A 543,618-nucleotide genomic window follows, 5' to 3' on the forward strand; every position below is an offset into this window, starting at 1 on the left:
TTGCATTTGCTGTTCCCTCTGCCAAGAATGCTCTTCCCTCCGGATATCTGCATGGTTTGTGCCCTTATTTCCTTCAGGTCTTTACTGAAAAGCACCTTCTCTGAGAAGTCTTCCTTGGCCTCTCCTAGCTAAAAGGGCAACCTCATTGTCATTCACAATTCCAATGTTCTTCCCCTGCTTTATTTTTCCTCTTGACTCCTAATTGCATCTAATGTACTGTATGAATGTTGATTCATTTCCCACCCCCCCCTTCCCTCTGGTAAGAGAGGGAAAGAGCACTTGTCTGTTTTTTTTTTTTTTAAAAAAAAAACAATTTATTGAAGGGGCATCAGTTGGTAAGAGCATGAGACTCTTGGTCTTGGGCTTATGAGCTGGAGCCCCACGCTGGGTGTAGGGCTAATTTTATTTTATTTTTAAAGATTTTATTTATTCATGAGAGACACACAGAGAGAGAGGCAGAGACATAGGCAGAGGGAGAAGCAGGCTCCATGCAGGGAGCCTGATGTGGGACTCGATCCCAGGACCCCAGGATCACAACCTGAGCCAAAGGCAGATGCTCAACTGCTGAGCCACCCAGGTGTCCCTGTAGGGCTTATTTTAAATACATATGTATTTAGGGATCCCTGGGTGGCTCAGCGGTTTAGCGCCTGCCTTTGGCCTAGGGCACGATCCTGGAATCCCGGGATAGAGTCCCATGCCAGGCTCCCGGCATAGGGCCTGCTTCTTCCTCTGCCTGTGTCTCTGCCGCTCTCTCTCTCTCTCTGTGTGTGTGTCTATCATGGATAAATAAATGAAATCTAATAAATAAATGCATATGTATTTAAATACATAAATATTTGTGTTTATTAAGATTTTGTTTTTGAGAGAAAGCAGAGTGAGACAGAGTACACAAATGGGGAGGGAAAGGGAGAAGCAGACTTTTCCCTTGAGCAGGGAGCCTGAGGCAGGGCTTGATCCCAGGACCCCGGGATCATGACCTGAGCTGAAGGCAGATGCTTAACCAACTGAGCCACCCAGGCACCCCTAAATATAAATATTTTTTAAAAATTTATTGAAATGAATTCATATGGCATAAAATTGACCATTTTATTAATTCTTATTTATTCTTTTTTTTTTAAAGATTTTATTTATTTATTCATGATAGTCACACAGAGAGACAGAGAGGCAGAGACACAGGCAGAGGGAGAAGCAGGCTCCACGCAGGGAGCCCGACGTGGGACTCGATCCCGGGTCTCCAGGATCGCGCCCCAGGCCAATGGCAGGCGCCAAACTGCTGCGCCACCCAGGGATCCCAATTCTTATTTATTCTTAAAAGATTTTTTTTTTTGAAAAAAATAAAATATTTTTTTGGGGGGAAGATCAGAGGAAGAGGGAGACTCCCAGGCAGACTCTGTGCTCATCACAGAGCCCTATGCAGGACTGGATCCCACTACCCTGAGATCATGACCCTGAGCAGAAACCTAGAGTTGGACGCTTAACCAACTGTGCCACCCAGTCTCCCTTAAATATTTTATTTTTAAGTTATCTCTATACCCAACATAGGACTGGAACTTACAACCCCAAGATTAAGGGTCATGTGCTCTACCAACCAAGTCGGCCAGGCACCCCAGAACTCTATTCCTTAATTATGGCTGAGTTATATTCCATTTTATGGATGCACCATATTTTATTTATCTATTCTTCCATCGATGGACACTTGGGTTGCTTTCACCTTTTGGTTACTGGGAATATTGCTACTATGAACATGTATGGACTTATCTGTCTTTTTAACCTTTATCCCTCATGCCTGGGACAGAGTCATGCTTGATAAATGCTGTTGGAAAGAATGACTGGAGAAAACGAAGGCATTGGACTCAGAGGGATGGGGTAGGGCATCACACACCTGCAAGAGGTGATGGCTGAGTGAGGCCTTGGAGGAGGAGCCTTCAAGTGAACCACACGTGTCATGCCGAGGCCCAGAGCATGGTGCACCATGGGAGCAGAGGGCAGCCAGGTGGCTGAAGCTGAGGGAGTGGGGACAGAACCCCATGCATGAGGAGCTGGAGGGGTGGGCAGAGTCCAGGTCATGCAGGACCCTGTCATTCACAGGGAGGAGGTGGATCTGCTTCTGAGGCAGTGGAGAGCCACGGAAAGACTCTGAGCAAGAGAGTGCCATGACTTAGTTTGCCTTAAGTTTTGCCAGGATTCCCTCAGTGGAAGATGGATTCCATGGGAGCAGAGGTCAGAGGGGCAGATGGCAGACCAGAGATAAGGCCACTGGAGCTGTCCTAGTGAGAGCTGAGAGTTGATGGTGGCCTGGGATGGGGAAGTGGTGGCAAGGATAGAGAAGTGACATACTCAGACGTGGTCTGGAGGTAAAATCATCAGGACTGGTAACAGCAGCCACAACTCACTTCTGGTTCTCAAATTCCCCTTTCCAGACCTTCTAAATCACGGCCTTTTCTCCAGCCCTCTGCAGGTCTGAGCCACAAAGATGCTCAGCTATTCATAGCAGCCAAAGGTGGGAATGATAGGATATTCCTCAGTGGATGAAAAGATAAACCAAATGTAGCGTAACTGTACAGTGAAATATGAATCAGGGCAGCCCTGGTGGCACAGTGGTTTAGCGCTGCCTGCAGCCCAGGGTGTGATCCTGGGGACCCGGGATCGAGTCCCGTGTCAGGCTTCCTGCATGGAGCCTGTTTCTCCCTCTGCCTGTGTCTCTGCCTCTCTCTCTGAATAAATTAAAAAAAAAATCTTAAAAAAAAAGAATACCTACTTAAAAAAAAAGAAATATGCATCAGCCATAGAGAAATAAAGTACTGATAAACACTGTAAGGTAGATGGACATTGAAAGCACTGCTCCAAGTGAAAGAAGCCAGGCACCAAAGGCCACATACTATGATCCCACTTCTATGAAATATCCAGAATAGACAAATCCATAGCAATAGAAAGTAGAGGCAACCTACTGAATAGGAGAAGATATTCGCAAATGATATATTCAATAAGGGGTTAATATCCAAAATATATAAAGAACTCCTGCAGGAACAACACCCCAAAACAAGTAACCCAATTAAAATAGGTAGAAGACATAAGTAGACATTTTCCCAAAGAAGACATGCAGATCGCCAATAGACACATGAAAAGATGCTCAACATCACCCATCACCAGGGAAATACAAATTAAAACCACAATGAGGTAACACCTCACACCCATAAGAATAGTTAGAATTAAAAAACAAAACAAAACAAGAAATAACACATGTTGGTGAGGATGTGGAGAAAAAGGAACCCTGCTGATGGTGGAGAGGTAAATTGGTGCAACCATTGTGGAAAATAGTGTGGAGATGCCTCAAAAACTTAAAAATAGAAATACCATATGATCCAGTAATCCCACTGCTGGGCACTTACCCAAAGAAAACAAAAACACTAATTTGAAATGATATATGCAACCCTGTGTTTATTGCAGGATTACTTATAATAGCTAATATATGGAAACAACTCAAGTGTCCCCATAGATGAATGGATAAAGATGTGCTGGGCAGCCCGGGGGGCTCAGTGGTTTAGTGCCACCTTCAGCCCAGGGCCTGATCCTGGAGACCCGGGATCAAGTCCCACGTCAGGCTCCCTGCATGGAGCCTGCTTCTCCCTCTGCCTGTGTCTCTGCCTCCTCTCTCTCTCTCTCTCTCTGTCTCTCATGAATAAATAAATGAATAAATAAATAAATAAATAAATAAATAATAAATAAATAAATAAATAAACAAACTTAAAAAAAAAGATGTGCTGTACATACACAATGGAATATTAGTCATAAAAAAGAATGAAATCTTGCCATTTGCAGCAACATGGATGGGCCTAGAGGGTATAGTGCTAAGTGAAATAAGTCAGAGAAAGATGAATATCACATAATTTCACTTATATGTGGAATCTAAAAAACAAAGCAAATGAACAAACAACAACAAAGACCAGAAACACCCACAAATACAGAGAACAGACTGGTGGTTGCCAGTGAGAAGGAGAGTGGATATGGGGAAAATGGGGAAAGAGAGTGGAAGGTACAGGCTTCTAGTTATGGAAGCCTGGTCACAGGGATGGAAAGGACAGCAAAGGGAATACAGTCAATAATACATAATAGTGTTGCACAGTGATAGATGGTGGCTATGCTTGTGGTGAACAGAGCAGTACAGAGTTCTCAAATCACTATGTTGTACACCTGAAACTAATGTAACATTATGTGTCAACTGTACTTCCATGGAAAAAAAGAAAGTAGATTGGTGGTTGCCAGGGGCTGGGAGGAGGGGAGGATGGGGAGTGCTTGCTAATGGATATGGGATTTTACTTTGGAGTCACAGGAATGTTCTGAAACTAGATAGTGTTGGTGATTATACATCATGAATGTACTAAATGTCACTGAATTGTTTCTTTTGTGCTGATGACTTTTAAAAAAATTATTTTAGAGAGAGTGCGTGTGCGCGAGCAGGGAAGGGCAGAGGGAGAAAGACTGAAGTGGGGTTCAATCCCACAACAGGCGAGATCATGACCTGAGCCAAAACCAAGAGCTGGACGCTTAACTGACTGAGCCACCCAGGGGCCCCTGTACTGGTGACTTTTTAAAGTTGGGAGCTGTATCTTTTTTCTTTTCTTTCTTTCTTTTCAGCTTTATCGAGGTATAATTGACAAAGAAAATATATTTAAAACATACATCGTGATGATTTTATACATATATAAGTATTGTGAAGGTTCCGCTCCCTTGGTTAACACATTCATTAATGTGTTTTAGTCTTTCTTTCTTTCTTTCTTTCTTTCTTTCTTTCTTTCTTTCTTTTTTTTGGTGGGAGCATTTAAGTTCTACTCTATTTCTTTATTTCTTTATTTTTATTTGCGTTTATTCTATGCGGAATTTACTCCTGGGCCGTAAGTTTTTTTTCTTCACTTTCTTCTGGGGTATCTTTTTCTTTTGTGCAACCTCCTCTTCTGGTTTAGGAACAATCTGCTCTTTTTCAGTAAGAATCATCTAGATGTGGCAGGAAGAGCTCATGTGTGGGTTAATCCAGCCATGAGCCCTCTAAATTCTATGTCATATCTTGAGGGCTTTGTTCACCTGGATGTGCTTAATGACCAGAGAATCTACATTTATTATTATTATTTCTTTTAAGATTTTATTTATTTATTTATTCATGAAAGACACAGAGAGAGAGGCAGAGGCAGAGACACAGGCAGAGGGAGAAGCAGGCTCCATGCAGGGAGCCTGATGTGGGACTCGATCCCGGGACTCCAGGATCACGCCCTGGGCCAAAGGCAGGTGCTAAACCGCTGAGCCACCCAGGGATTCCTGAGAATCTACATTTAAACCCTTAAGTTCAGTATTACTCTCTGCATTTTTAAGCATGTGCAGTAAAAATTCAGCACTCTTCTTGGGGCACCGACCCTGTGTCCAGCCCCACTGTTTGGCCTGCGCACACCTACCAACTCCACGATTGTAGCAACAGAATGGCACACACTGCTTCTGCAAAGTGACATCTTTCAGGTACGTGGTGGCTTTTCGGATATGCATACCCTTGATGGCCTGGGCAGTTTCATGCATGTTCTTAAAGTGAACACGAAGATTTGAACCTCTCAACTCGCATGATTTTGTAGGGTTTTCTGGGTCCAGCGAGTAGGGAACCATTTTCGGAGTTTACGTCAGGCCGCTCAGGGGGAAGAGCAATTTCTACTTTCTTTAAATTATACAAACCGTGTTATCAACCAGTCACCATGCTATATGTTATGTTTACTTTAAAATGGTTAATTTTGGGGGTGCCTAGCTGGCTCAGTTGGTGGAGCATGCAACTCTCGATCTCGGGTTGTGAGTTCAAGCCCCACACTGGGTGTACAGATTACTCAAAAAATAAACATTTAAACAATAAATAGGACAGTCCCGATGGCTCAGCGGTTTAGCGCCGCCTTCAGCCCAGCGATCCTGGAGACCCGGGATCGGGTCCCACGTCAGGCTCCCTGAATGGAGCCTGCTTCTCCCTCTGCCTGTGTCTCTGCCTCTCTCTCTCTCTTCTCTCCCATGAATAAATAAATAAAATATTTTAAAAAATAGTTGATTGCTTAAACACAATATGAATATCCAAATTAAAAAAATAAATAAAATGATTAATTTCTTGTTATGTGAATTTCACCTCAATTAAAATTAAAATAAATAATAAGGAATTTTTTTTAAAAGGATGTCAGGGCGCTTTCTGATTTCTGCCTCTTTCACCCATGCCAAACCTCAATTGCAGTATGAGGGGTTCTGAGAGTCAAGGTTCATAGATCTCTGGGGAGATTTTCCCCACATCAGACCCAGAAGCCTTTGTGCTTGGCATTTTCCTTATCTGGTGTCTACATTTGTGGAAATTCCAGCTAGCCTCTCCTGGTTGAAGAATTATGTTAGCATCAGGTATAGGCAGATTCAGGTGCTCAGCCACTATTAGATACCACGAGGTATCTGTCTCCATGTTGTGGGTCTTGGCCCTACTCTCCTCTGTGCTTGCTTCACTATCAGACATGCTCTAGAATACAACCACTCCTCTCCACCCCATGGCTTCTGCTTTGCTCTAAGCCACCACCATCACTTGCTTAGATTACTATAAGAGCATCCTCCCTGGTCTCCCGCTTCTACTCTTCTCTCTATAGTCCAACCTCCTCATAGCAGCCAGAGACCATGTTGAACCTAAGATAGACCGTGTTCCTCTCGTGTTCTCAAAACCCTCTCATGGCTCCCCATTCTTCTAACGGTAAAAGTGAAATCTTTCTTATGATCCACAAGGCCCCAAACAACCTGGCTTTACCAATACTCTCTGACCTCATTTCCTACTATTCTTCCACTTGCCCACTTGGCTGCAGCTCCACTGGGCCTGTTCCCTGTTATTCAAACATGCTTGGGATGGTCCTATCTCAGGGCCTTTGCACTTGCTGTTTCCTCTGCCTGGGACAAGCTTCTCTGGGATATCTACACGGCTCTCTCTCTCATTTCATTCAGGTTTCTTCTCAGAGAGACTGTTTCTGACCACCTTGTCTAAAATCTCACTCCCATTCTTTCTGCCCGATTGCCATGGCTGGTTGTCTTCCTAGCAGAAATCACTTCGGAACCCAGTTGTTGACTGATTCAGGAGCAGTGCCTGGCACACAGCCGGTGCTTAGTAAGAGGCTGTAGAATGAATACATCTACATGTTCCTCTCATCTTCAGGCCAGGACCGGACGATGACTAGTTCTGGAGGGTGGCAGCAAGAGCAGGAAATAAATAAAGGTCCAGGGAGTTAGAACCCTGTTATTTTGGGTGGAGCAAGAAGAATAGCTGTTCCTGTGTGCTGAAAGCACCTACTGTGTGCCATGAACTTTATTTACAATGACTGTATCTTCCAGGTGAGGAAACAGAGGTCTAGAGAAGTGAAGTGGCTTCTCAAAGGCCCGCAGGGATCAAACGACTTCAGTGGGACCCGAACCCACACCTCCCCAGTTCCAGGACTTTCCCTCTTCACTGGGACAGCGGGTAGGGTTGCCAGGCACCCTGTGCATATAACACAGTCCTCTACTGACTTTGTCAAAAACGCCCCCAACGTGCTGCATTCATTTTTTCCCCAATAAAGTACACATTTTCAGCAGAGTTGTTTTTCAGATTTAGCTAGGAGTTAAATTTGCTAAATCTGGCAATGCTAGTCAGGGAGGATTTCCCATTTCCCACTCCAGGCCTAAGGCTGCAGCGACTGCTAGCGCGTTGGGTCTCACCGCCCTAGGCCTCTTGCCTGGGTTAAGTAAGGCACCTGGGATTGGGGAATTAGACGCGGTCCCTTTAAGAGTGGTTTCGGGGACGGGCCAATGGGGGCGTGTCGAACCGCGGGGGCGTGCCGAGTCGGGGCTGGCCAATCCGGGGGCGGGCCGAACGCGGGGTCGGGCCCGACGCGGGTGGGCTGGGAAGGGTTAAAGGGGCCCGCCCGCGGGTCGCGGACCGTCCGGCTGCCCCCGCCTCCTTCCGTCCGAGCGCAGCTCTCCCGCGGCTGCGCCGGCCGGGCCGCCCCGGAGACAAAGCGCCGCCGCCGCCGCCGCCGCCGAGTGGGTCCCGGGCCATGGCCGGGCCGTCCCGGGCGCCGCGCCTCCCTGGGCTGCGCGGAGAGGTAAGGCCCGGCGGGGTTGGGGGGAATCTGCGGGCGGCTCTGCTAGGGGACGCGAGCCCGGGCTCGGGCCGTCGTGGGCCTCGGGGTCCCGGGCTGCGGGACCTCTGCTGGGGACAGCTGCTCGTCCGCGACAGCGCGCTACCGGCCAGTACGCGTTAGGGGTCCCGGCTGCTGGCCGAGCTTGGCCCACGACGCCCCCGCGGGGGACCGCCGCCGCCCGCGAACTCCGGCCCCTGCGTTCTGCCGCGGAGCACCTCGTCTGCGGCTCTGGCCGCCCTTAGACACAAAAAAGGGGCGGAGGGCAGCTAGGGGCAGTGCCAGACCTGGAGAACCAGCCTCTGCCGCGAGCCGCGAGCCTCGAAGGCAGCCGCGAGCCTGGGGCGAGGGTCCTGGAGTCCCCATGGCCCCTGCTGCAGAGGCGCTCTGGGAGTTCTCAGCACGTTTTTCCGCCTGTACCTGCCACACCCTATTCTCCACCCCCCTCCGCCCCCGGTGACCACTGTTAGGGGACACTTGTGGCAGCTGGATGGTCTCAGCACCTGCGGTCCGGCTTCTTGAATTGAATGCCACAATGCCATGCCTCAGTTTCTCCAGTCCTGGGTTCCTGGCCAGCTGTGTCTCTGGAGACCTTGAGCTAATTATTTGCCTTTTGGACAGCTGCTTTCCTGAATGCTCACTGCCTGCTAAACATTTTGCAGAATGGATTTATTCAACCCTTCCTAGAGGGATAGATGTTTGTTACTTACCTAATTATTTATTTTTTTTAAAAAAGATTTTATTTATTTGAGAGAGGGAGAGGGAGAACGAACAAGCAGGGGGAATGGCAGGCAGAGGGAGAAGGAGAAGCAGGCTTCCCGTGGGGCAGGGAGCCCCATGCAGGACTCCATCCAGGCCCCTGGGATCATGACCTGAGCTGAAGGCAGATGCCTGAGCCACCCAGGTGCCCCAGAGGAATGGATATTAATATTCTCATTTTATAGAGGAGGCTCGCCCCGACTCACAGCGGCAGTGATTTTGGTGCCTTTCCCATAATATGCCAGTGGGTTTTCCTCATTGAACCCACTCCACAGCCCACCTGACAGATGAGGAAACAGGCTGGGAAAGGTGAAGTGACATTCTTAAGGTGGAGGGCAGAACCTGGCCCTGGGACTGGAGGGAGACCAGGCTCCCTCCCGCTTCCTGCCTGGTCAAAGGCTGTTGGATCAACAGCAGTACCCACAGTGGACTCTGAACTTCTTGGAAAACAGCATGAGTGTGAGGAGATAAATGGGTGATCAGGCCCTCCCAGAGGCGGGAGCCCGCACCCCTGCTGCTTCCTACCCTCCCCTTTTTTTGCTGGATGGGAGGAGGCAAGGGCCATGGGCAGAGTGGGTTCTGTGCTGGATGGTGACTTGGGCTAAGCTGGCCCCATTTGGGCAGTAGGGGAAGAGGGGTGCTGAGCATGAGGGAAATTGCTCTTCATTGGGCCTTAATGGGGTGGAGACCCCAAGACCAGCCCCTTTGTGCTGGTTGCCTGGAGCATGTGACTCTGGGCACAGCATTGTGCCTTTGGGCAAGTTACTTAACCTCTCTGTCTCCATTTTCCAGTCTGTGAATGCTGGTTTATGAATAGATCCCTTCTTACGGGGCTGTTGAGAGATTTCAGAAGATAACTGTCTGATTCATTCTACAGGTATTTGAGCACCAACTACATGCCAGGCCCTGGAATTCAGGCAAAAAAACCCTGCCCTTGTAGAGTAGGCAAAGATGACCCAGGTAATTTCAGATTGGGGTGTAGGAGAATGATTGGGGTGGGGGATCTCTTGCATACAGGGTGGTCAGGGACTGCTTCCCTGAGGAGGTGATGGTTAAGCTGAAACTGAAGGATGAGGAGTCAGCGATGTGAAGAAAGAAGGGCATTCCAGGCAGGCAGAACAGCCAGGGCAAAGGCTGGTGTGTGTGTGTTTGAGGAACAGCAAGGAGGCCAGGGTGGCTGGAGCTGAATGAGCAAGGGGGAAAGAGACAGGGGAAGGGCACTTGGAGGCCTGGGGAAGACTAAATGCTCGAACAAGTAGGGAGTCATGGAAGGGTTCATAGTAGAGGAGGGGTATGGTTGGACTTACCTTAACAGGATCCCTCTGAGGGGAATGGATTGTAGTGGGACCAGGGGAGGGGCCAAGGAGGGAGCTTGGCTCTTCAGGGACGGGGAAGGGGCAAGGGTGGAGGCAGGGAGAGTCTGAGGAGGCTACTGCATCTGTCTAGGCGAGCAACGATAGGGACCTAGGATGGGGAGGTGGTAGACGGCAGAGATATTAGGCCACTGATTTGGAAGAGGTGGTGATGGAGGAATCAGCTGGGCTTGATGAATGAGGGGGGGGTGCGGGAGGAGAAGGCAGAGCCATTTGCTGAGAGAGTGCTGAGGGGAGCATCTGGCAAGGCCGAGAAGAGTATCAATACTACCACTGCTGAGTGTATACCGTGTGCCTGGCACGATGCTCAGCACCTTCTATAGAGTCACTGTGTCATCATCACAACACCCTGACATAGGTGCTATTATGATCCCATTTTACAGATGTGGAAACAGAGGCCCAGAGAAGCTTAAAGCTTGCCCGGGGTCACACAACCTGGACACTACAGAGCTGACATTTGAACCCAGAGAAGAGCAAGCCGACAGCAGACTGGGCAGAGGGCAGGGAGGCAAGCAGTGGCCTGAGAGGTAGGAGGGAGATGGGGCCAAGTAGGGTGGGTGGTTCCTGTGAGAAATGGAGCCAGGGTCCACATACAGTTGTTGGGGTGTAGGGAGAACTCATGAGTCCTGTTTTGCAGACAGAGAAACTGAGGCTCAGAGCAGGGCAGCCTATGTCTGAAGTCACTCAGTTCAGGTAGGCAGAGCAGGGATTAAACACCCACCACCCTGAGCCTTCAGCCCTGAGCTTTCTCTCTGACGTTGGCCCCACTGCTAGGTCAAGACAGGCTGATTTCAGCTACCAAATCATAGCTCATGTTGCCTCTTCCAGGAAGCCTTCCTTGACTGCTCAGGCAAGTTAGATGAGGTAGATTCAGTAGGGAGCAGTTGTTCCCCTCTGCTCTGGGTCAGGATGCCTGGCTTGGCAGATGCTCTCAGGAGAGTCACCAGCCATATGTCATTCCTCCAGGCCCTGTGGAAGGCACCACGTGGCTGGGGAATGAGCATTAATTGAGTACCTTCTGCAATCCAAGGACTTTACATCCTTTGCCTCTTAAAAATATAGCTACTGTCCTATGCAGAGTGGGGCTGTAAAGCCTGAACAAAGTGGCCATGAAGAACTCTAAAGGGAGGTATGGCTAAGTTGGGGGCCCATGTTCCACCTCCCAGTTAGTCTCGTCTGGCCAATGTTGCCCCCATCACGTTCTCCTTGGGGGAAGGTGGATAAAAATCACTGGGCCAAGTGTATAGAGTTAGATTGCTCTGCTTTAAGTGAGCACCTGATGCTGTCCCCACCCCCTTCCTATAAGTGTGGGCCAAACCCTGGGCCTTTTATCTGGGTCACTTCATAACAGTCTTTTCTTCTCCTTCCCTTCCCCCTCTGCTCTGGCCTCACCAACCTCCTGGTTGGTCCTCAAGCACAGCGGCAGGTTCCTATCTCAGGGCCTTTGCACTTGCTGTCCCCTCTGGTATGTGCCTGGAGCTCCCTCCCTCACCTCCTTCAGGTCTCTGCGCAGATGTTACTTTCTCAGTACACCTTTTTCTGACTCCCATTAAAATCAAACACTCCTTTTGTCCCTAATACCCCCGGCCCCTTCCCTGTATTATATTTTCTACAGCACTGCAGACCACCTGGCAGATACATTTTATGTTTGTTAATTGTCTGCCCCCTTCACCTGCCACTAGCACGTCAGCACCACAAGGCCAGCGACCCTCTCTGTCTTGTCTACTGCTGTATTCCCACTGCCTGGAGCAGTACTCAGTACATGTAGGTGCTTAATGAATGACCAATGAAGTCCCCACAGCCTTCCAAAATAAGTTCTGTTCACATCCCCGTTTCATGGATAGGCAAATCAAAGCTGAGTTATAAAAGCAGAGCTGGGACCTGGAAGGGACCACAGAAAGATAGCTGGTCTGGTTTCTGGGGATGATGAAAGCATCCATGCCTGAAATGAGGCCTGGGTTTGAATTTCAGTTCTGCCCGACTTGCTTTGTGACCTTCTGCCAGTGACTAGCCTCTCTGTCCTTTGTTACCCCATCTGTCAAATGGGGTGGTGCTAGGCCCTGCCAGTTGAGGTCTGCTGCGAGATTAAAGGAGTTAATGCATAGAAGATGCTTGGCACGCAGTGGTCACGCTCGGCCTTACTCCGGGGAGGCTCCTGGCGCCAGTCAGACCTGGGTTGGGGCCCCGGCTCTGACCCTGAAGGGCTGTGTGAGCTTGGGCAGCCCGCTGCTGCTCCGGGAGCCTCAGTTTCCCTACCTGTGCGAGAGGAGCGTTGAGGGCTGTGGTGGCCGAGGGTGGCAGGGAGGTTACGGCGAGGCCGGGGGGGCGGGGGGCGCCTGGTGGCGGCGGCCGAGTGAGTCACCGCTGTCCTGGTCGGGTGGGGGACAGGCCCCGGCGGCGCGGCCATGAAGCTGAACGAGCGCAGCCTGGCCTTCTACGCCACCTGCGACACCCCGGTGGACAACTCGGGCTTCCTGTACAAGAAGGGCGGCCGGCACGCGGCCTACCACCGCCGCTGGTTCGTGCTGCGCGGCAACATGCTCTTCTACTTCGAGGACCGGGCCAGCCGCGAGCCCGTGGGCGTCATCATCCTGGAGGGCTGCACCGTGGAGCTGGTCGAGGCCGCCGAGGAGTTCGCCTTCGCCGTGCGCTTCGCGGGGGCCCGGGCGCGCACCTACGTGCTGGCCGCCGAGAACCAGGCTGCCATGGAGGGCTGGGTGAAGGCGCTGTCGCGGGCCAGCTTCGACTACCTGCGGCTCGTGGTGCGCGAGCTGGAGCAGCAGCTGGCGGCCGTGCGGGCCGGGGACTGTGCGCCGCCGCCGCGCCGGCCCCCGGCGCTCGCGCCCAAGGAGAACGGCTGCGCCTGCGCCGTGTGGAGCGCCGAGCCCCCCGCGCCGGGGCCCGGCCCCGCCCCCGCGCCAGGCCCCGCCCCCGCGCCCGCGCCCGCCGGCGCTGCCTCCCGCTCCAGGCCCGGCCCCCCGCCGCCCCTGCCCCCCCGGCGGCGGGTCTCGGAACCCAACGGGCCTCTGCACGCCGCCTCCTTTGTCCGGCTCCACCAGCAGTACGGGCAGGAGGTGCGGGCGCTCAGGAGCCGGTGGCTCAGGAGCCGGGCCCAGCCCTGAGGCCCCGCGGGCGGAGACCTCAGCCCCAGGCCTCGTGCTGACAGGCCCCGCCCTGGGAGGCCAGGGGCCCGGCCCTGAGGAACCCTGCTCGGGGCCAGCCAGCCGATGCCGGGAGCCGAGGGGTGCTTCAGGACTGGGGGATCCGCAGGGGGCCGCATGCCTGATCCTAAGGAGCACCCAGGGGCGCGGTCTGCCCCAGGCCTGGTGTCCAGGGCACTCCCGCCCCAGCCCCGCCAGAGTCACCTGGCAAAGGCCTGTTGCTGGTAATAGGCCCTGCTGGGGTGACCGGGACCTCGTGAGACTCTGTGACCTAAAAGGCAGTGCTGGGGAGCCCCGGTCCTGGCGGCCTGGACTGGACCTGGTCAGAGAGAAGCCTTGGCCCTGTCACACCACACCCGGGTTTGACCTCCTTTTGCTCCAGGGCCTGGCTCCAGGTGTCCTGCCTGGCGCCAGAAGCAGGTGCAGAAAGTGGCACAGGCGCAGATTTTAATGCCTGACCGGTGTGGTGAGATTGCCTGCTTCCAAGGGCTCTTGGCTTGCAGTGGGGCTGAGGCAGGACTTTGCCCTGGGCCTCAGCCAGGCCTTGAGGCGGTATTCCTGGTGCAGCAGTGGCCCTCCAGTTTGGGCCATGTCTTTGTCCCTTTGGGGGTTCTCACGTGCCCTCCTGACACTCTCTAACCGCCGCATATTTAGCCTCCTCCTCCTGGAGGGGTCTTCTGCCCCAGCCTAGTGTAGAGCCTCTCAGGGGCCGGCCTGATCTTGTCCAGTCCTGAGCTGGGCAGCCGTGGCCTGAGCTGGCTTTCCAGCAGGCTCCCTAGGGATCGGTGGCTGTGAGCGACTCACCACCCAGAAAGGGTCTGGGTGCTGATCTGGTACTACAGAGAAACAGCTGCCAAGCTGTGTGTTTGGCTTCTGGAACCCTCTCACTCTGTCACTGCCCCAGCCCACCTCTGCTCCTGATACTCTGGCGGGGAGACCAGGTCTTATTTTGCTTCGAGATCGCCTGCTGTTTTACTGTACTTACCACAGTGGCCATTCTTCATCCACGGAGAATCTCGGGGGTGGGGCTGGGGCACCCCTGGCCCACAAGCTGGGTTATGTTTACAGTCCTCAGTGCCCCACACTGGGGATCACCTGAGGACACGTACGCCCCAAACTGTATTTCCCCAGAGGGTCCCTCTCGGTGACAGTCAGACTTGGCCCTGAGGCCCCTTCCTGCTGTTTTTGGAGGCCCTGGAGCTTGGGGAAGAATGGGGGGTGTCTGTGTCTACAATCACCAGCTCACTGCTGGCTCAGTTGACTGGGGCTTCAGTTTTAATTTAATTTTTAATACTTAGGGTATTTTATCCCCGCTAGCAACAGAGCTTGGTGTTTTCACTGCTTTTGTTTCTTGTTAGCTGGTGGGAGGGCTTGGCTGAGGGTTTTGGGGGCAGTTGGAACTGCCCCCAAGGAGAAGGCCAGGAGCCAAAGGCACCTCAAGAATCTCACCTGGTTCTCCACCTTCTCCCCAGCAAGTCCTGTTCTCCTGACAGGTGCCTCTGGGGGTCTTTGTACGCTTCCCATCCCCCTCCTTTCCAGGTCCTCAGTGGAGGGGGTGGGGATGGCTGCTCTTGTCCTTAGGCTCCGGGTCTCCAGGGAGGTTAGGAGCTGCCCAGAGCCCATCTCCTGGCCAGACCCAGCTGGTGGAATGAGGGGTTGGCCCCTATTCTGGTACAGGTTTACAAGCTCTATAAAGGTACAGTGCCTACCACTGGCCCCCCTTCTCCACACCCCCCCCCCCCGATAAAAAGCACAAGATGGGGTCAGGCTGCCTCCAGAGTTGGGTGGGGACAGAGACATCAGGCAGCCTGGGAGGGAAATATAAAGGCGAAAATAAAAGATTTATCAAGTTATGACTGATTGTGTCATTTCTTCCTCCATCAGAATCCTTCATGGATTTGTCTAGCAGGGCAGGCCCTACAGAAGTGGCTGGTGTATGTTGGGTGCCCATGGCTGATGCTCTGCCAACCACATCTCAACCTCATGGCAGATGCCAGCTCCATTTTACAGACGAGGGAATGAGATTCATGTTAAGAAATCTAAGTTCACACAGCTGAGCCTCTAGAATCCTATGGAAGAAGGGCAGAGCCTTCCAGGAGGGTAAGGGGGAGGAGGGTATGGAGTTGCAAAGTTCCTTTTCAGAAGTGAGAGGAGGCAGGGGGCAAGTGAGGATTGATTGATTGATTTTTTATTTTAAAGATTTTATCCATTTATTCATCAGAGACACAGAGAGAGAGGCAGAGACACAGGCAGAGGGAGAAGCAGGCTCCACGCAGGGAGCCCGACGTGGGACTCGATCCTGGGTCTCCAGGATCACGCCCTGGGCCAAAAGCAGGTGTCAAACCAATAAGTCACCCAGGTGTCCCTGATTGATTTTTTTAAAGATTTTATTCGGGGCAGCCCCGGTGGCTCAGCGGTTTAGCACTGCCTTCGGCCCAGGGCCTGATCCTGGAGACCCAGGATCGAGTCCCATGTCAGGCTCCCTGTGTGGAGCCTGCTTCTCCCTCTGCCTCTCTCTCTCTCTCTGTCATGAATAAATAAATAAAGTCTTTAAAAAAAAAAGATTTTATTTATTCATGAGAGAGGCAGAGACATAGGCAGAGGGAGAAGCAGGCTCCCTGTAGGGAAGCCGATGTGGGACTTGATCCCAGGGTCCTGGGATCACACCCTGAGCCAAAGGCAGATGCTCAACCACTGAGCCACCCAGGCGTCCCGTGAAAAGTGAGGATTTAAAAGTTAACTGTGGGGCAGCCCGGTGGCGCAGCGGTTTAGCGCTGCCTGCAGCCCAGGGCGTGATCCTGGAGACCCTGGATCGAGTCCCACGTCAGGCTCCCTGCATGGAGCCTGCTTCTCCCTCTGCCTGTGTCTCTGCCTCTCTCCTCTCTGTGTCTCTATGAATAAATAAATAAATAAATAATCTTAAAAAAAAAAAAGTTAACTGTGGGCTGAAGACCTGACAGTTGGGAGGAATGTCGGCGATAGCAAACAGAAGAGTTAAACCTGCCTCTTTTCACAGATCAGTTTATGGTGGCTGCCTGGGGCCCTGGAGTGAGGAGCATTCTAGCATTAGTGCTGGTTCAGAGGGAAAGAACCGAGAAGTGTTTAGCGATGTCTGCCATGAGCACAGGGTGGCTGGTGGTGATGCTCATGCTGTGTATCTTAGACTCATGGAGCCTATTTGCTGGGCTAATGGGGGATTCACAGATGGGAAGGGGCTGGCCCAAGGTCACCCAACATGATGGACTAGGCCCGAGGTCCTCCTAACGTAGATTCAGAACTTGAGTCACATGTCTCCCTTGCCAGTCTGGAAAAATTGTGCACATTCAGGAAAAGATGGCTTAGGAGGAGCAACCTACAGTCCTCAGTCCGCAGAATCAAGTTCAAGAATAAGAAATGAAAAATACCAAGGTCAGGGAATCATGCTGCTGTGAGCAGCCAGTGTGTGCTGAGTAATGACTCCTTCCCCTCCTGGGACCATGGCTGACATGGGAGCTGGGGAAGTGGTTCCCCACACGGAATGAATCAGGGTGCTCCCTGTGGTATTTGTGACCACAACCTCCGCAGGGTCTGGGGTATAGGATGGGGGAAGTAGCAGGAGAGACAGCCTCAAGAGGGAGGGTCACAAAGGGTGCTGTCGCCTGCCAGGCTTTTTAGGGTTGGACTGTTTCCTTGCAACATCTGAAAGGGGGAGGGGAGACAAGTTGGTCAGTACCCAAGTGCTGTGCACCCACCTGCTAATAATATGTCAGTGTTTCCTTTGACTGAAGGGGGATGTTTGGGGCACGTGTCTAACAATGACTAAAACATCCCAGAAGCATGACAAAGTAGGGGAAATTGTCCTTACCCAAACACTCTTTGGGGGATATCGTATATATTCAGATGGATATTCTGAGAAGCAACTTGGGGTAGGGGTGAGAACCTCAAGGAGGGCCACCAGGCCAGAAACTATGGGCTGTGCCCATGGTTGCCCACATCCATCTTCCTAAATGGTTAGTTGTGCTGCTCCCATTTGACTTTCAGGGATCAGCTAAACTTTAGCTCCTAAAGAATGGCTGTGTGGCTGAATTTCAGCCAAAGAGATGTGAGTATACGGGTCTTCTTGATTCTAAAAAGAGACACAGGGCAGCCTGGGTGGCTCAGTGGTTTAGCGCCGCCTTCAGTCCAGGGTGTGATCCTGGAGACCCCGGATTGAGTCCCACATCGGGCTCCCTGCATGGAGCCTGCTTCTCCCTCTGCCTGTGTCTCTGCCTCTCTCTCTGTGTCTCTCATGAATAAATAAATAAAATCTTTAAAAAAATAAAAAATAAAATAAAAAGAGACACAATGAGGAGCTCTTCAATGTTCTCTGGTGGTAAGTTATGTCTGATGCCTAAAGCTGTAGCAGCCGTTTTGTGATCATGAAGTAGGCTGCGCTAAGGAAAATATGCCCGCTGGGTTTTGCACACACTTAAAGATATCCTTGAGCTGATGAATCTAAGGATATCTTGTTATTTGAAGTAATAAATGTCTTTGTTTAAAGCTTTGAGAGGGGGACGCCTGGGTGGCTCAGCAGTTGAGCGTCTGCTTTAGGCCCAGGGCATGATCCCGGAGTTCTGGGATCAAGTCCCACATTGGGCTCCTACAGGGAGCCTGCTTCTCCTCCCTTTGTCTATGTCCCTGTCTCTCTTTGTATCTCTCATAAATAAATAAATAAAATCTTAAAAAAAAATAAAGCTTTGAGAGGGATGTTTTTGTTATTTGCAGCCAGAGGCTTCCTAAGGGTAAGTTCAAGTGATTTGTAGCTGTTTCCTCGAAGGAGCATGGCCCTAGGGTACCAAATGTAGGGCTCTTGTCAGCTCAGTGGGGAGAAGGTTAGTGCTGGATGATATTCCCTGGGACGTCCTTTCCTTGGAAGACTTCCATCTCTTGGGAGCGAAAAAATACTGAAAGAATAGCACCCACCTTCTATGTTCTAAGCGGGGCTCTTTTGTCTCAACTATCCACACCCCCCAACTCCTCCCCAGATACCTTACCTGACCTTACACAAACTTAGTTATGGAAAAGTTTCTGCTCCTTGTCCCAATTTCTAAAATTGCTCCTCCTTGTGGGTACCAGGTCCGCCTCAGGTGCATCCCCCAGGGCTTAGCACTGAGACGCCAATCACTGCCTCCCCTCCCCTCTGAGCTCACTCCATTCTTCCCTCCTGACTGGTTGCCTGGCAGGTGTTGGTCCTCAGACACAAGCTGAGCCAGGCAGTGTCCCGAGAAGTTGGATTTGGAAGGAGCAGGCTCAGGTGTGAGGGCTGCCTGTGAGAGAGACTGGTGCCCCAATGTCCGGCTGAACCCTCCTGCCTTTGGGTTTCACGGATCACCTCTGGATCTTCCCAATGAACTGTCCACACATCTTTAAGTGAATCAAAATTTCTCTCAACCCAGCCGTTCCCGACTATGCCAAGACACCCAGGGAATGCTTGTTCTGCGTGCCTGTGCTCTTCTGTTCCACCAGCATCCTTCTGAGGGGCCTGGCCCACCCACTGGGGCCAACAAAACAAAATGAAATTAGGACTGCCTCCCATTTACTGACACCTATGATGTCTAGTCACTTGGAGAGGGGCGGAGGGATGGCTTAAAAATGCAGATTCCTGGGTTCTGGCTCCCGGAAGTCTGGGTCAGTAGGTAACAGGGATTTTAGGGCCACAGCTTAGGAAATGCTCATTTAATCTTCAAAGAGACTTCTAAGGCAGTGTGGTAGCCAGCCCCCATGAGGGCCCCTGATGATCCTTGCCTCCTGGGGTCCCTGCCTCTGGGCTATCCCCTCCCACCCTGAATCACGGCAGAACTGCGTGGCCAAGAAAATACTGTGGGAGTGCCAGTGAGGCTTCCAAATCTGGGTCCCAGAAGGCCGCGCAGCGTCTGCCTTGCTCACTGTTGGCTGCCATGTGGTGGGGATGCTGGAGCAGCCCTTCCAGAGGAACTGAAACCCTCAGCCAACAAGCCAGTACCAGCTCAACAGTCTCATGGGAGTGCACCATTTTGGAGGCAGATTTTCCAGACCCAGAACAGCCTTCGGAAGACTGCAGCCCAGCTGGCGGCTCAGTGGTAACCCTCGTGAGGGATCCAGGAGCCAGAACCACCCAGTTACACCACTCCCAAATTCCTGGCCCAAGAGATTGAGAGGTAAATGTTTACCCTTTTAAACCACTAGGTTTTGGGGTTATTTGTTAGGTGTTAAGAGACAACAACACAGGTAGATACTATTATGATCTTGTCCATTTTACAGGTAAGGAAACTGAATCTCATTGAAGGACTCTAGATTGCCTGATAGTGGAGGAGAGTCAAACCCAGGCCAGGCCAAGTCCAAAGCCAGTGCTTTTAACAACTACACCCTGGAGGGCTGGAGAAGGTCATGAGACCAAGACTTACCCCTTCATTGTGGCAGATGGGGAAATGGACTTGGGGGTGAGGAGTCACCTTGACTAAGGTCACTCAAGGTGGTGTCCCTGCTCCATCCCTACTGCTCTTGAGTTTGCAGGAGTGACTTCAGCCTCCAGGGTGCCTGCAAGGGCAGACCAGATCCTAGAGCAACATACACCCTGTGCCGTTAGCTATGGAGAGCCTGGACTTTAGAATGATCTCAAGAATAGCCTCCCTGGGACAGCCCTGGTGGCGCACGGGTTTGGCGCCGCCTGCAGCCCAGGGTGTGATCCTGGGATCGGGTCCCACGTCAGGCCTGCTTCTCTCTCTGCCTCTCTCTCTTTCTCTGTGTCTCTCATGAATAAATAAATAAAATCTTAAAAAAAAAAAAAAAAAAAAAAAGAGAATAGCCACCCTGGCAGGCCCTGGCCAATCAGCCAGGTGAGGTCTGTTTTTTTCACTCACCAGTAGGTGATGGGAGGTAGGGCTACTGGCCCAATGCAGGAGCTTAACTAGGAGCCAAAGGAGGGCAGGGGTAGGAAGCAAGGACCATCGAGGCCTGAGGGTCAGGGCCTATGGTGGGGGTGGGCCCTGCTGCTCCCCTCTGGCTTGCATCTCTCCAGGCAGATGGAACCTCCTAACCTCCTAAGGTGCAAGTTTGACCATAGCAACTCCCTCTCACACCCTCTATGGCTTCCAGTACCCTCAGGAGAAAAGCCTATTTCCCACCATGTCCCAACGGGCTTCAGCATCTGACCCTCATCCTTCTACTTCCTTCCACTCCCACCTCAAATTCCAGCCTTCTTTGGACCTGTTTCCCCATGTTCTTGTCCCTGCTTCTCCCCAGCTCCTATAGTATTTCAGGTGTCAGCTGCAATGTCCTTTCCTCCAGGAAGCCTTCCTGGACTCCACTACTTATACTCTCGTGGTTCCCCATGTTCCTGCCACTGAGTCACTGAGCACACGTAGGCACTCAATAAATACTTATTACCTGGACAGTCACCAAATTTCCCCCAACTCAACTCTCTGCTCTCCCCCGATTGAAAATTACTACCTCTCACCCTCCTCCAAGTCCTTCCCTGCCTTCTCGTTCCTTTCTGGTCTTACCATTCCCCACTCGCCTGTGCTCCCTAGTTCAGAATTCCACATTTCTGTGTTTTTACCGCATTTTCCACTCCAGATGAGCAGCAACTGCAGACAATGTCAACACAAAGACGATGGTCCAGGATGGAGCTTTATTTCCCGGAGGCTGGGGGCACCTGTTTCCGCAGGTTCTCGGGTGGCTTGTGTGTGTGTTCGATGTGGCTTCCCTACTCCTGCCCCACTTACACCAGGGAGCCATATCCCAGGGGTTTCTGCCTTCTGTTTTTCCAGAGCTGTGAACTGAGGGCCCAAAGGGTCAGTCCTTGGCTCTGCTTCATCTGAGTCCTTAAAACCGCCTTAAGGGAAGGTGCCATCCCCACCTCGTCCACACAGCTTGGAAAAGTGAGGTGGCACAGAGCAGTACAGCCTTTTACCCAAGGTGCTATGGCTCCAAGTGGAGCCAGGGTTGAAACCAGGTGCTCTGGCCCCTCGCCTTAAGCTCTGGACTCTCCTTCTTCTCCTCTCCAACTCTGAGCGAACCCCTAAGGGCTAGCTCAGGACCTCTACAGGGCCATTTTGACCTTGGCCTCCTGGACGCCCCCCTCCCTGCACCGATGGAGTGATCAGGCACCCCAAGGGGCCAACCTGCCGGCTTTGTAGTAATTAGTTATTCCAATGAATTTAATTAATCCCTTAATTCCCACTTTAAGGACATGCAGAAGGTTTCCCGGCAGAGAGAAAAGGTCTGTCTTGGGATAGCATGTGGCCTTGGCTCATGGATGAGTAATGCCACCCCAGGGGCTCTCCGGACATTATTGGTCAGGGAAAAAACCCTCCAACAGCTTGAAGCACAGACTCACCATCACGGCTTGGAAGAACCCAAGCCCTGCTCATGATAACAATAGGTAATGTAGAGTCGTGATGTGCCATACACTGTCTTATGTGCCACACACTGTCTTACGTATTTTATGTGCATGACGATTCCTCATACTCACCTGAGCTGGCTGCTGTGAGACCCCTATTTCTCAGACGGGGAAAACCAAGGCCTGGGTTAAACAGCATGGGAAGAGGCAATGAATGCTCTGTTGGTTACTAGGAAGCCCCTCTTAGCATTTTCCTTTCTTCTTCTTTTTTTTTTTTTCAGATTTTATTTATTTATTCATGAGAAACACACAGAGAGAAGCAGAGACATAGGCAGAGGGAGAAGCAGGCTCCATGCAGGGAGGCTCAATGCAGGACTCGATCCCAGAACTTTAGATCACACCCTGAGTGGAAGGCAGATGCCCAACCTCCGAGCCACCCAGGTATCCCAGCATTTTCTTATCAGGAGGCTGAGCACACCTGTTCCTCACGCCACTGAGGTGTGGGCAGGGCATGATCTCAGCCCCAGACCTTAACTTGCTCTGGATTCCAAAAAATGGATTCCCATCCTTCCATTTTCTTTTGCTGGAGCCCATAGCACAATTGCGAACAGAGATGTCATAGGACCTAGGCAGGTGGCACAGGTGAGGACTGAGGGTGATCACAGCCAAGTGTCCTGTCTCAAGGGGGGAGCTGCTGTCACATTGGAACGTGGGCCAGATCTTATGTGTTTTTTTTATTCATTTTTTAAAAGATTTTATTTCTTTATTCATGAGAGACCAGAGAGAGAGAGAGAGAGAGAGAGAGAGAGAGAGAGAGGAGGGCAGAGACACAGGCAGAGGGAGAAGCAGGCTCCATGCAGGAAGCCCGATGTGGGACTCGATCCCGGGACTCCAGGATCATGCCCTGGGCCAAAGGCAGACGTTAAACCGCTGAGCCACCCAGGGATCCCCCCGATCTTATGGTTTTTAAGAGAAACTGGTAATTGCGATTTTTATGTGATGTGCCCCCATATTTTAATGGTGGCAAACTAATTTAAAAAGCCAGGTTTTCAAAAAAATGTTTTGTAAAACATCTCTGAGGGCCAGATTGGACCCCTAATTGACATCCCCAGCTCCAGAACAAAGCAAGCAGGACACCTAGACATTATTATACAATTCTGTATTGAGCGACGCGTTTACAGAACGTGTTCTTTTTAAAATTTTAAACAAAGTTCATCAATCTCTCATAGAAATGATTTTGTGGATTTTTGTTTTGCTTTTACCGTTACAGGACGTGAACCTGACAAAGTTGTTCATGGGTCTGCTAGCTTTAAGTACAACAGGATTTCCATGTTCAAAAGACTATATACTAAGTGCTTAATCAAATCCCGTCACACAAAAGCCAGATTTAGTCCTCTAAGATTTGTAGTCTGCGGGTGAGCCTGCATTTCAGTGTTGTGGGGGTTTCAACAGTAGAAAGTGGTGTATTCCCTCACAGTTGTCTTAATTGCAATAGGGCGGTGGTGGCTAAAAGATGTTTCATTTGTTCCAGATTTGATTACTCTGAAAATTGGTCACTGTTTCCTATTGTCAAAATATAAAAATACCTTCATCTGGATAAAAATGTATACAGTGGAAAACTCTTCAATGCATAGCCTGGATGTATGGAAAAGGATGTTTTCCTGCAAGGTTTGTGTTGTTCTTCATGGACTGTGGAGACTGCAGCCTGGCCTGGGTGCATGAGAGTTGAGATTTCTGGAACAGCTCTCAACTGTCCCCTTCTGGTCACTGGATTTTGCTGGCCTGGTTTCAAAATGCTTGCTGCATCCTTGAAACCCATCAGCCATCTCCCCCTGGCACTGGATTGGCACTGATTATGGCCCTATTTTCATTGTCATTCCGGATTCAGCTGGGGAGTCACCAATTCAGCCTTCCCGCAGAGAGTTTGAAAAAGGAAAAAGAAATAATAACAGGAAAGAGAGTAAAAAACCAACATGGTGGCTGTTCCATCCAAACTGGGAACTCTCCCACCAGAAACCCTGACAACGAAGATTCTAGAAGAAGGGCTTCTCTGAGTTGGGGGGATTGAGTCTTTGCTTCCCAAAAGGTTGTGTGTTGGAAGGCAGGAGGGTAGATTTAGAGACTGGGATACAGTGGTCCTGCTGCGGTGAACTCAACATTTTCTCTTTGTTCTGTGTGGACTTGGGAGTTGCAGGTGCCTTCCAGAAATAGCACCTGTGTCAACTTGAGAAAGGAGATGGCAAGAAGGGTAGTTGGGGTCACTAGTTGGAGGAATCTACTTTTTGGTGCCAGGTGCTCATGGGATGACCAAAGCTGTTATTTTCTTAAAACATAGGGAGGGGAAGATGGTGGCTGCAGTCCTGCTCTGGAAAGCCAGTGGGGAAACTTCCTGTGCGGTGGCCATGATTCAGGTTGGGGATCGGGGTCACCCTGGCTCAAGCGCTGCCCTCCAATCACCTGACCCCTTGCCTGGCTTCCCAGAAGATCCAGAAACACATCTTGTCTACAGATGGACAGGCTGTGTGTCCAACGTCCGTGGCCCACAGGTTTCTGACTAGAGGGAGTGGAAGCAGTTTGTTTTGTACCATGTCACATCTCGGGTAGGATGGTCGGCTACAGCCCACATCTCTACAACATTTACAATGGCACGGGACGTTCTGTGTTATCAAGGTTGCAAAACAGACCACCAGAATGAAACACATCCTCAACGGCATCGAGGTTTTCATTTAGAGTCTTTTGGACTTTCTCTTTTCAGCACGGTTTCTGGAAGGGCAGTAGCAATGTGCTGTGTCTCACAGACAGATATGGAAAAAAAAAAAACTGTAGTTCAAGGGTTATCTAAATTTTGGTCAGTCTTATAGTGTTTTGTGATGGCTTTGAACAATTGTCTTCTTTTAATCTCATCTAGTGGCAAGAACGACACAACTTCAGTGTATACTTCGCAACAGTTGTGACAGCATCCTGATTTTATAACTCTCTGTAATATCAAAACAGCATTGGCTGGGAATAAATTCCAAAGGATCCTTTATTAAAATATCTAAAAGAGGTCTATAAATATTTATTTTTCTAAAAGAGTTTGGAGTTTCCAGGTGAAAATGTGGTGCCACATCGCTTCTGCCTCCTGCAGAGAGGCCAGGGTGGAGAAGAGGGTGCTCTGTGGGGTAGGGGGTGCCAAAAAGAGGAGGCAGTGGCACTTGCCCCACCTGTTCACTCACAACGTCATAGAACTAGGATTACAACAAAAACGTAAACTGCATAACACTGCTGTCTGCATGTTGATGGTTGAGTTCCTTCCTTCCCCCACCCCGTCTGTTTGCGAGAGTGAGTGGGAGACGGGGAGCTGGCCACCTGGTATGCCCCTTGCCCTCGTGCCCCTGCCTTCAGAACTCCCACTCCAGGGCCTCCTCCCGGTTGGCAGCCCTCTCCAGCCGGTAGATGATGCTGTTCAGGTTGGCCATCTTCTCATGTCGCCGCTGCAGGTTGGAGTTCACCTTGGCGCTGGGGTGCAAAGCCCCAGCTGTGTCGGTGGTGGGGCTGGCACTCGGCACTTTGGCAGGAGGGGCGCCGGGTGGGGACGGGGAGATGGGGGCTGAGGAGGAGGGGACAGGTGACACAGACATCATGAGGCCTGGGGAGGAGGCAGCCGAGGGGGAGTTCAGGGACACTTCCAGGCTACAGCGCGAGGATTCTGAGACAGACTTAAAACTTAGAGGGTCTGGGTGGAGTCGCTCCCCGCCCTCACTCTCCTGGGGGAGCTGTAGTGAGGGGCAGTCTGAAGAGGTCCCACCTGGAAGGAGGAGCCCTGGGACCACTTTAGGGAGTTGGTCATTACCCGGACCGTCAGGATGTGCCTCTTTGGGGGAACCTTGGCCTTTGTCTGGCTCCCCTGAGTCCTGGAGCTGGTTGCCCGCTTCTTCTTCTGCATCCTCCTCAGTATGTTCCTGCTTGATCCTCACCTGGGCCTTGTCCTGGGTGGTTGGGGATGTGATGCTCTCCTCGGAGCCTTCCTGAAGCTCCAGTTCCTTCACAGTAGGCTTCTGGTCCTCAGCCTCAGAATTGGGGCTCTGCGGGGTAGGGTCTGGGTGGGAGTGGCCTGGTGGCAAGACGCCAGGACCCCCGCTGGGGTCAATGTCTGGTTCATCTTGGGTCCCCTCCACCAACATCTCCCGGCGCATTCGGGACCTGGGGCAGAGATGGTGGTGAGTGGGGGAAGGGGTGCTGGATGGGAGACGTGGGGAACCCAGGACTCAATCCAAACAAGTGGCATTTTGACCCCACCCACTTCCCTGGGGGCATCTTCCTATGCAGCATCTTAGTAAGCCCTGTCAACAACCCTACTAGTGGGTTCTATCATTATTCCTACTTCACACAGGAGGAAACAAGTCTCAGAGATGTTGAGTGACTTGCTCCAAGTCATACAGCCAATAAGTAGCAGAGTCAGGGCTCGAACTCTCAGGATTGTTGGATTCTAGAGTTGAGGACCTAGACTTGCGCTGTCCAGCACAGTAGCCACTGACCACATGTAGCTCCTGAGCACTTGAAATGTGACTAGTCTGAATTGAGATGTGCTGTACAGGTTAAAATACACACTGGATTTTGAAGGCTTAATAAAAAAAATTTAAACAGTCTCATTAATAAAGTTTTTATATTGATCACACACCAAAATGGTTACATTAGGCTAAATATACTATTACAATTAATTTCATGTATTTTTAAAAAGATTTTATTCATTCATTCATGAGACACAGACATAGGCAGAGGGAGAAGCAGGCTCCCCACAGGAAGCCTGACGTAGGACTCGATCCCAGGACCCTGGGATAATGATCTGAGCTAAAGGCAACCCAGGCGCCCCTATTTCTGTTTTTTCTTAACGTGGCTATTAGAAAATTTTATTTTATTTTATAAAAGACTTTATTTATTCATAGAGACACACAGAGAGAGAGAGAGGCAGAGACACAGGCAGAGAGAGAAGCAGGCACCATGCAGAGAGCCTGACATGGGACTTGATCCAGGGTCTCCAGGATCATGCCCTGGGCTGCAGGCGGCGCTAAACCACTGTGCCACCGGGGCTGCCCTATTAGAAAATTTTAAATCACATGTGGATTGCATTATATTTCTTTTGGATAGGACCAGTCTAGAGCATTTCTTGAAGTCAAACTCAGATGTGGTTTGTGGAAACAACTCTCTGCTTCTTTCCTGTGGGGACTCTTAGACATCAGCCCAGAAGGGGAAACTGAGGTGTGAAACATGACTTGTTCAGGTCACCAGAGCACACACAGGCAGAGCTGGGAGCAGAACCTGGGAAGCCTAAATTTCAGTCTAGACCCCCAGTAGTCACTCTCTCTTCATATCAACTGTCATTGCCAGCGGCAACGTAGTCTCACACATATTTTAGAGCAGGACAAGCCAGGATTGGGACTAACCCCACTAATTATTTTCCTAACAGCAAATGAAGTCCAGAAGTCAAATGACTCGTCCGAGGCCATACAACAAAAGGGCTTCCTCAGTTACCTGCTGTAGCCCTCTGCCCATTTATATTAATAATAAAGGATGCCATTGATATATAATATTAACAATTATAAATCATAAACATCATAATAATGGGTGCTCTTCATGTGTCAGGCACCAGGTCAAGTGCCTTTTGCAGATTATTTCATTTATTTTTCCTAATAACTTTAGGAAAAGGATATTAGTCTCATTCCTATAGATTTAGGAGACAAGACTCAGAAAGACACAAAGGATTGCTATGATCACAGGGCATGTGATTGGGCTGGGAAGCCAATTATCTGGCTATACTCTCTTGCTTCCCTGGTTCCATGTCCAGGTTGGGGATGGGGTCCTACCCCAGTATCCTGGGCCTAGAAGGACTCTGAGGGGTCATCTGGTTCACTCTCCAGCCCCTCTACACAGGTGGCCTTAGACCACCTTCCAGGGGACTTCACCTTCACCCTTGGTCTCCTCTAGAAGAGGGAAGAGCTGCTGGGACCAGGGACAGCCCTAGTGGGTTCTACCGAGGCAGGATTGAAGGGGGATTTAGGATGGCTCAATGTCTGAAGTTCCATCATTAGATTGTCCAAACTGTAGAGTAAATATGAGGCTAATAGTTATTCACATCATAGTACAAATCAGTCTTTTTTTAAAAAAAATTCTTGACTCCTGAATCTATAGCAGGGTCTTGCTGGTAATTTATTTATTTATTTATTTATTTTTTAAGATTTTATTTTTTTATTTGAGAGAGAGAGAGAGAGCAAGTGAGCAAGCGGGGGGAGGAGCAGATAAGACAATATCCATCAGACTCTACTTTGAGCACAGAACCTGGCCTGACATGGGGCTCGATCCCGCAACCCTGAGATCATGACCTGAGCTGAAACCAAGAGTTGGACGCCTAACCAACTGAGCCACCCAGGCGCTTCTCCCTGGTAACTTATTCTTAAAACATCCTGTTGTTCCCCTTTCCCAGAGTTCACTGCAATTTGTAATGATACATTAATATGAGCGCTCACTTAATAGTGACCTTCCCTGCAGGTCTGTAAGAGATGTTAAGGGCAAGGACTTTGTCCTGTTCTCTTCTGTGCATGGTTCAGAGTAGATCTTCAATAAACATTTACCAAATGAAATAATATATTCTTCTATAACTCTTTGAAACCAGTTTCTTTCTTTTGGGAGTCGAATTCTCTCTGCTCCTCGGTGCAAACTCCTAGTCATCCTTCAGAACCCCGCTCAAATGCCACCTCTTCTGTAAAGTCTTCCCTGGACAGAATTCCCTTTTCCCTAGCCCTTCTTCCCCAATTGTTTTATAACAATTATGTTGTAGTCAAATGATCTGGTTCATAGTTTTAAGCTCTCTAAGGGCAAGGATGATGGGTTTGAACCCTTGTTATCTCCAGATCTTGGATCATTGGGCATACATAACTATTTGTTGAATGAACATGTTGGGATAAAAATGGAGTGCTCAGTTCCTGTGGAGGACAGGAAGGGAGAGGACATCTCTACATCCCCGAGGAGGGGAAGGAGGATGTGAGGATTTGAGGACCTATGTCAGTTGCTGTTTGGAAGGCCCTGAGTCTGAGCCAGAGCATAAGCAATATTTAACAATATATTTATGCCTTAAGTCTTTTCTTCTGATCCCTGATTCAGCATTGTGGGCTAAGTATTAGATCCCTTATTTGCCGGGATGCCTGGGTGGCTCAGGGGTTGAGCGTCTGCCTTTGGCTCAGTTCAGGTTCCCTGCAGGGAACCTGCTTCTCTCTCTATTTATGTGTCTATCTCCCTCTCTCTCTGTGTCTCTCATAAATAGATGAATACAATCTTAAAAAAAAAAAAAAGATTCCTTATCGGTCTATCTATAAAATAGGGATGAGACTCAGAGAAGTATAGTGACTTGCCCAAGAACACACAGCCAAGGTGGGACTGAACTCAGGTCTTTGGGGTGCCTAAGCCTGGGCTGTGTAGAGAGGAGGTTCCAAATGTTCCACTTTTCCAGGCTCCCTTGGGGTGCAAGAGACCTTCTTTCTGTCCCTGGGACATGTGGACAGACTCTCTCTGGCACCACATGGACACCAGTGACCTTTCCTGCTCAGGATGTTTAGTGGGGAGGAGCAGAGGGGAGGCTCAGAGATGGTTCCGGGAATCCCATCAAGCCTTCTCCACAGGGCTCTCAGCTGAACCCAGGGAGCCTCTCTGCAATCTCCTTGGGCACTGCTGAAACCAGTCAATAACTCCAGCCAGCTCCGAGACTGGACTCCCAGGAAGTCCAGCCACTGTAGGCCAATGACCCCAAGACTAGGGACTGGTGAGTGGGAGGCAGCCACAGAAATAGGAATCACCCACTCCTCCAGGGGCTGCTAGAGGGATTTCTTTTGGCCTCGGAAGTGGGAGAGGCCAAGAATCCCAAATGCCATTCCTTGTCCCTTCATAGACGCAGACACAAACTGGGTGAATAATTAAGATAGTGACAACAATATCATCACCTACTCCATGCCAGTATGTTATGTAAATATGGTGGCCCACTGAATCCTCAGGACAACTCTAGGAAGCAGATCCCACTATGGGTCCCATTTGATAGGTCAGAAGACTAAGACTCAGGGCGGTGAGGTGATGTGCTCAGGTGCTCACAGCTGGGAATAGCGGAGCTGGGTTTATACCCAGGTTTGCCTGGATTCTGAATCTAAACACCTAGGCAATAGGTCTCCTCACCTCCCTCCCAGAGGCCCTGTGGTGGGGACCCAACCCCCTCCCCGTGGACACGGCCCCGAACGCACCTGTAGTTGTGGAACCAGTTGATGACGGTGTTGGTCTTCAGGTTGAGCTGGAAGGAGAGGAGCTCAATGGTCTGCTGGGAGGGGTAGGGCTCCAGCTGGTAGGCCTTCTTGAGCGCCTCCTTCTCCTCGGGCGCCAGCACCACTCGGGGCTTCTTGATTTGTAGGAGGCTCAGGTCCTGGGGCTGCAGGCAGGGGCTGGGGCACTCAGAGCGGGTGGCGGGAGACTCGCTGTCAGAGCCGGTGCTGATGAGGCCGTACCTACGCTTGAGGTAGGCTGGGGAGGGTTGGGGAGGAAGCACTGAGTGGGGCCGAGCAGAGACCCGTCACCTAGGGGTGGCTCCGGGGGACCCGCTGCTAGCCTCAAAGTCTCATTCTTTTCTCCCTCCTTGATCTGCTTCCACATCCTCCCAAACCCTCCACTGGGACGCCCGTCTGCCCACACCTGCCTCTGAATTCCCGGCGTTAGCCCCCAGATGTTAAGCATGCAGACAGCTTAGCTGGACCCTCACACACAGGAAGTGCCCAGCATCGGGTGCTATTCAGTGTTGTCTTGGTTGACACAAGTGTCGCTGAAGTTCACTACAGTCTTGCAGGCGAGGGACATTAAACGATTCCTGTAACTGCATGATATGCATCTCAACCCCAAACCACCAAAATGTGGGGAAAAGAAGCCCATTTTCAGAATGGAGGCTGTAATTTAATCCTCTCAGCAATGCCCTGAGACTCTTCAGATGAAGGAGAATGAAGCATTGAGAGGGAGTAAACTTGCCCAAGGTCACAGAGCCAGGGAGTGGTGGGCCAAGTTCTCAACTGCAGAGAACTTCTGCCAACAGCTCGTGTGCCCTTCCTGGCCTGGCTTGGCCCTGGTCCCCCACTGGAAACTGCCTTGGTGCCCTGGGTGACAGTTTCTCTGTTCCTTGTATCTCCTCTCCCAACCCTGAGCTTTTTAAAATCCCTTCAGCACAGCACAGCACAGGCTTGAGCACAAAGCAGGTGCTCCATGCCTGCTCATGTTTTCAGGGCTATAATACTGGATGAGGGAAGAATCCGCAATCTCCTTGCCCACTCCCAGGAGGGAGGATTCCTGTTTGCTGGGCCACTTTTGTGCTTCATTGTGTAGAATCTGGGTAACAGGCAAAGGGGGATGAGAGAGAGAGAGAGAGAGAGAGAGAGAGAGAGAGAGAAAGAGAGAGAGACACAACACACCTTCTGGGGAATATACAGCTGGGGTGGGCAAAAAGATTTTGAAGCAGCTACGGGTGTATGGAAGGAGGCTGAGAGGTGGGGTACTGGGGTTTTCATGGGAGAAACCGTAAATGTTTTAGTTGCTTTCAATTATATTCTGGGGGATTGCTGTTTTCTGGCAGCCCCGCAGCAGACTGAGATGGGATTACTGAGACCTGGCTTTATTTGGGTTGCAACTAGATATGGTTCCAATGGAAAAACCTGAAGCCATCCCCAGAATACCCAGCGCTCACCTTTCTTCTCCAGCTTCTTCATGTCCCTCAGCTTCTCCACATTATGGGGGTCATTGAGCCACAGCTGCATGCGTACAAAGGGCTCCCGTCCCTTCAGGCTCAGCTTGTGCCAGGGTTTGGGGCGGGACAGCAGGTCAGACACGGAGCCCTGTGTCAGCCCCAGGATGCTCTCCCCAAACAGCCGCTGCCCTAGGGATAGGGGAGGGCAACCTGTTACCTCAGGCTGGGCAGAGTGTACCCAGGAGAGACAAAAAAGAGGAGAACGCAGGCCATCTCCACTCTGGGGGAAGGACCATACACATGGGAGAACCCACACCCAGCATGAACCTGGAGGGGACCTTTCTGCAAAATAGGAGGTTGGAGTTAGGTGATGCCGCAGCTATCAACAAAAATGCTTTCATAATTAAGGTTTCCATCACTCCGAGAAGATCCCTGAGCATGTCTGAAAACTTCATGTGTACAAATTAGTATCATCTCATTAGAGAGTGATTTGACAAATTCTATCAAGATTTAGGTGTGCATATCCTCTGATCCAGCAATTCTCCTGCCTGGGATTTATTTTCCACTTGTATTTGCTCAAAGGCACAAAGATGCATACCGACAGTTTTGGAAGCAGTAGGAAATTTGAAATAGCAAAATGTCCATCAATTGGGTAAAAAAATGTGGGGCATCCTTGGCCTGAAACACTTTGCCACAGGGAAAAAGACTGCAGGTGGCCTAATCATTTTTAAAGCAAATTATAGGACAGCATGTATGTAAATTCATCTACATAGGAAAAAATTAAGAAATCAGGTATACATATATTCTTGTGTTTTCAGAAAGTATCAAAGATATATAAAAACTGTGAAGTGTGATGGGGGCTTGGCGGAATTCTACTTTTTAGCTTTTCTGTACTATTTGGTATTTTAAAATAATGAACATGTCTTATTTTTAGAACAGAAACTGCAGTGAAGAATTTGGGGTTTGTGTGCATCCCTTTGGGAGAGGGGCTTGACTGGCAATGGAGACTCAGAGAAGTCTGTGACCCACAGAGTGAAAGAGTTCTAGAACAGGTTTCTCCTGTGTCCCCAGAGGGGAGGGACCTCAGCACTGGGTCAGGATTGTGCTAGAGTCTCATTGTCACTGTGGCCTGAGGACTTCAGGTCATATCAGACCTGCACTCACACCATTTGTCCTATTTTAGGGACCCATGTCCGACCTGGATGCCTTCCAGAGGGTCCTGGATGCCCCTGCAGGCTGGACTCTGGGTCCCAGGATCTCACGGTGGGCACTCTGCTCAAGGCAAGGAAGAGCCAACCAGGGTGGGAGGCAGCATCCCTGATTCCCGCCATCCTGTACCTAGGTTGTTGTCCGTGAGGACCTCTTTGACTCTCTTGGTGATGGAGTATGTGTCCAGCTCGGGGGACATGGCCACAATCTCCTGGATGCCCCCTGTGGTCTGGCTGCCCGAGTACATCTTCCCCCCAAGCGAGGAGCTGGAGCGTCCCTCTGGCTGCTGGTTTTCCTTGCTGCCTTCCAGTGCCAGGATCAAGGGCTCCTGGGAGCTCCTCTCCGGCTCTGTGGGGCTAGGCGGTGGGGACGGCGATGACCTCGGTTCCGTGGGACTGGCTGTGGGCCACAGAGAGACAGACAAGGCAGTTACTGCCATTTGGAACAGACACACATGGTTAGGGTTCTTGTTTGTTAGAGCCATGTGTGGGCAACAGCCCATTTTGCAACCACCATAGGAATATCTTAGGCAGGGACCATCCCAGATGCAAAAACTAGCAGATGAAAGTTTGATGAAGAGTAGGGTATTTACATGGTCTCAAAGTATTCCCCTATAAGATACCTATTAATTACAATAAGGTACTTATAATTACAAAGGAAAAAATATTAACACTACAGTATAGCTACTTAGCAGATATTACCTTAACCAAATGATCAAAGTTAACATCACCAATTAAAGGACAAATCAACAACTGGTGCCTCCTGATGCAATGTACTGAGAAGGACACAGCATCACTTCTGTGATACTCCTGCCCAAAGTGCATTGTTTGAACCTAATCACACAGAAACATCAGACAAAGCCAAATTGAGACAGTTGGTAGTATAACTGGCTTCTGGGCTTTAAAAATGTCAAAATTGGAAAACAGAGAGGCAGAAGAATGTTCAAATTGGGAGACTAAAGAGACATGACAATGAAACACAAGGGTTCCTGAATCTGATTCTGGACAGGGAGAAACAGAATTTTATAAAGGATGGGGCACCTGGCTGGCTCTGCTGGTGAAGCATGCGAGTCTTGATCTTGGGGTCATGAGTTCAAGACCCACATCGGGCACAGAGTTTACTTGAAAAAAAATTATACAAAGAATATTATTCAGATAACCAAAGAAACTTGAATATAGATAGTAGGCTACATCAATGATATTGTATCATTGTCAGCTTTCTCATTCTTGGAAAATACTTGTTGAAGTATTTGGGGTAAAGGGATATGATGTTGTCAACTAACATCTCAAATGGTCAAGAGAGAAAGAGCATAAATGTGGCAAAATCAGCAATTGCTGAGTCTGTGTGTGGAGTACAGGGAGTCCTGTTCTATCATTTCAACTCTTCAATTAGTTAGAATTGCTTCAAAAAATGAAAAGTTACAAAAAATAATTTAGAAACCCTCTATAAACTTGACCGCCAGAGATTAAATGAAATATGGTGATTCCCCAAAGCAATTAAAAATAATATAATGAAAAGATGTCCACATAAGAGAAGTTCTGGGGATCTAATGTACAGCATGACTATGGTGAACAATTCGCCATTATAGACTTGACACTTGCATATGAGCATAGAACTTTACTATTCCCAACAGAACAAAATGGTAATTATGTGAGGTGAAGGATGTGTTAATCAGTCTTGTTGTGGTAAACATTTTGCAGTATATAAGCATATCAAATCCTCACATTGTATGCTCTAAACTTATACGACGTTAGTATGTCAAATGTATCTCAATAAAGCTGTAAAAAGAAAAATATGTCCATTCTACACTGGCATATTTATTTATTTATTTTTTTAAAAAATAATTTTTATTTATTTATGATAGTCACAGAGAGATAGAGAGAGGCAGAGAGAGAAGCAGGCTCCATGCACGGGGAGCCCGACGTGGGATTCGATCCCAGGTCTTCAGGATCGCGCCCTGGGCCAAAGGCAGGCACTAAACCGCTACGCCACCCAGGGATCCCTACACTGGCATATTTAAAAAGTGAGTTTATAAGCCACAGTTTTCCTTTGTCAAAAGCCATTTGGGGGCAGCCCGGGTGGCTCAGCGATTTAGCGCCACCTTCAGCCCAGGGTGTGTTCCTGGAGGCCTGGGATCAAGTCCCGCATCCAGCTCCCTGCATGGAGCCTGCTTCTGCCTGTGTCTGTGCCTCTCTCTCTCTCCCCGTGTGTCTCTCATGAATAAATAAATAAAATCTTAAAAAAAAAAAAAAGCCATTTGGAAGACATGTTGGGTAGGATGACCTCGCCAAACCCCTAGTCCCTGAATCTGTTAAATGGGGCCACAGAGCTTGTAGCACCATGCCTGCACCAACCCTCTTCAGTGCTATCAAGAGGACTCCATGAGATAAAGCAGGTCACCTCCTGAGGAGTCAGCCATCCACTGGGGTTTCCAGCATGAACTAAGCCTCTCCACTATGCCAGGAGGTGCGATCATGGTGGAGGACTGAAGAATCCCAGTGCTGGTCCGCAAGGTACCTTCCAGCAAATTAGAAACAATACCTCTTCTTTAAGACGTTTGGCTGCTGCCTGCTGGGAATTTAAGTATAGAAATATGATGTATGTATGATGGCTAGGAAGTGAAAAGAGCCCCACAACCATCTTCTGTGGCTTTGATTCCAGAAAGGACATCCTGAGCCTCTGCTCTGGATGGGTGCTCCAGAACCTTAAATGGCTTCTTATTGACCCTTGCACAAGAAATGTGCCCTCCTGTCCCAGTGTTTAAGGCTCTGGACTCTCTTGTAAGAGTCAACCCCACAGACTTGGAGCTACTTTGACAGCTCTAATCACCAACCCCCCCCCCCAAAAAAAAACCCTCCATGGCTCTTCTAAGCCCCTTATGAACGCCTTATGCATCCTTTGAGACCTAGTCCCAAATGTCCCTTCCCAGAGATGCAGCTTTAAGGTGTAACAGCACCCTGACTACACTGTTACACTTCACTATCATTTCTCTGTCAGATCTCACCCTTACTAGATGATGACAATGATAATGATGATGATAATAATAAAGCTTCCTTTTATTGTGTACTTATTACATGCCCAGCATAGTGTTATGTGACCTCAAGTGACCTTCACAACATCTCTAGGAGGTAGCTACCATGTCATCCCATTTTATAGAGGAGGAAACTGAGGCTCAGAGCTGTTAGGCAGTGTGTCCAAGGTGTCACAGGGACTAGTGGCAAGCTGAGGTCTGCTTATATCTCACATTGTCCTCTCATCCACCACAAGCCCCTGCAAGGCCGGGACAACACATTCGTCATAGGTGGGTTCTAGAGCTTGGAGAGGAAGGAGGTACTGGGCAGAAGACTGTTGAGTGAATAAATTTTGGTCAGGATCACTGTGTACCTTTGCAAGGTGCAAAGTGAAGCCTTAAAGTTCTGAGCAGTGGCATCATGGCGCTGTGGGGCTGGCAGCCCACATCTGGCATGAAGTCACTGCTATTCCTTGTTGCCCCTAAACTGGGCTGATCCTGGTTATCCAAGTGGCATCCATGTGATGCTGGAGCTGACACGTCTCCCCATCACTGTCACCAACAGACACACAATGCTGGTGGGGAAGGGCCAGCCTGGGAATGCAAGAGACTGTTTTGAGAGTCCATCCATCACTGGCACGGAAGAGGAGCATCTCCTTCCTAGGGCCAGATTTCCAAATAGAGAGTGAGCAGGATGAGGAGATGGAGGGAAAACCTAGAAGATGACTCTGAAATCAGAAGCCTCTAGGCAGAATGCTGGCCTTTTCTGACAACTCAGACTTTGAGGACCACTTCTTCTTTTTCTTTTTTTTTTTTTTAAAGATTTTATTTATTCATGAGACACACACACACACACACACACACACACACAGACACACACACAGACAGAGAGAGAGAGAGAGAGAGAGAGAGAGAGAGAGGCAGAGACACAGGCAGAGGGAGAAGCAGACTCCCTGCAAGGAGTCCGATGCGGGACTCAATCCCGGATCCCAGATCAGGCCCTGAGCCGAAGGCAGACGCTCAACCTCTGAGCCACCCGTGCGTCCTCCGAGGACTACTTCTGACAAAACTGTTGGAAGATTCACAAATTAACTCTATCAGGAGGAACACTCTAATAATAAAGGAGGTTGGACATGAATAGTCAGGTTGGCTGGGGCTTGAGCAAGGGCATGGGGCAGGGATATTGGTGGGGCAGAGCGGGGAGAGCAGGGCAACCAACTGGTCTGTCTGCCCAGGACTCTGCTGGTTGTAGCTTAGAAAGTCCCATGTCCTGGGCAAAAAGAACAGCTAGTCATGACGGAGACAGCAAGGGAGACATGGAAGGAGAGAGATGGAATGACAGAGGAACACAGAGTAGAGCCAGGCACAGAGTGGGAGAGAGGGGCAGGGAAAAAAGGAGATGGGGGGAGAGGGAATGGGACAGACCAGTAAGAAAGGCAGCCAGAAAGACAAGGGAGGGAGAGAGAAAAGACAGTGACAATGGTGGGGGAGACTCGAGGGAAGTCAGAGATCACGTGGGGGGAGCCAGAAAATTCTGAGGATCGAGCCTCAGACACAAGTGGCTGCAGTACCCATGTGACTACTGGGGGCAGTGCTGAAGAGTCGGTTATTTGAACCATCCCCTGATGGCAGGTGGGCGGGAGGCCACGCTTTGGAAGTCTCCCCTGGCATCCAGCTCGTCCCCAATCCCCCAGGCCATGGACAAAACGGGGGCTGGAACAGGTCCATACTCAATCCCACGGCCACACTATGTGGGACTTTGGGCAATGGATCCCTCTCCTGCTAGGCTGAGGACAGGTGGTGGCTGTGGGGGTCTTGGTTGGATCAGCCACCCTCCACTCAAGCCAGCAGCCACTGCGCACATCTCTGCCTCCATGAACATTGGCCCTGGCCTCCTGGTCTGAAGGGAGGCCGGGGGCGGGGGGCAGGGAACAAAGTGTCCATGTTCACTGGACCTCATTCCCTTCCTAATCTGTGAAGGATCCTTCCTCCTAGCCTTTGCTTGTGCTGTTTCTTCCACCAGGCACACAGCTCTTGATGGTTTTTGCCTAACTCTATCCCTACACAACAAAGACACTGTAAAAAATCCAAACAACTGGACACTGGGGAAATGCAAATCAGAACTGCAAGGAGATGCCAATTCACACCTACTGGGATGGGGACGGTCAATGGCAGAGAATAGCAGGTGTTGGGGAGGATGTAAAGAAATAGGAACCCCTCCCCCCCTTACTGCCCAGGATGTAGAATGGTGCAGTCACTATGGAAAACAGTTTGGAAGTTCCTTAGTAAGTTAAACATATAATTATCATCTCACCCAGCAATTCTACCCTGAGGTATATATCAAAGGAATCAAAAACAGGTGTTCGGAAACACGTATGAGTGTTCACTGCAGCATTATCCACAATAGCCAAAAGGTGGTCTATCCACACAAGGAAATATTATTTGGCCACAAAAAGGAATGAAATACTGAGACATGAGCTACAACATGGATGAGACTTGCAAACATGATGCTCAGTGAAAGAAGCCAGACACAAAAGGCCACATATTGTAGGATTCCATTGATAGAAAATGTTCAGAAGAGGCAAATCCATACAGACAGGTAGCATGTTGGTGGTCACAGGGCCTGGGGCAGGGCAGGGGCGGGGAGTGGGCATGACTGATTAATGAATACAGGTTCCTTTTGGGGTGATGAGAATCTTCTGGAACTGGAGAGAGGTGGGGGTTGCACAAAGTTGTGAATATACTGGGGCACCTGGATGGCTCAGTGGTTGAGCGTCTGCCTTTGCCTCAGGCCGTGATCCAGGGATCTTAGGATGGAGTTCCATACTGGGATCCCATCAGGGAGCCTGCTTCTCCCTCTGCCTAGGTCTCTGTCTCTCTCTGTGTCTCTCATGAATAAATAAATAAAATCTTAAAAAGAAAAAAGTTGTGAATGTATTAAATGCCACTGAATTGCACACTTTAAAAGTGGTTCAAATGGTAAATTTTATGTAGTGTAAATTTTACCACCATAAAAGAATTAATTACAATATGATACAACACAAGGATGGGAACTCTTTCACAGGTACGGGCTCTGGGGTAGGCACTCCTATGAGCCCTAATGGCTAAAAACCTTGCGTCCTGGCTCTGCCACTAACTGGCCGGTGACCTTGGGCAAATCACTGCACTTCTCAGACTCTTGATTTCTTCTGTGAAGTGGGAATGACAGAGTCCCTCCAGTCAAGACTGATGTGAGGATTAAAGAGGAAGATACTGCAAGTGCTCACTCAGCCTTGTCTGTGACAAATGGCAGCTGTCATTAGAATGGTTACATTAGTCCTTACAACAGCCTGATGGAGAAGAGTTTCTCAATTAAAATTTTTAATTATAAAATATTACACAGTATAGAAATATACTGAAAAGGAAACACAAATTCTCCTTCCCTTCCTCAGGTCCATGCCCTTAATAGATGTTAACACTCCCTTATTTGCTTCAAATCTCTGTTTGTTTTAAAGACAAAGATAGAGACAGCCAGAGTGTCCCCTCCCAGTCTCTTCCTGGTCCCTTCCCCCAGGGAACCCCCCTCTTCCCAGGGCGGTGAGTGGTGGCTCTTTTTGACCTTTTTTTTTTTTTTTTTCCCCAACCAAAGCTCAATGCCCAACATGGGGCTTGAGCTCATGACCCTGAGATCAACAGTCTCATGCTCTACCAATTGAGCTAGCCGAGTGCCTCTCTTTTTGACATTTTAATGCTCAGGCCTGTAGCCAGTGCTACAACAATGTGCTGCCTTGTCTTATGGGCATGAACTTCTAAAATAAACACCGTCACCTGGGATGCTTTTGTTGTCTGGCATTATGTTTCTGGCAGTATTCTTGATACCTGCACTTCACCCAGAATCCGACTGACCTGCCCACTGGTCTTTGTTGGGTCGGGGTGGGGGTGGGGGGAACTTGGGCTTCCTAGAGTCCCTCCCCTGACTCTATCTGTCCACCTTTGTTCTGTGACTCTGGACAACTCTCTGAGCCTCAGTTTCCTCACTCAGGCAAGGTTCTGACCCCACCCTGCCTGTGCATCGTTAATGGATGGATAAAGGCCCAGATCTCTGGGCCAAGGACTCTGAGGCTGCATGGAGCCGGATTGCAGGGAAGACGAGATCAATCAGCGATTCAGGTGAGGAGAGGTGAGGGGATCAGAGGGTGTGGCTCCGCTTGCAAAGTATTTTCTCCACTTGCTCTAGGCCCTCTGGCACCATCTAGAGGTTAAAACCACCAACAGAGGGCATCCTGCTAGTTGAAGGATGAAAGGTGGGGCAGGGAGACCATCTAGGAGCACACTGCAGTCTTCCAGAGAGAAATAACGGCAGCTGGGAATGGCAGTTCTGGGGGCTGGCAGCACCGGAGGGGCCCAACCACACTCACCCTGGGAGGCGCTGGGCTGCTGGCTGATGGCCTGGCCGAGCTGGTCTGAGAGCCACAGCTGCATGCGGATGAAGGGCTCTCGCCCCTTCTGCGTCAGCTTGCTCCACGGCTTCGGCCGGGACAGCATGTCGCTCACACTGCCCTGTGACAGGCCCAGCACCTGGGGATGGGCGGAGCAGGAAGGGTAGGGAGGTAGGCTCCTGGGACACTGGCCATCCCTTCCCTCCCTCTCCACAAGACCCTTCGGGACCACTGTTCACTCTGATTCTCTGGGAGACCAGGGCTGCCTTGATTTGTTTTTTCATTTCCCAGGTGCCTGCTGTGTGCCTATGTTACGCCCACCATCGGCAGTACCCCTCCAGATATCCCTACATGCAAGAATCCTTCCTGACTTTAAGACCCCTCAAGTGCCCCCTCCTCCAGGAAGTCTTCCTGTGTCTTCCACTTAGGTCACTCTTATCCTCAGCTCACCCAACCCTCTGCCTGCTCCTATGCTATGGGTAGAGTTGCTGTTAAAAACTACTTAATCACTGGAACTGCAGGGCACCACTGGCTGGGCTGAGCCTTATCCCTTTCATGGCTGGGCCACTGGGAGGAATGGAGGGTTCTGTCGGTAAGGTGAGTGTTCACTGCTTGAACAACCAAAGGACTGAATGCCAGCCCTGCCCATGGCTCCTTTCCCACAGGATGCAGGGCAGGTAGTTGCAGGAAAAAGGGTTTGGGGTCATGCAGACCTGGGTCTGAATCCTGCTTTTACCTTGTTCCTGTTCATACACACAACCCTCTTTCCAAACCATAAATACTGGGGGCTGGGTCCTCACGTGGTCTCCCCCCAGGTCCCATGGGCCCCATGGCACCTGAGCTTCTTGGGAGTGGGCCCTACTATCTTCACCTTCTCCCCAAAGATCCTCTGGCAGATTCCATTCTTGGCTAGCTTCTCCTTGACCTGGCGTGTCAGCTCCAGGGTGTCCACTTCCCGGTACATGTAAAGCTCATACTGTTCGGGGGTCAGGGGTGGCACGGTGGGCTTCAGTGTGCGGGGCACATATGCTGGGTAGTAGGCCAGCCGCCCGCCGCTGCCTGCCTCGGGGATGCCCCCTTCAGACTTCAGCTCACCCACCCTGGAGGGCTCCTCCTCGCCCCCTGCTGCTTCGTCCTCAGGGGCTGTGGGGGCCTCATCCCCACGGGGCCAGGCCCTCCCATTGGGCTGTCCAGAGTAGCTGGAGGAGGAAGAGGAGAGGGAGGGTGAGACGGAGGCATAGGGGCGGCTGAGCAGGCCACGGTCTGAGGCCCAGTGGTGGTCGAAGTAGCCGGCATCTCCGATCTCCGACTTGACCTTCCGGATGATGCTCTGCACAAAGGCTGCAGGGGACAGGACTGTGAGGGACGTCTGTGTGGCGCTGCTGCTGGTTCCCCCGCCACCACCACCGCTGCTGTCCTCCTGCTTGACGTAGGCTGGGGCCCCATTCTGGCTCACAGCAGCCAGCGAGGGCCGCTCTGGGGGTGAGGGAGGCACCGAGCGGCCCCGGGGGCCTGCCTCCATCTCCAGCAGGGCCTGCTGTTGTGCCTGCATCTCACGGCGTGCTTGCTCCAGAATGTTCTTGATGGCATCTTCTGAGGTGCTGGCGGGGGCTGTGCCATTGGTGATGCTGAGAGGGGCTGTGGAGTTCTTGGACTCACCTGTTGGGAAGGTGATAGGGTGGCCAGAGGCCCAGAGTCAGGGCATGGTTTGAAGGGCAAAGATGTACACAGCATCACTAATAAGCACACTTTGGAGATACTGTGAAGATATCACAATAAAGCCAGTTAAATGAATTTAATCTCTCTCCCAAAGGCAACCATATGAAATATTCTCATGTATCTCCTCCTGGTCTGCTTTCTAACTTCATGATGGGGTGATCATACTTGATGTGGGAGTGTAGCCTGGTTCATCCACTCATCAACATGAATATTTTTTCCTCATGATTAAAAGTTCCATCTTTCATGGTTGCCTATGCCATTGAAGGGATATTCTCTGCTTTATTTTACTTGATCCCCCACTGTTGAACACTTAGGTTATTTCTAGCTTATCACTATTGTGAACAGCAATAAAGGAATAGCTTGTATGTAAGTCTTTGTCCCCATCCTGGATATTTCCTTCAATTCTGAGGGCAGACCTCTCGAGTTAGCCACCAGTCATGTTCATTTCCACCCTGGGGGACTGCTAGTTGCTCTCTGCTTAGCATTCACTCTTGTCAGGGGCACAGAGCAATAACCCAGGCATTTTTTCTTTTGCTACCTCTTCATAGACCCCTGGCTGGCCCACTCTGCTGTGATGTTGCCTATCTATTATCTATCTATCTATCTATCTATCTATCTATCTATCTATCTATCATCTATCTATCCAGATTATTTTAAGAGAGAGAGAGAGAGAGAGAAAGAAAGGGGGGGGAGAGAGAGAGAGAGAGAGAGAAAGAAAAGAAAGGGGGAGAGAGAGAGAGCGAGCCTGTGCACGGTCAGGAGGGGCAGAGGAAGAGGAAGAGAAGTATAAGCAGGCTCCTTGCCTAGCACAAAGCCTGACTTGGGGCTTGATTTCACTACCTTGAGATCATGACCTGAGCCAAAATCAAGTCAGACACTTAACTGATTGAGCCATCAAGGCACCCCTGATATTGCTTTTTTAATTTTTCTGCTATCTTGTTTTTGACCTCAGCCCCACTACTGTGGGAGAGCACTGTGCAAGGAGTTGGAGACCTGGGTTCTCCCTTGGTTTCTGTGTAACTGTGAGCATGTCTCCCCCTCTCTGCTCTCAACTGTCCTGTTCATTTAGTGGGAGAGTTTAATAGGTCTGTTTCTCATGGTTCTTTTTACTCCAATATCACGTCTCATCCACAGTATGTCCAACACGTAGTAGATCCTTACCCAAAGTTTACTGAACGATTGCCTTTCTTGCTACAGAAGATTAACAAGAAAGAAATTAAGGTGTACACAATAGGGCCTCAGTGGATTATTTGGGTGAGGCAGTGTAGGCTCCTTGCAAGGTGAGCTGCTTCTGCCCCTCCCAGGGATGGCGCAGGAGGGAGGGCCCTTGGGAAACGTTTGGCTCCCAGCACCAATCAGAGGCTTGGGAATCGGGACATTTGCTCTGAGTTGCCACCAGGAGGCAGCAGATACCACAAAGTCAGGGTGTGGAAGCCAGCATCAGGTTCAAAGTCAGCAAGTCTGTCAAGCTGCACTGTGATGGGTACAGGGATGTGACTAGGTCCTTGGCTGCAAAAAGTCCTCAGACTGGTAGGAGGGACAGACGTATCAGCAGAGGCACTGGTAACATGAACAAATATAACAACAGGGACAAAAATAATGATGATGTTAACCATAATGATAGCTCAATTTTCAGGGGCATCTTCTACATGCCAAGCCCCCAGGCTTGTCAGGCCTGATTTCATTTGATCTTCACACAACCTTAAGAAAGGAGTATTGATATTGTGCCTATTTTAAATATGAGAAAATGGAGGCACAGAGAGGCTATGTAACTTGCCCAATGTCACAAAGCTAATAAATGGCAGAGCCAAAATTTACAGCTAGGCCACTCTGGTTCCAATGCACCAAGCAATGTAGGTGATTATGGGGAATCCAAGGAGGGTTAGCATCTAATCCATCTGGATGAGGGTGGGGGGTTTTCTAGATGAGGTGACTTCCGACTTGTTTAGTATGAGCAGTAGGCCCGGGGTGAGGATGGCATCAGGGGCACTGGGAACAGCATGAGAATGGACATGGCTATAAGCAGTTCACTCGAGAAGCCTGTAGGCCTTCTTGAGGAGTTGGGATTTTTATCTTGAGGGCAATGGGGAGCTGTGGAAGGATTCTGAGTACTGACATGACCATATGTGTGCTCTAATAAGAGTCCTCCAGCCTGGGTGGGGAATGGGCTGTAGTGGGACCTAGAATGTCAGTGGCAAGGCCAGTAAAGAGGCTGATGCAACAGTCCTAGCAAGTGATGATGACGGCAGTCAAGGATAGCCTCTCGTGCCACCTGGGCATCTGGCACCATCTGACAGGTTCCCAGCCCTGAGTTGGTAGGTTTGGGGAGGGACTGAGGGGCAGGGGAAGGCAGTGAGTTCCACCTCAGACACGCTGAGTCTGAGATGCCAGTAGGAGACCCTGAGGACATGTCTAGCCAGTGGTTTGCTTAGGGCTCTGGAATTCTGGAGAGAAGTGTGGCCTGGAGAGGAGTGTTTTGGGCATTGATGGAACTTCCAGGAGTGGACTAACTCATTTAGGGAAGGGTAGGAAAGTCCAAGGGCCTGGGGGAACCCTTTGTTTGATGGGCTGAGGAAAAAAGTACACTATGGTTGGCTAAATAAGGGTTTCCCAACCGTCTCCACATCCTTAGGCCAGGAGTAGGTTACTTCGCATGGCAAAGAGGACTCTGCAGATGTGATTAAGTTAAGGATCTTGAGATGACAGACAATCCTGGGTTATGTGGGTGGGCCCCACATCATCACAAGGCTGGTGAGAGGAATACAGGAGGATCACAGACAAGTGAGGAAGCTCTAGTGATGTTGGCCCTGAGGCAGGGAATGTGGGTGCCTCTAGAGGCTGGGAAAGGTAAGGAAAGGGACTCTGGTCTGGAGCCTCCAGAAGGAACGCAGCCCCCACTGACACCTGGCCTCTAGCCCAGTGAGGCTGACTGCGGACCTGTGACTCTCAGAACTGTAAGATAATGAATTTGTGTTGCTTTTAGCCACTGAGCTTGTGGCTGAACAGCAGCACTACGAGGCTAATGCAGGGCCCCTGGCAAAGTGTAGAAGGTAGAGTCTGGGGATAGGAGGAAGCCAGAAGAACAGGGTCTCCTTGGAAACTATAAGTGGAAGTGCAGGAAGGAGGGTGAGGCTTAGGCCTCTATGCGTGACAGAGTTCCTGTGTGATTACTGATCCCTGCGTCTCCCTCAAAGTCGAAGATATCCAGACAATCCAGACCAGGGCTGCAGCAGTATAGCTGGGCTGTCCCACATGGCTGTCACTTGTCACCATGCAATGTGGCTGGTAAGGCTGAAAACCTGAAGCTGTTATTTTATTTAGCTTTAAGTAATTTGAGTAGACAGTCACACATGGCTGTGGCTCCTATGCTAACAGGGATCTGGTGCTTCCCAGGCTTCACTTGGTTGCAGGTTGGTTGGCAAAGAGGTTCTGACCTGCTTGAAATCCCTGCTGTGGTAGACAAAGGCAGATGAAGGCTCATCTTCTGCTCAGGCAAGGTCCCGGAGGCCTCAGGCCTTGCCTGCTGCAGTGACACTCACCCCCCTTCTGGGACTCGATCTCCTTCTTGGCCTGTTCCAGGATGCTCTTGATGGCGTCATCTGAGCCTGTCTCTGGTGTGCGGATTCTTGGGGTGATACTGCCTGGGGAGGCAAGGGGGCATTTGTTGTGGGGGCCTGCATGCTGGGGGGTCAGTCCCTGGAGCTGGGTAGGGTGAAGGGCTGGTCCCCTCCTCCCTCAGGGGCTCCAGGGCCAGGGCCAGGAGAGTGAGGGCCAGACCACCACTTAGCCAGTCTGTGTGACAAAGTGGATCTACAAATGATTCTGGCTTGAACCAATAATAACAATACAATGGTTCTAACTATGATGGCCGCCACCACAGCTAACGGTTCTCAAGCAGTTACTACGTTCCAGGGGCCATGCTGAGTGATTTATACTCATTTAACTCTCACAGGAGGCTGACAGATGGGGATAGATGGGAAAACTGAGACACAGAAACTGAAGTCAGTTGCTCCAGGTCACCCACTGAGTGAATGGCAGAGCTGGAACTCAAATTCAGGTGTGTTTGTGAGGTCAAAGCTTGGGCCATTCATAAGGGATCCCCTAGAAAATCAAGTCTGGCAAGGTTGGCAGGAAGCAGGCCATTTCACAGAAGGGTGGACTGAGGTTTGGAGGTCCTCAGGAAGCACCTGCCTGCCAGGGTGGCCCCTGGGCACAGGCTTTTCCCAGAATGATTGGCCTGAGCTGTCCCATTAGGGCCAGGTATGGAGCAACGGGTAGCCGCGGGCCCCAGGAAGGAGGGAACAAGGATATATTTCCTTGTTTTACAGAAAGGAAAACCGAAGCACAGGGAGGCAAAGTCACTTGCCCCAGGTGACACAGCTGTGAGGTGGCAGTGTCTGGCTCTGACCTCCTGCACCTTGGGATGGGCCCTCACCTCGCTGCCGCACCTGGATGGTCCTTAGGGCCAGCACGTTCTGCTCATCCGACAGGAACTGCTTCATCTTGATGAAGGGCTCCTTGCCCTTCACTGTGAGCTTGCGCCAGGGCTTGGGCCGGGCCAGGATCTCACTGACTGAGCCCTGGGACAGCCCCAGCACATAGTGGCCAAACACCCGCTGCCCGATGTTATGTTTGAGCAGCTGCTCCTTCACCTGGAATGCAATCTCTGCCGTGTCCAGCTGCTCCTCCTCGGCTCCGGCCCCCGTCCCGGCTGTGCTGCTCCCGCCCCCCTCCACTGGCTCTGGGGCCCCAGGTGGCTCAGGGCCAGGAGCTGGGGTGGCAGGGGCTGTGGGGGGCTTGGTGCCGTAGAAGGCTGGGGGGAACACCAGCAGGCCTGTCTCTCCCTTGAAGGTGGCGGGGGGCATCATGTGCTTGGACAGCAGTGCGTCCCCTGCCAATCTGTCCCCAGAAGCCAAGCTGGGGAAGGGGGACAGTGAAAAAGTCCTTGGGCCATCGGGGCCCAGTCCAGGGCCCAAGAGGGGCTGCCCAGGGCTGGGGGACAGGGGGTCTTCGGGCCCTGGTGGTGGCGGAAGCTGCGGAGGGGATGGGTAGGACTGCTCCGTGCCCAGAGAGTCCTTGATGGAATCGTCCTCCGAAGGGTCCTCCTCTAGAACCAGACAGATGGAAGAAGAGAGGAGAGAAAGAAGCAGATGTGACGGGGAGAGAAAGAAATATCAGAGAAACAGAGATAGGGAGACAGAGAGGCAGAGACAGAATGAGAGGCAGAAAGAGACAGAGGGATGAAGAAACAGAAGGGGGGAGGCAGAGAGATGGGGAGAGACAGAAGACACACACATGGAGAGAAATTCAGGAACGGAAAGGGGGAGGAGAGGGCAGGGGGTACAGGGAGAGAGGTGCTACGGGTGCCCCACGGCACAAAGACCTTCCCTTCTAATTCACAAACCCCTACCAGGGCAGGCCTGGCCCACACGCCAGCTCCAGGGAGCCCTCCCTCCTATGGTGAGAACAGCCACTGAGCCCCTGTTACGTGCTAGCGCCTGGCCCCAGGGTGGGGAGTTTGGACCGACGCCAACTGTAGCAGGATGCTCACTCCTGGCCCCTTGCTCACCTTGCCACTCTCCTCTTCCCCCATGCCCTGCCTGTTTGCATTCCCCATGTGAACAGCACCCACAAAGTGGATTCATTATTTCCCTACTTTACAGATGAGGAAACAGAGGCAGCACAGAAAGTATGCGCTGGGGCCACACAGCTATAAGGTCATGGAGCCACTGTGTGGGGAGGAGGGCTGAGCCACTGAGAACGTGATCTGGGGCGAGAGCACGGTCTGCAGGTCATTACCAGCAGTCCTGCTATGGGGGGGGGGGGCAGTGTGAATGCCCTCCTTGTGTCCTGTCACTTCTGATGCTCACCAGGGCTTGGGGATGAGTGGAGCCTTTTGGGGAGGAGGGGTGGTCTTAGGAGGGCCTGAGTGAGCCGTGTGGGCTAGGTATGTATGAACACTGCCAGTTGGCCTAGCTATGGAGAGCACCCAGCTCGGGGCCACTACACAGCAGCTGCTCAATAAGTGTGTACCCCTTTTCTGCATCTCTCCTACCCACATGGGAGGCAGTGGTCTGCAGGCATAAAGAAGGCCAGAAGCCCATGGGTAGGCCCATCCCTATCCCTCGGCCCCAGGAGCATCCCATCTTCCCTACCAGGGCTGGGCAGGAGGCCAGGCTTCTCCAGAAGGAATTTCTGCGCGGGGAAGAAGGTCTCCTTTGCCATGAGCAGTGTGTCTTCAGGCTTGGCCATGCCCTGAGGAGACAAAAAGCGGGGCTGAGAGGGCTCCCAAGGGCACCCTGCACTGTGGGACACAGTGGCGGGGACACTCACCTGGGGGAGGCTGCAGGTGCTGGAGGCCAACTTCATGGCTTTCAAGATGCTGCCAGAGAAAGTGGAGAGAGTTGGAGGCCAGCCAAACTCCCAGGGCTTGGGGAGAGGTATTGAGAGTACTCCCTCTAGCTCCTCGTCCCTGACTGGGAACAACTGGCCACCCATGGACCCTACAGAACACTGGACTCTCAGTACAACAACAGCCCTCAATGAGCAGGCCAGTGAGCTGGTTTCAGTGACACCGTGGGGTGCTGTGTTCAGCAATCCCCACACTGGCTGGCCTGAGCTAATCTGATGAGAGCACCACCCCTCGCCAGTTCCCACACGGACCCCGAGCCGCCCTGCACGTTCTCCTCTAGGTGGCTCTGAGTGGCAAAGGACCAAGCATGCTTAAATTCTCATACTGAAGCTGCCATGAAGGAGAGACAAGGGGACAAAGGAGACAAAGTGGGGTGCAGTGGGAGGGGGAAGATCATGAACTTGGTCCAGGGCCCCTCCTCGCCCTTGCCAAGGAAGAAGGCTGGGGGTTGTGGAGCCCCGCTCTGCATGGTACCTCAGCTCTGTTTTAATCTCTTCATAGTCAGACTGTGCCTGGAGCTTCTCTTCCAGCTTCTAGAGGAGAAGACAAAGATGGGTTTAGGCTGGTCCATACTCTTCTGCATGGGGATGCCCCTTCTGTCTCCTGTCCGTATACCTCCTCTCCCAAGACCTACTTCTATGGCCTCAGACTTGGCCGTGAGTTGTCGCTCTAGGTCTGCGATCTGGTTGGCGGATGTCTCCTCTAGCTCCTGCAGAGAGTTCTGGAGGTGCTGTACATCCTTCAGTAGCCGCAGGATCTCCCGATCCTTGGAGGCTAGGGCAGCTTCAAGCCGGGGGCCCGAGCACAGTGCGAAGTTCACCTTATCCTGAGGACAAAGTGGGGCTTTGAGGGACTAAGAGGTGTGGGGCAGGGGGCTGTAGGGCTGGCTTCCTCACCCCTGAATCCCAGACAAAGTGGGAAATCCATCGGTGGCACAAACTCCCCCCACCCTGTGTTGGGCTCCCCAGAGTCACTCAGCTGCTCCTTATAGACTCTGGCTTTCCTCCTCCTATCTCTGGGCCTTTGCTTGGGCCAGTCCTACCAGCATGGATGCCTTCCCTCTGGTATTAAAACCGAGGGGGAGTGGGCAGGGAAGGTTTTCTGGAGGAAGATGTGTCTAAGAACTGTGATCAAGTTCAAGAATAAGTTAGTGATTTTGAAGATTGCTTGGCAGCAACCCTCTGGATGTCCTCCAAGCAGAGAATAGATGAGCAGGCTGTGGTATATCCACAAAATGGAACATGATACAGCACTGAAAATGGATAACACACAGCTATTAACACAGCATGGACCATTCTCTCAGAATATGAAGTGAAAAAAGCCAGATACCAAAATGTGTGTGTGTGATCCAATTAAGATCGGATACAAAAACAGGCAAAAGCTGGTTGTGCTGTTACAAGTCAGAAGAGCAGTTCCCCTTGGGGAGTGGTACCCAGATGGGGACATGAGGGGGCATTCTGGGCGCTGGGAACATTCTACCTGTTGATCTGGATGCTGGTCATGGCATCTCTGAAAAGTTCAACATGCTGTGCACTCATGGTACACACATTTTTCCTTATATAAACTTCAATAAAGCATTTGTTAAAAGAGGACAAAAAAAGGGAGACAGTCCTGTGAGGAAGCAGTGGGGACTGGATTCCTGGCAGAGGGAACATCACAGATAAAGGTTTAGGTTTCTAAACTGGGCACAGGTCCTATCCCAGAGAGATGTTTCCACTCCATTCCAGGCAGACCCTCAGGATTAGATCCAAGACCCTGTAGCCACAGGCCATACTACTGGTGGTTCCTTTCTCCTAATTTGCCCCCAGCCCCAAGCCCCTTGGCTTCTCCAGGTTTTAGGGAATGGCCTCTTTGTCCCGGATGCAGATGTTGTTGATGTTTGAGAGGACCTGAAGTCAGGCTGGTCCTGAGCACAGTTACAGATGAATCTAAGAAGGATCACGAAAAACAAAACAGAGCAGAAAACAGCTTGCCACTACCAACACTAGCTATTCTTCCAGGGAGATAAATGCCAATTAAAACAGGAAGCGGATGCCATTAACACATTAAATTAATTAGCATCGAGCGCCACTGTTGTGCTCAGAACCCGACCCCCCCCCCCCAGCAAAATTCCCTGTGGCTGATTAGCACAGGCATTTGCTGGGTTCCACGGGGGTTAATTAAGAACCACTGGCAAATCCTTTCTGGGGCGAATTCACGAACTCTCTTGCCCTCAGCCTGTCTCGTGCTCACTCTTTGTGTTGTGCAGACATCCAGTCACACGGGCATACACACACACTGCCTTCTGGGACACAGGCACAGGGGGACACAGCTATAGACAGCACACACGGAGACATGTAACTGCTGGAATACTCGTGCTGACATGCAGACACAGAGAAACACCCAGGCATCAAAGAGAGATATGGACATGCCACGGTGACACACAGACATGTATGTGCTCAGAGATCACATGCGACTTGGGCAAAAACACCTCAGATGCATCCAAGCCACACTCCTGTTGCTAACGGCAGCATCAGGCATTCACTGAGTGTAGACTATAAGCCAAGCACCATCTTAGGTGATTTACATGTAATTCTCCCAACAGCCCTATAAGGTAGGTCTGACTTGTACAAGTGAGGAAACTGAGGCACAGTTAGATTAAGGATATAGTTATTTGCCCCAAGGCCACAAACAGACATACACATTCATAGTAACACATGTCCACAGAGACATAATCCAATGTTGAAACAGAAAAGACAGATACAGGCGCACTGGCCAATGTTTCAGGGTGTTAGGTGACGTAAAAGTTATGCTGGCCACTTCAACTGTGTGGGTGGAGATTGCCAATCACCCTGGAGCAGACCTGTGGTAAGGAATCCGGAATCTAACCTCTTGGTATGCAGAGATCTGGAAAGAAGGTGGACCAGTTTATGTAAGGAACCCCAAACTTTCTGGGAGAGAAGCAATAAAGACTGTTTCTCTTCTTTCCTCTTATTATTATTATTTTTTAAAGTAGGCAACATGCCCTATGTAGGCCTTGAACTCATGACTGTGAGATCAAGAGTCACGTGTTCTACAGACTGAGCCAGCCAGGTGCCTGGCAATGAAGACTCTTAACACAGGACAGAAGGGTCTGGCTGGGGTGGCTCTGACTGAAATCCCTCTGACCCCAGGACCCCAAAGGGGCAACCAATCAGGAGGAAAAAGAAAGATGCACTGAGCAGGCTGATATTCTAGACTGATATTCTAGACTGGTGCCTGGTAGCGTGTGGCTGTTCGGGAGAACCCACTGGAATCACTTTGGCATGTTTTGGGAACCAGCGGCTGATGGGAGTGTCAATCTCCAATCTTGGTCAAGTAGTCCTACTGTGAGTTGTGGGAATGGAGAACCAGTGGTTAATGTCGACACCTGGTGGCAACCACCAAAACTGCTGTCCTATTGCTCAAACTTACCCTCCCACCCAGCTTGCCAGGCATCTGGCAATGGAAATGGTCCTTTCTGGCCTGAGTAAGTTGCTGGCATTCTTGGACAATTTGGGGTAAAGGAAGATGCTGGACTTCCTATTAATCACATATGGAAGCTTGATCTTGCAAAGAGTTGTGGCTGTATTTTGAACTTCAGCTGGCAAAGCAAGTCATAGTAATTACAGTTAACTAAGCATTGACCTTGGCAATTAAGATGCTATGTCCACTGTATCTACACAGATTCATGTGCATAATTTCACACAGATGCACATGACTGATCCACAAAACGTCATCTATATATTCATACTCACCAACATGGCTTTTCCCAAACTTTCCCTCTGGCTCCCCCACCATCCTTACCCCACTGGGTCCCTGTGGGGAGCAGCAGGCCAGGCGGATAGAGCTGTTGACAGAGGCCAGTTGTTCCCGAAGACTTTCTACCTCCCGCTGGGCAGCCTCAGCGCGCTGGGGAGGAGAGTCGAGGCAGGAGCAGTTAAGAAGTGAGCAGGGTCACTCTGGATCCCACCCTAGCCTTTGCTATTGCCCTGCACAACTTAGGCGGGGCTGGGTGTTTGTCTCTAGCTCCCATGCCACCTACTGCCACATGGATGGAGCATCTGCAGAGGTGGCTTGCCAGCCCATGAGCTGGGGCAGGCCCCGGGCAAGGCACTTCCTCTCCCTGGGTTTCAGTTTTCCTCTTGTGAAATGGGGGCAATGAAATACATCTAAATCAGAATGCTAGTTTACTGAACTGGGTCTATGGTGGATCTTAACTCCTCAAAAATTTCTAAGAAAAAGGTCTGAAAGGAAGCTTCCAAATGTCAACAATGTAGAAGGCTTGTGGCTTTAGAGAGAAATCTGTACTTTGTCACTCCCTGTTTTTTTGTTTTTTTGTGACCTTGGGCAAGCTCAACCTCAGTTTCCCTGTTTGTAAAATGGGATGATAGAAGTAACTACCTCATAGAGTTGTTGTCATAATAATTATGGTTACCTTTCATGCTGACCTTGGTAATCAAGAGGCTATGCCTACCATATGCACATGGAGACCCACGCACACCCATGTTCACATTTTGTTAATTTATTTAGTTGATTTGTTTATTTGTTTACTTACTGGTTATCCTGTGTATCCTGCCTTGTGACAGAAATGGGTCAGGTCAATTTTGTTTTGGAAAAGGTTTTGGGTGTGTGTGATTGTAAAGAAATACTTTTGTTTCTGCAGTTTGGGCTTTCTGAGCAAATCTGACTGAAACAGGACTGGGCTAAATGACAAGCCTGGAGGTCAGTTTCTGACATTAGCCTGTGAGAACTGCAGATTTTCCTCTCTGAAGGTATGTGTTTACATTTCCATGGGGGGAAGAGACCCAGACCATGGACACGTCCCCTGGGTTGTAAAGCTGGGTTTAAAGCTACTAGAAAGTTACTAGTCTTATCTTCCCCTCGGAGAGAAGTATTTGCATTCCACATGCTAAAAAAACCAGGATCCTCGCCCTTCTGTTCATCGTGACACTAGGGAGATAGTTTTCTCCCTCTCTCAGAAAGTCCTTCTATATAACCACCCAGATTCACACATGGGGGTTCCAGTACAAGCTCTGAGGCATGCGGGATGATATCTGATCCTCACCCCTGGGTAAAAGCTGAGGCAAACTGGCAGGGCTATTACTATGTAAGTAATAACACTGCTCTGCTCTGCTCCAGGATCCTCTTGTTCACATTCCGGACAATATTAATACAGATTTAAAAAACCCTAATTTGGGCAGCCCGGGTGGCTCAGTGGTTTAGCGCCACCTTCAGCTCAGGGTGTGATCCTTGGGCCCTGGGATCGAGTCCCGCGTCGGGCTCCCTGCATGGAGCCTGTGTCTGCCTCTCTCTCTCTCTCTCTGTCTTTCATGAATAAATAAATAAAATCTTTAAAAAAATAAAAATAAAAAACCCTAATATTATGACATTTATTTTCTTCTCCATACTTTCTATAATGAGGTTTTACTTTTATACTCAGAAAAGATAAACATTAAAAGAAACTGTTTCCTATCCAAACTACTCTAAGATTTCTTTTCTCAAGCCTATTTGACTGGCAAAGATCTGAAAATTTGACGATACACGGTTGTTAGTGAGGTTGCAGGGAAACAGGTCCTCTCTTAACTGGCTGCAGGGAGTGTAAATCAGGCAGTTTGCCCACATCTGTCAACTAAAAATGCACAGATTCTCAGCTCAGTAATTCCACTTTTAAAAATTTACCCTATTTATTGGCTCAGGTATGTCTGAAAGAGTGTGCACGGGAGTTCACTGGGGGATTGATGATGAGGGTAAGAGATTGGAAACATCATCATCTTCACCAGTAGGGGACTGGTTAGGCCATGGGTGGGCAAACTGCAGCCTGAGGCCTGTTTTGTAGATCAAGTTTTTCTGGAACACAGTCATATCTATTCGCTTGCATACTGTCTATGCTTCAACGGCAAAGTTGAAGAGCTGTGGCAGAGACCTACAAAGCTGGAAATATTTACTCTGCCCCTTTACAGAAAATCTGCCACCCCTCGGTTAGATGACAGTGTGTCCATGTAGTGCAATACCACACAGCTGTAAAACAAATGGGACTTTTATACAGATTTGGAACAAGTTCTAAGATATACGTGGGGAAAAAATAAGGTTCAGGAGGGTGGGCATCGTATAGTATAGTTTCTGTTTTAGAAAGGTATAAAAATTGAGAAGAAAGAGAAATTAAGGAGTCAATCCCATTTACAATTGCACCCAAAACCATAAGATACCTAGGAATAAACCTAACCAAAGAGGCAAAAGATCTGTACTCAGAAAACTATAGAACACTCATGAAAGAAACTGAGGAAGACACGAGAAATGGAAAAACATGGTTCCATGCTCATGGATTGGAAGAACAAATATTGTTAAAATGTCTATGCTACCCAAAGCAATCCATACATTCAATGCAATTCCCATCAAAATACCATCAACTTTTTTCACAGAGCTAGAACAAATAATCTTAAAATTTGTATGGAATCTGAAAAGATCCTGAATAGCCAAAAGAATGTTGAAAAAGAAAACCAAACTGGTGGCATCACAATCCCAGAATTCAAGCTCTATTATAAAGCTGGAATCATCAAGACAGTATGGTACTGGCACTAAAACAGACACATAGATCAATGGAACAGAACAGAGAACCCAGAAATGGGTTCTGGACTAATCCTCAACTAATCCTTGACAAAGCAGGAAAGAATATCCAATGGAAAAAAGACAGTCTCTTCAACAAATGGTGTTGGGGAACATTGGACAGCCACATGCAGAGGAATGAAATTGGAGCATTTTCTTACACAAAAATAAACTTAAAATGGATGAAAGACCTAAATGTGAGACAGGAATCCATTAAGATCGTAGAGGAGAACACAGACAGCAACCTCTCTGACCTTGGCCACAGCAACTTCTTGCTAGACACGTCTTCAAAGATAAGGGAAACAAAGGCAAAAATGAACTATTGGTACTTCATTAAGGTAAAAGCTTTTGCACAGCAAAGGAAACAGTCGACAAAACCAAAGGACAACTGACAGAATGGGAGAAGATGTTTGCAAATGACACGTCAGACAAAGGACTAGTCTCCAAAACTTATTAAGAACTTATCAAACTCAACACCCAAAGAATAATCCAATCAAGAAATGGGCAGAAGACATGAACAGACATTTTTCCAAAGAAGACATACAAATGGCCAACAGAAACATGAAAAAATGTTCAACACCACTTGTCAAGAGAAATACAACCACATCAAATCAAAACCACAATGAGATACCACCTCCCACTGGTCACAGTGGCTAAAATTAACAACTCAGGATATGACAGATGTTGGCAAGGATGTGAATAAAGGGGAACCCTCTTACACTGCTGGTGGAAATGCAAGCTGATGCAGCCACTCTGGAAAATGTGGAGGTTCCTCAGAAAGTTAAAAATAGAGCTACTCTATAACCCAGCAATTGCACTACTAGGTATTTATCTAAAAGCTACAGACATAGTGATCCTTAGGAGTACCTATATCCCAGTGTTTATAGCAGCAGTGTCCACAACAAACTATGGAAAGAGCCCAGTTGTCCATCGATAGATGAATGTATAAAGAAGATGTGGTATATATACAATGGAATACTACTGAGCCATCAAAAGAATGAAATTTTGCCATTTGCAACGACATGGATGGAACTAGAGGGTATTATGCTAAGTGAAATATGTCAGTCAGAGAAAGACAATTATCATGATCTCACTCATATGTGGAATTTAAGACACAAAACAGAGGATCATAGGGGAAGAGAGGAAAAAATAAAACAAGCTGAAACCAGAGAGGGAGACAAACCATATAAGACTCTTAATCTACAGGAAACAACCTGAGCGTTGCTGGAGGGGAGGGAGGTGGGGGAACGGGGTAACTGGGTGATGGACATTAAAGAGGGCAGGTAATGTAATGAGCACTGGGTGTTATATAAGACTGATGAATCACTGATGTCTACCTCTGAAACCAATAATACATTATATATTGACTGAATTTAAATAAAATTAAAAAACTACCCCCTAGAAACTGAGGGTAAAGGCCAGATTTCTTTTTGGGCAAAATTAACTTCTTTACTACACAGTGGGTTATGCATATCCATATTTATCATATTAGAAATTAAAACAGACAAATTGTTAAAAATACTTAATAGTTCATTTTAAAAAATAATAAGCTTATTACATGTTAACATACGTGTAATTCACGAGCTTGTGAGTAGATGTCTAGAAGGAGACCCTAGACACAGGTGAGAGAGGCTGGGAAGTGGAGTTGGGGAAGGAGTCAGGAGTTTCCTAAGTATGAACATTTTTGAGTTCTGAACTATGTAAATGGATTATGTATTTAAAAAATTACCCTAAAAATGCTGCTCTTTACCCTGCCCTTATGCCTGCACAGCCATGCTTCTGGGCCCTTCCTCCAAAGAAGGGCTCCTGGGCTTTAGAACTCAGCTGCCAGGTGTACTACTCCAGGGAAATGACCCCTTGTGGTCACACTGCTGGCCCCTCTTGGCCATGTCCCTGGCTGCTGGCATTGCAGGGAGGTTGGTGTGGATAGAGATGTGTTGGGCCCTTGAGACTCCAGACCCTATCCCATGGCCACACTTCACCTCCTTTCAGACTTTTGCCAGCTTTACCCACCAGCCGGCAGTACATTTGAGGCCTTCAGAAGGCAGGGTGAAAATGGGGACTTGTGGAAGCTAATGGGCTTTTGAGAACTTGGGCTGGAACTAGAAGCGGGGGACACTAGGAACTGTGGGATCTGCCCAGTGCTGAGCTGGTGTGGCTGGGATCAAGGGAAGAGGCTGCAGGAGACCTGGTGGGCTGGGGAGGGAAGGAAAGCAGTGGGGGCTCATCCCTTGTCATGGCCTCAGGCTCTGTGGAACACGTTTCCTCACTCAGTCGGCTTGGGAGAGACCCACTTCCCAGCTTGGCCTGTGGGCTGGGCTCACCAGTCACCGCTCTGTGGCCTTCCTCCTGGCCTTTACCGAGGCTGTCCCCTGGCCTGGAATGCCATCCCTCTGCATTTTCAATCTATTCGCAGGTGTCAGCAACCTGGCTTTCCCTCTATGACGTCTTCCCTGACCCTCGAGTCTGGCTCGGGGTCCCAGACACTCCCCAGTGCCAGCACTCAGCATGGCACATGGTTCAGTATGGACTGGGTTGAGTCCCTCCCCCCAGCCCAAGACACCCCCCCCCCCCCGCCCCCTGCCCTGGACTGGCTGAGCGCTGGCGCACATCTTCTCACCTGATTAGCTTTCTCCAAGTTGGTCATGATCAAACCGACTTCATCCGCCCTGAGACAGAAAGATAACACCCTGAGAGGGGTGAGGGGCAGCCTCTGGGCCCCTGCCTATCCAGATCACCCCAGCCTCTACCTGGACCTCAGGGTCTTGGAGGCTAAGGAGGCTGCCCTCTACCCTTTCCACCGGAGAGAAACCAGGCTGGGCATAGAAGAATCCAGGCTGCAGGGAAGTGGGACAGATGCCTGAGCACCACACCCCTTCCAGGCAGCCTGGCCTGCTGCCTTCTCCAGGGGTCCGTTCTCTTTAGCTGCCCAGAGCTACACCTCCCAGCTGTGCCTTCTACCGGGAATGTCTTTCAGGAGAACAGGACTCTGAGCTTTAAAACCTAGCTCCCAGGACGCCTGGGTGGCTCAGCGGTTGAGCGTCAGGGCATGACCCCGGGATCTGGAATCAAGTCCCACATCGGGCTCCCTGCAATGGAGCCTGCTTCTCCCTCTGCCTGTATCTCTGCCTCTCTCTGTGTGTCTCTCATGAATAAATAAGTAAAATCTTAAAAAAAAAAAAAAAAAAAAAACAACCCAGCTCCCAAGTGCCCTTCCAGGAGGCTTCTCTCAACTACCCCCATGGTGATCATTTACTTATTTTGCTGCTTCCCTAGCCTCCAGACTGCCAGCACACAGGGGGGCCAGGACAGGCCTTATCTACCTCGGTCGCCCCTCTGCTGAGCGTGGGCTGGGGGACATGGGAGGCCTGCGAGGAGTTTGGTGACTATAAGCTGCACACATGCTTTTAGGCATGTTCGGGGCTTTCTTTCATGTAAGCTATTCCCCCTGCCCACAGCACCCAACCCGGCATTCTTCACATAGCCACCTCCTGCTCTCCTGCTCATCTTTACATTGCATTCTGAAGGTCACCTCCTCAGGGAAGTCCTCTGTGATTACCCTGGATGACAGGACCCACCCTCCCTGTTATTTTCTTTTGCTGCCCCTGGTTCTTCCTTTCTTAGCATTCAGCAGGTGCCCAGAACAGTGTCAAGCACACAGTAAGTGCTCAATAGTATCGGTGAAGGAATGAATTTATCACTGAACATCAGTTGTCTGTCTCTTCTCCTGGACTGAGGACAGGGCCATGTTCTAACATTTCTTCCAGGGACCTAACACAGCACTGGGCAAAAAGTAGGTGCTAAGTAAGTGTTTGTGGAATAAATGAGGTCTTAAAGCCATGTTGAGTCCAGAGTAGTTTAAGTGAATGACACTCAGCCCCCGAGGGTTGGACTGTGGAGTGGTGGTGGAGACAGTTCTAGGAAGTTGGGGTAAGGCCCCTGCCCAACAGACCCTACTCAGCCACAACCCAGAATGTCATTTATAGTCTGTGGTGTATGAATGGCACAGCAAATGACCAGTGAACAGCTGTGTGCCAATGGGGGTGGGGAGCACTGGATGCTTAATGAAACAGGCACTTCAGGCAGTGAGTTGAAGGGAGAAGAGCCAGAAAGAGAAGGTGTATTTGGCAGGGTCAGAAGGAAGAGACCTACCTGGTGGGGTCAGAGGGAGGAGGCATGTCTGGGAGGGTCAGAGTGAGAAGGCATACCTCAGCAGGGTGTTCACTTACTTGGATGCTGCTTCCTCATCATATTTCCGCCGCAGTTCCAGCAGCTCTGTCTGTGTGGCCTTTAACGCTGGGAAGAAGTAAAGCACCAGGATGAAGCCCCCCACCCCACCACCTCCCCCAAGAACCCACTCCTGCAGGGCTCAGAAGGCAGAATTAGGTTCAAGATAGTATGGGAAGACCTTTCTTTTGGTTAGAACCAGTGACAGGTAGAGTTTCCTGCCCATGGAAGGGCTTCAAGCTGGTTGGAGGGCGGACAAGATGGCCCTCTAAGAGTCTATGAAGCTCAGAAGACCCAGGCAAGTGGTAGGGTCGGTCTGTCCCGCTGGCCTTGGGTATGAACTGCCCACACCCTTAGGGCACTACAGGACCTGGGTGAGGCCATCCATCCATGAGCTCACCACCCCGAGGTCCAGAATTGGCAAGTGAGGAGGACAAGGAGCAGCAATGAAGTCAACAGTGATATGTATAATAAATGACAAATTTCACATAAAAGTCCAGATTTCTAATTTCTCCAAGGAAATTGAAGACTTGGTGACACTGGCCCATAAGGCATTGGCTGGCTGGAGCTCAGCAGTGGCCATCTCTTTAGTCAAGGCCTAGGTTGTCCAGTTTGCTCCAGACCCCACCCTTCTCTACTGCCTTCCTTAACCTGGCTGGTTTGGTTGTGTGTCTGGCCCCTACAGGCACTGTGTTTGCCACTTCTGTTTTACTTCTATTTCTCAAATCCTCTCTCCACAGCACCATGGCCTCCGGGGACTAGGCTCAGACCCCCACTGGGTAATGTTGATCTTTCTTCTTCCTCCTCAAACTCCCCCCTTGCCATCCTGATTCTAGAATACTCAGCTGAGCCTGTGATCATAGTGTCACTGTCCTCTCCCACTCCTCCGCCTGGTCTGACAGGCTGAGGAGCTGCATGGGACAGGGAACATGTGCCAGATACATACCTGAATGTAGGACTTTGATCTTTTCCTCTGCCTCCCCCAGTCTGGCTGCCAAAGTGATCTGTACTTCTTGAAGACCCCTGCAGAGAGACCGGGGCTGCTCACACTGGCTCTGCATGCGCCCACGTGCAGTGGCGTTGCCTGGGTCCTGGAGTCAGCGCTCCTGGCTTCCTACTCCCTCACCTGCTCCCTGTAATCTGCACCTCTGCCTTTTTAACCAGTTCTAAACATGAAATTCAGGCATTTGGCTGCCTTGCTCTTTTGCTGTGTGGACCTATATTAGCCAGTGACCTTGCCTCTGGGCATCAGTTTCCTCATCTATAAAATAAGGTTTCTGCTGGGGTTTGCCTCCACAGGTGTTGTGAAACATCTTCAGCATGATGCCTGGTACCTAGTGCTCCCCCAGTACCATTAGTTACTATTCTTGTCCCCAGGGAGGCATTCCCCCCACCCCCATCTTTGTGTCAGTTGTTTGGGATAGTCATCCAGCCCACTGCAGCCTAGAGCTTAGGTGTGATGCAAGTGTCTCAGCAGAGAAAAAGGGGCTCCAGCTAGACTGGGGGAGAATTTATACAAATCCTGGGCCTTGTGTTTGGCTCAGAGACTCTAGGGAAGGAGCCCTTTTACCTCTGATCCTACACCCTATCTCTTCCCCTCACTCACACCACTCTAGCCACACTCAATTCCCTGCTGGTCAAATGTTTCTACCTCACCAGACATGTTTCTACCTCAGGGCCTTTGCAATGGCTGTCCTCTCTGCCTATAAGCCCTCCCCCTATATCTCTAAGTTTCACTCTCTCACCTCCTTAGGGCTTGGCTCACCTCAGTGAGGCCTCTCCTTATACCCTTTTTAAAACTTCAGCCTTAATCTCATTCCCACCCCTGCTTTATTTTCCTTCACAACCCTTATCATCATGTAGCAGACTATTCACGTTATTTATCTTGTTTAATTGTGTCTTCCTCATGAGAAAATAAACTCCAGGAGGGCAAGGAGGTTTGTCCATTTGTTCACTGCTGTGTCCCTAGAACAATGCTTGGCACACAGCAGTGGCTACATAAATACATGGAACAAATGAATAAAGAAGTAAGTGAATGAAAGGATAAATGTAATGAGCACCAGGAAACTGTCCTAGAAATGCCCCAAGAATCCGGTTTATAATAATCCAGGCATTGTTACTCCCACATCAGCTCTAAGGACAACCATTTACTGACATACACTCCTCCCAGTGAGTTCTGAGCTAAGCTCATATATTCATTCTTATGGTAGATTAGGAGTTGATATCATCTGTGCACTGATCAGGCTCCAGGACCCAGTGTTTCAGCCACACGCTAATCTTGGGATTGCTGTGAGTAGATGGGGTTAACATCTACAATCAGTTGACATTAAGTAAAGAAGAATAATCTCCATAATGTGTGTGGGCCTTGTCTAATCAGTTGCAGGTCTTAAGAATAAAACCGAGAAGAAGAAATTCTGCCTCAAGACTGCAGCACTGACTCCTGCCTGACAGCTTCCAGCCTGCTGGCTGGCTCTACCAATTCAGACTTGTCAGCCCCAATTGTGTGAACTAGGTCCTTAAAATACGTGTCTTAAGTAAAATAAAAAATCCTTTTCATTTTATTTCTCTGGGGAACCCTGACCAATACACCACCGTTAGCCCCATTTTCCAGCTGGGAAAACTGAAGCTCAGACAGGTGATGTGACCTGCCCAGGGCTGGCCACTGAGTTGCTGAGGTGTGGCTGGAAACCAGGCCTGCATTTCTATCTCCAACCTGCACTAGATTTTCTGAAGGTCCCACCACCTCCCAGCCAGGTGAGGCAGCAGGGGCCCGCCTGTTCCACCCCACTCACTTTTGTTTCTCCGCCTCATTTCTCTGCAGCAAAGTTTCTGTCAGGAGGGCTTTGCTGGGAATGCCCGGGAGGCGGCTCCCCTCGGTCAGCGTGGGCCCTGCCGGAGACGTCCCCTCTCTCTGCTCTAGAGGGAGAAAAAGAGGGAAAACCACCTATCGCTGGAAGTGGCGTGGCAGCCAGAGCTGCCTTCTACAAACCGGATGGATTGGTAGTGCTGGGACAAGAATTCATTTCCCAAACTCAGGAGGTAGAGAGAGGGCATCTGGAGAGACCTGCCATCACCACTGTCAGTTGGGTTGTTGCGTAGGAGCAGGGGGGCGTGTGTGAACAAGCATCAAGTTCCCATGGTGCCAGCCTCAGGCAGCATGCCCAGGGGCTGCCTTTGCCCTCTGGGATCTGCTTCTGCCTCCTCAGCCTTTTTACTTTTTTAAGAGTCATGGCAAAATATACATAAAAGCATACAATTCAGCGACATTTAGTACATTCACAGTATTGTGCCACTGTTAGCACTAACTCCAGAACACTGTCACAACCCCAAAAGGAAGCCCGTCCGACACTCCTTCCCCACCCCCACCCCCCAAATCCTTGGCAACCACTAAGTCTGCATGTTCTGGATATTTCGTATCGTTGAAATCATACATAATAGATGTCCCTTTGTGTCTGGCTTCTTTCACTTAGCAAAATGTTTTTGAAGTTCATTCAAGTTGTAACATGGATCAGACCGTCACTTGTTTTTATAGTTAAGTAATATTCCATTTCATGGCTATGCCACATTTTGTCTTCCCATTCATCTGTTGACAGTTGTCTTGATTGTTTCCACCTTTGGCTGTTGTGGACAGTACTACTGGGAACCTTTGTGTACGTTTTTGTTTGAGTACCTGCTCTCAGCTCTCCGGGGTAGATAGCCTGGAGTGAAATTGCTAGGTCATGGGCTAACTGCAGGTTTTAACTCCCCTCCCCGTAGGTGATGGCATACGCTCAGATGCTCAGTCACAGCTCACCTTACCTCCAGGGCCCTGAGGCAGGGCCCACATCAGGTCCACTTTTGCAAGCCTGTGGTGGCTCCTTCAGGGGATCAGTGTGTGTGCCTTTGGCACTCAATTTGTCATGGGGAGAAAAGGTGCTCAGGGACCAGCCATCGAAGGTGAATGGCTCAAGAATTCAAAAATCTGGGTTCCCGACCTTGGGTCTGACTGACTTGGTTAAGTTCTGTGCTGGTTGTTAAGGTCCTGTAGTGAGCCTGGCACAGCAGGGTGACTGCAGGGCTGGGCAGTCTGCAGAGTCCCTTGAGGGCCTGGCAGAGTGTTCAGGGCCTGGCTCATTCTCACACACACACAGACACACACATGCGCTGGGAAGGTTCCAGGGGCTGAGGCCACAGCAGCGAACAAACAAACAAAGTTTGACCATCAAGATACCCAGCAACAAGTATCCTCACAGAGAGACACAGCCCAGGTCCAAGGTCAAGACCCTTGGTTTGAATCCCTGCTCGGCTGCCTGCTACCTCTGAGATTCAGTTTCCCTGTTTGTAAAATGGGGCCAGTGACACCTCAGAAGGTTTATACGAGGAGACAGTGGGATACAGTGTGAAAGGCACATGGCACAGAGCAATGCTCTGAAGATGCGATTCCCACAACCACTATTATTGTGATAGAGGGAAGTTCAAACCCTAAAGGGATCTCAGAGGCTTCACAGAGCCATCTATATATAAGTTGGTTTGTCAGGGAGGCTGGAAGGGCATTCTGGGTATAGGAACCAAGCTGGCAGTATCAACATAAATCTTCCCCAGAAGACTGCCCAGGACCAGGCATAGACTAGGTACTCTCTAGGCACCAGGAGGGAAGGAGGGACCTGTGAAATGGGGAGTGGGCCAGAGCAGTCAAACTTTGATTTGGCAGGCCTCAGCCCATTATCTCCATGACTCCAGGAGGTAGACCAGGGGTCTGCACCAATATGATAGCCCTTAGGCCAAATTTGGCCCACCACTTGTTTTGTCTATAAAGTTTTATTGGAACACAGTCACACCCACTCACTTACCTATGTTCTATGGCTTTTTTCCACACAAAGTTGAGTAGCTATGATAGGAAATGTGTGGCCTGCAAAGCCTGAAATATTTACTCTCTGGCCCTTTACGAAAAAAAAAAAAGATTATCTTGCTGACCTTTGAGGTAAATCTCCACCTTAATTCCTTAGGCAAGTATCTCTTCCCCTCTTCTCTGCTTAATTCTCCCCCCACCCCCCAAGCCTTTCTTACCATCTGAAATACCATATATTTAACATTTATTGGTGACAGTCAGCCTTTCCTTCTAGAAGGTCAGGGATTTTTATGTTTTGTCCCTGACAATGTCACCAATGCGTATGACAGTGCCTGGCTCAATGAACACCCAAGAGCTTTCGCATGCGTATTTGCTCTTCCCCATGGAGACCTGCTACCTTACCTGCCAAAGGTAACCACCATGCTGAATTTTGTTCATCATTCTCTTGCTTTTAAACATTTTTATCATATGTATATCTGAACTATATTTTTAGCTCTCCCAGTTTCTTGACTTGCCTCATTTGATGCTGAGACAGTGCTGTGTTCACCACATCTGTTTCCCTCCCCTCTTGGGCATATAGTCAGGCTACCCTTCCCAGGCTCCTTTGCAGCCAGGTGTGGCCATATGATTGAGTTTTGGTGAATGGTATGTGGCTGGAAGTGATGTGTGCTGCTTCTAAGCCTGGACCCATAAACCTCAATATCCCCCACATTTTTTCTCTGCCTGTTGGCCAGTTTCAACAGTCACTGTCACACTGCATGTCATGTGCCCAAAATGGCAGGATTGCCACAGCTTGGGTGCGTAAGTGACTGCAGGGAGCATGCCCTGCAACTTCCCACTCCTTAAATATATTAAGCTTCTGGGATTTGGGGTTGGTTTGTTTCAGTAGTGGTGTACCATAACCCGTCCTACATCTAAAATGATAAAGTCGAGTTCCTTACCCCCACCTCTCCAAAGGTGGCCAAGATTGGCTGCTAGAGATCCACAGCACATTTGTTTACTACAGATGTCCTGCGAAGGCCTTATAAGTACCTTTGGGGCCAAGGAGCTCGGGGTGCCTCTTCCAGGAAGTGTGGATGTCTCGCCGCGGCTGCCCGCTGGGGTCGAAGCTGGAGGGCTGCAGTCTGTCGTCTAGGCTGCGCGTCGCTTCAAACACAGGCACGGGGTCTGCACACACAGAGACAGGAGCACAAGAGCGGTGGGGGCCCTAGGTGCTGAGGGCTGCCAGGCTGAGGCTGCAGGGCCTGGTGGGTCCCTCCGCAGGGGCTGGAGGGAATCATTCACAAGAGCCTTCTAGAGTTGCTCTGATGGCTTAGAGAGCAACATGGAATTTCTGCTTTATGAGGGAACAGCCTTCTTTAGGAACCCGTTCAGGGGAGCATGTGCCATCCCCATGGGTGTGGATGTCTTGCCTACCCAGGAATAATAATCACAATAATAACTGTCACAATAATGGCATTTTCTGGATTCTATGGTGCCATCTGTGGTAGCCATGAGACTGTGTCTTGTATGTCTCCAACCATAGGAGGTGTCACTAAACAAAGACCTTGCTTTGAAATCCACTGCTCCGAGGCCAGCCAGCCCCTGGCCTTCCCAGACAGGCCTGCAGGCAGTAGCTGGGGAAGTGACAGACTCCCGAGGGACACAGGACTGCTCTAAGGACCAATGACGTCCCCAAGGCCTCCCCAGCACTCTACAGATGGCCCAGACTAAGCCGTCTGGATGCTTCTACCAGTTCCTTGCCTCTCATTCCTCTGAGGTCTCTCCCACCCCGCTCCGTATTTTCCTTGCCCCATGTTTCCTCAGTTCTATGTATCTAATCCTCCTTGGGGTGCTTCTCAATGGACCTGGACGAACACCCCGTCATTTGCTATGTGGGTGGTCAATTTTTAAAAAAATATTTTATTTATTTATTTGAGAGAGAGAATATGAGGGAGAAGCAGACTCCCCACTGAGCAGGGAGCCCGACGTGGGGCTCGATCCGAGGACCCTGGGATCATGATCTGATCTAAAGGCAGATGTTCAACCAACTGAGCCACCGAGGCGCCCCCATGTGTGGCTGATTAGATAATGGCTTTTCTGGGGGTGAAATACATTCCTGGATGTAAGATACCCCCCAATTTCTCAACAGCTAAAAGATGAGGAATGTGAAGGTCCTTCCACCTGGAATTCTGTCCCCCCTCCCCATCATCTAGTAAGTGCTTCCTCTTCCTTCAGATCTAGATTCCGGCAGTTCTTCCCGGTGACTTTCCCCAACTCTCCACCATGGGCAGGTACTAAGGACACCTGGATGATGCCAGAGGTTGGTATGACCTCTTCTAGGTTACAAAGCTGCTCACTGGAATGGGTTCTATCCCCTGGAGGCTGGCTTGGATTCAATTCCTTTTCAGAGAAGAGGAAACCAGCTCAGAGAAGCCAAGTGATTTACTGAAGGCTGGAGGTGAGGTTCAGGTCTGGATCTCTTTCTCACATGCCACAAAGGCTTCCTGTCCCAGAGGTGTAGACACTTTCACCCCAGCAGCCCAGGTGGGTGTTCATGGGGGCCCCGGAAAGCCAGGGCCTCCTTGCTCAAGACTAAGGGCTCTGGGTCTGTCTGGTCCACAGTCCTTTCAAATGCACTGGAGCCCTCTCTCTTGCTGGTCCCTCTCCTGGAGTCTCTTGCCACCATCCACTTGGTGACTGTGGTCTGCTGGGGGACAGATGGATTGAGAGCATGGATCTTGGGTCCTGGTCTAATCTATACTTGCTTTTCAGGATTGCTGTGTGACTCTGGCAAGCAACTCTACCTCTCTGTACCTAACCATAAAAGTACCAACCTCAGAGGTCTGGGATGAGGATCCACACACAAAAAGTGCCTGGCATTTGGTCACCTTGGAACAAATGGAAGCCCAGGCTATTCCTTTCGAGCTCCAGTCCCTGGCTCTCTCTGAGTTCCTCAAAGGCACCTTCCTACCCTGGAGCCTTTGTATGGGCAAGAGCCACTGCCAGGAACACCCTGTCCTCTCTTCTAACTTCTTTAGCTAGTTAATGCTTAATCATCTTTCATATTGCAACTCAAATGCCACTTCTTCCAGGAAGCCTGCCTTGACTAGCCAGTCATTCCTCTGATTTGGGTCTCCCAGCTGCTGGCACCTTTCCTTTACAGCACTCATTGTACTTAGAATTTTCATTGATTGGCAAGTCTACCTAATTAACACCCACTGGACTGCAAACTCCACAAGGCAGGGCTGGGATTGCATCTGTTTTTGCTCCCCATCGACCCTTTGGGGGTGAATGAAGTTCTACATACAACCTGATGCAATAAACATCTGCTGATGGAAGAAATGGGCCAGTGCCTACATACACAGGAGCCTTCAGGTCCGGCTGGAACAAGGTCGCCTCTGCGTTTTATCCCTCTCCTCCTGTCTGTTTGTTTAGGTGGTGGGAGGCTCTGACAATGGGCGTTTGTGCCGAGGTAAGCAGGTGCACGGGAACGCTGCCGTCTTTCCTCTGTCAGCACTCCCCCCACGCCCCGTCATTAGGCAGGGCCTGCTCAGCAGGGTATGCCATTATGTCTCCCCGGGCTGATGTAATTATACATTGACATAATTAACCCAGCAAGCGCATTAGGCAGGCCAGCTAAAAATTCATCTATAATTATTTGTTGTGTGCATGCTAATGAGTCCATCTGCACTGCCTTTGTACAACACGGACAAATTAATTTACAAGTCTGGATTTTTTAATAAGTTCAAGGAAACGCTTCCTATTGTGTCCTGGTTTTTCAGAAAGGAAGAGAAAGGCCACGAGCACTTGCTGGGGTCAGGGAAGTTAGATAAACATGGGAGGGTGCAGCTTGGAGTGGGCCATGGAGGGCTCATTCTGGTTCCAAGGAGGTGGAAAAGATCCAGCTCATGGCTTCGGGACTGGCTGGCCAAGAGCCCATCTAAGCCAAATGATTACACTTGGGTGATAAAGGGTATCATCCATCCCAGTTCCAGGGACTGATGCTTCGCTCTGCTCTGAGCCTTGTGGGCTACTCCTTGCTGCCCAGTGCACTCTGGCTAGGGGGAGCTGCCCTCAGGTGGGCCTCTGGAGAGGCTGAAGGAGCAGGGCTGGCTGGATCCCCCGCTTGATACATGTTCAGTGACACCAAGCCTCCCGTTTTATGCCTTGGTTTAATGGCACAGGATAGAACATAGTGGTTAAACTCACAGAAGCTGAAGCCCAGGTCTGGATCCAAATGCTAAGGAGCCATGAGCCTCGTTTTCCTGCTAATACAGTGGGAGAAGTACAATTGTTTCTAATTCCCAGGAATTATTATTGGGAAGCTTATTGGAAAATAGGGCCGAGTGTGTAGAGTGTGGTTGTGATACCTGGATGAGAGAAGGTAGATAGAGATTTGCACGGTGCTGGGTGCATAGCTGGGATTGGGAAGTGTGATAAGGCTGCCATCACCTGAGGGGGCAGCATACCTGGTCTTGTGGTGACCTGGAGTCCAGCTCTCTGCTTGGTGATGATCTGTGCTGTCTTGGGACCAGATATGGTCTCATATATTCTCATCAGTCCCCAGGAGATCCAGAATCCAATAATCCTGCCTTGAACTCTGGGACCCAAATATTCCAGCATGGAACATCCTCTTGGAGAGGGGCTTAGAAGGTCCAACACTCCCTACCTCAGGGCACAGAGGGGGAAAAGTGGGGTCTTGTGACTTCCCTGAAGTCTATTAATAAGTTGGCGAGACAGGTCCCTGGGCCTCTTCTTCCCATATTTCCTTCCTGGTTCCCTGATTTGAGGGAGAAAGCGGCAGGTATTCAGGTAACTTGGCCAAAGTCAGGCTGTGACAAAATCTAACAACTAAAGCACTTTACCTGAGTTAGGATTCCTACCATCTTCACCACAGCAGTATGAGGTAGGTACTGTTGTGTTCCTATTTTATAGGTGGGGAAACTGAGGCATAAGGAGAAGAATGAAGTCATTTACCCAAGGTGAGGCCCGGGAAGGTCAATGTTGCTATTCTCCATCTTCCAGACAAGAAAATGAAGGCCCAGAGAAGAGATGCCATGTGCCGAAGGTCATCTACTCAAAAGTGGCAGAGGTGGGATTCGAACATAGGGTGCCAGGTGATTCTTTGCAGGAAGCCAAGCTGCCTAGTGGCAGGGCATAGGAATTTTTTACTATTAGGCCAGAAGCATGAGACTGACGGTTCTGTTCTTGGCCTTGCTGTTGGCTTGCTGTGCGGCTTTAGACAAAGCACTAGACCTCTCTGGGCTCTTGGTCCAAATTCCTATTACATGTATATCAACACTGGATGTCAGTAAGATAGGGCTGGAGTCCTGCCAAAGTGAGTGTTTTTGGCCCTCGGCCTATCCCTTAGAGCTGGGATGTTTGGCAGAAAAATTATATTAAACACCTTCACAGGTTAGCTTGACACAAGAGGTGCGAATGTTGTGAATTCCTAAACCACCCTCAGACAAAGGGAGAGGAGGCTGGGCTGGGAGGGTCAATTCCCTGCTGTGACGTCTACAGAGAAAGTTGCTCAAGCTCTGTGTGTCCCTGTTTCTCCATCAGTAAAATGGGCACAATGGGACATACTGCATGGGTGGTACAGGGAGTCCATGGGCATGCTGAGCCTCATAACGGTTCCTGGCACCCAGCAGACTCTGAGTGAGTGTGACCCTTATGGCTATGACTTGTGGCAAGCCATGGAAACCTCCTGCAAGAAGCCAGTGGCACACCACGTGCTTCCCATGTAGGGTAGTGTCAGCTCAGAGGCCATGCTTGCCTGGGGCTGCTCCTAGCCCAACTTAGCATGGTAGAGGTTGTAGAGCTGGGCCATTCCTGATGACGCGGGACAAAGCAACCCCCGTATCATGGGCTGAACTGTGTCTCTCCAAATGCATGTGTGAAAGCCTGAAGCCCCTGATGTGGTTGTGTTTGGAAACAGGGCCTCTGAAGAGGTAATTAAGGTGAAGTGAGGACACAGGTTAAGGTTCTAATCCCATAGGACCAGTGTCCTTCTATGAGGAGGAAGACACCACAGCTCGCTCTCTCCCTGCCCGTGCACAGAGGAAAGGCCACGCGAAGACAGCACAGGCAGCCATCTGCAAGCTGGGTGGAGAGTTCTCATCAGAAACCAGCCCTGCTGGCACCTTGGTCTTGGACTTCAAACTCCACCACTATGAGAAAGACATTTCTTATGTGTAGGCCACCTGGTCTGTGGTATTGTTAGAACAGCCTGAGCAGCCTGGGACACTTTGCTCGGGTATGTCACCCTCGCAGGGACTTTCTCAGAGCCGCACTGAAGTCTGAGGGTCCTCCCACCAAAGATTCTTCCTCCCCTCACCTCTAGGCTCGGACCAGCATTGTCATCTAAAGGCTCTCCCTGCCTCTTCCTCTCCCTCTCCTTCATCCTTCATGGGCATTTCTCCCAAAAAACCTGTTGCTTGTCTAATACCATCTTGGCATCTGTCTTGGCTTCCATAGGACCAAAACCAACACGACTCCTCTTTCTCCTCTTGGACTCAGTTTTCCCATCTGTAAAATGGGGACAGCCATAGTGTCTCCCCTTGGAGCTGCTACTAGGATCCAGAATCTGTGGATGTGAAACCCATGGTGTGGTGCTGGCACTTTCTAGTGGAGTCTGGAGTGGGCAGAGCTCACAGGGGGCCTACAAATCCATGTACAGGCTTCGCTCAGCACGTTTGTTGAACACCTGTGGGGCCACGGTGGTGCCTTGTCTGTGTGGAACTGACATCCCAGTCAGGTGATACAGATGATACGGGATTTGTCCTAAGGGCAGTGGGAAGTGCCTTGTTCTATTTTGCCTTTTGCAAAGGCTCTTCAGGTTGTTGTGTGAAAAATGAGCTGTAGAGGGAGCCAGAGGGGAGGCTACTGGGGCTGTCCAAGCAAGCGCTGGGGGGTCAGGGAGGTAGCAGAAGCGGAGACAGTGCTCAGATTGCAGAGGAGACCCGAAGAACTGATGGGGCATGGTGTCCTAAGGTGAATAGTGTTCCCCCAAATTCAGTCCACCCAGAACTTTGGAACTTGATCATATTTAGATACAGGGTCTTTGCAGAAGATCAAGTTAAGATGAGGTAAACCAGATTGGGGTTGACTCATCCAATGACTGGTGTCCTTACGAGAAAAGGAGATGGCACAGAGAGACACACAGAGAGGTCCCTGCAAAGATGGAGGTGGAGATTCAAGTGATGTGTCTGCCACAAAGGATGGCTGGCCACCCCCAGAGGTGGGAGAAAGTACTGGAACAGTTCTCCCTTGGAGTTTCCAGAAGGAACCGACTCTGCCAACACTTCGATTTTGGACTTCCGGCCTGAACTGAGAAACTGAGAAAATAAATTTCTATGGTTTCAAACTACCTAGTTTATGGTAATTTGATATGGCAGCCTCAGAAAACTAATACACCATATTCTGGAGGACACGAGTCCACAGCTCTATTGACAGAGCTGTGCTTTCCCCCATTCGCTCCACGCCTTCCTCTTAGCTTCTGGTGTTGCTGGCAATCCTTGGTGTTCCTTGGCCTGTAGTTTCTTGGCTTTGGCTTTATTATCATATGGACTTCTCTGTGTGTCTCTCTCCTCTTCTTCTAAGGACACCAGCATACTGAATTAGGGCCCACCTGATGACTTTTTATCCTGATCAAATCTGTAAAGATCCTCTTTCTAGGGGGATCCCCGGATGGCTAAGTGGTTTGGTGCCTGCCTTTGGCCCAGGGCGTGGCCCTGGAGTCTCAGGATCAAGTCCCACATCGGGCTAGCCTGTTTCTCCCTCTGCCTGTGTCCCTGCCTCTCTCTCTCTCTCTCTGAATGAATAAATAAAATCTTTTTTTTTTTTTTAAAGACCCTCTTTCTAAATAAGGATACCAGAGGTTAGGACATTCATGGGTACCAGAGATTAGGACCTCCATATATCTTTCTGGGGCACACAATTCAAACCATACCATGTGATAACTGTGTGGATACCAACTGTGAGAGAGGCAGGGCTGAGGAGCTGCCAAGACTCCAAGTCCCACAGGAACAAAGTCCTCACTCAAGTCTAATTTACTTTCCTCCTGCTGCACCCATCTCACCTGGCATCCAGGCAACAGGCCTGTTGTGTGAGAGAAAGCAACAGGTCCTGGGCTCTCACTCTCCTGCATTTTTTTCCTCTGCAACTACTGAGGCATCAGGCCATGTGTTGAGTAGGGTCCCTGCTCTGAAAAGTACATAGCAATGATGGTCTCTTACTTCCCCAGGCATTTTCAACCCTTTATTTCCTCCCTGTTGGCGCAGTGTGGGAATTCTTAGATTTTACAGTATGTGGGAAACCCATTTCTTCTCACTTCCCCTATTTGGGAGAAATCCATGGAGCCCTGAGCTACATTGCCAGGGGCCAAGTTAGGGAGGAACAACATTACTAGCATCCAGACCACTGGAAGATTTGCCAAATCACATGTAGGTAAAATGTTCGGCTGTGGTGGCTGGCAAATCCAAGTGTTTCTTGCTTACTTTGGCCAACAGCATTATTTGATCCATCAGCTAAATGTCACTGGCTGCTCTTACAAATACAAATTGAAAGAGAGAGAAGTGACAACAGATCTTTAAAATGTTTGGAAGAGGTTTTGCAGAGAACCTGACAGTCACAGGGACGGGGGGCATCTTGTGTAGTTCTTTAGGCTTCCCTTTCCCTGTGGGGCCCTGCTCTGGCCTTTCACATAGTAGGTGCTCAGTAAACATGGATCATGTTAAGCTTCTAAGTCTGATCATTTCTTACAGCAATAATAGGAAGCAAATACAGACCCTCATACTGTCATTTATTCATCAGTACCCTTTTACTGAGCACCTACTATGTGCCAGACACCATTACTTCAGCTGCCAAATATTTTCTGAGCATCTGCTGTGTGCCAGGGAGATGAAGGTAGAGGCCTCAGAGGTAGAGCAGTGAAAAGGAATTTCTGCCTTCCTGGGGTTGACATTCTAGAGAGGAGAGATGGATAAAGGACAAATAAACAAAGGGCAGTAAGGGGGTAAGGAAGAAGAAGAACACAGGGTCAGGGCAGAGAGTGTGTGGTGGTGGTGGTGGGGGGGTGGAATGCTGCTACTGGAGGCAGGCTGGTCAAGGAAAGCTTCTTGGAGGAGGTGACATTGGAACAGAGCCTTGAAGGACACGAGGGAGCCAGTAGGGGGAGAGAGAGAAGAATCTAGACATAGGTAGCACCAGGAGGAACAGCCCCCATCAGACCAAGAAACAGTGGTGGACCCTTGTGGCCAGCTGCCCACCACCTGCCCCAGTTACTGTCCCCAAAACACAACTTGGCTCAATCTTCACAATCGACCTATTTTACAGATGAGAATGTGGGGCTGAAAGAGGCTGGCAATGTCTGGGCAATTCTGGTGCCAGCTTCACCTCCCTTCCCTATAGGCTGGTCTGGGTGCTGCTGCTGAGGGGGAAGTTGGGTTCAGAGCAGGCTCTGGCCCTCTAAACACTAGTTTTTGGTCTTCATTCTCAAAACTCCAGCTACCATCAATCCTGGAGCAGGTGGGGCACCCACATCTGGGAAGCTAGGGCATGGGATAGATAAGACTCTCATCCAGTGTCCTGAGCCAAAAGCTCCGGGGAACTTACATTTTTTCACTCCCACCCCAACATACGCATAATACTCTGCATATATTCACATCTCATTTTATCATCAAAACAATTAAATCATGTGAGAGATGGTTATAGCCCCATCTTCCAGATGAGAAAACTGAGGCCTGGCAAAGGAAAGCCATTTGTTCAAGGTCACCAACCTAGAAAAAGGCAGACCTGGTTTGAACCCAGTATAGCCCAAATGCCAGACCCTGGCATACTCACTTCACAACTTCTGCTGTATCCACCTGCCCCTAAAAGATTACCAACTTGACATTTGTCCTTACATGACTTCACTTAAAAATATTTTAAAGGAATATTTTGTTACATTATTGTAAACAGATAATTGGGATCCTGTATCATAAATAGAAGGTGCTTTAAATCATAAAAATAGGGGGCACCTGGATGGCTCAGTTGGTTAAATATCTGCTTTTGGCTCAGGTCATGATCTTGGGGTCCTGGGATCGAGCCCTACTTGGGGCTCCCTGCTCAGCGGGAAGTCTGCTTCTTCCTCTCCCTCTGCCCTCTCCCCTCCCTTGTGCTCTCTCTCAAATAAATAAATAAAATCTTTAAAAACCCCATAAAAATAAACACAAAGAGGGGATGCGTGGCTGGCTCAGTTGGAAAAGCATGCAACTCTGGACCTCGGGGTTGCGAGTTCAAGCCCCATGTTTGGTGAAAATTAATGTTATTAAATTTTAGTTAGACTCTGTTGCTACCCAAAAAACTGTAAGCTTGAGGCTGGCTGGCTCTCCCTTGGCTAAAAAGGGAGACTCACAGGTATTCTATAGGTGTTTAAGATACTCTAGCTCCTTCCTGAAACTTTATCTAGAAGTAAATGGAAAGAGGACACCTGGCACACAATGTGTTCCAAGTTTCAGTGTTGTGCCAGGTAGAGCGAGGCTGTTTCCTATGTCAGGTGCCCCCCCCCTTGGGGGAAAATGCTGGGTTCCACCAAGCCCCCACTCTCCAAAGTGACCCATGTCCCCCACTCTGGTGTCTGGCAAGCCTCCTATCCTGCTGTTAGGAGTAGTGACACAGAACATCCCTACAACTCCTCGTCCGGAGCCGGGGAGCCCGCGGCTGGGCTGGGCACAGCACTTCCACCGGAGACCTTTCAGCCAAGACACACAGCTGCCCAGGGCTGTGAACAGCTGCCCAGGGCTGTGAACAGCTGCCCAGGGCTGTGAGCAGGACTCCTCGCTTCACTCCTGACAGTCAGTATGCAGAGGAGGGCAGTGGCAGTGGGAATCAAATGGCCTTAGATCCAACCCGAATGAAAAAGCCCCAAACGGGATCCCACATCAGAAATGTTTGACGACAGCCAATCTTTTGGATTAATCAAGTACGCTGGCAGACACGGAAGATCTAACATGAACCGTCCGAGGTGGCAGGTACTGACGGGAGTGCAGGGAGGGGAAGAGTGTCAAGAAGCAGAGTGCCTTTGTCTTACAGCCATCAACCTGCTCTTTATGCATAAACTGCTTAATAAAATGACTAATTCATTTTGGTTACATTGGATCTAACCCCTTAGAGAGTACTGCCAACGGAAATGTAATATATTAATACCGCGCCAGGCTTTACAAAGGCCCTGTCTGAGGAGCCGGGTAAAACATTATCTATTCCATCTTCCACCACTAGCTGATGCTGTTGGTGTTTTTTCAGAAAGTATCTATGGGGTTGGGGCGGGGAGCCGGGGAGCTAGGAAAAGCTGTCTCATTCCTCCCACTGTGTCCATCTGAAGGAAAGTGGCATTCAGAGCTTTTTTAGGAAAGCTAGAGCCGTGAAGGCTGTCCGAGAGGCTGTTTAGAAACACATATATGCAGAAGTATGCGTGCGCCCCTCCAAAATATCTTTGAGACAGAAGCCTTCTCCCATCTGGGCCCAGGCTCCGGGCGCCTGCATGGGTGGGAGGCTCGGGCTATTGACAGCATCATCGAGACTAACTCTGATCTTTTAATCTTAACTTTTTGATAGCAGATGGGGTGTGGGGCCCTTACACACAGCGTGAGCCATGTGTCCGCCCACCCGCTCTTCTCTCCATTGCCAGGGCCGGCTGCTCTGGGGGTATTCTGGCTTCAGTAGAGGCAGAGGGGCCGGAGAAGGTCTTCCTTCTTGGCACGGGATGGTGGTGGCACTACAACAACACCAACATAGCTGCAGTGACTATTTGCTGAGCACTTACTAGGTGCTAGACACTCAGAAGGACTTTTCCATCCTTCACCATGATCACTCCTTTCAGAGGTACCAGAAGGTAAGTGTGCTTTTCCAGAACAGGAAACAGGCTGAGAGGTAGAACCAGTCACTCAGTCACCCAGCCAGGGAGCACCAGAACCAGGATTCAAAGTCATGTCCATTTTAGTAAAAATAAAGTTCCCATATACTGAGTTTCACAGAAAGTTCCAGGCAGGCAGGGACAGTGTGTGTGTGTGTTTGTTTGTTTGTTTTTGTTTTTTTTGCACCCACCTCCGCCCAGTAACAGTGTGTTTTGCTAAAATTCATGCTCCTGGTGGTGAGCGGAGCATTCGGAGGACAGGAGTTGCTCAGTATTTGTCTAATGAATTGCATGGGGATACTACTCCATACCAAGCACCATGCTAAATGTTCTCCATTCTCACTGAATCCACCCGATTGATTTATAATTAGGTAAGATTATCATCCTATTTTAGAAATGGAGAAACTGAGAAGCGGCAAAGTGAAGTATGATATGGGAAGGCACAATGGCAGAAGGGGGACTTGCCCTACTCTGTTGGAGGGTCTTTTGGCCTGGAGTCCTGCTAGTGTTCCTTCCAGCTTCACTCTGCTCCCTGAATTTCAAGCTCTGTGACCGTTTCCCCTCAACCAAAGTACCAGGCTTTGGAGCCCTGGGCCGGGAGAAGGAGGAGTTCTTGGCTAGTGGGGGTTAACTAGTTTCTCTTCTGGGTAACACACCTGCATTTCATTTCAGCCAAGGGCCCATCTTCTTAGTCTAGAACCTCTCAACTGGCAACAAAGCCCCTCAGATGTTTGTCATTCTTTTTGGAAGCCCAACCTCCCATGGTTTTGTCCAATTCCTTGTAATTTTTAAATTAAGCCTGCATATAGGTTAGGGGCCGGGGGTCAAGATTCAGGCTTTACCATCTCTCTGCTGTGTGACCTTGGGCAAGTGACTTGATCTCTCTGAGCCTATATTTTCTCAGCTGCACAGAAGGACAGCTTGTCTACCATCAAGGGAGCTGTGGGGATCATGAACTCATTTCTGGGAAAGGGCCAAGTGCACTGCCTGTCACACGAGAAGCACCCCCACAAACAGCCCCACGAGGATGGTGGCTTATGCTTTAGAACCAAGTACAAAGGCTGCCTTCTCTGAAGCACCCCCTCTGGCTGTCTAGCCTTGGAGTCCTTTTTCTGCTCGGTGTTCTGGCCATCTGTCTTTGGGTCATGTTGTCCTTGCCGGATGCAGAGTCTCTGAGGGCAGAGGAAGGCTCAAGCTTGCCTTCCCATGGGGCTCAGCACTAAGCAGGTGCTCAGAATGAACTGATGAAAAGTCACCATTAACATGCCTGCCTTTCCTTCTAAAAAGCAACAGCTGTGCATTGAGCAACTACTGGGTACCAGCATCGTGTCAGATGCTTTCATTTAATCTTCCTCCAGCCCTTAGCCACCACGATTAGTGAAAATGAGACAAATGGCTGCAGTGAGAGAGCACTTCTGGTAGGTAAGGGTCAATGGTGGGGTAATACCTTCTAAAGTTAACTACCGTCTTTGGGAAAATCTGGCCTTGTTTCCTACAGGATCAACTAAGCAGAGGCATATTCAGGGAGAAAGGGACGGAAGTGAGAGCAAACAGAAACCCGAGTTTCTCACCACACTAAAACCCTCTTTTCTGTATTTGTGAAGGTGGCTTATCCACTAGATGGCAGTAGAACTAGTCATTTGGGACAAACGCAAAGCTAAATGCTTAACCTCCCTCACTACTTCCATCAACATATACTTAAGATGGTTCAAAGATTCATATTTTTAAAAACTAGGGTCACAAAGTACTAAAAAGCCCCTATAACTTTCAAGAAATAAGGGGTTTTAAAAAATATGACATGAAATCCAGAAGCCATGAAAAGCCAAGTTTTGTTAAGAATTCCTACTTTCTGCAAATATTTTTTGAATGCTTGCTGTGTACCATATACAAGAGACATTATAAACAAAAGGCAAACTAGGGGAGAAGATATGAGACATGTTTACCAGGACAAAGGTTATTCCTAAAATACAATGTCTATAAATCAATAAGAAAGTGATCTCTTTGACAGAAAAAATGGGCTACAGACACGTGAACCAGGGATTCACAAAAGAATATGAATAGTTCATAACATATGGAAAGATATTTAGTGTAACAATGAGTACAAAATAAATCAACAAGGAGAAAAAAAATTCTTATTCTTTCTAATCACTGATCCTAGGTTTGGGGCCAATGCATGGCTACAATCTGTTTTCCTTCCCAAGGTTTTTTCCTTGTCCTCAGAACTACAGTACAGTACCAATAAGCTGTTTATTCCTGAGCACCCTAAATGCCCAATGTTGGAGAAGGGGTCCAGCAAATTATAGCATAGTCACACAAGAGACCATTATACACGATGAACCAAAGTTACTCAGGATTTTTAATCACACAGGGAAATACGTACGCTCATGTTGGGTAAAAGGAAGGATGATTCAAAATGGCACAAGCAGAATGAACCACCGTTTTGAAAACGTACATAGGGAAAAGATCAGAAAGAAAAACAGTGTTCCCACTGCTTCTCTGGCAGAGTTTTCCCTCCTTCTTTTCACTTTTCTGTATTTTCTGAAGTTGGCAGCATGCATATGTGACTTTTATAATTGGGGAGAAAAAAATTAAGACCCGACACACCGTAAAGTATTTTCCTATTCCAGACTCAGTAACCCTGTTGCCTAAACTGCTCATCACCCCATGTCCTCGATAACTGACAGAACCTTGTAAGATCAACAGCAAACACTTGTGATCCATGTAACTTATACTCTGATGTCAGCTTTGCGGTGGGGTGCTGGTTATTAGACCCTGCCAAGTGCTTTTGCACCTAGTTTAGTGAATCTTCATGTCAAATGATGAGTACATTCTATTCTTATACCTCTGCTAAAGACATAGAAATCAGAGCTCAGAGAGGTTGGAGCCCTTGCCCAAGGTCACACAGCTCAAAACCACCAAACGGAGAGTCCTACCCCACTGGGTCTGACTCTGCAGCTCGAGCACCTAAGCTGACCAGCCTTGCCTCCTGAAAGAAGAAGCAAGGAGAGTAATGCCTGTCGGGAGTTGTCATCTCTTGCACTGGATTTTTAAAAACCAAAATAAAGCAGAAAAAACGTTTTGGGGGCACTCACCTCTCTTCTTATCTCTTCAGCAGTGCTCCTCTGCCTGCCCTCTCACTTGCTCTCTCCTTGTTTCCTTTTCTTCTTTTCTTTCTTTCTTTCTTTCTTTCTTTCTTTCTTTCTTTCTTTCTTTCTTTCTATTTCTTCTCTCTCTCTTTCTTTTTTCCCCTTTTACTTTTAACTAATCACTCAGTTAACAAGTTAGCTTTGTGAAGCTTGGGTCGGTACCTAGTGACTGTGAGCGCGATAAAGAAATCAGCCGCCACCGATACCAGAAGTCAGAAAGGTTTAAATCAAATCATCCTCCACAACAATGACATTAATTATGCTTTTAACACGTTTTACTGCTTTTTTTTCTCACTTCACGCCACATCTGTGTGAACAATATCCAAAAGATTTACGGTTTTCTTTCGTAATTACAGACATACAGGCTGCACACTTATCAAAATACTTGCTGAGCAATCACGCCATATCGCATTCTCTGCCAAAGATTTGTGTTGGCAGCAGTCATTCAAAACAAAAATGTTGAATCAGGACTTGTGTGGCTTTGGAGGGGGGTGGAAAGTATTTCGACAAATAATTTGCCTGTCAAGAAATATAAAAACAGGAGAGTGTGCATCCTAGCAAATTTTTCAGGAGTGTTATTTTCCTGGAGGGGGTTGGAGCAGAGCGTGTGTGTCCGGGGGGTGGGGGTGGGGGGACAGTGCGCAAGGAAGCTCTGAGCACCAAAAACACATCTGACATTTGGTTCTTGTGTCTGAGGATAAAATTTAATGAGAACAAAAATATGTCTTCCTAATTCCCCTAAGAAATCATTAAAACATTTTGTTATTCTTAAATGTCTCGAAAATGAATTAGAGCCCCTAAAGGGGCCGTTCGAAGGGTATGTCTTCATCAGTTAAGGCTCCTTGTTCTCCAACTCAGTGACAGCTAGGGACGTACGTCTCCCCCGCCTTGCCATTTCTGGGGAGCAGAGCTGGAAAATCAGACGCGTGGAGTCAGCACCAGACTTGGAATGACCCTTTGGGGAGAGGGGCAGGAGGGCATGAGGACCTTCTGGAAAGCTCTGTACCAGTCTTGGGAACTCTCACAGACGGTGGCTGGAACGCTGGCCCTGGTAGTGAGTTAACGGCCCTATCTCCATAAAGATGAAGGTTTCACAGTGAAGCCCAGAATGAATGACTCTCCCTAGCAGGAGCAGGAACCTCTTCTCACCCTCAAGCACTAGGCTTGCTGGAACTCCCCTAGGTTTGCCACAAGCAGTGATTACTCCAGCGATGATCTAGCCACCTCTGCCACAGTAATGCGAGCTCCCTGAGGGCTGGGCTTGTGTCTGCTGTTTGCAGGCTTATGGCTAGGTTCTCAGTGTCTAGCAAGTGCCAGGCATACAGCAGGCACTTAATAAATGCTATCTGAGTAAATAAACATATGACACGCAGAGGGCTCCAGTTCAAAGAGCACATTTTCATTCAAATAACCCTTCCCCTTCTGCATCTGAGTCTTATTTCTAATTCATTCAACAATTATTAGGTGCTTACTGTGTACCAGGTTCTGGGTATCCAAATTCAGTATGACTCAGTCCCAGGCTTAGAGAATTTCACTTCTAGGGAAGCCAGACACATACATGAAGACGAAAGTAGCTCAGTATCCAATTTATACAAGAAGAGGCTGAGGCTTAGGAGGTAAATTAGTTCATCTGCAGTCACCCAGGGAGTAAGTGGTCCAAGTAGGATTCTAGCCTGAGTGGAACCCTGCCCCTGGAAACGCAAGCCAGGTTCAGTGCTGCCCCCTGGTGCTACAAGGGATGTACACTGGGTCCAGAGGAGGATCCTTGTGTGGGGACTCCTAGGAGACATCTTTGGGGTCTCTTATGGGTTACTCTCCAATGTCATTTGTTGCTGAGCCTGTGGGTCCTTAAGGATTGAAAAATGATAGTAAATAAGAGGGCTTATTTTACTAATTTTTTTTTCCCAGATGCCTCTGATGAGAGTAGAGACATAAGCAAAGTACCTGCCAGGAGCGGGACCTCTCAGCCACATGCCTGGTGTGGTCCTCAGTGAGGCTGACAACAGGCAGGGCTGCAGACATGGCCATCTCTGCCTCATGCCCAGGGCCATGTTCTCATGCTGGGCATAGAGCCCCAAGGGCTGTACTGTCTGACCCCAGTCATTCTCACTGCCAAAACATCCTCACTGAGGAGACCCACACAGCATGCTGCCCTCTTGGGAGTGAGGAACCAGTGGGCAGGATCAGGGCAAAGAGGATGGAGTCTGCATACTCCTCCTCAGTGGGCTGAATGGTGGCCCCCAAACAGATATGTCCTAATGCCTGGAGCCTGTGAATGTGACCTTATTTGGGAAAAGGGTCTTTGCAGATGTAATTAAGTTAAGGATTTTTATTTTTATTTTTATTTTTTTTTAATTTTTTAATTTTTATTTATTTATGATAGTCAGAGAGAGAGAGAGAGAGGCAGAGACACAGGCGGAGGGAGAAGCAGGCTCCATGCACCGGGAGCCTGATGTGGGATTCGATCCTGGGTCTCCAGGATCGCGCCCTGGGCCAAAGGCAGGCGCCAAACCGCTGTGCCACCCAGGGATCCCATGTTAAGGATTTTTAGAGAAGATCATCCTGGATTATCTGGGTGGGCCGTACATTCAATGACTAGTGCCCTTTTAAGAGAAAAAAGCTTTGGAGATTTGGAACCCAGACATATGGAGGAAGGGCCATGCAAAGACAGAGGCAAAGATGCGGGTGATGTGGCCACAAGGCAAGGAACACCTGGAGCCACAAGAAGCTGGAAGGTGTAAGGAAGGACCCTCCCCTCGAGTTTTCAGAGGGAGCACAGCCCTGTAGATATCTCAGTTTCAGATTTCTGGCCTCCAGAACTCTGAGACAATAAATGTCTGTTGTTTGAAGTCCCCAGTCTGTGGTAACTTGTTACAGGAGCTCCAGGAATAAACAAGGTCTCCTCTGTGCAGCCAAGTTGTGGCACAGAGCAGACGCTCTGGATGTATATGTTCAATGTGCTGAGACATGAGCCCCCAGTGCTCCTGGCTGTGAGACCTCAGGTGTCAGACTTGACCTCTGGGTATGCCAGTGAAGGGGACTGGGGGGCCTGTCCTCCCAGGGCTGTAACACGCAGAGGGTAGAACCACCTTTACACCAGGGGAGTGCTTTTTAAACTGACATGTTCACAGAGCTCGGGGAGCTTGCCTCTTCCAGTTCCTGGTGGCCTCAGGCATTCCTTGGCTTGTGGCCACATCACTTCAACCGGTGCCTGTCTTCACATGGTCTTCCCTGGGTCTATGTCCTCTCTTCTTCTTACAAGGACACTAGTCATTGGATTTAGGGTCCACCCTGCATCTGGATGGTCTCATCTCGAGATCCTTTAGTAATTACATCTGCAAAGACTCTGCATATTCCAATTCATATTCCAAGGTGCACGGTGGACAAACATTTTGGGAGAACACAATTCAAGCCACTCTGTTTGTTCAAGACAGATGGAATGAGGGAATTGCCCACCCACAAACACAAAGATTCCACAAACGACTCGACATGGAGTAGAAATGATGTTGACTTCTCCATGGCCTGGCTTAGCTGGGATTTCATTTTCTTCTTCATAAGCCCCCAGCCTCAATCATCCAATAGCACTGATTCCTGCGGCTGTGTGGAAGGGCCCAGAAAGGACTGGGAGGCTGCCTAGGTGGAGGGAGTTCGCACAGAGGGTCCCTTCCCAGCCCTACCACTGTTAAATAAATCACTTACACCTCTCTGGGCTCCTTTTCTTTTTGATTCAAAAAATGAGAAGGTGGCAGAGGATGGGCCATTTTGGAAAAGGGAAACTTTTTTACAGAAATGAATCTACATATCTTAGGTGTACAGCTGAATGTACAGTTTGAATGTTTTCAAACTGTATAATCCACACCAAGATCAAGAAACAGCATCTCCGGCCCCCCGAGGTCCCTCCTGGGAACTACTGCCCCCTCCAAGAGAAACCACTGTCTTGACTTCTAGCAGTACAGGTTAATTTTTTTTTTTTTTTAGTCAAGGTGAAATTCTTAGAACCTATAATTTATCATTTTAAAGCGAACAGTTCAGTGGGAGCTGACACATTCATGAAGTTGTGCAACCACCACCTCTATCTAGTTCCAGAGCATTTTTATCCCCCCAAAAGGAGATCCTGCACCCATTAGCAGTCACTGCCCCCCGGTCCTGCCCCAGCCCCGGGTAACCACCAATCTGATATGTCTTTTTAGATTTGCCTAGTTTGGACATTCCATATAAGTGGAATCTTACACTATGTGACCTCTGTGTCTGGCTTCTTTCACTCCGCATCGTGTTTTTGAGGCACATCCATGTTGTAGCAGGTTCAGTGCATCATATTCCATTATACCATATTTTCTTTATTCATCCACTGATGGACATTTGGGTTGTTTTCCCCTTTTGGGCATTGTGAATAGTGCTGGCAGATTATTTTTGCCTGTCTTCATATTTTATGTAAACAGAGTCACATAAGGATGTGTTCTTCTGGGTTGAGGTTACCTATGCCATGTTGGGGAAACATTTGAAAGTTTTCCTCCAGCACCCTCAGCTGGCAGAGAGCACTGGGCACCATCTGTCCTTTGTGGCAATGGGATGGGGGTTCTGGCAGACAAGACACTTGGCTCCCCAAGAAGGTCCAGGTGGGAGATCTTGCCTGGAGCCCCCCAAAGCTCTCTGGCTAACACTGGAAGGTGGTGGGGGAGGATAGAGGAACTGTGTGGGGACATGTTACATAAGACCGGGTGTGGACCCTCTCACCCCTCAACAACTCCCACCTGTGGAGGGCCCAGCCTTGCCCAAGGGTCTTGGCTTGTCCCTAGATCCCACTGAGGGGAGACCCCTGTTTGACGACCTAACAGCTGGCTGTTCCTTGTTGTTAATTATTCAATTATGGAATCCAAATGTATCTTACCTGGTGCTTCAATTAATTGCTTGTAAACACTCAGGAAAGCTGCCTCGGCCTCCTGACTTCTCTTACTAAGGGCCACCACCTTCGAAGACAAGAGAGAGAGAGTCATATGTAACCATGGTGTCTGAGTCTACAAAGCAATATGCTCATTTTTGATGTGTGCAAACATGGGATGGGAAGGGGAAATGAAGGTCAGAAGTATGGAGTTAGAAAGTCCAAGTTCAATTCCTGGCTCCACCATATGTGTGGCCTTGGGTATGTCATTGGCCCTCTCTGATCCTTAGTTTCCTCATCTGGAAAATGGAGGAAAAACAACCTACCTCCTGGGCCTCTTAAGGGGGCTGAATGAAGCTGCATGTAAATGCTTAGCACAGCGCCTGACACAGAGTAGGTTGCTAGCAGCTATTATTTTTGTTGTTGTTATTTAAAGTGTAATTCTAGAGATCCAAATAGGACACATGCTCTGGGGGAAAGTGAGATACGTCTGGGGAAGATTCCTTGCCACTGAAAATTAAAACAGAAATTGTTCAAGCTCTCATGAGATGTCAAACAGCTCAACCAATGACTGATGGAAACATAAATGGCTGGATAATCCCATGGTGAGGAGCTACCTTCATGCATTTGTTCTCTTGCTCACAGAGTTCTTCATTCTGTCAGTGACATTCCATAACATGAGTTTGGGCAAGACATTTCTAGGGCTCAGCACCATCTTGTCCCTCTCTGCCCCTGGCTACGAATTCTGAGCTCTGGCCTCACAGCTGCCTTGATGCTGGCTGCTGGTAGCCAGTCCCTCTGGCATAGTCCTGGGCCTCCCCTACATATGGCTGGAGTGAGCTCCTGGTACCCACAGGCCACTGTCTCTACATCTTCAAGAACACTCTGGGCGGGGTATCTCACTTTGGACTAGAACATCTTTATCTTCCCTGACAGAGATAGATAGACCTCTCCCTCTGGTGCCAACTTCTTCAGTGATGAATCTACTGGGAGTATCTACTTGTAAATCTCCCTCTTTCAAAACCAGGCTTTTCTTACCAATCCCAGTGATGCCTTTTGGGGGAGCGTCTGTTATCAAATTCCTTCCCTTGATGTGAGCTCTATGAGTGTACTGTCTGGTGCACAGAAGGTGTTCAACACAATCTGTTGAATGAAACAAATCTAGGTGGGTTGCCCCAACTCTAGGTCCTGTTTGTGACACCATCCTAGAGAAATGACAGTGGCCAATTCTGAGACAGTTCATTTGTAGAAGTGGCCAGCTAAGGCACAAGCTGGAGCCAGGCCACTTGGGTTCAAATCCCAGCTCCACAACTTACTATCTTTGTGTCCTTCAGCAGACAGATCACTTCAATCCCTGTGCCTCTACTTCCCCTCTGTAAAGTGTGAATAAAAACATCACACTCACCCTTGCTGGAGGATCAAATGATTTAACACATGTATATAGCACTTCATAAAACTCATGGGATGCATTATGCCCCAATATATGTCACCTCTTGGTATGACTGACCCCTTCCGTCTTGCCTATTATGAGGACAGGTTTTGTCCAGTGCTGGGTGATAAACCTCAGCTGTGCTTATCTGGTGTCCTACGAAGACCACCTGAGAAAGGCTCTGCCTTCACACATAGTACTGCACACTGGGAAGAAGAATTTGAAAACCACAGTAGTTTCTCTACGGCTTCCAAGACGGCAGCCACAAATCACATGTGGCTACTGAGCGTGTGAAACGTGGCAAGCACAAATCGAGATGTGCTGGTGAGTGCAAAATACACATAAGGTTTCAAAGCCTTAGTACAAGAAAAAAGAACATACAATAGCTCATCAGCATTTTTTGTTATCGATTACATGTTGAAGTGATAACATTTTGGATATGCTAGGTCAAATAGAATCTTTTATTAAAATTCATACCTGTTTCCTTTTACTTGTTTTTTAATGTAGGTACTACAATCTGTAAAAGCTCATCCATGCATCACATTATATTTCTATTGGACAGCACAGCTTGAAGGTTTTATAAAGTCCACAGAGAATTCGTTATTTAAGAGAGGTGGAGGAAAATGTATGGTGGATGTTGAGCAAATTATTTTGTAAAGGTCAGCTACAAAAGTTCCTTAAGCTGTCTTATTATTCTGAGAATAGTCTCTGGTCTTTTAAATCCCAGAATGAATAATAGTCTCTCATTCACTCAACAAACATTTCCTGAGCACCTGCTATGTGCTCTGTGGGCTGAGAACTTCTAGATGAATAATGCAGACTCGAACCCTGCCCTTGTGGGACTCTCAGTCCAGTGGGAAGATCAACATCAAAGCAGATTCTCCAGGTAACTCATCAATTACAAGTGCTAAATGCTTTGAAGAAAAAGTGCAAGCGGGCCTTGAGAGAGTGTAAGTGGAGGGAGGCTTACCCATTTTGGTGGGTGGAACATTAGGAACTGTCTCTTGGAGAAGGAAAAGGCAATGGTGTACAGAAAGAATGTTCCAGAATCTAGGGAAGGGAAAAATCACCAAGTGTAGGTAGATTTTTGTTCTTGCTGAGATGGACAAGACACAGTTCCTGTTCTGGGGAGTCAGAGCTGAATGGGAGACACAGCTACGTCCAAGATGAACCATAATATAGGAGGAGGTGATGCAAACACTAGAGTGTCTAGAGTAATGTGAGGAGGGAGCAATTAATTCAGGGTTTGGGAGGGCATCCTTGATGGGCCAATAATAATAATAATAATAATAATAATAATAATAAAAATAAAATATTATTATTCAGCATTTACCATGTCCCAGATAATCTTACCATCCATGGTCATCTCTCTCCACGGATACACCAATCACTGAAGGTCACTGCTTTCATTATTCTCATTACACAGGTGAGGAAACTGAGGTTTGATGATACTGAATAACTTGCCAAATGTTACCCAGTAAATAAATGGCAGAGTGGGATTCATACCAGGTCTGGGGGTTCAAATTCCTGCTCTGATCCCCTTTCTCCTAGATAGAAAAACCATCCTCGTCAGTGGAGATAGTTGCTTGGACCCCATGTGATGCCTCATGACATCATCTATGGCTGTACCAGGTCATGGGCTGCTGTGTTGCTGATCTGGAGCCCAGGAAAAACCATGAGAAATGAAAGCAATTCACCTCCTGATCCCTAGATGGAAAATTATCAAAAATCAGCCAGCAAAGTCTGAATGCTTCATTTTACAGTCATTTATGCTGAGCACGTGTGGTGGATGGTGTTTGGTAAAAGGCATAAGAGTGTTCCATTGACTTGGGGTGCCTGGGTGGCTCAGTGGGTTAAGTGCCCGACTCTTGGTTTCAGCTGAGGTCATGATCTCAATATCATGGGACTGAGCCCCATGTCCGGCTCTGTACTCTGTTCAGAGTCTGCTTTGGATTCTTTCTCCTTCCCACTCCCTCTAGCTCACACTCTCTCAAATAAATAAAATCTTAAAAAAAAAAAAAAGAATATTCGACTGATTCTAAAAAGGAACTCTGGGCAGGGGAGGGGCAAGTATCAGAAGATTCCTTTAATGCTTCCCTGTCCCTGCCTATAGTACATTCTGCTTTCTACTCACGGTGCTTATCAATTGGTAAGGGAGTGTTGTTTATCTGTGTGACTGTCTCCTTATGATATTGGTCTGCCTATGAGAGCTACAGTGTCCAATATGGTAGCCACTAGCACATGTGGTCATTGAGCACTTGAATGACTATTCCAAATTCAGATGGGCTGTAAGTGTAAAATATGGGATTTTTAAGGATGTAAAATCCTTAGGATGAAAAAAGGGTTATGAAATATCTCAGTAATTTAAAAAAAATGTTTATGAGAGAGAGAGAGAGAGAGAGAGAGAGAGAGAGAGAAGCAGACTCCCTGCTCAGCAGGTAGCGCTACTCAGGGCTCAATTCCAGGACCCTGAGATCATGATCCAGCCAAAGGCAGATGCTTAATCGACTGAGCCACCCAGGCCCAGGTGCCCCCCCTCAGTAATTTTTAATCTAGATTATATGTTAAAATGATAACACTGTGGTCATATTGGGTTCAGTAAAATATATTATTAAAATTAAATTCACCTGTTTCTTTTTACTTTTTAATGTAGCTATTAGAAAAATTTAAATTACACATGTGGCTTGCATTGTATTCCTAATGGATAGTGTTGGTCTAAATCAGGGATTGGCAAACTGTGGTCCTTAGGCGAAATCTGGACCTTCATTTGTTTGTGTAAATAAAGTTTTATTGGAATACAGCTGCAGTCATTCTTATACTTACTGTCTATGGCTGCTTTGATGCTATAATGGCCAAGTTGCATAGTTGTGACAAAGACTCTGGCTCAGTCAGTATAGCATGCAACTCCTGATCTCAGGGTCATGAGTTTGAGCCCCAACTTGGGGGTAGAGGTTGCTTAAAATAAAATAGGGGCACTTGGGTGGCTCAGTCAGTTAAACGTGTGATTCTGTTTTGGCTCAGGTCATAATTTCAGGGTCATGAGACAGAGCTCCACGTTGGGCTCCACACTCAGCACACAGTCTGCTTGGGGGTTCTCTCCCCCGGCCCTCCCCTCTGCTCACATGCTGTCTCTCTCTAAATCTCTGAAATGAATCAATAAATCTTAATAAAACAAAATAAAAAATATTTATTTTCTGACCCTTTACACAAAAAGTTTGCTGATCCCTGCTTTCAAGACTCATCTAATGGCTAGACAATATTTTCAAAAGCAGAGATAAAAACACATCCTAGAATGGCTCTCAGTTTTAATCAGTTCATGTTTAGAGCTTTCCACAGTAAATATGACTTGGAGACAGGGAGCCATGTGGATGCCCTGCCTTGTTCAATTTTGTTTTATTTTATTTTTTAAAAAATATTTATTTATTTATTATTTATGATAGACATAGAGAGAGGCAGAGACACAGGAGGAGGGAGAAGCAGGCTCCATGCCAGGAGCCCAACGCGGGACTCGATCCTGGGACTCCAGGATTGTGCCCTGGGCCAAAGGCAGGTGCTAAACCACTGAGCCACCCAGGGATCCCCTCAATCTTGTTTTAGAACAATGACCCTGTCTGTTTCTAGAAGGCCAGGCCAAAAATCCTTAATGGCATCAGAGTCCAATCTGGTGATGAGCCTAATGTCATTAAGCATCTCTTGGCCTCAGTTTTTTCATCCATCAAGTGGGAAGAATACTCTGCTTAAGAAGCTGCTGGGGAGGAATGGGCCACCATGTGGCAAAGAGTCCCACAGAAGTTGGCAAAAAGCTTTCTAACAAAGCAATTAATTCTTCTTCCAACCACACAGAATGTCTTTTCCAAAGTCTGCAAATTTAGTGCATTTTACCCACGTGCCCAGACAGGTGAGCTTGGCACAAATAAAAGGCCATGTGTCTGTGCTTCACGGCTGGGCCCTACCACACAGAAGGGCGGGAGACAGTGTCCAGAATGACAGATTTGGCTTGTGACAGGCAGATCTTTGAAGGCCATCTGGGGAAAGAGGAGGTGGCGGCCAGCTACAGACACCAAGAAGGTCACCATCAGAAATAGCTCAGCGTCTGATGGAGCACGTGGCATTTACACCACCCGCTGTAATATGAGGGGTGAAAATGTGTTTGGTCCCCCCGAGTATGAAAATAACAGGTGCAGAACCAGTTAAGTCAGGGAGAGGCAAAAGCCTGTTCTAGCCACTTAGCTCTGGTCTGTCAAGTGGTTAAAAGTGGCAAATTTGGGGGCCTCCTAAGGCTGAGCTTCCATGAGCTGTCCGAACTCCTGGTGACAATATCTACTGGCTATTGACATACTTCTCTGTTCAAGCTCTTTACAAAGAATGGCCAGAGCTTCTGGAAACTGAACCCTTATTCAGCGCTCAGTGCCTTATCTTCGGTTTCTCCCCCAATTCTCAGATGTGAGCGCTGTTTCCCATTCTACAAAGGAAGAAACTGAGGTTCAGGGAGGCCAAATCACTTGGCCAACGGAGAGAACCAGTTAGTGGCAGAGGCGACCCAGAATCTTCTCATTCCTGGGCTCAGGCTTACAACCAGAAACCAGTGCTTCCCAAAGCATGTTGCATGGTCCCTGTGCCATGAAAAGGAGGACCTGTGATCAAGTCTGCACATGCTTCCCATGATATGTACAAAATATATCAACATAATGGACGCTTGGACAAGAGCTGTAGGAAAAAGTCCCCTTCAACTCAGTTTAGCCCAGTGTTTTCCCAAATGCATTTAGGCCACAGAACTTTTTTGCTTCAGAGAATAAACCTGGAAACTAGGGTTCCGTGAAACACACTGTAAGAACAGCTTTTCTTTACCACTGGGTTCTGGGCTCCGGGGGGGCGGTGGGCATAGTGGTTTCTGGGAGACAGGGCTGGGTGTGTCTGATGTGGTAGGATTCTAAAAGAAACTGAAGACATGGGTAATTGAGAGGAGGTAGGTGCTCTGAAGGTCTCAGGATCAGGACCTCTGAAGAGGATGCAGAGGGAGTGAGATCTGGGGAGAAAAGAAATCAGCTCAGGATGGCAAGGGGTGGGAGGTGGGGTGCCCTTTAATGCTCTCTGAGGCCTGGTTCTCCCTCTGGAGGCCTGGTGTGCAGATCTGAGGGGATGCATGGGGAGCACAGTGGGGCAGGAGGGATGGGTAGAAACACATGTAAGTAGCATGAATAGAGATACAGGAGGAAGATGGCATGGAGTGCAAGGGGATGCAGAGAGCTATGGTGTTCATGGTTACTGAGGGGAGACAAGCAGGGAATAAGGGGGTCAGCATAAAGGGGGAGCAGGAACAGTGGGGGTGCATGGAGAATGAGGGGGGCAGGAAGAAACCCAGCAGCTGTGAATGGGAGAGCAAGGTGCTCACCCTGGGGGCTGCTCAGGGGCTAGGGAGGTCTGCTGCCCAGGTTCAGGGCCGTGCTGGGGAGGGGGACTAAAGAACAGATAAGGAAGGAGATAAATTCCTGATTCAGGACAAGGTGAAAGCTAAAGGTGGGGAAGGCTGTGGGGGACAGTTAGCCGAGAGAGGAGCAAACTCAGGGGGACACACTCAAGAACTGTCTACAATCAGCTGAAGATCTTTCTGGCCATTGTGTTGAGGGGAACAGATGCATTCTGAGCTGCAGATTTTCCAGAGGTAGGGGTGGACCAGGGGTGAGAGGAGGGTGGAAATTTTAAGGAGGCTCAGTCTTAGAAAGCTCTAAGTTCCCAAAATGGGTTACCTTATGAGATACTGAGCTCCCCATCGGGAGAGGCATTGAAATACGTAACTGTGAGGCTGTAAAGGGACTCAGGGAGACCTGCATATGGGGGTTTGGCAAGACTACCCACAAGACTTACATGCGATTCTAAGATGAGTCTGTGTGACAGATCCCTTTTATTGGTAGTGATATTCTGATTTTTTATCACTTGTGAAATAGGATAACATTTGTCCTGCTGGGCTGGTATAGGAACTGTTATCATTAGTAATAACAGTGACTACTGAGCACTAACTCTGTGTCAGGCACTGTGTTAAGTGTTGGACATTACCTCCTTTAATCCTCCTAACTCTGAGGAGGTAGTAATACTGCCCATTTAGTAGATGAAGATATTGAGGCATGGGAGGGAGAAGGCCATACGATGTGGGAGCTGGAATGCAGATTCAGCTTAGCTGGATTCTGAAGCCCAGGCTTCTAATTCCCGCTTGGGACTGACTCTAGTGGGAGGTTTGTGGAAGCAGCTGGAATATGTGGGAGAGCTGGAGATCTAGATGGTCAGGGGACTGGGCACCAGGAGAAGCCAAGCACCTGAGTCTTCAGCAGAACCTGACTTCCCCTGCCTTACAAAGTGTTTGCTAGGAGCTCCATTCCTGGGTTGAGTGCTAACACTCTCTCTTATAAATCATTGATGTGGCTGAGCAAATGAAAATTACAATTTAATGTAGGGGCTTAAATAAAAAATAAGAGTTTGACTCTTACTTTTGTTGGCTATTGTTGATCTGGGCTCTAGGCTCCTACTCAGGCAGGGCAGAAAGGCTGAGACCCTCGCTGGCCTTTTGAGGTCTTGGGGGGCATTCCCTGGAGGATCATGGGGGTCCCAGAAAGACCTCATCCTAGCAGCTCAGAAGCCAGCAACAGACATCTCTAGATCTCGACAGGATGGAACAGATTAATGCCTCTGGCCACCTGTTATTATTTTGAATCCTCAGGTGTAAATCCCTAATTCAAATTGGCCTCTGAGACCGCCCCCCCCTTCTAGGGCTGCAGGTCCAGCTTCTAGATTCTCCCCTCAATGCCTCAGCCTGCAACAGTGATAGACATGGGCAGAAGCTCAGTAATTACAACAATAATACGTAGTGTTTACTGAGCACCTACTATGTGTATGCCCAAGGGGCATCATCCCACTCCTTCCCCAAGTCCCTCAAACACATATTGAGTACTTTATGCACATTAATTCACTTGTTCCTTGCGCAACTTCCATGAGGTGGTGTTACAGACTGAAATGTTTTTCTCTGAATTTGTATGTTGAAGCCCTAACCTCTAATGTGACTGTATTTGGTGATACAGCCTTTAAAGAGATATTTAAAATTAAATGATAACAGGGCAGCCCTGGTGGTGCATCAGTTTGGTGCCGCCTGCAGCCTGGGGCGTGATCCTGGAGACCCGGGATCGAGTCCCGCATCGGGCTCCCTGCATGGAGTCTGCTTCCCCCTCTCCCTGTGTCTCTGCCTCTCTCTCTCTCTGTGTCTATGAATAAATAAATAAAATCTTAAAAAAATTAAATTAAATGATAACAAAATGGAGGGTCCCTAATCCTATAGGATTAATAACCCTTTTTTAAGATTATATTTTTTTATATAATCTCTACCCCTAATGTGGAGCTTGAACTCATGACCCTGAGATCAAGAGTCACATGCTCTATTGACTGAGCCAGCCAGGCACCCCAGGACTAATATTCTTATAGGAGGAGGAGGAGTCCCAGGGATGCAGGAGCACAGAGGAACATAGTGAGAAGGCAGCTGTCTACAAGCCAATGAGAAAGAGAGCTCTCACCAGAAACCAATCCTGCCAGCACCATGATCTTAGACTTCCTGCCTCTAGGACTGTGAGAAAATAAAATTCTGTTGTTTCAGACACCCAGTCTGTGGTATTCTGTTACCCTCATCTGACTAAGACACGTGGGCTCTATGGTTATTACCATTTTAAAGACGAGAAAACCGAGGCACAAAGAGTTTATAAAGCAGCCAGTTATTCAGGAAGGTATAGGGTTTGGGCAGTATGCCTTCTTGAGGACTAAAATATTATTTAGATAGGGGGCAGAAAGAAGCCAGCAGGATGGCTGGAGATGGACAAATGCTTGTTGATGGGGACCATGTGACAGATGCCAAAAGGGGAAAGCAACTGTTTGATAGCAGAGACTTGAGATTTTAGAAACCAGGTCTCTTCCAGTAGGTTATACTTTTAGCCCCAGCTGGTTTCCACTGAATGCACTGGGCAGGGGTGAGGGGTGAGTCATGCAGGCATCCTTTCCCTGAGGAGTCATTCCTAGACTTGTCCAGCTCCAGAAGCCACCTTCCCAACCCAGGGTTTGTCAGCTTAGGTTTGAGCCCCACCGTGGGAGAGTGGGTCTGTTTGTTCATTGCTGTGTCCCCTTCATGTGACCTTATGCACTGCAGGTACTCAAAAATGAACCTCAGTGTTTATGTGTCATCCTTGGGGTCATGTGATTCTGAAGCTGGAGAGAAACTGGTGGAAGTGGGAGTTCTCCCTATTGAACATCTCTTAAAGACAGGGGCTCGTCTAGGCACTGGGCATTCAGCACCAAGCAGGACTGAATCAAACCTGTACTCTCGTGGATCTGACGCTCTAAAGTAGAGGCAGACAATAAAACAAATCTTACTATAGAATGTGTGAAAGTGACCAAAGTGTAAAGGAGGAAAATAAAGCAGGGAAAGGGACAGGAGTGTGGGGCAGGGTGTGTGCTGCCTAGCAGGGCCAGGGAAGGCCTTGGGACTAAGTTGTGCAGTGAGTATATGGGGGAACAGTATTCTAGGCAGTGAGAACAGGAGGTGCAAAGGCCCTGGGGCAGACGTGTGTTTGGCTTGTTTGACTAACAGTGAAGAGGCCAGTGTAGTGGGAGAAGGTGAGTGAAGGAGAAGAGATGGAGAAGGGCAGGGGATGGAACTGTGCAGGCCACTATGAAGACTTGGGACTTTTTCCTCCAATGGGGATGAGAAGTCATGAGAGGGTTTTGAGTATAGAAAGAGACATGATCTGACAACTGTTTTAATAGGACCCCTTTGGCTGTTGCGTGGAAAATGGATGGAAACTGCCTGGGGTAGAAGCAGGAAGACCAGGGAGGTGGCTGCTGTAACAGTCTGGGTAAGCAAGGACAGCATCCCAGTGCAGGGTGCTGGCAGTGGAAGTGGGAGAAATGCTTGGGTCTGGATGGATTTGAATTTGAGCCATAGGATTCGTTCCTCAGGAACACAGAGGCAATGTGGGGGCATTGAGAGGTAGAGGAGAATCAGGGAGACTCCACAGTTTGGGGCACGAACAACTGGATGATCTCAAACAGCCCCTGCTATGATTTTTCCCCCTTCCTTCGCAGCCCAGCACAGGACAGATCAGGAGTAGGCACTAAAACAACACTGGCTGAATGAACAAATGAATGAATGAGATAAGGAGGGACTTTAGAAGGTTCTCTGAGCTAATCTTTACAAACTACAAACTTAAATAAAACCTCTCATCAAGAAGGATGATGGAGGATAATGCCCTCCGAGTAGCCCAAACTAAGCTGTGGTCTCAGAGACTCTGGTAGGTCTCTTGCAGGCTATCAGATGGCATAACCGAGGAGCCTCCAGTGGGAGGGGACAGATGCCAGGATGTGCCCCAGAGGACCCTGGCAGTTGTCTTAGGGAAGCCAACAGCAGGGTGGGAAAGCTAGCAGGAGAAGCTAGACCTGGGAGTGAGCAGATGTGGGTTCTGGTTTCAGCCAGGGCCTTGCTTCCCTACTCATGTTTGAGAAAGGCCACATCTCCTGTCTGAGCCTCAGTCTCCCCATCTGTAAAGTAAAGGTGCTGGCCTTAGGTTCCCGTCCTACTTTGTTGTGCAATGGCTCTAATTCACCTAGGCAGACAGAAAGACAGACACTTTCCTCCCCACATCCTGATTCCCACCCCCCTGGTATTTTGATCAAAGGCTGTGCGAGGCTTAGGAGCCCACCCAGGCTCTGACTGAGGGTGGGTCTGCTAGGAGAGGATGAGGCAGGGGAGAAAAACACTGTGCAATTTTATTCTAATATTTGTAATTATTCCCAGGCTAAAAATAAGGCACAGAGGAAAGTGTTTTCAAACGTCGGCATTAATGAACACTTTTTATCCAACATAATACAGGCCCCCCAATGCATTTGATGTCAGGCTCTCTGAGATCTCGTGAGCAGCGCCCCACGCCGAGCTGGCTTTCATGGCTTGGAAGCAGTGCAAAAATGAAATGTCCCACAAGTGCAGGCTGGCAGGCTTGCTATTAGCAAGAGTATAATCATCAATTACGTCCAATCACAAACTACTGATTTTATAATTATCAAATGAAGTTCTAACTTCTCACCTCTGCTCAGTGGCAACTAATATAATCTCTCAGTTCAAAAAGGAAGCTTTTTTTCTTTTTCCTTTTCCTCTGGAGCTCTCTCTCTCCTGGGGAAAAGAATTTCCAGGCCTCCACGTAAGACTGCATTTAAATTGCTTGTCACTCAAAACAAAGGCGAACCACTCATTTGTAATTCACCAGCCACCTGAACAGACTGCCTGTTTTCCTTTAAGCATCCATGCACTGAAGCACAAAGATCATTTTTCTATTGTTAAAATTGTATAAGCCAGGGCTTTTTTTAGCATCGAATACACAATTTCACTTCTCTTCCGAGGGCTCCCAGCATAAAAGGGACAGGAGGCTTTCTTTAGTGCCTTACAAATAAATTTCGCTTTGGGGTATTAAAAAAATCAACTATATGCTCATATAATAAGCCACAAAGCTTATTATCAAGGCCGTATAAATATATGAGGGCAGGACAGAAGTTATATTTTTTGTCCTGCCCGGGGTGTGGCCAGTGGATGAAGCCGGATGATTGAAATTCATTCTCACGGGTGCTGGAAGCATCTGTGTCCAATTTCCTCTTTTTGGGAGCTGCCGATACCACAAATGTGGCTCTGTGTTGATTGGCATTTGGCCGGCAGGCTATGAAAGCAGAAACAACCCAGGGGTGGGTGCCCCCATTCACCCTTACTGTTCTAGCCAAAGGCAGGCTCCAGCTGTGTGTCTGACTTGCTGGCTACCTCACCCCAGAGGGACAGGCCATGGATGACTGTCATGGAGTCCCTGCATGTAACTGACTTCTTGAGGCTCAGCCTTTGACGCCAGACTTGCTTTGCTAACAGCTTAGTTTTTCTGCCTGATTATAATCATAATACTTCCAATTTTAATCTAGAGCTTTTTATAATTTACAAAGACCTTTCACAGAAATTAGTGCATCTGAGCCTCCACACACTGCCAGGGATGGCCCTGGACAGGCAGGATGGTTGTTCGAGAGGCCCAGAGAGGCTGATACCGTGGCTCCAAGTCACAAAGAAAGGGCTGAAGTGGGTGTAAATGGGGTGTCTGGACTCAGAGCCAGCTGTGTGGCAGCGAATTTGGGGCTGGAATTTGTGCAACTCCCAACCTGAAGTGGGAAAGTAGCTTCCATTTTGGATAAATTAGAACAGAATCCAGTTCACCTCTAAAATGTTCCCTTCTTGCGCCTGAGTGCTACACTTCCTGACTGGGAGAGTAAAAAATGGGGTTCCTGCCAGCCCACCAGAAGTTATTCATAAGCTACAGCCGGTCTTTCTCAGCAGTAGCCGTGGGGACGAACAAAGATTTAAAATAACAGTGAAACTATTCTGTGTGATGGTGGATACGCGTTATGCCATTTGTCAAAACCCATAGAATTACAGCACGAAGAGTGACCCCTGATGTAAAGGATAGACTTCAGTTAATAATAAGGTATCAATGCTGGTTTAGCAATTATAACAAGATGTTAGAAGAAACAGGCTGGGGTGAGAGAAGTGGGAGTACCCCAGAGCTCTGTACTTTCTGCTCAAATTCTCTCTGAACCTAACTAAAACCACTCTAAAAAGGTCTACTAATTACAAAAAAAAAAAAAAAAAAAAAAAAAGAAAGAAAGAAAGAAAGAAAGAAAGACAGTAGTATAAAGCAGTTAGTATGTGCCAGGCACTGCTGAGTGTTTAACTCATTTAATCTGTACAGTAGCTCTATGAGGTCAGTATCATTATCTTTCTGGTTTTATCGGTGGGGAAAACAAGACATCAGAGAGGTGAAGTAGTTTGCCCAAAGTCACACAGCAAGTAGCAAAACTAGGATTTACACCCTGGGCTCCAGAGCCTTTGCCTTTAACTGTGAGAGTAAGGGGGTTATCACTGCGTCCTCACTCAAAGGCTGTCCCCTTCCCCAGAGGATACAGCTATGTGTGAGCATCCCAGCATGCTCACAGGTGTCACAAAGTGCATGAAACTAGGGGTAATGAACAGTGGGGTTCAGGGCCAGATGCACCCCAAAGACATATTTTCTTGGATTCTCCAGTGTTTTAAAAATATTTGAGCCATCAAAATTCATCAAGTTACACACTTAAGATTTGCGCATTTTACCGTATGTAAATTACACCTCCATAAAGTACTGTGAGCATGAAAATATGTGCATATATATTGAGCCAGCATTTAAAAACCAGAAGAGATCCAAATTGCTGGCTTCTCTCGGAAAAATCAGAGGATCTGGCTACCCTAGGCCCACGTTTCCACTGACAACCATCTCCAGGAGCCAACTAGCTGTTTCCTGTTGAGAAAGGCTGGGGCTCTGCAATTCACCCCAGCCTCCTGTGCTCCCGTAGTACAGGTGTGGGCCTATCTGGGCCACCAAGAGCACCAGCGTTTTCTCTCTGTCCTACACAGACACCTCTTTCCCCTTGCTTTGTCTTCACCAGATTCCTCTTAAGTTCTATCAGCTTCCTATCTCCTCCCTGCCCACTTCAAATGGTCATTTTGCAGTTCTGAGAAAAAACCGGAGTGAGGAGCAGTGTGTCCCATACTGGTCCTACTTCGCTTCCAGGCAGCCCCATGTAGCCAGTAAACTGCCTTTCCAAACTGCAACAAGATCTTTGTGTGAGCCTTCCACGGAATATGTACAGAATGCTTAGGCCCTCCCACTCAAGTCCACCAGGGCTCAAAGAAAAGAGGCCATCTAGAGCTTCTGGATGATTCTACCCTCCTGGTGGTAACTCGTAGGCCAAGTTGAGAAGGACCTAGCAGGGCTTGGCATTCTGTATGTTCTGGTGGGAGTGGTGAAATCAAGTGGGCCCTGGAGAGAGACGGGGGAGTTCACAAGTGAGGAGGAGGGAAGAGCAAGGTGGTGCAAGCAGCAGAGGCTTAATAAAAGCCTGTGGCTTCGGGCACCTGGGTGGCTCAGTGGTTGAGCCTCTGCCTTTGGCTCAGGTCGTGATCCCAGGGTCCTGGGATTGAGTCCCCCATCGGGCTCCCCATAGGGAGCCTATTTCTCCCTCTGCCTATGTCTCTGCCTCTCTCTCTGTGTCTCTCATAATTAAAATCTTTTAAAAAAGCCCTCAAAACCCTCACCCCCCCAAAAAAAACAAAGCCTGTGGCTCCAAGGAAGGGCCAGAGAGCACACAGGCTTGGGAGGCAAGGTGGAGTGACTGGGGTCTGAAGCCTGCATCCCTGGTGGGGTGACTCTGAGGAAGTCACTGAGCTCTGAGAGTCTCAGCCTTCATAACTGTAAAATGGGTAGAGTGATATGAAGAACTGCTGGGGAATCTAATCAATCAAAGAAGTAAAGCAGCTGGCACAGTGCTCGCCTAGCTAGTTAGTGAATGTGCATGGGGTAGATGAATGAACATCCGTTTTTGACCTCTCTGTCCCTTTCTCTACCTAGAGACCAGCTTGGGTGTGGAGACATCAACAGTTAAAAGATACACTTTGTTCACTCTTAATACAGAATGAAGACGGCCAACTCAGAGATAGTTCTTGGGATTTCCAGGCAAAGGGTTCCAATGGTGTTAGAAGTTGGCACTTTCCATAGGGAATGTGGGAGGTGGAAGCTCCTGGAACATGAAGGCTGGAGCCAAATTGCTGGTGCAGGCAGGGGGTCAGGGATGCCAAGAACCACCCCAACCTGCCCCTCTGAAACACAACCAGCACCCTCTGAAATGCAGAGCAGTCCGGGGGTCAGTGTACAGCCTCAAACGACAGTTGCTGCCTCCTGGGCTGGCTTGATGACCCTGACCTGGCCCCTGAGCTCCCACTGCCCCATGCTCAATCAACCATGTACCGTGGCATCCTTGCCCCTGGAGGGAGGACTACAGGGATCCCAGGTGGCTGCGAAAGGGGAGACTGTGGAAGTTCTCCAAAATGCCAGCTCAGAAGAGCAGAGTTAAAAGAACATGTATGCCCTTTATGGAGAAACGGCCACCCAAATGTCACGAAGCGCCACCCTGCCCAGGCTTTTAAATATAGCAGTGTCCTTTCTGGATGTCTTGAGGAGTGTGACTTGAGACAGGCCCACGAGAGCCTCAGCTGGACACTCAGGGCACCACTCTGTCTGCTGCCCCATTTGTGCAGCTGGGGCCACACTGTAACTTCCAGTCGTGGTTCTCAGCTGCCACTCAGCTTCATGAAATAGGCTGATTCCATTCCCAGTCCCCCTCACTTCTTTGTGGCTCTGGGCAGCTGAGCCTTTGTTTCCACATCTCAGGGGTATGGTAAGGGTTGCAGGTGAAACGCATTAAAATTGCTTAGCTCACAGGCTGGCAAACAGACAATGCTTAGTAGATGTTGATTCTACTGCTATTAATTATTATGATCTTCAGTGTGTCATATTATGACACTATGCACTATGCGGAGATAAGCCCCAGCCCCGGCTGATGGGTCCTAGAGTAAGAGAGACAGAAAAGGAAAAGGAAAAGGGCAGAAAGCAAGCAGCATTTTGGAGAGAGTCAAGGAGGGAGTGGTTTGTGCTGTCGGGCACTGCTGAGAGGAGGGCTTCAAGGAGGAAGCACTGGCTCACAAAGGTAGAGCAGGTCGAGCAGCTCACTGATCTCCAGAGGAGGGAGAAGTGTTGTGTGTCAAGGTGGGAGGTGAGAAACAGCCTGGTGTAATCAGATGATACTCACTGCCCTTCCCTCCAAGTGTCAAGTTGCAAACAGGGGGTCCGTGGTCCAAATCCCTCACATACTTGGTTTTGTTCAGGTTTAAAAACAGTTCATTCTTAGGTGACATTTAAAAATCAGGATATTTTTACATAAAATTTGAGATTTCTAGCTTGTCTGGAAAAACTAGAAAATGCAGCCACAGTAGGCTTACACTTCTGAACAGCGAGACCATAAAACACCGCCCCCACGAAAGAATAGCGACTACTTATTGAGTACTTAAAGTGTGCCAGATGCTGTTCTTAGTGCTTTACACACATACCCACAAAGTCTAAAAATCCTCCTAAAGCCATATAGGGTAGGTGCAGTGATGTGCTAGCAAAGGTTTAATAATCAGTTATCTGCTAGGGAAAAAAAAAAAAGGCCCTGCTTGGTAGTGTTTGCTAATTTCTGTGGCATAAATATTCCCACCATGGCAGATTTCAAGCTACTTTACTGACCAAAGGAGTGCACTGTATGATGAGCCTCTCCAACACATCAGTGGTAGGTGAAGTTATCATTTCTTGTCCCTAGATGAGGAAACAGAGGCACACAGAGGACAAGAGACTTGCCCAAAGTCACACAGCTAGGAGAGTGGGCAGAGCAGGGATTTGGAGAAAGGCAACCTGACTTCCAAGCTGGTGCTTTCATTCTCCATTACGCACCACAAGACCAGACCTCTCTAGTCTGCTCGAGCTGGGCACAGGCCACTCCTTAGGTGGCACACAGAGCCCAGGCTTGCCTCATTCTCCACTCCTGTCACCTTAGCTGTGCCTGCATTGCTCATCCAGCTCACCTGCAGGGCCCCTGCGTCCCTGCTTATCTCCCTGCTTTGGGGTGTGAAATGGCACCCCGCCCCCAGCTTCTCCCCCTACTCTACTGGGAACATCATCAGGTACCTGGACACAAACAGAAGGCACCTGGCGTGGTGGATGACCAGCTTCTTTTCCTCTATCCCAACTCCGGCCCCTAGCACAAAATGCCAGTGCAAACCTTTTAGTTCAAATGCTCTCTCCATTGTTTCGCTCATTCTCTCTTTGCCAGGAGCACTAACAACATCAATTTAATGGAAGCAATTTTTCTGTTCCCCTCTTTGCCTCCCACTACCCCATATGACAAAACTTCGAAACATCATGATTCATAGGGGGAAAAATAGAAAAACAGTTCACCTTAGGTTAGAAATGCGAAAGTTGCTGTAATCCCCTGTACTCTGTTGGGAGAAGGTGCTTCCATTTATCAGGGGAAGGGGGCTCAGATGGGGAACCCCATCTTCTTTGCTGTTTTCTCAAAGACAGGCAGCCCTTGCAAAGCCCCCAACAACTCTCATCCTCCCAGCTGAGAGCCCAGGATGGCAGCAAATGAGGAAAAGGCTTATGTTTGGTGGGAAACGTGGAAATAATCAAGTGAGAGTAGATTCATGTAAATAATTTAATTACCTTGCACAGCTATGAAATCTCTTGGTTTCCGCTTCCATTATTAATGATGAATGTTAACTATCAGAGGACATTGGCTGAGGTTTCCTGACATACTGGGGGAAGGGCTTTAGGTGTCCCCAGGCAGTCATACCAGGCTTGTCACTGATCAAACTGGTCCCTGCCTCCAGCTGGCCCCTACCCCCATCCTGGGATTGACTGGGAGGTACATTATGCACCTTGTGATGGAAGCACCCAGGACTACGTATGAACAGGCTTATCAAAAACATAGAACCTGAATGTAATCAAGTCTCTAGTCCAACTGCCCATGCACAGCAAACACAGGGGAAAGAGGAGCAAATTAGATCACACCATGAAGACACAATCAGAAAAATCTCAGCTGGAGGTGAGGGGACTTCTCAAGGTCCCACAGCTAGTGGTTCAGCTGGGATGTGAATCCAAGCCCTGAGCACAGCACTCTCCTGAGACCATAGGAAGGGCTAGGACAAGTGAGCTGGGCTTCCCAGAGGGTGGATCAGGGAATCAGAAGAGCCCAGAAGAGACAAGGGCACTTCTGCTACAAGGGGCAAGGTCCCTCATCCTGTTCTCTCTCTAGGCCAGTCTCAAATTCAAACCCCTGAGATAATGAGGATCGCTGGCCTTGGTTGAGACCAGTGTTGGACACTGGTGCAATGAATTGTGATCAGGGGAAGGTCTTCAGGAAAAATGGTCCAGTGACTTCCACATGTGAGTAGCCAGTAAAAGGTGGGGGATGGAAAGCAGAAGTATTGTGACCAACTTGTCCCACTTTGCCTGAGGCTTTCTCGGTTTTAGCCTAAAAAGCTTTGCATCTCAAGACGGTCCCAGCTTTACAGCCCCATAGTTCTGCATTCTAGACCAACCAGGACAGTTGGGTTGCCATCCTTACGAGGCACATCAACCAATCCCAATGTGTGGGCCCGTTAGGAGTCCTGATACGGCCCAAAACAAAATTTAAAACATGGAGGAGCCAAACAGGGACACTGAAGCACTGCCTGGATATTAGGAGATAGTAAGACTACTGTTAAGAAACAAGCAACCATGTGTGGTAGGCATGTTAACTAGACTTAATCGTGGTGCTCACTTAGCAAGAGAGGCACATAGCACACCTGAAACTAATACAAAGCTGCATGTCACTTATGTCTCTCAACAAACTCTAAGTATCTGCAGGAACTGGACTGACTCCAGTACGTGAAGGGGTAAGAGGAGAGAGAGGTAGGCAGTGGGGAGCACAAATGGATGGAACTGCTAAGGGGGTGGAAGAGGCCCCATGGCCGGCTTGCTGGTCTATGATCTTTCTTCTTCCCCTGAGATGGGCCACAGCCACTGTTCTGTACTAAGGCATCTTCCTGCCCACAACTAACTGCACCAGGGGCTGACACTGGTCTCAAGCTAGGTTAATGACCATCATCCCTGGAGTCTGAATTTGAGACTGGTTGATTTTGATTTGTCTGGGTTGTTAGCTTCAGAGACTGTGAGGTGAAGCCAGACGCTCAGATGGCTGTTATGGGGGCCACCTTCTATCTATCATGTGTGAGAAAGTTGGCCTAGGGAGAGGGCAGGATGAGGGATCTCACCCCTTGCAGAAGTACCCTGCTCGCTTCTGGGCTCTTCCGGTTCCTCATTCACCTTCTGGGAAGTCCAGGTGCGTTTTCTCTGGCACCCTCCTATGGTCTCAGGAGAGTGCTGTGCTCACATGCTTGGTTTCAAACCCCAGCCCCACCACTCGCTGAGGAACTTTGGGCAAGTCACCTCAATTTGGTGAGGCTCAGTTTCTTCAGTAAAATGGGGGAGAATGCCAATTCTTCCTTCATGGGACTGCTATGAGGATTAAATGGCACAACTGTGTATCTGACGTACATATCTGATGCCCTATAAATATCATCACAGCTAACCCAGTAATAAATTCTTTTTTGTGGAGGCTAGCTTGAGTGGATGTTTATTTTTTGCAATCCAAGGTTTTCTCTTAAAACGGGCCTCCACTGACACCTCCCACTCCAAGGCTTGGGTGGGGCTGGGGTTCTCCTTCCTTTCCCTCCCTCACGAAGGCCTGGGACAGAACCTAGACTGAGACAGAACACAGACGGAGGTACTGGATTGCTCCTGAAGGCCCAGGAAGTCTCGGTGTTGCCATTCCCCCACCCTACTCATTACAAAAAGCAACAGGCGAGGCAAACAGATGGCAGAGATGGCTTTTTTCCTCTCCTCCTAAATAACAAGGTGAAAAAAAAAAAAGGAAAGGAGATGAACAGATTTCTACCATCTAGATCAAAGAGAAATGGCCATTTTCACGGATAAGCTTCACTTAGATACTGTCCCTGTGCCCAGGCATGTGATCTCCTGGGGTGGGACTGGGAAGGGTCTGGCTTGCTATTGCCTATCGATGTATCATTAATTTCTTTTTGTTTCCTCCTATGGTGTACATCCGACTCAAGGTGAGAGAACGCAACTGGGCTGCGACTTCTCAGATTGATAGATTGCATTTCTGTGCTGGGTCCGTTTCATGCTTGGTGACTTTGCAGCAAAGCAATTATCACTGTGGAATGCATAATGGCCTAATTAATAACTAATGTCAGGTTGGCCTGTGAGCCATGATTATACCTTGGCAAGCTAACTTTTTTTTTTTTGTTTAAACATTCCAAGAGAAAAATATTATTATAATTGACTGGTTAAATTGTCAAAGTGTCCCTACCTTGTGGACACGGGGTACAGTAGGAAGCACATAAAGCCTGGAATAAAGAGAGGTGTTCTGCTGCCAACTGGCTAAGTAACCTTGCTCAGCATCTCAGTATCTCTGCACTTGAGTGTCTGCACCTGTAAATAGAGCCACTTTTCTGGAACCGAGTGGGATACTTCTGTGTATATATTTTTTATATATATGCTATATTCCCCAACGAATGGAACACAGTAGATGCTTAATGAATAATGGTTAAAGTAAAGGACTTTGGAGCCAGACTGCCTGGGTGCAATCCTGTTTCTGCCCCTATGAGCTGTGTGACCTTACCTAACTTTTCTGTGTTTCATTAATCTCATTTGTAAAATTTTGAAAATAACATCTGCCATAGGGTGGTCATAAGGAATAATGAATTGGTATCTGTAAAGTACTTAGAATGCTGCCTGGAACATGAAAACCACCATATCCATGTTTGCCAATATTACTATATGTCAACATTTATGTAATACATATTTATGCAGCACCCATTGTGTGTCAGGCTCTGTGTGGGACCTAGGAACACAGTAGTCTACAAAGTGCTCCCTCTTTCCTTTGGTTAAGTGGGAGGGACGAGCATTATTTGAATAATTAGACAAATATATAATTGTAAACTATGCTAAATATTGTGAAGGATGTCATGAGTTTATCTAACAGGGAAGCTTGATTAAATTTGGGAGGTCCCAGAACCTCTCTTGAGAAAGTGACATTTGAACAGCAATCTGAAAGACGTGTAGGCATTAGGTTAGTGGTTCTCAGCAATTGTGACCTTCAGGGGACGCTGTCTGGAGACACTTTTGGCTGTCCAGCTGAGAGAGGTACTTCTGGCATCTAGTGGGTGGAGGCCAGGGATGCTACTCAACATCCTACAATGCACTGGAGGGCACTCACAACACAGAATTGTCTGGTCTAAAATGTCAAATGTGTTGAGGTTGAAAACCCCTGCATCAAGGTGACAAAATCAGTGGAGAGAGCATCAAGCAGAGGTAAGAGGAGGTGCAAAGGCTCTGAGGTAGGGAGAGCATATGTTCAAGAAAGTGCATAAAGGATGCAAAGAGAGAAGGCTGGGGGGCAGAAGGCCTCATTGGTCAGAGGTCTGGATTTCATTTCAGGTTCCAGTGGAAGTAACTAGAGAATTTTAAGTAGAGAGGCATGCCATGTCTGCCTTCTGAAGAGCTCACCTGGGCTGCTGGCAGAGAGCACTGGATAAATTAATTTGGAAAACAATGGGGCTGGATTCCGTGCTACCTAATTTTCAGGAGAGGCAAAGATGTCAAAAATCCCATCCCTGCCCATTGAAAGAGCCTCGTCCAGAGGGGATGGCAAAAAGGCCCAAGGGACACAGGTGAAGACAGGGACCTGGAGGACCAGGAAGTCTCACAGTCAAGGTCACATTTGGGTGGAGCCTTGAAGGACAAGCAGGGATTTGCTGGGAGCTTATGGAGGAAAAGCATTCTGGGAGAAGGGAACAGAATGTGCAAAGGCTCAGAAACTCCGTACAATAGGTCTCTGTCCAAGATAACTTGGGAGTCAAGCTGTCTGGAGATGGGGATGAACACAATGACCTTTCTGTCTTGGATTTTGGAAAGTTTTTGCTGTTTTTAGAAGGCAATGTGTTTCTTTGGCAATTATTTGTTATTTATCTTTGTAATTATTACAGGAAAGAAAATTAAAGCAGAGAGAGATTTTAAAAATCTTTTTAAGACTCAAAGATGCTAGGCAAGTGCAGATCAGGATTTGAATCCAGGTCTCACACAATTAAGTAGAACATAAAATAAATAAAATCTTGTGGGCATTTCTCTTGAACCAATGTCAATCAGGCTGCAGCCTCTAACTGTTTGGCTTCTTTGAGATTCTGTCCCAGTCTCATTTCAGGGTATGGGGTTAAGAGCTGGGCCTGCCACCCCTTAGGGCCCAAAGTAGGGTCTCTCAGGCAAATAAATGGCAGCTCCTGGGATGTTCACTTAATCTCCTAGCTGTTTGGCCTTCATGCTTCAGTTTGCTCATCTCTACAATAGGCACAAAAAAAACCCATATCCCAGAAGGTTGCAGCAATGATGTTAAAGGCCAGCACTTATAGAGGATCTAGAAGAATGCCTGGCATATACTGAGCACATAGGAGGGTTTGGGTGTGGCTATTACTATTAGTAATAGTATTAGTAATAGTATCCTCAGAGCATGCAGTGTGAGGAACCTGCTGGTTCAGCATCTGCCCTTTCTTAACCTAGTTTTTGGTTTGACTCAAGAGGAAAAACGATGGTGATAAGAGGGACCGTTCCTTGAACACCTACTATGTGCTAGGTATAATCTTATGGAATTCTCCAACAATAACCCTATTAGGGAGGGACAATATTATCCTTGTTTTCCAGATGGAGATAAGGCTCAGTGAGGGCAGGTAACCTGCTCAAGGTTAAATAGCTGCTGAGAGGCAGGGTGTCCAAACCCACTGGGATTGCTTTCCCGAAACCAGCTATGCCTCTGCCTCTTCTACTAGTGGTGCCATGCCCTGTTGCCCTCTGGAGCCTGAGACCCAGGCCCTGTGTCCCCCTGTACTACATCAAGTCTGGGCCCCACTTCCAAGCTCTTCATACTAGCCTTGTCTTTGTCATCCTCTGATGCCGCCACAGGCCAGGTCACCATTATTGCTGTATGTCTCAAATGCTCCAGCTTTTGACTCGAGTCAACCTTCTCCACCCCACATACCTCCAGAGGAGTCTTTCCAGAGAAGGCTTCTGGTGCTGCTGTCCTCATACACCAAAAGAGACTCTGGGCACTTCCTCTGCTCATGAGACTAAGCGCAGGGTTAGCCTGGCACTCAGGGCTCCTCTGTTGTAACCGAATGTCTTTCCTAGCCTCATCCTCTCCTCCAATCCCCATGGATTGTAGCTCCAAGGAGGTTTAGGGCACTGCCCACTAAACAGCCACTGAGGAATAATTATTCTTCATTTTAAGCTTTCTGTGTGCTATACAGTTAGCTAAGCACTCCACACCCACGACCATCATTTAATCCTCATGACAAACCTGTACTGTAGTCACCAATTTATTGATGAGGAAACTAAAGCCTGGAACAAGGGGAAGTGACAGGCTTGAGAAAACGTCTCCAGTGATCAAACTGGGGCTCGAACCTGGGTCTGCCTGGTGCTGAGGCCTGGACTTTACCACCACACCTCATTCCCTTCTCTGTGTTCTACGCTATTCATCTTCCTAACCTGAGTGCAACTTCACCTCCTCTGGGCAGTCTTCCCTATTGCCTGCCTACAACATAATCACTTCCTCCATGGCAGATAGGACATTTTCCTCACTTTTGCTTTCTTTTCTAGTGGACTGTCAGTGTGGGCTCCTGAGAGGTGGCGTGGCCTTCTTGTTGGACAGAGTTCATTTCTTCCATTAGCCAGCCCAGCCCAGAGCAGGATACATAGTAGGAGCTTCATAACACCTGCCAAATTGTTAAAATCCTTCTTTGCTCTTGGCTTTGCTGCCCCCACCCTGGATTTGGCAGACCCTTGAATTCCATTTCTTATTCATCTGTCCAAAATGTACCAGTCCTACTGTGTACAAAGCTCTGTGTTCTGGGCTCCATCCTGTTCCCCAACAGCTAATGAGAGAGGTGCTTCTTGAAGCAGGTAGTCCACAGAGCAGCAGACAAGGTTATGCATTCACATAATCCTGAGTTTTTCTCCCCTTCTTGAGCACACAATGTTAGACTATATTTTCAATCTCCTTTGAAATTGGACATGGCCTTGTAGTTGAGTTCTGGTCAAGGGAATGTGGGCAAAAATGATGTGGCCAATTCCAGGTATGGACCTTGAGAACCTCCCAAGAGATCCACCATGTTTTCTTTCCCCCCTGTATCAACCAAATGAAGGGACACAGTGGAGGGCAGAGCCAGAGGACAGGACATGCCTGGGTTCCTGAATGACTGCAGTGAACAGTCTCCTCCCCCATCAACCAGCACTAGATTGAGATGTGGGAAGTAAACTCCAGCTGTGTTCAAAATTGCTACAGGAATGAGCCTACTAGGACTCATGCTGACACACATGGGTTCAAATCCCAGCTCTTCTCATTGGTGGTTGGGTAATCTTGATGTCTCAACCTTTCTGAGTCTCAGTTTCCACCTTATAAAAGAAACACAATCATCTCTATTTTAGAATTCCCTAGAATATGCCACAACATCTCAGATGTCAGACAACCAGCCTTGAGTGTGGCACGCAGGAAGTGCTCAAGAAATGGCAATATCCTCCTGCCCTCTGGCTCCACCTCTGTCTCTCAGGGCAAGGTCTCTGCTTGGTCCTGAGATACAGGATTGGGCTAATCTTAATCTTTGCTGGTCCCCACTAATATTTGGTTTTATGTATTTTAATTGTTATTATTTTGTGCTTGTGTTGGGAATAATTTTATTATAGAGAGTTTTTAAACCTCAGGGAAGAAATAAATTTAAGACCTTCGTCTGCTGCAGTATGGGCTCCAGGGCCAGGAGGAAGGGGAGGCTTTAGGAAGTGGCCTTTGGAGGCAATGGGTACCAGAGGGTGAGCCTGGCTCAAGGTGATGGTGTGCTTGGCAGGGTGGATCTGGGCATGGACAGAGCCCAGGGCATAGATAAGGCCTGGGGCCTTGGGATACCTCTCTCTCTGGCTTTTAGCTCCTGTAAGTCTCACTTCCCTCTCACCTCGGGGCATTTGCACATACTGTTCCTTTTACCTAGAATGTCATTCTGCCCTTCCTAGGATTTTAGCCAAATTCTAATGTTCCTACTCTTGCTTCAGTGCATTGGTCATTTTCTCCTGGAAGCCCTCCCTGACATCCCAGGATGCTCTCATAGATGCATGAAACTCCTGGTCACAGTCCCTATTGCAGATGGTAATTATACTATATTTACTTGCTGTGTGAATGTATATGTCTGTCTTTCCCCAGAAGGTCACCTCTGGGAGAGAAGAGACTGTCTCATTTGCACCTGTGCCTAGAACAGTGCCTGGCACACAGAAGGTGTTCTTGCAAATATATGCTGAGTAAATAAATGAATAAATCAATTCAATCTCTTCTACTCCATGTACACCTAAAAGCAGGGATCAGCAAACTTCTCCAGTAAAGGGCCAGATGGTAAATATTTTTGGTTTTGCAGGCCATACAGGTTCTGCTGCAACTACTGAACTCTGCTGTCAGGATAGGAAAGCAGCCATAGATGACACATAAATGAATGAGCATGGCTGTGTTCTTATAAAACTTTATGTATAAAAACAGGCTTTGGCCCATTGTTTGCTGATCTTTGTTCTAAAGATCCCTCTTTGCCCTGTGTAACTCTGGTCTTATTTGGTACAAGGATTACTTTGGGTGGTATGGTGGGGGCTGACCTGTAGCAGCTTGCAAAGGCCAGTTGTTAAATTTTCAGGAATTTTGCAAGCTGGCTGTTAAACACAGCCATTATTAAAAATTAAATCAAATGAACCTATAATTATAATAAATAATTTATATTAAAAATGAATGGATGAATCTTAAGGACATTATGCTGAATGAAATTAGCCAGCCACATAGAGACAACAACTATATGATTCCACTTATATGAATTACTCAGAGAAGCCAAAGGGAGACTCAGAAGTAGTTGCCAGGGGTGGGGAAGGGAGAATTCTTGTTTAATGGGTACAGAGTTTTAGTTTGGGAAGATGAAAAAAGTTCTGGAAATGGATGGTGGTGAAGGTTGTTGCACAACAGTGTCACTGAACTTACACTTAAAAATGGTTAAGATGGTAAATTGTAAATTGTGTATTTTACCACAAAATTAAAAAAAATAAAAGTAAATACATATTCAGCACTCATTACTTCCTAATTATTAGATTACATTTCACTACTCTCTGTGCTTTGAGCTTACTCACATCTATTATGTCTGTATGGTGAAATGCCATGTGCATCTCTTTCCAACTCCATGCTGGAAGAATTTATACCATGGAAAGTGGGAGATGATACAAATCAGTCGTTACCCCCTCACCTGTTGTTCAGCATTGGCCAGCATGCTGCTGGTTATTCCTTGTGTCTGTCCCCTCCACTAGATGGTGAGCTTCTTGGGCAGAGCTCCTCAAACCTTTAAAATCACCAGCAGAAGCTTTAAAATCCTGATGCCCAAACCTCATGCCAGACCAAGAATGTCAGCCACTCTGGGGTGAGACCCAGATTTTGGTGTGTGTGTGTGTGTGTGTGTGTTTAAGATTTTATTTATCCATTCATGAGAGACATAGACTGAGAGAAGCAGGGACACAGGCAGAGGGAGAAGCAGGCTCCTTGCAGGGAGCCCAATGTGGGACTCAATCCCGGGACCCTAGGACTACACCCTGGGCCGAAGGCAGGTGCCAAACTGCTGAGCCACCCAGGGATCCCCTTGGTGTTTTTGTTTTTGTTTTTTAAGTCCTCAGGAGATTCCTCTGGGCAGCCAGGGTTGAAAGCCAGTGGGCTGGTCTAAGGTTGAACATCTCAAATTTCAACATGCCTATAAATCACAAGAGAATCTTGTTCAACTAGAGATTCTGATTCAGGAGATTTTTTTTTTTTTTTTTTAATTCAGGAGATCTAAAGGAGGCGGGGGAGGCTGAGAATGCCTTTCTACTAAACTTCCAGGTTATGTGGACACTGCTGGCTGGCCAATGGACCACACTTTCAGTAGCACAGCCTTAGAAGGAAGGATGCTGCCGATCAGATAGAGGGAAAGGTTTTCTTTCTGCTTAGTGACCATGTGGCAGTCTATCTGTCTTTCCCTCCTACCCGCTCCCATCAACACAGTGGGAGTTATAAGAACCACTTTACAGAGCAGGAGACTGTGGCTGGTGAGGTGACCTGCCCAAGGTCACACAGCCAAGGAGCAGTGGTGGGGCTTGGACCTGGTTTCTTAAGACCCCAAATCCAGTGTCTTTGCCTGGCTGCCTGACTGAGGCCATTCTGGGTATGGGGGTTGGTTGGACCTGAAACTGCATCCAGGCCTTTCCTTTTTCTGGCTGTGTGACTGCAGTTGGGTTTCTTACCCTCTCTGGGCCTCAGGGAGAGGTTGGCTGTGATACTGCATGCTTGCAGGCCTCTTGAGGGGCTCACCTCATGGAGGATACCCACATCCAAGAAGGTTCATTCTCCAGTACCTAAACTTAAGGATGACACTTCAGGGGCCCTGCCCTGGCAACAACCGTAGGGGGTCATGCAATTCAGCCCTCTTGGCTGTATCAGAGGGAAGGCAAGAGTGGGACCATTCTGGGTGCAACTGCATTTTGCCTTGGCAGCATTCAGCACGTCCATAATTAGTTAATATGCTGCTGAAAGATTTCAGAATCAGAATCAGAATCATTCCCACAATCATGGTCAGTGCTTAGCCTCTGACATGGCTCCCAGCCTTCTTTGCACTAATTGTTGCTTTTCTGTCTATAACTCATTTGATCCTCACACTTTCCTTATAAGGTAGGGGCTATTATGAGTCCCATTTACAGATGAAGAAATCAAGGCCCACAGAAAGAAAAATAACTTGTCCCAGTTATTAGGTCACACAATTAGTAAGTAGTACAGCAGGGATTTGAACCCAGGCTGTCTGGCTCCAGAACTGCTCCTAACCACTGTACTATACTGCCCTTCAAATAATTTATGCACAAGAGGCAAATGTGCCATGTTCCCAGATGAACTCTGAGCTCCCAAGGGACAAAGGCCCTGTCTCTTGTTCCCTGCTGTGTCCCTAGGGCCCCAAACAGGGTCTGCCCATAGTAGAGACTCAAGAAATTAGTTTCTGAATGAGGAAACGAGTAGATTGGTTTAATCTCTCCCATCCCACATCCTGGCCACATGGAAGTCAATCATAGCCATGATTGTCAGTGGCACTAAGGGATGTATGTCTATTTGTCTTTCCACTAGGCTATGAGTGCCATGAAGACACGGACAGAATCTGGGGTGCTCACTGCCATATCCCTAGAGACTGGCACACACCCTCGTAAACAGCAGGTGCTAAATAAATGTCTGCTGTAGAGTGAAGGTTTCAGTGGAACTGAAAAGGGAACAGGGATGTGCATATGTGTTCTAAGGGAGCTGGCTGGAGAGCAACAACACGATGGTCCTGCCTCTGGGAGGTTTACCCAACATTAAGCTCTTTATCTGCATAGATCCTCCTAGCCTCCCTGGAGGCGAGGACTATTACCATCCCTATTTTATAGCCAGGGAAACTGAGGTTCACCGAAAACCCTGCCAAAGGACAGAGCTGGGATTTGAACCCAGGTCTGTGCAACTCTTGGCTTATATCATGTCTACTCCACCAAGGGCTCCTGATGACTAAGTAATTTGTGTTCACCTTCTCACTGTCAGCGCTTGGCACAGTTCCTGGCACACAGCAGGTGCTCAACTAGTGTTTGAACATGAATGAATACTGATGCTCACCACCTCAGCTCCAGCATGAGGTGGTGAACATCTTGTATCATCCTTGGTCCATAATAGATGCTCAGCAAACATCTACTGATGGATGCATGAGTGACAGTGTGAATGGCCACACATCCCATGCTGGCATTGTGGGCTAGCTATTGCAGTAGCTTCGGTTTTGCTCCCTGCCACCCCCAGGCAGACATGAGTGCTAAGAGACACTTGGCTGACAGCGCCATAAGATGGATGTGCACCCAGTGGCCTCACCTCCCCACCGACTGGCCCTGCATGGCCTTCCATAATGCAGTCCATTAAAAGGCTTGTAAATTTTCATACACGAAGCCTACCATGGCGTCAGCATAGACTAATTGTTGTTAAATGTGCAAGAATGTTACCGCCACGCCGCTGGAGCGATCACTCTTCCCAGCCCGGCCCAGACGCCGACCCATTCCTCTGCAGGCGGAAAGCTTACAACGTTCGCACAAGGCCAAAAAGCAATTCGTGTCAAAAAGATCAATAATATAAAAATAAAGCATGAGAATTCTAGTTAAAGGGAATGTCATATAAATATGTGGTTCACGTCCATGATTCCAAGATTAAAAAAAATCAATCAATATCGTTCTTTAGATGATGTTATTTCTAATGAGAAATACCCGGAACAACTGCAAATAACTGCTTAACTGGGGGGAAAAAAGCATTAATAATTTACTTTATAAGGCATATGATACCGAATGAAAGAGGATCGCTGCTGGTTCTTAATTTGGTTGTAATGCAGCATGACAGGTTCAATGACGCTTTGGTGGGTTCTTAGTATTAAATTCAGAAAGATGTTCAGCTAGTTCTAAGTTTTACCCCAAGCTGGGCAGAGTAAAGCCAAAGGGGCAAGCCTCGTTACGGGAGCCGGGAGACCTGCACCATCAAGGTTATTAAGTCATCAAAGAGGAGAGAGTAAGGAATGCGTATGCACATGTGCAAGCCGGAGGCAGTGGGAGGGAAAGAAGTCCTTCTCATTGTATCTTGCAAGTGACACCCTGTTTACTGGGCAATCAGTATGTGCCAAGTTCTGGGCTGGATGTGCAGGCCTGGGTTTGAATCCAGCTCCCTTTATGGGTCGGGCTTCCCTGGTGGGTACTATCTGAAAAAGCTCAGTGAGGTCACATCTGAAAGGCATGCATCTGGCTGAGCGATGAGGTCCTCCCCAGCCCAAACCACCTGCAAGTCTCCAAGTCTAGACCTCAATCTAGAATCTACATCTTCAGTGCTTCCTGCACCCCCAGGCCTCTGTTCAGTCCTTCAAACTGAGGTTTGCATCTCCCACCCTCTGCCCTGTTGGTGAAGAGCTGTGTGAGCTTAGGCAAGCAGCTAATCTTTCTGAGTCCCAATTGCTCACCTGTAGGCGGGAACAATACTGGCAGCACCTCTCTCACTATGCTGCTCAGAGGTAGTGATGCGTGTGAGGCTTTGCTAAAGGCTCAATAAACTTTGCTGGCTGCTGAGCTTCAGTGACCTCACCTGAGAAATGGGTGAGATCAGAAGCCTACTCATGAGGCTTGTCGGAAGATAAACATGATAAGCCAAGTCTCAGCTCATCTACTTGGAATGCTGACATATGTTCAAGGAGCACACCTAGTGCTGGGCTTTGGTTTCTGGGGCTTTTCAAGTACCGACTCAATTAACTGTCACATCAATCAACCTCATAAGATTGGATGCTATTATTATCTCCACTTAAAAAACAAGAAAACTGAGGCCCAGAGAGGTTAAGTGGCTTGCCCAGGGTCACAGCCAGGAATTAGAGAGCTAGGATGCAAGCCAGTGCCAACCTGACTCCAGAGTCCACGCTTGCCCCCAGTGCTTGTCTTTTCCAGGGAGTTCTGCTGGTCAGCAAAGCCATTTCTTCCTGGTCTTACTGGCTGGACAGGACTACACACACCTAATGTCAGTTACAAAGCCTCACTTACAAAGGATGGTCAAGCCAGTGCTGGGAGCTTCTGAGAAAGGGTAGTTTGGGGAGCAACAGAATTATGAGAAAGATAGCTGGAAGAGTAAATAATGTAAAGGCAAAAAAAGGGGGGGGCTTTAATTAAATTTTAGCTCAAAGGGAAGAACAGGAGTCCTGTGGGTACATGCAGAATAAGAGGTGAGCACAGGGACCAAATCACAACATGGCATGCAGGTCTGGCTGTAGGACTGTGGCCCGGGCAGGAATAGACATGTCTGTCTCAGGTGATCTGGACCATGAGGAAACCCTCTATGTCTTTCTCAGGCAGCTCAGCTGCAGGAACACAGACTGACCTCCTCAGAATCTTGTCCTGGGTTAGGAACTCCTTCCCTACCCATGACTGCCTGGGAAGGAAACAAGGATACTCAGTATTTGGGGCTGGAACAGATGGTATAGAAGCCAATGAGGACTTCAGGTTTTGGGTACTGAATGGAGGTGGTGAGCAGGGGCTCAGATAAAGGGTTCAAGGGGGTACAGTCTCCTCCTCTCAGTCATCTCTGAAAGGCCAGGCACACCCTACCCCATGCCATCTGATTAGCAGTTGGAGGGATCCTATTGAAACCTGAGTCTGACCTGGTCTGCTCTAAATTTTCCTACGGCTTCCACCTAATTTGGAGTCACAGCCCATGTCCTTGAAGCAGCTGGAAGGCCTGAATGATCTGGCACCTGTGAAGATGACTTATGCTAAGTGTCATGCTGGAGGAGTGTAAGGGCTGTGCTGTGAAAGGTGGCAGGGGTGGGGAAATTGGTCAGGGAGGACTTCCTTATCCCCTGAGGATCTGACACTCAAAACGAGGCAAAGAGAACAGCAAATACAAACACTCTGAGGCAAGGACAAGTGAGGCTGTCTGCTGGCTGAGGAGAGAGGCAGGGCAGGATCCAGATAGTGGTGGGGCCCCCTGGCCTGGGGGGTCTTCCCTAAGGGCTTTCATCATCCCACCACCCTCCTGAACCTGCATCTAAGCCTCCTCACTTCTCTCCCACCCCAGGTACGGACCTGGGCACTGGATGGGTGTTGGCTATGTCCTCTGTGAGCCCTGGTTTCCTCATATGTAAAAGGGGGTAATCATAGAACTCTCCCTAATAGAGGTATTATGGAAAACACAGGACATAACCATTAGGAAGTGTGAAGCATATAGTAGATGTGAAAGAAAAATAACTTTGAAGACTTCTCTAACAAAGGCATGGCCCACCTTTAGTGCCAAGTCTGGCTGCTTACTGACAATAATGGGCAATGAGGCTTAGTGTCACCCAGACCAGGAGGTGGCCCTGTGGACATCCTGGCCCAGGTCTGATCAACGACAAGATCCTGGCAGGCAGATGTGGGCAAAAGTAGGGGATTTCCAGCTGTCTGCCCATCTGAAAGTAAGGACTCAGGATAGACAGTGAAGGGTACCTTTGGCTGGGTGGGGCCTGCAAGGAAGGGTCTGGAGGGCATCAAACTATAGCAGGTTGTTATGTCTTACATCTTTAACCATTGTGGCATCCTGAAATCCATATGAATCAAGTGTCCCCATCCCACTTTATAGATGGCACAGTAGACAATATCTGACTGGACTACAGTTATCTGTATCTATTTGTCAGTTGATTGGCTGAATCATCAACTCACCCAATAAACATCCCCTGAGGTGGAGCTGTCAGGTTGGAGGGCACAGTGCTCTGCTTTGCCACCCAGATGACCTGCAGGAGAGGCAGTGAGACTCCATCTTTTGCTTTCTTGCAAGTTTCTATTTCAATTTACTCTGTTCCTCCATAAACAGAACTTCCACGGAGTCTGCTCTAGACTCCCTTTAGCCATTGTGGCTTGTCTCAGAGTTGTGCCTCAATCCCCTCAGAAGAAACAAAGGAGAAGAGACAAAATCTTCCAAACTGTAGATGCTCCTCACTTGGGCATCTGCAGGGAAACACCAGGCACACGTGTCTTCCATGGGCCCTGGCTTCTGCTCCAGGAGCACCTGGCATTCTCCCTCTGAAGTGGGGCATGAGGGAGGGCTACACGCTCCAGGAATGGGAGCCTAAGAACTTGGTGCTGAGAGAAAATGTTCTGAGAAGGCTGAAGTCTGCTAAAAAGCTGAGGGAGGGGACCTGAGGATGGAGGAAAAGGGAGAAGAAGGTGAAAGAGAGTAGGGGAAAGAGAGGGGAAAGAACTGGCAAATCCTGCAAATCCTGGCTATTCTGGTGATCTATTGCTGTGTAATCAGTTGCCCCAAAATGGAGTGGCCCAAAGCAATTACTTCTTATTATCTCTCATGCTTCTGTGGGTTGATGGGGCTCAGCCGGGCAGTTCTCTTGTCATTTCTTAGGCAGTCACAGCCAGGTGGCAGCTATGACTGCAGTCACCTGATGGCTTGACTGGGCTGGATGGCCAGGATGGCTCCTTGACTTGTGTTTGGTGCCTTGGTGCTCCCAGCCCCTCTCCTCCATATGGAGTCTCATCCTCCAGGACCCATCCATACAGGTTGGGCTTCTCACAGCAGGGTGGTCTCAGGGTACTCACACTTCTTACATGAAGGTTGCGCTGGAAGAGGCAGGAGACAGAACCGCCCGTCTGTTGAAGGCTTTCATCTGGTACTGGCGGAGGGTCACTTCTACCACATTCTACTGGCTGGAGTGGACACTGGCCCAGATTCAAAGAATGGAGACACAAGCTCCATTTCTTGATGGGGGAATGCCAGACACAATGCAGTTATGCAGGGGATGAGAGGTATTGTGTGGCCACAGTGGGGATGGGTGTGAATGTGACACTCAGCAAAGCAGCAAAAGCTCTGGGAGCAACCAAGAGGCCTCCTATGAGCTCTTGACATGAGTGGACATTATTTCAATCACAGGGACTGGACTCCTAGTTACATTCCTTAAGGGCACGGATGGTATCACCATCCTTGGACCTTCCATAGCTTTTACCTGGAGCCTGGCACATAGTAGATGCTCCACAAGTATTTGTTAAGTGGCCCTGCAAGGCACCAAGTAGAAAGGAGGCCTTTCTGGGGCTGGCACAAATACTTGACCTCCCCCACATCAAGAGGCATCTAGTAGACTACCAGGTTGTGACCTTCACTATGTCCAGCAACTAGAACACCACCTGGTATGCGGTAGGGCTTCTGTAAGTTTGTTGATTGAATAAGTGATTGCAGGGATTCAACAGATGATGAGTATGTCTCTCATAAGGGGCACCTTGGTCTCCTCTCTAAGCTCCTATAAGGTAGTCATGCCGCACAAACTCCCTTGAACCCTGAGAGGACACTGAGAGGACAGAGAAAGACCATCTTGGCTCCATGCCACCAAAGACAGCTACCATGATGAAAACAAATGACTGGCCAGTCACTTGATAGATGATCTCACTGAACCTCATGCTATGACGAAACAGTGGCTCAGAGACATGAAGTCACCTGCCAAAGTCACATAAGCCTGTCAGTGTTTGGGTGGGACTCAGACCCTGGGTGTCAGACCCTGGGTGGTCAGAGGAGGCATCAGCCCCTTTGGTTTCCAACCTGCAGTGTGTTCTGACTCAGCCAAAGGGTTTTCTATCATGCAGGCCACATCCTCTTCCTGGTGGAAGAAGAAGGAAGCAGAGAGAAAAAAAATATTCTTGCTATGGCCCTGCTGTCTTGTCTTCGTGACTGGGCCAGTACACACACTCCTTAGAAAAGTTTCACCTCTGGTTTAGCATCATAAAACTTTTAATTTAGATGTTTTCATCTCTCTCTCCAAGTAAAAATAAGTTTAAAATAATGACTGTAATAAATGAAGGTAATTAATTGTAGTTTGTTCCTTTACTGTCTAGTCAGCTTAATTTTACCTTTTCAACTAATAATGAGAAAATAATTTTTGTGCTTGGAGGGTTAATGATATGTAACTGCGAGAGCTGCTAATTGCATGTTGCAATCCATCCATCAACAACCCCATCTGTGCGACTTGATTATGTTTGCTAAATTATTGCTTTGAATTATCTTTCATAAAGCAACTTTTGTAATTAGCGGGGCTTTCGTCTTGCTCTTTTCTCTGCGCGCAAGGATATTCAAACTTTGGCCATTTCAAGCTGTCTCCATTAAGCCACCTTCTCTGGTTGTCTTTGTTTCCCTGAGCAGGGGGAATCAAGACTGTCCTTTAAGCAATCAAGGCGGAGAGAAAAACCTTCCTTGATTCACAGCAGGGCAAATTCACTTCCTCTCCACACCCCTCCCACCAGGACAGACTCGAGCGCGTGCATGTACGCGTGCGTGTGCACGTGTGTGCGCACGCACACACACACACACACACACACACACAAGAAGAAGAGAAACAAAAAAAAGGCCCACCCATATATAGAATGAGAAGATAAAAAGGATGCCCAGATTCTTTATATACCAGAGCTGGTGGAGTGAAATTAAGGAATGAACTTGAACGTGTTATATTTCAACAAGAGGCCCACACTGGGGAAGAAGGAATGACGGGTACGATATTCAGCCCTGGCGTTTTATGGGCTACTTTATGTGACTTAAGACGGTGTTTGCCTCAGGGAATATTCCTCGGAGGTGATTAATGCCCACTTGGGAATCTTCAGCTCTGAGCCCGAGCCTGGTGGATTGCGAGAGGGAAGTGGCATAAAGGATGAACCCTCATTAAAAAAATTAAAATGAAAATCAAATTTGGATTATAAACGGCTTGTGCGTGAGCAGTTTGTTCTGGATGAAGAAGATGCTTTTTATTAACACCTTTCTTTGGTAGCGTTTCTCCCCAGAGGCACAGGGAGGGACATGGCGGCCTCGATGGATTAGTCAATAGATCATGAAGAAAGCAGGGGTTTCAGGAATAAAACTCCAGACAAATGTAGTGTTTTTGGTACATTAAAGGGATGATGGAAAGCCCCCTTAAGAAAATTGACGAAGTTCTTTGGAGATCCTCAGCTATTAAAACACTGTGAATTCAACATGCCACATGGATTTGGAAATGAAAACTTAGCTTCATCTTCCCTTTCCGACCCACTAAAACTTTCTCTCCCTTGGTGAGTTACTGAGTACCCCCTGTGTGCCAGGCACTGTGTCAACTGCCTCCACCCTTAGTTCTTTGAATCCTTACTGGTAACTTCATTTGCCAGAGAAGGAAAGCTGCATGCAGCTTAGAGAGGTTAAGGAACCTCTCCCCAGCCACCCAGCTAGGCAGGCAGCAGGGCTGAGACTCAGGCCATGTCTTAGTCTGATGTGCACATGCTTTCTGCACACTGCACTGGGATATTCTGTGGACCATCACTCAAATATAATGTTGAACTCTTTCTCCTATTGAAAAAATGATGTAAGTCACACCTGTTCCCTTCAGGGATAGAAAGCCCCCTTCTTTTGGAGAAAAGCCTTGAACATCTACTTAGGAAAGAGGCAGATTCCAGCCCAAGCATAGCAGAGGCCAAATAAACCTGTACTGGAGGAGACTGATAACAGGAATAATAAAATAACCAGGACTTATAAGGCAACATTCTAAGCACTCTATGGGTATGACGTTGTTCTTCCTCAGTCACGATTCTATGAAGGTTTACTTATTACTCAGTTTTATAAATAAGGAGGTAAAGGCATAGAGAGGTTAAGGAACTTGCCTAAGATCAAACAGTGAGGAACTGGCAGAGGCAGGATTCAAACCCAGGTTGGCTCCAGAGTCTATTCTTTTTTTTTTTTTTTTTTCAGAGTCTGTTCTTTAACACTTGGAAGCTCTCTGTGTGCCAGGCACTAGGTTAAACTCCTTCCTTGGATTATTTCTCAGTCCTTAAAACAACACAAAAAGACCAGGAGGGTCTTTATTTCCTTAAACAGATAGGGAAACTGAGGCTCTAAGTTGCTAAGACAAGCCCAGTCCATATTGTCCAAGCAAGGAAACAGCTGAGAAAGTGACGCTTGGCATCTGTCTTTGGGCTGGGCAGAGGGATCAGCTGCCTGAGAGGGCTTGTATACTGAGAACCCCTCATGGGACCATTGTGCAGATGGGAGCCTCTTTTTTAAAACCACAAAGCCATGACAACAAATTCCCAACATTATTGGTCTTTCTGGTTTGTTTCCTGGCCACCCACCCCTCCACTACCCCTTTCAGTTCAGGCACCTCACAACCAAATGAATCAATACCGGATGGCCCTATAAATAAATAAGCACATCAGTCAACTCAGTAATAAAATGAAGGGATGAAAAATATGGAAATCAGTGACATTTGTGTAAATCCAGTTATTGCTTATGTTAATATTGCCTCATGCGCTTATGCGGTTCCAAAGAGACAGATTTAAAGTAATGTGGCGCTTGGCGGACAACAGATGTAAAATGCATCTCCACCAGAGTGCTCGGAGAAGGGCCAATCCCTCCAAGGTCCTGCCTGAATCCAGGGGAGACAGAGAAGAGCCTCCCCACCCCTAGAAGATGGAACATTTGACAAAAGTCTTCCCCTTCCACCACCCTGCCTCAGCAGACCTCCATTCTCTTCCTAGCCTGCCTCCCTTGCCAGCAGGACCAGTGGACATTATCAGAATCCTGGTCACAAAGTCAAGCCAAGAGGAGAAATGGGAGAGGTTCAGCCCCATGACAGGGCTCCAGGAAGGCAAGAGAAACAACTGGCTGGAGACAGCTCAGCTGCTGCCCAAGGACACAGGGCCTGATGGGTTTTCAGGAAAAACATGAACAGTGTCAATTTTATACTCAGATGATGGGTCAGTAAATTTTAGGATGGGCTGGTAAGTGGCCTTATCTGCAAGATTGCCTTAGAGAATCAAAGCAGAGCAGAAGGCCTGGGAGAGCAAAGGTCACCAAGTTCAAACCTCTTAATTTTAAAAATGGGAAACCAAGCCTGTAGGTAAGGTGGTTTGTTCAAATACATATATAGCAAAGCTGGTGTATGGGCTGGACAGAGTCTAGGGAGAGGGAGATTTTTTTGGGATCAGACACTGGAATCTCATCAAACAGAACAGAGAACCCATCCTCATCACATCACTATTGGCTGATCTGGAAAAAATAGGGTAGAGTTTGCAATGGGGATAGGCAGGTTTCTCCCAAGCTTCTAGAGGCTGCTAACCCCCTGTGGCAACTCCAGGTGGGATAGGAGAGAGAACCAGGGAATGTTTTTGTGACATGCCAGGGCCTTGGGTCTTACCTCAGCTTGGAAGCTTTTTAATACAGGAGCCACCATCTCTCTGATTTCCTGAAAAAGAGATCAGCGAAGAGTTCACCCAGTGCCAGGTGGGATGCACCTGTTGTCCCCCCAGCTAGCTTTTCCCAAATGTGTCCCATGGGACGGGTACTCCATGGGATTTCACTAGGGTTTCTCCTATATACACCTACACACACACACACACACACACACACACACACACACACACGATGCCAGCCTAATCAGCCTGGGAAATAAAGTCCAACATCAAGTGTCTTCCCTGCAGGACTTTTTGGAGCCTTTACTATAATGCACTTTGGGGATTTCTGGAAGAGGGAGGAAGGAAGGAGTGTTTCCCAAATAGATCTGATCACGGAATACTCTTTTAGGCAAAGTACTCAAGCAACTGGTGGTGCATCATGTGACCCTTGCTGAAGAGGTGCCTTGACTCTCCACACAGCACCAGTCACCAAAGTCCCTTCATGAAAACCTTCTGTCCTTCAACCATTTGCTCAGGGATGACTCCTTCAGGTGGCCACCTCTGTCTGCTTTCCCATCCAACTGCCCCTCTTTAGCAAACACTCCATTTTGCATTTTATTTATTTTTTATTTTTTAAAAAAGATTTATTTATTTATTCATGATAGACATAGAGAGAGAGAGAGAGAGAGAGAGGCAGAGACACAGGCAGAGGGAGAAGCAGGCTCCACGCACCGGGAGCCCAACGTGGGACTCGATCCCGGGTCTCCAGGATCGCACCCTGGGCCAAAGGCAGGCGCCAAACCGCTGCGCCACCCAGGGATCCCCCATTTTGCATTTTAGCAACATCACTTCCATACTTGTCTCTCCTTCCTCTCCAGAAGGTGCCATGAGTGGTGCCCAGCTCAGAGGAGGGGTTCTGAAATGTTTGATGAATTCTGTGGCAGTGGGCTATCTTCAGAAGGGAGCCTCCTATTTCTGGACCCTAGTTTCCTGCCTTTCACAAGGGCTCCCCTGGTTGGCTCCTATGAGTTATCCCCAGCACACAAGACAGAGGTCTTTTAGAACCTAGTGTCACCAAGATTCCACCCTAAATGCTTCAGTTTCCTCTGAGACCCCTTGGTGACCCCATAAGTGCTGTTTGTCAGGGCCCATGAGAAACCCCTGTAGAAGGAGGAGTTGAGGGGGGCTCAAGAGTGTGGGGAGAGAAGGGACAGTAGAGAGAAGCTGGAAAGGAAGACATGGGCACAAGAATACATATGTTCAGGTAAAGAAAAAAATCCCTTAATTATGAGATAATGTTGTTCTTCTGTCCCTGAAAATGATCCCTCTTCTGGGTCCTGGGTATCCCTCCTGATTTGTGTCCCCTAGGACTCCTTGGAGAGACATAGGGAATGCATGTGAATCTAGTGGATTTGATCACAAGGAACTATGGGTACATGGGCTGAGCCATGGAAAAGGAAATTTGTGAAAACCTAGGTCCCAGCTTGTGAACTCAAACGCCCACAGAGGCCAGGGTTGGGAGCGGGTTGTGGACATGATGAAGGCAGGCAGGGAGGTCCCATGGCAATATTGGGAGAACCCAAGCACCATGTAATGGATGTAGCAGCTGCTCAGCTCCAGTTGGTGACTGCCATGTAGGCATGGAACCTCTGTGTGACCAGATCTACTAAAGAGTCGCAAAAGATATTGGAAATCTGGGGTTTTGGGTAAGATCTTCTGAAATGCTAAATGTTGGTAACTTACTGTAAAACTTGAAAGACTTTGCCGACCAAATAAAACATATGAGTAGGTTAAACTTCTGGTCCAGGTTCAGGAAATGTTAGTACCAAGAAGGGGCCTCAGAAACCATCTCCTTAGTCCCCTGATTTTCCAAGGTCCTGAGAAGGGCTGGCTTGCTCAAGTCAGGCAGTGAATGAGTGGCTCAGCTGGAATTTGAATGCAGGTCAACAGACAACCCACATAAGTTGTATGCACAATCCCATACTCAAGAGGATTCAAATCTGAGGGCCAAGGTTGAGAGGTGGGTGGCAGGGCTTTGGGCCAATACTGACCATTTCTAGAAGCCCCTTGTCCTGTGTGCTTTATCCCTGGGGGAGAAGCTGAGCATAGGCACCAGCGGGAGGTGATTTGGGCACCAGCCAGATGATGTTCTTAAATAAAACCTTGGCATGACTCTCCCAATCAGGAGAGACTAGTTCCAAAAATGAGAATTTTCAGAGGCGCGACTATAATAGGAATGGAAACTTATTCCTCCTAATTACATAATTGCATAATTATGCAGTATTAAAATTATGTAAGCCGAACTCAGAGGCTGAAAACCTGGCCTGGATTTCCCTCATCACCTGAGGGCTCCCATGTGACCTGGGGAGAAGGATGAGATGGAGGGTCTGTGATGACCAAAGAGGGCATGTAGAGCTGGGAAGATGTAGGGCTGCTTCATCTTTGCTTCCCACAGAATGGAGAGTCAGAGGCAAAGCTTTTGGTACCCTCTCTCTGGGCAGAGAATCAGTTTAAATACCAAACCATTCTCTGTTCTAAGAAGGAAGCAAAGGATGCTCAGCATCACCTATGCCTTCTTAGTGCTGGGACTCAAGCCCAGGACTTGACTTGGCCTTTCTGAAGCTGCCATGTGGGAGACACTTGGATCTGGGATTCTTACTTCTCCAAGGGCACCCTCCCTCAGCTCTCAAACCTAAGATCCCTTCCATACTTGCTCCATGGGCAAGTGCTAGCTATAGTCCACTTCCCTCTTTTGCTTTAAAGAACTGAAGATATTTATGACTTGTGGAGGATTTCATAGCTAGAAGACCTGACCCTTATATGCTCATGTAGCCTGATTCCTGGGTGGGCCTGACTCTTCTCCACCTTTCTGTGGTCCCCTCCTCCATCAGAAAGATGGCAACAGGACCCCTGGGTGATTCTAACAGGTAGAGTGGAATCAGCATCTCCAGGTCTGATACTTCCAGAATGCCAGACACTACCTCACCCTCCTCTAAGATCCAGGCCACTTGAGTAGATTAGGACAGAGAGGTCAGCTATTAACCTCTGCTGACCAGAGAAGCATAGTTGGCTTTGGGAATAGTCAGGGACTCCATTTCCCATAGTGGCTCTGATGTGTCACATCCTTGATAACATCATATGGAATCAGAAGGCTTTATTTTTCTTATTTGTGTTTATCCATCTTTTTTTTTTTTTTTTAATCTGAGCAGCAACAGGGGGCCTGATAGAAAAAGTAAAGGAATTAATACATTCGTCCCTGTAAAGAACAAAAACATGTCCATTCTAGTCAGTTCCCCTGGGGGCCCTTACGTTGCAGGGGGTGGGGGTGGTTTAGGGGGTGGGACTAGTCATTATCTGGACCATCCTTAGGGCCAGCTGGGAAAGACAGACCTGGCAGCTGGAGTTGCAAGGCAAGAGGTGAAGGGAAAGAATGTGATCTGTTTATGGCAGTGGGAGGCAGTTTCAGAGGAGACTGAGGGAAAGCCCAGAGAAGGTGGGGGAAGCCTATAGATGTCCTCTCCCAGGCACCAATAGAAAAGCAAAATAAAATCAAGAAATCTAGATAAACTGTCTTTGCTGTCAAGGCCCAGCATTTGACTAGACATGATATGGGGCAAAATGGATGTTTTAGGGAGCACTCAGAAACAATGACTTCAATGGAGAAGCGTCCTGCCCTCACTTTAGATAGCACCACTGAGTACCACTATACCAAGGAACACCCAAAGGTTGGGGGCTGTAATTTCTCTTTGTGGCTAATTAGCTTCTTTTCTTGTTAGTCACTTAATGTCTACTTCCAAAATATAGTCTGAACAGAGAAAAATCTGCATTCCTACTGAGTTAATTCTATAACAGCAAATATACTGTACCTCAGGTACATTTTTCTTAAATTCCCGGCGGAGTTCAATTAAATGTTTATGAGAATGTTCACTCTCCTCCTGCCGTGCAGACAGCTCGGAAGCGACGGAATTAAGCTCCTTCTGAAACAATAAAAAAAAAAAAAAAAGAAAGAAAGAGAGAGAGAGAAAAGAAAAAGATTTTTTCCCCTTCCTCTTCCTTTTTAATCATCATACAAAACAGCATTCAGAACAAGTTTTCTTAACTTACAAAGCTGAGAAAAGACAGGATATTGACTCCTGGCACAAATGAATAATTTACAAAACTGGGGATGCAACTGAAAAAAATCCAGGACAGCTTTTTTTTTGCTCCTCAGAAGATCAATAATTTCCCATAAAGTTGGGTGGAGTTGTTTTTTCAATCTCTCCCCCAACCCTCTGCCCCACCTCTTAAATTTCCAAAGGAGTGATGGCATAAGCTTGTCAGTAACTGTAGAAAACATCTCCAAACCGTGTCAAAATAGTAAAGTGCGGCATATTGTATGGGCATATTATAGTGTAAGAAAGTGCTGTCGACAGCTTTCATATATCAGAGGTGGGAACTGTTCCAACTATGACTTACTTACACTTAAGGGTTCATAAATACGCCTTTTAAGATATAGATGGCTTTTTAATTTCAGTAGATTTTGGAAAAATGAAGGTGCCAATAAGAAGCAAGCTGACCTTTTGTGTATCCTGCAGTAAATCATTTAGGGTTCACTTCAAGTATAAGAAATATTTCACCAAAGGCTCCTGGATTCAGAAGAAATGGATTGGAAGGTGCTTTGCCTGCTTATGTGCAATGAAGGCCGAGACCAGGTTTTTACAGGACACACCGTTGAGGGGAAGAAAGAGAGTGAGGTACTGGGGGAGGCATATACATCACAGACAGTGTCTGCTGGTCGTATATGTATATTTGATCACCCCTTTCTCAGCTTTCTTTGCTTTAATGGTAGTAGTCTCACAGGGGGAGTACAATTCACCATGAGTTGTCATGGGTTTCATTTGCATAATTCAAGAAATGCTCTGTTTATGTGGTCTGCTGCTTTCTTGCACCATCCTGAGATGGGCTTTTTTTCTGGACCATAACTCGAGAAGCATTTCTGTATATATCACCCGATTATATTTGCAGCAATCAAGCCCCATAATTTCCTAAATCCGGTGATGCAATAAATTTCTGCAATCAGATTTATTAAAAACACACACGCAGATGCAAGAGTGTATTTCTAGGGTGAACTCTTTAATCTAACATATGTATGATGAGGCCCGGCACCGTGTTGAAAGACCCCATTTGTCATCGCTAATACGCATTCATCTTGCACACACAATGAAACACTTTTACCATTAGATAATGAAATAAAAGTACTATTAACCCGCTGCAAATCCTTTTCCCTGTAAGAGACGAAATGCATGGTAATTGTCTTATATCATGTCTGAGTCGGTAAATCTGCTCTATAGCAGTTCACCATAGCACCATAAACCTCATACCCATCAGAGGCTGGAGAGCCTACCCTAAGCCCAGCATAAGTGTTTCTGCCTATGGTGCCTTAGGGAGAAATTGGCAAGGGATTTTCTATTTCTGGAGAAATGTCTAACCTCTTTGGAGAGCCATGGGACTAGGAGAGAAGGTCAAGGAAAAAAAGCAGTGATTAAAATAGAGGGGCAAGGGAATCAGAAATGCGGTGCTCTCCAAGGTGCTGAAGTCACTTCTATGCCACAGCACTAGGTACACTAACTCGAAGGTGCAGGGTCTTCCTGTACAAATGCTCCATGGAATTTTAAGCCAGATGAAGAAGAAGGTATCATTAGAGAGGAGAGACAGAAACAGAAACAGTTTCTGACAGTCCATCAAAGTGACAGAAGAAAAAAGGGAGACTTTTGATTATCATATAAAAATAATCATAGTTTCCAGCAAAGATGCTACAATCAACCTCAACCAAAATATTGAGTGGCTAGGAAGAGGTCTGCAGCAAAAGGACTGATCAAAGGTAGATAACACCAGACCAGGTGGTGCAGCCAGTTGGACAGAACCTCACTTGGCAGGAGAGAAGAACTGGAGTGTCATGGTCAATGTGAGTTGTGATAGAATGCTCACAGTTTTCCTAAGTTTTTCTCAACAGTCTTGAAGATAAACATGTGATTTTTACATTGCTGCAGAATAAGCAGAACTGGGACTTGGGTTGACATCACTTGGTTTTGGATTATCATGTATCTGACATTATGTTATAATCTCTGGGACACTGCCCCTCTCCATACCACAGCAACCAATATCTTTGGCTGGTGCTGAATCTGGACCTGGACTCCTCAGTTAAAACATCAAACCCAGGCTCTGAGGGGAAATTTCACAGTAGGGTAAGTATCCAACTACTTGATGTACATACCAGACAATTATTCTGTGTGCCTGCACTGGGTCCCTTCACAAGAACCTCCCAGGGTGCTGGTGCGTATAAATCTGTCTACTGCATTCATGTTGCCAACACAGCAGAGGTGACACCAGGCCAGGGAATATTGACAGACTCCCAGCCCCAGGCCTAACATAAGCCCAGCTCATGGTGTCTTTCTTTCCTGTTGAGCCCTAGAAGAGCAAACAGTGTCCATGTTCTTCTCAACTTTGCCTACTTCTAATGCTCATCCTTCAACCCTGATTCCTGCCACATTTCTATGGTAATCTCACTAATAACAACATCATCAATAACAATAATACTACATAATAATAATAATTACCATTCATTGGGTGCTTACATGTATCAGGCACCATGTTAGCATGGTGCTCCTTACATACATCATCTTATGAAATAAGCACTTAAATGTGTCTGTTAGGTGATGCAAGAAGGGACTGAGAAATAAATTACAGTCAGTTTTAATAATTCAGACATGGATTAACCTCTTAGTGGATAATAAAGGCAAAATTGTAATGCCTAGCACTTCATAGGACTTCTGCTCCACTTTCCCACTAGCTAGGGAATATTTAGGGAGCTTGTTTTAAATGCTATAATTATATAAACCATCAAGCATAGTACCAAGTGATCAATAAATGTTGGCTGATATTATTCTGCTATTTAGATAAACTAAGTGCTCTGAAAACATCTAACTAAATCAGTGATTCTAAGAGTTCTGGATTTTACAGGTCAATAAAAATATCACCAAAAAAAGGAGAGTAGGGAGAGCAACACAGTATGGCCAAGTTTTACTGCATCAAAGAGAAACATTAAAAACCACTCCCTTTCACCCTAAAAGATAGGGCATTTGAACATTAACAAAGCAAAAAAGGTGATAATAGAATCAACAAGTCTTTAAAATACATGTGAGATGCCTGGGTGGCTTAGTCAATTGGGCATCCGACTTTTGATCTCAGCTCAGGTCTTGATCTCAGATTTAAGAGTTCAGGTTTAGTGTTGGGTTCCATACTAGGCGTGGAGCCTACTTTAAATAAATAAATAAATAAGAAAGAAGAAAGAGAAAGAAAGAAAGAAAGAAAGAAAGAAAGAAAGAAAGAAAGAAAGAAAGAGAGAAAGAAAAAACACTTAAAAAAGCTCCCAGAACTATATCTATTTTGAAGCAACGAAAAAAACTCTCACAAACATAAACCAGCACTGGTCTGAAGCTGAGTTTTAGAAATGAGTGTCTGAGCCACTACACACATGCATAGCTAGCAGGGCCTCTCCTTTGATGATCAAGCAGAACTCAGTTCCTCTCCCACCCTGGCCCTCAGCCCCCAGCCCTAGGGGAGCCATGATTAACACAGCCCCAGACTTTGGACCAGGCCCAGGCCGGGAGGAGACTCATCTGATTAACCTGCCATCAGCAGCAGACAGACAGCCCGGAGCCCGGCGCAGACCATTCAAATAATGATCATCATAAACAGCCCATTTGCAACTAAAAAGAAATAATTTTAATGAGCTTGAAGCAGATGATGGATGCAGCTGAGGCTCAGGCCAATGCACAGAGAAAAGGAAGCTGGGATTGAGCTGCACCCAGGACCAGGAGCAGCAGGAAGAATCTGGGGTGGGGTGGAAGGTCTCTTCTGGGGAAGATGGGATCTATAGCCCTGCTGCTTCCCCACCTTAAATGCCAACTGCCCAGGGAATGCCCCTAACTCTGAGAGGGTCTGCTGTTAGTGTGTGGGGCAATCTTGAGACCTAGGATCTCCAAGGCACTCAGAGTCTCGGCATCTATGAACCAGAAGGAAACTGTGGGGTTGTCCAGTCCGTCATGTCCAAACTTCAACCACACATACCCCTCTGGCATGCATTTTGCCATATGGATAGTCCACATGAATTACTATTTAACATTTATTTTTAATTGGACTCTTATTTCTATCTTTTTAATTGAGACATGTTTAAGTTCAATTTTAAGACTGAATTTTTACATCTTTGCAACCATTGCCCAGATCAAGATATAGAGTTCATATTCCTAGCACTTTAGAAGGCTCCCTTGTACCTCTTTGTGAGTACATCCTAAAGGTAGCCATTATTCTGATCCTAGCATCGCAGATTAAGTTTGCCTATTCTTGACCTTCATAATGACTCCCCCTTATTTTTAACCTAAATAAGTATTTTTAAAGCAAACTTTTTTATCATTAGAGAATCCTAGGTCATAAACAGATGGCAGCCATTGAAATAAACTACAATGAAAACAAAGCCTTGCTGTTTGTCTTTGGTATAAAAGGAGGTCAGTTACCAAGTGCTGGAGAGGTGTTAAAGGTAGTGTTAGCATCATCCAGACTTTCCTCTTATTAGAAGGAGAAGAAATGGAAGGGTACTGAAAAGGATTAAGTATTCCTCCTGGCATGAGTTGATCCCTCTAAAGCCAGGTCAATTAGCTGCTTACAATCATCTCACGTCCATTGGTCAATGTCCCACACTTCAACAAAAATTAAGTCAATTTTATTCTGCCATTTTAAAGATGAGGAAACTGAAACACAGTCTAGACTGCTAAAGTTACACAAGTGTTTAAGAGGTTGGATTTCCTGAGGGAGAAAGGTGGTTTTAGGTGGGGAGGAAAACTTATCTCCAGGGAGGCAGGCTGAACATTCTCAGTTAAACCGTGTCTCCCAAGCAGAAGGGAAAGAGAATCTTACGAGAATACTTGCTTTTGAAATTTAACACCTGATCCTAAAGTGTCAACTACGTATAAAATTTTGGGCTACATGCTATGTTCTCACAGGAGGAAAAACATCAGACACAACCTGAGTTGTGTACATGTATGTCGGTCCCCATCATATGTTCATACTCTTCTCAGCTCCCAAGACAACCCCACACTCATACATGTCCCCCAAAAAGACATCTTCTAAAAAGAATGCAGTTATTGTTGGGGTTTGGGGACTAAGGAAGTGAGGACCTTAGGTGTTACTGGGTCCCTGTCAGATGGTCCCTCCCATCTTCGTTTCTCCTCCTTTCTTTCCCAGCCAGACTAGATTCCTTGAGGTTTCCAAATGCACCAGGGTCTCCCAACTGTATGGCTCTAGACTTCATTCCCTCAGTCCAGGTGATTCCATTCTTTCTTTGTAACTGATCTTACTCATCCTTTTGTCTCAGCTTCAATGTCCCCTCTTCCAGAAAGGCTTCATAGACCCTCCCTTCCAAGTCCAGGCATCTCCTTTGTGTTCCTCCTAATCCTTTCTGATATTTTTCCTATCAGAAAAGGTATGATAAAACAATATCAGATTTTATTTTTTAAAGCTCTAGAACCTTGTCTTCAAATGAAATCTTACACAGAAAGAAGTTCCCTATAGAAAACAAGAGCTCATAGCTAATGTTTCTGAGTTCCTATTAGTATATTTATGCTAATATCATGGAGTATACTAAGTACTGTTTTATACATTATCTCCTATAAGGATATGTGGCTGAAGTGATGGTTGAGATTCCAGGCTAGGCATGGAAAACCAGTATGAGCAGTGGGTATGACTTCTAATATAGTCACCAACTCCTCCAAACACACACACATGGAACTCTGCTTTCTCTTTACTGTAGACAGATCCAACCAGAGATGTTGTGCCCTCATCCATCTACTCACCTGTCCATCCATCCATCCATCCATCCATCCATATTTCCAGTGTGCCAGACATTAGATAAGGGGGAGGGCAACAATGAATTAGATATAGTCTGTATCCTTTAAGAGTTCATAAACCAAAGTAGACAAGCTAGGGCATAAATAATTCTGGTAAAAGGGGACATAGGCCAACTTGTTGAGACATCATCTCCAGTGTGTGCTTAGAGGAATGAAACCCTAATATATCTTCTGTATTGCCTCTGAGGGGGTATGGAAATGGAAGGGGCAAGGGAGGGGTAGAGTTTTACCTACCTCTTGTAATGAAATCACTGTGTGGTTCCAACTTGGGCAGGGGCTGCCAGTACCCAGTAAGGTGTAAACTATGATGGAAGCCCTGTATCCCACATCCATCCAATCACCCATCCATTTATCCACTCATCCATAATTAATCCATCCAATTAATCATCCATCCATCTAGCCATCCATCCACCCCCATCTATCCAACTAATTACTAGAGCCACAATTCTGTGCGAAGTACAGTGCCAGGTACTGGTATACAAAAATCACCAAACACAGTCTCTGTTCTTGAAGAGTTCACAGTGTAGTGGAGAAGACAGGTTGGTTCCAACACTGTGTGCCTAAATATGATAAGAGAAGTATAAAGAAAGTACAATGGGAACACAGAGAGCAAGGTGACTTCCTGTGACTGGGGGGAAGGGTCACCAAGATGAGAACATTTGACCTGGGTCCAGAAGGATATGTGTGTCAGACAGAAGCTAAGCGTCCCAGGCAGATTGATCCCAGTTAACAAATTATTACAATAACCCCCTAACTGGTCTCCCTGTTCCTGTGTTTAGTTTTATTCTCCTTCACATGTGTCATATCAAATACACTATGTACTTCACTTATTTTATTTGTGATAATGAAAATTCCATGATAACAAGACAGATTTTATGGTCCTTTCTTCCATATTATATATTCCCTGCCTAGAAAAGTTCCTGATACATAGCATGCACTCTAGAAATGTTTGTTGGTGAAATGAATGACTGACTGAATGAATGAATGAATGAAAGAATGCTAGGTATCAGAAGCTCTGAAAGAGCCTGGTTTGTCTGGGAAACAATGATATAATTTAGAGCCCACAGACCTGCATGCAAACTCTGGCTTTGAATTCACTAGTGGTGTAACCTTGGACAAATGACTCAACCTTAATTTCTATGTCTGTAAAATGGGAATAAAAATTTGTACCCATAGGGTTATTATAAAGATCCCTTGAGAATCAGATTCCAAGTAGGTAAAGTAACTGGCACAATGTCTAGGATCTTCACTGTTCACACTCTCCAATGGAGTGTCAGTTCCTTAAGCTAAGGATTTTGCCTATCTTGTTCACCGCTGCAGCTGGGGGTTTTAGCTCAGTGCCAGGTGCGTAGTAGGCACTCAATCAACATTTGTGAATGAATGACTCTTAGCAGATATAAGCATGAGAAGTCCTTTGTAGCAGAAGCAAGGTGGGACCCTCTCTGTGCACGCCAAAGGTTTCATTCTGCATCTTCAGTCCATGGAGCCATTCAAGGCTTGACCATCAGAGTCTCGGGCAAACACTGAGGAGAAGGGTTTCACGAGATGCCATGGGGCATGGTGGGAGTGGCACCTGCAGAGGGGCCCCTGAAGCCAGCTCCAGGAGGAGGCTGCAGGATGACCCGGGATGGAAGGCCCATGCCAGCCTGCCATGAACAAGATGGATGGCTCCGCAGCCCGTCGAGATGGATAACTGAGCCGCAGCTGAGAGACAGCCTGGTTACCAGAGCCATCCATCACTCTCCACACCGTATGTAAATTTCAGATGCCAAGATGTATCGGGCCAATTATCTGAGGCAGGAGCAAGGGGTGGTGCTAAGAGAAAAAGTTACCTGCCAAGCTAGCTTTACTACATTCCATCAGCTGGGCTGGGGTGACAGACAGTTCACATTCGGGTCAAAGAGCCCATTAAGGGGAACGTGGCCAAACCTCGAGGCCTGGGTGTATGGGTGAGGTTGCCAACACTTCTTAGCAAACTCCCAGTGCAGTGATAACAATAATATGATAACTGCCCCATAGAGGGCTTACTATACATATACTAGGTCCATGCTAACTGGCACACAAAAGTTCATTTAAATTCTTCCAACAGTGCTTGCACGCAGCAGATTCTCTAGAAACATCTGTTGGGGGAGCAAACGAATGGTCTGTGATGCAGGTGTCATTTTACACATAGTACCTGCAGAGAGACAAAGCCACTCATCCAAGGTCATATGGCTGGGAAGTGGCATCATGGGGACTTGAACTTATGTCTTTCTGGATTCTTTCCTCCAGATGCTGACATGGCAAACTTTCTCTGACCTGTCTGTCCTCAACAAGGACTCATGTGACTTGAAGACCAGGAGCATGGCTGGGCCTAATCATTCTGTCTGTCCATCTGTTTGTCCGTCGATCGATCGATCCATCCATCCACTTACACTCACCTGTTATTTAAGCACCTACAATGTTGCCTGGAACAAACCAGACCCAGATCCTGCCCTCACAGAGCCACAGGTCACGGGTCACAAAGGCAACACAATTACAACTGTAGTCCATCAGGCCCTCTTAGCAGGCCTCACAGCTCTGGCTTCCAGAAAATCCAGGTGGTAATTGGCTTCTCATTGGAGGCAGGCCAAGAACTGACATTTGGCAGGCAGTATGGGTTCAAGTTCGGATGTTCTTGCTTACTGGCTCTGAGACCTTGGGCAGACCACTGGCTTCTCTGCTGCTAAGCTTCACTGCTGTTAAAAGGACTCACAGCATCCACTCCCTCTTGGTGGTACAGGCAGGATGAGAGGCTTGTGGTTGGCACAGGCTCCAGGCTGCAGGAAGTGCCTGGAAGGGCTGGGTGCTCAAGGGCCTAGGGTGTTGCTTGAGCTGGAGCCAATGCCAATGCTAAGGCCTCAAGGGAATGGCAACTTTCCATGCCCTGATGCTGGGCTGAGGCCCAGAGCTGGGGTGGGGACACTGTTTTCATCAGCAAATTCTGTCAGCTGGATCTAACCATTTCTCTTTTTCTCTACTGTCATTGCCTGCCTGGGTGACTGTAGGAGCCTCCTTACTGGGCTCCCTGTCACCCTCATTCCCTTCCCCATCTAGAAGTCACAGGGTTGCTGCTAAACTTGTATATCCTGTTCCTCCTCTGCTCAAAACTCTTCCATGCTCGCACTGACTGGGAGCCAAGACCAAAGCACTCACTGCAACATCACAGCTTCACGTGATTCATCTCTAGCCTCACTTCCTTCTATTTCTGTTTTGCTCACTCTCCTCCAGCCACATGGGGCCCTTGCTGACTCCTGAACACATCAAGCACATTCCTGCCAGAGGGTCTTTGTACTAGCTGTTCCTTCTGCCCAAAATGCTGGGTTTTTGTTTGTTTGTTTGTTTGTTTGTTTGTTTCAGAATTCCACATGGATCTTTCCTTTGCCTCCTTTAGCCTGGGCTCTTACATCACCTTCTCACAGGGGTCTGATTCACTATCCTATTCAAAATAATAAGCACCTCCTTCCTACTTCACCAGTCCCTCTTTCTGCTTACTTTTCTCCAAGGCGCTTGTTATCAGCACATTTATGAGGGTGCTTCTCTTATTTGTTTACCATCTGTTTCCACTGCCCACCCCCTCCAATGTCAGATCCAGAAGGACACAAACTTTGTCTGTTTGGGTCACTGATGTGTCCCCAATGCTCGGCTTATAGTAAGCGCTCAATACTGTTGAGTAAATGAATGTATAAATAAATGAGCAAATGAAAAGTGGGATGGCCAACGCTGGGCCCCAATCTCCTTCCCCCTGTACTTGCCCCCACTCGGTGCTTCGCCCCACCTTCAGGGCTCCACCACAGCCCTAAACATCAGGCAGGAAAACAAGCCAGCTCTTGCAGCAGGCAGGACCTGGAGGTGGCTGTCCTTAAGAGAGGATGCCAATCAAACACCTAATTATCTCGCCACGAACTGGGAGCCACATCCGATCACTTCCTCCTGCCCTTGATTGCTGCTTTATATTCGGGAGTTCTCAGAATGCAAAACCTCACAGCACCAGGAAAATAAAGTAGTCCTCACTCTGGTGGGTGTCAGGTGAGGAGCCAGGGGTCCCTGGTGCTCCTCTCTTAGGGCCAACACATCTGGTCCAGCTGGGCGAGTTGGTCAGGCAGCTGCCCTCTGTGTGCTTCACCCACCTCTGTTAAGAAGGGGGAATCAGGGGATCCCTGGGTGGTGCAGCGGTTTGGCGCCTGCCTTTGGCCCAGGGCACGATCCTGGAGACCTGGGATCAAATCCCACATTGGGCTCCCGGTGCTTGGAGCCTGCTTCTCCCTCTGCCTATGTCTCTGCCTCTCTCTCTCTCTCTCTCTGTGTGACTATCATAAATAAATAAAAATAAAAAAAAAGAAGGGGGAATCATATCAAGTAATCATTCATTCATTCACTCATTCATTTAATCAAAGGTTCACTGAGCACCTACTAAATGCCAGGCACTTCCTAGGGGCCACAGTGGTGATTATTCATCACATCACAGGAACTAAGTGCTTATTATATGGTGTTGCTTTTCATGTCTTGGTTCATCTCATCTCTGACAGCTGGGGAAAACAAGTCTTAAAGAGATGATGTCACTCATCACAGTCAGGCAAAAGCAAAGCTGGGCCTTAAATCTGAAACTCTCTTCTCCAAACCAGGGCACTACTTCTAAAATCTGTACCATTTTCAATATCTTTTCTTAAATTCATTTTTCTGAGCAGCCTATCCTTTGAAGTGGGGGTGGACTGGGTGTGTAAGAAAGTCTCTCCCTCCTTTTTACGCACCAGTCCATCTCAGAAAGCTCTGGAAAAATTCACTAATGTACAGGGCTAAGGTGATGACTGGTGTACAACCCAGGTGGAGAAGGAAGTATTGATGGAGAGCCTGCTGTGTGCAAGATAGGGTTTTAGGAGCCTCGAGTAGCTCAGTGGTGGAAGATGAAGGCACGCAAAAGCACAGGAGTCCGAAGAGAAGTGTGTGGGGAGAAAGCTGTAGCAATAGAATATGGGTGCTGGCATCTGAGGAGGAAGACCCGTGGGCCAAGGTGTGGAGGGTGGAAAACCCAGGCTCTGCTGTGGAGTGAATGACTGCCTGGAAGCATATTAGGGACTCCTGGAAATTAGGGTCAGAAAGCCATGAGATTAAGGCAAAAGTAATTGGAAGCCAGAGAAAGCTGTTCAAGCAGAGAAGGGCACTTGCTTCAGGCAACTCTGGAAAGCCACACTGGCAGGAGAATGAGCCTGGAAGCCAGGAGAGCAGATACACTGACTACTGCCACCTGCCAGGGAGGTGAGGGTGAGTGGGGGCAACAGGTAAGAGAACGAGGCGATGAGTGTCAGGACTTCCTGGAAAGGAATTGATGCCACTGGGCAACTGGGAGGTTGAAGGCAAGACAGAGAGAGAGGGCTCTCAAATGGAGGCAACTGGGCACGGTCACACACGACTCATACTCGGAATCCCGGGCCTGCACTGGCTTGGCCCTTAATTTGCTGGTTGACTTTGGCAAGTGCGACCTCCCACTGCCCCACTGTTTAACTGGTTAAATAAAAGCAAGATATCTCGAGGGGTTACTGGGAGGATATGAAGAAATTTATGGATGCAATTTCTTCCTAAACAAATGGGAGGAATTAGTGTTAGTAAATGTCTAGTGGAGTCTAGTTTTGTAAGTGTGAAGATGGAAACATTTTCAAAGAAGAGTATTTTGTAGGGGTGGTAAGGGGGAAGAGGGAGCCAGAGTTCAAAGTAAATGCCCCCCTCACCCTGTTCTGTGGGTGTACCTGACTCCCAGGGACATCCCTGAAGACCAGCCCTAATTTGGCTGCATTCCATATACTGTGGCTATTCTTTTTACGATTGAAAGGTATTTATTTATTGAGATGCCACCTCCAGGAAGGAGGTCCTGATTGAAGGGGGGCTGCCTAGGCAGGATTACCTGAGGGTTCCTGCAAGACTCCTCTACTATTCAGATGACCCCACAACTCAATCTCCTATCTGAGACTGCCCTGACACCTCAATAAGCAACCTAACTAGCTGTTTCCTGTACAGGGTTCCAGTCTTATGTCCACACCAAGGTGCGTAGGGTACTAATGCACAATTCTATTTCCAGAGTGGAAAGAACAAAAGGGGTGGAAGAAGAAAACAACTTTTTTTTGGGAATCGTCTCTTTTTATCTACCCATATTTTATTAAAATGTTTATTATCAACATTAATGTGAAATTCCCAGCAAGGTGGCTTTAATTACCTGAAACGGACCAGGGACTCCCTTTCATCCCCTACTGCTTTCCCAGTGCTCTAAGTAAAGTGATGGACAGGGAAGCCCATATGAGGCAGGCACTGATCTGATGAGGAAAGTTCTAAGATGAAACTCAGACCCTTACCACAAGATGGGGTGTCCTGCTCTTTCCCCAAACCACAAAAGCCATTTTCCAAAAACAATACTGATAAGACCCTTCTCTCCAAATGTTCTCTCCCCATTCCAGAAAGGCCTTTTATCTCTGTACTATGAGACATAACAAAATTTCCCCCTACCAACAGACACACAGTCTATACAGAATTGGGTTTTACTGTATTTATTGAGGAAACAGAATGACAGACTGGTCTGACCTAGACTAGGGACTGTGGACATCCTTTCTCTTCTCCTCACTCATCTTGTCTATTTTCTTTTTCTAGAGTGCCTAGAGAGGCCCCAGGACACACAAAGATTTTCCCACTGTTGGGCCTAGATGAAGACTTAGGAGTGTGGGCTGGGTTTGAATCCTGATTCTGCTAGTCTCTAGCTGGAAAAGCCTAATGCCAGAGCCCCAACTTCTTGATCTATAAAATGAGGATGCTCCTGCTTTGTGAGCATCATTTGAGCTGGAGGGATGGGGGATGGACATCAAGTCGAGCAACCCAGAAGTAAGAGTACCAAGGAGCAATGTAGAGCACTGGGCTTGCAGTAGCCATTCAGCCCTGGGTTCAAATCTTGCCTGCTGCACTTGTTAGCTCTGACCTGGGCAAGTCACTGCACTTCTCTGAGCCTCAGTTTCCCCACCTGTAGCATGAAGAGAATAAAAATACTGAATGAATCCCAGCCAAGTACCTTAAATATCTCTAACTTGTCCAGAAATAATAACCACCCCCTCTGCCGCCTTCATCCAAGCTGCCACCATCCCTCGCTTGGACTATTTCTGGGGCCTCCTTCCTTCTCTCCCTGCTCTCACTCTTACCTGCTACAAACCCATTTCCATGTAGCAGCTGGAGTGAGCTGTTCAAACGTGAATCAGTTCTTGCCTCTCCCTGGCTTGAAACTCTTCCATAATTTATTTGCCATGGGCTTAGATTAGAATCCAGACTCTCCTCACTGGGGACTACAGGGTCCAGCCAATGCTCAAGGTCCTGGCTTTATGAGGGGGGCTATCTCTCCCTCAATTCTAGACACTTTGAGTTTTCCAATGCACCAGCCTCTCCCCCACCTCAGGCAATTGCAAAAGCCTGTTCCCTTTATTTGCAATCCCTTCCCCTCCCCACAACTCCTGTATCTTGTCAGTGGGATCCTCCCTGCCTCTACTCCCCCAAATTTCAGAGAGATCACCCCTTCCTTGCTCCTTTTTCACAGAGTATTCATCATCTTTTGCAAAGATAAGCTTATTTGCATATTCCAGCATCAGCCTCCTCTCTAAGACTAAAAGCTCCAGGAGGGCGGGGATTTAGCGTGTCTTGTTTTCTAGTCTCAGCATCTAGGCCTGTGCCTGGCATATAGCAAAGCTTAATGGGCATTTCTTTCTTTTTTTAATAAAGATTTTAAAGTAATCTCTATGCCCAATGTGGTGCTTGAACCCAACCTCAAGACAAAGAGTTGCATACATGCTCCGTCAACTGAGCCAGCCAGATGCCCCTAAGACCGATCTATCTATCTATCTATCTATCTATCTATCTAGTCTTTCTTCTTTCTTTCTTCCTTTCTTTCTTTCTTTCTTTCTTTCTTTTCTTTCTTTCTTTCTTTCTTTCTTTCTTTCTTTCTTTCTTTCTTTCTTTCTTTCTTTCTTTCCTAAGATTTTATTAATTGATTTTATTTGAGAAAGAGCAGACTAGCATGAGCAGGGGGTGGGGGGAGACAGAGGGGAAGGGAGAGGAAGAGAGAAAGAAATCCCCAATGGACTCTGCTCAGAACCCACCTTGGGGCTTGATCTCACCACTCTAAGGCCATGACCTGAACTAAAACCAAGAATTGGATGCTTAACCAACTGAGCCACCCAGGTGCCCCACTCCTAGACATTTCTTGAATGAGTATTTCCCTCACTGAGTTTCCTTGTGCTTCAAATGAATATAACACATATGAAAGGGCTCTGATAACTACAAAATGTTTCACACAAATAAAACAAAAACAACAATTCCATAAGAGTGGAAAGAACTTACTTTGGGACCTAGAGGCAGGAAAGGAAGAGCAAGAAGAATTAGGAGGAAAAGGCAAAGCAAAGCAAGGCAGGGAGAAAATTCAGGATTAATGAGATAGAACTAGTGGGTTCCCCCAGACAAACCTGTGGGGCTGGTGGTAGGAGGTGGGTTTGGCCTGGCAGAGAGACAAGCTCTCTCAGGTGATTTCAGACCAGCCTGCACTGCAGTCGTGTTCCTGCTGAGTTGATGGGAAAGCCATTTCTGCTCTCACACAAAACAGACCACTGCTGGCACTGAACCTGGTATGTTGTCTAGCCAAACTTTCTGACGTTCTTTCAGGTTCAGGAGAACAGATTTTGCCATCCCAAGATATGCCTCTTTGGCTTATCAATTATTTTAGGCTGATTATTTTAAAGAAACTGAAGACACGAGAGAAGCTCTAAAACTGGGTAGAAATTACCCTTTTGTAAGAGATATTTAGACTTATAAGGGAAATCTCTATTTGTAAGGGTGTCTCCCTTTCAGTACCAGGAAGAGGGGGAAAACTCTCCATCTCTAGAAACTGTTATCAGTGGAGAAGGCAGAAACTGAAATCTGTAGAACAAGCTCATCTACTTTACTGAATCACCTCTTATAAGAGATCCTCCCCTCCCTGAATCTTTTGTCTTTAGCTGAAAATGGTATCTAAGGTGATGGCTTTGGCCATTCAGGGAGTTACTCAGTATTCTAGGGTCTTTCCCATGTATAAAGGACACGTAGAAGTTATTAAACCCTTGATTGTTTTTTCCCTGTTAATCTGTCTCATGTCAATTTGATTCTTGTATCAGCCAGAAGTCTTGAAAGGTAAAAGAAAATTTTTCTCCTCAACACAAGGAACTCTCATACTGCTTACATTCTGCTCACTTACAAGCCAATGGCATTCATTCACTCATGAAACATGCACTTGAGCACCTACTCTGTGCTAGGTACAAGGTCACTCACTGCCTGTGTGGTACTAACAATGTAGCATCTTAGCTTTTATGTATGAGGATGTGAAGTCAGGACTTACATGACATTTATATAGGCCTGGGGACCAGGTTGAATAACAAAAAAATAAAGACAACAATAACAGAAACTGATTTTCTTCTGCATGTACTCAGTGATAGACACTGTGCTAGGGGATTTATATTCATTCTTTGAGTCTTATAATAGTCCTTCAAAAATGATGTTAACACTCCTATTTTTCAAATGAGGGAACTGAAGTTAGGTCACAGACTTGGTTTAAAGCTACAGGGCTGGGATTTGAACCTTGGTTCTTCTGGTTCTAAGGACCATCTATGCTCTTTTCCTGACCCCATAGTATACCTTGACCAAAATCCCCAGAGCAACTTCTGGGGCTGGAAAGTACTTTCCTCTCCATTCTGAGGCACTAAGTACTATCTAGACATGTTATTCCAGGATGGATGCAGACCTATAAACCCTGAGGCCCATGCTTATCCCAGCTATCTGTGATTACAAGAGCTGAACTCAGACATTTCTCATAAAGATTCATCAAGAACCTAAAACATATTGAGCAATGGCCTTGAATTTCCAGAACTGTACTGTCTAATATGGTAGTCATTTGCTTCTTGTGATGATTTAAATTCAGTACATCTAAAGTAATTTTTTTTTTTTAGAAAATCAGTTTCTTTTTTTTCCTTTTTTAATTTTTAAGATTTTATTTATCTATTTATTCATGAAAGACACAGAGAGAGAGAGGCAGAGACACAGGCAGAGGGAGAAGCAGGCTCCATGCAGGGAGCCCGATGCGGTACTCGATCCCGGGACTCCAGGATCACGCCCCGGGCCAAAGGCAGGCGCCAAACCGCTGAGCCACCCAGGGATTCCCCATCCAAAGTAATTTAGGTGAAATACAATTACAAATTCAATTCCTCAGTTCCACAAGTTAAATTTCAAGGGCTCAATAACCACCAGTGCTAGTGGCTACCATATTGGACAGTTCAGTAATACATATTTACATTATCATAGAAAGTTCTATTGTACAGTGTTGCTTTAGAACATCTAAGATGTGTGGTTTTGTCCTATGCATTCCATGCTCCCTGCCTACCATTCATCTCTTCAAGTTGCAACAGCTCCCAGAATTCTCAGGTCAAAATGACTGAAATCAGGGACCAAAAATACATACTCAAATCTCAAGAAGACAGAACTAAATGCTGGTGAAGATGTGGAGCAACTGGAATGCCCAAATAGTGCTGGTGGGAATGCATGGTCCAGCCACTTTGGAAGTCAATTTGGCAGTTTTTAAAAAAATTAAATATAAATCAGTCTTATGGCCCAGTAATTGCACTCCTCTACTCAAGAATTGAAAATATATGTTCACATAAAGACTAGTACATGCAAATTCACGGCAGTACTACTCACAATAGCCAAAAAGTGGAAACAGAACAGCTATCACCTGATGATGAATAAACAAAATGTGGTCTACAATGGAATATTATTTAATAATAGAAAAGAACAAAATACTCATACCTGTAATAACACGGATCAACATTGGAAACATAATATGAAGTGAAAGAAGCTGATAGAAAAGACTACATATTGTATGATCCTATTTTATGGAATGGCTAGAAAAGGCAAATCTATAGACACAGAGAGTAGATTCTTTGTCCTGGGGCTAGCAGGGGAATCAAGAAGTCATTTTAAGAAAAGAAAAGAAAAAAAAAAAAGAAGTCACTGTAAGGGCACAGACATTTTGGGGGAAATAGAAATGTTCTAAAACTGGATTGTGGTGATGGTTGCACAACTCTACAAGTACTAAAAGCCACTGAAATGTGCCATGTACAATAGGTGAATTTTACTGTATGTAAACCATACCTCAATAAAGCTGTCTTTAAAAACTCAAAAGAAATCAGAAATAGGTAGGGAAAGCTATGTTTAGCTGCCACTTATAATCATAAAACTCATGGGAGCTTTCTTTTTGGAGCCCCTCTTCATCTTTGAACTGGACCATCATGACACTGACAGATATGGACAAGTCACTGGGTGTCAGGCTCTGTGGTCAGCATTTTACCTGAAGTGGTTACTAGTATACCCATATCATAGCAAAACTGAGGGCTCAGAGAAGGTACTACCCTGGCTCAAGGACACAGAGTGTGGCACAACCAGGGTTCAAAATCGTGTCTGTCTTGCCTCTCAAAGTCCAAAGGATGTAGCATCCAGTTCTCTCAGCAATGCTGGTGGGAGCTCAGAAGAACAAATTCCATTCTGTGCCCTTGAAACCTTGAGCAGGTGGCTGGTTTCCCTCCCTCATGTTACCTGACACCTTGCCAGGTGGCCAGGACCCATGGGGTCAGTTTCAGATGATTTTTATTCTAAAGCAATGTTTTGTGCATTTCTTTCTTTCTTTTTTTTCCCTAGGGGTTTATAAACTCTGTCTTTTCTGTATCAGGTTGAAACTTAGAATACAGGTTGTCAGCCAACATGCCAGGCATTTTTCTAAAAATAACCCAAATTGGTTAAGCCATTTTTAAGCGATGGAACAGTCAGGAGAGGGGGGAAAAAGTTGTTGGGCAGGAGGAGGAGGGAGGAATTTTAAAGGTGATTTCAGAGGCTTTTTTGGAACAGCTTCAAACTTAATATAAAAAAAGTCTTGTCTGAGTAAGAGGAACATGGATCAGTGGCTGCAGATGCTGGCCACGGGATGCTATGTGGTTTTCTTGGGCGCTCTGGGCCTCAGCCTGGCTCCTCAGGGTGGGCATTTCCCTGTGTATTATTCTCCAGAATACCCCAGGTAGAACGTTAGGACAGAGAAGTAGGGGGGAGGGTAGAAGTGGGGAGAGGAATGGGGCAGAGAAGAGGACTGTCTTCAGGAGTTGGAAGGACATGGGAAGAGGGGATCCCAAAGGGCACAATCAAGGCTGGAGTTTGCTGCTCCCTCTTGGGCAAGACCACCTATGTGCTGAGGGTCTCATCCTGTTAATGTTAAGTCAAACTTGCATCTGAATGTACATTCATTCCAATGTGCTAACCAGTTCTCAGCAGAACTCAAGGGAGGCAGGGGCCTGGCAGGTGGTATTAAGGAATCAAGGGGTAGGAAGGGCATGGCAAATGAGACAAGTGTCTCTGTGAAAGCGGCCAGTGATACTCAGCTCTGGCTAGTGCCACATGGGATTGTGGGCCCAGTAGGGTGGGAGAGTCTGAATCTGCAGAAGAGCCCGAATCTAGATTTTTAATTTGAAAATCTCCCGATTTTTAATTTTTGGCAACAAATTCAGAAAAAATCTTAACAATGCAGTTGGTGCCAAACAAAACAGATTTACTGGGGGATTTGGACCTTGGCCTGCCAGTTTGCAAACTCTGGTCTAGCCTGTTAATTACATGGGATGGAGAGAATAATAACAATGATGACTTATGTTCACAGTGTGCTTAGGATGTCCCTGGCCCTGTGCTAAAAAAACAAAACAAAACAGGGAGATAGGCTCTGTTATTTCCCTTTTAAAGAGGAGTACATGGAGGCACAGAAAGGTTAAGTCATTTACCCAAGGTTGCTCAACTGAGGTGTCAGGGCTGGACTCAGGCCAGGAGTCTGGCTCTGGAGCCTTGCTTTATTTTTTTATTTTTTTAAAGATTTTATTTATTTATTCATGAGAGACACACACACACACACACACAGAGAGAGAGAGAGAGAGAGAGAGAGAGAGAGAGAGAAGCAGAGACACAGGCAGAGGGAGAAACAGGCTCCATGCAGGGAGCCTGACGTGGGACTTGATCCCGGGACTCCAGGATCATGCCCTGGGCTGAAGGCAGGCGCTAAACCGCTGAGCCACCCAGGGATCCCTTAGAGCCTTGCTTTAACTAAAAGGTGATTGCAAGCTACGTGGCCATTGGTGTGACATGTCCACACTGTCCTGTAAGATCAGAGACCCCCGGAGATGAAGGGGTCCTTAACACTGTCCAGATTCATCACCCACACTTTTTATCAGCCCAAAGAAGTTGGGGAGGAGCCCAAGGGTGAGAGCAGCATGTGGAATGTGGGTTTATTTCACTGTCTACTCCATCTTGGCTGCTCAGGGCCCAGATGACCCTAGCAGGTGGTCAGGAAGATCAATGCAGCTTTTCAGATGGGTGTCTCCAGTTTGTGCATGCTGCCCACAAACCAGCTTCCCTCCCATCCTACCATTCTATGGAGGTAGGGGGCGGAGGCTAAGCCACAGGGTGGGGCTGACCACTAACTCTGTCCTCTAGCCAACATGAGGTCCCCAGGCTGGCTCACCACCCCCACACCTCCAGTTCCTTCCTCCCAGGATCCCAAACAAGGAGTGGGTTCACAGCAAAACGCTCATTACTATTTCCATCCTGCTTTTTTTTTTTTCTAGCAGATGTGCGGCCATTACAATAGCAGGAAGAAAATAGAAAGAAATTTCAGAATTTGTTCTCCAAAGATATTCAAATTAGTTAATCAAGGGGCTTATTATTGCTTCTCTTCTCCCCCCACCCAGCTATCCATGAGGATAATTGATCAGCTGCTAATAACTGATTATACTTCACAAGTGTTTTCTTATACCCATTACCAGCGTGTTTAAAGACATTTTGTAAAGTTCTAATTATCCCAAATTGTTCCACTGTAGAAAACACCTTTGGAACAGTTTGTCGTTGGCCATGCCAGGGATGCCGTGCTGGGTCAAAGCGTATTTGGAGGTAATGATGTGCAGCCTGGAGAATCCCATACCCTTCCTCCTCTCCTGGACTTCTGCATCCCTCCTCCCTTCCTCCAATCCATTCTCACAGGGTGCTAGGATGCTGGCCCCCAACCATCATCCCTTAAAGACAGGCCAGCTCCAAACTCCTTCCCACATACATTCATTCACTCACTTACTCACTGTTTCATTCACTCACTCTTTGTCTTCACTCATTCATTTTTTTCATTTAACACAGTAGTTCTCAAACTTTTGTTGTCTCAGGACCTGCACCAGTGCTGGAAGGTCACGAGATTGCCCCAAAGAAGGGGGTGATGCTGGTCCTGGAATGTGAATTCTTCACATTCCCCAGGTGAAGAGGGGAAGCACATGTTGTTCCTTACAGGCAGAAGGAGCAGCAAATCCAAGAGCCCAGAGGTGAGGCAAGGCACAGCAGATTTCAGCAAGTGAGAAGAGAGAGATGGCAGTGAGCGTGCCTGAGCATCATAACAACACAGTAATAAAAAGGACAATAAATAACAGAAGGTGGCTACATATGTCCACTGTGGACTGGATACCTTCTTAGCTTCCATGTATTATGTCATGTTGCCCCCCCGCAACAGCCCCACTAGTTAAGCACCACCCTTACCCCTACTGTATGGCTGGGGAAACTAGCTCAGACAAAGCAGCAGTTGCCCAGCACTTGCCCAAAACTGGAAATGTTCAAACCTGCACAGGCTGGCTTCAGAGACTGCAGGCCGGGCTTCTCTGCTGTTTGTTCTTGAGGGTGCTACGGGGCAGGAGAAACAAGGCCCTTGGTTCCTAGAAGCAGGGTTCCTCGTAAATCTGTGACACCAGACTCTCCCTGACAGCACTGCAGGGGCAGGAAGTGAAGGCAGTGAGCAGTCAGCAAGAGAAGTTGGTAGGACTGAGTGTAAGGAGCGTCTAAGTAGTAGCATGGGGAGAAACCCTGGAGGGTGTAGGGTCCAACCACAGGATTCATGCACATGCCAGACTAAACGCCAGGCACCAGGCTGTGGGGGACGGGGGCAGAGCACATGCAAGGCTGAAGGCTCTTAAGCAGATCGAGAGTTAAATCAGGCTCACGAGGACATGCACATGGAGACACACACAGCCTGCCTGCCTCTCTTTTGCCTTGATTCCTCCAGGCTATGGGGCTGAGATCTACCACCGTCAGAGGTGCATCTTTGCAAAGATACAAATGGTCAGATGATTGGCTTACAGTGCCAGGCAATTCTAGGGATGCTAAAAAAAAATATTGAACTAATCTAGTGGCCAAAAAACATCAGAGGTAGAAGGCATCAGATATCAAAGGAATATAAGTGTTAAGTGGACCTTGGTTTGAGCAGCTGGGGCACAGTGGGGGTAGTAGAGGAGCATCTACCATGAATGTGGGGAGAGGCCCTCCCTTTGGAAGGTCAGTGATAGGAGTGTGAGTGTGTAAATGAGCAGGCAGCTGATAGGACGCATAGCAGACCCTAACTTGCTTACGTTGGACAAAGTGGGAATGTGTCCCCATTCTCTGCAAGTCCTGAGTGGTAACTGCTGAATTAAAAAGAACAGATAAAATAAGACTGCAAAGGAAAGGCCACAGAGTGGGAAAAGGTATGTGCATTTTACCTAATAAAGGACTGAGTCCAGAATCAGAACTTCCTAAAACTTCATTAAGAGAGAGATGACATAATAGAAAAATGGGCAAGACACTTGAATTAGCACCTCCCAAAAGAGGAGATTCTAACAGCTATGAGCACATGAGAAGATGCTCAGTCTCATTAGTCATCAGGGAAATGCAAATTTATTTATTTATTTATTTATTTATTTTTTTAAATCCTTGGCTTTTCCGACGCGTTTGTTCCTCATGCCTGAGAGCATCTTTAGAGGTGTAATGAAATTTCTACTGGGGATTTCTTTTTTTTTTTTTTTTTTTTTATTTATGATAGTCAGAGAGAGAGAGGCAGAGACACAGGCAGAGGGAAAAGCAGGCTCCATGCACCGGGAGCCCGATGTGGGATTCGATCCCGGGTCTCCAGGATCACGCCCTGGGCCAAAGGCAGGCGCCAAACCGCTGCGCCACCCAGGGATCCCGGAAATGCAAATTTAAACCACAATGAGAGACCTCTACATATACACCAGAATGGCTAAAATGAAAGACAGATAATATTGAATGTCAACGAGAATGTGGGGCCGTGGGAACTCTCATACATGGTGGAGGTATCAACTGTTATCTGGAAAAACAACTTGGCAGGGTCTGCTAAAGCTAAACATGCCACTCTATGGCCCAGCAATTCCACTCCTGGGTACACACCTCAGAAAAATATGTTCACCAAAATAGAGCCTTGCTATTTGAAGTATGGTCATGGACCAGAAGCATGGCTTTAATGAGAACTTGTGACAAATGCAAAGACTCAGGACCCCTCCAGACCTACTACATTGGGGTCTTTATCTCAGATCTAGATCACTAGTTGATTCATGAGTACATTAAAGTTTGAGAAGTGCTGGTCTGGAACATTCATAGAAGCACTATTCATAACAGCCCCAAACTGGAAACAATCCAAATGCCTATTAACAATAGAATGTATAAATAAATGTGAAATATATATTTACCCAGTGGAATACTACAGCCATAAGCATCAATGAACTACAAAGACAGACAACAGTATTGATAAATCCTACAAATGTAAAGCAAAAGAAGCCAGATGCAGAAGATCACACAGTGTATGATTCTATTTATATAAGGTATGAAAATTGGCACAATGAATTTGTGTAGTTAGAAGCCAGGATAGTGGTTATATGGGGGCAATGACAGGAAGGGGTACAAGAGATGCTTTCTGGTGGCTGGGAATGTTCTGTTTCTTGATCTCAGTGCTGGTTCCATGAATGTGTTCAGTTGTGGCAATTTGTCCAGCTATATGCTTATGATTTGTACACTTCTCTGAATGATTGTTCTGGAGGATGGAGGGTCAAGAGGAGAGAGGACCAGCTTTTTTTTTCTGTCCAAAATACTCTGGAATCTGCCCACTCTTGCTATGTCAACTGTCACCAAGCCCTAACCATTGCTTGCCTAGACCTGTATAGTAGCCAGTCAGGGACTTCCCGTTGCCTCTCCCTCCCAACATTCAGTTCCACCACAGCACTCAAGGGTGCTTTCACAAACATGAATCAGATCCCACCACTCCCAGGCTGAAAATTCTGCAGTGATTTCCCACTGCTTCTGGGGCTGATGTCCCAGATTCTGCCCAGGGCCAGTGAGCACATTGTGATTGGGCCCTGCCACCTCTCTGTCCTCATGCCTCCTGCTCTATGATCCAGCCACTCTGACTTTCATTGGCCAAATATCTGATTACCTCAGGGCCTTTGCAACTGCTGTTGCCGGTCCTTGCCTGGACCTCTCTTCCCCTAAATTTTCCTATAGCTGTTCCTTCAGACCATCCTTGACCATCAGAACTAAATGATCTTAGCCCCAGGTAGCTTCCTTCATAGCACTCCTGATATGCCTCTACTTCCTTTGCTCAACATCAATGGCAGGGTCCATGTCTGTCTGATTCAATGTTGTGTCCTGGCCTGTAATGGCACCTAGCACACACAATGCCTGTCTCCTTGGGCAGAAGGCAAAGAGCTGGCCCTCCCTCCCACTGGCTCACCCTCCATACTCCAAAATCCTCTTCCCACCATTTCTCACCTGCTCTTTATTTCTTTTTTTTTTTAAGAGTTTATTTATTTATTCATGAGAGACACAGAGAGAGAAAGAAAGGCAGAGACACACGCAGAGTGAGAAGCAGGCTCCATGCAGGCAGCCAGATGTGGGACTCGATCCTGGGACTCCAGGATCACACCCTGAGCGAAGGCGGTGCTAAATCGCTGAGCCACCTGGGCTGCCCATGCTCTTTATTTCTGATGTTGTGGATGCTTTGTGTTAGTAACCTATTTACTGAGGTAGAACATCCCTTTAGAAAAATGCATGTAGCAGGTGCTCAATAAATACTTGCTGAAGGAACAAGGCAGGAAGTGGGCTCAAGCCCAAAAGACATATTTACAAAGCATTCATAAGCACCTCCTGACATGCAGTTGTCATTGATTTTAATGGCTATGCCACAGTTTGGTTGGTCTACTGTTAAGGTTTTGAAAATATGTCCTTGGGGGACATAAGAAAATGAGACAGAAAGGCCAAGTTTAAAAACAGAGTGACTCAGGGAAAAATATCTAATCAATGGCTTTTAGGTTGTGGGGTGACTGGCAGCTGTGCCTGCCTCAGGCTCTGTGCAACCTGGTGCCCTTAGCTGACTTGAGCTTTGCTGTGGGAAGGTGGGGGGAGCCATATGGCCAAGGGGTGGGGTTTCAGTGAAGGTCCTTGGGGGTCACCTGGGCCTCCAGAGAAGGACTAGAAATGGCTATCAGGGGCCCCAGCCCCACTAAGGGCTCTGGCCTGGGAGTGATTAGCTGTATTACAGGGTAGGACAATACTGTCTATAAATAATTTGTTCTCTTTCTCTGGTTAGCAAGTTTCATTAGAAAGTGTGGCATGGGTAAGATCTTTTAATATGTTCTTTGAGAAATCTTGCCTCAACTTTGAGGGTGAGGAGGATGCAAGAGACTCCGGAAGCTCTTCATTAAAAACATAGAAAGGAATATTTCTTTCTTTCTTTTTTTTTTTTAAAAAAGATTTTATTTATTTATTCATAGAGGCAGAGACACAGGCAGAGGGAGAAGCAGGCATCATACAGAGAGCCTGACGTGGGACTCGATCCAGGGTCTCCAGGATCACGCCCTGGGCTGCAGGCGGCGCTAAACCGCTGTGCCACCGGGGCTGCCCGGAATATTTCTTGAACTCTCCGTTGTACAGTGCAAGGTTTTCCCACAGGTTGTCTTATATACTGACCACTTACTGTGTGCAAAGCCCTGAGGTAAAGGCTTACCATACATGATGCCATTCATGGTTATTAACCCCATTTCAAAGATGCATAAACTGAGGCTTAGAAAGGCTCACTGTAGTGCCAGGAATGGGCAGAATAGGAGGCTGAACCCAGACCTGAGTATGCCCAGAGCCACAATGCCAGTGCCTCTCCTGCCCACCTGCCTCATGGGATGCTGTGCAAATGGGCTGTAATTCCCTCACGGCAGGCCGCTGTCAAGACCACTGGGACTAATTTGAAGGGGCTCCCATGGGTGAGAGGTAGGATGATTTCAGCATTAAGAAGGAAATTGCAATGGATCGAATCTATCAAAAGAGGTTTAAATCTAGGAGTTCGTAATAACACAAAATAAAAACCTTCCCTGGTCACTTCGGGGGATGCTGGAGAACCAAGTCATTGCTTTGAATCTGGTAAATAAAAGGAAAGAATCAAGCTTACATCTTGCCTTTATTGTGCAAACTGCACCCCTGGGTGACTAAAGAGCAGAGAAAGAGAAGTTTCTCTCATTAGATACATTTCAGCTAAATAACAGTAAGGAATAACAGAATTAGACCATCGCTGTCTAGCACCTCCTGAGGAGACCTGAGTTACCCTGTCAAATCCTAACAACGCTCACACATTCCACCAAACACATACTGATAGCCTACTCGGGGCCAGATGCTGTTCCAGGCACTTTCCACATTAGCTCATTTAATCCTCACAACTCTATAAGGTGTTATTATTCTCCCCATTTCACACAAAAGGAAACTAAAGCAAGACAGGTCAATCCACTTGCCTAAGACCACACAGCAAGTAAGTGACAGTACTGGGATGTGAAACCCAGGTAGCCTGGCTCCAGCACCCAAGCATTTACCTACAACCTTTTACCCCACTTTGAACAGATGCAAAGATCAGCGGCATTGTGGTCAGAAGTTTGGGCACCAGGGAAGTATGTGGCCAAAGCCCTCAGACAGGCCTATGGTTGTAGCCAGCAGGAAGGCTTCCAGGAGACAAGGCACCTGCTAGGTGGGTGTGACTCTACCCATTTTGCAGTCTCAGTCAAAGAAGCCTCAGCAAGTGGTGTGACTTACAAAAAGTCTTATCACTCTTGCCACTGTTACCCCCGCCTACAGGATGTATGTTTGCAGCTGAGGCTGGTGGTGAAGAAGCAGGCCAATCCTCAGTCACTTGAAGAGGGGGCTATGGAAGACATTTCCAGCCAGGGCCCAGTGTGGACAGACTTTATGTAGAAGACTTGTTGACTGATGCCTTAGATGAACCACCCAGCCAGTCTCAGACAGAGCCAACTCTGGGCACCACTGACCTGAGCTGTCTGGGGGAAAGAGCCTTTCACTGAGAGGGAACAGCATGTGCAAAGGTGCTGGTCCTGGTATAGGTTTCAGAGAATCCTGCTGGCCGTTGCCTAATATAGATTTCTAGCCATGGGTACCATGGAGCAGGAAGCACAGATAATGTTATCAAAAGTATAACACACATGAATACCTGGGTAGCTGAGGCTCTGTGCCTGGTGTGTTCCTAGCACTTGTGCATATTAATGCATGTATAGCGTCAGTGACCCTCTCAAGTATACGCGAGTACCATCTCCACTTTATAGAGTAGAAGGCAAGGGTGCTCAAGGTCACACAGCTGGCAGAAACTGGAGCTGGGAGACAAATCCAGAGACTTTGGCTCAAGATTCCATTCCCCACTCTTACTCTGCACAGCCATGGGGCTCACTCCGTGGAGCTGCCCTCTGTCTCCGAGTGACCATGTGTGGGTATGGCTAGAATATGCTCAGTTCACTTTGCACAGGCCCTTCCCTCTGTCTGGAATGCTTCCTTCCCCATTCTCTGCCTCACTAATTCATGCTCTGGGTCTCAGCTTAAGTGTCACTGCTTCTGGGAAGCCCTGCCACTGCTCGGGCTTGCTGAAACCTCTTTCAGACAACAGCACCTTGTCCTCCCCTTGTATCTGCATCTAGGTCCCCAACTGGAATGTCCATCCGCTGAAGGCAGGACCTGGATCTTTCACCTTCCCTTTTATCCCCAGCACTCAGCCCAGTGAATGTAGACAGTCCCCTTAAGTGTTACCTGCCTCGGTCCTTTGTGGTGACAACCACAGCTACCCTCAGCAGATATAGCAGGGGAAAGAGAAGAGAGGATGAGAGAGAAGACAGAGAAAGACTGAGAAAAGGAAGGAGAGGAGGGGAAGCTCCCGCCCTGGGGCAGTGGGAGTGAAAAAGAAATTCAGAGGGAGAGAGAAGGGGGCACAAGAGAGATGGGGGTGGGGGGAGACAGAGATTGAGAAAGAAAGGGAGAAAAAGAGATATAGGGAGAGCTCGTGAGGGTGACAGGGGGAGAGAGAAACCACGGCCCAACTGCCCCTTCATGGCAGGCAGCAGCCAGGCGGGCAGTGACTGGTCAAGCCCCCACCCTGTCCCTCATCTGGGCTGAGCGGGTAACGAGGCCTCATTTCAGGCACTGTGAGCACCACGAGCTGGGCCTCTGGAGGGAGATCCAGGCTTCGCTCAGTATTGTGTGTATATGTGGGGTGGGGGTGGGGGGTTCCCTGAGGGGCTCAGGAAGCCCCCTTCCTCCTCAGTACCCTGTCCTGGAGGCCAGGGCTGGTCCTGCCACAGAGGGCTCCAGGCCCAGCATTGTCATAAACAGAGCCTCTGTTCAGCCGAGGCTGGTAACAATACCCACGAATAACCGCCGATGGCACAGACCAGGTTAGTGGTTCACACGCACAATCACACCTACACCTGTCACCTACACCCCTTAATGTCACCATTTTACAGATGAGAAAACTGAGGCCTAGAGAGTTTCTACTGCTTATTTCGGGCCTATATTTTCTCCTAAGTCTAAGAATCCAGGTTTTTCCATCATACTAGTTTCTTTAAGTAGTAAAATTTTACCCCGCTGAAGTAATACATGCATATGATATAAACTGTGAAAGCACAGCCAGGCTTAACATTCAACAGTCTTCTACCTCCAGAGAAGCCCACCATTATTCTGTGTCCTTTCAAATATATTGTATTCATATTCAAGCATAAGGAAGCAACGGCTTCCTCTCTTTGGTTTACTCAGATACAAACATGCTACATGTCATGTCCACAACGTGTGGAACTCATCTTGCCTGCTCCTTTCATCAGTACATAAGTAGCAACTGTCTTCCTTTTTACAGCCACAGAGTACTCTTCCCTGGGGAGTTATCTTATTTTATGCAGCCAGTCCCTCACTCATGGACACTTAGGTTATTTCTGGGCTCTGCCCCTGTTGTACAGAAATAACGTATTGAGATAGTCATCTCGGTGCCCCCGTGAAGGTGTGTCAGAGGGTAAGTTCTTACATAGAGGAGGGCCAGGTCACAGGGCAGGCATATTTGTGAATGTGATCAAGACTGCTAGCTTGCCCTCTGAAGGGACTGCATTGATTGTCCTCCCACCGACCACATGAGGGATTGCCTCTTCCTATAGCTATGCTGAGATGACTAGCCACACTTTTATCATAGGGTCAGGACAGCAGGGATGTGACAGGGAAAATGAAGAAGACATGCACATTGGGAGTGTGTCCAGAAGAGGGTGACAAGGAAGATGTCGAATGTGTCAGGGATTTGCTCTGTGATTGCACAGAAGCTACTTGACACCTCTATCCCTGGCCTGGAATTCTTACTGAGCCAAATGAGCTTGTTACTCACAAATGTCCGTGCTGGGTATTCCTGAATGTCCTAGACTAGTGATCATCGCCACCAAACAGCACGTGCCAAGGCACAGTGTCGGGGCTGACATGGATCACCTAACTTCATCCTCACAGTCACCTTGACGGGGAGGTTGTATTATCAGCCCTGTTTGCATATTGGGAAAGTGAAGCCCAGAAAGGTTCAACTGCTTGCCCAAGGTCACACAGAGCCGAGAATGTGATGAAGCTTTGAACCAAGGTCTACCTGACTTCAGAGTTCAAGCTCTTAACCACTGTGATATCCCTGTCAGAGGCTATCTGGCTCCCAGCCAGGTGACCAATGAGCTATCCCTGTCTCCTGAGAGCCCGTTATTGTTCTTTCCTATTGCTGACCTCTCAACTTTGAGATTTCTTGGCATGGGAACTTCCTGATGACCTCAAACCTATTCCTCTAACTGAACGGACTGGAGCTTGGGCATAGCTCTGTGCCCATGAGGACAAAGTAGAAGCTGTTCCCAGGAGTCCTGGAGGCCAAACACCACACCTGCTCATGGAGGTCACTGAAATTTCTGTATTTCTGGTTGCTTTTTCCCCCAGAAATATGGTCTATCCAGGAGCCCAACTGAGTCCCCACTGGAGGTACGTGCATCATTCATTTATTCATTCATTCATTAGCTATTTATTGACGTTTTCCACCGGGACTGAGAGCCTAGACTCCAGAAGCCAACCTGAACTTGACTTTCAGCCTCACCATTTCTTAGCTGTGCAATCTTGGGCAAGCCACTCAATGCCTGTGAACCTCAGTTTCTGCATCTATCAACAAGTGTAATTATTACCAACTTCCTAAAGGAACTGGACAACTTGAAGAAAGAAGCTGCATCTGCAAGTCCTTGGCACAGGATCTCGGTCAGTTGGTGGTAAACAAAGAGCAGGTGTCATTATGGTTATTACTGAACAAGATTGTCCCCTTTCCTGCAGTTGGGGAGCTTAGAGTTACCTTTACCAGCTCCCCTGAACATTCTCAAAGAGGCATTTGAACATCTGCTTCTGGGAAGGTTCAGGGCCTTTCCCTTGCTCACTTTTGCCATGGAGATCAAGGTCAGCCTTCCAATTCCTGCAGGAATTCCTTGGCTGACCCCACAGCCCAAACTGCCACCTCCTCCTTCTCCATCCTCCACTGTGAACTTTCTAAAATTAGCTGGCACTTGCCAATTCCAAGCAGAGTTCACTCCTGGGAACTGAGAGGCCTTGGCACTGTCACTTGTGCCTTTTTCCCCATCCCATCATGTAACAAATCGTCAGTCTTGGTCACCCCATGGCGGTCTCAGGTTTATAGTTGTTCCACCATCGAGGACGCTGGGACTAATGGCTTTGAGATGAGAGATCAACTGGAGAGCGCCAAGATGATGGATGCTCCTGCCCAACACCAGCCTGCTGGCCGCTGGGCCACATGTAAAAGGGAATGCCTAATTTGTTCACACCCACAATTATCTGGAGCCCGCCTTCAGGTATGATTGAGTGAGGAAGGGGTCCCAAGTACGGTCTCTGTTAGGAGGAATTAATTATTTCAAGTGGTGCCAACCTTTGAGCTCGGTTGCTTGGATAACCTTCCCCTTCTCATTGAAGGGGATGCATCCCCTGCTTAGATCCTGCCCCATGTGGACAGAAACAGAACTAAAAACATCGGCATTCTGGAGGGCTTTGGAGATTGCTTTTTATACCCCACCCTGCCCTGAAACACTTTTTGCATCAAGCCTTCACGCTGTACACTTTTAAACAGATGTAACCCCCCACGAATCTAACTCCCCCCCCCCGAGATTATGCACACCCCATCAGAGATAATCCAATGAGCCAGTGGGCCACTGCACCCCTGCTGAATTACAAGGATTTCTCCTGCCAACCAAATATTTCATCCAGCTGTAGATATCATGAGGAAATGGCAAACAAAGAGAGAGATTTAATAACTGGAAATAAGACTAAGGATACAGATAGTTTAATTTTTTTTTGTATTGCATCTAATTGCAATCAACAGTAGACATCTGACACAGTGACAGCCTCAGCAAAATTGCTGCTGAGAGAACAGAATCTTTGTCTAAAAATAATCAGACATTCTGTGCACCACTGTTTGTTATAACGGTAATCGATGCTGGAGGCTTTGAATTCCATCAATTTATAGATCTGCGCCAGCCTGCCTGGCGATGGGGCGCGGTGCACTGGGGCCCTCGCCGGCGCGGGCAGTGCTGGGGCCGGTGTGTGATTAAGATAAGCCCCGATTCCTTTCATACATTCCTTATCAGGGTCTAATTCTCCAGCAGGTAGAGATGTTCACAACAGTTAAAGATTAGTGCAGCTTCTCAGACGCCAAATTTGAGGGTATTGATCAATAAATCAAATCAGGCCAATCAATGGCCCAATCAGGAGAGTCTAGCCAGTGCATTATTACCGGCGCCTCCAAGCCAAGGCTTTTCATGGGTTTCATCAAAACAGCCTCACCTTGGCTTCCCGCCAGCTGCTGGCTTGCCTAATAGACTCCACAGCCGAGAGGGGCTCCTGCCCAGCGGAAGAGCAATAAATTTCTCATCAAACAGCCGATGGAGAAACAAGATGAACATCTGTTTTGCTGCAATGAAACTCCTGTGTTCTTCAGAATGCGCAAACCGCCTCTGACAGACCACCCCAAAGGCGGCTTCCCTGGCACACGGCGGCCCCATGGAATATTCCGCCGGTTATTTCAATCAGGTAATTTAAGGAGACTTTTGCAGTCTTCTCTCTGCAGCTATCGGAGCTCTGCAAAGGCTGTTCCGGCACAGTCGATAATAAATGCCATCCTGGGACCCTGCAGTATGAAGGCAATTTTATGATGCCCATTATGTGGCAATGTAACTTCATTAAAAGCTGTTTATTCCCCCTAAGCATTTTAAGCACTTTGCCTCACCCATAAAGGAGGAGCCGGGAGGTTACTTTTACAGAAAGGGTTCTAGGCCGTATTTCTTTCCTCAATAACATGGAGGAGCCTCGCCCACTGGCATTCTCACTTCAAGGAGTTGAAGCAGCCCCAGGATCTAGGAAGGCTGGTTGAAGACTCAGTTTTCCCCAGGACTGAGGTATGCAGGGGCTGAGAGGTCCAGGAAAGGAGAGGTGTGAGAGGCCTCAATCCCATCAGACCTTTGTTCTGGGTCCTGCAAGACAGGGATAGAGAAAGTTCTGGAATATGCCAGCCAAAGGCAGCATTTTCCAAACTGGGGGTCCCTTGGACCATTCCTTTCGCTCTTCCATGTTGACACTAATCCAAAGAAATTATTACTTGGCCTGTTGTGACAGCCCAAATTCTCTTTTGCAGAAATAGCTGGCAGCTGAAAGATCATTTTATAGCCCAAGATCTGAATGTCACATGTCAAGGCTTCTTTGGCAGAGGTCTGCAGACTCCAGGGATGAGAGAATCAATTCTCAAGGGACCACAAGATTTGTTTCTCTCCCTTTAAAAAGATCTGTTCCTGTCAAGAGCTGGAGAAGCGATGTAGTGGAAGATTGCATTTTGGCCTCCGTGAAAGCAGAAGAGGGGAAAGGAGGGGGAGTGTATGCTTCTGCAATGGTGAGCAGCCTGCGAGTACCAGAAAGATCGAGGACATGGCGGTTCAATTCTGTGTCTCAGCTTCCCCATCTGCCAAGTGGAGCCAATGATACCCACCTCTGGGGTCTGCTGTGGTGCACAAAGGCCCTGGCTCAGTGAGTGATCATGCGGCTCCCTCAGGATCTCCTTCATTTGGATGAGCTCAATGTCCCAGGGGAGGGAGAACACTGACTCAGAGGGTCATGGCCAGTGGGTGGCAGGCTGTGAGGCTGGAATTTTGTGTGAAGGCAGTGGGGCACATGGGAGGGTCTAGAAGATGGAGCATACATGGTGGAGGGGAATAGCTGGGGAGGCATGTCCAATGCGGTGGGATTTAGAACCAGGATAAAAACCATGGGCCCCCTGAAGATCAACCACATGATATGTGCAGCTACAAGAAACAGAGTAGTAACAATACTAGTAACAGTGGTAACAGTCAAAGGCAATGCTATCAGCCCAAACTCTGTGCCAGCCACTGTTCTCCAGGTGTATAATTATTATCCCCATTTTGCAGATTAGCAAACTGAGGGATCAAAGAGATAAACTTAGTTTTCCCAGGTCACAAGGCTAGTAAGCATAATTAATCAACACTTACTGAGTGCCAGAAACCGCTGCCTGACCTGTACACCTTATATGCCTTCTCTTGATTTACCTTTGTAACACCCCTCCCGGGGAGGGGGTGGTTATTGCTATTACCACCATTTTACAGGTGAGGAAACTGAGGCTTAGAAAGAGAAAGTGATTTAAGCAGGTCAGTAGGGGTGGAGTTAGGACAGGAACACATTCTACAGCCCTTGAAGTCTTTGGGGGCTGTTTCCTGGCCTCCTGGGGGCCTTGACAGACAGGAAGGGGAAGAGAGGAGTTCAGGAGTTCACTGGCCTGTGTGAGACTCTCAGGTTCCACTATTACGAGGCATCTGGAGAAGCATCCTCAAGGGCTTTGCCTGGCCTCCCTCTTAGTCTTCCCTGGCTTTGTGCTGAACACCGACCCCCTTGTGTCTGTGCCTGACTCAGAGCCTGGGCTCTTCCTTGAGCCTGGTAAATGCCCACCATTTTCCAGTGAGCTCCAAGATGCCACTTCTTCAGGAATGTTCCCCTGGGGCTCCACAGCCCCTGCATTTTCTAATCAGAACCCTCAGCACAGGCATAAATAATTCAACGTTGTTACAAGCGACCATATCATAAATATCTGTCTCTTCCACTGAACCCGATGTTGTTCACCTCTGTATACTCAGCCACACAGTAGGTGCTTAAGAAATATTTGTTAAATGATCAAAGTGGGGACCCCTGCCCTTTCAGTGTCTCCCAAGGCAATGGGTTCATATGTGGCAGAAGTATAGGGTGCCTATGAAAAGAATCCAGGAACATGTTGAGTCTCCAGTGGCCCTCCCCCTTCCCAGATGTGTACTCTTCAAATTCAGACCCAGTACTAAGCCATGTTCCCTGTGGGGAGAGGGGTAGCTAAATCTGTAGTTTTGTAGAAAAGAGAAAGAAAGAAAGAAAGAAAGAAAGAAAGAAAGAAAGAAAGAAAGAAAGAAAGAAAGAAAGAAAGAAAGAAAGAAAGAAAGAAAGAAAGAAAGAAAGACAAAGAAAGAAAGAAAGAAAGAAAGAAAGAAAGAAAGAAAGAAAGAAAGATGAAGAAGAAAGAAAAAGAAAAAGGTTAAGGAGAGGCGACAGGATCCTGTGTCCACAACAGAGCCAGGAAAGTTGTGAAACAAAGATGACCCAGTCAGAGGACCAGACTTGTCAAACCAAGAGCAAATTATAATCCAGCCATACCATGGGGCTGTCTGCCAAAAATACAGATCTGTGAAGGGGTATCTCATACAGAGAGGCCACAGTATATTAGATTTATCATATATTCCAGCCAAGATGTGCTGCTGAGATTTCGGGGCAAGATTTATTACCCTGGCTAGTTTTTAAAATGAAAGTGAAAAGAGGATATTCTGGCAAAACTGCAGGTTGTTAATGGGGTGAGAATCACATAAAATGGATCATTTTCGAATCTCCTCGTATGCACAGATAGACCTTTTCAAAAAACCCTGGAGTTTTTGGAAAAAAGATGCTCAATCTGGGCAGCCCCGGTGGCTCAGCGGTTTAGTGCCACCTTCAGCTCAGGGCCTGATCCTGGAGACCTGGGATCGAGTCCCACATCAGGCTCCCTGCATGGAGCCTGCTTCTCCCTCTGCCTGTGTCTCTGCCTCTCTCTTTCTGTATGTGTCTTTCCTGAATAAATAGATAAAATCTTTAGGAAAAAAAAAAAAAGATGCTCAATCCAATGTTTTCACGTTGGCTTCCTGGTTGACCCTAAGTGAATTATTCATTCCTTCGATGTGTGTTTCTTATTTGCAAACAACAGTAATAATAACACAAAATAGAAGCTCTAATTTATTGGCTGGTTACTATATGCTGGACACTTCACAGGGGTCACTTCTTTGAATTGGCAACAACACTTTAAGACAGGCTGTTTTTATCCCCATTACACAGATGAGAAACTGAGGTTCAGAGGGGTGTAGTCAGTTAGTGGCAAAGCAAGAGCCCTAACCCAGATCTGGAGCCAGCTGTACTCAGAAACTATCACTGACCTCCTGCTCTGAAAAGTTAGCTTTGCCTGTTCAGATGAAAGCTTTTAGGATAAACTCAGACATCATCGTTCCTGTTCTCAAAATGGAGATTCCAACAAGGAAGGCCCAGCCACCTTCCAGTCCTGGTGGTATCTGCCTTTTGCAGAGACAGCTGCAGAAAAAAAATTGGGGGGGGGGTGATTTTATTTTGGTTTCTCCTGATGTTTGCTTTTGGGTTTTCAGGATCTTGTCAGATTCAGCTTGTGCCAGGTAAAAGTGGGCTCTGCTCCCAGCAGGCACCAAAAACATTTCAGAGGCATAAGCCACAGGAATATGGACATGCCAGAGGAGAAAGAAAAATAAGGATGTGAAAGCCTCCCAGGTGAGGTGTCATGTCTGGCTAAAGGGCTCCAGGATGGGGAGAACCAGAAACTCTAGAACAATGGTTCTCAATTCGGGTGGGGGGGGGGGATTTGCCCTCTTAGGCACATCTGGCAAGATCTAGAGATACTTTTAAATTGTCACAATTTGGCAGTACTGCTGGCATCTAGTGGGTAAAGGCCAGAGATATCGCTAACCATTGGACAATGCACAGTACAGCTCCCATAACAAAGAATTATATGGTCTAAAATGTCAGTAATGTGTGGGGCTGAAAAACCCAGATCTACAAGGAGCTGGGAAGACACCTGCCCTGGAGTAAAGAAGACTCAGAGAAGGAGGTTATCTTTGCATATTTGAGAAAAAGGAGAGGAGCTGGATCTGTGTGGGCAGAGGAAGTGACAATAAACAGGTTTCAGGTCACCAATAGGAAGACAGCCCTGATAAATGATTAAGTGAGTTTCCGGTCCTCAAAGGTTTCCCAGCATAAAGTGGTCAACTCTTGGGCTGTATGGAAGGGAAATCAAACCTGGTAGAGGAAGCTGGATGAAATGACCTTTCTTTTTCCATTCAAACCTGACACTGGATAAAGTTCCCAGGAGAACAGCAATGAAGTTTGAGGTTCCTTTCAAGAACCTTTCATCGATGATCTCATTTAACCCTGACGGAGGCCCGAAGAGGTAAATCACCCGTCTGAGCTTTGTGAGCTCAGTAAGAGGGGGAGTTAGGGTTCAAAACCTGTGCCTGTCTGGTTTCAAAACTCATTAGGAAGATTCCTCAAATGCAACAACTGTCTTTGCACTCTGAAAGCACAGTGACTACCCCAGGGCCAAGCACCCACCCAACCTGCCACTGCCTTGATTTAGCATCAGTCAGAAACTCTGGACCCAACATTTGAGACCTAAGTTCAACAGTTCAGCCCTCTCCCATGTTAAGGACACAAAAACAAGTTCCCTAAATGGCCCAACCCCCTGCTTATTTTTTTTAAACAAAAATACTGCAACCAGCAGTGAAAAGACATTGTCCCAAGTGCACACTTTAATTGATGTCCCCAACCATTCAGGAACATGGATGAAAGAAGACTCGCTTTATTAATAGGGCGTCATGCTAATTAGCACAATTTATTGTCAGGGAGGCTGCCCCTGCCTTCTGCAAATGTTACAAGTATGGACAAAAAACTTTTGTCGCGAACTCAACACGGTATTGCCGTGTGACCAAGACTACTAAGCCAGTCACAAAGAGGGGAAAAGCACGGGGCTCAAAGAGGCCAATCTGAGGCACTGGATTTCACTCAATACATTTATGACATTACTTGATCATTTCCCACTGATAAGAATGACCCGAATTTAAATGTCGGCTGCTTCTGCACGAAAATACACATTTCTTGCCACTTTGAGGAAGTCTCCCTAATGACTGGGAAGCTCTGCAGAAAAGTGGGAAAAGCTCTGCACAAGTGTGGGGGTGGGGGAGCCGGGGAGGAAAACCTTAAATGTTTAATATTCAATAAATGTGTCAATTTTACATACAGAGGCAAATGGGTCTTTATTGAGGAATTGGTAAATTTCCTCCGAGAAAAGTAAGTGCATTTTAGCCTTCAAGGAGTCCCAGCTGAATAGAAATGGAATGTGATTTGTGATAAAACTCAGCTGCTCTATAAAAGACGTTAAATAAATGTTGCTGTTTCACCAGGGATATACAAAATTGATTGCATTATAGACTGATTCTAAGATGCTGCATCCCTGTACGGCCCCCTCATCAGTTTCCGTGTGTATGTGGGAAGCTGCTCTCAGAGACAATTTAGACTATGTTGCAACTTCTATTCCACATGCTGCTGCAGAATTTTCTAGAAATGCGACATTTCCCCTGCATGCTTTGTTTTACGTTGAACCTTATGAAACTGCTGGTATTTGACCATTTTTTATTTAAAAAAAAAAAACCCTGACAATTTCTTCTATATCTTCTTAAGGTTTCTGGTGGACTGACCTGTCATCTTGGGTAAAACCCTGGATACTACTGAGGGAAATTTGATCACTGTGGGTGGAAGTGTCACAGCAACTTTTATCTGCTTGCCAGAGGGCATTCTGGACCTGGGTGAGAATCTTGCTTCTCTTTCAGTCCAGCTGGATGAGCCAGGGAGCATCGCCTGCCCTTTGTAAACCTCAATTTGCCCCATTTACAAAACGGGTTGAATTCCACCTTTTGCTCAGGGTACATGGAAAATCAAATGAGGTAACAGATAGGGCATTAGCTAGTAGACTGTCAAATGTTCATAACCTGCTGATTATTTTTTTAAAAGACTGATTGATTTGAGAGAGAGGGAGAGAGAGAGAATGAGATCAAACTTGAGCATGGGGGATTGGGGGTAAAGAGAATCTCAAGCAGACTCCCCACTGAGCATGGAGTCTGACGTGGAGCTCGATCTCACAACCCTGAGATCATGACCCGAGCCAAAATAAAGAGTCGGATCTTTACCAACTGAGCCATCCAGGTGTCCCCACAACCTACTAATTGTTATAAAGTTTTTGTTGTATATCCAACCAGTGGGCTGCAGGTGTGCTATATGAGGCAGATATGACACACATAACCCCTGTCCTCAAGGAACTCATAAGGTTAGTGTCAACATATGACTTCTTTAGGTAAGAAATTAGGTTTCAAGGATTGATGGGTGATCCAAACTGATCAAGAAGGCTTTCCAGAAAGGGAGTGGCTAGACTCAAACACTCTCAGACATGTCCATGCTTTCTACGCTCACTGATACCAGAGGGTCTAGCCACCTTCAATTCCTGGCTGGATGCCTGCATAGCCAGCCTCCTCATGAGGTCCCTGGCTTAATGCCAGCCACTCTTCCACCATCCCATTCCTGCCTTAACAGCCAGAGAGAGTATTTCACGATACAAACTGGATGGTGACACTTCCCTGCTTAAAACCTCTCCTGGTTTCCCATCCAATTTCAAATAAATCCAAACTTTCCAGGTCAGCCTTCAAGGCCTGTGGGGCCAGGACCCTGTACTCTCCTGCAATGCATCTCCCTCACAGTCCTCTTCACTTTACTTCTACCATTCTGCCCCTTATTCTGAGACTGGAAACTGCAAAACAGCCGCAGGGCCTTTGTATCCATAGTTCCCACTACCTGGATGCCCTCTCTTTCTAGTCGTTTGCCCAGTTTGGTGGTTCCCAAAGTATAATCCTTAGACCAGCAGCAGCAGTGTTACCTGTGAACTTCTTAGAAATGTAAATTCTTAGATGAGCTCCAGATTTGATGAATCAGAAACTCTGGGGTTAATGCCCAGCAATCTTTTAAACCAGTCCTCCAGGTGACTGTGATGCCCACTCAAGTCTGAGCATCACTGGCCTAGCTCAGTCCATCCTCTGTGTGTCAAGCTTCAGCTTAGACATTACTTTCATAAGAACTGCACCCCAAGATAAGGTCAAGTTCTTACTGTCATGGGCCCCTACTCATTGATCATTTCTATGAAGCACTACTATATTGTAACTGTGATATAAGAGTCAACTGTTTGATGTCCATGTCTCTTCATAGCTAGACTTGGAGCTCCATGAGGACAGGTACCCATGTGCCCCAGTACCTAATTGTGCCTGGCAGAGAGGAGCAGCCCAGTAACTAGGTGTTGGATGAGCATATAAATGAATGCATGAAGGAACAAACGAAGGAGTCCTGGAAGAATGACAGATGTTCATAAAGAAAAGAAGCCTAGGAATCCTATTGTCTATCCACCAATCCAGAGAACACCCCCCCATCCCCATCTGATCTTCTAAATATCACCCCAGTCAAATCACGAGCCAATTATGGTAGTGCCTGGAAGTGACCATCAAATTAGAAAGAAGGAAAAAAAAAAAGAACACAACGGAGAGGAGATTTCCCATCCAGCGGATGAATAGTACAGTGGCTAAACTGGAACACTTCCCACCTCCCCCAAGAACCGCAAACCTCTCTCTCTTTCCCTGACAGAGACTGGCTGTACAGAAAGCTTCCAAATGAAACCTGGAGACTGACAAAATTGTAAGCAGGAAGTGTGCCTGTCAGCTTGGAAGATCCCAGTCCCACAGTCGTCTGGATCTGCAGGCTGAGAGCTGGAGTCCGTACTAAGCCCCAAGTTTACTGGAAGCTTCTTGATGCTCCATGGCAGTTTGTTCTGCTCTCTTGGAGCTAAAGCTAGAAGAGAAATCACTTCCTTTCCTATAACTCAGAGCAATTACATTCTCTTACCGTGGACATCTGGCTTGCTGCTGTTCTCCTTACTTATGTTTTCCAAATGCTATCAGTTCTGGGAAGATCAATTATTACTGAAAAGTCGAGAAACGCTCACCGGTTATTTGCATTGATTTGGCTGACAAGACACAGGTTCCTTATGAACTACGGATGTCTATGAAGAGGACAGGGAGGCGAAAAACTCGAGAATCTGGGACAGCTCAGGCTTCAGAGCCTCTACCAGCTCAAGGGACCAGAAGAAGAAGAAGGGTTTACCCAGGATGGGGACACTGAGCCACCCTCCCTGAGCCCCCCAAACAAAGCCATATCCATCAAGACAAATGGGTAGCCGGTGTCGGCCAGCGCTGCAAGCAGCCACGACGATATAATTGGCCTGTTACCGCATCATCTTTAATCAATAGGATCCGGAGTTTCCACGGCTTGTACAGCCCAAATCTCCCTGGCAGCCAAGAACCAGCGGGTTGTTAAAAGGCCCGATAGTTCTGCCTCGCTAATGGGTGGCTTGTTCCCTCAACCCTGCTGATTTTTTAAATAAACCTAAATTCCAATAATTGTTTAATGTTTATTTTTATTTAGTTCTGGTTCAGATGCTCTGCGTCTCTCTGACAGAAATTGATATCTGGCTCATGGTGAGCTTTATTAAAACACACACACACAGATACAAACACACACACACGCATATGCCACATACCCACTGGGAAGTGGTTTACTTATCTGGTTATTTATCTAGCTGAGGTGGAGACCCACAAATCTAGAAAAGGAGATGGACAAAAGGACAAATTTGCCAAGCTCTGCTTTCTCTTGGGCTCCTTCCCTGCTCATCTTTCACCAGGGAGCCCTGTTCTGCACTTGAGACATCCACAAAGGTGATATCTGGCCTCTAGCTGTGGCCTGTGTTGCTGAGAACATCTCTGACTTCTTCAGTGTCGCTGTGGCCACATGCTCGGAGGGCTCACCAGAGAGGGCACCATGTACCATTCCCGTACATGTTCAATATAAACAGGATGTGAAACCCCCTCACCCCCCAGCCACCTGTGTGTACAAGGGACATGGTCGGAAGCTTCCCTGCACACTGAGGAAACCAAGAGGCCAAAGGTCTCTAACCACTTGCACTGGGCTGGAGAGAGCCCTCCCACCCTTATACAAGCCCCTCTCATCTTTCCATCTGGCATGTCTCAGAAGAGCCAAGGCGAGTCTGAGCTTAAAGGCAAGGTTTTTCAGTGTTTTCTCAGTCCTTTTTTTGCTGCTTGTATTGCAGGCTTATGCCATGCCTTTCATCGTAAGAGGTTCACACATTCGTTCACTGAATCACTGTAAACTGATGGCCTGAAAATCAGGCTTATCAAACTGCAGACTTTCCTTCCCCACACCGTGTATTCTGTCCATCAAACTGGGGGCTGTCCTGACTTTGCCATCTTCTTCACTCCCAGGTCGAACTAGCCATTGAGACCTGTGATGTCCACTATGGATTGGGGGGAGAGCCAGCACCTGGCCCCTCCTCCTGATGCCAACACCACCTGCTGGTTCACACCCATGAGGCTTCACCAGGGCTGCTGTGAAACCTCTTGCTGGCCTTCCTGCCATCTTTCCCCCTCCTCCACTGTGATCCCCAGACCTGCACTGGAGTCACTAATCCCAGACACAGGCCTGATCTCATCACTTCTGATTCTTCCCAGGACCTCCTCCTGCTTCCTGGGAGATGCCCAAAGTACTCCCATGGCATTTGCGCTCCTTTCCATTCTTGTCCCTTCCATCTGAGCCTAACACATCTGCCACAGGTCAAGGACCCAGCCACTAAAGAGGGACAATCTGCTGCAATTTACATCTTTCTAACAAACAAAATGTAATAGGAAATAGTGTTAAAGTACCTCTTTTCATTGGAAAAAGAGAAGATTAGAATTACCAGGAAGTTTCTGCGGTGATCACGTACAGAGGAGTGTTGAAAAGAACCCAGGTCCAGGGATCAGAAGAGCTGGGTCTACAACAGCTGCAACCACTTAAGAGCTATATGTCCTGGACAAGTCACCCCACCTGTGATCCTGATGGTGGCTGTCATGTGACTAATAATCTCATCTTGGGAGGCTTGGGCCCTAAGCTCAGATTCAATCGGTCACCACTGTGGGGGGGCTGTTATTGTTCGCATCCTAGTTCTTGGAGGGGGTCACCTCAATTTCTCCCCCCCCCCCCCCACTAATATATCCCTTCCACTGAGGTACTCAAGTGTCCCTGTCTGTACCTCGAGTTCACTTCCATATACAGCAAGCCACCACAGACCATCTCTAGCGGGCCCTGTTTTCCTTGGAGGGCCCATGGGCCATTCTGCGCTCCTTCTCTGCCCTCTGGACCATGCTGTCCTGCCACAGCCAGAGCAGCAAAACCAGGCTTCTGTGCAGGCCCACATTCTAATAATTGTCCCAATTCATACGGCATGTACTCAGGATCTATTATCAGCTAATGAGTAAATAATATTCTGTTCTAAATCCAAAAGTGCTATTACATACCAGAGGGGGACTAATGGGTGTTTTAAGACCCCTTTAATCACATATTAACGTGCCGCGAAGCAGGCTGCGGAGTCCATATGCTAACCGCCCTGCGACTGAAGAGGCTTCTTCCCTTTAAGCAAAGAACAAAGTGGAGGAAGAGAACAAGCCCTCCTCCTTGGGTCTGTCTGGCTGCCAGGCCAGGCCTGGGGCTGGAGGAATCTCCCCCAAAGCTGCTTTGCTGAGTTAGAAGGATACTGTCAAAGCTTCTCCCCTTTTCGGGGTTACAGGGAGAGGGAACAGGGCTAGTATCCTCTGGCTGCCATAACAAAGTACTACCAATTGGGAGCTTAAAACAACAGAAATGTATTCGCTCACAGTTCTGGAGGCTAGAAGTCTGAAATCAAGATGTTGGCAGGGCTGTGCTCCCTCTGAGGGCTCTAGGAGAGGAAGCCGCCTTGCTCCTTCCAGCCTCTGGTGGCTGCTTGTCTTTGGCTTTGCTTGGCTTGTGGCTGTATCCCTCCCATCTCCGCCCCCGTTGTCACAGGGTCTTCTCCCTGTGTGTCCTCTCCTCACACATGGGTCATTGGATTCTGGGCCCATTCTAATGAGGCATGATCCCATCTTAATTATAGCTGCAAAGACTCTTTCCAAATAACGTCATATTCTCAGGTTCTGGATCAATGAGAACTTTTGAGGGACACTATTTCACAGAGTATAGGGGTGAGGGTTGGAGTTTTGGGGGCGGGGGGAAGAGGCTCAGATATGGAGCCTTAATTTTGAGTGACTGTAACACAGAGTTCCTGCCATTTTGCCCTCCCCTGTCCCTGACCACCACTGAACATTCCAGAAAAGTTCAAGCACCCAATCCAAATTCCTCCCACCGATCCATCGTGTCATATTAGCAACTTAGTTTCTTATTAGCCATTTCCCATCGAATCACATTAATATTTGTTTTCCCTAATACAACGCAGGAGTCTTCTCAGATTAGCAACTTTCTCATCACATTAGTGGAAACAACTACTAATACAATACAATCTGAATATGACACAGTCTGCTGGAGAATTGCTAACACAATCCGACTCCCCTCTGCCTTGGTAAAGGAATGTTGTCCTGTTGTTGAGTAATGTGGGGGACACGCTGAGACAATCAGTCCCCGGTGAGCAGAGCCACACAGGGTGCCCTGGACAGACGGGATGAGATTTGGATGTAGGAGGTCTCTCTTGGAAGGAACCGATTTAGGGGTTTCTCCTGTTCCCAAACACTCCCTTCTCCCATGAGGAACATTCTGGTTCTTCTCCTCAATATCCAAGCAACCTTGGAATCTGCAGCCAAAGAGAGACAGGTAGAGAGAGGGATCCATTATACATTCCACAACCTAGTTCTCCGAAGCACTAACTTTATTGGTGTGACAAGGCAAGGCTGGCATTGCCAAGGTTAATTCATCAAGGATGTGTGGACATAGCAAAGCTAGGATGATGTGAGGAGCCAGCAAACCAGGCTGTTGTGCTGACAAGGCTGCTGGAGGCGGGAGTGATGACACTGAGCTGGTGACAGGCTCTCATAAAGTGGTTTAAGGAAAACCCTGCTTGAGCCTGCTCAAGCTAGTTTGGGTTCATATCTATCACTGCCATGTCCTAGCTGTGTAATTTAATATCTCAGTGCCTCAGTTTCCTCCTCTGTAAAATGGGGCAGGATGACAGGGCCTGCCTGTGAAGAAGTTGTTATGAGTCAATGAGATATGAATAGAAAATACTTAAAAGCTTGCATAGCACCCGGCATTGATAAATCAGGAATGGTGATGATTGCGAATTTCAAAGCAAGTCAAGTTCAACCACATGTTCTGAGTGAGCTCTGGAGTAGGCACTGCAGAAAAACAAAAAGTTGAGTCTCCTGTGGAGACATGATGAAGAACCAGGGGGAGGGGTCATACCATAAGAAGTCCTCAAGCCAAACCAGGGAATCTGAACTTCAGCTTCGGGGAAATTGGGAGCTGTGGAAGTAAAAGGCCTCAAGTTTTAGTAGAGTTGAGGGAATGCAGGCCTGTGGGGACAGAAGACGGTGGTTCTCTTGCTGCCAAACCACCTGTCATCTTACTGGCTCCTTAAGTCCTGGCAGAGAGAGAAGCTGAGGGAAGGCAAGAGATGGAGAGAGATAGAGGCAGGGAGAACAGCAAAGAAGCTGAGTGTGGGCTTCTCTGTGGCAGCGCTTGCTTTCCTGCTCTCTCTGCCAGCCTGTCTGGGAGACTGGCAGGGCCCCCAGCCCACTTTCAACTACCCCAGGCAAGGTTGCCGAATAATTCTCACTGCCTCCAAACGGCGCTCCACGTGGCAGCCAAGAGCATGCTGCCAAGAGGCAAGTGGCCAAGATTCCCTTCCAACAGAGACATCCCCTTGCCAATCAGAACTCGGCCTGCACACATCTAGTAAAATCAGACTGTTTGCTGTCAGCCAAGCAGATGACACGATCAGGACTTCTTGACCCTGCCCACTGCCTGTCCCCATCCCTAAAAACCTACTAGCAAGGAGAAAGGTCCATACGCCAAAGACCCAAGCACCTGCCCCCTTCACATTTAATCTCCAGGATCCGTCTGCTGCAATCACAGCCTCTGGAGTCAAAATGTACAAGTTCAAAGCCCGGCCCCTCCCAATTGAGCAGCTATGCAACCTGCGGCAAATCACCTTACCTCTCTGAGCCCCATTTGTGTCCACACAATGGGGTTCCTAACAGTTCCTGCCTCACAGAGTTGTTAGGTGGATTACATGAAATCATATATGAAAAGTGCTTTCCCAACAGCTGGCATTTAGTCCATGCTCAATCAACGTTCACTTGGGGGTAGCTCCAAGATACTTCATCTATCTGGAACTCAGCTAACAATCTCAGCTATCTAGAATGGGGCTACCAACCACAGGATTTGCAGAAAAGGCCTCCAAGCAGTTAAAACAAATGGCAGAGCCAACACATGGCAGGTCTCATCATGAAAACTACTTCATATAATACCAGTAATATCATGGTCCTATAATTAATATAATAGTAATACAGTACTCAGTAACCACTACTACAAAGCTTTGGGCATGGCAATTTGAATACATCTTATCATTTAACCAGTGGTGTGCTGGTAAATGCTTAACAATCAGTTCTCTGAAAGAAAAGGTGGAGTTCCAATGTATATCATTTCTGTGGTATAAACTCTCCCCACCATGGTCACCTTCTAGCTTCCACTGTGATGTCACAGTACACCTGGGGATGGGAAGGAAGCTAACAGCCCTTTCTTGTCAGCCAGCTCTGATCACCACTGCAATTAACTGACTCCACGTTCCTGTAAGATCAGTGCTATCTTAGCTCCACTTTCTAGACCAGGATAGCAAGGCTCAGGGACAGAGATTCCATCACCTGAGACTGCACAGTGAGCAAGCTGCAGCAGCACTAGGATCCGAATCCAGGTCTGTGTGGATTTCAAAGTTCCTGCTCTCTACACTTGGCCCAGTCCCCAGCCCTCGTTAGCACAACAATACTGATTCTTTGGTAAAGACAGGTGGTAGTGTGTATTCTCCCTCCCAAACCCGTGCCCACTTATGTTCAAACTAGAGGCCACTTTCCTGGACAGGTCTCTCTGGTCTGGTTCTGCAGACCCTCCTGCTGTCCCACCTGCCACGCCACAACCCTCCTCCCCAGCCATAACTTCCCCACCCCAGAGACTCAGGCATCTTTATAAGAGTTTTGAAAAGTCATCTATATCTCATCAGGATTTCAGTTGATAAAAGAGGATCGGGAAAAAGAAATCATATCATATATATATCGTGAGCTAGATACCACTGATGTGCTTTTAATGCTTCCATAGAGTTAGCAAGCCTATAATAAGAGACTGAAAAAGGGAGGGACAAGGAATCACAAAATATCACTTTAGTTTCATTTTACTTTTAGTAAGTGAAGCTGGGCACCTTTCTAGTGGGGGCAGTTTTCTCAAACCATTGTGTGGAAATGTCAGATTCTACTTACCGGACCAGTGGTGTGTCTGGGCCAAAGGGTGGAAGCTAGCCTGTTTCCTAATGAAACAGTTGATAGGCCCACATCCCCCATGTCCTCACCTCCATAAATAGTCCCTCAAGACATAGGGGCCATGTCTGCAGCATCTGCATATCCTCTCCACTTCTCAAATTTTAATGTGCACAAGAATCACCCAAGATCTTGTGGAAATGCAGATTCTGACTCCAGAGGTCCAGTGTGGGGCCAAGTCTCTGCATTTCTAAACAGGCATTCAGGTGATGGCAATGCCACCAGTCCATGGTGGACCACACCGTAAGTAGCTAAAGTCTAAATCCCAAACACTCAATCCCTAAGTTGCTTATGGGCCCCCTAACATTTCTGTGTCTCAAGGTTTTATAAATCCCTGAAGCAATTCTAGCTTGACTCCTAATCACAAACACCTCAGAGTTAGCCCCAAATCCTGTGGGTCTCTCACAGTCACTTTCTGTGACTGCCTCATCTTGTACTCACTCCTACTCAACAAATACCAAGTGCCCACTCAAGACCAGGCCTATGCTGGTGCTAGGAATACGGAAAGACCCAATCCCTGCCAGATGGTCTCCTTTATTTGTCAGGAAAACGCCTTAGTCTGTGAGCTCTGTTTCCAGGTAGTAATAACAGCAGACACTTAGGTAGTACTTAGCATGTGTGAGGGACTGTTCCAAGCACTTTATAAACATTAATTCTTTTAGTGCAGTAGGTCCAGTGATTAACTTCATTTTACAGGAGAGGACTGAGGTCCATTGAAATGAAGTCACCTACCTGCTAAAAATTATGCAACCTTGAGAATGAAACTATTTAAACCCCCACAGGGAAAGGAAGTTATATATTTGGGACAAAAATATATTCTTGAGTAGTATCATGAATTTGACCGTGGCAGGCAAGTGGGTAGGCAGTTAGTTATACCTGACTGGGACAGTGAAACATGAAGGGAGAAGGCTTATATAATTCAGGATTCTTGGTTGTAAGCAGCAGAATCCCAACTCGAAGTAGCTCAAGCATAAAAGGGAAACTGTTGTTCACATATCTGAACAACGCAGGAGTAGCTTCAGGCATGGCTAGATCCGACAGCTCAAACAAGATTGGCAGGGTTTGACTTCTCTCTCTTGGCTCTGTTTCCCTCTGAGCTGTCCTCCTTTTCTCTCACCATGGTTGGCTTCCTTAGTAATTTGGGGAACATAGCTGCTGGCAGCCCCAGGGTCACATTCTTCCAGAGGAAAAAGGACTTTCCTCCCCGTCATGTTCATATATAAGCCACAGGGAAGTTTTATTGGAACACATTCACATCCATGCAATGTACATATTGTCCATGGTTGCTTTCCTGTTACAATGACAGAGAGGAGTAGTTGGAACAGAAACCATGTGGCCCATAATAAAGCGTAAATGTTTACTATCTGCCCATTTCCAGAAAAACCTATTTTAGGCTGCAATAACAACAACAACGCTTAGCTAACAAACTGAGTACACAGTATATACCAGATACAGTTCTAGGCATTTGTTCGTTTCCTAAAACAATGCATTGAGGTGGGAAAACTAAAACCTGAAGAGGTTAGGAGTAGTCAAGCTCAAGGTCAGGCAGCCAGTAAGCAGGAAAGCTGGGTTTTGAGTTCAACAGCATGACCCCAAATCTCATACTCTTAACAGCTCTGCTAATCGAACAAGGGTCTTCTGGAAGCTTCAGTAAGTAGGTTTTTCTAAATCAGGGTGTGATTTTCCAACGACTAGTTCAAGAAACACATACACACACATACACACACAGAGGGATGTGTATTTTCTCAAGTATAAATGCTAAAACAAATGGTGAATCCCACACAGCGCTCCCACTGCTTGTGAGCTATTTAGCGCTGCCCCATCAGTGCTCTTATGGAAAGAACTGTCCCAAGGAACCACTGGGGTTTCCCAGTGGGCAGAATGGCCTGAATCCCCAGGAGCTGGCTGAGACTTCGTGTCCCAGAAGTAGGGGCTTTAATAACACTTGAGTCCAACATGAGCGGCAGCCTTTGCTCACTGAGGGCTCCAGGTGGGAACTCCAGAGATAAACCCACCTATTTTGAGATGGGGTCTCACCAGGTCCCACCACAGAATTCTGAGGAGCCCATGGACCTCTGATATTTCTCAGTAATTTATAAAGCCCTGCCCAGGAAGCTTCTGGCATAGCCCCAAGGAATGAGTCTCCTCTCCTGCCCTCAGAGGGTCATCGGGAGGCTTTGGACTGTGGGGATGGAGACCTTTACTGACAGTGGAGGGAAGCATGGCTTGCAAAGTCTTGGGTTCAAATTCTGGTGTTGAACTTAGCAGCTGTGGGACACTGAGCTACAGCTACAGAAGTGTTTCCTCTTTCTGAGCCTCACTTTAACTTTCTGTAAAATGGGTGCAATGGTAACATCCCCTGCCCTCAGATGCCAGCCCACTGACGGGTATCTGTGACTTTAAGAGATAACTTACACCAAGCATTTGGCACAGCATTTGAACAGGTTTTGCAGTCAGACTGGCTTACTTTCAAACCTTATCTATACTACACTGTTGTGTAACCACTACTTTGCTGGGCCTCAGTTTCCTGATCTGTATAATGGAATCAATGGAGAACTTGCCTTTTGGGGTTGCTGTAAGGATTAACTCAGCTTATGGGTGGTTAGGACTGATATAGTAAAATGCTTAGCACTTACTTATTTATATCAGATGGGTAATGTGCCGAGGTTATAACAAGATCTGAGGGAGGCACATATTACACAAATGCAAAAACACCCAATCATCACACTTATGAACTACAAAAGGATCAGTTTTAGCTTTCAAGGTCTACCTTCAACCAAGGTATGCAAGAAATGATTGTCTTAACAATACAATGTACCTTTACTTTCTGAGCTAAGGGTAATGTGAACTAGCCTCTGGGAAGCCTGTCCCAGTCCCTGGGGAGGTGATCCAGTGCCCCAGGGCCCTGATGATGGGGGAGCCAGCCCTGCAAAAACCCTAGCTCCTCCACACAGCTCTCTGCTACTGAGGTTTGGGGCCAGGTCCCTAGAGCAGACATCCTTCTAATGGTTTTCTTGGATCAGTGCCCCCAGGGCTGTGCTAAGATAACTGATAGGGGGGCCTTCAGTGCTCTGCTAAGGGCCTCAGAGCCAGGGAAAGGTGGTCTGCCCGGTCCCTAGATGGGGCCAAGTCGTCTAGGGGCCCGGCCCAGGTCTCTTATGTCTAGCCCACTGGACTCTGAGTGCCAATGGCACATCCTCTGTAGACATGATAATCCCTCTGGGAGGCCATCTCAGATCTCCCATGGCCAAGAGGGAACCCTGTACTCCTGCTTGCTCCCTACTCTTTCTCCCAGCATCTTCCCCATCTCAAGAAAAGGTGGTACACATCCATCCAGATGCTCAGGCCAGGAGCCTGGAAGGCATTTCCAATTCACTCCATTCTGTCACATTACATCATCCATCAGTGAGCCCCATCAGCTCCACGTTTAGTGAAGCCCAAACTGCTCACCACCCCTAACCAGCCTCCTCCTGGCTACCTGCTTACCTTCATAATGCTGTTTCAGAGTGATCCCCCAAAATGCTGTCAGATGGCATTACTTCTCTTTGTACCCTGTTGTCAGTTCTTTGGGTACTAAGTCAAAAACCCAGAGCCCCTATGTAGCTAAGGAGGCCTATATAGCCAGCTGTAGCCTTGTTCTCCCCCTGCACCTCCAACCCTCAATGGCTCTGGTTACACAAGCTCTGAGATCTGCAGCAACCCTCCCTGAAACAAGCCACACACTCGTGCACATGCAGACACACACACACAAACCCAGACACGCAGATATTCACAGAGGTAAAGAAGCACACACCCAGACACAGAGATAAAAACACATGCACGCAGACATATCCCACACTACCCAGACACTGAATCACACCTCACACCAAGACACACACACCTCTTTCCTTATATCTCATGATCCATTTAATAACTCCCTTCTCCTGATACTCTACCATTGGACATTGTAGATTTGCTTTGTAGGATCACAATTTGTGATTCTTTTATCCTATTAGTTTAAGTGCTTCTCACTGGACTCCCCAGACCCCCTCTGAGACTGTTTATGCTAGAGAGACCATTTTTCTTTTGTTTACACACTCAGCATACAGTAGGCACTTTATAAGTATTGAAGGAAGGAGTAATCCCCTAATCTCTTTTCTATTTTATTTTTTTTAATATTTTATTTGTTTATTCATGAGACACAGAGAGAGAGAGAGAGAGACAGAGACACAGGCAGAGGGAGAAGCATACTCCATGAAGGAAGCCTGATGTGGGACTTGATCCTGGGGCTCCAGGATCACTCCCTGAGCTAAAGGCAGATACTCAACTGCTGAGCCACCCAGGCGGTCCCTCTCTTCTATTTTAATAAGGGGGCTGCACTTGTATGCTTGTCTATAGGCTCAAGTGTCCTGGAAAAACAGACAAATGTGGAGCAGCCAAAAGGGGGCTAGAATTTCGGGAGACTTACCATTCACTCTATGCACATGTTTGATGTCTCAACTTAAAACATTATACGTATACTGTTTATAGAATAATGTATCTTTGAAAATTAATACTTTAAAATAGGATACTCGGCAGTTCTCCAAGCTGGCCCAGCATCCTGGCTGGAAAGGCCAGGCTAGGGTCCCAGGTGGGTGTTGTCAATGTTTTTTCTGGTAGGAGTAAAAGGTCCAGACCTGTATGGCTCTCCCAGGCCTAAGGGGAAGGAGCTGGGGTGGAGGCCTCACGTGGGTCCCATTTCCTGTGCCCTCTATCTTCATGGCCAGCCTGTGTGCCAATGAAGGAAACTAAGTTTGTCCAGGGTCAGCTCTGAGAATCGAGGGCATAAGGACAGAGACTGCAGTTTGACAATTTTTCCTAGACTCTTCACAGGAATGAATGTGGAAGAGATTGGCCTATAATCACAAAGTTTGTCCTCATACCGTTTCTTTTAAATAGAAACTTATAGGGGATTCCTGGGTGGCTCAGCAGTTTAGCGCCTGTCTTTGGCCCAGGGCGTGATCCTGGAGTCCTGGAGTCCTGGGATCAAGTCACGCATCGGCTCCCAGCATGAAGCCTGCTTCTCCCTCTGCCTGTGTCTCTGCCTCTCTCTTTCTCTCTCTCTCTCATAGATAGATAGATTGATTGATTGATAGATAGAAAGTTACATATAACACATATAGCCCTGTTCAATATCATTATCTCACAATATTTCCCTTACCCTGAAGGATTGACAAATTTCTTGTAATGAGATTATGGGTCTCCCAGACCTCAGTCTTGCCACATCATTGTGTGAGTGCTCCAGGCTTTTAAAGTGGCTCTTCCCTCCCAAAGTCTAGTTCTCTGCCCAATGCCAAGCTGACTTTTCACCTTGCCCAATCACATGACAACTATCTCCAAGTGTATGATCTTCTTAGAGAAGACAGGTTTATAAAAGAAGAAGGATCAGGAGGAAGGAGTAGGGGAGGAAGAAGAGGAGGAGGAGAAGAAGAACACTGCTGAGTCCTTCCTATTTGTAGGGTGGAGAGAACAGAGGATTGTCTCTGATTCTCTGTTTTCACCTGAGAGAATGAAACACTGTTTTCCTATTAACCTGTTCCACTGATGTTTGTCTGTCTAGCCTCTTTTCTTTGAACCTCCTTGATTGTGTCTCTTTGGAATCATGTTGATCCTTGGCACACCTCTACAGGGATTTGGTCTTTTGACGGTCCCATCTGCCTGACTGATTTCTGGACAATCTCAGGTTGAGACAATGTGGTACCTTACCCCCCTGCCCCAGTCTCCCACAGTGTCTGCACGGACAGCCAGTGAATATTTCCCTTCAAATGCACCTCCTGGAATATCTGTTAGTTGTTACCTGTTACTAAAGCCACAAATTACTACCCCTGAGTAGCCCTTTCATCCTCTCCAGCTCCCTTCACCAGCTAAAAATGACTTAAAGGGTAGAGATGGCAAATATATAGCATTTAAGTGGCCACGGCCACCTTGCATGCCAGTGGCAGACATTACTAATGGATTGCTCGCTCCTACCCTGCAATCCAATTACTGATGAATTCAGTCATCTGGATCTCTACAGTAGAGCTTGAATCGAATCAACTGCTGCCCATCCTCCATCATCCACCATTCCTTGCTCAGCTCAGACACCTAAACAAACCTTGAATCTGACCTTCTAGCTTCCCCCTCTGCCTCCTTTCTCCAAGTGACTTAAAAAAAAAAAAAAGCTTTGACTTTTTAAACATAACCATCCTGGTGCATCCTGGTGCCTCCCTACTGAAAATCCTCCCATGGTTTCCCATTGCAATTAGAATAGGATAACAACTCTCTCCTATGCTCAAGTCCTGAATGACCTGGCCTTATTGGTATCTACTGTCAGCTTCTTCCAGCTGGAATGTGAATTCCTTTTGGGGAGGGATTTTAGCTGTCCAGCTTGAGGCAGTGACCCTAGTGCCTAGAGCAGTGCCTAGCACATCAAATGTTTATAGACAATGGGACTCTTTTGCTGATCCAGAATGTGGTCTAAGAATCCTTCTCCATGTGACATTCCAGGAAGCTACTGCTGAACCGTCAAAGTTCGCATGCAAGATGCAACCTATATTCAAAGCTTATCTGGGCAAGTCTACCCAACTGCAATTATTTGGGAATTTGGCAATGTATAAATAAATCATGTCCAGCCCTCCTGACCAGCTTAGTTGTTTTCATTATACATACAGGGAAATTTAATCCTTTATTCTTTGTAGTGGAAAATGGTATGGTGAGGCTAAGTTTTGGGCCCAAAAGGGCTGCTGATGGGATCCCTCAGCTTGGGTGTCTGATGATAGGCACCTTGCCAAGTCTGTGAGGAACTTCATCTATGTTAAGACCAATGCATCAGTGAGGCTGTACTGTAGAGAAAGATGCTCAGGTAAGTCAGGCCATGTGCTGCTACCTCCTTAGGATATTATCCTTCACAATTGGTTGAGTCACCATGATGGCTGCAAACAGGTTCTCAAAAATCTAACCTTTTGGAAGGTTAGATTTAGGAGCCCCTGGGTGGCTCAGCCCCTGGGTGCCTTCGGCTCAGGTCATGATCCTGGAGTCCCAGGACTGAGACCTATGTCAGGCTCCCTGCTTAGCGAGAAATCTGATTGTTCCCCCACCCCTCACCTTGCTTGTACTCTTTCTCTCTCTTTCTCTCAAATAAATAAATAAAACTTCTGGAAGGCACAGGAGTCCCAGAACTAGAGGAACCATTAGGAAGCAGAGGAAAAACATTCCAAAACAGGGAGCCATGATTGGGGTGAGTTCTGGTTTCCCTGCCCAGGGACATTGTGGAGCAAAAGGTGAACATTTCTGGTATTTCTGCCAGGTTTCTTGGGGAACGGGGATGCTGGCAGGAGGAAAAGTGGATGGAGGGAGAGAAGAGTAATTAGTGCTATTAATTACATCTCAACCACAGCCTGCGTTTCTGCCCCGGGATTAAAGAAACATTCATTTGGAACGACTATTAAGGTCTTAAATTCAATGCTTCACAAATCAAGGCAGTGGAATGAAAATTCTTTCTCTGTAGGGACCAGGAGGCAGAGAGCAGAGAATTTTCTATCCAGGTTGCTGCAGCCCAGCTGGAAAAGCCCAGGCTTGTGAGCCAGGGTGGAAGACGGTTCGCTTGTTATTGTTGTTGGCGGGGCTTTTTTTTTCCCCCCTAAAGCTGCTTCAGGCGGGGACGTGTTCCAAATGTATAATCTAATATGCTATAAAAGTCTCTAATGTGATTATACTTTTATATCATATTAGAGAAAATGAATACTAATTCAATACCAAACGCTAATTCGGTAGAACCCCAAATTGCTGAGAAGCTGCAAAATATTTACTGGGCTGAACTCTCCATGGCTGATGCCTGAGAGTCATGCTGGTTTTAGGAGTTGCTACATCCACTTTGTGAGTTGGGCAGTCAGAGATGCTGGGGTCTGCTGGAGTCTGCTATCTCCCCTATGGTGGACAGATGCTGGAGTGGTTCCCCCAGGGAACATACATTCTGCCCCCTTAAGGGGGCACTTCTTGATGCTCAGAAGAATTTTTCAAAACATAAAGAATGCAATCCATTTGGATTTTTAAATTAAGCATGTTGTTCGACAGGACAGCATTGGCAGATGGGAGACAGGCTGCCTCTAAATCCGAGTCAAGGTTGGGAACAGCTTCTCAGAAGGAAGACTGCCAAGAATTGTGTCCGATGAACTTACATTAATGGCCAACATTTACTGGGCATTACCTATGGGGCAGGCACTGTTAAACGCTTTCCTTCCATTCATTCATTCAACCCTCAAGAGGGCCCTATGTAATTGTAACCTTTTTTATGCCCATTTGACAGAGGAAGAAAATGGGGGTTCAGAGAGATGAAGTGACTGGGCTAAGATCTAAGAGTGGGGATGCCAGCCAGGCTCTCTGGCTCCAGAGCTGCATTCTTCATTACTCACTCTATTGCTTCTAGGTAAGGAGTCAAGCCACCTGAACAGACAATTACACTTTACCTGCATTATCTCAATGCTACTCTCCCAGCAACTCTTGGATTGACTGATTATTAATCCCAGGTGAGAAAACTGAGGTTCATAAAAGTGACCTAACTTGCTCAATGTCACAAACTATGAAGGAAGCATCGGAGCCTGGACTCAAACTCAAGGCTGGCAAGGTCCAAAGCCAGGGACCACTTTACTACACACCTTCCAAATTCCCACAACCAAGGCTATAATCCTCAAAAGATTCCCCCTACCTTTCTCTACCCAAAGGGCTGTTCAACAGCCCCTCTCACACCAGTCTCTCTATATCCCGAATGCTGGGGGATGTGGGATATAGGATCCCACTTCTGACCTGGGAGTCCATGAAGGACAGTTGGGGTCAGTATCCAAAACAACTCTCATTCCTTGAAATCTCTTTTGTGGGATGCCAGGCTCCGCGTTGCTCTCACACCTCCATCTCTTGGGTACACTGTCCCATTTTATTATCAAACATCACCCACATTTCCCCATCCTGGCCAGCCACATCCAGAAATGCAGGGCCAGAATTACGACGTGTCGGCTCACCTTCATAAATAATATTTTGCAATTTCCTCGTCCGGGGGCATGGATAAATTATTCTTCTGCGCCAAGGTTACAATGATCAAAAAGGTGTCCTGGCTGGCCTTCCTCAAGAGTAGGGATAAAAAGGAGGCTCTGATTACATCGAGGCGCCAGGCGGGGGGGCGGGGGGGGGGCGGGAAGCCCCAGGTCCTGGGCTTCTGCTTTGTGGCTACACAACAATCAGATATCTGAAAATGCATGAACTCTGATTTTAAGGTCCTGCTGGAGAAGGAATTGACATGACAAGCAATCTGACTTTCACATCATTCATAGGGGTTGACAGAAAGCCTTCTGATTAGAGCACAGTTAGCACTGTTTCCTTGTTCTCTTCCCTGAGAACCCCCATCCACCCTGCCACACACACATACATACATGCATGCGCACTCTCGCTCTCTACACAGTGTTATGGACTGAATTGTGTCCTCCAAAATTCCTATGTTGGAGTCTTCACCCTCACTACTTCAGAATGTGATCTTAGTTGGATATTTGGAGACAGGGTCTTTACAGAGGCAATCAAGTTAAAATGAGGTCTCTATTCCAATATGACCGGTGTCCTTATAAAAGGGGGGAAATCTGGACATTAGACATGCATAGAAGGAGAACTGCCAAGGAGAGAGCCCTCAGAAGAACCCACTGCTGCTGACACTTTGATCTCAAACTCCAGAACTGCAAGAAAATAAATTTTTGTTATTGAAGCCACTTGGTCTGTGGTGCTGAGTGGCCTAAGCAAGTGAGTGCAGTGAGACATATTGGAAAAAATCCAGAACCAACATACCAAGTGGATCCCAATGGAAGACAGTCATTGATATACCTGAGGCTAATTTGTGTTCTTAATTATATACCTGCTTATGGTCTCTCTGTTCCTACTAGAATAGAAGCTTCATGAGGGCAGGAGTATCTGTCCACTATATCCCCAGAAGCTAGAACAGTGCCTGGATGGATGAATTTACTGAACAGGTGAGTGAGTGAATAAATGAACAAATGCCAGAAAGAATGAGTTTTTCTTTCACACACTGCAATTTGGAAGAATGCATCCTTCTACCTGGAAGGATGGCAGGCAGAGATACCTCTTAAAACAGAATTCAGCAGCCCACCCCAGCAAGAATATCCCTATACCTTGGGCTGCTTCATGGGATGCAGAGAATAAAAAGCAAAAGAGGGTTTTGTCCCCAGCTCTGACAAGCTGCCTACCGCCCACTCTTCCACTGCCATTTCTTTAGGTGCTTAGTAAATATTAAATGAAAAAAATGAAACAAATGGCAATAGAAAGCCCAATTCTTGATAACCACTTAGAAATGGCCAATGAGAGAGCCAGGCAAGATCCATGAGCACCTGATGACGAGAGCAGGCCTGGCCAGCCTTCTGTGACATCTCAGCCAACTAAGAGATCTCCCTGCCCTCCGAGGGAAGGCTTATAATACTAGACCCTGGCCAGCCTTCTGTGACATCTCAGCCAACTAAGAGATCCCCCTGCCCTCCGAGGGAAGGCTTATAATACTAGACCCTGGCCAGCCTTCTGTGACATCTCAGCCAACTAAGAGATCTCCCTGCCCTCTGAGGGAAGGCCTATAATACCAGACCCGTCTCTGGCTGGCCGTCAGCATTGAGGGCTTGTGACAGCACAGCCTACCCTTCCCCACACACATTTATGACAGCCCCCCACCCAGTCTTAGCAAGATAGCACTATGCTACAGCTTCCCCCTCTGCCGCCTGCTCTCCATGCATCCAGTAGGCGCCCAATTCTCACTGCCCTCCCAAATCCGGACGAAACTGCGAATTCTCCCTGTCAGTGCTGTATATCACTTTGAGATATATACCATATTAGCAGAAAGAACTGAATTATATTGCATTCATGATGCAATTAAACACTTCACTAGGAATCAATGTAAAACTGATGAGGCCTGAAAGTAGTGCATATGGCTTAGAACATTATAAAACATTACCTTCACTCAAATCCTTTTCAGTAGCAATTTAAATCTTCTTACAGTTACTGCTGCCAATGGTAAACCATCTACTGATTCATAACAGTGCATGGTAACGAATGAATTTTTTTAAAAATTTATTCAACTACTAAATTACCCATGAAACCGGAATAGCTGACAGGAGTAATCTGAATTATTATTAGCTCTGCAAGTATTCTGCATTAGCCAATTTAAAACCACGGTTCTCAGGCAGGAACCAGTTAGTACAGCCAGAGTGTTAAATGACTGCAATAGTTCTTCATTTTACTGCTGCTTACATTTAAAGGTCAAGAGATAAAAATTACATATGACTCCAAACATAGGAAGGGTGTTTATCTTTTTCTACGAATTGGGTCAGTTGTAAACTTCAAAAAACAAAAACATCTGAGATGCAATTGTACAAACTCAAAAAGGCCTTTGGAATATCAGAAATCAGAAAGTTGAGGCTGAGGGTGTTTCTTCTCCCTTCTCTATCACCGAAAAAAAAAAAAAAAAGATGACATGCCCCTACTTCTTTGTGGTCCTGAAACTTGCTCCCCCTCTCCAAAGTCTAGTCCCTGTTTTTCCTCTCTGATCTCCACATGCCCCCAAGCTTCTCTCAGTGCTTGGGCAGCTCTGGAAGGATTTCAAAACCACAGAGAAAGAAGTCACAGGAATGGAAGCTCCCTCTCCACCAGGAAGTCACTTGGTCCTGCCGTCTACCTCCCACCTGGAGTGGTAGTAAAACTGCATATTCCAGGGCCCAACTCCTCTAACTGCCTTCCTGTCGACACCCACCGCCTGTTGGTCTCCCCCCCACCCCCACTTCAAAAGCCCAAAGGAAAAACCAAAGCAGAAGTAAGAAGCGACTTTCTTCAGGAGTCCAATATTATCAATGCGTGACCAAACAAGGACCATGAAGCACAAACCCTGCTTCTTTCCATGGCTGAGGCCAGTTGGGCACGTGAGTTTTGAACTCTGCAGAAGGAAGAGAAGAGCTGGGCAAATTCAAGGCATGGTTCTTCTTCTTCTTCTTCTTCTTCTTCTTCTTCTTCTTCTTCTTCTTCTTCTTCTTCTTCTTCTTCTTCTTCTTCTTCTTCTTCTTCTTCTTCTTCTTCTTCTTCTTCTTTTTAATTTCCTTTCTTTGGGGGCTTGGGGCAAGTTTTTTCCCCTTTAGTCATCAAGTGACTACACGCTCATTAGAAAAAAATTCAAATGACAAAGAAGCACACAAAGAAGAAAGTTTGACAGCCTGGTCTTTCCACTCTGACTTGGTTGTCAGTCCTGATTTAGCACCTACTATGTGCCAGAGTGCTGGAAATAGAGATGTGAACAAAACCACTGGGACACACTGGGGCCCACCCTCCTGGGCTTTTCTCTACATGTGAACGAACATGTACATTCATAGGCAGAATGTTTCTCAAAAATGGGATCCTATTCTACCACCTTCTTTATTCAACTAATAAAGCATCCTGACATCTTTAATTGAAAGGCTACAATTCCACTATGTGTGTGGACCACATACCTACACAGACCTGCATGGATGTTTTTTCGCTAAGATGAACCATCTTACAAATGAACACTGTTCAAGCTACAAGTAAGGGTGGGCCCAGCCTTATGCCAAAAGGGATGTTTTCAAGCTGTCTGGGCATTTTAAGTGTGAGGGGATCTGGGCAGTGGGGACTTTCTTGTGGAAAAATCTTTTCAATAGGCAAAGAAAGCATCTGTGCCTCCCTCCCCCAGCCTGCCCCAATAATCTTTTGTGCATGATCTGATTTCCATCCATTTGTGTGACTTTAAAATATGGGCTTTTGCAAGCTTGTGAGCAGCAACAACTTGCAGGCCAGCGAATCTCCCTTGGTGAGGGCAATAGCAACTGTTCCATATCCCCTAGGCTGCCAGGAGGCCCTGTTAAACCAGTACGTCTAAGTGGGAGTGATATTGCCCCCTGGGGGACATCTGGTAATGTCTGGAGACATTTCTGGCCATCTCACTTTGAGGAGTGGGAAGTGTGAGTTATTGGCATCTAGTGGAGGGAGACCAGGGATGCTACTAAACAATCAACAATGCTTGGGATGGCCTCTCACAACAAAAGATTATCCAACCCAAAATGCCAATAGTGTCAAGTTCAACCTTGCTTTAGTCAAAGTCTGGGGAAGTCTAGAGTGGTATGGTTGAAAGACTGGGTTTTGGACAGATGGACGTGTGTTCAAGACCCAGTTCAGCCATTTGCTAGCTGTGTGACCTTGGACAAATGTATTAACCTCTCTGAATCTCAGTACTGTTAATGTCTTTAACTACTTATTAACAGTATCTACATAGGATTATCAGGAGGATTTCGCGAGATAATTTGTGTCAAGTATGCAGCACAGCATCATTTATTATCACTAGTATCATCAGTAGTAGCAGCAGTAATGAAAGCAGTAGTATTTTTATTATGGTAAAATATGCGTAACATAAAATTTACTATTTCAACCATTTTTAAGTGCATAGTTGAATGGCATTAGTTGTGCACCCATCACCACCAGTCACCTCTAGGACTTTTTATCTTGCAACACTAAAATTGTGTACCCATAAAACACTAACTCCCCAGTCCCTGGCAACCACCATTTTACTTTCTGCCTCTGTGAACTTGACTACTCTGGGTATCAATCATACAGTATGTTATAGCAGAATCATACAGTACCTGTCCTTTTATGACTGGCTTATTTCACTTAGCTTAAGGTCTTAAAGATCCATATTACAGCATGTGTCACAACTGCTTTCCTTTTGAAAGCTGAATAATATTCCATTGTATGAAAAGACCACAATTGTTTATCCACTTATCTGTTAATGGACACTTGGGTGGCTTCTACCTTTTAGCTATTGTAAATAATGCTGCTGTGAATGTGGGTGTAGAAGTATCTGTTCAAATCCCTGCTTTCAATTATTTTGGATATATACCCAGAAGGGGAATTGCTGGACTATATGGTAATTCTATTTATAATGTTTGAGGAGCTGCCATACTGTTTTCCACAACAGCTGCACCAAATATACTGGAAGTATTTTTAGGGACAGGCCAAGGGCCAGGTCCTGGATGGAGAATCTCCCCTTATCAGTCAGTTCATGTGTCTGGGGATCTGGACCACCCAAAAGTCTCACTTAGCAAGCCCTGTGGGATAGATCACCTTCCTGGACATGTCTACCCGAGTCTTTTCCACCTTTGGCTGCAGTATCTCAGGGGTCTGCTCTAGGCCAGAAGCTGTAGCCTTCCCCTCCTCTGCCAGGTGATCCTCACAACAGCTTTGCAAGCACTCAGCTCCAAGGGCGCACATCATCCATTTTTATCAAACCTGGTTCTATGTGATCTAGCAGTTGGAGCCCCCAGACTCTAAGACCTGGATCCTGGAGACTCTCCCTCCAGGAGAATGAGAGGGCTTCGGGCTTCTGTTTAGCCCCTCACTCCACATCTGGTGTATCAGGGAGGAGGGGGCTTCCCTGGGAAGAGAGTGCACTCTCTGGACACTTTTTGGGGACAGAGACAGTGAGAATGGATCATGGGGACATAAATCTCAGCCGTTTCTGTGCTGGTCTCATCTGGCCACCCTCCTAGGGGAGCAGAATGCCAGTCTGGGAATCAGACAGATCTGGGTTCAAATTCCAGCTCTGTGAGCACCTATAAAATGGTTGTTACACCTGAGCACTCTGTAGATAATATCCTATAGTTCACCTCATTTATAATTATCATATCAGCCTTGGGACATCAGAGTTATTATCAACCTCCATTTTACAAAAGAGGAAACTGAGGCTCAGAGGACTGAAGCAATTCTATCAAAGTTGCACAGAACTTAGTGGTGGAACTGGGATTCAATCCCAGGAGATCTCAGTCAAAACTCTGACCATTGGGCAGCCCCGGTGGCTCACCGGTTTAGCGCCGCCTTCAGCCCAGGGCATGATCCTGGAGACCCGGGATCGAGTCCCACGTCGGGCTCCCTGCATGGAGCCTGCTTCTCCCTCTGCCTGTGTCTCTGCCTCTGTGTGTGTGTGTATGTGTGTCTCTCTCATGAATAAATAAATAAAATCTTTAAAAAAACCCCACAAAACTCTGACCATTATACTAGACTGCCATGTAGCACTGGACTTGTTACTGACCCTGATTCTGTTTATTTTTTATGTAAAATGGGATAAAGAGATAATTAAGCACTACACATTGCCCACCCCACACCCGAAAGCTATTCCAACCCCTTTCTCCCTTATCATGTGGATTTGTTTGCTAGGGCTGCCACAACAAAGTACCACAGTCTGTGTAGCTTTAAATAACAGAAAATTATTTCCTCACAATTCTGGAGGATGGAAGCTTTAGATCAAGGTGTTGGCAGGTTGGCTTCTTCTGAGGCCTCTCTCTTTGGCTTGTAGATAGCTGTCTTTCCTCATATGGTCTTTCCTCTGAACATGTACGTCTTGTCCTAATCGCCTCTTCTTACAAGGACACCAGTCATAATGGATTAGGGTTCACCCCAATGACCTTATTTTAACAGAACTACCTTTCAAGGTAAAGGTAATTACCCATCTCCAAATATAGTCACATTCTGAAGTACTGGGGGTTAGGACTCCAACCTATGAATTTTGAGGGGATATAATTCAACCATCATACCACCTTCTACTAGGATGGAAAAGCTACAAGGTCTAATTTCCCAGCCTCTCGTGCAGCTATGTGTGGCCAGAGAGAGTCCTGGACAATGAGATGAAGATTAGATGTCCCGGAGAGGGCTTCACTTCCTGGCCTAAAAGGTAAAGTCCTTACTGGAAGAAAACCTTTTGCCCTCTGTTCCTTTGGCCTTACCTTTTTCTCCTTCTTGGCCTGCAAACATGAGACCGGAAGGAGAAGCCACCATCTTGCAGCTATAAAGATGGAGGCCAAGATGGCAGAATGGAAAGACAGAGGGTCACCTATCTGTAAACTTTGTCATTTGAGAAAAACAAACTCTCAAGCTGTCCTGTGGTTCATGAGTGGATAAATAAACAGCTGTTGTACTCAGGCAATGGAATGTTGTTCAGTGTTAAAGAGAAATAAGCTATCAAGCCATGTAAAGACACGGAGGAACCTAAATGGGATATTATCAAGTAAAAGAAGCCAATCTGAAAAGCTTGCATACTGTACAGTGCCAACTATAGCACATTCTGGGAAAGGCAAAACCATGGAGATGGTAAATAGATCAGGGGTTGCCAGGGGTTAGGAAGAGGGAAGATAAACAGGTAGATCCCAGAAGATTTTTAGGGCAGTGAAAATATTCTATATGATATTCTAATGGTAGACACATGCCATTATACATTTGTCCAAATACACAGAATATACAACACCAAAAGTGAACCTGACGGAAACTGGATTTGGGGTGATGATGTGCCAACACAGGTTCATCAACTGTAACAAATGTACCACTCTGGTGAGGAGTGCTGATGTGGGGGGACTACACATATGTGGGGGCAGAAGTTACATGGGAACTCTCTGTACTTCCTGCTCAACTTTTCTGTGAATCTCATTTGGAACTGCTCCAAAAATAAAATTTCTTTTTTTTTTTTTTTAAATTTTATTTTATTTATTTATGATAGGCACACAGTGAGAGAGAGAGAGAGAGAGGCAGAGACATAGGCAGAGGGAGAAGCAGGCTCCATGCACCGGGAGCCTGACGTGGGATTCGATCCCGAGTCTCCAGGATCGCGCCCTGGGCCAAAGGCAGGCGCCAAACCGCTGTGCCACCCAGGGATCCCCAAAAATAAAATTTCTTAAACACACACACACACACACACACACACACACACACACACCAGTAAATTTAAGGCACCACTGGCTGAATTTCCAGTTATTTGCAGCTGAGTGCATTACCAATAAGAATAGTCCTTCAAGGATGTATCATGATCCGACGAGAGGGATCATAAGGCAATACAGGTACGAGGTGGTGGCAGATTCACTGTGAATCACACAGCTGGAGAGGCGTGAGCTCAGTGAAGGTGGGTTGGTCAGGCGAAGACCTCTTGGAAGCAGCAGCTATGCTAGAGCAGAGCCTTGAATGCCAAGTCAATTTGGACAAACAGCCTCCCTCAGGGATGTCAGGCAGGAACCAACGAGACTCAAAAAGGTTGTAAACAATAACTAGTCAGTCAGCCCACAGCCGGACTGAATGAAACCTCCAAGAAGAGGAATTGTGGGAGATTATGATAGGGGAGGAAACTAAGAGAGTATTCTGTGTACACACACCCTATACCATACACGCTGGGATGGCGGGTGCTGGACAGCTGCTTAGCACATGTGTGCACATTGATGGAGAAGACATCAGGCACCAAGGCTTCTGGAAGAAGAAGTAGGCTCCAACTTGCAAAGGAGGCATTGTCTCTTTAAGTGAGCATAACACTGTATCATCCTTTCTCTTCCTATTTTGGGTTTTATTAGCAAAGCAGTACAATGTTTATACTAGTGGGTATTACATTTGCCAGAACAATTACAGTATGACAAATGGTACATCAATGTAATCCATCAACCTCACCAAGACAGGAATCCTTTACTCGGGACTGCCATTAATTCTGCGCTCTTGTCTCTGGGGTCCTGGGCCCGCGTAGCCATGACAACGTGGATGACGCCTGGTGTGAATGCTAGGCCTCTGAGAAGGACTGGCACCCTCTTGGTGCACTGGAATTTAACCTCTGACACCCGCGTATTAGTCTACTCAGAGCAAGACATTAGAGTGTGGGGCTGGAAAAACTCACGGCACTTGGAGGGAGGAAGGGTTTTTTTTTTTTTTTCCTTCATCATGGCGCTGTGCCTCATAAGTGAAGAGGGATACACACCTATGGGTAGTGTGGCCCGTCTGTCACTGGTTGCTGGATAGCAGCTCCAAAGCCAGAAGCAAATCAGGCAGAGATATGTCAAGCCTCACTAGTGATGGCAGCTTTTAAGGAAAGGGAATAGGGACTCACAATACAAAGACACTGAGCATTTGGGGAAGGGAAGAATGGAAAGTCATTTTTTTTTATTTATACAGAAAGCCTCAGAGATTCTGAAAAAGCAAACACCTCTCTAGGCACATAGAGGAAGGAGGATCTGATGCACAAAGACCCAGATCTCCTCTGACTGGTCTCCATCTACCCTCTACCTCTACCTCTCCCAGCTGCAGCTTCTCAGAGCAGCTAAATCCTGATGGTTACACATGCCCTCAGACACGACTGCAGCCATCAGCTGCAAATTCACCAGGAGTTTCAGAGTTCCTCAATTCATCCCAACCGGCAAATTATAAGCCGGGCGCAGCTTTATAAAATATGAAACAGCCGCTGTCAGTTTTTCCATCAGTTCTACATATTTTGCTGTTAACAAAAAGAACCGATAACCACTTCTCATAAGGAAAAACAGGAATAAAATCAAAGGGCCCTAATGGAGACAATCTCCAAAGTGCAACAACACAAGCCCATTTCTTTTCTTTTCTTTTTTTTTCTTCCTTCCCTGACAAATCAATCTGGCCATGGTCCAAGGATACAGGCAGACAGACGGAGCTACCTCACCTGTTTTATTAAGCCATTACCAGAATCATTTTATTCCCATTTATAATGTTCAATACATGGTCTGAAGACTTTTCTAATATAGTAATTAGATGGAACACTAGATAGATGGATTAAATTGGGACAATATTTTATGCCATTGTACATTGCTTTACAATGTTCTGCCTGGCTTCTGAGATACCAAAGTGTAAGCATGTATATACAAATATATCCCTTTTATTCTAGATGGGAAGGCTGTACTTTGCATGTGGCTCATCTCAGCATGAGACTTCCCATTTGGAAATCTGATGGAAATTTATGAATCCATGATAGAACTCGCCAGGAAATCCATCCTACATTCTGTCCCCCTGCCCCCAAGCAAAGGTTGCCTAAGCATTACCACTGTTGTCATGGTCGCTGCAGCCAACATTTACTGGGTGCTTACTATATACAGGCATGGAGCTGAAACCTTGACATTTATCAGGAGGTCACATAACTTGGGGCGCACAGGAGCCCAGGCTTTGAAACTGCCCAGAGCTGGGACTTTGCTACTTACTTGCTATGTGATTTGAAATGTTACTTTATCTTTCTGAGCCTCAGTTTTCCCCACCTGAAACATGGGGATAACACAGGTACCCATCTCACAGGACTGTTCTTAGATGTTTAGATATTTAGATGATGCTTAGCAGAAGGCTAGACAGAGAGCAAGTACTCAGTAAATATTTTTATTGTCCTCTCATTTAGCCTAAAAAGATGACATCATGCCTCTTTGTGGAGAAGGAAAACACTTAATCCGGGTTACCAAACAAGCGGCAGGCACAGGTATCTGTGCCCAGGAGCTTGCTCACTTAATAAAACATTGTCTCCACTGAGGGGCACCTGGCTGGCTCAGTTGGTAGAGCATGAGACTTTTGATCTCGGGGTCAGGAATTCAAGCCCCACGTTTGGCATGGGGTCTACTTAAAAAAAAAAAAAAAAGATGGTCTCCTTTGAAGACAGAAGGAGGGACACTTCTACCAAGAAGTGTGTGTAGTGTGTGTTGTGGGGGGATGTTAAACTGAGCCCCTAATTTGTACCCAAGATACAGGTTTAAATTATAATATTAATTCTAAGGGTCTAAGAAGTCAAGGCTTGATGACCAACAAAGATCTCCTTTCACATACTATCTCCTCTCATCTCTTGAGATGATTAAAAAAAAAAAGAAGAAACTAGAGAAATGTGTCCTTCAGGTGTCACCTGATCTCACTCACTCCTCAGGCACTATACCTAGGTAGGAAAATTGAGCCATGGACCAGTCCAGCAGCCTGAAACATCAGAAAAGATACAATGCCACTTTACTGAGAATAATGCTGAAGCTCAGAGAGGTGGTGTAACCTACCCAAGGTCACACAGCTTTTGAGGTCACACCAGAGATCTCTGAAGCCCTAGAGTCCCAGCCAAGGTATGACATGGGAGTACAGATCTTTGTGATTCCAATTATGAAAAAAAAAACACTCCAATACTGCCCTCCTTGTTCCCCTAACTTCAGACTACCTCAGCCTGAGGCCATATTTAGGGGTAGCATTTTTTTCTGGTTTTGTCAATAAATAGAGAACATCAACTGGATGAAACTTATTAATATGAAAGACGAGGATGCACCCAGCCCCAAAACTGGTTGGTAGCAGACTACTTCTTTTTTGTTTTTTTAATATTTTATTTATTTATTTGAGAGAGACAGAGACAGTGACAGAGTATAAGTGGGGAGGAGAAAGAGAAGAGGCTTGATCAAGCCTCTAACACAGGGTTTGATCTGAGGACCCCAGAATCATGACCTGAGCTGAAGGCAGACGCCCAACCAACTGAGCCACCCAGGTGCCCCAGTAGCTCACTATTTCTAAATACCTGCCTTCACCATGGCCAGGAAAATAAAATTACCCTCTGTATACATTTTTCTGTATCAAGAGGGAGTTCTCAATTTGACAGGCTTTATTATACTTTTTTTTTTTTTTTAAAAAAAAGAAAAACCTTGGGGCACCTGGGTGGCTCAGTGGTTGAGCATCTGCCTCTGGCTCAGGTTGTGATTCCAGGGTCCTAAGATTGAGTCCCCATATCAGGGTCCCTGCGGAGAACCTGCTTCTCCCTCTACCTATCTATGTCTTTGCCTCTCTTGGTGTATCTCTCATGAATAAATAAAATCTTCAAAAAAAGAGAGAAAAAAATAAAAACTTCAATAAAACTCCAAAAATCTCTTTGCTGCCAGCTCAATCTACAGTATTGATGGAAAAATGAAACTTGCCTCCATGTCAACTGTCCCCCATTAACAAAATCCTGGACTTGCTGTTCTTGCTCCTCTGCCCAGGAAATCTGGCCCCTCTAAAGCCATTCATGGGTGCTTGGAAAGTTGTTAAGTGGATTTCCAGCTCATCCCAAGTCTTGGGCTGCCTTTGAAAGCACAGATGACAGAGAACATCTTAACACTGGAAAATTTTCTATAAGGAGCAAGGTGAAGGGGGAGGAGCTGATCCAAAACAGGATGAAAAGGACAGGGAAGTTACTGGAAATGCCAAATACTGACATTTACTCTGGACATGGCCCCATGACCACCTCACTGCTTCTCCCAACTGCTCTGTTCATATCTCCATTTTACATATAAGAAAATGGAGGCTCAGAGAAGTCAAGTGATAATTAAGGTCACAGAGCTGATTCAAGGCAGAGTCGGGATTTGAATATAAGTCTTCTCTGATTTTAACATCTAGGACCTGTAACTATGAACAACCCTTTAGTAGAATGAAGGTGGGCCCACACCTTTTAACACCATAGGCAGTTTCTTAGAGGAAACCTTTCTTTTGAAATTTTATCCTATTTGAAATGACCTTGGGAAGCTGAGCACTGTGGAAGGAATGGATGAGGCTGTGCAATGCATATATAGCCATCCTTTTGTTCATCCACTTTGTGAAATAGATTTTCTTATATCAGGTTTTCTTTGCCACAATACAAAAGTCTCCCAAGGAAGGAAAAGCAATTGGCTGGTCTGAGATGAGGTGGGGAAATAGATCAGATAAAACCAGGAACTCCCAATGCCATAAGAAGAGTACCCTCTGAGGATCCAGGAGGCTTTGCTCTAGTACAGAGCTTGAAAAGCAACAATTTTAGTAACCATGACCTCAACAGCCAGCATTTCTGAACATAAGCCTATCCTGAACCAGCTGTCCTGGGGCTCCTTTCCTGGATTGTTGGGACTCCCATGGAGTGGAATTTAACTGCCCAGAGACCCATTATATGGACTGTTCCTTGCTAAGTCTGACTTTGGTGTTTCTTGATATAGCCAGACCTCAGTTCCTTAGAGAAATATCCATGGTGACGAATATTATTTTATCTATCCCACCATATAAACCCTTTTGACTGTCAGTGGCAGGAGGGAATGTTATGATTGTTTAGATGAGCAAACTAAGGACCAGAGATGAAGGGTGACTTGCCCAGAGTCACACAGCAAGTGAAGGTTATACTTCTCCAAAATGAGCACTGACCTTTTCATCTGGAGGGTTCCCAGGGGTATGAGGAGATTCCTGCATCTCAGGAGGAGCTCCATCGTCCACCTAGCCCTCCAACTCTAGAAGTTGTCCTTGACTATCCTTCTCTCCTCTCTATATCTATCATTAAAACCTCAATATCTGCTTCCTAGACATCTCTTGAATCTACCCCTCTGCCCCCGGTACATACCACTCTTTTTTCTGCTCCCCAAGCCCTGTCTACTCTCTTGCCAAGCATACTTGGTCCACTCAGACCAACAGGATCCTTCTCATCTCTGAAGAGAGCCTCTAGTTGACAAGAAGGAATATCATATCCACAGTTTTTCCTGATTCTAGCAAACAACCCGAAGAAGTGGGGCCTATCTTATCCTCACGTGTCCCAGGCAGTTCAGGGAGGCTGACAACCTGCTGGAGATCACAGATTACTGGAGATGGGACCTGAGTCTGGATTGGGCTGTCCTGGGTTGGATGCTCTAGAAGCAAAACCTGAGGTGGGGATTTGTATGGAGGGAAGGCACTCAGAAGGAGGGAGTGAGGGAAGCAGGTTGGGGCAGGGCAGAAGTTGGGCAGAGGTGGGTTCAACAAGAGTCTAGTCTCAACCTGATCCCACGGGGAGCTCTGGAGGGTGAATGGAACCATAGGGCCGTCCTGCCTTGAAGGAAGGGACCAGGTTGTTGGCCCCCTGAATCCATGAGTCAGCCCCCAGAGTGGGGTGCAATGGGACACCTCTGAGCAAGAAGCTCTTGGAGGTTGAGAATACCCTGGAAAGGGGAACAGTGGGGAGCTGTTCTTAGCCAACTCACAATAGCTGGCAGCACTAGCTGGTAAAGGAAGCTGGGTGGGAGGGGCACCATCAGCGTCCCCCACAGATCTATGGCTCTCCTGCTTCCAGCCGAGAGGGGCGGCAGGGTTGGAGACTCCTTGCCTAACGCAAAGCCAAACTATAGCAGTCCATCTCTTTGGAAGGAGCCCCTGGGGACTTCTGTGGGGAACTGAAGTTCAGAAAGGTTAAGCAGTCTGATGAAGGCCACACAGTTTTTTATCCCATTTACCACGGAGCCATGACCCTCTGTAATAATGAAGGGCTGACAAGCAGTCTCTCAGTTGCTCTCCCCATTCCCCTGCCCCTGCCTGTTTCTCTCTCCCTACCCCCACGTGGCTGCGCCTTCTCTTGCCCACTCCCCAGGCTCCCCAGCGCCTGCCTGGGTGCTGGATAGCAACAGTGACACCTTGTCAAACAGGCTTTTGATAAATGCAAATCTCTCTTAATTTGAATTTAATTATCAATGAAGTGAGCGGCTCCCAGATCGCTTCTCCCCATCAGAAACTGGCAGATACATCTGTGCACAGAGCGAGACTGGCATCTGCTGGTCCTCATGCCAAGCCCCTCCTGCCAGCCAGCCTGCCTGGCTATGACCACTATTAGGGGGACGTGGTGGGGTGGGGAAGGGCAGGGGTACAGGAGTTCCGACAGCTGGAGCTCCAACCTCTGCAGCTTTCCACAGCCCAGACTCGAGCTTTTCATACAATGCCCAGGGAGGTTAAGACACTTGTCTAAAACCTCACAGCAGGGAGGGACCCAGGTGATCTGATTGTTTTGTATCGTGGCCAAAGCATGTTCCACTGGCTGGTGGTTCCACATCTCATTCCTGTCCTGGTCTCATAATCATTCCCAAAGACTGGAGAGAGGGTGCCAATCAACACTTATTTTATGTCAAGCACTACACTGCACCTTTATTCACACTCGTTCATTCCATTCATGCAAAGCAGCCCTAGGGGTGCCATGACAATTTCGACATACAGATATGGAAACAGAGAAGGTGGGTGCCAGCACAGGGTCTCTCAGCCATCAGCACAGAACCTGGGCTCTAATCATGTCATGTGCATGTAACTGCCATGTGGCGTAGGCTGAAAGCACAAGGGGATGGTGGTTCTGAGGAGAGCAACTCACACTGTGGTCAAGAGCCTAAAAGCAGAATCTACTCCTTAAAAATTATACCTCATTCAAGGGGTGATTGGAATGGCTCAGTTGGTTGAGCAGACATCTACCCTTGGCTCAGGTCATGATACTGGGGTTCTGGGATCGAGCCCCACATCAGGCTCCCTGCTCAACAGAGAGCCTGCTTCTCCCTCTGCCCCCTTGTCACTCCACTCATTTTCTCTCTCTCTCATAAATAAATAAAATCTTAAAAAATAAAAATCATACCTCATTCAAAACAATACAAACAGCTGCACCTATACTGTGGTATGCCTCAACATCTTACAGAGATGAGCTCACTGACTCCTGTTAGCAGCCCCATTTTACAGATGAGGAAACAGAGGTGCCCAAAAGTTCAACAATTTTTAAAGCCAGACAAAAAAATACAAATTTCTATACACAAACTAGGAAACCCAGACGAATAAAAAATAATGATCACTCAAAATACCACCACCACCATATGAGTATAACAACTTCTCTGAGGTTTTCAGGATATTAAAAAAAAAAAAAAAAAAAAAAAGTAGAAGGGGTCAATTGGATAAATGAGACCGGAACAGCAGGATGCTGACAACATCCTTGGTACCGGGTGATCAGTTCATCATATTTTCCTGTTTCTGTGGATGTCTAAAATTTTCCATAATAAAACGTTCTAAAAAATCTCATCACCCAGGAACAACCTCTAGTAAAGTTTTGGTGATTTCCCTTCTAGAACTTTCCCTTCTCCAAAGTGACTAACTTTAATTCATTTTTTTTTCTTTAAAGATTTATTTATTTATTTATGAGAGAGAGAGAGAGAGAGAGAGAGGGAGGGAGGGAGAGAGAGAGAGAGGAGGAGGGAGAAGCAGGCTCCATGCCGGAGCATGGGGGACTCGATCCCAGGACTCCAGGATCGCACCCCGGGCCAAAGGCAGGCACTAAACCACTGAGCCACCCAGGGATCCCCGTAACTTTAATTCAATATGATAATAATAATAATTACAACATCAGCAAAATAAGGAGGAGGGCAATGAGACTGCCTTGGACCAAAGTCTCTCACCTCTGGCCCTCAGCTGCCCACACTGCCCTTTACACAGAGGATTCTTAGACCAAATTCTGACCCTTCCCCACCCACCTGGGACTTCTGACAGCAAGAACCTGCAAATTCCTGTATTGCCTTCAAAGGCACTGACTCTTGCCCTGGGAGACAAACACTCTGTGAAAAACAAGTGCTGGATCCTGGAGCCAGGTTCCTGTCGGTTAAATACCAGCCAGCCACTTACTTGTTAGGTCATCTCTGACAAGTCTCTTAATTTCTCTGAGTCTTCTACATTCACCTGTAAGACGCACTAAAAACTGTTGCAATCTTAAGGGGGCCTGTGTCCCTTAAATGAAATCAGGCAAAGAGCTCAGTGCCTGGCTCCCGATGAGGATTTGATAAAGTTCCCATCACTTTATTTTTGGACACAAAATTCCCTGACCCCACTGCCTTCCAGCTTTTCCCGAGGCTGCTCAAATGCAGGCCTGGTCCCTTCCCCACCAGAACTTGCCTACCATCAGCTCTGGTGAGGCTTGTACAGCTCCCTGCTTGCTCATGGGTCCACGGCCCGAAAGCTAAGTGTTGCTCTCCTGCATACACTCACTCCTCTCCCAGGTGCTCCCACCTCAGGAAAGCAGCTCCACCCTTCCCTTAGCTCAAGCTAAAACCTCTGTTATCCTGGACGTCTCTCACTCTCTCACATCTTACATGCAACCCAGTCCTACCAGCCTGACTTTTAAATTATAGCTAGAAAGTGCATCCCTTCTCCCCACCTCCACTGCCTTATCATCCCCCTCCCCACATGTGTGGATGGCTACAGCAACCTCCCCATGGGTCTCCTGGCTCCTGCACACAGTCCCTTGAGTCTATCCTCCAATAGCAGTCAGAGCCAGCACCCAAGTCCATGACCTCACTAATCTGCTACAAACCTTCCATGGCTCCCAGCTTATTGTCAGTAAAGGTCAAAGTCTCCACCCAGGCCCTATGTACACCATCTTCCTCAATCTCCCTTTAATCAATAGGTACTAATTATGGTAGAGTACACATAACATAAAACTTAACATCTGAACCATTTTATGTATGTACGTATGTATGTATGTATGTATGTATGTATGTATGTATTAGAGAGGGAGAGCACAAGAGCAAGGGCAGGGGAGGGGCACAGGGAAAGACACAAGCAGACTCCACACTGAGTGCAATGCAATAAGTGCAATGCAGGGCTGGATCTCACCACCGCTGAGATCACGACCTGAGCTGAAATCAAGAGTCAGAGGTTTAAGGGACTAAGCCACCCAGGTGCCCCGCATTTGAACCATTTTAAAGTGTTTGGTTCCATGTCATTTAGTACATTAGTAGTGTTGCACAACAATCACCTCTATTTAGTTCTAGATCATTTTCAACACTCCAAAAACCAGTAAGCACTCATTTTGCATTTCCTCTTACCTCCATCCAAGCCCCTGGCAACCCTGTGTTCTGTCCCAATAGATTTGCCTATTCTGGACATTTTGTGGAAGTGAAGTCATAACACATTCTGTGGCTTTTTGTGACTGGCTTCTTTCACTTGCCATACTGCTTGCAAGGTTTATCCATGTGATAGTGTGTATCAATGCTTTATTCCCTTTTATGGCTGAAGCATATATTCTATTGTATGGATAGACCATGTTTTGTTTATCCATTTGTCTGTTTTTTTTAAAGATTTTATTTATTTATTCATGAGACACACACACAGAGAGAGAGAGAGAGAGAAAGAGAAAGAGAAAGAGAGAGAGAGAGAGGCAGAGACAAAGGCAGAGGGAGAAGCAGCCTCCCCACAGGGAGTCTGATGTGGGATTCAATCCCCAGACCTTGGGATCAAGACCTGAGCCAAAGGCAGACACTCAACCACTGAGCCACCCAGGTATCCCTATCTGTTTGTCTATTAATGGATGCTGTGCTATTTCCACCTTTTGGCCACTTGAATAATGCTGCTATGAACTTTCATGTACGTGTTTTTGTTTGAACAGCTGTTTCAATTCTTTTGGGTACATTCCTTGGAGAGGAATTGCTGGGTTATATGGTCATTCCATGTTTAACATATTGAGAAACCACCAAACTGTTTCCCGTAGTGGCTGTGCCATTTTGCATAGTGCACTGGTGGCTTTCTATGCTAGGAAATGCTCCTTCTCCAAGATATCCTCATGGCTGCCATATTCAAATCCTTCAAGAGCCCAAAAGTCATCTCCTCAGTGAGCCTCTACTTAAAACAACATTAGCTCTACCCTGACTCTGCTCCTCCGACACGCACACATGTGGCACCCCTGTCTCCCTTCTCACATCACTTATTACCAAAGACTGACTGCATATTTCACTCTTCTATCACTTATGGTTTTATTGTCCCCCAGAACATCAGCTTCAAGAGGGTAGGGCCCACCTCTTTTCTCACCACTGAAACCCCAGGGCCTGGGACACAGTAGGTGCTCAGTAAACAGTCCCTATGGCAGTTCCTAGCACGCACTGCTCAAAGTCCTAGATACCTTCTGTGGCCCTCACGGCCTGTCTACTGCACTCTCCACGTGTGTCCCCATCATGTCCCTACACTTACCTGTGTTTAGGTCACACAGAACTGGCTGTAGGAATCCAAGCACTCATGGTCTTTATGCCAGGAGTTCCCATTCACACTTTTCCTGGCAAACCCTTTCTCATCCTTCACAACACAATTCAGGTGTCACTTCCTCCAGGGAGCCCTTCCTGACCTCTCCAAGCGATTTCAGTTGATTTCTCCAGACATTTCCTTCACATCTCTATCAGATCCTGCACTGCTCTGAACATATTTGGTTCAACTATACCATCAGCTCTCCTGGGTCTCCAGCTTGTGGGACCTCTCTGCCTCTATAATTGCATGAGCCAATTCCTTATAATAAATCTTTTTGTGTACACACACACACACTTCCTGTTGGATAGATCTATTTCTCTGGAGAACCCTAATGCAGATTTTGGTATTGAGAGTCGTTCTAAAGGAACAGAATTTTAAGGATGAGTTTTCTGAATTGATACCAGGCTTCTTGGAACTGGATCACTAATCCAATTAGATTTAAGGGCTCTAATGAGTCTATTTCCAGAAGTTAAGAGAGCATTGATGGTTCACCGTGCAATACAGTAGTAGAGAGATGCAAAATATCACTGCTGGGTCCTCTGAATCAACCATGTAGAAGTGTATAATACTTTCAATATTTTTGGCAAAATAATGAATTATAATGAGATTAGCTGGTTGCTCCTAATGTTACTGGACAAAGTGGAGAAAGAAAAGGATGAGCTCAGGGATTCAGATTCCCAGCTCAAGCACCCTATAAATGATCTGAAAGCTGCTCTGTGCCCCTAGAAGGAGACCTTTACAGCCTGTGGCTACAGGGCTGAGATTGCTAAAAATCAACCCCCAAATTTCACCCTACAACTTGCTGAACTGCAATGCAAGATGAATGCCCAGACTTGTAGTATGTCTTCTGTTTTCTTTTTGTATTTAGGATAAAGCGAGTTTAGTAAAAGAATATATTAGGTGGCCCATAAAATCCCATGAGGGTTAGAGAGCTTTCTTTAAAGTGAGGGCATTGATGGAGAAAGAATGAAATCCTTAAAGTTGAAATGGGGACATACAAGAAGACCCTAATGAAATCTGGGACACTGAACCCGGAAATTCTGATGAAGCTTCTTTGTTAGTGAAAGACAACCTCCTTGTCCACAGTGGGAATGGCTTCTCCATCCCCTATCAGAGGGGATCAACCTTGAATTTCCTTAGGAATCTGTAATGGCTTCCCCTGAGGCAGCTGCCATTTGAGGCAAAGCTCATTTTTCCCAGGATCCACCTCCATCACCCCTCTTTGATCCTACACTTCTAACTAGGGTCAAGTCCCAGCAGGTGCCTAAAGGTGAGCTACAAAGTGTGACCCATGAAGAGGTGTGTTACACTCCAAAAGAACTACTTGACTTTTCTAACTTATGCAGACAGAAATCTTAGGAGTAAATGAGGGAATGGGTAATAAGAATGCAGTATAATGGTGGAAGGAACATAAAGTTGGATTATTGATAAGGGCTCACTGAGCAGAGACTGTAGATTTCATGGTGCAGCCTGGGGAGTCAGAAAGGGCTCTAAATGGTTGGCTGAAAAGTGGACCAAAGAGTGGCCCACAGTGAGCCAACTACAGATGGCAGACTTGCCTTAACTTAATGTACAAGAAGAGATTCAAAGAGATTGGAATGTTAGAGTAGATTTATCGTTTAAAATCTACATATCCGGGGATCCCTGGGTGGCTCAGCGGTTTAGTGCCTGCCTTTGGCCCAGGGCACGATCCTAGAGTCCCGGGATCGAGTCCCGTGTCGGGCTCCCTACATGGAGCCTGCTTCTCCCTCTGCCTGTGTCTCTGCCTCTCTCTCTCTCTCTCTCTTTCTGTCTATTGTGAATAAATAAATAAAATCTTTTAAAAAAAATAAATAAAACCTACATATCCACCCTGGGAAGGTTCAGAAGACACACTCTTCACCACAGCTGTGTGAAAGAGATTTGCAAGGGGGAGCCCTGGCAATCTTGAGCTCTAGGGCCGCTGTTCTCTGCAAGCCAGACCTCATAGCAATAGCTGCAGTCACTGAATTGGGAATCATAAATGCAAGAGGAATAATTGGATCCCAGTGCAACAAGGGCCAAGTGATGGCACTCAGCTACCAAACGAAAGACGAACGTGGTTACTATAATGGACAGCAGAGTCAAAGCCACAATCAAAATAGTGTGGCTCACCCAGACCTATAATGTTGGCTAGTCGATCAAGTAATTCCTAGAAGTAGAACAGAGAAGAAACTTAACCAAACTCTAACTTGATCTGTATAAGCAGAAAGTTCTAGATCAAGTTAACGTAAGTCTAACCTGAGTCATAAAAAGAGAGAGAGCTACAGCCTCTCAATCAATTCCCAAACTCAAGCCAGTCTACAGACCCAGAATCCCCTGAATGAAGGGGAAACTGGCTCCCCTTAAGGAAGGACTCTGGTATATTATGGAAAATTTATACTGTGAAATCTTTCTCATGGCTTTCCCCAAAGGGGCCCTTTGGCCTTTTTACCAGGGTGACTATACTAGGGAAAAGAAAATAATCAGACCTTTTGAGGACTACCAGATACTGGCTCTGAACTGGCAATAATTCCAGGAGACCCAAAATTATGGGTTCATCCGGAGTAGGGACTTAGGGGGGGTCTTGTGATCGATGAAGTTTTAGTTCAGGCCTGCCTCACAGTGAGCCCAGTGGGTTCCTGAACCCATCTTGTGATTATTTCCCCAGTCCTGGAACACACACTTGGAACAGATACACTCAGCAGCCAGAATCCCCACACTGGCTCCCTGACCTAAAGAGTGAGGGCAGCGATGGCGGGAAAGGCCAAACAGAAGCCACTAGAACTGCCTCTACCTAGGAAAATCGTAAATCCAAAGCCATACAGCTTTCCTCATGGGACTGCCAAGATTAGTGCTGTCATCAAGGACTTGAAAGATGCAGGGTGGTGATTCCTACCACATCCCCATTTGATTTGCCTATTTGTCCTGTTCAGAAGGCAGATGGATCTTGGAGGACAGTGGATTATTGTAAGCTTAATCAAGCAGTGACTCGCAACTGCAGCTGCTGTACCAGATGTGGTTCCATTGTTTGAGCAAATTAACACATCCCCTGGTACCTGGGATGCAACTATTGATCTGGGAAATCCTTTCTTCTCCATACCTATTAATAAGGTCCACCAAAAGCAGTCTGCTTTCAGCTGGAAAGGCAAGCAATACACCTTCACTGTCCTACCTCAGGGTCATATCAACTCTTGCACAAGGAATCTTGCACAAGATTTCACACTGGTCCATTACACTGATGACATTATGCTGACTGGACTTAGTGAGCAAGAAGTAACAATGCTCTAGATTTATTGGTAGGGACTTCTGTGTCAGAGGGTGGAAAATAAATCTGACAAAAATCCAGGGGTCTTCTTACCCAGTGAAATTTCTAGGAGTCCAGTAGTGTGGAGCATGTTGACATATCTTGTATCTAAGATGAAGGATAATTTTTGCACTTAGCTCCTTTCTTACAGCCAAATAAAGGGGCACAATGTCTAGTGGATCTATTCTGGAGGCAACATATTCCTCATTGGGGCATGTTATGCCAATTTACCAGTTGACCTGAAAAACTGCTGGTTTTGAGTAGGGTCCAGAACAAGAGAGGCATAAACCTTATTTGGGACTTAACTCCACTACTGGGGAAGGGATTAGTACATTTTTGGTTGTACATAGGATAGCTGTGTCATGTTATATGGAATTATGGCCTTGTTATTCTCTTTATTTGGAGATTAAATATGGTCTAAGGAGATGTATATGATGTGAACTCGACAAGGCATGGACTTATGATGGTTAATTTTATGGGTCAGCTTGACCAGATATTCAGTCAAACACTATTCTGGGTATGTCTGTGAGGGTGTTTTTGGATAAGATTAATATCTGAATTGGTGAGTGAAGCAGATTGCTCTCCCCAGGATGGGTGGGCCTTGTCCAGTCAGTTGAAAGGCCGAATAGAACAGGAGGCTGACCTCCTGGCTAGTAAGGGGGAATTCCTCCTGCATGACTGCTGAACTAGGACACTAGCTTTTTTCCTGTCTTCAGATTCAGCCTGAAACACTACCTCTTCTTGGGTCTTAGGCCTGTTGTCTTACAGACTGGAACTTAAACCACTGGCTTTTCGGGTTCTCAGGCCTTTGGATTTGGATCAGAATTACACCAATGGATCTCCTGGGTCTCTTGCCTGCCATCTGTAGATCTTGGGACTTTTCAGCCTTCATCATGTTGTGAGCCAATTCTTTATAATAAATGTCTTTATATACACACACACACACACACATTCTATTTCTCTGGAGAACCCTGACTAACACAGTTTATAACCTGGTGGCCCATTTGGCCTTTGTAAATGTGTTTTTGTTTAGTTTCTGCTGTATCTTAAATGTCAAGGATTTCATACAAAGATCCACATTTCAAGTTTCTTTTTACAAAATAGGGAGATCTGACCACACTGTGCTTGTATTCCCACCTGGCAATAATTTAGTTAGAGCCTTTAGCCTGGGTATCCACTCTCTAATTAATTAGCTACAGTCTCTACCTTTCCCTATAGTCTCGAATCTGCTCCTCCTCCCTCATTAATCCTACCTACCAGACACTTGAAGGAATATGATTTGCAATTTCTGTCTCACATGTCCCCTCCATCTCTAGATTGTGAGGCTTAAAATCCCAGTGTGTTCACCAATGTTCCCCCAGTGTCTGGTACAGTGTCTGCCATAAAGCTAGTGCTAAAATATATTTGCTGAATGAATGAATTTGTTGAATGAACGAATAGATGGATAGATGTTTCCTGCATCCAGGACTAAAAGCTAGAAGTGCCCCCAACACACAGCAACATAACTCCCTTCCAAAACAACTGGAAGGATGGGCAAATGGAAAGTGACTGCTGATGGGTACGAGGTTTCCTTTTGGTGGTGATAAAAAGGTTTTGGAACTAGATAAGGGGGTGGTCGTACAACACTGTGAATGTACTAAATGCTACTGAATTGTTCACTTTAAAATAGTTAATTTTATGTTATATGAATTTCACCTCAATTAAAGTGTCAATGGGAGCCAAACTGTCAAGGTTGAAATCCCGGCTCTGAATTTCCTAGCTGTGAGCTTTACCCCTTTGAGCCTGTTTCCTTATGTGTAAAATGGAACCAAAAACAGCACCACTCTCCATGGGTTTTATGATGATTAAAGGAGCTAATGCATACACAGTGCACAAGATCTGGCACATTCTATGTGGCGAGCAAATGCTAGTTATTTCTGTTACTACTATGGGGTTAAGTTTCCCTCAGTTCTCCCGGACTGGGTCAGCCAGAGGCACAGAAGATTTCTGGGAGCCCAGCAGAACTGGTGAGGACTCCCCAGACCTGTGGCTGCATCTAACATCTAAGGAAGGGGTCAAACATTTCCTGCCCTTTAAATTAAAGCAAAGGCCATCCATTTAGGAAGAAATAAAAACTGTAAATATCAAAGCCGATGTATAACTTTTCTGAGCTTCGTAGCAACTTTCTTTCTTTAATAATTACTGTTTAAAAGAAGTCAGGGACAGAATGGGATGGGGGTGAGTAGATGGGTGCTCTATTCCATTTAAAGTTCACTGCTTGCACTGACTTGCATCCCCCTATCAAATATCCGTGTAACAAGGACTAGCCAATGGCTGTTTGTTCTTTGGACGTTACTTATTTCTGGTGTAAAGTGGCAAGATCTCCTCCGGTACATAACTTTTTCCCTTGACTTGTTTCTTTCCAGAAGATCCCAGACTGGGGGGCCAGCCTCACAGACGCCAACAGAACAATCTTCTTTCAACAGCCTTAATTATCTGTATAGCTTTCCATAACAACAAAAGAAAAAATCTTGACCCCACTGTCTGCCAATATTTAAGGCACCTGGGGAGGGAAATCCTTTTATCTTTGCATCTCCCAGAGCAGTTCAGTTTGATGAAACATCCTTCCTACTCACTCACCCCCTTTATATTCCGAACCTTCTGGCCTAATTCTCCCCATCTCTGTAAAGGGCTGTGTATACTCTTGAGTGTTGACTTGATTTTCTTCTATAAAAACATCCTCACAAGAAATTAAAACAGCTTAGCCCACCCTTGCTCCAGAAGCTACTATACTTGTAGAGTCTTATTCCTCACTTATGGAAAGGGGGGAAATGAACAGATTTGTAGGGGAGGATCAGGATGGGGGTGGCTACAGAATGTGGAAAATGGAATATGAGTTGAGATTTCTTTTTTTTTTTTTTTGAGATTTCTTTAAATTAAAGTTAAGGATTAAAGGCATCAGGCTTTCAAGAGTTATCGTGAAAGGCTTTTTAGCAGTCCCAAGTGGATGGACCATAATCTTCTTTTTAAATGGCTATATTTAGAGCACAGAGCTCTCAGGCAGTCCAACCAGAAACTTCCAGCAGGGGACTGCATGCAGAATGGAGGATGGTGTTTTGATATTAGCTGCAGAAATGTGATTTACTCACCCAGGAGTGATTTGTTTTTGAGGAACATATAGCACCTGGAAAGAGCACATACATTTTAAATATCAGTGGAAGAGGTTCACTGCCTGAGTCATGCAAACAGTAAACTAAGAATTTGGGGAGGCAATACCTCATCCCAAATGCTCCATCATTCAAGGGGGTATCTGATTCGTATCTATAGTGACACCTCTGATTAAAGCAACCATGGGTTATAACTTACACAGAGATTTTTCAACTGGAAACATTTTCTTAAAACCATGCCTCTCTTTTAACAGACCAATTAGTGGATAAGGAAAGTGAGAAGGAATTGTTTATAGGAAATGTATTTATTTCATTCTCTGCCTTCCATTCTAAGCTCCATGATCATGTTTACTGAATCTAAAATCTGACCAAGTTCACTGCTACCCTGGTTGAGAGCTACTGGGTGACTTACAAAGGTTACTTGAGCACAGGCTAAACTCCACATTAAATCAATATGGTAAAGAACAAATCCAACTAAGTTAGGGTTTTATTTTGTTGTTGTTTTTAACAACTTTAACAAGATTCGCTTATGTTTGAAATAAACCACCAGTGTTGATGCAACCCAAGAGTAGAACCATTAAGTCTGGTGGACGACAGGCAGGAATCCAGACATAGGAGTCCAGACAAGAATACTTTGAGTTTCTGAGACAGCAGGACCTCCTGGGCTGGTTTCAGTGTGGTTTGGTTTGTGCTCATTACTGGAAGCACGAGTAAGTGTTCTAAAATCAAAAGTGACAAAGACCCAACTTACAAAGCAACATAATCTTCTCGTAGGAAGCAAAAACACGTTTCCTACATTTACCTCAAATTGCAAATCAAAGCAGACCCCTGACATATTTTCTCTAAGCTAATCTCCAGCAGCCTGCTAACTTTTAAAGGGGTTTAAATTAGACCAGATTTTTTTGTGGCCCCTCCCTTCCTCACAAGACACTGAAGTGTCAAAGGAGCGTGGGACAGTGCTGGGGCAGGAGGAAGCTAGATTCTTCTTCACATGCTAGATTCTACCAGACTTCCCCACATGCCAGTCTCCTCAAAAGCCCAACACCTAGCAGTGGGGCCAGGGAATTGACAGGGTTAGGAAGATTTCCAGTGGGGGCAGCCCGGGTGGATCAGCGTTTAGCGCCTGCCTTCAGCCCAGGGCCTGATCCTGGGGACCCGGGATCGAGTCCCACGTCGGGCTCCCTGCATGAAGCCTGCTTCTCCCTCTGCCTTTGTCTCTGCCTCTCTCTCTCTTTGTGTGTCTCTGATGAATAAATAAATCAAAAGATTTCCAGGGATTTTGATAACCCCTGCAGATGCTGAACCATGACAACTTGTGATTTTAAGTGGAAGGAATCATTATTAAACCCACAATATTACCAAGTCTATGCAATTGCTTGTGAATCTGCTAGAAGTCTATAAATCACATCTGAATGCACAGCTTGTCATTCATTCATTCTTTCATTTATCCAACAATGTTCATTGTTAACATGCCCAACCCTGTTCACAGCACCAGGGCATACAGCAATATACAGGATAATGGAGATGGTCCTAGTCCTTACGGAATTTAGAGAAGCATAACCAAGCAAGCAACTTCAATGCAGTGTTAGACTTGCGAGGTGGGTGTGTGGAGACTTCCTACGCTGTTTTCTCTTTTTTTGACATCTGAATTCTCTATAAGGTTTTTATAAACAATACTAAATGTTATTTATGTGATCAACATGTTCATCCAACAAGTATTTGTTAAATAGAACCCAAAGATCAAGCACTATGCTGGGAGAACAAGACAGAAGGGATCCTTACCTTAAAAGAACTATCTGGCAATGGTAGATTTTTGCCTATCTGAAATGTGAAAACAGTTAATTTTCTTTAGATTGCATTTATTTATTCATGAGAGGCACAGAGAGAGGCAGAGACATAGGCAGAGGGAGAAGCAGGCTCCCTGCAGGGAGCCTAATGTGGGACTTGATCCCAGGACCCGGAGATCATGAACTCAGCAGACTCTCAACCACTGAGCCACCCAGGTGCCCAAAAACAATTAAAATTGTTTCAAGAATTTTAGGGGACTGGAAGCATACTCAACCAATCAACTTAGTGGGATGAACATTCAAGGTGATTTTTAAGAACTCTTTGCACAAGCATGCCTGCCATTCAAAGGAATGCCAGAGACAGCGGTTGGAAAACTATGGCCCATGGGCCAAATCTAGCTCACCTCATTTTGCGAATAAGGTTTTTATTAGCACACGGGCATGTTCATTCTCTAACTAAAATTTTATCTATCGCTGCTCTTACACTACTGCAGCATTGAGGTCTGTGACACAGACCATATAGCCCACAAAGTGAAAAATGCTTACTCTTTGGCTTTCTAAAGACAAAGTTTGCCATCCTTAAAGAATACTATTGGAAAAATCAAGAAAGTTTTCTAGAATTAAATCACTAATCCCCCAGGTTTTGTTTGATGGCCCAGGTTTTTCACACATTGGGTTTGCTTAGAGCTATAAATCTCTATGGCTGTAACTGGAAAGCTTTAAAAAATCCACATGCCCAGGCCACACATCAGACCAATTAAATCTGATACTCTAGTGGTGGGTCTTATCCTTATGTGTTGTTGTTTAAGATTTCATTATTTCATTATCTCATTATTTCATTATTTATTTATTTAAGAAAGAGGAGAGAGAGAAAGAGAGAGTGCACGTGTGCACGCACATGCAAGCTGGGAGAGGAAGAAGGATAAGCAGACTCTGCACCAAGCATGGAGCCTGGCATGGGGCCCAATACCAAGACCCTGAGATCATGACCTGAGCCAAAACCAAGAGCTGGAAATTTAACCTACTGAGCCACACAGGCACCCGGAAAATCTCTATTTTTTTAAAGCTCTCTTAGGTAATCCTGATGGATAGCCAAGGTTGAAAACCAATAGCTTGAACAGAGGGGCATCAACCTTGCTTTAAGTTTTCAAGGGTGAATGCAGACTATTAGTCCAGTGCCGTGGTCTTATGGAAGGTGGCCTGCCCCTAGACCCAGGTCTACTAGAAGGGCTGATAGGTCCTAGACTGACACTGAGGGTGCTGCCCAATGGTGAAAGCAGGCAGGCTGCAGGCTGTGGTGTGATAGTAAATATTTAACAATGGCGGGGGGGGGGGGGGGCGGGGAGCCCCTATTGCTACAGCTTGCTCATTTCTGTGGTATAAATATTCCCACTATGGCCAATTTCAATCTGCCAACTGGACATCACTGAATACGGAGCTGGGAAGAGATGTACAATAGCACATTATTATATAGTATTTCTTTCACACAGAAGCAAGATATAAGCAACCTTAAGAACATATAATAGTAAAGTAATTAGGCAGTGATGAGTTTTGAAAATATATTACCTTGGTTTGAAATAAGTATGATTTCTTTAACTGTAGTAAGTTTGTGTAACTTTATTCTTAATAATGTCTTGCAAAAGTCCTGGAAATTTAACATTTGGCTCTCATGGGCTAACACAACAGTCACAAGGCCAAGAGAGAGTTTGAAGTTGTCTACACAGGAAAGCAGTGAGGGGAGAAAGAATTGGTAGTTACCAACAAGTTACATGGCAAACATAGTAAGGTAAAAGAACTGAGACTGGTGCTTCCTGGCAGGATGACCTTGGCATGATGGTTCATTTCCTGAGCCTCAGATTCTCGCCTTTTAAATAGGATTATGATGATAAGGGCTCTGCAGCCAGGACAGCTTGGATTCAAATACTAGTTCCACTACTTCCTATTGTGTGAACTTGAACAAGTAACTTACCTCTCTGAACTTTCATCTGCTCATCTGTAAAATGGAGATAATTATAGTATCTACCTGATGTAGGGGTTGAATGTTCTTTAATACACAAACAGTATACAGCATATGGTAAATATTCAATAAACTTTAGCTCTCATTAATATCTTACATGTTTGTGTAGGATTAGATGAACTACTTGTCTGTTGGGTACTATAGCAGTCATTAATGCTCTCTGCCAAATAGTTCTGTGCACAAGGTAATACTACACTTGACTACTTACGACTGAGTGAGGTTATATGACTAGTGTTGGCCAATGAGTTGAAAGAAGAAATGGTGTATCACTTCCAGGACGGAGCATTATATTGTTGCCACAACAAGCTCTATAGTAGTCCATCAGCCTGAGTCCTTGAATAACTGTGATGAGCAGAGCCCACTGCCCACCCATAATGAATACAAAACCACTGGACATATTAGGTGAGCAAGAAATATGCCTTTGCTGTGTTAAGCCACTGAAATTTGTGAGTCTTTTGTTACTGAATATAATATATCCTATACAGACTGATATATGGCTAGATAAATGGCATTCATTACTATTAAGAATATCTCCACGGGGGTGCCTGGGTGATTCAGTTGGTTAAGCATCTGCCTTTGGCTCAGATCATGGTCCCAGGGTCCTGGGACTGAACCATGTATTGGGCTCCCTGCTCAGTGGGGAGTTTGCTTCTCCCTCTCTCTCTTTGCCCCTCTCCAACATTTGTGCTTTTTCTCTCGCTCTCTCTCAAATATATAAATAAATCTCTTTAAAAAAAGGAGTATCTCTATAGTTTTCAGAACCACAAACGTCACCCCCAAACTCTAACCCTATCCTCAACCTGGATCAAATGCCTTCAATGGGAAACTTTAACTAGTATTGGCTCCCTAGTAGAGGGAACAAGGTCTGGTATTAACTTTCCAAAACCTACATTTGAACCTACCACTTGCTAGATCTATAATCTCAAGCCAATCACATCACTTCTCTGCACCTCAGTTTGCTGATCTGTGATCTGTGAGTGTATTGTCTAAAACACAAACTATTACCACTGGAGGAAATTATGATCTCCGATTAATGATAGAGTTGGATTATTTCCACTGCACTTCATCATCAAGCTCCCAAGAAATTCCAATCAAGTTTTTGTTTTGTATTTGTTTTATTTTGTTTGAATTAACTACCTCTAGATTTAATTCAGAGTAAACTCTTATCTCTGGTCTCTTGCTGTAGAGGAGTCTACATTCTTGCATCTCTCTCTCTCTCTCTCTCTTGCTCTGAATCACTGACATTCTACAATGTGCCTTGGCCACTTGTCTGAACAATTTCCCTCCTTCTCAGAAAGTTCTTCCTAAAGTCTTCCTTAGAAATGCTTACCCCAGGGATTTAATTAACACTAGGGCCAATATATCGACTTACAGTCAAAATGCAGAATGAAATCTATATATCCAAATGATGTCCACAAACCAATTAGTTAGCAACATAATGCCCCTCAACTGCCAACTTCTTAAACATTACAACAACAACAACAACAAAAAAAGGGTTCTTAATTTCATCACTTTGTTCTCACCACTTCTCAACATTGTACAGGCCTTGGCATTTCCTAATTATGAGCAGAGCCTAATTCAATCAAGATTCTGCCACTGGTTTTTCAAACGCTCCAACTAATGCAGTGAAAGCAACACCTTTTTCCCCCAAATAAATTAATCCTCTGTATTATAATCACTACCTGAAATTTTCATTTTTAAAAAGTCATAATTACACACATCTACTTGTCAAGTAAACAGAAGTTCTTGACATATACTGCATGTCAGCAAGAACTAAGAATTAGGCTGAAGGCCTAGAAAGGGTTTGGAGGATTAGGCCTCAGTTTCTCCATCAGCAAACAGAGACCAAGGTGTGCATCAAATTGTGAATGACAACAGTCAGTGACCTGTAGATCTGTCATAAGAGCAGGAAGGCATTCATTCATTTGTAAATCTTTATTGAAAACTTACTGTGTGCCAGTCTGTGAACAAGACAGACCTGATCCCTGCCTTTATGGAGCTTATCATCTAGAGGAGGGAGACAGACATAAAACAGATAATCATGCAAATAATTATCACCATTGTGATCAGTGCCAAGAAGAAAGGGAGGGGGACCAGAGTATACAACAGGAGCTATATAATCTAATCCGGGGGCAATGAAGATGACCTTCAGGAGATGGTACCTGAAAAAGGAATAAAAATAAGCCAGAGGAAGAGCAGGAGAAAGAAAATGGAGATATACCATGTTCATGGATTGGAAGACTCAATAGTGTTTATAGAGTTTACTTCCCTACATTGATCTATAGATTCAGTGTAGTCCCAATCAAAATCCTAAGAGATTTTTGTTTCTGTTTTTGTAAAAACTGACAAGCCAATTCTAAAATTTATATGAAAATTCAAAGGACACAGAATATCCAAAGAAATCTTGAAACAGAAAAACAAGGTTGGAGGACAAGGTATCTGACTTCAAAACTTACTGCAAGTTGTAATCAATAAAGTATGGTATTGCTGTAAGGATAGACATATTAATTAAACAAATAAAGTGCCCAGAAACAGACCCACACACAGATGCTCATTTGATTTTTGAAGAAAGGCACCAAAGCAATCTAAAGGGAAAAGGAAATTATTTTAAACAAATGGTGCTGGAACAACAGGGTAGCCACGTGGGGGAAAAATGACCCTAAAATCTCTAACTCATACCATACAAAAAACTTAATTTGAGATGAATCAGAGATCTAAACATGGATAAAACAACAAAACTTCTTAAAGAATATATACAAGAATAGATTCATGATTTCATAGGACACAAGGGAAAGAATATTCCAGACAGAGCACACAGCAGGGGAAAAGACCCTGGAGAAAGAAAGAGTTTGATTTTCTTGGGGAGAAGAAGGAACCAAAAGAAAGCCAGCAAGGCTGGTGTGTGGTGAGTGAGGAAGAGAGTAACAGAGTTAGACATACCACCTGCTTCAGTGATCTTTATAAAATACCTGCACTTTTAGAGATGAAAAGACAAGCTGCAGGCTAGGAGAAAATATTTGCAAATCATGTATCTGATAAAGCACTTACCTCTGGAAAATACAGAGAATTCTCAAAACTCAACAATAAGAAAACAAACAATTAAAAAAATGGGCAAAATATCTGACTAGACACATGATCAAAACAGATAAACACATAGCAAGTAAGACATGAAAAGATGCTCAACATCATTAGCCATTGGGGATCCCTGAGTGGCTCAGCCGTTTAGTGCCTGCCTTCAGCCCAGGGCGTGATCCTGGAGTCCCGGGATTGAGTCCCGGGATCGAGTCCCGCATCGGGTTCCCTGCATGGAGCCTGCTTCTCCCTCTGCCTGTGTGTCTCTGCCTCTCTCTGTGTCTTTCATGAATAAATAAATAAAATCTTTAAAGAACAAAACAAAACCAAATATCATTAGCCATCAAAGAAATGCAAATTAAAACCACAATGAAATACCACTACACACCTATTAGGATGGCTAAAATTGAAAAAGAAAAAAATCCTGATATATCAACTGCTGCTGATGATGAACATGTGGAACAACTGGAACTCTTATACATTACTGGTAGGAATGCAAAATGGTACAGCCGCTTTAGAAAAAATTTTGGCAGCTTTTTATTTTTATTTTTTTTTTATTTTGGCAGCTTCTTAAGAAGTTAAATATAGACTTATCAAATCAGCTAGCAATCCCACCCCTATGTATTTACCCTAGAGAGATAAAAACTATACTTACACAAAAAGCTGTATGCAAACGTTTCTAGCAACTTTACTCATAACTGCCAGAAACTGCAAACAACTCAAACATCCTCCAACAGGTGAATGAATAAAAATTGTGATTTAACCATATGATGGAGTACGACTCAGCAATGGGAAAGGAGCAAAGTTCTGAGGCACACAACATGGAGAAATTTCAATATAATGCACTAAATGAAAGAAGGTAGATTTTAAAAGTGTATGTAGTTTTACATCTATATCTGTATCTATATCTATATATCCTGCATCACCCCATTTATAGGACATTCTGAAAAGGGCAAAGCTATAGAGACAGAGAACAGAGCAGTGCTGCCAAGTATAGAGAGTGGGTAAAGAGTCCAAATATAAGGGAGCAGCATAAGGGAATTCTGGGGCATGATGAAACTGTTCCATATTCTGATTGTGGTCAGAGCTCAGTGGACTATATACTAAAACAAAACAAAAAAATTATTGTATGTAAATTAAAAATTAAATTTCATGGGTCATCTCATCTCCTATGGCATTTTGCCATATTCCCTACTACTATTAGAGAAATTAAAAGTTCCTGGGTGACTGGCACTGAGGGAGGCACTTGACAGTATGAGCACTGGATGTTTGTTTGTTTGTTTGTTTTTAGCACTGGATGTTATACTATATGTTGGCAAATCAAACTCCAATAAAAAAAGATAAATAAATAAATAAATAAATAAATAAATAAATGTTCTTAGCCAGATGTTCAAGGCCTCAAAACATCTTCCCAGGCTCCTTCCCAGCCTTTCTCTACCCATCCATGCTCCCCAGCTCCGTCCTCCATCCAGCTAGCAGGAGCTTCAGGGCTCTAGTCTAGGACCTCTGCCTTGGGGCCTTTGTTCATGCTGTTCTCTCTGCCTGGAATAGGCTTACATCTGTCCCTCCTTCCCTCCCTGGTGAGCTATTTGTTCCTTCTAAACATGACTCAAATGTTACCTCCTTGGGTAGTCTGCCCAAAGTAGTGGCCAAACTACATCTCAGGTCAAGGTATGTATATTCCAAAAGGGTTAATATGTGGAAAAGCAAGAAAGGCAAGGGGCATCTGTCCAGCTGAAAACGGACTTTCTTAATTAGCCTTATTTAACCTAAAGAAAACATTGAGCTGGAAACTCTCAGGAGATGGAAGTCTGGACAGGGTCCAGCTACTCAAGAGGGAACCGATCCTTAAGTTCTGCCCCTTTGGAGCCTCCAAAGCACACAGCTTGTCCTAAGTTTCCCATCTCCCCACATCTTCCTGTGTTACAATCCACAGCGAAGACACAGTTCCTTCCCCACACCCAGACAGATAAAGGCAACAGCAAAGCCTCAGCACACCACTTAAGAGATAAGAGAGATTTCTTAGGCTGTGGCTCTGCGAGTCAGAAGTAAAAAGTGGGGTTTCAGCATCGTGCAATTAATGCAGCAAACATTGATTTCTGCACTGTAAGAGGCTGGTTCATTAATTCCAGATGCTCCCACCAGTCAAACCGAGGCTCGGCTTCTTTGCAAGATGAGGCAAATGAGAATACTGAATTTTAAAATTCCTTTCTGCAGCAACCTTTATTACCAAACAGAGCATAAAACCCACCCACCCAGACTGCTTAATTCTTCCTAAATAATTACCAGCACCTGCTCACCTCTGCATTCACATGGGCAAAAACTCATTGCACTGCTCGATGCCCAAGTGGACTCTCTCTTATGAGGAGAGATCAATTGACCAACGACCTCGGCCACCCCCACCCAACCCTGAACCACCACGGTATTTGCTTAGTGGAACAATCTTCCATACCTCCCAGCACCAGGACCTCTTTGCTGGACTGGATTTTTCTTTGAATCACGTTCAGAACGTAAAGACCCAACAGGGACTTCGTAGAAAAGATGTCTGGGGGTCCTTCCAGGGGGAAAAAGAGAAAAGGAAGCCCCTTGGGAGAGTCATTTTCCATTGGAAGAAGCTTCAGGGAGTTGAAAACTTTTTTTTTTTTTAAGGTAAATTCTCTTTTAAAATCCTTGGCAGGGGTGCCTGGCTGACTCAGTCAATTGGGCATCTGACTCTTGGTTTCAGCAGGAGTCATGATCTTGGGGTCGTGGGACCAAGCCCTGTATGGGGCTCAGTGCTTGGCACTCTGGCATTAGTCACTCAGCCCGGAGTCTGCTTGTCCCTTTCTTTCTGCCATCCCCTATCCACCAGCATGAGCCTGCCTGCTCATTCTCTCTCAAACAAATAAATAAAAATCTTTAATATAATAAATAAATAAAAATCCTTAGCAGATTTACCTGGGCTCAAACTCTGTAATTCAAGTCCAAGAAGGTACAGGAATTGGCCAACCATATCACTGAGTTTTCTTGCTATTCAAGAGAGCCTTGATACTCAAAGTGTGGTCCACAAAGGTAGCTCGGCATCACTTGGGAGTCTGCTAGAAATGCAGACTCTCAGACCCCACGCAAGTCCTAGGAAATTAGAATGTGTATTTAAACAAGATCCCGAGGTGATCCACATTCATATTGAAGTTTGAGAAGCACTGGCTCAAGTTGTCTGTTTCAGAGAAGTAACAATGAGGAAAGACTGCTGTCCTATCTGTTGGGAGAGTCAGAATGCCTTTTGCTTGTCTGCCCTAAGCTAAGACATCCAGCCCTGCCATTCTAAGCCCTGCCATTCCAAGTCATCCAAGCCCTGCCATTCCAAGTCATCCAAGCCCTGCCATTCCAAGAATCATCATAGCCCTAAGATAAAACCTTCCAATAAGGCCACCAGCTGAGGTCACTGACCCAGTGATGATACCCTGACATGCTTCAGAAAACCCCAAATGATGAAGCCCTCAGTGCTATTCAAAGGTGGTCCCCGGACCAATGGCATCAGCATCACCAGGGAGCTCTGTAGACATGCTAGATCCCAAAGCACTCCAGGTCTATGATTCCCCAAGAATCAGAGAAGCTCTCCAGGAGAATCTTGTGCACACCAAAGTTTGAGGACTCCCGATTGAGATCTCTTGGCAAAAGAGATTCCAGTGAAGCGCAAATCTGAAGCCCATACTGACATCTGATGGCCATACTCCCTCAACTAGACTCCAACTTGGAGATGAGGGAGACCCTCCCTTTTTTTCTTTCAAGTGAAGAAGTTGGGAAAAAGAAGTAAATATAAATAAAATAAGTAAAAATAAACAGCTCCCACTAGGTTATTAACCTGGGACAGGGCTGGGAGAGTGATAAGGTGTCTGGTATCCAAGTTCAAAGTCACTGCCCTGAACAACAAGCTCTTTGATGAGAGGCACCAACAGGCCCAAACCCCTCCCTCACCTGTAGCCCCATCCTCTGCCCAGCTCTCCCAATTCACACGAACCGTTTCTTTATCCAAGAGGAACTCACAGATGAAACACTCGGTCTTTTGAATGTGTGGGTTCCCCCCTTTGTGCCTCCCCGGCCTTCTCAGTTATCCTGGGGAACGCAACGAAGATTTCATGCACCAAATACCATCCGGCTCCAATTGTCATTTCAGGATTCGCACCGTTTTAATGAATGCCAAAACTGTTTTTTCACTTGATAGAGCCTGACAAGACCAACAATCACAGATTAGAGAGAAACTTCTTGCTTTTCAACAAAGGTTAATAAATAGTGACAGCATTAAGTCATTTCTGATTAACTATGCTGAAAGATATTATTGCTGTTTGTAACATGAAATCATTATTGGATTAAGCACAGCATATAAAAATGAAATGTGAGTTTTAATCTCAAACACAGACATTCAGGCTGCTCAGATAAAGGCGGGGATAACACTCAGAGGCCCATATTAATTTTTAAGTTGTTCTGGTGAAGGGATTTTATCTGTCGCTTGTCTGGTCTGTGTTTGATGGTCCCTAAGTGAACTCTTCTTGCCTCCCCTCACCATCTCCCAAAGATGCAAAGAGGCAAACAGCAGTGATAACCTTCCCTTGCTAAGTCAGATCACACTGAGTGTTAAAGCATGGTAGGATGCAAACAGGGACCCAGGGACAACAAGTGGCCTCACCGTTTTAGGGGTTCCCTGACCTCAACAATCTTTCCCAAGAAAATGTGAATCCCAAGTAAGGGAGGGGTTGGAGGTTGGCAAATTCCACCCTCATTTTCTTTTTTTTTTCTTTTTTCTTTTTTTTTTTTAAATTTATTTATGATAGTCACAGAGAGAGAGAGAGAGGCAGAGACACAGGCGAAGGGAGAAGCAGGCTCCATGCACCAGGAGCCTGATGTGGGATTCGATCCCGGGTCTCCAGGATCGCGCCCTGGGCCAAAGGCAGGCGCCAAACCGCTGCGCCACCCAGGGATCCCTCATTTTCTAAATGAAAAAGTTGGGGGAAAGGAGTAAAAGTGAACAAGAGGCTCCTAGTGAGTCATTAACCTGGGACAGGTTTGGGGGGGGGCAGGTTCACAGTCACTGCCTTGCCCCTTCCCTCCCATCCCATCCACTGCAGACACTGAAAAGTCCCCTAGTTCAAGATATCTTGTGTATTCCATTCATTCAGCCCCCTGATTGTGATCTCTAAATACCATTTCCCAGTAAAAGGATATGGGGCTTCCATAGCTGAGTCCACAGCTGAAATGTGAAATAAACAAGGAACTGTCTCCTTCCTAGAAAGCAAGGAGGCTGTCCAAGACCACTGGAGGAGTCCAAAGGATTCAAAAGCTGACTTGCAGAGGCCCCATGCATCTGAGTCCCATCAGAGACCACAAATAAGGATAAGAACTGAAATGGATGAAGATATTTCAATTATGCTTACACCCACGGATTTATAATATTTTATTTATTTATTTTTGAAGATTTTTTAATTTATTCATTTATGGGAGACACACAGAGAGAGGCAGAGACCCAGGCAGAGGGAGAAGCAGGCTCCCTGCAAGGAACCCAGTTTGGGGCTTGATCCCAGGACCCCGGGATCATGACCTGAGCCAAAGGTAGATGGCTCTACCACTGAGCTACCCAGGGGCCCCTATAAAATTTTAAGAACAAACCAAAAAAACCCTCTCACTGGTCCCTTTTGGAGGATGTCAGGGAACCAACTCTCTATCCTGAAAACCAGCAAATAAAGGGAAAGGATTAAACATTTATTTTCCCTTTCTTGGGCACACTTTTGTTCATCAAATAATTGATAAGAGGTGGTTTCTCTGTAGAGACATCTTCCAGCTAAGAAAGAGGACAGAGTCAGTGTATGAACATTTTGCAACCTTTAATGAATTAATGGACCTAGGCAATGATTATCATTGGGCATGAAACCCAGTGGATGAAGAGCTGATAGGGAACTTGACAATGGATGGATTAGGCTGACAGCTCCTGAACCCACTGATCAATCTCAATGTCAAAGAAAGGGAGACAGCCAGACCTTGTGTGCCTCCTGATGATAGGGCACTCTGCCATCCATGATGTGGTCTTGCCAAAAATATTGAACTGGTATCTGATCAAGCCTCTGGGGCTACTGCCAGTTCACAGGAGACCCAGGCGACGGAGGGGAATGTTAAAGGACACTACAGGTACATGTGCAGCAGAGCCAGTGGAGGGAAACTCTACGGGGCAAAGAGCCTGGCTTCTTCAACAAGGAAAACAAAGAAAGAGAGAGGAAAATAAAGGGGAGTAGGAGGCTGGGACAGAAAGACAGGGGAGAGATCGGGTGAGGAGAGAGGGGACAGAGATGGCAGAGGATGCAGAATAATATATGAATCCATGAGTCCCCAGTGATATAAATAAATAATTAGATAAACACAGGATCAAGAAGGTAAAGCTCTTCAACTAATAAATGCAGAAGTAATGATGGAAAGAGAAAACTACCATTTGGCAAACACCACAGCAGTAATTGTTTCAGGAAAAAAGCTCAACATATGCTAAAAATTAGTGGGCAAAAGAATGGTGAGTAACATAATATTTACATAGTCTCAAAGTTTTCCCACAAGATACTTATTAATAATGAAGGGAAAAATAAGAACTTCACAGTGGAGATTCCAAGCAGACCTTACCTTAAGCAGGTGACCAAGTTAACATCACCAGCTAAAGGGGCAAATGGACATCATTGTCTCCTGATACGACTGCACCGAGGACGATACAAGATCATTCTGGTGGCATTTCTGCCAAAAATGCATAACCTGAGGCAAACATGAGTAAAAACATCCTACATTCATAAATGAAAGGACGTTCTACAAATACAATAAAATGGCCAGAATGGCCCCGGATCCTCCCTCACTGTGACACAGTCTCTGAAAAGTATTCCAGACTCATGTACCAAACAATTCTTCTTTTCACTTGGTCCTACAAGGCATCTCCCTGCATCCCAGCCTGAGTGCAGAGATATTCACTGAATAAATAAATCAATGAATAACAACAGCTTAAACAAAAAAGGGATTTTTACTGGCTCATATAACTTGACAGTTCCAGGTCAGCTAGCTTCAGGCATGGCTGTATCTAGATGCTCAAAGGATGTTATCTCACCCTGTTCATCTCTTGGATCAGCTTTCCTGTGTGTGGGTGGCTCTGTTCTCAGCTGGGGTCTTCACCTGGCAGCTCTGTTTTATCAGGATGGCCACTCCCAGGGAAAGAAAGTACCTCTTTCCTAGCAGTTTTAGCAAAAGTCCCAGGATTTACTCTGATTGGATCAAATTTAGGTACATGCACTTTAATTCCGTTCCAGATTAAAGGAGACTAAAGGGACATAACAACTCACGCAATGTATGATCCAGAACTGGACCCTAGACCACAAAAAGGTATCAGTGGGCAACTGACAAAATTTGGGTAAAATCAATATACAAGGCTATATTGCTGTGTTAACATTAATTTCATAATCTTCTAATTGTTCTGTGGTTATGCTGAATGTTAACATTTAGCGAATCTAGGTAAAGGGAATATGGGGAATTCTTTGTACTATTTTTGCAACTTTTTGTAAATATTTTTGAAACCATTTCAAAATGTGAAGTTAAAAAATAAAATGTTTAAAGAAATTAAGTGTGAAGCATTCCCTAACTGCCTTACCTCAAGAGGTTCCCTCAAGACAGCACTTCACAACACTCTTATTTTGCAACACTCAGAATTATAAAATCACTTATGGCTTCTTTGCTGAACACAGTCTCTCTTCCTGGCCTGTGGGTCTTCTGTACCCAGGGCACTTTCTTATCAGAGGGATCACTGTTCTCCCTTCACTATTCCCTTCTTTTCCCATGCAGTTTTTATTACTTTTTAAAATCACATGTTCCTCTGCATTTGGCTCATTCATTCTTTTGTTCAGTCAATAAATATCTGAGGGCACAGGTGTGCTAGTAAACAATAGATGTTGAGAACCCAGTGGTGATCTGAACATACTTTTGTTCTGTGTCCATCAGACTGAAATCTCCATGGGGCACAGCCCATGTCTGCTTTGTTTCCTACTCTGTCTCCAGTGCATGTCACACAGTTGGCTTTCAAAAAGTGTCCACTGAACGAGTAACTGGATGAATGGCATTCACATCACCACCAATTCCAGCACCCATACTAAGTGATCCCAGGACTGTTTCTTTTAAGCCTGGCCAAGCAGGTATGCAATGCATTTACCTAAATGCACAGAAGAAGCCTCAGTCATCATCTGTTTCAGAGAAGGAATGAGGATAAAAAGGCAGGAGGAAGTCACTGGCCTTGGAGCACTGATAAAACCCAGTCCCCTGGGGATCCCTGGGTGGCTCAGTGGTTTAGCGCCACTTCAGCCCAGGGTGTGATCCTGGAGACCCTGGATCGAGTCCCATGTTGGGCTCCCTGAGTGCAGCCTGCTTCTCCCTCTGCCTGTGTCTCTGCCTCGATCTCTGTCTCTCTGTCTCTCATGAATAAATAAATAAAATTAAAAAAAAAATCCAGTCCCCTGATATCCAGCCCTGTGTAGGTCCCACTGTCCCATGAGGTAGGAGACAGTCCTTCAACAACTGCCAAGTTTTAGACAATTGCTGGGCCTCCTGAAACCTCACACCAACCTCCTTCCTGGTCCCTTCAGTACATTCCCATCCCCTGCTTTACTCCAATTCAAGGAGGGCAGGCATGGAAACATCTCCCCCAGACAGGGTTACTGTGCTCATTTTTCAAAGAGCAAAGAAACTGACATGAATATGGCTTCAGAAGTTGAGGCCTGCCTGCTTCTGACACTCAGGCACATCCTGAAACAGGGACCAAGAACAGTTGCCCATTGGCTGTGCCACTGCATTTGGCACTCAATCATATTTTATTTTCTATTTGCCTCTATTTGTTTCATGGGTTTACAGCCAACTTAACCCTCTCCCTCACCAAGCCATGAGGTAACCAATGGCTGCAGCTATGGATTAAGTTTTTTTTTTTTAAGATTTTATTTATTTATTCATAGAGACACAGAGAGAGAGAGAGAGAGAGGCAGAGACACAGGCAGAGGGAGAAGCAGGCTCCATGCAGGGAGCCCGACACGTGGGACTCAATCCAGGGTCTCCAGGATCACACCCTGGGCTGTAGGCGGTGCTAAACCGCTGCGCCACCGGGGCTGCCCTATGGATTAAGTTCTACCTCTGAAAAGCAAGCAAATCCCATTTCTGGGCCTCAGTTTCCCCATTTGTCAATGAAAGAGGGTGGTGTGAAGTTAGAGAGCCCTGGGTTCTGATTCCAGCTTGGCTACTTCCTCAGAGACAGTGTGGGCAAGTACAGAACTGCTCCCCCACCTCAGTTTCTACATATGTGAAATGGGTCAATGCCGTGACGCTCCCTAGGGAATGTGGTTAGAAAGTGTGAAGCTCACAGAGCAGGTATCTGACAGATAGTAGATGCTATTTCCATCTAAATTCCCCTTATTTCTCACCTAGTGGAGCCTTCTAAAATCACTGGCTTCTCCATTATACCGAATGCATCTGGTAGGAGGGGTGTTGTCCGACAAAAATCCTTGGAGTTGAATTTTGCCTTGAAGTGGGTAGACCCTGTGCTACCTAGATGACCTCCCCAAGGACAGGGACATATCTGCATTGTTACTGCCTTGGGCACTGTTTGGCACAAAGGGATTTTTGTGTATAATATCATTTATTTGCTTTCCATCTTTGTGTATTTTTAATTTCAGGCATTACAGGTTCTATCCCAGACCTTTCTGCCTGCCATGGCAGATGCCCCTGTCCTCCAAACTCCCCTGAGCCAGGGCAGATGTAGTAAACACGGTGGCAGCTGCAACATGAGGCTGAAGGTGAAGCATGCAGCTCCCCGGAACTCCTGGAGGCAACAAAAGAACTCAGTGGGGAACACAGAGAAAAGAATTGTAAGTGACGTCTACATGACATCTTTGCCTGATTGAATTAGGCAGGGACTCTTGAGTAAAGATGTATGTGCCCCAATAAAATGTCAATAAAGTTCCCACAGAGAAGAAACTAAGGTTGCCCAAGGACTTGACCAATCCACATCTGGTGGGTGGGCTGTGCAAGGGGTCTGCAGGCTTGGGCACAGAAGACTGCCAGGGCACATCAGGCCTTGATTAAGGGATGGGGTGACTGTCACCAGAAGCTATACGTTTGAGTGCACCACAGATGTTATAAAGGGCCTCAGTTTCCTGATCTGTAAAATGAAGACAAGGTGCAGATTCAATGAGATGGTGTAAGTTAACACTTAGCACAATGCCTGGCACATAATCAGTGCTCCACCGAAGGAGGAGGTGTTACATGTCATGACTGCTTCTGAATTCCAAAAGGAACAAACGTGATAAACTCAGCTCATCCATTACCCATTTCACCTGACTTGCTCCAACGACCCTTCTACTACATCCTTGCTCTTCCCTGTCCCCCTCCCCTCTCCTTCCTGATGTTATTCACCCCTTCCCCTTTCTGTCACATCAGAAGTGTCCTCATTCAAGGCCCTGTTCTTGGAAGCCTTCCAAGATTTGCTCCATCAAAATCCATCCCCTCCTCCCTGGTGCTCCCATAGCACCTTGCTCCTCTATCAGCAAATGATACAAATTATTAGTTGTTAGTATCATCACTGTAATAGGAGCTGCCATTAATCACCACCAAGAGAAACTCTCCATCTTCTGAACAACACCCCACAGCAGGTATCACTGTTCTCTCCATTTCACAGACAAGAAAACAGAGTCAACAAAGAGGTCAAGCCACTTGCGCAAGGTCACCTAGCCAGTAGGCAGCAGAGGCAGACTTCAGCCCATCTACATGGCTCCGAAGCCCTTCCTCTTCTTCTGCTGAGTGCTCTTTTAGCAGGGAGCCTGTGTGCCCCATTTCCTGTAGGTCCTGAGGAAGAGGCCCTAGAGGGAGAAACAGAGCAGAGCACACACGTGTGTACACACACAGGCACACAGCTTTCTGGCTTCCCACAGCAGCCTTCTCCTGAATTTCAAAACATCTCCCCTTTGCTGAGTCACCTTCCTAGGAAGAGGGGGAGAGAAATCAATACTTGTTGCCTATCAACTCAGTTATCCAATCAACCAGCATCAGCCCCCAAGGCTACAGCCGATTATTCCAAAACCCCCAAACCCCATTTCATTATAGTTAAAAAGAACATTTCCTTTTAATCACCCCCAAATATTTCTGAGGCAGCGGAAAGGAATAAGACTGCCCGGGGAGAAGAGCAGATGACACATCTTTATGCAGAAGGGCACAGCGCAGCATGCAGGGGCAGTAGGCCCTTCTCTGCGGGGGGCCTGCCCAGTGCTCAGTGGGGCTCTCAGGTCTATTTTGGAGGCAGTGATGAGCTGCTTACAGGGCTGACCGGCCAAAGGCAGCTACTTAGAGGACACCAGGCCACAAGACATGGCATTGAAAGCCTGGCCAGGAGAAACAGAGTGTTTCAAGAGAAGCCACCAGGGCTGAGGTTCCCATTCATTTTCTGTATGAGCCATATGGCCCCCATGCCTCCGCTCCTTCCTTATAAAGAAGCACTGACGTTCTCTGAGGGCCACAGCAGGCTGCAAACTCAGGTGGTCCCAAAAAGGACAGTCAAGGTAAAGAGCAAGTATTGAAGTAGAAGTTAAGGTAAGTGGGACAGGGGCCCCTCTGACACTTAGTGCTCTGTAGTCTTGGTGTGTCTTTGAAGCTCACTGGGCTGCTGTTCCCTCATGTTAGGTGGGTATTGAGTTTATAATCTCCCTTTCTATCCTGACTCTGAAAACAGCATGGCAGTGGTAGTAACAGTAACAGTACTGGTAACAGTTAAGTCAGTGAGCACTCACTGTGGACTGGGTCCTTTCCTTAAATGCATTGTGTGAATCATCTTACTTTACAGATGAAGAACTGGCAGCACTGAAAGGTGAAGTAACTTGCCCCATATCACACAGCCGGAGTGCACAGAGTTGGGATTTGAATCTGGGAGAGCCTGGCCTCTGAACTGGGCTCCTTCCTTCCTTCCCACCTCCCCAACTGGTCTGGGTGAGGTCCAGGCTTTGGGACCCAACCATAAATGAATGGGTTCAGCAAGACAATTCCTGGGATTCCCTTTGGACCCTGTTGACCCACGACCCCCATGAGCCATCCTGGGATTTGGCTTCTAAATTAAATACTTCTTAATGTCCCAAGTCCATCGACAAGCACTTATTAGGCATCTATCATATCTTTTATATTAGGTATAGGGAGGAGGGGAAAGAAAGGCAAGAAATGAAACTCTGGTCTGCTAGGGACCCTGGCCTGATATGATGAACACAATGCAGGTAGGACACAGCTCAATTAGATACAAAGCAGGAAAAAAGTTGCCCTAAGAAAGAGATACAATAAAAAAGACAATAAAGGCAAAAAGAAAAGGTGACAGCTATGGAGCTCAAGCAGGATTTCAAGGGCAGGTAGGTTTGAGATAGGTGAAAGAGAGGAGGACACTCATGGTGGTCAGAACAGCTTGGGCAAGTGCATGGACCTAGGGTAGACCAAGTACAATGGATCCTGGGGCTTTTGCTAGAGCTACTGGGAAAGAGGTGCTTTCTTTTCCTGGGAGGTGCCACACTGGTGAAACATGGCTGCCAGGAGAAAACCTTGGCTGAGAACAAATTGCACCCACACGGAGGAAAGCTGAACCAGGAGATGAGCAGGATGACATAACATCATTTGAGCAGCTGGATACAACCATACCTGAAGCTAGTAACTTGAAACTTTCACATCATGTGAGCCAATAAAAATCCTTTTTTGTTTAAGTTGTTTCCAGGTGGATTTCTCTCACATACAACCACAAGAATACTATCCATTATAATAGAGAGTGCCCCAATTCTCCCTCACTGTGACACAGTCCCTTTTCAGGGAAAAGTCTATTCAACATTCATGCATCAGTTCTTCCCTTTCATTTGGTCCCACAAGGTATCTCCAGGCATCCCAGCACTGAGCACAGAAATACTCAATGAATCAATGAATGACGTCCCCCTCCCCAAGAGTCAGTGCACCCCATCTGTAGAGGTCACATTCACTGCCTCAAACCAATCCCCTAGTCTTGGAATTGTGGGATAATGTCTCAGTTTTCTGCCAGTTCCTCTACCTCTGGCCATCACAATCACAGTGAAGTGATTAACCCTAGATGTTCCAGGCACCCACAGATCTGCCAAGTGTTCATTGCTAGAGGAGAGATGTCCAGATCAGGCCCCCTCCTTCCGTGGGAAGCTACCAGACTGTGCCTGAATCCAATCTCCCCCTTAGCTACAGTAAGCTCAACACAGTCCATCCACTCATCCAACAAACGTTGTTGAACAACTACTACACAGCAGACCTTTTGTTCCAAGTGTCTGAATGAGTCTGGTTATAGGACTAGGCACGGGGGCAAAAACCCAACAGAGTTTCTCTTCCATGAAATAGAAGAGGCTCCACCCCCACAAACCAATAAAAACCTGAAGATAAGAGTAGCATCTCCACTATGCAGGAAACTCACAAACTTATCTGTTAATAATAATAATAATAATAATAATAATACGTTTTAAACTCCTTAAAATAATCCCCTACCCTGCCCCACAGACACCAAGGCATCAAAGTTGAATCTTGTCAATATCTCTGGTATACTGGCAAGGAATGTTCCCTTGCAAAAAGATAAAATAGAATTACAACAGTCTTTTAAAAGGAATCACTTACCATACCAGATGCCAGGCTAAACGTTTTAGTTATACTGTTTCATTGCCTCCTTGCTACCACTCTAAGCAATGGGGAACTGGAAGCTCAGAGAGGTTGAGTAACTGGCCCAAAGTCACTCAGAAACTGGAGGAAGCAAGATTTCTACTCAGATCTGGAAGATTCCAAAACATCTCCAAACCACAGCTTTCTCCTTCATTAGTGTAGAAATAAGCAGGACCAACTTCAAGGGGTTTCAACAAAAGCTAGATGTGATAATGCACACAAAGTGTTTTAGCACATGGCCTTGCCCATGTGAAGGGCTCCGCCCAACAAGACTGGGTATTTCATCTTCAGTGTGTCTGACATGGTTTGAAGCAGGTGAGCTCAGGGCACCATGTAGGGCCAGGCTCAGTGGAAATTCCCTTCCATATGAGGCTCTCCCTCTGCTGTCTGCCACTGATGCTCAAATGCCAGTTGCCTTCTGACAAGTGCACAAAACAGTTTTGGGTGCCTACAGCCTGCTGGATCTACCCTGGCAGGGAGAACTGCCAGGTGGCTCTCTTGCCGGCTGGCTCCTGCCCCTGGCTACTGCCCAGAGTGACTTAACCCAAGTCTGCACCTACTTGCCAAATCATTGGAGGAAAGATGAGCATAGCATGTGACTCAGCCCACCCACGCAGGACACTCACCCTAGAACCCATGCCACGTTCCCCCTGGCACTCCCAGCTGGGTGCCTGGCACACAGCAGCTGCCTGACAACAGAGTAGGCAAGGCTGCAGAAAGAGTAGGTTACAAGTTGTGTTAAAAAAAAAAAAAAAAGATGATATTGTGTGCTGACGGGATGTTTTAATCTGGATTCAGGCATTCCAGAAATAACAATAGCTCATGCTCTATAGCACTCACTCTAACCTTTTATGTAAGGTAAGGGATTTAACCCTCACAACATCCCATGCAGTAGGTACTATTATTAGCCCAATTTTACATATAAGAAAACTGAGGCACAGACAAAATGACTTGTCTACAATCACACACAGGTAAGACACACTGAACCTGGGCTGTTCAGCCCACAGAAATCTCCCATGTTCAAGAAAGGATCCGAGGTAACAAATGAGAGAGAGCCCTGAGGCTGCCACATCATACTGCCCATTTTGCAGACAAGACTGAAGCTCAGAGAAGCTGAACAACATGCTCATGGCCCCACAGCATTTGAAGCCAGGCTTTGGATCTGCCTTCAGAACTGGTTCCTGATTGCGTTAAATTTTGCATGGCATTTGGTTTCTACTCCACAAAATCTGACTCCTCCACACCAGCCACCTCCTCTTGCAGAGGGTGATTCCACAAAAGACAAATCCCAATGATGGGGAGGTGAGCCAGATGGGGACAGGGGTTGAAAAGAGGTTCACCTGGCCCTACAGAAAAGCCCAACAGTTCCCTGCAGGACATGGATTTTCTGCTCTACAGAAATGACTGTGGCTGGTTGCACCACATGGGTGGGAGGGTTCAGGGCTGCTGCAGTGTGGCCATCTTGGGGAGCCCTGACTATCTACAGGACTGTGGCCAGAGCCCCTGCCACCCAGCTCAGGGGAACCAAGCCTAGGGCACCAGCCTGCCCTGGGGTCAGATCAGCAACTGTCTAGCAAGAGCTACCATTGTTGGGTATAGGTGTGCCTTGAAAAAGCACATTCTGTACCACACAATAACTTTATATTTAGAAAGCATCACCCCCTCCACAAACAAAGCACCCATGGCTTGTGTGGCCCAAGCTACAGAGGTAAAGCTTGTCAAAATATCAGCTGGAGCAGAGTGGGTTAAAAATGGCACAATCCTCAGAGACATCTGGTTTCCTGAGTCTCCGACCCAAGCTGGAGCCAGCGGGGAGCCTAGTTGCCTGTCACCAGTGCTGCAACGCTGTGCTCTGAAACCAGGGAGATTCCTGACAGGCTCTGACCCAAGGACAGCTCTGCTGGGGGCTCCATATGTGAGAGGGCAGGAGGGCACCATACGTGCTCTCACATGCAACATGCTCATTACACACACTCTCATACATTCTCTCATACATGTGCACTCATACACAGCACAGTTCGCACTCTCACATGCAATGTGTGCTCACACACGACAAGCTCTCATATGTGTATACCCACACGTAGCCTAGCTCACACACAGATGATATTGCTCATATACAACATGCTCTCACATGCATTGTGCACATGCACAGAACACACTCTCACACAACATGCTCTCCCATGTGATACACTCTCCTATACATTTCCACATGTTCAAATGCATTCTCACATACTCACATGTACACGCACTTTCCCTCACGCTCACGTGCACTCTCACATACACATGGGCATATGGGCCCATGATTACACAACTCATGTGCTTCCCTAAGATGCTCACATACATCCACGTACAAAAAAAGACATGGAGAGTCCCAGAGAAACACGCCCGGACCTATACCCAGCCATGCCCAGCCACACCCATGGCTACTTCCCAACACACACACACACACACACACACACACACACACACCTCAAGAACATACACGTACAATGATCCACACTTGGTCTTCTTGTGTGTGGACAGCCCCCCAAGAGCCACAATTCACACAGAGAAAAACACCCAAGGAGCCACACATAAGGCTAGATGCACACACAGAGACACATGGACACACACACATAAAGTCACAGCCTCCTCCTCTCACACCCCCAAGGTCTCCCAACTGAAAGCAGGCCCTGGCACTCACCCTGGGCAGGACTGTCCACACACAGGCCGCGATGCTGTCCTTCCAGCCCTGGCCTGGCAGCTGAGCCCACTCTAAGGGCCTGTCAAGCAGTACCACCAGCAAATAAAAAGCGAATGTGCAAAAATAAAACCGAAAGGCTGCGATAAAGCAGTCCCCTTCCCACAGGACTCTGCGCTGACGCAGGTTCTGCTCTCTGCAATAAACATTTTCATTCTAATTTTAAAAGACATTAGCATTACCTCTTTGGCTCTCCATCCAGCCAGACGGTACTTCGCCTGCTGGGCCACTCACAGGCCGCCCTGGGTGGTGAGGGGATACAGAGTCTCAGGCCTCACACCTGAAGCCCTCAGTTCACCCTGCATGATGGGTGCTGACCTAGGGACCTGCCGGCCACCTGGATTTGATTTACACCATGTTCATGGGATCCCAGGGATGACCACTGCATAAAGCAAAGAGATACCCCCAAACTTCCCCTGAAGAACTCTCTCTCACTCCAGTCAGGACCTCTGCAGACCTAATCCTGCCCTCCAATGTGAGCACCATACATGAGAAAGGCAGCTTTCAAATGGCGGGTCTAACCTTGGATAAACAAGAGGCTCGGTGTGAACTAGGGCACTGTTCTCCACCACCATCCCACAACTGGCCCTACCTGCAAACTCGCCTGCAACTCAAGTCTCAGCTCACACCTCCTGGTAGTGACCCAATCTGATTTCTAGGTTTGGTGAAGACTTAAGGAAGAAGGGAAACCACAATGCTAGTCTGGGGGAAAAGTGAGCTGTTTTTACAAGCTTGGAGGCCCAGACCCCAAAATATAGCATCTAGGCTCCATTCTCAGCTCTTGCCCCACTATGCTCACCCCTGAGGCCCCAGGTACTCTGAACAGAGGACTTCTGCAAAGCCCACCTCTGAGTCTTTGCCCTGCTGTTCCCTCCTCCTGGAACACAACTTCCTGTCTCTTCCCCAGAGCTGTGCCTGGTTCTTCTTCAGGTCCCAGTTTCCCAGTCACTTCATCTCATTTTGTTGGGGACCTAGGGATCCCATACTGAAGGGGGAAGACCAGTTCCTGCCTTCACTGAGCTACAATGCAGGCAGCCCCCTCCTGGAAGCATCCTCAGCCTCCCAGGTTTTGTTGAGCACCCCCCCAACCCCCAACCCCCACCCCCACTCCCACCCCGTGCCCATAGGTCCCTGGAGTCCCCACTTAGGGGACAGCTCTTCGCAGGCTGCTTCCACCTACCTGTCTGCCGTCCGTCTTCAGTTGCTATGACCAGGGGCTCCCCAAGAGTAGGCAGCTGCATGCCATGCTCGCCAGGTCTCCCCACACTGGGCACAGCATAAGCACGATGGGTGGATGTTGAGTATATAAGTGAACGAATAGCTTATGCTGGAGAAGGCATGGATCACGGTCTTCTTCCTCTCGAGTAGCACAGAGAAACTAAGAAAGGAACCTAACTAAGTCCTTGCTAAAGAGATGACACATCAGCTCCCAGCTCTTCTATACTCTGCCCTGGGGCTGGCACTGCAGCCCCCTCCAGCCGTTTCCAGCTGTTTCCACATCACTCTATTACCAATTGAGGCTCCATAGATCCCAAGCGTAAAACTGCAGGGTGGGAAAGAGAAATGTCAGCAGATGGCTCGTTACAGCCTCCCTCCAGGGCCTCTTTGAATCTCCCTTTGAAACATCCCTACATTGGCCTTCTCCTGGGCAGCCCCTGTGCCACTGCCAGGCCCACACCCCCTTAACGCAGGCCTAGATGATGGTAGGAGCCCCTCCTCAACTCCCTGATGGGTCTTACCCAATGATCCCTCCTCCCCACAGCAGCCTGGAGGCTTTTTGCAAAAGGTAATGGATCCTGTGCTCAAACCTGTCCATGGCTTCCTGTAGGTCTTAGAATCAACCCCTCAAAAACCTCACCCTGAGCCTCCAGGAAAAGCCCAAATCTGATCCAGTGTCCCAGGAGGCCCGATCTGAAACCCACCACCTGCTTCAAGCTTACCTTGATCCCAATTAAATAACCCGCCAGTCTTCAATTGCCCCTGGTTCTCAACCTCTGTCTGTGCCAGTGCCCAAGCTGTTCCCTGTGTCTGATGCTGTTCCTTGGTGTAGAATGGCTACTCTAATTCCCTGCCTGGCAAACTCATTTTTTCAGACCTGCTGCAAATAGTTTCTGTGCTGCTCCTTCCAAACTCCTGGCTTTCCATGAACCCATACAGTGTGTACCCTGTGAAAACCTCCATCTTAATATGCTGTCATGGGGGAGGGGTCTTCTCTCCCTGGTGACCCTCTTGAGAGTAGGAGTCCCATCTTATTGAACTAGGGGCTCTGCAGATCTGGCCCAGAGTAGACACATTGTGTATTAGTGATTACTGCTGTGATGAATATAATTTTTAAGCTTCCCTTGCAGCCTGGTGCCTTGCTGTAAGCTCTCATATTAGTTTGTTTCTCATAAATCAAGCCAAAAGGAAAATCCAGATGCCTCTGCTTCCTCCCCAACTCCTCATGCTCCAGTCTGAAGGTAGAGGGTTTGGGGATCAGCATGTGAGCAGTGGGGGGAAGGGTCCCTCCGAGATGACACAGGAAGCAGTGGGAAATGATGGGGCTCATCCCCCCAAGACAGGCATGTGAGTATCTGAGACTCTCACATTCAGCCCAGAACAACATGGGTCTGAGTCCTGTGTTGCTCCCCACTTCCTCCATCATTTCCCTGGAGCTCTGTCAGCAGTGGTCAGGACAAGGTTAGCATGAGGCAGGCTGTGTAGGCTTTTAAAGACATTTGGGACCCTGAAAGGGAGACAGGAAAGATTCTGAGTACAGGATCCCCAGGGGTACCATGCTCTGCCCAATGGTACCCTACTTTAAGGACTTGATACTTTATCTTGAGGAAAGAAGCTCACTCTCTAGAGGCAAGACCTTTGCTGCCCCCCATTTCCTGCAGCTGAGTCTCCTGGACAATTCCAGCTCCACTCACAAACCAGCTCAACAGCTGAGCTGGCCTTGTCTTCCGAAGAGAAGATGAAAGTTGGAAATGCAGCTGAACTGAGAACTGGGGACTTAAATCATCAGAGAAGAAGGACGGATGATGAGCACGCTATGGGGCCTTGGCAAGGGACTTCACCCTTCTGAGCCTCAATTCCCTCACCTGGAAAATGGGTGGAAGTAATAAAAATTTCTGAAATCCCACACAGGGAACACTCAACATGATGCCTGGCATTCTGCTCTGCTCCAGCTGTGAGGAGCCTTATGACAATAAATTGGGTAAACCTAACTAGTTTCTGGAGAGAAGGAAGAAAGGCCAGAGGGGAAGAGAGCAGCTCAGGACAATGAGACTTGGCCTGGGCAAGTAGGGAACTTAAGACCATAGTCCCACCCCCCCATACCCACCCAGAAAGGCTCTACTTTGTACCCTCTGGGCAGCCATGGGAATGCTAACCAGCCTTGGGTGATCATAACGCTCTGAGGGCCAGGCAGCTCCTGATTTTCCACACTGGAGAGTTGGGGGGGGGCACACATGGGGGAGCGTGCTCAGTGGCTCAGATAATCCAGGGGTTGTCACTCATTCATGAGCCATTCTCATCGTGCCTCCTGCCCCAGGACTTGCTGCCAACTCAAACTTGTGCTTGGTGACATGAAACTTCCTAGCCCCTGCACCCTTGCTGGAGGACAGGGTAGGGGTAGGGACTCCAGGCCTGAGATCTGGAGTCAGATCATAGCTCCAGCACTGAGCAGAGAGAGCTGCCACAGTTTATGGGGGGCTCATTCGAGGCCACCTCCAGTGCCCATCACTTTAGACCAGCATCCCCTGACTCTGCACAGGTCTCAGCAGGCCCCCCATTATGGCTTTGAGACCTTGAAAGAAGGCAACAGTGCTCAAAGCTGCCAAATGGAGGCTGTGAGTTCTCTCCAGTCTGAAGAGGGAAAGTAGTGATGATTATAACAATAGTAATATTAATAAAACATTAATAATAGTAACAGCCATACATACTGGACAACATCAGCTTTATACTGACCGGGACCTTATGCTGGCTCCTCTGGTAGCATTCTCTCACTCCTAAGTAGACCCTTCAGAAGTAGCATTGTTATGCTTATTTTACAAACAAGAAACTGAGATTTAAAATGGTAAAGTCATCTCTCTTATTATTCCTTCTTACAGACCAGGAAACAAAGACCCAGAGAGAGTAAGGCACTCATCTGAAGACACACAGCAGGCAACAGACCAGAATTTGATCCCAAGGTTATCTGACCTTCATGCTCTTAACCACAATTCTTTCCTCCTCAGCAAAACCCACGCTAATCATTCAACAAACAGTGGCTGAGCCTTTAAGAAACTCCAGGTAATGTTCAGGGCCGGGAGGAGTCCTGTGCTCTGGTGGCTGACCAGCTAATGGGGGAAAGACAGACTGAAGGCTCCATCACTCCTGAGGGTGATGAGGGCCAAGGAGGGGACTAGGAGAGGAATTTATAATAAAGAAGAGCTCACCATCTTCCAGAGATCAAGAAAGCCCTCCTAGTTAAACAAGATGCATTCCAAACCGCACAAAATTTCTGTACAGAGGGGCAAAACAGACATTCATTAGACAATCATGTAAATCCTTTCTTTTGCTTAAAATCGTGAGTGCCACCAAACAGCTGGGCACTGTTGTAACCAGGGCCCGGCAGGTGACACATGTCCTTGTTCCCTGTCCCTAAGATCCTCCAACCTGGAGGCAACCAAAGGTACTTACCTGACAGGAAAGCCAGGCCCTTGGCATGACCCTTGCCTCCCCCCTTGCCAGCTCCAGGTCCCTGTAAACTTCTCCTGACCTGGCCACAAGGAGGTAGCCGGAGCTGCTTACTCAAGACCCAGCCACAGCCTCTGCTTCCCGTGTTTCATGCGGCTCTTGGAATTATCGATTCTGCCACTAGAATGGCCAGGATAATTTTGCTTAGCTTCAAATACCTGGCTCTCATGAATTCTTTGGCCAGAAGGTTATAAAGCTTCTTCTAAAACATGGGGGAAAGATTAAGCCTGCTTATGGTTAATAATACACTATACCCTGTCCATCAAGCTGCCTGTCTGCTATTGAAAGTTCACTATTAGATACTTATTTAAACAGCCTCGCAAGACCTCCAAGGAAAGTGCACTTATGCATTTTTCCCCTCCTTGCTGGCATAAACGACTATAGATAAACATCAATTCACTCCTGCGGATCACAGTCACAGTAAATAAATTTTTCAGGAAGCTTGAGATCTGCACAAAGGCTCCACCAAGCTCCCATTTCACACAACATCAATGTTTGGCCTCCAAGAAATAAAAGCTCTAAGGTGCCCGTCACTAGGGCAAAATTATCAATTGTCAAGTCACTTTTAAAAGAGAAAGAAGACACAGCTTTGCAGGGAGACATTCCTCTAATACTTTAAAAAAAAAAAAAAGTTGGATGGACAGTCATTTCACCTGCAAACTAACCACTGGGACTTTTCTCCAGGTGGCCAGCCCCAAATTTCTGTCCCTGACCCACTGCCCCTCAGCGTGCCCAAGCAGCCACAGTTAGAGCAGCCAGTTCTGGCTGAGTTCAATGACTTCAGTGACTCGGGCTCCGGGGTTATTTTTACTTTCTCAAAGTGGTTTTTTTTTTTTCACTACTTTTAGAAGTGGCAGACGAGGCTTGTCTATTATAAAATATTTGTTGCAAACACACACACACACACACACACACACACACAATTTGCTCCACACACACAGTTCCTGTCTGTGTAAAAATCTCAAGTCGCTGTAGTGTGAGGGACAGGAGACAGGGAAGCTGAGACACCCGCCTGGGCATGAGGGTTTATGTAACCCTTCAGGCCTCAGACTTCACACAGTTCTGCCGAGCTGGGGTCCTCTAAGCTGGGAGCCTGGAGGACACATCATTTTAGAAATGGGGAAACCGAGGCATGGAGGGGCCTAAGGCAAGGGTAGGGAATCAGAGAAGTGGACCTGAATGTACCTGTACTTGAATCTCAGCTCCACCACCTTTCACCTGGGTAGCCTTGGGCAGGTAACTTGGGCCGAAAACTGTAATGACTCTAGGAAAAAATATGCCCCCAACTTTGAGGATTGCTAGCAGCTTTAGAAGAAATAGCCACTACCAGCTCTTTCTCTCTCTCTCTCTGTCAAATTTGACCAAGCCTCAGTTTCCTTATCTATAAAAGGGGACTTGCAGCAGTCTCTGCCACACAGGGTCACTGAGAAGATTCACTTCTAGATTCATACTCGTTAATTCTACTGTTAAAGGATTCAGATCCTCCCAGGCAAGTGCTGGCAAAGATTAGGGCTGGATCTGACAGGAGGGTGCACTATTCTTAGAGCTGCACTACCAGCCCCGATTCTAGGTCCACCAGGCAAGAAGATGGTCATGGCCATCTTCCCAGTCCCAGATTCTCTGTCCAAACAATAAGACATAGGGCTTGACACTCTCTAGCATTAAAATCACATGTGATGTCTTCATGGTCAACTAGTAAGGAAGGTGCTATTATTATCTCCAATTTTCAGAGTGGAAATTGTGGCTCAGGTAAGAACAAGTTGTCAAAGACCAAGGAAGCACAAAGGGCCCCAGGCCTCAGCACAGTCCTACTCAGAAGCCTCTTCACCTCTTCCTGATTCACCAGATCAATGGCAGCAAAGACTTCAGGTGTCAGCGTTGTAGTCAGCTTCACATTTAGGACTAAGACTTTCTGGCCACGGCCGGGGGCATCATCCCCCTACCTCTTTCTCACTTCCCCCTCAGAACTCCATATGAAGCTCAGAGTGAAAAGGATACTCTTGACATTTTCTAAAGAAGTTTGAACTGGGAAGAATAGCATCCCCCCCAGAATTCATGTCCACCTGGAACCTCACACTGTGACCTTACTGGGAAAAAGGGTCTTTGCAGATTTAATTAATGAAGATGAGGTCATGCTGGGTTAGGGTGAGCCCAAAATCCAGTGAAAAAGAGGACAGACACAGATAGAAGACAGCCACATGACAACGGAGAAAGAGATTAGAGTGATGCAACCACAAACCTAGGAACTTCAAAGGATTGCCAGCAGCCACCAGGAGCTGGAAGGGGCAAGGCAGGATCCTCCCCGACAGCCCTAAGGAGGAGAGTGGCCCTCCTGACACCTTGATTTCAACCTTCTGGCCTCCAGAATTGTGAAAGAATACACTTCTGTATTCTTTTAAGCCCTCAACTGATGGTACTTTGCTATGACAGCCCTAGGACACTACTATAGTGCTATTCTATAAAACATGCACAGAACCACAGGCGACCATTGTTCGGACTTCTAAAAGGTTCCAGACTGGCTGGGGTAAAAATAACAATCGGCCCGCCCTCTTGGCTGGGCAACCAGGGTCCAACCAACCCACACCCCTCAATGGTCCCATCTAGTTTCTCAGGGGGCTACACAGGGAGAAGCATAGGCCATCTAGTCACATTTGGAGTTGCCAGTGATGACCCCCACTGGGTTTTCTCCAGGTCTTCCTTGAAAGGGCATGGCTGAGTTGGGATATCCATTATGGCAGCTTTGGGGCTGTAAATCTCACTTCCCTCCGTGAACAGGAACAAGGCTAGCCTCACAGGTTATTTATTGCCAGCTGCCTCTTCAGAGGCCATTCTCTGTACCAGGCACCATGCCCAGCCACCTGGTTCCTGTTGGGAGTGGGCTCACTATCTTCTTCAGGTACCTTTTGAGGTGAGTCTAGATTGACCCCTTATACAGACGGGCAAACTGAGGCTGGGAGTTGCTGGAGTCAGCTAGGATGTGGCACAGACAGACACAAAACTGCAGTCTGTTGGACTCCACCACTTCTTAGTCCAGAAGAAAGTGAAGGAGGTATCACACAGGAAGATGTTGTCACACAGTCGGTGCTCCATAAACGCTGGTTTGTGCTTGCGGTGTAATCTGCTATTTGGTGATGGTACTCTTTCTCAGCACCATAAGCAGGAAGAGAGATGAGAGCCCAAAGCCAGTCTTTACCATTAAAATAAGAAAAGCAAAGCAAGAGTTGGTATATCTATATTAAGCTGATCAGGTTATGGCACATTTAGAAAACCACTGGACAAAATAAGGGAGTTGTGTCTTTAACACCAAGGACCTCGCCCCCCTGGGGATGGTCACAGTCTCTGGGTGGGGTTTGGGATTTGGGATTTTTGTTGCTCACTGTGAGGCAATAATAGCTCCAGGCACATTTCATCTGACCCTCCCAGAGACCAAAGATGCCAAAAGATGGGGAGATGGAAATTACTCCCAATTTCACAGGTGAGACTGTGGAATAGAGAGGTAAAGGGGCCTCCTCTAAGTGGTCTGGCCTAGAATGCAAGTCAGAAATCCAGTTCATCCAGGATGCTCCCTCTTTGGGCCACTTGCTGACACTTGCTGAGCTCTGTCAATTCGATATAGACAGATGTCCTGAATTGGTGCACTTCTCCCCAGGTCCATTCCCAAAGCACTGCTCCAGTCCCTGTGACTTCTCACCAAGATGCTGCAGCAGTCTCCGTGCTGGCCTCCCAGCCTCCGTTTGGAGATTCTCTCTGCTCCTCTCCACTCCACACAGAAGCCAAAGCCACTTTACTGAAGTGTATGTCTAGCTGTATCACCCCTCTGTTCAACCCTCCTTGGCTCCCCTTAGCCCTCAAGATGAAGTCTAAATTCTTTACCTGGCCATGAGCCCCCTGGGATCCCTCCAGAATGACTGGGTGCTGCTTTGGGCCTATTTAATGCTCAAGCATTGATGCCCTGGTTTCAGCTTCCACAAAGTACCTGAACCTTCTGACCCCTGAACCTTTGCATCTGCTGTTCCCTTTCCCTGGAATGCCCTTCCTTCCCCTTCCTCTCACTCAGCTGGCAACACCTAGTCACCTTTCAGCTCTCAGTTTAAATGCCGCCTGAGGCAGGAACCTCCCAGATCCTTTGAGTGGCCCCCATCACAGCAGTGCTACCCTGCTCAACAACAGCTAAGGAGAACTCAGGTGAGGAGCCATGTCAGGGAAGATCATCTGGGGAGGGAGGCTTTGCTTCTCTCAGCATTCTCTAGTCAGAGCTCTGGGCCTCAGGGTAGATAGAGTTCCCGATTAGACCTCAGGCACTGCCAGTGACTGCTATTCCCTACAAAGTGTTATCTGTTTTCTTTTTAAATCTTCATTATTACCCCCTTCTTAGGTGATAAAAGTGAGGCTTGGAGAAGAGAAAACACTTGTCCTGGGCCAAAGTCTGGTAATCTGAAGGCAAACACTTGATCTCAGCACTTGCTAGGCTTTGCCTAGACTTGGCATCTGTGCCAGTGGCCACCACATCACAGGGTGGAAGATGTGCTCGGAACAGCAACTGTGCAAGACAAATCAAAGGAACTACGATCACCACCCTAGAGTGTCAGAGCTGTAGAGGACCACACTTGTTCCACTTGAAACAACCCCCAGTTCCTTTTCTGTCCTGTGCTTTAATCTTCCCAAGTGTAAAATGGGCACAAAACACCAACACTACACATTTGACATCTACACATAAGGGAAAGAAGGAGGGCTTGGGACAGGATTGTGAGTCCTGGTCATTCAAGAGTAGTCAGGCAGGCAACCCAGGCAGATCCTTGGCTATCTCTTCCCTACAAAGTTGCCAGTCACTTAAGAAGCTATGGTGTCTGGCTACATGGTCAGACATCATAAGACGACACACAAGGGAGGTGAACTTGGCTCTGCTCAGCATCTAAACCAGAGAGACTCAGAGCTGCAAGTCTAGAGGAAAGAACTCAGGGTTTGGGGCCAGACACTCCGAGGTTTGAGTCCCATCTCCACCATCTGCCAGGTGGGTGTCTTCAGACAAGTCCCTTAACTCTCTGAGCCTGTTTCCCTCCCTGCAAAATGGTGACATCACATCCACCTACTTTGTGCAGCTGTTGAAAAGTTCTGAGTTAACGTTTCACATAGTAGGGCTGAAGTCCATTGCACTTTTTTTTTTTTAGTCCATTGCATTTCTAATATTTAATGAAATACTTTTCATCCTTTTTAAAAATTGAACATTTTATTGTTAGATCATTGTAAACTCACATGCAGTCATAACAAAGAATGAGGAACTCTCCTGTACCTTTCATCCCCTTGCCCCTATGGGGATAACTTACAAAACTGTGGTACACAGTCAGCCACTACCGGGATACTGACATTGATACAGCTGAGATACAGAACATTTCCGTCACCATGAGGGTCCCTTATATTGTGCTTTTATAACCATACCTACTTCCCTCCCTGTTCCCATCCCTAATCTGTTCTCCATTTCTCTTGGTCCTCTCAAGAATGCTATATAAATGGAATCATCTAGTATGTCATCTTTTGGGGGACTAGCTTTTTTCACTCAGCAGAATTCCTTCAAGACTCATCCAAGTTGTTAGTTTATCGACAGTTCATTCCTTTTATTGCTGAGTTTTGTTCCATGGTATGGATGTGCTAGTTTGCTCAACCACTGACCTGCTGAAGACCAGCTGGGTTGCTATTTTAGGACTATTATGAATAATGCTGCTGCAAACATGTGCAGGTTTTTGGGTGAGTTTAAGTTTCCATTTCTCTGGGATACAGTCTTTCTTTTTTTTTTTTTAATTTTTTTTGGGATACAGTCTTTCAGTTTTAAACCCCTACAGGCATATAATTTCATTCATTTGACAAATATTTATTGAACACTTACTATGTGCAGGTGTTGTTCTGGGCACCAAGGATAGAGCAGGAAATGAGGCAAAGACCCCTGCCCTCTCCTGTAACACAAAACTGAATAACTGAGCAGCAATAACTAGCAAAGTCCACTCATAGCAATACACACAGAAATAGAAAAGTTCACGGATTAATGATAAAATTAGTAACTGCTCCCACAAGCTGGGTCAAGTGCTAAGCACTTGGGTACATTACCTTCTGGTTAAACCTGCTCTGCCTCAAGATGAAGAGCCAGAAAATTCTGTATCAACTTTTTATTCAGGGCATCTTCTTTAGGAAGGTCCTTGTTATACTGGAACAAGCCTACCATGTTCCCATTTCGCAGGCTTTGGAAGTGCCAACACCATTACCTGACAGCTCCAATAACACTAATACTTCTTGAGTATTGACCAGGTTCTGAAACCTTTTGAGATTTGATACAACTCTTTAAATCCTCTTATGCCATGTACTACTCCCTAAGACAACTTGCACCATTGGCCCTTTTTACAGGAGGGAAAACTGAATTATAAGAGGCTAACCAACCTGCCAAAGAGCGTACAGCTGGGAAGAGCAGAGACAGGATCTAAACCCTCAAGAACAGAGGGAGGTGACTTGATGGCCTGAACAAGGAGCCATCTTCCTCTCTGGTCCACACCCACCTCTGCGATAGTGACAGCCTTCCCCTCCCATTACCACACACCTCATTAAGGGCCCCGGGGAAGTGACTGTTTCCAATATAAATTGAACAGTTCCTCATTAACTATGAAAGACCTAAGTGCTGATCACCTCAATCAATGTTCTAGGGTCTCATCATTATAAAATGAAATAATCAGGTCAGTCAAATCTATTCCCTGTGATCAAAATGTTTCTCTCCTCAATGCACCTTTGGCCACATGGTCCCAGATGCCAGTAGGTTGGGTACTTTCTCCATCATGAAATAAACTTCATCTTAAGTCCTGAACTCCTGACACCTATTACTCTCATGACAATAAAAATGCCAGCCATGATATCATAGGAATATTCAACCTCCAATGTTTCCCAAATCTTCAACAGGAGCAGAGAGCTTGTTCTTTCTCACTGACAGGGGTTGGCAGCTGGGGGACAATTACTGTGCCCATTATTAGAGAGGCCTCCATTTGGTTCTGTGTTGCTTCCAGGTTAAGTATAAGGGACCTAGAGATTATGCAACTAGAATCAGGCTGGATCCTTACTGGAAGGTGGGAAGACAGCAGGGAGCAAGAAGACATTGAGTTTACATTGCAATGGGGGAGACAGACTCTAACTCAATCAACAACTCAATATCCAATTACAAATTGAAACAAGTATTGGGAAAGGAACCAGAGGATTCCCATTGTGCATCAGCAAAAATGGTCAGAGAAGGCTTCTCTGGGAAGAGATTGGAACTGAATTAACCAGCCATGGGAAGAACATCCACGGTAGAGGAATAGCAGGTGCAAAGGTCCTGAAGTTAGACTATTTCAGAACTCCAAAACATTTAAGGAACTCTCTGGCTTTGTCTTCTTTCACATTCCCTATCACTCACTTAGTCCCACTCGTGATGTTCCTCAAGTCTTCTAAACACATTCCCCCCCAGGGAATGCCTGGAACCCCTCCCAGGCTTTCTGCATGACCTGTTCCACATGTGTGCTGGTAAATGCTTAACAAGCAGCTCTCTGGGGAAAAAGTCCTAGTTTGTAGCATCTGCCATTTCCATGGTGTAAACACTCCCACCATGGCAGAATCCGAGCAACCAGCCAGACATCACTGAACAAGTTGCTGGGAACAGATGGGGGCAATAAGCTCTCATGGTCCCGCACAAGGCAACTCTAGCACACCACTGGCTGGCTCTCTCATTTCAATTTAAGCCTTTAGATGTCACCTCTTAATCCTGTCCTAATCACCAGCCCCCATCAAAACCAGCACCCCTCCCCCCCCTCACACCCGGTATTCATCTGTCTCTTTGCTACCTGTCTCTTTTGACTAGCAGGGCAGCTCCACAAAGGCAGGGAATTCTGCTGGCCTGCTCACTGCTACATCACCAGTGTCCAGAACAATGTGTGGCACATAGCAGAGGCACAATAACATTCAGAGTATAAAAGGATAAGGAGAAGGCATGAGTGGCTGGGCTGTGGTGACATGAGGGACAACAAGAGAAGATGGGGCTAGGTCAGCAGAGTCGACCACCCATGGCCTGGAGACTCTGATGTGAGTCTTGACTTTCTTCTGAAAGCTTCTGAGCAAATGAGTGACAAGATTGATTATGTTTTAAGAAGCCTCCTTTGAATTCTGGGTGGAGAATAGTTGCCCCAAGTGGCAGAGAGAGGGTGAGAGACCAAGGAATACCCTTGTGATGCATTCTGGGGGTAGAGAATCCTCAGGCCTTGGAAACCCGAGCTGAACCCTGAGACTTCCACAAATCCCTTGCTCCCAGCAGGAGCCTCTCCAGAACAGGGTCACCAGGAAGCCTGGGTGACGGCAGGCCGCTGTCTGCCAACCCCCCGTCACGTGGTTCCTCATTATACAGTGTAGCTGCTGCTGCCAAGCCTCCACAGCCACTTGCACACCGCTTTGCTTTTAAAATAGAAGTTTCCTGTGAAATTGCAAATAATGTATCGCTGAGAGTCCTTAAAACGTTCACAGGTATTTAAAATGCTATATAATCAAGTTCGCAAAAATATAAAGTGTAAGCGTTAAAATACTTTAATGTTCTAATTAAAACCAACCACTTATGCCCTGGCGCTGACTCCTGTTTACTATTTCTGAAATAGCCAATGGCCTCCTCTGGGAAAAAAAATTTTTTTTAAATTGGTCTTATAAAAAAAGGAAAAAGTTAAGTTTGCTCTCTCCAGCAGTGCATTGAAGGAACTAAAAAAAATCACACTCTCAAAATATCCACAGGTTGCCAACTGCTAAGGTATACGGGGGCAGGGGGCATCTGTGGGCCCCTCCACCTGCTCCCTTGAAAGTAGACTGAATTAAAAAAAAAAAAAAAAAGTAGACTGAGTAGAAACAGGAGAAAAAGGGAGGAGAAAATCAGGGTTCTGAGAACCCCAGACACCATCCAACACATCAACCCACCAATTAAGGTCCTCATTGTTGGAGGCCAGGAGGGAAAATCATCCTTATTTATAAGGTTTAAGGAAATGGGTCGAGCTCTATCTCCCCATAAACCCTGGTCTCTATCAAGCATGACTATGATGCCTTTGCATATGCTGTTCCCTTACACTTGCCCCTGCAAACTTCTACTCAGCTTTCTGTTCTCAGCTCCTCAAAGCTTGCTCTGGTTATTCCTCGCACTTGAGGAAATCACCCAGTTGTCTGGTCTGCTCTCACTGTTCTCCTGTGCCATAGGTGGCTTGTCACTCTGTTCCCACCAAAGCGACCTTGAATGAGCAGGTTCTTGGGCCAAATGTGGGCCACCCCATTAATGGCAGCCCCTGACCAATTGCTGGGCCTCTCCCATCCTTGGCTCCCAACACACAAACTCCTTCTTGCTTCCCTTCCTTGGCACTGAGTACCACCTATAATCATGTATTTGTTATCTATGTATTTACTTGTTCAGCATCCCCTCCTCATTTGGGTTATAATTTCCATGAGATCAGAGGCCACAGAGGTGACTAGGGCCCATCCGTGTGCACCTAGTAGGGACTCACTAGATGGCACAGATAACAGTCTTTTAGCTCCCTCCTGAATTTCAGTCCTTTTTATAAAGTGCCTCATTCATTCATTCATTCATTCATTCATTCAACAATACCACCCTCCCCCCTCACTAAGAACTCATCTTGTATGAAGGCCCAGCAACACCTCAAGATACATGGGCTCTAGGTTCCCCCAGCCCTCTCCTCCCAACGTGTTCTTCCTTTTCCATTTGCCCCTAACGTCATGGACCCATTAGGTCCTGAACCTTGGACCCTGGCCCATGGAAGACATGGCTCTAACATTTCTCTCTGCCATGGTCTCCTTAACCTTCTAATCCCTGGCCTTCTAGTCCTGTCTCAAAGGCCTCAAGCACCTGTGTCCTCCTTCTCCATTCCTGCCCTACTTCTGGGCTGCATCACTGTTCACTAGCATGCTGACTGCTCCCTGGCTGGACTTCCTGCTCCCACTCAATCTGACACAGTGGTTTTCCGCTGGGGTACTCTGACCCCCCAAGGGTCATCTGGCAATATACAGAGATATTTCTGGTTGTCACATTTAGGAGGGAGGCAGTGGGTAGAAACCGAGGATGCTGCTAAACATCCTATAATACGCAGGACAACTCCCACAACCAAATGATCCAAAATGTCAATAGTGTGGTGGCTGAGAAATCTTGTGATAAAAAGAATCTTTTAAGTACAGCTCCAAACATCTCACTCTCCTGCTCAAACACCTTCGATGGCCACCTATGGCCCACCAAGCTACCCAGCATCCCCTCCTGACATTCAGAACCCTGCATTCTCCCAGCCTAACTCCTCATCTCCCTTCCATACATGAGCCAAGCTGGCCTGTTCGGCGCATCCCAGGCTGGGCTCTGACCTTCCTACTCTGGGCCCTCGTCCATGCCGTACACTTCTCCGTCTGTCAGCCTGTTAAGCCTTCCAGCTTTCAAGGCTTGTATCAGTGTTCTGTCCTTTCTCCCAGGCTCCTCAGCTGATCTAATCTGTCTTTCCTCTGCTCCCATGCCCTGGGCTTCAATTTCCCGTAGGCCACCTGCCACCCCTGTCCATTCTGCTCACGGCTGCTTGTGGGTTCTCTCAATACTCTGAAAACTTGGGGCAACCCGGGTGGCTCAGCGGCTTAGTGCCGCCTTCAACCTGGGGTGTGATCCTGGAGACCCAGGATCGAGTCCCACATCTGGCTCCCTGCATGGAGCCTGCTTCTCCCTCTGCCTGTGTCTCTGCCTCTCTCTCTCTGTCTCTGTGTCTCTCACGAATAAATAAATAAAATCTTAAAAAAAAAAGACTCTGAAAACTTGGTCTCACTCATTTCTCCCCAAAAAGTATCTAGCACAATATTTGTCATACAGTGGATGTTCAAGAGATAATGAGCTAATTTAAACACCTTTTTCCACTGAAGTTTCAAATCCAGAAAACTCCCTAAATGCAAACCAAGTCAGGCCATCAGCCTTTTATTGGACTGATTCCAACCCCTTTAGTTTTGCCTTAAACGATACAGTGTGATTTCCACTTTTCCCCTTCTCCTGAGCTCAGTGCAGAAGGCTGAACTGCTCTGTGCACAGTGTGAGCAAAAACAGAGATGCTACCAAGCTCCGTGCTATCCTCACCTACCCCCACCCCAAACCTTTTTGGGGATACTGGTGCTCTCTGCGGCAGGTCAATTTCAAAGTACAAAATAATACAGTCCCAATGCTGAAAACCTAAAAACCTCCTTAAGAAAGCAAAAACACAAAAATCGCCTATAATCTCCACCACCTAAAAAAAGTGCAAAAGAGACCTAGGAACTATTCCACTCAGGGGTGAGGGAGCTGAGGTATTTATTCACCAATACCTGAGATGGAGAGCGACTCCCAGGGGTTATGTTCCAGCACTTCTGGCTAGCCCCACTCTCAGGCAAAGTAGTCTTGTGGCTTTAGACAAAAACCCCCAGGGCACAGAGATGAATCATCAGCAGGTGGAAGCTTGACAGAGCACTGAAAAGTCCCAAGGGACTGTGACAGCATCTGCTAATCTGCTTTTACCCCTGCCTCAGGCCACAGAATGGATGACCAATGCCCCAGCACCAATTCTCAATGCATCTAGCAACCACCCCTTATTTTCAGCTGAGGATCCCCGTCCCACCCCATCCTACTCCCTCCCAACTGTTATGAACATCTGTCATGCTTTTCTGGCTAGCCAGCATCAGAAGCTCCTTCTTGTTGGTAGAGAAGTCCCTTCTTACATGAGTCTTGGTGGAAGGCTGAGTCCATTTCTGCTGCCTCCAACTAAGAGTCCTGGATGCAGGTTCCTCCTCCATTCTTGGGGTTCAGGATTTGGGCGTAGTCCAATGAACAAATCTTATTCCCCTGGCCAAGGTGGGCTCTGCCTTTTGGATTTACAAAAATTACACATTGTGCTGCTCGGTCTGGCTTTTATCCAAATAGCAATGCACAGAAGATGTTTCCTTTGAAAATTAAATATCAATTGGTCTTTCCCTTCTTAAAAAACAATTTCCACACTTTTTAAAAAACAAAATCAAGTAAATTTTGCTTGGAAAAGTACCCCTTGAGAAAGCTGGAATCAGGGGATGTTTGCAAACCCTGAGTGGACATTGAGTAGGTAGCAGGTGAAGGCAAACCAGAGGATAGTGCTCCCCAACCCCCAAAACTGTAGTAACTAATCGGGCGTGACAGGATGGTGAGGGCTGATCTCTTGGTCCCAGACACTAACTCCACTTCCTAGAAGTGCTGCCATAACCAGGGAGCCTTCATTATTCATTTTGTACTTATAACTACAATAGCTTTTTATTAAAGAATTACTACGTTGGGAGCTCATATTGAGCTTAAATTCAATATCCGTATCACTAAAAGTTCACAACAACTCTATGATAGCTATCATCAACACCACCTTCATTTTATGGGTAGGAAACTGAGGCTCAGTAAAGCTCAGCAGTAATATTAGTAAGAATAAATCACATTTATTGAGTCTTGTTATGTACCAGGTACTGTTCTAAATTCCTTCCATTGATTTACCTCATTCTTTCAACAGTTTTTGCTGAGCACCTACTATGTGCCAAGCCCCATTTTAGATGCTAGGAAGACAGCAGTAAGCAAAAGAAACAAATATCTCCATCCTGCTGGAGTTGATATTTTGGTGGGAGAAATTAGTAAAGAAGTTAAATGGTTAAAAGATACACTATGATCAATCATGTTAAGTGCTAAGGAAGAAAAAAAATACATGGCAGGGAAAATAAGAGGGAGAAGGAATGATGTGTGCTTAAGTGTGTGTGTGTGTGTGTGTGTGTGTGTGTGTGTGTGAGTGTATTGTGAAATTTTGGGTAGAGTGGCCAGAGAAGGCATCCCTGAGAAGGTTAACTTTTGAGTAATGATGAAACAAGTGAAGTAGCAAGCTATGGTGACAAGTGAGAAAAAAGAGAACAGCAAGTGCAAAGGTCCTGGGGTGGGAGTGTACCCCACCTGCTCAAAGCAAGGAGATGATATTAACATCACTCCCACTTTACAGATGAGTAACTGAGGTACTGAGAACTTGCTTGCTCAAGGTCACACAGCAAGCAAGTAGATGTGCCAGAACTAGACCCTAGGCCTTCTGGCACTAGGTCAGATGGCTCTTTCTACTGAGATCCATCAGCAAGCAATTACTCTGTGCAATGCCTAGATTAAGATGTTTGTGAGAATCTGCTGGGCATAAAAGGCAGCTGGGAAGTGAGGCATCCTCCCCCACATCCCAAAGCCACACAGATACTCTCAGGCCTGTAGACACATACATAGGTATGCATGCAGGCTCTTCTGCCCCACCCCAAAAGACAGACAATGCAGGTACAAGAACAGCGGCACTGAGGGATGTACAAAGATTAAACTAATAAATAAAGCCACCTAATCAATGGTTCTTGGAGCAGAGCACTGGGGAATGAGAAATCGCTACTCATGCCGGGAAAGTCCAGCTCCTCCAAGTCCTACCAAATTCACAACCTCAACCAACAGTGACAAGAAAGACAAGCTGAACTGGGAAGAGAAAAGAGTCGGGCCCAAGAGGGGCCAGAGCCCACAAGTACAACTGTGTGATTGTAGGCAAGTGACTGTACCTCTCTGACCCTCATCTGTAATCAAGGGTACTAACACCAGTCCTTGCTCTAAATGCCACTGCAGGTCCACCCTGGTGAATGTCACAGTATATCACAAATGCCATGGATAATTCTGACCAGGTGATAGTTGCCTGTGGCAAAAGTTCAGAGGCTACAAGAGGGTATAAAGGACAAAGTCAATCTCCTTCCTATACCAAGTCTCCCTGCCAAGGGCAATCACTGTTGGCAGTTTCTTATGAGTCCTTCTGGAAAGTTCCATATTGAGATTTATTGTCACTTGCTTATATGTGCAAAGAGCAGTCTGTTTGAAGTCACGAGCTTATAAAAGGCAGTGCTGAGATTGGAAGCCCTCACATCTGACTCCATAGCCCAAGTCTGCAACCTCTGTACCACCCTGTTCCTAGCTCTTCCAGTTTGAGGAAAAGTCTGGAGGACCAGCCAAGATATAGGCAGTGTTTTGTCACAAAGAATGCTTCCACTCTCATGGGACCAGACCACCATGGGCTACCAGCCTCCTCAGGCTGGCCGAGGGCCCCAGCTGGCCCAAAGTACCATGTCCTCTTCCTTAGTAACCTGGCCATGGACCAGAATTGGAGAGCCCATCTCCTTCACCCCACTCCATGCTGTGTCCCTGGCCCATATCCCCATCACCACTCACTGCATGGCTGCAGGAGACCCCGCAGTGGTCTACCATTCCCACAGCCCCTTCTCCTCAGAGTGACCTTTCCTAGGGCAAAACTTAAGCCACTCCTTTGCTCAAAACCTTTCCAGGGCTCCCTATGGCACTGCAGATAAAACCCAAAGTCCTTCCTCTACCTAACTCAGGCCCTGTTTACCTTTCCAGTCTCCCTCTACCTCCCTCTCTCCCCTTGTCATCCTCTCATCTGCCACCTGGCCCTTCTTGGCTCCCCCAGCCCACTGGCCTCTAGGCCTTCACCCCTGCCTGGTGGCCAATTTCCATTTCTCTTCACTCACAGAGACCTCCCTGAACCACAATCTAAATTAGGTATTCTTGCTATTTTTTCCTCAGAGCTTCCTCACAGCACTTCGTATACTCTGTAATTTCTTCTAAACTGCCTGCCTCAGCCTCTCACCAGAATGTGTGCTCTGTGTGGGCAGCAACTGTGTCTCTCTCAGTAATGGCTTCATCCCGGGTCAACAAAGAGCCTGGAACACACTGTGGGCTCAAATGTTTGCTGAATGGATAAATAAAATGATCAGAACAATTCCCTTCCAAAATGAATCCATATGCACCCAGTTTATTTTTCTGCCCACTTTCATAGGTTGTTCTGAAAATCTGGGAACAGGGCTAAAAACCCAACTACCTCCAGAGCTAAAACGCCTTTGCCACCCCTGGCTACTGCCTGGACTCCCTTTGTCTCCTCCCTTCTTCCTTGCTGTTACATTAAGCAAAACTTCTCCATTGGCAAATAAATGCTTTTTCTATCAATAACCACGGATGACTAAATCAACCCTTTAGCTGCTGTTCTTATCTCTTAAACAGACCCATGGATTTCCCAACTAATCAGAAGGTGAATCAAATGCTGCCATTTGAGGTGGGAGATAATCCGGTCAATTTCTTCCAGGAGGAGGGATCTGAGTGGGAATTTGCGTATGGCCCCCAAAAAACAAACACTCTTGTAAATAAAGCCGGCCTCTATCCTGTCTCCACAATGCAACTCTTATTGAGTGAGTCAGGTGTTTGGCTGATTAAAAATTGATCCATTTCAAAATCTAATCAACAGAATAGGATTCTTTCATACGTTATCAAGAGAGCTGCTGACATCGAAAACCAAACCTGTTATTAACCCATGAACTCCAGTGACCCGCTGCTCGCCGTTCCGCAGGACCGTAAATTATTCAGTGGTCCAAGACTGGGGGTAGCCAGCCTGATGGATTTAGACAGGGGCGCAGTCCAGGGAGCTCAGGTCGATGGCGTGGCCCTGCTGGTCCCCAGAGGCTAGGGTTCCAGACACTTGGGGTCTTCGTATCATGACTGTGAATACATTAGCCCCATCCGGCTGGGCCTGGCCACGGCTGTGCCTTTGACAGAAAAGCTTCTCTCAACTCTGCAAGCAGAGCAGGCTGGCCCGGGCCTCAGGCGGCTGCGGGGCTGCAGAACAATATTATCCCTAATTCCCAAGTTAATAAATTATTTTCCTTGAACTACAGAAAAGGAAAAAATAAACAAAGATGAGGGGGGCCAGCTGCATTTGCAAACAGTTAGGAACAGGCAATACAGTCAGTTCAAATATTTTACCTCCTCATGCAAGGAAGAGTTCTGTTGCAATGGGACTGTTTAGAAGAGGAGATGAAAAAAGCCAGCCATTGGCTGTTTATGTGTCTGGCAAGGCCCAGAGGGGCAATGGGCTTTCTTGCCAACTTCTAGACTCTTTGACCTTGAATTAAAGCCTCGTTAAGAGTCGTATCTTATAAAAACAAGAGCAGAGTAAATAAAGGGTTTTTTAAAGGACACATACATACCCACATCAAAGTTTCCATCCTGCTAAGCAAGCAGGAAATCCAGTGGCTGCACTGGCATTATTATTTTAGGGCCCATATTCTACAGCTGACCTGATTAGAGAAGATGATTTAAGAGGGAAAAATATGAGTCTCAGGCAGGACTAGAAGGAGACTGCAAACTGGAAAGAACTGGACCACCACTGAGTGATGAAAGGGACTGAGGTGAGTCATTTCCTTGCTCTGAGCTTCCAGGAGACCCGGAAGGAAGAAAGACACCAGCATGGGCTCTGTGGAACAGCCTCTGGCAGAGCCAGTGAATCTCTGGGAGCTGTTCAGGCAAACCACAATCAAATCAGCTCTGCTACTTTGTGGCTATGATCATGGACAAGTGACTCAGTCCCTCTTCGCCTCAACTCTCTAACCTGTCAAATGGGAATAATAAAGCCACTATGTGTTTTAAGTTCTTCAGGTTTCCCCTGTGTGAGAAACACACTGGAATTACTCAAATGCTCCATAGATGGGATCTGTTGTTACTGTTAATATTATTGCTATTATGATGCCAGGTGCTCTGTACTCCTTAGAGGAGCGTATGATAAAATCGGCAGTGGATTAATATTCTCAATTGCACACTTCCCACTCAAATGCTTGACCTTTATGAAAGTGATGATCCTAACTTGCCTCTTTAGTGCACGATGCTTTAGTAGGAACCCCAGAAAGTACCTATTTAGTAGGTGTTTGAGGCTGAAAGCCAAAGTCCTGGGTTCACACGCCAGTCCTGCCAATTGAGAACTGTGATTTTGGGAAAGTGAATTCACTTTTCTGAACCTTAGCTTTCACAACTTTACAAAAATGGGGTGATCATATCAACTTCCAGGAACTCGCTTAACATGGTGCCTGGCATATAGTAAGCCCTCAATTAATGCTGGCTGTTATCATCATCACTATTATTCAGACTTAGTTTCTCATTTAGTTAAGTGGAGACTATTTTCTTTCACTTGCTAGGAAAAGTTGAACCTGGTAGGAGCCTCTTGATGAGTGACCCCTGGGCTAGTTACTCCATCTCTCTGAAGCCTAGGTTCCTCTCCAATAGGGGTACATAATGAAGACTACAAACTCTGAAGGGCAAGGCCTGCATCTGGCTTGGTCACAACACTACTCCCTCAGTCAACAACCATGCCCAGCCTACAATAAACACTTAAAGAAAGAAAAAAGAAAGACAACACTATAATTAAAATATTTGCTCGATGAGTTCTTCCCCCCAAAATGTCTGTGCCCAGAACAAGCTTTCAGCAGCAAATAAATGTGGAAAAAAGGTGAATGTTTCCCTCCTCAGACCCAAATCCTGCAGGGGTTGGAAAGTACCTAACCCACCGCAGCCTAAACTGCCTGGACACATTGGCTCTGCCCCAGAGAGCATCCAGGAGGCCAGAGAGAGGCTGACTCCCCAGCTAACAAACAATTACAGATCACCAGGAATCCTCTCTTAAATAATAATATATTTATAAGTCTGAGGCCCCTATGACCTCTCCTCAAAAGCAAAATCATCCTCTGAAGGCCCCTCGACCTGATCATATTGATCCCGTCTGAGCTGTAATTTTGTGGCTTTGAGTTGAGGAGACAAGGATGGCCTGCCCAGCTGGCGGTGGCCTGGCAGCTCCAGGGGTGCCTGGCAGAGGCTGTGATGAAAAAGAAATCAGATCTGTCCTCCAAAGTCAGAGAAGTGAGTGCTCCTGCAGGCAGGACTCAGAGGGAATAGGAGCCAGCAGTGGGCATTGCCTCTGTCCACCAAGCCCTCAGGCCCAGCATGGCCCAATCTAGACCAGAGAAGACCCACAAGGACTGAATGAATGGACTGTGAGTCCCTGAGGCTCTGGCCAGGCAGAGACAGGGTAAGGGCAGTGATTCTGGGAGCCCAGGTCCTACCCCATGGCCGGGCTCAACCTTACCTGGCCAAATGGTGGGATCTCCAGAGACCTCAGGTTTGGGCCTGAGGGGCACCATGCCCCCTCCCCCACAGTGGTGGCCAGAATGTGGTGGGCACCTTGAGCTGAGACGGGTTCCTAGGCCAGCCACGTCTTCCCTGCTGCCGATGCCGCCTTTACTGTTTATCCACTGTCTGTTTTCCTCATGACAGGCGTTCCAAGAACTGCAGACAGAAATCAATGCAGCTGGTCCTGGTGCCCACGCTCCCGCCCCCACCCATTCCTCCTGCTGCCAAAGTTCAGTGTCACTTCCTGTAAAGCTGGGGCAGCCTCTGAGCTGAGCGTGAGGGGCAGCCTGAAGAAGGGACACCCCCGCAACCCTTGACCCAGACTAGAGGCCTTGGGCAGAGGAGTCCCCAGAAAGGCTAGGCAAGGCCAGGCCCTTTACCTTCACCCAAAGGGGAGAGCCGACCAGGCAGGGAGCAGCAAAGAAAAGTATTTTCCTGCCCCACCTTCCACTTAGCACATTACAAACACGGGCAACAGGAGTGTACCCTAAAGTTTTGGTTCTGAGTCACCTGGGGCCTTGGTGAAAAATTCACTCAACTCAGCCCTGGAGATTCAATTTCAAGAGATCTGGGGTAGGGTCAGGATTCTGCACTTTAACAAGCCCCCAAGGTGATTCAAATGGGAAAGTAAGTTTGGGAGACACATTTGTGTGCAAAGATGCAGCTTCCAGGATGCTAATCACTGTGATGCTCAGAAGAGAAAGAAACTATAATTAAGAGGATAACTAGATAATGGTGCACCTGGGTGGCTCAGCTGGTTAAGCATCTACTCTTGATTTCTGCTCGGTCATGATCTCAGGTTTGTGAGATGGAGCCCCAGTCAGGCTCTGTGATGGGCACCTACTTGAAATTCTCTTTTCTCCCTTCCACTCTCATGTGTGAGTACACAGGCTCTCTAATAGAAAAAGAGGATAGCTAGATAAAATAAAGGACTCCTGAATAAGTGTGAATTCAGATAAACAATGTATATTATTTAGTACACGTCCCAAATACTGTACAGGCTGTACTTAGATTAAATATTATTTTTTATCTGAAATTCAAATTTAACTAGGCATCTGATATATATATTTTTTCAAAACCTAGCAACCCAAACTGAAAAACACTAGCCATCCCATACTGAAGCTTACTGACATAAAAGGAGAGAATGTTATATAGCCTCTAAAATGGGTAGAAACCGTCAACACAGCATTTGCCATGCTGGGGCATTGTTCACATGCCTCACACATATTACTTAACTCATATAAATATCCAAATATTTATCATGCAAATATTATCCTCCAAAGAACAGAAGCAGGCATTATTGTCCTTTTGGACAGAAGACGAAACTGAGGCACAGAGAGATAAGTCACTTTGCTAAAGCCACACAGCTGGAATGGCAAAACTGGGTAATAAACTAAAGGAAGTCAGATTCCAGAGTTAATAACAAACACTTTATTACTCTCTAATGGGGGAATAAATGATAAAACACATAAAAAGACAAGATCATGTAACTTAGCATGGAGTCAGAACAAGATTTACAGTATGGTTTCATTCCTTAAAATGTATGTATGTTATATATACAGGCATTAGAGAAATGATTAGGTCACACACAGCTGGCAGAAGTATAACCTGGGGGGCGCCTGGGTGGCTCAGTCAGTTAAGCATCTTCCTCCGGCTCAGGTCATAATCTCAGGGTCCTGGGATCAAGCCCCATGTCAAGTGCCTGCTCAAGGTAAGACTGCTCCTCTCTCTGCCTCTGCCCACCCCCCCCCACCCCCCCGCTCATGTGCAAGTGCTCACACTCTCTGTCTCAAAAAAAAAAAAAAAAAAAAGTGTAAACTGCTACAGCCACTTTGGAAAACCACTATACTAAAGCTATGTATATGCCTTCTGTAACCCAGCAATTCCACTCCTTGATACAAAGCCTTGAGTCTCAACCAGAGGTGATTTTTCCCACCTCCTTTGGGACACTGGCAATCCCTGGAGGCACCTGATTGTCACAGGTTGGGAGATGCTACTGTCACTTAGTGGTAGAGGCCAGGGATGGTGCTAACCATCCTACAATGCCCAGCGAAGTCCCCACAAGAATGAATCATCCAGCCCCAAATGTCAACAGTGACAAGATGGAGAAACCCCCCTGTTCCCGGGAAAAATGCCTGCACCTCTACACCAAGAGACAATTGTGTACCAACATTCCTAATAGTGCTCTTGTAGGAATCCCAAACTGGAAGCCACCCAAATGTCCTTCAACAGGAGAATGGATGAATAAATTGTGGTCTACTCATACAGAAGAATGCTAGATGGCAATGAGAATGGATGAACCACAACTGCACACAACAATGTGGGTGAATCTTGAGAGCACAATGTTGGTGAAAGAAGCCAGACAAAAAATAGCACATACTGGCTGATTCCCTTTACAAAAAATTTATAAACAGGCAAAATTAATGTGTGCTGTTAGAAGTCCAAATGGGTAATATTTGGGGGGCAGGTTGGCAGTGACCAGAGAGGACATGATACGGCTTCAGGGGTGGCAGCAGAGATGTTCTATTTGTTAATCTGAGTGTTTCTTAAAGATTTATTTCAGGGAGAGAAAAAGACTGTGTGTGTGAGAGCAGGAGCTGGGGGAAGGGGGAGAGGGAGAGAGAGAGAGAGAGAATCCCAAGCAGACTCCTTACTGAGTGTGGAGCCTGATGTGGGGCTCAATCTCACGATCCTAGGATCATGACCTGAACTGAAACCAAGAGTTGGAGCTCAACCAACTGAGCCACCCAGGAGCCCCTGATCTGTGTCCTTTTCTGTATGTTTGTTACATTTGGACAAAAAAATCTAAGAAAACAGTGATAAAGATTTATCTCAGAAGCAGGTGATTTTTTTTTCTTTTTTGCTGATTTATTCTTTCCAGAATTGCCACATTGCACGTCTTATTTTTTTAATGACTGAGTAGGCCAACAGCAAATCCATTTGTTCATTCATCAAAAAGTGTGCTGACCCCTACAGTGTGTCACTGCCCGCACCCCCCTCCTCAGCATAGGGGACTGGAAGTCATGAGGGAAGGTCATTCCTGACCTCAAGGAGCTCACAGTCTCCATGCAGGGGAGGAAAGAATAGAACCACAATCGGTCTGAGCTGCAGGCGGCCAGCAGCCGGGTATTTCAGCCACCTAGTCCAATGTTTTAGTCAGTTTGATTTCTCCAGGGCAGGGTCATGTCTCCCCAGCTCTCTGGAATCCCAGTTTCCCCAACCAAACTCCCTCCTGCTTACCTGGGGCTGAATCCATCATTAATGTTACTATCTGCCCCTCTCTGCTCATGGGAGTTTGCCATTCCTTGAAGTAGATATTGCAATCAGTACTACACTCTGACAGAGAGGTAGACAAGGGATTGTAGAAACCAAAAATGTATGGGGGTGAGGAGGCCCAGGGGCTGGAGGACTTGCTCTTGATAGGAACACAAACACATATGGAAAAATGCCACTATATAAACAAAGCAGTCTTTATTTGTGGTCAACCTTGGGGTGGAGGTGTTGCCCACAGTGAATACTTAAGAGAGGTGGGTGTTGACAGAGGAATAGGAGTCCACTGGATAGACCACGTATGGAACACTACTATGGACAGGGAAACAGCATGGAGGGAAAATAACATTGCTCTCTGGAAGTCACACTAACCTCAATACAGCTGGTACGTGCGCTGTAATGGAGGTTCAGCCAGGGTGCATCTGGGGAAGTGAGCATCAGCTAAAATTTATTAAGCACTCTGTGCCAGGCACCACACTAAGGAAGTGCTTTGCCTATACTGTCTTCACTAAACCAAATGGCCCTATTCTACAGATGAGAAAACTGAGACTCAGAGAAGTAATCATGTGGAGGACAAGGGGACAGAGGGAGGCTACACAGTGATCTTCAGTGATTGGCTCAGTGAAGATGGCAGAGCTGGGATCTGAACCCAGAATGAGGCACATTCTTAACCCTGAAATCTTCCCCTCCCATAGGAGAGGCACGGAAGCACTGCTGGCACCCCTTGTCCCCTCCTCTCAGGGGTCTGCCTGGAGCTACTAGATCCCCTGAGGCGGCACACGAGTCTGCAAAGAAGGGAACAGAGTTGAACCAGGAAAGGCAGAGCAGGTGAGTTACAAAGCACTGCTGCAGGGCCCTGCTGGGAACATAGTAGAAAATACCAGCTGCTCTAACCAGCATCGCCTTTAATCTCTTCAGAAAATGGATGCTGCTCCTGGGTCCCTGGAGAGCCTAAAGTTTAGGCTGAAGGCTTTCTGGAAAAAAGCTCACTGTTGCCGGCATTTCCACAGTCACCCCGGGTGACATCTGACACTCCAGCACCGACTCACTGACAAACATCTTCAAAGGACAGAAATCGGCCAGTTTTGCCATCTTTTCATACAGATGTCATTCACCCACAGGAAGCACATGCATTGTGAGAGTTATTTTGGTTGGAGGAAGCCAACCCCAGAGCAAATCCAAGAAAGAAATAAAAGGAAGGGGAGTGGGGAGAGCAACTCAGGCAAAATGTGAAAAAAATGGCGTTTGGTGAAACTGCACACAAAACAATCTTTTTCAAGATGATCTTTTTTGAGATCAAAGATGAGTGGGGAGAACTGTGCTGAACGTCAGCAGGTGCAGCAAGCTCAGGAAGATGTTGTGGGACTTTGCAGGTGTCTGTGGGTCCTGTTTAAATGGGCAAAATCCAAGCCCAATGAGCCACCTGCTTGGCTCAAGTGTGATGGGGAAAGAGCAAGATGATCTCTACTAGGGGGTCCCAACAGGCTCCTCTGAAGTGAATCTGAGACCCAGAGGATGGGAACAGCCCACATCTGCTGACACTCTTGTGGGACCTTATTCCTCTGGGAGGTTTACGGACATGACCATGGCCAAGTCACTGCCCAGCCCCTCTCCAAAAATTCCTGTGAAGAAAGAGTGTTCAAAATCCCAAAGACTATGGAGTTCTGCCCAGGGCTGTGTCCTGGCACACCATGTAGCCTCCCTCTGTACCCTTGTCCTCCACATGATGTTCTTCAAACAACAAGGCACATCCTGCACTACCTGGCAGGTCAGCACCAGACTGGTGGCAGACATGACGTGTGTCTGGTTCACCTTTGTAGAAATTTGGTCATGTGGAATGGAGTGGCCAAAAGTTTCCAGAATCTTACACAGGGAGATGTTTTGGGAGGGAGATGTTTTGGGGGTGTTTCTCATTGTTGATGGTGAGGAAGTCAATCTAGGTGAGCTTAAACAAAACAAAACAAAAAAACAGGCTGGGCACCCACAATCAAAGTATAGAGAGGAGAAGGCAGCTTCCATGGTGATTCAACCAGGGTTCTGTCTTTCTTCATATCTTAACTCAGCGTATCTCTGCAGGCTGCTTGCACTCTGTCCCCACGTGGCTGTCTGCAACCCCAGCTCCAGGCAGCTCTAGACTTCCATCCCTCCAGCATCTCAGCTAGAGAGAAAACTGCTCCCTCTTTGTTTAATGGAAAAATCCCAGAGAAGCTCTCAGATTGGCCTAGACTGAGCCTTGTGACTCCCTCTGGAATAACGACCAAAGACAGGGGGGTGGAGCACTAGGAGTTAGCAGTACTCCCTCGTCCTGGGTTGGCTGAGGTGACTGAGGGGAAGAGGTGGAGGCCACTACAGGGACATAAGGTATATAATGCCACAATACAGTGTGCGGTGCTCTCTGCCCCACTGCCTGTTTGCTGTTCCACGAGCACTTGAGGCTCGGCCACTCTCCCAGCCTCATTTCTCCAAGTCTACTGTCATAAGGAGCAGTCTCATAATGACCATCTGGGTCACAAAAAGGAGTATTCAATGAGCATTCCCCAGGTACCGGGCACTCTGCCAAATGCTTTCCATGAATCCTCTCGTTGGATCCTTTAGTCCACCCTTTGTCATCCCATCTTACAATTGTAAAAGTTGGTGTTCAGAAAAGTTCAGGGGCTCATCCAAGATGACACAGCTTGTAAGAAGCAAAGCTGAAAGTTGAGCCTGACTCTAGTGGACTCCAAACCAGTGCTCTTATTCATGACCCCATTCTGATTCCTATAGTATAAGATTTTAAGGAATTAACTCTCCTAGAGTGGCACATGGACATTTACATGCTGGGATAGAGGAAGGTCCCCAAGTATAATGACCATGGGGTGGCATTCCCTAATACAGTTGTCACTTCTACATAACTAAACCCCCTTCATCCCTCACCCAGAGCCTGGCACCAGTAGATGCTCAACAATGTTGGTCAAATTGGATTCAACCCTTGGGCAAAGGCTAAGATGAGGAGATTCCCCAGGAGATATTTATATTTAGCCTCTGGTCCCTGGAGTGGGCCCTGACCCCAAGGGCAAGTGACAAATGTCAGTTTGTCTAAAAAGCATGGTGCAAAAAAAAAAAAAAGGTGCTGCCAGACATTCTAAAGAAGAATTCTAATGAAGAAATTCAACCTTTCATTACGTTGAAAGAACTTCTATGTCTACTAATATGGGAGACAAGATAACCTGAAAATGTTCCCCACTACAAAGCACCCCGAAATACTGGATAAAATATACCAGAATCCCTTTAAATATACAGGTCAATTCAGTAAGAAAGTAAGAAAAATTCCCATGGGCCAAAACTGAAAAGGAAACTCAAAATCAAACTGCTAAGAATGTGAACTGATACTTCAGCGCCCTTGGCAATTAAGGGGTAGGGACAGGTTCCCATCTTGGTAGCCCAGAGGTCTTCACCCTCAGTCACAGTGGGTCACAACACTTCTGTCCACTAATACAGGAAGAAGAGGAGACAATTGATCGTTTTAGCCTTGCCTCTAGGTTGGAAAAACAAAAAGTAGCCTTTCCAGGAGATCCCTGGGTGGCTCAGCGGTTGAGTGCCTGCCTTTGGCCCAGGGTGTTATCCTGGAGTCCTGGGATCGAGTGCCGCATCAGGCATCCTGCGTGGAGCCTGCTTCTCCCTCTGCCTGTGTCTCTGCCTCTTTATCTGTGTCTCTCATGAACAAATAAGTACAATCTTAAAAAAAAAAAAAAGTACCCTTCCCTGAGAATTTGTAACCATGGGTCTGCCTTCACATGAGTTTGAGTTCAAGTTTATACTATCCTTGGAGTTCTCAGACTTGTGTGCATCAGAATCACCTGGATGGCCTGTTAAAACACCAACTGATGGGTTCCACACACCACCCCCGCCCCCAGCTCTGCCCCAGGACTCCTGATTCAGAAGATCTGGGATGAGACCAAAGAATTTTCATGTCTAAGTTCAGAGGTGCTGCTTGTCCAGGGACGACCCATTTGGAAACTAGTATTTTCAGCCAAGCAATTAATATTAAAAAGCAAAAAACATTCTCCTCTGGTAATATCCCTAGACATTATGCAAAAGCAAATAGGAAATCTCTCTAGAGCAGGAGTAAGTGAACTATGACCTGTGGGCCAAATCCCACCTGCCCCCAGGCCAAATCCAGCCATACCCATCAGTCTATAAATTTATGGATGCTTTTGTTGCACAACAGCAGAGCTGAGTAGATGTATCAGGGACTACAGACAGCAAAGCCAAGAATATCTATTATCTGGCCTTTTACAGAAAAAGTTGGCAAACTTCTACACTGGGAGTAACTCGGGCCACTCCAAATCCCCAAAGATTTAATCTTACTGAAGATGAGCTCTCAATCTAAAATTATAAAATACACAGGGAAACAGTACCATGTGTGAGAATTAACAGACATGACAACTAGCAGGATCAGGTCCAAGAACTTCAGATAGTGGAATTATTATATACAGATCTAATAAACATAATATAATAGAAGGACAGCCTACATTTAGCAACTCTCAGGTTCTCAATGATCCTGAAGACAATGATATTTACTGAGGGCCTACCGTGTGCCAGGTTTGGCTCAAGTGCAAGTGCTTTATAGGGTCCAAATCTTTCATGTAAAGAACTCCAATTCAAGTATGAGACCAAAGCTCAGAGATGTCTTTTCACTTGCCTTACTTTACACAGCAAATATGAAGCAGAGCCAGGATAAAACCCAGGTCTTGGCTAAAACCGAGTTCTAAAAGGTTCTGGAGCCTCTGACTAACTTCCACTCCACAACAAGGTGATCCACGATAGAGGTTAACAGCTCTTAGGGTACCTGGGGGACTCAGTCGGTTAAGCATATGTCTTTGGCTCAGGTCATGATCCCAAGGTCCCGGGATCGAGCCCCATGCTGGGCTCCCTGTTCGTCTGCTTCTCCCTCTCCTCTCTGCTCATGCTCTCTCGCTCTGCCTCTCTCTGTCTCTCAAATAAATAAATACAACCTTTTTTTTAAAAAAAAAAAGGTTGTATTTATTTATTCATGAGAGACACAGAGAGGCAGAGACATAGGCAGAGGGAGAAGCAAGCTCCCTGCAGAGAGCCTGATGCAGGGTTCGATCCCAGGACCCCAGGATCACACCCTGAGCCAAAGGCAGACACTCAACCACACAGGTATCCCTAAATAAAATCTTAAAAAAAAAAAAAAAAGGTGCTCTTAACTTGGAGCAAATGGCTCCAAGTTTGGAAGACTCAACAACCCCCTAAAACTATATCCAAAATACTGTGTCCCTATCATGTTCTGGAAGAGCAGATCCATAGCTTTCTCCAGATTCTCAAAGTCAAAGAACCCCTGAGATAGCTAAATTCAAATGGGTACCTTTTCTCCACACCACACCAGGATCATGTTAATAGTGAACATTTCTTGTACACAGTGCCAGATACCATTTGAACTTTTTAAGTATATGCTTGTTTAAATCCCATGCAACCCTATAGGAAGTACTTTTATCAGCCCCATTTTATAGATGAGAAAACTGAGGCCACAGAGGGATTAAATAACTTGTCTGGGGTCCCAAAATTAGCAAGTGACAGAACAGAGACCCCAGAGTGGAACACATTCATTTGCATACTTAACCTCTGCTAAACTGCTTCCTGACGCCCATTGCAGCCAGCCCTCCACTTCTGAATCCAACCACTTGTCTATACAAGTACGGAGAGCCTAGGGTCTTTCCTGTCTGGAACCATTTCCACATGCACAAGAAACAGGGATATCCTTCTACCTACATTTCAGGGCAAAGTCCCATTCCTAATCCCAATCACTATGTCCACAGGAGTATTTCCAAGGCCAGCCAGACATGAACTGGATATTTCTTGGGTGTTTGAGCATGCCCCTGTCCCCCACCACCTCGCCTGGCACCAGCCCAGACACCAACTACCTACTTGGCTGGTGCCTTGTGAATCGCCAACATAAACACACATTTACCCAATTTTTCAGAATGAGCAATATTTACTCAACAGCTCAGAATGGCTCATATGGAACTATTAAACCCCATTGCCTCAGTCTGCAGCTCAGAGCGTGATAATGAATCAGTATTTTGGAGCGATTACGATGCTAATAAGAATGTGTGAGGCACAGAATATCGTATGTAGGGGCAGCCGCCAAATCCCCTGGACTCCCTGCCTCATTCAGGAATTCCACCATTCCAGAAAGCAGCCAGCCTGAGAAACGCCAGCCCCCAAGGCAGGCCACGCTTGAGTTACTAGAACACAAAGCAGATGAGAAATAGAGACCACCATTTTGCACAGGGCAGGCCCCCGCCATGCTAGTCCTCGTTGGGGATGTAGAGAGAGATGGTGCCCCTTCTTGACAGCCCTGAAGGCTCCAGAGCCCCCTATACTGGCAGGGCCTAGAGTTTTAGCATGGCATTTCACACACTCAGATATGCATAAACATTGGAGAAAAAATACGTATTCCCTCAGGCTGCATGCCTGAAGCAATGTTAGATTTGGTGGGGGTTTTCTGGTGTTTTTGTTTCTGGTTTTTTTGGATCTTTCTCTTTTCACAAGCCCCTAGGTAAATAATAAATGGCAGTAAGCAAGCATATATTTGAGGCCTTCCCTTAGGGGCCTTAAAACGCCTCCAATTCTCCTCTTTCATCCCTCTAATCCTCACTCCCCAGCCACTGTTTCCCTCTGTTCAGGATAAAGACTCCGCAGGACCTACAGGCCCTGTTTAAGCCAACCGTGTCTACACTCCCTAGCCACACCCCACCTCTCTGCCCTTTACCTCCTGCTTCAGCAACATTGGCCATCATTTACTTCCTGAAAACAAAAGTGTGTCCTTCCACCCCAGGACCTTTACATGTACTGCTCTTGTCCTCTACCTGAATAACCACAGCCCCTCTTCTCTTGCCTAACTCAAGAGTCCTTTCCTAACTTCCAGACTAAATCTGTTATACAATCTCTTCATTCCTGACTCATTTCCTCCACAGCCCTAAGCAAGGTTTGCAATTTCAAATATGTGATTATTTGATTAATGTCAGTCTCTTAAGGGATTTACTTCTAAACACCATGGAGACCAAACTTGAGGGCAGAGAACAAACTTGTGTTGATCATCAGGGCATTCCCAACACATGGCCCAGGACCTGGCACACAGCAGCTGCCAGAGAAATATGGATGACTGACTGATGGACTATATGAATGAATGAATCCCTAAGCCCCAGCCCCCTCCCCACTCTGCTTCTTCAACTGGCTGCCTCTTCACTGAGTTGAGCCCCATTGCTTTCCTGGGCTATTTATAGTCCTATTTTGTCTACTGCAATGTGCCATGTTCACAATATAAGCATCAAATAAATACTTAATCATAATAAAATGCTTGTGGAGCCCCCAATCAGAATAGCCCTGTGCCCTCCCCCTGGTTTAGGTCTGTGTATTTGTGTGCATACACGTGTAGGTGCACACACTTGCATTTCCACACAAGATTCCCCAATGGGCCTGTATAGAGGCAGAAAAGCACCTGTGTGTGAGTGTGTCTGCCATATTCATTCAACAACGGTTAAGGGAGAACCCACTCTATGCTAAGCACAATTGCTGGGGGAAGAACAGCAAATAAGACAGACCCATTGCTGGCTATACATGACATACTGACACTTAATAGGTGATTACCATATGCCAGTCTCCAGTTCAACACTTCAGGTAAAGGTACTCATCTCATACCAACAATATTCTCGTGAGAGAGGATACCCATTTCACAGACGAGGAAGCTGAGGCACAGACAGAACAGTACTGGCCTAAAGTCTCACTGACAGGGAAAAACTGGAACCCCTGTCTCCTCAACTCTGGAGACAAGTTTTTGGCCACGGGTCCTCATCCATCCCTCATTGCCAAGAACAGGGATAAGAACATAAAACCAGAAACACATTTTTTTCCCCATCATTGCTGTCTTTCAGAAGCAAAAACAAAAACAAAAACAAAAACAAAACCCTGGAGATGCCCAGGGACAAGGTCCAGCTGAGGGGAGAGTGATCTACTTGCTTCATAATATATTAGGTGAGTAAAATGCTTGTTCTAAAGATAGCAAAATGTTGGAATCCCTGGGTGGCTCAGCGATTTAGCGCCTGCCTTCAGCCCATGGCGTGATCCTGGGGTCCCGAGATCGAGTCCTACATCAGGCTCCCTGCATGGAGCCTGTTTCTCCCTCTGCCTATGTCTCTGCCTCTGTGTGTGTGTGTGTGTGTGTGTGTGTGTGTGTGTGAATAAATAAATAAAATCTTTAAAAATATATAATAAAATAAAGATAGCAAAATGCTGTGCAAAAGGCTACTGCCAACAAGTGAAGAGACAATGAAAGAGAACTGGACATACTGATGCAAACCAGGGAGACAGACGCAATGGAAGCACACTGAAGCATTAACAGGGGTTATGTTCTTGGCATCTTCTCCCCCCATCTCTTCTGTGTCTCTGAAGCCCTCCAATAATGTGGCAGCATGGCTTTCATAAGACAAAATTAATTTTTTTAAATCCCTTCTTTTCCTTCTGGTCACGGGATTATGTGCCTCTGCCTCCCTGCCCTGCCCACCCTACAACTCAAAAAACTTTCCTCAGTTCCTCTTGGTCTCCTAACAACTCAAGAATGAAAACAGACAAGAAGGCAGAGTAAAGGAGGCCATGGAGCCATTGTGTGCAGGGATCTGAGGGATGCCGGACCAGGAGAACGTGCCTCTCCTCGCTCCTCCGTGTGTGTGTGCACAAGGATGCGTGAGTGCATGTGGCTGAGGATGCCCAGGCCTGTGGCTCACCAAGTAGAGTCTCCCCACACAGTCTGGTGTCCACAAGGCCACAGCAGGAAAACTTCCTGAAGCCTCCCTGGGGAGGGGGCAGCAGGGCAGGCTGAAGTCCCCAGCATCCCAGAGCCAAGAAGTGGCAGGTGTCACTATTCACTTTCTTCTAAAACGTTGAACCCTTCTTGGAGGAAGATACTGTGTCATTCCCCTTTATCTTTATCACTGGCACCTGGCCATCCAGAGGATTAAGCTGATAGTAGGGAGGAAGGGAGGAGGGGGCAGAAAGCCTTCCTTCTCTCTGCTTCTGAGCACCTAACTCTTTCTTTGGCTCTCAGAGAAGTAGCCTTGTCTTGTCCTCACTCCATGGAGGTCACTAGATCCCCAGACCTTCCAAGAGCTGCAGGCTGGGTTGAGCTAGGCCAGGCCAAGCCTGGAGGAAGTACAATTTGCTCCTCTCAGCATCTTCAAATCTTTAAACTAAAGTGATGCTTCCTGTTGTGGTCCAGAAAGTTTAGGAGTGAGACTCATGCTCCCAAAACTTTCTGGAAGCAGCAGAAGTGTGGTGTCAACAACAGATATTTATTGAGATACTAATATGTGCCAAGCTCTGTGGTTGTGACAAGAGTCAACAACACAAACAAAAATACTGCCCTCAGGGGTCTTAAAATAAAAAAGATTCAGAATAGCCTCTCAGATTAGAGATGTAAGAGAAGTTTGCCTGGTAGACAATGACGAGTGAGTTCCAGGCAGGGGGAACAGCATATGCAAAGTTCTGAGGAAAGAAAGCATAAGGCATCTGTGGGTTGGATAACAGTTTAAATCTGGCTGGGGGAGCTGGGGACAAGGAAATCCAGTGAGAGATAACAAGGTGGAGGCAGACCAGGGTGGGAGAAGGTACTCACAACAGGCCTTGCAAAGCCAAGGTAAAAGCTTAGACTTCATCCCACAAGCAATAAGAAGCCAGTTTAAGATTTTAATGGAGTGAGTGTGGTGATCTTTGCTTTTTATAAAGATCACTCAAGGTGGAGCTCAGGGTTTGTGATCTTGATTTTAATTTCAGAACCAAGCAAGGGTATTGTTTGTCATGGTACCTAGGTCACCGCTACCTCCTTGTCAGGATTTCCTGGGGATCCTTCTATTCAGTCCTATGACCTATGTGGCCAAAAAGACCACATGAGTGGGCTTGTGGTTCACATCCCAGACATCACTCTCTGACCTCTCAGTCTTGTCCATCTGAGAAATGGAGATAAGACTCCACCTGCCTCCTCAATTGTGAGGATTAAATGAGTTCATTCAGGGGCTCAGCATGGTGGTTGGTGCTAGGAAAGGAGTTGATAATGATCAATATTGAGATGCTAGGAAAGCAGTCAATAAATAATCAATATTTACACCAGTTTGAGCCCCTTTAAGCACTAGGACAAATGTAGAGACCTAGGGGCCAGAGGTCCTGTCTGGCATTTATGAATAGATTTGATCCGTGTGTCCAGCATTGAATTCTATTCCATTTTTTCCCTACATTTACATCTTGAAAGAATGTTCATAAAACCCAGGTTTCTGGCTTCTCTTGAAAACCCCAACCATCTGCTTAAACCCATTGCTGTGCTGTCCCTCAAGCACCCCTGAAGGCGTGAGCCATGTCTTCTCCCCCAGCTCCAACTGTCAGACCAGCTGGGAATTGACCCCAAAGTAGGGAGCTTCCTAGAGCTCAGGGCTGAAGCTGCTAAATCTGGGTAGGGGGGAGGTGGGGGAGGGAGAGGGGTTGCTTGGCAGAGCCCACCCTCTGGCATAAATGTCCCTGCCTTCTTGTCCCCAACAGCCTCCAAACCACCTTCTCTTCAATAACATCCCTTCTAAGCCATTTCTCTCTTATTCTAATATCTAAGGAATTTTTGCCCTTAAAAAAAATCCCAACTCTATACTGTGGCCCTCAAGACCCTTTGTGATCTGCCCCTGCCACCCTCTCCTAACTTTATCTCCTACCTCCCCACCTCTAGATACAGAAAAGGAAGGGGGGGGGACAGGAAAGTAAGAAGTTGGAAGTAAGTTACTCCATTTTGCAAATGGGGAAAGATGAGGCATAAATGAGGCCCTCACAGGAAACAAAAAGGTCCACAAGTCAGCCAAGGGTCCTACTCCCCTCACTGGGAGAGGCTAGCTATCTCTAACTAGAACCCCCTTGACAGAGTTTCTTTCCTTATTAGGGCACTTGGGGGGCATGGTCTTCTCCACCCACCACCCAATATGCTCAGTGGGGATCTGCATATTTTTTCGGAGACCAAGCTCAATTTCAGAGATGGAAAAGGAACCCTCCTGATCCAGAAACCCTGCAGAGGGGCCTCCTCAGTTTACGAGCCATCCTTCCAGCTGGCCAGTATGGCAGGTGCCAGTATCTGCAAGGATGCAGTAAAACATCTCTTCAGGGCCTCACCCTCTCAGGCACCCTCCACCTCCTCTTGTACCTGCTGTTTGAGAATTGCTCTGTGTCTGTCTCTCCGTTCCTCTCCTCCGTTCTCCCTTCCTCCCCAGCCAGGGAAATGGGGTGGGGGGGAGGAACCTCCCAAGATCCTCAATTTAAAATAAAGTCAGATCTTTTTCTCTCCCCTTCCTTACTATCTAATAACCACACTTGTGTGAAGTTGATGCTCTACATAACGAAAAGAGAGGCCTCCTTGGAGAGGGTACAATCAGACAATTTTTAAGATCATGGAGCATTAGACCATTCCCAACTGGGTTTACTAATCAAACAGCCAAATCCTTCATAACCAGCCAATCCCTACAGGGCAATTAAATCCTTCCCCTTTAAAACACTTGCCACACTGTCTGGGGACAGAAAGAAAAATTTGCAAAATTCATTTGATAAATTAGCCAGGGAAAAGAAAGGAGTGAATCAAGCTTTGTTCTTTTCATTTTTTTTAATTATGGAATTCACAATGCCTGAATAATGTTTAATAAGAACTATGAAAATTCCTAACAGTATTACAACACAACACAAAAGAATTAACCTGGTTACCGTGAAAAATTGCATATTTAATTAAGAACAGAGAGTTCAAAACTATCCAGAGATTTCAAAAGTGCTGTTGCCTGAGGGGCCAAATTACATGCTTCCAGGGCTGCTAACGGAGTTAGCGCGTTCAGTCATTACCCAGGCGTTCCCATTAAGTGACTCTGGGCAGATGACATCAAATTCATTTCAAAAGCACCAGGAACTGAAGCATTCACTTGGGTAGTTTAAGGGAAAGCAACTATCCTGCTGGTACAAATCAGACCCCTTGTTGATAAAGGCAATAATTAAAGAATAATGTTAATTAGCTGCTTTTATTTGAAGAAAAGTACGGTAGTTGGAGTGCTTCCAGGCTGCTGAGGTGGGAGTCGCTCTTTCTGGAAGAATGGAAGGCTGCTGGTTGGAGTGGGGGAGTCTGGGGTCTACAGAAAGAGAGGGTGATGGTGGAGGCTGGGGCAGGGAGCATGACAGAACCATTTAAGGAGGACACTGGCCTGGCCTGCCTGAGGCCTGGGTGCCCATGTTAGAATCAGCCTGGTCAATCCAAGGTCTTCAAGGGAACGGCCTGGAAAGTAAGAAAAGATGGTGCAGTCACCATCAGATCCAATTCCATCATGGTGGACTCTGGCCAACCCAGATCTTTTTGTTCAGTTCTTCCGGTGATGCCCAGTCCCCTCACATGGCCATTTTTGTCACACCTATCCCCCTCACGCAACCTACTATCACACTTACTCCCCTACTTGGCCATTCCCTGCAACACCCATTTTCCTCATACAATCTATTGTCTGTCTCTTCACAGTCTGTCACACTTGGCCCTGAATCACCATTACCACTCTTACAGTAGCAGACAGATCCCCCAAAGGTGCCACCACTGTATCTCTCATCACATGCTCTTCTTGCACTGTGACCTTGATACTGCTTCCATTGAGTGCTGAGCTCTATAGCCTCTCCCTTTGGACCTGGGTGGTCCTTTGTAACTGCCTTGACCAGCGGAAAAAATGGAAGTGATGCTATGCAACTTCCAAGGCTAAATCAGGAAAACACCTTTACTCCGTTCTTGCTTTCCTGGGGCACTCACCTTTGGAGCCCAGCCATCATATTATGGGGAAACCCAAAGTATCCTACACAGAGATACCACAGGGAGAGGCAAATGTTGGTGTTTTGGCTGGCAGCTAAAGGTCCTAGCTGACAGCAAGCATCAACCACTAGATATATGACTTGTTGAGTTACCCCCAAATTCTGAATCTTCCCAGCTGAAGCCCCAGACATCACAGAGTGCAGCTAAGCTGATGCAGCTGGGCTCCATCTTCATTCCTGACTCATAGATTCTGGGGGTATAAGGTGTTTACCCCACTGAGTTGTTTTTTTTTAAGATTTTATTTATTTATTCATAGACACAGAGAGAGAGAGAGGCAGAGACACAGACAGAGGGAGAAGCAGGCTCCACGCAGGGAGCCCAATGTGGGACTCGATCCCAGGTCTCCAGGATCACACCTCAGGCTGCAGGCGGTGCCAAACTGCTGCGCCACCGGGGCTGCCTAACCCCACTGAGTTTTGAAGTGGTTTGTTACACAGCAATAATGACTGATATATTAACACAGACACAGTCACAGATTTTAAGAACTGTCTTTACCCTCATCATCTCCCTTTCCTCACAGACTCACCCAAGAGGTCTAGCATAAGAAACAAGTTTATGGATAGGACCACCAGTGACAAGAACTTCAAAAGGAAATGATAATTAGCTTTTGCCTTCTGTTTCTTGAGTCAGCTCTCCATAGCCCCTGGGTTCTCCAGGAGCAAGCTGTGTGAGGCAAGAAGGACACAGCACACAGCAGGGTCTAGTGTGGAGGCGAGAGAACAGAGGAAGCCCCACACTACAGAAGACAAACAGATCCACATGCAGCTGAATGGTCTGCCTAGGACCCATGGCTGGTTCACTGTCGAGTCAAGCTCAAGCTCAGATCCACCTAACTCCCAGTGAAGTGGTTTGATTCTCATTAGCAAGGTGCTTAATTAGGGCAGCTCATCAATACTTCCCAGAGAAACAAATTACAGTCTGGCTCAAGCTTACTCACCGTTGGCTGCGGACCACCCCCAAACCCACTAAAAGGGCTGTGCCAGGCAGGGCAAAAAGTAATGTGCACTGATGGGGCAGCTCTGGGGGAGTAGGGGGCCAGAGAAGCTGCCTTCCCTAGAGTGCCCCACAGTGGCAACCTCTCAGGAAGCAGGAGCAGAGCCTGGGTTTCTCTCCTCCCACTATAGGGAGGCAGAAGGCCTCAGAAGACATCATCTACCACAAGATGCCAAGATGCTTTGCTCTCCTCAGAAATTTCTTCTAGAGATGAATTTCACAAAATAGGCCATGAGCCATGGGACCAACCCCCTCATTCACAGAGGCTGAGAAGGATACCCTCTGAGGTATGACACTATCTCAGAGGCTTCTAGGCTGTTGGCCCGAGAGGTCCAGCTACCCCTATTTCCTAATAGGCCTAGCTCCTCCCAGAGTCCCTGTCATGGTTACCAGCTCTGACTTTGGCCCTTGGGACCATGCCATCCCAGCTGTTTATCAGTGCCCACTCCCAGGAATTCTGGCCGAGGCTCCTACTCCTACCAGCCAGCACTGCCCACCATGAGCAAAACACCATCACATAAGGAGGCAAACGTGCACATACCCAACTATGTATAGTATCTGCTCTGGGTATTTACAGAAATAACAAAAGGCAGGATAGTCTATGAACTCGGGCTCTGGAGTCAGAATGCCTGACTCTGCTGAGTGACTGTGGGCAAGTCTCTTAACCTTTCTTCTAAGGAGGCCTTAGCCTCCTTTTCTCTGCAAAATGGGGACATTAATAGCATCTACATCATAGTGTTGTTATGGGAATTAAGTCATTTAAATGGGAAAGCACTAAGAGTTATGCCTGGCACCTAGCCACCCTTGGTGTCTATTAAATTAAAAATAAATGAAATAAAAATTAGTATTTTTTAAAACTTCATAGCTCCTCTCATCCTTGGTCATTTAAACTCTGCCCATTCTCTGGAATGGCTACACTGAGTTTAGAAAATGCAGAATCACCTCCACACCATTCACAAAGATGGCATAGCTGGTCCCTACAAGCCTATGACAGCTACACATGGAGTATTGCTGGAACAACTGGGCTCAACCCACCCTCACTCCCACCCCCATTACCCAGCTCAACTAATTGTTGCCCTGCATGAAATGCAGGCCCAGGGATGCCAGCTCTTCTGCTGGACAGAGGTCAGAAATCTGAGGTTTTAAAACATGACCTCTATTCGGGCACTAGTCATTTAGTGTTCAAGTTCTACACCAGTTGTTGTAGCTGTGATGTAGAGTAATGAGTTCACCATCTAATGAGAGCAACCAACAAGGAACCAGGGAATCACCTGGCAGCCTGAAAAGCAGCCAGGGATGTCCTGGCAGGAAATAGAGGATGGCATCCCACCCGACAGGAGTCAGAGAAGAGTAAACGGGAATAGCGTTCTAGGCAAAGGGAACAGTAAATGCAGAGGCTGGGAAATGTGAAGAATACAGCAGTCTGGGGATAGGAAGGATGAAAAGGTGTGGAGAGCAAGATAGACAGCTGAGGTTGGAAACAATGGAAGAAGCTGAAAGATTTCTAGAAGTCAGAAATTCCTGGGGCAAAATCCTATCTCTACTGGGGCAATGCAAATGTCTAGGAAAGCCTCTGAAATCTGAGCACCTATGGGTTAGCATGTTCTCACTGGAGACGGTATGCACCTCTTGGAAATCCTCAGAGCAGTCACTTGTAAGGGGACCCTGGAAGAGAGTTGCTTCGTCATTTGCCTGAAACCATTTCTCCCACTGCCAAGGCAAGAGGTAACAGGGAGCAAACAGGACATCAGATGACAGAACATATATGGAGGTCCTGGTACATACCAGACTCTGTGCTGGGCCCTTCATGTGGATTATCTCGTTTCCTCCACACTATGACCCCATGAGGTGACTATTATTGCTGCCTCCATTTCACAGATAACAAAACTGAGGCATGAAAAGGGGCAATTCCCTGGCTGCATCACACAGTGCTGAGGTGAGCAATGGGGCGGTGGGGCACTCTGCCCCTGCACCAACCTGGCAACCTGGGGTTTTTCCCTTTAAGGGATCAAATTGGGGCTGGGAGAGACATGGTAGGTGCAGCAGCCAATTCTGAGGAGGCAGCGCCCACCAGCTGGCCCCGCATTACCCTAAGTAACCTCCACTGCAGCCGGATCAATACTTAGGGGGCCATGCTTAGCTTTGGAGAAATCATTAAATGCTACATCAAGCTAGTCAAAAAATAACTGCATGGCAAGGAGATGTTGAAAGGAGCTCTTGCCTGAAAACATGAGCACACAAATGTACGCACATACAGAATAAAGTGTTATTTGTGGACGTAAACACACACTGATACACTCATGAGCACACTCACAGAGACACCGACATGCAGACGCAGACACACAGCCACACAAATTCAAAAACACTAAGAACAGAAAGACACATACTCAGACACACACACACAGAAACATGCTAAGATACACGCACAAGAACACAGACACATATAAATGTGCAGAGACCCACAAACATAGTCAAAGATATGTACACATAAAGACGCAGTTGTACACATGTCAATGCTTACATATATATTTATTCATCACACATCTGCACCCATCTTTTTTCATTTGATGCTTTTTGAGAGCCTACTATGTGCTCACCCCTCTGCTGCCAGGTTCTGGAGACCAGCTGCTCTGTGCCCTCTTGGAGCTTAGAGTTCATACAAGGAGGAAGACTGAACTAATAATCCAAAGACCTATGTCTGATACCTGCCATGGTTAAGTACAGTGCAGATTTGGTCCATCATCTGGGGGCAGGAGGGAGCAGAAAAGTCACCCCAGGGAAATGACATTGAACAAGTTCCCAGGGTAGAGAAGAAGTTCATAGGGAAAGGGGAAGAAGAGGAATACAGATAGACATGTCTATCTGTGTCCCAAGCAGAAGGGGGTAGATCATGTACAGGGAGGTGTGGTGCAGAGGAAAATGAAGTAAGACATGTCTGGAACATGGAAAGTACTGGGAGTGTGGCTCAAGATCAAGGTCAAGAATAGAGGACATATTAAATAAAAATAAAAACTTAGAAAAGAGAACATACTAGAATAAAGCTAGTATAAACTGGAAGCTGATATTTGTAAGATGTATATGGTAAACCCTAGAGCAACCACTAAAAAAAAAAATCTCAAAAGAATAGTTAAAAAATAGTTTAGGGCACGTGGGTGGCTCAGTTGGTTAAGCATCTGCCTTCAGTTCAGGTCATGATCCCAGGGTCCTGGGATGGAGCTCCGTGTCATCTGGCTTCCTGTTCAGCGGGGAGCCTGCCTCTTCCTCTCCTTCCCACTCGTGCTCTCTCTTCTCTCCAACTCTGTCGCTATCTCTGTCTCTCAAATAATAAACAGTTTAAAAATCATTAATGAAATTAAAGGTGTTACATGAAAAAATATCCACTGAATTCAAGAAAAAGTAGAAAGGAGGAATAGAGAAACAAAAAAGACAAGAGACACATAAAAAAAAAAAGCAGAGGCACTTGGGTGGCTCAATCTGTTAAGTGTCTGTGTGATCCCAGGGTCCTGAGATGGAGCCCCGAATCCGGCTCCCCACTTAGCAGGAAGCCTGCTTCTCCCTTTTCCTCTGCTTGTGCTCTCTCCGTCAAATAAATAAATAAAATCTTTAAACACACACACACACACAAAGCAAAATGGTAAACATAAATCTAACTCTATCATTAATAATATTAAATACGAGTGGATTAAAAATCCAATCAAGAAACAGATTTTTCAGACTGGATAAAACACGCACACGTGCGCGCACACACACACACACACACACACACACAAAACACAAGATCCAACTACATGCTGCCTACAGGAGACTCTTTAAATTCAGAGACACATGGGCAGCCCCGATGACGCAGTGGTTTAGCACCGCCTGCAGCCTGGGGTGTGATCCTGGAGACCTGGGATTGAGTCCCACGTCGGGCTCCCTGCATGGAGCCTGCTTCTCCCTCTGCCTGTGTCTCTGCCTCTGTGTGTGTGTGTGTGTGTGTGTGTGTGTGTGTCTCATGAATAAATAAATAAAACCTTTATTTTATTTTTTTTTAATTTTTTATTTATTTATGATAGTCACAGAGAGAGAGAGAGAGAGAGAGAGAGAGGCAGAGACACAGGCAGAGGGAGAAGCAGGCTCCATGCACCAGGAGCCCGACGTGGGATTCGATCCAGGGTCTCCAGGATCACACCCTGGGCCAAAGGCAGGAGCTAAACCGCTGCGCCACCCAGGGATCCCTAAAATCTTTAAAAAAATAAAAAAATAAATTCAGAGACACAGATTGAAAATTAAAGGATGAAAAAAATATATATCATGCAAACAGCAATCATAAGAAAGTAGGAGTGGCTATACAGATATCAAACAAAATAGACTTTAAAACAACAAAAAAATGCTACTAGAGATAAACAGAGATTTATAATGACAAAAGGGGTCCATTTGTCAGGAAGATATAATAATTATAAACATACATACAACTAATTAAAGCACCAAAATACATAAAGCAAAATTGATGGAAATGAAGGGAAAAACAGATAATTTAACAAAAATTAAAACTTCAGTATCTCACTTTTTTTTTTTTTTAAATTTATGATAGTCAAAGAGAGAGAGAGAGGCAGAGACATAGGCAGAGGGAGAAGCAGGCTCCATGCACCGGGAGCCCGATGTGGGATTCGATCCCGGGTCTCCAGGATCGTGCCCTGGGCCAAAGGCAGGCGCCAAACCGCTGCGCCACCCAGGGATCCCCAGTATCTCACTTTCGACAGTGGTTAGAACTAGACAGAAGATCGACAAGAAAAGAGAAGGCTTGTAATGCTATAAACCAAGAATGGTGGGCAGGGTTGGCAGTGCTCAGCCTAGAAGGCTACACTGGGGCCTTTTGCCCCAAAGGCAATGAGGAACCACTGTAAATGATTCGTAACAGGTTTTAATAATTTCACTAGCTGCTGTGTGCCAAAAAAGAATGGGAGAGGCCAGAGTCAGTACAGGGAAGCAAACTGGAGACCAAAGTCTAAGGGAGAAGTGACTGGGGCATAATGGGTTACTGGGTGGCTAAATGGATGAACAGATAGATGGACGGGTGGGTTGATGTGGACAAATGGATGGATGGATGGATGGATGGATGGAGTCAATAAGAAGAGAAAGTAGACAGGTGTATGAACTGCCAAGTAGATGGATTAAAAAAATGGGTGTGTAGGCTTGTGAATGAAGAGATGAAAGAATGCTCGATGAATGGTAGAGAGGTGATTACCCAGTCCTTGCTAGACTTCCAGTACATGGGGCTCACAAAATGGACAAAACCAGAGTGAGAAAAGTCCTCTTTATTCTCCAGACCACATCCTCTATAATCCCCCATGCAGACATCCAACCCCTCTTCTGCCCAACAGCATCTCCATATTTAAAGCCTAAGACATGGCTGGATAGAGCAGCCTCATGTGGTCCGGGTCACCCCACCTGTTCATGGTCCTTCCTCATGAGTGACACTTGGGAAACACTAGAAAACAGATCCACAAGGCCAGTGTGCGAAGAGCACTTCTCATACCACATCTCAAGCCCTGGACCCCCTTGTACCAACTCTATTTCTAAGGAAGGGAACACAGCACCTCTTGTCCACTGAGTACCTGCCACTTCCCATACCACCTGGCCACTTACACAGTAGAAGGAGCAGCTGCCATCCACAGCTGGGAAGCATCAGGCATGTCCCATGCAAACCTCTTCCACCTGCCACCACTGAAACGGTGCTAGTCTTCAAAACACTTGTGTGCCCAAAGCTTTCCCATCACTAAGAACCTCTCTGGGCAGAGATAACACATCGGTTTGTCACAGACACTCTTTTATCTATTTTCCAAACATCTCCTCCCTTCCCTCAATGATCCCTTGCCAGGCTGAACCCAGTAGGAACCAAACATACACTGGATCCTGTTTCTCCACTGCTTCAAACCTTCAGTGTCTTCCAGCCTCCCTGAGAACAGAATCCAAATGAATCTAACCCCCTACTATGGTCCACAAGGGCCTCCTTCCTGTTCTGACCTCATCCTCTCCCATACCATCCTTTCCTTGTCTCCCTCATCCCGGCTGCACTGGCCTTCCTTCAGTTCCTAGATGTGCCAAGCAAATTTCTACCTCAGGGCCTTTGATGAGTTTCTTCTGCCTCAATTTTGCCTGACTGGCTCATCGTTCAGGTCTCTGCCTAAATGTCACCTACTCTGTGTGGCCTTCCATGACCACTTGAAACAAACAGGTGCCTCTTTCATCTTGATTTTAGCATCTGGTCAGTTCTTTTCCCCGTTCTATCTCTGTAATCACACATTTATTTGTTTAGCCTACCCCTCTATACTCAGCACCTGGCACTGTCCTGAGCCCACAGCACAGGCTCAATAAAAATCTGCTGTTTGCTGAATAGATATCAGGTTCACAACAAAGACAGGCCAGACTGGATTCAAGTCCTATGTGATCTCAGACAAGTGACTGGATCTCCCTGGGCCTGTTTCCTCATCTGCAAAATAGAGGAACACCAGAACTCCAAAAGGTTGTTGTAAGCATAAAATGCCAAAGTGGAGCACTGACCAATCAGGGAATGGACCCTCAGCCTGCACTGAGGTAGGGGGGGTTGGAGGGCAGACAGAAAAGTGAGAGAACATCTGTTTCCCATGGCCCATTCCAGGCCCAGCCACAGCCTTGAATCTTCACTTCCAGAAACCAGAGTGACAGGGGAAAGCGCCACAGGAAAGGAAAGAGCTTATGGAGCCAAATACGAAACACAGAATGTGGCTGATATGGTCACGGAAATGCGGGCTGGCCTTAGCTGCTAAAAGAAAAAAAAAATCTAAAAAAACTTTTTTAATAAAGCCTACAAGTCTATACCCTTTCTTCTTTATCAACGACACAATTTATTGACCGGGGAGGCCATATTGACTAAATAAATCTTGATAATGACCAAGGCAGCAATCAATACCTGCTTATTATCAGCCCGGGCCAAGAATTCCATCTTGTGGAATGCAGGCCCGACGACAGGGCGCGCCATGCGGCTCTGCACTCCAGCGGGCAGGCCTGCGATGGATGGCCAAGTGGCACTCATTTTCCAGGGCAGGAAAGGGGAATCTTTCTGGTGTTATTAATAAATCCCCACCCTCAACCCCACCCATGCCTTTCAGGCTTGTGGGGCTGGATTCACTTCCATGAGTTGACAATGGTAAGGTGTTTCAAGAGGTTTAAAAAAAATCTTTAGGGGATCCCTGGGTGGCTCAGCGGTTTGGTGTCTGCCTTTGGCCCAGGGCATGATCTTGGAGTCCCAGGATTGAGTCCCTCATTGGGCTCCCTGCATGGAGCCTGCTTCTCCCTCTGCTTGTGTCTCTCTGCCTCTGTGTGTGTGTGTGTGTGTGTGTGTGTCTCTCATGAATAAATAAATAAAATCTTTTTAAAAAAAAATTTTTAAGGAAAAATACAAGCATAGTGACTACAGATGGAGAACCCCAGGGTGCAGGGGGCAGGAATGGAAGGGTAGGCGCTGGAAGAGGCATCTCTGGTCAGCAGCAGGTCAAGAGTAGGGATATGGGTGGCCAAAAGACCTGGGTCCTGGGTTTGAGTCCAGATTCTGCTGCTTCCTGGCAATGCAGCCTTGGACATAATTTTCTGTGCCTCAGTCTGCTCAACTCTAAAATGGGATAAAAGTTTTCCCTCCCTGGGCTTTTGTGAAAATTAAACGAGATACTGTTTGTTAAGGGCTCAGAATACTGTCTAGCACGCAATAAAGATTCAACAGATATTTGTTAAAGAACTGCCAGGCCTTCCTTTTGAAGGTCCAAGGCTGGCAAAAGCCAACTCTGACCTTGCTAAGGCTGGCCAAGCAGCATTTGAAGGGGCCTGACTTCCTATCCAGTGCTTCCCTACAAGGAGGTAGTGCACCTGGCTGCTGGCCAGTGAGGCCCTGGAGGTGAATAATAAACAATAAGGATGACAACAATAATAATAAAAGGTAATAATAGCTGTTTCCTGGGAATAGCCATGTTCTAGACCCTGTGCTAAGGGCTTTCATGTGTTACTTCATTAAACCCTCATGAAGTAGAAGCTATATTTAATTCCCATTTTATACACAAGCAAACTGAGGTTGAGAAAAGTCTAGGGAGTTGCCCAGGGCCTCTCAATTAAGAAACAGTACGGCCAGTGTCCAAAGTGAGGTCTGACTGCCCCATACCCCTGCTTAAGTCCTTTGAGGGGCTGCTTTCAGGACACTTGAAATCCAACAGGAAATGCCCTCACATTATAATTATTGTTACTGTTATTGTTAATAAAGATAATTATTAATAACAGTCACCATTTCGGAAAGGCTTATAGTGTGCCTGGATCTAGGCTAAGTGTCTACACTGCCTGGTCCCTCTTTACTTCTCAGACCCTTTAAGAAAAGTACTTCTACCTCCAAACAATTATCAAGTAGAAGATTTATGAGGGCAGGCACTTGGCTTGTTTTGTCCACTGCTGTGCCCCCAACACCTCATGCTGCCCCTGATATGACAGGTGTGGCAAAATGTGCATGAGGTGAAAGAATAAATGACCTGTCTCGACAATGCAGGGAAGCTCCATTTTAAACAGAAAAACAAGGCCCAGACAGGGCCAGGGTCCTTTGGCCACAGAAGGAAAGGGGAGACTTCAACCCTAGCTTCTCCACCTGATTATAAAGTAGGGGTTTTGGAAGACGCTAAGAAGGAAACTCCTTCAATTCTGGGGTCACGGCCCAGAGACCTTGGTCCCTTTTTGATGCCTGCTGGGCTGATCAAGTAGGGCCTGTGAACCAGGCATTGGGAGCTCAATGTCTTTTGGATCCAAACACATGAACTGGCTGCCTTATGCCCCACCCCCCCATACCAGTTGTCCTATAGGCGGCAGGGACCTGCTTTGAGCTGTGACTGAGGCCACCAAACTACTGCTAATGGTCCACAGCCTGCCGGCAATTAATTAATGGATTTATTAATTAGGATGGGAGACGCCTCCCAGGCTGGAATTGGGGTCACCAGTTTCTAAAGCGAGACTGATGGAGCTAAAGATAAAACCTCATTCACTTGGGCCTGAGGCCTGTGCTTAATTCCCAGGCGAGGAGTGGGCAACTTTCAAGAGCTAGGCAATGGGTGCAGGAGCTGGGGTTCTAGAAGGAGCTGGGTCCCCCAGGGTCACTCCCCAAGGTCGTATCAAAGCAGCTGCCCCACCCCACCCTTCCTGTGGCATTCATCCACTCAATCATTTCAACAACTGAGAATGCCCAGGGAGGGAGGCAGATAGTAAACGAGTAACATAAATACACATTATCACATCAGATAAAGCAGATGGGGCTAAGGAGATGGGGAAGGTTATTTTGGAAACAGAGGTTAGGGAGGACCTCTCTGAAGAGGTGGTATTTAAGCAGAGGGCTGAATGAACTACAGAGAATGTCTGGGAAAGCGTTTTCCATATAGAGGGAAACAACACATGCAAAGGCTCTGAGGTTGGAATGTGCTTGACATGTTCACAGAACAGTAAGGGGGTTGGAGGGGCTTGAATAAGGAATGAGAGAGTGGCTGGAGATGAGAGGAGGAGATGATGGCAGGATGACAAAGGGAAGAGGGGACCTAATCATGCAGGGCCTGTGGGCCAAATAGAACAGGACATTGGGAAAAGGCAATGCTGAGAGTGACAGCTCCCCACGCTCCCGAGACACAGAACCTCCTATGTACTGGGTGCCTTACCCAAATCTCACTTCATCTTTCCTGATGGAGACTGTGGTCCTCCAAGAAGCAGACACAGAGGCAGGATTGAAAGGTAAAGAGATTCATCAGGTCAATGCCTATGCCTGGAAAAAGGAGCCAGAGGGAAGAAGAGAGGGAAGGAAGGAAGGAAGGAAGGAAGGAAGGAAGGAAGGAAGGAAGGAAGGAAGGTTGGTTGGTGGAAGTGTCTTAGGCTGCTGAGGAGTCTGGAGCCAGCAGAGAAGTCCTGTGTGTCTCAGGAACAGGTCTGCTTTAGACCGGCACTTAGTCCCTGGCTGGGGCTAGATCTCCAAGAACAGTATCTGGGACACCGGCTGATCCTACTTTCTATAGCCAGGAATCCGCAAGGTGCACTCTCGTGGCGCCACTAGAAAGTAACATCACCACACACATCTTCCAGAGGGGAAACTAGTCTCAGAAAGAGGAAATAACTTGCTCAAGGACACACAGCTAGGAAGAAGCTGAGCTGGGATTTGAATCCTGGCTGTCCTATGAATAATCACAAGACAAAAACAAGAGATGGGGGTCGGGAGGGGGCACTTTGCAACAGATCAAGAATTGGGCTGAATATTGAATTAAAAAAATAAAAGCAATACCCGAAGCCTTTACGGTGTTTAACAATAGAATCCACTGACAGAGCATTCACTCTGAGCCTCACATGTGCTCAGCAATATCTTAATTTACTCTCCCCCACCTACCCTCCAGTTGACATATGACAAGAGTAAGGATAGGGGTGGATCCACCAGCCCCGTCAGAATCCTCATACAACCTAGTCTCGAGGCCTTCCCACAGTTCCTTGCACACGCTATTCTTCCACCTACCTCAGGGTCTTAGCACATGTTATTCTCTCTGCTGGCATGCTTTAACCTGACCTCGTCCTTGAGCTCTCGGCTGAAGGGTCACTTCTTTCAAGAAGAAATCTCTGAGTCTCAGAATTTAATCCCAGCGTGTGACTATGCACTGTCTGTCCCATGCATCTACCTTCCTCACCGTCTACGGGCTCGGTGAAAGCTGTCATTTTGCCGTCTTTGTTCACCATGACGTCTCCAGTATATAATTACTGGTTATGATATTTATGTTATTTATTGTTAATTATTATTATTTATATAATTATTAGTTATAATTCTTAATTATACCATGAATGGATAACTATACACTTGTAGGGTGAAGGACAACAGCAATTATTAACATTATATGGAGCTTCTACATGCTGGGCACAGATACCTCAGCATTTCCCATGCATTAATTCACTTAATCCTCATGACAATCTTTAAGGTGGTGATACAACTACTATTGCCATTTTACATATGAGAAAACCAAGGCTCAGAGAAGTTAAGTGACTTACCCAAGGTTACACAGCTGGTAAGTGGCAGAGCTGAGACTTGAGCCCAGACCACCTATTCCAGAGTCCACATTAAATGCCTCTGGGAGGAGGAGGATGCAAGGCTGGATTCTACACCCCTCAGATACCCAGACCCATGGCTGCTCATAACAGACAACAGGTACCCCAAATACATGCTTCCAGCAGAGCGGCCTCTGAGTGGTGGGAAAATGTGCTCCCAACTGGGCCACCCTGGTGACCCCTGTGGTCTCCTCGTCCGCAGCACCCACGTTCCAAACAGCAGGCTGAACAAGTCAATCGACCATAATGGTTCCCGGGGAGCCATTCGCCCCATCCAGTTTGAGCGACGGCGGCTTGGAGAGTCTTAAGCACTGCTTGGCTCCAGGCATCTCGGGCAGACGACCAGCTCGGGCCAAAGAGGCCAAAGGATTGATTTTCTCTTTCTTTCTTTCTCCTTAATGACAAATGTGTATCCTGGAATTGCTGTTTCATTTGGCTGAACTGGAGGATGGCAGAGGTGGCGGGTGGGGCGGGTGGGGGGCGAGTAGTAGAAACCGGGAACGAAGGTGGGGCAGCCACACGCCTGCTTTGGGCTACTGAGAAGCAGAGACATCAGGCTCTGTGCCCTCCTAATCCTGTATCTTCATGAAGCTAGTCAAGGGCCTTTCATTCTTTTCTGGAGGTACAGCCTCTTCTGACACTAGGCACTCAGAGGAAGGCAGCCAGCAGCATCTACCTTCCTCGTGACCTGCCTCCTGACCCCGACAGCCAGCCTGACCCACTGCAGACCTTCAACCCAGGCCCTCTGCACTGGCTGTTCCCACTGCTTGGCATGCCCTCCCCAGGTCTTCACTCCCTTTCCAGGGTGGCCAGAGCTTTTGATTAGTAACAGACACTGGACATCTGGATTCCATAGGTAACATCTCCCATGTTTTAAATGCTGCCAACTTATATGAAAGTGTTTTTAAATATTGCACTTATTTAAACAGACACATCTGTGGGACAGACACAGCTCCTAGTCTGCAACCTCTGTGGTCACAGTTCCCCAAATATATTACATAAAAGATTAGTAAGGTATTAATATAGTGAATCCCCAGTGAAATAAGAAAGAGGAAACTTGCCCAGAAATCTCTGAAACAGCTTGCAAGCCCAGTAAGTTCTAGGAACTGCGTTCATTTGGTTTTTCACCCCTGTCTTACAAACTAAAAATACCACCAACACTAAGCAGCGAGGCACTTGCACAACAGTAACTGTGTGCACAGGACCATGTTATGCACCTTCATGTTCAAAGTGCTTTAATCTTCAACAACAACCTAAAAAGTGAAGCCTGTTATTAGTCCCACTTAAAAACAAGGACAGCAAGGCTCAGGGAGGTTAAGTGACCCATCCAATGTCACAGAGCTAGTAGGTGATTGTGCCAGGATTAGAAGCCAGGCAGGGGCCTCTCACCCTCATGGCTCTTTATACTTCTTTCTCTAGGTAAAGAGTGCAGAACAAGTTTTTGGAATTAACTCTGATCCACCTTAATTATCTTAACTAAAAAGTGAAAAACTTCAGTCATGCCACAGCCTATATGACAGCCATCACATAAAACCAGAGAACCAGGGTCAGCAAACCATGGACCTCAGGCCAAACCTAGCCCTCTGCATGTTTTTTGTTAAGTTTGACTGGAATATAGCCATTCCTGTTCATTCCCACTGTCTATGGTTATTTTCATGCTACAGTGGCAGAATGGAGGACTTAGAGACCATATGGCCCACAAAGCCTATATTATATCATTATCTGACTTTTCAAAGAACATTTGCCACCTCTAATGGCAGATCGAGATGGTTTCCTAGAATGTCTAGAGAAGGTTCTGAGGTCAAAACCCTTGGGGAAACACTTTCCTTAAAGATACAGAAGCACATTTGCATATTAAAGAATATGAGAGGTTACAGAAACTTCTTTAGCCCTCTTTAGGCTGAGTGGTGTTGATAGTTGGGCTGAGACTGAATGAAATGAAGGAACCGGCCAGGGGAGGATCTGGAGGAAAAGAGTCTCACTCAGGCTCAGGTGGAGGGAACTCTAAGTGCAAAGGCCCTGAGGTAGGAATATACTCAATGTGTTTGAGGGACAAAAAGAAGGCCATTGTGACTGGAACAGAGTGAGTAGGAGGAAAGAAGCTGGAGATTAAGCCAGAGAGATAATACGGGGGCAGATCCAATGGAGCCTTGCAACCAGGGAAAGGACTTATGATTTTAATCTACATCCTGGAAAACACTACGAGCCATTTCTGTGAATGGTTCATCAAGGCTCATAAACCAAGAACTCCATCCTGGACATAATTTCTTGTCTCAAAAACTGCCTAAAAGGTCAAAAGCCACCCCTCCCCACCCCACCCACCCCTTACCACCCCAGTGGGACCCAAGGTCATTAGAAGACAATACATTAACTGTCACACAAAGTATGTCAGCTTCTTTCACCTTTACAATGACCCAATATGGCAGACCAGATGGGCACAACTGACCTTTGTGATGGATTAAGAAACAGAAGACTTGGGATGTTGGATGGTTCATCCAGGAGTGTCAGAAGCTATACAGACAAGAGCTGTTGGGGGGGCCTTTCCCCTCTGCCAACTATCTCCACCTTCCCTGACACCTGCAATATAAACCACTGCCACAAGTAAAGAGCACCCTAAACAGAAAAATCAAACTGGACCCTGAATTCCAAAACCAGGAACAAAGGCAAGCTACCACATTAGTCTCCTTCCCACACTCAACTTCTGCCAGGCTTGGACCCTGAACTAGATAACTCAAAGCCACCAGAAACTCAGCCCTTTCAGGAACTAGCAGAGAAAACCATAGTTTCTGGGCAGCCATGTCTACCAACATCCAGGACCAAATTTAACACCAGCCAAGGTGCTTGTGTTTACTATCCCATCTGCCTGAAGAAAGGTTATCATGACATAATGTCAAGTTCAAAGACAGAATCCTCTTAACAGGAGAGAGGAGGAGGAGGAGGAGGAGGAGGAGGAGGAGGAGGAGGAGGAGGAGAAGGAAGGAAGGAAGGAAGGAAGGAAGGAAGGAAGGAAGGAAGGAAGGAAGGAAGGAAGGAAAGAAGGAAAGAAGGAAAGAAGGAGGGAAGGGAAGGGAAAAACCACCATCACCACTAGAAAAGCTATTCCCTCTAGTCAAAATACCACCATTCTCAACTGAAATGACCCACTGAGATGCTTATTTACTTCTTTGGGTCAGGCTTGTCTGTTTCTCAACTTTCTACAGTGAACTCAGGTATTTATAAAAGAAACATCAAGACCTCCAACAGCAAAAGTGGCCAAAAATGAGACAGTGCATGTTTTTCTTCTAGCAATGAGAGAGCCCATCTTGGGGAAGCAATTTCTGTCGAGTTGAGAAATCAGAATTTTGGGATGCCTAGAAAAGACTGTTTGGTTCTTTAAATAAATTCTCTAACACCTGTTTCTAGCTCCTTCTGAAAAAAAAAAAAAAAAAAAAAAAAGGCCAAAGGGTGTGGGTTCCAAAAAATGGGAGGGGAAGATGGAATGGGGTCATCCACTGGTTGGCTCTCTAAGGGTCCAAGGGGCCATCCAATTGTTTGGTCTTATTTACAGAGCTGCTTTTAGAAATCTCCCCCCAAACCCTGTGCCTCCCACCTCTCCTTGTCCTCCCCCCTCGGACCCATCCACAACTCTTGTCTAATGCCAACCTTTCTCATGGCCCCCGACTATGGCAAGCCAGGTCTGCTCATGCTCCACACCCCAGCAGTAATTCTATTACTGAGAAGTTTCCAAAGTTAGGATTCCGCCAACAAGGCTGATAGCTTATTTACTGCTGTCATCTATAGAAAGAGGAATTTTGACACATTGTTAAATGATAGCACATTTAGATAAGTCAAGCTGTCAGAGGCTCTAATGGATGTCTAAACTCTCTGTAGCTGATATGTAAAATTTATGCACTTCAGAATATCATAAGGTTATAATATTTTAATCACATCCACGCTCTTTCCTAAACTTTGAGCAGGCAAAAACATTCCATCAAGCACCATCTCCCATGCGCATCTTCCTGGAAAGTTTCTCCAAACTCCTTTAAAAAGTCTAGCCTTTCTTGCTTGCCCTGTTCATCTTCCTCCCTGAATACTCAAACCCTAAGCAGAATTTGCCTCTTTCTCCAAAACTTGTACTATGCAATCCCTCCAGCCAACCTCTTTCCTCCCAATACACTCAGATGTGAATTTGGACTAGGCACCCTCATTTCGAAGAGACACCCTCAACTCCCATTAGGTTGATTAGCTCTTTTAAAGAAAAAAAAAAAAAAGAATTAAAATGACAGCACAGGAGACTAGACCTGGAGCATCATAAAAAAACAGTGGCAAAGTAAAGCAGAAAATCATAAAGGTATGAATCCAGTTACAATGATTATACACAGAAAAGCCATAAAAAAATACTGCATTAGTAACGTTCACCATAAAGCAATCTTATAACCAAATGAAATATGCCCAGCATTATCTTTGGGACGGAATTTTATTTCTAGTTTCCTGGACTGCTAGCAGCAGAAAAAAAAAAAAAAGGAGAAAAGAAAGAGGGAAGCAGTTTTGGAGGTCCTGGAATAAGGTACTACATGTCACAGCATCTTTACCATCAGCCACAAGTCGTTAAGACTTGCTGACTGACTTCCATCCTAGGAAAATGGCCCTGCTGTGTTCAGAGACGGTGCTGGGAGGAATAACTGGACTGCTTCCATATTTGAAAAAATATATACTTCCGGAGGACTGTATGCTGGGCTGATACAAGGTCACCTTTCTTGCCAGGATTGGGGTGGCGTCAGCAGCATGGTCTGGCCTGGGGACACAGGCCGCCTTGCTGCCTCGGCCACTTTAACACTCAGCAACCAGGCTTCGAGAAACCACTCAACCTGAACAACCAAGAATTGAAGCCACACACCTCCTCACACTCACAGGCAGCTGGGCCGCGTGACGAGTGGGCTCAAAGCTCTCGGCCTGCACAGGGCCTGGGGTGGGGGCCCGCCTCTCCTACCCGGATCTCAGAACAAGCCAGCAGAAGTTTTCCTTTCTGGTTATCTCCCCTATAAGAGGAAAGTGGGAAGGGAAAAAAATGAAAATAAAAGTGTGGCGTAGGAATCATTAGTATTATGCACAAGAGATGATCCCGGGCAAAAGTGCTTAGGTTCATAATCCGTTTCCAACAAAAATGCCATCAGTGAGAATATGGGGCGAAGCTGCAGGCCTGTTGGGCAGGGGAGCCACTGAACATTTCAGGGTGAGGGTGGGGACCGTGGCAGATGTAAGGGTCTCAAGGTTTGCCTGCGGCTACAGCTGCCACGTTTATTTTTCTGCTCTCTAGAAGTGAGCAGCCTTTCAAACTCCCTCAGGGACACCCCCCCACACTTAATATCCATGTAAATGAGCTTACCCCCTTCCCTGAGAGCCTTCTCCTTTTGTGCCAGACACACCAGCCATTTTCTTAATAAATACTACCACCCTCACCCTGTGGGAGTGGGGGTGTTGGCCCCATTTCCCCCTCACCTGAACAAGACTCTCCACCCCCCCTTCATCGTTTCCAGTTCAAATCTGCTTTTCTATCTCAGCCACCTCAGCATCTTCTAAAATCCTAACAAAGGGTTCCTAAATCAATGGGAGTCCAAATGGAATCAAGATTTGGGTGACCTCAACAGCTCCACAAAAGACCCCAGAGCTGGAGAAGGCAGCGAGTAAGGTTCAAACCCCCACCCCCAGCTCAGAAATCGGTCCCCTGGGAGCCGCACCCACCCCTCAGCACCCAGACCCAGCTCTACCCACCCCTCCCCACTGCAGCCCGAGCTCCCTGGATTGAAAACGAGTTATCTAATGAAAATTGTGTTAACTGACATTCTGGCCAACCGGGAGCAAATACCAGCGCTGTAAATCTCGACGCGGAAATTTTCTCCAGCCCAGAATAACAATAGGACCCTGCAAAGGGCTTTCGCCAGCCCTTCTGGTTCCTCTCCTCTTGTCTGCCACGTTCTTGTCATTCCTTATGTTACAGAACATCAATCATAAATAAAGACGCTGTCCCCCAGCCGTGCCCCGGTCTCATTTACAAACATTAGCAGGGAATACGATTACCATTGGCCTTCGTGCCAAGCCCAATGTGGCTGCCCAACTCCCTCTTTCTCTCTCTCCCCCTCTCCCTCTTTCTCTCTCCCTCTTCTCCCTCCCTCCCACACACACCCCCACTCTTCCAGAAAGGCCACTTTAGCATCATTCAAACCGGCAAGCACAGCTCACAGCCTGGCCCGCCTCAGCTGGCCACCAAACTGTAGCCCCAACTCGAGTGAGGACCTGGAATTGCAAGGCACTCACAGTTATTAACTGCATGCCTGAGTGCCCCGATTTTCTCTCCAGCTCAAAGGCTGGGGGAGGGGGAGAGGGGAGTGGGGGTTAGAAAGAAGGGGGCTGGGAAGTGGCCAGGAGGAGGGGGTGTATAGGAACCACTTATCAGAAGAAACTTAAGGAGATCTGCAGGAGGATTTTCGAAAAAGAAATAAGTGTGTCCCTTTTTATCTCCAGACTGATGCTCTCACTTCTTCTGAGAATGTCAAGGCCAAAGCAGGATGTTCTAATCGACTGGTTCTCAGCAACACTTCACTGTCCCTCGTTCCCACTGCCTGGAGAGACTTTGCAAGACTCCAGGGTTTGGGGGGACTCGGCAGGAGCGTCCTAGGGCACCCCAGAAAGTATAGAGCCGACAGCTGTACCTCCAGCGGGTGTTCTCTGAGATTCCACCCCCAGTCCCACCTCCTGGGGATTAGCAGAGAACACTCCCAAATCTGGGGGAGATATATAGACTCCCAGAGAAAGGTCGAGGGGGGGATAAAGTGCTGGTATTTGGGAGGGAGTAGCCCTAGGGAAAGAGAAGAGAGAAAGGAGAAAAGAGAGGAGTGGAGGGAGGGAAAGCAGGAGGCAGAAGACAGCGAGGGAATCTCCCATTTAAAAGTTCCCATGGGCCCGAGAGCCGGGAGTCACCTGCTCTGCGCAGCTCCCGGCTCTCCGCGGCCCCCGAGGCTGCAGCGCAAACTTGCGCGCGCCCCGAGCCCATCTCTACCACCCGTCCCTATCTGGACTTGGAAAGAAGGTAGAAGGCGGGGGGGAAGGCAGGAAGCAAAGACGAACCCCGAGAACCCGGCCCGAGGAGAGGTCTGCCGGCGCAGGCGGCCAGTCCGGCGATGGTGGCGGCGGCGGCGGGGGCGGCAGCAGCGGCTGCCCCTGGGTGGCGGCGCGTCCGGGCTGCGCAGCCAGGCAGGCGGCTGCAGCGGAGGTGCCGGCGGCCGGCGGGGCGCGGAGCCGCCTCCACGCCAACCCCAGGAGCCTCCTCCTCCCTTCTCCTTCTCCTCCTCCTCCTCCTCCACCTCCCTACCCAACAGCTCCCTCCCTCCCTCGCCCAAGCCCCAGCCGGGCGCGGACAGGCACGCGGCGCGCTCCGCGGCCTCCCCGGGCGCCGCGAAGTTGGGAGGCGTGCAAAGTGCAGCGCAGGGGGGCTGCCGGGGGTCCCGCCGGCAGCCCCCTGCCCGGACCGCAGCCCCTGCCTTCCCCGCGCCGCGCTCGGGCGTTCTCCCGCCGGCTCGCTCCCCGGGCCGAGGGCTCACTAGCGCTTCTCCATGGTCGCGGCGGCTAATCGATGATTGAACCGAACAAAGAGCAGCGGCGAGATCAATTCCTAATACCTATCGATGGGCAGCGGGCAGCCGAGCCCCAGCGAGCCCCAGCAGCCGCCGCCCGCCGCCCCGGGGCGCCCGCCCACCCTCCCGGGTACCTCCCCGGTGCGCCCAGGGCGCGCCCCAGGGCTCCCCACGGCCGCGCGGCCGGCGCTGCCCGCACTAACCTGGAGTCGCCGTAGATCAAATCGCTTCCAATATTGAAACATCGATCCCACATTGGCGGCCATCTTGGGGGCTATTCGAGACGCACACACACAAGAGTTTGGCTTTTCTCAATGGCTGCACTCAATATCCGGGCTGGACTCCCCCCAGCCCCGGGGCCGCCGCCGGCCGCCCGGGCCCTGAGCGCCGCCACCCGGGGCCCCTCGGGCGCCCCCCGGCCTCCTGCCACCCGCTGCCCCTCGGCGCCGCCGCGCCGCCGCCGCGGGCCCGGGAGCCGTGCGCCCCCCCCGACCCCCGGAGGGCGCGGGCGGAGCGCGCCGGGCGGGGAGCTCGGCGCCCGCCCGGGGGAGGCGGCCGGGGATGGGGCGGGAGGGGAGGGGGGGGAGGCAGCCTCTTGGAAAGGCGACGGCGCCGCCGCTGCCCTGCCTGCAGCCCGCTCCCGCGCCCGCGGAGCGCTCGCTGCATCTCCCCCCCAAGTCCGGGGTCGGTGTGCCGCGCGATTGCACTTGACTTTGGCTTTTTGCAAACTTATCAATACTGACGTAACGTGCTGATCAATGCAAAGGGAAGTTTGGGAGGGGGGCCTGCGGGAGGCCGGCGAGCGGAGCGCCAACACCCCCGGCTTCGCACCTGTCTACCCCTCACCCCCGGCACTGCATACTTAAAAAAAAGTTAATAGTTTGAGATGCATTTTTTTTTCTCTTGCAATCAGAGGACACACAACACGTGCCTCGGGCTGCCACCGCTCCTCAGCCACCTAAGCTTCGGATCGGAAGGTAGCAGCTCGCAGACAGGGCCGCGTAGACTCAAGGGCCGGCGGGCGTGTGGGAGCCTGCCCCGGGCGGGGGGGGGGGCCGCCCGGGGGCGCCACTGAGTCATGGGAAATACCGCCACTGCCGCGCGCAGCTCCCGAGTCATTATATTGTTATGATTATTACAGGGGAGCGCTTCCTTAGCCAGAGTTCAGGGTTCTTTGCGGAACGAGGGGGTGGGGGCGGGCTTCAGGTCCTCGGCAATAGGAATTCTTATTACTATTATTTGGAAGTCTAATTATACGGGCTCCTCACACTTTAGAATGGGAGGCCCTCTTACTGTTATGATGATGACTGGAGGGGATTCTTAGTCAAATCTCCGGCGCACTTTAACCCCTGCAGTGAGGTGGCTTTTATTACTTGCGTAGAATGGGTTAGCATTTATTGTTATGATCTGTTGAGCGGACCCTAGCCCTGCTGTGGGGGCTTTGGATTCTCAACAACTACAGAGCTTTCTGATACTCTTATCATCATTATTATTCGGGGGCCCTTCTAGTTGGGGACCCCAGGTTCTTTGCAGTATGAGGCTCCTTTATTATGATTGTCTTTTGGGAAATTGTCTTTTGGGTGAGGATCCTTAGTCCAGCTAGAGGGAAGTTATGGTCTTCTGCAATTTCTGACCCTCAGACAATAGGAATGACTAAGTTTCTTCCTTTACATTCTTCCCTCTTTTTGCCTCTGTGCAAGCTAGAGGTGCCCTGTCCCCTCCCAACCTCCCACCTCTAGGAGGATCTCAGACCCCCTAAAACTTTCCATCACCATCCACTTACCCCACCCCCACTCCTGACCCTGGGGTCACTCTCCCTCTCTGGCATGCCCCCTGCCAAATCCCACATCACCCTCCTCCCCACTCCCCAAAAAAGGATGTTTTTCCCCCCTTTTTCTCTGGTCAAAAGATTTGCTTTTATAGACAGCAAATGGAAATTATATTCTCTTTTTATGACCCGGCTTGGACTTCTGACATCACTCTTGGTCTGGGACAATAGATCAATACAGAAGGTTGTAAAAAAGATAAAGTTTAGAAGAGTTGTAAAGGAGAGAGAATCGTGATGGATATTTTTGATGATTTTCCAATATTTGTGTCTCAGAGCACGTGCTTCAAGGCAATTAAAGTTTTTAATGTAATGTAAATAATTGTTTCATAAATGCTTCAGAAGAAGGTGTGATCTTTCTGAGCAATCACTTGAGCTGTTTAAAAAATGTAATGTGATTTAAACAAGGATACAGTATTTCTGTTACCATCCCCATACATTTTCCATGAGGCCTGGGTAAATATATTAATGCACAATTTGAAAGACTCGTAAGACCAAAAGTACAGCATTCACCAAGATGTAATGAATTAGGCCTAGTTAGCAATTCTGAGTGGTCTGTTTCCTTGCCAGATTAAATTGCACGTGATGTGTGGTTTATCTCAACTCTCGATAACTTCACGTTTAAATTACAGCTCTCATTCTGCAAAATGAATTTAGGGAAATTTCATAACTATCACATTGCAATTTTTTTTAAATGGCTACATTTTCTCCTGAGCATCTGTAAAGCCTGCAGTCTCCTTGTCTTTGAGTTTGTTTTTTAAAGACCTGTAATAGAAAATCTGGAATGAGTGTGAAACCCTTCAAAGCAATTTTTAACAAACCAAGGTTTGATGAAAGATTATTTTAAATTTATGTCTGACTTTGCAGTCATGGAATAAATTGACATTGTATACCTGATATGAGGTACTACTGAGAAGGACACAACATCACTCCTGTGATATTCCTGCCGAAAGTACATAACCTGAATCTAATTGTGAAGAAATGTTAGACAAACCCAAATAGAGGAGGAATTCTACCAAATAGTCTGTTCTCTAAAAATGCGATGTCACATGAAACACACAGAAAGAACTATTACAGATTAAAGAAGCAAAAGAGACTTGACACCTGATTTAAACATATGATCCAGGATTTTCTTTTTCTATAGAGTCCATTAATTAGAGCCAATGACAAATTTAGAATAAAGTCAATAGATTAGATAATGGCATTGTATCAATGTCAATTTCCTGGTTTTGATCATTGTACTGTGGCTATATAAGAAAACACCCTTGTTTTTAGAGAACACAGTGAATGAAGTATTTAGGGATAAAGGAACAGACAACCAACTCTCAAACAGTTCAGGCAAAAATAATATGCATATATTTATCTGTATCTATCTAGAGAGAATGATAACAAATGTTGCAAAATGTTATACTTGAGGACACTAGATGAAGTGTACACAGAAATTCTTTGTACTTTCCTTGCAACATTTCTGGGAATTTGAAATTATGTCAAAAGAAAAATAATAAATTTATGTCTGACTTTGTTTCAGCTGTTAAGAGATTACTGGGCTTTGGAATAAAAATTCTGCATGGAACTTTTCTACTCTCCTGACTGACATAGGCTGCACCTTTGACCGAGCAGGAAATTGCCACAGCAAACATGCTTACCGAAGAGCAGTGAGAAAATCCAATAATTCAGATTGTTTTAAGTCTGTGATATTTTTAAATGACTTAATGCAGTGGGTCTCTGAAGAATTCCGACAATTTTAATGGTAGGAACTTGCAGTCCCACTGAGGAAAGGGTTGCTACATAAATACTGAATGATCCTGTCTTTCTGCCTGGGCCGAAACATATTAGCTTTGCTTAGTGGCTTATTGCTTTATTCACAAAATAAATTTCAGCCGTCTCTTCCTACCATATTCCAAGCGCATCGTGAGCCTGTGCCTTATTAGATGTGAGGGCTTATATTCCAAAGGCATCTGTTACCATCTCAAGCTCGGCAATAATGAATTAAGCAGTTAAGTGTTTACCCCCTAAACAGAGTTAGCTGGGAAATGATATTATGGGTGGTCCTTAATGAAAGACGGTAAACCAAGAAACACTCTTTCAGCAATCAGCCTTGGATTTGAAAACTAAAGTACTAAAATATTAAGTATTTTAGTGAAAAGCTGTTTTTCATGTTCTTCGTGCACACTCTCTGCCCACCCCATCCCCCCCAACACACACTAAGATTTTTAAAAAACCTTAAGCAGTTTCCTGGTTGATTCCTGATTCTCAAAGCTCCACTTACTAAAATGAGTATTTTAAAAATTATAATGGAAAAGATGACACCCTCTCCCCACCCCAGAGAAAGCAGTGTGGCTTAGGATAGCCTATCCTGAAAGAAGAAGCAGACAGAAAGCTGGATCCTTTAGGAAATTCATGAACTGTGTAAGAATCCCAGGGAAAATAATGGCAGGTCCTTAGCCATGAACATAATGATATGCGAAATCCCCAGCATCAAAGCTGAAACAAAAGAAAATGTCCTTCGGTAGCTCTGTACTGCCCACCGCAGCTGCCAGGCAGGGAGAAAGACAACTAGAGACTCCAAATTTATCTGGAAGCATTAGACAGTCGTCCGAGCAGAGTAAGGGAAATGGCAGTGTCTGGCTGACACCTGCAAGGTTGTACTCCTGGAAGTAGGCCCATGGTTAGGTCCCAGATGCAGAGGTTGGAGCCACTGACTATAAGGACCAAACTACCAGTTCCTTATGTTCAAAACTCCTGACACACTGCTGTCAACCACTACTATTATTAAGCACCTACTCATTGTTGGATGCTTATAAATAAATCTTTAGCATAATATATTGTCAGAAGCAAGACTCTGGAGTCTGACTTCTTAGATATGAATTCCAGTTCTGCCACTTACAAGTTCTGTGACCTTGAGCAACTAATTTTATGTCTTTGTGCCTCATTCTGCTCAGATGTACAATGGTGCTAATAATTGTACAAAATGGCAAGGATTAAAGGAGTTAATTTACGTGAAGCACTAGGTAAATGTGCTATATCTATTAGCTATCATTGTTATCGGCCTCACAATGGATGGGACAGGGATCTAAATTCCCAAATTGCAGGCTAAGGCACTGAGAGAGAAATGGTCAAATGGTTGTGAAGTAGCAGAACCAGGCCTGATACCTAGGTTCACTCACATCAGGCCTGGGGCTCTTGAGTTTGCCCTGTTTCTTATAGGGAGGCAAAAATGGGTAGAAAAGCAGATTCCCAGAAAGCAAAGAGCTGCAGTCTTAACCACATGCCAACTCTCACTGACCAATCAAACTGGAGAGGAATAGCACAAGAGGGACAGGCACCCTTTGCCTAACTCCCATCAGAGATTACTTAAATGATAGCTTATTCATAATGTGCTTATTATTCTCCTTTTTGCTCCCATTGACTCTTCCCTGCTCAGTGCCCCAGGAGGCCAGCCTCTATGGACTCTATCTCCCAGGCTTCCTCACTCTCTGGCTTCCAGTTGGATTTGGCCAATGGGAGGCCCTGCTTGGCCATAAGAAGGCAGGAGCAGAGATAATTTGGGGTATTTATTTCCCAGCTCCTTCCCTACTTCATTGCTGTTCTGACAGTGATTGGGTCCTTTTATATCCACAGTCCTGGTCCAGTTGTCCTGGCTCTCACCAGGCTCTCTCCCTCCCCATATCCCTTCACATCTCAGGTGGAAATGGCTTCCTCCTCTTGTTAGTGTCTGGGTGGCCCATAGCTCTGTAGTCTCATAACTGAGTGTACCTTCTGGGACCCTGGCCCACCACAGAACACTATTTAATTATTAAGAAATGTAAATGTTATTTATGTGTGTTGAAGCAATATCTAGGATATAAGGCAAAGTGGACATAAATATGCTATAGGATATTATGAAATAATCCCATCTCTGCTTAAAATGTGGTACTTAAGAAAACGTTCTTTAAAAAGACAAAACTCGGTATCATATAGTTAAAAGAATTAGTTCTGGAAAATGGGTTTAGAGGCCACTTATAATTTCCACATAATTATCTTAATTTTTTTATGATAACCAATTACTTTATCATCAAGAATCTTTATTTGGTTGGGGTAGGAGGGAATCTACTTTCTCCTGGGACCCTGACTGATACACGTACCACAGAATGCCACAACCATCTAAGATGTCCATGAAAGAAAATCTGACTAAAGAGACAGTCCTTTTTCATGGGCTGAAAGATTTAATATGGTGAAAATATCATTTCTGTCCAAATTAATCAATAAATTTAAGACCATTAGAATCAAAATCCCAATAAGATTTTTCACAGAACAGGGCAAGCCCATCTTAAAATTCTTATGCAATTGCAAGGGCCAAGAATAGTCAGGGCATTTAAAGAATAATACGTTATGGGAACTTTTCCTATCAGATATTAAGACTGATTATAAAATTATAATAATAAAGACAGTGAGGGAGAAGGACAAATAGACTCAAGGGGGGACAAAATTAAAAGCCTAGAAATAGATTCACACAAATATAGAATGGACTTACACAAATACATGGCAATGCTGGCATTATAAATTAGTGGGGAAAAGACGACTTCATTTTCAAAATGGTGCTGATCCAACTAACTACACATATGGGGGGAAAACAGAAATAGATCCCTACCTCACACCATACACAAAATCAAACCCCAGGTGGAGGTGCATACATGCTATGGATTTAAAGAACAAAACGACATGTTTCTTTCTTTTTTTTTTTTTTAACCAATAGCACAAAACATTTTAACTGAAAAATATATCCTTATTAGCCTGACTTGACTATGCTATGTCTGGTTGTCTGTTTGTTTAAGCATCCTAATGGCTCTGCTCATGTAAGAGCCCAGGGTCCCTTTCAGAGCTATATCTATAGCCAGAACCAGGACTGAATTCTCTTTGAGCATCCTCGGAATGAAACACCACTTGGCACTTGGCAGCTTCCAGGAGATTTAGAAATATTAGCTAATTAGAAGTTTCTAGGACTCTGCTCTGTACTGGCACAGGCTCATCTTCATGCACTCAGCTTTGCTGAGCCCCTGAGAAGCTGGCCCCTAGGCAGGAACCTGCCTTCCAATTCTGCATCCCATTGTAGTAGTAGAGTGTACCAACCAGTGACCTAAGACGTCCAAAACAACCATCACAGAACTGAGGGAACCCATTTGGCTCAACATCTCTCCTAGGCCCCACGTCTCTGGCACAAGTGTCCCCATTTGGCTTCATGCCCACTAGGGCACGGATTTTTCCATAGGCTCCCAAGAATATGAGCTCCCAAGGACAGCCATAGGTCTTTCCTGTTCCCTATAAAGAACTGAGCATCCCCACCAGTACTCCTACCGACCCACCCAAATAAAACTCCACAAACCCCTAAAAACTGATGAAGAGTGTAGAATGCTACTACACATTTTCTTAAGGGGCAGGGTATGAAGCACTTAACATCTTAACATTCCTTTTTGCTTCTTTCTTTCCTTGAAGTTCCCTCCATTAAAGTAGCCGCTCTAGTCTCTATTTTTAATTTCTCTCCCCTCAAACTGCTCGTCCATCTTCTCTCACTCATCGCTCGATCTTCTTTGGTCTGTCTTCCCTGCCTTTTCCCTTTTCCACCATTTCCGCCTCCGCCCTCTCTCATTGCTCCTTCTTCAGATCTGAGGTTCTCACGTTTCATCTAGTCAGCAAAACAGGTAGCAAAGAAAGATCTTTTGCTCCTTTGGTGAGAAAGGGTGATGTTAATCCTGACAATTTTCATTTTGTCCCTGTTCTACTGCTGCACTGTCATCATCAGTGTCACTGTGGTGCCTACCATGCACCAAAGACCTTTCTAACATTCGCCCTAAATCTCACATCTATCATCGCTGTATCCATTCTGCCAATGAGGAAGCCGAGGGTCGGGAAGACAGAATAGCTTGTCCAAGTTCACTCAACAGGACAATGGCTGAGCACGGTTTAGAAACAGAGCAAGAAACCGTGCACTCTTTGTAGCCTTGCTGCAGGAGCCCTGACCACAGCTTTAGCTTTTCCTGCTGCCCCTGCTCAGGGCAGGAGGGAAAGCAAAGTAGGTACTTCCAGAAGACACCATTCAGACAAAGCATAGCCAACAGGGGCCGTTTCTGTCACCCCAGAAACCAGTCCCTAAATTACCACTCTCTCAGCCTCCTTAGACCTTCTGATTTCTCAGCTCTTAGGTTACATGAAACAAAAGATGATCCACTTGTCCCCAAAGGACAGGAAAATAATGATAATGCTGCCATTTATGGCCTGCTCTTCCCAAGCTGGGCTCGCTCTGCCCATTATCTAATTTCCTCCTTGTAACAGCACTTGGAGGTAAGTATTGCCATTTCCTCCTCTTAATAGCTGAGGAAATAGGGGCTCGGAGATGGTAAGTGACTTACCCAAGGTCATCCAGCCTATAAGCAATTGATCTGGGGAACATATCCTGTTTTGTTTGATGTCAAGGTTGAAGTTCTTAACCTGAACACCACCCCGCCTTCCCTTTCTCAGCTGCCTCTAAATCTCTGTTGGGCTTTGAATTCACTTTGAATTTTTTAATTCACTTCCCAGCTGGTGAGGGGCTCAGTAACGGTTGAAATCCAAAGTACTCTCTCCCATGCACCCACAGTCTCCAGGCTCACTCTCCAGAGCTCAAGGGGCCCAAGATGAAGGCTCTGAAAGCTCTCCTTTGAAGGTTAGGTCCCCACCCCTTTAACCTCAGAAGCCTCTGTGGAGTCCTCAGTGCCTGGGGGAGCAAAGTACTCCTCCCCTCCCCACAAACACTCCCTGACCCAGGAAGCAAATCTAACCCTCTTGCTTGAGCCCTCTTGCTTCAAATCCATGGGGGGTCCATCAGGGTCTTTGGCAAATGTGCCAGGAATCAGGGGCCCTGAGAGGTCATCTGTCTCAGCCCCTGCCTCTGAAGACAGCATAGGAAAGAGACTCTAAAATGATCCTCAGTACCTCAGGCCAGGGTCTAACCTGCTACTCATGTACCACACCCCCTTTTGTGCAGACACATATTTACACATATGTGCACACACATATACACATCTGCTCTCCCAGACATTGTTTGCATACACCCCTCTGCACACTCTCTTATGAGTATACCTTTACAAACACATGCACACCCACCTGCATACACACCACACATTCATTCGATCACATTTGAACACAAGCCAGAAATAGATTCTCTGGGACACACCTGTGTGCCCACACAATGCTTACACAGCCCACGTGTGCATGTGAGCACACCACGCAGATACATGTGATTGTGTGTGCCTGGTGGTACCTTCTAGGGTGGGGCAACAAGGCCTCTGCTGGGGCCTTCCTGAGCCCGGCCTTTGGCAAAAGCCCCACCTAGTGGACACTTGGTGTATATGCCAACCCCACCTCCCAAGTGTCAGTGCCCTGGGACTAGTGAGGCTCTGGTCAGTGCCCAGGCTGGCTAGCAATAAGGGAATGAACCCAAAGGTAGATTCTGGGGCAGTCCCACCGTTTTAGAGTTGCCTTTTCTCCTCCTATTCCCTTCCCTGGGCAACAATTTCCCTGGCCAAAGGCAGGGAAAGGAGCATTAGGTTCAGGGGAAGGAGTTTATTTTATTTTTTTTTTATGAAAAAAAAAGTTTTAATTATTTATGACAGTCACAGAAAGAGAGAGAGAGGCAGAGACACAGGCAGAGGGAGAAGCAGGCTCCATGCACCAGAAGCCTGACGTGGGATTCAATCCCGGGTCTCCAGGATCACGCCCTGGGCCAAAGGCAGGCGCCAAACCACTGCACCACCCAGGGATCCCGGGGAAGGAGTTTAAATTACTGTTCTTCCACTTGCTGGCTTCTCTCCCAAGCCTCAGTATGCTCAGTTATAAAATGAGGGTCCTCAAACAAGTGTTTGGAAGAAGTAAACGACATCATGGACACAAAATCAACTGCTGTGTATCTTAGGATCAGACAGCACACAATGAGTCTGAAGTCAGACCTGGGTTTAAGTGGAGATGCAACTCCTGGCTCTCCCCTTCCTGGGTGTGTGTCCTTGGGCAAGTCACTCCACCCCTGAGCTGGTTTCAGTAACCATAAAGTAGGGGAAAGCCCCCAACGAGGTGGTTGGAAGAGGGAAACAACTTTATAGAAGTGAAATCAATTACTTTCTACATTTCTCTCAGACCAAAGACAAGAAGAGTTCAGGGAGATAGAAGCAGGACTGAAATTAGAGGGACCCCAGTTCAAATTCTAGTGTGACCTTGAGAAAATCACTCCCCTGTACAACCTGTCATCATCCAACCATCTGTACAGTGGGGACCTTAGTGTTGTGCGGACAATTAATGAGATAATGCATGCAAAGAGCCTGGCATCAGTAAGCACTCCATAAATGCAGACTGCCATTTGTCAGCAGTGAGGTTTGGGGTAAACAAGTGATATCTGGAGGGGCAGATGATAGATGACCCTCAGGAGTTCCATATAATATGTATATATTTATAACCAACTATAATTCAATCACAATGTGCCAGGTGCTATTCTAAGCCCTCTCTAGAAATTAACTGATTTAATGCCACAGCAACCCTATGAAGTAGGCATTATTTTATTCCCATTGTACAGATGAGGACAGTGAGGCACAGAGATGATGTAACTTGCCCAAGGTCTAAGCCAGAGAATGGATTATGATCCAGGCAGAGTCCTCCGGATTTCTCCTATTCCATAATCCTACAGAGCTGTCCTGTCAGCTCTGACCTCCCAGCCTCTCCTGGGAGAAGGGAACCTTCCCCAGGGGCTGAAGTCTGGTTTTATTTTTTTTATTTATTTGTTTTAAGATTTTGTTTATTTATTCATATAGACACACACAGAGAGAGAGGCAGAGACACAGGCAGAGGGAGAAGCAGGCTCCACACAGGGAGCCTGATGTGGGACTCGACCCTGGGTCTCCCGGATCACACCCCAGGCTGCAAGCGGCGCCAAACCGCTGTGCCACCGGGGCTGCCCTGAAGTCTGGTTTTAGAGGGTAAATCCTCCCAGGCGAGTTCCCTACAGTCCCACTCTTCCTCCCAATTCGCAGGGAGGCAAATGGCCATGTATAGAATGTGTATCCTGGAGGGCTATGGAATTAAGATAATCTCAGGGAGGCAATAAATGCAATAGAAATAAAGTTAATTAAAGAGCATCTGCTAATCATGGGAGTCTATGTCAGAAAACTTGCATCTGCTGGAGGTTGCTAAGTGGCATGAAGGTGGAGAGAACCTGGCTGACGAGGCCTTGCCCCACTGCTGAAGCATCACCACAGAGTGGAGGGACAGATGGTGGCTCAGACAAAAGACAAATGTAAGAGAGATTAGGTACAGAAAATTGTGTACTCCACATTTTATTTAAAAGTCAGTCACTGGGAAATGGCTGCCTGATGATGCCAGTGACAAGGGAGTCACTTTTTAATGTGGCATGGCATTAGGCAGAAGCCTTGACTCAAGGCTCTTGTGCCTGAATCCTGAATCTGTGACTGCCTGGCTGTGTGGCTTAGATCCAGGTGCTTAACCTCTCTGGAGCTTGAGTTTGACCACATGACCTGCTTTGGCTAACAGAATAAGGTGGAAGTGTTGGTGTGCCAGTTTGAGCTTACATCTCAAGATACGCTGTTTGTTTCCACTTGCCCTCTTGCACCGTTACCTTTTACCATGGAAAGAACATGCCTGGGCTGGCCCACTGGTCCCAGGAGGAGGATGTAAGACTTAAGGGTAGGGAGGAGCCTGGCTTCTTGGGTGACACATGGAGGCCTACACCCCTCACCCAGAAATACCTGCCAAGGAATTACCCCGTGGCTACAAAACATACCTCTCATGCTGGACCACTGGGGCCTAACTATCAATGCAGCAAGTGGACCTAGTTCTGTTCCACTGACAGGCCAAACTCTGCAGCCCTTCCTAAGCCAGTTCTGATTTTATCAACCTTGATTTCTCCCCACAGTCACCCAACCTGGATGCCATGTGGCTTTGTGCTCTCAGCCTGATCTAAGACTGTGAGCTCCCTGAAATCTGATGAGTTCTCCCATTAGGCCACCAATTGCCCTGACAGGCTCCACCGGGGCCCAAAAGTGAGGTTCCCTGGTGCTCTCCTCAGTGTCCTTAGTGGTCTCCACCACTGGTCTGGGTTCTGGAATGCCAGCAGGTTTTGCATCCCAGCCAGTCAGTTAAAATGCCATAAGGCCTTGGGCAACTCATGCAGTACCTCCAAAACCTCATTTTTCACATCTGGGAAAGGGGAGTGCTGCTCCTTTCCAGACTCAAAAGCCGTGGCATGAAGATCCAAATTGAAAAGTTTAAGTCCTGTATAAATACCTGTAATGAGGTCCATCATTTAGTGCTGACTCTTATTAACAGGCATCACTGAAAGAAACACAAAACAATCCCACTTCTTTTGCCTCAGCCTCCCCTTAACCCCTACCCTATTTCTCTTCTTTGTTAAGGCTTTGAATGTCAACTTCTTTGACAAGTTGGTGCTTCAAAAGAAACAAAGACTTAAATATCCCAAGATGGCTTTGTCTAAAGAGATTTCTTTCTAGAGCTCCATGTGAGAGTCCCAGATAGGTATTTCACAGAAGAGGATACTCAAATTGCTAATAAATACCTGAAAAGCTCAGCTTCACTAGTAGTTAGGAAAAATTCAAATTAATACAAAATGTGATACCATTTTGCCCTCATCAGATTGGCCAAGATTTTAATGCCAGATAATACTGTGTTATCAAAGATGTGGAGCAACTGGAATCCTCATGTACAGCTTCTGGTAGGGGTGCAATGGTTACAACTACCAATAACAGAAAATAATCGGGCATAATCTAGCAAAGTGGAAGACACACATGACCCATGCCCCAGCAATCTATTTCCTGGTGATATATTCACCAGGAACTCTTCCAAGTGCATCCAGCAGGGTATAAATGATTTGTATCTTTCCATAAGATTATTTACAAAAGATTGTTCATAATAGTAAAAAAAAACCAAAGCAAATAAACAAAAACAAAGGAGAAAGGTAACAACCCAAATGCCCATCAATAGTAGACTAGATAAAATAAATTGTACTGTATTCACACAATGGAAATCTATAAATGGAGGGAATAATGATTCAGAACCACACTATTCAACATGGACGATCCTCACAAATAACAACACTTAGTGAAGAAAACAAGTTGCAAAATACAAACAGTACAATTCTATTTATGTAAAATTTAAAAGCAGGCAACACTATACCATATATTGTTTAAAGATGCATTTTTTGGCCTCATGACAAAAGCCAGGGATAAACCTGCTGTGTGCCACTTAGCATGTGGCCCTGGGAACATTTCGTTTTTCTGAACTTCAGTTTCCTTGCAGGGCCACTGTGAGGGTCTGAAATCATGTAGCAAATATATCTGGTGAATACACAAAAATTGTTGAAGATGACTGATTATTTGGGTAAGTTCTAATTTCCAAATGTCACTTTTCTTAAAACAAGTTGCCTTGGGGTCCCCAAAAATATGAATGTTGTGGATGGAATAAAGAAGTATCTATTGTCCTGGCGAGTGCTCAAGTTTTTAGTCATCACACATCCAAATGGTAGTACCTGAGCTGAAAAGAGACGCAGTCCCAGCCCAAAGCATGCTCTAGAGTAAGGCCTTTGAAATTCTCTACAATCTTCCCTTCTCCCTTCTTCCAGGATAGACTGGGATGGCCAAATCAGCACCAAAACCTAGTTGTTTCTTCTTGAGGGCAGGAAGGGCTTAACTATTAAACTCTTCTAGTGTAGCAAAGAATGGAAGAAACAAAACACGTATGCTTACTTAGTAAAATGGTCTAAACATGCATATTCTTCCACATAAATTCTGCTACTGTATTGGTCAGGGCCTTCCAGAGACTGGACCAATAGGAGATCTACAGAGTAGGAGATTTATGGCAAAGGATTAGGTTTATGCAGTTGTGGGACTTGAATAGCTAAGTCTGAATCCTTAGGATTTCCATCAGGAAGAACAACTGAAAGTCCAGGATGAAGCTGCTGTCCATAGAAGGAATTTCCTTTCCTTCAGGGAAGTCTTGGTTCTGCTCTTAGGGTCTTTCAATGGATTGAATTGGGCCTACCCAGATGATACAGTATCATTTCCCTTACAGTCAACTGGTTTTCAACTTCAATCACACCTACAAAACAGCTACACTTAGGGTGGTGTGTGAATAAACAGGGCACTCTTGTTTAGCCAAGCTGACCCATCAAACTGACCATCACACACCTCCCCTGTAAGTTCTCTGAACCCCCCGCAAGTTTGGTGCAGCTTGTTGATCAGCACATGTTGTCAATGTGTCAAGACTTTTTTCAGTTAAACTGACTCCCCTCTGCTTTTGTCTGGATGTCAGCTTGATTTTGCTCTTTCAATTCTGTCCGAGAGTCTGACACCAAGGCCTCTGGTAGCTCTGGCTGCACATCCTTACAGAGTCATGGCCAAAATTCAAAGGGAAGGGGTTGATCAGCCAAGCCTAGGTCATGGACTATATGATCTGTCATCCAGGGCAGTAGGTGGATAGCAAATGCGTGGACACCATGGGGTAGCTGTGAGTTGGCAGCTGCCCAAATGTGAATCGTTCTGTATTTACCAAAGTATATCTATGGTAATATCTATGACCTTCAGATATTTCTAGAGCATTCTTGGAACATTCTATAACCTCAAATCCCATGAGAAGGAAGATGCTATCTTTCAAGTGTGTCTCAATCTTTCTGATCACTCCAAAGCCTAAGGCTCAGTGAGGTACTAGCATGTCTATAATACTTCTGTCTTTGGGGGAAAAAAATCTCCCTTTAATTTAATTTAATTTAATTTTTTTAGGATTTTATTTATTTATTCACGAGAGACAGAGAGAGACAGAGGCAGAGACACAGGCAGAGGGAGAAGCAGGCTCCATGAAGGGAACCCGATGTGGGACTCAATCCCAGGGACCCCAGGATCACACCCTGGGCCGAAGACAGGCACTAAACCCCTGAGCCACCCAGGGATCCCCCAAATCTCCCTTTTAAACAGAGAACAGGTCTCAGGCTCAGCCTCTCTGGCAGGCAAGTATTTAATTCATTACTTTACTCTCAATGTATTTATTTATATGTAGCTATTTTCTATTTATGGCAAGAGATGCTAGATTTCCATTTAAAATGGTGATAGGAAGTTTCCTTTTACAAAGACATTTATTCAAGTAAAAAGTGAGCTAGGTTAGAGAAAAATATTAAGTAAATAATAATGTGTGGCACATAAATACACCAAAAATCGTGTATGTGGATGTGGAAGATTAAAGGATTATGTTGGGTGATGGCCTTGGCTTTGATATTACATGTCCCAAGTTTAAATCTAGGCCGCACTCACTATGCAAACTTAGGCAAGATACTGAACTTACCTGAATCTCAGTTCCTCGTCTATAAAATGGGAATGATGATACTCATCATCAAACTTCATAATCTGCTTTATCCAAATCCCTTTTGGAATTCAGAATCCCTCAGATTTTTAGAATACCATATACTGCATATTATGTGTAGGGTCTGGGCAGCACCATGTGGCCCAGCATATTAATATTTCTGCAGCAAAATGCATGAGTGTTCATATTAAATGGGTTGTTCTTGTGTTTTCTCTTTTAAGTCTACACATTGTACCAGTCCCGGGTGGATTCTGTGGCCAAATGTTTGCCACAAACTTGAAAATAAAAACTTTCCATATTCCAATTAAAAAAAAACAACTTTCCATATTCCAGAGTTTTGGGGATTTAGGGATTGCACGTAAGGGCTATGAGCAGGGACCAGCTTCAGATGAAGTAGGTGGGGAGTGGGCAAGACTAGGGAAATTTAAAATGTCTTAGTCAAGCCCATGCAGGGAGGTGGCAGAGGGATCAGGGAGCAGCCAGAGGCCAGGAGGGAGTGTATAGGAAGAGGAGAGAGACGTCAGCAAAATGTGCACCAATCACAGGAGAGATTATAAAGAGAAGATTATATAAGTTCCCTAAGGTTTCTTTGATTTCTCCTCCCCCATGACCCAACCCCCTCCAGTCCTTCTCCTCCTCCACCTCCTCTTCCTTGCTGGTGTCTGGCCTCAGAGCAGACATAGGACTAAGTTCTAGTCAATGAAATGTGAGGGGAGATGTGCTGAAGTTAGGAAAGGCTTCTGTGGACATTTCTGTGCCTAGATGTGCTATCTAGCGTAAGGGTAGCCACACGGAGCCGTAATGGGAAGCAGGCTAAGAGTAAAGGCTGCCCAGAGGATGGTAGGGCAGAGAGCTGATGTCTACTGATCACACCAAATCAGACTTGGCTACCTCTGTACTATTTGTATAAGATAAAGAAAACCTATTATAATTTTAGAGTTGGAATTATCTGTTATTTACATTGGAAAGGTATTATTTTGGTTATTAAGAGAAAGTATAAATCTGGAAGATGAGAAAATGTAGGGAGTCTCAAGTCATAAGACTGCATATAGGCAAGGTCAAATTTTAAAGACTTTAATACCAAATAGCATGATAGGCAGGCAGGTAGGCAGGGGGGCAGTGAGAAAGCCGGCTGGACTGGTAAGGAGATGGTTTCATTAAGGAGGTTGGAAAACTTAAACTTCGCTAAAAACTTCCTGGTTCCATTTCTGTATTCTCAGTGGAGGGCAAATGATTGAGCTGAAGCCTAAGGGCCCTTAAATTCCTTCCCAGGATCATAGATGTTCCTACTAGGAAAGAAAGCTGGACTGTGTGGTTTGGGAAGATTCTGGGTAGACACACAGCCTTAGCAGTGTTCTGGGCTTGTCTGGCCTTCAACGTGTGATTTTGAGAGCTGGAAACGAGAAGATTTTAACTCAGAATGGCACGCGGGTGTGAAGCCGACTGCCTTGCCAGCTATTTGCCTGTATTTAAAACACATATGGGTGATATTTTTAAATATCTTTGCTGTGTGATTGAAAAACATTGCAGTTGCTACTTCGTGGACGTGGGTTTTTATGCAAACCCAGGGATGGAATGATGAGTGTATGTTGTACCTACGTGGGCTTTGCTGGAGAGAATGTAAGGACAGAATGGCACAGCCTGCATAAATGTCGGGCCGAGAATTGGGGCTGGGCCATTCAACATTTAACTGGAGTGTAGGGGCTGCTGGCAAAGCTCCTTGGTTTTCTTTGAGATTGATCCCTTCCCCCTCTCCTTCCAAGAGGTTTGGGTGGCGGTATTCACTCTGGGAGTAGACATATAACCCAGGGCTGGCCAATAAATCACTCCAGCCCAGTGGTTGGTTGAGAGGCAAGCTCACGTGTCAAGGCAAGTCAATGAGGCTCAACCATGGAACTTTCAAGAACTACTGGGAAAGAAGCACTTCCCTCCTGCTCTTGTTGCTAAGCTATGAGGAGGTATACCTGGAACTTTCTAAGGCCATCTCTGTTACCACTTGAGGAGAGCCTGCTGGAAATAAAATCAAGGTAGCAGAAAAGAGAGCCTGAGAGATGGAGAGAATTCTGGATCCTGCCATGAAGTCTATCCCTGGACCATTTTTTTCTTTTCACTTTAAACCATAATGGTTGTCAGAGGGGAAGGGAAGATGGGATAGGAGAAAAAGGTGAAGAGGATTAAGAGATGCAAACTTCCAATTATAAAATAAGTCATGGGGATGGAAAGTACAGCATAGACAATATAGTCAATAATATAATAACTGTGTGGTGAGAAATGGTGACTACACTTACTGTGATGAGCATTTTGTAATGTATATAATTGTCAAATCACTTTGTTGCACATCTGAAACTAATATAATCTTATGTCAATTATACAGAAAAGTTTGTGGTAAAATACATATAACGTAAAATGCCATTTTTAACTATTTCTAAGCACACAATTCGGTGGCATTAATTACATTCACAGTGTTAGGCAACCATCATCACTATCTATTTCCAAAAATTATCACCACCCCAAACAGAAACCCTGTACCCATTAAGTAGTAACTCCCCATCCGACCCCCAGGACTTTTAATGTTTATAAACTATAATATGCATATAGTAAAATTCTCCCTTTTTACTGTGGTTCTGTGAGTTCTGACAAACACATACAGTCACTTAACTAGCACCACAGTCAAGATCCAGAACAGTTCTAACCCAGCTCCCAAATCCCACATTCTCCTGGTAGTCTGCTTCCTGCTCTCCCCCCACCTCAACCACTGATCTGTTTCCTGTGCCTAACGTTTTGTCTTTTCGAGAGCGGCCTATAAATGCAACCACACAGCATGTGGCCTTGTGAGTCTGATTTTCCTCATTTAGCATCTAGGTTCATCCACGTCCTTGGCATATCAGTAATCTGTTCCTTTATATTGCTAAGTAATAATTGTGCGACTGTACCTCAGTTTACCCTTTCACCAGCTGAGGGGCATTCGTCTACTATACTCTGAATTTACCAGAGTCTGTATGTTTCTTTTTCTTAAGCTGTTGGGAGTTAGGTGACTGTCCCCTGCAACAAAAATGATCCCCACAACATAACCAGAGAAAGCCACTTTCCCTCAGAAATTACCTCTTGCATCTATAAAATAGGAGAGCATGACTCACGATGGTGTTGACTGAAATGGAAATCTTGAGTCCAAATTGCTTGAAGGAAAGAGACGATGACAATCTCACATCCCGGGGAGTCCTGACGGCAGCACTTGTGTGGACAAGGCGGCTGACTCCACGGTGGCACAGGGTTTCCTCTTCGGGGTGAAGCAAGATGGCGGCTGCGGTTCCCTCACGTTCACAGGAAGTTGTCGCCGAGGGCCTGGGTGGCTTCGCCCAGAAGCACCGCCCAGCAGGTTTCTCCTCGAGCCTCATTGGCCAGAATTGGGTCACGTGTCCATGGCTGCCTCAGTAGCTGAGGAGGGGGGCGGGACCACATGATTTGCAGGGCGCCCACAGTGCCTACCACCCCCGAGAACAGCTGTTCCATTACCTTGCAGGGGTGTTTGAAGAGTCAAAGAGGGTGTCAGTTCCTGACACCTAAGAGGATGCAGACACGTTGCAATTCTCTTGGACATTGCGAGGGAGCGTGAGCGTGGCGCACATCTTCCCAAAACTGAGACTATTAAGCGACATGGGCACAGGTGAGAAACACCGAAATGGTTCTGGCCAATGCTTTTAGGTTACTCATATGCTTCTGGTGGCAACTGACAGAAACAAAAATTGGCCTAAACCAAAAGTAATTTATTAGCTTATTTAACTGGAGAGTTTAACAGTGAGCGGATGGGCTCCAGGCATAGCCTGAAGGTTCAATTTCAGACACTGTCATTCTCCTTCCCTGGGCTCTGATTTCTTCTGTGTTGGCTTCATCCTCAGACAGGTCTAGCTAGCTGCTGTTGGCCCAGGCTTCCATCCTCCCAGGTTCTTGCCCCCAGGAGAAAGATAAAGCCTCTTCCTAAAAGTTCTGTCAGAAATCCTAGGGAAGGCTCTCATTAGTCTAGGTCAGATCACGTGCCTATGCCTGAGCCAATCACCCTGACTCTGCTAGACTGGGCCCAGATGACACGCCCAATTCCCCCGAACTGAGGCAGGGTGGTAGTGGAGGGTAAAGCCACAAGGGCATTAGGAAAACCAAAAGGCTGCTTTCCCGAGAAAGGGTAATGGCATACAGGCATAAGCAGCACTGTTTTCCACAGTCCTGGTTTTACTGACAGAGAAACTTAAATTCTAAGCAGTGGATCCAAGGCAGGAACTCTAGCTCCTGAACTTCTAGCCATTATACTAATGGCCAGGGCATGCCAGGATGGTGGGTGGGTCTGTGGTTCCCTAATAATGCCCACTCCAAGCTCTCTTCATTCCCCATCCTCCTTCTCTAATGAGTCTCGCCCACTTTTCTCACTTTGAGGTTTGGTCTATTTTGCAACTGAACCGCAAAATGCTAGGGGAAGGCTGTGGACTGAATTGTGCCCTCCCCCATTCAATGTTGAATCCTTAACACCTATTATCATGGTATTTGGAATGGTGCCTTTGGGAGATAATTAGATTTATATGAGGTCATGAGGGTAGGGCCCCATGATGGGATTAATGCCCTCCCAAAAAGAGACACAAGAACTAGCTAGCTTTCTGTCTCTCCCTGTCTGCCATGTGAGGACACAGCAAGAAGGCAGCTGTCTTTGGGCCAGGAAGAGGGCTTTCAGCAGATCCCGACCATGCTGGCACCCTGATCTCAGATATCCAGCTTCTGGAACTGTGAGAAAATAAATACCTGATTTTAAATATATAGTATTGTATTATGGCAGCCCAAGCTGACTAATACAGGGATGGATTTAAAGCAACAAGCATTGATTAGGTACCTGCTGAGTGCCAGGTCCTGTGCAGGATACTAAGGTGCATTAGCTGAGTCTTTGCTCACAAAGAGTTTAGAATCTAAAAGCTAATGTTAAAATATTGATAATAGATCCCTTCTATCTTTTCTGTAGACTTTGAGATCACTTTTATTTAAGAAAGGAAATTTCTAACTCAACCAATAACCTCCTTGCACTTTCTTCCTCTCCATCTGTCTCTACAGACAGAATAGCACGTAGACCACAGAACTTTGCATCCATCTCTCCATACTTATTTCCGTGCATGCCAGAGGAAAAAAAATGACAGCTATAAAGAGATGGCAGATGCTCTTAAGTGCCCTGTGTTCAGAGTACTCCGCGTATAACCTCATTTAATCTTCAAGCTAGTTTGTGAGGCAGCCATTATTTTCCAAATGAGGAAGCTGAGGGGCTCAGAGAGGCAAAGTGACTTGCCCAAGATCACATAGCTGGGAAGCAGAGGTAAGATTTGAACTTAGATCTCTCTGATTTGATGCCCAAATTCTTAACTTCCATTGAATCTCCTTGGCTAATCAGTGCTGTGGATGGGTTCACAAAAGAGATATTCATCCAAAGTTGAGACATTACGATGACCTAGATTTCTCTAAGGACAGCCATTGCTGAAGAAGCTGGCTGTGCTCTGAATGGATGCATTAAGACCTTTTGACTATCAAAGAGTCAGTAATGATATCACTTTTGCTATTCATATGAGCCTACATTCTGTGCCAGTCATTCCAATTGTTTTAACTGTCTTCCTTTCACAATCCTGTGAGCTAAGTCCTAGCATCACCCCCATTTTCCACATGAGAAAACTGAGGCTGAGTGGGGCTAAAGCAATGGGTGAGCAAATGAAATTAGGGAATCCCACAACTATAAATCTTTGAAGAAGTAAATTTTCCAAAGCCAAAGATTTTTTCCAAAACCCTTGAGATGCTAGAATCTCCTGAGTCTGTATTCAAAGAGAATAAGGCAAGATGGAAATTTAGAACAAAATTCTCTCACAGAAGGAAGATGCTGATTGTCAACTGGGAGTTCTTGGGAAATGCCATGGGCTCCTCCCATCCCCTCATGGACTGAGGCTGGATCTGAAAATCCTGGAAGTTTCCCTGAACCGAGAGCTGATGAAGGTGGGAGAGAGCCAGCTTTTAAGGGACTTTCATAGGAACTGCAACAATAGCAGTGCTGTGCCCTGTGAGAGCTGCAAATGGGGTCCTCAGCAAGAGGGAATACAGAGATGCATATGCTTGAGCTGTTCTACCATCTAAATGTCCATAATGAAAAAAGCTTGTATAAAATGCAATAAAATAGGTCTGTGAATTCAGCCTTAAAAAATCATGTGCATCTGGGTTTTGTCCTGAAGAAGAAGAAAAAAATTCCATGACCAGTTTGGATGAGGGGAGTGATTAAACAGTTATTATTGGATTTTGTGTTTTTCACAAAAAATAATACATATTCATTATTAAAAATTCAAGTAATGTATAAGTAATAGTCTATCAGTTAGGAATGCTTCTGGGACAAATAACAATAAACTCAGTAAACTTGGCTTAAAAGACAAGAGTGTATTGTTAATTAACAGGAAGCTTGGAGGTAGGTAGTTCTGGGCTGGGTTTAGGGACTAAACAATATCAACAAGAACCCAAATTCCTTTGTTCTTCCTGCCCTGCTGTACTCATTGTGTTGGTGATGTCTCCCTTCATGGTTACAAGACGGCGGCCATAGCTCCAGACACCAGGTTCTCGTGTCACAGTTTCAAACAGTAAGGAAAGGAGTACAATGGGGGCCAAAAAAACCCTCATCCTCCTTTATTAAATTTTATTTTCTTTCGCAGAAACTATTTTCTTCATCCACAGAGTTGGGTGGACTTCTGTTCAAGCCCTAGCTCTCCCTCTCAGCCTCTTTGAGCTTCAATTTCTCCATCCCAGAAATGGGAATAATAGTTCTTTTCCTCATAGGGTGTTGTGAGAATTAAATGAGAAAGCATGTCATGTATAATCAGCACTTAGTAGATATATGGGTATTTTCTTTTCGTCCAGATTCACCCTCCTTTATCTTTCTTCTTATTCTGTGCTGCCCCAGGACTGCAACAACAATTTCCCTTATCCTCTGGTTTCTGGTTGATATGGTCAATGGAAAGTATCAACAGGAGAGGAGGAGGGAGTAGAGAGAGGTCAGGTATTTATTTTTATAGCTTCCTCTCTGTGGGATGCTAAAGGAGGCTGAATTTCTCTCCTGAAAGCTACAGCTTCTCTCTCTCTCTCTCTCTCTCTCCCTCTTTCTCTCTCTCTCTCTTCCAGCTGCTCCCTCCAGGTCCGAGTAATGCCCAGATGGTAACAGCTTCCTGGGTTACTAGTCCCAGGGGGCTGCAGTATTGCCTTTCTTATACCTCTTACCTTAATAGTCTCTTTGTTAAACGCTTCTCAAAATACCAGTTTGAGTATATCACCTTTTCCTGCCAGGACACAGACTGATGCAAAACACTAGCTTCTTTCCAAGGTAAATTGTTTGCAAACTTCAGTATTTTATTAGTAGTGACAAGTGACTTGTGTCACACCTCATGATTAAGAATCACCAGTCCACTTGGTCAAAAAGTAGGTCAAGTGGGATGTTCAATTGAGTTGACGGTTAGAATCATGAATTAATTCTAAATCCTTGGGCCTCTGGCCATATCCTGAGGCACAATATCTTTAAAGTGATAATGATTTTGAAAAAAAGAAAAGAAAAGACATAATTTCACATTCACATGCCCTAAACTCATGGCTGCGTATTCTTGACATCCTTCAGTTAAATGGAAAACACCAGGTTTTGAAACTGTATTGATTTCAGTGGGCATATATTATTTTACTGTAAGTACCAATGTCTGTTGTACTTAATATACAATGGATTAATTTAAAATGCATTAGTTTAATAAAAATGCATAAAATAGAATAGAATTGCATTAGCTTCAATAAAAAATTCAATTTCATAAATATTATCTCGTGTTAAAATGCATTGATTTCCAGGAAAATATATTGGTCAAAGGTAATTTACATTGGTTTGAATGGAAATGCACCAGTCTCCATACATATGTATTAGTTTAGTCAAACGTATCCAATTGTGTAAAATATCGGTTAGGCTGAAATGGATTCTGACCCTGTTGTTGTTGTTGTTGTTGTTTTATTCTCTTTCACTGAACAAATATCTCCCACGCTGGCTTTCCTGTGGCCCAGTTCACTTGAAGGAATGCAGGTGGCTGAGCTTGAGGAACATTCTGGTAACTCATGGGTTTGCAAATGGATGTGCTGACTTCAGCAGCAGTTAAAACTCCCAGGGATGCCTGGGTGGCTCAGCGGTTGAGTGTCTGCCTTTGGTCCAGGGTGTGATCCTGGGGTTCTGGGATCGAGTCCCGCATCGGGCTCCCTGCATGGAGCCCCTGTGTCTCTACCTCTCTCTCTCTCTGTGTCTCTCATGAATAAATAAATAAATAAATAAATCTTAAAAAAAAAATCTCTCTTGGTGGCAGGTAAGGTGCATTCATCATCCCCACTGAGGCTGGGTGTGGGATATGAGCTGGAGATCCAAGCAAACGGCCCAGAAGGAATATATCCTGTCCTCAAAAGAACTGACGGGAGCTACCCTAGACCAGTAAAATGGTTGTAGGCCTTGACTAGGGCAAGAGGAGGTAGAAAGGAGCCTGAGATCTGGGAGCAAGTGGAGGCCAGAATCAGAAGGTGAGCTAGCTCAAGGTTAACGGGACACAGGGTGCTGGGATCTACCAGGCCTGGGTAGAATGAACAGTATCCATCTCCTAGGGCTGTCAGCATACCAGGGACATGGTAAGGGCTCAGCACACAGTAGCCTCTCACCCCAACAAAAAGCATTCCACCAATTTTTGTGGCTGCAGGACTCTTCAGAGCCTTTCTCATGCTAACCTGGTCTCTAAAATCTTTCAGGGTAGGGACATCTGGGTGGCTCAGTGGTTGAGCACCTTTGGCTCCGGTTGTGACTCTGCGGTCCTGAGATCGAGTTCTGCATAAGAATCCCCTCGGGGAGCTTGCTTTTCCCTCTGCCTGTGTCTCTGTCTCTATGTGTCTCTCATGAATAAATAAATAAAATCTTAAAATAAAATAAAATAATCTCTCAGAGGGGAATGAAGAAATAGAACCTACTCTGGAGAGCACTGAGCTGTGAAGGTAAGAACTACCAAAGGGAAAAGAGAATTAGAGATGGAGAAATCGTACCAACTGAGTAATGTTTCCCAAAGTGTGGGACCCCCACCTCCCTTGTCATGTGTGAGCTGCTTTTGGTCTCCTCAAGGAGTCATCTTTCACAACTTTTTACTTGGAAAAAAAATTGTAACAGAAGAGTTGCAAGAAGAGTGCAATGAACACTCTGAACTTTTCCAGGTTTGCCACATGCTGACATTTTGCTACATTTGCTTTATTTCTGTGTGTGTGTGTATGTGTGTACACACTTTCCCCCTCAACCATTTGTGAGTTAATGCAGTCACTACCCAATCCTTTAACACATACAGACCAGTATGTATCTCCTAAGAACAAGATTATCCTCTTATGTAATTACTGTATAATTATCACATTCAGGAAACGTAACATTAATATGGCTCTAGAATCTGAATTTTAGGTTCCATGTTCAAATTTCACCAGTTGACCTAAAATTGAACTGTATTTTGTTTTGTTTTGTTTTTTCATTTTTTTGTTTTGTTTTTAACTGTATGTTGTAGCAATTATTTTTCTAGTCTAGGATCTAATCCAGGATTACACACTGAATTACTTGTCATGTTTCTTTAATCTAGAATAGTGCCTCAGCCTTCCTTTGTCTTTCTTGACCTTGACATTTTTGAAGGGTCCATTTTGGAAGCTGCCCCTCAGTTTGGGTTTGTCTGATGTTTCCTTATGAGTAGATTCAAGTTATGCACTTTTGGCAAGAACACCATCAAATGATGCCCTGTTCTAGGTGCATTGTTTCAGGAGGTACCTGATGGCAATTTGTTGCATTTCTGGTGTTGCAAACTCTAACCTCTGGGAATGGGGGTGGGGTGTCTGCCAGGTTTCCCCACTATAATTTTTTTGCTTTTGTAATTAGTAAGAAATCTCTGGGGGAGATACTATAGATAAGACGGTGCCAAGGTGACATTAAAACATTTTAAAATTTAATATTTATGTGTTTATTTTCATGTTAGGTTCTGTTCCTGCAAAGGAAAATTGCTCTTTCATTGACAGTAGCAACATAGTTTCCCTCTCCAAAACACATGCTGAAAGTGGAGAAAAAAAAAAAAAAGGAAAGTGAGTCAATTTGAAGAAAAGTATAAAATAAGTGACAATAGCGGTGGTTCATGGATATGGCAAAATATGGTGAAGTGTGGTACCCAACTGGCTGTCGTAAGGATGCAGGACAAGTGTGGAGACTGCCATTGTAGGGAGCTGGAGCTAAGTTGAAGGGGTGCAAGGGCTCATTCCTGGGGTCTCCAGAATCTCAGGGTGTCTTCTGTTGTGTGCAGTGATTCCCTAGGCCCACAGACCCTGTGCCTGGCCTCTGTTTGGCCCTGGAGGCCTAGGGAGGTAGCCTTGAGTGATGTGGGAAACAAAGGCAGAAAAGAATTATGACATTTTCTTACAAAAAAAAAAAAAGAAAAATTTTCTTACTACCTACATCCCATTGACAAGTCCTTGACACAGGCAGGTCGGAACTCAGCTGCCTCAATGTTGATACTTTGCTAAGGGCAAAAGGCAATCTTACCTTGACTCTGAGGACATGTAAGTCTACTTTAACATATAAAAATTCATTTGGAGACAGTCTCTTCAATAAATGGTGCTGGAGAAATTGGACAGCCACATGCAGGAGAACGAAACTAGACCATTCTCTTACACCATACACAAAGATAAACTCAAAATGGATTAAAGATCTAAATGTGAGACAAGAATCCATCAAAATCCTAGAGGAGAACACAGGCAACAACCTTTTTGAACTTGGCTACAGCAACTTCTTGCAAGATACATCTATGAAGGCAAGGGAAACAAAAGCAAAAATGAACTATTGGGACTTGATCAAGATGAAAAGCTTCTGCACAGCAAAAGAAACAGTCAACAAAACTAAAAGACAACCTACAGAATGGGAGAAGATATTTGCAAGTGACGTATCAGATAAAGGGCTATAACTTATTAAACTCAACAGCAAAGAAACAAACAATCCAATCATGAAATGGGCAAAAGACATGAACAGAAATCTCACAGAGGAAGACATGGACATGGCCAACAAGCACATGGGAAAATGCTCTGCATCACTTGCCATCAGGGAAATACAAATCAAAACCACAATGAGATACCACCTCACACCAGTGAGAATGGCGAAAATTAACAAGACAGGAAACAACAAATGTTGGGGAGGATGTGGAGAAAGGGGAACCCTCTTGCACTGTTAGTGGGAATGTGAACCGGTACAGCCACTCTGGAAAACTGTGTGGAGGTTCCTAAAAGAGTTAAAAATAGAGCCACCCTATGACCCAGCAATTGCACTGCTGGGGATTTACCCCAAAGATACAGATGCAGTGAAAAACCAAGACACCTGCACCTCAATGTTTCTAGCAGCAATGTCTAAAATAGCCAAACTGTGGAAGGAGCCTCAGTGTCCATCAAAAGATGACTGGATAAAGAAGATGTGGTCTAGGGGAGCTCCAGTGGCTCAGCGGTTTAGTGCCACCTTCAGCCCAGGGCCTAATCCTGGAGACCCGGGATGGAGTCCCACATCAGGCTCCCTGTGTGGAGCCTGCTTCTTCCTCTGCCCGTGTCTCTGTCTATCTCTCTCTCTCTGTCTCTCATGAATAGATAAATAAAATCTTTAAAAAAAAAAAAAGGAAGATGAATGGATAAAGAAGATGTGGTATGTGGTCTATATATACAGTGGAATATTACTCAGCTGTTAGAAATGACAAATACCCACCATTTGCTTCAATGTGGATAGAACTGGAAGGTATTATGCTGAGTGAAGTAAGTCAATCGGAGAAGGACAAACATTATATGGTCTCATTCATTCAGGAAATATAAAAAATAGTGAAAGGGATTAAAGGGGAAAGGAAAGAAAATGAGTGGGAAAAATCAGAGAGGGTGACAGGACATGAGAGACTCCTAACTCTGGGAAATGAACAAGGGGTAGTGGAAGGGGAGGTGGATGGGAGGATGGGGTGACTGGGTGACGGGCACTGAGGGGGGCACTTGACGGGATGAGCACTGGGTGATATACTATATGTTGGCAAATCGAACTCCAATAAAAAAATGTACAAAAAATTTTTTAAAAAATTCCTTTGAAAACTTCCTTTCCAACATACATGTTGGCAATCATCCCCCAAGTGTATGACCCACTGATATTCATCTGAAGGGTCCCATGACTCAGATTTTATTAGATGGTAATAAATGACATTCTGCCAACAATAGCTAGCCACCTCAAGGTCCTGGAAACCTTACTTCCAACATTCCTTAGAGATTTACACTGACCCTAGCCCCCTCCCAAGTTGAAAGTCTATCATGGGCCACTAACTCATGACCCCAGAGCATCTCTTTCTGCCCCCAAGTCCTGTCCCTGTGCTTTATTAGAGACACTTTTTTGCACCAAAGATGTCTCAAGAATTCTTTCTTGGCTGTTTGGCTTCAAACCCTAACATGTTTCCTACATCATTGAGCATGGTTACTTCAGTTCCCCAGCGGGCACTGCCAGAGATGCCACTAGCTGATCTGGGAGTTCCAGAAATTCAATGTGAATCCTGGTTCATGGAAACCCACCCAGCAGTCCATATAGATGAGAGCCCTGCAGAAAAAGCCTCTCCCAACCCCTCTCAGATGCATGGGCACACAAGGAAGGCAGACCAGACAGTGTTCCTCTCCTAAACACAAACTGGTGGTGTCTGGCAGAGAAGGACAAATGCCTGGAGAGGCAGGGCCACCAGGGGGTGGCTGGTGCCTGTGAGGGGGGGCGCGCTGAGGAGGGTGCTTTTGAAGGAAAGTCCTGCAGCCTGAGAGGAAGAATTAAATGCAAGTTAGCACCTGTCCTTTGGGTATTGGAGGCCCAGACACTTTATGAATTCAGGCCTATAAAGTAACCCCTTGAACTCAACAATGGCTGTGCCTCCAGGGCCTGGCCCTGATTACACTTGAGACTGGTGCCAGAAGTTGGCCACTGGACACCCTGTCATGCTGAAATCTACAGAATCCAGGTGGGTCTGTGCAAAGACCAAAAATGAATTAATCCTAGGATTTGGGAAAAATCCAGAGTAAACAGATCCACCGTCTGGTTCCAGAGATGGCAGTTGGTAAGGTACCTGCCTCACCTTCAAACCCTGGCTCCATGCCAGCTGTGAGGCTCAGGCACACTCACCCGCTCTGGAGGCTCAGTCTTCTCATCTGTAAAAGGGGATGATAATATTGCCTACACTTGAGGTTGTTGTAAGGCTCACAGAGCAGTGAATAAAGAAACTGGCACAACACCAGACATGTTATGAGCAGGCATTGGATTTGTAGCTATTATTATTATCATCATCATTGTTGTTGTTGTTCATCAAACCAGTTACTTGGAATAGCCAGAGGAGAAGCCATTCGGATGCACAGGAGCTCCTTGAAAGGAATAATTTTGTATTCATCTCAGTTCCCTTAGCGCCCACCAGGGCCTGGCCCAGAGGAGGTGCATAGTAATGATTGTTGACAAGAATAATCATAATTCCTCATATTTTTGGAGCAATTATTATGTTTCAAGCCCTGGGTAAGCCCTCTGCATGTATTACTGCATCAAAACCTCAGAGCTACCCTAGGCCCTCATACACTGCTGGTAGGAAATGTCAAATGGCACAGCTGCTATGCAAAAGTTTGGTGGTTCTCAAGGTTAAATGTAAAGCTACCCATATGACCAGCAACTCCATTCCTAGGTATCTATCCCAGAGAATTGGAAAACAGATATTCAGACAAATACACATATATAAATGTTTACAACAGCACTATCCACAATAGCCAAAAGGTGGGAACAGCCCAGATGTCCCTCCTTTTATGAATGGCTAATCAAAATGTTGTCCATCCATACAATGGACTAGTATTCAACCATAAAAAAGAGCAAAGCACTGATTCATGCTACGACATGGATCAAACTTGTAAACATGATACTATGCAAAAAAGCCAGACACAAAAGATCACATATTGTGATTCTACTTATACAAAATGTCCAAAACAGGCAAATCTATAGGTAGACAGATTAGTGGTTGTCAGGGACTGGAGGGAGAGGAAAGGGAGACTGATTGCCTAATGAGTATAGAATTTCTTCTTGGGGTGATGGAAATGGTGAACATGTGTTAAAATGGTAAATTTTATATGTATTTTACTATGGTAAAAACAAGCAATAAAAATACAACTTTCTTGAGTTTTGCATGCATGCACCCACACATACATACAATTAATCATTTAAAAATGAAGCTCAGTCTCATTTAGTAGATACACAATGTTGTGTGACCACTTCTACCCAGTTCCAGAACATTCTCACCACCTCAAATGGAAACCCCAAGCCCACTAGTTCTTCTCCATTTCTTCCTCTCTCCAAGTCCCTGGCACCCACCCATCTGATTTCCATCTCTGTAAGTTTATCTACCCTTGATATCTCACACACAGGAAATCATACAATATGTGGCCTTTTGTGTCTTGCTTCTGTCACTCAACGTAATGTCAAGGCTCAACCACGGAGTAGTCTCTCTCATTCCTTCCTACGACTGCAACATATTCCATTGTGTGGATAGACTACAACTGGTTTCTCTAGTCCTGTGTTGATGGGCATTTGGGTTGTTTCCACCTTTCTGCTAGTGTTCATATTTGTGCAAATGTTGGTTTGAGTCCCTGTTTGTCAATTCTCTTGGGTCTATGTGGCACCAGTGGGTTTTACACAGAGTTCAGGGGTAGCTGCTAGGGGAGAATGGACTCTGTGTATTGGGGGTCAGGGAAGGAGGCATCACAGCAGGACACCTGAGAGGTGCCATCCCGGTGAGGGATCACACTGTCCCGGACTGTTACAGTATCAGCAAAATGAAAATCAGAGGATGGATAGGAATGTGGGTTGGAAGAGGATGGAGGACAAGTTAAAGGAGCTTTCTTCTCCCAGGCCTGCCAGCTGTGGCGGCCACTAGGGTTGGAGCCCTGACACTGACTCTAGCCCCAGAGGCTTTTCTGTCAGCTGCTGGATTGAAGGCACTGCAGCCAACAATCTGCTTGGCATTAGGCAAATTATTTAGCCTCTCAGCCTCAGTTTCCTTGTCTTTAAAATGGGACTGAAAACCCACCAGCCATTTCACAAGGCTATGGTAAGAACAGAACAAGGAATGTGTGCGAGCCAGCTGTACATTCCAGCACAATCATTTATCAACTTCTTTGTGGCTTATGTGTGCCTGGATAATGACTTGGCCACACAGAGCTGGAGTCAAATCCCAGTATAGCCACTTGCTACTTGTGCAGCTCGAGCAAGTCTCATAGTCATTTAGACACTCAGTTTCTTCATCTGTAAAATGAAGAAAGTATTCTGATCTGCCCTGTGGACTTGCGTGAGGGCTAAGGGAGGGGGTGACGCATGGAAAGCACTCAGCCCAGTTCCCAGCATGAAGTCATTGCTCCATCTGTCCATTCAAGCCTCAAGGGTTATGAATTTCCTCGCTGTCTTATTTTGTTAAACACTGAGTTGACAATAAAAAAGAGAGGCTCAGAATCCAGAGTCAGATCTGAATTCAAATTCTAACCTTGGTTTTTCTTTCTGTGTGGCCTTAGAAAGTTATACTAGAGGTGCCTGGGTGGCTCAGTCAGTTATGTGTCCAACTTGGTTTTGGCTCAGGTCATGATCTCAGGGTGTTGAGATCAAGTCCCAGGACAGGTTCTGTGCTCAGCACCAAGTCTACTTGTCCCTCTCTTGCCTTCCCTTGCCTCAAATAAATAAATAAAATCTTTTTTTTTAAAGCTGTGATACTATTCTGAGCCCTAATTTCATTCCTTCATGTCTCCATTCATTTATTCAACACTTGCTGCACAATGGCTAGATACTGCACAGTGTTTTAAGTACTTTCCTTATAGCAATTGATATGAGTCCCACAACAACACTAAATGTTGTAGGTGCTGTCATTATCTTTCCCTTGTGCATATGGGGAGCCTTAGGCCCAGGGAGAAGTCGCTGCCCCGAGTGACACACCTGGCAAGTGTCGACGTCAGGATTCAGATCTGGGCCACCTAGCTTGATTCCATGCCCTTCACTCTTTGGGACCAGATTTCCTCTCTATGAATTGTTGTTGAGATTATAATAGCTCTTTCCTCCTATGGTTGTGTGAAGGATTAAATGAGGCCTGGCTTTTATATACTTAGCACAGTGCCTGGCCCTCAGGAAGGGCACAGGAAAAGGGAGCTTTTATTTTGGTTTCGTTTTTTGGGGTTTTTTTTTAAGTAAGCTCTATGCTCAATGTGGGGCTTGAACTCATGACCCTGAGATCAAGAGTCCCATACTCGGGATCCCTGGGTGGCGCAGCGGTTTGGCGCCTGCCTTTGGCCCAGGGCGCGATCCTGGAGACCCGGGATCGAATCCCACATAGGGCTCCCGGTGCATGGAGCCTGCTTCTCCCTCCGCCTGTGTCTCTGCCTCTCTCTCTCTCTCTCTGTGACTATCATAAATAAATAAAAAATTAAAAAAAAAAAAAAAGAGTCCCATACTCTATCCACTGAGTCAGTCAGGTGCCCCTAATTTGTTATTTCTTAGTTCATTTTTCTTCTCGATACACCTCTATGCCTTTGCACTTAACTCCCTTCTCTGCCTGGCTCACTTCAGATTGTTTTTTTCAAGCCTGTAATTCAAGACTCACCTCTTTCAGGAAGCCTTCCCTGACCTTGCAAATGGGCTAAGTGGCTCTCTGTGGAGTTCCCACAGCCCATGGGGCTACCAAACTGCAGTAGTCTTGACCACACCACTCTACAGTTTCCCACTTCCATCTGTATAAGGGCAGAGGCTGCACTGTCTCCTTTGTATTCTTGGCTTCTAGCATGGTCCTGAACCAGCACGGATGCTCCTTTAGGGAATAGGTGCTCATTCATTAAGCATAATGTTTTGAGTACCGATGGTATGTCAGGCTCTGGAGCAATAGCACATTAAGTTTGTTGACTAACTAAAGGGCCCTTCCCCATGTTTTGTGCTCACTTGGACATCGCGCTGCTACTCCCTGTGTAGACCTTCTAAGGTGGCCTATTCTAGAGGACCTTCATACTATCCTGGGGGTGGTCCAGGGAAAGTTCCAGGCCCAGGCCCTTTGAGTGTAACCCTCCTCCTCAGTTCCAGATGCCCAGTAGCCTGGCTTCTCTCCTCTTGTCTCCCTGAAGCCACAAGGCCTCCCCTGAAATAGAGTTTCTTGTGGCTTCACATTTCATCTCCCCAGAGCACAGTCTTGTTTCTCTAATCTTCCACTGGACTTACCAACTCTCTGAGCTAAAAATACCCTGACATTTTTAAAGGCCTGTTAGGACTGGAGCTGCTCTCCTGAAGGGAATGGGTTTCTCTGCAAATCGAAGCAGGTGGTACAGTAGTCACAAGCTGAGGGCAGCTACCACAGTCACACTTGATCACATCCAATGGGCCAGGCTGCCTGCTTTCCTGATGCCCTTCCTGGACTCTGAGCCCCTGGAGACTAGGGACCAGGGCTGAATCATTCAAAGTTCCTATACAGCCAGGCACATAGTAGGTGTTCAATATATGTTTGTGGAATGTTGCATAGTAGTTATGAACATGGACTTGGAGCCAAATTACTTGCTTTCAAATTCTGGCTCTACCACTTACTGGGTGACCTCTCTGCCTCCATTTCCTCATCTGTGAAATGGAAGTAATAAAAGTGCCTATCTCTCAGAGTTATTAGGAGGACCAAATGAATCACTATAGGTTTCTATAGAAGTTTCTAGAGAAGAGTTTCACAATGGTAAGCAGAATACAAGAGCTTGCCATTATTAGCATTAGGATTATTATCATCATCTTTATCATCATTAGGAATCTGGCTTTCCATCACTCAACTCTGTTTTCCTCGACAGTCTTTATTCTCAGACAGGTTGACCCTCATGGTGGCAAAAATGTTTGCCAGGCACTCAAGGTTATATCTCACCCCTCAAAAATCCCAGCCTAAGGAGAATTTGTCTTTTTCTTCCCTAAACCTGCACGCAGCAGAAACCCTAGAGTGGCTTTCTTCAACCTGACTTTGAGCTCTTCCCTTTCCAGTACTGACTTCTGGGGCCAGGTATCTGAGCTATTCTTATTAGCCAGTCTTGGGTCATGTGTCCCTCCTGGAGGCAACTGCTATAGCCAGAAGGATAGCAAACTCTGATTGGCCAGGTCTAAGTCATGTGCCCATCCTTGGCACCAAGGGTTGAGGTGGACTTCAATCAAGTGCTGGGATTGTGATGAGGGAGGGGTGAAGGGTGCTGTTCTTGGATGCAGGAATGTATGGAAGACAGGCAGAAACAACTGCATCAGACCACAACAACCCCAAAGTGGCACAAAGCCCCTTGTTCCTTTTTCCCAAAATATCATCCACTAGAGATTGTCCTGGATGGTGGCATTTACTGGACATGACAGCTGCAATGGTGTGGGTACGTGTGTACATCATGCTGCATGGACAATTAAAATTAAATATTAGGTATCTATTCTTATAAACCCTCAAATCTTTCTCTCCTAGCATTAGAGAATGGCTCCTGTTCCTCGCTTTCTCTGGTTTGTCCAAATAGTATCTGGGTCCATACCCACACACGCCTGCATCTGGCCACCTAAGATGGATTCACTGGACAAAGTTGCTACCATTTTATTCCACATCAGGACTCTTCTCTTTTTTTTTTTTTTTTAAGATTTTGTTTATTCAGGAGAGACACAGAGAGAGAGAAAGGGAGAGGGAAGAAGAGAGAGAAGGGGAGGGAGGGAGAGAGCGAGAGAGAGAGAGAGAGAGAGAGAGGTAGAAGCAGTTCTATGCAGGGAGCCTAATGTGGGACTGGATCCCGGGACTCCAAGATCACACCCTGGGCCGGAGGCAGGCACTAAACCGTTGAGCCACCCAGGGATCCCCTCCTCTCTCCTTTTGGTTTCTCCTTCTGTGCATTGAGCAACTATTCACCGGCAAGATTTGTAAGTCAAACCTCTTTCTCTGTGAGTGTCTCCCTTCCATGAAAAAGTCACATCACATGGGCAGGGGGGTGAGGGAATGGGGGAAGGGGGGGCAGTGAAATTTGGAATAAGGAAGTTCCAAGAGAAATACTCCCACAGACCCTGGGCACAGCCTCTCGGCTTCTCAAATCAGGCAAGCAGCTGTCTTATTTGATTAGGATTAACAGATTTTCCAAAGATAACCTATTTTGGTTTTATGATTTTATCTCTCCAGGCAGTGTTTACAATATGTATTTGCAGAAACAGAGAATGTATGCCAGGAACGAGGCAAGGGCCCTTGCCGGAGCTCACACAGTCTGTCATAAATATAATATTAGGATGACGCCTGAAATTAATGTGAATCATTTCCCAATAAATATAGTCAGTTAGTGAGGTGTTCCAGGACCACTGATGGGAGATATATTTTGGTAAAATATGTTTTTTTTATCGGTTGGGAACTGGGGGTGGGGGTGCGTGGAGGGCATAAATCTCTATGGAAGAAGTATCTTTTATGATTATTCAATTCCACAGTAGCTCTAAAAGCCTAAAGTAGATTCATATTTACAGTTCCTGGAAGCACCTGGCTTTATATATTGGGGGAAGAATTAGCATCAGGGCTTCCTCATGGAAATCACTGACTTACGTCCTTGGATGGCGGGAAGGGGAGATCATCTCCAGCTAGGCTACTTCGTGGGACTGAATTAATTTCATCTGCATTCAGGTGTGGCGCACAAGGAACTGCATATAGCAGTCACACAAAAGAAGGGGCTGCTGGGAAGGTGGTCCACGCTGGGCTGAGCGCAGGAGGCAGTCCCAAGAGATATGGGAGGTGTAGTGATATCAGGGCCACTGGGCCGGAAAAGGAAAAAGCATGCAAGTTAGAAGGTGGAAGCTAGCCAGGTAAAGTTGACAGTAACAGGGACGTAGGTGTTCCTGTCCCTAAGAGCTTGGGCTAAGTGTCAACATTTGTGACTTGTCCCACCTGCCCAGATCCTCTCAAAGCCTGCAGATCGAAGGAGGAATCCTGATCTTGTCCCTCGCCATTAATTTCCCTGCATGAGCCTCCATTTATTTAATTTAAAAGTAATCTTTACTATTTTTTTCCTGCAAATACAAGGTATACAAACAGGTCCGCAATCTGTTAGCCAAAATTCTAAAGTCCAAAAAACTATGAAAACTGTGAGTTTTTATTGCTAACACATTTGGTGGCAAAACCTGAATTGAAAGGATGTGAGGCTATTTATATTCTTTATTCATCCCACTTTGTGGGAATGTTTATCCTTTTCACTGCAGAAATATTAACGCGTTTGAGTACAAGGGGGCTGCCCCAGACTTCCTGGGAGTGTTAGATAAGCCACATGGACCCCGATGTCTTTCCAAGAGCCAAACAGATTCTGAATTCTGAAATACATCTTTCCCAAAGGTTTTAGATAAGGCATTGCAGACTTGAACTTGCTAGTTGTAATAAAAAAAAAAATCAAATGACATCATGTAGAAAGGGAAAGCCTTAAGGAAACAGAAAAGCCTCCCCCTTAAACAAAAAGTGGGCAAAGCATATAAACATTCACAGAAGAAAAACCACTGGCCACTAAACTTAAAAAAGAATTAAAATGCACTCATAATTGAAGATGGTAGATTGAAACCATAAGAAGCTTCATCTTTCTTAAATTAAAAAGTGAGAGATTATCTGGGGTCAGTTGGAAAGGTATTCCCCATCCACACTGATGATGGGGGTAAATCAGAACAAACTCTTTTGGAAGACAACTGAGCAATATGTATCCACATTTTGAAAGTGTATGCCCTTTATGGAGTGACAACTCTGCTTCTGATCACTTGTCTTACAACAGTTATTCTCACCTATGCAAAGATACTTGTTCAAGGATATTCATGACAACATAGTTTATAACAGCAAAAAACTGGAAACAACTGAAACGCTAAGTTTATAAAGGACTGGTTAAATGTACTTGGAGCATATAAGTAAGTAATGGAATATTAAGAAGCAGTTGAACAGAATGAAGTCAATCTACCTGAACTGACTTGGGAAGATGCCCACGATACGATGTCCACAGACAGAGCAAGGTATGTCATTCTACAAAACTAATTCAGTTTTCATTTTCTGAAAGTATTTATATGTATATTATAGCTTCACATGTGCAAAGAAAAACATGTGAAAGAATATACCTCAAACTGTGGCTATATTTCTGTAAGACATATATGGGGGTCAGGGCTTTCTTTAGATTTTAGGTCTTTTTGTACATTTGGTAGTTAAATTATTTGCAATGAAGGAAAAGAAGTAAAAATTCCTCATAATTCTATTCTCCCACCCAAATATTAGTTGTTTTTTTTTATTAGTTTTTTTTTTTTTTAAGATTTTATGTATTTATCTGAGAGAGAGAAACAGAGAGCAACAGAGATAGCAATAAAGAGCAGAAGGCGGGAGGTGATAGAGAAGGAGGCTCCCTACTGAATAGGGAGCCTGATGTGGGGCTTGATTCCAGGACCCCAGGATCATGACCTGAGCCGAAGGCAGATGTTTAACTGACTGAGCCACCCAGGCACCCCCAAAGATTAGTTTTGTTAAAAAAAAAATGATGTTCTTCCCTGTTTCTAGAAGCATGTAGCTAGAATGCTGAGCAATGCGGATGTTCATTAGTGGATGAATGGATAAGCAAAATGTAGCATGGCCATATAATGGAATATTATTCAGCCTTTAAAAAGGAAGAAAATTCTGACACATACTATCACGTTAATGAGCCTTGATGGCATTATGCTGAGTTAAATAAGCCAGACACAAAAAGATATACTGTATGATTCTATTTATATGAGGTACTCAAGAGTAGTCACAATCATAGAGCCAGAAAATAGAACAGTGGGTTCTATTTTACTCTAAGAGAGTAAAGGAGATAACAAGGAGTTATTGTTTAATGGGGCAGAGTTGTGGTTTTACAGCTGAAGAGTTTTGAGGATGGCTGGTGGTGATGGTTGCACATCATGAATGTATGTAATACCATTAAGCTGCATACTTAAAAACGGTCAAGATGGCAAGTTTTATGTGTATTTTACCACAATTAAAAAATAGTGTTCTTGGGGAGCCTAGGTGGCTCAGTCGGTTGAGAGTCTGACTCTTGGTTTCGGTTCAAGTTGTGATCTTAGGGTCATAAGATCGAGCCCCACATTGCATCAGAGAGTCTGCTGGAGATTCCCTCCCTCTACCCCTCCCCAACCCACACACGTGTGCTCTTTCTGTCTCTCTCAAATAAATGAATAAATCTTTTTTAAAAATGGTCTTTTTCCCGTGAATGTATCTGTCTACATTCTCACACATATGTACTTCTCTTCTATGAGAATAAGTTTGTGCTGTCCAAATTCTTCTGTAATTTTCTTTTCCCTTCTAACCCTACATCCTAGCCACACTTCCACATCAGTGCCCGTAGCTCTTACTTCCCGGCATGCCATCATGCTATCACCTACTTCACTATCCACCTGCTGACGGACACCTGGGCTGGCTCCAACCTGGGGGCCTTATGTTTTGAAAGATTTTTGTCAACCAAACTGAATTTATTAAGTAATAATTAATTCGTGTTTCCATTTTTTATTCATCAAAGACACACAAACTGCAGACCAGGGCTTCCGATTAGCAGGAGGCACCTGAAGCTGAGAGAATCTCAGCCAAAAGCAGAGGAACTGGGGATCCGAAGTAGCCCGAGTGGCTTTATGAAAGATGAATGCATCAGTTTCCTTTGTGTGTTGGGTTTCTGCTTTTTCAACATAGGAGCAAGCCTAGAGCCCAAACAAACAGGGGAGAGACGGCAAAAGCATTGGAAGCAGAAAATTCTGGTGGAAGGGTGTTCAAGGCAAGGGGATAGTTCCAAAGGCACAGAACAAAGATAAAAAATGGTTTTAGGGGCAGCCCAGGTGGCTCAGTGATTTAGCACCGCCTTCAGCCCAGGGTGTGATCCTAGAGACCCGGGATCAAGTCCCACATCAGGCTCCCTGCATGGAGGCTGCTTCTCATTCTGCCCGTGTCTCTGCCTCTCTCTCTCTCTCCCTGTGTCTCTCATGAATAAATAAATAAAATCTTTTTTTAAAAAATGGTTTTAGCTTTCCTCATCTGTATGACAGGGATAATCTTTCCTGCATCCCCATAGAGGTATTCCAAGGATTCACACAGTGGCACATGGTAGGGCCTCAATAAATTCAATAGATGACAAGGAAAAACTGGAAACGAGGTGGGACTTTCAGGTCGTGTTGTCTCAATAAGCATTGTGCTCAGGGATGATCACTGGGGATGTAGAAGTAAGCAAGATCCAGTCACTGTCCTGTAGGATCCCACATCCTGGCTGTTATGCGTATATGAGGAAAGAATGATTTCCCCACAGGAAAAGGAGGCATTGTTCCAGTGGGAATTAGATGCAGGACAGGGAAAATAACTAGGAGAATGCAGGTGGGTGGTGCCGGGTGGGGAAGGGTAAAGGGGGTCTCCTTTTGGGGTACTGAGAATGTCGTGGAACTAGACAGAGGTGGTGGTTGCATGACACTGAATGCGTTCAATGCCACTGAATCATGCACCTCATAACGGTTGCTTTCACATTGTGTGAAGTTCACCTCAGTAAAAAGTAGGAACACTTAGGGGCAAATGTCGGGGATCTGGACCCCAACTTCTTAGATTCAAATCTGTATGAAGAGGGGCAGGTTATGTAGCCTCTTGGTTCCACAGTTTACCCGTCTTCCAATGGGGTTCCTAAACTTCCACTAAATCAGGTCATAGCTATAAAGATCTTAGCGGAGCCTGGCCCACAGTACGTGATAAACATACAATGGTAGTTATTATTGCTGTGAGGGGAAAGGTGTTCAAGGCAAGGGCAACAGTGATGGCAAAGGCAGAGAGTTAGGTGGAGATAAGGCACAGGCCTGAACTGAAAAATGTTTGGTTGGGTTGGAGATGCCTGTGGGCGTAAGGAGAGGAAAAGGAGGAATGAGCCTTTCTCTTGATCCGACTTAACATGCTCAGGAGGAATTCTGGGAGTCCTCAGATCTCATTCGACCATAACATTTATTGCAAAGAATAAACATGTAGTTTCCATGTCATATTTCTTACCAGACAAGGAAAATAGTCATTCTACCAGGAACTTGAATGTATGTGATGTTTTGAAAGCGACTGTGACAAGAGCAAGTTTTCAGGTCACTTGCAAATATCCCATTGTTCCAAGTAACCTTTGGTAAGCGTGCATGAGCTATCTCCATTCCGTCTTTATAGAAAACCAATTATGCATTGTGATTTGTACAAAAAAATGAGGATTTTTTAAAAAATAACAAATTGGTAACTACTCTGTTGTTAATTAAAACAGAAGTCACAGTGCCTTTGGTTTTCCCACAGGTTCCTGGCCTCATGAGAGACTTTCACAGAGCTTTTTGTAGCACTCCCCCATGGAGTTCAGTTCATCGAATCTGAACTTAGCCCCTATCAAATATTCCAAAGGCAGGCAGATTGGTGGTATATTCCTCCAGGGTGGTAGCTACAGGATGGGATTCAGGAATGGTATGCATCAGGGACTCAGTTGATAATAGATGTTTCATGAGAAAAGAGTTTCTGGGTCAGTTAAGTTTGGGCAACAGAGGGATTAACAAAGTTCCACAGGTTTCTTTCATGCAGGAATTATCAGAGCCTTTAAAATCCTAAGGTTCATTTGACTTTTCCAGAAAGAGATAGAGGAATCAGTGTTTTCCAAGTTGATTTGTGCAAGGAACCATTTTCCCGCAGAGCAAGCTACAGAACTGGGGTTTCAGAGATCTCGATTTAGGAACTGCTAGGTTACAACTTCCTTTTCAAGCTTAACTTTCTTACAATTGAGAGTGCAGTCTAATCACCTCGACTGGACTTTAATATGTCAGTCAAAACACTGATTCAAAGAAAAACAACAACAACAACAAAAAAAAAACCAAAAAAAACAAAAAACCTGATTCATCAGTGACTTACTTTGTCAGTGCTGGGGAGGCATCCTGCAAAAGATGCAGTCTCTGCCCTCCAGGAGAAGACAGTCTAACATGGAGAACACTTGAAATAATAATACCAATAATAGCAGGTATCATTTATTGAGCCCTTACTATAATGCCAGATACCATGCTAAATGGCCTATTTAAACAAGCTCATTTATTTATTTTTAAAAAGATTTAATCTATTTATTCATGAGACAGAGAGAGAGAGAGAGAGAGAGAGGCAGAGACACAGGTAGAAGGAGGAGCCCAACATGGGACTAGATCCCAGGTCTCCAGGATCACGTCCCAGGCTGAAGGCGGCGCTAAACCGCTGACCCACTGGAGCTGCCCTAAACAAGCTCATTTAAACATCTCAGAAGGACACTAGTGTTATTCACATTTTACAAGTAAAGATGGGAGGTTCAGAGACAGTAAGCAACCTGGCTGAGGGCACACAGCAAAGAAGTGGCAGAGAGTGCTTTGAGTCAGATTCTCTGGATACCAAAGTCATAGACTTCACACTGTGAGCTCTAAGGACTTTCTGGTCAAAACAGAAAAGCAAAGGAGTTAAGCCACCAAATCGGGAGGGGATAGCAGAGACTTATAGGTGCCTTCTCTAATTTGTAGAACGAGATGTTTATGGCCTGGAAGGTGATCTAGAGTAAGAAAGACCAAGGACTGGGTGAGAGTAGGGAGAAGATAGAGCTCCACGTATAAATATCTGTAAGGAAGGGATCAATGGGGCAGCCCCAGTGGCTCAGCGGTTTGGTGCCGCCTTTGGCCTGGGGTGTGATCCTGGAGATCCAGGATCAAGTCCCACATCAGGTTCCCTGCATGAAGCCTGGTTCTCCCTCTGCCTGTGTCTCTGCCTCTCTCTCTCTCTCTCTCTCTCTCTCTCTCTCTCTCTCTGTGTGTGTGTGTGTGTGTGTGTGTGTGTGTCATGAATAAATAAAATCTTAAAAAAAAAAAAGGAAGGCATCAATGACTATGGGTTATCTTGGCAGCAGGGGGTGGCGGTTGGGGTGAGGGTGAGGACCACACCTGGGAAAGGAGGAGTCTAAGAGGCACAGTGGCAGGAATGTGGACTGGAAAACCAGGAGAACCAGCCTCTTCTCTGGATCTTGCTCCAATTTACTATGCAGCCTTGCATAGGTAACCAGACCACTCTGGTTTATACAGGTGTCAGCATCACACATCACTCTAGGACTAAGGCTGTAATTATGAATCTGCTTCCTCCAAAAGACAGTCCTTTTCAAGAGCAAGATGAGGCTTCAACTCACCTTCTATTCCCAGTACATGGCACAATACCCAGTACATTTTAGGCACTCTATGAACGTTTGTTGACTGAATGAGTGAATGAGTGAAAAAGTAGGTGAAACTGTAAAAGAAAGAGGTTGGGTGTCACTGATTTAAACTGGCACCAGAGTAGCAGCCCCTGAGACATATTTTCCCAGCTTTCTACTAAAATACCTAAGAAGGCAGCAAGAATTGAAAGCTCACAGTGCTGACACCCAAGACTGACAGGCGCCTGTTGCCAGAATCTGGGAGGAATTTCCATAAATATAAGGCAGATGGAGCTGGGTTGAGATAAATAATTGGGAACCTATTCAAGTTTTTTTGTCTGAAACAGGGCACCCCTCCAGGACAAAAGGAGGGAGGAAATACTCAACTCCTTCCCCACTTGCAACCCCAGACTCTGAGAGCCAGAGTCTGTTCCAACCAGAAAATCAGGGTAAGCAAGGAAAGAGGGACTTTTCTCCACTGTCTGGGGGACAATTCTGTAGGCAGAGTACTCTTCCTTCTTGTTGGCCCATGCTTCCACCATTTAGAGACTGAAGTTTTCAGAAGGCAAAAATTCAGGGGAGGGAGTCTGGAATGGAGGGAAGAATGTCCAAAGCATTTTGTATCCCAAGAGGAACAGCTTCCAGGAGTGTTACAGGTGAGGGAGGAATGGAGACAGAGGGTGTCTGGGGGTTGCAGTTTTTAATGTTCTTCCTTAGTTCCTTATGGCAAGGAATGGATTCGATCAGTTACTAGACTTCTCACAGGGTGGCTTGAATCCTCCAGAGGGAACAACCTAAAGGCTTTGAACTAGAACTTCAAGATTTCTTAGGACCTAACCTCAGATGTCACAGTCTTTTCCACATTGCTCCATTGGCCATATCAAGGAAGTAGAGGAAGGAAGAGACTCTACGTCTTAATCTGGGAAAGATGTATGTACAAGGAAGGAAGGGATTGATATGCTCATCTTAAAAACAAGCCCATATGCACTGACATACCCTTGACAACATCTGAAGGAGAAACCTACAAGGATCCAGGTTGCATAACACAGATTACCTGAGAAAAATAAAAATCAGATTCCTCATATGCAACCCTAAATGCTAAAACAACATTCCTAGAATTATGGAAGAGATAACACATGATCCAGTAATTTTATACTCAAACTATTCCTTGTGTTAAAAGGTGACAAAAAGATATTCTAAGATGATCAAAGGCTCAGAAAATATAACTTTCATGTGAGCTTTTGAGAAAGCTACTTGAAGATACACTCCAGTCAACCACAAAGTGAATCCCAACCAGAGGATGCCTGAATTGGAATCAGAATTATTCTGTTTCATGGCAGTATTTCCAAATAACAAATAACAAAGCTGCAGGATATTTGCTGATGATCTAATCAAGAATAAGTGGGGGCTAAAAAACTTCTGCTATAGAATCTGCAGAACTGCTTCTACTATTTGCATGTATCTCAAGATATCGTGTGGATTGTCAGCAATCAGATGTCTATCTCTACAGGACTCAGAAATAACACCTGGACACTGAGCAGTGGGAAAAAAGCACACTACAAAGTCTCTGGGTCTGGGGTCCCAGGTCAGAATGCCTTTAGGGGCCAAGAGAATTGTTACTGGATAAAGTGGGTCAAGTGTAAGATAGGGAGTTGAGGAGAACTCGGGGACTGGGTTCCTCAATGTCCATTTTACAGAGGAGGAAACAAAGGCTCAGAGAGAGAACTGTCCTGTCCCAGGTCTCAAAGGAGTTTGGATCAGGACAGCTTCTTCTTCATCCTGGAAGCTTCCTCAAAGGAAACTGACAGAGTTGCCAACCCTATCATCAGGAGGCAGGAGAGGTATGTGTTTCTGAGGAGTAGAGGTGGGAACAGCCATTGGTCAGGGGCTCACAGCTCTGTCCTTATTTCAGTCATTGCTCAGCATAGTGTACTTGAGAATTATATGCTTTCCTTTCCAGGCCCTACCTCACATCCACCTCCTTCACGGGCCCAGCTGGGGGTGCCACTCCTGCAAATCGTCAGTTCAGTGTATGGTGTAAAGAGTAGCAGTTGTCCATTACCAAGCATTTACTGCATGCCAGGACCTTGGCTAAATGTTCTATAAACAGGCTTTCATGTGACCCTCAAGGCTCCCATGTGAGGCAGGTGCTGCTGTGTTCCCACTTTCCTGATGGAGCAGACACTGCCAGTGCCCCACCTGTATACCTTCAGAGACCTCCTCCATGTTTAGGCATACAGCCTCACCCTGTGCTTACACTCCTGTCAGCCTGCATCTGTTCTCTCTGTCCAAAGACTGCCCGCAGGCTTCCAGAAATCTCTCAGCTTGGGTACATGAAGAGGCGAAAGTACTTGGGAATTTATTATATGGCCTCTCCTCTCTCTCCATGCCCCATCCCAAATAAAGCTCTTAACCAACAAATGGTGATATGGGAGTATAAGTACTCTGGCTCCTCCCTCTAGAGGTCACACAGCCCACATGCTATGCGCCATGTGCTGGGGAGGGTGCCGCAAAGCTGGGAGAGACCTTCCACACCCCCAGGAAGCTTGTCAGCCTCTTCTGCTGCCCATCTCCTCCCGCTGTCCAGGATGATGCAGTGGTCAGGAGGCCAATCCTAGATCCTACAGACACGTGGGCCACTTGGTGTTTTATACAAGCGCTGACCTACCTAGAGCCAGGGAGAAAAGTTACCGGCCTGTATGTAGTGTTTAAAAAGACCCCAAATATGCATGCTTTACATAAAACTACACACCCCTCCTTCTTCTGTCCCCTTTCTTTTTTCCACCCAGTTCTCACCCTTAACCTTCTTGGAAAAGTTTTAATGTGCTAATGTGTTCTTTGCCCAAGGGCTGAGGGTTAAATTAGGGCCAAACTTCTGGTTCCTTCCATCATCGTACCATCTTGCTACAGGGGTGGGATTCATTGGTCTAAATTGGTTTGGGTTCTCCATGTTCTTTCTTGGTGAAAACCATCATTTCAATGTTAACTTTTTCTCTTAAGTTTGTGCAAATCATTTTATGCTTTATGCAGTAATCAAAACTATGAGAGACAAAAATTATGCTGAGTGAAAGAAGCCAGACACTGTATGAATTCATTTATGTGAAGGATAAGAATAGGCAAAATGAACCAAGGTTAAAATAATGATTCCCTCTGGTGGGGCAGGAATGGGTATTAAAGGGCAAGTGAGGTGAGGGAATCTTCCAGGACGCTGTGCATATTCTGTATGTTGAGCTGAGTGGGGAATGGGTATTAAAGGGCAAGTGAGGTGAGGGAATCTTCCAGGACGCTGTGCATATTCTGTATGTTGAGCTGAGTGGTGGCTATAGAGTGGTATCTATTTGCCAACATTCATTGAACTGGATAGTCAAGATATGTGCTCTTTACATGATTATACTTTAATTAAAAAATACACGATGACTAGTCTCTCTCTAATGCAAGTTAGTATAAAACTTCTCTATCTTCTGCTGTCTTTTATCCTATTGGCTTTGATTTATTGGCAGAGAAGTGTTGTTCTTTATTTCTGTCAACTTATTTTTATGGAACACTGTTAAGTTACTTTTATAACTTGCCCTCCCCCCATCATGACATGATTCTCCCGTAGAACTCAAGATCAAGAAGAGAAGCTAGAAATCATACTCAGGTAATAATAATGGAGAATTTCAATGGGATTTAGGGAGTGGTGGTGATGAAAATCTCTAAGAATGAATGTAAGAGTTCAAATAATGTTCTCAAAACAATTTAGTCCAATCTAGCTGGAACAGAAGAAGAACAAACTGGGATCCATGAAACTGAAGTCAGACATGGAGGGCTTGGATGCCAAGCTATAGCTTGTTGTAGCAGACAATGGGGAGCCACCAGGGTTTTGAGCAGAAGAGGAGCATAATCAAACCCAAGCTTCCCAAAGAGGAATATGGCAGTGTGATTAAGATGAGGCAAAGCCTTAAATCTGAGAAACCAGTTAAGAGGATACTGCAATAGCCCAGGCAAAAAGTACTAGGGCTTGCAATAGTAGAGAAATTAGGTGATAGGGGCTGTAAATAATATGACCTAAGGGTGTAGAGGTCAAGGAGGGGAGAGGAGTTGATGAAAAGGAGGAAGCAAAGGCATGGCACCTAAGATATCATCTCTGGAATGAGGTTGCCTGGGCTTGAACCCAAACTCTCCCCATATACTAGCTGTTGATTTGATGTGACTTGATTTTTTATTTTATTTATTTATTTGAGAAGGAGCCAGCACAAGTGAGGGTAGGGGCACAGGGAGAGGAAGAAGCTGGCTCCCTGCTGAGCCCAGAGACTGCTAGCAGGGCTCAATCCCAGGCCCCTGAGATCATGACCTGAGCCTGAAGTTTAACCAATTGAGCCACTCAAGCTCCCCACTAACTGTTGATTTTATTTATTTATTTATTTTTTAAAGATTTTATTTATTCATGAGAGACACAGAGAGAGAGAGAGCGGCAGAGACATAGGCAGAGGGAGAAGCAGGCTCCATGCAGAGAGCCCGACGTGGGACTCGATCCCGGGTCCCCAGGATCACACCCCGGGCTGCAGGCGGCGCTAAACCGCTGCGCCACTGGGGCCGCCCTAACTGTTGATTTTAGACAAGTCTCTTAACTTCACAAAGCTTTCCGTCTTATCTTTGAATTGCTGATAATAAGAGCACTTGTTGCATAGGATTAAATGAGATAAGGCCCAGAAGGCACTATCATAACGTCTGGGACTCATTAGGTCCTCAGTAAATGAGACTTAGTATAATTATTTTCATCATCATTATAATTACTCAGGATAATATTAACAATGGTTAAAAGACAGCCAATGGAGGGAGAGTGAAAGGATGGGGAGATGACGAATTCACATTTCTTTTCAGCAGAAGCTTTAAGTGCAAACAAAATATGGTTTGTTTTTTCCTTTTCTGCCACAAGCCCAGTGATGTCCCAGATAGAGGCCACTCCATAGGCCTGAATCCCAATAAAAAGACATGAAACAGAGCCACAACACATAATCAACACATGATCAACACATAACTTGAGCAAGAAATAAACCTGTGTTGTTGGAAGTTGTGAAAACTTAGGAGATGTTTGTTATGGCAGCGTATACAGTCTCTCCTGTTACAGAGGACCAATAAATTGCCAATGACCTCATGCTGTGTTTCAACAAAGTTACAGCAGGAGATGCCCACAAATTCCTCCAGAAAAGCTCACAAATAAGACAGGGCTCCAATCTTTCCCATCGTAACAACTATCATAGCATCAGACTGTTAGCACACGCCAAAAGGGATAATTTGGGTGGAGTGGGAAGATGCTCTGTACCCAGTATTTTACTGTTAAGGGCAAATTTGCAGAGATTTGGAAAATTGGGTGGTGTGTGGAGTAAACATACTGAACAAGTTTTCAGCTACAACACAGCTGAGCTCAAGGGAATGGGGTTTGATAGTTAGTGTCAGCATAATGAATTAAAAAAAAAAAAACCTACTCCAGAATGTCTATGAAACACTGTCAAGTTAAAAATTGTGCCTGCAGGGTTGTTTTTTTTTTAAAAGCAATTTCTCTAACCACTACAGCTAATAATATCTCATTTTTGTTAACTCTGAAGGAAGATCTTTCTAAAAACACTGTGACATGTCATTTCCCAGCTTAAACTTACTGACTTCCCATGATCTCAAAGATCAAATTGAATTCTTCAAATGACCCACAAGAAACCTTCATGATTGGGTTCCTGCTTTCCTGGCTGCTCACCCCTCCCATGCTATGATCCCATAGCTCAAGTTCTGAAAATTCCCAGTAAAAGCCCTGCCCACTCTGCCTCTTAGCCTTTGCACTTACTCTTCCCTGTGTCTGGAATACGTTTCTGATCGTCGTGAAGATTCAGTTCATGCATAGGGCACCAGTAAAGCAGATGCTCCAAGTGTTTGAAATAATTTAAATGTTTATCTTTCTCTGAAAAAAAGCATTGAACATGGAGGAAATCACATTTCTTAGAGTTCCCCTGTACCTATTTTGCTGTTTAGTATTCTTTTTCTTTTGAGCCCTACAAAAGGCTCAATCATCTCTTCCATGCTTAGGTCTGAGGTAAAGGTCTTAACCTTACTTGGTTTCTGGCTCTGGCTCTGACTAGTTTTCTTTATTCTTCAGGTTTGAGAGTAAATGCAACTCCCCCCAGGAAACCTCCTGAGACTACACCCTGCATCCATCAAGGTTAGTAACTTTCTTCTAGGTTACCAGAGCTCTTGGTACTTCTTCTAAGGCCAAAGTGATTATGTAGTAGTTTTTACCTAGTACATAAATTCCAGGAGGGCAGGGACACCTGGGTGGCTCAGCGGTTGAGCTTCTGGCTTTGGCTCAGGTTGTGATCCCGGGGTCTTGGGACTGAGTCCCACATCAGGCTCCCCACAGGGAGCCTGCCTTTCCCTCTGCCTATGTCTCTGCCTTTCTCTGCATGTCTCTCACGAATCAATCAATAAATAAAATCTTTTAAAAATTCCAGAAGACCACAAAGGGTGCAAGTCACTGCATTTCCACAAATTGGCTCGTGCTTGGCACGTAGTAGATGTTCAATAAACATCGCACCGAATGAAGAGATAGAAACATTCATTTCTGCCCCATTCCACCCCTGGACATGGTCCTAGGGCCTGATTTGGGGGTAAATTAATGTGGCTCATTGCATTTGGCAATCAGTGTTGATTTGGTCACCAAATAGGATGTTAAATTCAAAGAGAAGGTGTGAGTTGTTTAAAGCAGGCATTCAGCAATCAGAACTCACCCTCACTCCATTTTTTTGAAAAATATTTTATTGTGAGGGCACGTGGATGTCTCTTTCAGTTGGGCATCTGACTCTTGATCTCAGGGTCATGATATCGAGCCCCACATGGGACTCCCCACTCAGTAGGGAGTTTGCTTGAGATTCTCTCCCTCTCCCTCTGATCCACTACTCCCCACTAGTAATCTCTTTTTCTAAGAGATTATATAAATAAATAAATAAATAAATAAATAAATAAATAAATCTTTAAAAAAGGAATAAGAAAATATATCTTACTGTGGTACAATATGTGTAACATGAAATTTGACATTTTAGCCACTTTTTAAGTTTATATGCTTCAGTGGCGCTAAGTATATTCACAATGTGATGCAACTATCACCACTATCAACTTCCAAAACTTTTTCATCACCCCAAGCAAAAACTCTGTAGCCATTAAGCAATAATTTCCTCCCTCCCCACAATCCTTGATAGCCTCTAATTTACTTTATGTTTTGGATTTGCCTATTTTTGGACATTTCATATAAGTGGAATCATACAGTATGTGGTCTTTTGGGCTTGGCTACTTTCACCGAGCATCAAGTGTTCAGGGTTTAGCCAGGTTGTAGCAGGCATCAATGTTTCATTCCTTTTTACGACTGAAGATTATTTCATTGTATGGCTATGCCACATTTTGTTTATCTGTTCATCAGTTGATGGACATCTGAGTTGTTTCTACCCTTTGGCTACAGTGAATAATGCTGCAGTAAGCACTGGCATACAAGTATCCATTTGAGTCTTTTTTCAATTCTTTGGGCTATATATCTAGGAATCGTAGAGTAACATTCACCCAGTGATTATCGAGAACAAGTACGAATCCTTGGTTGGAGTCCCAGAACTTAAATTCATTTGAAGGTTTAATACTGTTTTGATAGAAATATCACCATTTGGGACACCTGGGTGGCTCAGTGATTGAGCATCTGCCTTTGGCTTAGAGCATGATCCCAGAGTCCTGGGATTGAATCCTGAATTGGGCTCCCCACAGGGAGCTTGCTTCTCCCTCTGTCTGTGTCTCAGCCTCTGTGTGTGTGTGTGTGTGTGTGTGTCTCTCATGAATAAATAAATAAAATCTTAAAAAAAAAAAGAAACATCACCATTTGACTATTTTATTTTATTTTTTTTTCATTTGACTATTTTATATAAAAGAAAAGAAGGCTGGTACTATCATACAAGGAGAGCAATATTCACTACCAAAAATCAAAATGAAAACAAAGCAAACAAGCAAGACTACATCAGAAACAACAAGAACTAGAGAATACAGAATCCAGTAATGGGCACTCAACTCTATGGTCAACTAATATTTGACAAAGCAGGAAATAATTTCCAATGGAAAAAAGACAGTCTCTTCAATAAATGGTGTTGGAAAAATTGGACAGCCACATGCGGAAGAATGAAACTAGACCATTCTCTTACACTACACACAAAGATAATCTCAAAATGGTTGAAAGATCTAAATGTGAGACAAGAATCCATCAAAATCCTAGAGGAGAACACGGGCAACAACCTTTTTGAACTTGGCCACAGTAATTTCTTGCAAGATACATCTATGAAGGCAAGGGAAACAAAAGCAAAAATGAACTATTGGGACTTCATCAAGATAAAAAGCTTCTGCACAGCAAAAGAAACAGTCAACAAAACTAAAAGACAACCTGCAGAATGGGAGAAGATATTTGCAAATGACGTACCAGATAAGGAGCTAGTATCCAAGATCTATAAAGAACTTATCAAATCAACACCCAAGAAACAAAAAATCCAATCATGAAATGGGCAGAAGACATGAACAGAAATTTCACCAAAGAAGTTTGACATACACATGGCCAACAAGCACATGGGAAAATGCTCCGCATCATTTGCCATCAGGGAAATACAAATCAAACCCACAATGAGATACCACCTCACAGCAGTGAGAATGGGGAAAATTAACAAGACAGGAAACAACAAAAGTTGGAGAGGATGTGGAAAATGGGGAACCCTTTTGCACTGTTGGTGGGAATACAAACTGGTACAGCCTCTATGGAAAACAGTATGGAGGTTTCTCAAGAAGTTAAAAATAGAGCTACCCTATGACCTAGGAATTGTACTACTGGGTATTTAACCCAAAGATACAGGTGTAGTGAAACACTGGGACACCTACACCCCAATGTTCATAGCAGCAATGTCTAAAATAGCCAAACTGTGGAAGGACCCATGATGTCCTTTGACAGATGAATGGATAAAGAAGATGTGCTTGTGACTTGTGTATAAACATACACAAACATATATATATATATATATACACACACACACACATACATAGACAATGGAATATTACTCAGCCATCAGAAAGGAAGAATACCCACCATTTGCTTCAACGTGGATGGAACTGGAGGGTATTATGCTGAGTGAAGTAAGTCAATCAGAGAAGGACAATCATCATATGGTTTCACTCGTACGTGGAATATAAGAAATAGTGAAAGGGATTATAAGGGAAAGAAGGTGAACTGAGTTGGAAAAATTAGGGAGGGAGACAAACCATGAGAGACTCCTAACTCTGGGAAACAAAGGGTTGCAGAAGGGGAGGTGGGTGGGGATGGGGTAACTGGGTGATGAGCACTTGATGGGATGAGCACTGGTTGTTATACTATATGTTGGCAAATCGAACTTAAATAAAAACAAACGTAAAAGAAAATAAATTAAAATTTAAATTAAAAAATAAATAGAAGGGATCCCTGGGTGGCGCAGCGGTTTGGCGCCTGCCTTTGGCCCAGGGCGCGATCCTGGAGACCCGGGATCGAATCCCACGTCGGGCTCCCGGTGCATGGAGCCTGCTTCTCCCTCTGCCTGTGTCTCTGCCTCTCTCTCTCTCTCTGTATGACTATCATAAATAAATAATAAAAAAAAATAAATAGAAAAAAAAGAACTATAGTTGCACCTACTCAGAAGATATTACTATTCACACCTTGGTGCTAATGATTCTTCCAAACCCTCTTCTGTGCATATGCAAACATATGGTGATTTTCTTTTTTAATGAGATCATACAGAGTATATATATCATTTCTTAGCATTTTTTAATTTAATATATCACAACTATATTCCACATTAAGTGGTTCCTCTCCCCAACAGAAATTTATGGTTACCTAGTATTTCATTCATTCCCTCGGGATATATTTATTGAGTGCCTAAAATCGTGTCTCAGAAAGCATTTAGCTGAGCCTCTAATATTGTAAGTAGGTTCTTCCCAGCTTCTTACCTGGATAAAGAGCACTGCCCTAAATATCCTCAAAGCTAAATCTTTACACATATACTTTGGTCCCTTCTGGAAATAAATTCCTAGAAGTCGAATTGCTTGGTCCAAATACAGCACCTTTCAAGTTTCTAATGTTTTCTTAATTAGGCATATTTGGTTGTGGAGAACAGACCCCTGCTTGAACTAGCTTAAGTTCAAGGGGTGTTATGGAAAGGATGCTTGCCTCAGGCACAGGGGAGAACAGAGTTCCGAAAGGCTTCCAGCAGCCAAAGTGTGAAGTCTGTGGTCATTTTTTTTTAACTTGTCACAAGGCAAATTTTATTTTTTTCAAGTCACAAAAATATGTGCATGTCAAAAATACGGTCTTAGTCCATACAAGAGTAGTACCAGCCATTTAAAAGTTATACAGAGTTTGGAAAGAGCAATGCATATAGAAGTCTTAAAACATACAATATAACCACTCAATTCAGTTATTGCTAGTTATATGCAGCTTTTACTTGAGACTGTTCTCTACCAGGGAAAGTCAGTGTTGGGCACTGATTGTTTGCTGCTGAAGGCATAGATGTAAACAGCCATTCCAAAATGAGCATAAGCTTACTCTGAGTAGACTATAATGTCTATTCAGCAGTACAAGAGACCGTGGGTCTAAATTTCAGTTCCACCCCATTTTCCAATATTTAATTCTATTCTGTTAACATATCAGAAGTAAAACGTGCAGTTTGGGGCAAGGGTAAAGGAACTGCTGCTTTTCAAAGTAAGCGATAAGAAACCTTAACTTTGAGTTGCAATGGAGAAATGAAGCTGGCACCTTTCATTATAAACCCCCAATTGACATGGCCCCACCATGAACGCAGTTTTTATTTCAACGTTATCCAAATTCTTAAGAAAGAGGGAATCTGGCTGGTGTTGCCTCAGCCTAAGGCACTGGCTCCCCCAGGTCAGGGAGCTTCGTGATGTAACTAGGGCCTACCTGGAGCCAGGTAGGGGCAGGGAAACCCATCTGGAACAAATACACTCCTATCATATGAAGTGGATCTTAATACTAGCTTGAGACTAGAAATGCATCCATAGAGGAAAAAAAATCACCTCCTTATCCTTCGTAAATGAGTCTGCATTCTCAGAGCACAGATTAGCCAGAATTTTTTTGGTTGTGAGTGACGGAAGATCAGTTTAAACAGGCTAAGCATGAGGATTTGAAAGAGGGTTTGGACGAATCAGTAGCACCAAGGTGTTAATAGTGATAGCTTCCCGTGACCCGGGGAGTTTAGGGCTAGATCTATCACCAAATACAGCTGAATCCAAAAGATCTGACGGTGTCACCAGGACTCTCTTTCCCTGTCTTTCTCTCTGTTCTGCCTTCTTATGTGGAGGAGTCGTCTATGGACTGACTTCCAGGATAAGGTCTGTCGGCCACCTGCAGTTTCTGGCTTATATCCTACCACCTTGGCAATTCCAACAGGAAGAGAGTGCCCCTTCCCACTGATTCCAGCCAAAGTTTACTCCTGAGTCCAGAGTTTACTCCTGACAGGCCAATATGATTAAACTGATCACCAAGGACAAGGAAAAGGAGTATCCCAATTGTTCAGGCTTATGTCCTGGGAACTTCTGCTGAAGCTAGGCAGTGGGGTCAGCCCCACCTGAACCACATAGGAGCCCCTGAGTAGCAGGTAGCAGAGCGATGTCTGGGGCGGGGGGGAATCAGGGTGCTTTTCCCAAAGAAGGGGAATAGTGCTGGGCAGGAAGTGCCAACAAGTGTCACTACAGAAATATAGTAGAGTCTTGTCTTTTTCCAGTAGAGGAGACGGCTCATATTGAGCCATCCTGACATTCTTTTCGTATTTCTCCCAAATGACAAATAGGAAGTTTTGTGAGCTCATTGAGAGAAGCGCTGTTGTCTGTCCAATAGAACTTTCTGCAATGATGGGAATACTCTCTATCTGCGCTGTCGAGTCTAGAAGCCACTAGTTACAATGTTGCTATTGAGCACTTGAAATGAAAGCAGATTGTAAATTTTAATTAATTTTAATTTAAGTAGCCACATGAGGCTAGTGGCTACCATAAAAGCCTGCTAAATTTTTCTGTTGGCATTGTATAGAAATGCGAGGTCTTCAATGCTTTGACTTCAGGAAAAGAAACTCTTGCCCTTGTCTGCTGGCAAGGAAACTTTCTGAGTCTCAGGGAGTTTTTCCAGGAGAGCAATGGGAGGTCTGCGCTGTGTCCATGGGGCCGGCGGTGAATGAGGCGTCTTGTAATGAAATAACTAAAACATCATTGTGACTGTAGAATCAAGGGTCTTCCCTCCTTATCTCCAAAGTGCCCGTGTTTTACATGAAAAAGCGTTTCTAATTAATAGGCCAGCCCCTCTTGAGTTTGATAAAAACAGAGGAGAAAAGGATTTGATTAACCCACAATCTTTTCAATTTGGCGTGTTCTGCATGAGTGAAGTGTGTTTTCTGCAACAGAGCCAAGCGGGGCCCGTCCTGGTTTACCGTGATAACATTCTTCCCTTTGTGCAGCCCCGATTTCCCCCAGCCTGCCAGGAGAGGTTGGTATGAAGAGATTCTCAGAGGTAATCTCCAGTACAGCCTGCAAGGGTAATCTGGATTCTCATACAGATGGTGGCCCACCCCGAGGAAGGGAAGGATGATGAAGGCTTCCATTGTTCCCAAGTAAGAGAGTTGGCTCAGTCTGGAGACAGAGGGCGGGAGGTTTGGGCGGTGCAGGGAGGGGAGAGACCATACAGGAGGGTGGGTGGTACACTCAAAGTCAAAAGGTCAGGAACTGAGATGAGACAGAGGAAAATCAGCTGTTGTGATGTCCAATGCTGGGTGACCTGGTGTCTGCTGGCTGTCCTAGCTGTGGCTTGTGCCAAGGGAAGCCCTCCCTGGTCCAGTAAAAGCAAGTCACAGAGCAATGTGTTTACTGAGTTATGGCCCAATTTAATTTTTCTCTTTGCAGAGATGAGAAACTTCTTTTTCCTCTCTCCTCCTGAGAGAAACAGGATAGGTGGTCAGATAATGTCTTTCTAGATGGGTGGTGCTTTGAAAACATGACCTCAAATTCCTAGACGGTTCTCCCATTGAGATGTGGTGTCCCTCTGTCCTCTCCACTTAAATCTGGATGAGTTTGTGACTGCTTTGGCCAACAGAGTCTGGAGGAAGTGACGTGCTCTGTGAAATCTGAGGCTAGGTCATAAAAGGTCCTCATGCTTGGAGGCCTGAACCACTACTTAAGAACTCCCCCCCCCCCCCCCAGTGTGTGGTACTTTGCTACGGCTGCCCTAACAAACTAACACAGCACCCTTCTGGAGTCCTATTTTGGTGTTGTCAGAAATTTTTTTTGGTCTTTTTCCTCCCCAATATTTTATTATGAAAAACTCCAACACAAAGAAGTAGGAGTTGCAAACACAGAGAAGTAGGAGTTGCAAACATCCATGTACCCATCTCCCACATTCTATAATTAACATTATCTTATGTTTGTTTCATTATATGGCCATCAACTTCTCCATCCTTCTACCCATCTAGCCATTCACCCTTTTATCTCCCTGTCTTCAAAGTAAGTTGCAGGCATCACACATTTCGTTCTTAAACACTTCAACTTGTGTATCATCAACTAGAGTCTATATTTGTTTTTGCTTTTTTAGGTGAAATTGAAATACAGTGAAATGTACAAATCTTTTGTATGTCACTTTATGAGTTTTGGTAAATATCTAAACCATGTAGCCCTAACCCCTATAAGGTACAGATGATCACCAAGCCTAGAAAATTCCTGCCTGTTCTTTCCAGTCAATACCCACACCCGCTTGCCCAAGAGGACACTACTATTCTGACTTTTCTCAACATAGGTTAGTTTAGCCTGTTCTAGAACTTCAGGTAGATGGAATCATATGGTATATACCCTTTTGTATAAGGTTTCTTTCACTCAATATAATAGTTTTGATTGGGTTTTAAGAAAGCCATAAGATTTGGTTCAACATGTTTAAGCACCTTGCTGAGAACAATGAATAATAAATAACAAACACATGAAACAATGACTAGGAATATGTGCTGTACCTGTTCCATGCCAGGCAATGTGCTCGGACCGTGGGATACAATGTTGAATAAAACCCAGCCCTCCCCTCAAGAAGCCAGCAAGTACTGGAGCCAGAAGGAAAGAGTCTAAACACAGTATAATTCTGAGTAAAAAAGGTAAGTACAGGGAAATGGAGCAAAGGGAGTAGATCTTTCTCAAACTTGGTTCCAGCAGCATTACTGTCTATTTGATATTTGTTTTTAAACCTACTCCTGTTATTTTACTAAGCTATTTCTGAAGTCACAATGCCCTTACCAATTTTGTCAGGAAAGCACTATGCCCAGTTAAAAATGCCTTCTCAGGGTTCCTGAGTAGCTCAGCCCATTGAGTGTCTGCCTTCAATTCAGGTCATGATCTCCTGGGTCCTGGGATGGAGCCCCACAGCGGACTTCCTGCTGAGTGGGAGCCTGCTTCTCCCTCTCCCTCTGCCCCTTCCCCTGCTCATGCTCTCTCACTCAAATAAATAAATAAAATCTTTTTTAAAAATGCCTTCTCAGACTCCCTTGTAGCTAGAAATGGCCAGAGAACTTAGTCCTAGCCAATAAAATGTAGGCAGAAGTCCATTGGGTGGAGTTCCTAGAAAACTCTTTGCTTCCTAATTTAAAAACTGATGATGATAATGATGGTAGTGGCGGGGCTGGCATTGGTGATGGTGGTAGACAGACTCAGCTGTACAGCCTTTTCCCTTCCTTTCCTTCTCTTCTTCCTGCCTGGAATGGGGGTGCAATGCCTGGAGAAGAGCAACTATTTTGAGGCCATGAGGATAAAAACCTCAGGCTGAGGATTAAAGCAGGAAATTAGAAGGACCCTGGATCTTTCACAACATCCTTGGATTGCTGCACCAGCCTTGGACTGTTGATGTTCAAAAATGCTGATGATTGAAAAAATTTTAACTCCTCACTTGATTAAGCCACTGTTGACTGAATTTTCAGTTATTTGAAGTCAAATGCATCCCCATTTAATACATTTAAGTTTGATGGGCTACTTGTGTCTTTTTCTAATTTAATTAAAGTAAATATGTAATTATTCAAATAAAGTTGCTTTTTAAGTCTGAAACTGACCAATATAAACCAGAGGAGGGTTACACTTTTAGAAATTGAGACCTGGTAGGGTCATTACTTTGAGCATTTCAGAACCTACGGTGATTCCTCCATGATATTTTAATTTAATCTTCACTACAACTCCAGGAAGCAGATGAGACAAATGAGAGAATGGATAAGCTGAGAGTTGTAAAGTGATTTGCTAAAGATCTCACAGCTGGTGAGTAGGGAAGCCAGGAGCATTTCACAGTGTTAATGTCACAAAGGTTTATTAAGCACCTACTAGGTGCCAGGGGCTGTGGATACAATGGAGAATAAAATAAAGAAATAGTCTCTGCTCCCCTGGAGTAAGTAAGAGGGAGTAGACATTTTATCAGGTGTTGGCAACCAAATATGAACAATAATATGATAGAAATCTAAAAGTCTGAGGAAACATGAAAGAAGGTCTCGATCTTAATTTCAGCTCCCCAAAAGCTGATCCTGAGGCAACACTGGAGAGCACATAAATTTGAGGGAGGTGGTTCCAGGAGGTGTAGGTGGAAAAGTGAACATAAAGTGGGAACAGAATATGTGCTAATAAAGGCATGGTAATAAGTTTTACACAGTGGGAAACAGCGGCTCACCTTGCGCCTCCAGTGGAGCCTGGGGCCCTCCGGAGAACCATGCAGAACACAGCTCAGAGTTGCCTTACCTGCGTGAGGAGTGGGATGTTTATTCACCACCTCTCCTCCCTTGCTGGTTGAGAGCAGCTCCTGGGGGGCATTACCTCCCAGGCACTCTGGCCTATCCTACTCCTGAACCAAGCAGGACTTTATCCAAAATAAAGTCCCAAAACAAGACACCCTTGTCTCGCACCAGATATGTGTGCAGATGAGCCCCGCGTGGGTGGAGGAGTTATGCACCAGCAACCACTGCCACACAGGGACCTCATCCAGTGAAGAAGGGTTCAAGAGGCTTCCGAGGGAATTGATGCAAAATCAACCCTCCTTTTGCCACAGAATGCCGCAATCTGACAACATGAGACAGTGTGTAAGAAAGGCTGACTTGGTGTAGTAAACCGCCTGCATATCTTGACATTTGACCTGCTGGCTCATCCACAAGGCCCATCCAGGCTGAACCAAAATCCCATAGTGGGGCTCCAGGATGGAGACAAGATCAAAACATACCTCCTTCCAGAAATCTCCTCAGGAACCTGGCCTCCTATGAGAGACCAGGGAGCCAGCAGCCGGTTACCAACTTCGCCTGGGCTTCCTGCGATGTGTGCTTCTGTCCTTGCTGACACGCCGAATGTTCTCCCCCAAATTATTTCTGAGTTCTCCTGGCAGCGTCTCTGCCTCCCCCGCCTCCCTCCCCACTCCCTTTGGCAGATCTGTGTTATAAAATAAGAGGCTCGGGATTATGTCTGTCTGACAACTGAAGAATGAGCAACGGAGCAGATGCAGAGTCTTACAAATCCCGTGAATTATACATGGCCATCTGCAGCCTCGAGCCGTCCAGGATTTCCACCCCACACCACGGCGTTCCATATGGAGTCATATGTTTTTAGTATCGGAGCCATGCTGTCAACGTCCAGCAATCCGTCATGTGGCACATGTGTGATGCAAGCGCCCAAATAAATGTTATCTCAGGCCCAGGAGTGCCGAGCAGAGGAGCGCAGTGCCTCCCGCAGCCTGGTCTTCCCAGAAGGGTGCTTGCATGTATAGTCTTTGGAAATTTTGACAAGGTCCTGAAATCTTTAGCCAGGCACACCTCATGCCCTCCACCTCACCAATACCCTAAGAAAGGCTTGCTTTTAAAATAAAATGTAAGAAGTCACTAGATTTAAGTTCAGGCTGGTGAATTTTGGTGGATTCTTTTGGGACTACCACCACCTTGTGTTAAGAAACCTGGCCTTCTCTCTTCCGGGTAGGGCTTGAGATCACATTGGCTCAGCCGTGTCTGGGCCAATCAGATCCTCTCACCCAAAAATCGGGGCGGGCCTGGGTGGCTCAGTGGGTTAAGTTTCTGCCTTCCCCTGGGGTTGTGGTCTCAGGGTGGGAGAGTCCAGCCCCGCATGGGGTTCTCTGCTCAGTGGTGAGCCTGCTTCTCCCTCTCCCTCTGCTGCTCCCCCTGCTTTTGCTCTCTCTGTCAAATAAATACAGTCTTTTTTTTTTTTTTTAAATCAGAATTAGGGGAGCTACTGGGCTGTGCTTAGATCTGAAAAAGAGGAAACAGGGCAGTGGGGAAACCTCGTAGGGCCATGTGCATGGGAAGAGAGAGAATTAGGGTGCAGAGGATAGTGAGAAAGACAGAGATGGAGAAGAGGAGGGGAAAGAAGACGGGGGGGGGGGGGGGGGGGGGGGGCGGGGGGGGAGAGGTAGGGGAGAATTACCATCTCTTTGCCAATCCCTTGTTCTTAGCCCCTCTGCCCTGAGCTAGCCTCTGGCCTCGGTGTAAATTCTTCTTGCCCCAAGGCTGTCTACTGGATGACGGTTTGTGGTGAGAGAGAAGCAACCTGTTCAAAATCTCTTGGTTAATCAGTTAAAAGGTGGCACACCCAGACAGAGTCTCCTTGCCTCCCAATAGGGAGAGGCAAGGGCTGGAGAGGATAGAGGTCAATGCTTTCAGGGCACCAGGAAGAGGGGCTGAAGTCACAGTTACTGGGCCCTGGTGACCTTCCCTCAGAAACACTACAGGAGTCCAACGAAGTGAGGTGATCCAGCTCTTTGCTGTTCCAGTAATAGGAATATCTGGGTCTTGCTGCTGTTTTGCAAATACCAAATTTATGTCCATAGGGGATACCCATTGTCTGGCCTCCTGGACATCTCCTTGCCCTCCTCTGGTAAAAGCAGCCTATTTTCCTCTGGGAGACTACCCCCTCCCACTCTTACTGCATGTGGTTCATTGGTGATCTTCTTGTCTTGACTCAGGCCCAGCCATTTAGAGTTATAGTAATGGTTTCAGGGAGGGGCCTTTGATCTAGGGCCACTGAAATTTGGCCTGGGACTTTTCCTGGAGCTATTACGAAAAAAGCACTCTCTTTCTATAGGAGTCATTGAGCTAATAATTTTTAAGCTTGGAGCTGCTGATGGCCACTTTTGCCATTGCAAGAGAATAAGCCAACACAGGAGAAAGAAAGGAGAGCTGGGAAGCAAGTGGAGAGAGGAGTGAAGGACAGCAGGAAAGAGAGAGAGATTGAGTCCAGATGAGCTGGTGTAAAGTTTGGATCCAGCTATGCTTGAGTCCTTCACACCAGGACCTCTCAGTTACATGAATCAATAAATCCTCTTATTTATATAAGCCATTGAGTTTTATGCTTCTGTCACTTGTAATCAAAGAAGTCATGAGTGATGCAACCTTCTATACACCCCAAACCAGTACCACCTCTTTGAAACTAAAGAAAAGGAGGCTTTTACAGTAATCCCAGGATAGAGGGTTCCCTGGAGAGACTAGTGCAATTGGCAGTTGAGGGGAATGGGTGGTGAACTAGGCTGGGTCAGGTGATGCGAGGTAGAACCTTTAAGGCTCTCCCACATCATCAGGAAACTCTCTCGGTGACCTCTGCCTCTTATACGTGTGGATAAATGCCTGAAGCGTGTAAAAGTAGGACTTCCTCATGGCTCTAAGGAAGTTCAGTTCTTATGACAGTGACAGCCAAGAAAACTGAAATAGGCTTATGTAGGAATCTCAAGAACCAGGACTGGGCCTTGGTTGGACCCCAAGCCTTATGGCTGAGACCTGGATTTGAAGCTCAGTCCCATCATTTCCCAGCCCTCTTTCCTAGACAAGTCTGTCACCTCTTTGAGCCTCAATTCTACCTCTGTAGAATGAGGATGATGATGGAACCCATCTTATGGGGGCATGGTGAGCTATAAAAGAGATAAAGTCCTACCCTGGCTATACACATGATTGCCAGGTATCAGAGGTAGTTATAAGTTGGATAGCATTGACAGTTTTTATGTTAATAGTTGTTTTTGTTTTTAAGGTTACTGCCTGCTTTTGGCAACTGATCCTGGTTTTTCATTGATGGCAGTGATCTAAAGTTCCTTTTCAAATAAAATTTATTGAAATAAAAAAGACGGCCAATTTAAAGAAAAATACTAAGTCAAAAATAGTACAAATGGAACTTTCAAAAACCATGAAGGGGAATTTCAGTGACTGTAGATGGAGAAGCACCAAGATAATGCCTGATGCCTGGCACATAGTAGGTGCTCACTAAAGATGTATAGATTGAGATGAGATGGCATTTGGCCCTGGCTGCAGGAGCAGGGCCTTAACTGGAAGGAAACACACAAGAGAGAAGATGCCGGAGGCACCTGACCTTGTGGGGTGGAAGCTCTGATGCCTGACAAAGTGCCAGATGTACAGTAGGTGTCCCAAGTGGTTCTTAAAGTAAATGATTACAAGAGAAGTCAGCCCCAAGGCAAGCCTTGAAACTTGCAAATACTAATCCCCTTTTTGGGTCTGGAAAACTTCCCACTTTGAATGCCTGACCCCTCTTGACAGCTGTCATCACACCCAGCATGCAAGAGGAAAAAGGAGCTGAGGGCAGAGTCCTGCAAAATGAGTGATTGCTTTAGCTGCTGTACAAGGCCACAAGGACTGATTGAGGCCAGATCATCTCTCCTTGGAACTTGGAAACAGAGCCTTACCTGGAGTGGAGAGTTTCTGGGGTCCCAAATTTAGATGGCTTTTAGGAGGCCAGACATGGAAGTAAATGAATAAAGTTAATAGATGTGAAACAAGAATCCTGGGGGTGGTGCTTCACTGGAGAAGGCATGTGTCCCACTCAAGGTAAATTCACTGACTTGTTTTACAGATCACATTAGATCCTGGATATAAATGCTTGGCACAGTGCCTGGTACCCAGACAGCACTCAACAGATGGTAGCTATGATTATTGTTGTTGTTCCTCAGTCAAAAAGGGGAGTGCTGGTGGCACCTGGCTGGCTCAGTTCATAGAGCATGCGGCTCTTAATCTTGGGGTTGTAAGTTCGAGTCCCATGATGAGTGTAGAGATTATTGATAAAAACACAAAAAGACCCTCTCCCCCCAAAGAAAATAAAAAGAAAAAAAGAGGCAATTACTAACTCTAGGGAAAACAGAAGTGTTGTAGACTTAGTATATAAGGACTAGTTGTGAACAATATAAGCAATCATCATAATATAAACACTGAATATTAATTCAATATTTTAATAGACTTATTTTTTAGAAGAATCTTAGATTTACAGGAAAATTGATAGTATGGAGAGTTTATAGAATTACCTTATACCTCATACCCAGTTGCTCCTATCACTAGCATCTTATATTGGTCTGATAAATTTGTTACAATTAATAGACCAATATTGATACATTATTATTAACTAAAGTCTATAGATTATTCTGATTTCCTTAGTTTTACCTAATGTCTTTTTCTGTTCCAGGAAATCAACATTGCATTAGGTTGAAATCAACATCTCCTTAGGCTCCTTTTGACTGTGACAGTTTCTCAGACTGTCCTTATTCTTGATGATTTGACTGTTTTGAGCAGTACTGATAAAATATCTTAGAGAATGTTGCTCAGCTGCGGTTTGTCTGATACTTCCTTCATGAGTAGACTGGGTTATAGGTGTTGGGAGGAAGACCACAGGGATAAAGTGCTATTTTCATCATATCATATCAAGGGTACATACTACCATCATGATTTATCACTGCTGATATTGACCTTGCTCATATGACTGAAACAGTGTGTGTTATTTTTAAAATATTAAATATAAAATAAAAATATAATATAACTTTAAAAATAAAATAGTACTGTAACTATACTTAGAATATGAAGTGGAGAAGTCTATATGCGTCTGTGGTATGTGGAATATTCTAGGGGCAGGACTGAATAAAAATAAATCTTTACCTTCTATAGTTGAGAGATAATAGGTATCTGATTAGAAAAAAAATTGAGGAATGACAGAATAAATATTGTATTTAGGAAAATGCAGATAAAACACAGAGGAAAAAGAAATCATTAAAAGAGTTGAAAATAATTGCTTCAGGGAAATGAGAGTTCAGGGTGAGAAGTGATGGGACAGAGACTGTAGCAGAAGACACTGAGGGTTGACCCATCCAACACCCATCCCAACCTCCATCTCCTTCCCTTTCTTCTGTAGAGTCTAAAAAGCTAAAAAAGAAAAACTCTCACCTCCAAGACTCCTTTGCAGCTAGGAGGGATCAAAATACACAATTTTGGCCAATGACATAATCAGAAACCTGCTGGGGATTTCTGGGAAGGACTTTGCCACCTTCCTTCTGCCTGGAACACAGATGTAACTGATGACTTGAGAAGCTGCCACAGCCATTTTGTGGTCATGAGGAAAGGCCAAGAAATGAAAGAAATATCTGTCCTAATGCAGTTGGGCCACTAAAACAAACTGCTCACCTCTGGACCCATATTTGTGAACAACTAAAATATTTAAATCAACTCTTCCAGTTAATGTTACCAGCATTTAGGTTTTCTGTCATTTACAGTCATGTACAATCCATAGCAGATATAAGGGCTATTCATCAATGTATCTGCATTATTTTGATAATCATTACAATTAAATTTAAAAACAGGTAGGGGGATGCCTGGGTGGCTCAGCAGTTGGGCATTTGCCTTCAGCTCAGGGCATGATCCTGGGATCCGGGATAAAGTCCCACATCGGGCTCCTTGCTGGAAGCCTGCTTCTCCCTCTGCCTGTGTCTCTGCCTCTGTGTGTGTGTGTGTGTGTGTGTGTGTGTGTGTCATGAATAAATAAATAAAATCTTAAAAAAAATAAAAACAGGTAGAACGTTTGGAACTGGCTGCAGAGATTGCCTGGCACACACATGGTTCCTGTCATTTTTTGATCCCTTTCTAATTCTCCCACAGCTCCTGGGCTAAGTCCTCCCAGAGTCTTTGGACAGCGCACCTCTCTGATGGATAGTGGAGAATACTGCAGATATAGTAGCCTCTTTGACAATCCCCATTACATTCCTGTACTGCACATCTTGACATTTATAGATTTTCCCTAATGCTGTAAATTAAGATAATCGTGCTGAAGTCCAATTAATTCAGTTAACTTTCCAGGACAAACACAAGTCAAAGTTTGGTAATACAGCAGAATCCTGAGCTCCTTTCTGTTGCTTACTTCTTTCCTTCTGATAAAGCCACTACATAAAGGTCTCAAAAACGCTTTTCTGAATTCCCCTCTACTGTATCACTACTTCCTTAGAGATGAAACCAAATGGTCAAGAATCGGAGCCCTGCCTGTCAGCTTTGATGCCTCCTTCATCCACTCTCTCAAGTTCCACCTACTCTCAGACCTGTTAAGGCCATCTCCTCTCCATCTCCCCTGCTCCCTTCCTGGGTTAAACTGCCATCAATAAGTTGCTGTCCTTTTGTATTCATAGGCCTCCAGGAGCTCCATCCCACTCAGTATGAAAGCCAGTGGCCTGCAGATCCAGGTGATCGGCCCCACATGACCTCTGTAGGCTCTTCTCTGCCAGTCTCTACTCTCCCCATTCTAGCCATGTGTGTGCCAGGTCTCCTCCTACCTGAGGACTTTTGCCTAGAATGTTCTACTTCCCCAACCCCACATGCTCTCTTTGCCTTTCACTTTTTCAACTCCTACTCATCCTTTGGAGTTAAATTAGCATCTCCTCTGGGAAGCCTTTCTGGATTCCCATTGTTATATAATGAAAGAGGTCCCTAAGGGCAGGATCCAACATTCCCTATTGTAACCTCAGCATTTGAACAGTTTCTGATATGTAGCAGGTGCTCAACAGATGTTTGTGATAGGCAGGAAGAAAGAAAGGAAGAAATACTGGTAGAAGAAAATTAACTGATATACAAATAAGTTTATTAGAAACTTGTAAGTACAAGTGGCAGTGAAGGCCTGTGAACACAGCTGCATTTGGGGTGGGAGACTACCCTCCAAGGCAACTAATATATATTGTTAGAAATGCTTTGGGTTCAGGGCCCCTGGGTGACTCAGTTGGTTAAGTGTCTGCTTTTGGCTTGAGTTATGATCCTGAGGTCCTGGGCTCCCACATTGGGCTCCCTTCTCAGCGGGGAGTCTGCTTCTCCCTCTGCCCCTCCCCCTGCTTGTGCTTGCTTTTCTCTCTCTCTCTCTCTCAAATAAATAAATAAAAAATTTAAAAAATGCTTTGGGTTCAAAGAACAGTAAATTCAGGAAACATGGATAAAAATAGAGGTTGGCTTCACAGGGTAAATTTGTGGCCCCCGTGAAATTCTGAAAATAAAGATTTATTGGAACACAGTCACATCCCTTTGTTTTGTCTATGGCTGATTTCATGATTCAACAGAGTTGAATCATTGCAACAGAGACCATACGGCCCACAAATTCATACTTGAAATAGCTACTGTGTTTGGGGCATCTGGGTGGCTCCATTAATTAAGTGTCTAACTTTTTATCTCAGCTCAGGTCTTGATCTCACAGTCATGAGTTTGAGCCCTGCATTGGGCTCCACACAGGGCATGGAGCCTACTTTTAAAAAAAACAATCTACTGTGTGGTCCTTTATAGAAAACATTTGCCAAATCTTGGCTTAAATGAACAGGGATTGGTTTTTCTTATATAACAAGGAATCTGGAGATGAAGGCTCCCAGGGTTGGTTTGGAGAATGGCAAATACTCAGGGCTCTGGACTAGTGTCTGTGTTATTTTCTTGGTCTTCCCCTCATGGTCACAAAATGGCTGCCACCGCTGCAAGCATCACATCCTCACACAACTGCATTCAGAGGAGGAAAGAACTAAAGTCTTAGAGCAGAGAGATTCTTCTATAACATCTTTTCCTCTTATTAGGGAAGATAAACTTCCCAGAATCCCTCAGGGGTCACCTCTTGCAAGGAAGAAAAGAGAGGTGTGCTGTCAGTCGGCAGCCAAGTGCATGCCATAACTCCCCCCACAACATTTCTCTTATTAGTGGCACCTGATACTACCACTGCCTCTCCCTACCCAACTGGCATTTGGTCAAATGTGGAATCCATGGTAAACTGAGGCACCTTTCTTCTTCTCAGCACCAAGACCCCCATCCTTTATTAGTACATAATAACCATCAGTTGTTGAATGCTAACTGCACATCTGGCATCATTTCAAGCATTTAATTCTTATTGCAACCTATGAGGAAGTTATTACCATTTCACAAGGGAAGTATTGAGGCACAGAGAGGTCAACTCACTCACTTGAGGTCACACAGCAGGTACCAGCACAGTTAAGATTGGAACCAGCAGTGTGGCTCCAGAGCAGCCCACCATGACCACTCCACATAGCTGAGGCCAGTCCATGGAATCCAGGGAGGGAATTCTTTTGATTACAAGCCAGGACGGGGCACATTCCACTTTGCCTTGGAGGCCGCTTTTGCTTGTCAGGAGGCAATGGACCGAGGTACTATTCTCTTTGGGGCAACCTGAACTGCCACCAGAAAAGTGACCCATAAATTCAAGACGGAGCACTGGCTTCCTCTGTGTATTCTGTCCTACTTTACATCCCTCCCTTAATTAATTAATAAAGGCTCGCGCCTCTCTCTGCCTCACTGCTTCCAGCCCTCCCCACCTGCGCTGAGATTCACCTTGCCTCCCTGTGGCCCTGCCCCACTGTGTAACTGCTCCTTGCACTGAGGCAGCTGGAGACGGAGACAGTGGACAGAAGGACCCGGCTGAGTTTGTGCAGCTCTTAAAACCAAAGCTCTGTATCACTGAATCTCAATTTTGTTACACAAGCCTGGCCTCTGCTCCAGATTAACCCCAACAGGCAGATGTTCCAAAAAAGAAATGCATCCCAGAACCGTGGTCAAGGTTGAAATGGGATTCTGAGCTCTCTGGTGTTTCCTCCAGCTTTTCTATTTGAGGGTGTATCATTTTTAGACAGCCTGAGATCGGGCTAACAATGTGTGGTACAGAGCCCAGGCCCTAAATTCACACAGACCCAGGCTTCCAGTCCCAGTCCACCAATTCCTGGTCAAGAGATCTTAATCTCTGTGTCTCAGTTTCCTCCCTTACAAAATGGGGATGACAGCAGAAATCGGATGATGTTTGGGAATTGCATGACAAGACATGGAAATCACTTAGCATCAAGCCTGGTACAAAGTAAGTATTTGATTCTGAAAAAAGTCAGCTGTTGGTATTGTCACTGGAATCATTACAATGATTTTATGACTCTCCAAGACACTTAGCACCCTGCCCCTGGAGAAGCAGCAGAGAGCTGGAAGTAAGAACACAGGCTCTGGATCCAGTCTCCATGGCTTCAAGTCCTGGCTCTGTCATTTATCAGCTGTGTGACCTTGGGCAAGTCACTCTGCCTCTCTCTCTGCCTTAGTTGTTTGATATTAAAATGGTGCCCCCCTGACAGGGGGTCGTGAGGATGAAATGAAATAAGACACTTGGAGGACTTAGAATAGCACCTGGCACAGAGCTAGCACTCAATGAACATTAGCTGCTATAATTTCTGACACCAACTTCTCTGTTACTGAAAGTTACTCTTTCCATGTTAGGATGTGATCAGTGGTAGATGGTGACAACAGGATCTCCTAAAATAATATATGCATGCATGTACGTGCATTTTTAATAATAAAATTTATGAATATAAAGGATGTGTAGCACAAAAGTTACTGATAATATTTGTAACACATACTATATTTTGTCATAAATGAAAACATTTCATTGATTTTTGCCAAACTCTGTATCCACTGTCCACCTGAGGCTGTAAATCCATCATGATCTGACAAATGGAGTGGTATATACTCCAGCATGAATGTAGTTCTGAGATGAATGTTCGTTGATTTTCCATTTACATTAATGGATGAGATGACAGTGGAACAATGAACACAGATGTTAGAACTTCATTCATCCATCAATGACTTAAGCAACTACATTAAATAATAGTTTTTGAATACCAGGAGAATATTCTCCCAGTTTTTGGTGCATACAACACAACCCACTTTATTTTTTTTTAAGATTTTATTTATTTATTCATGAGACACAGAGAGAGAGAGAGAGAGAAGCAGAGGGAGAAGCAGGCTTCATGCAGGGAGCCCGATGTGGGACCCGATCCCAGGACTCCAGGATCATGCCCAGGACCAAAGGCAGGCGCCAAACTGCTGAGCCACCCAGGGACCCCCAACACAACCCACTTCAAAGTTTAACCTGCACTAACATTTTCTCTGTCTCTTTTTAGGGGTAGGCGAGCAAACACACAAAGCCCTAATTTGTAGCAACTGCCAATTTCCGTGGTGGAAATGTTCCCACTGTGGCCAAAGGCAAGCTACCAGGGCAAAGTCACTGAACATGGACTGTGCACTGGCACATTGTTGTGCAGTGGTTCCGCAGTGAAGACACAACAGACTACTTCACCTCAAGAGCATAGATAATAGCAAAATTTATAAAATAATTGGAAAGTAATGAGGGTTGCATATTTTTTACCTGTTTTTAATTTAATCTATTCCAGTGTGAGATTATATAATGTAATTTAAAATAATTGCTGTGTTTAACAACCAGCATGCAGAATTCCTGAAAATTTTACAATTGGCTTTTAGGAGCTCGTGTATGCTACTTCCAACATCCCACTGGTTTTGATACCTGAATCCCCAAAGGAAGTCTCAAGAAAGACAAAATGAGGAAATGCATTAAATAATTATCAGGTATGAGAGGTTTTTTTTTTAATTTGGCACACAGAAATTTTCATCAATGAGGGGTTTCCTTATTATGTCAGATTGTATTTTGCAAAGACGGCCACAAAAATATGTCTTATTGCCAGATGTCTTCTAGAAGCTCAACACTGCCCCATCAAGAGGTGGAGTCAGTCTTCTCCCCTTGAATTTTGGGGGAGCTTGTGATAGTTTGGGTCCATATACCATGGTAAAGTGACTTCTATCCACAGGTCATTTCCAAGATCATAAAAGATAGTGTAGCTTCTTCCTTGGGAGGTGGAACACTCACGCTTGAACTTTCAGCTTCTCAAGCAGTCTGGCTGCTCTAAGATAGCCATGCAGGGAGGAAGTCCCAACCAGCCTATGTGGAGAGACCACATGGAGAGGCCCTGGGACTCCATGATGAGGAGAGAAATGTCCCCTGCTGGCCCAGCTCTAGCTCCTCTTGACCTCAGCTGCACAAGAGAATCTGAGCCCAAAAACACATATGGGATCTTCCCAGGGCCTTGGAGATACTAAAAGCCTATAGAGCTTTGAGGAGGATGTCAGTGAGAACTTGAAGAAAATGTCGTTTGATACTGAGAGAAAGGGAAACCTTGTGGTGGCAGAAAGATGGTTACCTGCAGTAATGTGGAAAAGAGAAAATGTATGTAATGATCTCCATGGTAGAGCAGAATATTGAAAGTGTCATCTGGCTTTTTCTTACTACCTATAATAAATGTAAAAGGAGAAAGATGTCCAAAGAACAATCTATTAAATATAAAGGAGCAGGCAGCACTGGTGGCTCAGCAGTTTAGCGCCGCCTTCAGCCCAGGATGTGATCCTGGAGACCTGGGATCGAGTCCCACGTTGGGTTCCCTGCATGGAGCCTGCTTCTCCCTCTGCCTGTGTCTCTGCCCCTCTCTCTATCTCTCTCTGATGAATAAATAAATAAAATCTTTAAAAATATATAAATATAAAGGATCCAGGGCCTGCTGGGCCCCCAAACAAAAGCATTTCTCGTTCCCAGCCTCTCTGGATGACAAAAAATATTCTCCAACTGAGAAAAGACCCCAGGCTTTTATTACCTGATTTCAAGACTTACTATAAAGCTACAGTAATCAAGACAGTGTGGTACTGGTGAAAGAACAGACACATAGATCAATGGAGCAGAATAGAGAGCCCAGAAATAGACCACTCATATGTGGTCAATTGATTTTCAACCAATGTACAAAGGCAATTCAATAGAGAAAGGATAGTCTTTTCAACAAATAGTGCTAGAACAACTGGATATCCGCATGCAAAAAAAAAAAAAAAAAGAAAGAAAGAAAAAGAAAAAGAAGAAAGAAAAAGAAAGAAAGAAAAAAGAAAACAGCACATGTCTATACAAAAATTAACTTGAAATAGATCATAGACCTAAATGTAAAACCTAAAGGTAGCAGGGAAAATCTTTGTGACTTGAGTTAAGATTGCTTATATAGGACACAAAAACACACATTAAGAGAAAAGTGGTAAACTGGACTTCATCAAAATTTAAAACTTTCTGCTCTTTCAAAGGCACTGTTAGGAAAATGAAAAGCCAAGGAGCTACATACCGGGAAAAAGTATTTGCAAAAAACATCTTAAGAAGAATTGATAACCAGGATAAGTGGATTTAAAAAATTCTTGAGGGGGATCCCTGGGTGGCGCAGTGGTTTGGCGCCTGCTTTTGGCCCAGGGCGCGATCCTGGAGACCCGGAATTGAATCCCACATCGGGCTCCCGGTGCATGGAGCCTGCTTCTCCCTCTGCCTGTGTCTCTGCCTCTCTTTCTCTCTCTCTCTCTCTCTCTCTCTCTCTCTCTGTGTATGTGTGTGTGTGTGTGTGTGACTATCATAAATAAATTTTTTAAAAAATTATTGAGGGATCCCTGGGTGGCGCAGCGGTTTAGCGCCTGCCTTTGGCCCAGGGCGCGATCCTGGAGACCAGGGATCGAATCCCACGTCGGGCTCCCGGTGCATGGAGCCTGCTTATCCCTCTGCCTATGTCTCCGCCTCTCTCTCTCTCTCTCTCTCTGTGTGTGACTACCATAAATAAATAAATTTTTTAAAAAAATTAAAAAAATTCTTGAAACTCTATTTTTAAAAACTTCAATTTTATTATAAAACAAACAACACAATTTAGAACGGGCAGAAGACTATCTGCTCTCTACTGAATTGCTTTTGCACCTTTGTTAAAAATCATTTGTGCATTTATATATGGGTCTATTTCTGACTCTATTCTGTTTCATTGATCTCTGTGTCTGTCTTTGTACTAATACCACACTGTCTTCAATACCATAGTTTTATGTCTTGAAATCAGGTAATGTTAGTTCTGCAACTTTGTTATTCCTTTTCAACCTTATTTTGACTATACTAGGTCTTTTGCATTTCCATATGAATTTTAGAATCAGCTTGGCAGTTTCTACAAAAAGCTTGCTATGATTCTGATCAGGATTGTATTAAATTTATAGCTCAATTTGAGAATTGACATCTCAACAATATTGAAGCTTCTGACCCATGAGCAAGCTATATCTCTCCTTTTATTTAGGTCTCTTAAAATTTTTCTTGGCAGTATTTTGCAGTTTTCAGTTTGAGCTTTGTACATCTTTTATCAGATTTATCCCTAACTATTTCTTATTTTTTGATGTTATTGTAAATGGCATGTTTTTTAAAATTCCTATTTCCAACTGTTTATTGCTTGTATAAAGAAATGCAATTGATTTTTGTATAATGATCTTGTATCTTGCAACCTTGCTAAACTTACCAGTTCTAGCAGCTTTTTTGGAAGCTTCCATCAGATTTTTTTATGTTGGTGATCATGTCATCTGCAAATTTTACTTCTCCAATATAATGTCTTTTATTTCTTGTCTTTGCCTTATCAAAGCATAACCTGCAGTACAAAGTTGAATAGAAATAGTGAGGTGATAGAAGACATTCTATACCTCATTATATATATATATATATATATATATATATATATATATAAACTAAAAATGGTTCTTAGGCCTAAATATAAAACTATAAAATGTCCTGAAGAAAGAGACATTTTTGTGACCTTGGGCTAAGCAAAGATTACTTAAATATAACACTAAAAGTGTGAACCATTTAAGAATTGGTAAATTAGACTTTATGAAATTTTAAAATTTCTTCTCTTTGATTAACAGCATTAAAAGAATGAAAAAGCAAGTCATAGACTAGGAGCAAATATTTGGAAGTCACATATCTGAAAAAGGACTTGTATATACAATATACAAAGAACTTTCAAAATTAAATAATATGAAAATAAACCACTCAATTTTTGAACTGGGCAAAAGACTTGAACAGACATTTCACTAAAGAAATGTATAATAGCGAATAAGCACATGAACAGATACTCAGCATCACTAGTTGTTAGGCAAATGCAGATTAAAAACGCAGTGAGACACTACTACAATATCTATTAGAATGGCTAAATTCGAAAGACTGTATTGGGTTGAGTAGTGTCCCTCAAAAATGCATGTCCAAAAAAAAAAAAAAATGCATGTCCACTGAAACCTCAGAATGTGCCCTAATTTGGGAAGATATAATTAATTAAAGCAAGGTCGTACTGGATTAGGATAGGCCCTAAATCCAATGACTGGTGTCCTTAAGAAGGCCATGTAAAGACACCTCGATGTCAAACTTCTAGCTTCCAGATCTGTGAGAGAATTCATTCCTGTTGTTTTAAGCCACCCAGTTTGTGGCAATTTGTTTTTTTAAGATTTTATTTATTTATTCATGAGAGACACAGAAAGAGAGGCAGAGACATAGGCAGAGACATTGATGTGGGACTCAATTCAGGTACTCCAGGATCATGCCCTGAGCTGAAGGCAGACACGCTTAACCACTGAGCTACCCAGGTGTCCCTCTGGCAATTTGTTACAGAAGCCTTTGGAATCTAATTTATTGACCATTCCAAATGTTGGCAAGGATGCAGAGGGAACCAGAACTCTCACACAGTGCTGATGGGAATGTAAAATAGTACAACCACTTTGGAAAACAGTTTGACAGTTTCTTAAAAAGTTAAGTATACGCCTGCCATATGATCCAGCCATTCTGCCCCTATTTACCCAAAAGAAAAACAAAACAAAACAAAGAAAGCTGTGGGAGGCACAATAATCCTCTGCCCCAAGATGTCCACACCCAAATCCTCAGAACCTATAAACATGTTACATTACGTATCAAAAGGTACTTTACAAGTATGATTAAGCTAAGGATCTTGAGACAGGAAGATTGGCCTGGATTAGCCAGGTGGGGCCAATGTAATCACAAGGGTCACTGTAAGTGAAAGAGCAAAGCAGAAGAGTACATGTCAGAGTGACACCATGTGAAAAGACTTGAGTAGTGCTTATGCCTTTGAAGATGGAGGAAGGGGCCAATGAGCTTTAAAAAAAAATTTAAAAATATTTTTTTTCAGGTGGCTTCTAGAAGCTGGAAAAAGCAAGTGGACAGATTCTCCTCTCGAACCTCCAGAAGGAATGCAGACTTACTGACACCTTGATTTTAGCCTAGTGAAACCCATTTTGGACTTCTGACCCTCAAAACTATAAAATAATAAATTTGTATTGTCTTAAGCCACTACATTTGTGGTAATTTGTTAAAGCAATTATAGGAAACCAACATGAAGACATGTATCGATACAAAAACTTGCATACTAATGCCATAGCAGTTTTATTTGTAATAGCCAAATATCCATCAACAGGTGCATGAATAAAAGAATCATGGAATATCCATGCAATGGAATTCTACTCACCTACATACAGACATCATTCCCATCATATGGCATTCTGGAAAAGGCAGAACTAGAGGGACAGAAAATCAAAGAGGGATGGAATGGCTGGCTGGGTTGGTTGGTGGAGCATGTGACTCTTGATCTCAGGGTCATGAGTTTGAGCCCCATGGTAGGTGTAGAGAATACTTAAAAATCTTTTTAAAAATACAAAGAAAAGATAAAAGGGATTTCAGGGCTGGAATGGGTAATGGAAGCAACTCCAGAGGTGTAATAGAACTTTTTAGGGTGATGAAATACCCTCTACTTGAATTGTAGTGGTAGTTCTATAATTGTATGCTTTTATTAGAACTTATACAACTGTACCCCTAAAAAAGGCTGGATTTTACTATATGTAAAGTACACCTCAATAAATTTGACTTAGTAAAAGGAGAGGTAAGAGATGTAGTAAAGAAAAAAAGGAATAATGAAAAGAAAGGGATGAAGGAGGGAAGATGAAAAGAAGAGCCTCAAACCAAATATCAAATCCAGGTTGGGACTATAAATTCCTTGGTTAAGACACCAGAAAGATACAAAGCAGCACCTTATAGAACCTTTCAAGTAGACAAGAACCCCTTTAGGGATAAAGGCCGTGCCTCCCAGATACTTTTCTCTGTACAATTAGGCTTCTAAGAATCTTTGAATTAGCAATAATCACTCCTTGGAAAAACCTCATTGGCTACAATACTGACACTGAGCAAAGCTTAGGCTTCTAAGAACCTTAAAGGCAGTGGCCTCAGTGGGAGCCCAAAGTAAAGAAGGATTTATCTTGAGGTGATTTGCTATTTTGGCTTTTCTTTAATGGTGTGACTCTCAATAAGATTTGTAGAAAACCCACAAAGTTTTTAATAGAATTGTTCTGGTGGAAGCAGTGCCAGCTGGGACTAAAAGGAACAGAAACAGTGCAAAATAAAATGAGGTCTTTGGATTCCAAACCTTCTTTGGGTAGGAAGCAAGCTGAGAAAACCACTTAGCTGCAAACATGGGCTATGTTTTATGGAAAAAGAAGGATGGCTCAGAATCATACTGAGCCATCAGCAAGCAATACTGTGTCCTAATCAAGGAATTGGAGACATCTGCCCAGCTGGATTCAGAATTGCTATGGATTGCTATATACCTCCCAATTTCTCATTCTTTGTGGTTTTTTTTATGGTGAAAAAAATTTAGATTTAGATTTATAGCCAGCTGGACTCAGTTTAGTTGATACCAATTTTATTGGCAAAATCCAAAACATCATAGCCAGGAGCCAGTCAAACACACACTTTCTTCTCCCCAACAGGCCTTGTCAAGGTGTTGACCTTGGCCACATCAGTGTTGCAGAGCTTCTTCACAGCCTGTTTGATCTGGTGCTTATTGGCCTTGACATCCACAATGAACATAAGTGTGTTGTTGTCTTCTCTTTTCTTCATGGCTGACACAGTAGTCAGGAGGAACTTGATGATGGCATAGTGACCAAGCTTGTTTCTCCTGGGGGCGCTCTTTCGAGGATATTTGGGCTGCCTTTGGAGATGCAGAGTCTTGGGTCATCAGAATGTAGGTGATGTATGGATCTTCTTTTTTTTTTTTTTTTTTTTTTTTTTGTGACTGTGCATGCCTTTCAGCACCGCTTTTTTAGCTTTCAAAGCCTTTGTTTTGGCTTTGACTTTGAGAAGGGCTGGGGCTTCCTTCTTCACCTTTGGCACCATATTCGTGAAAGGCCTGATTTCTTCCTCTTTGAACAATGATGTCCTATCACTTATTCTATGCCTGCCCTGCCCCCCATTGTATATTGGGTGTGGGAGGCAGATGATTTGCTTTTTAGTTCACAGGCCAAAAAGAAAGGTACTCAAGGAGCTGTACCCAAGGCGTTATATTTGGGAAGTTTCATCTGTACATGGACCTGATTAAGCTAACAAGATCCTGTGTCTTGGTACTGAGCCTGACCCTGTAATGGGATAAAACTTTTGGGAAATCTTGGAGAGATGTATTTTGCATATGAGAGGGATGTGAATTATTGTGGCCCGAGAGCAAACCTGGAAGATTATGTTTTCCAAAAATGGCTGCAATAATATTTCCCATTTCATATGCTTTTCTAGAATGTTGCAACTCTTCTCTCAACAGGTGGAATTTATGTCTTATCCCCTTGAACTATCCCCTTAGGACTACCCGGACAAATGAAGTACAACAAAAATGACACTGACTTCTGAAGCTAAGTCACTGAAATACCATACACTTCTGCCTTGATCTCTTGGGCTCCCAAGCCCGGCCTTAACCCTGCCCATCATGTGAGGAAGTCCCAGTGGCGCTTGAAGAGGTTCATATAGAAAGGAATCAACATCTTCAGTCTAGTGCCCTGACTGAGCACCTAGCTAACAGCACCAAGACATCAGCCCTGGGGCACCTGGGTGGCTCAGTCGGTTAAGCGTCTGCCTTCAGCTCAGGTCATGATCCCAGTGTCTTGGGATCAAACCCCACCCTGGGCTCCCTCAGCGAGGAGTCTGCTTCTCCTTCCAATCTCCCTCTTGCTCTCTCTCAATCTCCCTCTAAAAAGAAAAAGAGAAAAAAAAGATGCCAGCCATATGAGTGAGCCTTGTTAGGAGTGGATCTGCCTACCTCCCAATGAGCTACCTCAGCTGAAGCCCTTTGGAGCAAATATAAGCTAACCCCACTGGGTCCTGTCCAAATTGCTGATTCATGAGTGGTATAAATGATTACTGTTTGTTCAATTCCCTACATTATGGGGTAGTTTGTTATATAGTAATGAATAAACAGAGTCCTTACCTAGAGGTATTTAAAAAATAATATAGAGTCAAAGCAATAAGAAAAGTTTAATAGATAAATACTTCTGAATACTTCAAAATGGAAAACTTCTGCATGTGAAAAAAAAGTCATACAATTAAGAGGCAAAGTTAAAAGTTAAGGACATTTACTTCTGGGCATATATACAAAAGAACTGAAAGCTAGGGATGCAGACAGATGTTTGGGACTCAGACACATGTTTCTACATCCATGTTCATATTAGCATTATTTCTAACCACCAAAGTTCACCGATGCATGAAAGGATAAACAAAGTGTGGTGTATCCATACAGTGAAATATTACTTAAAAAGGAGGGAAAAAAAGGAAGGAAGCTCTAACACATGCTACAGCATGGATAAGCCCTGAAGACATTATGCTAAGTGAAATAATGTGGTCACAAAAGGACAAATACTGTATGATTCCACTTACATGAGGTTTCTAGAGTAGTCAAAGTCAGAGAGACAGAAAGAAGAATAGAAGTTACCAGGGGCTGAGGGAAGGGAGGGATGGGGAGTTCGTGTTTAATGGGTATAAAGATTCGTTTGGAAGGATGAAAAAGTTCCTGAGATGGATGGTGGAGATGGCTGCATAGCCATGTGGATGCATGCACTTAATGCCCCTGAGCTGCACATTTAAAAATGGTTACAATGGGGACACCTGGGTGGCTCAGTGGTTGAGTGTCTGCCTTTGGCTCAGCTCGTGAACCTGGAGTCCTGGGATCAAATCCTGCATCAGACTCACCGCAGGGAGCCTGCTTCTCCCTCTGCCTATGTCTCTGCCTCTCTCTCTGTGTCACACATGAATAAATAAATAAAATCTTTGAAAATATGATTACAATGGTAAATTTTATACATGAATATTTTACCACAATAAAAATGAAATAAAATAAGTTAAAGACACAGAAAACTGGGAAAATATTTGCAATGTATTTGGAAAAAAATAACTGTAATATATTGCCTTTTTTTTTTTTAATGTGGGAAAGTGACAGAAACCTGAAATGCAATACAAGAAGGATGAAGAGGAGGAGGGGAATCAAAATGGCTAAAAAGCACTTTGGAAATATATTCAAGCTCTCAAGTAAGCAGTTTTAGTGAGGGTGTGGGATAACGTACAGCTGGTGAGTGTGTAAATTAGCATCTTTCTGGAAGGCAGTTTGGTTCTATGCATCAAATCCCTTTAGAAAGTGCCATTACCCCACAATTGTACTACTAGGAATTAATTCTAAAGAAGTAGATAAGATACAAGGATAGCAACAGAGAATGACTTATAATCAGGCAAAAATTTGTATCAGCCTAGAGGTCCAGGAAGAGGGGGTCTGTGAAGAAATGCCGGCACATCCATAGACTACAGTACAACCTTTAAAAAGGATACATTCTGCTATATTTATTGACATGCAGAGGTGTTCGTGACATATTTTAAGTGTAAAAAGATGCAGAATAAGAAGTGTATGTACAGTATGGGGGCGGAGGAGTGCATGTGTCTGAATACATTAGAGGTCTAGAAGAAATGTTACCCATGCTCATTTCTGGGTGGGGGAGCTCAAGACAACTTTTTTTCTTCTTTAGACTCATCTGCGTTTTCTAACCTTTATTTGGCTACATATTACTCCTATCAGAAAATTTTAGGCAAACCTTTTTTTTTTTTTACAACTACAGAAAATCACAGATGTAGTTCTGGCTGGAAAATGAAAACACTCCTATGAATCCCACGGCTGTTCTCATCTGTGGATCTCAAAACACATCATGAAACATCTGCTGAAGTCTTGGCAGACCCTAAAGTTGTCTTGGGCAAAGTCGTCTTGCCCAGAAATATCCTTGGAGGAGAGTCTTGGATCACAGTCCTGTAATCCACACAGCTCACTTACTAGCCCTCCTCAGGTCTTCCAGCATCTGGGGCCAGTGGAGTAAGGTACCCGAGGATCCACGATCTCATTCACTGCCCCTTGCCTTGCCTGTCCATGGCACTGGGCTCCTGCTAGAGCATCTGCCCCACTGCTTTCTGATGCTTCTTCAAGCCTCAAACCTGTGACATACAACTCCCCTGAGTAGAGATGGTCAAGCCATGCCTCCAGATGCCAACTTTCTTTGAGCAGCCTGGTTCTTTGTTCTCTGGATACCTGATGCTGGCTGCCTAGGAGAGCTTGGGAGTTCCCATCCTGGACATCTGGGGTAGATCATATAGGCTAGGAAGGATGTTGTGGGAGAAGCTGAAGGAGTCTGGGAATGTGGTGCATTCCTGAATGAGTTCTTCCTTGCCGCGTGTGTGTTATAGGTTATGTGACCCAGCTGGTGGCCTTTTCCTTCAACTTCTTTATCTGTAAAATGGGTACATTAGACTTCTCCCTAGCCACTCATAGAGGTAAAATAGCAACAGTACTAGAAATAACACCAACATGAATATTAGCCGCTACTTCTAAAGACCTACCACGTGTCCAGCCCTTGCAGAACTTGGTCACTTAAGCTTCACAATGCCATGAGGCGGGGACGGGGATTGCACCTGCTTGACAGATAGGGACACCTGGGCTCCAAGAGGCTAAGTGTGCTGCCCGTAGTGTGACAGGTAGGAGGCACAGAGGTAGGAGGTAGGAGGTAGAGGTAGGAGGTAGGAGGTAGGAGGTACAGAGCGGGCTCAAGCCCAGGCTGCCTATCTCCCACGGCCCCCCCGGGGACCGCGGTCTGCTCTGTCCTTCCTCTCCCGACGTCTCCCATCTAACGCCTTTCTCTGGCCCATTTCTTCCTTTTGTCCCTTCTTCCTGGACAAGCCCTGAGGCTTGTACCCTGTGCTAGGTACTCAGAGCGCGCAGGCAGGGCTGCTGCTGAAGTCGGCTACCTTCCCAGCCATGCTCGGTCTGACCGTGCCCTCAAGAAAATGCTCCGTGCATCATTGTTAATGGCAAAACCCCCGGCTGTCCGTCCACAAGGGATCAAATCAATAACTCAGGACTTCGGCACAATGGAAATCTCCATTACAAAGACCAAAGGAGCCCCTTAGAGAACAATATCTAAGATATATTAAGTGAAGAAAGCGAGCAGACGTGTTTTAAATGAGTCTGTGTGATTTTTTTAATGTGTAACATGATCTTAATTTGATTGATTGATTGATTGATTATTGTTATGACAGTATTCTTTGTTAACGAGGTAGAATTCACAAAACATAAAATTAACCATTTTTAAAGTGGAAAAACTCAGTAGCATTTCGCACACTCACAATGTTGTTGCAATCCTTGCCTCTGTCTAATTCCAAAACGTTGTCATCATCCCAAAGGAAGCGCGCACCGGTAACTGGTCACTCCCGCCGCCAGCCCCCCGCAACCACCCATCTGCCTTCTGTCTCTGTGGCCTTTCCCATTCTGGAGATTTCATATAAAGGGGATCACACAGTATGGACCTTTTATAACTGGCTTCCCTCTGCATCACGTTTTCAAGGATCATCCATGGAGGGTGTCGTGCTTCATTCTTTTTTTAAAGCTGAATAATATTCCATTGTCTGGGTATAGCACATTGTCCACTTGTCGGTTGCTGGACATGTGGGCTGTGTCCACCTTTTGGCTATCGCAAGTAGAGCTCCTACGAATGTCTGTGTTTGGATTTTGTCCGAGTACCTGTTTTCATTTCTTTTAGGTCTGCATCTACGAGTGGGACTGGGTCACATAGCAATTCTGTTTGACTTTTTGAGGAAATGCCACACTGTTTCCTACAGCAATTATATACCATTTTACATTACTACTAACAATTTGCAAGGGTTTCAAATTCTCCATGTTCTTGTCAACACTTTTTCTTTTCTGGGTTCTTTTTTCTTAATAGCCATCCTAATGACTGTAAAGTGGGATTTCATTATGGTTTTGATTGCATTTCCCTAATGACTAATGATGTTGAGTATCTTTTCTTGTGCTTCTGGCCATGTCTATTCAAGTCTTTGGCCCATTTTTAAATTGAGTTATTTATCATTGTGTTGTTGAGTTGTAAGAGTTCTCCATTTAGTTTTTCAGCATATGCATGTTTATGTATGTCCACTCATTCAATAGCATTCATAAATGTTTAATGAACACCTTCTGTGTGCCAGCCACTGTCCCACGGTAGACAAACAGACAAAAATGCTTGCCTATAAGGAACTTCTAGTCTAACAGGGGAGACAGAAAATAAGGAAGCAAAAAATAAATAAATAAAACAAGATCTGTTCTGATTCCTGTGTGTGTTAAGAAGAAAGTAAGGGGCAGCCCCCGTGGCGCAGTGGTTTAGCGCCGCCTGCAGCCCGGGGTGTGATCCTGGAGACCCAGGATTGAGTGCCGCATCGGGCTCCTTGCATGGAGCCTGCTTCTCCCTCTGCCTGTGTCTCTGCCTCTCTCTCTCTCTCTCTCTGTGTGTGTGTGTGTGTGTGTGTGTCATGAATAAATAAATAAAATCTTAAAAAAAAAGAAGAAGAAAGTAAGCAAGGTGATGTCAGAGTCAGAGGAGGACTTCTTTACTCTGGGGGTCAGGAGGGCCTCTCTCTCAGGAGGGGTCATTTGGGCTCAGATGTCCTCTTTGAGGACAAAGAGCTAACTATGCAAAGATCTGAGAGAAGGGCTCCAGACAGCAAGAACAGCTGGTGCAAAGGCCCTGGGGCCAAATGAGCTTGGTGTCCTTGAGGACAAGCAAGAAGGCCAGAGTGACTAGAGCGGAGTGAGCACAGGTGAGAGAGATATGTCAGTAGAATCAGAAATGTGAACAAGGGTTGGACCCTGTCTAGAAGCTGGACCCATAAAATTGGTTGTGGCGACTTCTGCAGAGATAGGACCTTTCCCTTTCTACTTTCCACACTTCTCCTGTGTTTGGTTTTTATAAGAAGCAAATATTGCTTTTGTGAGAAAAACTAATATAAAAAGCAATTCATGCCCAATATAGAAAAAAATTAATATAGAAATGTGTAAAGAAGAAAATTAAAATAAAAATTACCCATATGGCCAGCCCCTGGAGACAAACCCTCCTGCAGGATATTTATTTCTCTTCAGAAAAGGCGATTTCACACCAAGGAGCACATCTTCAGGCCACCATAGGGTCCCCCTGAAGCCCTCTCATATGCCTTCTTGACAAATACATAGATCCCATGTATAACAGCTTTCAAAAGGTGCACAACTTAAGGCCAGCATTTCCACTTGTAAAAGTGCATCCTAAGGAAATAATTGGATACTAGGACAATATAAAAATGTTACAAGAATGGTGGCTGTATCACCATTTATAAAGAAAGATGGAAAATAGTCAAAATGCCCATTATAAGAGGATATGAATAAATAAAATATGGGGCATCCATACAATGGGACATTCTGCACCTGGTACAGTAATGATGTAGATCAATATTTAGTGACATGGAATCATCTTCTGGTTATATTCTTGAGCAAACAAGTGGCTATGAAGCAAACTGTATGAATGGAATAACTCATTTTGTTAAAAAAAACATATATGTACATTTGTATGTGTATGTGCTTAAAAATAGACCACAAAAATATACACCAAGTTATTTCTGAGAAGAGGGATTACAAGTAATCATTTTCTTTTTCAATATATGATTTTCCCATAGTAGGTAGACATTACTTTGCACTTTCTAAAACTTTTGCACTTTTTAAAACAGCTTGACCTTGACCTTGGCAGTACCTCTGCCTGGAATAGTCTCCCTCAGCTATCCTCCACTTCCTCCAAGTCTTTGCTCAAATGTCATTTTCTCCAGGACCCTTCCTGACCACATTATTTAAAATTACACACACACACCTCTCTCTCACTTTCCTCTTACTATATGGTATTTCCTTTTATTCCATAGAAGAACGTAACAATTTCTACCCTAATATGTAATTTGCTTATTTATTATGGTCATCACCTACGATCTCCTCCCCATCTTCTTCCTACCCAGGTCAGGTCCCGGAGCAGGTATTTCTGTCTATTTTGTTCCCTATTGATTCTGAGAGTCTAGAACAAGGCTTGCTTGGAGCTTAGTCGGAGCTCAATAAATCCTGGAGGAATGAATGAACAAATGAATGAAACAAACAAGCAAATGGTTTTCCTTTACAAAAACTTTCGTCCTCACCCTTCTGATTTTCAGAAGGGGTGTGGATGAGATGGATCTGGCAGGCCTGGGAGGGACAGTGGGGAGAAAAGATGTCCCTCTCACCTTCTAGATTCCTGCTCCCTGAATTTGCCAGAGAGCAGCCCCAGCTGGGTTGAGCCCTAAAGTCACACCGCCCCCTGCTGGGAAAGTGTGATGAACTGCGATGCTCAATGGATGGCCCAGATGCATTTCTAAGAATTAAACCTGGGAATTTGGAAAGTAACCGGGTGGAGGAGGCCCCTAGGTTCTCCTCTGGCAACCAGATAAGTCTCTGGAGGCCTTTCAGACTGGAAGGGGGGCTGAGAAGGAATTGGGGCCCAGGGACACCAGGGTGGCTCAGCGGTTTGGCGCCTGCTTTTGGCCCAGGACATAATCCCAGAGTCCCAGGCTCCCTGCATGGAGCCTGCTTCTCCCTCTGCCTGTGTCTCTGTCTCTCTCTTTCTGTGTCTCTCATGAATAAATAAACAAAATCTTAAAAAAAAAAAAAAAAAGGAATTGAGGCCCTTTCCCTTGGCTCCGAGTCCTAATTTAGACAGAGTTCATTGCTCACAATGGATGGATTTCTCCTGTTGAAAAACTTGGTCTGGCCTGACCTTGATGGAAATCAGCCCTAATTCTAAGTCAATCCTCCAGTGGTCTTTTTTTCAAACTTCTGGTTTCTCTAGAGTCAGTTCAAGTCCAGAGTTTTCCTCCGGTTTTGTGTTTAGCGTGTATTCTTTTATCCAACCCACCCCACAAAACGAAAATTTCAAACCCAGTTTTTACCCAGACTTTTAAAATTTTATTTATTTATTTTAAAGATTGTATTTATTTTATTTATTCACGAGAGACACAGAGAGAGGCAGAGACACAGGCAGAGGGAGAAGCAGGTTTCCTGTGGGGAGCCCGATACAGACTCAATCCCTGGACCCTGGATCACAACATGAGCCAAAGGCAGACACCCAACCACGGTGCCCCTTACCCAGACTTATCAACGAAAATGCCAATTCAGTTATGGAAGGGTAAATGGATTGGCCAGATTCATTCAGTGACTCGGCATTTTTACGGAGCACTGTTGGCTGGACATGATGCTAGGTCCTGGGAATACAATAGAGAAAAAGACAAAAATCTCAGACACCACAGAGTTGATATTCTAGTGGGGAGACAGATGCTTAGCCCATAAATAAATTCAAATACCTAAATTAACACTGCAGTGGGATGCCTGGGTGGCTCAGTGGTTGGTCGAGCGTCTGCCTTTGGCTCAAGGCGTGATCCTTGGTCCAGATAGAGTCCTGAGTCCCGCATTGGGCTCTCTGCGGGGAGCCTGCTTCTCCTCCGCGTGTCTCTGCCTCTTTCTCTGGGTCTCTTATGAATAAATACAAAAATAAAATCTTAAAACACTGTAGTAAGTGATCTAAAAGGAGAGAACAGGATGTTGTGAAAAAGAGAAGCAGGGGTAGGCTTTGATTTGGAGAGGTCCATATGAGAACATGGTATTTAAACCTGAATTTTTCTCCTAGGAGCCAGCAGCATTCTTGATGAAGGAAATTTCCAGGCTTTCAGCCTTGGCGAAGCATTCCCCAAAAGAGGAATAATTTGCCCACTTTAGTAAATGTTTGCTCTATGGAATACGGTTTAGCACAGTGGTCTAGAATCAGAATCTTGGGTTCTAATCCTGGCTCCTTCTTCTTTAGTTCCCACATCCTTTGGCCCATAGATTTATTATAAGGATTTAATGAGATAATAGAAATAAGGCAACTAATGCTTCACAAGTAGTCAGTACTCAATACATACTAATTGCTATTGTTAAAAGGCTCTGAGAACTTCTATAATGGAAGAACTTATTTAATTAGACTCTGGCTAGAGAAGCTTCTGGTTACATTACATCTTGTATTCCACTATAAATTTCTGGGAGAAATTACTTCAGCTATTTCATAGGGGATGGGGTGAGTAGACTGTATTTGGTACTACCCCAAATCCATTTGCCACTTTTTTCTTGCTAACAGAACTTCAATCATGTTCAGGATTTGGCCAAAGAGCCTTTGATCTCAAGGAAAATGGCCAGGCTTGGCGTAGACATGGGCATCTTACCTTGTTTTGGCCCATGAAATGTATGGAGAACTCCCTGGAGGCTTCTGGAAAATATATTTCCCTCTTTGATAAGAAGGCGACAGGCTACTTGGATCAGTGGCCACTCTCTTGGAAGCATTAAGGGAAAGAAATAGGATCTCTGATCATGTCCAGCTACCAAACTACCATGGGACTCTCTATTCCCAAACTCCTTGTTATAAGAGAAAAATAACTCACTCTTGGTTTAAGCTGCTGCTAATGGTCTTCTGTCACCTGCAGCCCAAAGCATTCCTCACTGATCCAGGGGTCTCAGCAATATGTTCAGAAGAAAGATTAGCCTGGTTTTCTCCCTTAATTTGTATTAACACTCACTCGTTCACCCTGAGGACAGTCTCTGGGCATTGTATCAAGCAGAACCTTTCCCTTCCCTGGGACCTGTTCCCCTTCTAAGACCATGACTCACCTCAGAGGCCCTAGTTGGCCTCATACCTTCATTCCAGAACAGATTCTGTGATCCATCCCTCTTTGTCTTTCTCGTCTCCCCTATCTATTTTTGTCCTTTGTCAAATGCCCTGGACCCTGGCTGGGATACAGAAATGTTAGCATGTACTCCCCCTTAATCCCTTAGGCTCCTGTTCCCTTGTCCAAAGTCACCTAGGAGAACAGGGCAAGCCTAGCTTTTCTGTCTGGCTTTTCCTGAGGAAATAGAACTGTTCCATTATGTGTCCCAACCTCCAAATTCTCTGTTCTTCTAACACACATAGCCCCAGATTTTTTTTTTTCTGTCTTGTCTCAGAGGATATCTACAAAGGAGGAATAGCAAACACATGGCACATGGCATGCACCACCACTCCCCGATCCAGTACCCATGGCAGACATTGCTAATCAATCACAGCGCTCCCTCTTATTGAGCCAGAATGGCGAGGCTAAATTGGAGTTGGCGGGGAGATTAAGTAGACCATCAATGATGTCAGCTTATTTATGTTTCCCAGTTATTTATTCTTACCCAGTTTCCCAGATAAAGGTCTCCAAGCACCAGGCCCCTCCCTCCCTCACTTAACACAGTTGCATTTCATATTTATTTGTCTGATTATTTGATGAGCGTGACTCTGCTTGGGCTGTAGCTCCAGAGGGCAAAGACTGTCTGTCTTGCTCATCATTATCCCCTAACACCCAACACAGCACCTGGCACAGAGTAGTCACTCAGTATTTGTTGAGTGACTGAATGACACCCTCTTGCATCATTCACTGCATTCTGCTTTATCATCTTGTTAGTCTGTCCCTTTCTTTAGAACCTTCCAGGACAGAGGCCAGGATTCATTCATCTTCCCCGGGGCTCCTGGCCCTGGCACATAATAGGTGATCACTATAGACTAATGAAATTGAATTCAAAAAAGACTGGGAATAGTCCCAGGGGGAGTCCAGAACATGTGTGATAAAGCCCTAAGCATTCTTTTACCTAAAAGCCAGCAAAAAAGCCATGAGCAGACCAGTGGTTTTCTAACAGGGGCAATTTTACCCCTGAGGAGACATGTAGCAATGTCTGGAGACATCTTGGATTGTCACAACTGGGTGGCATCTAGTGGGAAAAGGCCAGGGATGCTACCGAATATCCTCTAATGTGCAGGTCAGCTCCCTACAACAAAAAATTATCCAGCCCCAAATGTCAATAGTGCTGATGACAACACCCTTTATCCTCCACCTCCAACCATGTTGGAGAGGTCAAAGATGTCAGCTCATCTCCCCTGCCAACTCCAATGTAACATGGCCACCCTGGCTCAATTAGAGAGTGCTGTGATTGATTAGCAATGTATGCCATGGGCACTGAATGAGGCAGTGGTACTGCATTTGCTATTCCTCCTTTGTAGGTACCCTCCCTCAGAGACCTGAAGAAAGGTTCTAGGGCCATGCATGGCATGACCATGACATTGAGAAACCCTGATCTAGATAAAGAGAGCAGGGAAGAAGGGTCCCTCCTCTCTCTACCTAGAGGAGGGATTCCTTTATAAAGAGGAGGGATGGAAGAGTCTTTATCTTAGGGGAGTGAGTGGTCATTTAAAAGTACGAGTGGTGACAACCAACTTCGAAAAGTTCCCTCTGACTGCCGGCCATGTGGCGACAGTCTGCAGAAGGCCAAAGACTAAAAAGTAGGGAGGTACTTGGGGAGATTTTTGGAGTCATCCAGGTGGGTGGTTACAGGGATTTGATCAGGATAGTTGTACACTCTCTGCAGGCCTGAGCTGAGGGAGGATAGGAGACTGGACATGAAATCAAAGAATATGTTTTGAGCTGGGCTTCCATTTGGGGATGACCATTCTAAATACTGATTTAGGATTGTGTTGGGGATTAAATGACCATATAGGAGTGAGCAGAAAAGCCACGAGCAGGAAAGTCTTGCCTTTTTATCTAAGGGCAGACTAGATTACTCTGGGAAACAGGAAGGCAAAAACAAAGTTGCATTTTGTTCAACATCATCTTTGTTGTTGTTGTTGCTGTTCAACATTATCTTAATGCAGCCTCACAACTCCCCCAATGGGGTCAGTATTCTTACCCAACCCATTTCACAGATAAGAAAAGAAAGGTTCTACAAAGAAAAGCCACTTGCCTTCCCTCATCCAGCTAGCAAGTGGCAGAGGGAGCATTCTGTCCTAGACCTGGCTGTAAATTTCCCCTTCTTCCCTACAGGTAGGCCAGGAGATACCAGGGGGAAGGGCAAAGGGTGGTCGGTGAATTCAGCACCCCTAAACCACCCTCAAACTCTCTACCAGCAGGGAACCCCTCTCTCTCATCCTAGTCAGTGGTTCTCTCATCTCTAGGTCAGTGGTTCTCAACCCAGGATAATTTCCCTGCTAAGGGGACAGTTGGCAGTATCCGGAGACATTTTTGGTTGTCCTAATGTGTGTGTGTAGGTGTGGGGGGTGTTGCTACTGGCATACTGGCATCTACTGGGCAAAGGTCAGGGATGCTGCTCAGTATCCTACAATGCCCAGGACAGCCTCCTTGCCCATAATAAAGAATTACCTCACCCAAAATGTCAATAGAGCTGAGGCTGAGAATCCTCCAGAATCAAAGCCCTGTGAACAGCCATGTCTGCACTGGGAAGGGACAGGGGCCCCGGCCCTGCAAATCTGTGTGTTAGCTGACAGTATGCTGAAAGGTCCTTCACCTGAGAACCTCAGGTCGGATGACTAATGAGCCAGGAGTGAGACCTTTATATAGCTCCAGTGCAGGGCAATAGTGACAGGTTTGGCTGTCACAGTGCCACGGCCTCAGCAAAGGGGCTCTGACAGGCCAGCAGAGGAGGGTGCGGAAAAGCTGGTGGGGGGAATTTGGGGCAGCAGCTGCTGCTGGAATCTGGGCCTCACAAGAGGAACAATGCCCCCTGGAACGCCAGGCACACCACGAAGACAGCTGAGCCTGCGGGGCGGGCGGGTGTGGGCAGGCGGGCATCTGAAGGGCACCAGTAAAAATGGAATTGTCTGGGTGCTTCTGTCTCCCACCCAGGCAAGGCAGATGACCAAGAGCTAAAAATACCAGGAAAGAAAAAGCCACTGAAGGGTTGTCTGGCTGCCTGGGGCTGGATCCGACCTCTGGGCTCCCTGCAAGTGATGAGAGCTGGGGCCCAGATCCCCCAAGCCCTATGATCAGAATATCAGGGTGGGGACAGGCCCAGGGGTAGAATCTGATGTCCTGGGTTAAAATCCGACAGGTACTTGCAGCGCGGCCCTGCAGACTGACTGCTCCTCCCTGAGCCTGTTTACTCATCTGGAAAATGGGTCTAATATTAGTACCTTCCTCACAGTGTTGTTTGAAAATGAAATAAGATGGTGGGTAAAGCACCAAGTGCAATGCCTGCTACACAGGAAGCTCTAGATAAGTGAGAGTCAGGTTTTCTTTGGGGACCTCAGATTGGCAAGCTCAAGGGGCAGTGGCTGGGTGGTAGCCATGATGACAGGCCTACTATCCCCAGCCCTTGCTTTCCTCCAAGGATCCACCACCAGACTTAATAACCCCTCCAGGAGCCAACACACACTTGCTATACTCAGCCAGCTCATGTTTGTCTTTCTTCACCCCAAAGCTGTCATTAAAAGTGGTACAACACAAAAAATGAGGGGAGCCTTGATGGCTCAGTTGGTTAAGCATCTCCCTTCAGTTCAAGTTCTGATCTCGGGGTCCTGGGATTGGGCCCTGTGTCAGGATCCCTGCTCAGCGGGGAATCTGCTTCTTTCTCTCCATCCTCCTGCTGTGCTCTCTCACTCATTCACTCCCTCTCTCAAATAAATAAATAAAATCCTTTTAAAACATGAATCATATTTGCCAGGTGCCACAGAGCATCTTCTCTCAAGAGCTTTGCATGAGGGGACTAGCAGGTGAGGGGCGTGCTGGAATAGAAAATGAGCCTAGAAAGATAAACCATAATAACCACACACACACACACATACACATATACATATACATATGTATGTTCACACATGCACACACTCATGATGCATGTACTGTGTGCCCAGCACTATATAAAGCCACTCATACACACTGCAAGAGCTGCTGTGTAGACGGCACTTGGAACAGTGCCTGGCACAGAGTAAGTACATAATAAATGTTAGCTGCTATCACTAGTATCACAATTTTCTAGTTTTATTTTAAAAACAACCTTCTGGGGTCAGCACCATTGTTTCCCCTGTTTATCAAGCAAGGAATCTGAGGTTTAGTGTGGCTAAGTCATTTGTTCAGGGTCCCACAGTTAAGAAAGTGGAGTTGCTGACCTGGAACCCAGCTTTCAATCATTGCACCATTCTGGTAGGTCAAGGTCAAGTGCTAAAAGATATTAACTGTCGAGCCAAGGAGGGGAGATTTCTTCCTGACATAGTAGGGAACCATTGAGGGTTCTGGGACATGTGTGGGTCATCATCAGAGCAAGGCATGGAGGAAAGTATTTAGAATGGGGGTATGTGAAAAATAGGGGTAGAAAGTCATGAAAAGACAGCCCCCCCCCAAAAAAAAGACAGGCCCCAAACCAATTTACCATGGGCCAGATATGGGACAGGACTAGGGGAAGTAGATTTGCAAGACATTCTAGAGGCATCCAACTCTTGATTTCAGCTCAAGTCATGATCTTGGGGTCGTGAGATGGAGTCCTCCCTAGAGCTCCGAGGAGTCTGCCTTCATCCCTCTCTTTTCCTCTGCCCCTGCCCCTGTTCATGCACTCTCAATCTCTTTCTCTCAAATAAGTAAATAAATCTTAAAAAAAAAAAAGACATCCTGGAGGCAGAAGAGATAGACTTTGTCACCAATGGGCAAAATCGAGATGGCTGAGGATTTTGGTCTGGGTGCCAAAAAGAGCAGTAAAATCATTACTAGAAAAAGAGTTTGAGGGGATCCCCGGGTGGCTCAGCAGTTTAGCGCCTGCCTTCAGCCCAGGGCGTGATGCTGGAGTCCCGGGATCGAGTCCCACATCGGGCTCCCTGCATGGAGCCTGCTTCTCCCTCTGCCTTTGTCTCTGCCTCTGTGTGTGTGTGTGTCTATCACGAACAAATAAATAAAAATCTTTAAAAAAAAAAAAAGAGTTTGGGAGAGAAAGAGGAAAAAAATGAATTCATATTTGATCATGTTATTCTTTGATTCCCATTTCCCTGGACCCAGGTGACAGCCTAGAATAGGAACTGACGGTTCCTGAACATTCGTTGTGTGCCCGGCAATGTCCTTGCACTTCCCAAGTATTAGCTAACTATACTCACTCATTCAAACCTCCCAAGAATGTTTAAAGGGCCATCATTATCCGCGTTTCACAGATGAGGAAACCAAGGCAGGCAGAGCTGACATTGCTTGCCCAGATGGCACTTGGTACGCAGCGAGTGTTCCATGAATGTGGCCCACCTGTCTCCACTAAGCACAAGGCCTGGTCCATCCAGTCCGACTTGCTGAAGAAGCCGCCTTCCCCACTTGGTGGTTCCTGCTGACGCCTGGGGGCCCTGACACAGGGAGATAGGCGCTATCACTTGATGACAGTCTATCAGCCACCAGGCTTTGGGCTGGCAGGGCCTGGTATGCCTTTGTTCTATCTGGAGATGGCTGACTTCACCACCCGCCTTAAAGGGGCATGACACCCCAAGGCCAGTTGACCCGCTAAGCCAGTAACTTCCAGTGGTACCATAGTGAGTGCTTAGATCTGGCACTTTTCTGAGTCAGGCTCTGTCCTAGATATTAATGTGTTACTAGATTAACACTTTAGGTTACTGATATCAATATACAAACTCCTTTGATTTGCTGAAGAATTTTATAAAACAACTCTATGGAGAAGGGGTTCCTGTTTACTTTACAAAGTGGGATATAACAGCTTAGATCTGAAATCCAGGAGCTAGAGAGGAGAAATTAATTTTAAAATGCCCCCAGCTGGGGCTGGATTAAAACTTCTAAAATACCTAAAAACGGAAAAGACACTGACTCCCACTGCCTCATGTGAAATGAAAGATAAAAACAGTTCGTAATGGTCAAACTAGTGTAAGAACATCCCACGGTGTTCTGATTTTCCCCACGACGGCTATTTTAATCCTTTTTAAAAATATATCTAATCCTTTCCCAAAAAAAGTTTATGGAGTTTTTCTTTGTTTTGTTCTTGGCACCTCTGCTTAGCTGGTGCTGTAAAGAGCATGTATTAAGTGTGTCTGCTGCGTGACCTGGCTCTGCCACCAGCCTCTCGGTTGGCTGAAATGGGAAGACATGCATTCTATCCTCATTAGCGAGGTGACGGCTGGGACTCCTCTAAACGTCTCCAAGGCGGATCCTGGAATGGAAAGGCCCAGGTGGGGTGTGCATGTTTGTCTGTGTGTTACCAGTGTGTGACAAAGTGTATTTGTAGGTGTTGTATGTGTGTGGTATGATATCAACGTGAAAAAATGTATATTTGTATGTGCAAATGAGAGAAAGAGTCAGGAAATGCAAGGTGGTATCCTGGAACAGAAGCAAGGACAACAGTGGAAAAGTCAGAGAAATCAGATAAACTCTGAAGTTTGGTGAATAGTCATGTACCAGTGTCCCACAGTAATGTAAGATATTAATATTAGGAGAAACTGGGTGAGGAGTATATGGGAACTCTGCAACTTTTCTGTAAGTTCTAAAATTAAAAGTTTATTTCAAGCAAGTCTAGAAGGAATTCTATGAAGTTCTACAATGGAAAAACTAATCTACAGTGCTAGAGGTAAAAAATGAGGGGGTACTTTTGAGGGGGGAGATGTTGATGGGCAGCAGGGAAAGCTTTGAGAGCTAGAATGTTGTGTCTTGACTTGAGTGGTGACACAGAGTGGACATAGGCAAAAACTCATTGCCCTGGGCACTTAAAAGACACGCACTTTGCTACAAGTGCATCTCAAGTTAAAAAATCAAACAATTAAAAATATAATCTGGAAAACATAACAAGTATTGGTAAGGATGTGGAGAAAAAGGAACGCTGGTGCATTGTTGATGGAATGCAAACTGGTGCAGCCACTGTGGAAGACAGTATGGAGGGTCCTCAAAAAGTTAAAATAGAACTCCCTTATGATCCAGCAATAGCACTGCTGGGTACTTACCCAAAGAATACAAAAACACTCATTTGAAAAGATATATACGCCCTTAAGTTTTACCGCAGCATTATTTACAATAGCCAAATTATGGAAGCAACCTGAGTGTCCATTGATAGATCAATGGATAAAGAAGATGTGGTGTGTGTGTGTGTATATATATATATACTTATATATATATATGCATATGTATACATGTGTATTATATATTATATGTCAGAATATTATGCTGCCATAAAAAAGAATGAAATCTTACCATTTGCAACAACACAGATTGATCTAGAGACTATAATGCTAAGTGAAATAAACCAGTCAGTGAAAGACAAATACCATATGATTTCACTCATATGGAGTGGAATTTAAGAAACAAAACAAATGAAAAAGGGAATAAAGGAGACAAACCAAAGAACAGACTCTTAACCATATAGAGAGAACAAGCTGGTGGTTACCAGAGGGGAGATGAGGTGGGGGGATGAGTGAAAGAGGTGAAGGGGATTGAGAGGACACCAGTCATGATGAGCACTGAGCAATATACAGAATTGTTAAATCACTATATTGTATTCCTGAAACTAATATAATACTCTATGTTAACTACAATGGAATTAAAATTAACTTAAAAAATCATAAAAACACAAAAACATAGAGTCTGGAAGACTTTACATTAAACACACAAAAGACATCCCCTTCAGGGAGTATTTGGCCGCAATGGTAGAACAGAAGCTTTTAAGTCAATATATTTCTGTAATGTTTCAAATTGTTTTATATTAAGAGTGTACTCGTTCACATAGTATCGATTCAACTTCTTAGGGACATGTAACGTGCACAAAGAGAAGAGTACTTAGAGAGTCGTACAGCTCCACTAATCTTCCCAAACGTAGTATATCTGGGCAACCAGCACCCAGGTCAAGATACAGAATATTCCCTGTGCCCCCCAAGCCCCCAATTACTCAAATTCTGATTTAACTTGTTTACTGAGAACATCAAGAGAGCCCCGTTTCAGCAACCTGCCTCTCCCTCTGCACCTCCCCCTGCTCATTCTCTCCCCCTCTTCTCCCCCCCTTCTCAAATAAATAAAAAATAAAATCTTTAAAAAAAAGAGAGAGAAGAACATCAGGGGCAGTGATTAGCAAAGCGGGAATCAAAGCCTTATATATAGTGTTCCCTACCAGTCTCCCTTATTCTAAGTCTTCCTTCTACCCACTGAAAACAGTCAACCCAGGCAAAGGCATTAAATCCACATTCAAATGGAGTCCTTGACCCTGAAATTCTCCATGGTGTTCCATGGCAAGGCTCCTAATGGTCAACGGAAAAAAGACTGTCTCCCTTTCAAAGATTCCTGTCCTATAGGCCTGGGAAAAGGTTGGAAACCTCCTGGCCCCAAGTAGGGGGGGTCTAACTGTCAAGTACCCCAAAATAATCACAGCAACTAACACTTTTGGGGTGCTCACAATGAGCTACTTGATTGAAGCCTCATGAAAACCCTGTGAAGTGAGTGCTATTATCATTCTCATTTTACAGATGGGGAAATTGAGACTAAGAAGAAACTGCAGAAGATCATACAGCTGGCCTGGACTCAAACCTTGATTCATCCAGTTCCCAAACCCTGAGCCACCACACCAGGACACCTTGAGGAAAATCGAAAACAAATATTCCTGCTGTCCTCAATCAGTCAGATGACCAAGACTCTGCAGGACCTAGGATCCACGGGCTCCCTCTCTGTTCTCTGATGTCTTGCTTCCAGTGTCGCCAAGAAGAGTCTGATGCTGACTTAGTCAGATTTTCTCTTAATCTTGGGAGTTTGTGAATTTCACCAGGATATACCTTGGTGTGTGTTTTTTTCTACATCCATCCAGCATGGAGCTTGGGGATTCTTTCAAGCTACAGATTTGGCTCTTTCCCCAGCAGAAGAAAAATTTCTTGTATCACTTACGTATTTTCAGCCTCTCCTCCTGAAATGGTGATCGTTTGTACCTCTTCATTATTTGGCCCTGAGGTACTCCCTGCAAGTCATTTCCAGGTCAGTATTTGGATTGCAATAGGGACCATTCTTTTTTGCAATTCATCTACTTAATTTTTAGCTTAGAAATCAGGTCTTAAATCTCCAGGAAGTCACTTCAGAGATTCACCCGAATTTCCCTAGGTGTTTTGTTTTTGTTTTAGTTTCATGGAGTAAACCACATACTTGGTTTTTTAAAAAGTAATCAAATTAATACATTGCCACATTTTCAAAAGAGAATTATTGAACATAAATATCCACTTTTCTCAGATTTAAACTTATTACATGCATGTCTCCCTATACCTGGATGAAGGTTTACTGATGTGTATCTGGCCCTGGAAACAGGGCCCAGCACATAGTAAGGCTTCAATAAATACTTAGGCAATCAATACCTTTTGAATTGGGGATCAAAGCCATTCTTGCTTAAAAACAGAGTACATCTACAAGCACTACTTACATTTTCCCCTCTTCTCACCTCTTCTTTTAATATTGTCAATGGGCAATTTTTTTTAAATTACCACTCAATAAAATTGACCTTTTTCTGGTGTATAGTTCTATGAATTGTAGCTTAAATTTTATTGTTGTAATTAATATTACTCGGCAGTTGATCTGTTTTCTCCAACTGTTCTGTTTCTCTAGGTGTGGTAGGCAGGAAGCATTGAATTTTCCCAAAGATGTCCACGTCCCAATCCTTGGAAGCCGTGAATATGTTAGCTTACATGGCAAAATGGACTTTGTAGATATGGTTATGGATCTGGCAATTAGGTAAGTATCCCGGATTATCCCGGTGGACCCCATATAATCACAGGGGATCCTTAGAAGATGGGAGAGAGGCAAGAGGATCAGAGAATCTGGAGTCAGAGACTGCAGTGATGTGGCCACCAAGTGAGCCAAGGAATGTGGGCAGGCTCTGGAAAAGGCAAGGAAAGGATTCTCCACTAGAGCCTCCAGAAGGGAGGCAGCCCTGCCAAACCAGTTTCCATTTCTGACCTCAAGAATGGTGAGATAGTAAACTAGTGCTGTTTTGAGCCACTAAATTTATGATAATATTTTTATAGTAGCAATAGGAAACTAACACACCAGGTTTGTTTTCTGATTGTTTTAGAAGTTGCTATTCTGATTGGCCTGCCCAGCCTTCTTCTCTTTGTCTTCTGAGTACCTCAGGCAGACAGTTATTTTTCTCTTTGGCTCCGTGGGACTTGTGTGGTTTGGGGGACACTTCTCAGCCATAGGAATCCCATAGTCAGTAGAAAGGTAGAAGGTTTCGAGGCAGGTCCCCGGCCCTGTGAGCCTATGGCTCGTAGGTAAGATATAGCCATCCCAGCCTTGAGGACAAAGAGGCTCCAGCCCACCTACTCTCCTCAATGCATTCTTGAGGTTGATGCTGAAACATACCCCTGAAAGTCTCCATAAACCCAAACCCCAGTCTTTCTAGATTCTCCACTCCTAGGATCTTGTCCCAGGTCTCTGGGGGGCTCCTCAGTGGTGTCCCAGTCCATTGGCCAGGGAGGGGTGCCTCTGGGTCTCCAGTTCTCTCAACAGAGCCCAAGACCTGACGAACATCCTGGGCTATAAGTCCTGGCAGCCATGAGGCTCCATGCTATTCAGGCCACCATGTTCCCAGAATCTGTCTGACACACATAATTTCACTCACTGCCCCCAGTAGCCTTTTGGGGTCTGCAGTATTATGGTCTTCATCTGCAGACAAAGAGATTGAAGCCCCAGGAGGTTAGTGCCCTGTTTGAGATCCTGTACCTTTAGCTACTGAGCCAGGACTCTCTCCCAGTATCCCCACCCAAAGATCCAGTTGAATAAAATATGTCCTCAGGGGAACGAGCTGTATGGGTGCCCTTTAGGGGCACACTTATATACCTACCTGCCTCTGGAGGGCCTGAGCCCATACTCACCTCTGAACCAGGGGCTCCCCATCCCCCACCACTCATTCTGCACATCCACTGTGGCTGCAACAACTATTTTGCTTGGCCATTTATAGCTACTGACTGCTCACACAAGTGTTTTAACGAAAATCCATGGTGCACCTATTAGCTAGGGAAACATTTATTCTGGTGTTGTCAGACAATCTTGGACAGAAAAGCTCTTCTTGACTGATCTGTGAGCACATGCATGGGTTGGTGAGTATGCATGGGCATGTGGCCAGTATGCACATGAGTGTGTGTGTGTATTATGTGCTGTGTGTATGTGCACGAATATATGGATATGTTTTTGTCTGTGCATGAATGTGTGTGTCCATCCACTCTGATGTGCATGTAAACACACGTTTTGTTATTAAAGATTCTGTTGGAAGATGCTCTGGGCCATTCTAACCCACGTATGACTGGAAAGAGGAAAAAATTAGCATCTTCTTTTGTCATGGCAATAGATGGTTCTTGGGTTTGCGCCCTCAAAATTGAATTTTGTTTTCACCTGAGAGGGGAGGTGAGTGATGCCTACCTGGGCCTCATCTCCTCTCATCCTGCAGAAAGCCTCATAAAGGTCTTTATATCCTTTTCCCACTTTCTGTGCTAAGAGAGGTGAAGTCACTTGCCCAAGGTCACACAGAGCTCAGATTCAAATGCAACTTTATCTGACTTCCCAGCCTCAGGGCTAAATCCCTCCACTCTCCTGCCTCAAACCTCCTCAGGTTGAATGAAGACTAATAATCCCCACTCAGGCCAGGGGGGCAAAGTCTGCCCAAGTCCTTTATTAGCTAGTTTGTTCATTCCTGGGAGCCGAGGATCTTGTTAGAAGGTTCAAGCAATCAGAACAACTGAGAACATATTTGTGGATTGATTGGCTTGATAGGATCTCCAAGAATAGTGCTTGCTGGTCTTGCTCCCAAATCAGGAGGTCCCTGGGCACTGGGCAGCCCCCCAGGACTGGTTAGACAAAGGGTGTCCTGCTCTGAACTCCCCTACTCCCTTCGTGTCTGGAATAAAATCCCAAGGCTGTGATCTGCCCAGCCTGCCTTGCTGGCTTCACCTTGTGCCCCTGATGCCCTGACAGCTCCAGCCACACAGGTCCTTCTGCCCCTCAAAAAAGCCAATTCACCCTCCTTTGAGGCTTTTGTTGTCCTGCTGCTAGGAGCCAGTCTCTGCTCAGAGACGATCCCTGAGCCGGGAGGCAGCTCCCCGCCCAGGACTTCCACACCTCTCTATCGTTTCTATGTAAGATTTGTTTCTACCGGAAATTATCCAGGTCATGCATTTCTTTATTTTTATTCATCTCCTCCTGACACATAGCTTTCTGAGGGCAGGGAGTTTGTCACTGGGAAGCAGTCTCCCTCATACTAACACAGTGCCTGGGATGAATGTTGGGGGCACAGAGAAGGTGGTCTCTACCCCACAGGGTGTCTGGAAAATTATATATGAGCATGAGACATGTGTACATGGTGCCTGGCACGTAGCAAGTGCTCGGTAAGTGAAATATGTTATTTCTTCAATCAACAAGTATTCATTGAGCAGCTGCTGTGTGCCAGTCACGAGCTAGGAGCCAGGGAAAGAATAGCGAGGAGAACTGAAAAGGACCCTGCTTTCCCCAAGCTGACTGTTCACTGACACTGAACAAAATAAATAAGTGAATTACACAGTATGTCAGGAAGTGATAAGTGCTCTGCAGAAAAACAAAGCAGAGAAGGGGTTCTGGAGGGCAGACAGTGAGTGGCTATTTTAAACAGGTTGGTGGGGAGGTCTCACTGAGAAGGTGATATTTGAGCAAAGATCTGAGGCAGGTGAGGGAGGAAGCCTCCCTGATGTCTGATGGAAAAACACTCTAGGCAGAGGGAAGTGCAGGTGCAAAGGCCCTGGGGTGGGACCCTGATCACATTGGAGAATTTTAACAGTCTCCTCTCTGCCATTTTCCTTCTCAAAATTGACAAGCACAAGTGCCTCCCGCCCGCCCAAGTGCTGCTGAATAAGTGTGCAGCATCTCTCCCTGTGACCCAGCCGCCTGTCTCTTTAACCTTGAATGCCTTTTTGGGTCTCATGTGTCACCGAGTGGCGAGCGAGCTCCCCTTACTTCAGAAGAACGGCATGGGGTGGGGGGGCCTTAGGTGGTGTCCGCCTCACCTATTACTGCCAAAAGTGGTCATGGGGTTATTTTTAAACATGGGGAGGAAGTATTTATTGTTCTGAGCAGAAGAGAGAGGGGCAGCCTCAGGGATTCTTCTGGGGAAGCAGTTCTGTGTCCTTTCCACCATGGTGAGTAAGCGAGGGCTTTGGGAGGTGTGATGCTGCAGTGGGGGGAAGGAAACAGCACCTATGAGAAGAGGACCAGAGGGGAGGGGAAGAAAGGTGGCTTTTGAGGGCCCCAGACCCTGGAGAAAAAAGCAGTGCTTGCTGTGTGTGCGCAGAGGAACCCCAATCAATGCCCCCATAAGCCACAAATAACAGCAGCTCCCAGGGACTCGCAAAAACAAAATAAGAGAGTTGGCTTTTTTATGGCTTGTCTACTGACCTCTCGAGGAATCAATAACTCCCAGGGCTTGCAAAATGGGATTGAACGCTTTTAAGGATCAAATTGTAATTCTTTTCTCTTGTTCAGGCAGCTGGGGAAAAGAATCTTTTTGTTTTCACCTTTTGAACTTGCAAATTTAAAACCTTTCTCCCTGTGTTGTTTGGCTAGGTGTCCCTCTCCTAGAGCAAGAAGCCACCAAGTCAGGGAGAGCCTGGGGAACGGTTAGGGGCACAGACTCTGGAGTCAGACTGCGCAAGTGCAATTCCGGGTCTGCCTTTTTGTGACTGTGTGACCTTGGGCAAGTGACTCAACCTCTCTGAGCCCTACGTGACTTTCCAATAAAATGGCTCTGGTAATAGTAGCGTTTACCTGACAGGGGGATTAAATGAAATCACGTATGTACGGTGTTCAAGTGGTTTGCTCTATTTAAAGTCAGAGGGAAATGGGGTGGGGCCAAAGGTTAACTTGCTTTTCTCTGCACTGTTTGCCTATGCAAGGACGGAAGATTTAGAGAGGAGATTTCACTGCCATTTGGATCAAAGGAGAATTGGGAATTGGGGAGGGGGAGCAGTGGGTTTTAACATCCTGAAAAAGTGTCACTTCCTAAAGGTATTCCTCATGGTTTAGTGAGCCTGACATTCCCCCCTGACCCCCACCACCCAATCAATTCTCCTTCTGTGCATTACTGAACTTTTTTGTGAAATGCACTGAAACACAGGCGGTCAGATCCTGCTGGGGCTGATCTAAAAGTATTGCCTCCTTCCCCAGAGGTGCAGCTCCACCTCCCCCAGTTTTACAAAGGAGGTGCTGCAAGATCCACAGTCTCTGAAGACCCACCAGAACCAGGATGCCTTTGAGACACGCTATTCCTTCCAGGTCCTCTTAGCCCTCTAGGATCATCGTTTTGAGACGAGTGTCAGCCTCCTACCCCCATTTCACAGACGAGCAGTTGAGGCTCACTCAGAGAGGGGACCTGACCTAGTTTTCTAACTTCCAGCTTCTGACTCTTAATCGATACTTTCCCCTGCCTCCCACCACTTCCAGGCACCCAAGAAAGCCAAGAAGAGAGCAGAAGGCGCCAATTCCAACGTGTTCTCTATGTTTGAACAGACCCAGATCCAGGAATTTAAGGAGGTGGGTGCAGCTGTTGAACCATCTACCCAGATGGAGATTCCCACCTGTTAGAGAGAACGCTCCCTCGGTCCATGTTCCCCACAGACACCTCTTGGCTAGATGTTTCTATCCTCCAAACCCAAATCCAGTCTCAATGTGTGTGTGAACCATTTATTTTATTTTTAATTTTTTAAATTTAAATTCAGTTTGCCAACAGAGTCTAACACCCAGTACTCCTCACATCACCAGGTGAACCATTTTAAGAGATTATTTTTTCATGATTTTTGCCGATCATCAAAGTAAAGCATATTTCTTGTTGAAAATGTCGGGAGAGAATTCAAGAAAATCCCAAAGAAGAACACAAAAATGACCTATAATTCTATGACCCATAGATAATAAGTGTACATTTTGATATGCATGTTTTTAAAAATATTTTATTTATTTATTCATGAGAGAGAGAGAAAGAGAGACAGAGACACAGGGAGAGGGAGAAGCAGGCTCCCTGGGGGGAGCCTGATGCAGGACTCGATCCCAGGACCCTGGGACCAGGGCCTGAGCCAACAGCAATGACCACTGAGCCACCCAGGTGCTCCGCATATCCACGCTTCAAGTCATTTCTGTGCTATGTGGATACACTTTTAAACTCTTCTGCTATTTTTCTTTGACCAATTCCTCATCATTTTCTATCATTTATTGAAACCACTTCCTATGGTCGGATGTGACATTTGCTCAGATTGTTTTACAGTTATAAATAACACATCTTTGCTTGTTTCTTCGGGGTAAATTCCTAAAAGCAGAACTGCTAGGTGAAAAGAACTTTAAAAAAGGAACTAAAAACCAGTAGACCTGCTGGCCCTCCAGAAATGTGGTACTAATTAATACCTACTGCCATCAGCCTCGAAGGGAAGGAGCGCAATTTCCCCCTATATCTCCATCAACATTGGGTATTAATAGCTGAAAATATTATTTCTACCAAACTGAGAGCCAAAAAAAGAGTATCTCTTAGATTTTAAATTATATAGTCCTCCATTGTTGAGCACAAGCCAGGTGGAAATCCCATGGCATTCTACAGGAGTGCCTTATTAAGTAAACCTGAGGACCAATTAGGCCGAATTAAGCCACTGCCCGCAGGCTTAGAAGGATACACTCTGAATTAATTTTCCAGGAGTCCTGATGGCTCACACTGAGTTATCCACACTCCCACCTGAGCCTGCAGAGGAAAGTATGCTGCAGAGGCCCATGTGTTCTGTATCAAAGGGGAAACCATTCGGGACTTGAACACTTGTACTTTTTCGTCCTCATAAAAGTTCAGATCACAGGAATGTTGTGTCCCACATGCCACCAAGGAAAGAATTCCTAGACAAAATATATCTTGAACTTGTCACCTTCCAGGGAGAAGACCACAAGACCACGCCGCCCCTTCCCCCTCACCCAATCTCTAGAATGAGATCAGCATCTGGAGGGTGTGGGGAGGAGGTGCAAATACTTTCAGGAACCAGTTGCAAAGAACTCAAAAAATGTGGAGATGAAAAGCCATTTGTAAGACACCTGGGTATTGACAAAGCTGTTGGGAGTCTTCATGGACACTACCTGGGAAAGATGATTGGCCCCATTTTGCAGATAACTGGGCTTTGGGGGGGATGTTGGGGAGGATGAGACCCCCAATTATTAACTTGATTTTTTTTTAAGATTGTATTTATTTATTCATGTGAGACACAGAGAGAGAGGCAGAGACACAGGCAGAGGGAGAAGCAGGCTCCCTGTGGGGAGCCCGATATGGGACTCGATCCCAGGACTCCAAGATCACAACCTGAACCAAAGGCAGACGCTCAACCAGTGAGCCACTCAGGCGTCCCTAACTTGGTTTTCTGAATGAACACTTCATAGAGATGTAATTCACACACCTGAAATTCACCTTTGTAAACTACAGTTTGGTGGTTATTTACTAGTCCCAAGAGTTGTAGAGTCATCATCACTAACTCCCAAACGTTTTCCTCAGACCAGAAAGAAACCTCATACTCATTAGCCATCACTCCCCATTGCCCTCTTCCCCCAGCCTCTGGCCACCACCCAAATATTTTCTGTCCCTAGGGACTTGCCTGGTCTGGCCATTTCATGGAAATACATCCTACAGCATGTAGCCTTTTGCCCTGGCTTCTTCCACTCAGTGTCACGTGCCAAAGCTCATCCGTGTTGTAGCCTGTGTCAGGATCTCCTTCGTTTTTCTTACTCAGTAGGAGTCTGTTACGTGGCTAGACCACATTTTGTGAATCCGTCCACCAATTGATGGACACGTGGGCTGTCTCCAGTTTGGGGCCACTATAAGTAAGGCTGCTGTGGCCATTCAGGCGTAGCTTTCCACGGGGACAGATGTTTTCAATTCTCTTGGGTAGATGCCTAATTGTAGAACTGCTGGATCCTGTGGTAACTCTATGCCTAACATTAGTTTTGAGGAATGGCCAGTTTGCAATCATTGACTCTTGATCACACATCCTTCACTGCTCCCTGAATCCCAGAATCCCATTTCCTCCTGTTCATAGCCCAATCTCTTGGGCTCCTCCACCCAACTTCTCCTGGGCTGACCAGCCAAATGCCCCCTTCCACAGGCTTTCACCATCATGGACCAGAACAGGGATGGCTTCATCGACAAGAATGATTTAAGGGACACCTTTGCTGCTCTTGGTATGTCCACCCCCCATACACACCCCGGTAGGCCTGCAGGAGGGCCTCCTTATCCCGCCCTCCTGAGGGGTGAAAGGTAGGACCACTGCAAAGGTCAAGGGCTTGTCATTTTTCAAAGAAATGGCTCAATCATGATTGGCCTTTAAGACAAACTTCGGAAGTTAGTATTTAGGCTTTAAGTGTCTTCACATATCTTTTGTTTTTCTTTTAAAATAACTTTTTTTTTCCTGTGATTTTGAATGGAATGCCAACTCATAATAGAAAACTTGCAAAATTCAGAAAAGTATAAAGAAGAAAACTCAACCATTAGGCCACATTCCACTGTAACATGTCAGCCTCTCAGTCTTTTCTAGATACATCTGGGTTTTTTTGTAGGGTCGTTGTTGTTGTATTAAGCCTGGAATCGTTCTATTTTGGAATCACCTTTTTAAATTTAACATCTCAACAGTGTGAGCACCAGTATATTGAGCTTTTGCAAAATATGTGTCCAACCTGCCACTGCTCCCACCCCGTCCATTCCCACTCCCAGAACTCAGGGCCACCATGAACAGCTGTGCAGGTTGTGCACTATACAGTTCTATAGATAACTATTCATGTCTGTAGCCACTGTAGATTTTTATATTTAAAACAAATTGTCTTAAGAACAGGTGTCTTTTAAAAATCTGCACAAAGATGCTACATGGGCTTGTGGCAGAGGCTGGGTAGCACCGGTATATCAGAATCTCCAAGGCTGTGTAGATTATAGCAGGTATAATCTGAAAAAGTTCCCTCAGGTGATTCTGATCTGTCTTTTTCACCTCCAACTGAGAGGGATAATTTATCGCATGAGCATTTTCCATTTAAGTAAAAAGTTAAAATATCTGTTTAAAATGTTCCAGGTTCTAAAGGCACTATTATAAAAATAGCTAACCCCTCCCCACATTGGATGTTCGGGTTTTTTCCAGCTGTCTGGCTATTATAAATAACACCGCGGAGACCATCTTTTCCAGTGAATCTGGCCCCACCCTCTCCATCTCTGATTGTCCCTAGACTGGATTCCCTCAAGTGGAATTACAAGGGCAAATGCCAGTGTCCTGACAGCTGCTTCTGCCCCAGCCCAGGGGGCCCTGACTGTGTGTTTCCTGCCCTAGGGCGTGTGAACGTGAAAAATGAGGAAATTGACGAAATGCTCAAGGAAGCTCCAGGTCCAATTAACTTTACTGTGTTCCTAACAATGTTTGGGGAGAAACTTAAGGGTAAGCTCACGTGTATGTCCGTATGTGCGTATGTGTAGCTGCATTTGTGCACTGTGTGTGTATCTTTACGTGTCTTCATCTTTGGGCATGAATTAAAACACCATGAGGGCAGACAAGGGTTGGCAGAAGATGAAGGCAGGGTAACACTGGGGGCGGGGGGGGGAATAAAAGCAGCAGTTACCATTGCTCCAAGGCAGACCCTGAGCCAGACCTCATGCTTCGGCCTTTGGACGCATTACCTCATTTAGCATCTAGGAGGCTGGTTCTATTCTTATCCCCAGTCTTCCGCGCAGAGATGGAAAGCACTTGCCTATGGCCACACAGCTAGCAAATGCTGGAGTCAGGATCCGAATCCTAGTCTTTCTAAATCTAGATCCATGTTCGAGCTTGGGTTTGTTCAGAAATGACTGGATTCTCAGCTCACTCCTTCCAAGAGTCAGTGCTCAGAGCAAGCAAAACAGCCTTGCTCTGGCCCCTCCATCTGTGGGGGTTGTTGGGCCCTGCATCCTGGGGTACCATGGGTTCCCAGCCACCGGTGGTTTGATGCAACCATTTTCTGTTTCAGGGGCAGACCCCGAGGAGACCATTCTCAACGCATTCAAAGTGTTTGACCCTGAAGGCAAAGGGGTGCTCAAGGCTGATTAGTGAGTGGGATGTGTGGGGGAGGACATGGGGGTTCCCTGCTTCCTGTGCACACACTTGGTGCCAACACCTGCTGTTCTCTCTCCACAGTGTTCGGGAGATGCTGACCACACAGGCAGAGAGATTTTCCAAAGAGGAGGTAACTACACCCCACCTCACCCTCTTTCCTAAAACACTCCCGCCCCACACTGACAGAGAACCTGCTACTGAGCCCCCATCTCATTTCATTCTCTCCACCACCCTATGAGGTAGAGACTAGTATTGCTGTCATTTTATAAATGGGGAAACTGAGGCCTAGGGATGTGAGTCACTTGCCTAAAAGGACACCACAATGCTAATTGCTTGTGTCTGTATTCAAACCCAGATCTGTCTGACACCAGGTCTACCTTCCTCTCAATGCATGGAGCCCCGGTTAGAGCACCAATTTCCTGATGGAGTGAGGGTGGCTTGCAGGGTACCACATACTGTCATGTAGGTTCCACACTGAGCAATTCTTCCAGATGCTGTACTCAAAAGATACACTGTAGAGTATCCATTTATTGCAATTGTTTTCCAGCAGATGGCAGTAAAGTGTCCTGTTACAATTTTTTTTTTTTTTTTTTTTTTTTAAACTGTATATATGACTTTTCTGGCAGGTGGTAGTACTGTGCCTGGAAGAAGGGGAACTTTTGCTAATTTGCCAAAAGCCCTGTATCAATAAGCAATGGTCCTGTCGATATTAATTAAATATTTAAAATAGTCCCTTCTCAGGCCTGATTCCATTAGGTTTCACATTTCACTAAAAATGTTATTTAGATTTCCCCTAAAACCCAAGCAGTTAAAAGAGCCTGCCTTCACCTCCTAGCAGCTTGGTGACTTGAGACAAGCTCTTTAACTTCACTATGCCTCAATTTCCTCATCTGTAAAGTGGAGATGGTAATAAAAGTTTCCTGGTAGTATGCTGTGAGGATTCAACAAGTTAATACGTGCAAAGTGCTGGAGCATGTGATAAGGACAATGTAAGTGTTGGCTATTATTAGCCAATATGTATTTTTAAAAATAACTAGTCAATACTTTTTTAAAAATGCAGAAATTACATGTTTTTAAAAATCTACATTTCTAGCTTCCCTCAAAGAATCAGATTCCCTCAAAAAGTCTGACCTACATGTGCACATGGCTGCATTGGGCTGTCCCTGTGGCACTTGTCACCTTTATAAATGGGATGTGTGTCTGCTTTGAGCCACAGTCCCCGCTAGGCCCCCTGTGCTCCCTTACACAACCTGCCTGGCCCCTCTGTATGCCCGTGTTTGCGATCCCTGCTTTCCCTGCTGCCGGCTGGGCTCCCAGGAATATCCCCGCAGAATGGCCCGTGGGGTGAGCACCTGCAGAAGAGCAAGGAAGGGAAAGAAAGCAGGGAGGCATGGGGGGAGGTGTTGAACCTCATTTCAGGCCCATAAGACTATCTTGGCTACCCTCCCACCCTAGGGAGCTCTGGAGATAGAATACCCTTCTAAGAGGTCCCAAGTTAGGTCCCACACTGAGCAGGTGGCTGTGGGTGGCCCAGGAAGGCCATGACCTTGGGGCTGGCAGCCCTCTGCAACAGCTGGGTGACAAGGCCTTCTTGGAGGGGACTTGAGTGTCATGTCTCCATGCCCACTGAATCCCTGCCGCCTCTGCACTGGGATTCACCCCACACACAGCTGTCCCTCTTACTTCCCCTCCTGTCATGCTCAGCACATGTGGCTGGTTCATTGCAGATTGACCAGATGTTCGCCGCCTTCCCCCCTGATGTGACTGGCAACTTGGACTATAAGAACCTGGTGCATATCATCACCCACGGAGAAGAGAAGGACTGAGGGGGCTCACCAACCAACCCTGGGCTTGTCTTTGGTGGGGATGTAGTCCCTGCCCTCCTCTCACTTTGCCCAGTAATGCTGCCATCCCTGCTACCGGCCCGTTAGTCGTGTGGCTGCCTCATTAGCCACCTTCATCTTCTTTGCAGCCTCTGTGGCATATAGATACCACGTGGCCACATATCCTGTAGATGGAAATCCATCCAGAAGCTGTGTTCAAATAAATGAGAGGTTGTCTATTTGTTCATGGTGTTTCTCTGACAGAAGTGCCTCGGATAATGAAGATCCTTTGCTAGTTCCCAGAGAGTATGAGTGAGTGATGTCCCTGCTGTCATTATTATTGAATCTTAGTAACTCTTTATTTGCAGTAGGCCTTCACAGCCACTCAGAACTATTTCTATCAAGGGCCACAATTTATTGGAATGTTAACTAGAGGGCCACACCCCTTTCTTTCAAAGAGCTCAAGCAACTGTAGAGCTTAGCTTCCATGACATCCTCTCCTTTAGGATGCTATTGGAATGTTTCTCCCATAGATGCACTTAGGCCCCATGATAAATTAAGAGGAAGAGGCCTCACATACATGCTAAAAACATGGCTCATTTGGAAAAAAAAATCATACCCATTAACTATAAGAGGTTAATTTCTAATTTCAGACATAGCAGTTGTTTGTCCTGGTCACAATCACAATCTCAGGAGCCATGGTGACCTCACACAACTCTTGTCTCCTGTGTCAGCTCCTATGTCCTCCTAACTCCTCTACCTCATCCCAAGGTGGCTTCCAGAACCCTAGTTGGGTCCCTTTGTAATGAGTGTGAGGAGGCACTGAGGTTACAGAACAAAACATTTATTCTGGTTAAAGTACAAATGTACCTCCATCCGCCTCAGACCATTAACTTCTTCTTGAGCCTCAGATCGTCCCCCTTTACCGGTACGCTGTCTGACTGTAATTCCCTGCTTCGAAACTGGCTGCTGAGCACCAGCTGCTGAAGGCTGCTGTGGTCCAGGGGCTGATCCACTGCATCAAAGACAGGACTGGTGTGAGGAGTTTGGAAAGCAAACGCAGCATGGGATGGGCACAGGTAGCTCCCTTCCCAAGGACAGTGTCCCTCTGCCCCGTTCATGGATGCTTAAGGCAAGGATATCCAAGCCTGGTTTGGGGGTCCCTCCACACTGGTGAGAATAGAGTGTGAGCATTCTTGAGGTTCAGGGAGGAAGAGCATGAGTAGAGATGCACTGCACAGGGACACCCAGACAATAATTGGTTTTTTTTTTTTTTCTCCCAGAAGAGGATGTGAAGGTGAGTTTAGTTTAATGTCAAAGAGACAGGGCCACCATGCGCAGTTGTTCAGGATGTAGACCGCACAGACATCTGGTGGAGATGGTGAATGGATGGGCTGGAATCCAACCCCTGCTTGATTGCCAAACCATTTCTACACAGAAGGGGTACCTTTTCTCAATCTGTCCAGGGGGAGTGCCTCTTCTAACTCACACCTATGGACCAGAGTGACTAGTGAGCTAAGAGAAACCAATGTTTATCAACATTCCCTTGAGCAAAAGTGGACACATCATCTACAAGTTCTTGACTATGTGGGGGCAGCTTACCAGAAGCTATGCCTTGCCACCCTCCTCTTTTAGGAACTCAAAGGGTCAAGGGAGACTGTGCTAAGGTGGCTAACACCAGACCCAGCTTTCACTCCTGCTAAATTTCAGTTGCCTAGACCTAAGTCAGACAGGAGGGGCGTGTGTGTGCGCGTGCGTGCGTGCACCTGTGTTGGCAATCTTCCTCCAGCCCTCCCCCTCCATCTTTGACATGCCTGCACACTTGAAGTGCTGTTTAGAGAAACGGGACAGATTATTTAAAAAATCTAGGTTTCTTTGATTACTGAAGTTGCTCAAGATCATTGTAAAAGAAACATTTGAACAATACAGAATTATTTAACTTAGAAATGCAAAGTTCTATGTAAATCACCACCTAAAAGTACCCACTGTAAGTCAGCCTATAAATCCTTTGTTTTTGTATGCACAATCAACATACCTTTCTCCTTCCCTCCCTCTAACCTTCCCTCCCTCCCTCCTCCTCTCTCTCTCTCTCTCTCTATACACATCTCTTTCCCTATTATATCTCAGGGTTGTCAAGGGCTGTCTTGTACATTGTAGGATTTTTAACAGCATCCCTGGCCACTAGATGCCAAGAGCAGCCCCCCCTCCATCTCCCAGTTGTAACACCAAAAATATCTACAGACATTGCCAAAAATCCTGAGGGGTAAAATCACCCTGGTTGAAAACTACTGAATATATATATATATATATAGCAATTGCATATATAATTTATATACCCTGTGTGTGAGTTTATATTGTCCCATTGCATTCCTTTCCATGTCTGCATAGTATTCCTATCACATGGATGGGTGAACTGTAGTTCCCAGACCAGTTTCTAATGGGCGTGTATTTCAGTCATTTCCAGTTTAGGGATGCAGTGAATGCTGTCCTACGTTCATCTTTGACCCCTGAATAAATATTTCTTGAAGAACTGGTTTGAAAAAAAAAAAAAGAAAGAACTGGTTTGCACAGGAGAGATTATAGGTCTAACAGGTATACCCATGTCTCAGGCTTATCACATGTGTGGCCAAACTGTCCTCCAAAACCCAGGTGGGGCTGATTTATTCCCCAGCTCCAGATTTTCTGCCCCAGTGAGGGGAGTGTCATGAGCTTCTGGCCCTGAAAGGAGGGAAGGTCAACAAGCCAGCTGCAAGGCCACAGTTAGGCATCTGGCTACTGCCCCCAACCTAGCTGCACCTGCTTCAACCATGAGTTTGGGGGACACAGTTGGCATCGGCCGAGGTGGTCATGGGTTGAGTAAGACTAAGGGGCATAGGGTGAGAGTGACAGATGGGATCAGGAAACCTTGTGTGCCTGCAACTTGCCAATTTGTAAACTGTGGACATTTTAAGGTTCGTTTTATTTTATTTTTAAAGATTTTATTTTTATTTATTTGAGAGAGAGAAAGAGCATGCAGGAGCAGGGAGGAGTGGCAGAGAGAGATGGAGAAGCAGGCTCCCCGCTGAGCAGAGAGCCCAATAAGAAACTTGATCTCAGGACCCTGAGATCATGGCCTGAGCTGAAGGCAGATACATAAATGGCTGAACCACCCAGGCCTCCCCCCCCTTAAGGTTCATTTTAAATGGCCACAAAGTAGTGATTTAAAAAATACATATATATCCAGGATCACTAAACTCTGGGATCTTCACTGTGCTGTAGGGAGAAGCATCCCCAGGCAAAACAAGTCAAGGGCCACAGCCAAGGTGGAACCCAATGGAACACATGGACCCACGAGGCTCATAAAGGGAAACTGAGGCTCTATACTGCATATTCCAGCACAGGTCTCCTAGCAACCAGCGCAGATGGCAGATCACGGGAGAATGAGAACTCACCTTCATCCAACTTGTCGCTGAAGGGGTCAGCCCCGAGCACTGGGGGGATGACCTTGACCGGTTCTGCAGGCTTGAGGAGGGCGGAGCTACCCCAGAAAGGGTTGACGAAGGGCGGCGGGATGTCTGTCTCTGCCCTTTCCAGCTCCAAGATCCGCTTGTAGGACTCCAACAGCAGCAGATCGTTGGTCTTCTTCTCAACGATGGCTGGAAAAAAATCGATCAGAGCCAAGACAGCAGCAGAGAGACCTGGTTCCCAGGGTTGGACGTGCGGAGGCGGGCGGGGGTGGGGGGGACAGGGAGGGATTGGGAGTGACGCCCCCTGCTGGAGAGGAAGGGAAGGAACAGGACCAAGCCTCTCTCGAGAGTTACACCATGCATTCTCCAGGGGGCAGTATCACTCTGAGAGGGCAAAATTTGGTCGTTGGTTAGCAAAAGGAAAACAAACAAACAAAATCTGACTTTATAACATAAAACAGATAAACGTGCAGAACATAAGCAACTACATAGTGTATATAGTGTGAAAATTGCATAAGGACAATTAGGAAAAGAATGTCTGAAAAGGTTCCTTAGGAGGCAATAATGAAAAGGAGGTTGGAAAAAAAAAAAAAAAAAGAAAGAAAAGGAGGTTGAGAAACACTGGATTTCACCAAAAACTGGGAGCCCCAGGCAGCCTTTTAAACTACTGATTTTTCCCCTGTGTGCTCTCTGTTTCAGGCTTCTGGGCCTTTGCTCATGCTGATCCTTCTGCCTAGAATGCCTTTCCGTGCACCCTTCCCTGAATCATGACTGCTGGTGCTTTAAGACTTGGATCAGGGCTCCGCACCCTACGGGAGTATTCCTCTGACCTGCCTAGGGGAAGGAGGTCTCCCTCTGTGTTTCATAGCTCCTGTAGTCACCAGAGTCGTGTGTTCATTCACTCACCCTACAAATGGTTATCGGATACCTGCCGTGCCAGGCTCAGAGCTGGATGCCATGGATGCATGGAGGAAAAACAAAATGACAATAACTGTAACAACAAAGATGCAATCCCTGACCTTATTAAGCTCATAAGCTTCAGTATATGTGAGGAAGATGGAGAGAAAGACAAATTCAACAAGGAAACAAATAAGTACACATATCCCTTGCTATCCAGATGCTAGTTATCTAGATTCTGTAACTCCTGGATTTGGATAATGTTTTAAACAAACCTCACACTACCTGTACTGTAGCTTTTCTTTCTAAAAATCATGGACAAAAAAAATAAAATAAAAATAAATAAAATAAAAAATAAAAATCAGGGACCAAAAATATTTGCATCTGGAACTATCAGATCTCAAAAGCCTCATAGATTCACCCAGTACATAAACGAATTGCCATGAAAGGGAATAAAAGTGTGGAGGGGAAGCCAGCTTCAGGTGGGGCAGTGGAGGGAAGCCTTGCAGAGAAAGGACATTAGACTGAGATCTGAGTTTGAGGAGGAATTGGGATAAGGATTCCAGGAACAGCTTGTGCAAAGGCCCTGAGGTGGGAATGAATTGAAGGGAGGGTTGCAAGAATACACAGGACAGTGTGACTTGAGGTGGCAGACAAAGACAGAGAGCAGGACAAGAGGAGATGAGAAATGGAAGCACGGACCAGGCTGTGCAGAACCCTGATAGGCTGTGTGCAGGAAAGAGTTAACACAGCAGTCCTGACTGCTATTCTTTGAAATGCCTGCTTCCCAGCATGGCCCCAAGCTGGCATCAAGGAACTTGGATTTCCGGAAGGTTCCTATCATCATTTACTAATAGCAGCTCAGTAGTCCTCCACTTCACCTCATGACCCTTTCCCCTTTTGCTGAAACAAATCATAGCCACAAGTAACACCATATGCTGAGTCTGTGAGCCCTCCTAGCAAATCACTGAACTTGGCAGGAGGGAGCATCTTGGGAAGCCCCCAAACAGATTGTATTAAGAACCGTAGGTTTTATTCTCAGAGCAGTGCAAGCTGTTCATTCCAAGTTGTCATGATCCACGGAGGTGCATCCCTCTTTCTCTATCCTGAGCTCAGGCCTATGGTTAGAAATGTGTTTTCGTTCATTAGGAATTTGCTACATGCCAGGCACTGCTCTGTACACTTTATTACTTCCTTTCCAATCTGTTTGCTTTTCATTTCTTTTTCTTGCCTTATTGCATTGCTTAGGAGTAATGAGAGCAGATATTCTTGCCTTGTTCCTGATCTCAAGAGGAAAAACATTCTGGTTTTTGCCCTTAAGTATAGGTTAAGTATAGTAGGTGGGTTTCTTTTCTTAATTATTTATTTATTTGAGAGAGAGGGAGCAAGCACAAGTGGGGAGGGTAGGGGCAGAGGGAGAGGGAGAAGCAGACTCCCCACTAAACAGGGAGCCTAACATGGGGCTTGATCTCAGGACCCTGAGATCATGACCTGAGCCAAAGGCAGATGCTTAACCGACTGAGCTACCCAGGTGCCCTCAGTAGTGGCACCCTTGGAGGTTAAGAAAGTTTCCTTCCAGTTCTAGTTTGTCAAGAGCCTTTATCGTAATGGATGTTGAATTGGTCAAATGCTGCTTCTACTCTCCATTGATATGATCATATAGTTTTACTCTAAAATTAAATATTATCTTCCTAACAACCTTATGAGGTAGATATTGGGTTTACTCCTCATTTTTTTAAATGAAAAAATTAAACTACCGAGAGGTTCAGAAAGTTGCCCAATGGCACACAGCTAGTAAGAATAGAACCAGGATTTGAACCCAGGCAGGCTGGCTTTAGTGCCCACATGCTTCACCACCAGCCTCACCACCACCCAAAGAACAAGTGCTCATGCCTGCTCATAGAAAGCTCTGGAAATGGTTCCTAAGGGTCCAACAGGCCCCAGCGTAACTCACCAAAGTACTGTGGGAGGTTGTTGTCAGTGATTTTCCCTGTCTCCCCTAAATGCCCCAGGATCTCGGTGGCATCACAATTAATCTTTTTAAACAGATTCTCCACTGAGTTCTTGAGATACTCCAAGGTCTTGTTGATTTCCTTGTAGCTGTTCTCATACATATCCGCCTCCTCTGTGGTTTTCTTCAGTTTCTCCTGGTGACAGACCCCAATTCCCATCCCAGGTCAGCCAGACTGCCACCCTAGGCTCAGCCCACCCGTGAGAACTTTGAATGTAGATGGGAGTTCGGGACTCTCTGGAAACAGGGTCTCTGAACCACAGGTTTTCAAACCTCTGAGGGGGTTCAAAATCAATTTTCTAAGCCTTAATCAGTATTTTATTTTTTATTTTTTAAAGATTTTATTTATTTGAGAGAGTGAGAATGAGCAGGGAGAGAGGGAGAGGGAGAGAGAGAAGCAGGCTCCCTGCTGAGCACAGCTCGATTTGATCCCAGGAATCAAGTGCTGGGATCATGACCTGAGCCCAAGGCAGATGCTTAACTGACTAAGCCACCCAGGCTCCCCCTTAATCAGCATTTTAAAGAAAGAAAGTATATCTCAGTGGGTTAAGTGTGTTCCTTCTGCTCAGGTCATGATCCCAGTGTCCTGGGATCAAGCCCCACATCTGGGCTCCCTGCTCAGCAGGGAGCCTGCTTCTCTCTCTCTCCCTCTGCCTGCCACTCTGGCTATTTGTGCCTCCCCCCCTCATCAAATAAATAAATAAAATCTTTTAAAAAAGTAAACAGAACAGAAAAAAAAAGGAAGAGAAAATACTAGTATGCATTGCAGGTAAAGAGGGTAAATATTGTTAAATGTACATTTTGTTTCCCTCACATATGCATGTGTGTGTCTATATGTGTACTAGATTATATTTAATTTAAAAAAATAGGCTTCATATCCAGCATGGAGGCCAAAGTGGGGCTTGAACTCACAACCCTGAGATCAAGACCTGAGCTGAGACCAAGAGCCAACTTGGTCAATTGACTGAACCACCTAGGTACCTCAGAATTATAACATCCTTTAAAAGCTGATGACTTATATTTTTAAAACTGTGGCCCACAGAAAGGAATACATTTTACAGCGCAGCCCAACACATGCATACATACATACATACATACTTGTGCATATGGGTGTGTGTTTATATGTATTATCTTATCAAATGAAGTGAAAGTTCCACAAATCAATACTTTGTGTGTTTTAAAATTTTGTTCTGTTTCATTATTTTTAAATGCTGTTTCATCCAACAGACTGATTTTACCATTTGCAGTTTAAAACACATCACTCAGGGCACCTGGGTGGCTCAGTGGTTAAGAGTCTGCCTTTGGCTCAAGTCATGATCCCAGGATCCTGGGTTAGAGTCTGGCATCAGGCTCCCCACAGGGAGCCTGCTTCTCCCTCTGCCACATTAAGAGATCCCACAGCTAAACAGCCTAATGTGATGGTGACAGCACGAGTCCAGCACCTCACACATGTCACCTCCACCTCCTCACAATGGCTTCAGTTTCCAGATGAGGAATACTGAGGTCAGACAAGTAAAGCAAACTCATGTTTAGCTTCTATCTATTGAATAGTCTAAGTACCCTACCTGGGGTTCCTCCTCTCTATTTAGTGTCAAGGTGATAGTGATTTTGAGGTTTTATTGACTCACACGATATCCACAATGATAGCTATGTCTAGAATTGTCTGCCCGGCAGCAGGCCTAGCATTGTGCATAGATAACTTGACCCAACCCTCACAGCCCATTGCAGTGATGATGATCATCTTCATTTTACAGGTGAGAAAACAGAGGCTCAGAGAGGTTAGGTCACTTTCTCAAAGTCACACAGCTAGGAAGTGACTTTTCTGAGACTCATATGCAAGCTTTTGTTCCCAAGCTTTTGTTAGGGCCTGGCTGCCTAACTCCTATGCAAAACCCTCCTGTTAAGGGACAGATGCCACCACTACTCCCAGAGGGGCAGGAGATGATGTAATGGAAGATGTGTGGGAAGGTTCCAAGAATAGAGCAAAGGAAACTGATCTTTAGCAAGGGAAAGAAAAAAGGGCTCTTGTGACCGCATTGCTTTTATGACAAATTCTCCTGCTTGGGAGTATTTGCATTTTTTTTAGTATTTGCATTTGAAGAGAGGCCTCCAGAAGGCACGCTGCAACCAAAGGAACCAAGAGGGGATGGAAGGGCTTCAGAGGGGGAGAAACGCTGGAGGTTGCCCTGTCAGCCTCCCTGGGATACCCTCGGCCTTCAAAACCCCAACATACAGAATAGCACCAGCCCCAAGCCCAAGGAAGCATCTGGACACTGGGTGGCCCTGAACCAAGGGCATGGGACCCCAAGCATGTGCTTAGCTTGAGGAGGGTCTCCTTGCACTTGGGCCCTACCTGGGAGTTTAATTCACCATATCTAGGCTCCTGGGAGAGGCCTCCCTGAGCCTGAGCCCCAAAATGAGTGTCTTGTGCTTTGTTGCCCCCTAGTGGCCCACTGGAGAATGGCACCGCCATCCCAGTCCAACTAGATGCTTGCCAGCAAGTGGCCACAGAGAAGGAAAGGAAAATGACCCAGGAGCCCAGTTCCCTGCGCAGGGAACTACTGGATAGAGCAGGGCTGTGCGGTCAAACTCTCTGGGTTCATACCTTTGTCGGAAGTTTGCTATCCATTCTCCCCTTTCGCCTTAATAACAAATTCCTGATTGTATTTGGGACAGCAATGTGCCCAGCTAAAAGTTATATTTTCCAATCCTCCTCTGCAATAAAGATGGCCAGTGAGATGTAAACACAGAAGGCACTGGCTGAGTCTTCACAGAAAGAAACTTTAAGCTGCCTAACAATCAGCAAAGTTGTTATGTTTGTTCTTGCCTCCCCCCACTTTTTTTCCTGCCTGGAACATACATCTGATGGCTGGATCATTGGCAGCCACAATACAACCCTGAGGCATCCTTGGGAATGTAAGCCACATGCTAGAGATGGCAAATTGGAGTGGCCTAGGTCACCGATGAAATCATGACCAGGCCTGAAGGACCTATCTCCAAACATTTCTTAACAAAGTAAATAATTTTACCTCATTTAGGCCATTATTACTTTGGTTCCTTGTGACTAGCAACTAAATACAAAGCAAAGCTTTTATATAGCATCCCAGCTCCACAATGTTGGCCAAGTGACTTTACCTCTCTGAGCCTCAGTTTCCTCATCTATACAATATAAAGATCACAGTATCTGCCTCATAGGGCTGTTGTGAGAATTAAATGAGATAGTACAAGAACAGCACTTAGCCCAGTGTCTGGTAGGTAGTAATTGCTCAAATAATGTTCATAATAACTGTAATTGACTGCGAGCAGGCCACAGCCAGGACAAGGGGGAGAGAAAAAAATTCTCAGGCAGAGAGCTCTGGGTTGTGCCAGTCTGGATGAAATTATAGGTGCAAGTGCCTGGGCTAGGCTCCCTGAAGTCAGGGAGTCTTTAAAAGGGACATAGAGATTATAGGGACAAAATTCTACAGCAAATATCTGTAACAGAGGTGGCCTGAGACAAAGGCTCAGGACATGCCGAGACACAAGCCAAGCCAGGGGAGTCTCATAGGACAGATATTGTACTCCTCCTGAGAACCACCAGACAGGCCGCCTGACAAAGACTCCCATGTCTCTCCCAACCCTGGTCTTACCTCCAACTGTTTCAGGGCGGAGCGGTTGTCATCATGGGATGATTTCTGCTGGGATCGCAGGAAGATGATCTCATCCTGCACATGAGAGAACCAGACCATAAGGAAAAGTGGGTACTCCCCACCATACCTAAAACTAAGCCTGTGCCTTGAGGAGATGATGAGGATTTAAATGATCTGTTTCAAGGAGCCTCTGAGTCCCTGGGCCCCCCTTATGCCCATGGAGGATCTTTCTGATGTTTAGGGTTTTTTAAAAGCTTCATTTATTTTTATTTGAGAGAGGGAGAGAGAGGAGGGGCAATGGGGGAGAGGGCGAGAGGGAGGGAGAGAGAGAGAGAATCCCAAACAGACTCCTCCCTGAGCACGGAGCCCAACATGGGTTTCAGTCCCAAGACCCTGAGATCAGGACCTGAGCCAAAATTAACAGTCAGATACTTAACCGTCTGCACCACCCACGTGCCCCTGGAGCAGGGTTTATCAACTCTAGCATGAATCAGAATCATCTAGAGGTTTGTGAAACACAGATTGCTGGGCCCCTCTCCCAGAGGTTCTGGTCCAGTAGGTCTGGGTGGGGCCCGAGAATGTGCGCTTCTCAAAATTTCCCAAAAGCTGCTGCTCCCGTTTACCCAGGGACCAGACTTGAGAAACCCTGGGGATAGAACAAATAGAAAAGGCTAGTCTTTGAGTAATTTCATCTCTAGGAACCTATCCCAAGGAAACAGTAGGACAAGTGGGCAAAGTGGCTGCTCAAGGCTATCTGTCATGTTATTGCTTATAATCGCCCCCAGGTAGACACAACCGAAATGTCCACTGATAGTGGACCAGTTAAATCAATGATGGTACATTCATATCATGAGAGGAATGGGTTTTAAGTAAAAATATGGTTAAAAATGCAGATTCCTAGCCTATTCTCAGAGAATCTGGGTTTGTAAGTTATGGGATAGCACTTGGGGAATCTGCATTTTAAGTATCTTATGATTCTGCTACAGAGCATTCAGAGTCTCCAGAAGCCATAAAAGGAACATAGAAGATGTTGGGAGGTGTATGATGAATTTGCGGGGAGGGAGAGTTTAAAAACAGCCTAGAATGATCCCAGGACTATAAATGGGCACTTTTCCTGCCTCAAGACCTTTGTACTTGCTGTTTTCTGCCTGGAACATTAACCTCCCAGAGACCTACATAGCTTATTCCCTCACCTACAAATCTGCTCAAATCTTAGCTTCTCAAGTTCCCGTGCCCTCTCTTGACTTCAGACCTTCTATATTTCTATATTTCATCTTTCTTATCTACACCATTTCTCACTTTCTAATATACTCTATAATTTATGTATTTATTAGGCTTACTGCTAATTGTTTGTTTCTTTCTACCAGAACAGAAGTTCTGTCCATGAGGGCAGAACTTTTCGTCATTTTGTACTCTGTCTCATAATCAGTGTCTAGAATAGTGCATGGCACATAGTAGGTGCTCAATAATACCTGCTTGATAAACAAAACCAAAAGAACTTTTTAAAAAATCAGAATATGTAAGTCCCTATATAACTATATGGTAATGACTATGTTAAGTTTTAAAAGCATCACCCCCCAAAAAAAGAAATCAGAAGGAAATAGATCAAAATATCAACAATGATTATCTCTAAGGAATGAGATAATAGGTGATTTTAAAAACTTAATCCTTAGGTAGTTTCCAAATTTTCTATAATGAGCATATCCTTCTAAGATTTTTTAAATATTAAGCATTTTCACTAGAAACGAGTGTTTTCAGGACTTATTCAGCAGGCATTTGCAGCTCTGTTAAGCCTCAAAAGGCACAGTTCTGTAACTTCAAAGAAAAACTCAGAGGCTACTGTTCTGGTCCAAACCTCATTCTACAAACAGGGAGCCTGAAGCCCAGGGAGATCATGGACCTGCCTATGCTTCATCAGACACCCTCCTGCTAAGGTCAGAGACAGGCTGTGTAGCCTAGAGAGGCGGTACCATCACGTAACGGGAAAGATGAAGGGCAATTTTGTTTAGTAACCATTTCTTGATCGGTTCAGTTTCCAACTAGCATCCTCACATGCCTCTGCTATGGTCTGTCCCTGCCATCCCACTGGGACTATTAAGGTGCTGTCTCCTAGAAAATGGGAATCAGACTCCTGTCCACTTCCCCGGTCCCAAATGAACCATCCATCCATCCTTCCATCCTTAAGCTTTCAGGCCTTCGGATGTCTGCGTCCAAAACCTTTCCATGCAATGCTGCAGGGTGGCCACCTGAGGGCAGTGGCGAAGCGCCTACGTCGGAGACAGAAACCTCAAAGGCCCTCCAGGGTGCAGATCGGACCCCGCTGGTGTGGGTGGATGAGGGCCAGCAGCCTTCAGCTAAGAGCAGGGCGGTGGGCCATAGTCGTCAGATCAGATTTTCCAAAAGAAACCAGAAATCCAGGTTTTCATGTGGAATATCCTGATTTTTAAATGTTGGCAACTAATAATTTCTAAATTTGGGGGATAGGGGAGACTAAGCAAAAGAGAAATGAGAGCAGGATTCAACCAGTTACAACCTCTGACCCCGGTGTCCTCCAGAAGGGTGAAGTCAGTTCTTTGAATCCCAATGGATTTATGCATTTTTCTTACCTGAACCATAGTTTTGAGCAGAAGTTCCACAAAAAGACAAAAAGGTAAGGGTCCAGGCAACCCCTCCAGCCCCTCCTCCCAATTCCCACCCCTTTCACCCCAAACTGCTCCGTTTTACCTGTTTTCTATACTGTGTTTCCTTACAACCTGTGTTTAAATGAAAATGTTCTGTAGTTTTTTTTTGTTTTGTTTTGTTTTGTTTTACAAGAGTTTGGAAACTACTGCTCTCATCCTAGTGTGTCATTCTATAGATGTGGAGAGTGAGGCCCGGACAGGAGTGGCCATCTGTCATCAGATACACCTTCCTGACAGAGACAGTCTGCATGGTCAAAGGACAAAAGGACACTATCATCGTGGTCAATGGCAAGATCAAGGTCAGTTATGGTTTCAGAGCCATTTCCTGGTGCCTCCTATTGTGTGCGGGCAGCCTGGGCACTGGGAAAGCAGAGGGAATACACTCTTGGGTATTGCAGTCCCCTGGAAAAATCACTTTCCAGAAGGGAGACAGAGGGTTGTTCAAGTTCATCCCTCCCACCTTACCCCCACGACACACTGAGCTGGATATTCTCCATTTTCCCCACAAATCCACTTGCCCCACTTCCACGCCCTCTGCCTCAGACCCCAGGAGCTAGGGCTCTGGGCTCCCTTGTCTCCTGGCTTGGGTTGTTCCCTGACAATGGGATGCACCAGCTGGAGATTAGTGGTTGGAAAGAGGTTGGGGGTACTTGCCCACCAGCCCCTCACCACCTGGGAAGGTCACTAGCTTGGCCACAATCCCTTCAGGAGAGACACAGACACATCTTCCTCCACACACCTCATCCTGATTCCAAAAACAGCTCCCTCACCTGCTCTGGAGTCCTCCCATGCTGCTCCTGCACTCTCTCCTTATAATTTCCTTAAACCTTTGTAAATAATCCCTTTAAAAAAAAAAACCTCACCTTGATTCACCCTCTTGGGGCATGCCATCTGTTTCCTCTGACCACTGATACCACCACCTTCATTCCCATCATGTTCACATACCGCCTGTATTATCTATCACTACCTATGAATGTCTATTAATCGTTTTCCTGAAATCAGCCAAATTGTGTTCATTTTATTATGTGTATCATTATTTGTTTGCTGTTACTATGATTTATCACCCTAAGTAATGATATCCATTAAATCACAAGTTTGCTAGCTATATTTGTCCGAATCCTCATAAAAATGAACTCATCACTGGTAAGCTACAATGTTTTTATCTATATTCCAGCTACTAGTCACTTGCTCATGGCCAGCGCACCTGCTCCATATTCAGGAAGCAGTCACATTGCAAAATTAAGTGGCTCCCTTCAACATACAAACAGCACAAAGACCTCAGAGGGAGGAATGATGAATTCCCAGTGGTGGTGACCTCTGTTCAGGGTCAGGACCAATGAGCAGTATTTCATCAGAAGCAAAGCAGGAGGTGGGAGAGAAAATGGCATAAGGGAAGACTCAGCAGAGGGAAATGCACAGGATAGCTGAGGAGGGCACCTTTGGGGTCATGAGGGGAACTGAACTTGTCAAGGCAGGTTAAAGCCAAATTTTCAAAGAGGCGGAGTGTCACACCAAGGAATTTAGATTCTATGTTATGCAGACAATTCCAAAGGCTGTTTATGTGTGTTTGGGAAGTAAGTAGCCCAAGGAGCCAATTAAGTTTGGGAACTTACAGGCTTAACAAAAAAGTAAATAGATTTCTTTACTGCAGGACTTGTCAGAGCCTTTACTATGCTAAGCACATCAATTCTCTTCAAGATGGATTGACAATCTCTCCTCAATTCTGTGAAGCTGTTGATTAATAGGGGTCAGCAGGCTCTTAAGGCAAAGGGCCAGATAGTAGATATTTTAGGCATTGCAGGCCACATATTATCTATCCTTTTTTTTTTTTTCCTTATAGCCCTTTAAAAATGTAAAAACCATTCTTAGCTCATGGCCTGTACAAAAACGGACCACAGGCTGTATCTGGCCATGGGTACAGTTTACTGAACCCTTGATTATAGAACATGCCATGGATTATAAATGTCACCATGGGGGGGGGTGGGAATGGGACCACATTATGTGTCTGCATCAACTGGAAAACAGTTATCAATTTCAGAAAGGTTAAAATGTAGGTGGGGGGAGCCCTGAAAGAAAATAGTGTTTCCCAAACCAATGAGACCTTGAGGCACACTCTATAGAGCATCTCAAGGAGTGTTTTGGGGGACCCACTTTGAGAAAGGCTGCTGTGAGAGTGTGCCGGTCCCAGGCCTAGGAAAGGAGAGCTGCCCTGACCTGGATTCTCTGGGTCTTCTTGTGCATGGTCTCCATGTCATTGTTGAGCTCCGTGACATACGTGAACCGAGCAAAGTTCTTCTCCTCTTTGGCCAGAAAGTCATCAATGAGCTGATTCAGGTTCCCATCTTTGGTCAACTTCAGCAGCCGGAGGTGGGCCACCTCGTAGCTCTCGAAATTCTCACCCTTGCCCGTCTTCCTGTGCTTCTTTGCCTTGAGAGCTAGAAAGGAGAAGCTGGCAACCGTGAGTCTGAAAGGAAGCCAGTCAGAGCAGTGCCAGGTAGGGAGAGAGCTGGGCAGTGATGTTATCACACCCTAGGGAGGAGGCTAGATTCTTCCAGGAGAGGGCGCAAGAGCTTTACTCCTGAGTCCCTTCACAGCTACCTAACTGAGCATCTACTATGTGCCAGACACTGGGCTGGGCTCTGCAGACACAAAATCCCGGCCCCGTCGGAGGAATCAGACAGAAGGAGAGAAGGAGATATCCACGTAAACAGAAGAAGAAATACATGATCACCGTGGCTCAGTGATGGAGGAGCATCAGGTGGTGGCCAGGGGGAGCTGGGTGGCCAAGGAAGGCCTCTCAAAGGAGGTGGCATTTGAGCAGGGTGAAGGTCAAGGGAATCCTGTTGGTAGGCTCAGACCTTGGCAAATTCAAGGAACTAGAACCAAGAAAATTCTCCAAGTTTTGTTCTCTCCAGGCTGATGCCTGCAACAGCTCCACCTTTCCTGAACTCAGTCTCATCTCCGATTTAGCCTCCAAATGGCCACCACAAAGATCTTCCTAGATTTTCCTATGCACATTCTGGCCGTGTGACTCCTTTACGTGTTATTTTAGAGAGTGAGACGTGGAGTTTCTCCCAAACACACACTTTTTTGCAACACAGTCCCAAATGAAAAAGGCAGGAAGAGACAGGAGATGCCAAAAGAACAAAGAACAAATGCAGCTGCCCCGGGGCTCTTTGAAGAGCTCAGATTTTTCAATCTGTTTGAGAGAGTGAAAAAATAACAGCACTGACACTGTTCTCCTCAGAAAGGGCTCTTCTTGCAAGGTCGGCCAGTGGCTGTACCTGGGCACTTTTTTTTTTTTTAATTTAAATTCAATTTGCCAACATATAGTGTAATAACACCCAGTGCTCATCCCATCAAGTGTGCACCTGGGCACTTAAATGGTAAACAGTTCTCTACACAAATATCAAATTGTCCTTAAATGCTGGGAGTGGCTCGTTGCACCTAGGCTGTGCAGATGGTGTGTGTTTGTGTGTGAGTGTGTAGTTTATGCTGAACACCCGCTGTTCTTCCGGGAGGCTAGAATTATGGTACGCACGAGGGAGAGGACACCTATGTGACCAGCCCCCAGTAAGATCTTGGGGCACAGAGGCTGTGATGAGATCCCCTAGGAGATAACCCTTCATAGGTGTCACAGTGAGATGCTGGGGGAATTAGCATGTTCTGTGTGACTGCCCTGGGAGAAGACTCTGGAAGCTTGTGCCTGGTTTCCTCTATGCTTGAGTGTGCTTTGTGTCCTGACTTAGGCCTGGCCACAGAGGTAACTATCTGCTGTATCTTGTGACTCCTCCTAGCAAATCACCAAACCCGGGGGTGGATACCCAAGTTTCCTCCCCCTAAAATAACGGAAGGAAAACCTCAGAGTAAGAGGTTGGGGGTTGGCAGATAAAATACAGGACGCTCGGTTAAATTTGAATTTCAGACAAACAATATATTTTTTCAAGTATAATTATGTCCTAATTGTAGATAGCCAACAAATAACTTTTTATTTCATTTAAAAATTTCTTCACCATTTTCCTAAGATTTGAATTTAATGAGACATCTTGCAATGTTATTTGCTAACTTTGGCAACCCTACTCCAGAAGGACTGGGACCCCCTCAGTTGAGAGGGAGAGGGAAAGTGCCTGCAGAGCATACCTTCCTCCTTTTTGGCCTGCTCCTCGAACTCCAGACGATCATTCAGCTTGATCAGCAAGAAGGATTTGAGCTTGGTCTCGTGGGCATAGACACGCTCCAGCTCTCGGATCTCCAGGTTGTACTGAGCAATGTCCTTCTGCTGGCGGTCCTTCAAGCGAGCCACGGCCTCCAGCCTGAGCGAGGCAGGGGCGGGGTCTGAGTGTCCCAAGGCTCCCTCCCTCCCCTCCCCCTACCAGGCCAGAGGGACCTGCTGCCAGTGACCATCACTTCTTTATATCAGGGAGGCTTCTGGGAGTGGAGGGACAGCCCTTCTTACCTAAATGACGGGAACTGCCAGCTCTAAGATTACCCCCAGGAAACGATTTTTCTGTTATGGTCATCACCCCCAACTTCACCACCATCACCATCATCACCACCACTAGTCGGTTACTGTTGCGTGGCCGGTCCTTATATACATTTATATATATTTAATCCTCACTACCCCCAACCCCTGAAGCGGACCTACAATGATATAATAGCAATGGAACCAGGATTCAAACTCCGATCTCTCTGAATCCCAAACCTATGCTCTTCACAGCCCAACTATATGCCTCTTGCCCCTGTGAGTATGAGGCCAGGAGATGACCCAGACTGAGACCCCCCAGGACTAAAGGCAGAGGCACCCAGAGGAGATGACACAGCAGAGAGGTTTGAATCTCAGCCCTACCACATCCACCATTTACCTCGGTGTCAGCTTAAGTATTTCAGCATCTCTAAGCCTTCAGATCCTGGTCTGTAATATAATAGGGATAACGACCCCAGGGGCAGTTGTGAGGGTTGAAATAATACCCAGGGCCCCCAGCATCATGCTTGGCAAGCAGTCAGTGCTCAGAGTTATGATGATGATTTAAGATCCCTCAATACCTAAGCCGGGGGGCAGAGGTGCTCAGCAGGAAGCGAAGAGACGTCCCTGCCCCTAGGGTCTCCCCCCAGCCCACCTCTGCTCATTGGCCTGGGCAGACTGCTCGATGGCCACATTCCTGGTTTTCTTTTGCATCAGCAAGCAGAGCTTCTGTCGCTCCAGCAGTCGCTGGAGCTTCTGATAAGCATTGTCATAAGCAGCCTTCTCATAACGCAGGTCCTCAATCTCCCTCCGGAGCTTGGCATTGGCGGTCAGCTTCTTATCAAAGTGCACGGTGACCTGTGGGCGGGGCTGTGCTTCAAAACCGAGCTCCCTCCGGGCACGAGACAGACTTCCAGAAGGCAGCCGGAGGGTGGGAAGATCTTTCCCCACCTCCGGCCACAGGTCTACAACACAGTGGTTGAAGCACTGGGTGAAGGGCTTGAGTTGGCCACTAAATGGCTAAATGGTCTTAGGCAAGTTTCTGTCCCACTCCTGATTTTAAATTTCTCAGCTGCTTTTTATATCTAACTTCCAGTTTTCAGCAATGACAGGGGAGAGGGGGAGAAGGTAAATGACACCATGAGGAAACAATCAACAGAATCCAGAAGGCAGAACTTTCTATGGGACAGCTGAGCCAGATTCCTCAGTAAGTGGATATCTGGAAAAGTTGGGATGGGGATGTTGTAGAGCAGGGCTTCTCCACACTGTTCTGGGCTAGATGATTCTTTGAGGTGGAGAGTTATTCTGTGTTTTGTGGTATTAAAGAAGCATCTGGGACGCCTCAGTGGCTCAGTGGTTGAGCATCTGCCTTTGGCTAGGGGAGTGATCCTGGAGTCCCAGGATTGAGTCCCAGGATTGAGTCCCATATTGGGCTCCCTGCATGGGAGCCTGCTTCTCCCTCTGCCTGTGTCTCTGCCTCTCTCTCTCTCTCTCTCATGAATAAATAAATAAAATCTTAAAAAAAAAAAAAAAGAAGCATCTCTACTCTTACCCACTGAATGCCAGTAGCACAGCCCCTAACCCAGCTGTGACAAGCAAAAATGTCTCTTTTTGGAAACAATGTCCCTTTGGGGTCAAAATCATCTCTGCTTGAGAACCACTGCTGTCGACTAAAGAAATTTAAGTGACCTAACGATCAGGTGAACCTTGATTGGCCCCAACTTTGAAAGATATTTTGGAGCCAGCCAGAGAAATTTTAGCGTGGGCAATGTTAAGGAAATAGTATTAATTTTGTAAGGTGTGATGTAGTTTCGTGGCTATGAAACATTTGATCTTTAGAGATGCAAATAGAAGTATTTAGGGGTGAAATATTGTGATGTCTGTAATTTACCTTAAAATACTTCAGGGGGAAGAAGGGTAAAACAAATATAGTAAAATGTTAACAATTATTAAATCTAAATGATAGGTATGTGGGTGATCATTATTTATTCCCTCCATTTTTCTGCAAGTCTTAATAAATTTATCTTAATAAAGAAGTTTTTTATACAAAGTGCTCCCATAAACACTGAAAAGAAACAATTATAGAAAATATTCCTAATAAATATAAAGTAGATTTGATCAGAGGTTTTCAAAGCAGGTTCTAAGAAATTTTAGGTTTCTACAAGGCTAAGTAGGAGGAAGGCAAGGGAGACCACCAGGATGCAAAATTTAAGAAGGTATTCACTCTCCCAGGGTCAACCCTGCATTTCCATGAGCTTGACGGTGAGTGCCCCCTAAATTTTGCACACTGGGTTCTTCACTTGCCTCAGGCTAGTCCTGGCCCTCCCTAGGTTCCTCTGTAGGATATGTCAGTAGCCACCATACAAGGGAAGGAAATCCAGGAACAGAATCATTCTCATTCACATTCTTTCTGTGTCTTCTACTTACCCTTAAGAAGATACTGGTTATCAGTCATTTGCACTTTAGTATGAATTTTACTCCAGGACGGTCGACATGCTACCCATCTTCTCATTGTGGGATAAAAATGGGAGGACTCTCAGGCTCCACTGAGTAAGTGAAGGTGGCTTTAGGGTTATGGGGTATCCTGGGACCCTGAAATAACCTTTAGAGATAGCTATCAAATCTACTAAAAGGCATAGGCAGACTTGGTCAGGGGAGGAAGGGAAAAGGGGACAGGTTTGAGAAGCAAAGGAGCAGAGCTCTCAGAAATGAGAGAGGGAACTTTACTATAGACCTTACATAAATAAAAATAATTATAAGGCAAGGTACTAAGAACAACTGCATACCAACAAATTAAGATAACTTAGATGAAATGGACAAATTCCTAGAAAGGAATAAACTACTGAATTGACTCAGGAAGAAATAGCAACTCTGAATAGACCTATTACAAAAAAAGCAGACCTCTATAGACAAATCATCATTGAATCATGCGTGTGTTCAATCAATCAATCAATCAATCAACAGATGTTTGCTAAGTACCTACTCCTAGCCTCACACTATGCTGAGCAGTAATGATTTTTAACCAAGGGGACCTTCAGTTTCACTGGGATAATAGTGCAAATGCCTGGGTCTAAGCTTTATGGGTTATGATTCAAAACCAGTGAATCTGGAGAATTACAGGTCTTGATTCAAAAGCAGGAATCTGCATTTTAACACACATCCTAAGCCTTCTGAGGCATGGGTACAAATCACTGTGCATGGATATTAAAAAGGCATTGCCCTGCCCTCAGTCCACTTCCAGGTTACTGGGAGACAGAGATCAGATCCAATTAAATTCAACCACGCCTGATTAAAACCTCATGGTCAGATTTTGGGGGAAGCTAAGAGCATTGAATAGTGAGGCACTGACAGGCTTCCCTTCAAATCAATTTAATTCACTTTCCCCTCTCTTGGCTTATGTTGTGAGGACTGTAAATTCACAAATCAGACTGGAATGTGTTTGCATGTGCTCAGCATTCCTTCTTCCTTTCTTTTTGCTTTTCCAGGAGAACCATTTCTCAGCTCTTGATCCATATTGTTGGATAGGGCTGTCCTCTCTTGACTTGGGGGTGGGGGGAATGATCCAAGGGCAGTCATGTGGCTCAAGTCCATCTATTCCATTCATCTGCCCACAGTGATTGGGTTAGGGATGGGCACTTGACCCAAGATGGCCCAATGGGAACCCTCTCTAGGACTTACAGTTGAACTCTTAGGAAAGAGATAGTCCTTTTCTGCTGGTATTTGTTCACATTGGGGGCTGTCCAAGAATGAAGTAATTTCCATCCAAAGGAGAGATGGGCAGAGAAGGTATCCTAAAGACACGTTTGGAGCACCTGGATCCAGCTATGCCTGAAGGCCCCACCTTTGCCCCCAGAATTTTCAATTCTGTGGCCAATCCATTCTCTTTTTTTGCTTAACCCAGTTTGCAATTTAGAGAATCCTGCTTAGTGCAAAAGTCACTATAAATTGAAAGTGATCAGGAAACATCACTTTTCTCTTTATCAAGTTATGTGTGTCTGTGCTGAATATTTCCTAGAGACATCATCAACAACAACCAAAAAGCACTAGGTCTAATAGAGGCATGAGCAGATTGAAATGGAGAAAGAAGGTCTAACTAATTCTGCTTGCTGAAGGGCACTATTTGAGCTGTATCTTAAAAATGAGCAAGAGTTTGTAAGTTAAGACACTAAAAATAGGCATCCCCGGGGGGAGGGTGGGGGATTGGGATGGGGTGGGGGCAAAAGCATGGTGCATAAAGTGCACAGAGCAAGGAGAAAGGCACCTTGGGTAACAATGAACCAAGTAGATGGAACAGAGTAGGTGGAACCGAGTGGGTGGAACAGAGTGGGCAGTAAGTCCAAAAGGCTGCCTGGCTTGTGTGAACAGTGTTAGTTCACCTTCTCCTGAGTCAAGCAACAAGATTGTTATGTTCTGTTAATGGCTCCACAGACATCACTCTATACTCTGAGCAAGGGAAGGCAGAGCTGTTTGCAAAGCTGCACAGAACACCTTACGTACGAGATTCAAATGGGTTTCCAAAACATGGATCTGTTTTTGCAGTTTCCGGGGATTATTGGCTTCCTGTATCTTTGCGAAGATCTGTTTTTGGTTTATAATTTTCTTTTCCATCTGAACAATCTGGGAAAAGAAAAGGAGAGATAGAGAGAGAGAGAGAGAGAGAGAGAGAGAGAGGAAGACAGAAACCCCCAGCTGTGTTAAATGAACATGGGTAAAAATTCTACAGTTCACTAACTTAAGTGTGCTAAAATAAAAACTGCGACGTTCTTTCTTTTCCTATAAATAGAATTCTAATTTCTCTCTTGAATACATGCTCAACTCAACTTAATCTTAGGCAGTTTGGGGTAAAATGAGGCAATTTAGAGTTTTTGCAGGTGAATTTCACTCACCTTTTTTTTTTTTTTTTATGATAGGGACACATGAGAGAGAGAGAGAGGCAGAGACACAGGCAGAGGGAGAAGCAGGCTCCATGCACCGGGAGCCCGACGTGGGACTCGATCCTGGGTCTCCAGGATCGTGCCCTGGGCCAAAGGCAGGCGCCAAACCGCTGCGCCACCCAGGGATCCCTTCACTCGCCTTTTGGCCCAAGCTTCTTTTGGTTGGGTATCACATCACCTGTGGCCAAAAGCATTCCTAACACATCATGCAATTTATGCACCAGGTAATTGATTCTGACTTCCAGTAAGTTAAATACGCCCTTGCCATGGTTGGTAGGAAAGAATTTTGGTGTTTCTCTCTATGCTGGTAGCTCCAGCCAAGTTCTCCAAACCCAAATATACCTGCCACCCCTGCCATCACCTTCCCACAGAGCTCACTCTATAGTTTTCATACAAGTACCAGCAGATCATGCCATTTCTTCACACTGCCAACAGTGTGCATAACCAACCTGCTGTATGGATGAAGTCATTCATTCCAGGCAGATATCCATCCATATTACCTGTCCAATAGTTGGCCCCATCTAGAAGCAGCTAGCTAGTGCTAAATCCTAGCAGGTTCTAGAAAAGTTTATAGATATAGAACTATTACCTGAAGACAAGTACCCATAAATCTTGGTGAGTGCCAGGTCCTAATGTGTCAGAGATACTTTATTTTCTTAGGATTTGGGCTAAGACTAATCTCTAAGACTATTTTTGGAACCCTGGTGCATAACGGGTGGGTACACCGTCATTTTAAGTAATTTGATATGTCCCTGTTTGCCTGGAAGTGGTAGCTTGAATTCACAATCTAAAGCCCAGCTCCTGTTATGAGAGTGAGAAGTTCTACATGAGGCAGGTTAAATGCTTGGTTTAATGAAATATACAGTTTGTCAGCTACATGGAAGCTGGCTTCTAGCTGAGGGGAAAGTATCCGTATGCTGAGCTTGAGCTGATGAATTCTGGGAGCAATCTCATCTGGGGTCCTGTGTTAGCATCCCTAAGATTTAGTTTCTTTGGTTATCTCCAAACCTTCAGGAAGTCTATATAGTACAGTCTCAGCTATGACCATGGGACATTGAGAGAAAAATCTATACTAGAGGTTACCAGCTATGGCCAAGCAGGTGGCATAAAAGAGTAATGTGGGCCTATTATAAGATAATACAAGATGGTGGAGTATATAGATATCATGCAACTACAAATTATAGAAAGTGCAACTAAACTGTAGATTTTTCAAAGATTTATTTTAGAGAGAGGACAAGCAAGGAGAGGGGAAGAAGGAAAGAGAGAATCCTCAAGCATATTCCCAGAAGAGCAGAGAGCCCCCACTGAGATCATGACCTGGGCTGAAATCAAGAGTTGGATGCTGGGGATCCCTGGGTGGCTCAGAGGTTTAGCGCCTGCCTTTGGCCCAGGGCGCGGTCCTGGAGTCCCGGGATCAAGTCCTGCGTCAGGCTCCTGGCGTGGAGCCTGCTTATTCCTCTGCCTGTGTCTCTGCCTCTCTCTCTCTCTCTCTCTCTCTCTCTCTATGTCTATCATGAATAAATAAATAAATCTTTAAAAAAATGTTTTTTAAAAAAAGAGTTGGATGCTTAACTGACTGACCTGCCCAGATGCCTCATGGCTTAAAAAAAATTATGGTTTATCTTTTTCTCCATAAACATTGCTGGCTTAAAGTCTAGTAACCCAAGGAAATAAACACAAGATCTCTGTCATTCACCTGGCCTTTCCCTGATGGTCAAAAAATGGCTGCCATAGTGCCAGCTTTCACAGACATATTCCAGGGAGGAAGGTAGAAAAAGCAATATGGATAAAGGGGTAGAATCTAATCTAGAAAGCAAAACTTTCTCGGACACCCTCAACAGACTCCCCCTTAAATTTTATTGTCCCCCTCTAGCTGCAAGGGAGGATGGGAAACATAGCTCTTTAGGAGTCTCTGTTAGAGAGGAAGGAGTAGAGTGGATAAATAGCTGTAGTGTCACCACAACATTATTTAAATACAGTTGCCCTGTGGAAATTCAGGCCCCATGTTGCCAGATCTTTCAGTCCTTTTTTTTTTTTTTAAGATTTTATTTATTTATTCATGAGAGACACACAGAGAGAGGCAGAGACACAGGCAGAGGGAGAAGCAGGCTCCATGCAGGGAGCCCGACGTGGGATTCGATCCCGGGTCTCCCGGATCGCGCCCTGGGCCAAAGGCAGATGCTCAACTGCTGAGCCACCCAGGCATCCCTCAGTCTTTTTTTAAGAGAAGCCAGATATCTACATTATTACATGAAATCTCTCAACTGTGAACATGTTAACTAATTAAAATAAATGTAATCACTCAATGGGCCAAGCCTTCATGTTGTCAGGTTTCATCTGTCCTAAAGACCACCAATTTGGTCTACATCCACATTTTAAGGCCTTGAAGGGACCACAGTAGACTGATGAAAGATGGTTTTAGGCAGCAAGAGGTGCCAAGCAGAAGACAGAAGAGTGATCCAGAGCCAGGTGCTGGAAGAGGTAACAACAACCGAAACTGTGGTAGACATGGTGGGTGGTTGAACCCCAACACCCATTTCACCCAAGAAGACTAATCCAAGCCAAACATGGTAACTCTAGCCCCTCTGCCTATGATTTATTCATTCAGGGATGGGCTGGACTAAACCAGTTGGGGCCTCTGAATTGAGAAGGTGTGATTGCTAGAGAAGCTTCTGGAAAAAGTTTCCTCGTATCCTAAAAAAAAAAGTGTCCTAGGAGGAGATAGTCTGTTTTCTCTGTAAGAATCATTCTTTGTTGAAGGACCATAAACAGACCAGATTTGATCCTTACACTACAGTTTGCTGCCCCTGGTCTATCCCAAACCAATGATAAGAATCTCATTTCCGTTTGCCAGTGATTGGCCTAGAAGTAGGTATATGCCTTAGCCCTGGCCAATGAGGGAAAATCAGCTAGAGACATTTTGTGAAATATTCTCCCCCTCACAGGAGAGGAGATCATGTAAGAATAAGCCCCTCATCCCTTCTTCATATCTCTGAATGTGATGATGTGAGAAGCTATACCAGCTAAGCTTCGGCAGCCATCTTGGGACCATGAGAGGTGGCCAACCAAGAGGATCAGAGAGAAAAAGGCCAACCCAACCTTGCAGAGCTACTAAACCATCCCTAGGATGACCTTTTTCCAGATAGACATCTTATTACGTGAGAAAAACAAAATCCTATTCTCCTAGCCACTTCTAGGCAAGAATTGCATTACTTGCAGCCCAACATATCCTCACTGGTACATCAAGAAAGAGGACAGCTCAGACCATCAGGCATCAAGGGAGCCGCCGGGTCTCACACAAACTTGTAAGGCACGTGAATGCTGTCTATGAGTGATACTAGCAGCTCGGCTTTGGTTCAGGTCGAGTCAGACCCCTGTCCTACTTGGTGTTCCGCTCTTGTGCTATGCATAGTCAGCACCCTTAACACAAACTTGTTTCGATACCCAGGAGGGCAGCCTCTCCAGACCGCAGTACTGCCTGGACTGCAGGAGGCCTGCCCCTGCCCGAGTTGACCGAGAGACACATCAGGCTCCATCCAGCTCCTTGTCAAAGGCAGGTATGTGTCAGCACTTCCCCATGGCTCTTGTGATTAAATTCAGCCTCCTTTTCCCTTTGGCACCTTCATGTCAGACATTGCTTTTGTGACACTGAGAGTAATTAAGCCTCAGCCCGATGGGAGACACAGCCATGGCTGCGCCAACAGAGGAATGGATTGCTTATTGAGGTGCTCTCTTCAGCATGAAGGCACAGGCTTATTGGCTTTTTGAGGCCAAGCAGGGCTAGTGTGAGGTCCCTGCCTCCAGTGACTTGCAAGGAAGGAGCTCTGGACGTTGTATGGTGGGCACAGCAGCAGGGGATTCTGGGACCTACCTGCCCTGGGGTGGAACTGAGGAAAAAGGTTTTTGTACAGGGCAGTCAGTGCCATATTCTTTTGAGGATTCCCAAGGAACCTGCCTTTTCCTGTTGTTTCTGAGGACCCACATCCCCATCTTTTCTCCAATTCTCCTCTTTCTTCACTGTTATTGCCTTCCTCGTGCATTTGTATATTCATTCGTTTGTTCATCAATGATTATTAAACACCTGCTCTGTTCCAGACAACAAGGGCATGATGGTAATCAAGACAGTATGATGGTTCCTGCCTTCAACACCAACTTATAATCTAGAACTAGAAACAAGCTACGAAACACAGTCCTGGGAAAAGATACATGATTTTTTGGAAACGTACAGTAGGGGCATCTGGAGAGGAAATGTAGGGATAACCATCTGGCAGAAATAGCATTTGGGCTGAGACCTGAAGGATAAATAGGAGCTCCTCAAGCAGAGAAGATGGGGAAGGGCAATCCAGGCGGAGGGAACAGCAGGTGCAAAGGCCTGCAAGCAAGAGAGCACTGTGGGCTCATGAAGGTGGCCAGTGTGGATGGAACACCAGAGGGGGGAGGAGCAGGAGAGAAGGTGGGAGGGGCTGGAGGCACATAGTGCAGCCAAGTTAACAAACCACCCCTGGGAGCTTGGCCCTTATCTAAAGAACAATAGAAGATTACTAAAGGGTTTGGAGCAGAGGAAAGATGGAATGAGACTCCAGATTCTTTCACATACCTACTGTGTGCCAGGCACTGAGATAGACGTGGGATGGGTAGGGAATGAAACAAAATATGGTCCTTGCCCTCCTGGAGGTGACAGGTTTTAGACGGATGACACCTGTGTTAAAGTATAATTACTACCATGAGAAGTGCTATGAGGGAGGTGCCGTGGGGCGTCATAAAGGAGTTAAGGGGTGCAAAGATTCAGAGGCAATGAAACGTCGGGACACCTGCACCCCGATGTTTCTATCAGCAATGGCCACAATAGCCAAACTGTGGAAGGAGCCTCGGTGTCCATCGAAAGATGAATGGATAAAGAAGATGTGGTTTATGTATACAATGGAATATTCCTCAGCCATTAGAAACAACAAATACCCACCATTTGCTTCAACGTGGATGGAACTGGAGGGTATTATGCTGAGTGAAGTAAGTCAGTTGGAGAAGGACAAACATTATATGGTCTCATTCATTTGGGGAATATAAATAATAGTGAAAGGGAATATAAAGGAAGGGAAAAGAAATGTTGGGAAATATCAGGAAGGGAGACAGAACATAAAGACTCCTAACTCGGGGAAACCAACTAGGGGTGGTGGAAGGGGAGGAGGGCGGGTGTTGGAGGGGAATGGGTGACGGGCACTGAGGTGGACACTTGACGAGATGAGCACTGGGTGTTTTTCTGTATGTTGGTAAATTGAACACCAATAAAAATTAATAAAAAAAATTTAAAAAATAAAAAATAAAAAAAATTTTAAAAAAAAAGGAGTTAAGGGGTGGTGGTGCTGAGATCTCCTGTTTGCCCCCTGAGGTTATTCTCCACTCTGCTCCACCCTCCCTGCTCTGTGCCCTGGGACGCTGACCTGGAAGGAGCCTGCAATGGGTCCCTTGCACTGGGGGTCCATGAGTGAGAAGCGGGGGTTGGAGTATTTATTCCCCTTGGCTTGTTCCCTGTCTTCAGGTTCCACAGTGCCTGCCCTGCCCATGGTGGCTAACCCCACAGTGCTTCAATGTCCCTACTCTATGCTCACACCCTTGTAAACAGTGCCTCATAAAACTCTTCTCAGGGGTGCCTGGGTGGCCCAATTGGTTAAGCATCTTCGTTTGGCTCAGGTCATGGTCCCAGGGTCCTGGGACTGAGCTCAGCAGGGAGTCTGCTTCTTTTTCTCTCTCTCTCTGGCCCTGCTCCCTGCTTATGCTCTTTGTCTCAAATAAATAAAATCTAAAAACAAAAACAAAAATAAAAAAATAACAAACACAACTCATCTCAAAGTACCTCATGGAGTGTACTATCTGTTTTTGTCAAGGAAGCTAATTAACGCAAGGGGATATACTTTCAACAGGAGAAAGGGCATAGAAAAGACCTCCCTGGGACACCTGGGTGGCTCAGTGGTTGAGCATCTGCCTTCAGCCCAGGGCCTGATCCTGGAGATCCGGGATCGAGTCCCACATTGGGCTCCCTGCATGGAGCCTGCTTCTCCCTCTGCCTGTATCTCTGCCTCTCTCTCTGTGTGTCTCTCATGAATAAATAAAATCTTTAAAAAAAAAAAGAAGAAGAAAAGAAAAGGCCTCCCTGAGAAAGTCACATTTAGGCTAAGATATAAAGGACAAGCAGCAGGGATCAGAACATGTCCAAAGGCTCTGAGGTAAGAACCGTTTTCACACATTTGAAAAAAAAAAGTCTGCAGCTAGGGATGCCTGGGTGGCTCAGCAGTTGAGCATCTGCCTTTGGCTCAGGGCGTGATCGCAGGACCTGGGACCGAGTCCCACATTGCGCTCCTTGCAGGGAGCCTGCTTCTCCCTCTGCCTGTGTCTCTGCCTCTCTCTGTGTCTCTCATGAATAAATAAAGTCTTAAAAAAAAGTCTGCAGCTAGGTGAGATGAGTTAAGATGAGTTAAGGTGAATGACATGTGATGAAGACGGAGGGGCAGGCAGGGGTTAGACATGGAGGGCCTTTCGAGCCATAGTAAGGGATATGACCATTAACACTGCGCAGCAAATGTCTCTAGCTCTTTGCCTTCTGGATACCGTGTACTTCCCAAACCTTTTTGTGGATGAGTAGAGTTGACTGGTGGTGGTTGGGCAGTTGGGGTACATATGGATTTGGTAAACTATTTTGAGCCTATGGCTCATGGGCAGAAGTGACATGCCACTTCCAGGCTGCAGCATTCAATTGCCAGTGTGAGACTTTCCAGAACTCTGTCTCTGCACAACACCTGGCAATATTCAAGATGGTAAACACCCCATCAGCCTGGCCCCAGGATGAGAAGATATTAAGAGCCCATAGCCAATCCATGAGGGACACAGCATGAACAAGGAAGAAATATTTATCGTTTTAAACCACTGTGTTGAAGGGGCCACTCGGTGGTGTTACTACAGCATAGCCTAACCTCTCCTGACTGGCACAATAAGGGTTTGAGAATTTACTCTTGGTGGGAAGGTGCTGGAAAACACAATGGAGGAACGGACCAGTAGCACTTGGGGGGGGGAGGGGTCACAAGATTGCAGAGCATGCCAGTCACCTTCAGAGTATGGGGTGTCAGATCTGACCCTAAGGCATCATGGGTATTCCCCTCCCCCCCCTCCTCTGCGTTCTCCTCCCCACCCCCTCCTCCCCTTGCTCAGTGCTGGGTTAACCCTCTAAGGGAAAGACCACACCTTCTCATTCAGTTCGGCCAACAGCACTTTCATTGATTTAATCAGGGCCTCATACTCCTTGATCTGCAGCAGGAAACACAGCTCCATATAGTTTTTCTCATTCAGAGCCAAGTTCTTTGAGGACTTGAGACTCGAAAGCAGAGTGACCTCATTCTGCTCTCCCTGCAGGGCCTTGATTTCTTTGCTGTTGGGAAAGCAGCATGTGATTAACCCTAAGCACCCCCGAGTTTACCTTGCTCTGAAGCTCCAGGCTCCTTAGTGCGAAAAGGAGACAAAAGGAGACGCAGCCAGGTACTTCCCACCCTGGCAGGCGGGGGCTGGTCTCAGGTCTCGGGTCTCAGGTCCAGGTCTAGAACTCTGACCGGCTTCAACGCCACAGCCCTGCCCCTCTCCAGGCGGCCCTTTCTTCGTAGGGAGCAATATGCAGCTGTGCCTGTCAAAACCCATTACCTAGTCGTGGTGGGGGCGCCCAGATTCTCTCTTTTGCCAGCGGCTCATGGGCATCTGATTTTGCTGACTTTCCTTCCAGACTTGACTTTACAGCCAATTATCTCGGGTAATGAGAGGCAAGCCCATCAGGCAGGCATTTTCAATTTCCCATCAACACAGAGATGCGCAGTAACCTCCAACCTCCCCCAGTGTCTCTGCGCAGGGTCCTAATGATTTATTAAATCGGCTGACATGAGTCTCCTCCTCTCTCCCCCTCTCCCTGCTTTGGAGAGAAGGAGTGTGGGCAAACAGGGATTTTGAGGGGAGAAAATGGCTCGGGTGATGACACAACAATTGAACAACCGGAAATGGCACAGAGGCTGAGTTTCTGGCCAAGTCTGGGCACCCCATAGGGCAGCACAGTGCAGTCTGCAAACGAGCTGCCTTGACATCCTTTGGAAGCTTGGAGAAATGCAGAAGCTCAGGCCCCAACCCAGGACCTATTGAATCCAAATCTGCTTTGTAACAAGATCCTTGAATAACTCATATGTACATTCAAGTTTTGGAAGCATTGCTCTAGAACAGAAAATGTTCTAGGGTGGGGGTCTCCAAACTCTTTTCTATAAAGGGTCAAAAGGGTATTTTTAGGCTTTGCAGGCCAGATGGTCTCTACTGCAACTATTCAACAAGTAACCACAGGAGATGCATAAACAAATAGGGGTGGCCATGCTCCAATAAAACTTTATTTACAAAAACAGGCAGCTAACTAGAATGGCCCACTGGCCATGGTTTGCAGCAACAAGTCTGACAGAATTTCTGTAATGATGAGAATGTTCTCTGCATTGTCCGGTAGCATGCACCAGGCACCAAGGCTATTGAGCACTTGAAATGTGGCTAGTGTAACTGAAGGACTGAAATTTTAATGTTATCTCATCAACTACAAATGTAAATAGCCACATGTGGGAGTGAACCCCTAATTCTATTTTTTTAAATATATATATATTTTATTTATTCAGAGAGAGAGAGAGGGGCAGAGACACAGGCGGAGGGAGAAGCAGGGACCATGCGGAGAGCCCGATGTGGGACTGGATCCCGGGTCTCCAGGATCACACCCTGGGCTGCAGGCGGCGCTAAACCGCTGAGCCACCCGGGCTGCCCTGAACCCCTAATTCTAGAGCAGCTTGTCTTCTATCCCTGGCCACTGGGACCTTTCTCCCCCACTTTAGTCTGTCTTGGGAGGGGAGGGTCTTTGTTAAGGTGGAGAGGAAAAAGAGCCCAACAGTCCACCAGACTTGGGTATTCAGAGGGCTCAGTAAAAGCAAAAGGTAGTCTCATGGGCAAGGCTGGGACTGGGAGTGAGGTGGCCCCAAATTTAAGGAGGCCTTCCCTCTCAGGAGGGAACAGGTATAGGACAAGCACTCCTTAACTATTACACCCGGGGCATCTCACTCAGCTCAACTCAGTCCTGGCCTCTATTTACAGGTGTTTCACTTGAAGAATCTCAGATCTCTGCTTTCCCTTCCTCCTCCCCTTCAGGTCCATCACAGTGAAACCAAATGAAATGGACTGGGGTAAAAGTAGGATGAAGGGTAAGAGTCCAGAAAAACTGTCAGAGATCCACCAGGAAGGAGGTTTTTCCTGATGTCCATCAGGGGTAGGCTGTGAATCAGGGCTGCCAGGCACAGATGTCCAGGCTGTGGACTGCACTGCCCACGGGAGCTCTATCCGCTTGAAAAACAATCATTGATTTTCTTGATTTACGCTTTCCTAAGGCTTCACCTTGTTCTAACAAAATCCCTACATAGTGACAATGTTTCCAACAGATGGCAGTCAAGTGTCCTGGGAAAGGGTGCCTTTTTCTAATTCCCACAAAGATCCCATACGAACGAACGAACTAGGTCGGTGTGAGTTAAATCCATAGAAAATCTGAACCACCCTGCTTCCCCTATCCTTTGAACTTCACACATCATCAAACAGTGGAAGATTTTCTTTCTAATAATGGGTAGTTTCTGCCCGTATAAACGTTATGCATACAGCTAAGGAATTACATTCCCTTGGAGGGAATCTAAGGATATTTGTTTATTCAACCCCAGGGAACGTTGTTCTATTGTCTAAAGAAGCAATCCACATCATAATTTCTAGGACAACCCCATTTCAAATATTTGCTCTTGCAGATCCCATAAGGACGCACAGCAGGAAACATCTTTTGGGGCCGCCGCAGCCCGATGATTGCCCCTACTCTGGGAACTCCCCGACCCGGGTTGCTAGAACCATGCGCTCCACACTCCGAGCCCTTCCGTGGCTTATGGCCCAGACCTCGCCCCCTGGCCACAGCTGATTGGACCAGGAGCGGACACCTGACCCAAGCTGAGCCAATCAGATCCCCCCTTCCCTGGGAGTTTGGGCTTGGACCGGATTCCCAGTGGATTCTCGGTGTGGTCCTTGGTGGCTCGCGAGCTGGGGCAGCCGTCTCACACCAGCCCACGCTGAGATGCGGACACGGAAGAACAAAACCCAAGTACGCAAAGAAACAGCAACCAGAATTTTTCATTTGGACGCTTCCCTGAGACATGGGTGTCCTCTGCCCCTTGGGGTCCTGAGGACACCCTGGATTCTGAGAACACGGACGCCCTGCTACCCGAAGCTATCCCACCTAGGTACCCAGATCGGGTTCAGAATCGGGTCCCCACCCCGAGGCCACAGCGTGAAACCAAATCCATAGTTTTGCCCACTTGCACTCAGTACAGAACTCTGACCATCACTTACTGCTGGTTTGAGATTTTCTGCTGGGAGCGGAAGTTAAAGGACTTCGGACTTTCCACCCTCTTCCTGAACTGCGGCCTCAGCTTCCGAAGCTCAGCCTCAGCCCGCTGCTCTTTGACCTTCTCCGAAAGTTCCTGGATTCTTGCCGAGCTTTTTCTCCTGTGCTTCTTTGGGTGAGACGGAGAGAGGCACTGAGCCACGGGTTAGGTGACCAGAGAAGCTCACGTTGCAGCTCAAGGACCGAGGGTGGGAGGGGTGGGGGCAGGGCTGCAGGTGGGAGACCACCCTTGGTGATGTCAACTGCTCATCTGTTACGTGGAAAACCTGCTGGGGTGTCGGGGTAGAGAGGGGGCCGGGGCCTCATTATTGCATACTGCAGAGGCAGCCTTTCTGTGTGGTCTTGGGTGAATCACTTAAGGTCTCTGAGCCTCCAGTCTCTCATCTGTTAAATGGATGCATATAGGTTTGCTGTCGGGATTAGATGAGCTGATGTGTGCACAGCGGCTAGCACAGTGCCTGACCCACGCAAGCATTCCAGACACAGCAGCTAGTACCTACCATCGGCATCTTGAAGGAATTGTGCTTTCCCTATGCTCAGACAGGGAGGTCAAAGCCAGTGAGTGCTCCTCTCTCTCTCTTCTCTCTGCAATGTCCTGTCCACAGCGGCAAAAGGAAGAAAATGTGTGAGGCCCCCACCCCGTCCCCCCCGCTGGCAGGGTGGGACCCAGAGGCACCTTCTCCCCCCTCACTCCCCTGCAGTCACTTCCTCCTCCCACCACTTGGCACATGTGGAGGACACAGCAGATGGCTGCCCGGGTGTGAGAAGAGCCGCCTTTTTTTTTTTTTTTTTTTTAATAAGCAATGGTTGCCTGAAACCTGTTCCTCTCACAATTTATTATTAGGAGCCAGGCAGATAGTTCTGGCATGTCAGTTACCCTCCTGCCCCCCCGTGTTCCCAGAGAAGAGGGGGCAAATGGCATTCAGGGCAATGTGTCCTCTGATGGGGTTAAAATGCAATTAGTCTACCTTCAGTTTCAGCTAAGGATAGAACACACACCTGCCTTTCAAAGCAAGAGCCAGTGGTACCAAGAGGCACTTTGATCAAATCATAACTTGAACTTCATCCGGCCTGTATATTCAGAGGAGGGGATGCCTGTGTTAGCCCCACAAACCCCAGAGCGTTATGAGAGCCACTGCACCCCGACTTGCAGACGTCACGGGCTAGATTCCTAAAGCAGAAACTTCTAGCTTTGCCAACCACTGAGGGGTCCTGCAGTCCAGTGGTTTAAAGCATGGGTTGTGTCAATCATCAGATCTCAGCAAAAATTCCTCCTCCTCCACTTACTAACCTTGGGCAAGTCACTTCCGTTCTCTGAGCCTCATTTTCCTCCTTTGGAAAACAAGAGAAGTTCTAGAAGACACCTCACAGGTTGGGAAGCCGTCAGGCACCTCACTGAGCCTGGCACATAGTAAGTGCTCAGTAAGCAGGTCAATATGATACGGTATCGCATAGGTTGTTTCATACTGTTTATGAGTAATAACTGATTGTGAGGGCTTGAGGAGTGTGCGGCATTCCTCTATCTCCAGGTAACAATGCCTTGATTTGCTTTGGAAAACTGCCTCTGCCTTCACTCCTGATCATTTTTTGTTCCCTGGGGCTGACCCTGCGCCTCCCTATCAGATTGGAGCATATGACTCTGGAAGGGCCAACCAGAGTGCCAGATCCCTAGCTAATCTGCGTAATATCCCCCACTCCATCCTCCCCACCCCAGTGTGATCTGTTCAGGGGTGGGAGCTTGACCCTGACTCATCCCAGTGGGATGAATAATGGGGTTTAAGCTTGAGCACTCAGAAGAGAGGGACTTTGCGTCCTGCTGCTCTGGAGCCTACTGAATGAGGTAGGGAGTGGCTGGCAACGATCTTGCCTCTGCAGGGAGCCTGAGAAAAAAGCTAAGATGGAGAAGACAAAATGGTGAGAAATGAAACTTGGTGATACCATCCAAACCCCTGAATTCAACCAAGTTGAATATACCTCTGGGTCATGTCCAATTACATGAATCAACATATTCCCTTAAAACAATCTGAGAGGAGTCTTCTGTCACTTTTAACTAAATGAGTTCTCATGCCCAAGGTGTTTGGATCCATTTAGCACACAGACTAAGCCCCTACTGGGTGCTAAACATTTTACTGAATTCAGTGGTAAGTCAGCCTTCAAGGCGGTATGAATTCTGTCCAGGGTGAAATAGTGGAAAAGACTCCACAAAGGAGGTGAGTTTTATTTTGGGTTTTGAAGCATGAATAGGAGTTCAACAAGCAGAGAAGAAAAGTGGAGAAGGAATTTTGGGTAGAGAGAACTGCCTGGGCAAAGTTTGAGAGGAAAGTGGACGAAAGGAGTATTCAGAGAATGATGTGTGATCTAGTATAGGTGGCAGCATCCAGCAGGAAGTGACTGACAAAGAAGTCTGGAAAAGCCTGGATGTTCCTTAAAAGCAATAATGTAATAAGATCAGTGTATAAGAGATCTCAAGGTGGGGGTAAAGGCTGTAGCGGGATTTATTTGACTGATGAGGTTTAGACAAAGGACATCTTTGTACTCAGGAGTTTCTTATTTTTTTTAAGATTTTATTTATTCATGAGACACACAGAGAGAGGCAGAAACACAGGGAGAGGGAGAAGCAGGCTCCGTGCAAGGAACCCAATGTGGGATTCGATCCCAGATCCTGGGATCACACCCTGAGCTGAAGGCAGATGCTCAACTGCTGAGCCACCCAGGCATCACTCTACTCAGGAGTTTTATGCAGCTCTAATTTCGTATTGCCAAGGAGCTTTTTCTATGTTCAAGGGCTTTTTTGAACCTAAGTGAACCTGTGATACGCCTTTTTAAAAGCAGGGCTCAGGTAAACCAGACACTCACTGATAGCCTGATTTTACCTCTCTGAACCTCAGTCCCCTCATCTGTAGAATGGGGATACCCACACTCACCTTTTAACATAAACTTTTATAAAGCTCTCAGCACAGTGCCTAGCACATAACAGTGATGAATATACCTTGTCTGTGAATCAGGATTGTCAAGTATCAGTGTATCTTGCCCTTGAGTTATTTGGTTGTGTAAATTCCAGTGTTTTTCCCTAGGAGCTGGAGGCACCATCAACTTCCCACCTTTTTGCTGATATTCACTCACACACAGAGCCAGGCTCCCCTGGTTCTCTTCAGCTTCCAGATGCCAACATAGGCCTTTCCCTGTCTGTGCCCACTGGTCCGGGCCCACTCTGTTCCCTCCAGAGAGATTTACCCCCATTCTCACAGCTGGGCCTTCAGAGCCCCACCTGTATCATAGCCCTGGCTCAATACCCTCTCATTCCCAGGCCTCAAACTTGAGGCCCACAGGTAGGTTCAAGCTGCCTTCAGTCCTGTTTAGCAATCAGTGTTTTAGAACATGCATGTGGGGACACCTGCCTGGCTCAGGGGTTGAGCATCTGCCTTTTGCTCAGGGTGTGATCCTGGGGTCCTGGGATTGAGTCCGGCATCAGGCTCCCTGCAGGGAGTCTGCTTCTCCCTCTGCCTATGTCTCTGCCTCTCTGTGTCTCTCATGAATGAATAAAATCTTTTTTTAAAAAATAAATAAATAAAACATGCCTGTGGGTAGTGTACTCACTCTCCTGGCTACCAACTTCACTCCCTAGTGCCTACCTGCCTCCTCTCTCCAAGTTCCACACTCCCTGAAACTGCCTGGAGCTGGCAGGAATTTGATTTCGCAATTCCTGAGGATAAACTCAAAGCTTGCCCTCAGGCACATGCCCTCCTGTTCCCTGGGCCTCAGTCCATCCACTACAATATCTATAGTCCTGGGCATATGATAAGCTCTTAGCAAATAGCGTTTGAATGAATGAAGAGATCATCTTTACCAACGAACATTTAATTACCTGGTGTAGGGGGAGGCAGGCTCCACCCCTGCTGCCGAATTTTTACAATCTATCATTAAAGGAGAAACCAGACCCATGACTACATGGGTTATACAATGCCAGGTCTGAAAGAGGAGCCTGTAAAACCTGACCCAGGGCTGCCTAACCTGGTAGTAAGTTAAAGATATGCTTGGGGGCACTAGCCAAGTAGGGGTACAGAAACATAACAATCTTAAAAAATCGGGATCGTTCTAGGGGGAAATGGAAGTTTGTTGGACTTTCTTGAAGTGATTGCCCACATTGTAAGTCACGTTTAGTTGCGGGGGCATAATTATGGTATTTTCCAGGTTGGGGACAGCCTCAAGGACCGGGCTGGGGCAGCCACCAGCAGGGGGAGCTGCGGAGCAGCAGGCGCGGCTGCCTGCGGGGTGAGGCTTCCTTACCCGGGGCCGCCGGGCCCCGCCGTGTCCCACCTGCGGCCGCGGCGTGCGGGCGCCCCAGGAGTGCTCGCTGCGCTGCCCCGCTGCGCCGACCCCCAGCGCCGCGTCTGGGAATCCTCGGACCCCTGGAACCGGCGCCTTTGTGACCCGCACGGAGGGGCGTTCTCCCCTGGAAGGCGCTGGAAGAGGACCCAGGCGAATGGCCAGGTGGAGGGCGGGGGCGCGACACACCTGTCAGCGACCCCTGCCCGGGCTAGCCGCACCCTCAGGACGCCGAGTCACAGCCACTAACCCTGCCAGTCGGTTGCCACTGCGGTGCTCCCTCCTGGCTGGCATCTCCATTCATGCTCTTCTAAGACTGGCTGTCTGTAAGCATGACACGGGGAACCTGGTCTGACCCAGGTCACCCCCCACTCCTGGCATGAGCATTTTTCACAGGCCGAATGGAGTCTGGTAGTTTAAAGATAAACATTTCTCTACAAATGGCCCCAAAACACAAGCCGACTACTTCTTGTGGGAGCTAAACTCAAGAAGCAGCCGCATTGCTCAAGGCAAATGATTGGGGTGTACTGGTTTTCTAGGGTAATCTTGATTCCATGGGATTTCCGCCTCACCCATAAGGCCGTGGAATAATTGTAGCTCAGCCATACTAAGATCTCCACCTTTTTATACCTAAACTCTTGGGACAGGATGTGCTTTAGAACTTATCACATTTTTGGTTTCAGAAAGGTAATATGGTGCACAAGGAAACATGTTGTCTCTGATGTTCCTGGCAGCCACACTGTAACCATGGGGAAAGTTAGTGTAACGGTATGTCATGTATGGGGTTTGGGCAGCATGTCATAATCAGACACATTAACATTTCTGCAAGGAAACATGAATATTCATGCCAAGTAAAATAAAGATTTTGAGTAGCCTTATGTTAGGCCTTGATGATTCATATGAAGTGTTTTGGGACAAGTGTTCCCATCCTCATTTTACAGATGAGGAACCAGGCTTGAAGAAAGAGTGACTGTTGAGAAGCCAGGATTTGAATCCAGGTCTGTCTGTCTCTAGGGCAACCCTGAGTGAAACCACAGCCCCAGACCCTAGCAACTCTTCTGGAAGCTGATAGCTACCATCTCTTTGATATTTAAAGGACCACTGTAGCCTTCAGCTCCAAACCTAGCCTAGTGACTCACACATTTCGAGTGTCAATGACTGAAAAATTAAGTTCAATTAGATTCATGACTTGTTAAAAATAGGCTCTCCTCAGAAGGATTTACTCTCCCTGCCTTTATGGGCACAGATCTCAGCAGCCCCATGCAGAGAAGTGCTAGGCTTTTTAAATTAGAACACGCCAGAATTGATTCTGCTTAAAGGGATCTTCAGCTCCATCAGTAGGGCTTGGAGCAGAGTGAGATGCCAGCTTGCCAAAGCAATGAGCCAGCGGTGAGAAATGCTGGCGATAGCAGAGTCTACAGGATGGAGGAGGAAATTAGAATCAAGCTGCAGAGGAGCTGGGCAAGGGCATTTGGCTACAGACCAGGAAGTTGATTGTCCAAATGACTCTATGGCTACAGGATCAGAAATCCATTCGAAATAGCTCAAAATTATTTTTCCCCCATCTCCAGCATCTGTTCCCCCTATTTCCTTCCTAGCAGATCCCAATTTGTTCAGGTAACCAGCTTTCTCCCATGCAGCCTAAGGAACCGACGTTGATTTGCACATGTATCTCCAGGGTAGATCTGGATTACCGTTAGCCAATCCTTTCCATCCTCCTTACCAATGATTGGGCCAGGAACCTAAATGCAAGCCAGTCAGTGCAGAGCCTTCTCCTGGAGCCTGCAACCCATTCAAGAATCGGTACAAGGATCCCCAGTACAGGGATCCCCGGGTGGCTCAGCGGTTTGGCGCCTGCCTTTGGCCCAGGGCACGATCCTGGAGTCTCGGGATCTAGTGCCACATCGGGCTCCTGGCATGGAGCCTGCTTCTCCCTCTGCCTCTCTCTCTCTCTCTCTCTCTCTATCTATTGTGAATAAATAAATAAAATCTTAAAAAAAAAAAAAAAAAGAATCGGTACAGAACTGACAGTGGCCTAATCAGGCAGAAAGGAAGTATTTATAGCCCAGGGTTGGAATGGAAATGCTTTTTCTAGCTCCACGGATGGGAACAAGGAGGCCGGTTGCCCCTGTTGTTAACAGCAGCCCTCTTCTAACCATGACAGAAGCCAGTGTGAGATCAAAGCCAACACATCATGGAGGGAACATGATGGATGGAGGAGCTTAGAAAGACTTGCAGAGACATAGAGCTGGACAGGATTATACCGTGCCTGATATCCACCTTGCTCTGTATTTCTTGTTATAAGAGTTAACAAATTTTCTTACTGCAGGCAAAATCATGCTAAATTATATGAATCCCGGGGTTATTGTATTCCTTTGTAGGAACTGTGAAAGTAACTCTCACAAACAGAGGGACCAGGCAGGGAAGGCGCAGTATTATAGTGGAGAGGACACTAGACAAATTGTTAAAATACTTAGGTTCTAGTCCTGGCTCAGCCACTGATTTGCTGTGTGCCCTTAGGAAAGTCAGTTGACCTCTCTGATCCATACTTTCTTGAGACTGCCAGGACCAAATTGAGAACCTAGAAGCCTAAAAAGATTGTAAAATATTTCACACCACCTATGGATTCAAAATAAAAACAGTAGTAATCCATAAGATAAGGGTCAGACAGTCTGATGGAATTCTGACTTCTGCCATAATTTTTTTTTTTTTTTTTTAGATTTTATTTGAGAGAGTGTGTGTGCAGGTGCATGAGTGGGGGAGGGACAGAGGGAGAAGCAGGCTCATGCGGAGCAGGGACCCCAACGTGGGACTTGATCCCAGGACTGCGGGACCATGGCCTGAGCCAAAGGTGATGCTTAACCAACTGAGTTACATCTGGCTACAGCTTATGTCTGGATAGCTATCTCCCCAGCCCCAGCCCTCTTTGGGCTTCAATCGCTCGGGTTCCTTCCTATCTTCCTACCAACTATGGAGCTGGCAAACTAAAGCTGGGAGCTTCCAGCTCAAGACTTCTTGTTATGTCAGATTGAATTAAGCATCTTATTTCATAAGCATTTATTAAGGGTAGCAATGGTTTCGTTTCCCTCTGTTGCCAATCTCTATGCATCGATCTCCCTTCTCCTACCCCTAACCCTGTCCACACTCTGAGAGAAGTCTCTTTTTAGAAGTCCCTTGACCCACCTGAGTCGGCATCAGTTTTCTTCTGGGGTCCCTCCCCCTGTGACAAGCAAGTGACATTCCTGGGTTCAATGCTGCAGAGATTTTGCCCTCTGAAGGGAATGCAGACCAGCCTGGGACTGAAGCCAGCATTAATTTCAATTTGGCGGCCAAATGCTTCTGTCTTTTTGAAATAACTGGGCCTTCCCCCCTTTGCATACGTGTTATCATCCTCTCCCACTTGTGGTCTTGCTATGTTCAGGTGAGGCCATGACAGGTAGAGTGCGCTGAACTAGGGAAGGAGAGAGGGAAAGAGAAGACTCTGGATGCGCTAAGTTAGCCTGGTGCTCCAAGAAGCATGAATACCTGCCATACCACTCAGCTGCTCTCAGGAAAGATCACCTCTGGCCGGCCTCCTCTTTAAGGGACATTGAAGTTTGAGTGTGGCAGATACTACCAGTTGTCTCACCAAATCCACTCTCTCCTTTCTTTCTTTCTTTTCTTATTTTTCCTGGGAGTGGCAGGTGCCCAGCTCTAAAAACTCCCCTCGAATTAGATTTGGTCTGTGACTTGCTTTGACCAAAAGAATGCAGTAGAAGTGAGCATCTGATCACTCTGAGACCCCCTCGTTGTGTGGAAGCCTGAGCTAGCCATGGGATAGGAGCACCCAGAAAAGCACCCAAGCCCTAGACACGTGAACGAAGCCTTCTTGGACCTTCCGGCCTAGCACAGCCGTCTGCTGAAGGCAGCTCAGTGGACAGCCCTGGTTAACACTGTGCAGAACAGAAACACCATCCAGCTGTACTTGGGTCAACCTGCAGAGTGCAAAAAATAATTGTATCATTTTACAGGACTAAGTTCTGGCATGGTCACATAGCAACAGTAACTGAAGCCTGTTTCCTTCTTGGGACCATAGGGAGAGACATCACCAACGTGCTGGGCAGAAAAAAAGGTGAAGGAGAGAAACAGTCTGTGTCCTGGATGATACCGTTGAGTTGACAAGCTAAAGCGGGGAGCCTCCACCTCAAGACCTCTTGTTATGTCAGATTGAATTAAGCATCTTATTTCTTAAGCCTCTATTAATCAGTTCTGGTGCTAGCTGCCGAGGTCACTCCAATGAGTATAGCAGATTGGTTACAGATGTGGGGTGAGCGGATGCTTGTAGTCACTGCAGTAAGCACGTCTTTTAATTCTGATGCTTTGGCATCCTGGGGCCTTGCTGACGCTGGAAAGAACCGCCTTTCCCAAGGTTAGCCCCTGCCCAGAGGGAGCTAACTACCCACCAGTGAGCGCACCTTTCACATGCAAACCCACCAGTTCCAATGCCTACTTTATCAAGCTCTTAGTGCCCAGCTACTTTGCCCCTGCCCTAGTCACCCCAGGGCCAGGCAGCGACAACCAACCAGGGACAGAACCTGCACCCCAGGGCCTTTGGTAATCATTCAAATGAGCCAATCTTAAAGCTTTTCAGCTTGCCCATTCCTTCCTGCAGAAATCACAATAAAGATTCTTGCCCACGTTTCTCCCTCACTCCCTCTACCTCCTGCCTGATCCTGGTGCTTCCCCATGTGGCCTCCTGTGAAGTAATAAAAAATATACATGCAGTGGACCCTTGAACAACACGAGTTTAAATTGCAGGAGTCCACATATACGTGGATTTTTTTTTTAAATAAGTGGCTGTACAGTACTATTCAAGTGTTTTCTAATGACTTAACATTTTATCTCTAGCTTGCTTTGTTGTAAGAATGCAGTATATAATACATATATAAAATTGCATTAATCAACTGTTTATATTATCAGCAAGGCTTCTGGTCAACAAAAGACTATTAGTAGTTATGTTTTGGGGAAGACAAAAGTTATACGGGGATTTTTGATTGGGGGAGGATCAGTGCTCCTTACCCCAACATTGTTCAGTAGACAGCTGTGTTGGTCTTAGCCCCCAGTTTCTGGCACAGAACTCCTAACCCCTGGAATTTCCTAAGTGATAAGAGCACCAGGAGCATCTTTTGTTCTACCATTTGGGAGATTGGTTCCTGAACACAGTTTCTAAAGTCTTTTGAATTTACATATTTACATTTATATATAGTGCTTTTTACTACATGCTAGACACCGTGCTAGGCATTTGCAAACATTCATTCAAACATCTCTATGAGGTAGGTACTATTATTTTTTTTAAATCTTATTTATTTATTTGAGAGAGAGCACAGAGGGAGAGGGAGAAGCAGGCTCTCCACTGAGCAGGGAGCCAAACGTGGGGCCTGATCCCAGGACCTCAGGATCATGACCTGAGCCGAAGGCAGATGTTCAATGGACTGAACCACCCAGGCACCCCTGGGTGGGTACTATTACTATTCATCTTTACAGATAAGGAAACCTGGGGTACAGGGAGGGGAAATGACCTGCCCAACGTCAAACAATGAAGAAAAAGTAGAGCCAGCATTCAAATCCCCCTGGTCTGGGTGACCATCAGCTAGCACTGGTCCTAACTGACTCCTTGAGGAAAGTGTGAACTCCCAGCTCACGCAGGCTGCACGACCCGCCCTCCCCCCAGCAATTTTCTTTTTTTCTTTTTTAAGATTTTATTTTATTTATTTATTCATGAGAGACACACAGAGACACAGGCAGAGGGAGAAGCAGGCTCCATGCAGGGAGCCCGATGTGGGACTCGATCTCCATCCTGGGTCTCCAGGAACATGCCCTGGGCTGAAGATGGCGCTAAACCGCTGAGCCACCCAGGCTGCTCCCCAGCAACTTTCTTTTTTTTTTTTTTTTTTCCCAGCAACTTTCTATTTTTGTTTTTCCCAGACCCCTTTGAGCTCTGGGTTTTCTGCCCCCACATTCTGGGGTGTCTCCATTGCAGTGGCAGCTTTTCTAAATGACCCCAGTAAGCAAGCCTCAGGCCACTGTGTCCAACTTTCATTTTCTGGGTCCCAGGCTTTCTCAAAAATCGTCCTCTCCTCGGAGAGATTTAGATTAATCCCCTTATTCGGTGGCTCAGGATCAGGCGGACAATCAGGTCACCAGCTTTAGCCTAGCCAGACCGGATTACCTGCCATGACCCCAAAATTCACTCAGGCACACCTGTTCCTGAGACATTTGCTGATTAATAACAGCAGGGAGTTGGGGATGACGTGTTTTTCACCTTCTGGGACTGTCTATGGCCTGAACCCAGAGGCCACCTAAGATAGGGCTATAGTTAAACACGCATCTCTTCACCCCTCATCCCCAGCCTCTCAGCTCCCCACCCTAAATTGGCATCATTTGAAAATCCCACCAAATTCCACATCATTTAAAGACCCAGAAAACAAAAGCTGATCGAGTCAAAAGTCCTCAAACTAAAAAATCTGAGCATGACCAGAATGTTCTCAAATCATCCATGTGATGAACGTATTTGAGTTTTCCTGCTTCCTTCTGGGAAGAGCATCCCAATTTCCCTGTTCCCACTCAGCATGTGAGGCTGGGGGTGGGGGGCTGCCCCATGCTGCCTGGATGCAGGTGGCTTGGTTCATGGGGCATTCCTCTACCTCCAGCCCAGCTCCTGTCCCCTGTGAGACCCTAACTGCTGGCTGTACCTGGAAATGGTATGCCAGTGGCTCTTTTGGGATCTAAGCTCCCCTCCCATGCTCAAATCTGTTTTCTCAGCCGCCTCTACCTCTTTGCCTTGAGTCCAAGGGACTCATCTGCTTCCCTTTCATTGAAAACACTGCTGCCACCCTTTTGCTTTCAGGTTGCCCCTGGACACATAGCTGCAAGCAGAGGGGGCACAGGGGTTTAATTCCCCAGCAAGCCTTTTGTTCACTACTCTGAGTTACTTTTCTTTTCTCCTTCTCCTTCTTCTTTTTTTGACTAGGCTCCACACCCAATGCAGGGCTTGAACTCATGACCCTGAGATTAAGATTTGGATGCTCTGTGGACTGAGCAACAGAGGTGCCCCACTCTGAGTTACTTTTCACTGCCCACCAGGTGCTGTGCTCAGGATTTTTGCAGACATGAGCTCATTTGCTATGTATCCCTGTGAGAAAATCCCACGTGGGGAAGGTCCACAGCTCATGCAATCTCCCAAAGTTCAGTCATGGACACTGAACTGTTTTTCCATATTTGACAAACCAGTGGTGGGCAGGAAGGCATGGCGTTATAGGCTTGGGCTGTGGAGTCAGACGAGCCCAAATCCCCACCATGTGCCATGTGCTAGCTGTGTGACTTGGGCAAGTGATATAACCTCTCTGGGCCTGTTTCCTGACCCAGGCTGCCAGGTCGCCTAACTCCAGGACACATCATTCACGTTGGTGCACCAGGGGGCGCCATTTACACAGACAATAGAGTGAGTGTCCCCCGCGGAGTCCTGCAGGGAGTGCAGCTGACACCATCTCCCTGGATCATTGCTGTCCGGGTGCACCCAGCAAGAATGAGCACTCAGCAATCATCCCAATAACCTTCCCACCCTCCGATTTCCAGAACAAGAAACTGAGGTTCAGAGCAGTTAAATGATAAGTCACAGGCCACACATTAAACAAGCGACCGAGCCAGGATTTGAATTCAGAGTTTCTTCTTGTCCAGAGCCTGTGAGCTATTGAGGCTGCTGTCCTGTCTGAAGACCTCCAGTTTGAAAAGCTGCTACACCACCCGTCTTCACAGCCACGTCTGCGTCTTTCCCTGCATCTGTCATCATCTCCAGAGTTTTCCCTGAAGTGCAAACTCCTTCCTCCCCCCACCCCTGCAGAGCTTCATACAGACCCTCACTTGGTTTTTAGCAGTCTCCTTCCAACCTGTACCTGTGCTGCCTCCCAAATGCGGACACTTAGTTCCTCGCCACTGGTCCCGAGGCAGACAGTACTATCCATCCGGGCACATGGTCCTCCAGATCCAGCAAGCCGCAGCCCAGGTCTGCAGGCATTACTGATTCAAGCAATCTGTCAAGGAAAAAACCACGCTTGCTGTTCCTTCTCAAGACTGTAATCTCATTGAGAGCAGAAGTGCAGCCTTCACCGGCCCTGCCTACTCTCTGCCTCAAAATAGTAGTAAGTTTTCATACATCGGCAATTTTTGGTGGTTGGAGAAATCTGGCTTTCCTTCTTACTAGCAAGGGATTTTGAATGAATCCCTTGATCTTGCCAATGTCCAACAGAAATGGAAGCTCAGGAGAATGAAGAGACTTGCGCAAGGTCACACAGCTGGTAAGGGAACAAGATTATGTCAAACAGAAGCAGCGAGTTCTCCTTCGCTATATGCTAGTGGAGGCAGGGATCCACGTGAAATTCTTAGCACACTGCTTGACACATGGTTCAAACTCAAAAACATCAGGCTTCTTTTGTATAAATAGGGCTTGGCTCTGTTCCCCGGCCCCAGCCTTGTATAAAACTATTCTCTGTCTCTCTGGCTAGAATCTTTCCTTGATATGTGAACATAGAAGGCCCCAGAAAGCCCAGGTTACTGGCTCATAGATGCTGAAAATGCACCTTCTGGAAAACGGATAGAGTAACTGAGTATTTTCTAGAACGCTGGACTAGATTCAAGAGCTATAAGATTGTACTCTTGAGACCCCAGTTTGCCCAACTACGAAGCAAAGGTTGGAATGCAGATACCAAAACGTTCTTCTGACATTCGAAGCTGTCTTCTCCTGCCCCCTCCCTGTGGCCCAAAACAAGCTGGTGGGTGGTATGTTATATAAGGAGCTTCCCAGCGTGTTGTGCAACCCTAGGCTGCTGCACAGCTGCTGGGAAGGCTGGGACCCAGGAGGCTGGGCCTGGCTCAGAAACAGATAACTTCCTGCAGGATCAGGCTGGCCACGAAATGCATGACTACTGGTGAGGTCTGTCTTCCTTCCTATCTGCCTATTTTTTCCTCCCTTCCTCCCCATCTCCCTTCCCTCCCCCTCTTACTTATTTCCTTCCTTCCTTCCTCATAGCCTACTGTTAGAAAACTTGGGCCCTGGAGCCATGGGTTCAAATCCCAGCTCCACCAGTTACCAGCTGTGGGACTTTGGGCACGTTGCTTAAATTCTCTCACTTTATTCATCTATAAAATGTGGATAATAGTAATACTGATCCTCACAACACAGCCTCACAGTTCTTGGCCTCATAGAACCTATAGCCTGGGAAGGGAGACAAGCACTAACTAAGTAATTTTACTGACAATTAATGGTTATTGTCAAAGGTCCGAGGAGTCAGGGAATGTTTCCCATGCAATTGTGACTCGTCCATTAATTGTCTCTTCTACTAGTTTATAAAGCTCCAAGAGGACTGGGGTCATGTATGCTTTATTCACTAATGTTTAACTGGCACCAGGAGGAATTCAATAACTATGTTGGGATCAATGGATGAATGAATGATGTTCCACTGGAGACCAGATAGATGAGAAGGAGTAAACCAAGTGAAGAGAATAGATGGAAAAGCATCCCAGACACAAGGAACGGCAAGGGCAAAGGCCCTATGGCTGGCTAGAGGTTGGAGTGTTGAGGAAATGAAGCAAGGAAAATATATCTGGGACAAACAGAGTGACAAGGAGAGTGGAACAGGTCACACAGGGTCTTGGGAGCCACATGGTGGATTCTCTCAAGTTCCCAGCCAGAGCTATAATGGGGGCTGAAACAGGTATCAGAGACACCTGGGTGCAGATCCCAACTTCCCCACTGTCTGGCTGCATGACAAGTTGATTAGCCTCTATGGGTCCCAGATCCTCATTTGCAAAGAGGACATAAGAATAGTAGCCTATTGCATGGTGTTTGGGGAGGACTGTGGAATGTAAAGCACTTACCATAGTGCCTGGCACACAGGTAATGCTCAAGAAGAGTAGCTGTGGTTACAATACTATTGTTATGATTGACTCAAGTCTCCTGATTCTCTTTCACTGACCCCTGAAGCTGGGTCTTTTCCTTAAGAAGTGTCCTTTTCCCCAGGACCTCCCAGTGACATAGCTATCCTTGCCCTCCCCACTCATTCCTGGGGGCTCTCCTGGGGCTGTTCTCCCTGAAGTTCCCACAGCCAAGACTGAGAAGATGGTTCCCTTGGCTCAGGGCAGAATCTCTATCCATGTTGCTAAGCAACCAACCCTCATCCAGATGCCAGCCTTAGCATGGGCAGAGGGATGGGAAGAGAGGATCCTCAGCACTCCAGGGAGGGCCTCCTGGGGTGCCCCCAAGACCTCATGCTCCAGCCAGGGCTGTGGCAAGAGAGAGCCAAAGCAGATGACCCACGTGCCACCCCCTGGGTCATTGCCCTCCCCAAGAGTCCTCACAGAGCAATGGAAAGCCCCTGGGCTCAAGGGCAAATCCAAATCCGTTCAAACCTCAGCTCTACAATTGACCAGCTGTGCAGTCTGTCAAGGCTCTCTGAGCCTCAGCTTACTCATCTCTACAGTGGGATGCAGACCTAACTACAAACTCATCATGGACATTACGTGGGATGATGATGTACATGAAAATGCCTGCACCGAGTAGGCACTCAAAGGATTTTGAAATATGGATGTTTGTTCAGGGATGACTCCACCAATCTTGTCACCCATCAGTGGCAATGAAGTTCAAACTCTTTAGCTTGCTTTTCATGGTCCCCACCTGATCCCCAACCTTATTCTGTCTACCTAATTACCTACTAGTTGAGGGTCTGTCAACCTTCTCACTACTGACTTAAAAAAAAAAACAGTTCTATTGGTATATAATTCTCATATCTTATCATTCACCCATTTAAGTATACAATTCAGTGCTTTTTCGTATATTTGGAGTTGGGTAATAATGACCACAGTTTTAGAACATTTTCATCACCCCAAAAGAAGCCCCAGGCCCCCTTAGCAGTCACTTCCCATCCCCCCTTTCCTCAGCTGCTGGCAGCCACTATCTACTTTCTATCTCCATGGGCTTGCCTATTCTGGCCACTGCACATCAATGGAATTATATAGTCTGTGGTTTTTGTGTCTGGCTTCTTTCACTTAACATAATGATTTCAAGGTTCATTCATTTTGGAGCATGGATCAATACTTCATTCTTTTTTATGGCTGAACCATATTCCATCGTAGAGATAGACCACATTTTGTTTGTCCTCTCATCGGTTGATGGGCATGTGGGTTGTTTCTACGTTTTGAAAAATGAATAATGCTGCCATAAACATGAACAAGTTTTTGTGTGGACTATTGACATTCTGAACCAAATAATTCTTTGTTTGGCAGGGGAAGGGTGGTAGGTTGTTCTGTACATTGAAGGATGCTCAGAAGCATCCCTGCCCCCGCCCTCCACGACCTGAAGCAATGCCAACCCAGAATGTCTGCAGACATTCTGGAGAACCACCATACTCACTAGCCCTTAGCAGTTCCCAAAGCTTGTTCCCTGAGCAGAAGTACCAGAAGATGCTCTGAAGAAAACAACCTTCTATGGACAGGCCAGGTTAGGAATGACGTACAGTCCACTTCCTTTGCTCCAGTCCCTGGAAATTCAGGGTATCTATTAGCATTTTCAAGGCTTCCAGAAGGCCTGAGACAGTGACAGCAACACAAACTGGGTTGTACCACTCAACCTTTCTTAAAATCACCTGACCACAGAACCCTGTTTTAACATCATGGAACCCCCATGACAGTGACTCTGGGATGCTTTCCAGGTCCTGATTCTCCTCCCTCTGACCACACTGGCCTGCTTGCCACTTTCTTGGATGCACTTTGCACATTTTAGCCACAGGAACCCTGTTCATATCATGTCTCCAGTGTGGCAGTAACTGTCCCTAGAAGCCACTCCCTATAACTTACTTGCTAGAAGAAACTTGGTTTTTGTTTAGGTAGCAATATATCCAATCTCAGGGGACAGACAAATTGTGCTTAGTGTCAATGTGCCAATCCTATTTCTCACTGCCAATGATTGTTCTAGGTGCAGATACGTGTCTTAGCCAATGAACTAAAGGTGAAAACTTCTAGAAAATATTTTTAGACCCAATAAGAGCTGCACAAAAAGAAGGCTTTCACCCACTGAGTCACAACGTCACGCTTGGGATGTTGTCTTGTGAGGACATGAGGTGTGGGGCACTTGGCAGCCACCTTGACAATATGAGGGGCCAAGTTAGGGTGTAAGGGAATCCACTGAAGATGACCGGCTAGACAGAGAAAACATAAGCCCTTTATTGCATCATCGCGCTGCTGTATCGGCACTGCCCAATCCACCTCCAACTTCTGGATCTGTGAGATGATGAATCCTATCATAACTTGTAACCAGAGCATGCCCACTGAAACTCCTTAAACCAGTTAGCTTTTGCTGAATAATAAAACACCCCAAAATTTAGTGGCTTAAAACAACAAACATTTACTATGTCTCATGACTCTGGGTAGCTGTGGCCTGGGGTGGCTTACAGGGACTGGAGGATCCAGGAGGTCCTCACTCACATGCTCAGCAGTGAGCTCAATGACCATGCATCCCTCAGCCAGCAGGCTAGCCATAGCCCAGCTCCTTCGCACAGTGGCGATTACAGGGTTCACAGCACAAGAGACAATCCCCAAAGCACAACTGCTTTCCAAGCCTCTGCTTGACTCATGTTCACTAATGTCCTGATGGGCCCAAGCAACCCACATGGCCAAGTTCAGACCGGAGGGCAGGAGAAATGGACTCCACTTCTTTTTTTTTTTTTTTTTAAGATTTTATTTATTTATTCATGAGAGACAGAGAGAGAGATAGAGAGAGACAGAGAGAGACAGACACACAGGCAGAGGGAGAAGCAGGCTCCATTCAGGGAGGCCGACATGGGATTCGATCTCGATCCTGGGCCTCCAGGATCACGCCCTGGGCTGAAGGCGGTGCTAAACCACTGAGCCACCTGGGCTGCCCAGACTCCACTTCTTGACAGGATGGACAGCAATGCCACGATGCCAAGGATATAGGGATGGAAAAGACTGGGCACCACACTGCAATCCCCAAGCCCCTTACCCAGAAGGCTCCAGCGTTGAACACGGGCTGGCTCACAGTGTGCTCTCATAAACATCTGTGAAATAAGGGAGTAGATCCCCTTAGCCTCCACTGCCTATGGCCTCAAATCCTCACCCAGATTCCACATCACATGGGCCAGGCAGAGAGGGCCTATAGGGGATGATGTGGAATTTGGTTCCTGATTTCCCCCTACCAAGGTGGTACCTGTTTTGCATGGTTATACAATGGACCCCCACAACTGTGATTCTGTTAGCTAAGAGTCAGGCAGATAAAGGCTCAAATCCCAGCTCAGCCACTGTGTTTCATATTGAGATTGGGTCAATAAATGAAAAAGTTTAAAGAAGAAAGGAGCTTATTTCTCTCTGATGAATAAGTCCAGGGGTGCCTGGGTTGCTAAGTCAGTGAAACATCTGTCTTTGGCTCAGGCCCATGATCCCATGGTCCTGGGATTGAGGCCCACATTGGACTCCCTCCTCAGCAAGGAGTCTACTTCTTCCTCTCCCTCTGTGATCTCACTCACTTTTGTGCTCTCAAAAAACAAAAACAAAAACAAAACAAAACAAAACAAAACAAAACAAAAAAAACTTTAAAAAAGAAAAAGAAAAAGCTCAGGCCAGGCCCGGTGATAGTGTTCAGCAGGGTCAGGGATGCAAGGTCTTCCCAGCCAGATGCACTTCCACGGGGGGCCCCACCTGATGGTCCAAGATGGTGGCATTTGTGTTCCAGACAGCAGGTAAAAGAAGAGACAAAGAAGCAACAGGAAAGGGAGCACATCCACTATCTCTCAGAGTTCTCTAGAACCCTCACTTTCTTTAGCCGTAATTCAGTTGCACGTCCCCACCTACCCACAAAGGAGGCTAGGAGATTCCAGGTGGCCATGTTCCCTGCTAACAGCTGGATTTCTTCTGCTTTGCAAAGGACGTTGGGAGACACACAGCAGTCAGGCCTCAGTTTGCTCTTCTGTGCATTGGGGGTAACAATGGTTCTGCCCCTCAGGTCCTTTATCCCCATTATTGGGGATAAAGAGCTTGGTAAATTGGCAATAACTGTTAGCGAGATTGTGATATAAAATAAAAAATCCTGGTAGCAAATAAACGGGAAGAAAAAGAAGCCAGTGTTTTCTGTGCCAAGGAGGGCTGTGCCCAGATTCACAGTCAGGTTCACTGACTCGGTAAATGACAGGCACCTGCCGCCAGAGAACACTGGGACCTGTTTTAACACCCAAAGAGCAGTCAGAGGTAAATTAGTGTCTCCTTTTGTCTCCAGGAAGTGAGCCAAACTCCTCAGGACCAATCTGTGCTCCTAGGAGGCCAAAGATCAAGGCGGCCCTTGAATTAACTTGCACAATCCGTGATTTCTCCAGCCTGTTCTTGGGAGCCTGGGTGAGGCAGGATTTGGCCTCTTTGAAACAGGGAAGAGTCTGAAGGTGGTAAATCTAGGTGGGGGTCTGCACACTGTATCTGGAATCAGATATACCTGGGTTCAAATCACAGTTTTGCCACTAACCAGCTGCAGGCCATGGGCTAGGAATGTCACCTCTCTGAGCCTCATTTCTCATCTGTAAGATGAGGATAATAATAGTTCCGACTTCCTAGGTGAGCCATTGCAATAGAAAAATCTAGCAAAGGGCTGGCCTATGTAAGGCTCAATCAAAATTTCCCTGCATATATATATATATATATATACATACAGGCTGACACTTGATTTTCCACTCAATGGCATGTCTTGAGCCACTTTCCATATCAATATCAGCAGCTCAGGATTGGGCTGCTGTCTCTCCACATCACATCCCCTAGAATGTTCATTTAAAATGCAGGTTCCTAGGCCCCATCCGAAAGTTCCAAGTCAGAACTCAAGGGAGAGGCAATCTGCATTTATAGACACCTACAGGTAAAGCTTTTATACACTAAAATTTAAGAACTGTGGGAGTACATCTACTTGAGTCTTTTTTATGCCAGATACACCCTTATTAACCAGCTTCTACTGATGGACAGCTGTTTTCACTTATTTGTATTTATAAACAGTGATGCAGTGAACATCTTTATACATCCGTCTCTATACGCTCATGCGAGTGTTTCCAGAGGGGTAGGTACGGAGTATAGTAGCTCCCTCAAGAGAAATCCTTATGCATGTTTCCATTTCATTTGAGCCCCTATTATCTTTGATCAGGGCTCAGAGGCAACTTTCAATAAAAAGATAAAAGAAAGATGAGTGAACTGAGAAGAATGGGCAGACATCTCCAGGCAGGCAAGGTGAAAACAGGATGAAACACATGATTCCTATCGAATGCCCAATGCCATCCTCTGCCAAGCAGAGTTATTTGTTACCTCTTCTGGATCCCTACTCAGCACCTGGCATACTGTACCTTTATTTTCATACTTATCAGACTGTACCAGAACTATTCTCTTATCTCCTCTGTTTGCTGGTGATTGCATGATGGTTCCTTGATTCCTCTTTGTAGCTCCAGTCATTCATTCGAAAACATCTATAAGGCTCCTACTAAATCTCAGGCACTATCCTACATGCTGGGGATATAGCTATGAATACAACCGACCAGTTCCTTGTCCTCAGAGGGTTTATATTCTAATGGGAAGTCAGATATTCATAAAATGACATACAGATATATAATTACCAACTGTGGTGAGTTTCTAGTGGAAAGTTCCAGGAGGTGGTGGCAGTTTATAACTGGGGGGTCTGATGTGGATATGATAGGCTTCCTGGAGGAAGAAGCATTCAAGATGAAGGAGTGAGTGTTCCTGAGGCAAACCGAAGGAAGGATATTCCGTCAGGTGGGAGGAAGACAGCCTAAATGGCTGGGCCCCACCATGGGAGGGAGCATGACTAAAATTGAGGCTGGAGATAGAAAAGACAAGACAAGACAGGTCTGATGGGCTGAGTGGGGATTTGAGTCCTCCTAGGCACAGTGAGAAGCAAGTGGGTGATGTGATCAAATTTGGAAAGACCACATTGGCCACAGTGTAGAGGATAGATTGGCGGGGGCGAGAGTCACTGACAGGAGACCACTTAGGAATGATGGCAGTATCAGCAACAAATTCCCAGAGGAGCTTTATTTAGACATCACAGGTATCCCAGAATATCCCAGGGCATCCTGGAAAGAAGCTCTTCCTTGAATCTAAAATACTCATACACCACTCCTCCCACCCCCTGCCAGTGGCTCTCTAGCACCTTTCCCTGCTTGCTTTTAATTTTCATTGCCATTATTTATTTCTCTCTGCTATTTATTTGTTATTTATTTCCCTGCTCTCACCACCTCTAGCATGTCAGCTTCATAAGAGCTGGAACCTTGTCTCCTATTTTCCTTGCTACAGTCCTGCCCCTGTATCCTTCAAAGTGATGGGCACACAATAGATGCTCAATAAAAGCACTGAATGAGTGTGTGAGTGAAGGAGAAGTTGGGATGTTACGACTGCTTATGGCAGTGAACTGGATCCAGCCTTCCCTCCTGGAGATGATGGCAGTTAACAAGAGCTCTCCCTTCAATCCTGAAATATAAGAACTCAGAATTCTCAAGGCTAGACAGGGTTGACCTCCTTCTGAGAGGGTCCGAAGGCCAGAGAGTTGGGGGTAAGAGAAGGACACAGACATAAAATGACTTAGCAGAGACAAGCTCAGACCCAGGCAGCAGGGGGAAGAGTGAATTCGCCAAAAGTGCTCAATTCTTTCAGCTCCGCACACCCATGGGTTTGCAACAGATGATAAGAAAGTGATGATGTGATAGCAAACATGATGTAATTCATGCAGTTTACCAGATGCTGTTCTGAGTGCTTCTACCACATTAACCCATTTAATCTTTACAACCATCCTATGAGATAGGTAATGTGGTTACCCCCATTTTATAGAAGAGAAAATCAAGGCACAGAGAGGTTAGGCAACCTGACAAGGTGACAAGGCACAGAAGTGGTTGAGCAGGGATAGGAGCAGGTGATCCTGGGCATTGTGTCAGAGCGAGCTTCTTGCTAGTATCCTGCCACCCAGCCAGCCAAAGCCCCAAAGGCTTCTCATCGCAAGATCAGGATTGGGCGGACCCACTCAGTCCTGCCCTCTTGTTTCATGAATTCCCATTCAGACTACAAAGTTGTCTTCGTGCCCCAGAGACAGGATAGTGGCTCCAGCCTGGGTCCCAGAGTCTCATTGTCTCTCCAGCTATGTAACAAGTTGCTTAAGCTCTCTGTACCTTAGTTTCCTATCAACCTCATAAGATCATTATGAGGAGTTGGTACATGCCAGGGGCTTAGCACACACCTTAGCTAGCAGTAAGCCCTCAATGAAAGTAGCTTTTAGCCTGAGAGTGGCTCCGCACATGCTATTCCCTCTCCCTAGAATACCTTTCCCCCTTCTTTGCCTGTCTTAAGCCCACCCATCTTTCCAGGTCTGGTCAGAAGCACCTCCTTTGGGAAGTCTTTGCCTGCCTCTGTCTTCTTCCGAGAGAAATTAGTAAAATGGAAGAGTTTGATAAAGGGTCCATTGGCACAGGTGTGGGCAGGGGTTGGGACACTTGTAAAGACCAGGGCAATAACCTGGGCATAGCAACAGGAGGAGCCCCTTCTACCCTAGTCCTGAGCCAAGGGGGAAGGGGAAGCTACAGAACCTGGACAAGGCAGCTGTCCTGGCCGTGAGAGATGCCTGGTTGAAACGATGGCCTTAAGTAGAAGAAGGCAAGGTGTCCCCACCAGAAGTTAAGAAAATAAATACCACCTCCTCCCAGGCTCCCACTGGCCAAACTCAAGCAGAAGCAGAGGGCAAGGGAGCCTACTGCCTCCTGGGTGCAGAAAGCAGGTGATGGGAGGGAGGAATAGATCTGGAGAGGCAACCAAGAGACAATTGTCATTGCCCAAGGGTGCACCATGAGTTAACAGCAGTCAGAACTGGAACGCAGGCTCTCTGCCTCCAGCTCATATCCAGACAGCTACTGATGGTGAAGTCTAAAGACCACCTAACACCGGGACAGAGACCCAGCACGAACCAACGATAGCCTCAGCTATGCCAGTGGCTGGGTCAAATAGCATGCGCCTGGGCGTCAGACTTGGGGTGTCTTTCGAAGCTCTCTCAATCTCATTTGTATTGTTCCCTGGGGGTCTGAAGGGTTAGGTACACAGTACACACAGGCTTTGGAGTCAGACAGACTTGGGTTCTAATCCCAGCTCAGCCACTGCCTAACTTAGCACTGAGGGGTATGTGAAGCCACCTTTGGGAGCCTGAGTCGCTCCTCTGCAAAATGGAGCAAATGAAGTTCCACCCCAGGCGGGTTGGGAGAACCCGGTGGGAAAATCCAGCCAAGCACCTGCAGGTCGCTGCACATCTACACGTGGAGTCTAGGGTTGCTGTTTTCCTTCCCACCAGTCTTGACCAGTCTCTCCTCTTGCTGCTTCCCACCAACCCACCTCCCACCACAAACCAGCAGCCTCCTCGCTGCCCTTGCCAGAACCCTCCCACCTCCAGTGGATCAAAGTCAGAGAAATTAAAAGCCCAGCGGGATCCCTTGAGACTCCCCCAGCTTAACAATGCAAGCAATTAAAGAAATCTCTCAGATTTGAGTTCTGAGAAAATCGGATCTTTAAAAAAAAAAAAATCCCAAACTCAAAACCCTACTTGAGGAGCTAAATCTGGTGTCCTACAAAGCTAGTGTTTCAAAATCCTCTGGACCTCGGCATTATTGGGAGGTAAGAGTTTTGAGCATCTGCGTCTTAGAGGGAGCTGCCCAATCTTTTCAGAGGGCTCAAGGTCAACGAAGGTGTTAACAATACAGCTTCCCCAGACAAACGCAAACCAAGGGACCTTCTGCCAAACAACTGGTCTGGACACTTCAAAAATGTCAAGGTCATGAACGACAAAAAAAAAAGGAAAAAAAGTCTGAGAAACTTTCAGATTAAAAGGGACATAAAGAAATGACAACTAAAAGCACTCTGTGATTCTGGATCATTAAAAAGGGGGGAATGATTCAAGAAATTTGCTATGTACTGTAGATTATAGTATTATATCAATGCTAAATATCTTGAATTTGATAATTATGCTGCAGTTACCTAAGACAACTTCAGTATTCTTAGAAGATAAGCAAAGGTAAAAGGCATCACGTTTGCAACTTCTCAATTGGTTCTGAAGGAAATAATGTGCATACTTCTATATGGAAAGAGGAATGATAGAAGAAAGTGATGAAAATTGGGGTAAGGGGGATATATGAATCTTTTGCACTCGTTTCATAACTTTTCTATAAGAGTGGAATTGTTTCAAAGTGAAAAGTTTTTAAAATGCAGATTTCTGAGGGGCATCTGGGTGGCTCAGACTGTTAAGCACCCACTCTTGGTTTCTGTTTAGGGTCCAGGGATAGAGCCTGGCATGGGGCTCCACACTCAGCGTGGAGCCTACTTGAGATTATCGCCTTCTCCCTTTGACCCCTCCCTCTGCTCCTCCCCCTTGCTCTTCCACTGTCATTCTCTCTCAAATAAATAAAATCTTTATAAATAAAATATCTTTAAAATGCAAATTTCTGAGTCACATCCTCCTGGAAAGCCCAACTCCTGGATCTTCAGGAGGGCCCAGGAATCTGCATTTCAGTGCACACATACGTGCACGTGCACACACACACACACATGCACACACACAAACCACCACCCAGGATTCTGGCACACAGGAAGCCTGACTATAATCCCAGCTCTGTAAAAAGCTGGGGCCTTCTTTCTGAATCCCAAGACAGAAGCACAGCCTTCTATGGTTTTTACCCTCCTTTCCCCCTGTTCCAGGCAACAACCGAAGAGCCATAAATGGGGGGCTTTGCAAACCAACAGCATGAAAGTTTCCTCCAGACTCAGAGCAGGGCTTGCTCTGAGCTCGAACCCACTTAAAATTTAATGACTTAAAATACAATTTGCTAAAAAAAAATAATAAAAAATACAATTTGCTAAAGACAAGCTGCTGGGGAAGGGAGATAGAAATGAATGAAGGGTAAAGGAGACTGCCAAGGCAGGATAAAGGGGGGCTAGAGGAGCAGAGGGCTCCTGCGTGTGTGCTTCATCAGGGTAATGACATTGCTTGGCTTTAATCCTCCTTAGTTGTTTTCATTTGGGGACATTGGCAGCAGCTCAGCTCAACATTGGCATTCAAATATGCCAGGGGGCTGTCTCACCGAGACAGGGCTGCCTTTTACAAACAGAGCCTCGGGAAAAGTGACTACACCCTAAAAGGTAATTAGGAGGAAAACAACTCAGGTGGAAGGGAGACACAACCTGGGCAGAGGCCTGCAAACCACTTTGACCAGGACCTAGGGTAAAGAATACATTTACATTGCAGTCTGGTTTACTCTCTCTCTCTCTCTCTCTCTCTCTCTCTCACTCACACACACACACACACACACACACACACACACACACACACACACGCTGATGGACAGGAAATGCGCCACCTTAGGAGGGTTTTGTTAACTTCTGGGAGCCTGTCTACAGAAAGCAGAAAGCCTCCAGCTGTCAGGCTCTTGGACTGAGTCCCTCCCTGCCTCCCTCACCTGAACGGGGCCACCTGGCCACCTTGCCCAAGGTCACACCCTCTTCCAGGCGATGCTAAAGTCCAGTGATTGATTGCAGAGTGGTGAGGGTATAGGCCTGGCTCTCTTGGCCAAGCTCAGGCCAATTCCCAAGAGTCATTTCCACTCCACATTCCCTGTAGGGTTAGTCAAAGTCATTGCAGGGCCTCCATCCTGACTTGACTTCTCTCCACTGCTCACTCCTGCTTCCTCCCTCTCCCTTCCACAGGCTTTGGTCTCAACAATACTCCCTAATAAACCTCCCAAACACTAAATTCTGTCTCAGGACCTGTTTCCTTGAAGAACCTGACCTGGCACGCACATAATTAAAGCAAGAGTTCTGTGAAAACAATATTTATCCTCTCTCTGTGCTGTGCATTCTCATATTATCTGTTCTGTTTCATTTTTTAAATGTTGGTCATGACCCACTAAATTGATTTCATGACTCAGTCATGAAAATGCTAGCCTGGGCTACACCCAGTTTGCAAATGCTAGCCTGAACAATGCCCATGAAGCATGGATATGGGCAATGTGTCCTTTGAGCTGTCTTTGGCTGTGAGTAAAAGAATGCCTGAGTAAATGCAGATTAAATAAATAATAGAGGTTTACTTTTTACATAACAACAGATTTAGCAATGAGTGGTTCCAGAGTTTGTTCATAACTCAACAACTTCATAAAAGAACCTGATTCTGTTCAATTTTTGTCCCACTGTCCTTAACATGTTGGTCATGTGTCTCCATAGTCACAAGATGGCTGCCACTGCTCCAGGCATCATGTCCTCATACAATCATCTCCAAAGAAGTTGGGGTGGGAATCATCTCTTCACACATTTCTTTTAATTCAGGAAGAAAAAAAAATTCTACAGGAAGCCAAGGAGCAGATGCCCCCTGTTTCTCCTGGGGCAGAACTAGGTCACTGTTTGTCTTAATTGGTCCTTGCCAACCAATATATAAGATTCCATTGAAAAGACAAAAAGGTGAATGAAGGTCGGTAAGCAACCAAACAAAGTCTACCACAAGTCACATCAGGTATACCATATAGCCTTTATTTTTTTCTAGGGTCCAATATCAAAGACACTGAAATGAGGGCAGAGTCATTGATCTAGGGCAGATTCACAGCAATCATACCACTACTCAGCATCCCAGACCCATGACAGACAGTAGTAGTTGATCCCACCAATCTTTTCTACTAAGTAAGAATGAGATTTCATAATGTGTCTGAACAAAGTACTCCATGCACCCATTACCAACTTTTTAGAATTAAAATCTGAGATAAAATCTGGTTCTTGCTCTGGCCTCTAAACCAGAGGGTAACAATGGAAGTTGATATGAGGGAGGATTAACCAGTCTTTGCTCTACATTTTCAGAACACTCTCTGACTCATGCTATCCACATTTCCCTCCTTACTTGGCCAACTTCTGTTGGCCTTTATAAATCCCATTGTCCTCCAAAGGGGTCCAACTCAAGCCTTACTCCTCCAGGAAGTCTCCCTGAGTATCCCAATCCTGCATACCACAGGGTATCCCAATGTGGGTATCCCCACCTTCAAATTATTTATTGAACCCACTGATAGATCTTAGCATTACTCAAAGTGGGATAACCAGATATTGTGTGCCTACTGGCATAATGCAAAGGACATATCCCTAGAAAGTATTCTTGCCAAAAACCAATGTGAATTGCATTCATACTCAAGCTTAACTACCAGTTTACAAGAAACACAGGAACTAACATTAAATGACAAACGGGATACAATTAGAAAAAGTCTTATAATGTCAAAAACTAAAGAACCAATGACCTAGTAGTGTCTTAAGCAAGTAAATAACATTTTTAAAAGGAGGGGAAATTTTGTAGATTTGTATCAGTTATTTGTTTGCCACAATAATGCTAAATGATAAACCACACTAGAATGTAGTGATTTAAAATAACTATTATTTCTCAAGGGTCTGTGGTCAGATGGGCAGTTCTTTTGGTGTGGGCCAGACTGAGCTGATCTGGGCTAGGTTTGTCCATGTATCTATGGTCAGCTGGCAAGTCAAATGAAGACTAGCTGGTCTGGAATGGCCTCATCTGAGAAAGTCCTCCTCCACAAGTTCTCTTACCCCACAGCAAGCTGCCTGAGCTTGTTCTCTGGTTGAGGCAGGGGTCAAAGAGAATAAGTGGGGTCATGCAAGATATCTCACTGGCCAGACCCAGGAGTCATGCAGCATCACTTCTGCACTCTATTGGCCAAAGCAAGTCCCATAGTCAAGCCCAGATTCCTAGGAGGGGAAATAGACTGACTCTACCTCCCAGTAGAAGAAACTGCAAAGCCACATTGCTAAGGTGGTAGATATGCAGAGAGGCACATCAGTCCAACAGAGAGCTCAAAGAGACTATGTACCTATCAACCAAATGCAATGTGTGCTGTGTTCAGATCCAGATTTAGACAAATCAAGTATAAAACTTCATTTTCGTGGTCATTAGGGAACATTGAACACACGGAATTTTAAGTACAACATCATATATCGCTCTGTAAACATACTTTTTAAATGTGTCATTATTGTTAGGACTATGTATTAAAATATTAGTAGGTGAAATTATATAATGTTTGGATTTTATTTTTAAATATACCGGAAAAAAAATAGAAGAGTGCGTTTGGGATAGTGGATGTATAAGAATGGCAAAAGGTTGATAGCTGTTGAAGCTGAGTAATGCACACATGAGGGTTATACTACTATTCTCATTGCATTCATGTGTGTGTGTTTGCAATTTTCCATAAGAAGATATGTTTTAAAATTGTTCTGCTTTCTTTTGTTCGAATAGTTTCATAGAGTGTGTGTGATTATCCCTGGTGGTTCATGCACATTAAAGAGAAAGTCTCATTTTGGTACAAGCCTGTCTTTAATACCTATCAAACACACATTAATCTCTCTTTATGACAAAGTGAGAGCAGGTCTCAGGTTCCAGAGCCCTTGGTAGGAATAGGAAACAGCAAGAATTTTATATCATTGTTTGATTTTCAGTGTATTTATTTTTCACTATCACCTTCTCTCTACCGCGAGTAATGCTTCTTTTCTGTTCATGGATAGTAACACAAAGTTCTCTTTTTAAATACATGTAAGACCATACAAAGAGTAAACTGTGTTTCTTTTAAGTGATTAAAGCAACAATGGTACAAGTGGTAAAAGGTTATGGCTAAGATGGTGAGTTGGTTGCTCCTGTTAACTTCGGATACCCACTGTAGCAAACAATCCCAAGTCTTACTGGCTTAACCCGGTAAAGTCCTATTTCTCAAGTCAAAACCCTATGCAAGCAGGAGAGGGGAGAGTCTCTGCTCCATGGAATCATTCAAGGACGTTTCCTCACATTATCTGTGTTATTCCCTCTCCCTGGAATGTTTTTTCCTGTCCTTGTCTTGGGCCCAACTCCTCTTTAGCCTTTAAGATCTGGTCAAATGTCACTTCTTCTAGGAAGTCTTCCCTGAAGCGTCCAGGCAGAGATGGGAAAATGGTAGAGCCATAAATACAACGGATGTTTATGCAATGTGCTATGTGATCCTTCTCCATAAGCCTTAAAATCTTCAGCAAAGTTCCTAAAAGTACTACATGCTGAGCGTGATTGCATTTCTTCTCAAAATTAGTGATGAGGCTGTGCTTCTCACCTCTGCCTAGGGTGGAAGCAAGATAGCTCGCACAGGAACAAGAGCTCTGAGACAGGGAGACTCATGGGAAAGAGGGAAGCAAGAAGAAATAAAATATAGGAACAGGCAGAAATTGTGGGGAGATCTTAGGCTGCCTCACACCTGGGTCTATGGCACATTTAACCAAATCTCTAACGGGGCAAGAGCGGCATGTTACACATGTGTGGTGGATTGGATTATCATTCTCGATGCTTCACTCTCTTCCCTCATTTGGTCTTGAAGTATGTGATAGTGAGGCAAATATTTTCCCCTGTCCTGTCAATGTTGGACTTGGCCATATGATTTTTTTTCCTAGCCAATGGAATGTGGGCAGAAGTGATTAGTTCTAGTGCCAGTTCTGAGCCAAGATGTTAAGAAACTTTATGTATGTCTACTCACCCCTTTGCACTTCTGCTCTTCACCATGAAAGGAACGTGCCTGAGCAGTTGCTAACCAAACAGGATGAAGACACATGGATAAAACATGTGGAACATTCACCCAAACTCAACGGTAGCCAGGAGCCAAACCCCGTTCACCTGTTAGACCAATGAGCAAGAAAATTAACGTTTGTTGTGTTTGTTGAACAGCTGAATTGAGACATCATTCACGTACAAGAAAATTCACCCATTTAAATAGTACAATTCAAAAAAATTTTTTAGTATATTCACAGTTGTGCAACCATCACCATGATCAGTTGTAGAACATTTTTCATCCTCCCAAAAGGAAACTCCTATCCATTGCATCAGTGGTGTTTTCCCATTTCCCTATTTGTTGTTGGGACACAGTGTTATTGGGACAATAGGTGACACATTGGTATCAGGTATCAGAAATGCATCCAGTGTAAACAAGTCTACAAATTTTTTAATTAAAAAAATTCTACCATAGTGTCTGGGTGGCCCAGCCAGTTAAGCATCTGCCTTTGGCTCAGGTCATGATCCCAGACTCCTGGGATCAAGCCCGAGTCTGACTCCCTGCTCATTGGGGAGCCTGTTCCTCCTTCTCCTTCTGCTGCTCCCACTACTTGTGCTCTCTCTCTCTCTCTCAAATAAATAAAATATTTTTTACAAAATTCTTTCAAGTAATCTCTATGCCCAACATGGGGCTTGAACTCACCACCTAGAGATCATAAGTCACTTTCTCTGCTGACTGAGCCAGCCAGGCACCCCAACAAGTCCACAGTTGTATATCCTCCTTGTAGATGTTCAAGATAAGAAAGTTTTACTTGCACACATCCACGCAGACCTCCTAAAACACGTTCACACAATACACATGCTCAGACACACATCCACTTTCGCACATTTAAATATATCACACACAGCCCCGGTGGCTCAGTGGTTTAGTGCCGCCTTCAGCCCAGGGCCTGATCCTGGAGACCTGGGATCGAGTCCCACGTTGGGCTCCCTGCATGGAGCCTGCTTCTCCCTCTGCCTGTGTCTCTGCCTCCCTCTCCCTCTCTCTCTGTATCTCTCATTAATAAATAAAAATTTTAAAAATCTTTAAAAAATACATCACACACCTACACTCAAAGACTCACATTCATCTTCACTGATACAAAGATTCATATACAAGACTCATTTGTACACACTCACAATTACATGCTTATAGACAAACACACACCCAGATAGCAATATCCCAAGCTCCAGTTATTTAAATGACTCATCACAATTCTTTTCATATCTACACATAACATATGCTTTTATGTCCTTGTTTTCTTTAAATGACTAACATTTTTGTTTAAATAAATTTGTTTTTAAAGGAAAGTGCTATAAATAGATGGTCCTCATCATTCCCATTTGCTCATGCCTCTTCTTTTGGCCACACTCAACCATACCCATGACAAGTGGGAGTGAGGGTAATCCAGTGTGAGCTCCTCCAGGAAGCTCCCCAACCAATGGCATGCAACATGCAGATGCACAGGACCTTGCATTTATTTATTTTTTTTTAAAGATTTTATTTATTTATTCATGTGTGAGGGAGAGAGAGAGAGAGAGAGAGAGAGGCAGAGACACAGGCAGAGGGAGAAGCAGGCTCCATGCAGTGAGCCTGATGTGGGATTTGATCCTGGGTCTCCAGGATCACGCCCTGGGCTGAAGGCAGGCACTTAACCGCTGAGCCACCCAGGGATCCCAGGACCTTGCATTTATAAGGACCTCTTGCTTACATTCAGTACTCAACTATAAGCATTTGGAAACTCTTAATAATTTGGTAATTAGAATTACTATGTATTTTCATTTTGCCCTGGGACAAATTCTGTAGTCTCTCCTGCCCATGATCACTGAATATCCCCACTTCTGTGGCTTCCTGAGGTGACAGCTTCTCCCCTGGTCTGGGTGCTGACTCAGAGAAGGTCACAACTTACACAACCCAGGCCTTGGAGTCCAAGGAGATAGGAGTTTGAAACTTGGCTCCATTTACCAGTTGAGCAACCTTGAACTAGCCTGATCTGACATCCACAGGACCCAGGACAAGAGTACAAATGGAGACTTGCAGTGTCTAAAACTCTTCATGGTATAAATCAAGCTTCCAAATTGTCAAATAAAATACAATCTAACATCTTCTTTTAACAAATATACCTTTATTATAACAAAGTGAAAGAATATGTGTAAAGCTATGGTTTTTATATGTCCTAAAATTGGTAAAATATCAATGATGAGTGGATTAAATTGTGATTATGCATGACTTTATGTTGTATTGATGTACCAATGTTGTCTAAATAAATAATTTTAAAAGACATACATAATTAATAAATTAAAAAATAAATGTATGTTTACTACGTATATTTTTCTTGCTTTCATTTTAGCAAAATTGCTCATCATGTTGTTATTATAAAGACTTTAACAGAATTTGTGTGTTCTTGATAGTGATGAATCTAAAGGAATAAAATATAAAATGAGGGACACCTGGGTGGCTCAGTCAAATATCTGCCTTTAGCTCATGTCATGATCCCAGGGTCCTGGGATCAAGCCCTGCATCTGACTCCCTGCTCTGCAGGGAGTCTGCTTCTCCCTCTCCCTCTGCCTGCCACTCTGCCTGCTTGTGCTCTCTCAATCTCTGTCAAATCAATAAATAGAATCTTAAAATATATATATATATAATGAAATTCTATCAAAGCATACGGTGGTTGAATACATTTTCATCAGAAATGTAAATTAAAGTAAAAAAATTAACAAATTAAAATATTTTGTTTTTGTTATTTTTCTCCTAAAATATTTCATTTTTTCTGTTAAAATGAAATTCTCTTTTAAATTCAAATTATCTTTTAAAGTCAAGAAGCAAAACATGAATATAAAACTAAAATAACATTTTTAAATAAAATATTTAAATAAAGCTTTAAATGTTAATTTTCAAATTTTAATTAAGTCCTAATAAATATTTAAAAATAAAACTAATGGGGCACCTGGGTGGCTCAGATGGTTGAGCTTCTGACTCTTAATTTCAGCTCAGGTCATGATCTCAGGCTGGTGAGACTGAGCCTCATGTCAGCCTCTTCACTGGGCATGGAGCCTGCTTAAGATTCTCTCTCATTCTCTCTCTGCTCCTCCCCCACCTCTCTCTAATAAATAAATAGATAAACAAAAATGAAACTAATATTCCTAGATTTCAAGCAACTTAAAGAAATGTATTATGCTTCAAGCCTTTTAAATCCAGATCTACATATGTTCAAATCTAGGGGTAATATGAATCATTTAATATTTCAAAATGATCCTCTGTTGCTGTGTTGGTTATATATTGTTGTGTAACAAATTACCATAAACATAGCAGTTTAAAGCAAGCCAGATTTGCTATCTCAGTTTCTGTGGTCAAGAATCCAGGCATGGTTGAGCTGAACCCTCTGCTTCTGAGTCTCCTGTAAGGTTTCAGGCAAGGTGTGGGCCAAAGCTGAGATCTCATTAGACATTCAGCTGGGAAAGGATCTGCTTCCAGGTGGTAGTCTAGTATTCAATTCTTTATAGATGCTGACTCCAGAGCCTCAGCTCCTTGCTGGCTATTGGCTGGAGGTTGACCTCAGTTTTCAAAGCTAGTGAAGGAGAGCATTAATAGGGAAAATCTGTAAGCAAAACAGCAGTTACACCTGATGCAAGGCAATCACAGATGTAAAATCTTATCACTGTTGCTGTATTTTACTGGTTAAAAGCAGTCACGGGGACCATCCACACTCAAGGGGAGAAGACTACACAGGAGTCTGAATTCCAGAAGGTGAGAATTATGTGGGACATTTTAGAATCTGCTAGCTAGAGTTGCTGTGTGTGGTTTTTACAAAAATTGCGCTGATTTGGGAATACCTCTGGAACCACAAAATGGAACACAAAAAAGCATCCTGAGTTCCTTAGGCATTTATGCTGTCGGAGAGGAAGGATCTTGTAAGTTAATTCATTTGTCTTTGTTCCTATCTAAGTGCTTGCAACTCTCAATTATCCCTGCACTAGAACCAGAACTGGAATGCCCATCTTCAATTTGGCAGCAGCACAACCCATGACATTGCATTCAGACACAACTGTTATTTTGAGGTCATCACCTAAGAGATGTGGAGAAGCTTTTCCCTGGGGCCTGAATGGTGTTAATCAGGAGAATGGATGTTTAGGATTACAAAGCTGGTCTGTGAGAGCTCTGAATGCCAGAGTCTGAGTGACAGAAACCCCACATGTATTTTTAATGCGGATTTTTTAAAAAGATTTTATTTCTTTATTTGAGAGAGAGAAAGTGAGAGAGCACAAGCAGGCGGAGTGGCAGAGGGAGAGGGAGAAGCAGGCTCCCTGCTGAGCAGGGAGTCAGATGCAGGGCTTGATCCCAGGACCCTGGGATCATGACCTGAGCTAAAGGCAGATGCTTAACTGACTGAGCCACCTGGGCACCCCATCCCATGTATTTTTAATAAATTCTTCCTTTGTGTGTGTATGTTTGTGATATTCAGGGCTGCACTGTGGAATCTCCTCCCCTTGAGTGTGACTGGGACTTGTGAATACAATGGAAGTTACTCATGATTATGTTACGTTATAGGCCAGAAGACATTTTGCAGACGTAATTAAGGTCCATAATCAGTTGATTTTGAGTTAATCAAAGGGGAAATACTCTGGGAATGGTGCTGACCTAATCAGGTGAGGTCTTCAAAGAGATCAGACTGATTTTTGAAGAAGCAAATAGCTATGTTTGAGCTCCCTGTAAAGAAGGCTATGTGGCCAGGGCCCGAGAATAGCCACCAGGAGCTGAGAGTGTTGCCCTGTGGATAACTGGCAGGAAAACAAGACACTCCATCACATAGCCAGAAGGAAAGGAGTGCAGCCAACCACTCATGTGCTTGGAAGAGATCTCTGAGACCTAGGAGATCACAATCCCCACTGACACCTTGATTTTGGCCTTGGGAGACCCTGAACAAAGAACTCCTCACCTATGAAACCTGACAATAAACAAGTGTTGTTTTAAGCACTGAATTTATGGCAATTAGCTACACAGCAATAGAAAATTAGTATCAGAGTGAATATCAGGAGGTGAGAATTATTGAGGGTTGTCCTTGGGACTGACTACCAAAACTCCACATGGTCAGACTTTTGATTTTTTTGCCTATCACAAGAAAGTGGTGTCATCCACTTTTCTTCCCTATTTTTTCTATTCACAACCTTCTTTACACTTCACTCAGCCACTCACCTACTCCTCTCTTGATTCATTCTTCCCATAAACGGTTCCTGATCCCCTACTCTGTACTGGTTGATGGGGACACAGAAGTGGCTGGTGTGTGTCCCCTGACCTCCAGGAGCTCCAGTCTGGAGCAGGAAGCATTCCGTGGTTTTCCTCAGCCCCCTTAAGACTACTCCCAAATGTAACTCACATATGGTTCAGACCCCAAGACTTTCCAGAAACCCGTTTTAGCACCACATTGTTCCACTCCCAAGCCATAAATTCAGACCCAAAGCCTAATACACAACAGATTTTGCTGAAGTTCCCCATAGAGACTAAGGAGAGTATTATATTACATATTACAAGCCAAATTTTACCAAACTTCTATATTAAACTTCTCTCTCCTCAAGTTCAATTATTTGGAAAGTCTTCTCCCACTCTACCACTGCTAAACATCTTAATTATTCTGGGAAGTTCTGTCTTATTTTCATATCCCACTTGGCAAAACAGAAGCCTTGTGAGAAACCAAACCAATGTGGATGTGGGTGGATAAGGGATTTGCCTCCATGGTTCTGCAGGCAGCTCCACCCCTGTGACCTTGAATGAGGTACTTGCTGTCCTAGTTTCCTGGCCTGCATTCTGCCAAAGGCCCTAAGGGAAGAAGAGCAGCTCTCTGGGGACCCCAGCCAGGCTTTTGAAGTTCTTGGAAGAAGGCGTTAAGTAAACAGCAAATCCAGGTAATGCTGTCTGAGGGCCTTCAGAATGAGGGTGTTGAAACATAGGGTCAAAGGCCCTGTGGACGGCATCTAAGATCTACTTCCAGAACACCCCAGCCAGAGCCCCTAGGGGCACCTCTGTGTTTGAGGCTGAGTGGCTCGCTGGGTGTTCCACCACCATTCTAGAAGCTGGTCCCCCACCCTGGATGACGTGCATCATCACTCTCCTGTCTCTTGAAGAGGGATCTGTCTTCACTCACTCCCACACAATCTCATCCAGTCTTGTGGCTTTTAATACCACCAACGTGATGATTCATCAGTCTCCTGCCCTGCCTTCTCCCCTGAGTCCCAGACTCATTAACCAGCTGCTAACCAATATGTCCACTGGGATGTCTAATGGGCAGAGCACACTTCCTAGGTCCAAAGTAGAATTCCATTTCTTTTCTTTCTCCCCACCCCCACTGAAACCTACTTATCCCCGTCCTCCCATCTCAAGAAATGGCTCCATCACCATTCACCTAGCTGCTGGAACCAGAAACCAAGGAGTTATCCTTGAGTCTTCTTTTTTCTCCCATCACCCAACTATAATTCATCAGCGATCTTTGTTGGCTTTCCTTCCAAAATGCATCTCCACTCGGTTTCCTTGGCTTCCACCTTGGTCCAGGTCATCACCTTCTCAGGCCAGGTGACTGTAGCAGCCTCCTCGATATGCCCCCAGATTCCTCTTACCACCTCACAGTCTATTTTCCACACAGTAACCTGAGAAAATATTATTCCTCTACTTAAACTCTCCAAGGCTTTATGTTGTTGACAAGCCACAGGATTATCTGGCCCCTGTCTGTGTCTTGAACTTCACTTCCAACTACTCTCCTTTGTAATTCTGCTCTAGCCACATTGGTATTCTTTCTATTCCCTAAACACACCAAGATGGACCCAACCCCAGGGCCTTTGCATATACTGTTTCCTCTGCCTGGAGTCCTCTCCTCCCTACCACGTATTTGTATACCTTACTTCTCCTTGCCATTCAGATCTAGTCCAAAGTTCACTTCTTTATAGTCTCTATCCAAAGTTGACCCGCCCACCTTCACTCTCCCCAGGCACTGCCCAGTATCTCCTATTTCTTCCAAAATTCCTATTACTATCGAATACTATCTTATCTTTGTTTGCCTACTTATTTGTTTAGATTGTCTTCCCCACTAGAATTTTAGCTCCGAGAAGGCTGTCTGATTCATTGTTCAATCCTTAGCCCCTAGACAATACCCGTACAGGATCTACTCAGGAAGCATCTCCCAAATTCACTCATTTATTCAGTCAGCACATATACATTGAGGGATTACTTCTTAATGAATAACCAAAGATAAACAAGGATAACCAAGATGTCTGGCATCAGTGGGTTCAAATCCAGGCTGTATCATTACCCAGCTCTGGCTTTCCCTATCAGACACTGTTTCCTCATCCTTAAAATGGGAATGACAGTACCTATTTGGCATGATTGTTACGAGAATTAACTTGCAAAGGCTACCAGACAGCCTGGCACATAGTAGGTACTCATTAAATGAGTACTTTCGTCCATGACCAAGGGTGATCTTATCTGCCAGAATATGTGGGCACAGGCCTGGGGGCTCTGAGACACCCATGGGACCACTGGATACTCACATGGAAGGGGGATCAGTGTGGGCAAGAAGGCACTGAGGTCAAATGCTGACCCACTTAAACATAAGAACAAGGAGGAAAGGACTATAAATGAGCCAGGGCAGCTTCTTGAAACAACAGAATGGGAACAGCCTCAGGGCCACTGGATGTCTCCCAGGGGCCTCCATGAACCAGCCTCCTTGACTCCCCCATCAGGCCAAGGCCAATTCTCAAAGCCCTGCTTCCCACCCAGCCCACCTAGGGGGTGTGCCAGCTGGGGGCAGAGAGAAGTCTGGCAGGGAATAAAAGGCACCAGGCTTCTGGGCAAGGTTTGAAAATAGAAGTTGTCCTTATACTCAATAGAAAATTGTGCAGCTATCAAAAGCATGAAGATACTCTTTTTTATTTTTATTTTTTTTAAGATTTTACTTATTTATTCATGAGAAACACTGAGAGAGAGGCAGAGACACAGGCAGAGGGAGAAGCAGGCTCCATGCAGGGAGCCTGACGTGGGCCTGGATCCTGGGTCTCCAGGATCAGGCCCTGGGCTGAAGGCGGCACTAAAACGCTGAGCCACCCGGGCTGCCCCAAGATACTCTTTTTTATTTTTTATTTATTTATGATAGTCACACACACAGAGAGAGAGAGAGAGGCAGAGACACAGGCAGAGGGAGAAGCAGGCTCCATGCACCGGGAGCCCAACGTGGGATTCGATCCCGGGTCTCCAGGATCGCGCCCTGGGCCAAAGGCAGGTGCCAAACCGCTGCGCCACCCAGGGATTCCCCCCCCAATACTCTTTTTTAAAGTAATCTTTAAGGCTCAAACTCAAAACCTTAAGATCAAGAGTCAGATGCTCTACTGACTGAGCCAGCTTGGCACCCTGGGAGGACATTCTTTATGAGCTGATATGAGTGAACTCAAGGAGTCATTGTCAAGTAGGAAAAGACAAATTTAAAAAGGACTACAAAATATAACATATACATGTGTTTGCTCATGTACAACTTCACTATCCCTGGAAAAACAAAAGAAAGGAGCAGCCCGTGTGGCTCAATGGTTTAACGCTGCCTTCAACCCAGGGCCTGATCCTAGAGACAGGATCAAGTCCCACGTCGGGCTCCCTGCATGGAGCCTGCTTCTCTCTCTTTCTGTGTCTCTCATGAATAAGTAAATAAAAATCTTTTAAAAATACAAAAACAAAAGAAAGTTAATGACAGGCATGCCTGAGTGGCTCAGTTGGTTAAGTGTCTGCCTTTGGCTCAGGTCGTGATCCTGGGGTCCTGTGATCACGTCCCACATCAGGCTCCCCACAGGGAGCCTGCTTCTCCCCCAAACCCACATTATGTCTCTGCTTCTCTCAAGAATTAAAAAAAAGAAAAGAAAAGAAAAAAAAGAATGTAATGTTTATTCAAAAATACTTAAAATTTGAAAAGTAATATGTAGTTGCCACCCACATTGGGGAATTGCTTTACAGCTCCTCTCTCACCCAAAAGATTGAGGGAGAGCATACTTCCAGAATGATCTATCTAAAAAGTAAAAGTGGTGTGTTTTTTTTTAAAGATTTTATTTATGTATTTGAGAAAGAGTACAAGCAGTGGAGAGGGAGAAGTAGACTGCCCATCTAGGAGGAGTCTGATGCAGGGCTCGATCCTAAGACCCTGGGATCATTACCTGAGCCAAAGGCAGACGCTTAACCAACTGAATCACCCAGGCACCCCAGTAAAACTAGTTCTATCATTCTTCTTTATGTCACTCCTCTGGTTAAAGCCCTTCAATGACACATAGCTGAGCATATTGTATAACCTCAAAAAAAAAAGTATTTGTTGGATGAATGAGTAAATAAATGAAACAATTGCCTTTTACCTCTTAATTTTTATGCATTGATATGGAAAAAAGTCCATGTTAAGTGAAAAAAGAATATTGCAGAATATTAAGTCAAGGATGATCCCATTTTTGAAAAATAAGATAATTACATATATGTAAAATTATATTGCATCTTAGTATACTCATATATATATATGCATATATATTAGCATACATATATACATATACATGATGATTAGTTTAGAAAAAGAAATCTAGTAAGACCCCAAAACTGCTGGTTCTATATCTTGATCTTAGTGGTAATTACACAAGCATAAATGTGGATAAAAATTCATCCATCTGTACTTAACAATTGGACATTCTCCCCTATAGATAGTTATAGCTCAATTTTTAAAAGGAAAAAAAAATACCCCCAATATTATTAGATGCCATCTTCTGGGTCAGTTGGGATGATGAGGGGGGTTTTGATTTCCACGTATTGGTGAAATTTTACAACAAGCACACAAGTATGAATCCTTTTGAAATATGTACCTTTTAATTCATTTTATTTCAGATTCTTTAGCTTAGCATGCAAAGCCTCCTGGTTCTTTCACTGCCTCCATCCTTCATTCCAACCACATCAAACTACTCACCTTCCCAAATGTGTCATGCTGTTTCCTACCTCCAGGCCTTCACCTTTGCTGCTCTCTTTTCCTGAGATACCCTCTCCTACTTCCTTGACTTCTCCCACCTACCTCACATTTTGTAGTCATTTAAGTATCAACTGAAATGTCACCTCCTCCAGGAAGGCTCCCCTGGCCTCCCCCTCACTGGGTCAAATGCTCTAGAAACACCTCAGAGTTGATTCTGTCTCAACACCTGACTCACTTATCCATCTCACCATCCAACCGTGAGCTCTTTCAGGCAGAGATGAGAGTGATGGACCACAAGCCACAGACCACCTGAAGTCACCAGAAGATGGAAGAGATAAGGAAGGATTCTGTCCTAGAGCCTCCAGAAGAAGTGCAGTCCCCCTCATACCTTGGTTTCAGCCTGATGACACTGATTTCAGACGTCTGGCTTCCAAAAGAGTAAGAGAATAATAAATTTCTGTTATTTGAAGCCACCAAGGTTGTGGAAATTTGTTATGACAGCCTCAGGAAGTGAACATAATTGATACCTCCTTTCTAGAAAACAATTTGAAATTGGTTATGAAGTTGGTTATGTGTGTAATGATGAGCCAGCGACTTCACTTCGGATAAGCCCTGAAGAAACATTTGTCCACATCCACCACAAGACACGTGTAAGAACATTCCTCACAGCATTGTTTATAATGACAAAACCTGGAGACGAGTTACATGCTCATCTGCAGGAGAATGGGGAAACTGTGGCAAAGTCACATCATAGAATAATGCACGGCAGGAAAACGAACACACTTAAGCAATTTGCAACAACAAACAAATTTCACATACCTAACACTAAGTGGAAGAAGCAAGTCACACACAAAAATATGAGCAGTATGACTCTGTTTACGTAAAGCTCAAAAACAGGTAAAACTAAACAGTACGCTGTTTTGGTATTTAAACTATAAAGAAAAGAAGGGAATAATGAAAGCAAACTTCAGGGGTGCCTGGGTGGCTCACTGGGTTAAGCGTCTGCCTTCAGCTCAGGTCATGATCTTGGGATCCTGGGACTGAGCCCTTTGTCAGGCTCCCTGCTCCTTGGGGATTCAGTTTCTCTCTCTCCCTCAGCCCCTCCCCCTGCTCAGGCTCGTGCTCTCTCTCTCTCTCTCTGTCTCAAATAAATAAATATAATCTTAAAAAAAAAATAAAGGGTGCCTGGATGGCTTAGTCAGTTAAGCAGTGGACTCTTGACTTAACCTTGGGTCATGATCTCAGGGCCCTGAGATCCAGTACAGAACCTGGTTCCCTGCTTAGTGGGGAGTCTGCTTGCCTCCCTCTCCCTCTGCTCTCTGTCTCTTTCTATCAAAAAAATAAATCTTAAAAATAAATAAATAAAGTAAACTTCCAAACAATGGTTATTTGAGGGAAGGAAGGGCCTGTGGTAGGGGTGGGGAAGCACACAGGAGACTTCTGGGTAAGGTGACCATTTTTTTTGTTGCCTAACTGGCATGCTTTGGGGGATGAAAAGGAGGGTGCTAGTTATAATTATGGCAGATAACAGGCACAGATCCCAACTGTCCCAAATAAACCAGAACATAAGATCACTCTACTTCTGAGACACATTATGGCCTGGTTGGTGTGGATATGGGTATTCGTCTTTTTAGTGCTTTTCAGACTGGACAAATACATTTTCTATTTATGACATATTTCAGAATCTTTTTTTTCGACCAAATAAACGAATAAAGTGGGTTCCAGAATCAGTTCAGTTTTTAGTAGCAACTCCACATACAGAAGCAGATTCTTAACTAAATTCAGCAGTAAGGGAATTTATTACAGGGAGAGCGCTGAGCTCACACAATTGCCAGGAAGGCCGGAGAAAGAGGTCAGAAAACAGGCACAAACAGAAGGCAGGCACAGAGCAGGGCCCACGGCCAGAAACTTGCCCGGACCAGGCTGTTGAGGACACACAGCTCCTCCCACTGCGCCTGGTGCTGCCCACCCAGCCCGGGGCCAGGCCAACGAACGCTCCTGCCAACCTCACTGCTACTGCCATCCCCAGAGCCCAGATGGTGTTGCCGCTTCTACACCACCCGCAGTCCCCTAAATTTCTCCTTGTCCCTGCTGCTTTGCTTACTCTACGATCAAAACCCTCAGTGGGTTACACCGATGAGAATGGCTAAAATTAACAAGACAGGAAACAACCAATGTTGGCGAGGATGCAGAGAAAGGGAAACCCTCTTGCACTGTTGGTGGGAATGCAAGCTGGTGCAGCCACTCTGGAAAACAGCGTGGAGGTTCCTTGGGAAGTTAAAAATAGAGCTACCCTGTGACCCAGCAACTGCACTACTGGGTATTTACCCCAAAGATATAGATGTAGTGAAACGATGGGTCACCTGCACCCCAATGTTCATAGCAGCAATGTCCACAATAGCCAAACTGTGGAAGGAGCCATGATGACCTTTGAAAGATGAATGGATAAAGAAGATGTGGTATATATATATAATGCAATATTACTCAGCCATCAGAGAGGATGAATACCTGCTATTTACATCAATGTGGACAGAACTAGAGGGTATTATGCTGAGTAAAATAAGTGAATTGGAGAAAGACAATTATCATATGGTTTCACTCACATGTGGAATATAAGAAATAAAGGACCATAAGGGAAAGGAGGGGAACTGAGTGGGAAAAATTAGAGAGGAAGACAAACCATGAGAGACTCCTAACTCTGGGAAACAAAGGGTTGCAAAAGGGGAGGAGAGTGGGGGGATGGGGTAACTGGATGATGGGTATTAAGGAGGGCACATGATGAGATGAGCACTGGGTGTTATATACTACATGTTGGCAAATTGAATTTTAAACCCTCAGTGGGTGCATCTGACTGGTCGAGCCAGCCTGCAAGTGATGCTGAGAAAGCGCAGGCCACTCTCTGCTTCTTTGGGAGCAGGTGCTTCTTGCTCTTACGAGAGCCATTGTCTGAGGAAGTCTCAAATTCAGGATGACATGCAAACCCTCAGCAGCTGAAAAATGGGAAGCCCAGGACCTTTGCAAGGTGTGTCAGAGATTAGGGACATGTGCCAAAAGGTTCCAAAAGAATCTTGAGGATCTTAAAGGTGGCTGAGCTCTAGAATTTTAGAATTCCCCTCACTAGTAAGCCTCAGGTGAAGCCTCAGAGTGAGGTTTCTGCAGTTAACACTTGAGTCGGTCAATTCTGCTTATTAAGTAGCTAGCTCCAAACAACTTCCTGAGTCTTTATGGCATAATGACTTAGACTTTGAAAAGATAAATTGAAAGAAAAAATTTTATTTCATTCTTAAATAACCACAATTGCTATCTAAGGGGATGGATGTGCCTGTGGGGGAACCGCATGAATTCTCAAACCTTGGAAGCAGTTTGGGCAACCTTCTTTTCCTATTCCAGGTTGATTTTCAAGAAGTAATTGCTTTTTATTACTGCCACCATGGAAAATCCACCTTGGGAAGAAATGACATCATGGAAAGGAATGTCGTGCAATCTAATGCTGAAACTAGCTTGAGCTACCTTGAACTGGTAGTACGAGAGGTATTGGAGAGATGTCAACAATCACAGTATTTGTCTTGAAAATGTAAAATACCAGGGCACCTGGGTGGCTTAGGCAGTTTGGGCAACTGCCTTTGGCTCAGGTAATGATCCCAGGGTCCTGGGATGGAGGCCCCCATCCGGCTCTCTGCTCAGTAGGGAGTCTGCTTCTCCCTCTCCCTCTGCCTGCTACTCCCCCTGCTTGTGGTCTCGTGCTCTGTCTCTGTCTCTCTCTGTCAAATAAATAAATAAAATCTTTGGAAAAAGAAAATGCAAAGTACTACATGGTGCTCCTGTGAGTTTGCTGCAGAGCCCCTGGGTGCCTTGGCACACAATTTGGAAACTATTCCTCTAAAGCATAAACTCAGAGAGACAGTAGCTGGTCAAAACAGGGTAGGGTCAGATGTTTTTGTGTTTGAGCATGTTGACACATAATCAAAGAAAACTTATTATGTGCAAGGAGAAGAGGAAGAATCAAAATATAGACAAGCCAAGAGGCCACAGAAGGAGCAAAAAAGAAAGGGCAATTTCCTGATGCAGTACTGCCTGCAGTGGATTCCAGGATCTCTCCCCAGCAGCCATGTCTGACTTGAGCTCCTGATCCACTGCCCTAAACTAGCCCTTCCCATCCTCTTTCTCAGACTCAGGGAGTGATGGCAGCTCCAAGCTTTCAAGTGCTCAACCCAAAACTTTGGATTATCCTTGACTCTCTTCGGGGATCCCTGGGTGGCTCAGCAATTTGGCACCTGCCTTTGGCCCGGGGCGCGGTCCTGGAGTCCCAGGATCGAGTCTCATGTCAGGCTCCTGGCATGGAGCCTGTTTCTCCCTCTGCCTCCCTCTGCCTCTCTCTCTCTCTCTCTCTCTCTCATGAATAAACAAATAAATCTTAAAAAAAAAAAATAAATCCTTGACTCTCTTAGTCTCTCACAACCCACACCCAATCCAGTGTGTTAGCAAATTCTGTCATTCCTTACCTCCAACATATACCCAGAATCTGACCACTTCTCCCTATCTCTATGCCATTGACCCAGCCACCATCACCACTCACCTGGAAAGGCTGTGAGCACCTCACTGCTTCTACCTGGTCTATTCTCAGCCCAGCACCCGGGATCCTCTTAAAATGTAAGCCAATTCTAGGCTCTGAACCCTGTAATGGCCCCCATCTTGCTCAGAGTCAAAGCCGAAGCCCTTAACATAGCCATGCAGCCCTATAGGAGTTAGCCTCAGGCACCTCTCACCACAGCACCCACTGCTCTGGCTCTCACTCACTCATTCCAGCCACCCCAGCTTCCTCACTGTTCTTCAAACATGTCAGGCACAGCCCTGCCTCAGGGCCTTTGCACTGGCTGTTTTTTCCACTGCCTGGAACATAGTCCTCCAGATACCCCCATGGTTTGCTCGCTTGCTTCCCTCAGTCTTAGTTCAAATGTTATTTTGCCAGTGAGTCCTTTGTTGATCTTGCGTATAAAACAGAAACATCATCTTCCTCCTCACAGGACTCCCTGGCCACTCACTTTTAGGAGGGATCACTGAGTTGTAGAACCTGACAGACTCAAATGAACTCATGTGCAAAGAAGTGTATTTAAACAATTCATTTTTTAAACAAATATTTATTGTTCAATCTATGTGCCAGACATTATGCCAGGTGTTGAGGGTAAAATGGTTGCTTCAATTTAAAGCTGGGCATCCAAGATCACCCACAATCAGTGTCTTGGTTCTCCAGATAACTATGCTCCTCTGTTCAGGAAATACACTAGGAGGTGCTTAGGTCCTCCTGTAGTCTGTGGGCTGACAGGGAAATCCCGGGGATGGGCTGCCATGGGCATGAGAAAGAACACAGTCCAGGCCATGGATGCAACTTGATTTCTAACTTGTAATATATTTAGACACATGGTATGCGGGCCTCCGTTTGTATTCTGATTCCAACATTTCACACAGGATCTAGATTCTGGTAGAGGAATGGCAAATAATGGCTACTGTGATTGTCCTCTCCCAGACCATGGCAGACTTCAGGAATGGATCACAGCATTTCTTCTCCCTGACCTGTGGTCTCCAAACTCCTTCACACATGGCACCCTGGGAAGCCACTACTAATCTTCCATCAGTGTGAGAGGCGCAACGGGATTTCATTCCCTGTTCTAGCACTTTCTACAAGGTTGTCTGCTCTGTGTCCCATAGCATTTATCAAGAGGACTCTTTTTTTTTTTTAAGATTTTATTTATTTATTCATGAGAGACACACAGAGAGAGGCAGAGACATAGAGCCTAATGTGGGACTCGATCCCAGGACCCAGGGATCATGACCTAAGCCAAAGACAGACACTCAACCACTGAGTCACTCAGGTGCCCCAAGAGGCCTCATTCTTGACCAGAAACTTTTTCTCCTGCTAAAAAAGAAACCGCTGATGCTAGATGTTTGTGGGAAGTAGACAAACACTCAAATGCTCTCTTTGGTTGCTCCTCAGAAGATCCTGATATGCTGTGGAGAAAAGAAAAAAAAATGAATAAAATAATTTCCTGTTTGGAGCATACTTACACCAAAACTTTTTTTTTTTTTTTTTTTAAAGCCCACTCTTTCCTCTGAAGAGATTAATGTTTTGCATTAAGGCCCTAACACAACACATTCTGACTCCCAAGATTTTTTGGCAGAATGGAAAATCCTGATGGCTCTTTTTGTTTGAGTGGTTTATTTTCTTCTCCGTGTGGATCTCTATTTCTTTGCCCCCCCCCCTTTTTTTTTCTGTTTGTCTCATTCTCCATCTCTGTCTAGTCTCTGCTCTGGATATCTACTTGTCTCTCCCTGACTTGATCCTTTTGTCCCTCTCCGCCCCTGTTCCTCTCTGCATGGGCAGCCGGGCAGCCCGTCTTTCTACGTGAGTCGGGTACTTGGAGTGTGTCTGAATGTCTATGCATCTGTGTTTCTTTGTTTCCATCCCTGCAGGTGGGTCTCTCTGCTTCTAATCTTTTTTTTATTTATTTAAAGATTTTATTTATTCTTTTTTTTTTAAGATTTATTTATTTATTCATGATAGATAGAGAGAGAGAGAGAGAGAGGCAGAAACACAGGCAGAGGGAGAAGCAGGCTCCATGCCGGGAGCCCGATGTGGGACTCGATCCTGGGTCTCCAAGATCACGCCCTGGGCCAAAGGCAGACAACCGCTCAACCGCTGAGCCACCCAGGCGTCCTTCTCCACTTCTAATCTTTGTCTCTTTTTTCTCTCTCAGTCTGTCCGTTCTCTGTGTGAGTCTATCTATCTCATCTATCTTCCTGTCTCTTCCTGTGTTTATGTCCCTGTCTCCATGTGAATTCCCCTATCTCTGTTGCTGTTTATCTCTCTCCATCTCCCTGCTTGGGTCTCCTCTCCCTCATTCTCTTTATCCCTCTTCCCCTCCACCCCATGTCTGTTTCCCTCTTTGTCTTTCTGTCTCTGTAGGCTTGTGCCTGTCTGTCTGTCTCTCCATCTGTCAGTCTCTCTCTCTCTCTGCTTTCGCCCTCCCCCTTGCCTCCAACCAACCTATGTTTCCCTTTTTATCTTTCCCTTTTTCCTCCTCTAGAGTACTAAGGTTGAGTCCAGACAGCAAAGGGGTGACTGTAAAGAGAAAAGTCACCCAGAGGTTTCCAGGCCGCCAGATGTGCAACATATTTAGACAGAACAGCTGGATAATTTAACAACTTCCTCCCTCCCCCTTTCCCCACCCCCAACCCCCCAGTTCCCTTCCAACAGACAGCGTGTCTGTGTGAGGACAAACGTGTGTACACACCAGAGGGTACCCTCCTGAGATTCTGCGCCAAAGTCCCCGTTCTCTCCAAAACCCCATGTGCAGCCTTTAATGTGATCGAATCTAGATTTGCTTCCCTACAACCTCCTTCTTCCTCCTCCTGGGTAGTTTGGCCTAGACGCCTGGTGCCGTTGCAGCATCTCAAAGACTTCCCACCCTCATCCTGTGATTGTTATCATGATCTCACAAGTGAGGTGTTTCGGATGATGAAATAAAAAGACGTAGCACAGGTCTAAAGGAAGCCCTGGAGAAAGCTGGCATGTGTTCTCAAATGCAGGGCATGAGTTCTTCTTGGTCTTGTTTTACAGATGACGAAACAGACGGATAAGCTCTGGAGTCCAGAATCTGGATAGAACTAGTGCTCAGGACCAGAACTCTTAGCTACCCACATGCAGCTTGCCTCCCAGCATCACAGGCTAGCAAAACTGGGCAGGGCCTTACAGATGGGGCAGCGTGGTACAGTGGGCATTGCCTCAGGCTCTGGCATCTGGGACTAACCCTAACCCTGAGTCCAAGTCCCTCCTCTGGGACTTAGAAGCTGTGTGGCCTTGGGCAAGCCTCTGTTTCCTTATTTGTAGAAGGGAAATAATAACATCATCTGCCTCAGAGGGATGTTATGAAGATCCGATGAAATAAAGCATGTGAAGTTTCTGGATAATAGTAAGTATTCAAATACGGATGTTGCTCTTGTTAATGTTAGTATTAGTATACAACTGAGGCTCAAGGTCATACAAATGAGTTAATGCCAGATCTGCAGACTCCACATCTGGATCTCCCAGCTCTGATACACATCAGTGTATCTGCACCAAGAGTTTCCTGCTAACTTCTCACAACCAAAGAGTACAAAAACATTTTTTTTGAGCACTTTCTCTGTCCCAGGCAGAATCACCACACCCTACACACGTTCACTCATTTAATCCTCAAAACATCCCAATGACGCAAGCCCCCTGATAATCCCCATTGATTAAGATACTTAGGCCCAGGACACCTGGGTGATTTAGTGGTTGAGCGTCTGCCTTTGGCTCAGGTCATGATCCTGGGGTCCTGGGATCAAGTCCCGCATCGACTTCCCCGCAGGGAGCCTGCTTCTCCTTCTGCCTGTGTCTCTGCCTCTCTCTCTGTGTCTCTCATGAATAAATAAATAAAATCTTAAAAAAAAAAAAAAAAAGGGAAAGAAAGAAAAGAAAAGAAAAAACTGAGGCCCAGAGAACCTTAGAAACTTGCCCCAATCACACAGCTGGTAGGTGGCAAGGCTGGTTGTACATGCAGGTGGCTGGCACCAAAGCCCACCTTGCAGTCCTTACACTTTGTCCTGTTTTCTGTGCAAATCTTAGAGATTTACCCCAAATCGTGGTTACAATTCCTTTACTTTTCTTTCTCGCTCACCTTTTGCTTGTATAAGTAACACATGGATACATTCTCAATGGAAAAAATCGGGGCCATTGCTATAAAGTCTGCTTTGACATTACCCCTAATTTCCACTCTTAACAATTTAGTAGGAATCCTCTTTTTCCTGTACATTTGCACATGCACCTACTACTGCTTATCTGACCCTTTCTGCTGGGCCTCTAGAACACAGTAGTTGAGGTATCCATCCTGAGATTGAAGGAAGGTTGGGGGTGGGGCCGGCTGAGATAGTCTCACTCTCTGTTTTCTAGAGATCAGTTACCTATAAATATTCTGAAAGCTTCCAGCAGGTTGGCTTGGCCAAGGTCCCAGTGATTTGGATGCCTAATAATGTTTCTTTGGCTATACACAGAGACAGAACTGGATAAAGATAGGTTTATCTTGTTCATGCAGCAGCCACTCCCCGCATACAGTTCCGAGACCTTGAAAGTGTCTGGTCTAAGTTGAGATGCACTGTCAATGTAACATACACATCAGATTTTGAAGCTTAATGGATTAAAAAAGAGGGTAAAACAATTCATGAATACTTTTCTTTATACTGATTACATGTTGAAATGATATTTTGAATATATGGGGTTAAATAAAATATAATATTAAAATTAATTTCGCTCATTCTTGGGGCACCTGGCTACTCAGTCAGAAGAAAATGAGACTCTTGCATCATGGGGTCATGAGTTTGAGCCTCATGTTGGGTGTAGAGATTACTCAGAAGAATAAATAAAAATAATACTTTAAAAATAATTTAATAATTTTAATAATTAATTTCATTTGTTCTTTTCACCTTTTTAGTGTAGCTACCAGAAAAATTTTAATTCCATATATGGTACACATTCTATTTCTAATGGGTGGTGTACTACTCTAAAAGTTGTTCAAGGAAACACTCTTTTTTTTTTTAAAGGATTTATTTCTTTATTCCAGAGGTGGGGTAGGGGTGGGGAGAGGCAGAGGCAGAGGGAGAGGGAGAGAGAGTCTCACAACCCTGAGATCACAACCTGAGCCAAAACTAAGTCAGATGTTCAACCAACTGTGCCACCCAGGTGCCCCAAGACACTCTATTTTTTTTTAAATTTACTGAAAAAAGCAATAATAGTTCAATTGTATCAAGTGCTCAGGGCCAGGTAGTAGGCTAAACACTTCCCATCTGTCATCTCATCCATCCCCTCACATAGCTATATAAGGTAAGCACTACTGTGACCTTCATTTTACAGAGGAAAAACTCTGAAGCCACACAGCCAGCAAGCAGCAGAGCAGCAATTTGATCACTCATGGGATTAGCCCTGCACAGTGACAGATCAAGAAAACCATTCATGGGGACTCACCTCAGAGCCAACTGTGGTCGGAGGAGACCTTTGAAAAGTTTGCTGGCATTGGGTAAAAGGCAGAAGCCCCAAGAGAAATGCAAGCCCATCTCATAAACAGCCTTCTAAGGAGGAATTTTGTTTTGTTGATTTGGGGCCAGAGGAGAAACGAACCAACGCCTCCTGCCCTTTTCTGCTCTACCCATAATTGCAAAGCCCAGCCCCTGCTGTAAATGAATATGGAGCACATATCTGAAGAGTAGTGGTTTGATTTATTTACCAGTCTGGGGCACCTCACCAACAGGCGTGGTGAGACCCTCCTTGGGAAGTTTTCCCCAATATACGTGCTCCCTTCTTCCTTTAGTGATAAAACCACACAAGGCCATCCAGAATAGATTATACTTCATCATAGCTCCATTGTAGCAAGATATAACCATATGATTACCTTCAAGCCAATGGGGTGTAAACAGAAGTGATATGTATAAATTCTAGGAAGTATCCTTAAAAGTAGGAGACATACCCTTCATTTCCCCTTTACAAGCTCTCCATGGTGGAAATGCATATATGATGGCAGGTGCTATAGCCCCCATCTTGTATCACAAGAGGAGAGGTTGGGAATAGAAGAAAAACAAGGTAGAAGGAGCCTGGGTACCTGATGATTATAGAGCTGCCATTTAGCCTAAGGCTGCCTATGTGCCTTTATACAAAAAAGACATAAGTTTATTATTTCAGCAACTACTAGTTGATATCTCATTATTAAAGCAACTAAACTTGTATTAAAACTAATACAGAGCCTCTGCTCAGCGTGACAAGTTGTAGACTGAATGGAATGGGGAGGAAAAGACCAGTAGGACCGTTGGGAGAGCTTTGTGTAGTGTTAGACTGCTTCAGATGGCACTGGAGGCATTAGAAGGGAGAAGGCAGCTACAGAAATTAAACAGTTAATGTCTCAGGACCATAAACCACCATGCAGAATAAGCAATGAGGAGTTATCTCAATGGTCAAGCAAGCGATTCTGTAAATTGGGATGAAGCTCTCTAAGCCTCAGCCTTCATATCTGTAAAGTGGGTTGATAATGCTTATGAACAGGGTAAAATCATGAAAGGTTGTGGGGATGGAAAGAGACAGAGTTCTTAACGTGCTGCCTGGCCCATAGGAACCATATAATATATGGTGGTGGTGATAGTTGTTGCTGTTATTTCTTGCTATGACTGGCCTGGCTGATCTTCTAGCTCTCCTGCTACTGAAATGCCTTTCCTCCAGTTGCCCAACAGGAGGCTGAAATGGTGACAGCCTCTCCATTCCTCCTACATGGTAAGTTAGCAAATGAAGCAGAGACCATCATAAGATCCTAGACTCCAAGCCTTTTATCATGACTGTATGTGACTTTTTAAGATATCTTCCCTGAAGGGGTGGGGTGGTATTTTAAGTGCCAATGGGAGAGAACTTAATATTGGGAGGTTTTTTTTTTTTAAGTTTATTTATTTGAGAGAGTGTGTGTATATATGTATGTGCATGTGTGTGTGTGTGAGAGAGAGACAGAGACAGAGACAGAGACAGAGAGACAGAGCACAAGCAGCAGGGAGGGGTAGAGGGAGAAGCAGACTCCCCATGAGCAAGGAGCCCGATGCGGGCCTCGATCCCAGGCCCCTGGGATCATGACCTGAGCCAAAGGCAGATGCTTAACCAACTGAACCACTCAGGTGCCTGAGAACTTAATATTTGTTACCAAGAGGGCAGACATAGTACATGTATTATTGCTCTCAATTTTTCATTCCTTCCTCCTTTCTCTGTAGAAGGATATACATCATTGCCCCCACTGACTTGGCCATATGACATGCTTTGGCCAATAGGATTTGAGGGGAAGTAATGATCATCACATCTGAGAGAGTTTTAAGGGATATTACTAGACTTTTCTCCTTTTCTTGTACTTCCCTCCTGCCACAAGAATGCACATGAGAAGGCACTCAGAACAGAGCCCAGCAGAAGCATAGACATTAACGAGAGGAAGAAATGTGTGTGTGTTGCAAACCACTGAAATCTTAGGGCTATTTGTTATGCAGCAAAGCTGATTTACACATTCTCCTCCAGCTGCTGAGAAGGGTTGAGTGTTTAGAAGAAGACAGACTTTGGTTCAAATTCCAGCTCTGCCAATATCCAATGTTGGGTGCCATTGAGCAAATAAGTCACTTCACTTCTTGGGGCCCCATTTTCCCCATCCGTGATATGGAAATAATTAGTGTCTTACTTCATAGGTTATGGTGGGGATTTGGTGAGATAATGTACACAAAGGGCTTGGTGTTGAGAAAGGGCTCTGTTCAGAGAAGACAGGAGTCTGAGGCATGTTCTTTTGTCTTAGATGGAAAGACCAGTTTAGCTGACATTTCAGATCCCAGGCCTGACAGCCGCCTGATTCTGGGTCTCAGGGGGGACTGTAATCTCTCTGAGTCAGACTCTGGCAAAGCCCCTCCAGGTAACCTGGTAAAAATGTATGTAAAACTTGGGTTGACAAGAACCTCACAACAGAGTCCAGGTTAAGCTACATCAGCTTCCTCCCTCCACACTCCTCTTCCCAGGCTCAGGGCCTCTGAAAGAAACCCTCCCCCCTCAAAACCCACAAGAACAGAAAACCCACAGCTGAAGGTGCTCTAGCTTGAACCCTGAAAACTCACAAAATGGCAAATTCGTTTGTGCTGATCTTATCAATAGATGCCTTCCTGTGAGGCTGTTTGAAGAGAGAAATTGGTCCACTAGTCAAAATTTGCCTGCTCTTGGCTGGGCTGGATGATCTTGAAGTTTCAGGCAAGTTTTTATGGTATGGAAGTGGCCCATCTAAGAGGTCTGTAAAAAAAAAAAAGAGGTCTGTGTACTCACTACATACTCGCGTGCACATATACACACGTATACACAACACTTGCACGTGAGAACTTTCCTTGGCAGCCCCCAGATAACATGGTTCTCCCCCCCACACCATGCCCAGAGCATAAAAAATAATTTAGAAAAATTACAAAATGTGATGTATACCATAGAATTTTGACTTAGCCAGTTCCCCGTTTAGGTGACCTCCGGGTTTTCTTTTTCTAAGTTGCTTGTTTTGTTTGCACTTACAAACAACACTGACACTAGGCAGTGAGTGGTGGTCATGACTTTAGACTCTACTTAGTTTGAGTTTCCCCTAAAGAGATTCAGAGACGAGATTCGACTGCAGAATATTTATTTGAGAGGTGATTCCAAGAAATACCAGGAAGGGAATAGGAAAGGAAGTTAATAAAGGGGTAATTTACCAAGCAAATTACTTCTGTAGGCAGCTGGGACCCATTCCTGCTGGGGAGCACCAAGAACCATAGAACATGCCTAAGAGTTATCCCAGAGCTGGGGAGAGGGGGCCTGGGGTATTTATCCTCCAGAACAAGAACTCCTGTCGGGCATTGGTTAAGGGATACTCTCAGGTGACATTAACTCCCTGGCACTTCTCATTGCCCTTCACACTTGCTGAGCCGGCCCTGGTGGACAGAGCCAAATCCAAGGGCTGGCAGTTAGGAGGTCTGGGACTACAGGGAGCCAGGTGAGGTGACCAGGTTGCAAAATCTAAGGAGGTACTCACCATTGGGGTTGTGCAAGCATGGGGTAGGAGGTTTGAAGCATCAGATGAGCATAGAAAGGTGATTGCTAGAAGGATGTCGGGGAGGTGCTGATAGTGTCTTGCTACAGGCTCTGCAGCCAAGCTTGCCTATGTTTGAATTCTAGCTCAGCCTCTCAAGGGCTACTTAATGCTCCTGTGACTCAGCTTCCACATCTTTAAACTGGAATAATTATAGTCCGTACTGCATAGACTGTTTGGGAGGGTTACACAGGATAATTCACATAAAACACTTAGCACAGAGTTGGGCACAAAATAAGCCTCCCATAAGTGTGAGCTCTGATAACATTGCAACGAATATCGCAGCATGCATTTCCTGACATAGATTTTGAGAATCAAGGAAGCAAGATCACCTCATAGTTAAGAAAAGGACCTTTTGAGTCAAGCAAATGAGTGTTCAAGTCCCTGGTCTACCATTTACTGTGTGACTTTAGGCAAGTCACTTAACCTCTCTGGGCCCCAGATCCCTGATGTTTAAAATCATTACTAAAGTATAACACACTTTACCACAACCAAAAAAGTTTTCTAGTAAATAAAAAGATGCATGCAAGTTGTTTCTGTAAGCATTGTGCCCGACTTGAGTACAAGTGTGCAATAAGTCTTAGCTGTGACTCTTGCGTGTTCAATTTTTCATACAAGCAGGAAGTTGCTGCTGTGTTGGAGGAGCCAGGAAGATATAATTCACTCAGTAATATTTACTGCACACCTGCAAGTTGCAAGATGCTAAGACGGGAAGTGAGGGCTATTAGAAAGAAGTGTTAACACTCCATCCTGGCCCTTTTCCTGCACTGGAGTATTTTCATTCTTACTTTAATAAAATCACAGGTTACGCCCTTTACTTTGCTCCTCCCTGAAGTGGGCAGGGTAAACTTTCCAGCAGCCTTGAAATCTTAACCAATTCAAAAGAGGGCAGAGAGAAAAGCGAGAAAAGCTTGGTCCCTGATGACCCTGGAGATCCCCCACGCAAAGCCCCGAGCTGCCCACCCATGAACCTGTTTTCATATGAAAGAAAAACAAAGTAATATGTGCTTGAGCTTCTATTTTATGCAGCCAAAATTAATCCTATGGTATACATCTGTCTTTGTCTTTTATTTTCTTATTTTTTATGCTCTGGGCATGGCATGGGGGGAGAACGATATTAACTGGAGGTTACCAGGGAAAGTTCTCAAGTCTTGCAAGGAAGAAACAGTTTCCAGGCTGGTTCCAGCAGAGTTTTGCTGCTCTGCCTGGCCTCTTATCTCTTACCAACGTCAGAGGCCTCAATCCTGGTTCTGCTATAACCTGGGTGCCTCCTGCTTTCTCTAAAGACATGCAGACATTCAGATTACGCCTGAGGCTGGAGAGGATGAAGAGGGGTTGGAGCTGCCCCCCACCAGCTCTGCCTTCTTCCCTTTCCTCTCTTTCCTGCCCTCACTGTGCACGGGTTCCACTCACAACACACCTGTCCATTTTCCTGCCAGGCCCATTAATTGAGCAGCTGAGCCTTTATATCCTGACTGATACATTTTTTTGGCAGGAGATACCAGAACTGCTGGACAATTTTCAGAAATAATTTTCTGGCTCAGCCATGGATAGCTGGGTTAAAAATTTGGAGAAAGGAGGCCAACCACTATCTTCAACTGCCACTTATTGATCACCTACTCTGTTTCTCTACCCGCCCTCACTTCCCCCCCATCTTTTCACCCTTCTTGAAGGAAAACTACCCAGATTTTCTGCAGGACATTCCCCTCCCCCAAACCAATGGTTCATTTTTTCTCATGATGGAAATGCCACTTCCGGTGCCCAGGATGGTCATGTGACCCAGCCCTGGCCAGTCAGAGCCTCACATGCCCCTGGCCACGGTGATTGCCAACCCAGTTTGGACCACTGAAGAGTCAGACCAGCACTTCTTTTCTGTTAGCCAGGAGTTGGCTTCCTTCTCAGCTGGTCTTGGAGTTGTGAGAGGAGGAGCTACTAGCAGCCATCTTCTACCCACAGGGCACCATCAGATGAGGAGAGTGGAGATAGCACAAAAGGGAGCTAAACTGAGTGGAGAGATGAGAGATAAAGAGGGAGGCTAGGCCTGTTAACATCATTTGAACTCCTGGATCAAACCGCATCATGTATAATTTTTAAAAAATTATACATGCAGTCTTCATTCATATAAGCAATCAACTTCTTTGCTTAAGCCACTTGGACTTGAGTTTTCTGATTCTTGCAAACAAAATTCTCAATTTTCTATCTCTGTTCCCTCATTACATCACCCTACAACATTCTATATAGTTTACTTACTTATCCTGTCTGTTGTCCCCAACCTCCCCCCAAGTGCTGTGTAAGGGCAGTACTTTTTACTTTTTTGGAATGGAGGAGGGGGATTCTGTTTTGCTTACTGTCATAGTCCTAGAACACAAAATAGTGCTTGGCATGTAGCAGATGCTCAATAAATATTTTTTAATAGAAAAATGAAGAGTCCTGAATAGTCCTGGTAGGAGCTATCGAGATATAACCTTGTTTGGACCTTGTTCCCATTTTGCAGATAAGGAAAACTAAGGCTGAGAAGTTTAATGTGTCCAGAGTGACTGGTTTAATTAATGAACAATCTAACATTTACATCAAATCTTTCTGGCTCAAAGTCCACCGCTCTTACATTATATTGCAGTGAAGTTCCCTTTATTGTCCTGAAACAACACAGTCACTGTGACAACTACCATTTACTCAACGAACTCTTGCTGCCAGACAAACTCTCAGCCCTCTGTATGAATTGCTTTATTGAATCTAACTCTCTACTCCCCACCAAAGCAGATGCTACTATTATCTCAGATTTCACAGAAAGAAACCAAGGTTCATAAATGGGCTCAGTGCTTTTTTTTTTTAAGATTTTATTGATTGATTGATTGATTGATTGATTTGGGAAGAAGAGATAGCAAGAGAGTGGGGCATGAGCAGGGAGGAGAGGGAGAAGCAGGTTCCCCACTGAGCAGGGAGCCAGATACAGGGCTCAATCCCAGGACCCTGGGACCATGACCTGAGCTGAAGGCAGACACCCAACCAACTGAGCCACCCAAGTGCCGTGGGATCAGTGCTTTTATAAGAGATCCCATAGAGCTCTGTCAAGCCTTCTGCTATGTGAGGATACAGCGAGGAAACAGCCATCTATGAACCAGGAAGCAGGCTCTCGCCAGACACCTTGCTCTTGGATTTCTCAGCCTCCAGATCTGTGAGAAATATATGTTGTCTATAAGTCACTCAATCTATGATATTTTTGTTATAGCCGCCCAAATGGACTAAGACATATGTATTACCTTGTCAGAATATTAAATCAAAGACAGAAATTTAAAAAGAAAAAAGAAAATAAAAGTACCAGGTATTCCAAAGGCCAGTGTTTTTCAAATTTCTTCACAATGTTTACCATATCATTATGCCCTCTATACTATTATGTTTTGAACATATTTAATCAACTTGCAATTCTTGTATTTAAAAATCTATTTTTTTAAAGATTTTATTTATTTGTTTGTTTATTTATTTATTTATCTAGCGCGGAGAGAGGTAGAGACATAAGTAGAGGGAGAAGCATGTTCCCTGTGAGGAGCCTGATATGGAACTTGATCCCAGGACTCCAGGATCATGACCTGAGCCAAAGGCAGACATTCAACCACTGAGCCATCCAGGTGCCCCTAAAAATCTATTTTAAAAAGAAAATTTTGATAAATGGAAATCCAGTGTCACTTGCCATAAATAGAAGATACCTACATGTATATACTTTTAAGACAAAACAATTTCTTAAAATTCTAACTAGATATTTTCGCACCTAAAGACTGGACCTGAGGTCTAATTTTTCTTTATTAGAAAGAGATTATCAGGGTTAGGGCACTGTTAAAGACTTAGCAACACCAAATGAGTCTTTCTCCTTAAGATTGTCCTTTCTAATTAAAATATTAAATCTTATCTTTTTTTTAAGATTTTATTTATTTATTCATGGGAGACACAGAGAGAGAGGCAAGACACAAGAAGAGGGAGAAACAAGCTCCATGCAGGGAGCCCAACCAGGGTCCCCAGGATCATGCCCTGGGCCGAAGTTGGCGCTAAACCACTGAGCCACCCGGGCTGCCTTAAAATATTAAACTTTAAAAGTAACTCACTGCTGTAAACGAGGGGTTATCAGTGTAGTATCAGTATCATGGGTCTGACACACATTTTTGTAAATAAGGTTTTTAATTAGCACATAGCCACACTCATGTTTACATATTGTCTGTGACTGTTTTGTTACAATGGCAGGGTTGAGTAGCTGCAACGGAGACTGACCCAGAAAGTCAAAAATGTTTGCTGTCTAGCCTGTTATAGAGAAAGTTTGCCGACCCCTACTCTAAATCAAGTCACATTCAAATTCTGTGGTGTGGATTTTTATCACCTTCTAAGAGAAGTATCTCCTTTTAACCAAAAGCCCATAGCAATCTTAAAATCAGAAATGCCAATGTCAAAAGCCATCCAGTTTGTGTTGAAAGAGGCTCTTTAGATGCAAAATCCTTCTCAACTTTCTGAAGGCAAAACAGACCAGAAATGCCTCCGCCATCCAGAGGAAGGAGGTAAGAAGAGTGGTTAGAGCCCCTTGTTTCCTGTGGGTTTGCTAGGCAGTAGAATTTTGTGTGATTTTGTTCTTTCCACTATTTTCCAAATACTTAACATGTTGTATTACTTTGCTTAGGCTGCCATAACAAAGTACCACAGACTGGGTGGCTTATACAACAGATGTTTGTTTCCTCACAGTTCTGAGGCCAAAAGATCAAGATTAAGATGTCATTGGGATTGGTTTCTTCTGATATTTCTCCTCTTGGCTTGTTGATGGCTGTCTTCTCCCTATGTCTTCTCCTAGCCTTCCCCCTGCACCCATCTGTGTCCAAATCTCCTCTTCTTATTCAGACCCCAGTCATACTGGATTAGACCTTGCCCTAATTACCTCATTTTTACCGTAAGCACCTCTTTAAAGACCTTCTTTCCAAATATAGCCACATTGAAGTACTTGGGGTTAGGACTTCAATATATGAAATTTAGGGTGACACAACTCAGCCCATAGTACATGTTTTATTTGCATTATTTTTAAATGGACAGTAAATCATTAAGTATTTTTAAAAGGTACACTAACAAGTGTAGTGAACATTTTAACTTGAAATTTTTATCATGTACATAATGTAGGTCAAATACTTTAAAAACTCAAAATATAGACACCTACTCGCACCCAATCCCACTCCTCCCTGTTGACAGTTTCTTGATATCTTCCAGAAACTTTCTATAGCTAAACAGGGAGATACATATCTTCATAATTTTATTTTACAAACATAGGATTGTTTTATATACTGCTCTACAACTTGCCCTTTTACCCCAAACAATAGATAAATCATTGTATATTTTCAAAACAGGACATACACATCTTGCATCCTAAACTCCACCTCCACACTTGCTTTAGGAAAACCCAAGTTGCCAAGGGGTTGCTTGGAAGCAAATCCCAGACATAATGTCATTTCACCTATAAACATTTCAATAGCTATCACTAAAAGATCAGACTTTGATTTTATTTTTAACCATACCCACAAAACAAACAAAACCAGAGGAGGAATATGGGTGGTGGTTTGGGGGAAAGGGGATGATTATTCTTTTTTCTTTTTTAAAGATTTTATTTAGGTATTTGAAAGAGAGAGTGAGGGAGATTGGGAGAGATCAAGCGTGAGCAGGGGGAGGAGCAGAGGGAGAGGGTGAAGTATGACGGTGGCTTTTATCTATAAAAAGATAAAGACCATTGTGAGCCAGGAAAAGGAGTTGTTTCATGAGGGATTTTATCTATCTATCTATCTATCTATCTATTTATTTATTTATTGCTGGTCAGCTGGAATGTCTGCCCCTTCATTCAAGATTCACCTGCTGCCTGAGGTCAGCGGCTTCGAGATCTTAAAAGAATGTAAGGGCTAATTTTTAATTTAAAAAGATTTTAATGTCTGCAAGAACTAAATTCCTGCTTAACTGATGGGGAGACTTTAGTGCTTAATGCACATGTTACATAGGTGGGAGGATGTTTTAGGGCTTTCAGTAGAAAAAAAATAATGTGCGCGGATGCCAGTTAAAATCCTCACTGTGTTCTGGCTGAGGCTGGAGGAATGAGTCCCAGCACAGGGGCCATTTCATGCTTCTAGAAGCAGAGCCACACCTTCCAGGAGCGACTTGGCTGTCTTGTCTAGGCTCTTCAATCTGAAGGTCCACACATAGTTAGAACCCCTCATTTTGGTGAGCAGGGAACCTGATGCAGGACTTGATCCCAGGACGCAGGGATTCTGACCTGAGCTGATGACAGATGCTTCACTGACTGAGCCACCCAGGTGCCCCAGGATGATAATTCTTTTAATCTTTAATTTTTATTTCTGTTATTGATATTGCAACACTGATTTGAGCCTTTGGAATATAAAATCAGTAAAGAGCCATTTGTTCCCTGCTTCCATTCCCACCATCAAAATAAGCAAAGTTTTACAAGCCCCAGATAGTGCTCTGGGGCTGTCTCTTCCTTAACCTATAAAGCAGCGAGGCCAGAGAGAGTATCCCAGGCCCCAGGGACTGCTTTCTTATCCTGCAGTGATGGACACCCCAGCGGAAGGCAGAGGCCTGTTTTGCTCCCAGGGGGTGCACCACAGATGGCCGCTGCTCCCCACTGTCCCCCACATGCTGTCCCGTAGGCCTCCACCAGACCTGTGACAAAAAGTAAATAGCACACCGGCCAAGTGCTGTGTTAAGTGTTTACCTGGATCATTTTATCAACTTTTGCCTCCAACTATTATTATACCCCTTTCTCAACTATAATATTAATAGCTTCAATGCATTTGTTTATTCACCACATTTTTACTGAGCACCTTGTATGTGCCAGGCAGTGGGTAAACAGCAGCAAACCAAGCCAACAAAAAACCTTGCCCACACAGCAAGAGAAAATGGGCAAAGACATAATACAATGGCAGACGGTGAAGAGTGACATGGAGGGAAAAAAATAGAGCAAGGTAAGGGGGGGAAACATGATGAAAGGGTTGGGGAAGGGAGCCTATTTTAGGCAGGGTGATCCAAGAAGTCCTCTCTGACAGCTGTGTAGAAGTTTGAATGGAACCAGGGAAGAATTCTCTGGAGGAAAAAGCATTCCTGTCTAAGGGATGGCTCTAGGATGAGAATATGTTTGAGATTTTAAGGCACAGCATGGAGGCCAGAGTGTCTGCCAGTGTCAGGGGAGAAGGTGGTGGGGACCTCGGCTGGAAATGTGATGCAGAGCCTGGCAGCGATGGTGTGCCCAAAGTGGGTCATATCAACTTCCAAGAGCTGGGTGACATTGCCGTGGTAGCTTGAAATTGACCTTGGCAAGAGGATTTACACCACACAGGTTGGCCAACATTGTAAATCAGGGCTTTTTTTTTCCTTTCTTTTTTCTCCCCATTGGAGAGTGGACTTATCAGCATACCACTGTTTGTAAGTCACAGTCTGGAGTTTATTTTATTTTTTTTTAAGATTTTTTTTTTAAATATTTTTTTATTTTTTATTTATTTATGATAGGAACACAGTGAGAGAGAGGCAGAGACACAGGCAGAGGGAGAAGCAGGCTCCATGCACCGGGAGCCCGACGTGGGATTCGATCCCGGATCTCCAGGATCGCGCCCTGGGCCAAAGGCAGGTGCCAAACCGCTGCACCACCCAGGGATCCCTTTTTTTAAGATTTTATTTATTTATTTATTCATGAGAGATACAGAGAGAGAAAGAGAGGCAGAGACACAGGCAGAGGGAGAAGCAGGCTCCACGTAGGGAACCCAACATGGGACTCTATCCCCCGTCTCCAGGGTCATGCCTCGGACCGAAGGCAGTGCTAAACTGCTGAGCCACCCGGGCTGCCCCCCTGCCCTTCTTTTTTTTAAACACAGTCTGGAGTTTAGCTTTTACTCTAAGTTTGAGTAGAATCCATTGGAGTCTTTGGAAGCAGAGAGGGCCATGATCATATTTGTTTGTTTATTTATTTATTTATTTTTATGATAGTCACACACAGAGAGAGAGAGAGAGAGAGGCAGAGATACAGGCAGAGGGAGAAGCAGGCTCCATGCACTGGGAGCCCGACGTGGGATTCGATCCCGTGTCTCCAGGACCGTGCCCTGGGCCAAAGGCAGGCGCCAAACCGCTGCGCCACCCAGGGATCCCTGTTTTTCTTTTTTTTTTTTTAAGATTTCATTTATTTATTTGAGAGAGAGAGCATGAGCCAGAGCTAGAGGCGAGGGAGAAGTAGACTCCCCACCAAGCAGAGAGCCTGATGCGGGGCTCGACTTCAGCCGAAGGCAGGTGCTTAACTGTTTGAGCCACCCAGGGACCCCTGCGTATGTTTCTAAGACCTGGTTCCTATCTGTCAGGTGGAGAAGAGACAGCAGGAAGGCAAGAGTAGAAATAGTTAACTTTGGTCCTGCAGGCAAGAAATGATAGATGATAGTGGCTTGGACTTGAAGGGGCTGAATCTGAGATGTGTTCGCATTTGCTGATGGATGGGAAGTGTGAAGTGTGAGCAAAAGAGAGATGTTGATAATGAGGTTTATTGTGCCTCTCTGTGTGTTCTGGTTATCTATTACTGCATAACAAAACACCCTGAAACATAGTGCCTCAAAACAATCACAGTCATTTATTCAGCTTGCAAACCTGCAGTTTGGGCAGGGTTTGATGGGGACAGCTCATCTCTGCTCTACGTGGCATCAATGGGTAGGGTTGTGCTCAGGGGACTGCTTGGATGCTGGAATCATCTTAAAACTCTTCACTCCCATGTGTGATGGTTGGTGCTGGCTGTGGCCAGAACACCTACACGTCCTTCTGCATATGGCCTGGCTTCCTCACAGCACAGTGGCACTTTTCCCAGAGCAAAAGTCCCAAGAGACATTCTTTCCCCCAGCTTAACTGAGATATTATTGACGTATAACATATGTAAGTTTAAGGTGTAGAAGCAATGATTTGCTCCACATATATATTACAAGATGATTATCACAATTAGGTCAGTTACCACCTCCATCACATAATTATGTGTGTGTGTACTTGCATAGTGATAATATTTAAGACCTACTCTCTTAACAACTTTCAAAGATACAATGCTGCATCATTAACCATACACACCATGCTGTGCGTTCGATGCCTAGACCTGATTTATCATTAGAGCTGGGAGTTTCCCCCCCACTTCCCTCAGCCCACGTTCATCACCATTTCACTCCTTCTGAGTTTGGCATTTTTTGACTCAGCATACAAATGAGAACCTATGGTCTGTGTCTTTCTCTGTCAGACTTCTTTCAGGCCAGGAGAGAGTGGTGTGGCCTATGGTACCTTCTGAGACACAGCCGCAGAAGCCAAGCAGTGACTTCTGATGTAGGGGTGGCCCCACCCAGTCTCAAGGAGTAAGAACCTGGATTGCATCTCTTGGTAGGGGAGTGGTAAGGTTCTAGAAGAGCAAGTGGGACTGGAAATATTGTCATGGGCAATTTTGGAAAATATAGTCCATTATATTGTGTTTTAGGTACCATGTGAAGCAGCCCATGATTTCATTCAGTCTTGCACTATTCTTATTTCACAGATGACACAACTGATAGAGATGTCACTTGCCTCAGGCCACCGAACTACTAAGGGAACAGACAGGGATTTGGGTCCAGGTCATAGGCAACCACCAACCAGGCTGGAAAATGGTAGAGAATGGCCTTTGGAGGGTGGCCAATATTGGGGAACTGGCTGCTCTGTACCCCCTCACAGCCCTTCTGAGCCTCCCCAGGGTTAGCTTTGTTTCCCAAATGGCTCTAAGGCCACAGTATTCCACTAACTACAGGGCCATGAAGAGGAGATAAGCTTTGAATATTCATGGGCAGAAAAGACAATTTGCTCAGGGACAGGCCCTGAGAACCTGCTCTGGCTTGGCTCTGGAGGGCCCCGAAATCTGGACAGAGCTTCCTGGCCAGACTGGGTGGGGGCCAGTGTGTGGGCAGATGGAAAGGCTAGTGGAAAGTGCTTATTCCGGAAACCATCAGTGTGTGGCTCAGTTTCTTGGCAAGGATGTGGGAGGGCCAGGCATTCCAGGCCACGCAAATTCAAGATCCACTGAAGGCTTTCTAAGTTAAGTCAGCAGCCCCTTTACTGCAGTGGATACCTCCTAGAAGAGGCCAGGTCAGTGCAGAAACTAACATGGCCCCTAGGGAGCGCTGGTTTTTCTGCCAAGTTGCCCCATCATCAACTTCCACAATGGGCAGCATTCAGTGGTTTTCCAGAATGCTGGCAAGGAAACATTGGGTTGCTGCTGGCAAAGACCCACTGGCTTGGGGTTTGACACCAGAAAAATTGCCAGAATAATGTGAGTAGAGTGGATATCACAGAGTTTACTATTTTTGTTCTTTGCATTTTCTTTTCTTTTTTATTTTTTTAAAGCTATCTCAAATTGTTTGTTCGTTTGCTTGTTTATGTATTTCTTAAGTAGACTCCACATGCAGCATGGAGCCCAAGACAAGGCTGGAACTCATGACTCTGAGATCAAGACATGAGCTGAGATCAAGAGTTGGATGCTTAACCAATTGAGCCACCCAAGCACACACACACACACACACACACACACACACACACACACATATATATATATATATATATATATATTTGTTTTTTAAATAAATCATCTCAGGTATTTAAAAAATGATATTAAGTCCCCAAATTGGAAACAACCGAAGCGCCTCCCAAGAGGTGAATGGATAAACATCTTCCTATCTATCCATACTACGGATACTTCTCAGAAATAAAAAGATATGTTCTATTGACACACATAACATGTGGAAGCTTAAGACCATTATACTGAGTGAAGGAAACTAGTCACAAATAGAGCTCACTCTGTGTGATCCCATTTATCTGAAATGCTAGAAAAGATAAATCTAATCTGTAATGGTAGAAAGCAAATCAGCTGTTGTCAGGAACTGGGTGGAGGTAGACTGACGACAAAGGGCATGGAGAAAATTTTATGGGCAATGGAAATATTCCATATCTTACTGGGTGGTGGTTACATGAGTGTATTCACTGGTCAAAATTTATTGGACTGTAGACTTAAAATGGGTGCATTTTATCATACCTAAGCTGTACCTAAACAAAGTTGATTTTAAATGCAGTACTATAACAGACTCCCACATAACCAGCTTCCCATTTAGAAAATAAAACATTAGAAAGAAAATTGCACCCAATGTGTACCCATCCCCAATTCCTTCCTTTATCCTTTCCTCCTAAATATGATGTGTTTCATAAATGGATCTTTATATTTTTACCACACGGAAGCACTTTCCTGAATATGGTAAGTGTTTTCCTCATGTGTCTTTATGCCTTTAATTGCATCATGTATATTCCTAAACCAGGATTTTTCAAACCACAGGTTGCAAACTGTTCATAGATTGTAAAATCAATTTAGAGTGTCATACCAGTATTTTCTTTCTTTTTTTAGATTTATTTATTTGAGAGAGAGAATGGGGAGGGGACAAATGGAGAGGGAGAAAGAGAATCCCAAGCAGACTCCCTGCTGAGCATGAAGCCCTACTCCATCCAGGCTGGACTTGGGACTCAGTCTCACGATACTGAGATCATGATCTGAGATGAAATCGAGAGTCAGAAGCTCAACCAACTGAGCCACACAGGCACCCCACATGATCAGTATTTTACAAATTAGGATAGACTAGGGTAAGATAGAATTAAAAACTAATAATGAGAGTATATCACCTGTAGTAAGAATAAGTACTGTCTTCTGAAACTTTAGCTCCAATTTAACATTCGTGTGTACATGTACTGGATTGGAACATAACACATCTTTCTTTATAGCACAATGTGGCCCCAGAACAGTTTGAAAAACACTGTCCTAAACACACAATACTGTATTATCATTTTAAACTTTTATGTAAATAGTATCCTACAGAACTAATCCTTCCCTGGGACGCCTGGGTGGCTCAGCAGTTGAGCCTCTGCCTTCAGCTTAGGGTGTGACACTGGAGTCCCAGAATGGGGTCCCACAATGGGCTCCCTGCATGGAGCCTGCTTCTCCTTCTGCCTATGTCTCTGCCTCTGTGTGTATGTGTCTCTCATGAATAAATAAATGAAATCTTAAAACAACAACAACAACAACAACAACAACAACAACAACAAAAACTAATCCTTCCCCAACTGGCTTTTGCTCACTCAACATTAGCTTCCAGATATATCCATATTAATCCACATAGCTTGCTTTCATTCATTTCCACCACAGCAAAAACATGCCCAAGTTACTTCTCCACCCTCCCATTGTTGGACTTTTTTTTTCTTTTGCCAAATGGGACATTCAAAAAATAGCTATCTGTCACTATCACCACCATTTCACACTGGGAAGGACATTTTACTATAAATAAAGCTGGAAAGCCCTACTCTCAGAATCAAAGGCAATCTTCTAAATTAAATAAATCTGGCTTTATAAAAATGCATTCTATTTGCCCCTGGGAGTTAAGATTGTTGATTTTGTTCCTTGTTGACTGTTAGTTTGTTTGCATGTTGTTGTAAACTGGGAAAAACATAGTCCACCTACATATAACATAGTCTTGGGCTAGCTACTTCTGGGAAGGGGGAGAAGAATTGAGTAGAATGGAGTAAGGGTTCCAAAGGAGTCTAAACTATGTTTTACTTCTTTTGTTACCTAAAAACAAGTCTAAGTCAAATATGACCAAATATTAACATTTGTTAGTTCTGGAGCATGAACAGGGTCATCCAAGCTTTGCTCTAAGCATTAAATAGTTCCCCCCCAAATTTAAAATATAAAAAAATTAAAAAGAGAAAAAAATAAATCACCAAATTGTACTTGCTCTAAGTTTTAAAGAGTTCATTAATTTTTAATGTTTCAGCATTGGGGGGTGGGGGCCTGAGTGGCTCAGCTGGTTTAGCGTCCAGCTCTCGATTTCGGCTCAGGTCATGATCCCAGGGTCATGGGATTGATCCCATGGCAGATTCCATGCTAGGCATGGAGCCTGCTGCTTGGGATTCTCTCTCTCTCTGTCTCTCTCTGTCTCTCTCTGTCTCCCTTTCCCTCTGCCCCTTGCCCCTAACTTCCTGCTTCATGCTCTCTCTCTTTCAAAAAAGAAAAGAAAAATTTCATCATCAACCAGAGTTAGGAAATGTCCATCATAGGTAAAACAGATAAAAGATAGTTTGTTCTTCAGGGTTTAAAATCCAGCTTGTCTGTTTTCTCTGTGATCCTGAGGAAGTCATTTAACTTTCCTGAGCCTCATGTCCCTCATCTGGAAAAAAAAAAGAAAAAAGAAAAGAAAAGAAAAGAAAAGAAAAGAAAAGAAAAGAAAAGAAAAGAAAAGAAAAGAAAACTTCAAAAAAAAAAAAAAAGAAAAGAAGAAAAGGCTGCAATAACTCAAATGTCCATCCATGGATGAGTGGATAAACAAAAGGTGGCATATCCATACAATGGAATATTATTTGGTCATAAAAAGGTACTGACATAAAAAAAAAAGGTACTGATACCTGCTAATGTCAATGAACCCCAAAATCATCACCCTCAGTGAAAGAAGCCAGACACAAAATGTCACATAGTATGGATTTTGTGACCACATAATCCACTTAGATGAAATGTCCATGATAGGCAAATATAGGGAGACAAGAAACAGACTGGTGGTGGCCAGGAGTTGGGAGGAAAGAGGAATAGGTAGTGACTGCTAATAGGTATGGGGTTTCTTTTTGGGGTGATGGAAATGTTTTGGAACTAGATAGAGGTGATATTTGTGCAACACAATGAATATACAAAAAGTCACTGAATTGTACACTTTTTAAAAAGATTTTATTTTGAGAGAGGGCACACACATGAGACAGTGAGCACGGGGTGGTGGGGGGTAGTGGACAGAGGCAGAGAGGGAGAGAGAGAGAGAATCTTAAGCAGACTCTGCACTGAGTGTGGAGCCCGATGCAGGGCTTGATCTCACGACCCTGAGATCATGACCTGAGCCGAAACCAAGAGTCGAACATTTAACCAACTGAGCCACCCAGACACCCCTGAATTGAACACTCTAAAATGGTTCATTTTGGGGCACCTGGGCGGCTCAGTGGTTGAGCATCTGCCTTTGGCTCAGGTCATGATCCCAGGGTCCTAGGACCGAGTCCCATATCAGGCTTCCCACAGGAAGCCTGCTTCTGCCTCTGCCTATGTCTCTGCCTCTCTGTTTCTCATGAATAAATAAAATCTTTTTTAAAAAGTGTTCATTTTATGTGAATTTCATCTCAGTTTCAAAAGGTAGGAGGGCTGTGACTCCTAGCATTACTGTGGATAAAAGTAAACATGAACACATATGCAAGGTCCTGGCACTGTCTGGCTGGGAGGCACCATCATTGCTCAAAGGGCCATTTCTCCCACATGGGGGAAGGCAGGGCTGGGCTTGTTTTTCACCTATGAGGTCAAGCTAGTGACTTGCCCAAAGCCACGCAGTGAATCACTGGTGGACTTTGCATTAGAACTTACTTGGCTTTTCCAACCTGTGAATCCAGAACAAGTTCACTCCATTCTGCTTCTCCAACTTGATACTAGAATGGCATTTTACGGTGTAAAAATATTTTTTCTCCTGATGATCTTCTAACACTTTGTAGAGGCTTAGCATGGCAGAATGGTTAGAAATGATGGCCCCTGCTGTCAGACAAATCTGGGTTCAAATCCAGGCTCTGTCACTTCTTAGCTGTGTGTTTTTTGGTGAGTCATCTAAGCTCTCTGACTCTTGATTTCTCCATGTTTAAAATGGAAATAGTTACTTCTTCTATATATTGAGTGGGAATGAAACCAGAAGATATAATAAAGCAAGAGTTAGGTCAATGCCTAACATGTAGTACATTCTCAATAAATAATGGCTGTTAGTGGTCAAAGAAGCTACTTGGGCAAAGCACTTAACACATAGGGTTAAAAGTGACAGAAGAACAAAACTATTTCAAAGTCACTCTGTCACAGGCCCCAAATGCTTGAAAGGAGTGGTCCCCAAAGGGGGGGGATGGGAGAGGGAGTGATTTCGGCTTTGCAAGGGATATATAGTGGTATCTGGAGACATTCATGAATGTCACTATTGGGGGGGGAGGTGCTTCTGGCATCTAATAGGTAAAAGTCAAGGATGCTGCTAAATATCCTATGATACACAGAGCAGCCCCTGACAACAGAGAATGATCTGGCCCAAAATGTCAATAGTGCCCAGGATTGTGAGACCCTGCTGTATAGTGAGCCTCTCATTGCCAGACTTACTTCCAAATGACAATGTGGTCCACCCTCCAGATACTGGGATAGCTTTCACAGTGAGTAATTTTGTGAAGCTAAGGAACTTTTAGCAAGGTGATAATCATCCTAATTTCTCTGTTGAGTAAGTCCAAATGGAAGTACATTTGAGGCCTTCTCAAAGAGAGACACACCTAACATCAACATAGACTCCATGAGGGCCAAGGATGGTTCAAGAGATTTTACTCTTTTAAAAGATTTTATTTATTCATGAGAGATACAGAGAGAGACATAGGCAGAGGGAGAAGCAGGCTCCATGTGGGGAGCCTGATGAAGGACATGACCCCAGGACTCTGGGATCACAACCTGAGCCAAAGGCAGATGCTCAGCCACTAAGCCACTCAGGTGCCCCTCAAGAAATGTTAAAGACCCATGTAAATCCTCCCTGTCAGAGGCTTGTGGGAACATCCTAAAAAATCTGCCCCCCCAGGGGTGCCTGAGTGGCTCAGTTGGTAAACTGTCTGCTTTCAGCTCAAGTCATGATCCTGGGGTCCTGGGATTGAGCCCCACATCAGGCTCCCTGTTCAGTGGGGAATCTACTTCTCCCTCTCTGCCTTTCTGCCTCCTTGTGCTCTCTCAATCTCTGTCAAATAAATAAATAAAATCTTAAAAAAAAAAATCTGCTCTCCCTAATCATGCATGGAAGGCCATGAGCAGAGACTGGCACACAGTAAGCCTTCAATAAATGCTAGCTATTCTTATCATCTTCATTGCCACCTTGTTACTACTATCTCCCCAAGTACATTGAAAGGTACGTTCTCACAACACCCATCTGAGGTGTGTGATATTGTCCCCATTCTGCAGATGAGAAAACAGAGGCTCAGAGCAGTGATGCGACATTTTTTCCATCAGCTTCCTCTCTGATCTCCAGCTTCCATACTTACGCACCAGTCCATTATCCCCACAGACACCAAAGGGATCTTTTTCAGACTTAGAGTGTGTGTGTGTGTGTTGTTGGTGAGGAGGTGCACAGGGAGAGGGAGAGAGAGAATCCCAAGGAGACTCCCCACTGAGCAAGGAGCCTGTTATGGGGCTTCAATCTTACAACCCCAAGGCCATGAAATTCAAGAATCAGATGATCAACAAACTAAGTCACCCAGGTGCCCCCAAAGGGATCTTTTTCAAATGAAATCAGATCTTATTTAGGAGAAGATGCTCTCTGGGTAATAATGTACAGAATTTTTTTTCATTTTTATTTTTAAGTAATCTCTATACCCAGTGTGGAGCTCAAACTTACAACCCCAAGATCAAGAGTTGTATGCTCTACCAACTAAGCCAGGCCAGGCACCCCTATTATGTAATATTTTCTGATCCAATGTTTCTTTATGATTCAAGTGTCTCAAAAAAAATTAAGAGCAATGCCATGGTTGGGTTAGATGTTAACATTAAAAGGAAACTGAGTGAAAGGTACATGGGAACTCTTTGTACTATCTTTATAACTCTCTGGAAATCCCAAATTATTAAAAAATAAACTTATTTTAAGAAATGGATCAGATCATGTTACTTCTCTAAAACTCTACAGTGATTTCCCACTAGTCTTAGAATAAAATCCAAATATCTTCCCATTGCTTCCTAGTCCCTGAGAAGTTTGGTCTTTGTCCATTTTTTCAGCCTTCCCTCCCAACATTTGCCCCTCACACTATCCTCCAGACACCTTGGCCTTCTTTCAATCTACCAACACTGGAAGATTGTTCCTGCTTCAGGGCCTTTGCACCAACTGTTCCTTGTGTTACAACAGTTCTTGCCCTATGTAGTTCTTCCCTGTGACTTTATTCTTCAGATCCTTTTTTTTTTTTTTAAATTTTATTTATTCACGGGAGACACACAGAGAGAGGCAGAGACACAGGCAGAGAGAAAAAGAGGCTCCATGTAGGGAGCCCGATATGAGACCCGAATTGCCCTGGGCCAAAGGCAGGCACTCAACCATTGAGCCACCCAGGCATCCCATTTATCCTTCAGATCTTGATTCAAATGTCAAATCCCCTGAGTCTCTCTCCTATGTAGTCATGTGACTCCTTCTAATTCTTTCACAAAATTCACCACTCTCTGAAATTACCTTCTTTGACTTATTTCTCTGTTCCTGTCTGTCTTCTCCAATAGACTGGGAATTCCATGAGGGCAGAGACTATGTTGGTTTGCTTACTGCTGTGTCCATAGCTTCTTAAACGGTGCCCGAAACAGAGTAAGGCTTCAAAGAACACTTGCCAAAAAGAGTACCAGTGTCTGTTGGTAATACCACAGGACATTGAAACAAAGCTGTGGACCCTGTCTAAAGCTTTCACCCATATTTTTTCCTATGGTTCTCTACTTTGTATGGGACCTCCAGAATACCCGGGAAGGTCCGGATTTGCTGGTAAACTTCATCAACATCATGTCTTTGTATCATTTAACGATGATCCTGATGCTCATTTAACTGGGATGAGAGATGGAAAAGAGCTCACCCCAACTTTCTAGAAAGAGTTCTAAATTATTGGTTAAGGGCCAAATGTAGCCCAGATAGGTTTTGTCAGTCTCATATAGTGTTTTAGAATAATTTGAGTTCATGACCAGCCAGTTTAAAAATTAGAACGTTTCACATAAAAATTCATATGTCCAAGTTCATCTGAAAACTCAGAGGATCTGGCCACACTGCACCTATTTTTCACATGGCCTCAATGAATTGGAACTGGAAGAAGCTGGCTCCTTAGGTGGATGGGGTGTGGGCTCTACAGATCACCACTCAGGTGCCTGAGTCCTCCTCAAAGCTAAAGTATTCCTAGAAATACTGTTGAGTTTTCAAATATTTTGGCCATTGCCACTCTTACATGGAAACTCAATGTATAAAACATATCATAGTAGTAATAGTTAATATTAAGTGCTTACTGTGTACCACAGTGCTGCTCTGGTGGATACAAGGGAAGGAGGACCAGAACCCCACCAGTTCCCCATCATCTCCAGCAGCCCCTAAGAAAGCTCTGTGGATCCAAGGAAGAGCACTCAAAATCCCATTTTAATACACTATCCACATTATCTAGATAGGCGGAATGAAGTATAGAGAAGGGAAGGGACATTCCACCTATTAGGCGGTAGCCTTCCAGGCAAATATTTGTCTACTAGTCCTTAGGGAGGCCATTAGTATTGATAATGGCAGAAAAAGGCCAACAGGGGATCAGTTCTTTCTTGTAAGAGCTGTTTGGGGTTTCTGGGAGCCATTCAGGGCTACTCTGTGAGTCTATGCCACTCTCAGGCTCTAAGCCAGCTAATAATGCACGCAGACATGTCAGCAAAACTGGACTCAAGGGGAGTTGTCCAACGAAGAATGGCATGTGGATAGGAGCCCTCCCTATGCCCCAGTCCAGTCTGATGTTCTCCTCCAGCCCTGATGACGTCAACAGATATTAACTTACCGCCATTTTGTGTGGAAAATCATGGCATTCTTGTGGTAGAGATGTGTTTAGATCATGCCATTTGGTTCCACATTTATGTGGCAGGGTTGTGCTAGGTGTAGGGGATTTACAAGGGCTTTGGTTTCTAGCTGTCCTAAGTACTAACACTCACTCTGCAATTTACTAGCTGTGTGACCTTCAGAAGACAACCTAGCCTGTGTCTCACTTTCTTCATCTGTAAAATGGAGATGATAGAAATAGTACATAATTCCTAGGATTGTCTTGGGAATTTGACGGGATAATTCTTGGCACATACTAAGAAAATGAGTGTTTTTTTCTCCACTGCACTTATCAGAAGCTGATATTTTTATTTGCATCTTTGTTTATTGTCTGTTGGCTTACTAGATGACTCTACATGAGAAGGGCCTTGTCTATCTTACTCACCCCTGCTTCCCAGCCTAGAACAATGCCTGGCACAGAGTAGGTGTTCCATAAATATTTGTCTGCTGAATGAATTGCTGTCTTCATATTCCTGCTCTAATTGCCATTGCGATGATGCACCCTGCCCTGGAGGAGCCCAAAGACTCACTGAAACCAGCAAGAGCCACCCTGACCTCAACAGCCAGCTGTTCACAACAGTGCTGGGCATCGACTCTGAATGTCACCAACTGGGCCCTGTGCCCTAGGCTGACAAACGACACTTGTGTATCTTCTGGTAGACAGAGCTGCAGCTCGGGAGAATGAGTTTAAAATGGGAAAGTGGAGTTAGCAGCTGAGCCAAGCAGAGGGAACCCTGAATCTCAACACTCCACCCCAAACCCTCCTGCCAGCAAGAGAAACACATGCAAGGAGCGGCCCCAGAGAGGACACTCGTACCGAGGATTGATTGCCCGGATTGGTGCAATTACCTCCATGGCATTTGGAGATGGGACATGCATCCTGCGTGCCTTGAGAAACAAAATTAATTTCTCGGGGGTTGAGAAAGGGCTTTGCAAACTAAAACGCTGCAGGAGAAAACAGACAAATGTAAAGGTCAGGAAAGGGAGCAGATGTTTTGCTGAATGTGGGCTGCACTTCCAAACCCAGCTAAAAGCAACGCGTAGCCCCCGGAGGTGGCTTCCTGGAGAGGGATGCACTTAGAGAGACCGGGAAGCCCTGGGGAACCGGCCTAAGTTTCCTAGGATGTCTGCAGAAGCCAGGATTGCCTGCACCACCCGCACTGCCGGGGGGCCCCTGCAAACTCCCTCCTCTCTTCTGGCCTCGAGCTCCAAGGCGCGAAATCTGCAAATTTTCCCTTTATCTGCTTGCACACGCTTGTTCACCGTCGTTCTGGCTGGAATCAGGGTAACTGTTCCGATGATTATATAACTTGCCGAATTCAAGAAAGATAATCCAAAGATAGAAATAATGAAAAAATTTTGAGTGGATTAAAAAAAATTCCCCCCAAATGCAAAAGTTACAGAGCGCGCGCGCGCGCACACACACACAGAGACACACACACACACACAAATATTTATACATACCCATAATCCCACCACTCAGAATGAATAACTGTGAGCCTCTTGATTTACCAGGGAGACGACTTTTTAAATTAGGGACAAAGTAAACCTTTCCCTATCCCCCAATTCCATCAAATCTGAACCCAAAATAAGTCAACCTACTTCACTTTAATACTGTCTCCACCTCTACCCCAGATTTCTCTTTGGGGGTAAATTCCAGGACCCCCCGAATTTTCCCGGTGGGCTTTCACAGGGCCAAGTCTGTAAACATCCGGCCTCAAGGACAGTCTCCGGCGGAGGCTGCAATCCCAAGAGCGCCCAGATGCATCTGCCACCTCAGCTCCAACTCGCGAGTGCAACTTTGCAGCTCCCGCTCCCGCCAGAGGGCCTATTTGCTCGGCCCGTTTGGCGGAGGGATCCCACGCGCGAGCGCAGCTACGCTCAACCGTCTCCTCCCCCCCCCACCCCGCCGCCCGCGATCTGGCCCCGCCCCCTGCTCGCGCTCTGGTCCCGCCCCCTCCCGCGCGCCCTATGGCCCATAAAGAAGTCCCGGCCGGGCCGCTGCACTCCCCCGCGCGCATCCGTGCGCCGACCGAGACTGGCTAAGGAGTCGGCGGCCATTTTGTTCTTCTCGTGGTTCCAGTGGGGAGAGAAGGAGGAAGCAGGGAGCGGGGCGGTTGGGGGGGACCCGCCGCGGCTGCTGCCACCGCCGCCACCACCGCCTCTGTGCTCGTGGCGTGGGAAAGGAGGTGCGAGTCCCGGGCGCGAGCCGGCGGCGGCGCCGCTGCGGGAGGGTCGGCGGTGGAAGGCGATGGCGGATATAGATAAACTCAACATCGACAGCATCATCCAACGGCTGCTGGAAGGTGAAGGGGTCGGCGGACGGGCTGAGGGGTGGCGGGCGCCCCCGGGGGCTCGCGGGGGAGGGGTAAGTTGGGAGGCTGGTTGGGCTGGCAGCGCCGAGCGGAGCGAGCCCCGCCAGTGGACTCGTGGGGCCGGGGGCTGCAGCCGGAGGGAGGCCGGCTGGGGTCCCGTACTTGGCCCAACCCGCGGATCCCGCCGGCTCCGCTCATCCATTGCTCGGAGGTGCAGCCTTCCTCCCGGAGATTTGAAAACTCCGCTCCCCACCCCCACGTTTCCGGTCCGTACCCCTCTGCGCCCCGCAAATGGGACCAGTCTTGGGAGGAGAGAGAAGGCGGGGGGCCCTGGTCCCGCCTGCAGGACGGCGTGTTCCTTACTTTCTGGTACCCGTCCTCCCGGAAACCAATTTGATGGGGCTGAGAGTTCCACCGGCTTTGGGGACTAATGTCCGGTCTTGCCTTTTTTTCTCGTGTGGGGCTGGGGTCGGAGGACCAATTGCTTGTTACTTGATGACGAGTATTGATAACCCCCGAGGATGTCGGAACCGACCCCCTCCTGCCTTCCCAAATACTCCCCTTAAGTTATCCTTCTCTCGAAGAGGTCTCAGCGCTCCTTTCTAAACGTGCCACTGAATGTGAAACCAGCGATGATGACAGTTTCGTTATCTTTCCAATATGCCAGGCTCTCTATTAAGCGCTTCGGGTGCATCTCATAATTACATTTATAGCAATAGCGTTTCTAAAGCGCTGTGTGCAGACATTCTTAGAGCGGTTTACACACAGTTCTTAAATTCTCCCAACAACCTTGAGCGGTGGGTGCTTTTGTTTTTTTCCCCCCCCGTTTTTTGGAAGAAACTGAGAGGTTAAGGCACTTGACCAAGGTCACACATTAGTGAGAGGTTTCAAACCCAGGCAGCCGGGAGCTAGAACTTGCTACGTTCAAGACACCTTAATGTTTGAAGGAAGGAGGTTAAGCAGAGGTTAAAAAAAAAAAACAAAAAAAAAAAACTTTAATTTTAGCTGGCCTTAGACTCCTGAGGTGCCTGACAATTGATTCGTATTGATGTGGGATACAGATGAAGTTTGGATTTTAAAAAGGGTCGCTGAAGTGAACCTCCCCTCGCCCCCCCCCCACGCCCACCTGAATTCCCAAGCCTGTCTACTAATGCTAATGTCTTTTTCTGAAACTTTGGAAGAATTCAAATCTCTTGATTTGGGCGCTGGATAATGTAGATTTGGCTGAGTTTTAACTGCTTTTTGCCTTAGTTCTGTCCTAAAATACTGTACTGTAAATGCTTGAGAGATGGGAGTCCAGAGCAAGAACAGTTGGGACAGCTCTGGTACTAGAATTTGTAGATTTTTATGATTAAGTCATTAAGATGAAACTCCTGAAAATATCTTAATCCATGCTGAGATTTTTTACTTTTATATTTTCTTAAAGGAAAACCCCGTTGAATGTCTAAAGTCTCTTGAAATGCTCTTGAAATGTCGGTGGCATTTGTGGTTGAAAGCCTTGTCACTCCTTCAGTACTTGGCATTTATTATAAGAACTATATTTTTCATGATAGTTAATACAGTCCTTTGATTTATATGAGGCTATAGCCAGCCAGAAACCGATTAAACCAATTTGCACTAAGAAAGGACCTTTCTCTTAAATATTTTAGTATTAAAAGCTTTAACTTTTGCATATCTGTGCAGGGTTATATATGGGTAGATTAGATGAGCTTTATTTCACTAAGGAAACAAAAACTTGGAATCTGTGTTTAGAATAATCAGAACTTTATTAGAATAATCAGAACTTTAAAACTAAGTCTTATTAACTTTACTGTGTTGCCCATAACTCTGTATTCACATAACAGATTTGTTCATTTTAATCTTATTTTTTAAATCATGCTAAGAGATTTTACCTTGATGAATCATCTAAAATGAGATTAATCATTTCTTAATAGTTCCTCTTTATGTGTTCGGTTGCACTTGAAAACTAGAATTTTTCTTTATATCTCATTTTCATTGAAATTAATATAACAAAGCATGGCATTTTAATGCCTCCAGAATGGGCTAACTGCACAATACTGTATACTTCAGATTTGCTTTTTTTCTCATCAATGTAAATTTGGCAGAGAAACGGTTGAAGATGATCCATTGAGGGGACACACACACATCCATGTTAGAAGATGTTGATAATAAATTTTGTGATTTTAAATACCCCCAAAATGTTTTTCCCTAAGAATTTTAATTAAAATGTAAGTATATCAAAATGGCATATGAGTTTTGTGATCTTTTTTGTATGTTCAGAATGGTCTTTTAAGACTGTACGAGGTTAGTTGAAAAGTGGCTCGGTAACAGTACCAATTCAGTGAGGTCTTACTTAAGAAATTAACAGTGTGTTGATTTGGAAGGTAGCTATGAAATTCTTTGCTACTCTAAACTTAAGTAGTTTTTTCTTAAGTGTTTTTTTGTTTGTTTGTTTGTTTTAAGTGAAGATTATATAGGTCACTTAAGTGACCCACCTTGGAAGTTGGTTTTTTGTTTGTTTGTTTGTTTGTTTGTTTATGATAGTCAGAGAGAGAGAGGCAGAGACACAGGCAGAGGGAGAAGCAGGCTCCATGCACCGGAAGCCCGACGTGGGATTCGATCCCGGGTCTCCAGGATCGCGCCCTGGGCCAAAGGCAGGCGCGAAACCGCTGCGCCACCCAGGGATCCCTTGGAAGTTTTATCCAAGCTCTGCCTCACTGATGATAAAACTTGAAACTCAGTTTAACTAATGTTCAATTATTTAATAACTATACTATTAAAGTTGGGAGATTTCGAGAGAAAATAAGCCTGCTATTGATTTGGTCTGATATTCCTACCGTGTTGGAGAAAAGTGAGAGGGCAGTTTTTGACTTTGTAAGTGACCTGACTCAGAGAGATGGCTAGTACTTCTCTTGCACAGCAGGCAGTGTAACTTATTTCACTTCCTGATTTGCAAAAAGCATCTTTGCTCTGAAGATGACCATTGTCAAACTGCAAGACCTTGTCAGGCTCTGCATAATTGTTCTCCTTACCAATGTGACTTCTGCCTTGGCCCTCAGAAAGCATTTCCTGCGTTAATCCTCTGTGTAAGAGTTCATCTGAAAATAGTGTTCAGATACTTCGAAACTATAAAATCAAGTGACCCATGTATTTAGCTTTTTGGTGTAATATGAAACATTTATATTCTAATGTTAAAAAGGCAGCAGTGCCTGGTCTTGAAGATCATACAAAGGACAAGCATGATGGCAAAACAACAAACATTGATAAAAATCTGATAAAAAAAAACAAAAGTAATCTTTTCTAATAAGACTTCTGAAATGATTTTTTAATAGGTCAGATAATTTTGACAGTTAGGCTTTTCTTGAGCAATTATCATAGGCCATTTTGTTGATAAAGATAGTAATGTCAAAAAAAAAAAAGACAGTAATGTCAAAGCTTACCTTACGTTACTAATTTCCTTATTTACAAGAAGTCTGTGTTTCAATGCCTCCTGCTCTTCCCTCCCCTTGCAGCATATCAGTAGTAGGCCTCATCCTCTTTTCCTATGAGAGACATGATCTGCAGCTTGCACCAATCAATCCTAAACCACAGCATGGAAAGCATTACTCTCCTTATGCCTGAAGTGCCCCCTTGTTTGTCAGTAGCAGGGGCGTCAGTGAAATCTAACAGGTTGGTGGCTTGTGTCATCATGTGCTTGAGGAAATGTAAGCCAGGAGAGCAGAGGCCAGGCTTTCCTTCTCCCCAGCTGGTGAAATAGAGGCAGTGCTGGGTCAAGCATTAGTAATCTGTTGTCAAAGTAGAGGTTGGTTGGTGAAATCGTTTTATGGCTTTGAGACTGCAGTCCTATAATCTTCGACCTGTTCTGCAAATTATGTGCCTGTGCCTGTCAGTGTACTTGAGGTAGGTAAGGATTACTGATCCTGAAGCAGGGCAGGGGTTGATAATGATTTTATACCCACTTCACATTAACTTCATTTACAATGAGGGCAATTAGAAGACATTAAAGATTGAAATGGGAAGGAGACCTTATTCTGATGTGAATTGCTTTAAAACTGGAAGTCTCATTCAAGATGAATAGGGAAGAATTTTATATTTTTGGAGTTAATGGGATTCTGGGATGAATTACTGAGTTTTAGGATCAGACTCCTGTATCCAGAGCATGTAAGAACAGATGATTTACTTACAGGTCTTAATTATTTACCTGAAACCTCCAGTGTCTCCACTACTCTAGAGTTTGCTGGCGCCCAGAATGAGTGTCAACTGATAGTAAGCCTTACGAAAATGAAAATTACTCTTAAAATGTAGGGTCAGACCTCAGGTCTCTTCAGTGGTATTTTATCAAAATGGGTTGTTAGACTTGAAAAGAAACATTTTGCAATAAACTGGTTTCACAGTAGGTGTAGAAAACTCCAGGTACTTGGAGAGCAGGAGATAGTGTTTTCTAACTATATCCTGAATATTTGTCTTGAGAAAATTGGTATCGCCTCTAAATGTCCAAAGTATACACCATTGTAACATTGTGTGTCACCCATACTTCAATAAAAAAATGCACAAAGTATAGCACCAGCAGTTAGTAAAGTCCAGAATGAGGGAGTGTGTGGCGTGGAAACAATTCAGATGCTCTCAAAGTGGGAAGTCTTCCTGCTGATAACTTTACAGTGAAACCATATGATTCTTGATAACATTTTTGTGGTTTATATTTTTTGTAGAAAAGAACTCAGTTGTTTGTGGAAAAGGTTTAATGCTGCAGGTATTCACTGTTGTTTGTCTTGGTTTGAGATCTTCCAAAATCTGTCATATATTGGAAGGTTATTTATTGATTCTGTCACTGAAATGAATATGGTGTGCAGTAGTCTGAAGATTACCACCTACTTTAATAAGATTATCCTAAAACTGCAAAGTCTGTGTTGGCTTATTTTTACGCTGGTTGTGCCATTTTTAGATTCTAAAATCTCATTATAATTCATCTGGAACTTTTCTTTTTGTGTGTACTGTTCCTTTAATAAGACTTTCTTCTAACAATTAAAGAACTTTTAATTAAAGAGCAAGAAGAATACTTTTTTATTATTCATAAATAATCCCAAAGTCTTATTTCCTTGCATAGTTTTCATTTGTTTTGCTTTTTGCCAGGCTGTCAGAAAAGTTAGTGTTGCTTATGAGAAAAAGCTGGCATTGCAAATAATCACTGATAATATTCTTTTACTATTTCAGCTTTTTGTCAGTTTGTTTTTGATAAATTGACTGGAAGCTTTTATCATGTGCTCGTGTTCGTGATTTGCCAGATAAATAAGTTTCTACAGAACAGCCTTTGCTGTTAACAGCTATAATTCACTTTTCTGAATCTTTCTAGTCAGATAAAGGTTTTTACTCAGAAGTCATAAAGTTCTAAATTGGTATATGAATGTCTTGATCACTAACCTACACGTTTACAGTGCCTACTGATTTCCATGCAATGTCTAACAACTGGATTTATGAGAAACACTTCTATCTGGAAAATGGAATTCTTTCTTGTTGAAATATTTTGGATTCCTTTGGCAATTGTTGAAATAACTTCATATTTACAATTTGAACTAGCACGGCTACTAATTAGGAAGGTAACATGTGACCACTCTTGAATTTCCCACCAAGGGTCTCCTTTGTGTGCATGTTTCTCCCATTGCACACAGAACCACAGTGAGGGCTTTAAACCTCAAGGTAAGTATTGACTAATGTTTATTGAGTAGAGCTACACTGTAATTTTCTTTGTAGCTACTAGAGATAAAATGGAGGTGTTTTTATTTTAAAAGCCTCTGTCTTTTTAATGGTATTGAAGAGCCCCTTAAGGTGAACTTTTAGTTTTATAATCTTGATGGAAGGATAGTTGTAGTCAAGCATTTGTAACAAGCCGCAGTTACCTATTCTTAATTTTCTGTGTCTTCCACAAGAGAAAGGACAAGATTCTTGTCCATTTTGTTTACCAGGGTATCCCCAGCGTCCAGAGGGTCTGGCACATAGTAGATACTCTGCAACTATTCTCTTCAATGTTTGAAGCATGGTTAATAAGTATTGACAGTCTTAAACAGATTGCCTAATTTAGTTCTGATTTAATGCTTCTCATTGGTAAGGATGCTTTGTGATTTTCTATCCTGTCTCAGAATTTTCTTAGGAAGCAATGACCATATATTAGGATTTGGGTAAAGAACAAATCCTTAGCTGGGAGGGTAATAGTATAGTGGAAGCACCACTAGACCTAGAGTTCAGTGGGGCCTGGTGTCCTTATAAGCTCTGAGACCTTGGACCAAGTCACTGAACCTCTCCCAGATTGTAACAGAAGTGACAGAGCCTAACTTCATAGGATTGTTGTGAGGATTAAGTGGCAATGTAAAACCCTCTAGTGCAGTGCCCAGCACATGATGAGTGCTTGATAAATGTTAGCTACAACTTGTAAGTAATTCTATTGGATGGAACGTTGAAAATAGTGAAGTAGATTTATGTGCTATTGGCCAATATGGCCATTTTTACGAAATATCTAGTGTTTTGGGGCTGCTAATACCCATTTTGAAATCTTCTAATTGTTAGCCAAATCATCTTCAACTTGAAATTTAAGATTAGTCCTAAATTTTTGCAACTAGAAAAATGCTGTATTAAAGGCTGATAGGAAAATGACACTATTGCTTTTTTTTTTTTTTTTTTTGACACTATTGCTTTTTTAATTTTAAAGCACAGACACCGGTTTTTTGCTAATTAAAAGTATGTAGTCCAGAATACATGTTTAATTCTAATATCACAAGTCATCAGTACTTGGAGATTTATCCAGATTTCATTCACACAAGTTTTGAGCATCTGCCACATCTGGCCATGGACATGTACACTGCAGAGCCAGTCATGTAGTCTTGGGTTTTACTTAGTCTACCAGAGCGTCCAGATGAATAGGTGGAAGCAAAATGGCATTTACAATACAAAGTATGTGTGCCCTGAGTAGTTTCCAGGTGTTGTGAAAGCATTTCAGAAAGCATAAAGTAAGCTTATAGGAGAGGCTCTGCGGGGCAAAGTAATATATAAGCAGTCTTGAAGGATGAGCAGGTATTTGCCAATTGGTAGATGATGGTGTTGGTGGTGTCTGTTTTCATAATTTTATTGCTTGAGCTAATTGTAGGGAATTTAAGAAGCTTTGTATTTAATGAGCACTGTTCCTCAGGTACAAAATCTTAATTTGTTCTAGAAAAACTGCATTTAATCCTTATTGCACATTAAGAATAATTTTTGTTAGCAATGTTGCTTTTTTACTTACCTGTACACTCCAGAGGACCAACAGGAAAACAAAATAAGAAAACTATCATAAACTATTGTCTAAAGGTGGTAGTGGGAAACCTCCAAAACCGGTAAAATTTATATTAGCAACATTGATTTAATCTGATGGCATTGATTTAATATGATAGCATTCATATAAAAAGTACAGCCTTTGTTACATATAGGTGTAGATTAATTATTGTATACTCTCCTAAAAGACTTAAAGTGGACTATTCATTCACAAGTTTGGGGCTCTGCTGAAAAAGATTGAGATTGAAAACCAGAAGCTTCTAGGAGTCCCCTCCTAGCCAAAAATAAAGTTTCCTGCTGGGCAGTCTGCCCAAGCTTGTGGTATAATTGCTAATGATTGGGGTTTTCTGGCCAGTGAAGCAGGAATCCTACCGTCTTTTCTGACAGGAGTGTTTCTTGAATTCTCTGCTATGTGTTAGGAGACAAAATTACTGTGGTTCTGGAAAAACCATTTTTTATTGCTCAGTTGCTCTGTAGTATTATAGATGTGTGTTTCATATCTTCCCTCAAAAATTATCATTACTTTGCTTTCATCTTTGTTGCTTCTCATTTCATAATATTTTGATTCGAAGGAGATTGATGATAGTTTACTTTAGTTACATATTTTGGGGTCCAAAGTAGTGATTTGCTCAAGACTATAAAACCAGTACAGAAACTTGGGGCTGGCTCCCAGTTCCACTGCTCTCTCAACATTTTCTCTTGATTATGTGCTTCAGGAGTTTGGCCCTTTCCTCTTGTCATCTTTTCTTGCTTACTGTCTTTCATTGAAGGATACATAGTGTTCGGTTTCTGTTCAAAACCTTTTTCTTGGGGCACCTGGGTGGCTCAGTGGTTGAGCATCTGCCTTCAGCTCAGGTCATGATCCTGGGATCAAGTCCCCCATCAGGCTCCCCACGAGGAGCCTGCCTATGTCTCTGCCTCTGTGTCTCTCATGAATAAATAAAATCTTAAAAAACAAAACACCTTTTTCTTCAGAGAACTCAGGGTTTCGGTGGTTATTTAGGCTGAAGAATGACTTTGCCTTAGACAATAAATGGACACAGCCATTTTTAATAGGAAAAATTATCAACAAGCATCAGGTTTTTTATTTGTAATTTTTATCACTCTGTAAAATAAGATTTTTACAGAACAAAGCTAGATACAAACCAGTTAAACTTACTGCTTTGAATTTGTTATTAAGCTGAATGATTTTGTAAGTTAAATATAAAGCCTCCAAAACTGATAAAATTTAGATTATCAACAATAATTTAATCTGATAGATTTTGTGGTTTTGTTGAAACAGAATCATTTTATATTAGGTTTCGTGGTGGAAGGATGTAACCTAACATTCTATATTTAGTCTGGTCCTATGTTTTTGCTTCAGTTCTAATTCATAGAATGTCTGCTTTTATAAACCTTTTATACAAAATGAGAAGTAAGACTGATTACAAGTTGAAGATAATCAGTGCCTGTATTTAACCATACCTTACCATCAAGCAGACCACCTCATAACTGTAAAGCTAAGATATTAGCAATTCAGTGCTATTTAAGCGGTACTTAGTGACTGTCTAATCTGCTACAACTGGAATCAAAACAGAACGTTTCATTTTGGGACACCTGAGTGGCTCAGTTGGTTGAGTATCTCCCTTAGGCTCAGGTCATGATCCAGAGTCTGGGATGGAGCTCCACATCTGTCTCCCTGCTCCTCTGGGAACCTGCTTCTCCCTCCTGGAGGAGCATGCCCCTGCCACTCCCCCTGCTTGTTCATTCGCACGCTCTCACTCTTTCTCAGAATAAATAAAATCTTTAAAAAAAGAAAGAGAGAGAGAGAGAGAGAGAGAGAGAGAAAGAAAGAAAGAAAGAAAGAAAGAAAGAAAGAAAGAAAGAAAGAAAGAAAGAAAATTTCATTTCCTGCCTACCTGCTGATAAATGAACTGTTACAGGGCTGGAGTGCTTTACTTTGATAGGGAGTAGACCTCAGGCGTGGTCGGATGTGGGCTACACCTAGTGCTGTACCAATATTTATTTCTTCTATTTCTTGTTTTGTTTTGTATCTGTTCAGATTACTAAGAAACCTTTCTTATAGCACTCACTGACATCCTTTGCCCTCTAAGGGCATAATCGTATTCACAGATGCAATCGCAGAGATCGCAGAGCAAACATGTACAGTATGTACAATGAGCCTAAAGTGTGTTTCAATAAAATGCAAGCAACACTTAAATTTTTTCAGAGAACTCTTGAAATACCAATCATCCTCTGAAAAACACTGGTCGGGGGAAGGTTCCGAGCATTCAATCTTTTTTATTTTTTTATTAAATTTTTTTAAAAAGATACACACGTGGCAGGGGGTGGGCAGAGGGAGAGGAAGAGAGAATCTTAGGCAGACTCTGCACTGAGCCTGGAGCTCAATCACATGACCCTGAGATCACAACCTGAGCTGAAATCAAGTCAGACACTTAGGAACACCTGGGTGGCTTAGCAGTTGAGCTCTGCCTTCAGCTCAGGGCGTGATCCCGGGGTCCTGGGATCAGGTCCCACATCGGGCTCCCTGTGAGGAACCTGATTCTCCATATTTCTGAACCTCTGCCTCTCTCTGTTTCCCTCATGAATAAATAAATAGTCTTTTTTTTTTTTTTTTAATTGTCGACACTTAACCGAGTCACCCAGGTGCCCTTCCAATCTCACTTTTTTTTGTTTGTTTGTTTTTCATGAGAGAAAAAGGCAGAAGGAGGAGAAGCAGACTTCATGCAGGAGCCCAGTGTGGGACTCGATCGATCCGGGAACTCCAGGATCACGTCCTGAGCCAAAGGCAGATGCTCAACTGCTGAGCCACCCAGGCGTCCCACAGTCTCACATTTTAAAGCAAGAATCCAGGGATCCCTGGGTGGCGCAGCGGTTTGGCGCCTGCCTTTGGCCCAGGGCGAGATCCTGGAGACCCGGGATCGAATCCCACGTCAGGCTCCCGGTGCATGGAGCCTGCTTCTCCCTCTGCCTGTGTCTCTGCCTCTCTCTCTCTGTGTGTGACTATCATTAAAAAAACAAACAACGAAAAAAAAAACTCTGCTTTAAAAAAAAATAATAAAATAAAACAAGAATCCATAGAATCAACTCAGTAACATGACAATCTCTGAAATCTATTCTACAATTACTAATTCATTTATTAATTTTTTTAAAGTTTATTTATTTATGAGAGAGAGAGAGAGAGAGAGAGGCAGAGACACAGGAGGAGGGAGAAGCAGGCTCCATGCAGGGAGCCCGATGTGGGACTCGATCCCGGGACTCCAGGATCGCGCCCTGGGCCAAAGGCAGGCGCCAAACCGCTGAGCCACTCAGGGATCCCCCTACTAATTCATTTATAAGGCTGGAGAAGAGTAGACAAGATTGGGGGCAGAAAGAGAAGGTCTGGTGGACAGGCTGTAGGTGAACAAGGCCAATTGTGCGGCTTGGATGCAAAACTGAGGCCTTGGGCTGAGCCACAGCAGGTCTGATTTCAGCAAGTAGCAAAAGAATGCCTTTCTAACAATATTCATACACAGTGTGTGCCCCTTTGTTCAGGATACTGTAAGAAGTCTTAATTTGCTATAGAAGATGCAACTAAATAAAATCCTATCTAAGATTTTTACAATTATAATTAGGCATTAAAACCATATTCTTTAGAAGTGTTACAAAAATAAAGTCAGGCCAGTTAAACTGTTTTTGCCTCCTCCTTATTAAAACTTGTGCCTTTTCAGATAATTTTTATGTTAAATTGTATCTTGACTTCATTTGACTAACTGGAGTTTTTCTCCCTACAGTGAGAGGGTCCAAGCCTGGTAAGAATGTCCAGCTACAGGAGAATGAAATCCGAGGACTGTGCTTAAAGTCCCGAGAGATCTTTCTCAGTCAGCCTATCCTACTAGAACTTGAAGCACCACTCAAAATATGTGGTAGGTTTTGGCACATGAATAGTTGCCTTTGGTTATGCAATTGATTGAGTGACTTGAGGATATATGGATGTCCTTGTATTAGCCAGCAGAATTGTTTGCTATTTACGAATAACCTGGGAATACTTAAAATTAAATAATTTTAACTTTAGAATAAATATTTCTAATGGACTTAGTTTACTTAGATGTGCTTCAGATTTTCTAAAAACTATTTCACTAAAGTAATATAAACATGGCATCAGAAAGAAACGATACCGAATGGAGAGCTATGAAAAGGTCTGAACTATATAAATATATGTGAATTACATTTACACTTAAAGCAAGACATTATGCTTAAAAAATAGACCTCCTTTGATACTGTTTTGTAGTCTGTTTCTACATGATAGAGATAATCTGTATAAAAACTGAAATTCATCTGAGTAATGCTAAATATTTTAGCATATTTGACTACATTGATAACATTTATATGTTTATTTTTAAAGTAAAATGCTCTGTGGCATTATATAGCAGGGAGATATTGAGAGCTGAATGAATTTGGGCGTGTGGTGTGTGTACCTTTGTTCACACAGGTCTGGGGCACACTAGCAGTGCAGCAGTTCTACTGACACAGAACCTGCAGACTGAGCTGCCAGAGATCTGATATTAATCAACCAACCTGAAAGGAAAGCCATGTTACTTAGCAAGAAGGCCTACCTGGGCATTAATAATCCTTTCCACAAAATTAATTCTTAATTAACTGAGTTGTCTGTGAGATTCTGGACATAAACATATGCTTAAAATTGTTATTAAGCTGAATTGAACTAAAAAATGTCTCCAAAATTTTTTTGGTGGATTAAACAATAAGTATGAGGGCACTGTGTAACAGAACTCTTGCTTCTAGGTGATATCCATGGGCAATACTATGATTTGCTTCGACTTTTCGAGTACGGTGGTTTCCCGCCAGAAAGCAACTATCTGTTTCTTGGGGACTATGTGGACAGGGGGAAGCAGTCATTGGAAACTATCTGCCTCTTACTGGCTTACAAAATCAAATATCCCGAGAATTTTTTTCTTCTCAGAGGAAACCATGAATGTGCCAGCATCAATAGAATTTATGGATTTTACGATGAATGTAAGTACTTTCTACATCTAAGGAAGATTTCCTCAAACTGAAATACTTGATCGTAAAACGGCAAATATTTTGTTAGGATTCATGAGCATTTAGATAAAATGTTTAATCTGTCGTTTTCTATTTCATAAACTTGTTTTTTCTTAGGTTAGAAAAATAACACTGCCACTGCGGTATATATAATAATGCCCTAGATTCTTTTATGATGTGACTATTTGATTAAGAAGTAATGATTGCAGTGGTGGCTTCTTTAATATCTTTGTTGAACTTAATTTTTAGTACAACTCTGAGAACCTGTCCAAATCTGTTTTTAACAACTTTATTGAGATAAAATTTCATTCCATAAAATCTAAGTGTACAGTTCAATGATTTTTAGTAAATTTATGGGGTTGTGCAACTATCACCACAGCCCCAGGCAAACACTAACCTGTTTTCTGTCTGTAGATTTCTAGGTAATTTCATGTAAATGATATCTGGAAATATATAAATAACTGGTTTTTAAATTTTGTGATTTGTTTTGTTTTTGTTTTTCCTTCTGGCACATGTGTACCCAGGACAAACAGCAGTTACTGTCCTAAAATGTGCTGAAAGGAGAAAGCAAAATTATAAAACGAAAAAATCGTTTGTATACTATTTTATACATATTACAACCCATTTTGGATTGTTTAGTTGTGCACTTTGGGTTGGTAGTTGACAAAAAAACTGAAGATTCTTAAAGCTTTAAAAATTGCTAGTTTGGGTGGAATTTTGTTTTTGTAGTGTTGTTTAATAAGTATAAAATGTTTAAAGTAAATGGTTTGAGTCCTTACCCTTACCCTTCTTTTGTGCTTAACATTTCTGCTAGGAGGAGCTTTGGGCTGGGAGGAGAGAGGTGGTTAAGGAATTCAGTCAACTACTACATTTGCCAGTGATGATAATAAGACCAGTTAAGAATTGTCCCTGTGGTCCTCCCCTAGACTATAGTCATAACCTGTAGTGTGCTGTTTTTCCGTCTCTGTTCCATGTAGATGTGTTCAGCTAGATCATTTGTTAGATGTGCACTACTAGAAAGATTGTATTTCTAGACTTCACTCTCTTAATCTCACCCTCTGCCAGTTGTATGTTTGCCTTGTCTAAGGCCCTAACACCCAGCTGGTAAGATGAGATGGGAAGGGATCACCAAAGAAAAATCTGATGGGTTCTGAACTGACTAGGGCAGTTGAGTCTGTGGCCAGAAAGGTTTTTGTTGTTGTTGTTGTTGTTTTTAAGTAATCCCCATACACAATGTGGGGCTTGAACTCACCACCCCAAGATCAAGAGTCAGATGTTCTACCAACTGAGCCAGCCAGGTGCCTCAAGGAAGATTTGATTTTTGACAATGAGTCTATCAGAAGTACCAGTAAAGCAGTTATTACTCCTAAGGTAGTGAAATGAGAGGCAAATAAATTGGGGGGGGGGGGTGTTTTTAAGATTTATTTACTCATGAGAGACACAGAGGGGCAGAGACATAGGTAGAGGGAGAAGCAGGCTCCCTGTAGGGACCCTGATGTGGGACTCGATCCGAGGACACCAGGATCACGACCTGAACTGAAGGCAGATCCTCAACCACTGAGCCACCCAGGTACCCCTATAAATTGTGTTTTGGATACTTGCTATAGATGCTACTTTTTAGAACAGGTTCCTTTTATACACTGTTTAGCAAGTACGTTGATGTTTTCATTGATGAAGCTCAAATCCAGATGATCGCTTTGTTGTGACATATATCCAAGTGTGAGGATATTCACAACATTGTATTCAGCTTCTTTTTAATGCAGGAAACTTTAGATGGTCAGCATTGGTTCTTTCTTGTTTGATCATCAAGACTTACTGATTAACCTTCTGCTCAAGCTCCCTTCACCCCCATCAGGCAGGTATAACTTGCCATACAATCTACTTGTGGGCAGAAAGGCATCTTGACAGAAATGGCTTTCGATTAATGGTTTACAGACTTCAAAAAAACTATTGATAATTAAAATTTTAATTTATAATGAAAAGCTTTATTAAAATGTAGATTTTCATGGAACAATTTAAAACCACTGCTTTAAGTGATAAGCTTATTTCACAAGTATAACACGCTCTCTTCTGTACTACAGTTTCTCTCTCTCTGCCCCCACCCCAACTTTATATAGAGTGCAGTCCTGGGGGGCACTTAAGTGTCTGCCTTCAGCTTGGGTCATGTGCCACAGTCCTGGGATTGAGCCCTGCGTTAGTTTCCCTGCTTGGTGGAGAGCCTGTTTCTCCCTCTGCTGTTCCTTCCCCTGCTTTTGTGTGCACAGGCGTCACATTCTCTTTGTCAAATGAATAAAATCTTAAAAAATAAAATAAAATAAATAAAAATGTAGTCCTAGAAAAGCTGGAGTATCTGTTGTTAGAAAAAAAATGTGAATATGTATTATCCTTTTCTGATAACCAGAGCTGTCTGATCTGTAGTAATAGGAAACTGCATTAGCGGATCTGGCTCAGAATCCCTGGATTTGGAAGTTTGAAAAGATCTTGGCAGTTACCCAGACTAAACCTTTTTGGAGCCAGATGTTCCTTCTGGTCTGAAGTGGCCTTGGGGAGGAAGTGTAGAGAGTACAGAAAGCAGGACTCTAGGACTTAGTTAAGAAGCTCAGAGGGCAGCCTCTGTGGCGCAGCAGTTTAGCGCCGCCTGCAGCCCAGGGTGTGATCCTGGAGATCTTGGATCGAGTCCCACGTCAGGTTCTCTGTGGAGCCTGCTTCTCCCTCTGCCTGTGTCTCTGCCTCTCTCTCTCTCTCTCTCTCTGTGTGTCTGGAAGGGAGGGAAAGGAAGGAAGGAAAGAAAGAAATAAAGAAAGAAAAGGAAAGGAAAGAAAAAAGAAAAAAAAGTTCAGAGGCAACAGGAGGAAAAATCCTACTTTTTGTTGAAGGAGCCAATAAAGATAGAGGAATCGGCAAGACAAGCTGGAGTGTATTGCATTAGTAAAGAATTAGGGAGCAAAGCAGACAGACTTCAAGAAGGAAGAGGATTCATCAGCACTGGCAAATGCAACATGTAGGCAAAGGAAGAATCCAAGCGAGTCCTTAGCCATTGGATGGTCTTCCAGAGATAAGCTTCTGTGGAAAATGGGAGATGGAACCAAATCACTTTTATGAATGGAGGTTAGGATTAGCCCAGCCTTGTTATTTTATCATTGTTGGAAAATTGGAGGTGGTGATTGTGTACAGGTTCCCTTTCAGCCTTTTATGAGAGGAATGCTGTTTGGTTTCCAGAACCCTCCAGTGAAGAAAGATAAGGAATTAGTGAATTATTGACCTCCAAAGAAGTACAAAACAGGGTGAACCATGGTGAGAGTTATACCCAGTCATAGAAAAATACGAATTATTAGTAAGAAAGAAAGTCTTCCTCCACAGAGGTAGAAGTCAAGTTTTTTTTTTTTAATTTGTATTACATTCCAAACTCTGTGCTAAATTCCATATCCAGCTGATTGGCAGTTGAGTGGAAGGTGTGGTTTAGGATCCTGCTGCCTGGGCCAGCAGGATGGACTGATGGACTTTCTAAGAGATTGAGCTTTAAACTTGTAGATGTCCCTAGAATAAGAAAGGAGAGGAGTCGAAGGACAAACTTGGATTTAGGAATGAAGATTGTGCTTTGATCTTTGATTTTTCTGGTACAGAGGGTACAGGAGACAAGGCACCCAACAATTGGGCCGTTCTCAACCCAATTCAGACAGATTTGTGCTTCCAGAATTTATGAGTAGGTTTTTAACTCAGAACATAAGTGAAAACAGTACCTTAGAGTCCTGCTTTTGTCTAAATCACACTATGACTCCAGAATGCAGGGAATATAGGGGCTGGTAAGGGAAATATAACCACCCTATAACATTGTTTCTCTGGAGGACATTCTGAGCATTTATGGCAGTGTTAGGAAGTTATCCTGGAGTGTCTGCAGTAAGCAATCTGTATTCCCTTATACTTGTTTGTACCTTCTAGAGTGTGTAGGGCTAGGAGTTAATCTGGTACCAGTGGGCTATTGATAGTGGGAGATGGAATAAGTGTTAATTTTATGAAGCTTCTTTAGAAGGAAGATGGTAATGGCACATGTGTAAGCTGTTCATAATTGCCTGTGGGTTGAGATTGGACAAAACAGACAACTTAGATTCCAGAGTTGGTGCTACCAAATGATGATTGGGGGTTAATGATAATCCTTAGTTATTACCTTTGGGATTCTGATTTCAAACCTCTATGGGATTTTAAAGTAGATCTAGTTCTGTTAAACCTACCCTTCAGGCAATTTTTAATAAAAGCATAGTTCTTACTTACTTAAAAAGTAATTAGCCCCTTATTTTGGGAGAAGTTGTCCTGAGAGAATGAACCTGCAGAACTCCAGTCCCTTTTTAACCACCCTGAAATTTTCACAGGTAAAAGAAGATATAACATTAAACTATGGAAAACTTTCACAGACTGCTTTAACTGTTTACCGATAGCAGCCATCGTGGATGAGAAGATATTCTGCTGTCATGGAGGTATGTGGGCTGATTTTAGTTCCAGATAGATTTTGTTCCCTTCTGAAGGGTATATACACTTTGACATTTATGAGTTGTCATTGGGATGACTTCTCTGTCAGGGTTCTTTTTTATTGATGTGCTACATCATGGGTCCACTCTGGTGCATCCAGGATCATTTGGATAGAAATCTAAAGTAAGAAATTGATTTGTTACAGGGAATTCTAGGCTCTGTAACAGTTTGACTTGAAAATAGAGCAGAAAGTGTTTTTAAATATAAAATGAAGAGCAATTAATGTGCTGTATCCTAGATCCTCCAGAATACTGAAAATGTGAGTAGACTTTCCTTGATCTGTTTTTCATCCTCTCCTTTCAGAAATTTTTCTGACTTGGATTTTAAAAGTGATTTTATTTTTCTCAATGGTTGTGCTTTGTATGACATAATTAATTAAGATAGTAATTGCGAAAAGGATTTCTTGTTGCCTGTGGTCAGAAATTAGACAACTGTCAAAGAGCCAATACAACGAATGTATTTTAATAAAGCAGTTATCCCTGCCCTCCTGTATTTCAACTGGTTTGGTAGAGCTGGCATGTGATTTTTTTTTTTTTTTTTTTTTAAGTAAAAACTACCCCCAACATGGGGCTCAAACTTAAAACACCAAGATCAGGAGTTGCATGCTCCACCCAGTGAGCCAGCCAGGCATCCCTGGGCATGTGATTTTAAATTCAGTTGAAAGTCAGCTGCATCTGAGCTGGTCTGATAGACTTGATGGTCCTTGGACAGCACAAATTTCCTAGAAAGCTACATCACACCTGAGTATCTGTACCCTCTACACCCAGTCATTAGAAATGGTTGGCAATCTAGAATGTACAATTGTTCAATATTATCATCAAAGGAGTTGAGGAGTGGTTGTCTAATAAATGACTAGATTTTAATTTTATAGAGCTCTGTATGTTGAGGTAACTGATTCCATATACCGTTTAAGCATACTGTGCCTTGTAGATTGGTGCATATGATAAATTGCATTGCTTTTTCAAAGTTGTTTTTCTAACCAAAGCTTAATATAGCCATAGTTTTAAGCTTTCCATGTTAGACTCATGGAGTATCTCTGTAAGCAAATGGAATATTAAAGTTCTATTTTCTTCCTCTTTTTTTTTTTTTTTTTCCACTTAATAGGTTTATCACCAGATCTTCAATCTATGGAGCAGATTCGGCGAATTATGCGACCAACTGATGTACCAGATCAAGGTCTTCTTTGTGATCTTTTGTGGTCTGACCCCGATAAAGATGTCTTAGGCTGGGGTGAAAATGACAGAGGAGTGTCCTTCACATTTGGTGCAGAAGTGGTTGCAAAATTTCTCCATAAGCATGATTTGGATCTTATATGTAGAGCCCATCAGGTATTGATTTTGAATTTTACATGTACACTTAAGAGCATGTGTGTGAGCACAGATTCTCCTTGTTGATTTTAGTGGGTAGGTATTGCTTATTCATACAAAATGTCTCTGCAAGTGACCTATAGGATATCAGACTCAATGGGAAACTGAAAAGTAGTTTTGCTCACCTGCAGTTTACACTTACTTATACTGAAAACGTTTTCTCTCCAAGGTGGTTGAAGATGGATATGAATTTTTTGCAAAGAGGCAGTTGGTCACTCTGTTTTCTGCACCCAATTATTGTGGAGAGTTTGACAATGCAGGTGCCATGATGAGTGTGGACGAAACTCTAATGTGTTCTTTTCAGGTAGATGATGCTTTCAACATTGTTTCCTACTGTTAAGGCTGAATTTTACTGACTTTTTTTTAGAAATTGCTGTTTTCTGCCTACTGTTCATCTATGTTGAGTAGACTAAGTTTTTATTTTCCCATGCAAGTGTTAGTTCTAATTCAGTAATGAGTGAACTGCTTTTTAAGAGGGGGGGGGGATTGTCAGAGAACCTTAGCTGCCATCTTGAATTTAACTGTTTTTACATTATTTAAGTGGGGTAAAAAAAAGTTTATTGGCTCCTTGTGCTTATAGTTCTTTTACTATAAATCTAAAACTTAAAATGTCAGTGTAATGTTCAGCTAAAATTAGAGTAGAACTAACTGCCACGTGCCAGATGTGCTGTGTGATTACTCTGTTTTCCCACCACTTCTTTGTAATTTCTATAAGACTCGATTCACCTTGACATCATTTATTTGGCCCTCACTTGGCACAAAAGTATCATTTACACGTAAAGTCTGTCTGAATCTTTTTCTCATTCTCTTATTATGATTAAATTTGTACAATTTCAAGCTAGCCCAATCATAATCATAAAGCCACTGAAGTCAATTACTTGTTGTTTTACCAACTATCAGGGAAAACTTGCAACTCCCAACGATTGTGAGAGGGCTCCCTATGGGTTTGAAAAACACTGCTCTAGAGCTACTACAAGATCTGACTTCAGAAAATTGTCATTTTATCCAGAGGCCAAATAATTTGTCCATGTATTTCATCTGTCCGTCATAGCATTTATTACCAAAATGTGTACATGTTAGCTTGGTTTGTTAATATGTTAGTGGGACTTTGAGAGTTCTTGGGTCTGTTTTAAACAATCAGAAACCTTTCTAAACAAAAGATTTGAGTGAGAAATCTTAAGATTTTGAGTTGAGACTATTTCTTAAAATTGCACTCTTTTAATCTTTGCAGATTTTAAAGCCTGCAGAGAAAAAGAAGCCGAATGCCACGAGACCTGTAACACCTCCAAGGGGTATGATCACAAAGCAAGCAAAGAAATAGATGTCATTTTGACACTGCCTAGTTGGGACTTGTAACATAGAGTATATAACCTTCATTTTTAAAACTGTAATGTGTATTGGTCAGCTTGCTCAAATAATGTGTTTGTGGGGTCCCCTCTTCCATTTTTTGAGTTAATGAATGGCATTTGCTGGTTATAACAGCAAATGAAAGATTCTCCACTCCCAAGAAAAAATGTTTTGTTTTTTTAATTCTGTATTCCTTTTGCAAACAACTTTAATGATGGTGTTAAAGCTGTACACCCCAGGACAGTTTATCCTGTATAAGGGGTAAGTGTACAATTGATCTTTTTAAAATTCAGTTCAACCCATGAATAATGTAAATGCTCGTTTTCTTTAGGATATAAAGAGAGCCCTAGGGTGCTCAATCTGTACATGTTATTGTCATAAAGTGCATACTGTTGATTACAAACCACTGTGAACATTTTTTTTTTTAATTTTGTTTCAAAGGGATTGCTTTTTTCTCTCATTGTCTTGTCATGTACAAACTAGTTTTTATAGCTATCAACATTAGGATTAACTCAACCTTGCCAGCATCACTGGTATGATGTATATTTAATTAAAGCACACTTTCCCTTACCGTATACTCAAAATGACGATTAAAGCCATTATTTTAAATGTTTGTGACTCTTTCCTAAAGCCAAAGTTTCTGTTCAAATATGTATTGACACACCCCTAAGTACAAGGTTGTGTACATGGTTGTGCACACATGCTACCTTCTTAGGGATTCAAAAACAGGTTTTTGGTTTTGAATAGCAATTAGTAACATAGTGCTATTTAAGGTATTAATGATTAAAGTTAATAACATTTTGTACAATTTCCATATAGTCTATTCATTAAGTAATCTTTTTACAGTTACATCAGGCCTGAACCCGTCCATTCAGAAAGCTTCAAATTATAGAAACAATACTGTTCTATACGAGTGACCGATTATGCTTTCTTTGGCCTACATTCTTTATTCTGCGGTGAAGTTGAGGCTTATAAGTCAAAACAAAGGAAATAACTTACTATCCACCAGTTTATACAGAACTCACAGAATCTATGACTTTTTTAAACTAAGATCTGTTAAAAAGAAATCTGTTTCAACAGATGACCGTGTACAATACCATGTGGTGAAAATGAATTCAGACTTATTAAACGACGAACTTGTTAAATCCTCTCAGTGTCTATTTATCAGCACAATACACACAGGAGAACTGTTGATGGCATATTGAATAGATTTTAATGAATAAATTGCTCTGGAAACCACACAGTTTCAATTTGGATTTGTTTTCCTTCAAATAGTCTGTTTTCCAAAGATGGACTATAATATGGATGCTCATGTTTGTGGAGGTCTAACCTGGATGTAACTACGTTTCTGAAGTAGGGTGATGAGATTGAGCTGTCCTCCCCTGCTGTTTAGGAGATGTGGGGCTTGCTGAGCTGCCATGTCACCTGCACCCATAGTTATCTGTTGGTCTGGGTTCACTTGAACAACTTTCTTTTTCGGACTCAACCCACCAGTATTAGCATGCACAGTTCTTTGTTCTCTATTCCCTAATTTGTACGGAACACAGTGTTGTATCATACTACATGTGTCACAGTTTTGTGAAGTGCATATTAATTTCTTACAGTACATTAAAAGTGGGCAAAGAGCATGTCATTTGCAAAGCACTTTCTTCTATCAAAACCTGGTTTCCCTCAGGGAATAGGAAATCCTCCTAGTAAGGGACTGTTTGAACTAGTGATGGCATGTTGATAGAAAAGCACCCGGCTGCTGGGGTCTAGCGTCCCATCTGCACTAATAGTCTCTGGTCGTGAGGCGTTGGCCACAACTTCCCTTCCAGCATGCTCCTGTCAGCCAGAGAGGTTGGACCTCCTGACCTCTTGCGCCTTCTTATTCCACATTGTGACAAATCCAGACTTGTATTATTTTACTTTATCATATTCTCCCAGACCTCTTTAACTATAGGAAGAAAGATGAGCAGCATTTGATTATGTCAAAGGCAGATTTCATGTGTCCTTAATCTGTGCCCTGGACATTATCAGTTGTGTCACTTCTAGGATTTCAGAATTCTATAGTTAATAAAATTGGGCCTCTTTACCCAGGTTATAGAACGTGGAGTGGTAGCTTGATTAAAATTCTTTGAGAAAGGACACAGCACCAGGTAAGTAGGAAACAAAATCAACCTTTGTTTTAGGACATGCGATCTTAGACGCTAATTATTTGAAACTAGTATATGACCAAAGAACTTGGCGCCTTCCCTTATAAATCCCATTCTGCACTAACCTTACATTCTCACTTGTAATTTCTCTTCATGTGCATCTGGTCACATCTGCCATTGGCTACATTCCATCCAGGTCATGGCTCCTTTCCTGGCTGTGTGATTTGAGTGTGACTTAAATGCTGAGCCACAGTGTCTCTTAGAAAGCACCTGCCTCATTGTGACTCTTGAATGAAATGATGTAGTGTGCTCAGAGTAATGCTTGACTCATAATAGTATTATTCACTATTTGTTACTTTATCATTAATCTCAGTTGTTTCATGTGTTTGAATATCTAAATTCTCTAAGGCACTAAGTAGCACCTACCTATTATATATAGCCTGTAATGACCTGATACTAAGCCATGGACAGCCAAGCCAAGTACTTGTGAGCACTAACTGCACATAAAATACTGATAGATATCTTCAGCAGATACAAAAGAAACAACCAGGAAACATAACAGTTGTTGAATGTAATATTTTAAATTCTAGTTTTCTTCTATGTGATTTTTTTTTTCTAGTATTCTTGCTCTCAAGATGACTGCACCAGTACAACACCTTTAGAAGGATGATAGCTATCCTTATGTAGCTAAATAGTCTGTATAATATAGTTGAAACCTATCTTTTGCAATCACTGGTTTGTACTTACTTGACTAGGCCCGCCTGTGTCTAGCTACAATGAACCACAGAGATGCAGACATGGCATACTTCATAGTTACAGATACATAAATGGAATATGGGACATGGGAATTAGAAACAAATAAGATTGTTGAGTCATGAAGAAGGCACAGAATTCAGGCTGAGGGAAGGGAAGATCACCTGAGTTTTTCTCCTGTGGAACTATGATGGAAGGTTGAAAGGAAACTGCTAGGAAGTGAAGATAAGATAATAGCTGGCAAACTGAGGCAGAGTGGGCAAGACGAGTTCTTCCAAAAAGTAGATTAAAAGGTTTGAAGCAGGCAGCCCGGGTGGCTCAGTGGTTTAGTGCCGCCTTCGGCCTGGGGCGTGATCCTGGGGTCCCGGGATCGAGTCCCATGCCGGGCTCCCTGCATGGAGCCTGCTTCTCCCTCTGTGCCTCTCTCTCTCTCTAATGAATAAATCTTTAAAAAATAAGTAAATAAATAAAAGGTTTGAAGCCCAATGTGCCCATTTCCCCACATCTTTGGAAAAGACAGACCCAAAGTTCGTTCAGGCTTGCAAACCAGCTAGCTGGAATCTGTAGGGATCATGATTTGGTTTTTTTCAGTTCTGTACATCAGATGTACGCATCAACCTAGACCAGAAGAATAGGACACCCCAGGCTTTGCTTTCCTCACCTGCAAAATAGAGAACTATGAATACTGACTGGATTGTGGAAGATTGAAAACCCATATAAGGTGCCTAATACATGGCTTATACATAATGAGCATTCAGTAAGCAGCTGAAAGATATTGAAGGATATTTCTAAGATTTACATCAATGGCCACAAAAAAGGAACTTGGGAAAACTTGTCTGAGCATAGGCAAAAATCGATTTTCATTCACCCCTGGTGGATTGCTATGTCAGCTTCAGATGAATAAAAATGAAGACGTGGTATCGGTGCTTTCAACCACATCCCAAGACCAATGGAATGAAACTTCCTGGCATCCCTGAATCAGTGCATGATAAACAATTAGGTGGTCACAGAAATGACTGCTGTTTAGCTGATCACGATGGCTGCTGTGTAGTTCAAACGTGGCATTTGGATTTCTTGCATATATCAATTTCAAATACAGGTAAGCATTTTAGTTGCGCAGATTATGTCACTTTGTCAGTTATTTGAAGTATATATGTTACAGGATGAAAGCACTTCAGTTAGTTTTGAACACTTCTGTAATCAAAAAGTTTAAGAAAGCAATAAGTAGAAAAATAGATGTTATCTAGTTAAGTTTGAAAGAATTTTTTTTTGAAAGAACTTTAAGCTTAAAAGTTTTTAGGAATTTTGAAATAGGCATGCAAAAGATTGGAAATAGTATGGCAAAAATCTTAAGTGCTTCTGAAAATAGAACGCATCTTGCAGTACACAAAGCTTGAGATAGAGGGATTGTGTACAACTGAATCATCAACCAGATTTTTTAAAGTCTAGGAACTAAGGAAGATGGGCCTACGTCCCTATCTTACTATTAGAACATAATATTCAGTGGTAGGGGCAGCCACAAGACAACATTCTCTTCCATCAACCTCAGGTAAAGATGAGCATTACTTAGTATTACAAATGTGCAGATGCCATAGGAACAGTAAATCAACTGATGGTGCTAAGAAAGTTCCATTCCTGCCTAATGTCAAACTTTGGAAAATTCTGACAGTTTGAATAAAGTTTTTTTGTTTTTGTTTTTGTTTTCTGGCTAGATTTCACACTCATTCCTGTGTCCCAAACAACCAGTTCTCTTATAGTGATGTTTGGCCGTGACCAATACAGAATTTTAATAATCATTCAGCCAAGATGTATATTTGGCACAGCTGTAGAAAAAATTCTAAGGAGCCACTTTAAAATGCATTCCTGTTTTCTTCTAGCCACCCAATTAGCACAGTATCAAATACCATGTCTCCCAGAGAGGACCAGCCCACACACCAGTTGTTCAGGGCTGGTATACAAGAGAACAGTAACCAGTCATTATGTTCTGGGACAGACTGGCTGCTTGACCTTTCCAGCAAAACCCTGGCAAGTTAGGTAGGTGTGGCGGGAGAACGGGTGGGTTAAAGCTGTTTCTGCTGAGGTTGGCAGAAGTTCATTTGCTATCTGCTGGAGATTTGCTCCATTCGCCAACTCCAGGAGCCTTCAGAGGAGACAAATTTGATAACCTGATACTTACCAAAATGAAATCACATCTTTCCAAGTATTGATGACCCACCTACAGACACCAGTATATTTCTTCTCACGTTTAGTGCTAACTAATGATTAAGGGATAGTTGGAGTTGACTCAAATAGTTTCTTAGTTGGGAGACCATGCAACGTAAATGATAAGATGCATGGATCCGTGGATCGGGTTTGGCTAGATTTTGCTCATCAGCTTGACTCCTGTTACTGCTCTTCTAGAGCCATTGGGTATTTCCCAAGACAATGGAATGAGGACAAAAGAGGAAAGAAAGCCAGCTATCTTATGATTGCTGCAGTGCACATGGCTTACTGGGTGCACATTTTGGTCACCTCTGCATTTATAGAGTTGAGAAAGGAGATTTGCATTTTCCCAACTCCAGAAAGCTGGGATTCTGCTAAGACAATGCTGTTCATACTGACAGGTGGAACCCTTCCAACAAAATCCTATCAAAGGCATACGTAAAGTGAGTAAAGTCACAATGGCTCTGTAAAAGCAGAGCCTGGGGGCTCGTCCCCCACCAGCTTCAGTCCCCAAGGATTGAAGCCAACACTTTGAGAACTACTGCTTACAGGTCTGGGTTTGTAGACCAGCATCAGTAAGAAGTCACTACAACTTCACCATTAGAGCTTTCTCAGCTTTGTGATGCCTTGTCTTAATATCTAACTAGCTAAGGGTTTTAATCCAAGCTCTCCCGATAGTCAGACAGGTCACCACTTTAGGATTATGTAGCTGGCTTTCCCTTCTTAGCGTTGCATCATGGGACAGATCAGGAAAGATGCTGTAGATCTGAATACAACATCTTAGAAGGCCAGGGTTTTTCACTGGGGGGGTCCCAGGCTGCTTTCCTTGTTTCTTGATTGTGTGTACAATTTAATTAAATGTATTTCACTGTATGTATATCAAGGTATATTACCATTTTATGTTACGTGTTTCATATTCTGTATATTTTTTAGTGTCTTTTTTTGGTGAAATATCTGAATACAATAGAAACGTATGTAAAATACCAATGTGCCCACACCTGGGTTAAGAAATAGAATACTACCAATACCTTAGGAGCCACCTGGGTGTACCTCCCCAATTACATCTACTCCCTCCAGGGTTAACTACTATCTTGAATCTGAAATTAATCATTTCCTTGCTTTTTATTGTCTGTGTCTCTAAACAATATATTAAGTTTTGCCAGTTTGTGAACTTTATATATGCTGTGTATATCCTTCTGTGAATGTCTTCTTGAAATATTTTCTTTCAACTTTTTAAAAAGTTTTACTTATTTAAGTAATCTCTATACCCAATGTGGGGCTCGAACTCATGACCACAAAATCAAAAGTCTCACGCTCTTCTAACTGAGCCAGCCAAATGCTTCTTGACTTTTTTTTAGAGGTTTATCCATGTTGACATGCTCAATTCCCATTTTAGGTTTTTTGGGGTATGATGGGGGGGTTCTCCTCTTGTCTTTTTTTCCTCTATTTTTTTCTATTTGTTTAGCTTCAGAGGTTACTATCTTTGCACTTCACATTCTCTGTCCTTTGGGATTGATAATAACACGTTAGGCCCCATTCTTCCATTTCCCTGTAACCTCTCTCTCTCTTCCATCCCTGTCCCTAAGCATTCTGAATGGTATCTTCAGCTATAGCTTCTAGTTTACTCATTTTCTCCTCACTTGGTTCTTTTTTTCAAAAATCTGCATGGTCATTTGTTGTCATTTGTTTCCCTGCTAATCTTTTTTAAAAAGATTTTATTTATTTGAGAGAGCAACAGAAAGAGCATGAGTGGAAGGAGGGGAAGGGCAGAGGGAGAGGGAGAAGCAGACTCCCCGCTGAGCAGGGAGCCTGATATGGGCTTGATTTGGGGCTCAATCCCCATCCTGGCCACTCTGGGATCATGACCTGGGCCAAAGGCAGACACTTAACCAGTTGAACTGCCCAGGTGCTCCCCTGGTAATCTTTTTAAATCTTATATTCTATTTCTCTAAGTATAATCACCATGGTTACTTTATATTCCATCTGATTATTCCAATATCTGAAGTCTCAGGGGCTCTTTTTCTATGGCTTGTTACTCCTACTGGTTTTTCATTGTTGTTTTCATGTGTTTTGTGACCTTTGAGTGGGAGCTGCCCACTTTTCCTTGCGTCTTTGCCCACGGGCAGTCTCTGTGGCCTGGATGGAAGTTGAGTTCTGTCAGCCAAGATGGAGTTTGCCTCTGCAGATAGGCTGTGACAGTGATGATACAGAAACCTTAATAAATTCCTCACTTGAAAGTTTTCAGATTGTACAGGTATCATGAAATGAAGCCTCAGACCTATACATTTTAGTGGTGAATTCTCAGGAGAGAGCTTTTTATTTCTCTCTACCCAATGCCAGGGTCAAAATAGGCAAGTCCCTTTGCTGTCTCCTTATGTCTGGCAGGGTTATTTCCTTATGCCATTATTCCTAGCTGGATTCAGGGTCCATTGTAAGTAGATTGAACCATATGATGCCTACAAAATTCAGCAGTGTCATAAAGCTTGTCCCCTCTCCCCCTCAAGGCAACTTTCTAATAGACTTTGAATAGGTCCCAGGCTTTATCCCCTTCCGCAGGAGCCCTAGAGAGTTGTAAAAACTGAAGCAGAGTGTCTCCAGGGTTTTGTAGAAGCCTTGAAGATAGAAGCCATTTGGGTGCTCCCCTGCCTGCCAACTCAAGTTTTCTATTTCCACTTTGTTAGGGAGCAATCTATGCCAGGCCTGTAGTTTATTTTTTAAAAACATACTTTTTATATTTGATTTAACATTTCAGTTATTTTAATCAGGAGGGTCTCTCAGGATCCTTCTTCATACTTTGGTCACTCCAAGTCTCTTAGCTCATTTCTATTTCTAATAGTTGATCTGGGAGCGCCTGGGTGGCTCAGTCAGTGAAGCATCTTCCTTCAGCTCAGATCATGATTCCAAGAATCTGGGATCGAACCCCAAGATGCGCTCTCTGCTCATGTATTTTTCATGTGTTTTGTGTCTCAAGCGGGGAGCCTGCTTCTCCCTCTCCTGCTACCCTCCCTCTGCTCATATTCTCTCTCAAATAAATAAAAATCTTTAAAAAAAATAGTTGATCTAATTAAGTTGAATCCTTGGCATTGTTTTTACTGCTGTTCTATGAATTCTAACACACGACCTAAACACAGAGATGTTAGAATCCAGGTGCTTGTCAGATTTCTCTTTAATAGTCTCATCCTTTGATCCTAGATCTCACTTCAAGTGGGAATTATTTTTTCCTTTATATTTAAATTGTTTGAAGTTACCACCTGCAAGTCCTTTTAAGGTCAGAGTGTGATGTAGAAAATATTCTACTGGGTAGGCGTATTGTTACTGTTATTTTTAAAACTCCTCTGTTGATTTGCGTTTTCCTCCCGTAAGAATTTATTAGACCACTTGGCTTCCATACCAGGAAGCGAAGCTGCTGTCCTGGAGAGATTAATTATCAGGACTGATGCAGGCCAGACAGCAGAGGCCCCTCACCTTACAGTTCCTGGGTTACTGAAGTGAATCGTGAGCTCCCTGAAATTGCATGCAGTGCATTACCTGTGAGTGCATATGCGAATCTTTCTAAGGAAAAGATTTATAGTTTCATCAAGTTTGCATAATTAGAGAGTGTAAGTGGTGGTTTAAAATGAGTGAGTAGACTTGGGTCCTACCTCAAACTTCATTTGACTTGAAAGTGGATCTTCTCGTAGTTACTGTAATTCTAGGGAGTTTCTAAAATATAAAGATAAATTCTTAGGCCTAGAATTTAATTCTCTCTCCCCTCGCCCTCTTTGGTCTCATGTTTTGAAATGATATTCATGCACTCTTCTTAGTAATTATCTCATTCGTGGTTCCTTTGCCAAGAGTAACAGATCCCATTGGTAATAACTACGTTGTGCACCTTTGTGTTCATTTTGATGAATAAACAGTAGAATCATACATCTTCCAGCCATAAGAGAATTTTCTGAGTTGTTAAGTTTCTGAACAATAATATAGATGGGTGAGATTCAGCTTAAGCTTTCTATTCCTTTAGAAACCATTTGTTAGAAGGAGGAACGCAAGCTCGGCATTATAAGGTTTTCCGGGAAGTATGCTGCTCAAGCTAGTTCCTTTATACACAGAAGTACCCATTTTTGTAATTAGTTTGTGGATACTCGTGGCCTGGGGCTGGTTACACTAGCTCCTGAGTCTACAGAAGCCCACAGGGACAGCAGTTCCTCCTCCTGAGGGCCATGCTGGGCAGTGTTTAGAGCACAGGCTCTGTAGCCTTAGGCCTGGGTGGGGATTGTCACTGCCCCTTCTGATTGTGTGGCCTTGGGTGAATCCTTTAACCCCTCAGTGCTTCCCTTGATAGAACGGGGATGATAACATCTACATCAGGGAATGCTGATCAAATTTGATCAAAATGAATGATCAAAGTTAAAAGCTTTTTAACACATGGAAAGACCCATTATAGCTGTGCAACAAACCTGAGGCATTATTATTATTATTGTGACTCCTGCCACCAAATCCAGGTAGCATTAAATGAATGGTGTAAAACAGTTAAATAAAAGCAAAACTAAAAAAAAAAAAAAAAAAAAAAAAAAAAAGCAAAACTAGAAGCACATGTGTGGTTTAGTCAAGCATCCGACTCATGATTTCAGCTCTGGTCATGATCTCGGGGTTGTGGGATTGAGCCCTGCAGCAGATTCTGCACTCTGGGGAGTCGTTTGTCCCTCTCCCTCTGCTCCTCCACCTGCTCATGCCCACACGCTCTCGCAGGCATGCATGCACTCTTTCTCTCAAAATCTTTCTAAGAAGGGCTTGAGATAGATTCTTTTTAAAGAATCTAAGTTGCTCTCACATTTGAAGATTTTTTTTTTAATCCTGAAAAACAACTCCATTCCCTCACCATCATGTACTTGATAACCAAAAGTGGAAGTACCTGTGAAAAGCACTGTTAGAAAATTCTACTCTGAAGATCTGCAGACTTTTCTGCAAGTAACACTAAGCTAACCAGGAAACTAAAAACTCACTATATACAGTCTCAACAAATCAGTTATAAGTTAATATCTTTAGCATCTTCAATCTTCTAATTTATTTGGAGGGGTACAATATACGTAAATAATTTTCTAAAACTGCAGACACCATAAGTATTTAAAGTGGATCTTCCCTTCATCCCAACCCCCCAGATGAAGCTGTTCCCCCTACATTGACTCTCTACAGAAAAAGCTGTTTCTGTTTTTCCGTGCACCTTTCGGGAATATGCCACAGATATGCACACATGCACCAGCATGTATGAGTATACATCCTACTTCACTTTTTTTTTTTAACATAAAAGGTACTGAAACATTGTTTTCATTACTTAACTATATACTGTAAACATCTCATATTAGCATATTATAGAACTAACTCATTCTTTCATCTCCACCCCTGATTCTAATTTTTCAAAAAGCTTATTTAAAAAAACTCATTCTTGGGCACCTGGGTGACTCAGCGGTTGAGCATCTGCCTTTGGCTCAGGGCATGATCCCAGGGTCCTGGGATGGAGTCCCGCATCGGGCTCCCTGCATGGAGCCTGCTTCTCCCTCTGCCTGTGTCTCTGCCTTTCTCTGTGTGTGTGTCTCTCATGAATAAATAAATAAAATCTTTTTTTTTTTAATTCTTCCTTTGTTGAAAATAGAGAATTGTGAAGTCAGGTATGTAACAGAAAAATGGAGGGAAGGTGGGGAGAGAGCTTTATCATGATCCATGCTTCCCCACACGGGGACCTATTTTATGCCAGCAGAACTGTCAGCCTTTACCTAGAAACATTTGTTCTTGTAACAAGCCACGTTCTCAGTCCTGGCTCCTCAAGTGCAAGTTGAGGAGTACCTACTGAGTTGTTGCCAAAAGAGGGAAGCGAGCTTAATGAGCCCTCCTACAGCTTTGTGATTGTGCCAGAAGGAAGTGGCAGGGATCACATACACCTCCAGGGGCCTGGTGGGCCTGCCCGGGGCAGCTCGGTGCTGGTTCTTTAGTTACTCCAGTGTTTGTGGAACTTGGGTGTAGAGCTAGGGCGGGAGTTTTTCACTATTTCTATGTAGTAGCTGGTCATCATCCATGTGGTTAAAAAGTCGTTTTCAAGGGTAGGAAAGGATAGGCAGTGGAAGGTCTCCTGAGCCTCCGTTTTCTTCCCCAGAGACAAGGAATCCCTAATCCTAATTATAAGGATAAATGGGTCCTTTTTTCCTTACACACTAATTTTTTGCACACTTCTACATCTCATTTTATGTAAGTCTACTAACGTACTCAGTAGTAAAGCTTGGGGCTCCTCCTATATTATGTGTACATACTGCTGCCTTATTCTTTTTAGGAACTGCCTAGTATTCCTTGACACTTACTGTTATTAGCTGCCTATGGATGGATTTTTTAGGATATTTGCTGCTATAAATAATACTGGAATAAAGATTGTTGCTCATACTGAGGTGTATACATGCTCAATTCAGGTGCTGTGTGTTGAATAAATTCTGTGATGCCAAATTGCAAATCAAAAGGGAGGTCAAGGGCAGCCCCAGTAGCTCAGAGGTTTGGCGCCGCCTTCGGCCCGGGGTGTGATCCTGGAGACCTGGGGTCAAGTCCCACATGGGGCTCTCAGCATGGAGCTGCTTCTCCCTCTGCCTGTGTGTCTCTGCCTTGCTCTGTCTCTGTGTTTCTCATGAATAAATAAAAATAAAATCTTAAAAAAAAAGGGTGAGGTCGATTTTTTTTTCTAACTCTTCACTCTGGAAAAATGTCAAATATATACCCAAATAGAAGAGTATGAAGCCCTCTGCAGCTGCCAACTCAGCCAAGCTTGTGTCATCTCCTTCCCTCCCCAATATGATCACTGTGGAAGATGCCCTAGCTAGCTATCACTGTACTCTAGATATTTCAGTTTGTACCTCTAAAAGATGATTTTTTAAAACCATAACTATAATACCATTATCATACATAATACCAGTCAGCATTCAAATACTGAAATCCATGGGTTCCTAATGAAAATATTAGGGATTGCACAACGTCCACACTCTGATTCTGTCTTGCCTTCTTCGTTTGTTACCTAGAATATGTCTCTGCAGAGAAACTTCCCTTCACCTGCCACTTGATTACTCTGAATTATATAATATATATAGGAAAGTCAGGATGAATGCTTGGCTCTTTCCTTTTACCAACTTTCAAAGTAAATGTGTCCCCTATCATCCTCTCACAGGTGACTGGTGAGTTAGGACTTGGTTTGGTTTTGCACTGTTTGGATATCATGAGGAATATTTGAAATGTTTCAATGTGTTGTCATTCAACATAGGGCTTGAACTCAAAACCTGAGCTGAGATCAAGAGTCAGATGCTTAACCAACTGACCACCCAGGTGCCCCAGGAAACACATATTTTTAAGAAAAAATAAATAATTAGGTTATGCTGATATTTCCAGTCCAGATTTAGGATTATACAATTTTTGCTTCTTTGATTTTACATTGTTGTATCTCTCCTCTTAAATAGTGAAAATCTTAGTTCCTGGCCACAGTAACCTAATTATTTGCTTCATCCTATAGTATATATAATGATTTCACAATAATAATATAAGTATTATTTTGTGGGGGTTTTGTGTTTTTTAAAGAATTTACTTGCCAGAGAGAGTACAAGCAGGATGAACAAACAGCAGAGGGAGAGGGAGAAGCAAGCTCCCTGCAGAGCAGGAAGCCAGATGCACCAGGACACAGAGCTTGATCCCAGGACCCTGAGATCATGACCTGAGCTGAAATCAAGTGTTGGACACTCAACAACGCTACCCAGGTGCCCCAATAATATGAATAATTATTAGCAACATGACTACTAATTTTTTTTTTACAGTTCTTTTTGTCCTTAGATTCATTTCTCACCCTTCTGGGATGCACCAATTACTGTTTTAAAGTCACCCAATATTGGGGATCCCTGGGTGGCTCAGCGGTTTGGCTCCTGCCTTTGGCCCAGGGCGCGATCCTGGAGCCCCGGGATCAAGTCCCACGTCAGGCTCCCGGCATCGAGCCTGCTTCTCCTTCTCTCTCTATGTCTATCATAAATAAATCTTTAAAAAAATAAAATAAAGTGACCCAATATTATTTTTAAGTTATGTTTATTTAATTTTGCTTTTATACCTAAGGATAAAATAATTGCAGGGTCCCAAAGTCAAGTACACAAAGCAAGGTATGTTCAAAGAAGTCTAGCTTCTCCCCCTGCCCTCTCTACCCTGTCCTTACCTCACCCTGTTTATCCTCCTAAATGTGCATGCATGTGTGTGTGCACGTATGTGCATGTTTAATATAAGTCAGTACATTAGATTCCTAAGCCCTCTTTCTTGGAGAATGGCAGGATCTTACACACTTGATTTCACCTGGCATTTTTCCTTAACAGTTTCTCTTGGAGACCATTCCATGGCAGTCTTTGAGTTCCTCTTGCCGTTCTCCAGCCTTGTGGTCCTGCAGAGTGGAAGGTACCATATTCTATCCGACCAGTTCTCTGCCAGTGGACGCTGGGGCAGTTCCCAGCCTGTGCTCTCACAGTCGTGCTGTGGTAACCGACTGGCACATACATCTTGCCATATGACTGGCCCAGTGTCTTTGAGATAGGTCTGTAGAAGAGGTATTGCTGCCTCAAAGGATAAATCTATATGCTTTTTTGTTAAGTTTGATGTGTTAATTGCCAACCTACTTTCTAGCAACAGTGTTTGCAAGTAGACTGGTTCATTGGAAATGCACATTTGCAAGACTATGGCACCCTGTGTATTTACAGATGTCCTTGCTTAAGCCTTGAGCCCCTTGAGCCTCCAGTTAGTAGCTGGTCACAAGAGCCAGGCCCTGTTGACCAGGCTTAGGCAAGGAAGGGGGGATGGGACTATGCTGACAGAACCAGGAACCATGATTATTTTGATGCCAAGTCTCCCTTGGTCTTCCGTTTCTTCTGATTCTTCTAGGTCATTTCTTTGAATTTATGAGCGCATGTCTGTATTTGTGTGTGTGTACATGGCTAGATGTGTCAGACATCAAGTTTGTTTTTTTTTTTTTAAGATTTTATTTATTCATGAAAGACACAGAGAGAGAGGCAGAGACACAGGCAGAGGGAGAAGCCTGTGTCGCCACAGGGAGCCTGATATGGGACTTGATCCTAGGACCCCAGGATCATGACCTGAGCCAAAGGCAGACAGACCCTCAATCACTGAGCCACCCAGGTGTCCCAGACATCAAGTTTCAATAACTCACCAGTAAGTGCCTTCTGATTACAGGTCAACACACCCTCAGTCCCTTCCTTCAAAGCCAAATATTTGTTGAATGGCTGATATGTCCTAAGTGGACATTAGAGGTGTCAGAACAGTCTCTTCACCCTTCCTGGGCTTCAGGGTTATTTCTGCAAGGGTGAAACTGGATTAGAAAACAATAGGGGAAAAAAAAAAAAAACAATAGGGCCTCCCCATGGTTGATGTGGATGGGAATTTCAGGCTGAGGAAGGGATGCATCTCTGGGCTCAAGTATCCATTTTTCTCTCAGATACACTTTGGGAGGCGGTGTTGCTCACATTAATATTCCCCAGTTAAAAAAAATTATTTATTTACTTATTTGGGGAGGGGGGCAGAGGGAGAGAATCTCAAACAGACTCCATGCTGAGTGTGGAGCTCGATGCAGGGCTCCATCCCAGGACCCTGATATGACCTGAGCCAAAATCGAGAGTTCAACACTTAACTGATGGAACCACCCAGGCACCCTGATATTCCCCAACTTTTTAGACATAGATAATCCAAGCTGGTTGTGCTGGATTTTTTTAGACAGTACAGTTGCCTCTCTAACTTGTTCCCCCATCCTCTCCTGGTATATAGAGGCAAAGGTTGAGTGAAATTAATCTACTACTCCTTGACAGAGACACTGGTTTAGCAATGGTCAGACCAGCCCAAGCCAACTAGCACATAGTATTCCCCTGGCCAGAGTGTGTTCAGAGGTAGAAAGACAATCCACATTGATCTGATCAAAACAGAAGGGAGCCTAGGACCATCCTTTGATTGGGGAGAAGGGGCAGGGCCAAGAATGCCCATCTCCTGTAGCAGGTACAGTATGCCAATGTGAAGCCTAGAACTGCTATATTTTGCAACAAGGGAGGAAACTAGTCTGAGGAAAAAACCAACCCAAGGGAAATAGAGGGGCCAAGAGAACAGCAGAGAAACAGCTAAAGCCTTGATCAGACCATACCTGAAACCTACCCTATCACTGGACTATTTCAGTAAAGAGAAAAATTTCCTTTATTATACAGGTTAGTTTGAATTGAGTTTTCTGGTACTTGTAGCCAAAATGGGCTTCTTCTTATGTTTTCCATCAAATTACTAAGTGAGTGATAGGAGATAAAGCAGCTTCTCAATAAAATAGTTTAAAATCACCACCAAATATCAACAGTTGTATCATTCAAGGACCTATATATCTTTGTGTTTCGCAGGAAAAATCTTCACAGATCACCTTTGTTCTCTAGCCCAGCCCACACCTTTTGGTGGCACATGGAGTGGAATTGTATGAGAGGTAGTTTTTTTTTGTTTTGTTTTTTGTTTTGTTTTGTTTTGTTTTGTTTTGTTTTGTTTTGTTTTGAGAGGTAGTTTTAATGTGCTCATTGCCCCCCCTGCTTCCTTCTCGGACAGCTAGAAGTAACGGCCAGCAGAGTGAACTCCCCCACACCGACTAGGAAGGCACTGAGCTCCCTCTAGTGCTTTTGTATTCCCCCTAAATGAGCAACCATAGCCTAAAGTTGGAGGATGTGGAGAAGAAATGGTGCTGCTAGCACAAACTGATGCTGGGCGTTGCTGACCAGAGCCCAAGAGAAGACCCAGTACAAGTTGGGTGATGTCCATCTTCTGTTTGGTGTGTGTCCTGATGTTGGCCACCTCTCATCTCTGTCCTGAGCCCTGTCCCCGTGTCAGCTCATTCAGTCTTCCCAAGCACAAGGTAGGTATTCTGATTCCCATATTACTGAATAGTGAAGAAACTGAGGCGATTGTTCTTACTAAGGCAAACGATGCATTTTTTTTATTAATTAAATGTTAGCCCAGCCCAGTAGGCACTTCATAAATATTCACCAAGTGAATGAATGTTGCCTCTTTTACTGGGGTTGTACAAGCTGATAACTCCTCAGTGCCTTTCTTCATTTAGGGACTATTTATAGCAGTTACTCTGCACCAGGGGAGACAGAGGTCCTGCCCTCATGGAATTCAGTCTAGTGGGAGACACAGGCAGTAAACCAAGAACTAAAGGCTGTGGGTATGTGTGCATGAAGCAGGCACCCGGGGCAGCCTGATCTGGGGAATTGGGAGACCCTTCTAAGGAAACATCATTGTGACAGAGACCAGCATGAGAAGGAACTGGCTGGACCCTACTGGCGGACACAGCATTTCAGAAGGAGGAACAGCAGGTGTGCCAGCCCTGAGGGAGGAGCCTGATAGGAGAGAAAATCCAGCCCAGCCAGCACATCTGGAGCACAGTAAAGGGGTGTGGGTGGGGTGTGGAGGAGCAGGGACCAGAGAGGCAGGGCCACCTGCGTTTTTATCCCAAGAGCAAGGGGGAAGCCAGGGAAGGTTCCTGAGCTCTGTGAACTCCAGAATTAACTACTTTATTCCTTAACCTAGGGGTAAAGACATGTGTTTTTTACAGTATTCTGCATAATTATTTGAACGTCTGTGACATTTCCTAACAAAGAGATGAGATTATATTTTTAAAAATCGCTCTCAGTCCTATGTGGCAAGCAGGTCTGAGGAAGACAAGAGTGGAAGTGGAGAAACTATCACAAGCAAGAAAGTGGTGACATAGCCCCAGGGTGATTACAGTGAAGACAAGAGAGGATGTGCCCCAGCGACGACAAGGGGAGCAGAATCAAGGGGTTTCACGTGAGTCATCAGGCCCCCAGAGTAGAGGGAATAGAGAAGAATCAAAATCCTTTTCTGATGTGAAAAGCCACGTGCCTAACAATAAATTCTATTTCCATTCTAAAGACAACAAGCACTAAAGCATGGTCATGACCACAAGGGACTCTGCGACAGACAGAACCTGGTGTCAAATTCACCAGCAGTGATATTAGGCAAGACAGCCAGCCTCTCGGAGCCCCCCTTTCTTTCCTTAAAATAAAGACGTTCAGTGGTTGTGAGGATTGCAGAAGGCAAGCGTGTAAAGCATGTCCTCACGCAATACCAGGCACACGGGAAACAGTCAGTGGAAGGGCTCCGTCTGGTTGTTACTGAAAACCTAAAGAGACTCTTTAACCTCCCAAGTTGACGGCAGGATCTGGGCTGGATCCCAGGTCACCTGGTTCAGCCACTGGTTCTCATACTGGGTGCCATGAGAATCCCCTGTCATGCTTGGCAGAAATACAGAGTTCTGGCCTCACCTCCAGAGATTCTGATTTGGAGTCGAGGCCCAGGAATGTGTGCTTTCATCACGTTCAGTACCAGACCACTGCAGATACTGGGGTTTGTGGGTCACACTTACAGAGACATGGGTCCAGGTCCTACTGTAATAAAACACACCCATGCTCCCTTGCCAACCCCAACCACCACCAACCACCACCAACACTGCCCAGGTGGTGATAAAAAGAAAAGTGATAGCTCTACCTCTTGGTAGTTTCTCTTCTGGTGGCGGTGACAGGAACATCAATCAAACTGGCTGCAGCAGAAAGGGGATTTATTGGCTTGTGCAACTCCCAGGTGCAAGGTAGCTCTGAGCACAGCAGGATACAGCCTCCCTGCGACCGCAGAATGCCTCTGCTCCTGTCTGCGTTGGCCTAACCCCCAGGCAAGCCTTCTCCACCTGCTGCCCCACAAGGCCAGGCTCACCCATCCTTGCAAATGGCAGTCCCAGCAGAAGAACTGTTAGCAAAGAGTCCCAGCTAGAGGTTCCCATGGAGCCCCACTGGCCTGGTTGGGTCAGCCACTCTCGAACCACTTGGAATGAAATTAGGGAATGGCTGACGTTGCCAGAAGAAGGAGGACAGATTCTGAGCAGGAAGAAACTGAAGATGACCACCACACTCCAAAGGAGACAATAGGAGAGCTCTGATGAGAAATAGCCCTAAATTACAATGAGCTCTCACAAGCGTGAGACCCCAGTTCCTGGAGATGGTCAGGCTGTGGCCAGAGGGCACTTTGTAAGGTGCTACCCAGAGAAAGGTTTTCTTCCAAACAGTTCTCATGCCTCTAGACCTCAGCTCCTATAATGTCCTCTTCCTCCTTTTCCTAACCCAGGAGACCAGCCTAAACATCACTTTCCCCAAGAAGCCTCCTCCCCCAACTGCCCTGTGGCTTTGCCTCCCTCTGTGGGACTGTAACCATAGCTCCTGTAGACAGAGCGGGCTTAAGTCCTGCCACTTCATAGCTGGGGGACCCTGGACAAGTGACTTCATTCTCTGAGCCTTGTTTTCTCAACTGTATAGTACCTGGCAGTTTCCCAAAGCTCTCTCTGCACTTCCTCAAATATCATAGACTTTTTTTTTTTAGCAGGGCGCATGATGCCCTGAATAAAAGGCACATTACTCCTGTTTCCTTGAAGCTAGGTATCCTGGGACTAGAGGGGGACTAGGGACTCCCAGGGGGTGCGGGCAGCAGTGTCAGAGACTGGTCTGAAGGCACGGCTAGCATGCATCTATCATCTCTCTCCTGGCCCATACCCTCAGTCCTGCTGCCCGAGACACACGCCACCACCCTTGACCGGGAGGAAGGCCCTGGGAATGGCAGAGCAGTGACCTGGGCACCCTACCTGCCCTGGAATTCAGGCCTCCAGCCTTCGGCATGAGAAACAACTTCTGGTTTGTTCTATCCATGATAATTTAGGGCCCCCTATGATAGCAGGATGTCACCTGAACTCAGTCCCTGCCTCCCAGGGGTGGTTGTGGGGATTAAATGAGAGGATGTGCTGAAGATGCCCAGCATGGGGCCACTGCATAGTAGGTGCTGCCTCCATGTGGACAGCTGTTCTCTCCTCCCAGTTATTATTATTACTATCTACTTGTGGACAGCTGTTCTCTCCTCCCAGTTATTATTATTACTATCTACTTCGTTCTGCCTCCCACAGATGCCTGGGTTGTTGACCGTCTGCCCACCCCCCACACACACAGATACTGACACTGGGGGCATGTACCTTCACATCAGGGGCTTTGCCTTCTCTCTCTCCCTCAGCTCTGGCCTGGGTTCCTTGGATGCAAATGATAGAAACCAGCTCCGGCAGATTATTGGACAACTGCAAGGCACCCACAGGATGGCAGGGCCCCCCTGCTTGGCACAGACAAGCACTAGCAGCACACAGAGCTTCCACACACGAATCCCACCCTGATGTGAGTAGTTGCCAAGTGTTCGCTGTCTCCCCATGTCTCTCCCACTGGCTCCATTTGAGTACACGCCTGCCTTTCAGAAGAGGGCACACCTTGATGAACATGTCCCCCATCCGGACCCAACAGGAGTAAATTCATTCCCAAGAGGAAAATGGCCACCAAGCAGCAAATGTCCCAAGTATGGGCAGGGTCTGGATGCTCCAGGAAGTGAGAAGCAAAGACCCTGACCCAAACAAAAGTGAAATCTATCACCTCTCAAAGACGGATGCCTGCACATGGCTGCTCAGGGCCAGCGGATCTGTGGCTCAATGACTCATCAGCAGCAGCATCACTGGGGCCCAGGTACTTTCCACCCCTGGTTCTGCCATCAGGCTGCGAGCGGAAACTCCAGACTTGATGAGGAAAAGGAGAGGAAGGCCCCTACTGCATTGCTCCTGAGAAGAGGACCTATCCCAGAAGCCCTAGGTGTCACTGGCCAGGGCACTTCATCACATGCCCTTTCTGGAAACATAATGACAAGGACAGATGGAATTGCCAAAATGGGTTTTGACTAATCTCACGAGTGGAAAGAAGTTGGGGGTGGGAGGGGGTCAATTCTGGGCTAATGTGGGACTCATCTGGTCAAACCTTCTCCAGCTGGCCAGGAAGGTTGAACCACATCATTGAGTAGTTTCCATGAGTAACCAGCAGGTGGAACAAGGCAGTGCTGCTCCATCCTTTAGTGTGAAGTTCTGCTCAGCAGCCCAAGTCAGAAAATACTTCCAGGGTCTCACAAGCCCCTGCACCCCTGCTCCCAACCAACCACTTCAGACACCAACTGCAAGTCCAAGCTTTTATCTATGCCTCTTTTATTTTTTTTAAAGATTTTATTTATTTATTTGAGAGAGAGAAAACACAATTGGAGGGAGGTGCAGAGGGAAAGGGAGAAGCAGACTCTCCACTGAGCAGGAACTCGACGTAGGGCTCGATCCCAGGATCCTGACATCATGACTTGAGCCATAGACAACTCGCTTAACCCACTGAGCCACTCAGGCACACCTATGCCTCTTTTATAAAAATTAGAGTTTCCCATGACCCCTCCTCAGGTTTGATAACTTGCTAGGCTGGCTCACAGAACTCAGGAAAATGGTTTACTTATAATTAAGGGTTTGTTCTAGGACACAACTCGTAAACAGCCAGATGGAAAGGATGCACGGGGCAAGGTTTTTGGGGTGGCACGCAGAGCTTCTGTGACCTCTCCAGGCATGTCACCTCCCCAGCATCTCCATGTGTTCACCAGCCAGGAAACTGTCTGAACTCTTCCCCTTAGGGTTTTTAACAGAGACTCCATTGTGCAGGCACAGCTGATTGCGTCACTGGTGACTCACGCAGCCTCCAACCCCTCTCCCCTGAGAGGCCGGGTGGGGTGGGAAGAAGTAGGGGGATAGATGTGGGATTGAAAGTTCCAGCCCTTGACAACCACCCCCTATCCTTGGGGCTTTCCCAAAGTCACCTCACTCCCATACATTCAGGAGTGTTGGAAAGGGACTTGTTATGAACAACAGATGCTCCTTTCATCTTTATCACCCCGGAGCCTATTCAGGAGCTGGGGACCAAAAACAAATATCATAAGATGGTCTTAGTGTTCCTATCACTTAGGAAATTACAAGGGTATTAGGCACTCTGGTCAGGAGCCATGGACGAAGACCAAAATATCTATTTCTTCCATCAAAATATCACAGCCCAAACCTCTCTGCCAAATTCCAGACTCAAATCCTACTGCCTACATGACCCCTCCCCTCTGACGATTCAAACCAAATGTTATCACAAACAACTGGGATGTCCTCTCCCAGACTCTTCTGTCTCCACGATGCCACCACCATGCACTCAGGTACCTCCTCCTCCCCCTCCGTGTCCAGGCCATTTAGCTCCTGAACCCACGCCCATGTTTCCTTTCCTACTCCCAGCACACCAGTCCGAGCCATTATCTGGCCTGTACTCCCACCTCTGCCTTCCCTAACAGCTACTCCTTTTCCAGAAACCAGAGTTACCTCAGCAAAAACAAACTGTATCAATGGATGGAAGCATGAACAAAACACAGCACAGCCACACAATGGAATATTCAGCCGTAACAGAAGTACTGGTCCATGCTATAACACCAAGGGACTTCAAAAACACACTGAGCGAAAGAAGCCAGTCACCAAAGGCCCCAGATCGTAGGATTCCATGTGTAGAAATATCCAGAATAGGCAAATCCACAGAGACAGAACGCAGGTCAGTGGGTGCTGTGGGCTGGAGAGGAGTGAGAATGGAGACCAACTATTTCATGGATACTGGGTTTCCTTTTGAGATAATGGAAAAGTTCTGGAACTGAGCAGTGGTGAACATTGTACAACATTGTGAATGTACTGAATGCCACTGCTTGTATACTTTATAATGGTTAAAGTGGTAAAGTTTATGTTATGTGTATTTTACCACAGTAATTTAAAAATCAAACTATGGGGCAGCCCGGGTGGCTCAGCGGTTTAGCGCCGGCTTCAGCCCAGGGTGTGATCCTGGAGACCCGAGATCGAGGCCCACGTCAGGCTCCCTGAATGGAGGCTGCTTCTCTCTCTGCCTGTGTCTTTGCCTCTCTCTCTGTGTGTGTGTCTCTCATGAATAAATAAATAAAATCTTTAAAACAATAAAAAAAATTAAAAAAATCAAACTATGTCCCTCCCCTGCTTAAAATTCCCATGGCTTCTTGCACTTCACGTCAACTTCAGTGCTTCCTGTTGGCCTCTGCCCTCCTCTCTGATCTGGTTCTTGCCCATCTCTGCCCCTCCTACCATATTTGGATAACTCTGGCCTCCTTTTGGTTTCTCACCAAGCCAGGCTCTTTCCCACCTCAGGCCCTTTGCATGTACTGTTCCCACTGCTTAGAAGGCATTCACTTCCTTTCATGACTTGCTCTATCTCAGTTTTCAGCGTTAATTTAAATGTCACAGACAGGCCTTCCCCAACCATCCTACCTCATCTCTCTTTCCACCACTGTAATTGTCTGCCATAACCCCCTGGTTGTCTCTTTCATAATACCATCATTGGGTCCTTGTGTGCCTCCCTGTAGAAAGTAAGTTCCATGAGTGGAGGTTGACTCTTGTCTGTCTCATTCACCTCTATGTTCTCAGTGCCTACCACAGAGTTGGCACTGAGAAGCTATATGCTTAATTTCTTTTTTTAAGATTTTTTTATTCATGAGAGACACAGAGAGGCAGAGACATAGGCAGAAGAAGAAGGCTCCCTGCAGGGAGCCTGAGCGGCACTCCATCCCACGACCCCAGGATCACGACCTGAGCCAAAGGCAGATGCTCAACCAGTGAGCCACCAAAGCGCCCTGCTATTTGCTTAATTAATGAAAGATCACCCAGCTCACAAGGGAAGGGCAGAGGCAGGATTTAAATCCAGGTCTCTTTGATGCCAACTCTTTTTTTTTTTTTTTTTACAATTTCATTTATTTATTCATGAGATACACAGAGAGAGGCAGAGACACAGGCAGAGGGAGAAGCAGGCTCCCTGCAGGGATCCTGATGCGGGACTCCATCCCAGGACCCCAGGATCATGACCTGAGTGGAAGGCAGATGCTCAACCACTGAGCCCCAGGTGCCCCTTGATGCCAACTCTTATGTTCTTTCTACTCCTCCACATGATTCTGAACCATATTTGAAGCAGGAGCCTTGAATCAAGTATCAGAGAATAGGGTCAGAGTTAGCCATGACCTTTTAATGTAGCTCTATTATCACGTAGAGGAACGTGAGCCTCATGTGGTCACTGCTGTAGATGGATTGTATCTGCTGGCAAACCAGCCTCTGGACCCAGATGGCACATGTAACTCTGGAAATCCAAACAGAGCCCCGACTGAGATCTCATGGACTTCTTTCCTCTTTTCTGCTTCCTCGTATTCTCCTAGAGCCAGACTGGGGCTTTGCCCTAGGAAGGGAAGTAGTTAACTGCAGCAGCTGAAAACACTGGCCTGGAGGAACCAAAACCAGCACTGGGTAAAGCCAGAATGGGCCCAACCCCTGGCCTCTCCCAGGGCACAAGCGGGCCCAGACTCAGGCGGCCATGCTCTGACCTTCTCCAGAAGGCTCCACAAACATCTCCAAAATGCAGACAGGTCCTGGGATGGTGACTGGCTCGTACTTGAGCAAGCTGAGCTTACGGCTTGGTAAGAAATGTGAAGGGGGGTGGGCAGAGACTCGCTTGTGCAAGAGAACAGCGCTGGTATTGCTCAAACCAGACAAGTCCTTCCTCTACAGCAGGAGTTCCTAATCTTTTCTTCACAACATGGGTCCTCTTCTCTGGGGCAATGTCTTTAAGTGCATGAAGAGAATGCCTTGCATTACACAAGGCCCATTATCTTGAAATGCAGTTATTGAATTATTTTTTAAATTGTGGATAAATATAGGAAGTTCTTTGTTGACATATTAAAACTATAAGAACTGGGGCACCTGGGTAGCTCAGTGGTTGAGTGTCTGCCTTTGCCTCAGGTGGTGATCCCAGGGTCCTGGGATCTAGTCTGACATCAGGCTCCCCGCAGGGAGCATGCTTCTCCCTCTGCCTATGTCTCTGCCTCTCTGTATCACTCATGAATGAATAAATAAATAAAATCTTAAGGGGATCCCTGGGTGGCGTAGTGGTTTGGCGCCTGCCTTTGGCCCAGGGCGTGATCCTGGAGACCCCGGATTGAATCCCACATCGGGCTCCTGGTGCATGGAGCTTGCTTCTCCCTCTGCCTGTGTCTCTGCCTCTCTCTCTCTCTCTCTCTCTCTCTCTCTCTCTCTCTCTCTGTGACTATCATAAATAAATAAAAATTAAAAAAAAAAAAAAACTATGAGAACTAACAGCTGGGTTAGTAATTTTGAAGCAGTGGTGAGTATAAGTTATATTTTGATATATCTGCTATAACTATCTTGGGATTTGAAGATATCTGTGATCTCGATTGATGACCAAGCCTTGGGTACTGCTAATGCAGGTGTGGGCTGTTACCTGCATTCATCATGGAAGGAAATGCTCAATTTCAGGTAATGAAAATAAAGGAATTTTACCCATCTTAAATGATCAGCCTCTTAGACTTTCTGGACCACAGAAGAATGTCCCCGAGTCTTGCCTCCCCAACTCAAATGGGAGCTGAGGACAGAGCTGCTCTTATATTGAGTGTCTGGGAAGGGCTGCCTACCACATGGTGGGCATCCAGCACTACTCTGTTGAGTCTCTTGGATCTTCTAAGGAGATAATCACATAGATTGCAGACAAAAGGGATCCCTGGGTGGTGCAGTGGTTTAGCGCCTGCCTTTGGCCCAGGGTGTGATCCTGGAGACCCAGGATCGAATCCCACGTCGGGCTCCTGGTGCATGGAACCTGCTTCTCCCT

The 543,618-nt window shown here is 45.6% G+C and overlaps 5 protein-coding genes, 2 non-coding genes and 1 pseudogene across 22 annotated transcripts; 3 read left to right on the forward strand and 5 right to left on the reverse strand.

The window, feature by feature from the left end:
- Positions 1-4,863: 4,863 nt before the first annotated feature.
- LOC121475333 lies at positions 4,864-5,646 on the reverse strand (annotated as a pseudogene).
- A 2,263-nt stretch (positions 5,647-7,909) lies between these two features.
- PHETA1 (PH domain containing endocytic trafficking adaptor 1) lies at positions 7,910-15,318 on the forward strand. The gene is made up of 4 exons (XM_041729334.1): positions 7,910-8,120; positions 9,793-9,875; positions 10,672-10,815; positions 12,677-15,318. Exon 4 carries the CDS (start codon positions 12,694-12,696, stop codon positions 13,408-13,410), a length of 717 nt encoding a protein of 238 aa, XP_041585268.1. The 5' UTR covers positions 7,910-8,120; positions 9,793-9,875; positions 10,672-10,815; positions 12,677-12,693; the 3' UTR covers positions 13,411-15,318.
- Positions 15,319-22,800: 7,482 nt separating this feature from the next.
- CUX2 (cut like homeobox 2) lies at positions 22,801-345,507 on the reverse strand. Of its 15 annotated transcripts, none has more exons than XM_041729257.1 (24): positions 287,798-288,085; positions 284,861-285,002; positions 283,627-283,758; positions 125,495-125,605; positions 121,652-121,699; positions 83,865-83,943; positions 64,985-65,119; positions 61,917-62,040; positions 60,071-60,147; positions 59,127-59,193; positions 57,518-57,566; positions 52,099-52,203; positions 48,929-49,120; positions 48,769-48,827; positions 48,216-48,264; positions 48,038-48,137; positions 46,318-46,989; positions 45,422-45,523; positions 41,035-41,822; positions 40,143-40,302; positions 32,865-33,134; positions 31,527-31,715; positions 30,049-30,322; positions 22,802-25,969 (listed from the first exon to the last, which is right to left on the reverse strand). In XM_041729257.1, exons 3-24 carry the CDS (start codon positions 283,633-283,635, stop codon positions 25,168-25,170), a joined length of 4,461 nt encoding a protein of 1,486 aa, XP_041585191.1. In that variant the 5' UTR covers positions 283,636-283,758; positions 284,861-285,002; positions 287,798-288,085; the 3' UTR covers positions 22,802-25,167. The 15 variants fall into 15 exon arrangements, with proteins under 15 accessions (XP_041585189.1, XP_041585196.1, XP_041585203.1 ...); XM_041729268.1 differs by lacking the exons at positions 283,627-283,758; positions 287,798-288,085 and adding exons at positions 86,255-86,334; positions 287,089-287,325; XM_041729256.1 differs by lacking the exon at positions 287,798-288,085 and adding an exon at positions 287,089-287,325.
- TRNAN-GUU lies at positions 39,379-39,451 on the reverse strand. Its single transcript has one exon. It is a non-coding gene; the product is annotated as a tRNA-Asn (tRNA).
- Positions 174,133-174,236, reverse strand: LOC121475895. The gene has a single exon (XR_005983844.1). It is a non-coding gene; the product is annotated as a small nucleolar RNA U13 (small nucleolar RNA).
- Positions 345,508-385,191: 39,684 nt separating the features above from the next.
- On the forward strand, positions 385,192-393,300 carry MYL2 (myosin light chain 2). Its single transcript, XM_041729360.1, has 7 exons — positions 385,192-385,301; positions 386,602-386,691; positions 389,277-389,352; positions 390,483-390,587; positions 391,153-391,231; positions 391,320-391,368; positions 392,966-393,300. Exons 1-7 carry the CDS (start codon positions 385,299-385,301, stop codon positions 393,062-393,064), a joined length of 501 nt encoding a protein of 166 aa, XP_041585294.1. The 5' UTR covers positions 385,192-385,298; the 3' UTR covers positions 393,065-393,300.
- A 200-nt stretch (positions 393,301-393,500) lies between these two features.
- On the reverse strand, positions 393,501-426,113 carry CCDC63 (coiled-coil domain containing 63). The gene is made up of 11 exons (XM_041728532.1): positions 426,105-426,113; positions 425,550-425,713; positions 422,355-422,538; positions 414,685-414,804; positions 410,843-411,045; positions 409,866-410,038; positions 407,940-408,160; positions 403,045-403,119; positions 399,359-399,551; positions 396,493-396,696; positions 393,501-394,076 (listed from the first exon to the last, which is right to left on the reverse strand). The coding sequence occupies exons 1-11, from the start codon at positions 426,111-426,113 to the stop codon at positions 393,943-393,945; spliced, it is 1,680 nt and encodes a 559-aa protein (XP_041584466.1). The 3' UTR covers positions 393,501-393,942.
- Positions 426,114-498,967: 72,854 nt separating this feature from the next.
- PPP1CC (protein phosphatase 1 catalytic subunit gamma) lies at positions 498,968-520,091 on the forward strand. Of its 2 annotated transcripts, XM_041728478.1 has the most exons (8): positions 498,968-499,266; positions 510,348-510,479; positions 511,357-511,587; positions 515,982-516,086; positions 517,243-517,466; positions 517,675-517,809; positions 518,737-518,797; positions 519,699-520,091. In XM_041728478.1, the coding sequence occupies exons 1-8, from the start codon at positions 499,212-499,214 to the stop codon at positions 519,767-519,769; spliced, it is 1,014 nt and encodes a 337-aa protein (XP_041584412.1). In that variant the 5' UTR covers positions 498,968-499,211; the 3' UTR covers positions 519,770-520,091. The 2 variants fall into 2 exon arrangements, with proteins under 2 accessions (XP_041584412.1, XP_041584411.1); XM_041728477.1 differs by having other exon boundaries at positions 518,737-520,091.
- Positions 520,092-543,618: the final 23,527 nt, after the last annotated feature.

This window comes from Vulpes lagopus, chromosome 14, assembly GCF_018345385.1.
Source record: "Vulpes lagopus strain Blue_001 chromosome 14, ASM1834538v1, whole genome shotgun sequence".
NCBI lineage: Eukaryota > Metazoa > Chordata > Mammalia > Carnivora > Canidae > Vulpes > Vulpes lagopus.

Bases quoted from the DNA above. Each gene is read 5' to 3' on its own strand.
- CUX2 (XM_041729255.1), bottom strand. From the start codon at position 287,860: ATGGCCGCCAATGTGGGATCGATGTTTCAATATTGGAAGCGATTTGAT. The intron at 52,204-57,517 runs GTGAGAAGATGT...TCTCCTCCCCAG, and splicing joins ACTTGGAGAAAGCTAATCAG to CGCGCTGAGGCTGCCCAGCG. The intron at 41,823-45,421 runs GTGAGTGTCACT...CCTTCCCAACAG, and splicing joins GATCGAGTCCCAGAAGGGGG to GTGAGTCCAAGAACTCCACA.
- MYL2 (XM_041729360.1), top strand. The intron at 390,588-391,152 runs GTAAGCTCACGT...TTTCTGTTTCAG, and splicing joins GTTTGGGGAGAAACTTAAGG to GGGCAGACCCCGAGGAGACC. The intron at 391,232-391,319 runs GTGAGTGGGATG...CTCTCTCCACAG, and splicing joins GGGGTGCTCAAGGCTGATTA to TGTTCGGGAGATGCTGACCA.
- PPP1CC (XM_041728478.1), top strand. From the start codon at position 499,212: ATGGCGGATATAGATAAACTCAACATCGACAGCATCATCCAACGGCTG. The intron at 499,267-510,347 runs GTGAAGGGGTCG...TTCTCCCTACAG, and splicing joins CATCCAACGGCTGCTGGAAG to TGAGAGGGTCCAAGCCTGGT. The intron at 517,467-517,674 runs GTATTGATTTTG...TTTCTCTCCAAG, and splicing joins TTATATGTAGAGCCCATCAG to GTGGTTGAAGATGGATATGA.
- CCDC63 (XM_041728532.1), bottom strand. The intron at 422,539-425,549 runs GTAAGTGATGGT...CTTTCCCAACAG, and splicing joins CAGAAAATCTCAAACCAGCA to CAAAGAAATCAAGGCCCTGC. The intron at 408,161-409,865 runs GTATGCTCTGCA...TCTCCTTTCTAG, and splicing joins GCAGGCCAAAAAGGAGGAAG to CTCTCAAGGCAAAGAAGCAC.
- PHETA1 (XM_041729334.1), top strand. From the start codon at position 12,694: ATGAAGCTGAACGAGCGCAGCCTGGCCTTCTACGCCACCTGCGACACC.